We start from the raw sequence: 576,716 nt of genomic DNA on the forward strand, positions 1-576,716 counted from the left end.
GTGTGGGTTTCCCATCCTCTGACACCAGTGAGGGCTCAAACAAACGCCACTCCTTCCCGACACAATCTCCCTGCAAGTCCACTTCCAAAACCCAAGACCACTTCTGATGCCAGGAGTAGTAGGCTCTGTCCTTCGATCCTGCTACCTCCTCCGATGCAAATCGCAAGTAAGTCTGGACTGTCACTTACACTTCCATATACATTGGGGTTTCCATGACTCACTTCCTTGGATCCAACAATTTCCTAGAAAGTCTTACAGAACCCAGGGAAATATCTGGATATTTAGGAGTCGGTGATAGAAGACAAGCAAGGGTGCTGAGGAGCAGGCGGATGCAGGGCCAACAGGCAGGAAGAGGGCCAGGTGTGAGCAAAAGGGACTTGCAGCTACCATGTGTTCTCAGGGGAACCATCCTCCTAGCACCTATATGCATTGCCCAGGCTGGTTGTTTTTGCAACCTCATCCTTTTGGTTTTTTTATGGAGGCTTCATGACAGATTGCTCATTAACTTGCTCTTCAGTCCCTCTTCCTTTCTCAGAGGGTGAGGGGTGGGTCAGGCTGAAAGTTCTAAGCTTCAAATCAGGATTTGGTCTTTCTGTAGACCAGTGCCCCCGCCCCCATCCAGGAGCCCACCAAAAGTTTTCTCCTTAGAACAAAAGGTGCTTTTATTACCCAGGAAATTCCAAGGAATTTCTGAGTCCTATGTCTGGGTCAGAGGCCAAATAGTAGAACAAAAGATGCTGCTATTACTTTTATCACATAGAAAATGACAAGGGCTGTAGGAGATCGGTGTCAGGAGCAGGGGACAGATCAACTATGTATATAAATTATTCATAAGCATAAAAATATTATCTAAAGTAAACACATATGTGTTTGGATATAATATATTTATACAGTCATGTTACATGTATTTGTATAATTTCACAGGCTGACCTGACATAACTTCACAAACTTCTAGGGCCTAGAAGTGAGAAATGGAGGCTTTGTGCCCTCAGAGCTCTTTGGAGGAGGATGGATACTCCCTGTCCTTCTTCTACTTTCAGTGGTGGGAACCAGCCTTTGGGGCTCCTTGGCTTGTAACCCCAACCCATCTTCACCTAGCATTCTTCCTGTCAATCAAAATCTCCCTCTTCTTGTAAGGATACCAGTCACATTACATTAGGAGCTATCCTAATCAAGTGTAATGAATGTCTGATGACCATAACTAGGTTACATCTAACGAGATTGTATATTAACTAGAGTACAGCTGGAAACCCTATACTGCAAAATCTTCGTTCGAAGGAAAGTCATGTTCCCAAGGACTAGAGGTTAGGGCTTGTACATATCTCTTGGGGGAGCACAAGACAGCCCATCCACAATTATCAAACCAAGGTCCAACTCTACCTGACTTCCTGTGTCCCCCCAGAAGTGACTCAAGTCTTCTTCCATGCATAGGCAGCCATATCTCTGGGTATATCATATATCACTTTTCCCTCTATCAGCCTTGCCCCATACCCATTCTCCAGGGTTAATGTGGAGGGCACAAAGCAAAGCTCACCTCCAAAGTGGTTACCCCGTCAATGATTCTATTAATCTGTCAGTCCACACAGTTTCATTTCTCTGAAATCTTTTAGTCATCTCTCAGGCACAGCTTCCTCTGTGTAGGACATAAAAACAAAATAAAACAAAACAAAAACAGACAAAACCCCCTACCAAGGCCAATATTGTTTTTAATCCAGTGTGCTATGATGTGAATCACATGGACTGTGGTGTGACATCCTGTCAGTTTGGACTTAGCCCTGCTCTTTCCTGGATGGCCTTTCCCAAATGACTCCTCAGCTTCTTCATCAGTTAAATGTCATTAACAGCAGCATAAATTGTATTGGCCATTGTAGTGGCATTACATGAGATGATCCCTGCAGAGGACTTAGTGTGGACCCTGCACATGAGCTACTTTTGTTGAATTCCAGGGAGTTTGCCTTGAAAAACACCCCTTTCTGAGTCAGTGCTGAGGTGGGGATGCTGTGCACTCTAAGGATGGACACAACAAAGGAAGGACCATTAGGGGCTGGGATAGGACAAGAGGGATGGCAGTCATTTGGGCTGGGCTCTGGCAAAGTACTGGGGCCAGAGGAAGAATCTGGGGTGCAGAAGACTAAACCCAGGATCAGGATTGGGTGGAGTGTCTGTCAATCTTAGGAAAATTATCTTGTATTGTTCCTGCCTTTTATAGAGAGTTTATCTCATGTGTTAATCATTAAATCTTCCCATTATTTGCATTATTAAGTAACATGAAGTTTGGGTCAGAATTACTGTTGCAGATACGGATGAGATGAGACTTCTGGAAAATAAGGATTTTAAGTCAGAGAGAGGGCACACATCTGGTGCTGTGGGGCACCTATTGCATGAAACAAAATCCAGCTTAATTGGACTGTAACAAGAATAACACTTGTGAGCATGGATGTTCTGGTGTCCTGGGGCAGGATAGCCTAGAAGCAAGGACTAGAATGTTAGCAGCATCTGGTCTCTTTTCTGCTGTCTCCACATCCCTCTGGTCTTCCTCCGTTGGAAGCTGTGCATTGCTGGATGATCTGGAAGCTTAGGAGATGGAGCACAGGGTCCCCAATATGTGTGTTTTCATGGTCTTCGGCCAGATAGAGATACACTTCCCTTGGTGTTCATCCAAATAAAAATCTTGGGAGAAGGACAGGACAGGTATTCCCTGACTTGGGTTATGGTGCCCATCCTGAACCACAGAGTGGGAGTGAGCCCATCCTGCTGCCAGGCAAACCAGAGCCATGACAGGGTGTGTCAGGGACACTTCTTAGAAGAGCCAGTGAGTAGTAATGGACAAAGTTGGGTAAGTAATCTAGCCTAATAGAACTCTATACTTCATCTGTGCTAGTTTTTGAATCAGTTTTTCTCAACTGGGGGCTCTATGTCTCCCTGGGATCTTAGGATAGTTCAAAGAGTTCATAAATAAAAAAATCACCAAAAAATCACAAAATGGGGGTGGGGGATAACATGGGACTAGAGGATCTCAAATAAAAATGAGAAGTGACTGACAAAGGCCAACAGTCACAGGAAGTTTGAGTAACACTCCTTTAAATCAGAGCTCCCCAAACTTGTGTCCCACCATCCTCTTTTCAGAAAAATGAAATCACTCAGCACTCTCTGAATATCTACCTTTTTGAAATGAAACAACATATAGAGTCCTCAGTTGCTCCTGAGGCCACTACAATCTCCACCCATTGTCCCAGCCCCTTGAAACTAGCAGTATCATCCACTTTGGGAAAAATTACTTTTAATCTTCTTCATCACCTCAGAAAATATAATCTAACAGTCTGTTGTACTGGTGTAGCACCCAAAACTCTGAGTGCTCTCACCATTTTCTTCTCAGAATCATCATTAAGCATAGTAGATACAGGTTTTTATTTAGATCTAAGTAAGACCAGAGCTCAACTGGAAGTGACTTTTCCATAGCCAAAATGAATTGGAAGCCAAAGATGGATTAATTGGCACAATGTGTTATTAAAAAAAGAAGTGAAAATAGAAGTGAACACTCCAGGCAAACATAAATAGATAGGTGTTCAGTGTACTTTAGGAAATACACTTATTTATTTGGGGAGTAGACTTCCAAGAAGTGCTCCGGGAAACCAGGAACTGCTCCCAGCAAAACTCGGTCAACAATCCTTGTGAGTCAATGCAATGGCCCAGGGTTTAGTATTTCTAGAATTCTCTCGTGTTGGGGACCATGTGGGACATTCTAGCAGTAATTGGTGAGCTCCAGGGTAGACCTACAGATGCTCAGGAGGCCAGGTGATACCATATCAGGAGATGGTGATCTCACTGAGAGCAGAGATTTTCAGCAGGGTTTCTCAACCCAATATGCTTATCTGGATCTTGTCCTGAAGGTGATCACAGAGTAAGAACCATCACAGATAAGGACTCTATCTCCCACTTCTGCAGCCAAAGTAGCTGCCCAATTCCTCTTAGGGGAGGTCAATGAAGCTTCTAACCAGAGACCAGACACGGGCACCGTTAGACTGTCTGCAAGTTAGGCCACAGAGCAGCTGGACAGAAGTGATTTGTAGAGAGATTAATTCCCACCAAGGGATCCTGGTGAGCGTATAAACCAAGACATGGAGGCAGCCTGGCTGCTCTCTTTCCAGGGTAGATTTTGTTCTACTGAATTCTCTACAGCCCATTTGATTTTTCTTCCAAGAAAGAGGAGACACATCCAAGTGTTCTGTGCTGTTTCTGGGAGACATTTGCACTACTGGTCCCTTTAATCTGGGTGTCACTTGAAGATGGATTAAAACCAGCTAACTGGGTATGAGAAAAGAAGGGGAAAAGAAAGATGTGGTATGGAAAGGGGAGAGTGAATCTTTTAGACTTTGTGAGGCTGATGGCTCTTTTCTGGGCACTTGTGGTGTATTTAATTCATCTTTAATTGGTTGTGTATGGTTGATGAGCTTAAGGAGTGGAATTTCTAGTGGTGGCAGGGCAGAGAAACCCTCTCTTTCTCCGTGTTTCTTCTGGGTTGTAGAAGTGTGCCATCTCATCCTGATAGTTTCGGGAGGATGGTTCTCTCTGATGACTCCTCCAAGAGGGCCCAGGGTAATAAAGGTAGGAGGAGTCTGGCATCATTTGTCTGGGTGTCCCATGGCACAGCATCTGCATCAGATGCTGTTTCCTGGTATCTATCTACTCTCTTCCCAGGATAAGATGGAAGATGGGTGCTGTTATCCCTAACAGTGACCAGACAAGTACTGTTCTGCAGATCTATGCCTCTGCTGTATGTGAGTCTTTACCTATGTAAAGAGAAATGTTGGCTTGGGTTTAAACTGTGTCCTCTACTTTTGTTTTTGTATTTTTGGTACACACCTGGGGGTTCTCAGGGCTTACTCCTGGCTCTGTGCTCAGGGATCACTCTTGGCAATGCTTAGGGGATCATATTGGTTCCCAGGATTGAACTGTATATGACCACTGGTAGGGCGTCTCAACTCCTGTACTATCTCTCTGAATTATTTTACCTATATAACTATATGGGGCTGGAGCGATAGCACAGTGGTAGGGCGTTCGCCTTACAAGCGGCCAACATGGCCAACCCGAGTTTGATTCCTCCGCCCCTCTCGGAGAGCCCGGCAAGCTACCGAGAGTATTCGATATGCCAGACACAGTAACAACAAAGTCTCCAATGGAGACGTTACTGGGCCCGCTCGAGTAAATCGACGATCAACGGGAGGGCCTTTACCTTATATAACTATATAAAGCAAAACCCCAACTTTTTTTTATATTGGTGAGACATCATGAGGTACAGTTGTAGACTTACAAATTTTTGTGCTTGGGTTTCAATTATACAATGATCAAATACCCATCCCTCCACCAGAGCCCATTTCCTACCACCATGGATCCCAGTATCCCTCCCACCCCCCTTCGCCCCCATCCCACCCTGCCGCTGTGGCAGGGCATTCCATTTTGTTCTCTCTCTCTTATTGGGTGTTGTGGTTTGCAAAAGAGGCAATGGGTGACAATCATGGCAAAAACCCAATTTTTAAATTACTATCTAAAGTCTTATTAACACCAAATCTGAACTGATTTTGAAGTCTGAGCAGGAAAAGGTATGACCAATAGGCATTCATATGAAGTACTTATACTCATTGAATGCCATAATGCCCAACAATGTTAGTGACCCTGGTGGAAATCACATAATTTTGATAAGGGTACTGAACTGTATCTGGAAGTCATCTTGGGAAGGACTGGCATTCTGGGAAATGACTAGGGCAGAGATCAAGGATGTTGGAGTTAGAGGAACCTGCATTTGAAGTTGACTCCTAATAAGCAGTTGTCCATGGGCGATGTTATTTTAAGTCTCTGACTCTCGTTTTCCATCCCTCGAAAATGGGCATTGTAAAACCCATTTCAAACCATGATAATTAATGCTAGCAGTCAGTAAGCAATTAGATAAGCACCCTTCTAATATGCTTCCCCCCAATGTCTGTTTTTTTTTTTTTATTTTAGACTCAGACCCAGGAGTGCTCAGAGGTCACTCCTGGCAGTACCCAGGATCCATATGTGATGTTAGGATCAAACCAGGGTTGGGTTTACACAAGGCAAAGTCTTTACCTTTGTCCTATTTCTTCAGCCCTCCCAATGTCTACAACACAAGCACGCGTGTAAAACTTTTGTGAGCCAAAGTGGCAGAGTGAAGAAGTATAAATTATCATTCATTTATACGCAGAAACTTTTGAGCATTCCCAGACCCAAAACATCACCTACCGAAATCATACCAAATAACACATAGAACTGAAAATAGTGCTCGCAGATAGTAAAAGCAGGAGTGAGATGATAACTAAACAGCCTGGATAAAACACTTCCCTGGGATGGAGTTTGGCAGTGCAATGGCTCACTGCAGAACAAAGCTGAAAGCTATTTTTGCCTTTTTGCCTTTTCTTGTAGAAGTGAGAACTCTGCGCTTCTTTCAGTTAGCAAAAACAGGTACCTTATGGAGGAAGAACTATTTTCTATGAACTGTTTTCTATGAATCTTGGAGAAGTTAGTAACTGACCTCAGATCTTGGAGTGAGGAAAGATGCCTAATCCCTACAGTATCCTACCTTTCCATGAATAAAAACTTTGTTGAGAGAGGTCACCTTGCCAGCTGCAGGGCCTGGAACACAGAGCTCTTGCAAAACATGTCAGTCTTTTCTTTCCTTCTTATCTAGGGAGATGCCAGGGACAGAGGCTGCTATCCATCTAGCACATTGTTTTGAATACAACTACACCAAAATTCCATTGAACATTCTTCTCTTCTGACCACTTCCCAAAAGGCATAGTTAGCATTTGGAGTCTTTGCCTTTTGTACCTGGGCTCTAGATGAAGAGATATCCCTCCTGGTCTGACCCTAGAAAGTTCTGTTTCCTTTCTCTAGGGCTGTGAGGTTGGTCCAGAGTTGCTGTTGATGGTGGCCACTGATAATGATCCATTTAGAGTAGACTCTGGGCAAAAGATCCCTGGGTAAGAGATCCCTAGGTACAGCAAAGATACCATAAAGTCATGAAAAGACTGGCAGATAAGCAACGCCACAGAGATGTCTGATTTTACATGTTCTACAGCATGTAGGTAGTTCATCCTAGTTCATCCATGAACTCCCAAACTTCCTGCAAAGTCACACTTAGTGTGTGGATTCCAAACCCCAGCTCATGAAGGCGTGGAAGATGGTGCTTGGAAAGTCAAGTACACTGAAGAAGTAGAGTGAACACTTTCCATACTTGGAATGGTTTTTGACCTTCTTGAAGAGAACTGGGAACCCAATTGTCAAGTACTCCAGAGAATTAAAACTGAGAAATCAGAGCAGAGGATAAAAATAATTGAGGTTGACCTGGAATTAACCCCTCTTATGAGCCCAAAGCCATCCTAGATATCCTTTGCCACTACTCATTGAAGAGGCTGCAAACTATTGGGATCTTCAATAGCAGTGTTTCTCAACTGGGCACCCCTCCGTGGGCCCCCAGGTTATTCCAAGGGGGCCATAGTGGAAATCAGGTAAAAGGAGGAAGTCATATTACAGGACTAGTGGGCCAAGCAGTAGGACAGCTCCACAGGAAGGAAACAAGGTTGAAAGGGGGTCATGGTAGGAAATAGAGAAATTCTGACTTGGGCTATTCCTAGTGCTAATCTTTTATTAATTTTTCTTTTTTCCTAATAACTATTTCTTTAATAAAAATTCTCTCAATCTCTACTGAGGCTTTCCCTGTGCTGGCTGGTGGTATTGTAGGTGTTTGAGAACTATGAAGATGGACAAGATGTATTATTTTATCTTCATGTGCTTGTAATTCATTTATTCAATAAACATTTAATTATAAACTTCCATGTACTAAGTATACATTCAGTTCTGGAAATATAAGGTGAATAAAACCATGTAACTATGCCCCAAAGAAACAAGAATAAGTGAAATAATAAATATAAGAGTAGAAATCAAAATCCAAAACAAGAGTAATAAAAAATTAATAAAAACAAATTGATTCTTTAACATCATTATTAGATTAATTAAATTTCTACAAAGATTGATTTAGACAAAAAGATACTATGTTAATAATATATAAGATAAATATATATTGGGCTGGAGCGATAGCACAGTGGGTAGGGCGATCGCCTTACAAGCGGCCAACATGGCCGACCCGAGTTCGATTCCTCCGCCCCTCTCGGAGAGCCCGGCAAGCTACCGAGAGTATTCGATATGCCAGACACAGTAACAACAAAGTCTCCAATGGAGACGTTACTGGGCCCGCTTGAGCAAATCGACGATCAACGGGAGGGCCTTTACCTTCATTTGAAAGCCTAGACATAATAATAAAAGTAGTCAGTATATTTTAAGGGAACAAAATGTCAAAATTGGTCCTAGGAAAAATAAAAGTAATAATTAGACCAATAAATATAATGGAATTTATAATGGTAATCATAGATTGTACACTCATATATAAGTATATATATTATATACTATATATATCTTTCTAGAAAAGAGAAAAAAAATAAATCTACTACGCATCTTAGTTCCTAAAGTTTGTATAGTCTGTGTAAAGATACTAAAGGGCAATACAAGAAGAAAATTACAGGGAAATTCCACTATGAACATAGTATAAAACTCCTTACTAAAACATTACCCAGTAAAACAAGGATGCTTTCTCAAATGTAATCTTCCAATATTAAGCTTACCATATTAATAAACTAAGGAAGAAAAATTCATATAACTTTTCAAATGATACAAAAATACTTGTTAAAATTCAGCAGTTGTTTATGACAAAATTCCTAGCAAACTAGGAATAAAATAAAAATTTAACTGGTGAAAATTATATCAAAATATATCTAGCAAACATTATTTTCACTGGAAAATATTTTGACAAACTTCTTTTAATGCTGAGATTAGAACAAAAGCACCACAATCTCTGCTACTGTTTAAAATGCAGTAGGGTATAACTTAAAAATGAAAACTAATTGAAGATATAAGGCAAAGGAGGTAAGAAATAAAAATATTACTGTTTCCAAAAGCTATGATCTTCTATCTACCTAGAAATTATAAGACCAACTATTATATTACCATAAAGAAGAAAGTTTTATATCAGGTCTATGTAAAACAATATTGCATTTTCTGGACTAACCATGCAAAGACATAAATTTTAAAAATAGGGTATTATTCTTAATAGCAATAAAACTAACCAGGGTGAATTTAATCTAGAATATCTGAGACCTTTGTGCTTTAAAAAATAATATTATAGTAAAGTACAGAGGTTGGAGATGCATGCTATGCTCCCAATAGAATTTCACTGCTATAAAAAAAAATCCATTCTTTTAAAACTAACCAATGAATTGTTAAAATGTTAAATCAAAATTCCAATTGATTTAAGGAGCTCAGTATATCTACTTAAAATTTAGATGGATGGTAGAATAACACCAACAGACCAAGATCAAGGTTGTAAAGGACTGAGGAGAAAACCAAACCTACCTCACATGAGGATATCTTAGAAAGGATGCCTTAGAAAGCCCTGTTTATAATGACAGGCGTTATAGTTCAGGAACAGATAAAATATCAATAGAACAGAGTAGATAGGTTAGAGACATACGAATTTTTAATATGGGCACCAAATATATGACTAAGGGATGGGACCTACAAATCAATGGAGGGCCCAGAAATTATATTCCTGAGTCTCACAGGACCCTAAGAGGCCTTAGAAGACCCATAAGAGGCATCCGTGGACAGTGAAAAGTGTCAAATCTGGTAGATAAATACAATGTAGTACTGTATGGTAGTAAAAACTATAAATTAGATATGATAGCAACATAGATGGATCTTCAAAACATAATATCGAGTGAAAATCAGTGAAGTGCATGACAGCAAATATTTATGCAAATAAAAATTCCATGAGCACAAAAGTTATCAGTGCTTTAAAAGAATGCATAGACACAAGCCACTTTATTCATTAGAACAGTTGCCAATGACCAGAGTAGTAGAATTGGTAAAGAAGAATAAAAGAATTAATGCAAGAACAAATGAATGAAAGGAAACGCATACCTAAATATGTCACAAGTGAGGAGTATGGCTGACACATTTCTCTTGACCTCAGGTCCAGTAAAATGTGACAAAAAATAATGACCGCATTATGATCGCTAGGATTTATAAGTCAGTGAAAAGAGATGAACATAATTTATTTTAGAAGTAGAATTCGGTGATTTAGATATTTCTGGAACAGTTCTACTCAAGGTAGAGGGGGAGCACAAATATTGCAGCAACTTACCCCTGAGTGGGGGGCTCAGGAGAAGAGATGGTGGAGGAGCTAACGAAATACTCAGGGATGGTGAAAAGAACATAACTCAAAGCAAGATGGAGAAAAGAAAAGTGAATGACAGCATCAGTACAGTGGAAATGCAAAGAGAAATATTGATAATCCCCTAAAGGAACTTGAAGACTGCTTGATGTCTGCACTGAGCCCACATAACAGGTCAAGTGACCCAGACTTTGGGCTAAGTCTGGGGCCACACTGAGGTCCCCCAAAGGATGCTCATGTTGGCTTCTGAGTATATCCATGGAGCTTAAATGAAAGACAGGTGTGATTATATACCACACACGGTGTAACCAGAGAGCCCATCAAAACATCAGCCATGAAATATCAACTTTTATTCTGCTTCCTCAGCTAGGAGGTGAATCCCTTTAAAACCAGGTCCCAGAGCTATTTTTATTTCAGAACTCTGTGGCATTTAAAGTCTGTCTCCAAATTTGTAGATATAATGAGGCGATTTATCATGGAAAATTATTGCATGATCATCAAAAAGTAATGAAAGTTGTCACTGCCTTTCTTCTTAATGGTATTTCTACCCGCTCTCCTCTTCCCCCAACCCTTCAGTGTGCTCTAGGAGGCTAGCACAGAGCCAACCCAGGGATCTGATGTTATTTAATTCATTCAGGCAATCAACCATAAACACATTTTTCAGAAGTAAAGACAACTTCTGTAACTTTTTAATTAAAGCATAAAAGCCCTTAATTAAAGAGACATAAATCACCGAGAAACCTTTAAATCTTCCTAATCTTTGGTGGCACCACATGTATGTTTCCAGCTGTGTTTATGCCCAAAGAACTCTTATATATGTGTAGGAGGATGGCGGGGGAGGTGGGGTGAGGAGTAGATCACTGCTTTCTGGTTCCTGGAGCAGTGACTTGACTCAAGGGCACTGCCCGCTAGAAATGCTGACCTTGGACCTGTCTTGGGTGGAGACAGAGCAAGTAGTTCCTGCAAACAGGAGCATCCCGCCCTGTTACTCTCTTCCCTCTAGTCCACACTGAGAGTTTTGAGAAGATTTAGCTGACTTCCACTTCCAAGGGACAGAGCAACAAGCAAGACAAGAGGATGAAAAACAACCAGCAGAAGACTGCAAAAGATTCCTTGATACCATCATTTTGGTTTTCTCTAAAAGTCAGAAGGGAAGGACTTGGAGGACTACATAGCAAACACCCAAATAACATCATAGTTAAGTTCTTGGAAATAGTGATTCTAAGTAAAATGACATATAATGAAAATGCACTGTAGCACTGTAGCTGTCCTCCATTGATTTGCTCGAGCAGGCACCAGTAATGTCTCCATTGTGAGACTTGTTGTTACTGTTTTTGGCATATTGAATATGCCACAGGGAGCTTGTCGGGCTCTGCTGTGTGAGCGGGGTACTCGAGGTAGCTTGCCGGCCTCTCCGAGGGGGGCGGAGGAATTGAATCCAGGTCAGCCATGTGCAAGACAAACGCCCTACCCACTGTGCTATCGCTCCATCCCATAATAATGAAAATAGGTCCTTAAATGACACTGCTTTGTAAAACCTCTATTAGGCTTCCCCCATCTACCAATCAATATTATAACAAGATGATTAAAGGAAACTGAGGCAGTTCTCCCCCAAATACATGCATTTTGATGGGGTCTGTATTGGGAACAAAAGCATAAACAGACTATAAAAGACATTCCTTGGGACTATAACAGTTGAGTATGGAATTTCTATTAGATTGTATTATAACATGATGATTTTATTATGTAACGATAGTAAGTGCTTTATTCAAAAGCATAGTCTACAGAAGCACCTAGATGTGAAATTTTATCATGTCAATGAAGGTGCCAATTGGCAACAAGGATTGGATAGAGGTGGAGACACTCACATAATCATTTTAGTAATTTTAAAACCATAAAAATATATTTTTGGGTAATTTCCGGTACCCACCGGAGTAATTGCACAGTGGGTAGAGCATTTACCTTGCATGCAGCCGACCCGGGTTCGATTCCCAGCATCCCATATGGTCCCCTGAGCACTGCCAGGAGTAATTCCTGAGTGCATGACCCAGGAGTAACCCCTGTGCGTTGCTGGGTGTGACCCAAAAAGCAAATATATATATGTATATAATTTTTATTAATTATTTTTGGGTTTTATAGTCTCTATAAAACCCAGATCCCTGAAGAGAACAGCTCATAGTCTCCTGCCCCCGCGCCTGACTGTCCTCGCCAGGGCCCCTTGGAGGGGAGCGGGTTGAGTTTCCCTCCCCGCCCCGATCAGGGCTCCAGCAGCCGAAGACCTCCAGAACCAGCCACCACCATGCTGAGACCACTCTCCACACGCATCTTAATATCTCATCCTTACTTTGGACAAACTGGCAGGCTATTTAATGTAACCTGCCCACACGACAGAGTCTGGCAAACTCCCCGTGGCGTACCCAGTATGCCAAATACCAGTAACAATGATGGGTCTCATTCTCCTAACCCTGAAAGAGTCTTGAATCTCAGGGCTAGGACGAAGGAGATGTTACTGGGGTCTGCTCGAGGCAATCAACGAACAACAGGATGGTCGTGATCGTGAATTATTTTTAAATTTTGGAACACATCCTGAAGTCCGGAGGGATTACTCTTGGAGGTGCTCAGAGGACCCCTGTGTGGAACCAGGGATCAGCCAGACAAGACAAATGCTTTATCCCTTGTACTTTCTATATGGAATGAAAATAATTTTATAATAAACTTGGAAAAGAAAGAGTCTCCCCACCCCTTTCTTCAACTCTTGGAGCCATGTGAATCACAAAAGCATAGGCCTGATGCCTGAATCCAGCTGGACAGGTTTACCTCTCTGCCGTGGGACACCAAGTCTGGACATTGTGGTGGCACCCTCTTTTGAGGTGTGAGCATCATCTAGGCTTTAGGAAAGAAGTGGCTTTTCTGGTCTTCACCCAGTAGCATTTCCTGTCTCCTCCCTGCAGCACTTTCCGCTTATCCACATGAATCTGACTGAAAACCAAGGTGCAAAGACACCACTGTTCCTGTGTTGCTGCCTGGGTAGCATGGGAGATGCAGAAATAGTTCCTCGGTGTGGTGATTTTATGTCAAGGTGCTGTTATGTACATAAGCCCCGGGGCACCTGGTACCCTCCCAAACATTGTGATCTTTCTCTGTTCAAAGACAGAGCAGGGACACCAGACATCAAAGGAGGTGTCATTTCTGTGAGTCAGGTAGCCTGAGATGATGGAAGGGAGGGAAAAGGAAATGTCCCAATCCATGGCTGAAGGCAAGGGAATTACTAGAAACCAGGATGGAACAAGAGTCCCGGAGTCAATCCCAGGAGAAAGACATGTCTGAGGGAACCAGAACAAGACCTCTAACAACTTTCCTAGCTTCTGGGCTAAGTTGCTTTACTCTTAAGGTCCAGTGTCTCATGCAAAAAAGGTGTGTATGTGTATGTTTGTATGTGTGTGTGCGAGAGAGAGAGAGAGAGACAGAGAGAGGCAGACAGACAGACACAGACAGACAGAGTGATGGGGATCTTCACAGGGCCAGTCTAACATAACCACCCAGAGAAAGCATCTCTGGAGTATGCTGTCCAAAGTTTTGAACAGTTCTTAGTCTAGACTAACAACGGCTTTACTTTTCAAGAGTCAGAGCTAGAGGGATCGTGCAGGCCTGGTCTCAAAATCTCCAAATGAGGCTGCCATGAAGGTCTAGAACTGTGAAGGTCTCCAACCCCAACAGGAACTAATTTGAAAGTCATAAATCAAGTTCACTTCACTCACCTCAGAGAAGGGTAGTCACCGCCATCAGCACAGTCATAACTAAGAACCATATACTGAGAGCTTAGCAGAAAGTTGTTTCCTAGTCCTGGTGGTGAAGAGTTCAGTGAAAGTGCAAACAGGCCGCCACTCTCTCTGAAGGTGTGAGAAGAAAATTTCCAGATTTCTCTTTTGGTTCTGGAAGCTTCTTAGTTAGCAGTCACATGACTTTGATGATGTAGACCAAGGTTCTGTCCCTGAGTGTACATCTGTGTCCAAATTCCCTCTTTGGTGAGAAGGATGCCAGTCATATTAGATTCCGGTCCCCTGATTCCAGTAGGACCTCAGCTTATGGCACTACATACATCTTTACTAATCCTCTTTACTAAGCCGGATCCTCTTTACTAATAATGTCATCGGCTGAGGTGAGAGAGCTTCATACTTGAACAGATGAATTTGAAGCAGTGGGTGCGTGAGTGGGAGACACAATTCAACTTATACCCATGAACTAGATGGAGCTCGACTTATTTCTGCGAGGACAGATTTGTCGGTACAAGCACTGACACCTCAGTCTGTGTCTCCACACATGTTCAAGAGCTCCTTCTAGCCTCAACTTCTCGATTCATTCATCTTGGGCACTTGGATTGTTTTTATATCTTGGCTATTGTGCTAAGTGTAGCAGTGAATATAAGATGTTGTGTATATGCTTTCAAATGAATGGTTTTGTGTTTTGGGTAATAGATACTAAGAAGTGGTATCACTGAGTTGTATGGGAATTCTATCCTATTTTTTGATAGATTCCCCATGTTGATTTCCATAAAGACTGGACCAGATGACAGTCCCACCAACAACCCTGCTAACTCTGGCTGTTCCCAGACTTGTGGATATGTGCCATTCTCACAGGCACAAGATGATATCTCATTGTTGTATTCTCAAACCAACATCTTCCTGTCACTCAGGAATCCCAAGTGTACTTTTCTCAACTTGAATGTGCAAGTGTCAGCTGGCATTGGTGTTGCCCACGAAGATCCTCTTTTAAGTGAGTACCTGATCTCTTACTTGCATGGTCCTTACTGGACAGATGCTACTTGCTTCCTTTCTAAGCACTGGTTGATTGTAGGATAATACTCTTTTGTCCTTCCTCAGGTAGCTTAGGTTTGTCAGGTCACACCCATCTAAGAACACTGAACTTGTATTGTAAGCAATGTCCTTTCTGTGTGGACACAGGAAGACAGTTAATATTATGCTTTGTAACTTGGGAGTTGATTGACTCCGAATAATATTTACTCCTGGGCATCTGATTTCTTGACTCAGTTGCTTTTAGTTCCTAGCACCCCAAAAGCAGGGTCCCGACGAGGGACTGAATGGACCCAGGGCAAGCAGTGAGCTACCCTGGCATCGAAATGGGCCAGGCCAAAGAGCCACAATATTCAACTATAAGTTGAGGGCATGATCATGGACAAATGCTGTCATGATCCAAAAGTAAGTAACGATGAGACTAGGACCCTGCTGGAGCTAGGAAGATTAACCTGGCCTGAGGACTGCGAAATGTATAGTGAGATGTTCTCAGGAAGAACAAAACTAAATTTATATCTCTTACTGTGCTCATATAGAATGACATTGCTAGAAATAGAAGTATATTTATTACAACTATTTAAGTAGATTACTAACTGAGGGAAGAACACACCCTTGTTGGGATCCCACCCTTGGGTGGATCTCCTAGTAATCTGAAGTAATCTCTGTAGATGAGATTTTATCCTTGAGTTAATCTCCTGGAGGAGTGGTCTTACCTCTCTTTGTTGATTCGTCAGTATTCAACCCACCTTTATGTCACCGCCTTATGTGACTGCTATATAAACTAAGGTCTTCGGCTGCCGGAGCCCTGGTCGGGGCGGGGAGGAAAGCTCAACCCGGAGTGCAGTCTTCTGCCCCCGCGCCTGGGTGTTCCTTCCCGGAGCCCCTTGGAGGGGAGCGGGTTGAGCTTTCCTCCCCGCCCCGACCAGGGCTCCGGCAGCCGAAGACCTCCAGGACCAGCCACCACCATGCTGAGACCACTCTCCGCACACATGAAGGTACTGGCAGAGGGACAAAGCCATGCGGGTTCCGGGGCCGAGACCTCCAAGCCTACTCGAATTGGAGTCGAGCATCTTCCACCCAGATCCTCCAAATTCCAGTAGGCGGGGGTCACACCCACCACCTGGCCCCCTGGCGCCGTGTAATCCCATCAGCGGCCAAGACTCAGAGACTATAAAATCAAGATCCTGGAACCGCGCGGCCGCATTTGCGGCCGCACGACATCTTATCAGAACCTTTTTTTTATGACATCTTATTGTTTCATTCCTACTTTGGACAAAGTTGCAGGCTATCGAATGTAGCCTGCCCACAGGGCAGAGTCTGGCAAACTCCCCGTGGCATACCAAATATGCCAAATACCAGTAACAATGATGGGTCTCATTCTCCTAAATAGCCTTGAATATAATCTCAGGGCTAGGATGAAAGAGACGTTACTGGTGCCTGCTCGAGGCAATCGACGAATAACAGGATGATGAAATGAAATGAAATATAAACTAAGACGTAAGCTCTCTCAGAAGCGAGAGAGCTTGGGCTCCAGAGATCCAGAGTCAGAGCCAGAAGGAGAGAGGTTCCAAGATTGGGGCCCAGGAGAGAAGGAGGCAGAGAAAGACAGGAGTGAAGAGGATTGGAATAAACTACTATTGAGATAGACCAGCCTGGCCCTCGTTTCTTCTTCCGTCTGCCCTTGGCCAACAGCCGTTCCGATCCAGGCCACACACAGCAGCTTAAGAGTACCGAACGCAGGCGGTGAGACAGTGCCATCCAGTGAGCCCATGAACACACAACCTTCGGTGTGATAAGATTTTACAGTTGATAGATCCTCCCAGTGCTAGCCTGGATGTAAGCCTGGAATTCTGCCCATTGGACCCATCTGCCTTGGTCTTGTTCATGAGCGAGGAATAGCAGTCCATAGCAGCTCATGGATTCCCAGGGCAGAGTAAGTAAGACATAGGCTCCCCACTTCTGTAGGGTGGCCTACAGGAGGCCATCGGTCTTCCCTCCAAGAACTTCCTGGCATACCCTTCCTCCTGTGTCTGTGGTGTCTTTCCGGGAAGACCTATGTTTGTGTTTATTTGATTGGGGAAACACCAGTGGTGCTCAGGGATCATTCCTGGCTCTGTGCTAACAGATCACTCCCAGCAGTTCTCAGGGGACCATATGGAATTCCTTGGGGACTGAACCTGGTTTGGAGTTGTGTAAGGCAAGTACCCTCCCCATTAAACTATCTCTCTAGCCCTGGGTGTCCTATTTATTTTTTTAATTTTTATTAGTGAGACACCATGAGGTACAGTTGTAGACTTACACATTTTTGTGCTTGGGTTTCAATTATACAATGATCAAATATCCATCCCTCCACCAGTGCCCATTTCCCACCACCACGGATCCCAGTATCCCTCCCACCCACCATTCCCCCCATCCCACCCTGCCTCTGTGGCAGGGCGTTCCTTTTTGTTTTCTCTCTCTCCTATTGGGTGTTGTGGTTTGCAAAAGAGGCAATGAGTGGCAATCACGTTTGGTCTATAGAGGAAGAATTCATTTCTATTCCACATAGAGCTCTGATGGATACTACAGGGTATCACAGATTACCTGGTGAGGTAATTATTACCTCACAGATTACCTATATTCATGTTAACTTTAGAATGAATCAGATCCCTAATGGGATAAAGTATCAGTATGTGGATTGAGGGGAGGAAAGCTGAGCCCAGATTCACACTGGATCTGCAGACCTGTGCTCTCTGTGGAGGTGCAGAAGGGACCAGGAGCTGGAGGCCTCTGACAGTCACCAAGTGCTAGTCTCTGTTCCTTAACACCCCCTCACCACCACCGTTGTGTGTCAAGTGCGCAGTGAGCAGCTCCATCAGAGACAAATCATGGGCCTATGGATTTTTATCTTGTTAAAACAGAACCTAAACAAAACAGATAAGCACTCCATCATCTCCTGGATTAATCCACATGTGGTTTATCTTCTGAAAGGTGTACCAGGGCACCATCAGGGCCACCATCAACATAGGTGGGGCAGGGAGCACTCTATTATTTAATTTGCTTTCAGATATATGATGGGGGAGCTTCCCTACAAACAAGTGATGGGAATAAAAGCATCCAGGCACGTGAGGCAAAGTACATGGCACATCAAGGTCTGAAGCTTTGTGTGTGCATCTAGAAGAGAAAATAAACAGGACATGTAGGGGGTTTCATTTTGATGAAATGCTTTAGCCTTGTGTTGGTATTTATCTTCCTGTGGCAGCCCCGATCCAGTCGCGATGTATAATTCCATTAGCATTATCTCTCAATTCATTGGCGAGGGGCTCTGTCTGAACAGGCGCAGGGAAGAGGGTTCAGTGTTCAGAGCTTACTTATTTCTTCAGCAAGTTGATTCTTTTATCGGTTGCTGCTTTCAAGGGAACTAAAGGGGAGTCAGTCAAATTGTTAAGTGAGAATTAAACATGGGGTTCTCGAAGTAAACCCAAAGGCTTCAGGGTAAAGAAAAGGCTTGATGAAATATGCGAGCAATGTCTCTACTGATTGGAAAAGAAGGTCTGAAAGGGCGTCCTATTTAGAAAATAGGTTTGATCTTTGTACAATAAGTGAGTAAAGTCATTTCGAGCCAGGGTCCCAACATCTCATGGAACCACCAGGTGACCTTCTTTCCCTCCATCCCATACCTTAGGTCTCTCTCCAGCCCGGTACAGAGATGAGAAGGAAAGCAGATGGGGAGTAGATGAAGACTCTCCTTGTTTTTTTTTTCTATTTGGGTCACTCTTGGCAATGCTTTGGGGTTACTCCTGGCTCTGCCCTCAGGAATCACTCCTGGTGGTACTTGGGGACCATATGGGATGCTGGGACTCGAACCTGGGTTGACCACATGGAAGGCAAACGCCCTATCCACTGTGCTATTGTTCCAGCCCCCGCATACTCTTCTTGAGCTTACAGGATGTGGGGTGCCCAGGGAGAAACAAGTTGCACAGGAAATTCCCAAACCCCACCTGAATGGAGCTGAGAACCCAAGAGGGGGTCCTTGACTTCATGTATGCCAAAGAGTGTCCTCCCTGGCTTTGCTGATTCTCCTCCTTACCTCTGCTCAACACTTCAGGGAAGTGTCTACAGCTGGGACTGTTGAAAATATGGACAACATATGGTGGAAGGGGCTTAGGAAGTGGCATATAACTTGGGGTGCTCGTAATTTTATTTTCTGAATGATGAATTTAAGGTGCCCAAAGAGCACATGCAAAGTAGCATCTTGAGAGTAAAGTGGAGAGAGACTGTGGCAAATGCTTGTCCTTGCCACTAAAAATTGTCTTCATGGTCCCTCTGAAAGGTAGCATGGGAGCAAACCTGCCACCTTCTTTTTGAGGGGATGTGTAGGGGTGTCACACCTGATGTTGTTCAAGGGTTACTACTGGCAGAGCTCAGGGGATGATGTAGGATGCAGAGGACTAAATCTGGGTCAGCCGTGTGGAAGGCAAATGCCTTTCCTGCTGTACTATCGCTCTGGCCCTCCAAATCTGCCACCTCTTGAGAGAGTCCCATACCCTCCCAGTTCTGTGTTAAGTGCTTGAAATGCAGGGCATGTTATTAAATGCATTTTCAAATTCTCTTGTAAAAAAATCTAGAGTCATATTGCTAAAGCTTTTTGAGTACTCCCTATACAGCACAGTTATTTATCTATGTTGTATTTATGTCATTGTTGTAATGTATAATGCATATTATAATATACACACAACTATATATTTTTAAAGAGTGAGGAAACATAGAAATAGTAATGACCATACTTTTTCTCTTCACATCCATGGAGTCTAGAGGCTCACAGCCCATTTCATGATTTTTGCTTCTTGTAGGCTGCCCAAAAAGGAGGCTGTGGCATTTCCTCTTCAGAGGTGGAGAAACTGTGGCTGAGATGCTGGGATCTGAGCCACGATTGCAATCCATGTCTTCTAATTTCAGATGTGGGGACTTTTCTTTCCATATGATTCCCTTCTTCTTCCTCTTACTTGTCCCCACCTTTCAGACCCTGACAAAGATTCTATGTTCCTATGACCCACCACTATCTCCTTCTGTCCTAAGGCTCTCCAGAGTGACTGAATTTGCAAAGAATGACTCTTTGCATTATGATGACTCCAAATCCATGTCAGGGGTCCCATTTTCCTTTGCCAGACACTCTTTTTCCCAGTCTCCCTTGCAGTTGGAGTGGCCATGTGACCCAATCTGGCCACTCACATCCAGGGAGCAAGTTCACTTGTTATAAGATCATAATAGAAGAGCTTCCAGACATGTCTTCATCTCTTCAAATATAAAAAATGAGAATGTGGAGGATGTTGGGAGCTGAGACAGCACTCTTATAACCAGAAGGAAATAAGTCCAAAGGCAAAAGTCAGCATTCTAAGGATGAGATGTAGACAAAGAAGAAAGTCTGTTGCCTGATAATCTCATGGAGTCTCTGCACATCCCTGCAGGCTACTCCTGTGAGTTATTAAATGTCTTAACCATTTAAACAGTTGATTGGGTATTTTGTTATTTGCCTTCCTCATAGACACAGTCTCCATCTCTCCACTTATAATAACCATTTCCACCCTCATTTCATTATTTGGTCCATGTCTACTTCTTAGTCAACAATGCTCACTTTTATGAGTCTAGGCTGGGTCTATATGGCACAAGAAGCATTATTATCTGAAATGCTGTTAAGCGCTATGCAGCATTTCGTAGCTCATTTCTTCCTTGTCCTTTTCAATTGCACTGGGGTGTGTGTGTGTGTGTGTGTGTGTGTGTGTGTTAATCACTGATAGTTTCATTTTCTTTTTCCTTTCTTTCTTTCTTTCTTTCTTTCTTTCTTTCTTTCTTTCTTTCTTTCTTTCTTTCTTTTTTCGGTCATACCCAGTGATGCTCAAGGGTTACTCCTGGCTCTGTACTCTGGAATTACTCCTGGCTGTGCTTGGAGGACCATATGGGATACCGGGGATTGAACCTGGCTCGGCCACGTGCAAGGCAAATGCACTACCTTCCTATACTGGACCGAGTTGCATTTTCTTTCCTGATTTTCTAAGCTGCTTTGGAAGCTTTATTGCTTCTCTACTTTCTGCTTCAGTGTTCAAATACTGTACACTTCCTCTCCCCACATCTGCATCTGGCTACTTCCTTGTTGTCTTTCTAGCTTCATTCCAGAAGTTACCACCTCTGGGAAGTTGATGCAAGTGTGTGAACTTGCATCCCCTGGAACACTTGTAATTTTCATCCACTTCCTAAAACCACCTTGTTTATTCATTTATCTTGCTGGTTCTCACCTCCATCTGCAATGAAGGTGAGACGGAACAGAGATGGTGCTCATCAGCCCTGAGTTCACCTGCACTCCTGGCACCTAGAACAGTGCTTGGCACCTGGTAAGAATTTGGAAAGTTCTTCTCACAGGCAAATAAAAGAAGAAATGATAGAGGAGAACTCCTTCCTAGTTGTTAGATTGGCTGCTGCTCTATTCAGGAATTGCTGAATAAAGTCAATACGATCTTCAAAATGAATTAAGGGAAAAAATAGAGAATGAATGGAGATGAGGTGCCTGCTTTTCTGAGTCCTTAGTTTTGTTCCCCCGGGGAATATTTCAGTATTTATGAAATGGGGTAACTAAAAAGTAAAGCAATCAGAGCTTCCTTTGCAAGGGCTAGATGAATATTGTACCATCAGCAGCTTTTTATAATTTAAAATCCAAGCTCAGAAGAACGTATATTAGCGTTGTTATTATTTCTCATTGAAATGAGTTTTATTTAAAAAATATTGTAACTGCAGAGATGCTTGATAAAAAATGGTTCAAATGTGAATAGGGTGTTATTCTGAGGAACAGAATAAAGAATTATTGCTTTGTGAATTGATGGCCGCACACAGTCTGGTGAATGCTTAGAACTTCATTTGTGTTTGTTTATACCCTGTCGTGCTTGGGGCTTGTTGCAGGCTCTGCACTGAGACTCCTGGCAGGACTCGAGGGACCATATGCAATGTTGAAGATGGAACTTGGGTTGGCCTCTTGAAAGGCAAGGGCCTTTGCCTTGTACTACTTCTCCTGGCATCCTTAGTCTATTGCTATGTCTGTGTGTTTCCTGTTTGGGGCCCATTCACCCAAGCATCCCTGAGGGTGGGAACTATGTTCTGAAATGACTTTGATCCAGAGTGCACTCACATATGGTTTACACTTCATGAATTTTTTGAATGGATGATACGTTTCAAGCATAGGAGTTGCATAAAGTATCCCATGAACATATTTTTACACTATAATTACAATAAAAAATTAAAAATTACAGTTCCATGAAAATCTGTGATATTGTTTTGGTCTTTGGTCTTTGAAAGATGGCTTTATAATTGTTGCCTTTGTTACTTTTTCCTCTCCCTCCCTTTCTCCCTTTCTCCATCCTTCCTCCCTCATGCTGGCCCCCTTTTCCCTCTTCTTTCTTTTATTCAGGGAAGATGCATTCTTCCATGAAGCTTTTAAGTCTGAATAAGCATGAAGAATGAAGGGGAAAAAATAATGGCCAAAAGGTATTGCTAAAAATCACTGGAGATGAAAAGATAGGATGCATTAGTTTTATTTATGGAAGAAATTGGTAAGGGTGTCCATCATGATCCTGTGGATGGTACTATGGCAGGAAGCATCATTAGAAACAGCCAAGGAACTTTCTGAAAATGTATATATCTCTCCTGAAGAAGCAGAAACACATTCCTTCACATTTGGTGACATTTGATGTTGGGATCATTTCCCCCATGGGAGATACTAGAGAGTGCCACTGTTGTGATCATTTAAGACAAGAGGGTGAAAGTTAACAGTCATCATTTAGTAACTTGTTGAAAGCCAAAAGCTAGTTAGTAGCAGTGCAAAAGCCTGTCTAGACCCTATAGCTACATCCATGAGCAGAGATGTCTCAGGTTGGCATTGAGTTTATCACCTGTCTGAGACTCTAGTTTTCAGGCTATCAAAAGCTTTGAAGCTGACGGGGCAGGAAGGGGGACTTGGCCAGCATACAACTCTATTGAAGAGAAAGACTGTCTAATAGAACAGAAGACAAAATCGGGACTGGAGAGAGAACAGAGGTGAAGACATTTGCCTCACATGCTGCTGACCCTGGTTTAAATCCCCAGCCTTACATATAGTTAACTAAGCCCAGGGATCACTTCTGAGTACTGTGCCAGGAGCAGCCTTAATGCTGTTGGGCATGGCCTAATCTTCCCACCCAACTTTGTCACCCACAGGAGAAAGGAAAGGAAGACTGAGGATACAGGGCAAAGTTGGAAAACTAATAGAATAAAAGAACTGTTGAAATCCTGAACAATATGAGCATCCAGTGGTTAAATGATGGGGAAAATGGTTGCAGTGAGGCCTGTACGAGGCAAAGGATGCAGGCAAATCTGTCCTAGAGGAAAAATATGGTAATGTCTCCAATAATCATAGTGATTCACTACCTCAAAGAGGAGCAGAAAACTTCATTATCTAGTCGCATCCCACACCAATAGCTTATTGTCATATTTAACCATTTTGTTTTCCTTGGAGGGGACAGTAAGGGAACCGAGAGTCTCATCCATGTAAGGTGTAGGTTCTACCACTGACCTACAACCCTGGACGTTTAATTCATACTTCAAGAAAGAATGATGGTGTTAGCAAAGTTGTTATCTTGAATTCACTTATAGGCCCTCTGTTGAATCCAGATTGCATTGTATTTAGTAGACTTGTCCCCATAATTTTAGCATGCAAGATGGCTTTTGAGTACAGATAGTATATTGTACATGACTAAGCTTTGATCACAACCTCCTAGCCTGAGTCAAACAGGGTCTTTTTGATTTTGTCTTAAGATCCATGCAACTTGAGGATGGAGCCAAAAGAAGTGCAAAAATCAACCCTTTGAAACATTGAAAAATGCAAAGTTCCATACTGAGGAGGTATCAAAAGGAGGAATTACATCATCTCTTCTGAGCAGCTTCCTGGAAAAGTCCTTTATTTGGAGTCTGATGCGCAGTCCCTACAGGCCTCTCTTCCTTGAGGGCTTTCTCCTCCCCGCCACTCCTTCTAGTTCCTCTTCTTCCCTAGTCACTGCTTTGTTCTCCTCCCTTCCAAGTCCTTGTTCTTTCTAGAAAGCTCTTTTATATTTCAGATGTCCATCGGTTAAACTTATCTCACTTTTTAATTTATTCCCCACCATGGTAAATACCTGGTAAATACCCCAAATGTCTAATATCAAACAAAGATTATTATGAAACAGGAGTGTTGGAAATACTTATGTTCAACATTTCTGTTTTTTATTTTATTTTTGATTTTTTGGGTCACACCTGGAGATGCTCAGGGATTACTCCTGGCTTTGCACTCAGGAATTACTCCAGGCGGTGCTCGGGGGGACCATGTGGAATGCTGGGAATTGAACCCGGGTCAGCAGTGTGCAAGGCAAACACTCTACCCGCTGTACTATCACTCCAGGCCCCATTTCTGTTTTTTTCAATTGTCATCAGAGCAAGTTTGGATCTCTAGCTAAGTTACTTAAATCTGTTGGACAGACATAGAGTGAGAACAGAACGCTGAAATACACCCCAAGAGAATATTCTTTCTTGTTCTCCTGATGTTCATGATGGAGCATTTTGGGAATTAAACCATTAGACATGTTTCCATCAGACCTACATTTTCCCAGGTTCTACCAGGACTTTATTCTAGCTATTAAATGTCCCCATAGAAAACAGCTACTCGCTGTTACATTTCCTTGATCTGAAAGTCTCAGCCCCTTGTGGGGTCAGGAAACAAGTCTAGGCTGACAGGACTGGTTCTTTGAGGTCCCTCACTTATTCCTTTGAAATAAACAATATGTTCCTAAGGATTGCCGTATTGTTTTCTAAATAACCCCATGCCTGCTTTTTGCTGAGCCAAAGATCAGCATTTGGGTATTTTTCAGAACCTGCCTTATTTTCACCTTTTGCAAAAACGAATATATCTGTCTCTCATCTTCTGTCACCTCTCCCTACGCAGTTGCCTACAAATCCTAATCTCATATGGAACTTTCACCTAATACCAAATGAATGTTTCGTGCATCATATTTTTCACCTGTACAATTTCTGAGTGTCAACCTCTGACTGGCTGAATTGACTTCATGCAGAAGAATATTGCCGCTGATGTGTTTTAACTGGGAATGAGTGTTCTGAGTTATTGCTGGGTTCTCCCTAATCTAAATGCCCAACATCTGATGCCCAGTATGATTCTTTGGGCCATGCTGGATATTGACTGGTCTTTAGGAAACATAAGTTGAGGACTTGTGCTCCTGAATGTTTGCCTCATCATTCCATGGAGAGGCTGCTGTGTAACCTTCCTGGAAATCCACAAAAGAGGAACAAGATGGAGTGGATAGTCAAAAACCAGAACAAAGGCAAGCTTGAATATGATACAGATGGGGTGGAGGAGTGTTGGTGGGATGCGAGAGAGAGAGAGAGAGAGAGAGAGAGAGAGAGAGAGAGAGAGAGAGAGAAGAGGCCAACTGGTGTGATAAAGAGGTTTTTTAGCAACAGTATTGTGTTGTTAGTTTTAAACTGGTTACACAATTAACAATATAATAGTAGCACATGTTTAAAATAAGCCAAAAGAGAAACAAAGTGTATTTAATATTTGATAATAATAGATATATACCCCCTGGTTACCTCTCTGAGGGTTCTGATGTTCAGTAATTTTTGTTTGTTTAGGGGCCGTGCCAGGTGGTGCTCTTGGTTTACTCCTGGCTCTGAGCTCAGAGTTCACTCCTGGTGGGCTTGAGATACTATATGGGATGCTGGTGCTCAAACAAAGGTCAGTCATGTGCAAGGCAAGTGTCTTATCCATGGTCTCTCCAGCCACTGATCAGTAATTTTTTAATGTGTGTTTCCAAAGTGCCCAGTGTATACCTAAGTCTAAACAGATATCTGCACTATCCCTTATGTTCAAATGTATGCAAATATCTACACCAATAACATCTCTGCTCTTTGTTGTTTTTTTTTTCTGCCTCCAGTGTACAGATTGTGTAGATTACATAGATTTCCTTCATTTGTTTAAGCTCTACACCATGTTGTACAGGTGTACCATAATTTTAACAGCAGTGCCTTGAGGTGATAAAAATAGAATTGTTGCCAAACCCAAGGTATTAATCTTAAGTTTGGAGTGGAGGGAATAATTGACAGGTGTTAACAGGCTTCTGTTCTACTCCCAGTGGAACCCAGTGTATGTGACTTCAATGTCTTTTGCCTCAGTTTGCCTAGCAGGCAAAGGAATAACTTTTCTTCTTTATTCATGCATCAAAAAGCATGAGTCGAATCTCCAAAAATATAGGGCCAGGGGAAAAAAACAATTCATAGAGCATGTATTCACATATCCTTACCAAGTAGAGTAAGGGAATCCTTACTCTGGCTATAGAGAGACTCACTCAAGCTGCTGACCATGATCAACCAGCTGAGAAGTGAAAGAGCAGAGATAGGATGACCCTTCTTGTCCTGGCCCATCCCTGGCTGTGCCCAGTGGTGTGCTGGTGAGTGGTTGACTACTAGCTCTCAATAGCAAAGAAGAGCCTTCTATGTAAAGTTCATCATGTATGTGATTCCCGTGTCTGGCTGATTGATGTCTGCATAATGAGCGTAGCTTCACTGAATGCAGAGTCGGGAGCAAGGTGCCCAGTGGCCTCTCTTCAACCTCCAGAATGCTTACTACTGTGGCCTTGGGCTCATAAGAACCTGTAAGGCCCTTATGAGCCTTGGGGGCCCATAAGAACATGCAGCATTTGCAAAGTCTGCTGTCAGCAGGGTTGCATTGGGAGAAGGGGGAGAATCACTCGAAGCTGCAGAGCCTAGAGGGAAATATTAAGGGGAAAGAGGTCAGCTTGGATGATTTACTGTCCCCAGAAACTCCCCAAGGCATGGTCTATGGTTTCTTTTACTTGAATTGAGAGTAGGTGATTCTTCTTCTATTTCTTCTTCCAGGTTTCTTTCTCCATCCCTTTTACCCCAGACTTTTACCCCAGACTTTTATATCCCTTTTACCTGCTTTACCTACCCTCTGGAACTGCTTGGGAGATGGTGATGTGTCATAGTCCACACAGAGCAATGGATTAGGAAAAACTTGCTCTACCAGCTTCTAGTCTTTTCTTGCTGTACCTTTCATCTACTGATAGGATAATTGATAGAAGACACACAGAGGGGCACAACATTGATAGTTTACATAGAAGGGACTTTTTGTACACCAGAGTGTTGTATGGGTCAGGATCAGGTCAAGGCCATATGTGTATGTTTGGGGGCCACAGTGGGAGGTACTTTTCCTGTGTTCAGGGGATCACTCCTGGTCATCAGAGAACCACCTGAGGTGCAAATCAAAGGCCATACCCAGTGCACTATGTCTCCAGCCCTTAGGCAATATTTTTCAGTCATTGCGGAGTCCAATGCTCATGTTGAATTAAACTCAACCTACTTCCAAGAGGCTTCTGAGAAGTCAGGTGCCAGACCACTTGCTGAGATGACCTGGATCCAGTACTGTTTTCCATTCCAAGGTTAGGCATCTCTGAGGTATGTCTCCAGGAACTAACAGCACCTGACTTCCAGTGAGTGCTGAACTCATGCGTTCTCTGTGATGCTTTCCACAGCCCTGGCTGGGGCTCCTCATTTTCACTGAACACATTAAGATAAGGCAAAGAGGCAGGAGCCCAGAGCTCTGGAGGGGATAGGACCCAGATCCACATGGTCTGATGAGAAGAAGAGAGGCAGTAAGCCTCTGACCCCTTGACCCCAGCCTTTGGTGTGATCTGGAGGACACAGCAGAACTTAAGGCTGGGCATGCCAGTTGCGTAGGGGGATGGAGGTGAGACAAAGGTGAACCTCTAGCAAAAAGAGTGTGGGTAATGGCAGTCCATGGAGAATCTCAAGATCCAACTTGTTCTTTTGCAGACTCTACTGGGGGTGGGGGAGGGGAGTGTCTGCCATAATGAAAGTGCTGGTATGGGGCTCGGTTTGTTAGTGGAAGTCAGGTCACATCAGCAGAAGGCTGGGAACTGAGATATGACGGTCATAGCACTATGTCTTCCCAAGCAGACCCAAGCTGAGGACTGGATTTACCGAAGTGACCCAGGGACATTTTGGATTTCCTAAAAATTTACCTGCTCCCTCAGTTTAAGCTGCAGTTAGGGATTGTCTCCCAGTTCCTCCCCAGGTGCCATTTATCTGCCCTGTTCTGTGACCTGGAGTCCCAAAAATAAAATTAAGTAAGCCTTGATCTAGAGGTTTACTGAAGTACTACGGTAACAGAGGAGAGACTGTATTCGTTTCAATGCGCAGACGATCTTGAAAGCAGCAGTGGAGACCCCTACGTGGCAGCTTGCAAGGTGGCAGGTCGCTGGCGTGTGGGGTGAACAACCGGGGATGCACGGATGTGGGAAGTTGGGGTCGTCTCTTCTAGCATCCCACTGGGTCACAGCCAAGAGGCTCCTGCTTCTCCTCTTTTGAGTTGGGATAAAGTCGATACTTATAGTCGCCTGCAGGTGGCGCCACAATTTAGGTTTTTAAGCCGAAACTGCCTGTGGTTTTCGTCCAGGCACCAGCATTCCCTGGATAAAACCCAGCCATGGGGCCAGCTCTTGGGGTGGGGGTGGGGATGGAATTTCTCTATAGCACCACCAGGCTCTGGTGATTTATCTAAAGAGCCAATCTGGCTTCTATCAACTTAAATAGCAGCTCTGTTCCAAGGCTAATAAAATGGTGGTAGCTGAGCAAAAGGAAACTTAAGGATTTCTTCTTCTTGCTCCTATTAAATCTGGCTCTTTGATTCAGCCATGAGAGATGAGCCAATAATTTTCTCCCCAAGCCCCTTAATAAACCACAACCAAATTGCCTCCTTAGAAAAATAGCACTTTGTGGGACAGGGGTGTGGTTCCGCAGTAGGACATGTGCTTTACATGTGTGAGGCCCTGGGGTTGATCATGGCATCAAGAAAAGAGATAGAAATAGAGATAGATAGATAGATAGATAGATAGGGTGAAAGGAGGGAGGAAAGCAGGAAGAAGGAAGGAAGGAAGGAAGGAAGGAAGGAAGGAAGGAAGGAATTATGAAGGCAGGCAGGAGGGAAGGAAGGAAGGAAGGAATTATGAAGGCAGGCAGGAGGGAAGGAAGGAAGGAAGGAAGGAAGGAAGGAAGGAAGGAAGGAAGGAAGGAAGGAATTATGAAGGCAGGCAGGCAGGAGGGAAGGAAGGAAGGAAGGAAGGAAGGAAGGAAGGAAGGAAGGAAGGAAGGAAAGAAGAAAGAAAAGAATTATGAAGGCAGGCAGGAAGGCAGGCAGGAAGGAAGGAAGGAAGGAAGGAAGGAAGGAAGGAAGGAAGGCAGAAAAGAATTATGAAGGCAGGCAGGAAGGCAGGCAGGCAGGAAGGAAGGAAGGAAGGAAAGAAAGAAGGAAGGAAGGAAAGAAGGAGAGAAGGGAGGAAGAAAAGAAGGAAGGAAGGAAGGAAGGAAGGAAAGAAAGAAGGAAGGAAGGAAGGAAGGAAGGAAGGGAGGGAGGGAGGGAGAAAAAGGGAAGGAGGGAGGGAGAGTGGAAGAAAAGAGAGAGAAATGGAAAGGGACAGAGGGAGAAAGGAAATAAACTCATATGAAGCCACATTCCCAAAGCCAGGTGATTATACACCTCACTTTCCACAAGGTAGTGGCAGGTAGAGCAGGTCGCTCTTAGCTGTTGGCTGCAAAGGGGAAGCTTGTGTCTCGAGGCCCTTTGGCAATGGAGGGCCTAATGGCACCTAATCCAGAGGCCCATTTTGAGTGGCACAGAGGCGGATTTCCCTGCCCAAGTCTTCACAGAGAAGGGTCAGGAGGGCAGAGGATGGCAGTGCCCCCATGGCAGTGGGCCCTGTCACTAAGTCACAGTGAACCGGCTTTTCTGAAGAGCAATGCTGACTCCACCAGGCACACGGCTGTGAACAGAGAGCGTGTGCATGCAGTGTGACTCTCCTCAGGGGGCCGGGGGCCGGAGGAACTCTCCCCCCGACGGTGATGAGATTGGCCCCATATTACAGAGCTGGATGTGGGAGGACCAGTCAGGACGAGAGGATTGCCATCTTTGACCTACCCACCTGCAGCTCTCTTCCTCCCATCCCACAGCCTCTGCTGCCCAGGAATCCAAGGGGCCACCACACTGCAAAGAATGAAGCCATGCACAGTGACTCCTTACCTACCTGTCAAGCACCTGTCCCCTGCCGCCAACGCCGAGGGAAGGCAGGAGAAGGCCCTCAGCCACAGGGTCCCTGGGAACCTGGGAGCATGGGGGAGTCACCTTCTCTCGCAGACCAGGTTTTGCGGCTCCCCTCTTCCCTGTCATTTGGCTCTGTCATTCCTCTTCAGGCGCCACATGGCATTCATTTCTCTCGATGAAAATAAATGACACCACACACCAGGCAGGAGATAAAGAATAATAAATACATTTTATTTGCCACCGCTCACAAAAGGCCTTTGACTTCCCATCCATCCATCAGCAAATGGACCTGGAATCCTCCGGAAGTTTCACGCACACGCACAGACAGGCAAGTGTGCGGATACACACACAGGCGTGCACACACACATCACTTGCGTCACACAGGCACACATCAGAGACAAACACCACACAGAGAGACACGCAGACATACACGTACAGACACCACATATAGACGACTCACTTGCGTGGACCCTTCCAAACCTCACTACTTTCCATGTACACACACAGACACACACACACATACACACACACACACACACCACATTACAAGGGCAAACCACCCCTGTTATATTAAAAATACATGTCACAGTGATAGAGCTGCTTTCTCTCTCCCCCTCCTGTCTGGCATTTTTATGGCACACCCTAAAAGCCCAGTGGCAAACAGAGGTTTGAAAGATTCCCTCCCTCCCTCCCCCTGCATTTATTGAACCGTATTCCCTAAGTAATCCATTAGGCTTTTGGCTGTGACTCTCTGGGCTGTCACTTCTCTGTGATAGTCCCAGGGAGGGTGCACAGTCATATTCCAGGGGGTCAAGACCAGCCCCAGGTGACTCTCTTGGCCTTCTGGTCTCACCCCCATCTTCCGACCTAGGGAGTAGGGCCTCCCTGCCCCCATGGGGGCCCCCCGCAGTCATTGCGGGCTGCTATCTGGTTGTGTGTTTTCCTCTGGACTTCCGAAACTAACCTGATATTGTGTGCTTTATCTTAGAGTCTGGGATCCAGGATTTCTGAGACCAGAGGAGCCAGATCAATGTATTACGGCAAGCTAATAGGATAACTCCTGGCTGCTCCAGGGCCGGGCCATGCTCTGCTGCCATGAACCAGAGGCTGTAGGGGCTCCTCCCTGTCTCCTGGAAAACCCTTCAGCCTAACAGCCCCCGTCTGGAGCTGTGTCCCCAGACAGGCTCACCCCCTCCTCCAGAGCATCACCGGCTGGGTCCTCTGACTGGGTGGAACCTTGCTTGAGCTGCGCACCTTGGTGTCTGTCAGCTCCCATCTCTCCACTTCACTAATTTGGCTGCAGGAATCACCCCTACAGGAAGGTGTAGGAACGGGAGTCACTGCATGAAACTGAGATGGGGGGGGGGGGGCAGTAAAGGGCAGGGAGTGCTGGGCACAGGAAAGTTGAGGATGACGGGGCAGGAGAAGTCCAAAGCCACGGAGGACCCCTCCAGAGGGTGCTAGGACCGTGAACTCAGCCTAACCCAGGAGGTTCTTATACTGGCAGCTTTGATGGCACCAGGACAGGAGAGAACACACGGAGTTGGGGTGAGTCTTCAGGGGCCCGCTTCCCTTCCGAGTGACATTCCCTGGGAGGGCGCCCCTCCCACCCCGGCAGTTTCTCCCCTGCTTCGCAGCCCGAGGGACACCCTCATTTTGTCCTATGGACTTCCCCTGGCTGCCCTGCCTTGCTTGGGGCCGCGATGGGGTGGGGGGCGCGGGGGGCAAGCCAGGGTGCTCAGAAGGGACAGACAGGTCAGCGGGTCACTGGAACGTGACTGGACTCGCCCGGGGCAGTTCTAGGGCTCTGGGCCCCCCCTGCTCTCGCCATCACCCCCTCCCCACCCCACGCCTCGCGTCCCGGGGTGCCTCGCTGCGGCGCGACGGCTGCGCTCCGCAAAGGGGGAAGGGGCTGGCTAGGATCGGGGTCCGCTCTCCTCCTCTCCTGGACCTTGTGCGCCCCAGCGTCCGTGTGGCACCACGTGTGCGCCCCCACTTGGTCCCGCAGGGGCCCCCAATCCCCCCCTCCCCGCGGGAGGATCTCTGGGCGCGGGGGCGCCGGCCAAGGTCGGTGGCCGGCGGGGCCGGCCAGGCGGAGTGTGCGCCCGAGAGGGGGAGCGGCGCCCCCAGCCCCCTCTGCCGGCCGCTCGCCGCGGGTCTGGACGTCAGCCGCGAGCTCCGCGGCAGCCGGCGCGAGCTAGGGAGGGAGCGGCGGCGGCGGCGGCGGCGGGGAGGGGCGGGAGGAGGCAGGGGAGGGAGGCAGGGAAGCGGGGAGGCGGGCGGGAGGAGAGGAGGACCCAGAGAGCGCCAGGCAGCTGGAGTTTTTGCAGCGCTTGGCCGGGCTTCAATGCACAGCAGCAGCGAGCCGCGGCGGCAGCAGGCAGCCCGGGAGCTCCGGCGGCGGCCGAGCCAGCGGCGGCCCCGCTCCCTGCCCCCTGCAAACTTTGCGAGCAGCCCGCCCGGGGGGCCGGGGGCGCGCCCGGGAGGCCCGGCTCGGCCCGCGGCCGCGCTCGCCGCCGCAGCCCCGCGCCTCCCCGGGGAGCCCCAGCCCCGGCCCCTCGGCGCCGCCCGCTCAGTCCCGCGGCCGCGGCGGGGGCGGCAGGCGCGGCGCGGCGGGCGGGCGCGCACGGCCGGGGGGCGGCCGCCGCTGCCCAGGGAGGCGCGTCCCGGCGGCCCGAGCGCTCCCCGGCGGGTCCCCCGCGCCCTCGCCGCGCCCGGGCAGCGGCCCGACCGGGCGAGCATGGGCGGCGCGGAGTGACGCCGCCGTGCCCGCCTGGCATCAAGGACATTCAGCCCGCGGGGGTGGGGACGAAGAGCGGGAGTCGAGAGAGAGAGAGGAGGGGGGGTGTGCCAGCCCCGCGTCGGCACCGCAGCAGCCCCCGACAGCGGCCACCGCGGCCGGAGCCCGAGGGAGGAAAAGGGGGTGCTCGGCAGGAATCATCGCTCTTCAGCTCCCGACCTTTGCGATTTTTTAGGGGGTGGGGGGAGGAAGGAGGTGGGCATCCCGCCCACCTTGGCCGCGGCGGGAGGAGCTGTCAAGCCCCGGCGGCGGGGGTGCGCCCCGCGCCCGGCCGGCCTCGGAGGAGCGTCCGCTGCGTTCGGGGCTGGGGCTGGAGGCGGCCGCCGCACGCGCGCACACGCACACGTTCCGCGGAGGGCGAGAGGCGGCGAGCGGCTCCGACACCATCTGCAGTGTCAATGCGGCGCGCCCGCTGACGGCGGCCAGAGCGGCGCTCGCAGGTAAGGAGCCGGCCGGAGGGACCCGGGCTGGGGGGCCGGCAGTCCTCGGCTGCCCCGGAGCCAGCCCACGGCACGCACACGCGCGCACACACATACACACACACATACATACAGACACGCGCGCGCGCACACACACACACACACAACACACACGCACACACGCACACACACGGCGCACACGCACCTGCCCACGTCCCACCTGGACCCCCGTGGAGGTGCCGCGCGGAGGGGCAGGGCCAGCCCGGGCTCTTTCTCCCGCCATCCGGACGCCGGACTTGTGTTTCGGGGCTCTGGCGGGATGGCATTGGGTGTCTGCCTACCCCGCCGCTCCCTCTCCCAGCAGTCGGCTGCCAGCGATTACTCTCCCCCACCCCAAATTTTTTTCCTGCCCCCAGTTCGCAGCCCCATTTGCTCCCCTGAGCTGATGGGGGCGGGAAAGAAAAGGAGAAGTGATGGGAGATCTTGGGGAGCGGGGCCCAGCGCCCTTCCTGTCCCGGAGGCCAGTGGACATGTGGGTTTTTTTCCCCCTTTTCTTTCTTTCTTATTTTTTTTAAGGGGGAGCCAGAGCCGGTGCCAGGCCGGTGGGTGTTTGGGGCGCGCGGTGGCCGGCGCGCCGAGGAGGAGGCCCCGGGGGCGGAGGGGCTGCGGTTCTGGAGGGCGGCGCGTGGGGAACCGACTCCGCGTCTCCCCGGTAAGAGGCAGCACCGCGCAGCCGACTCCCCGGGAAGGCGCCGCGGCCGGTGGGGCGGGCCGGGGGCACTGAGCGAACTGAGCCTCGGTCAAAGGCACGACCCGCTTCCCGCCCTTCGGACTGGGGGCTGGACGGAGCCCACCGGGTGGAGGGGTGGCCCGGGAGCCCGGGCGCCTTCCCCGCCCTCCTGGGCCCTCCGCAAGCGTGGCGGAAGGCGCCCGGGCATCCCCCGTGCGGGGCGCACACCTGGCTTATACCTTTCGTGTGTGTGTGTGTGTGTGTGTGTGTGTGTGTGTGTGTGTGTGGTGTGTGTATGAGCAAAAGAACTCGAGGCCGGGAGGGGGGGGCGTCCAGGCGGATGTGGTCGTGAAGGGGAGGGAGGCTCCTCTTTCTTAAGAGCTGGCTGGCAGTGCCCACCCTAGCAGAAGGCTGGCGTCCTTGGGTGTGCCTGCGTCCCCCAGAGCCAGGCTACCCCAGACGTCGCAGAAGCCTGCGGTTCTGGGTTCGAATTCCCGAAGTTTCCCCCTTCCAGTCACATTATTATTATTATTATTGTTACTATTATTGTTGTTATTATTAACCGTGACTAGAGTAACACGGGTTATTCACTTTTCAAAACTTTTTTTCCCCCAGAGGATATAGGAGATGGGACAGGGGTAGGGGGTTGCAGAAGAAGGCTTAAAAAAAATACAGTTCCCATTTGGAGGGGGCGGGGGTCAAAGAGCAACTTATTCCCTGCACCAAAGTCGTGGGCAGGAGAATGTCAGCTCTAAATAAAACATTGTTTTTCAGTTGAATATAAATAGAGCAAGGTCCTCTGTTCTTCCCGCTGTCTCTGGCTGGGCAGTCTGGCGACAAATGGGATAAGCTGGGGGTGGTCTGCGCAAGTTTTGGGTTGCAGGGTGCTCTGCCCAGGGCGAGGCATGCTGAGACTCTTCTAGAACTTTCGGGTTAAGGAGTCACCATTGTTTTGATGAAGGGCCTCCGTGCTGGCCATAGACTATGCATTTCCTCCTGTAAATCCTCAGGGTGGACACAGGGAGAAAAGACTCTCTCAGCGCCCTCTGGACCATTTTTTTTCTGAACGAGGTTCTCCTGGGCTGTGTTGGGCTGTGCTGTGCTGTGCTGGGCTGGGCTGCATTGGCAGGACCATGTCCCTTGGGTGGGAGTGAAGGTTGCCCGCTGCTGTGTGCCTGTGAGTGGCTCTGGATGCATTGGAAGGGTGCTTGGGATAAAGCAAAGTTCTCACAACGGGGAGAAACCGGTAGGGGGAAGCCACACTATTTCATTCTCAAGAATGGCAGCGTATCACACACGCGCAACCACATGGACGCAGGCCTTCTCCCAGAGCTTGGGTGATGCCAGCCCAGCTCTGTATGAGACAGGACCCACCCCTGGGTGATGGTCAGCCCAGCTCTGTATGAGACAAGACCCACCCCTGGCTTTCTTCTTGCTTGCCCCCTGGGTACATGAATGGGGAGGTTTCTCCCAAGCACCCGGGGACTCCAGCCATCATGGGGAGCAGCCGGAGAAACATTCCCTTGGGGGACCTGGAAGGATGGGGCCCTGACCTTCCGTGGAAGGACCCCACTCCCCTTTCCTTTCTCTCCTTTGCCTTTCCGGCCTCGGACCTTGAATGCCAAACCCGCCTGCCTGCAGGAGCCTGTTTGAAAGCAGGGATTCAAACCGTTGCCCACACTTGCCGCAGCAGTGAGTGTGAGGTACCGATTTGGTTTCTGGGACAAAGCAGGCATTAATTAACATCTGTGTCAAGCAGGTGTTTGTTTATTTTTTCCTCCTGGTTCTCTGACCCAGCCTCAGAGGTGGTGGTGGTGGGGCAGACAAGGGAGGGATGTCATGGGGTCACCGTGTCCCTGTCTGCCACTCTCTGCCGCCTCCCTTCCCTGTTCTCGGAGGTTTTTAGCACTTGAAGGGGGTTGCCGTTAAGTAGAAGCCCCCAAGTTGGGAACGCTTCCTTCCATCTCAGGCTGCAAAGCTGTGGCATCCAGGTGGGCGCCGGAGGCCTGGGGTGCCCGGGGCTCTCTCGATCTCTGCATTCCTCTGGGATGCCCCGCGCCGCTCTGCCCAGCCTTCCCAGACAGATCTGAAGGCTCCATCCTTCTCTCCTGCTCTTCCAGTTCTTTGCCATTAGCTGCGGCTTGCCGGAGGAGCACAGCCTGGCCGAATCAGCCCAACCCTGGCCAGCCTCGCGATCTTCTTAATCTCCAGGAGGGCTGCTGGGAATTGGGGGTGGATGGGTGGGGGTGGGGGTGGGGGGTCTTTCTAGGGAGGCCCAGAAGTGGGCGAGAGTGCGAAGGGGGCGGGGTAAGGAAGGGCCCTGGGCTCCTTAGTTACTCCCAGACTTGCATGCAAAGAAATCGTGGCAGCCACAGCACAGACAGCCAGGGGGCCTTTCCCCGGAGCGGGCAGACGGGGACAATGCCGCGCGCAGACCTGTTGCAGCGGCTGTCGGGGGCTTGCGGGTGCTGGACCTTTGTCAGCGCAACAGATGTGTGATGCGCGCGTGTGCCTTTGAAAGCCTCTTCTCGGGATCCAGGGCTAGGAAGTGAAACGGGTCGGACCCCTCCCAGGGGCTGTGTCCTGTGAGCTACGGTGCCGCCCCACCCCGTTACCTCTCCCCGCCTCCCCCCTCCGCCACCCCCCTTCTCGCCCCGCCGTACCCCGCCTTCCTTCTCCCCTCCTCCCCCCCGCCCTCCCCCGTCCCCCCGCCGTGCAACCACCTCTTGGCTTTGTGCTCGCGCGCAGCCGCCAGCCCATTCGCCCTCAAATCTGTGGCACTCCAAGAAATCAATATAACATGAATTTAACGACAGCTGGATGATTAAGTGTTATTTATATTTAAGAGCGGCATTTTAAAAAGACGTGGCGCTAATAAATCAAAGGGCTGTTGGGAGATGCCCATGATTAGGATAATTGCCCTATAGGCTCCGCTGAGCAGAGCTGGGGCCAGGCGGAGCCCTGGAAGTGGAGAGAGTCCACCCTCCTCCCACCCACCCACCCACCCACCCCTGCTCGCCAGCCAGGACTCCCACCTGCTCCCTGCAGAAGTCTGTACTTCCCCCCACAGCCCCCCCACCCTCTTTCTCCCCTGGCTGATGCTGGGAGTGGTGGCAGGAAGGAGGAGCCAGCTGGGAGACGGAAAAGGAGGGGGGGTCTCTGTGGCTAAGTGGTAAGAGACCGGAGCTGCACAGAGCAGGCAAGCAGGACACCCTAGTTCCTAGCCCAGAGTCTTGTTCTCCACGTGGGGGCTGGGATGGGGGGGAGGCTGCCTCCTTGCATGGCCTGAGGCAGCTGGGAAGCAGTGCTCAGAGTCCCCAGGGAGTCTGGGTCAGTTCTGAATCCCCAGCATGTGGCATCAGCAACCCCCTCCCCCCATTTCCCACTCTGGGAGAGGCAGGAGGACCTCAGGATGGGTCCCCAGGAAAAGAGGGGACTGGGGAAGAAGAACATGAGTGAGGGGGCTGATGGCTGCTATGCAGTGAGTGTTGCTGGGGAGGCATCCCTGCAGATGTTTGCAGGAGAGGCGCGTGTCCTCAGAAGAACCGGGAGAGGCAGGTCCTCTTCAGATCCCACTTCCTCCAGCGCCAGTGAGATGCAGGATCACAGAGCTGCTCACTCTCCTCTATGTGTTGCGCATCCTGGGTCAGCTTCTAGGGTCAGGCCCAGGGGAGAGGTGTGGGAGAGGCCATACCCTATGGCGGCAGAGGTGAGGGGGTGATCAGAATATCTGCTTTATTCCCAGGATGGTCTGAAGGACCCCAGGCAAACCTTTCTTCTCTGCCTCCATTTCCCCATTCATCACGGGGGGGGGGGGGGGGCTCTGATTCATCCTTGACCCTTGAGGGCCTGTGAACTTGCGTGGATCATTCCAGTACTATGCTTAAGTCTGGGGTAGAATGAATTCATTCATTCATGGGGTAGACCTGACCTAACTGGGCCACTCCCTCTGACTCCCAGACAGGTCTGTGAAAAGGGCATGAGTGTTACCCCCATTTTTGCTTTCGGCATGGCCCAGGTGCGGAGTCGGGTATGCGTAGGAATCTGATTCTCCCTCAGAGAAGCTTTGGGTGTGCTGATATCATGGCAATAGGATCCTCTTCTCCCTGGAAGGTGGGGGTTGCAGATTCCTATCATACTCCTCTTCATATACCTCCTCCTCCTCCTCCTCGTCCTCCTTCTCATCATCATCTTCATCCTCCTCTTGCTTTGGGGGCCATCAAGTGGTGCTCAGGGTTTACTCCTGGTTCTGTGCCCAGGGATCACTTTAGGAGGTGCTTGGGGGACCCCACGTGCAGTACTGCGGATTGATCCAGAGTCTTGTGCTTAAGGCGAGTGTCTTACCCACTGGATTATCTCCTGGGAGGTTGATTTCCTTTTGGTGGGAGAGGAAGAAGACTGGAAAGGCCCACAGGACCTGTGGAGTTGTTGATCTTTCCATTCTTCGAGAAGGCTGCTTGAAGTTTCTGCTCCATACTCATGGTTTCATTCATTCATTCATTTAGCCTTTGGGTTCGAGGTTGGGAGGTCCAGAGGCAGGGAGAACTATCTTTGCCTCAGGATGACAGGTCTGCAGTGGGGGTACCTGACCCATTTACCATGTGGGGTGGAGATGAACTCAGGGTGGGTGCCATGCAGGCTGTGTGTGGGCAAAGCTCCCTCCACACTTGGGGGATGTGTAGTACTGGGTTCTGAGATGTGTGAGCAGAGGGGAGGCCCTTAGGGATCTGGACCTGGCTAGAGTCTGGGCCTGAGCTGTCCAAGCCTCTGACCTGGACTTTCAGAAAACAGCTGCAAGTTAACTGTGTGTGGTTGTCTGATCCTTTCAGCCGCCCCAGGACAGACTTCCCATTCTATGCAGCATTAATTTGGCTTCCCTTTGCACAAGGTATAGAATCCCCTGAGCTGGAGGTGAGCTGCAGACCGTGGCTGTCGTTGATCCCCTTCCCTTGGGCCTTGGTGGCAGGGGCTGCTGTTCTACAGAGGCTGCTGGGCCCCTGGGCGACCTGTCTCTGGAGCTGGCTCCACTCTGCTCTCCTCCACCCCTTCCGCCGCCTCCTCCCCGAACCAGGATTCGTAACAGCAAATTGGATTTGGGAATGTTTTGTCACTCCTACACAAAACAGATCACTACCTAAGAGGATATCCGTCTGGGCCGCAGTCGATGCTCTGAGGGCGGCAGCCGGGCGGATCAATTCCCAGGTCTTCCCAGAAAGAGAAGAGTATCAGCCAAGGGCGAAGTCACCAGGGCTGGAGTTCAAGGAGGTCCCTGCCTGGACTGCGAACGCTCCCATCTGCCATCGGGCTGCTGGGTCTGCCTGCATCTGTGTGGAGTAACTGAAGGGAACAGACTATTCCTGGCTTAGGGCCCAGCGGTAAAAGAGAAGGGACAATGGGCAGTGTGGAGTCACCCCCTGTGTGTTGTTCTCTGCTGGTCAGACTAGGCAGTGGGAAGAGGGCAGACCCTGGGAAGGTGCCGCTGACCAGCCACGTGAATGTCCCTGATCCGAGACAGAGTGTGTCTTTGTCCACGCCATCTCAGACCTGCTCCTCTCTCACCTCAAGCAGAATCTCTCAAAGAAATTTCAAAGTGTGTCCAGTGGGACCAAATGGATTGGCCCGATGCACGTGTCCGTGGTCAAGTCCCTTGGAGAAACCTGAGTGTGAAAGCAAGCTCAGGAGGACCCTTGCCGCAGGACTTCTGAATCTTTCAGGCCCTTAAAAGTAGAGTGTCTGTGGATTCCCCAAGAGACACTAATGCAGGACAAGCACTTGGGTGTGTTGTGTCTTTTCCCAGTTGTGAAGGTAAACGTGGATTCACCAAAAACAGGTTGGCCAAGGTACATGCCACACAGGTTTGTGGTTCTAGGGTCCTGGTGATTCTGCAGAGACTGGATGTTGCTGTGGAATTTTGTGTGATGAAAAGTTGGCTTAACTCTAGTGGTAGCACTGTGCCTTGTCCCTCCAAAGCTGCAGAGGGGTGCTCTAGAAGCTTGGGTGTAGGCAAGCATATGGGATGTTCTACTGTAGGGTATTCTCTTGGTTAAAAAGCACCAGTGTTGGGGGCAGAGAGCATGTGTGGTTTTGGAGACAGATATACACTTTCTCCCAGCTCTGTCACTTATCAGCTATGGGATACATCGGGAAAAATCACTTTATGTTTCAGTGTTAACTGCTTCTAAGAGGAAGATTGGTTTAGGTCACTGATGTGAAATAGTGGTTTTTGTTAGTTCATTCATGAATGTTTTTCTTGGGGCCACATCTGGCCGTGTTCAGGAACTCTTCCAGGCTCTGTGCTCAAGAGTGACCCCTGGCAATCTTCTGGGGGACATACACAGTACTAGGGTCTGTGGAACGCTTTGCTGTGTATAAGGTGGAAGTCTGTATTCAGATGAAATGAGTGCATGGGTAGACACAGGAAGGAATGTTCCAGCGAAAACTATGGCGAGCTCTGGGGCCTTGCTCCCTGGACCTGTCTGTCCCACTTTAGGTTTAGATTTGACGTAGGGTCCTTAGAAAGTAACTTGAGATAAAGACTAGTGTAGGATCACTTTCTTGAGGGAAGCAGGACTGAAGGGAAAGGGGAAAAAAGACAAGCAAGGGAAAGAAAGAACGTTCCCCTAAGCTGGGCACTGCTTTTTGAGCGAAGCCAGCTGCTGGCTCATTGCCTAGGATGATGAAGTGATGGATGGACACAGGGATTCAGAAGAGGCTGGAAGCACAGCATCACCTGCTGGACCGTCTCTGGATGCTGTTCATCCAAGGAGACAGGGTTTCCCCTCCTCTGGCGGGGAAGGGGTAGCGTGAGATTGAGAGCATGAGCTTGGGGCCCCGAGACTGCCCACCTGGTGGACCTGATGGTGTTCCCTTTCTAGGAGCTCAGCCTTTGCCCCTGAGAAAGAAGGGGAGCAAGAACTTGAGGAGCAGAGGACTAGCAGGAGGCTCTCCTGGGGTCACTCTGGGTGAAGTTCAGATTGGGGGGGTGGGGCAGAAGTCAGGTGGCACCAGGCAGGCACTCAAATTTGGCCTTTGGGAATCATGGGTTCCATACTGGGCACATGTGGGGTTTCAGAACAGAGTGAGTGAAATAGGGCAGGGGCCTCCAGTAGGGACTGTCCGGAACCCTGTCCCTCTTCCCCCACTGCCCAACATATGTCGTGGTGGCCGCAGCCAGTGTGGCTTCCTCAGGAACAGAAATGATACTGAATCAAATGGAGAAAGGGACCAGTCACGTGTCAGGAAGCAGCCCCAAACATTAGGACTTATTAGCCTCCCCCAAAGTGCCCTTCCAGGTCATGCTCTGCTGTCTCAGACGCGGTGGCATGTGATGGCTCAGGGCCCCTGCTGCTCAGAGACTGGGGATGAGAGGCAAGCAACCTCTGTCTCTGTTCTAGTTTAAAAACTCCTGTCTGCATAACACACTGTCTGTGAGTTGTTACATTTATTCATTTTTTTCTTAAATTTTTATTAGTGAGACATCATGAGGTACAGTTGTAGACTTACAGATTTTTGTGCTTGGTTTTCAGTTATACAATGATCCCATCCCTCCACCAGTGCCCATTCTCCACCACCACCAGTCCCAGTATCCCTCCCACCCCCATCCCCCCATCCCACCCTACCTCTGTGGCAGAACATTCCCTTTTGTTATCTCTCTCCTTTTGGAGTTGTTACATTTAGTCACCCTTTTAGCAACTCTCTCCTCCCTCCCTCCCTGCCTCCCTCCCTCCCTCTTCTCTCCCCCCCCCCCCCCCCCCGTGTCTCTCTCTCTCTCTCTCTCTCTCTCTCTCTCTCTGTCTCTCCCTGGCTTTGAAGTCCTGAGGGTCAGGTAAAAGCAAAGGATATCGTGCTTGTGACTGCTCTCCCAGCCATCCCCGCCATTTGCTGCTCACCTCGGCACCCCTGCCTTTGTAGTCTCCTAAATGCATCCGCTGGTGGATGGGGCAGCTCACAGCTTTGGAGACATGTGTCCCTTTTCACATATCTGCCGGAGGTTTCTGCTTTCCAGAGGGCCAGGTCCAGCCCCCGCTTGAAGCTGTCTCTCTTCTAATCAGGACTGTAATTCAGACTATGCAAGAGTGGGGAGGAGACCACTGTGGGTTGTAGCGAAGATGACAATAGCATTGGAGTGAGTCTTCCCCTTCTTGGTTAGATTGAGAGTGGCTATTCCTGACTTCGGTTGTAGACTGGGCCAGTTACACAGGGAGTAATCGTGGAATCGTGGCCAAGTCCATAGACTGAAGCTCTAGAGGTGGAAGCATAGAGACTTAGAGAGTGTACGTGGTCAAATGAGGGAAGAGCAAACCAGCCACTGTGGGATCAGGGTTTTGGGCAGTGGTGGGGTAAATCCCTTTCCAGGAGGGCTTAGTATTTCACATTATAACAACGAGCCAGGTCTCTGGCTACTGAACCCATAGGTCATTCTAAAATGATCTGGACAGTGGTGGTATGGAGGTGGCTGGAAGCTTGATTCCCTTAGGTGGAATTTCTGTTCTCCAGGTCAAATCCACTGTGTATTAAGGCACAAATAGATTCAAAAAGGGCTGGAGCGATAGTACAGCAGGTAGGGTGTTTGCCTTGCATGCGGCTGACCCAGGTTCGATTCCTCCATCGCTCTCGGAGAGCCTGGCAAGCTACCAAGAATATCCTGCCCACACGGCAGAGTCTGGCAAGCTCCTTGTGGTGTATTTGATATGCCAAAAAAACAGTAACAACAAGTCTCACAATGGAGACATTACTGGTGCCCACTTGAGCAAATTGATGAACAACAGAAGGACAGTGCTACAGTGCTGTAGATTCAGAAGGACAACCCAACTGCGTTTTCCAGAAATTTCCAAAGATGGATAGTTCCTCCATGGAATAAGTATTTCATGGCCAAGTCATTCTTGTAAATACCTTAGGTTGTGTTTTCTTTTTTAGGGGGTGGGGCTTGGGTCACACCTGCCAATGTTCAAGAATTAATCCTGACTCTACATTCAGAAATTACTACTGGTGGTGTTTGAGGGACCATATTGGATGCCAGGAATCAAATCTGAGTGGCAGTGTATCAGGCAAGTGCCCTCCCACTGTCCTGTTGCTCCAGCCTGTAGTTCCCTTTAAGAGGAATGAAAGATGCAGGTGAAAGGCAATAGCAAAGCCAATTCCATCAATTGTAGTCACTTTTTTAGTTTACGTGAAAAAATAAACTGAAAACCTAAAACTGAAACTTTTGGGTGGTGGCATGGACACCTGTGGTTACCTCCTAGAACCAGTATTTGGCAGAAAGTTTTTTTGGGAGGGCTGGAGCGATAGCACAGTGGGTAGGGCGTTTGCCTTGCATGCGGCTGACTCGGATTCGATCCCCGGCAACCCATATGGTCCCCCAAGCACTGCCAGGAGTAATTCCTGAGCGCAGAGCCAGGAGAAACCCCTGAGCATCGCTGGGTGTGGTCCACACACACACACAAAGAAAGTTTTTTGGGAGATGCTAGCTTGCAATTGGAAGCTGATTGGAATTTGGTTTGGAGAAAGGGAGAAAGCAGGAGAAATAACCTACTGTTCCAGGTACAGGGGGTTGGGGATGGGGTCAGCATTCAGAGGCAATGACTTCCTCTTGTCTTTGTCATTGTTTTTGAAAGTCCCAGAAATAGCTGTGAGTTCTTAGGAGCTGCTGGTGATTGTAAGTGCCTTCAGATGTTGATTTTCCAAAGGGACCATTTCAAGGCATGCGATGGCAGCTTGACAGGTTTGTGGAAATGCGTTCAACAAGTAGCACTTTTCAGTTGCATGCAATAGAGCAAGATGGATGTTTGCAAGCCACGTGAGTAATGATATTTCCCTTCTCAATATGTGTTTTTTCAGCCACGCTGAGGGGAGGAGAGGCATCCATATAGCTGGCCAGAGAAATGGTCTGCATGCACAAAGATGTCTGGAGTTAGTAAGAGAGAGCCCCCTGGATTTTAGATGATTTCAACAGATTTTCTCTCTGGAAGGAAACTTTGCTGCCCTGGAGAGGTGGAAGGCTTCTAATGAGATTGTAAATCCGTGGTTTTACCCACTGAGGTGACCTGGAGAGCAAAGTTACTCCTTTCCCGTGGGAAGCATTTCACTTCTTAGCATTCCTCTAGTAAAAGTAGTGATTTGTGCGCACATGTGGGAGTTGGGATGGGAGATCACTCTGGTGGCATTTGGGTTTGGATCACTTGGGGGGAGCCTGGCCAATCACTCCCATTCCCAAGTTATAGGTCCTCAGACAGGCTTTGCCCTAAACCCATGTTCCTTTGCAAAGCAAGTAACAGTTGCTCACACTCCCTCATACTATTCCCCTGGCACTCATTCATAAAGCCTCGCCTTGGTGATTCTATCAGCATTAAACTGTTTGGTGACTGAGTTTAGAATTATAGGAATCGGAGAAATGAATTAGCAGTAAATCAAGTCCCAGCTGAGTTCGAACCCAACTGCAGTGCATTTTAAATTAAAATCCTCGTGCGATGATGAAGCAGCTGTAAGTCAAGCATGGGAACTCTGTCACTCTTGACTTTGGAGAAGTGTGGCAGTCACCCCTTGAAAGAGAAACGCTGATGACGGCATGTATTGATTTCTAACCTTGCTGGGAAATTGCCACTTCATTTCTTCTTCATAAATGGCTGGCTTTCGTTATTTATTTATTTATTTTTGGTGGGAGGTGCCAGGGGAAGGATCCTATTTACAGTGGCACAGAAACATCCTTGAAACAGAGCAGGAGGGAGAAGAACTCAGGCCTGGGGGATCATTCATTGCCTTTTCTTCCTGCCTTCTCCTAAGGTCTTTGGAAAGGGAATTTGAGTCTATGGGTGCAGTGTGGGTTTTGTTTTCCTGCTCAGACTGTATTTGATTCTCTTTTTTGAGTGATCTGTACAGAAAACAACAAAGAGAGCCCTTACAGGAGGCTGCATGCTGTCTTGTGTCAGTGACAATTGTGGTGTAATAGGAAATCATTTATGTAAGTTGCTGTGGCCTCTGAATGGAGCTTGTCGGAAGTGTGGCTCAAACCTTTGAAGGCCTGTTTTTCTCCTCCTGCAAACTAATCCTGAGGTTTCCATTTTCAGAGCAATTGAAGAAGTATTAGGGGCTGCCCAGGGAAGAGGGGGACCTTGCTATGAATCTCAGGTCTATTGAATAGTTGACCAACAGGTTTCTGCTCTGGGCTTGGCCTCCAAATCTTTCTTTAGTCTGGGAGTGAGAACAAGTCCTGGAGGTGAGGACAGACCTGGTCATGCATCCCTAATAAAGGCCCAGGTTCAGCATCTGCAGGAAGATTCCACTACTGCGTAAGGTCAGAGAGAATCAGGAAAGCGAGAATAAAATCTGGGCTTGGGTCTGTTGTCATGATACTTTTACCCAGTGCAGCCTGTTTGCCTATTTTGGGGAAGAGCTGAAAGTGACCAAAGCTTGCCAAGGGTCAGATGGCCCCAGGTGGGACAGTGGGGCCTGAGATAGGGTCTGCTTAGTGCAGAACTGCAGAGGCCTGAGTCTGCAGAGGGAGACTGAGAGGGAGAGTTTCAGTCCTGGCAGAGAGCAGTGAAGAGCCACCTGGGGAGGAAGAAAAGAGTCATTATGGGGTAGAAGGATAGTACAGTGGGTAGGACATTTGCCTTGCACAAGGCTGACTTAGATTTGATCCCCAGCATCCCATGTGGTCCCCCAACACTGTCAGGAGTAATTCCTGAGTGCAGAGCCAGAAATAATCCTTAAGCATGGCCAGGTATAAACCTCCCCCTACCCCACCCAAAAAAGAGAGAAAGAGTTATTATGGTTTTTTTTCAAGCCTTTCTTTCCTTTGGCTCTGCACACATATATTTACACACTTGAGCTAGAGAGGAAGCTGTGATATTTAGGAACATTTCACAAAGGAACCTAGCAATCCATTCATCTGCCGCTGTGGTCAAGACTTGTCAAGTGGCTCCAATATGCTTGATGTGCTGCAAGAGTTGGGTGGCTCAGAGGGAAAGACTCAGTCCTTCTAGGTGCCAGACCCCAAGCTCAGAGTGGACCCAACACCCGGATTGACAGAGACTGGAAATGTGAGTGACAAGGCTGACGGAGGATTCATCAGAAGGATCCTCTTCTAGGGGGATGTGGAGGTCTCCTGGAGATGGAATTGGGGACGCCTTCATCCAGCTGATTCTGGGAGAGTGCTGGGAAGGGTGAGAAGGCTTGACTTAAGGAAGAGGCCCCAGGTGGAGGCATGGAAAGGGGAGTGCACCCAGAAAGTGGCCTGTATGCAGGGGTTCCAGGAGGCTGTATATGAACCCAGAGAGTGAGGAGTGAGGCCAAAACCCAGAGATAGTTTTGCATATAGAGACCAGGCAAGGACGAGGCCAAGTGTCCTCTGAGAGGTTTATCTGATGGGCAGTGGCCAGACCTGGGTGGTTGCCTGGAGGCAGGGAAAGAACCAGCAAGGCCAGATCTACATTGTAGAATGGTCACTCTGGAGAACAGATAGATACAGAGTGACTGGAAGATCATTGTAGGGAGCCAGGGGAATTGAGAAAAGGGCTGAGGAGATGGAGGGTGGTGGCAAAGAAGACAGAGGGGTCCCCTAGAAGATGGAGCTGGCAGAGAGAGTATGCCGGGTGGTGGAGAAGATGGGGAGCTGGAGTTTGGGACTGCCTTGCTGGGGTCCATTTCAGACGTTGGTAGAAGATGCAATCCCAGGGGCCAAGCCAGATTGACATGTGATTGGGGCGGGGGAGGGGGGAGTGGCAGGTGAGGGGGACGTTTCCTCTGCGGGAATGATGAATGAGCTGCCTGTGGGATTTGCCGGCAGAGGTGACCAGGAGGCCAGCGGATACAGGGCTGTGTTCCTGGCAGCTTTGTGTCAGCACTTACCCATGCCACTGACCTCTGAGTTCTCTTTGGAGTCCTCTGGGAGCTGACAGAAACTGGGTAAAGAATCACAGAGACCCACAGAGATATCTACGTGGTCCAAGGGGTTCACATCCAGAGCAAAGCAGGCACTCTCAAATACTTCACTCGTAATTGCCACGGACCCGTGTAGGCATGTGGGTTCCGGAAAATTCTCACTTTTTCCAGACATTCAGAGGGTTCATCCAGGGATGCTGAGCACTGAGCAGCACAGACTCTCATGGCATGAGCAAAGAATAAAGGCAGAATTTATTATTGTATTTTGGACTTTCGCTATTCTACTAAAACTTTATTTACAAGGGCAGTGAGCCAGATTTCTTTAGTAGTTGCAGCATACCAACATAGAGGTCTAAAGCACCTTCAATGATTTTTTTCTTTCTTTCTTTCTTTTTTTTTGCTTTTTGGGTCACACCTGGCAATGCCCAGGGGTTACTCCTGGCTCTGCACTCAGGAATTACTCCTGGTGGTGCTCGGGGGACCATATGGGATGCTGGGAATCAAACCCGGGTTGGCCACATGCAAGGCAAACGCCCTACCCACTGTGCTATCACTCCAGCCCCTCAATGATTTTTTTTCAATTCTAGATACAACTTATTTGTTTATTTTAAATTTTATTTTATTAAATAAGTACTGTGATTCATAAAGTTATTCATAGTTGAAGTTTAGACTTCACAATGTTCCAACATCAATCCCACCACAAATGTCAACTTCCCTTCACTAATGTTCCCAGGTTCTGTCCCATAACATGCCACCCCCCCTCCCCCCAATGCCACACAAACACTTCCTCAACCTGCCATATTAACAGATACTTTTTAAGTTTAAGTTTTTAAAGTTCGGGTCTTACAATTTCAGTGTTATTGACTCAGTGGCTTGAATAGTTAACGCTATCAATCCTTAACACCACCAATGTACATGAATCCCCTTAACCCTCATTCCCCGATCCCCTCACCATTGCTTCTTATCTGTCTCTTCTTCCGTCACCCATCTACTCTATTTCTTTCCTTCCTCTCCCTATACTCTGGGACCAAGGACGGTCTAGGCACCCCCTTTTTAAAACCATTGCATTCCCGCATCCAGTTATTTGAAATGCCGCATCGTAAGTTCTATCATCCTGTGTTTGTTCTTCTTCTGGCTTACTTCATTTAACATGATATCTTCCATTTCTATCCATATTGCCATGAATTGCATAGTTCTATCATTCCTTAGAGCTGTGTAGTATTCCTTCGTGCATATAGACCACACCCTCATGAACCACGTATCTGTCGCTAGACATTTAGATTGCTTCTGAGTCTTTGTTAATGTACTGAGTGCTGTAGTGCATAATGTTGTACATATGTCCTTCCAAATGAATGTCTCTCCTGGGAATTTGCTGGGTCATATGGCAGCTTAATTCTGAGTTTGCTGAGAACTCTCCATACCGTTTTCCACAGGGATTGAACTAGACATCATTCCCACCAGCAGTGGAATGATGGTGGGAATGGATTCCCTTTTCACCACATTCACACTAACACAGATTGTTCCCAGTATTTTTGATCTGTGCCATTCTCACTGGTGTAAAATGATAGCTCATTGTTGTCTTGATTTGGATTTTCTTAATTTATAAGTGATAATAATAATAAAAAAGAATCCTGAGCATTTTTTTAAGTGCATGATTTTTTTTTTATTAGTGAAACACCATGAGGTACAGTTGTAGATTTACAATTTTTTGTGCTTGGGTTTGATTATACAATGATCAGATACCCATCCCTCCACCAGTGCCCATTTCCCACCACCATGGATAATATCCCCCCCACCCCCATCCCCCCATCCCCCCTGCCTCTGTGGCAGGGCAATCCCCTGTGTTCTCTCTCTCCTTTTGGGTGTTGTGGTCTGCAAAAGAGGCATTGAGTGGCAAACATGTTCAGTCCATAGTCTACTTTCGACATGCATCTCCCCTCCTGGGAGGATCCTCCAAACACCCTTTATTTGGTGTTCCCTTCTCTATCTGAGCTGCCCTTTCCTCTAGAATGCCCGACTGGCCACTAAGCTATGGAGTAATCCTCCTGGTGCTGATCTCAGCTATTCTTGGGTATTAATCTCATATTTTGTTACTTTATATCCCCCAGATGAATGCAATCTTTCTATGTCTATCCCTCTCTTTCCGACTCATTTCGTTTAGCATGATACTTTCTATGTTGTACCACTTGTATGTAAATTTCATGACTTCATCTTTTCTAAGAGCTACGTAGTACTCCATTGTGTAGATGTACCAAAGTTTCTTTAACCAGTCATCTGTTCTTGGGCATTCAGGTTTCTTCCAGTTTCTGGCTATTGTAAAGAGTGCTGCAATGAACAAACAAGTGCAGATGTCACTTCTAGTCCTGAGCATTTTTTATGTGCCTATTGGCCATCCATTTTTCTTCCACAGAGAAGTGTCTGTTTATTTCTTCTCCCCATTTTGGATGGGGTTTTTATATTTTTTTCATTGATCTTTGTGGAGTACTTTATATATCCTGGATAATAACCCTTTATCTGATGTGTCCAGTGAAAATATTTTCTCCCACTCTTTTAGCTTTAGCCTGTGTTTCTTTTGCCATACAGAAACATTTTAGTTTGTTGTAGTTCATTTGTTTAATTTTGATTCTATAGCCTTTGGCAATGCCATTGTGGTGTTGAAGACTCCTTTATGGTCCAGGTCTTGGAATATTCTGTAAATCTGAAATCAGCAACAGAGGAGGACAAGCCTGTGTCCCTGGGTACTAGCTTGCTCCCACCCTTCACACCTGCATCTCATTTTCCATGAGCATGCTGCACCATCAACCAAGGGAGCTCTTTTCCCAGTTGGGGAAAACATTGTTAATGCTTTGGCCTTACCCCTTGTAAATGATGTCCTGTTCATATATAATTTCTAAAGGGCCAGTCTGTACTCTCAAGGTCTGTGGGGAAGATCTGGTCACTCACTCAAGAGGTCTGGCTGGTTCAAAGAGGATTCATGAGAAATCTTGTCTAATCTGAATGCCAGTGAGAGAGAAAAGTCCCTCTAGAGAGAATCCCAGGGCCATTGCAGCCTGGCATCAGATGGTCGTGCCCGAGTTTTGGATCCCCAACTGTGGAGAGATCAAGTCCACACAAAGGAATAAAATTCCTTTGCTAGCTCAAGCTAGGGTCCAAGTCTCATCCAACACAGTGGAGTCAAAATTAAGTCTTTTTTTAGTGTGTGTGTGTGTGTGAGAGAGAGAGAGAGAGGAGAGAGAGAGAAAGAGAGAGAGAGAGAGAGAGAGAGAGAGAGGATCAGATCCAAGGCCTTGCACATGCAACTCATGTGATCTAACCCCAACTAGCATCAAGTACTTTTGGATTCTGCAGGGAAGCTTGGTAATATGCTAACCTTTCTTGGACACAGGAGATGTGCAAGTTCCTGGTGGTAGAACTTGTAGGCACTTGGGTTTCTTGTGTATGGGAACTTGAGAAAATAAGCCATTTGGTGTGAGCAAGGTGTGGGGAGAAAAGGATCTAAATTCTTCATGTCCCCCTTCCCCCCAAAATAGTGTGTTTAACTGCAAAATCGCAGGACTCCTTTCAGGAATGATGACTTCCTCTCTTTTGGGGATGCCAAGGTTCCTAACAAACACGGTGATACTTGGGTCAGAGAGATAGTACAGTAAGTAGGTAAGGAAGGTAAGTGCACACAGCTGACCCAGGTTTGATCCCTGGCACCCTTATGTTCACCAGAGCACTTCTAGGTATGATCCCCGAATACAGGCTTAGCAGTAAGCTCTGAGCATTTCTGGGTATGGCTCCCAAAATGAACAAAAATAATGATGAACTGAGAATGCTGGGAGAAACATCAGGGTACAGGGAAGGTATTTTGAGTTTCAGAATTCCTCCAGAGATGAAGAGGTTTCTGCTTCTTCCTCCGTGAACCTCTGGAGCCGGCCCTCCCAAGTTTCCCCGACTACACACAGTCTATAATGTATTCATGAAGCTGATCTCTGCAAAAGACTCATTGTGTATATATATTTTTTCAGTTTATCTGGAAACAACTTGTTTCCTTGTGGTGGGCAGCGGACAGGGCCTCGAGTTCAAAAATAGGAAGTAAGCAAACCACAATGAACCCTGGGCATGACCAAAGTAGAGTGATCCCTGCTGACCGGGGCTGCTTTTGGGTATCCTCTGCCCATGTTCTGCTCAGGACATGGTGCCAAGGATGGGTGAACACTGGCCTCTCCAAAGTGGCTTCAGAGTTTGGAACAACGATAGGAAATTCCCTCCTGCAGCTGAGAGTCCTTTGCCTGTCATCTTAGATTCCCTGCTTGAAACCTCCCACTGACCTCTGGGTTGTCAGATGGCTCGAAGAGGCTCAGATGAGAAGATCACAGAAAGGTGCAGATCCTGAGGCTGCTGATGGGCTGCATAGTATCCTATTAGGCAGAGAACCTTGGCAGTTGAGGGGCCCGTGACTGGGTGGAGGGAGAGTGGTTGGAGAAAACGAGTGTTTCTATACCGAGACCTGCTCTCAGGAAAAGGTGCCTGCCGCTCCTTCTTCTTTCTGTCATTTCTGTTTCCTGGATGGATAACTAGCAAGTGTGAATGCATCTTGGCAACTTGAAAATAAGTGTATGAAAGAGTTGGGAAAACCTGGATTGATATTTATGGCTGTCGATGGAGTGAAATGGTATTTGCTTTGCCTCTAGGAGGTGAGATGTAATCCAAGTTCTTCTTGAATCCCACCATGCTCATGCATAGAATGTTGAAAGGCAAGAGGTAATGGAAGGGCCTGTGACCAAATAGAGAACACTGACTTCTAAGTGTGCCCCCATCTCACCATCATCTCCCCAGGCTCATGGATCCATTTGACGAGTAGTCTACTCTGCATGCCGGTTGCTAGCCAGGCCTTTTGCATCATGATTGGAGGGTACACCTTGAGCCACTTTCCAGATTCATGCTGCCAAGGACTTCTTTGTAGTATCTGATTTATTGACTTGAGTTTGCTCTATACATCGCCTATACCCACTTCATTGCCATCTTCTTGAAAGCAGGCAATTTTGGTACACATTTGAGAGTCCCTGGGGGGGGGTTCCTTAATAGTCTGTAGGGGTTACTTTTCTTCACTATCTCCCCTCTTTAATCTTGGTTTTCTGAGTTTCATAAGAGGAATGAAACACCTAGAGAGATAGTATAGCAGGTATGGCACTTTCCTTGCTCGAGCGGGCCCAGTAACGTCTCCATTGGAGACTTTGTTGTTACTGTGTCTGGCATATCGAATACTCTCGGCAGCTTGCCCGGCTCTCCGAGAGGGGTGGAGGAATCGAACTCTGGTCGGCCATGTTGGCCGCTTGTAAGGCGAACGCCCTACCGCTGTGCTATCGCTCCAGCCCTGCCTTCCAGCACTTGCCTTACATGCCCTGATCTGTGTTTGATCTTGGGCACCACATATGCCCCGCCCCCACCTCCCTCCCCCCAGCACTGCCAGGAGTGATCCCTGAGCACAGAGGTAGGAGTAAGTGCTGAGTTCAGTCGGGTATGGCTCCAAAACAAAACAAAACAAAACAAAAAACCAGAAACCACAAAGAAAGAATAAAGTAATGCATGGGTGCTAGGCCAGAGAGTAGAGGCCATTATTTGTACTGGAACAATGGCTCGGTCATCAGAAGTGGGAAGGAGCTTCTCCCAAAGTCTGTGCTGGTGAGAGACTCATGATTGTGGTTAGGTTTGTATTAGCAGCATTGTTCCCCTGAGGACTAAAATGGAACCTTTGCTGAGTTGGAGTCTGGACCACAGATATTCCATTTCCCATGAGGTACCTAGGAGACACTGTTACTTCCTTTCTAAGAAGAAACCACCATTTAATTTGGTTGACTTCCTGTTGTCTTTGGTCAGAAGGTGCTGATGTTTCACAAAGGTGAAAAAGATAACATCAAAGTGAAATGCAAGAGAAAAGAGAGAGTTGTCTCAGAGGCACAAATGGTTGCCCTTTGGTAGCAGATTGCCTGCTTCTCTCTTTTCCCTTCACCCCTTTCCTTTCATCTTCTGTGAACACAATCTTCACTTCCCACCTCTGTCCAAAGCAGCCTAAGAACAGGAGTTAGGCTGCCACTTTGTGAGTTTTCGCAAGGTATAGGAACAGCTGGATTTGCAGAGCACCAGCAGGAGGTCCTTTCTTCTTTTCAGTGCTTCCCATATTGATGGTCCACTGAGGTCCCCTTGGTTGGCCTGACTTTGTATCTGAGGAGGATGGGAGCAAAGTCCTGCCTCAGAATTCACTATATGTCAGGGCAGTGGGGCTCAGGCATCTGTAAGTGCTAGGGGTGGCCCCTTCCTATGGCTGTGTCATAACTCAGGAGTCTCGAAGCTACTTGCTCTTGAAACTACTCATGTTTTATTTGTTTTATATGACTTTTTCCATCAGGCAGTTTATCCATTGATATTTCTGGAATCTAAATTTTGAACTCAAAGTTATTGCCTTAAATTTTGTATTGGTGTACACTTGAGACCCTATTCTGGCCTGCTGGGAGAGTTTTGAACTATGTGTCATTTTCATTAGTGTGTGGAGCCTTGACTAAGTGACATTGTATGACTTTGCTCAAAGTGTCCCACTTGACATTTATGAGTTCTGGAACTTGGTCTGCAAATTTGATCAGTGTACTTCTTTAACTTCATTCAAATGACCATTAAAAAAGGCAGGGCAGTTTCACACCAAAGATAGAAGTCTGGCTCAGCATAGCACTTCCCATGTAGGGTCAGCAAATAGCGACTGATTAACCTTCTTTGGGTATGAAAAGCAATGGGGCATGCAGGAAGCAGCATAGATTTGGAGGCAAACGCACCTGGCTTTGCAGCCTAGCCTTGGCTGGGTCCATTGACCACATGATTTGGGGTACTCAGTTCCCAATGACTCTAGGGACCCAAGAGCTGTGGCTCAACCTCTTCCTCCACCACCTTCCACACAAAGCAAGCTTCAGATGCCCATGCATGCTGTCCACCTGTCTTTGTGAGTGAGACTCAGAAAGAGTCACTGGATGGGTTCTGGAAGCCGATGAAGACTGTCTTCTATTTTCAGGATTGACTGATATTCCCGATGAATGACCCCTCAACCCTGCAAGTGGGCATATGAAGCAGGAGGAAGGCACAGCCTCTCTGACCCCAGGGTGCATTACAGACACACCCTTCTCTTCTGCTCACACTGGGAAGTGAAAGTCGGGGAAGCAAGGCTGTGATCTACTTAGGCTGCTATAGCAAGGAATCCTGCAGAGTGGCTCAGAGAACTGACCATAGTATCACATGATACGGAAGTTTGAGCAGAGTGGCAGCTGAGTTGGGTTCTGGTGAAACTCTTCCTCGTTTGCAGGTGATGATTTTCTTGTATCCCGCTATGGAAGGCTGGGGAAAGAGAGAGAGAGAGAGAGAGAGAGAGAGAGAGAGAGAGAGAGAGAGAGAGAGAGAGAGAGAGAAACAGAGAGAGAGAAACAGAGAGAGAGAGAAACAGAGAGAGAGAGAAACAGAGAGAGAGAGAGATCTTCTTTTCTATGTAAAGGGTCACTAATGCCATTCAAGAAGACTCCACCACATGACCCAATTGCCTCTCAGAGACTCCATCTTCATCAAGGCTTAGAATTTCAGTTTACGAATTTGAGTGGCAGGGGGGCACAAATGTCTGGTCCATGCTACTGACTCTGGCACATCCATTGGAAGTGAATGCAGCAATTCTTAGGTGGCAGGTCTCAGCTCACCCCCAGGGAGTCTGCTGATAAACTCCTTTGAATGAAGACATGCAGATCTCATGCCATTTCCAACCAAAACAAAGCGGTGACTCTGGGCGGGCAAATTCTTAAGCCCAGAGAGAAGGGATCCCTGAGCTCTGTGTCTAACCCATTATGTACCTACCTCTAGTGCCCCGTTATCCCTCACTGGAAAGGACGTGGCTTTATGCTCCTCTGTGAACCAGAGTGCTGATGGCTGGAGTGTAGTGGAAACAGGGAGACTGAGTGGTGGGTTTGTCTCATTCGTTCAGGACTGGGCCTCGTGGGTAACAGAACTTTAGCTGTTAACTCACCATTCTTGGGTGTAGTTAAAGCTAACTGACACACTTTACACCCACTGTTTAAGTGGAAGTATTTATAGTTAATTGCAGATGCCCTCAAACCCAGGCTTTATAGCCTGTGTGCCTAAAGCATGCATGTACATTACCTATCCTTTCTGAAGTTTTTTTTAATCAGCAAAAGGGTAAAATAATATTTATAGGACAATGCACCTATGGCTATGATAAGTGACCTAAAACACACATCAATGCAATAATACAGTAAGACCTACTATTGTAATCTTAATATGATTGAAGTAGCTGCTTGCTATTCAGACACATAAAACTCCATTTTCAACTTCTAATTCTGCATTGGGTTAAATAAAGCCCTTTAATTTACTTGACTTATAAATACATACACACTCTATTTCTAATGTTGGCTTCAGTAGGCCTGCTATCTTGAGATTCTGAAAGCAAATGGTCATGTGCATTTGGCCCTGATGGATCAAACAGGACTTTGGTGCAGTTCAGGCATGCAATACTGGGGATTGAACGTGAGGCCTCACCCAGGGAAAGCATGCATTCCTGCCCTTTGACCTGTCTCCCTATCCTGCCGTGTCTGACTTTGGAAAGGAAGATTTTAAAATATTTGTAGGGATATCTTCCTTTTGGGGGGGAAGAATTAGAATTTGTCTGGAGTTGAGATTTAATAGTCTGTTTAACCCCAGGTTCTGTTTTCTCAGTAAAATAACCTTAAACTCCATGTACCAGGGCCTCTGGTATATTTCTGCTTGGTTTCACTGCGTGTCCAGTTCTCCAATCAGAATCCTCTGCCGTGTTTATATAACTGAGCCCTGTGTGGTTTGCTCATCCATTTTGCCAGGACACATATGTAAACATACATTGTTTTTATTGGCTCTCCAGTGATGTCTTAGATAAGGGGGTGCTGATAGTTGCTATTTCCCTCCCAAGTTTATGTATGACCCAGGACCCTAGATTTGGTGTAAGAGGGGAAAAGTGTGGGACATTTTTGACTTTAACTCAAGGCAGAGATTCATCATCAGGACCTCCTGATGGTGAATTATTATCTGGAATTGTCTGATAATTGTGCAGCACATTCTAGGAGGGACATCTGCTCATGTTTTCCTGTACGAAGCCATAAAATCACTTGGTCCATTTGAGACTGGAGACCTGGGCCTAGAGTGTCTGGCCTTGACATCACTCGCATGCAGCAGGGGATATTTTTTAAAATAGCCCATCACAGATGTCTACACCTCAGGCCCTGTTTTCCCAGTCTGATGACCTTAAACTCGACAGTCAGGGCCTCTGGCATATTTCTGCTTGGTTTCACTGTGTGTCCAGTTCTCCGATCAGAATTTTCAGCCCTGAGGCAGCCTTCCTGGTTGTTAGAAGATGCTCAGTTCTTTCCAGCCCCTCAGCCTGGAAATTAGGAAGTATCGTAGGGTGACAGCCATGCAGCCTGATAGGTGACATTCATTGGCATCATTATCAGCCATGCTCTGGTCGAGAGGGGAAAGAACCATGGAGGAAGGCGCTGTGTGTGCAGAGGGAAGAAAAGCTTGGACTTTTGGTATGTTGGTGAGGTTTGAGGCTGAGGGGGCCTCTCTGGACGGGAAGATCCAGGAATCTTTGAAAGACATGATCTTCCCACTGCAAGCCCCCCATGGAAAGGTCTGTTCCTTGGCTTCATCTCCGGAGGAAAGAGGGCACCCTTCCATTGCAGGATTTGACTCAACTGTCCCTCACTATTTAATCAGACCATCTGTTGTGATCACAGGTTTGGATTCACTAGAATAGCCTTTTCCTGCAGGATGTCTTTGCTATTGTTCGAGCGTGTGTTCTGATATTTCTGGTTTGAGTGTAGTCATTGTACAACAGAGAAAAGTATTGATCTAGATGGATCTTCATTTATCTAGAGGTGGGTATCTGGAATATATGGACATACATGTTCACATATGTATGTGCACACAGACACATCTGTCTCTTTAGCTGTCTATAGATAATTATCATTTGTGTCTTCCGTGGGTATACCCTGTGGATCCATAATAACAATGACGTACCCTAACCCTCTGACCAAACTGGGAAGCATCTATTCATAGTGAAGGTGCTTCCTCCCCACCTCTTCTTTCTCTCTTTGGACAAGGTCCCTAAAGCTCTCTAGCTGGAGACAGTTTGTGTCTACTGCAGAGTGAATGAAATCTGACATTCTGTCCAGTTCTTTTTGGTCAAGTTTTGCTGCTTCATCTGGCTGAGAAAAGGTGCCCGCTTCTGCTTCCAAAATGCCTTGTGCATATCACCAAGCCTCTACTGGCTGGAGAAGTCCCTTTTCCTAACTGGCTTCTAGTGGCACTGTCGAGCAGAGGGCATCCTGGGCTTTGAACCTTCTTCATTGCACTCTTCTGCTTTGTGTCATCCTGAGTTTCCTGTGGACACAGGGTGATGTAGAGACTGGTGGAGAGATCATCCTGTTTGACCCAAAAGCCAAGGTTTCAAGGGTAACATTTCAAGGGGCTGAGGGTAAGGTGTTGATTGGTACTGCAAGGTTTTACTAGAGTTTTGTGTTTTGTTTTTCACTCAGGCAGAGAGATCTCTGGCCACCATTTTTCTGTGTCTGTGATTCAGATTGGGGCAAGGGGGCAGTTGTAGTTCATTTTATGGCCTGTCAGGAAGCTCTGCCCCCAAGTTGATGGCTGTCACCTCTGGCTCCTCTGATGTATGTTTGTGTGGTGGGGGTGGGGGGCGTCTGGGGGGACATAGAACTCTTTCCAACAGGGTTATGAGTCTCTAGGGGTGAAACACCATTAGTGGTGATGTGGAAAACAGCTTCAGAACTGCCTCCCCTTGGCCCCACTTCCTTTCATCTGTCTCCTCACTGTCATTCCAGAAAGCCCTGACCTCAGGGTGAGGGGGCCCCAGGCCACCCGGGGGGCTGCTGACTGTCTCTAGATCGGCTGAATCTGTGGGTGTGGGTGCCAGAGCTCCCACTCAGAGGAGCAGGATTTCTGCCTGCAAGGTTACCCAGAAATGAGGAACTTCATTTTTTTTTCTAACAGGGGGCTTCCCTTGCACCCCGAGACCCCAAGGTGTAGGGTCACTCTTCATGTAGCCTTCTCAAACTGACCCCCTGTCTCTGGGCTTCATCCCTGTCCCTTCCTCTATCCCCTCCCCACTCCCTTTCCCTCCGTAAGGTGCTTTTGTTGTAAGCAGTCCTGGATCCAAAGCAAGATTTCTTTTAGTATTCCCCCTCTCCCACCCCATCAGGGAACCCAGAACTCACACATGGGAGACATGTGCTGTCTGGTAGACGACCCCCTGCCCTCAGATTACTTTTTGAATCTCTTTCATCCTTTTTGAATCTCTTTCATCCTTTCTTTCTTTCTTTCTTTCTTTCTTTCTTTCTTTCTTTCTTCCTTCCTTCCTTCCTTCCTTCCTTCTTTCTTTCTTTCTTTCTTTCTTTCTTTCTTCCTTTCTTTAAAAAATTTATTAGTGAAACACCATGAGGTACAGTTGTAGACTTACAAATTTTTGTGCTTGGGTTTCAGTTATACAATGATCGAGTACCCATCCCTCCACCAGTGCCCATTCCACCACCACGGGTCCCAGTATCCCTCCCACCTCCCATCCCCCCCATCTCACCCTGCCTCTGTGGCAGGGCATTCCCTTTTGTTCTCTCTCTCCTTTTGGGTGCTGTGGTTTGCAAAAGAGGCATTGAGTGGCAATCATGTTCGGTCTATAGTCTACTTTCAGCATGCATCTTCCATCCTGGGAGGATCCTCTAGGGAACAGGCAGCTCAGATAGAGAAGGGAGCACCAAATAAAGGATCTCTTTTATCTTAACACAGCTTTCCACTTGGCTAGCTTTGCTCCACTTGGGGAAGAGACTCAAGACCTTCATATGGAAGGGAAGCACCCCTGAGATGGATCTCCTTGGACAGGAAAAGTCAGGTTTCTTCATTTGGGGCACCCAAAGGGGTGTGTCTCCAGATGGAGGAAATGCAGCTGGAATAGCCATGCTAGTCTGAGTTAAGGAAGTAAGCTGGGGGGTGGGGGTGCAGCAAGCAGTGTGTGGGGCTTGCTGGTAATCAGATCTCCACCTTGGCTAGAAATCTCATACCTGCAAAACAATTTCCTCTTCTCACTTTCTGGAGCCTTCCTGCTGGGAGGTGTGCCTGCGGAAATTGGGTGCAGAGGAAGGAATGGGGCTAGCCCTTCCCCTGCCCCTCAGCCTTCTCCAGGGGGTCCAGACCCTGGACCTTCCAGTTCCCTAACTCTGAAGTCCAGGTAGTTGCCATGACTTCCAGGGAAACTGGGATCTTGGAGGGGAGTACAACAAACAAAAAGCCTCAAACAAATAAGGCCCTTGGGGGGGGGGGAGGGAAGCGTGTTCAGAGCAAGGACTTTTTTTTTTCTTTTTGGGTCACACCCAGCAATGCAGGGGTTACTCCTGGCTCTGCACTAAGGAATTACTCCTGGCGGTGCTCGGGGGATCATATGGGATGCTAGGAGTCGAACCTGGGTTGGCTGGGTGCAAGGCAAACGCCCTGCCCGCTGTGCTATCTCTCCAGCTCCGCAAGGGCTTTATGAGGGGGCTCTCGCTCCCTGTCACTCTATTTTAAATCAGGGTCTCAGAGTCAGAGCTTCTGCCCTGAGGTTCTGGGTGGCTTTGCCAACTGGGATCCCAACTCGATCTAGGGCATGGCTTTACCAGCCTCAATGACTGGCTTCCCTGCAAGTCACATTAACCTTCCTCAGGCGTTTTTTTTTTTTTGTTCTGCTCAGGGAGGCCCAGGGACAAACAGTGAACTTCAGGGACACTGTCAACTTGAACCGCCTCCCCATGCCTGGGGTGGGGGTGTGTGATTGTCCCAGTACCTCCCAGAGCTGCTAATCAAATTCTCTCCCCACCCACTGTGCCCCCCACTTGGCCTCGCCTGGACCCCTGGTCAGACCCTGATTATATGTCTCATTGATTCCATTCAGCGATTTATTAATACACTAATTAGTGTGTTCATTTAAGGGAGAGTGACACTGCCTTTTAAAAATAAGTGTGCAGAGGTGCAGGTTAATGGAAATTTCTGTTTATTTAACATGGAGGTCTGGTGTGAAGAGGATTAGTTGGGGATGTTAAGAGGACACAAAGGTTGTGTATTTTTTTTTCTCTTTTTTTCTTCCTCTTTTTTTTTCTCCCTGGGACTGAAATCACTTGTGCTGGCAGTAACACCCTTTGAAAGGTGACACCTAGAATCATATTGCATTCTCTTCAGTGAGCAGAGTTTCTCCTGGATTGGGGAGAGAGGATGCAGGAGGGTGTTGGGGTGCAGATGGTGGGACCTTGCTTTTCAGAGTCTATTGACTGTGTGTGTGAGGATGGCTGGGGCAGCTCACTTCTTTGCCTGCAGGGGCTGTGCGGAATGTCTGCGTGGAAAGGTTTAGGCATGAATGCAATTTGCTTCTCTGTGGTAGTCATTTCTCTGAGTTGCTCCTAAAGGGTTATTATTCAGGGTAGGTGAATTCTCCAATGTATGCCTGTGTCCCCTGGTCTCAAGTTTCACACATGTTAGTGTATTATTCTGTGTGGGGGTGGGGGAGGAGAGGGACAATGTTCAGGCCCTCACTTAGGAATCCAGATTCCTTCTGCCTTGTGATTCTAGTGTCCCTTGGGCTTTGTCGTTCCCATTGATACTTCATTTGTACTGTTTTGTTTTGTTTGGGGGCCATACCTGGTAATGCTCAGGGATTACTTCTTGCTCTGTGCTCAGGAATGACTCCTGGTGGTGCTTGGGGGGACTATACAGGATACTCAAGTTAGAACCTGGTGCTTGGGAGACCATATGGGATGCTGGGGTTAGAACATGGAAGACTAGCTGTCCTACTGGCTGTATTATCACTCCAGCCCCTCACACCAATATTTTTACATCGGGCCATGAGAGGAGGGAAGAGAAAGAGTTTTAAGAAGGAAGTAATGTAACTGAGGGATGCCTCAGGCTCAGGGTCTCCAAATGCAGAAGTTCTGGGTCTGGACACTAAGAGTCCCCTCTATGCAAGAGGTCGGACCACAGCTTCTTACACATGCAGGACTAAGAGAACCTGTGGGATGTTTCTAGGAGAGAAAGCATGTAATGCTACCTGCTTCCGGTCAAGGTAGATGTACGTGTGTGTGTGTGAGAGTGTGTGTGTGTTTGTGAAGGACTGTTGGGTGATTCTGGGGTGTGCATACTATTATGGGATGGATTGGTTTTGAATGAGGGGAATTCTTAGAAGATTGGGTATTACCCATGAGTCTTAGTCAAGGTTAAGGTCAGGATCAAGGTCACCACTTTTGGGGCGTGTATCCTCCCTTCTGTCTTTCTCTGACGTCCTTGGTCCTTGTCTTGCTCTTCCCCCAAAGCCTACAGCAAGTCAAATAGACATGACAGTTCTTACCATATCTGCCCGTTTGTCCAGCTGATTCCTCCCTTGGTAGGAGGGCATCTCCTGCACCATTGTCATGAGTTAAGTTTTCTTAGAAAGATGAAAAGTAGTCAGGGGGGGTCAACTCTACCAACTTCAAATAAAACAGCACAAAAGAGGACCCTTGAATTGTAATTGCAATTCCTGAACTGTAGAGCTTCCGAATACACCAGCACAAGCCAATGGGCATGGAGCTCATTATGAGGCTAAGCCAGAGGGGGACACAGCAAAGAGAGTGTCCGGCCTTAAGGGAAGGGCGGAATTGATTATGGTCCATTCACTATGGAGTATTAAACAGCTACTCCAAATAAAATCACAACCAAACTGGGTGATTTGGAATTTCACTGAGGTCTTATCAAAGGAAAAAAGTGTGTGTCTCGGTTGATAATAAGTACAGAGAAACACATGGTTAAAGACTTGAATGGAGAAGTATTGGGGCTCAGGAGGAGAGACTGAAGCCCAAATGAAGCTGGGCTTTAGACTTTTATGCAGCAGGCTGTATGGAGCTGTGATGGGGGGTTGGGGTTTTTAGGATAGTCTGGGAGTATGGTGAGTGATCTGGAGAAAGATGAGACTGGGGTTGCAGCACCGGTTATGGGGTTATGAGAAATCTGGGGGCGAGGTGATGAGGGAGGGCATTGAGAGAAGGGAAGGAGTGTTGCCAAGGTGGTTGGAGGGGAAGGAACAGAGCTGGATGGGAATGAGACAAGGTGTGGGCTGGACTTGTGAACTATTTAGGTAAGGGAGAGAATGCAGGAGAAAGGGCTGGCTGGCAGGAGCTGGTTTTGAAGTACTTGTGGGGGCAAGAAGGAATGGCCGGAAGGTGGATGAGGTCTTTGATTCGGACTGGAGGTGAGCAGAGGGATTGCAGATGGAGATATGGGTGCCTTGGCGGGGGGGAGGGGGTAGGACTGGAGCTCTGGGCCCTGTACATGGCTCAGACATGGGCGAGAGAGGGGCTGGTTGGTGCCTCCTCCTTCCAGTGAGTCTCAGAAAGCTCAGGGGGTGGAGGGAAGGTGATATTGTATTGGTGAATTTGCCCCCTCAAAGAGGAAACATAAACTCATCTTTGGCTTAAAACCCAACATTGGATGATTTTTTGTTTGTTAACATTGAACAAAGTTACTGCACCCCCCCCCCCCCCCCGTAAAAGTGTCCAACACCTTACACCAAAGACCCATGGTGGCTACTCATGTTTAAGGTTTCTTTAGCACATTGTTAAGTTTCAGAAATTTTAGGAGGGTCTCTAAGTCTATTCAAGAGGCTCGGGGGACAGAAAGATAGTATAAGAGACAAGGCACTTGTTTTGCATGTGGCTGTTTCTGCCATGAGGTTGGATTGAATCTGCAGCACTGCTTAAAATCCCCTAACACTGTCAGGAGTTACTCTTGAGTACAGAGTCGGGAATAATATCTAAGCACCTCTGTTTGTGACCCAGATCCCATAGCCACACCCCCCTCCCCAAACAGATAGATGTGTCTAAGAATCAAGTGGCTGGGGTAGAACCCACCATTGTATTTTAATGGTTAGTGACACTTGTGTAAGCCAAGTTCAGATCCATTTCCGGTGGTTGGATGAAGATGGGTTTCCTGTTTACAAAAGTATGTAAACTTACATCAGCTGAACTGTTGTAATGCATCTTAACAATGAATATAAGCAAGGAATTCACCTGTATGAAAACATTTTTAATTGTCCTCTGCCCCCCTCCCCCCTCCCCTGCCACCTCCAAACAACCTACTAAATCAGAGCAAATAGTATCTGGCACTTAAATGTCATTCATCCCTCACCTCTGAGCAGGGATGGTACCTTATAAACACAGTTTGAATGGAGCAGTTTCTAGGGAAAGAGTTTGTGGGCCTCTCTCCTCTTGGGGTACATGTACTACTTTTTTTAAACATTGCAGAACCAGTGGGGAAATACCCTTTCACTTTCTGTCTTTTGTCACAAAGCAAAACATCTTCCTGGAATCCTACCCTTCCCCCCATTAACAAAGACACGTCTTTATTTTGGTGTTTCATGAAAGCAAGGCTACTAAGCAAGAACTTTTGAAACAAAACCAAGGGATATCTGGACTTCAAAGACACTGAGAGCTGTGCAGCTATTTCGTATTCAGGAGATTCCATTCCCTGGATCTGGGTCTTCTTAGGGGTAGCGACAATGGAGGTCTGCCTGTGTGCATCTTACTGATGCAAGTTGGGAAAACACAGATGGATGTTTGGGGGTTCATTTCTAGCTTTGGAAAGAACAAGGCTGGGTATTTATGGGAAAGCACAACTCAAGTGCCGGGTTTGGTCTTTGGTGAGAACAGCCCCCACTTGAAGTGAGAACAGGGGGTGGGTGGGTGGGGAGTTAACCCAAACTCTTCGTTTGCAAGATCCATCTCCAGGTCTGCACTCCTTCCCCACCCCCAAAATCTTACCTCCCTTCCCATATAAAACCCCCAGGGCATAAACTGATGCAACATAAAAACAAACAAACAAACAAACAAGAGCCTTCCAGGGGCTTGAACCTGCTCACCAGTTTATCATAAAAAGCCCTTTCCCAGTCATCTTATAATCTGAATGAAAATGAATCTCCATTCTGACTTCACTTTGCGGTAGGAGTCGATTTGATTAAAGATGATGGTGAGGCTTCTTTAGTTCTCCGCTTCCTCCCATACTTCCCATGCCAACCCAGGGCATGCTCTTCAACACCCTGGCTCGGGACGCCGTGCCAGCCCAGTCTTGGGATGTGGCACTCCTATAAACTCTTTTTGAAGTCTTCCAAAGTAAGGCTCTCTCTCTCTCTCTCTCTGTCTCTCTCTGTCTCTCTCTCTCTCTCTCTCTCTCTCTCTCTCTCTCTCTCTCCATTCTCCCCAGCCTTTCTCTGGCCCTGGGGTGCAGCTACCCATTCAAAGGGCTCTGTTTGGCTGGCCAATTGCTTCGGTTTCACATTTTGTTCGACAGCATTAGATGCGCTCCAGCCCAGTCTCCCCGGGGCCCCGCGTGTGCGTCAGTGCGGTTCAGTGTCCTAATTTGGTCATGGTGATCTCGGGATCTGTCGCTGTGACTACAAAGACAAGAGCTCTCTGGTTTCTGGTCTTTCCAGTGGCTCATTTACAAGCTGCTTTGCGAGGCCCCAGTGCAGAGCAGCCTAAAGAATAGAGCCTCTGGGCGCTGGCCTGTGCTCAGCCCTCAGGGAGTTGTTTGCCTGGTGTGTCTTGGCAGGACAGCTTTCCTCCCTTTGCCTACCTGGAGTTCGGCCTTCCCTGTGCTTTGGCTCAACTGCACAGGAGATGTACAAGTCAAGATGTCTATGTCAGCTCTGCTGCTCACCAAGTGATCTCAGGAAGCGCCCCGGATGGATGGGACTTAGCTTCTGCCACCCTGTGGTCCTCACCCAGTCCTGGGGTCATTCTAGAAGGACCTGGCAGAGGGACCCGAGGACCTAAGCTAGGCTGGAATGGATATTGCTAAATGAGCCTCCAAGAACAGAAAGTCAGAGACAGACGCAGGAGGCTTAAAGCAGCAGCATGTGGGCAAAGCTCACGGTGAGATGCAGTTCACATTCTACCACTTCCTAGCTCAGGGCATGTGACTGAAGCCCCATGGCTGCTTCTTCATCTGTAGAGTGGGTTGAGCCTGCCACCTGTCTTCCTTTCTCCCTCTCCTCCACTGTGCTTCCCTGCCCTACCTGCTCTTGCCCTCCCCTCCCCTGCTCACCTTCCCTCCCTCCCTGCCTCCCTTCCTGTTTTAAGGCAACACCATTTTCTGCTCAAGGCTTACTTCTGGCTCTTACTTTTGATGGCGCTTGGGGAATCACAAGGTGGGGGGGGGGCACCAGAAAATTGAACCAGAGTTGCCAGTGAGCAAAGCAAGTGCTTTCACCCCATACTATCTCTGGCCAAAGTGCAGCTTTTTTTCCCCCTCCCTTTTTGGGCCACATCTGGTGATGCCCAGGGGTCACTCCTGGCTTTGCACTCAGGAATTACTTCTGGCGGTGCTTCGGGTACCATATGAGATGCTGGGGATCGAACCTGGGTCAGCCTCATGCAAGGCAAACACCCTACCTGCTGTAGTATTGAAGAGCAGCTTTCTTAAGGATTAAATGAGATGATGAATGTGCCTAGCCCAGAGAAAGTACTGTGCAACTCTTTTCCTATTGGAAAGAATTTTCAGAATTAAACTTTGTTTTTTAGTATTTTTTAAATTTTTTTCTTGCTTCTTTTATTCTTTGTCTTTTTTTCTTTGTTTTTGTTCTTCCAAGTTTCACTTTAAATGATCTCATGGGCAAGTATCAGCATGGAGCTCGCCTGCTGTAATTCAGTTTAGTATCTCTGAGAGGAAGCATCTGAAACACCAATGTCTTTTCCAGGTACTCTGGGGAGCCCTTTCCTTGAGGAGTGAAAGCAGATGGACCACCTTGGCATTTATTCGACACGGATATTTCATTTGGTGAATTTTAACAAGTTGAACCCAGGCAGGAGAGAGAAAGTACAGAGAGGTTTGAATGCTTGCTAGCATGTAGCTGACTCTGGTTCCATCCCTGGTGCTTCTAAGAGTGACCCCTGAGCACAGAGTCAGGAGTCAGCCTCACTGAGCACCACTGGGTGTGGCCCAAAAACCAAAAAAGAAAGAAAAGTTGAACAGGTTGAACCTGTGATTATTCTAGGATCCACCTGGAAAGCTCTTTGATAACATTCAGATCTCCTGGCTTTATCTCAGACTCACTGAGTCAGGATCTCCATGAATGTTGGGAGTGGGATATGAGGTGGCGAACCTTCTGGAAAGGGTTTATTGGTGTTTCTGACCACTAGTCTGTTTAGGAAACCCAAGACAAGGCCACAGTAACTGGGTGGGGTGGGACGAGTTTTCTGGTCATTCCCTTTAATGGCCTTCCTCCAGCTCATCATTCGAAACATCAGCACTCCAGGGATGTGTCACCTTTTGTTCCTGAACCTAAATTAGTGCGTAGTTCTAAGTTAATGGGGGACCTCACAGGCCAGACACCACATCATTCTGCAGCTCCCCCTGCAGATGGCTTCCATGGGAATCTCACTTCCCCTGGATTCGAACAGTTAGCCTGTGTGACATTTCCCTTCTTCTGTCCTTCCTCCTCCACCCCCACAGCAAGTTGAAGCTCTGGGTCTACCAGGTGATAGCAAATTCATACGGACAGGGATTCCACTTTCTTCTCCTCTTCAAACCTCCCTGGAAGAGGTCCCCAAGAGATGGGGTGGTGGTTCTTGGGAGGGGAAGAAAGCATGGTCTTCTGTGAGTTGGGGTGACCCTCTCTCTTGCCTCCCCTTCATTTTCTGCTGGGATGGAAGAGAGTAACACGTGGAGCTGTGGTGCTCTGGCTCGTTCCTGCCGACAGGTGAGCAACGTCTGCTGATTGCACCCAGGAAATGTTCTGGAGATGTTTCTGAATCATCTCCATGGCTTGGAGAGCGATCTCTCTGAACAGCAAAGGATGCTTCTCCCACTTTGCTGTATGGTTCCTCGGGCACAGCTTGGAGTGGCTTGGAGAGATCTTTGTTTGGAACTGTGTCACTCTTCTCCCTTCTACAGGTTTGGGGAACTCAAGGGAGGAAGTTAGGAGCCTCAAGCCCCAAGGGTTGCTGAGACTCTTTAAAGCAGTGGTTTTCAACTTTTTCTGTGATTGTTGAAAATAGAAAACGTACTTCATGGGCCCCCAAAGGCAGGAAAGAAAGTCACTGTGTGGAGAAGGAGCATTCATGTGTCCATATGGAGAGGTTAGGACAGAGGACAGCACTGTGGCTTGAGCTGGGCATGCCAGGTATTAACCAGTGGCCTCTTCTCTTGAACTGGCAGGAGAGTTTTGAAGACCAACTAGCCTCCAGTCTGGCTGCTAAAAAACACAACTTTCAGCACTGGAGAGAGGTCTGTGAGCTAATTACGTGCATTGCACACGAGAGGCCTGGATTTCAATCCCCTGAGCACTGCTAACTGCAGCCTTGAGCACTGCTGGATGTGAACCCCAAGTCCTAGATTTAAAAAAAATATATAAAATAAAAGCCACATCTTAAAAAAAGTCCCATTTGGCACATCATTTGCTTATCAGTAAGGCCTTTGCTTCTTTGCAATGAACCAGGGGGTGGGAGGGTTCCTGTGTTGACCAGGGTGGAGGCGGATGAGGACCTAAGACATTGGTCAATATTCAGGTGGGGGTTCTCCTCCGTCACCCTAGAAACCCTGCTGAAGGCTGTATCTATCCTAGCTGTCTAAGCAGTGTTTCTCCTGGGCTCGTGGGAAGGACTATGAGCACCTCTCAACCCTGCAGAGATTGCATTTTGCAGGAGGGATTTCACCCTTCCAGAGGGAACGGGGCATATGTGAGAATACCCCAATTCTGCCTGTGCATGGCAACCCAGGTGCAGAGAGAGTGGGGGGTCTCCTTCCTGTCTCCTGTTCTTGCAAAGAATACAGGCTAGGAGCTAGCATTGCCTTCCCCAGGAGAAGGGACGTCCAAGGGCTGCTTTGCTTGTGTTTGTGGGCTGAAGGCTCAATGAGGGAAAACCCAGATCCCATTGACGGCAGGAGCCTCCTTGGGACTGCATAAAGAAAGTGTTATAAGATCCTGGGCCAATCTCTAGCCCTGCTCTTAGGTGGCAAATGGTTTCAGAATGATTTGAAGTGCTGACCAGCTTGCTTTCCTCATCCCAGGACCTGCGGTGCCACAATTGCACAATTTCTCAAGTGCCTTCGGGAAGCCAGTTTGGTGGCAGGGATTGCGGTGCTATGGTGAATGGGTAGCCAGGGCCCGGCTCTGAGGGAGCTTCCTCTGCTGTGCCCGGGACATAGATGCACCAATTTTACGCTGCACTGAGAGATTTCAGCCCTCTTCCTGAACCCGAGGGGTCAGTCGGGCTGCCGCAGGAGCTGGTGGAAGGATACTAGGAGTAGGATCAGTTGTAACTTCAGGGACCAGACAACATGCCAGCAGAAGGAGAGAAAAGGGTAGACGCGCTCTAGGACAGATGGGGTGCAGACAATGAATGAGGAAGGCAGGTACACCCAAGAACTGTCCACAGTGGTGACAGCGGCTCAGCAAGGCCATGTTGTCCCCCTCCATCTGCAGCACAAGTTCCACTCAGCTCAAGGCCATGCTCTTGACTCATGGATGAAATGATAAAGCTGTTTCTCAAGTAAACTTTTGCTTTTATTTCATTTATCTCCCTATGCCCCCGGGGAAAGCAGAGGTGACCTGCTCCCTTTTGATACCCACTACTATAACTGCAAGGCAGCAAGGGGAGAAATAGCTGGAACACCTCGTGTTGGACACCAAGGTCAAGAAAGACTTGATCCTTGGGTTCAGCCTCCAGCCAGATAGCCAGGGAGTATATCCTTGTGGGCACCTTTTCCACTCAGTGGAACCAATCAAGACAGTCTTCGATGACCTAAGTTGTCTTGTCACATTGTAGTGGGGTCAACCCTTCTCATCTTCTGAGCACTTGTGTCTATCTCTCTGTGTTTTCTATGGAACATTCTAGCTTGTGTTTCTTTGGTTACTAACAGGGATTTTCTCCTTGTGCCAAATAAGAAACAAGCTTTGACTTCATTTACTGAATCTCCTCTATTGTAGCATGGGGCAACCTTCCTCCCTCCAAGAGGAGGTCCCTGGTGCTGGGTCCTGTACTTGGGGAGTGGATGTACTGCAGGCACTTTGTCCTCATGTACAAGTCTCTCTCCTTGGGACTTTCCTAGGTTGGGGGTAGCATCACTAATTTCACACTGATATCTTTTCTTGAAACTGTCGTATGAGTAAAAGGGAGATTGGTGTGATATGGTATAAATCCTTCAAACCACTCTGATTTCTTGTCTTTACCCAGGTTCAAATCTTCACCATTATCTTTGATTTTCCCTTATACAACTTGAATCTGTGTGTGTGTGTGTGTGTGTGTGTGTGTGTGTGTGTGTGTGTGGTAGTGGTGGGGGGGGGGGGTTGGGTCACACCTGGTGATGCTCAGGAGTTACTCCTGGCTTTGCACTCAGGAATCACTCCTGGCAGTGCTCAGAGGACCATATGAGATGCTGGGGATTGAACCTGGGCCGGCCGTGTGCAAGGCAAAGGCTCTACCTGCTGTACTATCACTCTGACTCCAACAACTCAAATCTTTAGTTAGCTGATTAATCATATCTTTCTAATTTTCTCCTGTTGTCATTTTTCTGTTTTTCTCACCATGCCCTCTTACTGTCTCCAGTTTCTCTTGGGCTCACCCTATTCACATGACATCCTTTGTATTCCTAGTTTCAATACCATAACTCTAGTTGAGATGAGTTTAACTCTCCTCTCTAAGTTTGATAAAGCTTATTAATGCTCCATCCTGGTTTTGGTCTTGCTGCCCCCAATTCATTTGGCACATAAGAGTCCAACTCATCTTCCTCAAGTATAGCTCTTAGACCACTCCTTTGCTTAAGAATCTTCAAAGTCTCCTTGTAGATGATTGAGTTTCTTTTCCTCCTTTGTCCAGCATTCAAGGTTATTGGTGTTTTAAAACCAGCCTCTATTTTTGCTTTATCTTCTGCTTTTTCTCTAATATAAGTACAGCATTCTAGCCAAATCATGGGCTATTTGCAGGACGTTTGCTTGTGGTAATGATAGATCAGGCAATTCAGACTTGCCCTCCTATTGAGGAAAATGTAGAAACTTGGAAAGATATTTTTTAAAGTGTTCCTGAAAAAAAATAGAAAAACCTAGCAATGTGGTAAATATTACAGAGCAAACTATTGAAGAAGATGAAAATCAAGAGATAAGTAGCCAGAGAGATGACTGTTGTTGGTTTCTTAAAGATATAACTGAGTTACTTGAATCTCACAGCCTCATGGAGTTGGGGGGCAAAAGCTTGATGCCAAAGTTGATCTGATCTGATGGAATATTTTGACTGGAGACTCAAGCAAATGAGTGTTCTCAAGTTCTGAAGTATAGTTCTGAAGCATTTTGAGAAGCTAAATGAAATCTCTGTTTCTCAGATGGGTTTAGTCTCATATTGTATTGCCAGTCATTTACCTGGCAGAAGTATTAGAATACTCTTTGGAGGAAGAGAACATTATTGTCATCATCAGATTATTTCTATAAGTGTATCTTTAAGTGCAATGTTCAGCGTCCAATCAAAGATAAGCCGGCATTCAAGGAGGCAAGTCATCAGGGCAAAGGCCAGTAGGGACAGCAGACTTGCAGATTTTCTGGCTGCTAGTGCTATGAGCAGCCACTGACTTGAAAATAACTTACTATTTTCAAGGAGAAATAAGACAAGAGTACAAAACCTGGCAGCAAATGAGAAACTATAAAAATGATATAGTAGATTTAAAAGAAGAATCAAGAAGAAATTCTGGGACTGAAAATAGAGCAACTGAAAGGATGGGTCTTAAAAGAGCTTAGATATAGCTGAAGAGATAATTAAAGAAATGGTTGGGGGGGGGGGGGCTGGAGCAAAAAAAAAAGGCTCCCAAAATGAAGGATACAAATTGCCAAACAGATGTAAGAGACATAGAGGACGTAGTGGGAAGGTCCTACCTGTTTAATTGGCTTTCTATGAAGAAAGAGAGTATATCAGAAAGAACATACTGTTGGAAGGAGGTAATGGCTGTGAATTCTCTAAACTTTGAGGAACCATGTTTATACTCAGATTTAGGGAGCCTTTCACCTCTACTCAGGATAAATAAAAAAAATCTACATTCAGACATGTCATAATACAAATGTGGGAAGTTGAAGACATTTTATTTGTGATTTCCCAAGCAAGCCCCTAACTTCCCATTGTGTATCTTATAGCTTCCCATTGACTACGTTCATCTTTATCTACCCAAATGTTCCCAATTATTCACCAGACTTTATCTGCTCTCTAGCCAGATTTATATCAGTAAATTATCAGTAACAATTCAATGTCAACAATATTATCCAACTCCCTGGATGACCACAACCATTAGGGCGTATTGATTTAGTACTTCCTGGCATTGTTCTTGGCACCTGCCATATATGATCTCACTTAATCCTGTTACAATTCATCAGGGGGTTTCAGTACAAGAAAACATGGCGGCCACCCAGATCTCTGAGCTTATACAACATTTTTCTGTTCTTATACCATATTTTATTCTTGCCCTGCTGTCCTATGTATGCAAATCCCACACCACCCATCCAGGGGAGGCAACTTTGCAGAGGTACCTGGCACCAAACACAGCAGCAGAGTAGGTGCCCATTCATTTGTCGAGTGAATCTTGCCCATGGCTTGTCCCCCGGATGCCCAGGATCTGTTAAAAGTCTGAGCAGATGCTCCGTAGAAGCTGTGAGCCCATCCTTACTCCTTATCATCACTGCCTGCCTCAGAGGCTCCCGTTCACACGTTAAATTGAAAGCAGCGACCGATGCTCTATTTAAAGTGTCCTCGAAGATGGTACTCAAGTGTGTAACACAGCTATTTCCCTGACACGAGCAAGGTATTTATGAGAGGTTGTTTTTTCTTTGAAGAGAGGCTTGTGACCAAAAACCATTAGATGACACCCATATGGATGTCAAAAGGAAAACAATGAAAGCATAAACACACACACACACACACACACACACACACACACACACACAAAGGAAGAAAGAAAAAAGCTCTCTTTTCCCAGTTACCTCCTTCTCTATCAAGGCATAATCTCTTGTTATTTTCCACATCAATCTATCTGCATCCAAAGATCACACAGTATGACCTGGGGCCAGGAAAGTTGCAGCAGGAATTGTCCCGAAAGATTATTGCAGGGCTGGCCATTAGCATGCGGCACTGACTCTCTCTGGGCTGGCCTCCCAGCTCAGCCTGACAGCTTAATGGTTTGCAGAAGGAAGGTTTTCGCATCATCTCTAGCTCCAGGCGGGTGGGGGTGGCAGGAGCTGGCAGAAACCCCAGGTGAAGTCTCTGGAGAAGGGGGGAGTGTGCTGAAAAGAGGGGTTAAGTTAGGGGAAAGGGCCTTTTCACCAGAGTCACATACTGGCATGGTGACTGTCATCCCTGTGGGCAGGTCCCCTTCCTCCCCTGTATGCTGTCCCAGCCCCCTCTGCCTTAGGGATAAATCTTTATTGATCTCTCAGATTAAGTCCATGTCTTGCATTTTTGACAGCCAGGATTTTTCACTTTCTGAACAGCACTCCCATGCTCTCTTCCCTTCCCCCCTTTTAGGCATAAGTCATTAAAAGAGAAACAAACCCCAAATCGAAACAAAACCCCAAGGTTTTTTTTTTTTTACTTTTTGGGTCACACCTGGTGATACACAGGGGTTACTCTTGGCTCTGCACTCAGGAATTACTCCTGGTGGTGCTCGGGGGACCATATGGGATGTTGGGAATTGAACCCGGGTCGGTTGCGTGTAAAGCAAATGCCCTACCCACTGTGCTATCGCTCCAGCCTCAAGTTTTTTAAGACTAACTTAGAACCACAACTTTGTTCAGTGTTTCTCAAATGCCATCATCTCTCAGTATCTCCTGAGGGCAGTCACAGTCACAGATGGCTGGGACCCCCAGCCAGAATCTCTGTTGAGTAGATCTGGGAGGCATCTGAGGATTGACCAAGTTCTCAGGAGCAATGATTTCTGCTGCCCTGAGGAACCACTGATTCAAGTTATCCAGTTTAATATGTTTTATTAGCTATTATATGATTCATATCTTCCCATTTATTACCCAGTGCATTACATATCCTATTATTTTATTTCATATGATTTATTATTGATTCAAGTCTTCCCATTGACAATACCCAATAATTGCAAGAAATCGTAAACTCTCAGTAGGTGTCTGTACTTTCTCCCTCACACACATACACAACACAGGTCAAGGGGTTTTGTGTGTTGTGTGTGATCTTGGACAAGGCTCAAGGCTGATGGCGGGGCACCTAGTCCCACCATTCATCCACCAGATGACACGTGTCCCTGAGTCCTGGGACAGAGATGCAGGAGTCTAAGTAGGTATGAATGAAGTCTCTGAGATATGGGGTGTCAGAGGGCAAAGGTGAATATTAGGGTATCCGTGGCCAGAGAGAGACAGAAGAGTTGCTCAGAAAATCCAATAGCTGTGTAGGATTGAGATGCATATGCTAGGGATGCAGTCTCAGAAAATTTAATTATTTCCGTTGCGTTTGTATGTAATGTGACACCCAGATTTCATTCTTTCTGAAAGTGTCAACCTGCGCTGTGAAGAAACCAGGAAAGAGATTTATTTCCTTTGAGCTTAGGTGGGGCTGCTGTTCGGGGAGGGATGACTCCCAGTGCTGATCCTGGTGGTGGCAGCTGGAACCAAGGGCAGGGGAGCAGCATGATTGACTGTGATCCACGGGGCAGGCACCTGCCAACAGCATTCAATGGCTCGGTCTGTCTGCCCTACCCCCCTGAGGTCTTTCCAACAATCCACCACACCCACCATTCCTAATTGTGTGCTGGATGCCAGGGCATTTCCTCCCCACTGTGTTATGGCCGGGAGGGACGATCCTATTTTCAACCTCATTTCACACATGAAGGATGTCTGGAGGTTCCAACATTCACACACAGAGTCAGACTCAGGACCAGACCTGGGGTGCTGGCTGCCCCAGAGAAAGCCCCAGTCCTTATTCCTTCCTACTGATGAGACTCAGTTACAGCCTGTCCCTGAGGCTCCCACACCCTCATACTGGGGCGCCTGCTCCAGAAGCAGTTTTACCATGAGGCTGGAGGTACAGGAGTGTCATGATCCTCAGCCAGGCTGTGCCCAACACACTGTCCTTGACCCATCATACAACCTCCTGGGACCTGACGTCTCCCCTTTGGGAGATGCTATCAGGGGCCCATCTTCTCTCTCTCTCTCTCTCTCTCTCTCTCTCTCTCTCTCTCTCTCTCTCTCTCTCTCTCTTTCTCTCTCTCTCTGTGCTGCTGTGTGGTCAAGCATCTAGGTAACAGTATGGTCCTCCCCTCCTGAATGTTGGCAGTTTCTCTGTCCCCAGACTGTGTGTCTCCTTCATCCAGTGAGAGCTGATGCTGGAACTGCTTGACCAGGTGCTTCCCTGGGCTCTGAGGTGACAGCCCAGCTGCCTCGCTGAAGCTGCCTTTGTTCAGCACCTCTGAGCCGAGTGGCACATGACTTCCTGTCTAATGAATTTCCAGGTGTCTTCCTCCCCCAGAGGAGTAGCTTATGTTGGGCAGGTTTTACTCAGGGGAGAAGCAGTTGGGCCAGATGGGGGCCCTACAGCAGCTCAAGAAAGCCTTGGCCAGAGGGTTTTATTTTCTTGTTGATTTCTGGGTCATACCCGGAGTACTCAGGCAACTGGAGCATGAACCTGGGACTCCTGATGGAAATTATGTTCTATAGGCCTTGGAAGCATCTCCTTGAGACCCCTAAAGACTTTTTCTGGGTGTTTTTGGCTGAGATCAGGATGTGATGGTAGTGGGGTGTGGGCAGAGGTGTTTGGGGAGCCAGAAAAGTAATTTGGGGGGGTCACACCTAGTGATGCTCAGGGGTTGCTCCTGGTTCTACACTCAGGAATTACTTCTGGAAGTGCTAGAGGGACGTATAGGATAACGAGGATCATATGGAGGTTGGCCGTGGAAAGGGCAAGTGCCTTACCCACTGTACTATTGCTCCGGCCCCAGGAAGGGAAATTTTATCTTTCTTCCTTGTTTTTTTCCCTCCCAGATCTGGAGTATTAGTCAACATGGTCTAAATGTTGTGAATTCCAAGACCAGAGGGATAGTTCAGGCGTAAAAAGGCTTACCTTACACACAGCTGACTCAGGTACAATTCTGGTACTGCTTATGGTCCCTCCCTCCCCGACCCAAGTACAACCAGGAATGATCCCTGAGTACAGAGCTGGGAGTAAGCCCTGTAATATTGGTGGGGTTGGCCCTATGAGCCCCTTCTCCAAGAAAAAAATGTGCTTTCATTTCTCCTCGAGAACCCCAGGGTTTCTCTGAGCTGACTGGAGAGCAATTGCACTTGGATGATGGGGGACAGTGATGATTTTCTTCATAGAACAGGAGCACTGGGTGGGCATCTGTACTCACTCACCAAATCCTCCCAGGAGCACCCAGACAGAATGCATTATCAGAACCCACTTTTAGACACAGGGAGCCTGAGGTTTGGAGAGCAACTGGCTCAAGGTAAAAGAAGAGATGTATGTCTTCGCCCAAGTTCAGGATCTCTGGTCGCTGTGAGTTGCAGAAGATACTGGAGCCTGGGAGGGTGGGCTGGATGCAGACAGATGGATCCCTCTGGGAGTCTCAGATTAATCCTTTGTCACAGAGTAATAGTGTGCCCTGCCTTGTGGGCTGGTGGCTGAAGTGAGGGGAGACCATGGGCTGTGAGACTTGTGGCTTCATAATTGGTGCTTTTTGTAGCAGGAGATGCCATGGTTTTAAATCAGAGGGAGAGATCTGGCCCTCGGCCCTTCACAGGGCATCTGCCTTCATCAGGTAGGCACGAGGGGGATCTTATCATGTTCTTAAATTGTATTTCCCTATAGACGTGTATCTATTGACCACAGGATTACCATTGTCGGAGAATTTTTTTTAAATCATTTTCCATTTATTTTATTCCCACTCAATGGTTCATATCTTTTTTTGTTGTGGAGTAGTATAGCTGCTGTCCCTATTATGAATGCAAGCTCCTTATCAGATGTATGATATGCAAATATTTTCTCCTATTTTGAAGGATTGCTTGTTTGGGCGATCCCTTTAGCATATGTAGCATATACAATTCAATGAACTTTGACTCATGTATATCCAAGAAACCATTATCCAAAAGATAGTGTTCATATTCATCAGTCCCCTCCCAGTATTTTCCAATGATCCTTTGTAACTGATTTCTCCCCTTCCCTTGCTCAGTATGCTCCTAATCACTCTCTCATGGCCTGTTCTTGACACTGAAGCCTAACGGGAAGATCCTTCATGTGGGACTCAGGAGACCGTGCTCCTAGCTCTCTGTCTCTCTTAGGAGTGGATGCCGAGTTCCATGCTCCCATTCTTGCTTTCTCATCTTCCCAGAACAGGCATCATGTTCTCTCTGCAGTTCTCATCCATTCTGGCTGCGGATGAGAATAACCACACGGGAAGCAAGTGATTATTGCTTTTTTTCTGGCAATATTTTAACATCTATTTTATAATTAATTCTGAATAATTATTACTTAAAAATTTACTGATGTCTGTCCTTTGATCCTTTGAATGGGATTTCCAGGGGAGGGGATCCTGGTGCCTTGGGCTTTTTATAAAGTCCCCCAGTGATTCTGATGGTACATTGAGAGGATTTCCAACACAGCCTTTGTATCCAGAATGCCATGGTTTTTCTTTTCTTTTTTTTTTTTGTAGTTTATTTTTGTAATGTAGTTCACAATAGCTCATTACAGATAATATTCAAACACCAATCCAACCAGCGTCCACCTTCCCACCACCATAAGGGGAAAGTGTGTGAAGATTGTTTTATTTCATCCTGGAGCCATATTAGCCCTTATATAAGAGATTACAAGCATGTACATTAAAACTAAACAAATATATGCTACTTTTGGTACATCAATGGACTACAGTATAAGAGGTAGAGTTCTTCAGGGTATTCTGTGTTGCTATCTCCTGGGAGCTTTATTTCAGAGTCTCTGGATCTTTGCCACTGATGAGATTATATGGTGTGGGGGCAGTTTGTGGTGTGACTGCCAAGCTACTGGAAAACTGGGGAGGTGGGGAGAGGAAGCCCAGTTCCGTTCTGAGCAAGCTTGGAGATCTCAGTTATGGGCCCTGCATATCTGGGTTTTTCTGCATGTTAGCTCATAGGTGAGGCTCGTCTCAACCTGTGGAAAGTGTCCTTGAGCATGGTTGGCACTGGGTTCTGGAGGTTTTCGGTTGCTGGTGTTCTGCTTGGGAAGGGGAGGAGAATTTAACCCACCCCCCTCCGAGGTGCCCCAGTGAAGACAGTTTGGCATGGGGTCAGGATGTTCTGTTGCCATCATTTTTTTTTATTGGTTTCAATGCAGACTCTCAGGAACACAGGAGGGTAGATCAGAAAGACAGAGTTTATCAAAAGACAAGGACATTTAAGAAGGTGTGAGGTATACTGGGGACATACAAAAAGTGTCTTTAGTTACTACTTTCATTTGTTAAATAAGGTTAACACCTAGAAAGTCCATGGTAGGGCCCTCTAAGTTGGGGTTACTATAGGCAAGAGTCTGATTTTGCCAGTGTATTTAGACAACAGATCCTCAGCACTAACTCCACCTCATGTCAAAAACTATAATTAATGAAGGTAAAATGCCACCTCATTCATGGTAAAGTAGCTTGTCCCTCCCTAGTTAATGAGAGAATTGTGCCTGCCATCCTATGCACGATTCATGTCCTCAGCACACCTGGAGAGCATATTAGTAACCTGCGGATTATGGGGCGAAGCAATGAGATGCTTTCAGCCTCTGGCAGTAGAACCCAGGAGTAGTGTGTACTGTCATGTGTGACCAGTCCCCATGAGAGACCAAGGGTCAGGGGGCTATTACATGGGGCCACACAGTGTTCAACAGCATCATCATCATGGCCCGGGTGCTTGTTTCTCTCTGCTCAGCCATGGCGGGCACCTTGGTGGGCATCTGGGGCAGAAGTTGGCAGCTCCTGATAGCATTGTTCCTGGTGAATGAGGAAGGAAGTGGGGGTGCTCCTTCACCTGACACCTCACGCAGGCTTCAGTCAGCCTAACTGGCTAGGTTGGAGTGACTATTCCCAAAGGTGTCCCTGGCATTGGGGAGAAGCCCATCGTGATTGGTTAGGTCCAATTGCGTCTAACCACTGTGTTTACAGAGCAGGGGTATCTTACAGTCAGAACTGACCTCCTTCAAGCTGGGGCCCCTGCGGCAAGGCAAATGCCTGAATAAAGTTGGGGGACCTACCAATAAGAAAGAATCAGTGGGGGACTAGCAGCCCTGGTGGGTAAACCTGGAATCAGAACCAGGGGCTGGTGGAGCTGAGAACCGTACATCCATACTGTTGGAAAACCTGATGAGTAAGAGCTGTCTCTCTCTCGAGTACCAGGGTATGAGCTTCCTGTTGAGTTCATACTCATGTCTATTGCTTTCTCTGTTTCACTCTCTCTTTCTCCATTTCTATTTCTCTCTCTCCATTTCTCTCTCTCTCCCTCTCCCCTCCCCCTCCTCTCCTGCTCCTCTGTCTGGTGTGACATAAAAACCTAGCAGTCTTGCTATTTTCTTCAGTGCTCCAGGCCGACCACTGGAGTTGGCTAACACCTTCTTTATTTAGACTGTCTCGATTACAGCCTTTTGAGTTACATTCGGTCTGGAGGAAAGACCCTATCACTGTGTGTGGGCTTTAGTCCTGGTCTCTTAACACAATCTGTAGGATTGGTTCCTACAGATATCTGGTGCTCCTGGGTTGCGTCTTGATTGTCTCAGAAAATCATCTTATTTCCTTGCTCCAGAGACTTCTTTCTGGAGCCTCTGGTGCATACACTCTCAACAATCTCCCAAGCTGTTTGGAGGAGCTGTTCAGATTGGAGCAGGTGGTACCACAGGTGGAGGTTGACTCTGGGCAATACAGGGTTCAGTGGAAGGGGGAGTAGGTGAGGGGCAGAGACCAACAGAATTGTGATGTGACCAGGTGTCAATTCAGTGGGAATACAGGTCATTGGTCGGTTACCCCATCGATCTATAGCAGCCGAGCATTTTGCCTCATTGATTTTTCATTGCCAGCTGAATCTTGTTCATCCGTTCACGTAGAGATTGCTTCATTTCTTTTCCATTCATTATTTTTTTTCTTGCACCTGCTGGGCATTTTATCACTCTGTATTGTCCTTACTCACTGTCTACACTCTTTACCCCTTTCTCAGACAATCTCTGTGACCTTGGGAAAGACCTTTAATGTCTTGAAGCCTCTATCTCCTCATTTGCCAAAGGAGAGATGATGGTTTCTTCCTGAAAGAGTTAGAAGCTGGGAAGGTATCAGGGTAATAGCACCTGAGTGGGGGGTGGTCAGGGTGGTGGGGGAAGGGAACTCTGGACTTGTTCAGACTTGGCATGAGAGGAAGAATCACCAGCCAGTCAGGGAGGAGCTTAGATCCTGCAGCCTCAACTCTCATCCAGCGATTCTGATTCCTCCTGCCAACTGTTGACCTTTTGCCCACATTGGCTGCAGAGAATGGGATGTGTCTTCCTTGTAGCTTCAACCCCAATGTGGATTTACAATTGTCCATTAATACCTAATAGCACAGTTGAGACGAGGCTGCACATTTGAACAGAACTTTGCCGAGGGACCTGGGGGTAATAAAAAGGAAATAAATGGAGTTGCTATAAGAAGTCAATGTAGTTGCCAAGTTATGGCTTCTTTTGCTCTATCTGAAGATGAAATTCTGTTTTACTGCTCATGGTGCATCGGGGAATGTTGTCTATCCCTGACCCTAAGCTAGGACTTCTAGACCCCTTTAGGTTTACACACAAATGATCATTTGGGGAAGCCTCCTTTTACCCAGGTGACAGATGTTATGAATGTCCCACCACTCCATGAGCAGAGCCTTACAGCACTGACCAGGACAGAAGAGTCATTATCATTAGATTAAACCCCAGTTCCTCCACTCCTGCCCTACCTCCCGCTCCCCCCCCCCTCCCCACATCAGTACCACCATCATAATGAGCAGAGAAGCTGTGAGGTACCTGGGAAAGAGTACCTGATGTTGAAGTCACTCTTTGGGGTGGAGGATGATGGGTCTTTGAGTTTAGAAATGAGGTGGGAGAAAATGAAGCAGAAAGCCATATTTTGCTCACAGATAGTCTCATTTTATCCTGTTTTTCTCTGTGTTCATTTTGTTTTCTGATAGCATTTCAAATAATCCTAGAGAAAATTGCAGCCTCTCTCTGTTGAGCTAAGAGTAATGGGAAAGGAGGTTGTAATGTTGTTTGTCTTCTGCCTGGAGGTTAAAGGGAGGGGACATTGCATATCCGTGGGGCTTCGTGAAAGTGGACACAATCTGGTACTTGCATGCGCTCTAGCAGAAAGCAGAGGGTATGTGGGACAGTCTGTCCCTCTTGTTCTAGCTGCTGCCCATTTTCCTTCCAGACCCAAATCTTGGAAGATTTTTTTTTAATTTCTCCAAATTACCAATGCACTTAACAGGATTTTTATAAAGATTAAGTGAGAACATTGAAGAAAATGTGTTTTGAGGAAAGGAAGCGAGCATATCAACATTTCCCAAAGTGAATGCTACTGAACAGTGTTCCTGGAGATACTCCTTGATGCTCTGCAATAAAAGTTCCTTACTCAAACACATTTGAGAAGCCCCAGTGGACAGATGTTCAACAAGGATCTTTATCGAAGAACCTCACTGGACTTTAATAGGCAAATGTATCTCCTGACTCTTTAGGAGAGTGATTTGCGGTTTCTCCAACTTTCTTAGCTGGGGAAGGGCTCCATTAGTCCAGCTAGATGTATTTCAGTCCAGCCAGATGTCACCCACAGCAGCTGGGTGACAGGCATGCTCGTATTCTGGAAACTTCCACATTACCCATATTTTTCTCATTTCAACATTCCTTTTCATTCTTACCAACGTCCCTGAAATGGTAACTGGGAGTAGTAGTGACTTGAGTCTCAGAAAATTTTTTTATTCTGGGGGGATTCTTTTCTTTTAATTAAAAACAGTCTTTTCACAAGCGTACTACCACTTGGATGAATCTTCAAGGCTTGGTACTAAGTGGACTCAATCAATCACATGGACTGATTTTATAGCCACAAATATTGTGGTATTCCACCTCTCCGAGAATAATCCTTGGAGAGAGAAAGAGTGTGAGTTTCCAGTGGCTGTAGGGAGAGAGGTTTAATGAATTGGGGTTTAATGGGGACTAAGTTATAGTTGGAAAGGAAAAACATTTTGGAGAGGGAGGGTGTGATGGTCTTAAAACAGGGTGAGTGTCCTTGAAACCCTTGAATTAATCACATACTTGAAAAAGCCAAATGGAAAAAAATTAATGCTTTTAAAATTTTATTGCTTTAAAATTCTTGTGCTGAGTTCTTTTGATGTCAGTCTAATTTCTGGCCTTCAGTCTTTGGTTGGTTTGTGTAATTTGTGCCCGGGATGCTCTTTAGAACTTGACTAAAGAGAAGATTCAGGCTGAGAAGTAGGAGACTGATGTTCATTATTCCCTTGGGGTTCCCTCCTTAAATGTTGTTAATTGGAAAAACATATGTGTGTGTATATTTTCACAGGGGTCAAACACAGTGATGCTGGGATGGGGGTTTCATTCCTCCTGACAATTCTTAGGGCCAATAGTGCTCAGCGAGCACCAGGGTTATCCCCAGCCATGCTCAGGGTGGGCCATGGAGTGCCAGAGACCTATTCCAGCACCTCACATAGGCTAGGAGTGTGCTTCATGACTTGTGCTAATCTCCTGATCCAATATTTTAATTTTATAAGAAAACATATGAAGTTTTCAAATTTGCCTCCATCTCATAAACATTTGCAAGTTCCCTTTAGTAAAACAAAACACTTGAGGTGATTATCCTATTTTCAGAAAAAGAAGTATAAAATGTTTGGTCCCTAAGAAAAATATGAAAGTTAGCATCACCTTCTTTTAGCCAGACCTTCGGGTACAACCTGTATGTCAGTTGTGGGACTGTGACATGAAGAATGCCCAGACACCTGTAGGATTTTTATAGACATATTTCCTCATTTCAGCCTCCCCACAGTAATTCTTGAGGGTCAGTCCCTTTTCTAAATGCCAAGATCATCCTTTTCACCCTATGTGAGCATTTAAAGGATATGTTTTCCACCATCCTTGCAGCCACTTCTCCTAAGGAGTCCTTCTGGTATCTGCCTTGCCCTTGTCCTCCCAATCCAGAATGGGGATCCATTTCCTTGGTTGTTTAACTCCTTAAAAGTGTGGCCAGTAGTGGGTGAGGTGACCATATGTCCCCACTGCTGGGGACCTGAAATCTTAAAATTTGTGGGAATAGGAAAGGAAGAGGCAAGGGAAGTCTTTAATATGAGCACTACTGTATATTTTGAAAAATTCAGAGTGTTTTTCATAGATGGAGATGACTTCCAAAATTTAATCATATTTTGGAAGCTGCCCCCCACAATTCAGTGACCACCTTGCCCATGTCCAGGGAATAGTAGTGCCTGGTCCCAAACTTTGCTGCCAACACTCAGAGGATTGTTGGGGAGAGGAGGGCGAGTGAATATATAACTCTGTTCAGCTTCCAGCTGCAGGGGAATTCCTGCCAAGATTTGAGGCATACAGCTGAAATATGTTTTGTATTTTATGAGCTTTGGCTCATGGTGGAATTAAATAGCACTAATTGCATGAATATAGACCAGTGAGGGAGACAACTGTTCACTTCCTGATTTTCCTTGGAATTGGAGAAGAAAGGGAGGAGGAGGCAGAGGACAGGAGGCGAGTGGGAAGAGAGTTGTCCCACGCGACAGTGTGTGCTGGCGAGAGTGTGTCCTTGGCTCAGGGAACCCAGTGGAGCAGGGTCACTGCCTTGGGGAGTATCTCTGGGATGGTGGGCTGGTGACCAGCAGCAGAAGCTGTCTGGGGGAGGTGTTGGCACGAGTGTGTTTGCGGAGAGGTGTTGAGAGCTTCTTTTCCAAATCTCTCGATTCTTTTTCAGTTAGGAAGTCTACTTTGAGATTTTAGTCTAAGGAAGGGGATGTCCTACTCTTTTCTGGTTCTTCTGAGGATAGAAAATGCATTGAGCAAGATTACCCTAGGCGGGGGGGGGGGGGGGGTGTGGATATATAATGTCCTGGGGGGTGGGAGAGTTCTTGAACGTGGAGATCTCCCATTGGCTCCTATTGGTGATCTGTTCTATGTGGAGGTCCTCAGACGTCAGAAGAAGTAAAGTCCCCCCCACTCTGACGGACTCACTTACTCCATCCCATCTGCCTCTCTGAAATGAGCCAACACCCATTGGACAAAACACAGCCTGGCTCAGAGGTCTCTGTCAAATGCTGATTTTTTCCCCCACTAGGTTCTCTGAGTTTACAGTGTTATGAACTTTCAAGGGCTTAGCTTCACACATCTCCAGGTACTTCACTGTCACCACACCCACCTGTGCCATCCCACCATCCAAAAGGACCCTGCTCCTCATCCCTACCACCCACACCATCCCTCTGGGGATCACTTTGGTTTTCATCAGGTCTCAAAGTGATTTCTGTGACTTTGTGCCACCTACTTTGCTTTAGTTGTCTCATCCAAGTGAGACCCTTCAGGAGACTGGGATTTCCTGATTTCACAGAGCACCATCACTTCCAGGTCCACCCTTTGGCCCCAAAGGGAACGGTCTCATCTGTTTCTCAATGGTAGAGTAGCATTTCACAGAGTACACAGACCTCAGCACCTGGACTCACACATGTGCCCGTGGTTGTCCACGTAGGTGGATTCTGTGTTATGGCTGTGGAGAGCAGTGCTGCTAGGGGTGCAAAGATCCTCTTGAATGAGTGTTTCCAAATGCTGCAGATAGATGTCTGCATGGGGCTCTTGCCAGGATATTTGGAATTTCCACATTTCTGTCTTTATTTATTTCTTTTGTTTTGAGGTCACAGCCACCAGTGCTCAGGGCTTACTCATTGCTTAGGGATCTTCTGATGGGCTCTAAGGAGACCCCATATATGGTGCCAGGGATTGAACCCAGGTTGGGCACATGCAAGGCAAGTGCCCTACCCACTGTATTAATCCCTCAGTCTCCATCATGTTTGTTTTAAAGGGGTCTCTGTATTATCCTTTTTGTGAGAGGAAAACCCATGCAAGGAGTGTGACTCAGGGCCCTGGACAGAGGCGTGTTCCCTTCTTGAAGGCAGGCTCTGAACTGTAACTTTGGTGGGTTCTCCCAAACACCGCACTGCAAATGAGATGTAGTTTACCATGAAGCCACCTGAAGCAAATATATGAAGAGAGAGAAGCCCTCACATCAGTGTTTATAATTTTTATTATTATTATTTTTAGTTTACCCATAGCTCCCCAACCCCAGGGTCCTGATAGCCACTATTATGTGATTCTGCCCAGCCACTGGGGATGTTGCCAGCATCTGTGACAGCCCATGTCCATGAAGCCTAAAACACTTTGCTCTCGTGCATGTAGCCTGAGAAGGGCCTCTAGTGCTTATTTCCTCATCACCCCATTTCCAGAAACATCACTGTACATCTGGGGACGGGGAGGCTGAGATGCCATGAGAGAAGAGCAGGTGACCAGCAGGATTGACGCTATTCAGGTTACTACTCCTGACCCCGACCATGGCCATGCCATGGTGATTCTAGGAGGGCTTCCTTAGGGACAGTGGTCAGCCAGTCTCAGCCAGCTGAGAACATCCCTCCTCGGGCTTTGACTATGACAGAAGAGGAAGAAGGTTCAGGGACAGGAGAGCTCCTTGGTGAGTTGGTGGGGGGGAGCCATTGCTCTCTAGAGAGCCAGGCTGGGTGTCCAGGTCAAGAAAGCCAGGCCAAGGGTCCAGTGGGGACAGAGGATTATGAGAGCAGCAGCAAGTTTTCTTAACATATGGAAATCTGGCCACAGGGAGGCTCAGCGGTGTGGCTCAGTGGTAGAGCATGTGCCTTGCTTGTGTGAGTCTCTGGATTCAGTTCCAGCTGCTGCAAAAAACAACCAAATGAAAAGGCATGTGGAAATCAGTTGGCTAGGCAGACCTTCAACCCACTGAGCCAGGGGCCTTGGAGGAACAAGGTCTGCTTGGGGTGATGGTTGTTCCCAGTTATGGGATCCCACAGCTCCTTCTCTGCCACTGAACTCTTGGGGAGGTCCATGTGATAGCAAATCCCCCCTTTGCTGCAGCTTCCTTGGCTCCAAGAGCATCCCCGTGGAGTCACTGCATTTCTGCAGAGCTGCTGGCCAGCTGGCCAGTGGGATTCTCAGCACACTGCAATCACCCCACCTTAAAATATGACAGGTCCAGAATCTGGAGAGGGACAGTATAACCCATAGTAGTGGATCATGCCACGTCCTTCCTTCCTTCCTTCCTTCCTTCCTTCCTTCCTTCCTTCCTTCCTTCCTTCCTTCCCTCCCTCCCTCCCTCCTTCCCTTCCTCTCTTCCTTCCTTTCTTCCTTCCTCCCTTCCTCTCTTCTTTCCTTCTTCCCTTCCTTCCTTATTCCCTCCCTCCCTCCCTCCCTCCCTTCCTCTCTCTCTCTCTCTTTCTCTCTCTCTCTCTCTCTCTCTCTCTCTCTCTCTCTCTCTCTCTCTCTCTCCCTCCCCCTGCTGCCTACTCTTGCCTGCACTCAGTGGGTCATCCTGGCGGTGCTTTGGAAACTCTATGTGTTGCCAAAGATTTGAACTTGGGTTAGGTATTTAAACCAGGGGCAGAGGGATGCACTGCAAGTATCTTCACCCCTGTACTATCTCTCCAGCCAAAGGGCCTGTTTCTTTAAACGAGCATGCTGGAAAGAAGTTGCTGTTCTGTCCTCCCTGCCCAGGCTTCTGTGGAGAGGGTTGTGTTTTTCGAGCCTCACAGCCAGCCTTGGAGTAAAGAGAGTCATTGCTTAGCGACTCCCCCGCCTGGAGCACAGTGCCCGGAATCCGAGGGGCTGCGCTGTCTAATAATAGAGCTCCGTCTTGGGCTGCCCCTCCCCTCTCTCTGCTCTGCTGGGAGCAGCACTTGGCCAGGCTGAGATGGTTCTGCACTCAGGGGTGGTTGTGGGGGGGGGTCCCTCAACACCAAGGCTGGGGAGGCCCTCGGGGAGGAGCACGCATAGATGGGGGCCTCGGGGGTCCCATGAGGACCTAATCTCTGAATGGGGGCGGCTCCCACACTCACCCTCCTGCGGAGGTCTCTGCCAGGCAGTTGCAAAGGTCCTGCCCATGGTAATCGCCTTTCTCCAGCCCCCTTTAATAAAGGGGGAAGGAAGGATTAGCGAGCCCCCAGGTGCTGAATTGCCGGGGGTTTCGGGGTGGTTGCCTGGCTGCCAGGCCTCTAAGTCTGTGCCTGGCTCCCCATTGCTCCCCCTTTCCCATCCTCTCATACCCTCGCCTGCCCTTCCCCCAGCCACCAGGGCCCGTTTATACAGAAGCAGAATCGGAAAAGAGACAAACACAAGTGGGGTGAGGGCTCAGGGCTGGGACCCGTGGAGGTCTCCCGGGCTCCCAACCTCTAGCCGCTGTGGTATTCCATAGAGTTGCACAGCTTCTGGCCATGCGGAACTTCAGGAGTCCCCCCTTTCTCATCTAGGGTGAGGATAGAGGCAGCACTCAGGAGGGCAGAAGCTCTGACTTGGTTCCTCCATGGCAAACACCGAACCCCCACACTCCCCCACCCTGCTAGCTCCCTCGGTGCCATTTCTTTAGGAATGGGGCACCCAAAGCTGACGAGGCACCAGGGGTTTGCATGTGGCTGGGCTTGCCGCCTGTAGCCAGAGGTATCACCCGAGAATGTGATTCCCCAGAGATAGAAATGACATCTTTTTGGAAGGCTTCCAGCTGCAGAAACCAAGATTTTTCTCTCTTCCTCCCTCCCCCTTGCAATTGTTGTGATAACCAGGTGTTGAACACATTTGGTTGGGGCACTACACACTTTAGTTGTGCTGTATAGGTGCGCGCTCTCTCTCTGTGTCTCTCTCTGTGTCTCTTTCTCACTCTCTCCCCACCTCTGTGTGTCTCTGTTTCTGTCTCTCTCTGTCTCTCTGTCTCTGTCTCTCTCTGTCTGTCTGTCTCTCTCTCTCTCTCTCTCTCTCTCTCTCTCTCTCTCTCTCTCTCTCTCTCTGTTGCAGTGTGCTGGGAATCACAAACTGTTGTAAACCCCAACAACAGTGAAGTCAGGATCACACTTGGGCCTGTGGGGGTGTTGCCATGAGTTGAATTTGGAGCCTCTTACCTACAAGGCATGTGCTCACCTCCTGAACCGGACCCCCAGGACCTGACACCAGATTTCCAAGTGAGAATTGCAGACAAGGAAAATCCTGGTCAGTTCCTCAAGGCGATATTCTGTAAGTGGAAATGGCAAAGTGGAGCAAGGAGTCTGCGGAAAGGCCTCTGTCAGTTTGACTCAGTGGTGGTCTGGTGTTTCTGGGAAGAGAGTCAGTGGGGATAGGGGGTGTGCAGGGAGATAGTTCGGTGAGAAGGGTGCTTGTCTTGCGCATGGCTGATCCCAGCACCTATTATGGTCTCCCAAGTACCATCAGAGAGAGCCCTGAGTACAGAGCCAGGAGTACGCTCTGTGCACCACCGGCTGTGGCCCCCAAACTATGCAGACAAAAGTCAAGTGGCCTGTGCGGTCTTCCCAACGCCCTCACTGCCCAGCTGCATACCTGGACCTTCTGAAAGCCTGAACCGAGGGAGGGTCCCAGGTCAGCACAGAGCATTGTTGTCTTTTGGCCCTGTTGGGGGTCATCTTCCCCCTCTCTAGCTGACTAGCCATCTGGTTTTGGGAACAAAGAGGGGGAGCCTGATAAGCCTGTCCCTGTGTCAGCAGGGGCTCTGCAAAGTGCCTGTTTTGGAGATCTGCACACATCCCATGCCACACATCCTCTGCCCGACGCTTTTTCCTGTATACTCAGGAGGTGCCAGCGGCTGTCCCCCACATGATGCTACCACCTGAGCTCGGTCCCTGTTAGTCTGTTTCTAGTCTGATGCAGATGGCCCGGCACAGTGGACAGTCGTTCAAGTTCTGCTATCTCCAGCAGGGAGTGGGCTGTGGAAGGGACACCCCCATTTCCTATCTGCCTTGGCCTGCTGTGTCACCCCATGGTCACCATTTCACTGTAGCTGTGTGTCCTCGGGAGAGTGTTTGGGAGTGGAGAAGTGGCAAGTGGAGGAACAACTGGGGTTCCCCTAGCCCCACTACCAGACCCAGCTCCACACTGCTGGCTGTTCTGAGTAGGGTGCGCTTGCGCACACACAGACACACACACTTTGGGGGGTGATTGCATCCCTCCTCTTTGGCCTCACCCAAGAGCACGATTACTGGGGCTGCACAGAAAATGGTGCCATGCCTGACTTGAAGTCAGAACTTGGCCGAACTCCCTGGATACTGAGAATGACTTTAGCAAGGGCCAGTGACAGGGGTCAGTGGGAGCCCCTCAACCTCTGCCGGGGATGGGGGCACGTTTGGATGTTTTATAGCCCTTGCGTTGGACTCAGAGCTCCCCAAGAAGGCCCACTCCATTCCCATTCACAGGGGGACGCATGCTGACTTTTTCTGTTAGTGACTGAACTGGAATGAACTGAACTAGATCTCAGTGAGAACAGAACACAGGGTTTTGTTCACAAGCGCAGCTCCCAGCCCTTTTCTCTGTGGCGCGGGGCCATGGGTCTCCAGATCTAGTAGGTGGTGAAGGTGCTCTCCCAGCTGGTGGGCCACGAGCTCTCATCACAAGTCATGCTCAAAAGCTACAGTTTCCAGGAGGCATTTGGAGTCATGCTTTCAATGGGAAGAGGGGTGGAGGTATTTGTATGTAGTTCGGAGCAGAATAAAACCAATGTTCGGAGTGTGGTGTCAGTTCCCCAAGCTTACTTGGTGCCTTAGCCATGCATGACGCCAGCCACCAGGCCAGGTCACGTGCCCTTCTGTCATGTGGTCATCATTCACTCATGGCTCACTCATTCTCCGTTTACTCGTCTGTCATTCACTCTTCATCATCTACCCATCCACCCACCCACTTGTGTGTTCTCAAACTATGGATTGGGTGCTGCGGTCAGACTTGGAGAATGCAGTGATGAAAAACACATTACTGTGGACCTCTGGGAGCTCCTCCTTTGAGAGAGGGGATAGGATAGCATCCATGGACAGGTGCCACCCAGTGTGTAAAGAGAGAGGGCGTGTGTGTGGGGGGGGGGTGGGGAGGTGGGACCCTGGTTACTGTCCTGACAGAGTATAGAGACATCACAGAACAGGCCAGCCTCAAGGACGGCTCCATCTGAAGCAGGCGCTTCTAAATGAGGGGGTCCAGGCTGCACCCCCCAGGCATTGTTAACCACCTGTGCAGATGGCTCAGAGCAGGAACAGGTGGAGAACATCCCAGGAGACCTGCCAGTGCATCCTGCAAAGCAAATGCTTTGCACACAGGGGAGCACTGTGTTTGGTTGGGAAAGTCAGCACACACCCATACGTGTACACACACATATACATACGTACACATATGTGTGCACACACACTTTCCCCCAACCTCCCCTGGGATGAAGCCTCACTATTTGTGACTCTTATTTCTCTCTGGGCAGCGGTACACAGAAATCTCCTTCTGTTTCACTCCTTTCGAAAGAGGATGCTAAGAGACCTTCAGCTCTTAAAAGCTGGATGTTTGTTTTCCCCCTGGCATAGGCCAGGATTCCTTCATTCATGGGTATCAGGAAACCCAGATGTCACTGGCTCGTGTGAAAGAGGATTCGGGACTCCTAGAGCTGGAAAGTGTCAGCACGGAACTTGACTTCTGGGGTCCAGATCATGGGGATATCTGGAGTAGTCCCCAAGGGCAGCCCCTTGTAGTCCACACCCCCAGCTATCAGATCTGATCTTCTCAGGACTTTAGCTTCACTCTCTAAAGGTCCTGGCTCCATCTTCACAGCCCTGTGCTTAAGTATGGTCCCCTCAGTTCTGCACCTTCCCATCACCCACCTGCCTCCCAGAGTCTCATCCAGCTGATCTCTGCAATGCCCGCCTCCTAGCTCTGTGCTGATTGGGTTGGGCCCAGGTCGGGAGAAATCCCGGACAGCTGGTGTTATTCCTTTAGAATCATCAGGGCTGAGAGAGGTGAAGAGAAGCCAAAACCATGGAAACTTCTAGTGTATTTCAGGTTGTTTTGACCATGACCGTATTAGAGTTCTCCAGGGAAACATAAACAAGATATACACATACCTTTAGAGATATAACTCTCTCCGTACATAAAATACAGCACACTCGGAAGAAGATGTAGGGTCCTCATGTATTTACTTTACATATTGGCTCGTTTCATTATAGGCGCTCCAAGGACAAAAGTTGCAGGACAGGCCTCTAGGCTTGAGATGCAGGAGAGAGCTCTTAGTGGGTTCAAGTCCAAGGCCATCTGCTGGCAGGAGTCCCTCTGGAGCAGAGCAAAGTCTTTTGTTCTATTCTGTTTTCAGCTGACTGGAAGGGCCATTCATTTACATTATAGGGAAGAGTATACTTTCCTTCAAGTCCTCTGGTTTAAATGTGAATCTCATCCCCAAACACCCTCACAGATACATGCAGGGCAAAATTTGACCATATAAATGGGTGATGTGCCCCAGCCAAGTAGACCTGTAAAATTACCCTTCATGATGATCAAGAATTAGAAAACATATTGACATCACACTCAAATGTGTAGCTGTGTGTACATGAGTATTACATATACACAACATGCATATGTAGGTGTACTATTGAAACTATGGATGTACATATGAATGCATTGAATCTGTCTTCTATACATACACATCTATGTTTATACATGTATGCATGTACATATTAAGAATCTGTATTTGTTACATGTGTATGTACACAGATATATGACATATTGAGTGCATACAAGTATATGTGGATATGTTGAGTGTATGCATGTGCATATATATGTGTGTATATATCCAAAGATCCATATGTCTCAACAAAAGTCTTCTTAACAAATTTATCATGGGACTGGAGCAACAATACAGTGGGTAGAGTGTTTGCCTTGTATGTGGCCGACCCGGGTTTGATCCCTGGCATCCCATATGGTTCCCCGAGCACTGCCAGCAGTAATTCCTGAGTGCAGAGCCAGGAGTAACCCCTGAGCCTCACTGGGCATGACCCAAAAAGGAAAAAAAAACAAACTTATCATTCTTTAATGTGACACACTCTTAATTTTTATTTTTCTCTTATTTCATTAAAAATAATAGTTGGCATCTAGGTGAGTGGTGTGCTGTAATTTATGGTCATTGAAACACCATCTTAGAATACATCTTCTTAATTTGCTACCCACTGACATTGCTCTTGAGGGTTGGACTCAGTTTGGAGGGCCAGGTAAGGTGCAGTGGGTAGCTGAGGAGTGCTAAGGCCTTTCTTTCTGACTGTGTGGGACTTCTTGCTGAGATCTCTACCTTTTCATGCCTCAGTTTCTTTGTCTGTAAAGCCACTACCCTAGTAAATACCTCTTCTCCTGAACCGCGTTGCTGTGAACAATGAAATCAGAAAACACTTAGTAAACTCGAGCGTAATTTTGTGAAGTAATTGCTGTTTTAAACTACTATGTAATAACTTTCTTCTCTACCACTCAGGAATCTGAGAGAATGGTGCGATTTCATGAAAATTAGTTTGAGCTCTTCAGCACTTGCCACGTAAAACAAAGACAGCCCCAATTTCTTCAATCACAATGATGATCAGTTTCTAAAAATGAGTCCCATCTCCCTGGAGATCACTCAGAATTAAAATCTGATTTCAAAGAAGGGAAAACTGCACTGTGTTTGGGTTTGATTCGGAGACTTTGACTTCCTGTCTTTATATCCCTTTCTCACTCTACCCAGTTCAGTGAGTCCTTTTGGGGGGGGGGGCAATCCTGCAGGGATGTTGATCATGTGTCTTGTTTTTAAGGGATAAGAGTGGAGGTGTGGCTCAAGTGCTATTAAAATGTCCTTGGCATGTGGGTGGCCCAAAATATAACCTACACATTACCAACAAGTACCTCACAGCTAAACACAACATGCCTGCACAGTCAAACAGGAATGAGCTGATTTGTACAGGACCCACACAAACTAGTTCCTGGGGAAGAAGTGTGGTAAGGCCACTAAACCCTAGGATGCCAGTACCTCTGCCATCCTCATTGTAAAACAGATGCTGAAGGCGACTGTAGTGAAAACAGCGACTCCAAGTCCTTTTGTAAAAGTGGGGCGACAGGATAAGAGCTTTCCAATAGTGGGGAATACCTATTCTGGCTGCCTGTTATAATCAGAGTGTGGCAGAGTGGGGGACCTCCAGTACTGTAACCAGCTAAATGATCAACTGAGAAATGGTGGATTTGGGTGGAGGTTTCCTAGGTTGAGATGATCCATCACCGGGGTTGGTGGAATGGAATGGAATGGAAGTGATGGGAAATTTAGGTTTGCCTAAACCATGACATCCTGAGGAGCGAGGTTTGGCAGCTCTAGCATAGGAAGGTGGCAGCTAGGTCACCTCTGTGTCCAGTGGTATCTTTGGTGGGGCAAACTGGGCCCTTGGTTTGGGTATAAGTCTAAGACCTCATACGTGGCCCTCGGTGCCCTCTTTCCCAGAGATAGTCACTTCACCAGTCTGGAAGGAGGGAAAGTGAGCTGCTTCACTGTGTGTCACGCGAATGTCAGATAAGCAATGGGAAATATGCCTTGGCACCTTTCTTCTTGGTCAGTTCCTAATTACAGGGACATCCTCTTCTTGTCTCTTGGACAACACTGCTGCATGGCTCTGAGACTTTGAGTGCTCACAGTATGCAGATTTGCTTCCCCCAGGGCTAGTTGACTTCCCTTATAGGGGCTCCAGGAAGTTCTCTGCAGAGGGTTGAAGATTATGCCCTAGTCTACACCTGTGGAATTTTGTTTGTTTGTTTGTTTGTTTATTGCTTTTTGGGTCACACCTGGCAATGCACAGGGGTTACTCCTGACTCTGTACTCAGGAATTACTCTTGGAGGTGCTTGGAGGGCCATATGGGATGCTGGGGATCGAACCCGGGTCAGCTGAATGCAAGGAAAATGCCGTGCCCACTGTACTATCGTTCCAGCCCACCTGTGGAATTTTGGGGTTGGAAGCCACTTCCGAGAATTGGGTAGCCAGCAGAGCATGTTGCTCCCAGAGAACATCCTCCTGTCTCCTCTCACAAGAAGGCCAGGGAGCTGGTGCCAAAGTTGCTCCTGATAAAGGCAGGTGACAGCTGTTGGTGGTGACAGAAGCACTGACACCTGAGTGTAGTCCACACCCCCACTATCCTCCCTGTGACTTACTATGTCACCTCCTGTGAGACAACAGATTTCTCTGGCTTTTCTAGTTGCTAAAATCAGGGACTGGGAATCACTGAATTGGATTAAATCCTTCAGATGGAAAACCATCCAGATTCTTTTCTGATAGTTCAATTTGTACAGGCAATTCCAGAGGATCTGTATGAACGCCTCATCACCCTAATTGAGATGGTACCATCTTGGACCATCTGGTTATCAAAGTCCTAATTCTTTTCATCTAATTTCAGCCATGATGCCAACCACTGCTATCATTTAATCAATGATCAGTTAGGCAGTCATCAATTACTTTGTCCTGGACCTCAGCTCAGCACCATGCACTTTCTGGTCATTAGCACTTCCTGCGTGGGTGCCTGTTGGCAGGCAGGCAGGCCCTTTTAGGTTATGCTCTCTGGCTCTCTGGTCTTCTGCTTTATTTCCCCCCGGCAGAGCTGGTGGGAAGGCATTAGTGGGTGCTATCCAGGGACTTCTGTGCTTGGGGTTCATATACGTTTTTGAAGGTCCTCTGAAAGCTCCATCACCTGCAGTTGCTTGCTTCTAGAAAGAAGAGTGATTTTTGCAGTGGTACAGACCTGGGTTCTGACTCCAGCTCTGCTCTGTATGAGCCACATACCCTCTCATACTGAACATTGCCTTAACCAGAAATGACTATAAAACCGTCCAGGCTGTGGTGAAAGGTGGCGATTTGACCATGTGGCCCAGGAGAGAGCATTTGCATGGAACCCATGTGTCATTCTTGATCTCTGGACCCAGACAATTCTACTCTTAGCATCTGTCCCTTATTTCTGCTGGTTAGAAAGTTCTGAAGCCTTGACAATAGACTAGGCTGGTGTCTGGTGCTGGGGATACACTCCAGGGAGCCAGGCAAACCCTGCCAGGAGACTGCAGGCCTCACTGCCCAGCTCAACTCTCTCGACATGAAAGCTGAACCAACAGGAACATGGAGACTTCCCTATGGGAAGTCCCCCTGGCACCCCCACCCCAGTTCCATGCATTTTCCTTCAGCTTCCCAAGCATGTCCTGACAAATCTTCTGGCTCTTTGCAATGGTTGATTTGACTTTCAGGAAGCACATTACCCAAATACAGCTCTTTGGGCACAAGGCTCAGACTCTTGCTCTGTGGACCCCTCTCCATTCTTGGTCTGAGGGTATTCTCCACGTGGTAGAGACCCTCTCCTCTAGGTCTCCTAACACCTTCTCCTGGCTGTCTGAGAAGCAGTCTTGCTCAGAGAGACTCCAGAACTTTGCAGTATCTGAATGGGTGGGTTGGGGAGTGTCAGCCCCCACATGGACCAAATTCTTTCTTTCTGGGGTCACAGCAGGGTTTGGAGAGTGGATGGGGGATCTGCAGGGTGGGTGGGGGAGAGCTGGCCCTGCCGGGGATGTGAGCTGGAATGAATCTCTAAACAAGGCTAGATGGGGCGTCTTTACTGTTCAGCCTTCTGGAGGTGATACTGATCTCATTGTCCGCATTGTCATCTTTGTTGCTGTTGTTGGCATGAGTCTGCCCATTCCTGCCATAGTGGCTATGTATGCAGTACCCTTCCACAGAGCTGCCCCCCAACTTGGACTCTCTCATAATGCGGGGGGGAACTGTTCATGCCACATCACCCCTGTGTGATTCAGAGTGGGTGCAGAGGCCTCCAGTGTGGGCTGTGGGTGTTAGACTGTGGTGTAAGGAAGTTTTAAGTGACAGCTGACATTGACCGCTTTTCTTCCCTGCAGGAAGCCCCGCTCCTGGGTCCTGGCTCTTTGAGAAGACGCCGTGCTAGGCACTGTGGACTCATGCCTGCCATAAAAGCCATGCTGTGGCCCTGGACTTGCCTGCTTGCCCACCTTCTGATATTGGGGCCGGGCTCCTCCACACTTCTCCCCCGGCAACCACCACCGGCACCATCCCCCAAACGGTCCTTTGTCACTTTCCGCGGGGAGCCCACGGAGGGCTTCAACCACCTGGTGGTGGATGAGAGGACAGGGCATCTGTATCTGGGCGCCGTCAATCGGATCTACAAGCTCTCCAGTGACCTGAAGGTCTTGGTGACCCACCAGACGGGGCCGGACGAGGACAACCCCAAGTGTTACCCGCCCCGCATCGTGCAGACGTGCCACGAGCCCCTGACCACCACCAACAATGTTAACAAGATGCTGCTGATTGACTATAAGGAGAACCGGCTCATCGCCTGTGGGAGCCTGTACCAGGGCATCTGCAAACTGCTGCGACTCGAGGACCTCTTCAAGCTGGGGGAGCCCTTCCACAAAAAGGAGCATTACCTGTCGGGGGTCAATGAGAGCGGCTCAGTCTTTGGTGTGATTGTCTCCTACAGCAACCTGGACGACAAGCTATTTATCGCCACGGCAGTGGACGGGAAGCCGGAATATTTCCCCACCATCTCCAGCCGGAAGTTGACCAAGAACTCGGAGGCAGATGGCATGTTTGCATATGTCTTCCATGACGAGTTTGTGGCCTCCATGATCAAGATCCCCTCGGATACCTTCACCGTCATCCCTGACTTTGACATCTACTATGTCTATGGTTTTAGCAGTGGCAACTTTGTCTACTTTCTGACCTTGCAACCCGAGATGGTTTCTCCCCCGGGCTCCACCACCAAGGAGCAGGTGTACACCTCCAAGCTGGTGCGGCTGTGCAAGGAGGACACGGCCTTCAACTCGTACGTGGAGGTACCCATCGGCTGCGAGCGCAATGGGGTGGAGTACCGCTTGCTGCAGGCCGCCTACCTGTCCAAAGCTGGGGCCGTGCTGGCGCGGACCCTCGGGGTGCGTGCTGAGGATGACCTCCTCTTCACCGTCTTCTCCAAAGGCCAGAAGCGCAAGATGAAATCGTTGGACGAGTCGGCCCTGTGCATCTTCATCTTAAAACAGATCAATGACCGCATCAAGGAGCGGCTGCAGTCCTGCTACCGGGGTGAGGGCACGCTCGACCTGGCCTGGCTCAAGGTCAAGGATGTGCACTGCAGCAGCGCGGTGAGTAGCGTTGGACTCAGCCTCCCCAGCTCGTGGGGGTGGAGAAGTGGTGGTGGGGTCAGTCTTTCTCATCTCGGCGTCTTGGGGTGGAGTGGGGACTCCTCCCTAGAGCAAGCCTTCCGTGTCCTTGACATGGGGCTGCCGCTGAAGTGGAGATTGCTCATTGGGTTTGTTGGTTTTGGGTTTCAGGCCACACCTGATATTGCTCAGGACTTTCTCCTGATTCTGCACTTAGCGATCACTCCAAGTGGGACTCTGGGGATCGATCCTGGGTTGGCCTCCTGCAAGGCACGCACTCTGGCCTCTGTACTTTCTCTCCAGCCTAGACATTGCTCTCTGCGGTGGCTCTCTCTCTTTTCTTTTCTTTTTTCTTTTCTTTTTTCTCTAATGGAAAATTGGCTCACATTTATAATGTGCAGCGTGTAAATTTTTTTTTTTATTGAGTCACCGTGAGATACAGTTACAAAGCTATCATGTTTGAGTTTCAATCATACAATGATCCTCCACCCATCCTCCACCAGTGCACATTCTTCACCACCAGTGTCGATTTTCTTTCTGAATCACAGGTGTTGGAGGGAGCAGGAGGAGCAGGTGGGAATAGGTGGGAACAGGCAGAGTGCTGAGGTAGCAGAGGCCCCTAGCCCCATTCAAGGTTAGAGCTGTGATTTTTAAGCCACTGTTCTGTGGATGTTTCCGTTTGCATAAATTTCCATACAAGAGGACTTGCCCCCTAAAATATAAATGGTATACCTTGATTATGTAGGAGTGCTGTTAGAAATGTTAGTAAATATTCAGTAGGTTAATATTAGTAAATATCAATATTTGATGGGAGGTGGATTTGAGCTATACCCAGTGCTGTTCTGGATTTACTCCTGGTTCAGTGCTCAGAGATGACTTCTGGTGGTGCTGGGGATCATATGTGGTGCTGGGGATCCACGCAGAGTCAGATGCACACTAAGCAAGTGCCTGTACTCTCACCCCTGTACTCTCTCTCTCTGATCTTGAGTAATGTTCTTGTTTGTTTGTTTTTGTTTTGGCAATGCTCAGAGATTGCTCCTGGTTCTGTGCTCAGGACTCATTCTGGGTGGTATTCAGGGAACCATATGTGATGCCAGGGATTGAACTTAGGTTGGCCGCATGAAAGGCAAACTTCATACCCACTGGACTATTACTCCATCTGCAAATATTATTTTTAAAATTATTTATTTGGGGAAGTTCTCTCAAGCAATACTCAGGGGGCATGGGAGAGGCTCTCAGCAATATTGGACCAACTGGATCAGGTAGTTCTGTGAAAGTTCAAGGATCTGATGCTGCAATGCCCCCACAATGCCACAATGCCAGGGAACGCCACAGCCATGCCTAACATTGCTTAAGGGCCACTATGGTCACATTAGGGGCCTTGATGGCCACAATTGGCAATGGCTGGTGGAAGGGCATGCAGTACTGGGGATCAAGTCAGCACCTATTCATATATTGTCTTCCTGGCCCGATATATTTGCCTTCCTAACATAAAGAATGGTTTCTACATCTGTTTAGAGGTCTGTGGAATATATTTCCATGTTTTGCAGATACACGGATATGAAAAAGCTGAAATCCCTGGGCCAAATAATCCTGTATGCATTGCGAAACATGCACCTTTCTTTTTTAAGTGAAAGATTATTATTATTTTTTTAAAAATGGAAGGATGCTCTAGAATAATAGCCAGAGAGTAATAAGGAAATAACAAGACATTAGGAAGCATATCAAATATGCTTGTCCTCTATTCACCTCTTTTGTCCATAGAGGAACAGAGCCTAGGAACCGTTCCGGGGAGGGAAGGTGGGAATGGTGTTCCTGAGCTTGTACCACTGGGAAGAATCTGTTGCTGGACGGTGGAGTTGGTGCTTCTCTACCGGCACTCACGGAACTGTAGGGGAGGTATGCTTTTAGGTCTCTGTGTCTATAAGAGATGGAGAAAGGCAGAGCAGAAGAGAAAGGGCTGGAGTCCATGAAACGCAGGGAGAATGCAGTCCTGGCTCAGAAATTGTTGTGTATGAAGAGCTTCTAGTACAGGGACCCAGTGGAGAGGCAAGAGTCAAAAGCAGTCCAGGGCCCGGGTGCATATAAGAGCTCTGGAGGTTGTGGGAGGATAGATGTAGGGACCATTCTGGGACCTCATAGCTCAGCACGGGGCATGGCCAAGCCACCAAGAGAGGTGGTCCTCTTTCTGGAGCTTGCCTGCTGTTGTTCCGGTGTCTGATTGTCCCTTTTAGGGAATGCTTCTTTAGACTCCAGGGAGGGCTCATTTTGTTGGCAGTTTCTATGTGCTTTATTGCTTTCTTCGGCCTTTCACTCTTTTCCTTTAGAGGTCTGCAGAATCTATCTCCAGGGGCTAAAAGCATGCCTTTCTTACAGTTTTTTTTTTTTCCTTGTCTGGTAAAACATTCCGAGCAGCATTTGAGCACCCTTCTCTGGCCATTAGCCTGGGGGTGGGGAGGAGAGAGGCAAATTCCGGTAGAAGTGCATATTAGCATGGAGGTGAGTCTTGATTCCTTAGAATGCCATGCCAGTGAAATGTGTTCGGATCTGCTTTATTTGATTGGTGCTCAAGGGCCACATCTGGTGGTGCTCTGGAGACTGTATGCAGTGCCAGGAATTTTAACACTTTCACGGCCATGACTACATACAAGGCAAGTGCCTTAACCTCTATACTATCTCTCTGGACTCCCAATTTACGTCATTTTGGGGAATGATTGGGGCCACACCTGGTGGTGCTTGAAGCTTAATTTTGACTATGTACTCAGGCATCATTCCTGGTGGTGCTCAGGGGACCATATACGGTGTTAGGGATCAAACTGGAGTCTGCTGCATGCAAAGCAAGCACTTTAAACCCTGTTCCTGTCTCTCTGACCCTGATTTTAGTTTTTAAATCTATCTCTTTTTTGTTTATTTCTTGGCCACACCCAGAGGTACTGAGAGGTCATTTGGGTACCATGCAGTGCCAGGGATTGAACTGAAGCTTCCTGCATGCCAGGCAAGCTCTCCAGTCATAGTGCTATCTCCCTGACCCTGAGTAGTTTTGAAAGGAGATAGGCATTCCTCCATAAGGAAGGACTGCTTGCCAGGTGGACCCTGGAGGTCACCGATAGCCCCCTAACTCAGCATTATGAGGTTACCTCCTTCCCAGGGCACTGAAACTTGTGGTGGGTATGGGGGAGAAGGAGGCAGAAAGAGGCACACAGCAGCATGCCTGAGTTCCCCACCCTGTGGCTCCTGCAAAGAGTTTGTTGCTTGACGGTGGAGTTGGTGCTTCTCTACCGTCTCTCAGGAACTGTAGGGGAGGTATGCTTTTAGGTCTGTGTGTCTGTAGGAGATGGAGGAGGCAGAGCAGAAGAGAGAGGGCTAGAGTCCACGAAACAGGTAGAATGGAGCCCTGACTTAGAAATCATGTGCATGACATGTTCCTCGATGTCGGGAGACCTCCAGGGAACAAAGGAAGGGGCAGAAGGACAGGGCAGTGGAAGTGAACAGCGCAGACAGGGGAGGGGATTATTTTGTCCCTGCTAAGGCCTTGCAGGAGGCAACTTGGAGGGGCCTTTGTCCTGGGGCAGACAATAGGTATATGAATGAGAGGGCTGTGTGTTGAACCCGGGTGGAGAAGGTGAGCTGTGTGTCTGGGTCACTGTCACTGTCCTCCCGTTGTTCATCAATTTGCTCGAGTGGGCCCAGTAATGTCTCCATTGTGACACTTCTTACTGTGTTTGGCATATCGAATACATCACATGTAGCTTGCCAGGCCTTGTTGTGTGGGTGAGATACTCTCGGTAGCTTGCCAGGCTCTCAGAGGGGTGGAGGAATCGAACTCGGGTCAGCCATGTTGGCCGTTTGCAAGGCAAACGCCCTACCCACTGTGCTATATGGCACATAAAGATTAACGTCCTGTGGAGATGCTTGTCCACACAAGAAAGTTCCTCTGAGAACTTTGGGCTGGTCCATGCCTATCTCCCAAGTTCCCAAAGTGAATGACTTCTTGCCTTAGGTCCCCGACTGTAATGATTGCAGCTGGACCCTGTAACCCTTGTCTGTTATCTCCATACTCACATGTGCACCCCTCCACCTCCTTATATACACATGCACATGTGTCCTACACCTTTCGAGCATACACCTGTAATGTGTAACACTCATTGTTTTGCAGTCACTCAGTGTTGTTGGCTGCTGGCTTTTCCATCTGCGTGGAAACCTCTCTCCAACCCTGTCCTTCTGGGAGACACTTTCAGGAGCCCAACTCAGCTGCGAGGATCTACCTGACCAAACAGGGGGAAGGTGTCTGTCCTGCCCTTCCACCAGGCCAAGGCCACTCTAGAAAGCCAAGTCAGTCCTAGAAGGCAGCAGGGCCGTGGGTCCTAACTCTGCATGGCAGCCTGGGAGAGACCAGAGGGAAAACAGCTTTGCAAGACGGGCCAATGCCAGGCCGGGGAGGAATGGAGCCAGATAACAGGCTTTTGAGTTTTCTTTGGGCTTTAATTAGCCCTTTCAAGTTCGAGGCAAGTTCAGGACTGAGAGCAGAAAGAAGGAGGCCAGAAACTCCACACAGGGCCAGGGCTGTCTCCCCAAACAGTCTCAAAAGGCCAGGCTCGCTTATAATGCACAGTATCAGTTTCCTTTGATTGGGCCCGGACTCGAGTTACTCTCCTTCTGCGCTTGCTCGCCTGCAATTCATTTGGCCTCTGCTCAGACCACACATATTTCACACGCCAGGTCCCGCTCTGGGCAGCCCCAAGAGCTTTGCTGACCCATCTTTAGCTGCACCCAAGTCATGGCTGTTGAAATCCATTTTTTTTTTAAATGTCCTCTTGCTGCTTCCAGACGAGCATGGACAAAAGGAGTTCTGGAGCTTTCTCTGCCCCCGCTTCCCTGTTCAAGTCTGAATCCAAGATTCCCTTGAGGCTGGGAAATGAAACCAGAGGTCCCAAGGCCTCTGTCCTGGGGCATTTTGACTCTTGGGGGGGAAGTGTCTTGTGAGTTTTAGCATAGTTACAAGTTTAACAAGGGGTATGGCTAATGACTTATTTTGAACATTATCATCAAGTATCATCAGCATATTGTATTTTCTGTTGTACCACCTTGCTCTTTTTATTTGTTTGGGGCAGTGCGTTAGGGTCATAATTGGCAGTATTTAGGACTCATTCCTGGCTCTGTGCTCAGGGATTACTTCTGGAGGTGCTTGGAGATCATATACAGTGTGCTGTGAACATATTGGTGTATGATATTATATGGCCAATACAATGTAAACATCTTATCTCTACAGCCACACAATTTGATATTTGTATTTACTGGACACAGTTACTATAATAAGTCCAGTTAATATCCGTAAGTGTGTGGATAGAATGGCTAGGATTTTTTCTCTCATGATGAGAACTTCTAAGAGTTACTGTCTTAGCAAATTTACAGATATATAACACAGTGTTATTCATTGTAGTCACCCTGCTGTGCACTGCATTGTATATTTCTTTTATATCTGGACTTATTTTATATCAGGATGCTTTTGCCTTGGGTTAGGATTTGGGGATCACACCTGGCAGTGCTTGGGGGCTACTCGTGGCTCTCTGCTTTAGGGGTTGCTCCTGCCAGTGCTTAGGGGACCATGATGGCTGTGTGCAAAGCAAAGCAGGTACTCAGCCTGCCAGCCCCTGTATCTTTAGGTCAGTGTTTTTTTCGTTTTAGGATTCTTATCCCAGTCCCCTCAGTGAGAGTGCTCCTCCCCATCATCCTCAGGCCCTTTTCATTTCTTGGATCTTCCCATTTCCTGGTTCTCTTATTTCTTTTAGCTTTTTCCACTAGTGCTCAGGGCTCACTCCCAGCTCTGTGCTCTAGGATCCCTCCTGCTGTGACTCAGGAGACCATATGGGATGCCGGGGTTGGAGTCCAGGTTAGGTGCATGTAAAGCAAGTGTCCTTCCTGTTGTCCCATCTCTCTGGTCCTTTCTCCCATTTCCTGGGAGCCACATTGCCCCTGAGAACTGTTGCCTTCAGATTTAAGAACAAGTCCCAGTTTAGCCTCTGGGCCCTAAACCCTCTTCACTGGTCTCCAGCTGCCCTTGGGCTGAGTAGAGGGAAGAGTGGAGTGGGCAGGCAAACAACCCCAGCTTTCTGGGGCCTTCTAGGCCACTGCTGGCCACAGTCTGGTGAGCAGGTGAGGAGAATTCGCAGACAGGGATGAGGCCTGGTAGTCCCAAGAGCTCCTTGATGGGTTCAAACTAGGAATCTGGGACAGGTGGAGGCTGAGCTCCCATCAGATGGACAGAAGAGCATCGTGTCTTTCCCCCAGTCCTGGTTTCACCCAGCTGAAGTGGACAGACAGACAAAAGCGGAGTGCAAGAGCACGTGAACTGATATCTGAAAAGTGCTCTCAGGAGCTCAGGAGAGTGTGGGGGAGCTTCCCGAAATCCCAATATGTTTGGGGATTGAGGCCCCCCTGAAACCAGGTGGGTTTAATGTAGGGGCTTGAATGCCTCTGTTCTGCTGAGCCCCTGAAAGATGGTCTCTCTCCCTGGTCTGCAGACATCCCCAGTCCCCTGTCTGCAGTGTGTGACGGCTGGCACGAGGAGCCACCAGGCTACATACAACCACTGGTAGCTCCAGATCCCAAAGCAGGCCAAAGGGACAGCCCGAGGCCCCTTGCTGGGTACAGTGTCACCTGCAGCGGGCTGGAGAGAACCAAAGCCAGGCCCAGCTGTCTCGATTCCCCTGTCCCTTTCTTTTCTCTTCTCGGGGGATACTCACAAAAACACCAGACAGAGGTCCTGAATGGATGAGTGGAGGAAACGTTCATCAAGCCCTTGCCTAAGTGTCCCCTCCCCCCACACCCTGTGGCCAGTGAGCACACAAGGAAATGCCCTCTGCCTCCAGGAGCCCAGGAGAGAGCTGTACCCCAATAGTGGTCCCCAGACCCCCAGACCCTTCATTCCCACCCTGCTCAGGTCTTTCCCGAGTTTGCAGATGCCGAGGGAGGAGGGAGGCAGTTTGGGTGCATGGGGGTGAATCCTGGCTGCTAAATCTTCCCAGTAGGACTTGAACCCTGAGCGACCTGCCAGCTTGCTTGTGGGTCTCAGGAGCCCCCACCATGGGAAGCAGCCCCCGCATGGGGTCTCTGAGAAGCCTGGTTGTGAAGTTGTAGGAGACTGTTCTGGGTCTGCAGGTGTCCCCTCCCCCTTTCTTCTCCCTCCTGTGCAGCAGCTGATCACAGCTGGGCTCTGTGCAGGGTACGGGGAGCAGGGAAGCCGTGGAATTCTTCCTGGTGGGGTCACCTGTGCACAGGGGGTGGTCCAAACTGTGCTGGAAAGCTCTTAGCCCAGTGGGTCTCCACCCGTGTTGTCTTGGGTGCGCTGGTGGGATCTGGGGTTCGCAGGACCTGGGCACTCCTGCCCCCAAGGCTGCGCTCCTGCCCCCTTTTCCAGCAGTCCCCGGTGCAGGGCCGGGTGGGCACCAGGGTTTGATCTGACTTGCCCGCAAACCTGCCCAGTTTCGCATGAATGCGGAGTGTGTGTTTGTGGGTAAGTGGACCCCACTTCTGACAGTCTGTGCCCGCTCCCCTCCTGCTCTGCTGCGAGGGGGAGTCGGGGAGACCCTCCTACCCCCCTTGCGGTCTCTGTGGCTCTGATGCTCACTCCCACTGTTCTGCAGCCCGGGGGGAGCCGGCTCGGCCCATCTCTCGGCGGGCCTCCCTTCCCAGCCGGCACGGCCAGGTCAGCCAGGTTCATCTGGCGCCGGGGAGCCTGCAACTCCCCCGGAGTGAGGCCCCCATTGGCCCGGCAGCCGCCCAGCACCGCGGCTTCTGCCAGGCTGCTCGGCTGTTTTCCTTTCCTTGTCAGCAGGAAGTGCGCGCGCTCGCGCCCGAGACGGGGCGTTTCCTGTTGTTCAGGGTGCAGACCGGGAAGGCCTCGCCTGCTGCACCCCTTCTCCTCTCAGGACACTTCACACACACACACACACACACACACACACACACACATTCGCACACATACACACTCATATGCATGTCTACCCACACTCTTATACACACACTCATATGTTCACACTCACACACTTACACTCATGTACATTTACACACACTCACACACATGCACCCACCCTCTCTCATACACACACTCACATGTTCACACACTCATATACATCTACACACTCACATGCACATGCACCCACACCCTCTCATACATACACTCACGTGTTCACACTCTTACACTCATATACATCTACACACTCACATGCACATGCACCCACACTTTCTCATACACACATGTTCACACACACTTACATATATATACATCTACACACTTGCACACTCACAGACACACACATACACCCACACACTCACTCTCATACACGCTCGTATGTTCACAGCACACTCTTACACACACACATACACCCACATAGACACACTTACATACTTGCAAACTCACACAAATATACTCATACCCACGAGCACAAATACTCCCACACAAAACTCATACATACCCCACACACATTCTTGCACATACTCACAGACTCACACATAAACTCACACCCATATACACACAATATAATTACACACACATACTCACACCCACACATTCTCCCCACACACAACACTCATACCCACATACCGCATATCTACATTCATACACTCCTCACACCCGCATCTACTCACACACAAACCCCCCACATTCACACATACATACATACAAACACTCACACATACTTACACCCAGATACACCCAGTAACACTTTTAGCACCACACAATTTTGTTCTATCACAGTCATGCATCCATGCTGTTCTCTGGGTGTCACCTGTGAGTACAGTTCCATGGTGCTGATTGACTCACTTTGTACAAATACCCTTCTAGATTCATCCATGTTGTTGCAAGGGACAAGAATCTCTTCTTTTCCATTCATAGCAGAGTCCTAGTCCATCACACCATAGACCATATCTTTACCTAAGTCTCTCAATAGGCACTGAGGTTGTTCCAACTCTTGATTGTTATAAATCAGGGTAAATGGGGTGAATAACTACAATAACCTAAGGAATAAATCTTTATTGAATTGAGCCTTTACCCCCATGCCTGTCCATGATTTCTGAACCAGATATTCCAGTGGAAAGCCAAGCCACCACATCTTTCTTCGTGACCCACAGGTCTATAATGAAAGCCATTTTGAGCCAAGTATGCATGGTTCTTTGTGGGGCAGGATGGTGGTGAAGCATGGGGTGCTGTGCTGAGCCTGGTGAGAGAAAAAAAGGGTCTGAGGTTGAACTCTTCCTCAGGACATCTCCCTGAAGAACACTTGGGGACCCCTTAGGTCAGTTGGGAGAGAGAGGGCACTAAGAAACCACAGATACGGAATTTCTCTTTTGATTTGGGGGTCATGCCCCAGGGGGCATGGGGAGCTACTCCCGGCAGAGTTTGGGGAACCAGGTGGTCCTCCATGATTGAATCCGGGGGCTTTACATGCAAAGTCTGCTCTGGAAGATCCAGATGTGGGACTTAGTGAGGCTGCCTCAGAAGTCTGAGCTGTCTGTGGGGAGAAGCCCAGCAAGGGGATGTACACCCTATAAATGTAATCCAGGTGTTCTCCCCTATCCTCCCCTAATGTCCACTCCCCACTCTGTCTCTCCCAAGCTGTGGTGTCCACTCATCCCATCCCTCTTTCCCTGCCATGGTCTCTCTCCGTCTCCTCATCTCACTTGCACTCAGCCTCTGGGCACTGTCCCCTCTGAAGCTCCCTCTCTTTGGGCTGAATCTCCTGCCTGCCCTCCTCCCACTATCCCCTGGGAACTCAGTGAGATTTCTCAGATGTGTGCACATGTGTACACATTCACACATGCCCCCGCAAGGCCTGCCAGCACCTTCACCAGGCTGCCCCTCAACCCAGATCTGCATCTCTGTGTCCATGTCCCCATTTCTGTCTCCTCACAGGGTAACTCTTTGGCCTGGACCCTGTCCTGAGATCGGGAACTTTGTGGGTTGGACAGACCCAGCTTGTGAGAGAGACATCAGGGGGGCTCCCCAGCAGTTTCCTTTGGCTTTAGTTTTTGTCTGTTTGCTCGGCACTTATAATTTTTTCTTTGATATATCAGGGTTTTCCACACTCATGCAGTTTCAGGGGCTTTGCTTCCCACCTCTCTATGTGTGAATTCTATCTTCACCCACCACCAGAATTTGGGTATCATCTTTCACCCAAAAGACCCTTCTCCCAGCCTGTTGCCCTCTCCTTTTCCCCCATTAACTACCATGCTTTATCCCTGAATCAGGAATTAGTTCCACTGTTTCTTGCCAGCTTGTTTGCTTTCATAATTCACATCCCACTGATGAGCAAGAACATTGGTGACTGTCTTTCACCCCCTATTCACTGAGCAGCAGCATCTCAAGGTCCAACCGCTTTGTCTTGCAGAGGGCACAGTTTCAACATTTTTTCATGGCAGACTAATTCCAGTGAGTGTCTAGACCACAGTTCCTGTATCCTGTCAATGGCAATTAGATTGATTCTAGGTTTTAGCTAATGTTTCTATGAACATTAAAAAATACTGTTTTCACATTCATTCAAAGGAACATATGTATACACCATTATTTATGGCGGCACTCAGTACAATAGCTAAGATTTGGAAGATCACAAAGACAGCTAAGTGGATAACAAAGATGTGGTATATATACACAATGGAATACTACACAGCTGTTAGGAATGATGAAATCATGCAATTCACGGCAGCATGGATGGAACTAGAAGACATTGCGTTAAATAGAGTAAGGAAGCAGAAGGATAAACACAGGATGGTACCACTTACATGTGGTATATAGAATGAATGGATGAGGGAATGCAATATCTTAAACAGGGGATGCCCTGATCAACCTTGGCCCCCAAGTATAGGGAGGAGAAGGAAAGAAAGAATAGAAGGGAGAGGGAGAAGAGACAGATGAGAAGCAGTGGGGCCAGGTCAGGTAAATCAGGTGGTGTTAAGGAACAAGAGTCAAATGCCTAAATCACAGAGTCACTGTCACTGTCACTATCCTCCTGTTGTTCATCGATTTGCTCGAGCGGGCCCAGTATGTCTCCATTGGAGACTTTGTTGTTACTGTGTTTAGCATATCGAATACATCACGGGTAGCTTGCCAGGCTCTGCTGTGCGGGCGAGATACTCTTGGTAGCTTGCCGGGCTCTCCAAGAGGGGCGGAGGAATCGAACTCGGGTCGGCCATGTTGGCTGCATGCAAGGCAAACCCCTACCACTGTGCTATCACTCCAACCACAGAGTCAACAACACTAAAATCAAGAGGCCCAAACTTTAACAACCAAACTTGGAAAGGTGCCTGTCAGTAGAGTAGGCTGGAGGGGGGGTATTGTTAGAAGGAACTTGACACTGGCAGTCGACCAGTGCTGTAATATTGCAGGTTGAAAACTCCATTATAAATAACTTTGTAAATCACAGTGCTTTAATTAGAAAAAAACAGGGGAAAAAAGGAAAAATATATTGTTTTCACACCAATGTTTTCATATCCTTCAGATTAATGTTTAGGATTATGGGTTGGTGGACCCGATGGAATTTCCATTTTCCATAATTTAAGGAACTTTCTTGACCATTTACCACAGTGACTCTACCAACCATGCAGCAGAGTCCCATTGTCTTTGAATTATGCATATAACTTTCCACACATCAGCGAGGAAGGGCTATCCCCTTTAGAGAGTGTGTTGAAATGCCTAAAGAGAGCAGGCAGCATAGACAGTACCGGGTGATGATCCACACAGAGTCCCTTCGTAACAACTTCCTGTGATTGCTTCTTGGGAACTCTCCTGATCACTCACGGGGCAGAAGGAACAGAATAATTCTGCCGCCGATATCCTGCTGACATCTTTTAATATGCCCCCCACCCATATCTGCTTTTGAGGACAATGCCTATTCCAGAAGGTATGTTCAATATCCCAGGCTCCAGGATGTGTCCCCCACTCGCCGCCCATCCCCCACGGCACATGTCCTGAATTCTAAGTTCGACCTTTGCAAGAGAGAGGCTATTTTCTGTCTCCAGTCAGCGCGTCTGCTTTCCCCTCAGCTGTCCCTTCACTTTGGCCCAGCAGAAGGGGATGACTTCATATCAGCCCGCACCTCTGGCCTTCTTTCCTGAACCAAAATGCATGGACGGAAGAGAAAAAGACAATGGAGGCAGCTCTCTGTCTGGCCTCTCTCCATTTGCAGCCTTCTCTTTCCTCTGGTGGACTGAGCCCTGCATGCCATCCTCGTACTGAAAACAGTTCTGTCAGAGAGGCACCCCCCACCAGTAGCACCCCCGATCTCTGCTGGCTCCGTGTCACGTCTGCATCCCCATCAGTGTTGCAGAATATAATGGGATTTGCTCGCTAGATTTATCCCACATGCAGGCAACATTATCCACAGGTTGACAACACAAGCCCGAGGAGTAAGAGGGGAAGGTACACAGCAAGAGGGATGCTAATAAAATTTATTCCCACTAACAAGGAATGACCTACCCCATAATTCAGCCTCTGGCTCCCTGCACCCTCCCTCCCCCCTCCCCCCCACAAGCCAACACAGAAACGCAGACTTAATCACGGTGGTGTGCTCTGCTGTGATTGCACTTATGGTGCAGGGAGGAGGTGGGGCGGGAGCGGTGATGCTGCCTGTGGTGGACTGGAAGGGCAGTGTGGGCTGGATGGGCTGGGTGGGAATGGCTTTGTCCCTGACCGGTGGTCTCCAGGGACCTCTGGAGCTAAGGTACTGAAAAGATGGGACCATCTACAAATGGGTTGGGTTTGATACCATCCCCAGTGCTGAGCATGCCTGCCTCCAACACCCCCCCCCCCCCCCGCTTCAGCTACTGGATTGGTCCAGTTGAACTGGATTGGTTCACCTACTGGACTGGTCCCAGAGCAGAAGCCACCTGCTTCCTGGGCTAGTGGAATTTGGGTCCTGGGTGAAACTTGTCTCTCGCTGTGGTCCTGGTGTCAGGGTCAGTCTGCCGAGTGGAGGAAGGAAGTCAGGTTCACAGACGCTCATCTGGTGAAGGGGAGATCATGGTTTCCACCCTGGGCCCCTGTGCTGGAGCTTATCTTGGCTCACTGTCTTCACAGCAGCATCCTAGCGGGGGTGCTTTTCTCCCGCTACCTCGTGGTCGCAGTCAGGCCAGCAGAGAGCATGCCTGGCTTCGTGCCCCTCTCCTGGGAAAACGGCACCCATTAGCTGAATTACTTTCCTATTAGAGGGATCGCTTATTATTATAAGTGAATGACCACTCATACACTGAGGCAGATTGGGCCAGGAAGTCTCAAAACAGAGAAAGATCAGAATGGATAGAAAAGTGGCTAAGTGGCTTTCATAGTTGCACAGGTAATTAAGTGCACAAACCCAAGGAACACTGGCACGGGAAGCAACATGCATGTACACCACATACATAGAGATCTTGAAAGATCAATTTTGTTTTTGTTTTTTTGGAGTTCCCTATTTCCTATGTGTTCCCTCCCATCACCAGTTGGAGATGCTTGGAAATGGGGTTCTTGGTTCTGGGGACCCTTGGCTGGAACTTGTTTTTTTCCAAACCTGATACATTTTTCATGAAACCCCTTTGATCCCATGTTTTTGTGACTAGGTTAGGTGGTTGTGGTTTGGCAACTCTCCTTCTCACTCTGCGCACATTCTAATAGTCCACCATCTCATTGCAAAGACACAGTGAAGGGTCACTAGGAAACACTAGTGACTCAGTGGAGGCCTCTTCCTATCGTTCCTATCATCCGTGCTCAGGAATGAGATTGGCAGGACTTAGAGGGTGTATCTGGGACAGTGAGGGGAGTTTTCACCTGTGAGAGGATTTCTCTGCATCTCAAGGGATATTGGCCCTTTAGGATTTGGGAGAAAGTTCTAGGCAGATCTGGAGGGTAGCTTAGAAAGCGTAAAAGAGAAAATGCTGCAGAAAAGTGAAAAAGTAAAGAAAAATAAAGCAGTTAGAAATACATACCCTGATGGCTTGCTTTCTTTGTTGTAGGCAGGGCATACAAGCACATAGGAATATTGTATGGAGTAAAGGGATTTCTGATGGGAGTAAACCTAAGGCTTCTGGAACTTGCCCAGGATGTCTCTATACCTCCCAAAGGACTCAGGCCGCCTATTGCCCATGGGGCTACATTTTGGGCCAGCTGCATTAGGCACCCCATAAGGGGTCAACGGTCCTAGTTGAAATATGACCCCCATAAAAGAATGAAGGTGATTCTCCCTGTAGGCTTTACAACTGGAATCTGTGTTTATACTTGAACTCCCTCAACACGTCCAGTCAATAGGTCTCTTGTAAAAGAGATGCCTATAGGGCCAGAAGCCAGAGAGATAGCACATCAGGGAAGTCTGCCTTGCATGTGGCCAACCCAGGTGCCCACAAGCACCATTAGAAACCACCCCTAAGCATAGAGCCAGGAGTAAGCCCTGAGCACTGCCAGGTGTGTTCACCCCCTGCCCTTCCCCCCAAAAAAGAAAGGAGAAGTGCCATGAGCTTCTTTTATGGATTTCAACATCACTTTGCCGAGGTCAGTGCATGCATGCGTGTGTGCGTGCAATCCATCAGTGGGAAGAATGAGGACTGCCGAACAGGCAGGCTCAAAAAGACATTTTATCTCCTCGCTCATCTCATGCCAGCTCATGAGATGCACCTAGCTTGTGTCTCTTTTCAGAACCTCCCACTCACACTTTGGGGCAGATAGGCCCAGGAAAGGGGGACGCCTGGCTCTGAGGACTGGCACGCACCTCCCTGAGAGGGCAGAGTGAGCAGCATCTGGGATCTGATCAGGCAGATTGCTGGTGCTGAGTGCATGGCAGAAAAAGGACCAGGGCTTTCCCCCAGCTCTCCTACCTCTCATCCAGAGAGTAGGTCGTGCCCAATCCAGGGAGCACCCCTCTGAGTTCTGGCATCTGTTTACTTGATCGATCACTGAGTGAGGGATTGGGTCACTGACACTCTAGCTCTCCGTTTCCTCTTTGACATGGGGCTGGGGGACTCTAGGTTGTTTCTCCCTTAAGAAATAGAGAGGCCTTGGGGGCTGGAGCAGTAGCACAATGCATTTGCCTTGCATGCGGCCGACCCTAGTTTGATTCCCAGCATCACATATGGTTCCCCGAGCACTGCCAGGAGTAATTCCTGAGTGCAGAGCCAGGAGTAACCCCTGTGCATTTCCAGGCATGACCCAAAAGGCAGGAAAAAAAAAAGAAAAAAATATAAAGAAATAGAGGCCTGTTGGCAGTAGGGAACTTGGTACTGGAGCAGAGAATCAGGACTGAGTCTCAAGGTCAGTGTCACCTCTCCCACAATGCCTACTACAACTTCCACAGCCAGCTGGTGGCTGTGCCCAAGTGCCCTGGCTCTACAGTGTGACTGAGGTAGAGGACAGTGGGCCTCACCTCCTGTGGCCCACACCGTCCCTACACTGAGTAATGGACACTTGTCATCTTTATGTCTGTGGAAGCTGGGTGCTGGAGATCCTTCCTCAAAGTTATGAGGCAGGTTGATAAACGAGGACTAGGGAATAGAGTCTTCACAGGATGCCTGCCTCAGTTTCCCCTTATAAACACAGGCGTTTCCTGTAGCTTATGAAGTCTGGAGGTCTGATGGGAAGAGTCCCACTTGAGCTTCTGTGAGCCTCTGGTGGTCCTTGATGATTTGACTTCCCAGCATGGCAGGGGCAGGGGGTTCCACTGCCTGGCTCTGAGGATCCGTTCAGATTGAAGAAAGTTAGTTTGGTCTCTCCCCAGGACCAGGCGCTTGGAGGCTTCCATTCTGGCCTCCGAGTTGCGGCTTCCGGGACTGAAGATTAGAGGTCATTGGCCTCGTCCATCCCTGCTGGCTGACTCACCTGGTCAGCCTGTTGGGGCTCCATTTATGATATTTGTAAACAGTGGTGATAGGGTGTGAGGGGGCCAGCCTGTGGCGATGGAAGCGATGGTGTCCCCAAGCTAAGCTAATTGGCCCACTGGGGGGTGGACCTGCTGACCTGTTCCCTCATTAGCGCTGCCTCTGGGCCCCTGAGCTGTGGCCTGGTGCTGCCCTTTCCATAATAGGGACTCCATATGGGGTTTCTGCAAAAGGGGGTGTCAACCAAGGCTCTAAAACAGCACCCCCGGGCAGGGGCAGGCCAGGGTGTACCGTGTGTGGGGACCCGAGGTAATTTCGCGTTCTCCCCCAGTCTCCTCACCTGGGTCTTTGACAGGTACGTAGGTGTGGAGAGTGTGGCTGCCCCTTACCTAGGTGCTAGAGCATTGCCCTTGAGAAAGGAGCCCCGGGCAGTGCCAGGGGCTCCAGAAATGTCCCCACTGTTCTCCATCTGTTCCCTGCTTCAGTGCTTCTAAGAGTCCCCATAGAGACCCCTCAGGCACTTCTGGGGCCCCTGGGGGTGTTTCTGTGGCTCTGTACAGGAGCCCGGGGAGCTGGCCAGAGAAAGCAGGCGGGTCGCATTTAAAACCCCCTCTCTAGGGGAGATGATCGAGCTTTGCAGAGTGCCAGTCTCTGTAGAGTGGGAGCAATTTCCTCGTAATTGGTAAAGTAACCGTAACTGCTCTGTCATTTGTATGTAGCGACACGTAATTGCACGGTAACCTTTGCCGCCGCGTGCGCGGGAAGCGCCGTGAGCAACCAGATGGTAATTGGGAGTGGCAGCTCCAGTGCTCCATGCCATCGCCACCACCAGCAAGGCTTAAGGCTGCCAGGGGACAGCTCTCGGCCTGCGCTGGCACATCTCCTGGGTGCCCTCCCCCAGGAAGGGACTCAGGGAGAACCGAGGCCGGTGCTTCTGGGCGTGTGCCGCGGAACCACCTGGGGAGAGTGTTAAGGTGCAAATCCCCCAGGGTGGGAGGGGGCCGAGAGATGGCTCCTGAGGCTGAACACCTTGCTTCACATGAGGGAGCTCCAGGTCTGATCCTTGGCACTGCTTGGTCCCCTGAGCACTAGCAGGAGCAACTCTCAGCACTGTGCTAAGAATAGTCCCTCAGCAAACAAACAAAAATACAATTCCCTGAGCCCCAGCCCCAGAGTTTCTGATCTAGCAGACCTAGAACAGCAGCAATAGAGAAGTTGCATTTGCATTAGCCTTCTGGATCTTAAACTATCTCTCTGCTCCTTCCTTTGGCCTCATTAGCCCAGTAGATTTTTGGGTCATACTGCCTTTAGTGTTTCATCTTGGCAGCATGAGGCCTTTGGTCCTGATTACACCTCTCTGGGATAGACACCAGGAATTTCCACAAAGACCCCAAGACTCAGCCAAAGTCATGGAGGCTGTCTGAATTGTTTGCGGCTGACAAATAATAAAAGTTCTAGGAGTACGTACAGTGTGCCCAGCATTCTACTACATAGATTGAATCATTCAGTCCTCACCACCACACCAAACAGTTCATTATGATTTTCCTGTTCTACCATGATATACGGAGGTATAGAGAGGTTAACTAATTTGCCCCAAATTACACACTATTAAGTGGCAAAGCAGAGACTCAAATTTACGCATTATGGCTCTGGTTCTAGAGTTAGGAAGTGAAACTCAAGCCTTTAGTTATTCATTATCCACCTAACCATCTATCCTTCCATCTGTCCATCCATCTATCCTCTCCATCCATCCTTCTTCCTTCCCATCTGTCCATCCATCCATCAATCCATCCATTCATCCATCCATCTATCCATCCAATTGTCCATCCATCCAATTGTCCATCCATCCATCCATCCATCCATCTTTTTGTTTCTCTATCAATCCAACTGTCTATCCATCCCTCTTTTTTACTTCTCCATCCATACATCCAACCATCCATCCACCATTCAGACATCTGTCTACCTTCCATCTATCAATTCATTTATCTCTCTCACACATATATATGTATATATATGTAAACCCACAACTAAACAAAGAATATAAGATTATATATAAATAAAACAAAGTACCCTACTTGAGCTCTTGTTCCAACCATCCATCCACCATTCAGACATCTGTCTACCTTCCATCCATCAATTAATTTATCTCTCTCTCACACACATACACATATATGTGTATATATATATATGTAAACCCACAACTTAGCAAAGTATATAAGATTATATATATAAAACAAAGTTCCCTACTTGAGCTCTTGTTCCCTGAATCCACCAGCTGTCTTTATTATTCTTGATAATTATTATAAAATATTATAAAAATAACATTTTTTGCTTTTTTGGGGTCACACCTGGCTCTGCATTTAGGAATCACCCCTGGTGGTGCTCAGGGGACAATATGGGATGCTGGGAATCAAACCTGGGTTGGCCGCGTGCAAGGCAAACGCCCTACCCGCTGTGCTATTGCTCCAGCCCCAAAAAAATAACTGATATTTTTTAGTTTAGTTTGTTTTTAGGGACATACCCAGCAGCGCTTGAAGGCTACTCTGAGCTCTGTGCTCTGGGATTGCTCCTGGAAGTTCTCAGGGGTTATGGGGGTACCGGGAATCAAATATGGGGTTCCTGCATCCAAAGCATGCACTCAGCTTGATGAGCTGCCCTGGCCCACCATTTTTTAAGTAATTTTATTCATTGAATCACCATGAGAGCAGTTACAAAGTTTTGGGGTTTAAGTCTCTGTCATACAATTAAACACCTGTACCTTCACTAGTGCCCGTTCTCCACCACCAAAAACCCCAGTATACCCCTATCCCACACCCTCCCCCTACCTGTGGGGCAGATGATTTCCACATTACTCTCTCTCTCTACTTTGATCACATTCAATATTTTGACACCAGACCCCCCATTTTTATTTGGGATTTTAACCCCAACACTCAAATCTTCTGAAAAGGCAACAGTCAACAATTTGTTTTCTATTGCTTGTTCTGAATAACATATGATTTGTGGCTGCAATAGTGGCCGCGCAATTTTGAAATTCCAAAATTTTAACACTGAAATCTGGAGGGATTTCTGCCAAAACCTGCTGGGTTCCGAGATTTGTTCCTGAGTCTCTGGGATCATGGCCGTTAAGCAGCTTGATCAGGAGCCAGAAAGGTCATTCATGGGTGGCGACTCGGGGTCTCATTGGGATTGGGAGGAAAGGGCTGGCTCCACCCCCACCCCATGAGGCCCCATGTGTCTAGTCACTGAGGGCCCAAACCTGACTGTCCAATGGCCTCTGGAGGATGGCGGCCACCAAGCTGCCTAGAGGGAGCAGGCGGAGGGTCAACACCCTTTCCCCTGTGGGGTGGCCAGGCGACAGTAACATACTGCGGGGTCCAGACGCATTTCTGCCAAAAGCTACTGGGTTCTGAGATTTGTTTCTGAGTCTCTGGGATCATGGCCATTACGCAGCTTGATCAGGAGCCAGAAAGGCTGTTCGTGGGTGGCGACTTGGGGTCTCGTTGGGGTGGGGAGGAAAGGGCCAGCTCCACCCCCATCCTGTTAGGCCCTATGTATCTTGTCACTGTGGGCCCAAACCTGACTGTCCCATGGCCTCTGGAGGATGAAGGCCACCGGGACGCCAGGGGGAACAGGCCAAGGCATGAAACCTATTCCCACCTGGGGTGGTCCAGCACCTGTAACCTATTGCAGGGACTGGATGCATTTCTGCCAAAAGCCACTGAGTTTTGAGATTTGTTTCTGAGTCTCTGGGATCATGGCCATTAATCAGCTTGATCAAGAGCCAGAGAGGCCGTTCGTAGACGGCGACTCAGGGTCTCGTTGGGATGGGTAGGAAAGGGCCGGCTCCACCCCTATCCCATGATGGCCTACCATTCTTTACCTTTATTCCCTTGTATTCCATGAAGAAAATTGTGGAAAGTATAGTTGGGATCCTTCTGGTTGGTGACCCCCAAGAGTGTGGTCTAAATTCTGTTCCCAGGATTGCACACGTAGGTGCTATTGACTCCCAGGCCCCAGGCCCTGACCTTTTACCCAGCAGAGAATGAAGTGGTTATCCTGAGGCGAATGTTGTCATGGTGCTCAGAACTCATCATGGGTATTTGTGGCGAGGTTGGGGGAAAGGTGCTGGCACCAGGCTCCTGATGATAGCTATGCCTGGCTCCCACGGTTGCTCCCCATCGTGCTGTTAATGGGGCCCAGGGGAGGCCTCAGCCAGGGCGAGATCAGACACTCCCTCGCTCATCTCCCAGATCTCTGGAATCCACGCCAGCACTCACTTGCCTAAGCCTTTTGCCAATTAGTCTTTCCTTCTCGGGTCATGCGTCCTTGGCATCTGCCTCCCTGGGCTGTAGAACCTGTGGGACACCCCTACCCTCACCACCCATTCAGTGATTCCCTGTTGACTGCAGCTCACATGGCCTTAGTGGTGGGGGGAGGGAAGAGAGGGGACCCGGGACCAGTAGAACTGGGCTCAGCTCACTTCTTGCCATACCAGCCCTATTCTGGCAGACTTTGTATTTCTAAACTTTACCATGAAATTTTACCATAGGGCCATAGGGACTGTATAGTGAGTAGGGAGTTTGCTTAGCAGGTGTCTGACCTGGGTTGGAGACCCAGCATCCCATTTGGTCCCTTGAGCCCCGCCAGGAGTGATCCCTGAGCACTGAGCCAGGATTAAGCCTTGAGCACCGCCAGGTGTGGCCCAAAAACAAAAACAAAAAGAGAGAGAAAGAAAGAAAGAAAGAAAGAAAGAAAGAAAGAAAGAAAGAATGAGAGAAAGAAAATTTAATTACTTTATGGCAGGCTTTGTAGGGTGCCCTGCTGCCTTCATCCCTGCTGCCTCACCTGGTCCCCATGGCACCCTGCCTTGCTTGACAGTCCAGGAAGATGATGAGAAGGTGGGGAGCCTCCCCAGGATAGGGCGGGAGGAGCCAGATGACCCTTTCGGCCCCAGTGTTGTGGTGGTATTCAGCATCCAATGCAGACCTGTGGTGTCCCTGGTCAAAGTCCTCGATCCAACTTCCTTCTTGGGGGCCCTGTTCAGAGGGAGAAATTGAGGTGCAGAAAGCCAAGGAAGAAACCATAATTGTTCCCAGAGTTTTCATATCACTAAGGAGCCTCCACACCAGGAGGTTGGCCAGGTTGGGGACCACTTCCAGATTCAGGTGGTAGGGAGGCCCAGAGCTGCCTTCTGACGGGTCTCCTAGGTTTGCTGTCCCCTCTGCCGTTAAGATCTTTTCTCCCAGTATGCAGAGATGCCTGGGTGGCAGCAGCAGGGCTGGTAGGAGCAGACCCTATCTCTAGGGTGGGCCATGGTGAGGGTGCACAGGTCATGGCAAGGAGGCATGAGCTGTGGCGCAAAGTCCTGGGCCATGGCATGTCACCTGTGCACTTGCTGCTTTGGCCACTAGCTTGTTTGTGTGTGAGAGCTGCCTAGGAAAGAAGACAGAGACTGGAGAAGGAAAGGAAATTCTGGGGGGCAGATGGGTTTCAGTAAGCCCAGGTGAGTGGGACTATGTGCCTACCTGGGGTGGGGAGGGGACGGGAAACTAAAACAATGGCAACCTAGCTCCCAGCCTCAGTTTCCCTCTGTTCAGAGCAAGTCATCATTTAGTGCCCCTCTGGGAAAATGGGAACCAAGGCAAGAGACCCAGGCTTGTGGCCATGTCCTTGTGGCATAGGAGAAAGCCAGGGAGAGTTGTCCCTTGGAATAAGAGAGAGAAATATGCCAGGGCCTTGGGGATCCCCACCCAGTCCTGGCTGCCCGAAATCTCTGGAAGCCTGACTAGGCACTGTGGTTCTCTCTGGCAGGGAGAAGTCTTTCCTTCCAGACACCCCTTGACTTTCAAAAATTTACCTTACTTGTCATATATCAAGGGATGGAGCAATAGCACAGCGGGTAGGGCGTTTGCCTTGCATGCAGCCAACATGGCCGACCCAAGTTTGATTCCTCCGCCCCTCTTGGAGAGCCCGGCAAGCTACCAAGAGTATCTCGCCCACACGGCAGAGCCTGGCAAGCTCCCCGTGACGTATTCGATATGCCAGACACAGTAACAACAAATCTCACAATGGAGACGTTACTGGGCCCTCTCGAGAAAATCGATGAACAATGGGAGGACAGTGACAGTGACAGTCATATATCAAAGACCTACCTTAAAACTGCTTTGCTCACCCAAAGACATCTGAAGGTGATTTGTTGATTTTGTGATAAAAAAAAAAAGTGGAACAGAAAAATCAGGTTCAGTGTTTATTTCACTGATTCCCATATGGAAGTAAACCTCCCCCCCAACCCCCACCGAGTGGCACCCAAAGAGAGAGGCTAAGTTCCATCCCTGGGAAAACTAGAAGCAGGTTGTGTTCGCCAAGTATTGGTGTTTTACAGTAGGTGAGTACTATGCTGGGTGTGATTTGGTAGAATTTGGCAGTTTAGCTTTGGAGTTTGTGAATGCGCAAAAATTTCTCCATATAAATGCTACTATGTAATTGCTACTTTGCTTTATACTACACTTCTCCTGATGCTATTTCAGCTCTAGAAATATTTCAAAAGATATCATTGGGAAATCTGTCCACAAATGTTCCTTCTTCTTTTCTTCTTAAAGCAATTTTTGTTTAAATTTGAAGAACTGTGATTGACACCGTTACTGATAGTTGAGTTTTAGGCATATATGTTCTAGCTCCAATCCCACCAACAGTGCCAACATCCCTCTACCAGTGTCCCCAGGTTCCCTCCCATGCCACCCCCGGCCCACCTTGCACCGTGACAACCACATGATAAAGTTGGTGGGTTGTAGTTTGTACCTTGGGAAGGGATCTAGCCATATACAACAAAGCACAGACTCAACAACACTCTATCCCTTCTCTCTCCACGCCGCATCCCCCCCCCCACCCACCGCTCCTTTCTCGTTTTGAGAAAGAGCATGCCAGATCAGTCAGGGTCTTGAAAGCTCTCTCCTGACACCTGTGCTTATTTTTTCAGGGGGTAGAAAGCAGAGGTGTTTGGTCTGGGCTCTGGGAGCAGATCAGGCAGGAGAGGCCAGAGGGGATCAAAGGCACGGAGCCCACATCTGCTTTGCACGTGTCCCGTTCAGCCTGCCCACGCTCTTGCCCTCTCTGCCCCAACCACCCCTGCATGATAAGATGGGGGGAGGGAGGGAGGAAGGGAAAGAGAGAGAGAGACAGACAGACAGATAGACAGACAAAAACAGAGGGAGATAGAGAAGGGGAGAGAGCGAGAGAGGGGGGAGAGATCTACGAGAGAGGGGGATGGAGAGAGGGAGAGACAGGGAGAGACAGAGAGGTGGGGAGAGGGATAGAGGGAGAGACAGAGAAAGAGAGAGGAGAGAAAGAGAGGAAAGGAAAGAGAGAGAACTCCTGTACTCAGCACATTATCTGTGGACGATGCCCGCATCCAGCAGCCTTTTTCTCCTTTCCAAGGAGAACTGAGGCATCCCCAGGGCTTCCCTCTAGCCGCCCCCCCCCCACCCACCCAACACGCCCCAGCAAAGCTGGCTACTTTCACACCGCTCCACTCACGCTCTCCAGATGCCTTTTCCTTTGGCGGGCTGGAAGCCTTTTAAAAAAGGGACACCTTGTATTTTTATTTCACCCACTTCTCTGAAAAGTCCAAAGACGTTTATAGGTACGCACTCTCCAGGCTTTATGGAGACCCATCAAAAAGCGGGTGGTTGCCTTCATCTTTATAGAGTGGGAAATAAAAGCCTGGGGTGGCAGAGGAGCTGTCCTGCAGCCGCATGGTTCCCTGAGGAAGGGTAACAAGCCAGTGGAGGCCTCTGGGGAAGGGGTGGGGTGGGACGGGCATAGCAGAGCTTCTGGGCTGCTGGGGGAGGTGCCGGTGCTTTGGGGGCTTCTCCCAGCTATTGTCAAGTTCTGCCCCACTCCTTCTAGCAGTGAACCCAGCTGTGTCCCTATACTTATGGGGGGGGCCTACAGATTGGCATCAGACTAGGAGAGATTTGGTTGCATCACAGAGTGTGAGTGTGTGTATGGTGGGGGGTTGGGGAGTAGGTTGTTTGTTCTTGCTGGTTTCTTATTTTTTTTTAAAAAATGCTGAAAGTAGCATTAATTAATTAATTAATTAATTCTAAGGGTTTTAATCTGGTTATGCTCAGGCCTTACTCCTGATTCTGTGCTCAGGGATCGCTCCTGGTAGCACTTGGAGGGCCATATGTGCTACTGGGGATTATACTGGGGCAGACTGCATGCAAGGGACATGTCTTACTCCCTTCACTTAATCACTTATCACTTAACTTCCCGTTAGTCGTCGATTTGCTCGAGCGGGCGCCAGTAACGTCTCCATTTGTCCCTGTCGCGTGCTAGTGTAGCCCAATGGCATCTGTTCGCTCCGGGAACATGAAGGGCCTCAAACCGATCGTTCATGATCTTGACGAAGAAGTCTGACCATCTGGTAGGTGGGCGGCCATGCGGTCTTTTGACATCCCGTGGAATCCAGTCGGTAACAGCTCTAGTCCAGCGGTCGTCTTTAAATCTCATTACGTGACCAGCCCATCTGATTTTCGACACCTTGGCAAATGAGACAGCGTCCCTGATTCTTGATCGTCGACGGATATTAGAACTCTGGATTCTTTCTCTCATTTGAGTGAAACGTGATATTCCAAGCATAGCTCTTTCTATTCTTCTTTGGGAGACCTGAATAGTGTTCTCATCTTGTTTGCGTAGGGCCCAGGTCTCTGAGGCATATGTTAATGCAGGAAGAACAGTGGAATCAAAGAGATGTGCCCGGAGCCGGAGGTTCTTCGTCCTCTTAGCTATTTCTTCGACGTTCTTGAAGGCATTCCAAGCCGCTCTCTTCCTCCTGCGCAGCTCGGGTGCCAGGTCATTTCTCATGTTGACCTCTCGACCTAGGTACACATAGCTGTTGCATTCAGAGATGGTCGTTCCGTTGAGAGCGAATGGGACGTCAGGAACGAGGCTGTTTCTCATAAACATTGTCTTCGTAAGATTCAGCTGTAGTCCTACCTTTCCACACTCACGGTCAAAGTCGGCCAGCATTTGTGCCGCTTGGCTGATGTTTGGTGTTATTAAAACAATGTCATCAGCAAAGCGGAGGTGGTGTAGTTGCCGACCATCTATCTTCACTCCCATTCCTTCCCATTCCAGTCGTCGCATGATGTTCTCGAGGGTGGCACTGAAGAGTTTCGGTGAAATGATATCACCCTGCCGCACCCCTCTCTTGACATCAACGATCACTTCTTTGTAGAATTGTGAGATCCTGGTAGTGAATCCGCAATACAGCTCACGGAGGATCCTGATGTATTGGGCTTGAATGCCCTGATTGGCTAGGGCTTCAATGACCGCTTCCGTCTCAACAGAATCAAAGGCCTTCTTTAAATCAATGATTTAATCCCAAACTTTAAAGAATTATTATCATCATTATTATTATTATTATTATTATTATTATTTTGGGCTGGAGCGATAGCACAGCAGGTAGGATGTTTGCCTTGCACATGACCTACCTGGGTTTAATTCCTCCATCCCTCTTGGAGAGCCCAGAAAACTACCAAGAGTATCCCGCCCACAAGGTAGAGCCTGACAAGCTCCCTGTGGCATATTTGATATGCCAAAAGCAGTAACAACAAGTCTCACAATGGAGACGTTACTGGTGCTCACTTGAGCAAATCGATGAAAAATGCGAGGACAGTGCTACAGTGCTACATTATTTTGGAGGGAGACCATACCTTATGGTGTCCAGGGCTTAGTCCTGACTCTGTACACAGGGATCACTCCTGGTGACATTCATATGTAGTGCTGAGGGACAAAACAGGCTGGCCACATGCAAAACAAGCATCTTACCCGAAGTACTATTTCTCCACCGCCTCCTACTCTTTTTGGCCACACTGGGCTCTGCTAGGGGTTTGCTCCTGGCTCTCTGTGCAGGGACCGCCTTGGCAGGGTGGGACTGAAGATCTAACCCTAGTCAGCAGCCTACAGAGCAAGTGCCTTACCCACTGTACTGTCTCTCCAGTACTCTCCTGCTGGTTTCTGACCCTGCAATTATCCTTGAGTCAGAAGCAATAATTGGGCCAGTGTATCCTGCAGTGTATACAGGGAATATTTTCTTAAGGGAAAATTAATACTGTTTTCTTAATAGATGCTCAGGTCAAATTTCTTTAAGAAATAAATGATTGAGATAATGTCAAACATATTTCGTCTTTTTCTTCCTCCTCCTCCTCCTTCTTCTCCTGCTCCTTCTTCTTCTTCCCCTTCCCCTTCCCCTTCTCCTCCTTCTCCTTCTCCTTCTCCTTCTCCTTCTCCTTCTCCTTCTCCTTCTCCTTCTCCTTCTCCTTCTCCTCCTTCTCCTTCTCCTCCTTCTCCTTCTTCTCCTTCTCCGCCTTCTCTTCTTCTTTCTTCCTCTTTATTTTCTTCCTCCTCTTCCTCCTCCTCCTCCTCATCTCCTTCTTCCTTCTCTTCCTCTTCTCCACCTGTTTCATGCATGCAAGGATGTGCTTTACCATTGAATCATCTCCCCAACCCTACACATTTTCCCCTAAAAAGATCTTTTAGGTTTTTGTTGTTACTGATCATTATTAGATCTCTACTAGAGTTAGGTTAGAATGTATTATGTTTCTCCCAACTTATTTGCCTGAGGAATTCTTTTATGAGAAAGCAACTTGGTTAGTTTGGGGTCCATGGAACATCCATTAAGAAGTGTTGGTGTATACATGACAGAGCAAGGAAACCTCTTTTTGGGGTGATATAAAATAAACAGGAGAGATGGCCATAATGAAGCACTTTTGGAACTTGAAGAGTTCATTCACAAACCTTTCTCTCCCCTTCCTTCTTTTCCAACCCAGTTATTTGTACATGTCTCTGTCATGGACCACCAGTAATGCAATGATGTTTTTGGGTCTCTAATATGTACTCTGAAGTCCTGTGTCCTCTCAGTAGTAAATGTTGAGATCACATCTCTCTTATGCCCAAGCAGAGTTGTCTGGAACTCATGCTCATCGTGCTGGTCTATAGCTATTGGATGACCTGGCTGGGAAAAGGGTGCTTGGAGGGGTTGTAGGAGGGCCACAACATCAGAGTTTAGTGAAAAGAGGTTCTAGGATCTGATACCAAAATTTTTATGCCATGGTTCTGCAACCAATTTCAATGACTGTTGACAAAATACCTAGTTTCTCTTGAGCTAAAACTTTAATTTTGAAATAAGGAGCAATTTGTAGCAGATGATCCATCTCTAAGAATTCTTTTAGCTCCATTGTTCCCTGACTCAAGACCTGCTCACTGCCTTGATGCCTCCCCCTGATTTTCTCCCTTTCTTATTTACAGCTCTTAACCATCAATGATAATTTCTGTGGCCTGGATATGAACGCACCCCTGGGCGTGTCAGAGATGGTACGTGGCATTCCTGTCTTCACAGAGGACAGGGACCGCATGACCTCAGTCATTGCCTACGTCTATAAGAACCACTCTCTGGCCTTCGTGGGCACCAAAAGTGGCAAACTGAAGAAGGTAAGAACAAGGAGTCATCCTTCTGATTATTGTGAAAATTGTCGGTCTCCACTGCAATGTTTTTTTTTTTGATCTCATTCTTTTCTTTTGTGCCTTGGCTACTGGACATGTGGTCTATCTTAGAACCAAGGAGTTAGGGTACATTTGAAGTCACCAATGGTGACCTTGGTGACCTTGTCCATTCTCTGTTCTTGCATAGAGTCGTTGTGGGATTCACACTGGGTGAGTGTGTGGAGTCACCTCTTCCCTAGAGTGGGCAATGAAATGTGTCTTAATTGGCCATGTCTCCTGGAACCTTTCTGCCCTTCAGTGTGGGCTTGGATCCAAGGAAGAACTTTATTTGGTGTGGGTTGGAGGGGAAGGAGTGGGGATGTGCCTGTTCCTCCTGGCTTCAGCTCTTTTGGTGGATGTATCTATCCATCAGGATGCAGTTGTAGGAAACAGGTGGAGGAGAATACAGGACCTCCTGAAATTGCTAATGGGGCTTAGTGCCCATCCTAGGAACCCTGGGACTGCAAGATCACAGAAATTGCTCCATGTGGAATAGAATGGAGTGAGTGGGAGATATGGATTTCCTTTTCATTCTTCTTGAACTGATGGAACTGTTGTTTGGAGGTGGTATGTGTTATTTGTCGAGCTGAATCCAGTACAGGAGATAATGACCACCCCAAGAGAGGCCTGGTGTGTCCAGGGGTGGGAAGGTGAGGAAGAGGAATAGAAGCTATGTTGTCAGCAATACAGCTGACCATAAGTATGGCTATTGTGAACATCCATATTGAATCCAGAAATATCGACTTGGTTATTGGTTGTCTGCTAGATATTTCTTCATTTGGGGAGAAAACATGAAAAAGACAGGGTCTGGTGATTTACCATCTGCCACCCCAGAATTAGATATTTTTGTCTGTGGTGTACTGGGTGACCTTGGCCCATCAGCAGTGATGGGGGCACTTACAGTCCGGGACTATTCTTTTGCTCACCTCTGCTCGTGCGTCCCATCTCAATGTGTTGGCGCTAACCCCAGGTGGAACCCTTATTGATTGGATTAACACTCGTCAAGACTGCAGGCCCTGTATTATTCTGACTGGTAATCGGTTGGCACTCAGCCTTTCCCAGGGAAATATCGATCACTCCATGTCTTAGTTAGGCTTTCCCTGGAATTCTTTGGATCTTGTGTGGCTAAGACTGATAAAGAAGCTTTTTGTGATTAGAGATGAAATCCTTATGGCTGTTTTCTCTCCGTGATATTACCGGACATTCTCTTGAGTTGGTCAAGGAGAAAGGGGTTCCACAAATTTAGAAGTCTGTACCCATTCTCCCATCTTGTCTTGTCGTGCCTAAGCTCATTTCCTTTTTTCCATTGTGTGTACCTGGGGATAAGCAGTGGGTATAGGCAGGATCAAGAATACAAGTGTATGTGGATCAGTCATCATGGTACACCCAGGATGGGGCAGGTAACATATCACACCTATGGTGCATGTTAATCATAGTGCACAGCCATGAGTGTTGAATGTATAAACAACTTAACCATCTTCTACAGATCTTTAAGACTGCTGACTGCCTTTCTATGTGAATATACCAAACACAAAGGTAGCTTTAGCTAGAATCTGGACCTTCATGTTGTGATTATCCCTTTGTATGTGGAGCTGAATTTTATAGACAACACTGAAAAAGCCGCAAGGCATTGTGGATGTGAGTCTTGCAGTTCTCTCCGCTCCTCCTCTGGTGCTTGTTGTTGCTCAGTACTGCTGGGTGTTGTTGGGAGTCCTGGTCAACCTCAGTGCCTTCCTGCTCCTTCTGTTTTCTGTGAGCTTGGAAAGTCAGTTGCCCAAGGTTGTTGAAACTATGTTCAATAAGCTACCATATATGAGGAAAGAAAAACATGAGCTTTGGAGCTGCAACCTCAAGATCAATTCCATTGGTTTCTCAGTTGGCTCCATTTTCTATCTTGATGGTAAGCTTGTTTTGCTGGCAGAGTGACTTCTGAATACCAAATGTGGTCCCCACAGCCCTTCCTACAGAGATAGTTGGAATCACACTGTTGAGGTGTCTTGGGCCTCTTGCTTTTTTTTTTTTTTAGTGAATCTGATCTCAGTGTGATGGAGAGATAACTGTTCCAACAGGTGGAAAAATTCCTGTCCATCCATTAACTACCAGTTTCTGGACAATAATTTACTTACTGGCACGACTGAGTAGTTCCTGTGGAAGAGTGTTGTGTGTGTGTGTGTGTGCGCGCGCGCGTGCGCGTGCGTGTGTGTGTGTGTGTATGTGTGTTTAAGCTGGTTAGAATATGGTGCCAGAGATGTTGAGAGTTTAGTGAATATGCAGCAGCTATTTTATTTTGGGGTTATAAAGAACACATTTCCTGGCCATGGATATACCCGAAACAAGACAGCCTACCACCAAACATGGCTACTGTTGATCAGGTAACAAATGGAGTCCAGAATGCAGGAGAGTCAGAGGGCAGCTTATCCCTGTGAGTTTGGGTTGTGGGCACGTCCAAGAATTGGGGAAGTCAAGCACACAGTGACAGCCATTCCGTGGGAGTGGTTGTGGACCGAGCCTTGCCTGCAAGCATCCCCCTAAGGCCAGCCAGCCTGATTGTGATAGAACCACCCCTTGCTTGGTGTCGGGGCTTGATAAACTGGGGGTCGGCGTTTTCCATCTTGGACTTGGGTGGGATGGGAAGAACAGCTCTGTCTCAGCCACCTGGGAGATACTATTTAATTTCCCAGGTGGTGGTGGGGCCGATGAAGCATAAACATGTGCGAAGTAAGAGCAGGGGGGTCATGTGGGAGGGAATGAACCAACAGGTCTCGTGGGGGAAAGCCAGGCCATGGGGCAGGCCGGCTTTCTGCTCCAGCAGCCTAGAGTGACAGCCCATTCCAGAGCCAGGCCGCTGCCGACTCAGCCCAGCAGACCCAGGGGGCCAGTCTGAGTTGGGAAAGGAAGGCTGGGCCACAGAGTCTGTTGTTTGAAATAATAAAAAGCCAAACTGGCCTCTTTATTTATTTTTTTTTTCTGAAACAATAGACATTCTCACCACCCCCCATTCCTCCCATCCCCTCCTCCCTTGCTCTCCAAGCACCGCTCCCCTTTCCTTAAAATAACTCTGTCTTGCTTTTCCCAGAGGTTATCAGAACCCAATGCACCCTTTGGGCAGAGGCCCAGCCACCAACACACGGGGCCTGCGGGAGGGTTTTGCTGAAAGTTTTGTGTGCGCCTGAACCAGGGGGGTGAGGATAATGGAAATTCGACTGCGGCTGTAATTACCGAGTTGGCGTCTCTGAGCCCTGTAATAATCTCCTCTGTGTATCAAGGGCTTGCAGAGTTCTGTGCAATGTGACAAGGGGCAGGGGAGGGGAGGGTGGGCTGGAGGGGGCTTGAGGTCATGAACAGGGGTGGCAGAAAGCTGTAGGTCCAGGGTTCTGGGCCCCAGGCTGTGGCTGTCTGCAGACTCCCCTGAAAATTCCTGACATATCCTTTCCATTTAAAATGTGGGGTGTCCCTGCCCTTTGCAACGATGACCATAATTTCCTGTTGTTATTGTCCACATCACATGAGGCCAGGGAAACGGAGGTGAGGGAAGTGTCCATTTGGACACCGTCTGTGTTTTATGGTGTGTGCGTGTTCAGGCTAAGGTTGGCAGCCTTGGCTGCAGCATGTGAAAGACAGGCCAAGAAATAAGGCACCTACACGATGCAACCTTTTGAAAAATATGTTTTTTTTTTTTTTTAAATTAAGTCATTGTGAGATAAACAGTTACAAAGTTGTCCGTGATTGGGTTTAGGTGACACCAGGTCCCAACCCCAGTCCATTCACCAGTGTACGTTTCCCACTTTCCCTCCTTCCACACGGCTCCTCCCCCACCCCAACCCCTCCCCCGCTAGACTGCCCGGCAGCCATCTGCGGGGTCTGAGGAGGTAGCAATAACCAGGGACCGTTAACATTCCAACAACGGGGAAACTCTATAGGCAACTGCCCTCCTGGTTTGCTTTAGAGTATGTGTCTGCATAAATCTGAAAACCTTTGACCTCACGTTGAAATAAGGAGGTCAGCGTTGCTCCCCAAAGGACAAGGTCACTGTGTGCTTAAATATTTCCGCTTAAGTTACCAGTTTCCTCGGGCCCCTTCACTCCACGGTCTCCCCAGTTTCTCTGTCTCTGTGTCTCTGTCTCTCTGCATCTCTATCTCTGTGTCTCTGTCTGTATCTCTCTGTCTCTGTCTCTCTCTGTCTCTCTGTCTGTCTCTGTCTCTGTCTCTCTCTCTCTCTCTCTCTCTCTCTCTCTCTCACAACCCTCTCTCATTCCAGCCACTAAGTGATGGTGTTTTATGCCTGCGGCTCAGCAGTAAGAGATGAGTGTTCATCGGGAACTCAAACATCATCAATTTCCATTTGAGCTTTGAGTGTCCCTTCCCTGGTGTGGCTGCCTCTTTCCCTGGGGTGCCCACCTAGACTGTTCACCGCCCCCTCCCCCGCTTTGTGGTCCGCGGGCAAACAGGTTCCGGGAGGTGCCCCGTGCGCGCACGCACACATGCACGCCACACACCAGCGTCTTTGGAGAGGCTCCAGAGAAAAAACCCAGGCCTTGCCAGCACTACAAACTCACAACTCCAGTGGATCAGTTTCACCTTTCTGGTTTTGTCTGTTTGTTTCCCTGGAGCCTGTTTTGAGATGGATGCATCTGTGGGGGTGTGGTAATGGTGGTGGGGGGCAATCAGGGGGGAGAAGGGCCGAGAGAGTTCTGCCTGGAGGTGCATTCACTGTGCTACAGAAAGTTCTCAGAAACAGATGCTCTGTGTGTGTGTGTGTGTGTGTGTGTGTGCTCGCGCGCGCGCGCACGCTCGTGCACACATACACACACATGTATGTTGTGCGTGTGTCAGTCACAGGGCAACAGCCAACAAACTCAGACCAAAGTTTGTTTTTCTTAAAACCTGGTGGCTAAAAAAAAAAAAAGCATTGTTATGTTAAAGAAGACAAACAAGGCAAGTGGAAGAAAATTCTGTGAGATCCCAAAGTAAGGAGCTCTGAGAACCAGCCGGCTGGGGATTGGGGGGGGGGGGGGGGGTGGACCATTTCCCATTGGTTCTGGAGGCTGGGGTGGGGTTCCTGGTATAGGTGTTGCAGGGGGTGGTGATGGGGAATGCTAGGAGTTGCTGCAGAGCCTGGCTGTTGTGCACTGGCTTGATTTGGAAAGAGAGGAGCTTTGAGGAGATGGGGCATTGTCCGTTTTTTTCATGACCCTGATGTTACAAGAGGGAGTCGTTGCCAAGGGCACCGCTATTGTGGCCTGAGCTCCAACCTTGCGCTCCTCTGCTTCTCCAAGCCTGAGAATTCCTTTTAAGATTCACATGGAAATGTGAATCAACTTTAACAAAAGAGCACTGGATGCCCTGGAAAGCTCTCCAGATGGCTGGAGGCATCACACCATCAAATTGAGAGGCGGTGCTGGCCTGTGGCATGAGGTGGGGGGTGGGGGCGGGGGTGGGGGGGTGGGAGGCTTGGGGGGTAGGGGGATGAGGGGCTGAGGGGCGTGTGGTGGGTGCAGAACTGGGTCAGTGAGTGCTGCTCCGTGTTTGATGAGTTGCATGCGGTGAAACACGCAGAGGGAAAGGAAAAGAAATGTGGAAGACTGAATGCTGGACAATTGCCATTAGGAAAAGAGACCATCCGAGCATCGCTTTCTCTTTTCTTTTCTTTTTTTTTTTAATTGAGGTACTGTTGGCTTACAAAACTGTATGTGTTAGGGATACAATTTCACACCACTTCAAAATATCAGATCTATTTTGTTTTGTCTTGTGGTTTTTGCATTTCCCACCTGCTGGCTTCTTGTAAGGATTGAGCTAACAGTGATGGTACCTTGCGAGTTTAGTGAAGGATGGGAAGGCTGATGTTGAGGTTGGAGGTGCTGCAGGCAGATGAACCCCACAGAGGAACTGGGGTGTTGTCCAACTTCCTCTGACTTAATCTATGGTGGAATGAAAGATGATCTCGCTGCCTTTAGTCCTCGAAGCCTGCAAATCTGGCCTGCAGGCTGACTTTATCTATGCCATCCCATCCACTTTGCCTGGGCCTCCTATCCCGATCCAGTCTTTGATGGCCACCAAGCCTTTTGGTTCAGGTTCTCATTGCCTGCATGGCAACTCAGCAGATAATGTCTAGGGCATGTTTGACTTTTGAAGAAGACTGAGCCTTGCCCCAGCCATCTCTTTTTATGTAAGGGTATCCATTCTAACACCACTGTCTTCATGTTTTCTGCTTCTCACTACTTTGCCTATTTTCACCCGCTCTCCCTGTGTCTCCCTGGAAGAAGCTCAGAGATCACCAGAACAGGCTTGATTAGGGTCCTCTGTGCAGTCAGAGGCACCCTCAGAACAATCTGATGCCAGTAGCTAGGTCATAGATTTATTTTCCCCTGTCCTCCTGAGACATACTCTAAGACCCCCAGAAAAATGTCCTCTGTCAGTCTGCTCCTCATGAGATTGTCGCCTGTACACATGATTTAAGATTGTTTTCGATGCATTTAACCAACTAAAGATTTATTGATATATGTAGGCCACTTTAGGGGAAGCGTATGTGTGTATATATCGACATATTTGTATAGGAGGATTCTGATAATAAATGAAAAGGCGAAGCATTTGCATTAAAGGGAGGGCTGCAGGAAACTCCAGATCTCAGCACAAGCTCCGGCAGTGGATACTGGAATGCCACACATGCTGGAGGAATTTATCTACTGACACACGCAATTCAAGTACAATATTGTGCTTCACAAGAATGTAGCATTCGCAGAAAAACTAGCAGACGATCCGGAGTCTGGCCATGTAACCAAGACAACAAAGATGGGAGAGGATGAAAGGCAGGGGGTGCTGAGGAAGAGGGAGGAGGCAGAAGGGAAGAAGAAATGGGTCCCCTGCTAGGAGTGCCCCGCCCCCCAGCCCCTCCCCCCTCACACATCCCCCCAGCCTTGAGCCTTGCTGCCCGACATGGTTGGCTAGAATGGGGCCTCCTGGAAGAAATCATTATGTCAACACCCGTGAAGACTCTGGGGGTGGGGGTTGGGGGGTGGGGGAAGCCAGAACCCAGGGAGGTTTTATGACCTGGACTCACTGCAGCTGCCTCTGCCACTTTGATGCAGGAGGCCGTGACAGCTGGTGAGCTCAGGGCCACCACCAGTGACCCTTCCACTGGGGTCTGCCTATATTCCTCAATTCCCAATGACTCCCAGGGATAGGGTCACAGGATTCCCTCTCGGAGGTGTCACCAGCTTTTCCTGGTGGCATGGGCTTCTCCTAGAGGCGTTCATGGGTCTCTTGGGTCTCCCAAATCACCCCCACTTCCTTTGCTTCTGTCCTGCCCTCAGAATACAGGTGTCTTCGTGACTATGTCACGATTTCCCCAAATAGACTTAAAGCTACACTGACAGGGTCTGTGGGCGGGGAATGTGGGCCAGCACACTGGGGTGCTCCGGATCAGGACTGTTCCCAGCCAGAGACACAGAGTCACAAGGGGATGAGGGCTGGGAGAGGGAAGATCTACTTTCTGGATCATTCTTGCAGTCCTTGGTGACCTGAGCCCTCACTGTGGGCCTCAGTCATCCTGCCAGTTCCTCTTCAGGGACCAGCCACTTCATGGCCACGGGGAGAGTGAGAGGGCAAAAGGACAGCCACAGTCTTTCTGAAACAAGTTTCATAGGTGGCCTCCTTCCCTGCGGCCACCTTCTATTCCTTCAAAACCTAATGGTCCTGCCTATACTCAGGGAAAGGACTTCCAAGGGGCATGAGTGCCAGGACGCAGGAAGAGGGTCCCTGGGGGACTCTGTGGAGGCCAAACCCCATACTAGGGCTTTGTTTCTGCCCCCATGGAGTGCACCCATGCTTTATATACCTGTGCTGAACTTTCAGGAGGCTGGCCCAGGGTCCAGGTCCAAAAGGGATTTCGCCCTCGAATCCTGTCCTCTGGCTCCATGAGTTTGGTCACAGGTGTGTGAGAGAGTCTTTGGATGGATGGGGAGAGTGCAAGTGGGTTGCCCCATCCACGGAGCTGGAGGACAAGTCCTGTCCTCATATAGGACTGGGGACAGGGAGGTGCACAGGTTTATTAGAGGAGGTGTAGATGGTGGAGGAGAGAGACAGAGACAGAGAGACAGAGGTGGCCTCTGATGGTGACAGATGGTGGAGGAGAGAGACAGATGGTAGAAGAGAGAGACAGAGAGACAGAGACAGAGAGGCAGACAGAGACAGAGTCAGAGAGACAGAGACAGGGAGAGACAGAGAGGGACAGAGAGAGAGATGGAGATTCCAAGGCCCAAACAGATGAGAACTGCACTTGCCCATGGGGAGTTCACACCTCTAGATTTTGGCATCCCCCAGGAGCTCCCTCACTCCTGAGCATGTGGGACTGTCCTAGAGATAAGAGCAATAGGCGAGAGAGGCTGGCGTGCAGAAGGTGATTAGATATCTTCAGCTCATGCTTGAAGGTCTCCACGTCAATGCATTCTTTCACGTGGCCTTTCTGCCAACTTAGCATCATTCCCCCTAGTGAGCATGGAATTCTCTTTTCTTTGACCTCCTCTAAAGCGCATAATTTTCTCCGTGCTTTTCCTTCAGAAACAGAAATCCTCTAGAGGGATGTCTCGTGATGGGTGTATCGATGGCAGGTTATTTGTCATTGAAGCAGCCCTGTCAATGCTTCCTGTTTGCACATCTAGAATATCTCATTCAGTATTTACAACTAGAGTTCTCCCAAGCCTTTCTTCAGACACACCAGACCCAGGAGAGATAACTAGACTGACTCTCACTTACAGAAAGATGCTTTGGCAGGGGGTGGAGGGGATGGGGTGAGATCCCATGAGGTTTACTCAGGCAGAACCAACTTCAGTCTCAGACAGGCCTGAACTGAAAAGCATTGACACAGAGCTAGGAATGCCAGACGCCTTCTAGGCCTGTAGGTTCCAGGCCACAGGGAGGGAGTGCTGATTGTACAGCCACTCTACTGGTTCCTTGGGCTCCTTCATCCCAGGAAAGGTGGTTTTCAGGTGAGGTGCCTGAGATCCATGAGAAAACCTCTGAAAGTTATTCTCTAAAGGATCTTCTTTTCTAAAAAACAAATCATGTCTTGGCAACAAATGTCCCCTGGATCCATTTGTGTTTTTATCCTCTTGCATGTTGATGAGCTTAAAATTGCAGGTTAGAGAAAGTTCCCAACACAGTGGAGGATTTTGTTCTGTTTCATTTTTCTGAAAGGACTATGTTACTTTCCTTTCTTCTGTCTAAAGGAGAATTCCTGGGCTGGGGAGGTGGTACAGTGTGTTAGGGTACTTGCCTTGCATGCGACTGACCTGGGTTTGACTCCCAGCATCTCATATAGTCCCCTGAGCCCATCAGGAGTGATTCCCTGAGTGCAGAGCCAGGAGTGATCCCTGAGTGCAGAGCCATGAACTCCTCTGAGTGTGCCCCTCCCCCCAACAAAAAGACAAAAGAAATTCAGCTATCTGCAGTTTTCCTGCAAGTGTGTCCCTGGTAACCCGTACCACATGTCCAGCAGAGTGTTGTCCTGAAGATATCAAGGGCATAGTGAGAACAGGGTTTTCAGGTTGGCTGCTAGAGTCTGTGGTACCTGTGTGTGTGCACAGGCATAGCAGTGAACTTAGGCAAAGTTTGGCTGTGGTTGACGATGACCCTACCCTGTGGTTGGTCTTTCCCAGCTGGTGATCTTGTCACATGCACCCTGGTTTAGCAGCAACTGGGCTGCATACGACTATTTGGAACAGAGACTGAAGATTCCCCTCCCTCCCCCCAGCCAACCCCCCCCCCCCCCCCCCGCCCCAGGACATGCCTAGAAGGAAAAAGAAGAGACCAAGCAGGATTCCTGGTGATAGCTCAGGTTGATACTAGAAAATTGCAAATGTGCTGTCATGCCCATTTTATTGGTCTAGCTGTACCCAGTGGTATGGGAGAGATTGCCCATTCCAGGAGTGGCCTGTTGGGTCCCGGGAAGGAGGGATAGGAGATATTTTGTCAGCAATACAGTTGGCCATAAGGATTGCTATCACAAACTTCAATATTAAGCAGAGGAATCGAGACTTGGTTATTGGCCATATGCTAGGTGTTTAAGCTGAAGAGCTAGGCTCTCTTCTTGCTTCAGGGTAGAGAAAATTGGTGACAAGAAGAGAGGATTTCTATCCTCTACTACAGAGTTTGAATTTTTTGTGGTGGTGTTGGTGGTGGAAGTGCTGGAGAAGGAATCCAGGACCTCATGCAAGGTAGGGGCTTCCCAGCCTGAGCCACATTGCTGGCTGGGTGAGAGAATTTACCAACCAACCATCTCTCCATCAGTGCGTTTCCTACTTGTGCCTCTTTCTCTTTCGATGGAGGCTAGAACTGTCCAGTGCCTTCCATTAGTCAGACTCTGGCTGTTTGTATTTTTTCTCATTCCATTTTTCTTAAGAGGCCACTTTTCTACTTAAACACAAAGATTAGCTAGTGCTCAGCAGCTGTCTCTTGGGATAATTAAATTATCCGAATTCATGAAATCATTCCTCTTACCTGCAATTAAATAGAGCCATCCAAATTAATTTTCCCAATGTAATTTAACCCCCAAGAGCTCCCACTTTCCCCCTGAATCCTGCTATTTTGGTCTTTCATTATCAATAATTCACTCTGAATGCTAGCTGGCCCTCTGACCCTTGAATGCTGATCTTCTGGGCAAGGCAACCCTTCTGGAAGTTCTGGTTCCAGTGCTGGGTGCTGACTCTGGGACCTCCTTGACATACCTCTCTCACCCCTGCCTCAGTCTTTGCTCGTCTCTCTCCAAAAGGCTGAGTGTGGAGGAAACAGTCCTACAGGTTGGTTTGAAAAACATTGTTTTTTTTTTGTTTTTGTTTTTGTTTTTGTTTTTTTTTAGTTCTCACATTTGTTCTGTGACAGCCAATATGTCTTCAGCCTGCATCATATTGATGCTGCCTGGGGAATCCTAGAGTTGTCAGGACTGGGTGGAATGATCTCTCTTTGATGGGACAGCAGGTGTTGTGGGCCACTGGACATCAGGGCAGGAAGCTCCTAGGACTGAGTGGCCCTACTGCTAATATGCTGCAGATATCCTTGGACTTTCCTAAGCTCTTTACCTTTTATTTTCAAGAAGAAAAATACATACTCCTGCCTGCCTGCCTGCCTGCAGAGACCTGTACCTCCTTATTGCCCCCTGCCCCCACCCCACCCCGCACCACACACACAGTACACACACACACACACACACACACACACACACACACACACACACCTACCTGCACCTCATCATGCTGGTACGTGCCCACTTACATGCACGTGGACCCCCCAGCGTGCACACTTAGGAGCCAGGGCTCTGCCCTCTTGGCTGGAGGTCCCCTCCCTGGAGTTCCCTAGGAAATTAGCAGCACACCAGCTAATCAGTTTACCTCTGACTCGCCCGCCTGGGCCTGGGGATGATGACAGAGTGGAGCTATTTAGCTGTCAAATGCTCTGCCCATCGTCTGGATGGACAGGGCCTTGCGCGTCTGAGCGCTGGCTCTCTGCTCCGTGCGAGTGGGGGTAATGAGTCTCCTGGTTGCTTTTTTAAGTGCTTCTTGCATCTGCCTTTAATTTTAATGCCTCTGGCCTGCTGACCTTGCTTCCCGGCAGCCCGCCTAAGTGTGATTCCCATAATTAGCTTAGTGATAATTTAATCTCTCTGCTTTACGTTGGATTGTTTTGAGGGACTTGGGTCCAGGGACTGGGGAACGAGGACCTTTGTTCCTTCTTTGCCCTTTGTCTCTGTTAGTTTGCTTCCTCAGCCCAGGGGTAGGAGTGGAGGGGAGTGACAAGGCTGCGGACTGGGAGGCTGGTGGGTAGAGGGAGAGCCGGGCCTGAAGCACCATGGGTAGATTCTGGTCAGGGAGCGGAAATGAAGTTTCTTTTCCCTGTTCCTTCTTTAACAGGCAGCTTCCTTTCTTGATCTTGATGTCTCCCACAAAGTATGAAGGCCTGAGAACATGGGGCACAAGTGTCTTAGAAATGCTTGAGGGGCTCAGGAAAACTTAAAGAGCTAGAGCACATGCTTTGCATGTGGAAGTACTCAGTTTGATTCCCCAGGATGGCCTGAGAGTTACCTCTAGGCACTGAGTTAGGAGCCCCTGAACCCTACCTGGTATGACCCCCCCCCAACAATAAAGAAAAATAAATAAACCACAGATGCTTGGAGGAGTCACTTAAGAATGGGAAAATCCTGTGCCTGCTTTGTGGTCACAGCAACTGTCCTCTGAAGCCCAAGGAAGGTGAGAGGGAGCTGTGGGAGGACAGTTTGTGCCCACCCTAAGGCAGCATCCCCCAGCCTTCAGGGATAAGCACATGCCCTGTTGGAATCTGGTGCTGCCTGTGACTCTGGGGTACCAGGAACCAGATGTGCCCATGCCATGAAGACTTGGAACTGACAGCCGGCAAATCTCGACTTTGCTGCTGGCAGGCACCTCTGAGTTTGGACAAATTGTTTCTCCACACCCAGTTCACCTTTCGAGCCCTGAGCACATGCACACCTGTGTCTGTCCCTCTTATCCAAGAGCAGAGAACAAGGGACTTGCATTGAGTCAGCAGAAGAGAGAACTGAAGACAGGTGATGCACTGGGGAGGATCAGATGGTTTTCTGTGCTTGGCAAACTTCTTCGAAGTTTCTTCATAGCCCAGGGATTCAGCACTCCCATGAGCCTGGGCAGGGAGAGGGTGGGGCGGGTCCTCCAGGGAACCTTTAGATGCTCCATATAGATCTACTAACCAGTCCTGGTGGGATTTACTTCCGTGTGTGTGTGTGTGTGTGTGTGTGCGCGCGCGCATGCGTGTACTTGCGCATGCGTGCACACACACATGTGAGTGTGTATTTTTCTCTGTACACATACACACACAACAGTCAGATGATTTGGAGAGAGTTTCGGGCAACCGAATAAGGGTGATGGCCCAAGTGGGGTCTTCCTTTGGCTGCTTATCAGCTCCCCCTCCCCGTGATAGTCTGTCTCTGTGGAATATGCTGTGGAAAGGTGGTAGGAAGATGAGCAGGACCCTTTCAGGTCTGCAAAGAAAGTTCAACTTTCTTACAATCGAGAAACAAGAGCTTGGGTTTATGTAAGCTAACTTTTAATTAAAAGAACCACAGGAAGAAGAAATCGACTTTTGTTGCTCTGGAATAAATGGTTTCCACTTGGCACTCATTTAGTTTCTTCTCCACATATCCCAGCACTGTGTGATTGTGTGTGTGTGCATGTGTGTGTGTGCGCGTGCATGTGCATTGTGTATACATCTGTGTATGACACGTATGTCATGTATGTGGTGTCGGGTGCTCGCCCCATGTTCTGGGTCTGAGTCCTACGCAGATTCTTCATGTTTCCCTATACCCTCTTTCCACCGGCGGACTCCATCTCTACCTCTGGATTCTGCTGTGTAGCCCGAAACTTTGCTCTGAGGAGTTCATTCTTCCTACCTGTGTGATGTCTCTATGGCTTTTTCTTTGCTCACTTCTGCTTGAATCTGCAGAGCGAAGTTCTATCCAAAGTGGCATGTAGAACTTTCTTCCTTTGGCCATCACAATATTTGACGCTGCTACTAGCAGAGGGAGTTAGATTTTGGTTGTTACCCGAAGTTCTCAAAAACACTTTTTGTCTTGGGGTCAGAGCAATAGTACAACAGTAAGGTGGTTGTCTTGCATGTGGCCAACCTGAGTTCGATCCCTGGCATTTTATATGATACTTTGGCCATCTCCAGGAATAATTTATGAATGGAGACCCAGGAGTAACCCCTGAGCATCGCTGGATGTGGCCCCAAACAAAAAATTGTTATTAACATATTACGCCATAATGATGGGGGTTGGGGAGTCATATCTGGTTGTGCTTTGCAGCTACTCCTGGCTCTGTGGTTGATTTCGGTGGTATCTAGAAAAGCATGAGGCTCAGTCATCAAACCCGAGGCTTCTGCATGCAAAGTATGTGCTCAGTTCTTTGAATTGTCGCTTCAGTTCCAAGCTTGCTGACTTTTGATATTGTTATGACTCCTAATTTGTATATTATTACTTTGTGTTATATAATTTTCTAAGTTGCCTTAAGTCCTGTGCCAAATGATTGAAACATGAATATCAATAATATAATGTACTTGAAATACTGAATACATTTTTTTCTTATATGTAAAAAAAAAGACACTTTTTGTCTTCTTGGATAACCTCCTATGATGTGCCATTTGCCTGGTCTGGACTGGATCACAGCCCAGTTGATCTAAGGTGACCAGCTCTCACATAGGAGTGATGCCTAGGGCACTTGCTTACACAACCTGGCCTTTCTTAGGGGGCATCTTCTCACCGGAGTCCCTCTCCTTAAGTGGGGTGAAGATTTAGATAGTGATTTATTGGTGTTCCTACCTTCTAGAAATTTCTGTTTACTTGATTTGTGGGCATATTTATTTCCTTCCTTCCTTCCTTCCTTCCTTCCTTCCTTCCTTCCTTCCTGTATAATAGAGAAACGGTTTTTACTTTACTCATCTAACATTTGCACATACTCAATTTTAAAAGACCTTGAAATCTTTTAGACCTTAAAAATCTATTTTCCTTTAAGCCAACTAGGTAATTGAGTTCGAGTTAGCAGAAATGAATTCTTGTATTATAGAAGGAATGAGAGCTAAAAATCCTAAAATCTGCTTCCAACTTCCATCTGACCTGACAACCCAAATAGCGTTGATTCCATTTTGTTGGGCCCATGTAGGGTTCACTCATCCAGATTTTGTTCAGTAAACAGTGAGTTCAAGTGCAGAAAGGAGGTGGGTTTGGAGACGGGTTTCAAAGGGCTGGAGCACAAGCTTTGCCTGCAGGAAGCCTGGTGTGATCTTGGGCATGGCAAAGTCCCTTGAGTGCTGCCAGGAGTGACCCCAAGCATGAGCCAGGCGGAGCTTGTCTGAAGAGCTTTCTGTGTGAGAAATGCCACGTCAGTTCTTTGTGTGTGCCAGCCTCTAGCCCTCAGGAAAATTGGGAGCCCCATCCACAGATAAGAAGAGCTAGATGAGAGCCAGCTTCTCATCCGAAAGGCTCACTCCCTGCTGACTTCCTGCAACTTGTAAACAGCATTGGACAAGCCGCTATGAACCTTTGCTGCAGGAGCAGAAGGGAGAAGTTGTCCGGAAATGCAGAAGCCCCACCAGGAGAACCCCCTTACAAGAGCTCAACTCTGAAGAGCCAAGGAGCCAGAGTCAGGGCCACAGGGGGGCTGAGTCCCTGCAGGAGTTGGGCTTTGCACTTGCTGACAGATCCTCAAGCTTCTCTGACTCATTTCAGGGTAGGGGGTGGGGAGTGGGCAGCATCTTCCTTGGCAGGTTCTTCAGTCTTATTTGCATTCACCACAGCAGGGATGAGCTCCCTCCTCACCCACCTGCCGGTGGCTTTTATAAATACTCTGTCACTCATGTCTCGGGTGAGCCCGAGTCACGGGGACATCAGTCACCGCCATATAATCAGAATATTCCTTACTGTGCACTACTCTTCCCCCTCCACCCCCACATAGGCATGTTGGGGTCTGTGGTCTCACCCTCAAGCACCTGCTCTTTGTGACTGGGAAGAGAGGGACGCTGGGGGGTGGCAGACCAGGTGACAAAGCCTCAACCTCACCCAGCCTGCTCCCTGCTGCCATGCCCTGGCTCTGGCCTGTGTTTGATCCTCTTCAGTGAGCAAAGGCCAGGCGCCTCCGAGTCCTCCGGCTGTGTGATGGGGCAGACTGGCACCCACTTTCTAGCCTGGCCCAATGATGTTCCCAGAACACCAAGGCCCTGGGACTTCTCTGCAGGATGAGCTCATCAGCGCTAAATTTGTCTGCTGACAGCTTGGGATCCAGGGCCTGTGGCGGGCTTGGGAGGGAGGGAATCAGCTGGGAGCGAGTCCTGAACATGCCCTCTACCCCTCTACCCTCCCCCCCATCGCCCCCCATCAACCTTTCTGGTCTGTGGAGAGGGGCTTCCTTCTCAAATAGACCTCACCTGCCCAGCCCAGTGCCCCAGGATACCCGTTCTGCACACAGGCTGTTGTGCCCGGTCCCCCGCCCCCACCCCAGCACGCAAGCCAGATCCCAGGGTGTGCCCAGACTCCGAGGGAGCTGGCAACGGGCTTCCTCTCTGCCCCTGGGTGTGCGCTGTTGTTTGGCATCAGAAACAGCGGGTCTAAGGAGAGGCGTGCTGTGTTTGCCTAAGTTCACCCCCACCCAGATTACCCCGGTGGTGTTTGGTCCTGGCACAGGAGTCTGGGAGGTGAAGGAGAGCAGGGAGCACTGGAAACAGAAGCAGAGAAGAGGCCACTCATTTGTGCAAGGCCCAGGTGCTCCGTGGAAGTACCAGGTGGGGTAGAGCAGGTTCCTGGCTGGGAAGACTCAGTCAGGAGCAATTTCCAGAAGTACCTCTGTGCCTGGAGGGAAGAAGTGGGGCTAGCAGCGACTTTGTCTCCTGGTGCTGCTGTAATAGGTGACGCTAAGCTGACTGATCCAGCAACGCAGTGCAGGGTCATGGCATTTGGGTGAGTCTCGAGCACCATGCAGGCCATGCTGAGGGCAGGTTCTTGTGAGAACATTCTCTGGCCTTTGCTGCCCCATTGCTAAATGTTCTCTGTTGAAGGTTCTCTGCCTCATTTTCCTTCTCCCCATCCCCCCAATTTCCCTCTCTCTGTTGATGGTGTGGTTGAGATGACCATGTCCCATGGCTCTCACACACCATTCGTAGTGGTACTTGTCCATCTAGTTGTGGTGCTTGTGGCTATGGCGCTCTGTTCATTTGTGGTACTCTCACCCATCCTGGTTGTGGGGGAGGGGATCACACATGTATCTGCTGTGGACCTCCCTTCTGGCGACGGTGTTTGTGCATCATTTGAGTGGAGACACTTGCCAAGTCTCATGTGCTTGTTATGGTCCTCAGGTGCTTTTGACTGCATACATGTGGCTGGAAATCACTGTGACACCTGGGACCAGAGAACTGCCAGGATCACATATGGTGTGTACAGGCAGAGTAGGGATTAAGCTTGCAGCCTCGTACCTGCAAGGCAGGTGCTGCAAGGTCCTAAAAACCCCTGAAAAGAACCTCTGTTTTCAAGGTTTCCTGGCAGTCTACTCAGTGGTTCTCAGCCTTTTGACATCTGTGGACCTGTCCTGGTTGGTGGACAACCAGGAAGCTCTGGAAAACGCACAAGATATCAGGGAATGAGACTATGTGCCTTCTCTTAGAAGGGTCTGTTGTCGGCTTGGCTTTCCAAGGCACCCCCCACTGCGTCCTGCTTCTGGAAGCCCAAAGAAATCAGTGGTCAAGTCAGGGGAAGTCTACCTTCAAGTCTACAAGCCTGAAATAGAACCAACTTCCGGCCACCAGGTGAAACTCACCCGTGAAAGCTGGTTTAGCTGCTCATCAGAATCACTGCGTGTGAGTTTGTCAGTGGAAGGGAAGACGGGGCTGTGGAGGAGGAAGATGGGAACAGCTTCTCCATGCTGTGAGGTCCACAGTGGCACATTCTCCTGTCATGGCTATCCTGGCCCCACAGCAGTCCAGGGCCTTGGTGATGGTTTCACCCATCAAGAAACTCAGATCCTGTGAGCAAAGGCCCTGGGAGTGCAGATTTCCAGTCCCCCTCTTGTTTTCCCTTGGGGGGGCTTCCCCTGTATGGACATTGGAGTTTTTGCTCAATTGTTTTTCTTTTGTGTTTGGGGGCAGTCCGTATCAGTTTGACTTCTTCACAGATACCTCGTGGAGATGAAACAGAACGTGGTTGGACCCTGAAGCTCTGGAGAGAAAATTCTGGGCCTGATGGGGCCTTGTAAGGGAATCTTCTGGGAAGGGGGCCTTCTTTCTCCCACCTGTGGACATTCCTGGGAGCTTCCCCAGCCTTTGCTACTGACAGGACTGATCTCAACTGGGTTTGGGAACATCAACAGCTGCCATGTTATATAATTCCCTTTTTTTCGTCAAATGTGTGCACATAAATATAGTGCGTGTGTGTGTGTGTGTGTGTGTGTTTGTGTGGTGGGGTGAGGGGTAGTGGGGGGTTGTTCCTGGAAAAGCTGAGGAGGACCTGCTTTCCTGTTGGCTTGTTCTGGAGCATTCTTCCTTTTGCCTGTGTTCCCACCTCATTCCACTGGGACAGGGAGTGGGAGCAAAGTCACAGAGCGGATGATGCGGGGACGTGAGAGCCTGGTTTGGTCTTGCTCCCGCGGCTCCTAGAGAAGAGCCCTGGCTCCTGGCTCCTCAGCCCCATGGATTGTTTGCGTTTTCCCTTCTCTCGGGTGGAGTGTTCACACCGTGAAGGCTGTTAGGCAGAAGGACAAGTGTAGACGGCCCGGGGTGCGGCGCCAATAAACATTCTCCCGTGAAGAAGAAACAAGGATGGTTTCTCCATAGCGTCTTCTCAAAGCCTCGGCAGTTTGAGGGCGATGCCGCGTCTCTCTAGTAATTGTTTCCATCCTGTCTCCGTGTGTCTCAGGCCCTGCTGATGCCAGACCACAGGGGTGTTTTTTTTTAAATGAAGTAAAATATTTTTTTAAGAGAAGTTTATCTATTTATTTTTATTTATTTTTTTCTCCCCTCTGGAAATTCCTATTTTATTTATTTATTTTAAATTTTTATTAGTGAAACACCATGAGGTACAGTTGTACACTTACAGATTTTTGTGCTTGGGTTTCAGTTACACAATGATCGAGTACACATCCCTCCACCAGTGCCCATTTCCCACCACCACGGATCCCGGTATCCCTCTCACCCCTCATCCCCCAATCCCACCCTGCCTCTGTGGCAGGGCATTCCCTTTTGTTCTCTCTCTCCTTTTGGGTGCTGTGGTTTGCAAAAGAGGCATTGAGTGGCAATCATGTTCGGTCTATAGTCTACATAGAGAGAAGTTTATTTAGAGAAATATCAGGGGTGGGGAAAGAGAGAGAGAAGGAGAGGGACAGGGACAGGAGATGGAGAGAGAGAGAGAGGGAGAGGGAGAGAGAGGAAAAGGGAGAGAGAGGGAGGGATAGGGAGAGAGAAAGGGGGAGTGAGCAAGGGGGAGTGAGAGAGGGAGAGAGAAAGAGGAAAGCTCAAGAGAAAGAGGAGAGAGAGGGAGTGGAGAGAGGTAGAGGGAAAGAGGGAGGGAGAGGGAGAAAGAAGGAGAGAGAAAGGGGGAGCAAACAAGAGAGAGGGAGGGAGAGGGAGAGAGTAAAAGGGGAGTGAGCAATAGAGACAGAGAGAGGGAGAGGGAGAGAGAAAGGAAGAGTTAGTGCGCGTGTGCACTCTTGAGAGAGAAAGAGGGGAGACAGAGAGAGAGAGAGAGAGAGAGGTGTTCAAGAGAGAACTGGGGCTTCTCCAGAGGGACAGAGCCATAGGAGAACTCACCCATGCTGATTCCATGTCCAATGTCATTGCCCCTTCCACTGCCCTGGTCCAAGAAAGGCTAGAGGAAGAGGCCCGTTCTCCAAGTCAATTCTCCATCGTGCCTCCTCTACCACCCCCCCAATCTCCTCTTCAGGTTCCCCCAGTCTTCCTGCTACCTCCGCCTCCTTCCTAGGTGAGATGGAACCGGGGCTCTTCAGAGCTCACCCCCATTGTAATTCCCCACATCTCAGCACCACGTGGGATGCTATTTTTACCCTGTACTAGAAACTATTAAGTGGGGGAGAAACGTTAATTGGTATTATTACAGCAAACTGTCCTAGTAACATTGCAATTCAGAGGCAAGTGCCGCGCGCATCCTCCCCTGCCTTTTAGGGACCGAGGAGCTGTGTTCCTCAGCCGGGAATGCTGTGGCCAGTGGAGGGGGTGGGGCACTGTGTGTGTGTTTGTGTGTGTGTGTGTGTGTGTGAGAGAGAGAGAGAGAGAGAGAGAGAGAGAGAGAGAGGGAGAGAGAGACGCTGATATGTTAGACTGCACCATGGGAGTTGTGATGCGTTTGGGTCTGTTTTTCTTTCTTTCTGAAAGAGGAGGGGTAGTAAACCCATTCAGGAAGTTCCCATGGGATGCAGCTTGCAGGATCCTTCGAAGGTTTCTGTCTATTTGTAGTCAGGGTCCAGCTGAAAGTCAAAGATAGTGGCTCTCACTGTGTGCTCCTGAGCCCGGGCGAGGCAGGAACAGATTAGAAAGGAAAAGCTATGACAGGCTTTCCACGGGGAGGAAAAGAAAGGGGATTCAGCTAAGAGGCTGGCTGGCTGCTGGCTGCCCGGACTCTCCTCCTGCTTGCTTGCTCTCCTTGCCAGCTTTGTGACCTCAGGCAAATCACTCAGAGTCTCCAGCCTCAGTGTTCTCATCTGTAAATTGGGGCTAGATGCCTGTTTGTGTTGATGCTCAAAACCTGTAGCAAGGACTCTGGGAAGTAAGGGGCGCAGAGTGCCTGTTTCCACTCATGTCCTGAGGCTTGGGGTGTGCTGAGAGTGCATGAGAAGATTCAGAGATGCTCTAGGGTCCAGCCAGGGCACCAGGGCTCCTGGTTGCAGTGGATGCATCTTCCCAAGTCCCATCTCTACTCTTCTCTACCAATGGGAGAAGAACCATTCCCTTTGATCACAATCTACATTTATTTCTCCTAGTGTTTAAAAGTCACTAGAGCAATTTATAGTTTGTAGAAAATATAGGGAAAGAATAAACAAGGAAATGAAATTCACCTGAAACTCAACCACCTTCACAAACTAGGATTTTTTAGGCCCTCCCGTTGATCATCGATTTGCTCGAGCGGGCCCAGTAACATCTCCATTGGAGACTTTGTTGTTACTGTGTTTGGCATATCGAATACGTCACGGGGAGCTTGCTAGCACAGGATTTTTTAGGATTTCTGTATATTTTAATATATACAAACCTTGTGATAATCATAATGTAATTATATGTACATATGTTTTGGTATGATTTCCCCCATACTTTTCATTGGGAAAATTTCCCAAAACCTTAAAACATCATTTTTTTCTTTTATTTTGATGTTGGGGCCACACTTGACAGTGCTCAGGGCTTATTCCTGACTCAGGGATCACTCCTGATGGGGATTGAATTTGGGTCAGTGCTTACAAAACAAGAGACTTACCCTCTGTACTATCTCTTCAACCCTCAAATATTATTTTTAGCGGGTAGGGCGTTTGCTTTGCATGCGGCCAACCTGGCCGACCCGAGTTCAATTACTCCGCCCCTCTCAGAGAGCCCCGCAAGCTACCGAGAGTATCTCGCCCGCGTGGCAAAGCCTGGCAAGCTACCCATGCCATATTCGATGTGCCAAACACAGTAGCAACAAATCTCACAATGGAGACGTTACTCGGCCCACTCAAACAAATTGATGAACAACGGGAGGACACTGCTACAAATATGATTTTTAATACCAGTCTAAATTTCTAAAGCAATCTGGCTCTTCTTTTTCTTTGTCATTAGGGTTTTATTTCTTTTTCTTTTTCAAAAATGCATTTTATTCTTGCATTCTTTTTTAAAAATTTTTATTAGTGAAACACCATGTATTCTTGCATTCTTTTAATTTCCTTCATCTTTTGCTCTATGGAGTAGATTCATATATTCACATTGCTTCCCCCTGCACTGGTTATTTGGAAAATATTTATTCTATTTTAATTTATTAGTGATCACCCCTGAAGTTTTCTGAAGTATCTATCTATAACCTATCAGCATCCCAGTACAAAATGAAATACTGTGCTTTTATTTCTCCCCCTCCTCGGCTTTTGAATTTGTATGATTAAGATCTAGGATTCAAGCCCATCGTAACAGACTTACCCTGTGATAATTTCAGCATTCCTTCATCCCTCACAAGAATAGTTTCTGACACTTCTGCTCTTTTATCCTTGACACTGTACTGAGTATTGGGATAATTCTAACAGCTTGTCGATGCTCAGAGATCTGCTGCTTTGCACACTCCCCCCACCCCCGCATGGGGTTCCCCTCCTCCCTCTCTTGTGTTATCACACAGGCTAGTTGCGGTGCTCACTGAATTCATCACATGTTCACCGGAGGTGGAACACTTGCTTGTGGCTCCAGGAATCCCAAATATCAATGCCACCTGGTGACCCTCAGCGCATGAGGTTGTACTGGGGCCGGGACTTGTGTTTCCATCTGCCAGGAAGGTGCTTTTCCACAGCACCCTACCCCAGGCCCTACCTATGGACTCTCAAGGTGTTTATTATTATTATTAGTTTTTGTTTTGGGGTCACACTTGTTGTTGCTCAGGGCTAACTCCTGACTCTTCGCTCAAGGATCACACCTGGTGAGACTCAGGGGACCATTTGTGGTGCAGGGGATGGAACCCAGGTCAGCTGAGCACAAGGCAAGTACCCTGACCATTGTACTATTACTTGACAACTTGGTAGAGCACTGTTTTCCCTTCAGTGTTCTTGGAATACCTCTGTTGTCCTGGAGCACTGAGTGTAGAAAGGAAGTGAAAGGCCAGTTGGACTTGGATCCTTCAAGTGATGACTTTTCCTTAGACTTCTCTGCAGCTTGTTAGAATTCTTTCTGGGATATCGAAAGTATCTCCCCGGATATGTGTACATACTGACTGAATTTCTTTTTCTCTGAGATTCAGTGTGTTCTTTTGATTTGCAGCCTCATGCATGAACCCAAGGAAGGTTAGTCTCATCATCCTTGCTGTTGTTGTCATGGTCATCATCTTGGCCATTCACCAACATTGTCATCATCATCATCAGTCCCTTTTCACCCTTGCTGCTCTCTCCTTGTACTTATATTGTGCCATTCCCTGGCTCCAGGGTCCAGGTCGCATCTGATTCCCACCCCCCGCCCCATGCCCACCAAGTCCTGGAACAGCTTTTCGATGTCTTTCTTCTTTAGCTTTCTTCTTTGCAGCCTGTCCCTGCTTTCTGTGGGGAGTTTGCACTCCCACACCCTTCCCCTGTTCCAGTTCTTTCTAGAGCAGATGCTGAGGACTGATACAACTGAAGCCTGGGCCCTGTGCCCGCTCCCATTCCGTCTCTATTATCCCTGACTTGGGGAAGCCCTTTGAGAAGTTCTGAAAGCCCCTGGGGCCCTCTCAGCCCTGGATATTGACTCCTCTGGTCTTAAAACAGGAAACGGCTGCTGACTTCTGCTCTTAGTCTGTGTTGCTTTCATTTCTCTTTTCGTATTGTCCCAAAAATCAAATAGGAAAACCTCCCCCATTTCCTCTTTCTCTATCTCTCCCAGCTTTAGAGAAATGAATTCCCCCTCAGAGGAAGTGTGCTCTTGAGAGTTCTCACCTTTTCATTTTTATTGGGGGGCCCTGTAGCATCCTTGTTCCCTGATCTTCCCCCTGTTTGTTCAGCTTTGGGAGAAGTGTTGGGCAGAAATGCAGTGAGTGATTGATTGAGAGTCTGATTTGGGGTGAAATGTCAATGTGTGCACATACATACATGTGTGTGTTTCATAGAAAGACCAGATCTGCACTCACAGCGGTATGTGATCTGTGGGTGATCTCATATCAGTTGCAGACATACCCAAGGGGTGATATTACCAGGTCACACCCTGACGTCCAGCCTAAGCAGATACTGCCAAATATAGGTCAGATACTTTTCATTTGTTTCGTTTTTGGGTTTGGTTTTGGGCTATACCCCAGTGGCGGCGCTCAGGACTTACTCCTGGCTCGGTGCTCAGGACTCATTCCTGGTGGTGCTGAGGGGATCATGTGGGATGCAGGGAGTAGAACTGCATGCAAGGCAAGTGCCATACCTGCTGTATGGCCCCAAGCCCTAGCCCCAAGACTAGACACTTTTAAGGAATTTTTCAGTGCCGGAAGCTGATAGCACCATCGGAAAATAGCATAAAGAAGGTATCTTTCCTTTTTATTTTCAGTGTGGCAGGTTGGAGAGGTAGATCTGGGCCTATTTGTGCCTGCTTTTAGAAGCCACCATCTATATGAATTTCCTTGAACCACTGTAACAAGTGGCAGCAAAACTGGCAGCTTGGAACAACACAAACGTTATTTCCTCACCCCTGTGAAGGACAGAAGAGTTTAACAGGTTTCTCAGTGGATCAAAACTAAAGGGTATGTAGAGCTGTGCTTGCTGTCCCGGCGTTAGCAGGGAATCCATCGGCTCGTGTGGTCCAACTTTAGGGCTGCAGCCTGGGCTCAGTGAGGCCTCCAAAGGACAAGGGCAGCAGGCAAGCATCTTCCCATCTCTCTCCTCTGTCTTCACCTTGTCTTCTCTGCACTGTAGAAACCCCCCGCCCCACCAGCCTCTTTCTTCTAAGCATGCCTGTGACTGCATCTAGAACCCACTGGATAACGTAGAGCAATCTCTGACGCATTCACATATGCAGCCTCTGGCTCTGGGAAGAACCATGCCCAGGTCATTCATCTGACCAGGGAGCTGCCATTGTGCTGTTGCTCACAGAACGTGCCTTCACATAGCCTTTGCAGCACAAGTTCTCTACATTGTCCTGCTGCCCTCCCTGCTTCCCATTTCATCAAGGAGAAAGAGTCTTTGCTTCTCTTTGCATCATGGGATAAAGGTCTGCCAACTCTCAGCCTGTGTTGAAAGGATGACTTGAGATGTGTTTCATCAAACAGGAACTCAGCTTCAGTAGTCATAGGCTCTCAAAGGGAAAGGAGGAGTCAGCATCCAAATACAAGATGCTCCGAGTGCACTGTGGGACTGTGGATCGAATCCTGGAACAGAAAACAGATGCTGGTGAATACGAATCAGTCTAGAGTTTAATTAAGCTGGAGACTATAAACTTTGAGGAATGGCTCCATTACTGTGCAAGGCGTTCACTTGAGGGGAAGCCAGGAGAGGGATACACAGGTCCTCTACCTTATGGGTTCCCCTCTACTGAATGTCTAAAAATTCCCAGATGCAACCAGGCATTCATATCCTGGTGCCAAGCCAACTTCCACCCACATCTGGGACACCCGGTCCCAGCATGGTGAAGGAATTGAGAAGATCCAGAAGGTGATGTAGCTTACACATGGCCTATCCATGGGCACATGAATGGAGGTTGGCAGGTGGGGACACAGATAAGAGGGGGTTTGTGATGGGGCTGAGGATGGGGCTGGAGGCAGTTCTTCAATCCCACTGAAGGTCCCCCTGGTTGAGCTGGAGCGTGGGTGGGCCTGGGCGTGACCGCCTGCAGCCCCCTGATTGATTCATCACCTCCGCCCCCTCCTCCCTGTCTGGCATCTCCCCATCACTGGGCTCACTCGGTTAAGGGCTCCCCAGTGGCCAGCTGGCTCGCAGCTGAGTTGTTATCTTCCCGACACACTCTGATCGGGGCATGGTTAGAGCTTCCTAATAAAATTTGTCACCGACTTTAATCCCATCACTGGCCAGAGCCGGCTGATTAGCCCCTCTGGTTGTTTTGGCTCTCTTTCTCTCCTCCAGCCTCCACTGCGGAAATTCAGAGCGAGGGGGACTCCCAGAGAGAGCTCTGGCCCCAGGAAAGGGAGCCGAGAGGCAGGAGACGTGGGCTGTCCCCCATGCAGCCACCACCCCCTACCCAAGGCTCACTTTTGCTTGAGCCCCAAATCTGGCCTTGTGTCTGGCCCCTGAGGGATGGAGGAGAGATGGAAACCCCTTCTCTTCTCTTGACCCCTTTGTGAATGGCAAAGGCTGGCCGCCTCTCCTGGTCATATCCCACTCTTCGGCCTGGCTCCCTCTTGATTTCCTGGGATGAGGAGAGGGGATGATTGGACAGAACTGGGCAGGGTAGCAAGGCTTTCAGCCAGCTTCCCGGGACCCATGGCACCCACCTCTACCCACCCCCAAACTGGCTGTGGAATATCTGGGTCACCTTCTCCGCCCCTCTGCCAGGCCCCATGCCATGTCCTGGCTGGCTCTCACGATTGCGTAACTCTTCACAGCTGCCCTGCTGACTGCAGTTTGAAGCCTGGAGAAAGCAAAGTGGGGATTCTCCAAGGACGCCTCCCTCTGCAGACTGGTCAGCTGTGGGCCTTAACAGAGAATGGGTGGGTGTGCGGGCCCTAGGTGTGCATGCATGAGTGAGTGCTTTGAGACTGGCCATGGTTCAGTGTAAGGCAAATATCCCCACTGTGCGTGTGGTTTTGGCTGTGTGTGTGTGTGTGTGTGTGTGTGTGTGCGCGCGCGCGCACGCACACATATTAATCCATACACTCATGCCTGTATTATTGGGGCCTCTTCCTCCACTCTTCATGTCCCCTTTTGCTGCTACCGGCCCTTACTCAGTTCCCCTGCACCACACTGGGTGCCAGATGCCCCATCTGGGTTCCCGAAGACCAGGTCTCTGCATCCTTCTGTGCTGTTTGCTCTTAGCTCAGTGGTTCTTCCTCAGACGTCAGGGCACGGAGCTCTGTCCCCAAGTGCTTGCCAGGAAAGAGGTGCACACACTCCAGCTGCCCAGCCATGGGGTCTGACAGGTCCCGGGGAAAGGCTGCTGAGTGGCAGATGGCTCTGCAGTCTCTCAGAGCTACCTGTCTACCTCTCTTGCCTGGGCACTGCCTGTCTCAGAGCAGGGACACCGAAGAAGCACAGGGAGATGCTGGAGGAGCAGGGTAGGTGGATGGGCAGAGTGGGTCCAGCAGGAGGGCCATCAGAGCCCAGTGTCCAGAGGCTTAGAGGCTTGCCTTGGCCACCAGAGACTGGAAGTTTAGGACCTACATGTGGTGAGGGCAGTGGGGTGGGGAGGAGGAGCTTCCTATGGGCCTCTCTTTGGCACAAGAGGGCTGTCATGTCCAGCATCTCAGCAACGCCCTCTGCCTTCTCAATGCCAGGCATTGAACTGGGATCCCCTGGAGTGACCTTACTTCCATTTAATGACATCTTTAATGTATCTCTTGGGGGGAGGCTCCCCAAGCAGTGCTCAGGAAGCTTGGAGCCCTCACTGACAGTTTCCAGCCAACAGCGCCAGTGTTTCAGTTTTAGTTCAAGGGCTCAGGAGGCAAAGCTGCTCAGATGCCCAGATACCATGCTGGGGGCCTCCAGAGCCGTACTCAGTGATGCTCTCAGGGGACCATGTGGCACCTGGAAAATCGAACCCGAGCCAAGTGCATGCCAGGTATCTCCCTGCCCCTGATGTCTTTGAAAGCTCCAAATGCAGGCAAATTGCATGGGACAGGGGTTAGAACTTCAACCTGTGATTTTTAGGGGCCACATTGCTGCTCAAAGTCAGGCCCCCCAGACTCCTATCAGGGGCTTATTTTCCACCCAGCTCCTGGTTAGAGTGAGGAAGTATCTCCTTATATGACTCCATCTTCGCTACTGAATGAAGAGGCAAGAGAATCTCAAAGAAAAATGGAGATTATTTAGCAGGGAGTGGGGGGGGGGGGATCGCTCTCACCTGTAGGATAAGGTAAAGGCCATGTGAAACGTGCCTGGAGCAGGAACTTCGCTGGAGACTCTGTCCTTAATCGATGCCTTTAGCTTCACTTCTGCCTATGTTCTCTAATCCAGGCAGTGGAGCCTGTGGGCAGCTTGAGATGGGCGGAAGTGCCCAGGGTAGGGTCTGGTAACCAGTTGGCATTCAAAACTGGCTGCCTTGTCTCTGAGTTGGGAGGCGGCAGTGGCTACCATCCCTACGCACAGGGAGTGTGATGGTGAGGTCATCACTGAACCCCAGGAGCCTGCCTGACTGGTACCAACGTCCCAAGTTGCAGGGACTTGGGGCTAATCCTGCTGTTCCTGGGCCCAGTTGAGTGTTCTTGGGGACCAGTGACAGGTCAGCTCTTGTGTGCAAAAGTTGATGATTTACTTCAAGTGGGGGAGGCCCAGTCACAATGGTCGACATAGAATCTTGACAACAAAAACAATTTGTGGGCCAAGGATGGAAATGAAAACTGGAACCCCCATTCTCCTCCGGCAGGGGCAGGCTACAGATGTGTTTGTGAGTTAGAATCCCTGGGGTGCTCAATTTGTTCAGGTCTGCAGGCCCCACCCCCTTCTGATGACATCGTGCCAAAGTGGGTCCCAGAAGTTGCATTTCTATCAAGTTCTGGATGAGTCTGGTGCTGCCTGGTGTAAGAAGCCCCTTCCTGCTCAGGTCTGGTTCCCTTTTCTCTTAAAATCTGTACCCTCATCTTTGCTGGCCTGACACTTGGGTCTGATACCTCTGCTCTCACCTTGGGTTTTATCCAAATGTCTCCATCCTCGATTTGCAACGCGCTGTCACCAGGGAATGCAGTGTGATGCCTTTTGTACTTTCTCTGTCCCCCACCCCCCATCTCTCTTTTGATTCTCCTTCCATGTTTGAGCCCCTAGATATTTGTCCATGCCCTAATGTGTAGACTACCGTGGGGTGCAGCTCCCTCTGGGATGCCTTCAAGGAGAAAGGGGAGACCAAATGGGCATCTCTCCATCTCCATCACTCATCGTCCTCACCCCCTTCGTCCTTACTCTCCTTCCCTCATCACTTCCCCGGCCCCAATTCCCTCATCACTTTGCCAGAGTAAATAACTGCTGGTGTGTGGTGACCCAGGGTCAGAGCCAATGGAGGGATGTAATTAGGGCCTTCAGTCCCCCATCTCAGGAGCTGCTTCCAACTGATACACAACTGCCCCCACCTTCGCCATTGGCGATGGGAGAGCTTGGGTTGAAATTGAGTTGCCCACAAATATCTACTTCCTGTCACATCTTTCTGCTTTGAATGTGAGGGCAAAGCCTTCACTTCCAGGGAGCATAGAGGCTGTCACACCTTTGTACCCCACCTCTTGGGGGTGGGGAGGGGTGCTCACATTCTTATGTATCCACCAGCATCCCATGGTCACTATAGCTTTCCCCTGGGTTCCACATCTTGCTGTCCCTTTGTCCTGGTGTACAGATCCCCATGGCTCGGTCTATGCTGAATGTGGGCAATCCTGGGCTCCCTGTGTTGAGATGACCTGAAAGATTCGCAATATGTCATGGTGGGTGGGGCGCTTCCCAGGGAGGCAAACACTGGCTTTCATTCCTGCCTCTTCCGACTCCACTTCTGGGCTGAATTCCCTGTGGTGCATGTGGGGTGCCAGGACCCTGTGCTTGGGGAGAGGATGATAGTGGCTTTTGAGTTCCTCCACCCCCTAGTCGGGGCAAGGGAAGAGACATCTTCTTGGCTTAATTCTAACTTCCTAAACTGAGCCAGCCTGGAGACAGATACACCCGCAAGCATGCTGAGAGCCTTGCAAGGCCCAGAATCTCTCGAGTGTCTTTGGGACATGGGAAGGGATGGCAGGGAAGGAAGACGACAGTCCCTGTGATGTAAGGCTGTGCTGTCTTGTGCATGAAGTCTCATTTTGGAAGAATGTCCGGTTGCAGCCCAAGGGAAGTGGGAGTGTTCTGATCTAGCAACAGAGGCCTTTGACTGACAGTCAGGAAGGTCATTGCTACAATGTTTCCACGTGTCCACATCCCACCCTAGGGTCTAGGTGGGGCTCAAACTGGCATGTCCCATCAACTCTGGATTACTGGGTGACCTGGCTTTGTCTGAGAGACACTGGTACAATTGTCCCTTACCAGAATCGCAGTGCGGCCAGCACCAAGCCTTTGCCCTCTTCTTTTTCTAGAAGCTTCTCCTCAGGGAGGTAGATGATGTCTTTGACCACTCACCTAAATGTGTTTTCCCCTACAAGGCATATTACAAAATCTAGCAACAGGATACCAGACCCCACCCCCAAGCACAGGCTTGCACATGTACACACACACACACACACACACACACGTTTTTCCTGTAGGCCAGCACAGTCTCTCTTCAACATCCTGGCTACAAAAGCCCCACTGTGTTGCCTGATAGACACATCAGCCTACATCTGCCCAGTCCCTCAGTTGGTCAGTCACCCCAAGTGTCTGAGGACTGAAGTGTTTGCTCTCTGAGGTAGTCCTTTAGGTACTTCTTGAGTTTCTACAGGTGAAGAGATACTGACGGGAAGGCAGTGGGGTATGCCTCCAGCTTCCTTCCTGTGGGAGACCCCCAGAATCCTCAGGGCAGGGACTCTGTGAGAAGGGACCTCCCCAATGTAGGATCTCACTCAGAAGGACTTGGAAGGGGAATCGAGAAGTCTCTGCCCCTCCCCCAGCCTGGACTCTGGTCCCTGGTGGATGAGGCGTGTGCTGTGATGGTTGGGGCTGAGCCTTCCCTCCCTGGCCTGGTCCCTCCTTTCTTTGCATGGTCGCCCATAAATTTAGGGGTTCACTGTCAAAGAAAGAAGGGGGTGGGTGGCTGTGAGAATAGGTGGGGCCTGTTTCATTCTCCTCTGTGGCTGCCCAGTTTTCCCATCATGGCCACATGGAGGGCACTGGACGGGGTCATGCTGGGTGAGAGAAGTCAGGAGGAAGCAGGTGCTTGGTGCTCGGGGAGTCAGACATGGGTGTGAGGAAACCAGGTGGAGAGCAGGGGAAGGGGAGAGGGAGAGGGAGCAAAAGTGAGGCAAGTTCAGTTGTCCATGGCGGGGGGGATTATTGGTACTTGGGGGTGGGCACAGAGCCTGTCCTCCTCAAACTTGGGAATCACATCTAACTTCAGAGAAATTCATCCATTCATTAATTCTCTTCTTGTTCCTTTCTGCATCTCTCTCACTCCTCTCTCTGTCTCTCTCTCTCTCTCTCTCTGTCTCTCTCTCTCTCTCTCTCTCTCTCTCTCTCTGTATGTCTCTATCTCTCTTGCTCCTCTCTCTTGGTCTCTCACTCCTGTCTCCCCTCTAGGTGTCCCTCTTTATCTGGGTCTCCTCCCCCTCTTTCTCATTCTCATTCTCTTGCTCTTGCTTCTCTCTCTCTGTCCCTCTCTCTCTCTCTCTCTCTCTCTCTCTCTCTCTCTCTGCTCCTCTCCCTTCTCCTTCCCTTTACCACATGAAAGAGAGAGAGAAAGAGCAAAGAGGAAGGAGGAAGAGACGGAGGGAGGAAGGGAGAGAGAGAGAGAGAGAGAGAGAGAGAGTGAGTGCTGGTGAGTTGAATTCTACAACCTTAAGAGAGAGTGTGCCACCTAGATTTCTCAGGCCTCAATCATCTTCTCCTTTGGTGACCCCTAAGCCTTGGGTATGTTGAGTCTTCAAAGACTTGGCCCCTGCCTGTGTGGAGCTCAGAGCCTGGGGTCTTGAAACAGGAGGCAAGAGGCCAGGCAAAAGCTCCAGGCCAGAGTAGAACCAAGTACTGAGACTATTTCAGAACTTCTGGAAGATGGCTAAAAGCGGACCCAGGGGGGGAGTTTAGGTGGGCCCAGCAGTAAACAGTGCATGGACTCCCCCTCATTCACTCCTTGCTCACTGCCTCAGGTCAGTCTGAGAAGCTCCCAACACACACACACACACACACACACACACACACACACACACACACACACACGCACACACGCACACACACACACATATACACTCACACAGCCCAGCAGGGGAGGGGGCAGGGTCCTTTTGGTCTCTCTGGCCTCACCACCTCCAACATCCCTCCCAGCAGCCCAGTGAGAAGAGAGCTGTGCCCCCACCCCCGCCGTTCTTGACCAGTCAGGAAATGAATGGGGCCCTCCCCTTCACAGTGATGCTGGGGGCTCCCAGGTGTTAGACTGTATCAACCTGGCATATGGCACCCCCCGCCCCCGACCCAGGGGGCGACCCAGGGGGCACCCAGTCAGGTATTCTGTGGGAACACTCCCCACCCCCTCAGGAGGGGGCACGCCCTGCCTTTGAAATCCCAAGGTGTGGACAGCTGGTGAGGCACAGCAGGCCAAGGTTGGCCTGTGACTGCTCCTGAGATCTGTGGCTGTAGGGGGTCTGGCGGTGGGAGGGACCCCTGCCTCCTGGGCGGCCTTCCGGTCCCATCTCTCACCCTGCTTTCGATGTGAGCCAGAGCAGCAGAGCCAGCCCTCCGGCTCCTGAGTCATGTGGAGTGGGGAGCTCAGGCAACCTTCCCTTCCTTCCTGGAAAAGAGAAAGGGGTTTGTTGCTGAGATGAAAAACAGGAGCTGGTGTCCAGGAAGGAAATGGATGGTGGGAGTGAGCGAGGCATTCCAGGGGCGTCCTGAGTCCCTGTCCCTGGCAGGGGGTGCCTGGCTGGGCCTTTTGAGGCTGCCGTGGAGCTCTGTGAAGTCAACTCTGCAAACAATGAGTAAGAGCATTTTCCAGAAACTTTGAGAAGATTCTCACAGAGGTCTCGCCCCGCCAGGTGAATGCCAGCTGGCAGTTTGGGAGGAGCCGCCTGGATGTCAGCCACTAAAGTGGGGTGGGAACCCTTCCCTGGAGGCCACGCCCCATCAGCGAGCTTGGCCTCTGTCCAGGGCACTGAGGGAGCCTGGCTTCTTAGGGGAGAGGGAGGAGAGTGATAAATGCAGGGCTCTCTTAGTGTGTGACCCGGGAGGAGGGGTCCAGAGAAACAAGCTTTCTTGCCCCTTTCCGGGAGCAAGTTGGGTGATGATGACACAGGATGTGTCCCTTCATTTCCATCTCCCGAAGGGAACAGACTGAGATGAGGAAGAGGAGGTCCTAGTAGACATGGCAGCTCTTAGCAGCCAACCTCCCCCTCAAGCCTGGCATCCACTTGGTTGACTTGTTCTGGGTGGACTTTGGGATGCCCTTGTTTGGGGGGGCGGGGTGCACAGTTGAATCTGGTCAGGACTCAGGGGTCAGCATTTTAAGAACCACGATCTCAAGCCAGACGGTTCTGAATGAGAGACCAGGAGTCTGGGAAATTGGAAGAGGAAGACAGTTTGAAAAGAAAGGAGAGAGTCTCAGGCACATCTCAAAGGGAAGCGACAAGGTCAGACCCTCATGGTGGAGGGTCTGGCTGTACAGCCAGCAGCTCATTTTCACCTCATTAGAGTAAAAGAGAGTCTGAAAAGGCTTAGCCACTGATAATAAGCCAGTGGTTGCCACCCATAGGATGCAATTCAAAGCAAGTCAATGAATCAGCCAAATATTTGTGAATTACCTGTTGTGTCTTCCAACCTTTCCAGGCACAGCCAGGATGAATAAGGAGATAGTGGGTGGTGGGGTAGTGGGATGGGGGAACACCGCCTCTCCTTTTGATAGCAGCTCAGTGGACTCCAGAGCAGTAAACATTTACACCATGAAAAGCAAGAGGAGCAGGCCAGTCTATGCATACAGGCGTGTTTAAATTCAGTCTAGATTCAGTCTCCAGTCAAGGGCTCTTTGGCTGATTCTTATATCTCCAAACTCCTGTCTTTGGAGAAATGATAGCCTCCAAATTCCCATCTATCTCTCCAATGATTCCTGTTTTAGGGCTGAGCTCATGACCAGTAATCATTTACCCTGGGATATGGCTTCAGAAGGGGATTGTGTGTGCCTCCTCAGTAGAAAGGAGAGAGAGGAGGAACTGTGAGATTAGAGGCTGCTCTGGCCAGGAGGTGAAAAGGTGGGGTCCCAACTCAGCTCCCTCTCTTCTCTTTATTCTGCCCGGTCCTTTCACCTGAACCAACTCCATGATAGGACATAGTCTTTAATCAACCCCTGGTTCTCCAGGGACAGAAACCCTTATCTAAACCATGTCATTTTCACCGGTATGACTCCTGAGAACCTGATGAGCTCTAGCTTAGGGTCAGTAGATCCCACAGTTCCTCAACTGGACCATTGGCTGTTCTGAGCTAACTCATCTGCCCAAGTGCCCTTCTGAACCTGCTGCGCTGAGCCCTGGGCCCACATCTTGGCTGAGTGAGGCTTCCATTCATTACTGACTCGGGCACCCGGTAGGCTACAAACACTGGGAAGCTGAAGGAAGCCCAGTCGGGATTCTGTTCCTCCAATAAAGTGGTCAGAAACAAGCTGGAAGTGGAGAGGGAGGGTAGGTGTGTTTGTTTGGATCTTTTGAGGTAGGGTAAACATCTCTCTCTCTTTCTCTCCTTCCTTCCTTCCTTCCTTCCTTCCTTCCTTCCTTCCTTCCTTCCTCCCTCCCTCCCTCCCTCCCTCCCTCCCTCCCTCCCTTCTTTCTCTTTCTTTCTTTCTTTCTTTCTTTCTTTCTTTCTTTCTTTCTTTCTTTCTTTCTTTCTTTGAGAGAAGCCATGTGGCCTGGATAGAGTGCTAGCTTTGATGATCTCTGCAGTGATTAAATCCATGATTAAATCCATGAGAAAACATATAAGCTCATGACATCTGGCAGAGCTAGAGGATTTAGAGTCCCCCTTAATGCAAGAGGGTGTCCTGGGTCCCTTTCCACTCCTTTCACAGAATTCATCATTTTCATGCCAACCAACCTAGAGGTTCCAAAAGACTGTACCCCTTCATCTGTCAGAAGTCCAGCCACCCAGTTCTAGTTAAAAGCAGCTATCTGGACAGGCCTGGATGTACCAGAAAGTCAGATGCTGCAGTTCCCACCACATGAAGGACCTGAGAGGACTGAACAGAGCAGTGTAGTAATCTCTCTGCTGGATAAGGGGAGCAGGACTCAGGAGCGCAGGGTCTTGGCACCCCAGAGTAGAAGAGGATGGGAGGAGGTTTTTCTCAGCATCTCCCACAGATATTCAGGAAGACTGATAAGCCAGTAACAGTCTCCAGGGGGAAATCAACCAGAAATGCCCATCAAGGCATGGAACCGGGCCAGCAAAGCCAGTGCTGATCCCTGATGCCAGAGGAGCCGGCAGGCGGGGGTGGGGGGGATGAGAGCGTCTGTTTGCAATTCTAATAGAATAAATCCACAGATCACTGGGCACGGAGGCCTCAGAGCATGCCTCTGATGGATGTGGGACAGTGGGGAATGGAAGGGAGGTGTGGAGAGTGGAGCAGGGGTCTGCTGAGTAAACTAAAGGTGTCTGCTCTCTATGGTCCTCCTGCCAAGGGCAAGGGAACTCCCCCTCCCTGTTTATCCCATGACCCTTTTGGGCATCTCAGTCTTTGACTCTTCCATTTCCTGCTAGAGTAGGAGCTAATATGGGGGGGTATGGGGTCACAAGGAGCTCACAGGTGTTTGATATATGAGTACTGCTATTGCTTCATTGGTTAAAACATGTGTCATAGTGCCTGATGCCTGAAGTTTATTTTCTTTCCCTTTTGGTGAGGGAGGCTAAGGGAACTTGTCATTCAGATGTCCCTGTGAGGGATATGAATTTCTTCCCTGGGCCCTTTGGAGGAGTCCACTGCACACCACTCTTGTCTAATTGTGCTTTGGGGCCTTAGAGATGAATGATGGGGGGCAAATATGATCCTGGGAATCAATAGAACCTCACCCTTCTGGGCTCCTGTGGTGGCCATGCAAGGGATCATGGGAGTGGCCTTGTCATTAGGACTTAGTGCAGAGCAGGTTCCTGTGTGAGGAATTCCCGGTGCTAGCGCAGGAGCCTGTGTACTCCTGTGAGGAGTTGGTGCCATCACTCATGTGTGACTCTGGGAGACGGGGAGTCAGTGTGTAGTCAGTCGTGCCCAAGACCACCCAGCCCATCTTGGTCTTGGCTCCTAGGCCCGGTAAGCCTGTCAACCCAGCCTCTGGCCTTGTCCTCCTCCATCTGAGCATCTTGCTGATATAACTGGGCAGAACCAAAGTCTAATGGCTAGGGACGTGTTGGCATGGCTTTTTTGAGCAGGTCCAGATCATGAAGGCCTTGTTAGCTTTTGCCCTTTGACTTGTTCGACCTGAGCCTGAGAGACCGTGATAACCATAATGGAAACTGGGTTCCCTGAGGCAGGACTCCAGGTGACCCAGTCTCGTCCCCATATCCTCACACCCCTTCACACCACTTCATTCCACTGAAGGGCTCCATCCACACTATAAGGAGATGGCCTTCAGGACCTTCTTTTCCTAAAGTTCTCTCTTTCCTTGAGGACAGTGATGAGAGGGGCTTGGACTGGGCTTTTCCTGGCATCAGATGAGATTTGCTGTCCCCTGTATTATCCCATCTTTGCAACTTGGTGAATGTTTTAAGCATTCTGGGTACGAAGAAAGCTATTCTTCACATAGAAGAGATTGTCCAAGTTCCATAGGGGAGGTCTGTGTGCTGTCCACTCAAGTCCTCATGACGGTCCACAGGGGAGGACTGTGTACTGTCCCCTTAGTCCTGTGACCCTGTGACCCACCCATATCCACTATTTGAAACCTCACTCTGGATATGATGGTATTAGGAGGTCGGCCTCTGGGAGTGGATGGGGTCCTGAAAGTGGACATGTCCTCAAGTGTTTAGTGCCCTTAGAACAGAGCCCCCAGAGAGGGCCCTGCCTCCCAGGAAGGACCCAGCCATTTGTTGGCCATTTATGATCCCGGAGGCTGGCTATCACCGGAACCTGAAAACGCCTGGATCTGCGGCTTCTTGGCCTCCAGAATGACTTGACGCTGCTGTGGCTTGTAAACCACTTTAGGATATTTAGATCACCCTAGTGGGACTGAGATAACACAGTCATTTCTGGTTCACACTCTAGTTTCTTATCTTGTTGGGGTAGTGGCGCAACCAGCCTGCTGCCCCAAGTGGGGAGCTCTGAAGATCTGAGAGGAGAAGCTGCCCTGGGCTGCAGTGGCAGCTGCCCCAGCCTCAACTCTTCTGCTTCCAAAATCACATCAAAGGAGGAGCCAGTGGCAGCACCTGGGTTGGAACTGGGGTGCGAGAGTGGGTGGGATTGTGCAGTTTGATCTCTCTCCCAAGGGAATGCAAGAACCTTCGTGCATTGGCTGTGGGAACTGGCTTTTCTCTTTGGGAGAGGTGTTGGAGACTGGGGGTCTATCACCCCTCTTCTTAATGGCAGGGCATGTGGGATGTACTGTGTCGGTTTGTCAGGAAGGTCATTCCCTCTTAGCTACTGAGACAAGAGGGACATTGCTACAGGGTTGACAAGGGGTGTGTTTGGCCCGCTGCTCCCAACCTGATGGCAAGAAGCAAATGTGGGGGAAGCTTTCAAAACCCTCAGATTCTGGGAGGGACTATTTCTACAAGTTGGCAGGCCATACACACATGCTCTCAGGTGTACTGAAATTTGCTTCTGTCTGTCAGCTCAGTCTTTGGAGAGAAAGAACAAAGTTAGGGGTTTCCTGGATTTCCCCAAGGTGTGGGATGGAGAATGGCCTGTTGTGTTTGTTCTCTAGGTGGCCAGTCCTGACCTTGTCCCACCTGTTTCCCTCTGCTCCTCAAGAGCATTGGTCTTGAACTCTGCTGCCTGGAAGAGAAGTTTGTTTTCCAAAAGTGATTCATTCAGGGACATTTTCATCTGCGAGAAGGGCTGATTTAAGAAAACGAAGGGGCAGAGAACATGGGTCGCACAAAGCAATAGTACGGTGCGTGCTTTGCAAAAGGCCGGCCTGGGTTCCACCCCGGCATCCCATATGGCCTTCTTTGGAGCCTGTCAGGAGTGATCCCTGAAATCAGAGGCAAAAGTAAGCCCTGAGTATAGCTGGGTGTGGCCCCCAAACAAAAATAACAACATAAATTAAAAATGAGGGGGAACCATGGAGATTCCAGGAAAATATGGGTCTTGGAGAATTTTTTCCGCCAAATCTTTCAGTGACAATATTTTCCCTTCTGTGGAATAACGATTGTGGACAGGAGGTTAATTAAGAGGGATGTACTGAAAGGCAGGCAGAGAACAGAGCTGTCCTGGGGGCATGCGACCATGGCCACCACAGTCAGCTCCGTTCCCCAATGCCCATCGCCTGGGCGTGGGCAGGCACACAGGCGAGAGCTCTGCAGGCAGCTGGAAAATGGACTCTGGAAGCAGTGGGAGGAAGGGGCTGAGAAATCACTGCCACAAGCTGTCAGCATCTCACTTTCCCTAGGGGACAAAGAGCAGCACCATTGAATTGGGTTTGGAAGAAATATTTTCCCATGGATTTCATCTTTGGGGAGTATAATGCTTTCCAAGGAAACCTCTACTCTAGCATTTCTCAACTGGAGGGTTGGGGAGGACATAGGCAGGAAACAAGGTCAAAAGAAGGCCACCATGAGGAAGAGGTTGGGAAATAATGTTCAGGGCCAAAAAACAGGAAGTGTCCCCCACAGAGAACAGAGTGTCAAAAAGTGGAGTCCTCGAACTGGATGAACTTGGCCGTAAGGGAGGAGAGAGCCCTCAGTCCTGGCAATGCCAGCTCTCGAGGTAGGGCAGAGCTTCCTCTTTCTGCACATAATGAGGAGATGCTGGACGTGGAGCCCCAGAAGTGGGACATGCGGGCAGAAGCCTGGCTCAGCCAACAGCTCTTCCCAGGACTCAGGGCTCACTCACTGGGGCTCCAGGGTAACTACCCAAGTAGTCCAAGGCACCCACCGGCTGGGGAGCTGGACATCCCCCGTCCAAAGTGGCCTTGTTTGTGAGCAAGCCCCCAGCCCATACTTCATGCCACTCACTGAATACCAGTCAGGCCAGGTGGCAGGTAGGGTGGATGTTCAGGACCCTGACAGTGTCTACCAGCTTAGGACTGCCACGTCAAGACAAGGCACCCTGCAGGGACACCGCAGGGAAGCCTCAGGAGGTGGGCAATCACCTCTGGGTATGTGTGCATACAGAGGGGCCTCACTGACTTTCCCCCCAAAGTCAGGTCTTTGTGTTGCGGTTTCCTAAGCCTGGTGCTCAGCTCAGACCACAGGGAGAGGTCACGGAAGCTTCTGGGCTGATCGGATGATGGAAGATGATGAGTATGCAGAGGAGCTTCTTGAAACTCCGACTTTGTGGGAGGAGCCCAAAAGCATCCAAAGGAAAGATCAGGAAGGAACCCCCAAAAAAGCAGCAGTGGGAATCCAGGCAGATGACGGAGGTGGGAGAGAAGAGCGAAAAAGGCATTTCCCAGAAGAAAGGGGGTGGCGAGGGCATCTGGTACAACTTATAGAAACGCGGGGGTGATGGAGGTGCTTGCTTACATTCCTGTTTCTCTGCATCTGAGAGGCCCTTGGAAACACAGCCCCACTATGGCCCGGGGACCAGGCCACAGGCCCTGAGCACAACTTGCTCCACTGCCTGGATCTTCCAGGCCAGCCCTGAGGCTTGAGCTGGAGGAAACAGGGGTTCCTCCTCAGGTGGGGTGATGAGGTGAGCAGATGCCCGCTTCTAGCAGCTACAGGAGGGCTGAGGCCTCTGTCCAGTGCAGATTCCTCACTGTTAGGGGTCAGAAAGGTCACAAGGGCCTGCGATTTCCACGAGAACCTTGGTGGCACACAGCTTTGTGATGTGGTAGATGCCCCTACTGAGTGCTGCCTTCTCCAACCTCAGGCCTCATTACGTTGAGGCTGCCTGGGGACCCCTTCTCTGACAGTCAGCCTTGGATTCCCTTGGGAAAATCGTTCTTGAAGAGTTTTGTTCTCTCCACGCAGTCATACCAGAGGAATATTGCCTGACGAAATGTGTTTTATTGAAGTGTGATAGGGTCAGGATTTATATATATAAATTTATATTATATAGAGAAAATAAATATCCATAGTTCATATATACATATATAACTACATGTATCTCTATATACCATATATACATATATAAACATATATATATACTTATTTTTGTATATTTAATTTGTATGCATATTTATATTTGTAGATATTGAACATGCAAATCCATTACCTATACACATCTTATATATGAAACATGTGCAAGCATATGATATATTTATTTGGGTCTGATACTTTTTTTGGTTTTCTTTTGGGGCCACGTCCAGTGGTGCTCAGGGCTTACTCCTGGCTCCTGATCTTTCCCCATGGATCACTCCTGGTGGGCTCAGGGGACCATATGGGATACCAGGGATCAAACTTGGGTTGGCTTTGAGCAAGGAAAGTGCTGTAGCCACTGTATTATCAATATTATCGCTCTGGCCCTGGCACCCGTTTTTACATTGTCCTAGTTTCTATACTTTTACAGGTTGTATCATCCAATCTATAGTAGGTAGTTCAGAAAAGTCATATGAAATGTAAAAAGGCAGGAGATAGTTACCAGCAGCTGGGCAGGGGATGGTCCCATTCATTGAGCCTAAAAAGGCAAAACTGGGTGCAGGGAACACATGAAGGGGCATGGTGTTCCCCAGCCCCAGAATCTGTGGGCAGGGCCCTGTGTTTCCAAGTCCAGTTTCCTCACTTGGGACAGCCCAGGCTTCCAGAGAACCATCCAATGTAGCAGCGATTTCTCAAGAGCTCTAATCAGTCCAAGACAAAGCTGTGTGCAGACACCCCGGGTGGAACTTGCTTTGAATTGTACTTCTGAACAGCAGTCTGATGTGGCAGAAGCTAGCCGTGGGGTGGGGGTACGTGTATGTGTGTGTGTTGGGTGGGGGAGTGTGGTTTGGGCATAGGGATTTGAGTCAGGAGCTTGGGGACTCGAGTTTATCCCTGAGGAGGACTCACCTCATGCCTACAGGACAGTGTTGAGGCAAGCCTGGAGGGCACCCAGAGTCCACTATTCCTTGGGAGGGTCAATGAAGCTCAGCGTAGCCCAAGCTATGACTCTTCATTTCTTTAACATTGGAAGGCAAAGGGATGCACGTCTGGGCGTTAAGGCAAGAAAATGTGAGAACAGCTGTCAGAACATTTGGGAAATATCCTAAGTGTGTCGTCGTCTTGCTTCCGCCTCTTGAAGCCAGTGTTGTCCTGCTCTGTGCAACCGTTCTTTGCTCTCTATTCCCTTCTACACCAGGCAGGACCCAGGGACAGGACAGGAGGGCTGCAGCAAAGGGAATAAGATGTGATTTAAAAAAAAAATTCACTTTGGAGCAAGATTTTCATGGCAGCAGCTTGGCCCTGACCCCTGAAACGGTGAAAATATTTGATTTATTCTACAGAGGTTTGGTAAAGGGCTTTTTCAAAAAGAAACTGTGCAAAGACATTTACTTGCAGCTTTCGGGAAATGGCGGGGGTGGGTTGGCACGGAAAGAATTACGACCACACACCCTTGGAATTGTTATCATATTAAACCCGTGTTCCATGAGTGGCCGGGTTTTTGGATGCACTTGGGTCTCTTACCTCTGGACAGTGAAATTGCTCTCCTCTGCGATGGAATAAATTACCTGTCAGGCTCTTTTAAGCGGTTTCAGGATGGTTAGTTTGAAGACAACAGCACACACGGAGGAGGCAGGCCGGATCTGGGCTGGGGGAAGCTTCTTCCTAGTGCAGCTGCCTGCATGGCCCCATGTTCTTGGTTGCACCAGGTTGATCTGGGGTGACCTGACAGCTGCGTGGGGTTGGGAGACATCTCAAAGTGCTGGTGAAAGGTCTGTGCCGGTGGCAGGGTATGTTACCCCCAGACTCCCTGTATAAAACACAGATCCTGGCATTTTCCTGCAGGTTGAAGCTTAAAAATTTTAGTGGTTGCTTCCTTGTGGGCAATGGGAGGACATAGGAGACACCTAGAAAGAGAAGAGTGTGGAACAATAGATCTTGAGTAGGGCACTAGCTTTGGGTATGGCTGGAGCAGTTTAAATTCCAAGCACCCCATAGGGTCCGCCAGGAAGTGATTCCTGAGTGCAGAGCTAAAAGTAAGCCCTGAATACCACCAGGTGTGGTCCAAACCACCTATCCCCCACCCCCACCCCTCTAAAGTGTGTTCTATGGCAGTAAGGCACAGACTCATATACGCATCCCATCCTCCCTGCACACACACACACATACACACACACATACACACATACCACAGCTCATGCACACAGTGTTTCCAATCATATCCCTCAACTTCACAAAGAATCACATGGCTCATTTGGCTAGAGGACATGATCTGGGGTCAGGAAGCAGAAGCTTCCCACTCTGGGATCCCAGCCTCTCTGATTCCCTGTGATCTGTGTGCATATATGTGTATACACACACACACAAACACACACACACACACTCCGTCAACAAGTCCTAGATAACCGCAGGTGAAAATATTTGCAGGAGGTTTTGGGGAACAGACAATGCAAGAAGTCTCAGTTTCCCTGCCACCTTTGGGTGATTCATTCCTGCACACAACTTTGTGTTCAAGGTTTATCACCTTGTCATTACTTTGCACAGCTTTTGGGTCCAGAAGCTGTTGGAGTGGCAGAAAATGCCTTTATTTCTCCCACAAACATCTCTAGAAACTGGGTCATTTCAGGTGAATGTGCTGCTTGAGGCATCTGCCTAGGTTGATGCATTCATGTTTGTGTGTGTGTTTGGTATGTGGGTGTGGATATCTGTGCTCGTCATGATGATACCTAGAGCCCCATGTAGTACTTGTGCCTGTGCTTTCAAGTGCTGTGTCATTGGTTCTGAGAATTAGGCCTGAAGATCCTCCCTGGAGTTGGAAGAGCTTCAAGGCTCCCAGAGATGATTTTTTGCCCCCAGAGTTGGCTTCCATGGCCATCAAGCCTTTGAAAACTAGGCTTCCCACTTCTGTAGACCTTATGCCTGGCACTCCAGCAACTGCCAGCCAAGTGCCACATATTTTAGGGCCATTGGATCTGGTGGACGTCCTTTATCCTCATTTCCCTGCAGATCAAGAGACAGTGGAAGAGCAGTTTGTGGATGCCACCATGGTGGATCATGGTCTGACAAAGTCCATTATATGGCATGGGAAGTGGCAGCAAAGCATCGGCACGGACGTGCCAGAGCATCTCAGTGCCGATGGAAGAACCAGTATGCTCTCAGGTTTCAAGGAGCAGGTGGAGCTGAGAGTCCTTTCTAGAGCAACCTTCCAGAAACGCACTGCTCAGCAATAGACGTTTGGGTATGGAGTGAGACTTTTCCCTTTGATTTGCTGACAGTGTGTCATCAGGAATATTTTAAAAGAATTAAGTTCTGAAATGTTATTAACATTCAAAAAAGCCCAGAAGATACAGATATACAGATTGTAACCTTGGAAATACATCTATTGAGTTGTTCATAGGTGCCCGGCATGGGGCTAGGCCAGGTCAGCTGTTAGCAACAGCCAAATCTGGGCTACGCACCACTCTGACATCTGTGCCCATGCCCTGCCATCCTATTGCAGAGTACTTCCAGATTGCTCTGAAACTAATATTGAGGTGAGCTGACAGTAATAATCTTTCTAGGTTAGTGGTCACTGAGGCGTTGAGAAATGAGGGATTCTACCTTTTACTGGACAATGTCAATCAATCTTGTGTCATGAATAATATGTATCTAACATCCCCTGGTTTTGCTGATTGGGAGTTGGAAAGTGGTGACACAAATGAATGTTTATTGAGAACTTACTGTGCCTTCCATGCTTTGTCCAGGTGTTGTAGACATATAAATATAATAGGAGCCACCCTTGGGAAGAGTAATTTAGTATTCCCTTTATTTCACAGCTAAGAGGACTGAAGCTTCAAGGACCATATTATCACTCACATCTCATCTCGAGCCCCTGTCATAACCTCTCTCTAGGTTGAGTTGCAAAGCTACATCCTATCCTACATGCACGGTGCTGATATGGTCCTCTGGACAGTCAATATAGCAATGACGTGCTCCCCAAGGCCGAGGCTGAGAAACTCTCCTCCAGGACTCAGCCCCGTTCAGGAGATGAGCATCATTCCCTTCAAGAGGAACCACATTTCCAATGTCACTCCTGATGTCCCCCAGCCTCCCTGCAACCTCCCCTCCCAGCTCTTCCCCAACTCCATGACTCTGAGCAGGGAGCAGATGTTTTGTTCAACTGAGAGAGCAATGGGCCACCCCCTCTCTGGACATGGCCCTATGCAGGGTGATGGGGCAACTTGGCAGTCACCACCAGAGTACTCTGGTTTCTCATTTCTCACCTGTGTGCCTTTGCAGGTGCTAGGGGAGGTTCTCCCTGGGAAGGAAAGCTGAGGAGAATCATTCTGGGGGTTTAGTGAGATGAGGGTGGGACATCTGAGAGATGACATAGGAACCTCTGGGGGCAGGATCTGTCTCTCAGGAAGCTGTCCTTTTTTGTTTGTTTGTGTTGGGGGCCACACCCAGCAGTGTGCAGGGCTTACTCCGGCTCTGCACTCTGGGCAGTCTTGGGGAACCATATGGAGTGCTGGGGACTGAACCTGGGTCACTCACATGCAAGGCAAACTTTCTACTTACTGTACTATCTCCCTTTTTTTCATACTGAGTTGTATGCACAAGCAACTCCCAACCCCGAAACACACACACACACACACACACACACACACACACACGTACGTACCCCTCTCCCCCACCCTCACACCTCCTCACACTCTGAGCTTTTGCTTCAATTTGAGAGAACGCTACGACTTCAGAGCCTTGGGCGATTCAGCTCTGGAACACAGAGAGGGAGGCAGGGGACTGCTTGCTGGCCTCCAACAAAGACCTGGACTGTTCAGTGTCTGAATCAATGTGCTCTGGGCATTAATCATTGAGTTTCCTTGAGCATTGCTTTTAAGAGACACACAGAACCTTAGCACCAGTGGATGGGGAGCGTGAATTGGAGTTTCTCCATAGAATTTTCGAGAGGCCATCATCATCTGAGGATGTTGAGGGAATCCAGGAAGGAATAACCTGGAAGAGGGTGCCCGAGACAGGTTCTCCATGCTGGAGTACAGTGTAGCATCTCTGGGGCATTACCACCAGGAAGCCCAGGGAAATCCAGATGGTTCCATGTGGCCCTGAGGGTAGTGGTGTCAGAGCAATCAAACAGTGAGCTCCAATGTGCCCTTCTCAAGGCTGGGGCTGTAGCTCAGTGGTAGAGCACTTGTCTTGAATATGTGAGACTCTGGGTTGGATCCTGGCCTTGCCATGGGCCCATCATACTCTGTGGAACATGGTGACCATGAAGCCACTTGCATGGAAATGCACCCTGGCCAGAGGGAGGTTCTGGCTGGGGATTTTAACAGATCATTTTTAGCTTATAACAGACCTCCTTTGCCTCTCCTTCTAGCAGGGATCTTAGCCCTCACTCCTCTCTTTCGTGCCCTGGCTTTAGGTCTCCCACCCAACAGATCAGAAGGGTAAATCCAGGCTTGGATGCATTCTCTGTGTAGCAACTTGTAGAGGATGGGGGGGTGTTGCATTGGACCTTGTCTCCAGGACGTGCCAGAGGTGGGGAATTAGGGGAGAGACAGCCTGGCTTTAGCTGTGCCTTGCAGTCCTCATGTTTCCAAGAATGACACAACACTTGCAGGTGTGGGCAGAACGCTCAGGCTCCTGAAGGGCCTGCCCTGTCCCAGACGCTCGTGATCTATGGGACAAGCCTTCCCCAGTGCCCGTGCAGTGGCTCCGGGAGACTGGGCAAAGTCATTACTCTGGACAGCTGCACAGTGTTCCCTGTTGTGGCCTTACCTCATCAGCGACCCCCTCCCTGTTTTCATTGTAGCTGCTTAAAATATAAACCAGACCCTGGTCCCCCCCTTGATGGACTCCCTTCAGAGCAGGGCCAGGGGGGCTGTGTCCTATGTCATCTGATTGGCAGCGTGTTTGGATGCATGCCAGATGGCAAGAGACACAGGAGAGGGCTGGTGGGGGTGCGTGAAGGAGGGGAGGGAAGAGTGTTGGGTTTCAGGGGACCAACCGAGGCTCCAGGCTGACTCCAGACCCAGCAGGTGACTTTGACAAGTGACTGCCTATGAGGCCACGTCTGTGGCATGGAGGAAAAGCCGTCAGTCACCAATCATTTGTGGGGAACTTTGGGCGTCTGGAGTCTGGGCAGGGAGTCCCAGAGCCATAAACCCTCCACTCGAGTGAAACTCCAGAGATTTGCAAGTTCTCTTCATGCCCGGCTCGCTCAGGGTGGCTGGAAGTTGCTGGGGCTGATTTCTTGCAGGGCACTGACCCTGACTTGGCCTCACTGGGGATATCTTTGGACTTCAGCACAGGGATTTGGGACAGAGCTGGAAGGAGAGCAGCCAGGGCTAGGCAAGCGTGCGTAGAGAGGTGGATGGACATGTGGGATGAAGTCATGCAGGCAGAAGTCGCAGGACTGTCTGGGGCTCACCATTGCCAAGAGGAGCACACCCTGGCTCATATGCCCACAGGCTATATCTGATATCCCCTATATCTGCAGACTAAACTTCCATCTAATATTCCCCCCAAACACACACATCCTCTCCCACAGCCTGTCCCAGCCAGCCTGTGCCCCAAGGCTCTGACCTCTGTCAAAGGTAGAGGGACAGAGAGGGTGTTGGGTCTCTTGCCCAAGGCCACCTCTGCACGCAACTGAAAGTTCCATCCTCTGGGCTGAGGGGAACAGGCTGCACTTGGAGCAACTGTAATAGGAGAGGTTGTCATGGAAACCAGCTCTTGATGTTGTCCAGATTTCACAATCTCTTCCCTCTCCCACTTGGGTTATTTTTCTTCCTTCCTTGTTTCCCCCCTGGGGCTATTGCTCTGTTTGACAGGAGTGGAGGCCAGTAGCTGAAACCTTTGGCCAGCTTCTGCCCCATCCCTGGCCTCCTGATTGAGGATGAGACCCTGCATGGCCTGGAAGCCTACAGCAAGACGCACCTACTTCTGGCCCGAATACCCAAGATTGGCTGGTAGGAGGGGAACCAGCCTGAGACATGCTCTTGATGAATGGACATGGAAGGGTTAGGGTGCCCTGCCCAGCTGGGTTTCTGCTTGACTTGCTTCCCAGGGGTGACTCCAGTGTGGCTAGAAGGAGAAGGGAAACCTGGGGTTGGCATGGGTACCCTGGACCACTCCCTTCCCTGTGCCCCCAGGGCATGTCTTCTTCACCTTCAAGGAGCCAGCCCTTCAGCATTCCCCCACACCAGTCAAGGCTCTGCCCGTGGAGCCCCAGGCTGAGTGTAACAGACTGCCTGCATTCTCCCAGGGTCTGTATGGCTTTTTTTTTCTTTTTGGGTTACACCCATCCATGCACAGGGGTTACTCCTGGTTCTGCACTCAGAAATTACTCCTGGCAGTGATCAGGGGACGATATAGGATGTTGGGAATTGAACCTGGGTTGGCCACATGCAAGGCCAATGCTCTACCTGCTGTGCTATTATTCCAGCCCCCCACAGTTTGTGTGACTGTGTCCCCAGACGCTGCTAAAATGGAAACAGGTCCATCCCTCTCATGCCTGAATCTCAAGGAAGACATCAGGGTTCAGGAGTCAGCTCCTCAGAAAGGAGCAAATCACCAAAGAATGAACCACAGCCTGATCATGGGCGGAACACTTGATTTTCTCCACTGAAGTCTGCTGCATTCTATCCTCCTGTCTCACCAGCTGCTGCCTGGGGCTTTCATCCTTGTGGCCAGATGTGGACTGTGCTGCAGGGACAAGCCCTGAGAGGGGAGGAGGTGGTCCCTGAACTGGTCAGAAAACCATGGCACTGGGGTACAGGTATGACCACAAATCACAAATCACAAATCATCCTGTTATTCGTCGATTGCCTTGAGCAGGCCCCAGTAACGTCTCCTTCATCCTAGCCCTGAGATTATATTCAAGGCTCTTTAGGAGAATGAGACCCATCATTGTTACTGGTATTTAGCATATTGGGTACGCCATGGGGAGTTTGCCAGACTATGCCGTGTGGGCAGGCTACATTCGGTATGACCATGGCTGAAAATTCAATGGTGGGTGAACTTATAAATAGGATGGCAGCCAGAATGTGGGCCTTGAGAGAGGAAAGTGGGAAGCGCTGAGGAGGTTTGGGAACAGGGGCAGGAGATCTGAGGAGGACAGAGTGCCCTAGGGCAGCGGGGGGAGGGCAGAAGGGCAGCAATTGGGACAGCCTAAGCTGAAGTCCTTCCTTGGGGCAAAGCCAGAGTGACCTTTCTCAAAGGTGCCCAACTAGCTGAGTGGATCCAGCATCACTGAGCATCAAGCACTGGAGACACTGTTCGTCACTGTTGGGGTTTTCTGGGTGTCTTTTTTTCCTTTTTGGATCACACCTGGCAGTGCATAGGGGTTACTCCTGCCTCTGCACTCAGGAATTACTCCTGGCAGTGCTCAGGGGACCATATGGGATGCCAGGGATAGAACCCAGGTGAGCTGCGTGCAAGGCAAATGCCCTCCCCGCTCTGCTATCACTCCAGTTCCTTCTGGGTGTCTTTAGCCTGATCCCAGCATGAGAGCATCATGTGTCTGAGGTGGCTTCTCTGCCTTCTGATCTAGTAACCATGAGGCCTCCGTGGAGATTTCCCAAGACCTCCCCAATCCCAGTTCTTTCTGGAATTCAAGGAGGTGTTAGATGCCACGTTAGCGAGACAAGGGATGGCCCAGTTCTTTGATCTCATCATTGGAGGTTTGGGGGATCAATAATGGAGGCTATGGGATTTTGATTAAGAAGAAGGTGCTCTCTGGCCGAGTCTTTGTTCTGAGATCAGACAGGGAGATTCCAGCCCTAACAGCTCCCTCCTCTCTACAGGGCTTCTAGTATCTCCAAAGGGAAACAATTATTTATACAAAACACAGGAAGATGTTGTTTTTTGAGAAGTTCTGCCCATGGACCTTTTTTTTTTTTCTTGTCCAGATTGCATTTACCAGCCCTTTCCTACAGCCTCATGGGCAGTTAACCAGGAAGGGCAGGAGGGTTGGTGAGCTTTGCTGGTACCTCAAATGGGACAGAAGGGACTCAGGGTTGCTTCTTTTGCACAGGGTCAACTCCAGTGATTTCTAGCAACACTGGGGCTTCTGGGAGAAAAGTATGACCCCAGGTCAGTTGCTGTCATCACCGGTCATATATGCTGTATAGATACACAAAATGATGAATGATTTAATCATAGAAAAGATGGATTCCTCCCCCCTCCCCCCCGCCTCAACTAAAACAGTCTGGTGAGATGATGTCCAGAAAATTGGGGGCATTATGTTTTGCCATCCAGACCAGAGCTTTCATCTGGCCTTTTTGTTCTGGTGGCTCAGTTAGTCCTGGTGCCTGCTGAAAGGCAAGGAGAAGCGGTGTAGTAGTACGAGCCACTGGTGGGAACAGATGCATGTCGGGAAGGCCCGAGAGTGACCCCGGGGAGGTGAGCTTTAATGCTTTGCAGAGACTCAATGGGAGATCAACAGTGAAAAGAACTTAGAATATAGGGGGTGTTCCTGTTTCAGTGAGACTCTTCCTTTCTCGCTGTGTGACTCTGGACAGATGGCTTAATCTGTCAAGGCTCCACTGGGAAAATGAGCTACACCTACTTTTTCCGGTGATGTGGATTCCAGTGGAGAACCCACGTGGAAGTAGTCTCTTGTGCTGATTGATGGCTGGTCATGGTCCTGTCCTCTGCTAAGCCCTCCGAGAGCCCTCTTCCCTTACCGCTGCTGCCTCAGTTTACCCATCTGTTAAATAAAGTAGTGGTCTGGTCTTCCTCCAACTAAGAGACGTTTTTCCTTCTGGGACCCCTCCGCTCTCCTCCCCATGTTAGTAATAGATGTAAAAGCTTTGAGTTCTTTGAGACCAAGGTGTGGGATAAATACCATGTATTGATTACGATGATTATATCTGGGACTGGGAAAATATGATTGTCTGGTTGCCCCTAGCAACCGGAAGGAAATGCAGGAGCTGAGAGCTGCGCAGTGTTACACGGAGGCTTCTCTGGAAACACAAGTGCATCTTTCTTCCTCTTCTTTTTAAGCCCCCCTGTTTATGATCCCTTGGGGTACCATTCCTATTCTGGAGAGATGTGGGCAGAGGGAGAATGAGATTTGAAGGGTGAGGCAAAGAGGTCTGAGTGGTGCTGTAGGGACACCATGGTGAGTGGCCGCTGCAGAGGTGAAGGTGGTGGGCAGGGCTCTAGAGTGGCCAGAAATGGATCCAGGCAAGAGGAGGAGCTGGACAACATGCAGGAGAACAGAAGGCTCAGAGGAAACTCTGGGGGCTTTGCAGAGTCAGGGACTTCACCTGGGGTGGGAGACACACCTTTTCCTGTGGAAATTGGCACTGGCTATGCAAGAGAGGCCTCTGAGTCTCTGAATTCCAGGTGGTTTTTGTCTTTGTTTTGGTTTGCCTTTATGCCAAAGGTCCAGGTGCTGGGCTGCACCACATCTACTCTGCTCTTCTCACCTCTGATGGCTGTCCTTGTGGACACGCAGGGTCAGAGATCACTGCCACCTGCTCTGGAGCTGTGCTTCCTCTCCTCTCCCCTCTCCTCCTTCCCTCTCCTTTCCTCTTATCTCCTTCTCTCTCACCCTTCCCCTCCCCTTCTCCCCCTCTGTGGTACATGTCCAAATCCTACTTATTTTATCAGTATTAGCTCAACTACCTCCACGATTATCAGGCCTTTTCACATGAATTCCTCATCTGGGAACAAGTTCTCCTTCCTCTGCGGTCACATAGAGTCTGCCAGGCCTTTCTTTTGCCAGTCACCAAGCCCATCCTGCCTCCAATCACTTGTTTATCTAACTAACCTTTCCCGGGACACTCCCGTGTGTCCCTTGCGCTGTCTGTGCTGGAGATGAATAATCCAGTCCTAGTCCTCAAGGTCCTGTGGGCATGGAGACCTGGTGTTAGTGTGAATCTGCTATCCTGCGCCTGACTGCTGCCAGGCATGGTGCCAGGGTAGGCTTTCCCTGCAATACATTTGTTCTGAATGAATGAAGATGCTTGTACTCCCTGATGCTAACAGGAGAGGCAGCAGGAGGACCCAGAGGTGAGTTGGATTGTGCTACACAGAAAGCCAGGAAGTGGTCGTTTATTGTTCTTTGTTCCAGGGATGCTCTGTCCTGTCTAGACTCCAGAGAGAGTCAAATTGGATTGTGGTCTCTTTCATTCTCTCCTGGGTAGATACGCCTGCCAGGCTGTTCACCACGGGCCTCTCCCTTCCTAGCCCAGCTGGGTTCTGATCACCTCCACCAAGTCCTATAGGCGAATTTCTCCGAATTTTGCTGTGGTTCACAGCAGCCTTACCCCACCTGTCAATATACCCAGCTCTACCCAGCCACCCCAACCCTCCTAACACCTGTTCATGGTCCCTGGGATAATCTTTCAACTCTGAGTGTCGGTAAGTCTGAAAAACACACAGTCCCTGGCAACATGCAACCCACTTTCTGGTATTTTTTTATAGCACAATCCAACTCACCTCTGGGTCCTCCTGTGAGCATCAGGGAGTACAAGCATCTTCATTCAGTCATAGCCAGTTCCAGGCTTGGGCTACATCTGACCTATCACCTATTTCTGCCCAGCCCCAAAGTAAAGAATCATTCTCTGGCACTTCAATGGTGGGGAAGAAACATAGAAAGAAGAAAAGTAGCTCAACCCCTGTGAATGTTGTGTGACATTCCCACGTTGACACCAGTTGCAGACATTTTCTTGCTCGTTCGCTTCCATGTCAACCGTGGTTGCTTGCAACCACTAATAGCGGCACTGGAAAGTTGCAACAGAGCCCACAAAGCCTAAATATTTACTCTCTGGTCCTTCATGGGAAATGTTTGTGAGCCTTAGCCTAGGGGACAAAGCTCTCTGTGCACACACCCTTTTCAGTTGGAAGAAGGAACTTCCCTGATCTTCCAGCCTGTCCTGGGGATCAGAAAGGGCTGGGGTTGGGGTTGGGGTGGGGGAGTGGAGTGAAGAGCCTGAAAATGAACAAAGCTTCAGCTTGGGGGCTGACATCTTCGGCTGAGTGGTTTGGGGAAAGACTTTTTTTCATGTTTGTTTCTTGTAGTTGGGATGGCATTTTATCTGTGGCCTCATCTTCCTGGAGACAGAACCAGCCTTCTGGTCTACCTGGCCAGCTCGCATTCCATGAGGATGCACATGGGGCTCCCACTCGTGTCCTATGAGTTTTTGTTCTAGGGCACAGGGAAAACATGTTACTCAGCTGGACCTGGAACTTCTTCTGTGCTCTTCTTGCCTTCAGTATTTGTGCCCTTCACTCACACTCACCAGGAACACCATCTTTTCCCTCGCCTGTTTCTCTTGTTTGGATTCAGTTCAGTTTCTTTTTCTTTTTCTTTTCTTTCTTTTTTTTTTCTTTTTGGGTAGCGCCTGAGATCTAGGCGGACTGTAATTATGTAATTCTTCCTTGTTATCTTTTCTAATTGTCCTCTGAGTTGTTTCCTAAACTGATTGGAAACAATTGTACATGGGGAATGAAGTAGGAGGTAGGAGAGGACCTGGCACCTGGCCAGAGCTGGGCTGTGGTGGGAGGGCTCATCAGAGGCCTGGGGGCCCAGGCGGGGACATGGTGGGGGCACCCCTCACAGTCCTTGTGTCTGGGCAGTGGGGAGAAGGGTGCAAGGAAAAGGAGCTCAGCAAAGTAGCAGCAGTGTGTTGGCTTAATCATATCTTCCCAAATAACAGCTCTTCCCCTGCTCCCGGCCCCACACTCCCTCCTTTCTCTTTCCCTGCTGCCTCTGTGACGTTGGTACAGCTCCCTGGGGCTCTTGCCACAACCCACAGGGAGTGAGGTTCTTCCCACCTGGCATCGAATTGTTTGTGCTTTCTTGAGAGAAGGAAAAATGCAACTCTTGAGCCAGCCACTGGCCCTGAAAGCCAAGGAGAGCATGACACTTCCTGCTCTTTGGGTCTGAGCAGAGAAATGGGGCTCCTGATCGTGTATCTTTGGGGGAGCAATGACACTGCTGCCTCCCTTAGGCCAGAGGCCCAGTAAGGGAGTAAAATCAGTGTTTCCTGTCTCGGATGTTAGAAATAGGTCTTCCAGGGCTGGAGTGGTAGCACAACATTGAGGGTGTTTACCTGGTTCAATTCCCAGCATCCCATATGGTCCTCTGAGCACTGCCAGGAGTAATTCCTGAATGCATGAGCCAGGAGTAAACCCTGTGCATTACTGGGTGTGACCCAAAAAGCAAAAAAAAGATAGGTCTTCTGGCTATGTCCCTACCCCTACCCGCATGGGGACCGTCAATAGGGCTACCTCCACCCCCGGTTGCTTTCTCCTAGATGAGGCCCTCTGCAACCTTGTATCTGTACTTTGAAGAAGTAATTTGGGGGAGAGGGCTGGGTAAATGGCTTAAGGGGCTGTGTGCAGTTTGCCTGTTCAAGGCCCAGGTGAGACCCCAGCACCACACAGTCCCCTGAGCACCACTAGACTCATCCTAGAGCACTGTCTGGGTAACCCTTGCTCAGAGCATCTTTGGGTATGGTTTTTCCATGTTAGGACCAGGGATTTGCATGGGATGGGGGTGGGGGGGGTTGGTTCCCTGAGCAGGGTGACTAGAGGAGCAGAAACTCACTAAGGCTCCCAATTGGGAACAAGGCTGAGCAAGCCTTTAGGCAGCACTCCACCCCATCACCCACTCAAATCTGAGGAGAAAGTTTATAGATGGGTTGTAGCTCTCTGCTTTGCTTGAAGTTCCTGGGTATTTCTTGCTCCAGTTGACCCTTTCTGTGTCTCTGATCCCCTCTTGTTTCCCTCCTGGCAGTCCTTCCTGGCTGGGGTCCCTGAAATCCTGCCTCTCACTGCAGATACCCCAAGCCCAGGCAGGAGAGACTGAAGGGAAGAAAGGAGCTGAGAGGAGGCACTCAGAATTCAAGAAGGAGAAATAAACCCTTCCCTGCACCCCATTCCCCCAGATCTCTGGCCACTTGCCTGCCCACCCGGGCCATAAAACCTGTGTCCAACTTTCACCCAGCCCCTATGAGGACCAGAAACACACAATTAACTTTCAGAGTGTTTCCAAGCCGTGGCCAGTTATAAACTTTATGGCTTTTATTTTATTTTTTTAAGCTCTCCTTTAAAGTGGCTCATTAGGTGTATTTCTCCGACAGTAATTTTAAAAAGTGCTAATTGGGCTACACTCTGGAAGGAGAATCAACTTTCCACTTTGTGATCTGGCAGCAGGGAGACATGGGGAAACTGGACAGAATCTGAATGGCAGAGTAGCCCCTGAAAAGGGGGTGAGGTGTGCGTTTGCCGGGACTCTGGCAGTGAGGAGGGGCTGTTCAGGATGGGTCTCTTTACTGCACCCCCTCCCTCGGACAGACAATTTCCTGGGAGGGGCTTTAGCAAACCATGGGTGTAGCAGGGGTGGCTGGGGGAGCAACCAGGCTGCCAGGGGGCATGATACCCAGCCCTGCTGCCCCCCCCCCCTGGGGTGGTAAGAGAGAAGCCTTGATGGTAACTTCCAAGGATGAAGGATGAATTAGGAGGCACTGACCAGAGGCTTAACTCATCCAAGATTCACACTCCCCCTCCCCACCAGCCAGAAAGCTACCAGACCCCCCAAATTTGACCTCTACAAATTATAGGCTGGCATCTCTGCCAGTTAGGGGAAGCTCTTCATTCCAAGGACAATGCCCATGGAATTCCAGGGTGCCGAGTCCATATGTACGTCATATGGTAGCTCATTCTGTGACACATGCTCTGGCCTGGGGGTGCTACCATGCCCCCAGGATGTGTGTCCCCAGTGGAGAGATGGAAAGACATCTCTGCACCACATTTAGGGAGAAATGGTACCCCCAACTCCCCTTAGCTGGGTTTCAAGCTGCACCCCCTCTTCTAGTAAGGCCTGGTTCTGGACTTAGGAGCTGGCAGTGGGTTTCCTGTACCGTCTTCCTCCCAGAGGCAGCCTATTCCTCATGTCCATGTGTTCAAGGCCAGAGTGGCCCCAGTCCTGCACCTCGGGTTGGGATGCTGGGCCAGATCCTCCCACATAGGGGACTCGGGCCCCTTTGAGTTTCATCTTGTTCTTCTCATGGAGACTTGGCAGGTGGTTTGGAAGGAATTATGTGTTCTAGAAAATGTGCTGACCATGCAGGGATGGGGGCAGGGGGTGGTTTCCCCAGGTCCCACACCACCTGGTGTAGGGGGACCTGGGCCTGCTCCTGGGGGACTCTAATCCCCTCCTTTGACCCAAGCATCAGTGGCTCTGGTTCTGCTGTCCTTGTGCAGTTGCTTAGTGAACGGTGCAACTCAGAAGACACAGGCTGAGTAGAAGTGAAGCTCCTGCAGCAGCAATAAGGGGTGAGGGTGCAGGGCAATGGCGAATCGCAGCAGCTGCTTTGTCATCCCATCATCTTAGGCATTAGAGATTTTATTCAAACCTGTACAGTTGTAAGGGAAGCGCCAAGAGCTGGAAAACCAGGGACTGGGCTGTTGCTTGGCACATTCCTAGTTATCAAGGTTCTCTCAGCATGCCTGACTTTCTGGTGTGGGTAAAGTTAAAAGTGTGACCAGGATCCTCCTGGATTCTGCAATTCCTTTCCTGATGGGATCCCAAGTTTTTGTGTCCTGTGTGACTGGAGGAACCCTGCCCCATCCTACCAGCAGCGGGATGATGGGTGGGGTTGGGTACGAAGCAGATTCTGTATCCTGTGTCATGACTTTGCAACTGCTGACTGGAGAAGAGGCAAAGGAAATTGTGACACGATGGTGCAAAGTAGAAATACGAACTTGATAGAAGTGTTCGCCAAAGTGAAACCAGATGAGGGGTGCAGAGCTTCTGGCCCCCTTGTTGGGAGGTGGAACCCTGCAGAGAGCAGCATTTACCCTATAATTCCAGGCCCTGCACAGGGCACTGGAGAGGAAAAGTGCAGCTCTGGAGTTACGGGAGGAATTCTGAGCCAGCTCAAGGGGCTGCAGGGGCAGGGATGATAAATGGGCTTAATTTGAAGCCACCACATAATCCATTTTCGTCTCCCCGCCTTTCCGAGGCTGTTGGGGCAGTGCGAACTGGCTCCCTCCCCTCTTCGAGATCCTGTTGGAGTGTCTCACCTTCAGACATGTCCCAGGTGCTGGGCCACCTCATTCGTTGTTCATTGATCATCCAGGGTGTCCAGACTTGCTTAACCTCCCTGATCTTTTGCCCAATGGGGTGATAATGCCTACTTTACAGGGTTATTATGAGCATTAGGAGAGCTAATGCATGGCCAGGAGCTCTGGAACGGGTCCTGGGTGTTGGGAAGCATTCAGAGAGTGCCAATTCCCTTCCCTCTGCGATCCCAATAGCCAATAAATCGGCCACTAAGCACAGCACTAATTAGTTCGAGTCATAGAGGAGACAGAAAGGGAAGAAGAACCAGGTCGTTAAGGAGACTCAATACCACTCCGTCTCCCACCCTGGATGGACTGTGGATGGGCAGTTAGGTTGGATTCTTATGAGAGCATTTCCTTACAAGAGTGGAAATTTCAGAGACATTGAAAGTGGGCATGCATGCTTATGATCTAATATCCTGCCCGTTTCAGTTTCAACAAATAGGATCGATGCTTCTTTTTAAAAAAGAAGAAAAGTGTTTATGGACTGGAGAGATATTATAGGGGTTAAGGCGCTTGCCATGCCTGCCACCGACTCCAGTTCCACCCTGGCATTTAGTGGTCCCCTGAACACTCCGAGAAGTGATTCTTAAGCACAGAACCAGGAGTAGTCCCCAAACACTCTGAAGTGTGGCCCCAACCTCCTCCCCCACCCCCACCACACACACAGACACAAATAAAGAAATGTATGTTCCTGTATGGGAAGAATAAAGTGCCAATATGAGGGTAGAGTACCTGGTCAGGTACTAGTTCAAGTATTAAATGCTTCTCTCTGCCTGTTCTCCATCAGGTCGGGCTGGTTGAGGCAGGCAGTGTCCTGCAATTAGTCAGTCTACTTTGGGGGCGCATATGTGCAAAGATGTGCATGGTGACAGGTGCTGGGGTCACTAGTCCATCCTTGCTTCCCAGCCCCCCACATGGAACTTGGCAGAGGGAAACTCAAAGCATCGAGTGACCCTTAAGCATGTCTTAGCCAGAAACAGTGCTAGCATCTTTCTATAACTGTGCATGTGTTCTTAACCATGACTTACCACGAGAGAGTTGGTGTACTCTGAAGACATGGCTTCATTGTGGGGGTGATTCAGAGGCATTGCTGGATCCCCTCTCCAAGGGGAAGGGTGGCAGACAGAAAGACAAAATTTTCCCCAGATGCAGAAGGGCATTTGACATCTCAGCCCCAGGTGCTACCCATGGTACTTGTCGGTAAAAACTCAACTGGCATTTTCGCAAAAGAGGTTCTTAGATTCTCCTGGGGGGCTTTCTGGGGTTTATTCAGAATGCTAGGGGCCAGACTCTCACCCTAAAATATTGGGCTGAGACTTATTACTATCATTATTATCATTTTGATCACTAAGCTCTAAGCTTTGTGTTAGAGATTCTGTATCTTTCATTTTTTACCCTAATTCTTCATTTACCCTAAATCAAGCAGACATTTACATCTTCTAGATGACTGATGGTCAGCTATTGCTGAAGATAAAAAAAAAAAACTTTAGCTAATAAAATGAGGCACCAGCTAAACTTAGAATTTGGGGATGTCAGTGCCCTCTCCTGGGCTGAAATTGAACAAGGTTGGGAAGGAGTGATGTGGGGGTGCTCTCAGGAGGAGGACCCACAGCAGCCAGCAGTGTAATTCAACCCCCCTTCTACAGGGGCAAGAGGAAGACTTTGCCTTCAACTTTGTCTGGTATTTATCTGGGAAAGGCTCAAGTCGATTCTCCTTTTCTAGGAAAAGTTGAGTCCCATCCTTTACAACTAAGCGTTCTCTTACTCCATTTAAGAAGGAAGGGTGTTCTTGCATAAGACCTGGAAAGCCTTGAGGACATCAGGCCCTGGGAAAGGAGTCTGTTGCCAAAGCCAAACACTACCTTATTCCACTTGAGTGATCCTGTGAGTGGTCAATCCACAGGGACAGAAACTAGAATAGTGGCTGCAAAAGGCTGAGGGGGAGAGAGAGTGGAGGCTTGTTTGATCACTATAGCATTTCAGTTATTTTTCATGGACTCCCCAAACAGTGCTCAAAAGGCCCAGGGATCCCTTCTGGCAATTCTTAGCTAATTAGATTAGGGTTCTATGTCAGATCCTGAGGATATGGGGCTGCTTAGTTGACCCTGTGGTGCTTCGGTTTATCCAGGTCACCCTGGCAGAGCTGCGGGGCATGGGAGTGGGGTAGGTTCCTCCAGGGATATACCCTGCAATTCTCAGGGGACCAGGTCAGGGATCAAACTAGGGTTGGCTCAGAGTTTCAGTTCTTTAGATGAAAAGATTTTGGAGATGGTTTGTATAACAAAGTCGACATGCTAAAGGCCCATGAGTAATTCACCTAAAGTTGAGTGAGATGGTAGAGTAGATGTGATGTGTATTCCAGCACCATTAGGGAAGCATGCATGTTCTTGTTCCAATTTAGGTGCTGGGAAGACAAGAACTCTAGTTGTTTTGGGGAATCTCTGGGCCCCCTGGAGGTCCTGTGGATTTTGACTTAGATAATGGGGCAAATCCCAGAAATTGCTGGTGTATATGATACAAACAGAGACTTAAGAAAAGCAGAAACTCAGCGACTTTCTTCCCAACTCCCCATCATCCCACACTCCCCAGAGCACCGCAACCACTGGACTAGCAGCTTCTGGAATCTTCTGGCTTACAGATATGATAAGCCAACAAAGAGACTTTTCAATGTGAGAAATCCATGCAACCAGCAACACTTTCTCTCTGAGGAAATTCTTTCAGAGGGCAGGGCACAAGATCAGCAGGAGCTTGACCTTGGCTCAGAGGATTCCTGGCTTCTGGGGCTCCCCACACCCTGACCTGTCACAGTTACCAGAGCCTTTGAAGAGGCTTGGCAGGATATCGCAAGCACAGTCTGGTGCAGTATGATCCTGGGATTGGTCGTTACAGCCCGCAGCCCACATCTCCAGCTGCCCTGATTGTGTGTCGCTGGTGAGCTAAGAATGATTTCAACATTCTTGAACGGTTCAAAGAAATCAGGAGAAGATGAATGTTTCCTGACATGTGAAAATTATATGGAATTTGCATTTCAGCGTGTATAACTAAAATTTCGTGGGAAACAGCCACACTGGTTTGTTTATGTATTGTCTGTGACTGCTTTCATGAAGCCAAGCCAAAGTTGAGTAGTTGTGACAGAGATAATATAGCTTGCAAAGCTGAAACTATTTCCTCTCTGGCCTTTACCGTAAAGTTGGCCAACCCCAGTATTCTTTCAAACTGTGGGTCGCAACCTATAAGTCAGTCAGGAATCAACTCAGTGGAACATGAGCAACTTTAGAAGAAAAAGACACAGAAGAAAAGAGAAAAGATCAGAGCACATCACTCTGAACACTCTCTTCTCTTGGAAACATTTATTTTTATCTTTACCTCTTACAAGAATTAAGTATATATGTGGAGACTTCAATTATGATATGAGCTATTTGTCTTATTTATGGATTTTGGATAAAAAAAATACTGGAAAGCGACCAAGTAGAGGGGAGTCTTGAAAATTTGCTGTGATTAACCCAAGATATCTGGGATACAATGTGGATTCATTTTTGTCAACTACCTCTATTTGAAGTGGGAGCAATCTCTGTCCACAACCTGGTCCACTGGCTATAGTGTGTGTGGAGGTGGGGAGGGTTGGGGGGAGCAGTACTCAGCTAACCCTACAGCTGTAACCTTGCCCAATTGATGCCCATCTCAAGACAAGACTGCTTTCTATTTGTACCCAATTTTCTCCAACTTGAAAGGGGAGAAAATTTTCCCAGAAAGCAATGAAAAAAGAATATAAATTCTTAGTTGGAATGAGAAAAGCAAGCAAGACCCTTGGCAAGGACACAGTGTGCCCTTCCTCATTCTTTCGATTGGCAGCTGATATGAGGTAACAAAGGATGACTCTCCTGCAAGGTGACAAGGAGCCAGATCCGAGATGGCTTTGTGTTTACAAACAGATTGCCAAAGGTGTCACGGATATAATTGAAAAACATCAATAGCGATCAATGGGAACACAGCACTGGCTTGGCCATTAACAAAAAAAGCATAGAAATCCAGCCGTGGAGAAGGGAACAGGAAGAATCCAGTGAGGATGGAATGATCCTTCTCATCCTGTCTCTTTGTTCCATCCCCCTTCTGACTTCACTCTTTGTCCTTTTCCTTTCTCTCTGCTCCTCTGCCTGCTCATCACTGCCAATTTTTCTTTATACAATGGAAGAAAAGACACTGATTTGTACAAGAGCATTTACCTTGGTCTTAGAGGCAGAATTAGAACAGGGCTACCTGCTTGCCTCTGCCTTTCTCCCAGCTGTGCACCATGGGTCTATTGAATCTTAAATAGTGAGAGGTGAACAAATTCTTAGTCAAGCTTCATGTTCTCCAAGCCATCACCATAGGCATTCTCCATAATGGCCTTAAACAACCAAATAACAAAGGTCATTGCAATACAGCTTGGTCTAACATGAATTTACTCCAGCCTTAAAAGCCAAGTTGAAAGGCGTCCATCTTGTTGGAGAACTTTTGGAATACCACACGTCATTGGTTCAACAGAATATTTTTCACCTTTACTTCATAGAGGAAAGCACAGTGACACCATTCTATAAAGCAGGGGCCACTGAGTCAAAGAATGTGAAGGCAATGTGCATTTGAGTGTGAGGGACTGGTGAATTGTCAAGACTGAAGAAACAAGGGCAGGATGGCTAAATTCTGCTGTAAGAGTTCCTTTGTAGGTTTTGGTCGTCTTGGAGCCTGAGAAAGGGTATGATATTTCTGTAATAAAATTATATGTGTAAAATAAGATCACCCAGCAACATAACTACCGAGGGGCTGCCAAGAAGGACCCTGAGACAGAGTTGGCAGAGTGATTGGTTGTGAATGATCAGAATGCTATGATAGCTCAAAATCATCAACACAACTGACAGCCCTCTGGGGGAATTGATCTAAGTAAACCAAAATAACCAAGGATGCTCATTGAGAATGAGCATAAGGAAGCTCCAGATAAAGCAGGGCCATGATAGTCCTGAAGGCAGAAGAGAGGGGCCTTGTAATAAGGAGAGCAGGGACCTAAGGACCAAGGAACAGGTCAGTATAGCCAGGCATGAAATAGTGCCTGAGTGGGTCAGGACCAGAGAACCAGTGACAGACTCATTTACTTTCTCTCCATCTCCATCCCACACCTTTATCCACTCATCCGTTGTACTTGGTGTTTCTTATGTGCCAGCCATTTCACTGCATACTGGAAATCCGAATTTCAAAGATACAGAAATAAAGTCTCTGCCCTTAAGGAATTTTTGAGCTAAGGCATTACCTCATTCCTTATCTACCGGACAAAGTCTATATCCTGAGATTTCTAATTTGGTCTCAAAACAATTTTATCATTTAAATGACTGAAAATGTCGTTTGAGCAAAACCAGGGAACTGGGTCTGGTGAGGGGCTAAAGAGAGGCAGAGGAAGCCACCAGTCCCCAGAGGAGGGCACCCAGTCTGGTTCTACAGGCAGTGGGAAAAACAATGCTCTAGATCCTTCCAGCGAGAACCTCCTTCTACCATTTCATGTCTGCTATCAGGGCCAGAATTAGGCTGTTAGAGAATGACTCTTGGTCACCTGAAGGATTGTGGGGCTCCTCATCGTGTAGTCATAAACATGGCTTAAGAATGTTTCTGTGGATTTCCAGTGCAAGCAGATAAGTTATTTAGCAGCATTTCTTTGTAGAGACTTGGATCCCTCTTTTTTTTTCTGGTATCTTGTCATTACACCTACCCTCTAATATTAAATTCTGAGTTTGAGTTGAGTTTATTCTACATGTTGAGATATTTCAATCTTTCTATGGCTTGTGGAGAAGCATGATTGCAAATGTGAATGTCATAAAGGGGAGATGGGAATGCCAAACAATTCTGTAGTGTTTGAAGGGCTTTGAAAAAAGTATCATGCATTTAGCATCCAACCAACCAATCAACCAACTAAACAGCAACCAACCATCTAACCAACCAACCATCCAACCAGCCATTCAACTACCCACCCAATGGTTCACTTGAAAAGTGTTTTCTATTTGCCTGTAAAAAGTTCTACGCCAAAACTTTCAAAGAGGTTAGAGGGATAGAGAATCATCTCTAGCAGTTTCCCAAGCTGCCGTTTATCATTTTAACGATCGTTTTCTCACAAATGTCCAGCCTTTGTTTCATTATTAGACAGTCTTGTGCCATATCTGGATGGAAAGATGTGGCAGGAAGGTTAATGGCAGTGACTTCTCACAAGCAAAACCTGTTAGCAGCCAGCATAGTGGGAGATCTTAATGAATGTCACTTCTGGGTACATATCCTCAGAGTGATATGTACAATGAAAGGGTGACAGGCTGGGTGGGTAGCAAAGAGCTTTGGTCTTAAGAAACTGTGTGGCCGGGGGGCAAGTGGCTTCCCCAGTGCCTCTCTGGTCTTATTTGTAATGGGAGAGGGTTGAATGTGCGAATTCTCAATGTCCTTGCTTCTCTGACATTGAGTGAAGTCTCACTTGCTAATGACACCAAGCTATTGATCTGTCTTGCTGCCCTCAGTTCTCTTTTTCCCTTGTTGCCACTACTGTTTTCCTTTGTAGGTCTGACTAGGTCCCAGTCGATGCAGTTTTTCCTGAAGCTGGTTTTCCTGAAGGACATTCCATGTACCCGCATCTGGCATCAGCTCCTAATGGCCCTCTCTCAGCTCTGTCCCGTAGAATGCCCAGTGCTGATCGAGTTTTCAGAGCTGAGCTGGTTATCACATCATGGTGTGCAATGCAGCACTGGCGATGTGTCTGGTGTGAGTTCATTTTCTTTAACACGGTTAGCAAGTCACTGCCTCTCTGGATAGCACAACTCTTTGGCCTGTGCTCTTTTGCCATTACCACATTGAAGGTCAGGAGCTTGGTATCTGTTTAAACTTCTTGCTTGCAAGTCCTCGATGACCATTTCCTTGCTGTGGGACCCTAGGAAATTTATTGAGCTTTACCCAGCCTCAATTTCCTTGACACAAAATGAGAGTTTGGATAGTCCTATATGCCAGGATTGCTGTGGGTTTTCAGGAGATAATAAATTAAGAACTACAGTGTCTGACACTTTGTAGATGTTAGCTGAGAATAAGAAAAGGGAGGAGGAATGGGAGGAGGGGGAGGAGGCAGAATAAGAGATGGGGATATTTCCCTTTGTTTTGGTTAGGGTGAAGTCCTGGGAGTGAAGCTCTCTAACCTCCAGCATGACTACTACATGATACAGAGTCAGCACTGTATCTCCAGGGCTTTCTGGGTATCCTTTATGTCTGGTCCCTTATTCTTTTGTACTGGCTATCCTGATACATGTGTGGGCTGCTTTAGAGCAGATACAAGTCTCCCCAAAGTATCTACCCTGATGTGAGCAGCAAGACTTCCGCCCCTCACAACATACACATGAACACATACACACTTCTTACAGACAGATCATTCCTTCACACTCATCAGCCTCTCCTGCCTCTATCTCCTCTTTCTCTGGGGACTGGGAGCAGGGTGATGACCCCATTAATTCCAGACAGCCCTTGTTGCTCTACAGGTCTCCTGCTCCCTTTGGTCCTCCCTTCTGGCCAACTTGATCTCCCAAGTGACACCTCTCAATCCAGCCCCAGGAATCAGATGTCTAAATAGCAAATGAAAGATTAATGCCAGTGGCCAAGATTGGGGTGTGAATAATTTAAAGGGCGGAATGAGAGACAGCTCTGCTTACCAACAGGGCTGCCTGGACAGAGGTCAGGAAGAGGGTAAGGGCCAAATTCAGGCCAAGGATAGAAGGTTGTGGATTTAATGAATTGATCTCGGGGAGGATTTGCTGTGGTGGATATTGGGAAGAATTGGTAGCTGCCATCAGAAAACAGGTATGATATTAAGAAGAATTCCATATGATATTAATAAGAATACCACATATGGCACTTTTATTAATATCAGAATTATGGGTTATGCCAGGAATATGGGGTATAGTCTGTGTGGGCATCATAGTTCTGTGAACAATGGAGAGCTTGGGTCCACCTCTTGGGCTCATGCTACCCCTCTTACCAGTGTCTGTTCTTGTTGCCACCTTGAATCTGCTGGAATACAGGCAGAATTGACATGACAGGGATATTTGGTGGAAATCTTCCCTGGGGTGTGAGAATTCAGGTGAGCAGGGAAAGTTGCAGAATGTTTGGGTGTTAGGTAGATATTTTATTGCCCATTTGGCCCTGATCCAGGCAGGAAAGCTCTGGGTGGGGGTACTCTTCTCTCTCAGCCACCCTGCTCACCACCGTTCTCCCTTAGCCTCCTGTTAGGCTCACCACAGGCTCTCCTCTCACGGTTTGGGGTTTGATAAATATTTTCCCCTCCGGAAGTCTTTAGCAGTGCAGTAAGAAGGTTATGTGATAGATTTCCTCCATCACTTAATTGAAGCCATAAAAAATGAAAAGAGAGTTTCCAATAAACCAAACCATTACTCACTGGTGGATAGAGGGATCCCAGAACCGGGCCCTGGGAGGCGCAGCTGGGAAGCCCTCCAGCTATCTGTCTATTATGATTATTAATCACAACAGCAACAGGGTTCATCTGCACAGAGCGTCTTAATGAACTTGGACTCGTGTCCTTACAAGGTTGTAGCCATTATAGCGACCAGAGCCTTTCTGTTTCAAATCCCCAAGGGCTGAGTTGATGGGATAGATATTCAATTGGGTGTATTTGTCCTAGGGTCTCCCCAAATTATGAGATATGTGTAGTCATGTGGGAGCCCGAGATGTGGAAGAGAGAAATCTAGGCCTGATAAGCTGAGATTGGATAGTGGTTAGAAGGTGATGGAGCCAGCAAGATAGTACGTAGGTTAAAGTAGCACTTGCCTTGCATGTGGTTGATCCTGGTTTAATCCCTAGTATGACACACGATACCCAGAGAGCAGCCAAAACTGAACACCTAGCACAGAGCCAGAAGTATCGCCAGAGAATGCTGGGTTTGACCCAAAGACTTCCATCACTCCATCAAAACACACACACACACACACACACACACACACACACACACAAATGTGATGGGTATTACAGTTCACAGGGAGAGAGAATTTTGATGGGTGGGGGTTTGTAGGGAGTGGGAATGAGATGTGTTCCTGGTAGTATTTGTACAGACTTAAAAATAGGGTCATTGCTACAGATAAGCCATTAACACTTCTCAGCGGCCATTCCAAGTAGTTTACAAGTGTCATTCCAAGTAGGAAGACCCAGAATTTATTGTCCAAATGAGAAGCATTTGGATAGTCCAAGGAGAGCATTATTAGTATTTGCTTAGAAGATTTCTAGAAAACCAGATTGTTTCCTGCAACCAGGGACATGTGGTCATTTCTCTGATCAGGTGCCATTTTGGCCCCTGGCTGAGTTTCTATTGAGGTTGAGTCTGTCAGGGTTTGAAGCAGTGGCAGAGGTCTGCCTCCCCGAAGGCATAGTGTTCTCTGGTATGTGCCCGCTGGCAGGAACACAGTCCACAGATCCTTCTCTAGGCCTGTGCCCTATTTCAGAGATGTTCTGGTTGGGTGGCCTGGACTGGATAGATAACTGGGGTGGTGGGGGCTTTGCATCCCCTCCGGGAGCCCTGAGGCTCCAGATGAATGGATGTGTGCTCACCACTTCACTGCCTTGTGCCCTGGCAGGGAGGGAGTGACGCACTGTGCAGGGATTCTCCCGAGTTGCATGTGCAGGGATTCTCCCAAGTTGCAGTTGGAGGGCTGGACCAGAGTTGTTTGTGGGATCCAGTAGTCACCTCTGCACTATTGACTTGGTTGGTCCTTGAATTGGTCTGAGCCCCAGCCTCTCTCTAGATGAAGCTTCAGGAAGAACCGTGTCTGCTTACAAAAACGGTCATGTTTGAGACAGCACTGGGGCAATCTATGGAGGAGAAATTCAACTTTCTATTCCTGCTTCCCACTCTCCACCCAACACCCCCCTCCCCCAACCCTATACATTCTTCCCTTCTCAGGTGAAGCTCCTTCTAAGAACCGCAGTCTTTGTTCCCTGGGATCAATATTTCCTTCACTGCATCAGAAGTTAACCCTCTGATGGCATCCCTGAGGCTTGGGAGGGGACATCACTCAAAGCTTCAGGACGCTCCTTCCCAATAACCCTGTCTCATTCTGTTCTAACTTCCCTGGGGTGGGGGGTAAGCCCCAGGCAGCCAGGCAGTTGTGCTCCCCAGGATAAGAAACCAGAAAAGTCCTGTCTGGGATGCTTTCTGCAGAGGTTCCGAATTCCACCTTCTCCCTGAAAACCAAGAACTCCCACATGTCGCCAGCAACTCCGGTGTAAACAGAAATTAATCCATCTGCAAAACCTCAACATGTCACCTGATCCTTATCAGAGCCTCCTAATCGCCTCCAAGGAAGATCTTATTATATTAAAAAGCAATTGCCTTCTAGGCTGGTAACACTAATAGATTTTGTGTGATATTTATACCGGATTTAGCTTTCAGTGGAGAGCTGCCTGTCCCTCCCTCAGACTCTGCACCTTCTCCTACCTCTGAGCTTCTCCCATCATTTCAGCTTTGCCCAGGGCCTCTGCAAAAGGATCAGCTCCATGATGGCCTCTGTCTGACTGAAGGATGTGTCATCTCTGGAAGAAAATCACCTGGCATGCAGGATGCATGCACACTTCTCCCTCTTCCTTCCCTCCCTCCCTTCTTCCCTCCCTCCCTCCCTCCCTCCTGGTCATTCAGTTCTAAGAATTCTCTCATTCACTGAGTAGATGGAGCTGACGTCTGGAGGTGACCAGATCAAACCAAGCAGGCAAAATCATGGAGGGCTTTGAAAGCAAAAGACTGGGCGTTAACATTGATGGAAATGAGTCTTGGGGGATCTACCTGAAATGAAAGGCACCTAGTCTGCGACCCAAAGGGCAATAAAGAGCACCCCCTCTACCCATGAGCAGAAGTGGAGGGAGGAGATTCCTAGGAATTAGCACACCCTGGAGGCACTGATACAACCTGGAGAGAGAGGAAAAAGCTCCCCCAAGTTCACAAAGGAATTTTGCACAAGAAATGTGGAGAGAGAATGAGGGTTAGCTCGTTTCACAAATGTCTGGGATAGTCAGGCACTCAAAGGGATGTGTCCAGTGGGTAAAAAGAGAACCTCCTTACCTTCCCAGCAGAAGAGGTTGGGGCCAGGGAGATAGTACAGCTTAATCTCAAGCACCACGGCTCCCCTTGAACATGACAGAATGTGACCCTGGAGGATTCCAAACACTCCCAGGTGTGATCTTAGTGACCTCTGAGCACCATGTCTTTGGCCCTCACATTGGCTCATCAGCAGAGAGAAATCACTGGCAGTGGTTCTTGGGTCTTCTGAGCATTGCTTGGAGTTCCCACTGTGCCCCCTTCCCTCACCCCCAAAGATTGACATAATATAGTATTGAAGCCCTGGGAAGTCTGCAGCAGGGAGATTGAAAGTGTAGGTGGAAACAGCTCAAGGTCTTAGCAATAAGGGGTGGTGGGAAGACCCTGGGACTAGGACAGTGTTGGCTCTGTGTGCAGAGCTAACTCCCTGGTCTGCAGGGAGAGAAGTGAACACCCAATAGAGCATGGGGACACAGTCCATCCCCCCAACATTTTTTTCCCTAACCTCAAGGCTGAGGGGTCAGCTTGGAGCCCCCAATCAGTGCCTCAGTCAAATCACCCGGCTCTCCCATCAAGGGTTCAGCCCTTGACCCCAGTGGACTCCACCAGGGTTCAGGCTTCGATACCACACTCCCTGCCAGACTAGGCAGGAGAACCCTGAGATAATGGACCTTGGAAAAGCTCATTCAGAGAAGGGGTCCTGGGGAAAGAGCTGGGTCTCCTGGGTTGGCAGGGGAGGCACCAAAGGAAGGTGGCAGCACTGAGAGGCATAGCAATGTTTCATGATCCTACTGTTCATCTTTCCTGGCAGGTCTCAGCATTGTCTGGTTTTCTCCCAGTGAGGCTGATGACCAGGGTCAAGAAGACAAGCATAAGGGCAGGAAGTTTGGGGGGGGACCCACACTTTCCTCCACTGTGTGTGAGTGACTTCGCATTTCCTCCCCTGGGGATTAAGAGAGTGTGTTTCAGGGCTGCAGGAGGTGGGGTCTATCTTGTTGTCTGGCCAAGTCCTGAAGAGCAACCTTAGCTAGGGCTTGGGGGTGGGGGTGGGGGTGGGGGATCCAGTGCTGGGGTGCAACCCCATCCTGGGCACAACTGCTCAAGAACCCCTGCATTTGCATGCTGGGCTCCAGATGTCTGGACCCTAGGACCCCCCACCAGCCTGTTCTACTGGCTGTCAAGAGGCAGCTGCATCTCCTAGAAGATTCTTCCAAGTCCATCGCCTATAAGCTTGATTATAGTCTTTTACTTCAGAGATGCTTCTGTCTCTTGAAGCACCACCCCCCCGCCCCCCGCGAAGGCCCCATTTTGTCAAACACAGAGGGATGAAGAATGGTTTAGGAGTGGGATATCACAGGCCTGGTTGTCTAGCCAAGTCCTGAAGAGCAACCTTAGCCAGGGCTTGTGGAGGACTTGCAACCCAATCATGAGAGGGGTGGGGATGGAGAGAGGCATCAGGCAGGAGGGCCCCTGAACTTGCCCTGTGGTCTCACAGAGGTGGTTATGGAGATGTGACAGTACCTACCCCTCTCTAACGTACTTTTTTCTTCCAAGTAGGATTTATTGGGAAAATACAGAAAGGTATAAGAAAATTAAAATAAAATTCATACTCACAGGGCCAGAAAGATAGGATGGGGGTTAAGGTGCTTGCATTGTATGTGGCCAACTCTGGGTTCATCCCTGGTAACACAAAGCCCCCTGGTCACCAGGCACTGCTGGGAGCAACCCCACGCACAGAGGTGGGAGAGGTTCCTGAGCACCATTGGGTGTGGCCCCCAAACCCAACCCTTCAAAGACAAAGCAAACCCAGAGTGTCGCTTCCTTCTACAATCAGGGATGCTTCTCCCTTCAATGATTTGTGTTATTGTTTTTTGTAGTGAGGGTGATGTTCTGAATGATCCTTACTGGACAGTCTCAAAAAAAATGGACCATATACTTAGGGTGTCAGACACATTGAGAACTTGCCTTCTGGCCTTTCCAGTGAAAACTTGTATCTCAAGTAATTTCCCCCTTTCAAAATAATGCTTAATAAACATAATTTTAACCACATGCTTAATATTTTGCACTGTGAATGTATCCTAATTTACTTACCCACTCCCCTACTGTTTTATATTTAAGTTACTTCTAATTTTCCAATTGTAAATAATGCTAATATAAAAATGATTGTGCATAAAGGGTGTCCTTTTTCTTTCTTTTTTTTTTCAAATCCCTGTGTTTCAGATAATTTCCTTTGGCTAGAATCCCAGAAGTGGTGTTTCTAGGTCAGAGGGTACAAACATGCTGAAGATTGGCTATCTATTACTAGTCAGTGTTCTGAAAGTATTGTTCCAATTTATGTTCCCCCTACAAAGCTCTGAGATTTTTATTAAATCCCTGCTAATGTGGCAGACAATCCTCATTTCCAATGTGAGAAATCTGTGTTGTAAGTTCAAGTGTAGCAGCGAGGCAGCAGAGATGGTGAGATGAGTAAACAGTTTTATTGAACATTTTTGAAAATTAAACAAAGCTCTGGATCCACCCTACAGAAGGAGATTTGCCCCATTTAGTCCAACTGGGCAGTTTCTGGGATCCCTCCCCTCCCTTCCCCCCACTCCACCCCCACCTCCACTCGGGCCTGGGGCCCAGTCCAGGAAAGGTGTTGACACAGCTTCCAGGGACAAAATGAAAACAAAGTTGACCCATAGACCTCACAGCAGGGAGGGGCAATGCTTCCCCTCCCTGTGCAGTCAAAACTCTAAGTGGAATTTTGACTTCCCCAAACTTAACACCTCATAGCTAGTGGTTGGCCAGAAGCTCTGCTGACCACATCAGTCGAGTCCCACACATTTTATATGTTATCAGTATCATGTCTTATTATAATAAAATAGGCCAGAGAAAAGCAAATGTTACTAAAATTTGTAAGAAAGTAAAAATGCATTTATACTGTTTAACTGTTTTCTATCACCAGGGACTCAAGGTCAACTGTATATTTACCAGAAAAAAACATCCCTGGATAATAAGTAGATGTGTGTGAGTTTCAGGGTTCAGTCAGGTTTGGTGCCTGGAGGTGTGTAGGAACATGTAGGTCCTGAACAGTCCCTATTCTTTCTGTGCACGTGTGTATTTTAGACTCCATGTATGGATGAGTTACAGTCATGTGTACGTGCCATGTGCATGAATGTGTGCACATGTGTGTGCGTGAATGTTGTCTGCATCCATGTATGAGTGGGCAGTCTCTGGGCCCTCTCCCCCCGACTGACATGCATGCACCTGTTTGTGTGTATTTGCCGGCACACACATGTACATACCTCTCTGTGTGCATGTGATCGTATATGCACGTGTGTACACATTTATTTGTATGTCTGCATTGTGTGTACACATGCCTGTGCATGAGGTGTCTCTATCCCTGGAGGAAGCCAGAGGACTGGACCAATGGACTCATACACGCATGTATCATGCTAGACTCTGGGTCATGGGACAGAGCCCCATCCCGAGGGAATCACCAAGACAGCTCATTTGGCTTTTGTGATGATTCATGTCTGTCCAGCTCAGCTCTGCAATTCACCGCCCCTCTCTGTCCCCAGGGTGGAGGTATCAGGGAGGGTCAGCCTTATGACCAGGCTCAGAGCAGAGCTAATGAGCCCCTGCTCATTGTGGGGCATTCTGGTCAGCAGGAACCACACAGACAGGACAAATGAGAGAGTTAGTATCTGTCTCTTCAAGGCTGTTAGTGGGGGTGTTTCTCAAACCCTACCCCCATCCCAAATCACCATGAGGATGGGGTGATTGGTCTTTATAGAAGTGGAACTCTTATTTGGGCTTGTTTTACTTGATTTAAGGAAGTGGGTATAAAGCCTAGGGGATTGCCTTTTCCTTCAACTAATTACCCACTGCCTTTCAGTTTTGAGGTTCTCCTGAACCTTTGCTCATACCTAATGGGGTAAATCCTAGAGTCTGGGGCCCCTCTTGGGCTGATTTTTCTGGAGTGTTGGGGTTTTTCCTCTCTGATCATCTGCATCCCCACCTGTGACTCCATAAAGTCTCCTGCTTTCCTGGGACTTGCCTGTCTCACTGTGAAACAGGAGCCTGGATGGGGTGAATGAGTTTGGCAGTGGGGAGAATCATGTCTCATTCACTGGTCTGACTTTGTCTTGACTTTTTCACACGATGAAAAGTCACACAAACCCAGAGTAAATGATCTTCTAGCAGGAAGGAGGCAAGTCCAGAAGATGAGGGACTGGAGGAGGAGCCCTTTCCCTCCTGCTCTGTGTGCTTAGGGACTCCTGTGGGTTCTCCAGCATCAAAAGGCAGAGAAGTATTAAAGGTGAACCATAGGTGGGCCAGAGAGAGCTGGTTATTGGTCCCAGAAACCTCTGAAGGGGGTGGGAAGGCTCAGCTGGGGTGGTCTGATTTTGAGGAAGTTCATGGAGAGTTTGGATGATGTGTCCAGGTGATGTCTCCCAGAAGGAAGTAAGTGGAAAGCTGTGTGCAGGTGGGCATGGCCTGTCTGGATGGAGAAGGAGCTGAGACAGACAAGTGCATCCCTGTGAAATAATTCCCACTCCTGGGAAGTCCTTTCCGAGTCTGCCTGGGAGACTCATGTGGGATGTGGGGTGTGGGGTCACTGCTTTCCAAAAATGGGGCATAAGGGTGGAGGTGGGCTGAGGGTCATGACATTGATTGACTAGAATGGGTGAAATCAGACCAACCTTTATGAAGCTGGGCCAGAATAAGAAAATCGCCTTGGGCAGGGCAGGTAGCAAGACTTGTTCTGTGAAAAGTTTGGTTTCACCTGGTTTGTAATGTTAGTGAGAGCTCCCCTGGGAAATACTGAAATTGTACGGCAGGCGGCTCTACCAGATGGGGAAGCAGCAGGACCAGGAATGCCCAGGCGCTGTGCACATCCTCACCCTCCTGTGGTCTTTCCGGCCAAGTGGGTGGTGGCTGGTGAGCCACACAGCCCCCTGGCTTCTGAATTGGTGACTCAGGCTCCCAACTGTGGGACCCATACGCGCATGCCTCTTCCCCAGAAGGACAGATATGTCACGAGTCCTTCCAAGACAGTCAAGGGGCAGTGACTTTTGTTTGTTGGGGAGCCACACCCAGAAGTGCTCAGGGTTTATTCCTGGCTCCGCACTCAGGGATCACTCCTTGTAGGACTCAGGGGACCATTGAGGCTTAAACCCGGGCTGGCCATATGCAAAGCAATACCCCTTATACTATCAATCTGGCCCCAGGGGATAGTGGCTTTCCATTTCCTGTTGCCTCTGCTCTTCTGACTGTTTTCAAGGCTTGGGAGGTTGAATCAGGGAAGAGCACAGTGTGAGATAAAAAGGAGAGAGGACTCCACATCGCATGTCTAGGGATTGAGTCCAACAGAACAGGAGGAGAGTGGCAGGCTCTAGACTTCAGCAACCAGCTGGAGTAGTGGACACTGCGTCCTTCCACCCTGTCCCTGATGAGGCAGCAGCATTTAGGGAAGCTGAGAGCCAGCTCCCAGCAGTGGCTCGGGGGATGGCCAGGTTTCCCATCATCAACACTCTGCCTCCACCATGCTGCATGCAGCTTTCCCCCTGACTGGAAGTGCCACATGTTCTCAAAGGATATTGGAGATCTCAGAGAGGCATGTGAAGCTCTTCCCTGCACCCTCAACACACACACACACACACACACACACACATGCACACGTGTCTCCAATGATTCCTGTCCCATCCATCTTCATCTTCTCTGGAAACAACAGGTCTCAATGTTCTCTCAGGATATTTCAGGATAAAATAGCAGAATCAGTTCCATTTGCAGAAACAGGAACAACACTAGGGGTGGGGTGGAATGGGGAGGCGGGGATGTACTGCAGATGACAAGAGGGCTGCTAGCTTCTTTATTGCTCCTTCAGGCAGACCCTGAACCTCTTGGTCTCACCTTTCCATTCCTCTGGCTTCATCTAAGGAAATGACAGTAATCACAGCAACCACCGTTATTGTATACTGATAATTGGCACCACTGGGGTAGTGAGAAGAGTCTGTACCAGACTCCTGCCTAGACTTGGCGCCATTGCCAGAACTTCATGTGAACGAGCTCAGTTAGTCTCAGTTCCCCTGTGCACTGTGACTATGGGGCCCTTTATCAGCAGACACACAACCCGAGTCCATGGCCACACAGGTTGCAGCAACCCAGCCCTGCTGTGGAACAGTGACCCTGCTTTTCTTTCTATTTTTCAGAATTTTTTAAAAAATTGAAGTAGCACAGGTTTACAGGAGTGTAATTATTTATATGCTTCCGGGATGCCATGTTTTCACTCTACAAAGACCACCAAACTGCCAATATTGCTCCACCACTGTCCTTAGGAACCTTTCCCATTGCTGCCCCCTACAAAGAGGTGACCTCAGTTCTGGTGTTCAGAGTCTACAGATTTGTTCTCATTGACCTCTGGCCATTCTCTTACTTTATTTCCATATTTATGGCCCATGAGTGATGTTGTGTGATATTTGACTTTCTCCTCCTGGCTCCTTTCGCTTAGCAGGACCTCCTCCAGGTCTGTTCATGTTGTTGCAAAAAGCAATATTTCATCTTTTCTCATCATAATGAGGATTCCATTCTATACACAGAGCATTATCCACACATCTATGGTTGGATACGTGGGTTTTTACCAAATCCTGGTCATTGCTAGAAGCACTACAACCAACATAGGTATGTGCATATCTTTTCAAATTAGTTTTTGGTCCAATCCCTGACTTTCCACCTGGGCTCTGACACCCTGCCAGGTGTGATACTTGAGCATAGAGCCAGGAGTTAACCCTGAGTACTTCTAGGTGTCTCACCTCCAAACAACAACAACAACAACAACAACAACAATAAAACAAATTAGGGTTTTTGTGTGCTTGAAATAGAGACCTACGGAGTGGATTTGCTGTAATGTATGATAGTTCCATTTTTAAATGTTTTGGGATGTCTCCACTCATTTTTTCATGGAGGCTGAACCAGACGACATTCCCAGTGACAGTGAATGAGGGTTTTGTTCTCCCTGCATCCTCACCAGTGAGTTTCTGATCTTTGTGATACAGGCCATTCTGATGGGGAATGCATTCTTACACATGACTTTGTGGTCTTCCTTCCCCGCGCCCCCCATGCCATAAGAAAAATTATGGCCATATTCCAGGTGTTGGGGTCTAAGCAGACCCAGATGAGACCCCAGTGGAGGACAAGTCCACGTGGACTCGGTCCTGGTGCTGTGATCAGCCTGGACCCCATCTTGGTCTCTCTGTCTTGATGGGTGTGTAACTACAACCTCTTCCTCTGCCCCATACGAAAGCACCTTGTCCTCATGGGGGTCAGTGGGGGGAAATTTCCAGGGGACTCTTCCCTTGCTGAAGGGAAAGCAGTCCTTGGAAAGATTTTTGTGAGCGCTTCTTGGAGATTTGTGGGAAGAGCCCAGGCAGAGATGTGGCCTGACGTGAAGCCCCTTGCCAGCTGCTGGAGGTTAGGTGTGGGCTTCTTAGGGAGCAACTGAGAGTTAGAACCAGCGACATTCCTTAAGGATATAAGGGTATTTGTGGGATGCTGGAAACAGTGATTCTTCCCCTGGATTCCAGTCCCAGCCTGACTTTCTCCAGCCCCCCACAGGGCCAGGAGGTGATCTTTGCTTCCCAGAAATGACTGGGATGGCAGATCCCCTTCCCCAGCTTAGCTGTGCGGCTCAGCACCTGCCCCACACCCTCCCCAAGGGGAGCAAGCATACCTGTCTGTCTGTTTGGTTGCCCAGAAGGGCTTACTTGGAAGAAACCCCGCACATATACTGGATGTCTATAGTGTGGGCCCCACAGCCACCTTCTTTCTCCTGATCACCCGCCTTGACCTCCAAATAGCCTCTTCCTTCTCACTGCATCTCCCTCAAGTGCAATCACAAACCTGGTTTTGGCAGGAGGGGTGGCATGAGAAAGGAAAGCTAGAGAGAGAGAGAGAGAAAGAGAGAGAGAGAGAGAGAGAGAGAGAGAGAAGAGGAGAGAGAATCAGGAGAGAATGCAAATCCCCATTTGAGCTCGGGATGAAGCGGACATGCAGCAGACACAGCAAGAAATCAAGATTAGTATCAACTGAGAGCATGAGGAGTCCTGTTCACTGCCCAGGAGCCATGGGGTCCTGCCTGGGGCTGCCGGGCTGCCTGTCTTTAGCAGCAATTAGAGTAGCAGAGGATCTGGGGTGCAGTTCCTTCCCTGCTGGCCCCGTGTGGGCCAATGCTTTCATCTCCTCCAGAGTAGAACAGGAGCGAGGGGTATTTAAAAGCCTTCCCCACTGCCTAATCTTCCTTCTCTATGCTCACCCTTGGAGGAAGGCAGGACATGGCACCCACACGAGAGATGATGTCTGGGAGACCTCAGGGTGCCTGATCTGCAGCCCTGGCCCCTTCCCAAGCCACACTCATGCACCCATCCTTATCTCTGTTGAACCTGGACTGTTCTGTGGGATTCATTCCCCCACCCCCACCATCACGTATGTACACACACACACACACACACACACACACACACACACACACACACACAGAGTCTGGTTTGATCCATGTAGATTAAAGGCGATATAGCTGGCTCCAGAGGTGATGGAATCAGCACCAAAATTGGGAAAAGAGCTTCAGTCCTTGAATGTTTATGTGTCAGCATGGGGTGGGCTCAGTGTTCTGTGCTCTGTGAATGGCTCTCCCACACTAGCTCCCCCATGCTGAGTGTAAAGGGTGGGAGGGATGCTCAGCCCAACAATGCTCAGTCATTGTTGGTGGAGTGAGCAGAAGTTCACAGAGGCAGAGCGACAGAGCTGAGGTCAGCAGGTGGGAAGTGTTAGATGGGCTCCATCCTGACAAAAATGCCCACTTTCCCGCAGCCTGAGCCTTTGACCACTGCATGGGCTGAAATGGCAGTGGGGGTTGCAGTAAGCAGGGTTTGAGAGGGCATAGGTGTTCTTTGCAGGGGCTGTTCCTGAGGTCAGAAAGATTCCACAGCTGGCCATCCCCACTGGCCACCTGAAATGCTCCCTCCCCATCTCTGGTGTATATTTGTGGGAGATGCATGTCTGCTCTGCATGGAACTTGGAACTTGGTCCTAAGCATCTTTCTCTACCAGCCTCCCTTGGAAGACTCTTCCATCCACTGAGCATCCCATGTTTCTTTTGGTATCTCTCTTTTGGTAGAGGTAGGAGACATCACCCATCCCTCATCACACTGTATTTGTCAACCTGTTCATTCTTGTGTCAAACTTTCTGGGAGCCTGGGAGCACACAATAGAGCTTGTTCAGCATCTGAGTAAGGTTCAGACATAGAGTTGGATTATGGAGGGATCTGGGGAGTCTAGTGTGGGTTTGCTAGATTGGAGGTTGGATTTCTCCCAGAGTCTGTGACCCCTTTGTTGTATTTCTGAGTGTTTGGTGAGGCTGAGTAGGGAGAGTACAAGGCTGCTATGTGCAGAGTTCCCGACCTACTTTCACAACTGCAGAGGCGGTGTCCTGGCTTCTCCCCATATCTCCCTGTCTTGTTGACCAAGAATCTTTGGAAGACGTGTTCTGGTGATTGCTTTAGGCTGTTTCTAGGACTGACAGCTGATTCACAATGCTGAGAGACCCACCAGGCCAAAGACCGAGCTGTTGTGAAAAGTTGTAGCCACCTTCAACCCAACCCTGTGTGCAAATTTAGCTCTTGGGGTGGTCATACTGCTCCCCAGGTGACCTACGCTGCCTGCCCTCCGCACCTCTCTGGGAATCCTCTACTCTCAACTCTAGGGTGCCACACCCACTTCTGTTACAGGGCAAAGGCTGGCTTCTGGGTTCTTGGGGACTGGGACCACGAATAGGATGCTAACCACCAGATAGATATCTTCAGTGTTACAGCTCTTTTAGGTTCTCTGTGTCCAACAGAAACCTCCATATTTGGGAATAGAAACCCCAGAAACTCAACTCTGGCAACTCAGGTCCTATGTTTATATACTCTGCATATCCGCACCCTTCAGCTATTTCTGTTGTCTGATTGGTTATCCCCCATGTAAATGAGGTGCTGAAATCCCAATAAATCGCCTTGGCTATAAAATAAAGACCAATCAGATTGCCTCCTACAAAAACCTCCCAGATGGTATATATAGCAGTGTCTGCCTCCCACACTTCCAAACCTCACCTTAGGGTGCCTTCACAGAACTAGGGAGCAGCTAACTGAATCATTCAGCAGGTATGAATTAAGCGTTTCCTAGAAAAGCATGTGTAAATGACATTTCAGTGTCAGCTGTTTGTCTTACCTTCATAACCTGTATCTCCAGTTTGGGAGCACAGGTTCTCAGCTTTGGTTCTGCAGGAAATCACCTGAAGATTTTATGAGGGCTTAGCTTCTAAAATTGAGTTGTGATCCTGTTAGGGGCCATGCAACAATGTGAGGGTCATTTTCAAATAAGTTTATGATTTATTAGCAGTAATTGATTTGTATACTTATTTTATAGACCTCTGGAGCGATAGCACAGCGGGTAGGGCATTTGCCTTGCACACAGCCAACATGGCCCACCCGAGTTCGATTCCTCCGCCCCTCTCGGAGAGCCTGGCAAGCTACCGAGAGTATTCGATATGCCAGACACAGAAACAACAAAGTCTCCAATGGAGACATTACTGGGCCCGCTTGAGCAAATCGATGATCAACGGGAGGGCCTATACCTGGGAGTGAATAAAGCTTTCTCAGGCACAAAAAGGGCCACAGAAAAATTTAAGAAGTCCTGATCCAGAGCAACATTCTTAATCGTATTGCCCACAGGAATTTCATGCTGAGTCACAAGAAAGTTATTGGCAGTTTAGCACATGGTATTTAACTACATGGATTATGTAGTGGTACTCTTATCGGTATTGATCTATTAATCTCGATAGATTAAATTAGTATCAAGTAGAGGGATTTATTTCTGCCTTCCTGGCCAACAACATATTTTTTACATTTTTCACTACTCTGGTAGGAGTAAAAAGATTGAAAACCACGATTGGAGCCTAACTTCTTCCACTGTGGGTTTCAGTACTATTATGGGGGGATCACTTGACTTAATGGGGGGGGGTTGAAAAACTTTGCAACAAAACTTTCTAAATAACAGGTAGGTTTTTTTTTTTTTTTTTGCAGTACTTGTTTGTGTTACATTTCTGGACAAAAAGGAATAGGGCCTAAGGAAGCTGAAGAAATCAGCTCAGTTTTTCATTTTCACCCCCACCCAACTACATTCTCTGAAGCTCTGTGCCCTGCAGGAATTTTGGATTTGTCTGTCATTGGCAGGAAGTTGTCCTGAGAAGTTTCTTACACCTGGCAGTGGTTTCCACCCCCACCCCCCACCCCCGATCCCATGCATACTCCTACACTCCACCCAAGTTACGCCTTCAGATTCCAAAAATTATTCCATGTAGACGTGGGTGGAATGTGTGAGCAGGTTTGAATCCTATGCTATTTTATCATGAACCTAAATCAGTGTAACTCCCTTTGGACAGCATGATTTTTGTTTGTTTGGGGGCCACACCCAGCAATTGTTAGAGGTTAGTCCTGGCTCTGCACTCAGGAGTTATTCCTGGTGGTGCTCAGAGAACTAGATGGGATTTGGGGATCGAACTGAGATATGCCATGTGCAAGGCAAATGCCCCATACCTTTTGTATTATTGTGCTGGCCTCAGCATGTTTTTTTTTTTTTTCAAAGTTCTCAGGTGATTCCCAAGGTGTAAAGATGTTAAGAAGCTTTGCTGGGAGCTGCCCTACACCATGCATAGACAGTTTCCCACAGCAGACACTCCACATTCATGATTTGGAGTTTCTTCTCCAGCTGTGGTGCCCACAGCAACCACGTCTGAAGCTTTGCGATGTGTCAGGGACATCCAGCCTGCCAGCTGCTGCAGCTCTCACCCTGCACCTTGGCCAGGGACCTGTCGCTGGGACCCACTGCCTGTCAGGTTGCTAAAGGCCTCTGCTGGCCTATGTGCACACAAAGCTATTTCCAGGATTCAGGAATGAAATTGAAAATAGACCAAACAATGTGACAGTTTTCTGCTGCTATTTTTTCTTCCATGAACAGAATGTTCAGCATTATTATGATTTTTTTTTTCTCTTTGTGCAATACTGCGAGTGAGAAACATTGCAAGTGGAATGCTGGCTTAAGCTGGTTAAAAACCCGCATCTCCAGCAAGCTGCAAGAGGCACTTTCCCGGGAATTCCCCCACCCCACCCCACCCCTTCTCCCCGCACCTGCCCCGGGAGCTGGAGAGCCCCGCTCTGGCCACGTCCAGGTGCTGTATGGGCAGGAAGCAAGCAGGCCTCATGCATACGGATCATCCTTCCTGAAACATCTCATTTCCCTAGAAGCGTTGAAGTGCTGTTTGCTTGAAAGCTGCCGAACAGTCTGGCAATAGTGAGACGGAAAGAGCGAGGGTATCTGAGGCTGGGAACATATTTTGTGTCAGACTTCATCAACAGGACTGTGTTGGGAGAATCTGTCTCTCCAGGCCCTGGAATTTGAGCCTAGAGATGGACATAGGAGGGTTGAAGTGAGGCGCAGGCATAAGGGAAAATACCTTTTCCCCTCTGCAGTCTCAGCGTGGGGAGGGAGCGGTTCCACCATGCTCAGCATCAATGGAGGAGTTTGATTAGGGTTTCCTGGGGGTTCCAGCTGAGAATTTTCACTCTTTTATTTAAGAAACAAATCTTCTCACTGTCTATTTGTCCTGTTTCCCATCCTCTCTGGGTTACATCCTGGACCTGGCTCTGTGGTCAGTTGGACAAGTTACACACTCACCAGGCATTTGTCACTCTTGATGTGATGTGATTGTATTTTATTTTTTCTCTTGAGGTAGAAGGGGGATCGGCGTTGAGCGAGAGAGGAAGTTGATCATTTTGACTTATTCCAATTCACCAATGCCCAGAAGCTGTAGGCACTGAGCAATCAGATTTTAAAAGTCACCTTCCTCATTCCTCATGCCCTGTGGAAGTGTTCTCGAACTTGATTGGGGCATTCATTGCGCAAAAACATTAGTCAAAAGCTCCTCGGCATGGACACCTAAGATCTGTACATTTCTCCGTGTGAATGTTCCCTTGCAATCATAGTCTAGGGCCAGGGAGCTGGCTCAGAGGGCTCAAAGTGTGCTTCCTTGCCTGAGAGAGGTCTGGGTTTGATCCCCACTACTGCTTGGTCCTGGGTTTGATCCCCCATGCTGGAAGTGGAGTAACTTCTGAACACCAGCAGGTATGGACTAACCCCTCTTCCCCTCGATCATATTGCAGGCAGAAAGGGACAAGAAACAGTAAAGCCACAACTGGCAGGTGACAGCTGCTATGTCTTTGGGAGACAGGGTTGCAAACTTGGAGCCTCGGGCATGCAAGACAGGTGCTATATCCCTGAGCTGCGTCCCTGACTGAGAATTAGGAATAAAACCCTAATTTTGAAATTTCCTCCTGACAGCATTTTTAGAGGCTGGTGTTCAAAGGTCACCAGGGGGGCTTCAGTCTCTGGTTCCCGAAGCATAGAATTCAGGGGACTTGCTTCACCCCTTGCCTGGCTGGCCTTACTCTTGCTTCTGGAACATTTGTCCTGTATTCCACGAGGGCCAGTATGATCCTGTCAGTCCCTTTTCCTACCTCACCTGCACTGACCTACCACAAGAGAGCCTGGCGCCCTCTCACTCACCCTGTCTCATTTTTATCAACTAAATATATCAGTAAAGAGTTTTGAACACAAAATACGTGCTCAATAAATACTGATGGTCATTGCTGTGTCACCACTGCCATCGGATCTGGGTCCTTAAAGGGCAGGCTGATGGGGACAAACCCATGTCTGGGTCCTCCGAGGGCTGGTTTTAGCTCACTCAAAGGTGCATCGCTGGATGTAAAATCCAAGGAAATGTTCAGTGTGTGGAAATACTAACTCCCTGAGGGCCGTGACCGAGGAAGACTTATTGCAGAGACCTCAGCTCTTAGAAGTAGCCCCCACATCTGGGTAGCCTGGGGAGGGAGGGCCTGCGGGCCTCTCAAACCTCTCTTCAGCCCTGCAGCTGGTTCGGAGACCTGCCAAAAAGGCACAGGAGCCAGGGCACCCAGAACCTGGCGTCCGTGCAGGGCCTTCTGAGTCTCCCCTGGCACCCTGGGGAGGGGTAATGACATGCCACTTGATGACAACAGCCCTGCCTTTCAAAGTGACACTCGGCCAAGGGCAGTGTGACAATGACACCTGCTTACCCACGCCACCCTCCTCGGCCTGGGCGCCCCCGCTCATTAGGTCACATCTGTCCCCACCAGCCTGCCTGCAGCTGATGCTCATTAATCCCCAAGCCCTGAGCCTGCTCAGTGGAAAGAGATGGAGCTTTCTGAGCCGTTTATGGCATCGGGCTGGGCAAGAGGGGCAGAGTGGATTTATAATTGGGCCAAGGGGCCCTATTGTGTCCCTGGGGGCTCAGGCTCCCAAATCGGGAGGTGACTTTGGCTCATATCAAGGACCCATAGAAGGATGAGGGACTGGCCGGCTCTGCATTCAAGTTCAAGCAGCAAGGACAAGTTCTCCTGGGTCCTGGCTCATCTCCCCGCACGCCTCCCCCCCCTCCCCCTTGTGCCCTGCCTACTCTGGGCTGTTTGGCTCCTTGTTTGGGAGATACCTGGACAGGGTGGGTTATCCAGAGTTCTCACAGCCAGACTTGAGGATCCTCCTTCTGAATGCACAGCCAGGTGCAGGAGAATCCTGTAAGGAAGACAGCAGGTGGGATGTGTCTCTGACTGAGGATCTCCTTGGCATGGAGTTCAAGGCTTCAGATCTCATCACTTGGTCAATGAAGTGGAAGGATTATTTGTAAGGCCCATCTTAAGGATGAAGAAACTGAGGCACTGAGGTGAAAGTAAGTTCGCCCAAGGACATAACCAACCGTAGTGAGGCTCAGAGCCGGACTTGTGTCATGATGACCTGGCATGGGGCTGGGACCCTGGACTTTTAAGGGCCCAGACACAGGACCAGGTACCGCCAGATCCTGCAATAGCTCTGATGGGCTGTTTTGACATGGTTGCTCCAGGGCCGCTGGGAGAGAAGGTGGGATGGAGCTAAACTTTCAGGGAGCTTGTGTCTAGTCACCTTTTCTTCTGGGTGAGGGGGAGGTGGGGAGTGCTCTTCCTTCCCTCCTGGCTTAGGCTTTTGGTTCATGCGCATTGTCCCCTTCTTTCTTCTCTTCACTTCCCCTCACCTCTCCTTGCTGTACGTTCATTGGCACCAGAGACGGAGCTCATATCTTCTTGTTTGCGTTTGGGTCATCCGCAGCACCGCTCAGGGCTTTTTTTTTTTTTTTTTTTTTTTTTTTTTTTTTTTTTTTTTTTAGCTCTGTGTTTAGAGCTCATTCTCAGTTGGTGTCTTGGGTGAGTCTCTGGGGTTTTAGGAATTGAACCTTGGTCAGCAGCCCACAAGGCAAGTACCTTAACTCTAGAACCTTTCCAGCCCATGGATCTCATACCCAAACTATGAACTGAACCCTCTTCATTGAGGTGGGGTCCCGAACAGTACCAAACAGTGCGTGGTAGCAGAGCAGCAGCTCTTCCTCCTCCTCCTCCTCCTCCTCCTCCTCCTCCTCCTCCTCCTCCTCCTCCTCCTCCTCCTCCTTCTCCTCCTCCTTCTCCTCCTCCTTCATTTAAAATTATTATTATTGAATCACAGTGAGATACAGTTGCAAGTTTTCATGTTTGAATTTCAGTCATGCAATGATCCACCCATCCCTCCACCAGTGCATCACCAATGTCCCCAGTATACCTCTAACCCCTTTCCATCCCTCCCGCTGCCTCCATAGCAGAGAATTTCCCCCATACTCTCTCTCTACTTTGGGACATTATGGTTGGCAATACAGATCCTTAGAGGTTATCACGTTTGGTCCTTTATCTCCTTTCAGCACACATCTCCTATCCCGAGTGATTCCTCCAACCATCATTGTCTTAGGTGGTCCCTTCTCTATTCCATCTGCCTTCTCCCTCAACTCATGAGGCAGACTTCCAACTATGGGGCAATATTCCTGGCCCTTGTGTCTACTGTCCTTGGGTGTTAGTTGATAGCACAGCGGTAGGGCATTTGCCTTGCACGCGGCTGGCCCGGCCAACCTGAGTTTAATTCCTCAGGCCCTCTCGGAGAGCCCGACAAGCTACCAAGAGTATCTCGCCCACATGGCAAAGCCTGGCAAGCTACCCATGATGTATTCAATATGCCAAACACAGTAACAACAAGTCTCACAATGAAGACGTTACTGGGCCTGCTTGAGCAAATCAGTGAACAATGGGAGGACAGTGCTACAGTGCTATATTTCACAAATGAGTGCAGTCCTTCTATGTCTGTTGGCAGCAGAGCTTCTTAAGGCACCGGAAGCTGGTCTGCATCATTCAACAGTCAGGAAACATCTGCATCCCAATCCTGATGCCCAAAGCTCTCTCTGCAAGGGCCTCTCCCTTCAAGTCAGACCCTATGCTTTTATCTCCAGAGTTTGTAAGCTTGGGCTGGGGGCTGGTGGGGCTGTAGAGAGGCGCTTCAGCAGCAGACATAGGGCTGGGTGGGCGACATGCGGCCCCAGTCCTCCAGCCCTGGGCCAGCTGTCAGACTGGCAGCTGCCTGGGGCTGGGTCCGTCTCTGCATTCCCCCAGGCCCCGAGAGGGTGCAGGCCAGGGCAAGTCTTGGAGGCGCCAGTCTTTCAGGCAGTCTTTCAGTCCCCTCCCCACCCCCCGCCTGCTCCCTGCCACCAAGAAAGAGGTAACATCCTCCTTCACTGTGGAGGACTGTGTGCGTGACAGCTAAAATCTCCAGATTTGGAAGGAGACTTCCCCAAGTTCAAAGTGGCTCTGGCACTGATCAGCTGTTTGACCTCGGGTGTGTGACTTAACCTGTCTCTGCTTTCTCTCCCCACCCCCACCCACCCACCCACCCACTGTCTGTAAAATGTGGATAATAATAGTGCTTGTCTTACAAAGTCTCTGTTAAGTGTAAATGAAAACCAGTCCTCACTTATGTGAGTACTGTGTAAATGTTGCCTCTCATCACGGTTATCCCAGAAACTCCCATGAATGCCTTGGAAACCCCTAGGTCTCCCCCATTTCTTCCTGGGATCCTTAGATTTCAAAGCAGAGGGCTGACACAAAGGCTCTCAGTGCCTCCGGAGCCCCTTGTTGTGTGGGTGGGCACTGGCGGGGTCAGGCAGGGTCCTTCCTTACCTACCGTCAAATTGGCTATAGCTTCCCATGTTCTAAGCTGCTCTTATCTTCATTTGTTTGTTTATGGACTTGACACACTTGGCAGTGCTTGGGGGCTGCTCCCAGTGATGCTCAGGGGATCGCATGGGGATCAAAATCTGAGCACAGCTGTTGCCCCACCTCTCCAGTCCCTGGGATGCTTTGCACCTTGGCCAGCTCCAAGTCCGTATGTTCCCGGGAGCCCTGGACAACATCACTGAGTGTCTCTGATAAATCTCAAAGGATTTATCATAGCCCAGCAATCAAGGAGAGTTCTTGGGAATCCGAGATGCTCTGACTTGGAGAAACCCATCACTATGCAGATACCTCTGAGTCTTGAATCTGGGTTTTGTGGGAGAACCCTGACCTTGAATTCCAGTTTCTACCTGCCATCGCTGCTTCTTTCCTGGGTTGCCCTGAGAGAAATCTCTCCCTCTGGTCCTTGGTTTCTTGATGTGAAAACTGAGGGCAGATGACCAAGGAAGCCTCCCCTCTCCCTCTGAAAAGTCTCATCTTGTAGACTCACTCTGACATTGCCTGGACCGTTATTCCCTCTCCCTCACCCAGAAATGGTCATTCCCATCAATTTTCATCTCATATTGCCCCAAGGGGTAGGGAAGAGCTCCAGGACTAGTCCTTCTTGCTGGGGCCTTCTCATCTCCCTGTGCCCAGCATCCCATCATCAAGATAGGTACCCTGGGGGGAGAGGGCAAGCAGAGCCACCCAGAGAGACCCTGCCACTGCTGCCATTATCCACTTGGAATGAGAGGTTTGTGGGTTCATGAGAAGTCCATAGGTCCAGCTTACAGATGACTTTGTTCTCAGGGGCTTAAAGCATCCCTACCCCTTTACCAAAAGGGAATTCCAGACTTTGGGGCCAAGTGCTTTTGCCAGCCTGGCCATAGTCACAGTCACAGCTATCATCCAGTAGGGACCAATGTATAGTCTCGATGGACTGTGGGGTTTAATTGGCTTCTCTGCTCAGACTCTGTCCCCTCAACACATCGGAGGCAACCAACCCAGACAGGATCTCTCCCTGCTGGCTGGGCCTGGCTACCTGAGCTGCTCTGAAGATGCTCCTTTGGCTTGAACTCAGTGTTGCCATCCTGGAATCCACCCTTTATCAGTCCCATGTTTCTGGGGCCTTCTTGCTTCCTCTTTGTCTTCTTTTCTCATAGGACTTTGGATTCTAAGGAAACCTGCCATCCATCTTGCTTCCCCTCCCTCCTCGTAGCTTCACACTACCTTGTAGCCCTGGTCTCAGCAGGGCTAGCTGCCATAGGAGCCCACTGTCTGACCCCCCTACCCCTACCCCAACTGCAGCCCACATCCTAGTGTGTTTCCTAAGCTCCTGTCCACTTCTCAATGCCTACCTGGATGTTTCCTTAGCTATATCCGGGAATGAATAAATGGGGTGAACACATCAGTAGCCCCCGTGGCGACTGAGCAGTGACCTCAGTTGTCACCCATCGGCTGTGTGTGCAGGACCACATGAGCACAGGGTGGGAACTGGGACCCCTACGACCACAAACTCCCAGAGGCAATCCTAGCTCAACCTGGGCTGGTGGAGTTGTATCCAATGACTAGGGTCTCTGCTCAGAGCCAGGAGATGGCACAAGTGGAGAAAGGGAATTCATAGCAGGACTGAACATACAGCTGCTTCCTTGTGATAAATTTCCAGGTGGGGACTCAGGGTCATGCGGGCAAAAGAGCTTGGTGGGGCCTCCTGCCTGGTTTCCATCAGGATCACTGTGCCAACTCAGTCGCTACCCCTGTTGTCTGCTGGATACCCTGGAAGAGACTGGAATGTCAGCATGGGGAGGCACAGGGATTCACCCAGCATGACAGAGTGGCATGGAATGACAATGAGATGAGGACCTGTTTCTCTCCTTTCTAAGCCACGTGTGCCATAGTCTGGACAGCTAGAATGTCAGGCTCAGACTAGAGCAACACTTAGGTTCAGAGAAGTGAAGCAACTTGCCCCAGGACACACAGCTTCTTCAGAGCAGAGTGGGACGCAGAAGGCAGATTTCTGAACCCCTCAGCTACTGTTGTTCCCCTTCCCACCCGATTGCTCTCGCTGCTCAGTTCACCTGCTCCCCTCATTAGCCGAGGCGGCGGGTCCTCCTAGGGACTGGCATCTGCTGGTGCCATCTGCCCTGAAATCAGCCCTGGGGTCTCCAGGGGGTAGGACAGAGGCAGCCCTGCCGTCTGGGCACCACTTCAGAGGGAAGCTGGCCCCATCCTGGCCCCAGGCTGAATGGAAGAGCAGGCTAGGCACCCCCACTCATGTCCCACCCTGCCCTTCCCCTCCCCTGGGGTCTGGGTATCAGCCAGGGCCTGGAAAAAAATACTGGGCATGGCAGCCAGCCAGGCAGACACCCAGGTTGTCAGGGGATTGGGGAAGGTCAGACAGAGATGCCAGTTAGCATGGAAAAAAAGTCGAGGAGGAGGGGTGTAAATGAGTGGTCTGTGTCTCAACAGCTCTGTGCCTGGAATCTGTAATGGGCTGAGCTCTGATTCGGCAGGGCAGTTGGACAAGCAGTGCCCTCCTCTCCTGTCTAGCCTTGGCTTTGCTGTCACCCTACAGTAGCCCCCGGCCTCCCAGTTTCACACACACAGAATCTGTCCTGAGCCATGAATGGCTCTAGGCTCCTGCATCTGGGTGGTCGAGTGCCCTTAATGTGGGTCAAACAGCCACACAAATTTCTCTGTGATGGTGGGTTCTGTCTCCCCTGAGTCTTGGGCTTTCTAGAGGGCCAAGACTGTCTTCCTTTTCTGTGCTCTGTAACTGTCCCATGGATAGATGGATAGAAGAGTAAATAGATGAATAGATGGATGGTTGGATGGATGGATGGATGGATGGATGGATGGATGGAATGAGGGGTGGGTAAACAGATGAATTGGTGGATGAATGGGTAGGTGGTGGATGCATTGTTAGGTAGATGAATTGGTGGTTGGATAGATGGATGAATGGATGGATGGATAGATATAAGAAAGAATGAATGGATGGTTTGGTAGATGGGTGGGTAGATGGATGGATGGTTGGGTAGATGGGTGGGTGGATGGATAGATGGTTGGGTATGTGGATGGGTGTGGGTGCATGAATGGATTAATAAATTTGTGAATGGATGAATGGGTGGGAAGATGAATTGGTGGGTAGGTGGATAGATACTTGGTTGGGTAGAAGAATGGGTGGGTGGATGGATGGATTGTGGATGGATAGATATATGAAGATTTAGCTGCCAAAAAGAGAACATGAGACCTGTATTTTTGGAGACTTCCAGACACAATCTGTGGTGCTCAGAGGTGAGGCATGTTGCTGTTTGCTTTCCATCTTTTGGGCTGACATTTGAATCAGAGTCAGAATCACCGAGTCTGATTTGTGAGCCCTTGAGGCTAAAACTCTTTCAATAAACTGCATATTCCAGATGCTACCTTTGCTGTTAATAAAATGAAAGAGGTAGTTTTCCAGTTCTGAAGGGGATCACAGTCTTGATGGGGAGGAGTCCACCAGAAAAGCAATTGAAGTAAAACCTCGAGAAGGACTCACTGCCTGCTTTGTGAGCCTGGGAAAAGGAAGACAGATTCAACCAGGTGTGTGGTTATGGTTAGCCTCTGAGGTCAGCAGTACAACAGTAAGACCGAGAGCATACATAGACCTTAGCCAGGAAGGATGTGTGTTTTGAAATGCAAAGTGGGGCGCAGCCCGAGGCAGATTGTGGAGAGCAAGAATCAACACCCCCGGGGGTGGAGAGATGCAGTGATTTTAGTTGGCTGGTGTGTGGGTTCAATTAGAGTGGAGTGGGGGTGGGGCGGGGGGGAGTCAGGTGTAGCTTGAGAAGGGGTAGTGAGGAAGCCCCATGCTAACCCATGAAGATCTACTTCTGCAGATGCTGGGTGCTGGGTGTGGGTGCTGGGATAGAGGCTGGGGGACAGCATATCCCACACAGTTGCCTCTGCTCTGCAGACCAGCTTGGCCTTGAGCAGGACACGGAGTTCTGTAGCTGAGCTCCTGATTGCACCCCCCCCCCCACACACACACACAGCAGGGCTTTGCTGGACTCGCTGGAGGCTGGCTGTTGCCATAGTGACTGCTGTGCGCAGACATGGCTGCACGTGGTACTGGGCGCCGTGGAAGGGCATTGGGGCCAGATTGGTGGCCAGGGCTTCCGGGTTTACTTGATGGTCTGTTCAAAGCTGCAACTTCCAAGTGAGGCTTCTTCCAGTACGAAATGTTGTAACTCTGATCTCCGAGAGTCCGAGAAACACAGGGAGAGGCTTTCCCTGGTAGGATTCGGAGACTGAACTGGGAGAAACAGGCTTAGCTTCATCCCTGTCTCGGGGAATGATCCTGAAAGGCACACAGCAGCTGGAGAATGAACAGGTACATTCGATGCTCTGCGAGGAGGCATTAGCTTTGTGCCCCCTTTCTTGCTGCCACACCTTCATTCCTCCACACATCCGCTCATTCACTCATTGGTACAGTAAATATTTATTGTGTGCTGAGCACATGGACCCCGCTTCAAAAAAAAAAAAGTAGGGGTCTGGAAGGAAACACCTAGGAGTCCTGGGATGCGGGGGAATATGAAGGTCTGCAACATCAGTAGATGTTCCAACGTTCTCTGCTCCCCCTACAGGAGATCAGGACCACTGCAGTGGTTACTCATAGCCCAACATCTGAAGTGGACAGTGAGGACCCAGTGGCAGGAAACCAGGATGGGAAAGAGAAGCTGGGGGGTTTCTAAGAATGAAGTTTGCTCTAATGATTCTCCTCCAGCTTCCAGCCACTTTCCCAGCATTTTCTCTGTCAAGTCAAACGATTGGGCAGGCCCTTTGCTTTACTAGTTTGGGGAAGACTGTACTGTCCTTGCATTTTCCTTCTTGTTCACTGTGGGTTAGATAGGGTCATAACCAGAACACAGGTCAATACAAGGTGGCCCACTGGCCAAAGGCAGGCTGACTCCTGAAGACTGCACCACCCTCTTTAGCATTTGCCTGTCTGTTCTTTCCTCTCTTCCTTGGTGAAGGAGACAAGAGTGGGGAAACTTAAGTAGGAGAGGATTCCTTTCATCTGCCTTGTTGGGACCTGGCATTGATGTTGGAGTTTTCCTCCTTGTGTTTCCTCAATGTCTGCTGTTGCCCTGACAGCAGGCTGGTGCACTGCGGTACAGATTCGTGGATAATGCAAGGCTGCTCCTGCCAATCTTGGGGACTCTTCCCTCTCCCAGCCAAGCCCATGAGCACCGCTGCATAGTAGCTATTTTTTGGATGGGAGCAGAATCAAGGCTTGCCATCCCTTTGCTTTTTTTCATGAAAAGAGAAAGCATGACGTTTCCTCCCAAAGTCTGGTGGTTCTTGGGGGTGTGGGGAGGGGAATGATTCAAGTTCCTCCTCTATGTCCCTTCCCAGTCTACGGTCTTCTATTTCCTTTTGAGTCACCAAAAAAGAATTTCCCTTCTTGGGGTAGCATCATTTTCTAAGATTAAAAGCCCAAAAGGAGAGGGGGGGGAGAAGCATTTCCCAACGTGAGTAAGAAGTACAAGCCAAACTCGACTTCCCAGGAATCCCAAGCACAAGCTGACGTGCTGGGTGTGGACGGTCCTTCCTCGGGAAGTGCTGAGGGTGGGGTGCTGCTGGTGCAAAATCGGGTAAGAAGCCATGGGGCCAGGAAGTAGAGGCTCATGCTCTGGCTCAGGCACGTGTTATACTGAAGCTCACGTGTTGAAAATAAAAGTTGGTAGCCTTGTTGCAGCTGACCCTTGCCTTTGAGAAATCTATGTCTTCTGACCAGAGCTCTGAAAGGCAACCCCTGTGCTCAGTCACTCAGCACCAGGGCTGCAATCCAGTATCTTTGCTTGGGTTGCAGCATCACTATGAAGCATAGGATCATAAAGTCAAGAGCCCCTTCAAATATCCCCAGAACTGGGAGGAAGGAGCCGGGGTAGATGTCATAAGTCTGGTGGTTCTTGGGTGGGGGGGAAATGACTCAAATTCCTTTTCTATGTTCTGTCCCAGTCCACTTCTGTTTCCACTAGCTTTTGTGTCACCAGAAAAGAATTTCCCTTGTTGGGACAGCATCATTTTTAGGTCTGAGCCTATCCTGTCCTAGATACTACCACCTGGGGGTGAGAACAGGGTCAGCTTTGGCCTCCTTTGTTATCAATGAGCCCTAATGCCTCCGAGGACCTTTGAGAGAAGTAACAGCTGATATTCCTCAAGACATTTATTCCCCCCGCCCAGAGAATGGAAAAAATACTGGACCCTTTTAGATTTGTTTTGGTTTGGGGGCCACTCCTGGAGGTGCTCAGGGCTTACTTGTGCTCAGAGAACATTCTTGCTGGGGCTTAGGTTGGAAGCACACCCAGGTCGGCTGCATGCAAGACAAGTGCCTTACCCCCTGCTCTAGCTCTCTGGGTTTGGGCCCTTATTTGGGGGGGAGTTGTCAAAGTACCAGAGGAACAATAAGGAAATAATTTATCTGAGCCCAGCTTGAAAGGGGTGGATGACTGGGACATAGGTATGAATGCAGAAAAGCTACGGGGAGCAGCAGTCCCTGGACACAGAGTCCATGGGAGCAGTCAACACACATGCTCACACATCATCATCATCATCATCTCATCATCATCCTCATCACTTCTCTTGTTTGGTTCTAGGCAGGGACATAAACTCCATGGGTAACTTTCAAAAAGACCCTTAGCCACTAGGAACTCCTGTTTCCAGGAATTTCCCAGATCCTATGAATTGGTGATTTTGGATAGAAAAATCCTGCCTGTGAAGGTCAGATTGAAGTAAGAATAACAGGGCTTGGGCTGGAGCGATAGTACAGTGGGTAGGATGTTTGCCTTGCACGAGGCTGACCGGGTTCCATCCCAAGAGCCCCATATGGTCTCCCAAGCCCCCTACCAGGGAATGATCCTTTAGTGTAGAGTCAGGATTAAGGTATGAGCATTACCAGGAGTGACCCCCAAACCAAACAAAAACAGAAGAATAACAGGGCTAGGCTGCTATTCACACAACGGACCCAGTATGTGCCCAGGGCGGGGTGCGGGGGGTGGGTGTCTTTTGGGAATTAGAGCAACTCCTTTGTGACTTCCCAAGGTTGGACTCATGGGCCATGGCCCCCACTTGCCTCAGGAATGGGCTTCATCTTGTAATCAAAGACCACAGTGATGCTCAGTGAGAATTAACTAAAGGGGGTCTGCAGCCTCAGACAGAGACTTAGAGAACAGTGCAGAACCAAGCCTATGAGGGCTGCTAGCCTCCCTGACCGGTTGCTTGCAGCAGAACAAGGTAGAAAGGGCACTTAATAGCCAAAGAAATTTAGAACTTGGTTTCCGGTGGAGGGTGCAGAGGCCTGGAAAACTGATCTTTAAAGTCCTTGAAGCTAAGGGGAAACGATCTAATAAACACCTTGGGTCTTGGCTCAGTTGGGCAGGCCCTCATCTCCTGCTCCCAATCAGGTTGTCATCTCCAACATCCTGACCTAGGACTCCAGGCAGGTCCTGGTGATACGCCAGGTTTCACACTGTCAGCTTCCTGTCTATCTCTCTGTTTCCTGCTGACTCTTCGGGGCTCATTTGCCTCAGATCTGATGGACAGGTAGTCATTCTCTGGGCACTAAGTTTTTCTCCCCTTTTGCTCAGCTACCTTTTCATGCATTCACTGAGTCCAGGTACTTCAATGTTAAATTATTTCCATTACTCAAGGAAAGGGAACATGTTGACTGAGAAGAAAAACATTGCACGCTTGATGAATGCACCAGCCCAGTCTGTCCCGTTGCTTCTAATACTTACATGTATGCAGATCACTGTGAATTGTCTACAATTGCAAAAGCCCATTCAGTGGGTCTGGGAGGACCTGTGTGAGCTCCTGGTCCCTGTATCACACTTTGAAGAACAAAGGTCTAGACCAGGGGTTATTAATTATTAAGCCTTTTTTTCACTGAAGATTCCTTTCCATCTAAAAAAATATTTTGCACAAACCAGAATATGTGAAGAAAGCACACAAATCAAATGTCTGCTAATATACTGATAAGAGGTTAGAAGATGGTATACCAGTCAGGCATATGCTTATCATGAGTCCAACCTGGGGGTTCTTTCCCTGCCACCACAGCACATGGTCCCACAAGCATTGCCAAGTACAGCCCCTGGAGGACACCCCCCACCCCCGCCTGCCTCTCTCTCTCTCTCTCTCTCTCTCTCTCTGTTTCTCCAATGGGTGTTACCTGGGTGGTCCCTGGAACTGCAGGGCCTGAGACACATGACATCCTCAGTGCCTTGCACTGAACCCCAACCCGGTTGTTTACTGATGATGAACTACAAAGGTAATTATTTTTTGGTTTGGGACCACCCTTGGCCCTGCTCAGGGTCTACTTGGGGGTCACTTCTGGCAGTGCTCAGAGGAGACCTTGTGGTACAAGGGACTGAACCTGGGTCTTCCGCTAGCAAAGCATGCACTTTGCAGGCATTCAGCCTGTTGAGCTCTCTCTCTCTCTCTCTCTCTCTCTCTCTCTCTCTCTCTCTCTCTCTCTCCTCCCCTCCCTCTCCCGGGCCCCATGAATTTTATTTTACAACAAAATTTTTGGCAACCCCCACATTCAAATATGTAACTCCAAATGGGTTGCAACCCACAGTTTAAGAAGCTGGACTTGGGGCTGGAGCAATAGCACAGTGGGTAGGGCGTTTGCCTTTCATGCGGTTGACCCAGGTCTGATCACCAGCATCCCATATGGTCCCCCAAGCACCACCAGGAGTAAAGGAGTAATTCCTGAGTGCAGAGCCAGGAGTATCCCCTGTGCATTGCTGGGTATGACCCAAAAAGAAAAAAAAAAAGAAGAAGCTGGACTTGGACTCGTGATGGGTGAGGAACGCTCATCAACTTGGCGGTGGAAACTGCTGGCTAATGATCGGTGGCAGGACACCTATGGTTGCCTCTGAAAATGAGAGTGTAGGACTCAGCCCTAAGAAATCCCTTTGAAGCAAACTTGCTGAGTGTGGTCAGTGAATTCACATTATTTATTAATTTATTTTTTTAGTGCCAAAGGTAGAACCCAGTTCCTGCACATGTGAAACCACCCAACAACATCCCCAATCCCTTGATTTTTTTTTTAAATTTTACTTTTTTTAGTAATTAATTTTAGTGCGGTTTGACCAAGTGTTCATCTACAATGGGATGGAAGTTATTCAGAAAGATTTTTTTTTTTAGTTTTACTTTTTCTAGTAATTTATTTCAGTGCGGTTTGACCAAAGTGTTCATCTACAATGGGATGGAAGTTATTCAGAATGGCTCTGGACCACAGGGCATGTGAGATGGGAGGAATGAGCCAAGGGTTTTGACCTTTTTCACGCCCACAGACACAGTCATTCTCGGAGGCTGAAACCGCTGGGCTGGCTTCTGACCTGCCTTGCATCTTGGAGCTTCTCTGATTCTCTGCAGCTCCTGCCCAGAAATGCACTGTCTGGGGCAGGGCACAGACCACAGGGCCTCACGCTCCCTGCCAAGGCTCCCCAGCCAGGCCCAGGGCCTGTTGTCCTCCCCCAGGCCTGTTTTCCAAGTTCACTGCACTGTGTTTTCTTTCCCAGGCAGATTTCTGGGCATTTCAGACAAAGCTTTACCGGATCAGAGGAGATCAGCTTCTGCTGATGCCAGGAAGTGCCAGCAAACAAGGGAATGAGGGGGCCAGGGTGCCTGGGAGGCCGCTTCCTTGGAGGCATCCATCCAGGCGGGGGTCGCTTCATCCCCAAGCAGGATTGGGCTCTCCTGGGGCAACCACCTGCCCCGCAGCCGGGCAGGACAAAGCCAGACTGGAAAGCAGGCCAGGGAGAGAGGTCCCTGGACCCTGTGCCCACGGGGAGGCCTGGGTGTGAATGAACCCAAGTGTCATCACAAGAGGAAGGGGGCCAGCTGGAACCAGTCCAGGTGACCCTGGGTCCCTTGGCAGAACCCCAGGTGGGGTGGTGGGAGATAAAAACAGTGCCCGCAGTTTGGGCAGGCTGGGTGGGGATGCTTTGGGGAGGTGGGGGTGGCTGGGTCCAGTCATTTCCTATCTGCCCTATTTTCTCCCACCTGACCCTTGGTACCTGGTGCGCTGCTAGGCACCCATTCTGACAGCACCTTTTCTCAGATTTCTATGCTCCCTTTTTTGTAATCCCTCCATGATAAACTAATTCTCCACGGAACCACTCGCCATCTTTGCTAAATGCTAATTAGGATTGAGACCCCCAGAGAAAAGGGGGTTGGTGAGGAATAACCATAGGCTGAATGCTCTTCTGACAGTCTCTGGAAGTGAGCCATGCCCATCATTGCCAAAGATGTGGTTTTAGCTCAGTCCATATTCAGTGGAGTAGTTTCATGTTGATGGGACCATCACCTGAAGCTGGTTTACCTTTTGGGGGTGGAGGAGAGAGTTGGCATGGCAAAGAGGTTCCAAGGTGGGCACAGGAGGCCTTGCTAGATGTGAGTTTGTCCCTTTCCTACTTCCTGGGGCACTTAGTGGTTGTCCTGGGACATGGGAGTTTGGGGATGGTCCTTACACATTATCCCTTGGGAGATTCAGCAATGTGAAGTGATTCCTCATCTGAAACCAGGTTCATAACCAGGTTTTAATATTTTTTGTTTGTTTGTTTGTTTTTCATATCAGGGAGTTCTCAGAAGCTATTATTGGCTTTTTACTCAGAAGAGCCCCTTAGTGGTCAGGGAACCATTAAGGATTTGCTGGGAATTTGAAACCAGGGTTGGGCCTCTCATGGGTAAGGCAAATGTCTTATCTACTGTATTATCTCTCCAGCCACTGAGGTGCTTAAACTCCTCCGATATCACAGGATAATCTCATGTCCACTTCTCCAACAAAGTCACCTGAGTGTGTGTGTGTGTGTGTGTGTGTGTGCGTGCGTGTGTGTGTGTGTGTGTGTGCGCACGCACACAATTGCACATTCAGGGCAGAATAGGGTTCTGAATCTTATTGTGGTTCATTATTTGGTGCTCCAAAGCATACTGTAGTAAAAGGGAAAGAGGAAGTCAGAAGTCACAAGCTAAGACTGATGCTATGAATTATAGCTCTGATTGCATCTGATATAGGAAGCCAAAAGAAAAACTAGGGTGTCTAGGGCTCTTTTCCTGAATATGGTGGGCAGCCACTGGGCCTAACTGAACATCCTGGAGGGCCAGCACCCAGCACAATTTCCTGGCTCTCAATCAAACAAGCCAGGGATGAGGAAGTAAGCAAGCATGGAGGTGAGAACATTTGGTATCCAGGTTTCCCTCATATTTTTATATTTCCTTTAATATACTCTGCCCCTCTCGGAGAGCCCGCAAGCTACTGAGAGGAACTCGCCTGCACGGCAAAGCCTGGCAAGCTACCCGTGATGTATTCGATACGCCAAATACAGTAACAACAGTCTCACAACGGAGACGTTACTGGGCCTGCTCAAGAAAAATCAATGTACAGCGGGAGGGCAGTGGCAGTGAATATATTTCCCAAACTCCTTAGAAAATAAAAGTTTGTCAAGATGGCATAAAGTCAGAATGTCCAGGAGAGGGTGATGTGGTCATCTGATCCTTGAGTAAAATGAAAAAGCTGCAGAAACCCCTGCCTCAGCTAAGCATCACATAGGAGACCCCATGAGATGTCCGTGTGCACCAGAAACGAGCAAGGCCTCTCTAGGGGGATTCACGTGAGGGCACCATGTGAGGGCTGGGCAGGAGCAGGCAGGGAACACCGGCTGGGTGTTTGCTCAGAGTAGTGGCTGGAAATGAGTTTGAACTCATGAGATTTCAGTGGAGGGGGTGCCCCTCTATGTCCCCCTGACCCTAGCTGGGAGGATAGCCATAGCATCTGGGAAGCCTGGTATTTGAGATAGCTCTGGGTAAAGCAGGGACTGTGAAGGAGTCCAAGAGCATTATATACACTTCTTTAGAAATGAATCCCAGGAGTGTGAGATGGAACTGGTTCTATTTGCGTCTGAAGCACGGCTGCTGGGAATTCTAACGGGCACAACACAGAAAACAATTGCTAAATAGCTAGCAAGAGTCTTCAAAATATCCAAGTTCTTTGAACTAGTGACTGTTTTTCATAGAAATCAACCCTGACTTTTAAAAAATGTTGCTAAGTGTCAAGATACACCATGCATCAGCATTTACAGAATTGGAATTTGTCTAAAGACCCACTTACAGAGAAATAGTTGGGGAAATTAGCATATTATACAGTTAGCAAAATTTTAATCAGGGTCAATATTATAAAAAAAAAACTTGTGCATGGTAAGCTGAGAACTCCTGATTCATTAAAGGATTTTGACAAGGTATGAAATAAAAATGTGGAAAGAGAGACAATGGAATACTCAGAAAATGGAGTAAGATGCCATTTATTGATTAATTTCTTTTTTTTAAGAAATGTTTAGATTTTATTAATTTACTTATTTACTTTTTTATTAGTGGAACACCGTGTGGTACAGTTATAGACTTACAAACTTTCATGCTTGGGTTTCAGTTATACAATGATCAAGTACCTACCCCTCTACCAGTGCCCATTCTCCACCACCAGTGAACCCAGTAGCCCTCCCACCCTACCATCCCCATCGCCTCCTACCCTGCCCCTCCTCTGTGGCAGGGCATTCCCTTTGCTTTCTCTTTCCTTTAGGGTGTTGTGGTTTGCAAGAGAGGTATTGAGTGGCCATCATGTTCGGTCTATAGTCTACTTTCAGCACGCATCTCGCATCCTGAGCGAGTCCTCCAAACACCCTTTACTTGGTGTTCCCTTCTCTATCTGAGCTGCCTTCGCCCCCCCCCCCCGCCCCCCGCCACCATGTGCTGCCAGCTTCCAAGCTGTGGAGCAGACCTTCTGGTACTTATCTCAACTATTCTTGGGTGTTCGTCTCCCATTCTGTTACTTTATATTCCCCAGATGAGTGCAGTCTTTCTATGTCTGTCCCTCTCTTTGTGATTCATTTCACTTAGCATGATATTTTCCATGTAGAACCACTTGTTTGCAAATTTCATGACTTCATCTTTTCTAACAGTTGCATAGTATTCCATTGTGTAAATGTACAAAAGTTTCTTTAACCAGTCATCTGTTCTCGGGCACTTGGATTTTTTCCAGATTTTGGCTATTGTGAACAGTGCAGCAATGAACATACAAGTGCAGATGTCATTTCGACTATACTTTTTTGCCTCTCCGGGATGTATTCTCAGGAGTGGTATTACTGGGTCAAATGGGAGCTCAATTTCTAAATTTTTAGGATCGTCCATAATGTTTTCCAAAAGGGCTGAACCAGTCGGCATTCCCACCAGCAGTGTAGGAGAGTCCCTTTCTCCCCACATCTGCGCCAACACTGGTTCCTTTTGTTCTTTTGGACGTGGGTCAGTCTCTGTGGTGTGAGATGATATCTCATTGTTGTTTTGATCTGCATCTCCCTGATGATTAGTGATGTAGAGCATTTTCTCATGTGCCTTTTTGCCTTTCTGATTTCTTCTTTGACAAAGTTACTGTTCATTTCATCACCCCATTTTTTGATGGGGTTGGATGTTTTCTTCTCATGGAGTTCAACCGAAAAAGATACAGTGACCAAAATACAAAGACAATCTATAGAATGGGAAAGGATATTCACCCAATACCCATCTGGTAAGGGGTTGATATCAAGGATATACAAATCACTGGTTAATTTCTTTTCTTTTACAAATTCTTTCTTGACCACTTGCTGCTTTTATGACTGAGAACTAAAGTGTAAAAATTAAAGAATCACAAATAATCTTTAGGATTACATCTAAGTCTGAGAATGGGGTGTTTATAAAACATAGATATTCAACCACAGAGTCTACACAGCCAGAAAATTCACTTGTTAGTGGAAGTGGGTCACTGGGATTGATGAATCCCAGTGATGAATTCACCATCACATGGCAAGTGCTGTAAGTTTACCTGAGTTGAGGTATGGTGCCAGGATCAGAAAGAGCCTTTCCCCACTGATGTCATAAGTCCAGCAGTCAGCTAAGAATTATGTATGATTCCTTACATAGTATGCACTCAGCTCTAAATTAATGCTGGGGAAAAAAAAGAGTAAAGAAAACTTTTGTGGCCTACAAGAAATTGTATTGTTTAAAGATAAATCTTACTAAGATATCTATACCTAAAACAGATTATGAATGTACTATGTAACTACATTGAGTGTTTATACATAGATGTGTTATACTTTTTGCATGTATATGTGTATATATATGTTATATATATACACATATATACTGCAGATACTCTCAAATGCATTGGTAGCTCCAACAGTATATGAGAACAAGTGCCATGGAAAATAATCATTACCATCCCAGGTTAGTAGCATTGTCTCTGGATACAAAAGACAGCATAGCATCACAGATCATTCTGATAGCAGTAACAATGATTGCAGACCACATCAATACTCTCTCTGTTATTCATGAGCTGATGCCATGGCAGTCTCCTTTTGTGAAATGTCACACATAGCAATTTAAAGAGCTTGATCATTTTGCCAAAATTGACTCGGCATGCTTAGGGTGACAGGCTTGGGGGAGGCTTGGGAACCCTGACATCAGGATCTCAGGTTTGGTTCTCACCTGACTGCCTCCTGGAATTTTCCGGAGGAGAGACACTGAGCAGAGAGAAGACTTGTGACAGATGAATCAGTCAGCAACAGACTCCCTGTATTCCCCCGCTGGTCAAATATGACCCAGGCAGGCAAAACCAGAGACCGTGAGAGACTCCCCTCAAGCCCGGGACAGCATGGTCCAGCCCCTGAGATTAGCTATGGTCTGTCTTCTGTATTCTTCTCTTGGGATATTGTGAAATGAAGGTCACTCCCTCCACATCCCCGCCCCCCAGACTTGTCATTGACTGATTTTCCCAAGAGGGCATATGCAGGCTACACCTTCCTGCATTTCGGAGTACCCTAGAAAAAGTCCTAACCTCCTTTGACCCATCTCCCTTCTATTTTCTCATCTCCATGACTTTTCACTCTCAAAGCAAGACAACATTTAGAAGTGTGAATAATTGATCGTGGGAGGGAATAATAAGGAGCAATGCTGGCTGGAATCTGTTGTTCAGGAGGTCTTGGAGGTGGAGGGGGGTCGGTAATCTGAATGACAACTGGGTTTCTTTGACCCCTATCCTTGGGGTAGGAGGGTAAAAGGCCGCAGGGGGCCCCCAAGAGCATTGTGGCCATCTGGCTATGTCTAGGCCCTCGGCTAGAGGTCTGTGCCCTGGATGGTAAATACAGCCAAATTCTGGGAAGTTCTTCTCTGTTCTCGTCTGATCTAATTTGGATCGCACAGATGTGGTCTACATGTTCAGCCCAAGTGCATGGTGATGTGCCAAATAGAGCAGGGGCTGGTGGGGTCAATGCTCTGCCTTATTCATACCGATGCCAGATGTTACCAGGCTGTTCTACACAACTGCAAGCCACTTGAAATGTAAATGGTTATTTTCCAATGAGAGAGTTTCTGGCCAATGCAGGGAAATGCTCTCCTCTGTTCTGAGGGTCACCGTGCACTGAAGCATATTTAAATGATTGAGAAACTTAATGGCAAATTCTTTGTTTGCATTTGTGTGCTCCAGACTTATGTGACTTGGTGGGATCACATTTAGCTTACTTTTACAATAGATGACAGACTATCTCACAATCTGCAATTCAGGAAAATATCAGTACATGCGATTCAGTCTCCCACCTCCTACCCAAAAGAAGCTGTGATGGAATAGGATGAGTTAGTTAGATCTGTCTCATATACATTGAGAGACTTTGTCACTGTATCCTGGCCTTAGTTTTCTTATCTGTAACAGGGTTGAAAACTAACCCACTAGTCCCTGAAACACAAGTGCTATTGTGTGAAACTGTGTCTCTGATAGTACCAGAATGGAGGGAATGCTCTATAATCTAGCCCTGAAACTGAAGATGAATATAATCCTCACTGTAAAATCAAGCAGAACTGGGGCTGGAGTGATAGTATGGTGGGTAGGGCGTTTGCCTTGCACACGACCTGGGTTCGATTCCCAGCATCCCATATGGTCCCTCGAGCACTGCCAGGAGTAATTCCTGAGTGCACAGCCAGGAGTAACCTCTGAGCATTGTTGGGTGTGAACCCAGACCCCAAGTTTAGGCAGAACTGACTTTATTTCATTGTGTAGAACTCATTATCCAGTCCTTGAGTCCAGTCCTCCATTCTGTCTTCAGTAACCCAAGCCCTTGCCCCTCCCTTGGCTTTGACCTTGGTCCCCAGAAGTTCTTCCATCCCTCTAACCCAAAACACTGTGGTCAAAAATGGCACCATTTCTCAGAAAAGTTGTGATGCCTGGACCAGTAGCACCTGGGAACTTGTTAGATGTACACATGTCAGCCCCAGACTTTGCTGCTCACTGAGGTCTGAAAAGTCTGTATTGAGTTGGTTAAGAACCATCAGAACTCACGCCCAAGAAGCCTTTATCCAAAGCATTCAGTCTTTCCTCTCTCCTTCTCAGCCTGTCCACAAAGGACTGCTGTCTAGTTCCTGGGCTCTTGGAATGCTGACAGGTTTCTTGAAATCAGGGTTATGAAATTCTTGGAGGCCGGCAACTCTGTCTCCAGGCAACGGCCTACAGGGTCCATGACCACATCACCTCCGCTGCTCCCTCCACTCCTCGCTCTGCATCTCTGGGTAGGTTCTCGGCTTTGGCTCTCTGATTTCGGGGCTCTGTGCCTGCCAGGGACCTGGCAGGTTGAGCCAAGAGGGCTGCAGTATTGCAGAAAGGAAAAACAAGCTCTCGGGAGACAAGTGTCAGTTAAGGAGGCTCTTGCTTATGGCCTCTGGGGGCCCAAGGCCACTGCCTACACGTGACCACAATGCTACAAATTCCACAGGCTGCTCTTGATGGGGTGTTGGGTAATAGATAATAACTGTCAGGAGGGTTATTTCTTTGGTATTTTGGTTCATTAAAAAAGTTGTCTGTAGTTCCCAGAAGCCCCAATGGGGGAGGGGCAGCTTCTACTCGTGGAATCCCATCTGGGACCAGTTTCAGCAACTCTGAGCCAATTCTATATCCATAGGTGAGCCAATAGCCTTGGATGCTGTGGTACGCCCTCCCTTGGCACATGTGTGTGTGTTTGTGTGTGTGTGTGTGTGTGTGTGTAGATAGGGAGGGAGGGAGAGAGGGAGGGAGGGAGGGAAGGAGGGAGGGAGGGAGGGAGGGAGGGAGGGAGGTATGGGAAAGACCTTAGTGGCTGACTCTAAGATTAAGTATGTAAATAGTTAAGCTCAGACAAGAGCGAGAAGGACCCATCCATATCCCAAAGGCTTTGGAATCTAAAGTCTAAAGGAGTGTGCAGGCAACAGTTTTTGATTGTGTGTGACTTTGTGGAATTAAATGGTTTGGAAGTTTGGCTCCTTATACCAACCATGTTAGGGAGGATGCTTGTGGCCTTGTTTCATTGTTCATTATTTTATTCTTTTCCTCAATCTTGGATGAACTCTAGATTATGCCCTTGGCAAGGTGCTGGTCACCTGGGTAAAAATCAGAGAGGAAAATACAGCTTCTGTTCTCAAGAAGCCCACAGACTAAAGAATACAGTTTTCATGAAGACCCACGAAGTCCAGTGTGATACTGGCCACAGAGCCAGGCAGCTGTGAAGGGAGAATACTGCCCAGGAAAAGCATTGTGTGTACCTCAGTTCCTTCCTTCCCTCTCTGGTCCCATGATCATGCTTCTAATTGTCCTTTGCAGTGACCAGGGAGATGGAAAGTTGTCTAGCTTTGTCTCCCTTTGCATGCTTACATGTCTTCTCACCTACACCATACACCACCTCTTTCTACATGTGACAACCTAGCCACATTTCACTTCAGACAACATTTGAACTTCTCCATTGGAGGGGAGCTTTGGCACCAAGTTTTTCTTGCATACAAGAGAAGTAATGGCCAGTTTAGAACATTTAAACAAGAGGGCAGATTCCTATTTCAGAATGTTGTGGGCTGCCATTACATATAAACTAACTCTTAGCTGGAGGCACATCCCCATCCTCTTGAGTGGAACTCTCGAGTTTAGTGACTCAAGAAAATCAGAGGTTGAGGGTGGCACCTTTCCAGATTCAGTTTCATTCTCACCATCTAGTTTAGCTGCATTTTATAATCAGAGAGTCGAATGAGTGACCCACTTCAATCATTTTCTGTGGCTGCCACCCATGAAACTTTTAAGATTTGTGTTACTTTTCTGGAAGGGGGATCAAAGTAAGGGGATGGCCTGAAAGTGCTGGGTAGAGTCTTCAGAATATGTCACTGAGGGGGGAGTAGGGTAGTGGAGAAGACCCCCTTGCCACCACCCAGCATGCTTTCTGCCTCAAGTCACCCTAATATCCAAGGGTCACTTTCCATTAGTACAAATTGGCATAAACCCCAAACTCAAGAAATCACCCAGAACAAAACCCATGGTGGGAATGGGGAGAAGTTGGAACTTCAGATTAAATTCTCTTCTTCATCTTGGTTCTAAAATAGTGATTTTTCAGCTGTCGGTCTGCAGACCAGCAACCATCCTTCCCAAACCCCCCAAAACAACAGTTCTTCTACTTAATACTGATCTTCAGAAGTGAAATGTTGAACATCGTTGTCCAACATCACATATTTTTCCCTAGGGGCAAGAATAACAGCTTGTATTGCCCAAGAACACTCCACCCCTGGCTCAGGAGAGAAGTCACTTCTACAGGATCAAACAAATCAGTAAAGTTAGTACTTCCTGCAGACTCTACTGGACTCTGGAGACAGGTTGGTAACTTGTGAAACTACAGAGCAGCTCATTGGAGTTCATCACAGCAAAGCTGGTTGAAGGGAGACTGTGGTTAGTGAGGACAAAGCAAGACTGGGGTATTGCTCTTTCCCTTCTCTCTCCGCAGGCAGGGGCACTGTCCTGGGTTGACACAAGAGAGTGATGGCTCCGCAGCCCACCGAACCCATCTCAGTGCCCTCCTACAGCCATGAACCCCCAGTCTGGTAGTGTTGTGTCTGCTCCTGACTCCTCGCCACCTCAAGTCACCTTCATGCCCACCCATATTCCTTGGGTGTGAGATGGAAACAGCATCTTTGTTGGCGGTCTTAGAGGGATCATAGTTGATGCAAAGGTCTCTGAACAGAACCCTGAGATAAGGAAGGGGGCCATGTTTTTAGGCTGAGTGTGGGGGCGACTGGAGGAGACAGCGTGGGAGAGCCTGGAAGAAGAGTCTGGCACCATCCTGCCCAGATGGGAAGGGAGTCACATCTTACCCACAGCCCCCAACACACACGCACACACACACACACACACACACACATGCTCATTCCTTCTTTCTTTTCTTTCTGTTTCAATGTTTGGTTTGAGGAATCCTATGTCTATAAAGGCTCCTCATGCACCCAGAAATACATTCTAAAAGAGCCGTCCTGTGGGGGTTTGAATGAAGAAGGCTGAGGAGGATGGTTGGGAGGAGGATGTTTCAGACTGAAATCGATTGAAGCTCTTCGGGTATAATTTCAACTGGGTACCAGTAAACAGAGCTCCAGGGCCTCTGTTTTATAACATCCATATCCCATATGCATCAGATTTTCCTAAATATCCTTTTTCAGCAGAGAGACAGAGGAATTGGAAGGGGGGTCTGCCCCTCCCATTGTCTCCATAGAGACCACCTGGGGAATACTGTGTAGAATTCTTTTCTGTGTTTTGTTTTTTTACAACATTCATGCGGCTGGGAGAGGAGTGTTTGCTGGCATTCTTGTTTGATGTAGCGCAGGAGGCAGGCAAGGTAAGTTCTCAGTAAGCAAACATTGCCGAAGGCAGATCCGCACTTTCCACTGAAAACAGGGTGCTGATTAACCTGCTTCCTGCCCACAGGTTGGAAGGTCCACCTGACTATGGGTGAGTCTTCATTAGCATCCTGACCAGCTAGAGCCCTGCACACCCCCTACCCCTTCCACCTAGACCAAAGTCCCTGGCTGGGCTGCAGGATGATGGTATTAGAGACAAGAGAAGGTGAACCATTAGCAAGATAACGGCTATCCAGTGTTCTCCGGCTGGAATGGGAAGAATTGATCAGAGCTCCTGAGAAATGGTTCTAGTCCAGCAAATCACTTCAGTCCGCTGAGATTGGGCTGCAACAAATTTCACTTCCTCATGGTTGCTTCTTGCTGAAAGCACTCTGCTAACACCAATGTTTACAGTCTCAGAGTTTGAAGGACCTTCAAAAATAAAACCTCTGAAGGAAGGCATTTGGGAGAGGCAAGTGGCCTGCGAATGAGAAGAGGCGCAGCTTGATTGGAATGCAGGGGGCATGGGACTCGCTATCCAGCCCAGCGCAGAGCAAACCCTGAGATTGTGTGCGGGCCTCCCCCCTCCCCCAGATCCATGTTTGGCAGTGCTTTGCCTCATTAAGCAATGGATGCATTCCCTTCTAGCATGTAAACTCTGGTGGTAAACTTAGTGCAATCTGCAATTTAATGCTGGTATCCCTGGTGGTGAATCCCAAGTCTTTTTGAAATGACTTTACTTCTCCCTTATCTTCAAGGAGGCAATCTATATTTTTTAAATTTTATTGAATCACTGTGGATAGTTACAAGCTTTCATGTTTGGATTACAATCACACAATAATCAAACACCCATCCCTCCACCAATGCACATTCCCCACCACCAATATCCCCGGTATACCCCTGCCTTTCCCACCCTCCCCCTGTCTCCATGGCAGACAGTATTCCCCATACTCTCTCTCTACTTTGGGGCATTATGGTTTTCAGTGCAGAAACAGAGAGGTTATCATGTTTGGTCCATTATCTACTTTCAGCACACATCTCCCATCCCGACCTGTTCCTCCAGCCATCATTTTCTTAGTGATCCCTTCTATTCCGGCTGCCTTCTCCCCTTTGCTCATGAGGCAAGCTTCCAGCTATGGAGCAATCTTCCTGTCCGATGTATCTACTAAGAGGCAATGGTTTTAAAACTGCTTCTGCTTTATGATTCTCACATCGTGAAGGGCCCTTTCCTAGCCTATTGGGGAGGTTCTGGAGAGTTCTGATGTTTGCCTGAGATCATGCCCATTTGTGGCTCAAACAAACCCTTGCTATTCATCTTTTTCTATTCCAGGGTCTGGAGGAAATATTGCATCCCTGTCCTCTGGATTCTGATAAATAATTTTTTTCTTCTAGAGTCTTTGCAGACACCTCCTTGAAAATGCATATGGACATTTTATAGTACATTCAAGCATTTCTAAGTTGCATTTATGTGTCCACTGTCCTCACTACACACATCCAAATGCTTTTGTCTGCTCTCTGCACCCTCCCCACCCTCTTGACTATTCTAGATGCTCTTTCAACTCATATGTCAACTTCAGGGAGACTGAACCATCTCTGATCTTTTTATTCATTCCCTTCCCCTCTTGGACTATTGCTGAACCCTTGTAAAGTCCCATCTTTGAACAAATCTGGCTGTGCCGGGATCATTCGATCATAGATCTTTTTTCTGGGTGAACCTCTGTGAGTCAGAGACCAGGATCGGACATAGAGGGTGCACCTGGCATTTGTTCTTAATGAGTGGAATTGGGGGCTGGGAATTCCAGACACAAGTGTTGTCCTTGAGCCTTCAGAGTCTTTTCCGTTTGCACGAGGATCCACTTCTAGACCCCTGGAAGATATCTCTATGCATTCAATCATGTCCTGAGTCCTTTGTAGGGCTGACCGGAACCAAGATGAGGCAGGAATCTGTCTGCAGGGTGTTCACAGGCAAGGGCCAGAATAAGATAAAGATGAGCCACTGGGCAGTCAGTGACCCATCAGCTCCTTTTCCACCATGGTCCTGGCCCAGCTTCCACCAGAACTGAACATTTCATCTAAACTCTGGTTGGAAGGAGAAGCACAAATGGGTGGTGGGGTGGGAGAATCCAAGGCAGAGTCCTTATTAGAGCAGACATGAGTTATTTAGGAGAGAAACTGGGGGCACACGGGGAGGGGGTGCTGCCTCTTTTCTCTCCTTCACTTTGTCACTTTGTTCCTCAGAATGTCTGACACCTTGGAAAAGATGGTGAGCTCAATCTACAGTGGAAATGAACTAGTCAGCAAATGCCTTCATCTGTCATTGGTAGTCTTCCCCCTCCAAGTATGTTTTCCTGGAAGAGGCTGGTCCCTAGTTTTGTGGACCTGAGTCGGGGGGGCTTTTGGAATCGATCCTAGACTTGCTAGATGAAAATCATGTACTCTGTGTGCAAATGCTGCACTTAGACCTGCTCAGAAGCCAAAACTATGTTGCCAGTTTGGGCTTTTCTGTTTGTTTTGAAGCCACACCCAGTGATATTCAGGGGTTACTCCAGGCTCTGTACACAGGAATTACTCCTGGTGGTTCTCAGGGGATTCAACCTGGTTCGACTGCATGCAAAGGCAACCATCTTACCCTCTCTACTATTACTCCAACTCCATGTGTTGGCAGTTTAGATACTACAGTTTGTCCTAGTGTCAAGCATCGAGTGCCTTCATGCCTGGACCTCTTGGGACCAAAGTGAAGGGAAAGTCCAGGATCAGTAGCAGCCCCAGTGACCCTGATTGTTGGATACCTTCACAGCCCAGGGTCACGACTAAGCTACAGCTGAATTTAAACATGCATATGCACATACATACATGCATGCAAAAAGAAGCACACATATGCTCATATGTGTATGGACACATGTGCAATGCTAATCTACATGCACACACACATGTAGAGAATGTGGTGTCTCCTATTGTACACAGGAGTAGAGGGCAGCTATATCTTTGCTGTAAGTCCATCCCTTACCCTCCCGCCAGACTTGAGGGGGGCAGGAATCTCCACTTCAACAGAGTTTTGACATGTGTGTTTGGACACCCACGGATGACTTCCCGTTACCCCCTGCTTAACTCACCTACCCAGCAGCCTGCCTCAGCCCTGGCTGGCATTTCCTGACAGCTTCACCTTGGACATCCCAGGCATCATGCAAGAGTATGTCAGATGGTATTAGACATCACAGATCAGGCTCTCAAAAGAGGGAGCCCCCAGATGGAATTGCATGTGGCAGGGGAGATGAACTCATCACAATTCACAGGTCCTAATGGGTACAGTTATTTCGGGCTGATGAGAACCTTAAGGGCCCCAACCTCAATGCAAACCGCAGGGTCTTTCAAATGCAGATCCCACCTAATATATCACATCTTGGAACCTGGGCTCACTCTCTAATAAAGACCAGGGTGTACTCCCATGGCTTGGAGCAGGGGTGCCCGGGAGCCAGGCTGCCATCTTCACTCGGCCTCAGCCAGCACCCCCCGCCCACCCCCCCATGGCTCCTGATCCCTCTCTAATGTGTGGTGTAGACAAGGGCAATCCACAATCAATCCCAGCTGTGAAGCTGGAGGGTTGGGGGGGGGGGGGCAGCCACCTGAGCCTCAGGTTGGAATCATCTCTTATATTCCCATTAAACCCTGGGCCCCTACCACATGGGAGAGTTTAAAGGGGAAAATGAGATTTTATTAAAGCCAGGGGGACCTCCCTGGCAGAGCAGAGCGTCTCATAAGAACCGTCAGAGTTTCTTATCTCAGTTGAAAGGTTTCTATTTTCCCCCAATGGACGTCTTTGGTTGCTGCTGTTCAACCCCCTCATTTCCATGGGTGCCTCATTATTTAAAGCCGCTGCTAAAAAGCTCCCAGAGCCTTGGGTAGCCAACCACCCCCCTCCCCATTTTTCTCTCCCCATAATGAAGGCCAGCGGTTTTGTGCCGGTCGGTCCGTGTTTTATAGTCTGAGCATAAAGACTTCAAAAGGCTCCCGAGTTTCAGAGTAAGACTGGGATCTGGATTTGGGGGGGAGGGGGGAAGTCAGACAAGCCATAAGGGTGTCTGTCTCCATGGAGTATTGGGGAACCCAAAGCGCCCAAATCACCAGTGGTCCCCGCTAAGCATGTTTAATACTCAGCAACCTGGTGCCTAATGACCAGTCCTGGCTTTTGGAGGATTGGAGGCCCCCAGGCCGCCAAGAGAGCGTGATCAGACCGTGCCTGGCCTCTGGCTGGGTCACTAGCTGCCGGGGCTGGATTAGCTCAGCGGGGAAGGTCAGACTGATTACTTCGAGGGTCTGGCTTGGGATTGCTGCCTGGGCAGAATGGGGGTGATGATATTTATCAGCACATGGTGTTCTGAAGATTAAAAGGGATAACCGGTGCTCAGCCCTGAGAGCACTGCCCAACAGCAGTGAGGCCACAAGACATGTTTCCTAGTTGATAGTAGCGTGACATACTGTACAGTTTTGTCAGCAGATAACGTACGAAATGTCAGTTTCCAGAGCATGTCCCTGCCTTCCCCAATCCCCCATGCCCAAATATATGATTTGAAAATCTCAGGTTACCCTGTTTGTACATGAGAACTTTGAAGCTTGGAAGATGAGTGCACAACATGCCATGGGGGAGCGGCATGGTCAGAATGTCATGGGGGGAGGTGGCGGGGGGAGAGAGGGGGAGAGGCCTTACCCAAGTGTTGCTCAGGCGCTATTTCTGTCTGTGTTCATAATGACCCCTGGAGGTGCTTTGTGTGTGTGGGGGGACCATATATGGTATTAGAAATGGAATTGACGTTGGCTCATGCAAGGCAGGCACCTTAAACCCTATACTGTCTCTCCAGCTCCTGAGATAGAATTGCATTCCTCATATCAAAGTGCCAACGGCACTTTCAACTCTGTTCTAGTCATTGGGATTTGAACTTTTGTAGATTTGATTCTCAAAGGCTTCATTTTTCTCTCCAAGGCCTCCTGGTGCTTCTGGTGTACAGGCTATGTAGGATGATGAGTAATGTGTCCTGACCTGGAGGTATTTGAAACTGGAGGAGACACAAGGGGAGGGGGGCGGGCAGGCTCAGCATCTGTGCTGTGGCTTGGACAGCATGGTGGAACCCAAAAGATGTTATTAGGGGAAAGGAGCAGCTATTGATGGGTGCCACCAATTTTGGAGGCCCAGCAACCCCGAGTTCTAAAGGAAAAGGGACCCTCCAGGTCAGGACATATTAGTACTCATCGTCCTGGCCCCTTTCTGGGAAAAGACTAAGGAAACAGATGTAGAGTCCCTCTATGATGCGGATGCTGGACGCTGTGTGTTCTGGAGAGTTTAAAAAAACTAAAATCATGGACAACTCAAGGTGTCCACACTGATTTGGATTAGCCATTTCTTTCTGCTTCATTAGGACTGGAAAATGTTTGATCTTTGCTGTCAAAAAGTATCTTTGCTCAGTACCTGGTCCTAATGAGGAACACCTACCTTCTCAAGTGAGTGTAAATTTTCCTCAAAGCCTGTGTGCCTGATCATATTGGGTCATTGAAACTGATCCATGAGACCATAAAGCCTAGCCAGGGCAAAAAATAATATGATGTCGATCCCGAGGCCTTCCTTAATGAAGTATGATAAGGCTCACCTAACTAAAAAGTTTGGTGACTTTGATGCCAGAATGCTCAGCAGCAGGTTTGCAAACAGGTCCAGAAACTTACTTTCTTCATCTGGTTCCCCAATTCTTTCCTGGTTCTCTTCTGGTTACTTGAGCACCATGAGAACTTGGGCACCCTTGGGAGCAGACTGGGAAGGGGGATTCTCTGGGTTAGGGAGATGCTCTCCTTGGGCCTCTTCTCTGGCTCCCCCTCTCAGAACCGTAACACCCTGGACCCCACCCCATCCCCAGGTTGTAGTTCCATCCTATGGGGTCTGGTCACCTGACTCAGTCACTGTCACCTTGGGGTCATCCCTTGATCCTCTCTGTGACTTGACTTCATGACGCCCTCCAGCACTCATTCTCACCAAGACAGCACAGAAGCCACTATCATATCTGTGGAGCACTGAAGCTGTTCTGGATGTTCTTGTGACAAGTGTGATCCAGGCCCTTTAGACTGAGTAAGTAGGTGGCTGAGATGGGCGAGACCCTATTTCTTGGAGAGTCCACTGCTGAGGGACCCCTGGGATTGATTTTGGTGAACCTTTTCTTAATTGGTCTTTCTTTTATTTTCTATAACTTTGTTTAAACACCATGCTTTACATTCATACTATAGTTATTTTGGGTGTTCAGTGTTCTAACACCAATCCTACCACCAGTGTGACCTTGCCTCCACTAGTGTGCCACCCACTTTCCAAGCCTGTTCCCTTAGCAGGCACCAAATAATTTATTTTGTACTGCTTGTTACAACAAGATGGTAAATGAAATTATCAAAAAATAGTTTGGTAAAAGAAAATTTGTGCAAATTGTTATATCTCACAAAGCTGATTTTAAAGTCATTGTCTGAGGATCCTCTGAGCTGTTTGTTGCTAGTTGAGCCTTCTGTGTTATAGTTTTAACTTACTGAACTCAATGGGCTTCTATGCTACTCTCCCATTTACTTTGCAGTGGTCCTACTTGGGCTGTCAATATTGTGACTTGTGGAGGTGTCATATGGGCATATATGTGGCCACACACTCTAGGAGTTGTACAACTGGGATGATTCTTTGGCTTGGTAACTTTTGAGATTAGCCGTGAAGATGGGTTGTTTATATGCCCGAGGTGATAGGGTATGGGGGAGGCTTCCCACCACCAAGCTGAGGAGCCCCCAGAGCTTCCAGTAGGAAGCCCAGGGTACCTGGGAAATTTATTGAGATTTATTGACTTGGTGTCTCTTTTGAGTGAACATATTTTTCTCTTTTTTTTTTTTGCTTTTTGGGTCACATCTGGTGATGCACAGAGTTTACTCCTGGTTCATGCACTCAGGAATTACTCCTGATGGTGCTCAGGGGACTCTATTGGATGCTGGGAATTGAACCTGGGTCAGCTGTTTGCAAGGCAAATGCCCTACCCACTGTGTTATTGTTCTAGTCTCATATTTTTTATCCTCTCAAATGACCCCAATCCTGCTTGCCATAGTGTTTCCTCACCTCATCTTTGAGCCTAATGTGTACATTGTGTGAAACTCAGGCTGGGTTCCTCTTTCCCTCTGCCACCTTCATCTCCCCTTCCACCCCCCCGCCCATTCCAATGCACACTTTTGTGCATTGGTGCCCAGCCCTGAAGTGTCCTTTGCCCAGTGTGCTTCTTACACACATACACAAATGGGCACAATACACATGCAAACCTACAAACACATGCACCTGTACACCTGTACACACATGCAAGTGCGGACAATATTCATACTCTACATACACACAAATGTATACACAGATATCATACATGCAGCACACAGCTATATATACATATACATGATAGTCCAGGAAAGCTGCCATTGCTAAGTATAGACAGAACAAGACATGCTTTATGAACTCATTTGCTTATTAACTTATTAATATAAGATTTTTTTTAGCAAATGGATGATTACATGGACATTATTGGCAAGGGTTAAGCATTCTAAGTTGGGCAGGGTGTAGTGTGGCTGCTGGCCATGGGTTGGATATCCTCCAGCCTTGGAGAGGCCATGCACGGGTTAAGAAACCATGGCGACTGGCTGGCGGATCTGTTGGGCTCTGGGCTCACCCTCTCCCAGCTTCTCCAGAGCCCGGTGCCAAGCAGAGTTGGTGGCAGCAGCCCTGTGGGGTCTCCTTGATGCTTTGGGCAGGACACACTTGGCATAGGCTGCCTTTGGCACCCGCTGCCTTTGGCACATGTTGGTTCCTAAACTGGGTCGCCCTTGTAAAGGAAGGGACAGGGGCAATCACTCAAAGGAATGAGGAACATGCCAAGTAGGTTTGGGTTCTTGGGTTCAACCCTCAGCAGCCTGCATACCCCTGAGCGGAGCACTGATGAGCACTAATGACCTCCTAGCGCTGCCAGGTCCAAGCCTCAAGCCATCTGACCCACAGCGCTGTGCCCGTGTCCCTGGTTGTGGCTCCTGGGCCCTGGAACACCACTTGGAGCTTCCCCAAAAAGACACTGGGGAGGGTAAATTCTCTGCAACCTCTCCGTACCGTGAGCATGTGTAGCTCAGGCTCAAACGAGGGAGCCTGATTTTAGGCTTGCTGTTCTGAACCACACGGCATATACCGTATCTTTTGTACCTACTTCCCTGGGGTCATTATCAACAGATTTAGTATCAAAATCGCCTCCCGTAGAATATCTATTTAAAAACAACAACAACAACCCTTTCTCTGATGAGCTCAGTGTTCCAAATCATGGTTTCAGGGCAGACACAAAGTACCCACATTTCACCCCGAGTCGCCATGAGATGCTCTTCTCTCTGAACTCCGAAGGAGGTGCTCTTTCTTTGGGGAGTGTGGAGAACCTTCTCTCCATGCAGTTCTGTGGCTGGTTGCATTAGTGGCATCGCTGGTTCTCCTTGTTAGCTGTTCAGGCTGTGGGTGGGAAGCAGGAACCTCTAGTTCCTTCAGTTCTCTACAGTCCTAGAGACTTCCTGCTCCCCTTCGCTCTGGGAAGCCACATCCCATCCCATCATCTTGTGGAGTATAGGGAGAATGCCCTGAGCTATCAGCCAGGGATCTAGCACTGTGTCTGAGCAGGTTGCTGGCACTGGAGCAGCTCTTGGGGGCAGGGTATCAAAGGAGGGGCTTAGGCCCTTCAGCTTAGAGCTGTCTGGGCTGCTGATTTTGCCCGAGGGGGAGACTGCAGTTGAAAGGAGCTGTCTTGGTCAAAAGGCAGAAGCTCTCTCATCTTCTGTTAAAGGGCTTGGGAGAGAGGGGTGGGCAGACAGAGGCAAGCAGGCATCTTAAACATGAGTTTGAAGGCAGCATGAAGGTGTAGGATGATTCGAATCAGGGCAGGGGTGGGGAAGAATTGGTAAGAGCAGCCTTCTGGGCTGTGTTGGGAGCCACACATGTTTCTCGGTTAGCTCTATGTAAGGTGAATGTAAATTCCATTCTAGCCACTTGGAATCCAGTGGCACAGTGTGGCTGGTAGCTGCTGACCGCAGATGTCACTCTGGCTGCTGTGTTTTGGCAGGTGGGGAGTCCCTAGAAGCAGTTTTGTGCCCGTTAGTTTCCCTCCGCCTGGCCTGTAACTGCAGGCTGAAAGGCCCGAGGGTCCAGAGCAGTGTGAGCAAGATGAAACATACTTAGGGGCCCAGTCCAGGACTCCGCAACATGCCATTTTAAGCAGGGGTAGGGGTCAGGAGAGAGAAGTGCCCAATGGTGTGTCCCAGCTCTTCTATGGGTACCCAGCCATGCCCCGAGGCTGGTAGCTAGGGCAGTTATGGTGGCAAAGTCATTCTCTCCTTCCCTTCCTCCCCCATACCTCCTGACCTGGAGGTCTTCTTGCAGCATTCTTTTCCTCTCAGACCTCAACCAGATCTACTTAATACAGCAGATCTGTGTTAAGTAGATCAGAGAGTCTGTGTCCCTTCAGCTAAAATCACAGACAAACAGCCCTCATGAGCATCACATTCAAGCCGCTCATGCTCTCTTCCCATCCTCATGTCCTTGGTCCATTCTTTACCATGTGGATTCCTTATCTATGCTGTTCCCTCTCTCTCCTTGGGCTCCACCATTATGCTGCTCTAAAGCACAGTTTCCAAACACCTCCCCATTGCCTCTGTGTCATTTTTGTGCCATACAGAATGGGAATCCTTTGCTACATCCCTTTGCAATCTGGAGTCTCCCTAATGTGTCCTGGAGAATTTAGGAGACGCAGACCTGTGTAGAAATTGCAGTTCTCCTGCCCACCACAGGGAGGGAGGAGGGGGGGCTTGGGCAGCCATAGTCTGGTTCTCAAGGTCCTCATTTTTTAAAAAAATTTTTTTATTAGTGAAACACCATGAGGTACAGTTATAGACTTATAAATGTTTGTGCTTGGGTTTCAGTCATACAATGATCAAGTACCCATCCCTCCACCAGCCCCATCCTCCACCACCACAGGTCCCAGCATCCCTCCCACCCCCCATCCCCCCCCAACCCCCCCTGCCTCTGTGGCAGGGCATTCACCCTTGTTCTCTCTCTCTTCTTTTGGGTACTGTGTTTTGCAAGAGAGGCACTGAGTGGCAATCATGTTTGGTCTATAGTCTACTTTCAGTATGCTTCTCCCACCCTGGGAGGATCCTCGCAACACCCTTTATTTGGTGCTCTCTTCTCTATCTGAGCTTTCTTTTCCCCTAGCACGTGTGGCTGGCCTCCAAGTCATGGAGCAAAATTTCTGGTACTAATCTCAGCCATTCCTGGGTGTTAGTCTCCCATTTTGTTGCTTTATGTTCCCCAGATGAATGCAAACTTTCTGTGTCTATCCCGCTCTTTCCGACTCATTTCGCTTAATTTCATTTTTTGTTTTTGGAAAAATAATTATTTTTTGTTATAGTGTAGGTAGTATGCTTACAGTAGTGTTAGGTAGATATTATTTGTGTACAAAGTTACCTCCCACCATCATCAGCACTTACCATGAGCCCCAGGGTCAGGGGACAGAGAAAGAGAGCAGAGTCTTCCTCTATGTATCTAAAGGGGCATTGTTAATTAGGATTTTTTCTTTAGTTTTGGTTTGATTTTGAGGCCTCACCTAGCAGAATTCAGGATTAACTCCTGGCACTATGCTAAGGAGTCACTCGTGCTGGTCCTCAGGGGAATATATGCGGTGGTGGGGATCAAACCAGGGTTCACCATGTGCAAAGTAAGTGACTTAGCCCCTATACTATCTCTCTGGCCCCAGCTGGATTATTTTAACCCACCATTGAACTTCCAGCTTATTGGCAGAACATTATTTTAATCTGTTGCAGATTTCAATGAGATGATGCTTCTGTTTTGATTCCCTAGCCCTTCAAATTTGGCAAGATACCATTGTTAACCCACCCATGCTCAAATTCAGCTCTGGGGATCACTAGAAAGAAGGGTGTCCACTTGAGATGACATCTACCAAAGGGGTCTTGGGTACCGTCTTCCTTCCCCATGGAGACAGCCCCTCTGAGGGAAGATAGACCCCCCTAATGGCTTGCACTGTGCTCTTATGCGCCAGACACAGTACATCACTAAATAGGATAAGGCAGGCATTTTTCTTTCTCTCCAGTTTTTGGGTGAAGGATGTGACAATTAAGTGGTGTGGGATTGTAGCAATTGCTTTAAATTTACAACCTGGTAAACATGAGTCCTGGGAGTTCAACTGAGTCTGTTCGACCCCAGAGTCCACCAACACACTCAGGGTTTCCATCTCCAAAGACGGCACAGAAGGAACCATGGTTTTCCACATTCCTAGAGCAAAGCTTCAGAATGACCAAGAAAAATTCCTGCTGGTCTGGTATGGGATAAGCTCCTTCAGTAGCTCCTGTTCGGTCAGGCTTTTTTTTTCTATACAACTGTATGAAGAAGGAAAGAGACCATGAAGCCAGTTGGTCTACCCAGGTGCCAGTGGGATGGGCAGCATCCAGCAGATCAGCCCTGCACCGGCTCTGAGCTGGCATTAGGACACTCCCTCATCCCACAGAGCACACGCTGCAGAAAGCTGTGCACTCTGGCAAGCCAGCTTGGGCCTCCCCAGATGCCTGGCTTGTATGGAACACAGAAAGGCTGCATATTTCTTTCCTCATAGTCTGTTATTTGGGAACCAAGTCTCGATCAGAATGTCCTATTTGCTCCACATGACAAAGTCCAAGCATAAATAGGGCACAACCAGACCCTAATGACTGTCCATCCCTGGCTATCTTTCCTTCCCCCTTTCCTTTCCCCATCCCTGGGGTGCGTTCCAGGAGGCAGCATCTAAGCCGTGCCCCCCTCTAAGAGAAACATGCTGCACAGGAGTGGAATGTTCTTTCCCGCTAGCGTGCTGGTCCAGGCCCAGGGACCACATGCTCCTCGCATACCAGGCAGTGCAGAATGGATGGACTCAAGCTGTCACTCCTCCAGCATAGCATTTGCTGGAACAAGAAAGTCTTCTAGCAAAGGTCTGGGCAACAGCTACTGGTGGGAGATTGGGGAGTATTACTGCATGCCCTTGGCCGGGTCTAAACTCAACCTGGTTGGCTTTAAGTTGAGGTTCATCCACCTTATCTCCCTGTGAAAGTCAGCTTCTCCAAACAGGCATTTCTCATGAGGATTTAATGAGAGACACCTAAAGTCTGGTGATTCCTCAGAAAAATTTAAGCATGGAATTAATGTGTAGTCCAGCAGTTTTGCATCTGGGTGGATGGCCCTGAGGATGGAAGGTGTGAACCCCAACAGATATCTGTGCATTTGTATTCATAACAGCCTTCACAATAGCCCAAAGATGGAAACAACCCAAGAGTTCATGGACAGATGAATAGATAAACAGAATTTGGTGTGTATACACACACACACATATTTACACACATATATGTATATATATACACAAAGAGAGATCAGTTAGCTTTTGAGAGGAAGGAAATGCTGATATATGGCAATAAATACAGGGCCCAGGTGAGCGTTACAGACATAAGTGAAATTAAGTGAAATAAATCGGACCCTAAAGAACAAATACTATTTGATTCCAGATAGGAGGTCCCTGGAGGAGTCAAATTCCTAGAGACATAAAGAGAATGGCGATGGCCGGGACTTGAGAATGGGGAGTTCTTACCTCATGGGGACAGAGTATCATTTAGAAAAGATGAAAACGTTCTGGAGGGGGCAGGAGAAAAGGTTTAGGCTGTAGTGTAAATGCACATAATTCCCTTTTAGCATATGCTTTAGAAGTTGTGAAAATGGACAGTATATATATTTACCACAATAAAAAATTATTGCAGATATAAATATTCTTCGCCAGTTGCAACGTCTATAGACATATCTCTGAATATCTTTCCCTCCCCCTTGGCCTTCCCCACCTCTGGGAGTTTCATTCCAGAAAACAGCATCTAAGCCACCCCCCCCACACACCCCCTACCCCACTAAGTGAAACATTGTTGCAAAGGGGTAAATGCTCTTTCCCACTAGCTCCACTGGCCCTGACCCAGGGACCACATGTTCCTTGCATCCTGTCTGCTGCTTCTAACAAGAACCCATCATGGCCTACAAAGAAGTTTGTGTCTTTCCTGCTGCGACAAAGTTCCAGTTCTGATGCCGTGTTTGGTACTCTTGTCTGTGCCCAGGATCTGCACTCATGGCATGCTATGCCAGTGCTTCCTCCCACCCTTAAGGCAAATAGGTCCTTGCACATTGTTTTTCCTGATGCAGTTCAGACATCACCTCAGAATCATTAAATAGCCCAAGTCCCCTTTTTGAGATTGAAGTATCATTGGTTTATAGAATTGTGTATGTTTCGCCTTCCACATTAACATCTGTGTGTTATGTATGCCTTTGAGTCTAGTTTCCATCCAGAACCTTATGATTGATCCTTTCTCATCCATTTTACCTCCTCTCCCTTTCCCTTTTTGGCAGGGACTATTTTATCCTTACAGCCAGAGAACTTGTTTTGTTGTGTTGGATTTTTGTTTTGTTTTGTTTCTCCATTGGATTTATTTCAGTTAGCCCAATACGCTCCAGGTCCGTCCGTGCTGTGGCCAGTGGCAGCATTTTGCCTATTACTTTTAGAGCTGAACAGTTGTGGGGATCATTCTTAGCGTGACACTCCAGGCTATCCCTCGCCACCAGTCAGAGCTGGCATGCTACTTGCAATCTGTGTCCTATCTCTGGAATTCTGGAGTTTGCTTTGTTTTCTGAGCCTGAGTGCTCTTGGTTGTCATTAGTTACTCCACACGTTTCTAGGATGCATGAACCTGGTGGTGATTGGGCCTGGCCTTCTTTGGAGAGCAGTGAGCCTGGCTCCACAGTTCCCCAGTCCACACATGGCCTATCCTGCAGGCGGTTCTGCAGAAAGTCAGTTCAAGATGATGCTATGAATTGGAGATCTCTGGCTTATTGTTCTCACCTTGGTCTGACTGACTTGCTGCTGAGGCTTCTGAATTGTCTTGTACCAATGGGGAAACAAGGGAGGAAAGAGGACCTGTGATGGTGAGAGATGCTTGGTAACCAGTGGCCTTTTGAATCTTGTCTCATGTCCCTGTTTTTCTTATTAGGGGATGGAGGACTGGGCTCCAAAGATGGCCCTTCAGATCTAGTTGCAATGCAAGTGAAGAGAAGAAAGGAAACAAGATTAGTGTCCATTTCTCTTCTTCTTGTTCTTTTCCTAATGCTCTTCTTGACTTTGAAAGATCAAAGGAGGGCCGAAGAGAACTTTTTAAAATATATATATATATATATATACCCCCCTCCCTCCCGTCATAATAGAACACAGGAGGGAAAATTCCAGCAAACAAAATTGTTCTCAGACATCTTTTTATTTTTCCCTTTGGTGGCTTTGATTTTTGGTTCCCTGGCTTTAATCAAAGTGTTCAAGGGGACACAAAAATGATTCTGCTAAATGAGTTCCTTGCCTCGTTCTCTCTTCCTCCTCAAAACTTTCTCCTGACCCATTCTCCACATTTTATATTATTATTATTATTATTATTATTATTATTACTATTAATCTGGATTGGAGGAAAATACTCTCCTAACAGAGAAGACTAAAAAGAAATTTTATTTTCTAAGCTATTTAGTGGATGCTAGCCCAAGCATTCTGCCACCAACAGGCCGTTTTCCAAACCTAGTTGTCCTTCCTCTCCATCCTCATTATTGTATTTATCCACCTCTCTGGGCAAAATAAGTCAAAGGCTCAATAACCAAATCAATCAACCCATCATTTTCTAGAAACTCATGAGACACCTCCCTTGACCATCCTGGAGGAGTTCTGTTTTTTAGCCTGTGTTCTTTGGGAGAGTCTGACCTTAGTCATGGGAGGTTGCTGTCTGCTATCTTCCTTATGCCCACAGCATGTCATTCTCTCTAGGCTCCTTCCTTTTCTGTGGAAGGGACCCAAAGAGGTCACCTCTCTAGATTAGCAGCTTCCCACATGAGGTTCATTATGAGGGAGATCCCTGGCAGAAGGGCAGTCCCTCGGCCTTCTATATTAAAGCCAGAATCTTGGAACAGGTTGTTAAGTGTTCGCAACCACTCAAGGCTCTATACTCATCTCCGCTCCATTGACATTTATTCCACCAATATTCTAAAAATGTTTGCTTCATTTTTTTAAATTGAGGAATCTTTGGTTGAACAGTATGGAAGTTAAGGGTCTCATTTTCTATGGCTCCATATAATAACTATGTATAATTGTCATCACTCCAACCAACATCATTGCCGTGCTATCCAGTAAGCCCACCAGTAAGGCCCCTCTCCTTATTCTATCTACCTTCTTTCTTGCCTTTTCCCCTCAGAAGCACCAGAGTTTGCACTCAGTCATTTCCTTCTTTCTTCCACTTCTTTTTCTGCAGCTTTTCATGAGCACACGTGCTGGGTTAAGAATGGGCATATCACCAGGAAGAAAAGTAACTATGCAGTAACATAGTCCTGATTGGCCACCAGGTCCAGTGCTTTCAGTAGGCAGATTCCCGGGGCAGGGGTGAGACATGAATGGATGTCTAGGAATATGGATATCTAAAATTAACCAAGCATGCAGGGAAGCACCCACTGCTTCTCCAGGCCAATCACTGGGCCATTCCATGCAAGATGACAACAGAGGTACCGATCACTTTGTAGTAAGTTTGTAATGGGCTTCTTCCTCCCAATTGGCCCATACCCGAGGCCTAAATGTGCATATAGAAAGAGACATAGATGCCAATTTATATGTATATGGACCAATTATTATATTTATAGGCAAATTTATGTACAGCAAATCATATATGGATCAATTTATATACAGATATGCATACATATATGCCAATTTATATAGTCAATATTTATACTTATGAACATATGAGCCAATTTACATATAAATACACATATTGTCAAATATGTATACTTATGTAGATATAAATATACACATATAAGGCATATCTATATACATATTTGGGCCAATTTAGATATATACACATGTGTAACTTATATATATATATATATATATATATATATAGGCCACTTTGGAGGAAGAAGCCCTTTATGTATAATATATATATGTTATTAGCTCTGTAAAGATGATTAAGTGCATGGAGATATTTGGTTGAAAGATTCATCATTTAGCTCTTTAGGATCAGCCTATCTAGAAATTTAAAAAAATCAACACTATAATTTTTTAATCACCCCTATAGTTCTGCAAAGTCTCTCTCAACTCTGAGTTGTAAGCTTCAGTCTTGTCTGTGTGTGGTGGGGAAGGGCTAATGTGGGGGGTCTGAGGGGATGAATAATTCACAGAGCGTACTCTCTTAAGCCCTCTTGGAGTTCATTAGAAAGACCTGGGGGACAAAGGGAGCTTCCCTGGCTATTAATAGATGAGGGGCAGGACCCACCTGGAGGGCCTGACCTTGAATTCTCTCCTACCGTTTGAGGCCGTGGTTCTGAGCAAGTGACCCCACAGAGAGAGGTACCAAGCTGGAGGAGGCACCCATGTTTCCAGGGTCCACAGCAAGGGTTCTGAGAACTGGGTAATTTGGATGGATGAGAAAAGGGATATTGTGTCTTTAACATCAGGTCCCCAGAGGGAATATATTTGTTAAACATTATAATTACCCTTCAGCAGCTGAACTCCATGGCAAATGAGAACTCTATAGCAATTGAGAACTCTATAGCAATTGAAGCCACACCGAAGCCCATTACTGTTTCTCAAATGATGCTTTCATTTAGATAAGGCGGATAATTATACATCTTGATTAGGTCACTGCTCCTGAGGGGATTTAGCGGTCTTGAAGACTGCCCTCCTCCCTGTAAATAATGCCCCCGAACAGAGCCAGTCTAGTGATGCTCCCTTTCCTCCTTTCTCTCTGGATATAGATAATGAGAATGAGAGACAGAGACACCAGCGCAGGCATAAATATACAAATACATTCGCAAGCAGGACCCCTGATTTTCTTCCCTCTGCTCTCAGCACTGAGATGTATGCCTCTAGGTGGCCAGGGTTGAAGCGATCAGAAACAATAATAATGAAGATGGTGATACTAGAATAGGTACAGATTCCCCTATACTTTCCAAAATATTTTTACAAGCATTGTTTCTTATAATCACTGCCACAATCAAATGAAGCTGGCTGAATATTAATTAGAAACATTTTCTTTTTCCTTCTGCAAGGAGCAGGATTGAAAAAAGAAACAAACAAACAAACCTCCACTCCAGAGTGAAATCATGTCTTTTGCTTCTGCTGTTTGTTCTTCATACTATTCTAAGCCTTCATTGCATTCTTACTACATTTGTGGTCAAACCAAATACAATGTCCCTGGTCTGCTTGCTGGACCCTGCCAGGCTCCCAGATGTCCTCACCCCTTCAGCGTCCTGGAGGGAGCCCATTCTTGGTGTACCCATAAGCATTCACCTATCTCTTCTCATTCTGGGGACTTCTTATGCCTCTTTTCTGCAGAAGTTTCCACAATTATAATGACTAGTTGTAAAAGTTTTTAAAAAAAGGGTAAAGAGTATGATTTAGCTTTTTTAGCACTTACCAAAGCTCCTATTATAAAGTTGGCATTGAATAAATATTTTTTTGGTAAAGGCATGCCTTAAGGAAATACCAACTAGAGCCTCTGAAACTTGTCACACCTGAGGAGCCCATGCAGTTGATGACTTCCAGAGAATTCCATAAACTGCCACGGTTTTCTCACTCGGTTTGCGTCCCTATCCACTGTCTCCTGAAATGAGACTTGCAGGAGAGAGACTTGCTCCTCTATCCAGAATCCCTGCCATTATCCAGTTACACCAGTGCTCCATTTCCTTAAAACCTTGTCCTCCCCCAAAGATGTGGGTACATTCAGGACCCCTTATTATATCAAGGCATCCCTTGAAGGCAATTGGACTTGAATTCCTCCTATCCACCCCAGTTTCAGATGAGAAACCCGAGTCATAGCTTTGCGCAGATGACAAACATCTGGCCTCAATTGGAAGTGGGGAAAGAAAGGGATTTGTATATTTCAGAATATCTGGATAATTAAGGGAACCTCTCAGCTCCCTTCCAGATGAGCGATACCCCCAGAAAGACTTTGTTTGGGAAGTCAAGAAAACAAATGAAGTGAAGGCAGTAGAACTGAATCTTGTTCACAAATCCACATATCCATTGAGACGCACTATATAAATAAAGTGTAAATTGAGTTTGAAGATAAAGACTAATAAATATATAAATATGTAATGTGGCTTTTCCCTCCTTATGGAATGTTCCATGGCCAGCAACCTGCTCTCTGCTTTGGCTTTTCTTCTGATTTCTTCCTCTGACTTTGGCTGAACGAAGTGCCTTCCTTGGCTTGGTGCTCAGCCCAGCACTGTTATTTATTTATTAGAGATGCCTGCAGAGTTCTAAGACCACAGGGCCTACACGCGAATCTATAAAAACATACCGAGCAATTTCCAAACACTGTAGTAAACTCCCCCCAAAGAGTCTGCTGTCATCAGGGATGTGAGATCAAAAAGAAATTTTGTGTTGGAGACAAAGAGAAAGCTGGCTCGCTACATGTTGAACGAAGGGGGAGAGATAAAGCCCCATTTCAGGGAACTGTCTGAGCCCACCGCATACCTGGCAGTGGCAGTGGTGGTCACTGTCACTGTCCTCCCGTTGTTCATCGATTTGCTCGAGCGGGCCCAGTAACGTCTCCATTGGAGACTTTGTTGTTACTGTGTTTGGCAGGCATATCGAATACATCACGGTTAGCTTGCCAGGCTCTGCCGTGCGGGCGAGATACTCTCGGTAGCTTGCTGGGCTCTCCGAGAGGGGCTGAGGAATCGAACTCAGGTCGGCCATGTTGGCTGCGTGCAAGGCAAACACCCTACCACTGTGCTATCGCTCCAGCCCAGCAGTGGTGGTAGTGGGAATGAAATGTCTGAAGTTCTGGTAGCCCTCTTCTTCAGGGAAATTCATACAGAGGGTACAATGAGAGGCACAAATTTTGATGTCTTGTACCATAGAGTTCCAAAGGGGACATACATGGACTCTAGGCCAACCTACTGCATGACTTCAGAGGCATGATTTACAAAGGTGGTAGGAAGTGTGCAGTATTGGTGGACTTGGGGTTATTGTCGTTATGCCGAGATCCTGACCAAGAACAGCTCTCCTGGAGCTTGACATTTGTGCAGGGAGATTGTGAAGGGGAGGAGGAAATGAAAAGAGGATGAGGAACTGAAGAGATGATGCAGTAGATAATGAGCTTCCCATGTATGAGGCTGACTGGGGCTTGATCTTCAGTACCACTTATTGTCCCCTGAACACAGCCAGTAGTGCAGATTTAGAGTAAGCTCTGAGCACAACTTGGTGGGGCCAAAAGAGAAAATTGTTTTTTCTTTTTATTAGTGAGACATCCTGAGGTACAGTTGTAGACTTACAAATTTTTGTGCTTGGGTTTCAATTACACGATGATCAAATACCCATCCCCCAACTAGTGCCCATTTCCCACCACCACGGATCCCAGTATCCCACCCACCCACCCCTCATCCCCCCCTTCCCACCCTGCTCTGTGGCAGGGCGTTCTCCAAAAGAGAAAATTTTTAAAAGGATGAAGAAATTCTGGAATCAGAGCCCAGAGCTTCAGTCTCACTGTATCGTGATGGATCGTAGACATCCAGTGCTATCCCCGGAGCAGGCTGGCTCACCACCAGACTTCTATTTACCCCTGTGGGCACTGCAAAGAATGATCAATTCTGATGGCTGCACTAAAGCAGGTTGGAAAAGGCTGCTGATTTTAGATGAAGGTTTTTTTTATTGCAAAGACTTCAGGTCAGGGGCTGGAGCGATAGCACAGCGGGTAGGGCATTTGCCTTGCACGCGGCCAACCCGGGTTCGATTCCCAGCATCCCATATGGTCCCTTGAGCACCGCCAGGAGTAATTCCTGAGTGCAGAGCCAAGAGTAACCCCTGTGTATTGCCGGGTGTGACCCAAAAAGAAAAAAAAAAAGACTTCAGGTCAGCCTCCCCTGCAGCCAGCTGGTGCATTTGGATGGCACATCTCTCATTAGCAGACATGCTGCCTGTGAAGTCAAAGCCCCCGGAATCTGGGCCTTTCACTGCCTCTGTTTCCCCAGCTCCCTTCCCTATTTCCCCATCTTCATCTTTCTCTCAAGTGAATATTATCGCCTATCTAACACATTTTAGAAGGGAGAAGAAGGCAGTTCTTACTGTGCCTAGGAGAGTCCCATATAGAAAAGAACAATTCTAGTTAAACCTACCTCTGTTTTTTGTTTGCTTGTTTGTTTGTTTGGGTTAGAGCTTTTGATCGAATCTCTGACCTTTCAAAGTCCCTTCTTCTCCCCTTTGGGTGCGTCTGGACTAATTTAGAATATGGAATCACTTTTTCCCAAGCTGAAACCATTTTCCAGCCAGCTCCTTCTTCCATCTTGGATCACTTCTGTCATGGCAGACAAATAGTAGCATGGCTTGAGCTTCTCCTCGGGAAATGACCAAAATAGCTAAGGGTGGCCAGGAATTGGGTCCCTCTCTTTCCAGGGTTCGTCCTTCTCTGGTGTTCCGGATTTGGAATAGGGATGAGACTATGGGAAATGTAAAGCAGAGAAGCCTTCTACTCATGTTTTATAAAGTAGCATTGGCCGAATGCAGGGAGTTCATCTTTAATATCACTGTTTATAAGCTGCTCGGCAATGTTTACCATGGATATAATTGGTATCATTAAGATTAGGTGACATTATTAATGTTGCTGATTAAATTGCTATAAACCCAACTTTACCATTTACACAAACAGTCGCGGCTGAGCTTCCAACATTCCCACTTGAGTCCAGGGAAGGAAAGCGGGCCTGTTGGGACATATAGTTTGGAGAGAAAACAGAACCTTAACTCCTTACCTGCCCATCAGGTGGAGCAACTAAAGATCTGACTCAGTATCTTCACCCACTATTAGAAAAGTAGTTTCTTTTCCTGAGACATTTCCTTTGAGAACCTGGATATCCTGATTCTGTGAGTACATTTTATTTTAATGGGACTGGGTCAGGGTGGGCCTCACCCAGCTGTGTTCAGGGGCTATTCCTGACCTGGGAGTGATTTCCTGATGGAGCTCAGGGGATCATTCATGTTTCCTGGGATTCGAACCTAAGGTTGGCAGGAATACAAGGCAAGCACTAAACTCCTGTACTGTTTTTCCACCTACTGTCAGTGTATTTTTAAAAAGTATTTTGAGTATCTGCCCACCCTGTGCCCTATCTTCAAACCCCTCCTATTTCCTTTCTGTTCATTTTTCAGTCTTTGCCCTAGTCCGCCTGTTACTAATCCTACGTAGCCTAATCTACTACTCTACCACTTAACCAAGTGATAACGCCCTCCCTTCATGGTTTTCATTTTTTAAACGATTTTTTAATGGTGGCAAAAACACATAGCATGAAATCTGATCTATTCACTATGAACAATTTTTCTGTAAATGGTAGAGTATGGTTAATGATAGGCACAATATTAGACCATAAATCTCTAGGACTTCATCACCTTTCCATTCTGCTCTCTGCTTCGGTGAGACTGACCACTTTAGATACTCTGCATAAATGGAACTAGGCAGTGTTTGTCCTGCGATTAATTTATTTAACTTAATGCAGTATCTGCAATGTCCATGTTGCAGCATATGAGAGAATTTTCTTCTGATTTAAATCTAAGTAATCTTACATTTGATATGGATATGCGATCCTTCCTACCTTCAGTTCTCTGTACTGGACATGGAGGTAACTACCTCTCGGCTACTATGAATAATGTAGCAATCGTGGAAGGCAAATACTTATTCAAAGAATTGATTTCATTCATTTTTATAAAAACTTAGGGATTATTGAACATATCAGAACTTTTTCTTTTTAATTTGGGGGGAAACTCCATGCCATTGCCCCTAGTGACCATGCCATTTTACATTTCCAACCAGCAGCACACAAGGATTCCAGTTTCTCCAACCTCCTTACCAAGACTATCTGTTATGCTTATTTGTCTGTTTGTTGGTTTTAATGGCAGTCCTACTAGGCACTAGGTGGTATCGCATTGTGGTTCAGTTTTCATTTCCAGGATGATTAGTGGTGGTGGGCACTTTTTTGTGTATCTGTTAGACATTCACACATCGTCTTTCCAGAAATATCTGTATAAGTCCTATGCCCATTTTTTATTATGTTCTTTACTTGGTTTACCTTGTGGTTGTTATTGATTTACAGTAGCTTCTTGAACTTTGGATATCAACCTCTTACAATTATGTGATTTGCCTTTTTTATTTAACCCTATCTTAAGTTTCTTTTCCAGTGTTAATGTTTCCTCTGCTACACAGAAACCTTTATTTTGCTGCAGTCCTTCTTGTCTGTACTTTGATGTCATAGCTAGGAAACAATTGCCTACAATTTATTGTTAAGTATGCAGAAGCGCAAATTATTGATGTGTCTTGGTTTGTAGCCTAAGAATTTGTTAAGTTTGTATTTTTAATTCTTTTTGTGAAAAATCTGGGATTTTACACAATCACACACACACTATATATATATATATATATATGTATATATATATATATACACACTTTTCCTTCCCAATTTGGATTTTCCTTTTTATTTATTTTTTATTTATTTTTAATTAATTAATTTATTTAGTTTGAATACCCATCCCTCCACCAGTGACCATTTCCCACCACCACGGGTCCCAGTATCCCTCCCACCCCCCCCCCCCATCCCACCCTGCCTCTGTGGCAGGGCATTCCCTTTTGTTCTCTATCTCCTATTGGGTGTTGTGGTTTGTATAAGAGTTAAACCTGATTTTCAGGGAGAAACGTTGGATGATTTACTTTCCCTTGATCACTTTGTATATAGGGAGATGTCGCGCGGCCACATAAGCAGCCGCGCGGTTTGGATTAAAGGTCCTGGTTCCCGCATACTCGAGCTATGCTTGTAGAGGCTCATGGTCACCAGGGTTCCATCTGGACTAGGCGGGATGCAACACCTACCCCATTTGGGACTTCCTGGTGATCTTGGCTCTTTTTGAGACCTGTTGCATTCTCCAGGAACTGTGGAGCCGCCCAGCGGCCTTTCTTCTCTGCGGCTGTGTGCTCTATTTTTTCTTATTGCATCACTCTAGCAAGGATTTCCAATTGCTCTAGCAAAGATTTCCAATACTATGTTGAATAGAAGTGGCAAGAATGGGCATCATTGCTTTTCCCCAGATTTTAGCAGAAAAGCTTTTTAGTTTTTCATTATTGGGCACATTAGCTTTGGACTTTTCATTTGTTGGTTTTTATTATGTTGAGGAAATTTCCATTTATTCCTAGTCTGTGACTTGCTTTCATCATTGATACAGTGTTGAGTTTTGTCAAAAATTTGTTTCTGTGTCTATTGAGATAATAAATGTAATTTTTATCTTTTGTTCTCTTAATGTGATGCACTGAGTTGATTGTTTTATGCCTGTTGAATTACCCTTGCATCCATGGAATAAATCTCACTTCAGCATGGTGTATTATCATCTTTTAAATATGTTATTGAATTAATTTTGGTAATAATTTGCTGAGGATTTTTTGCATCTCTTCATTCAGACAGGGATTTGGGCCTATAATATTTTCTTGTGATGACTTTGTTTGGTTTGATATAAAAATAATGAAATAATGCTTTCCTCATAAAATTAGTTTGTAAGCTTTCCCTCTCTTGAGTGTTTTTTGAAGAATTTGATAAAGATTGACATTAATTCTTCTCTAAATGTTTTGTAGAATTCTCCTGTGAAGCCATCTGGCCCTGAGCTTTTCTGTGTTGAAAAGTCCTCACTAGTTATAGATCTTTTCATGTTTTCTGTTCATGATTCAACCATAGTATATCTTATGTTTCTAGGAATTTATTTCTTCTATGTTTTCTAATTTGTTCACAGTAGTCTCTAATAATCCTTTCTATTTCTGTTGCATCAGTTGTAATGTCTCTTCTTTTATTTCTCCATTGAAGTTTTCTCTTGTTACTAGTATAAGTATTTTTAATTTTGCTAATACTATTTAAAATCAATTTTTAGTTTCATTAATTTTTATCCTGTTTTATTTCTGCCTAAATTTTTAGTCTTTTCTTCTTCCTCCTAGCTGTGGTCTTCGTTTGTTGCATTTTTTCCTACCTCCTTGAGATATACATAAAGTCAGTTGTGTTTTTGAAATCCTACCCTTCCATCATTTTTCTTCTTTGATTTGTAAAGATATCTCTCTGTTTCCATCTTCATTTCCATCTTATACCTTTCACCATTCCCTACCCTTTATCTTCTCTCTTTCCTCCTCTTCTCTATCTCCTTTTCCTTTCCCCCTTCCTTCTTCTATGTGACTGGTTGTCTTTTCTCAGGTCCTTTAGCAAGTATTTAATACCTCCTTTTCCTTGGATTTTTTTCTCACTCCCTAGGGTATTTTATTTAATTCCCTGTTTTAAAACAATATCAAGACATCAGAGATTTTCAGAATTCCATTCAGCATCCTAGCTCCACTTTGTAAAGTATTGGTGTTAATGTAAACTGGTGTGGCCACTATGGAAAACAGTATGATGGTCCCTCAAAATTAAAAATTGGATGATCTAAGGATCTAACAATTCTTCTTCTTACATGCTTGCTCAGCATCTCACTTGGAAATATTACAAGCAATTCAGACTTAGCATGCTCATTATTCAACTCTTCATTCACTGCTCTGGAATTCCTTACTTCCCTCCCAGTCTTCTCCTGTTAGTGGCAAGTCTATTCTCAGTGCTTAGATCAAATGTTGGAGTTATGCTTAAAGCATCTCTTTCTCTCACAATTTATCTTCAGTTTTCTTTAAAATGCATTGTAGATCTGACCAGTTCTCACCTCTCTATTCTGTCACATTCATAACGGTCTCTTGCTTGAAGTGTTGTGATATTCTCCTCACTAGTTTTATTGCTGCCTCCCCACACTCCAAAGTCTAGTCTCAAGATAGCAACCCAAAACCAACTTTTTCAGATATTCATGGAATCATGTTTTTCCCATGTTCAACCACAGCAGTGTCTCACTGTGCTCAGTGTGAAATGCAGAGTTCTTAGAATCCTTCACCAGCTGCCTTCCTGCTCTCTCCAAACTCACTTCCCACCATACTTTCCTTGTTCAGCATTCTTCAGCCACAGTGGACTTCCTTGCTTTTTCTTTCAAAGCCTACCACCAAAGGATCACTGTGTCACTGGTGTCCACAACTCCTACATGTCTACATAATGCTCCCTTTAAATCACCAAGTAACTTTTATTACAAGAATTTTCCTCCTCCTCCTCCTCCCCCTCACCCCTCCTCCTCCTCTTCCTCCTCCTCCTTCTTCTCCTTCTTCCTCTTCTTCTCATTCCTCTTCTTCATTTTTAAATTTTTAACTTTTATTTTCATAAAGTTGTTTATAATACTTGATTGCATTCAGTATTTCAACACCAGTCCAACCACCATTACACCTTCCCACCACCATTATTTCGAATTTTCCACCACCATTATTTTGAAATTTCGCACCACCAGTCAAGTCTGCCCCACAGGCAGATGCTACATAATTTATCTTGTATTGATTGTTATGAATGTTCCCACAATTGTCATGGTTGGGGCAATAGCACAATAGGTAGGGCGTTTGCCTTGTAGGTGGCTGACCTGGCCAACCCAGGTTTTATTCCTCCACCCCTCTTGGAGAGCCCAGCAAGCTACCGAGAGTATCTCACCTGCACGACAAAGCATGGAAAGCTACCTGTGATGTGTTCGATATGCCAAACACAGTAAACAGTGCCACAATGGAGACGTTACTGGGCCTGCTCAAGCAAATCAATGAACAAAAGAAGGACAGTGACAGTGATAGTGATTGTTATGAATAGTATGAGATGTTGTGTGACTGAAAAAGTGGCTGTGCACTTCTGGAATTCTAAAAGTTTAAATATTGGGGTCTGGAGGCATCTCTGCGGCATGCTGCTCTCTTCTGAGCTTCATTTGCCAGTGTGAATCGTGGCCGTTAATGTGCTTAAATGGCACCCAGAAGCAGTTCTTGGGTGTGACTGCCAGGAATCTGGAAGAGTGGGATGATGGGGGAAGGAGCCCATTCCCGACTTCCTGAAGCCTGGAGTTTTCAGTCACAAGTCCTGCATACCGGTGTTTTCCAGCCAATTCATTCTCATACATGTGGGACTCTGGGCAAGTCTGTGAAAGTTGGTCATGAGTGTGGCAGCAATGGGTTCTGGAGGTTTGTGGCTACTAGTGTTCATTTGGGGCAGGAGGAAGGACACACCATTTGGGGCAGGTGGAGGGACACACCTACCCCCTTCTGAGGTTGCTAGATAAAAGCAGCCCGGAGTGGAGTGGGGAAACATCTCTGTGGTGTGCTGTCCTCCTTCAAGATTCATATGTGAATCCTTCTCCTCCTCCTTCTCCTCCTCCTCCTCCTCCTCCTCCTCCTCCTCCTCCTCCTCCTTGTCCTTCTCCTTTTATTCCTCCTTATCATTCTCCTCTTCTTCCTCTTTCTTCCCTATATTTACATAACACAAGAGGAAACTTTAAACTTTTTGGGGATCATTTGATATTCCTGCCATCATCATAAAAAACATTTAAGATCAGAGATTTTGTTTTCTTACTCATGGCCAAGTTCCCTGTACCTACCACAGTGCCAGGCACATCTTCCTGCTAGACAAATGCTAAGTGAGTAAATATAAGGACATGTCTGATGATCTCATTTGTTTGGATGTTATATGGAAATGGAGATTTGCTGTCGAGCACATTTCTTGCTCATAGCTACTTGGACTTGCCCCTTCAGCTAATGAAATCTGACATCAGCTGTCTTGGGGATTTATCAGATGGGATGTTTCCGTTACGACTAACAGAGACAGGCTCGGGTTATCTTCATCAAAAAGAGAATTTATGGGGGGGGACGATATCAGGACCTCACAGAATGGATGGCTAACTGGCAGAGGAGGAAGCTTAGATTAAGGATAGGAATCAGAGCATTCCGGCAGCTGGAGGTGTGACAGCTGTCTTTTAACAAGAACTGTACATGGGATGCATAGTTCTGGCTATGACCAACTGCTCCCATCCTGCACAATCTCAAACTATCCTCCTCATGGATTGCCTGCTGGAGATTCAGAGACATGGGACCAGGGTTCCACTGACCAGCCCAGAACCTCAACTACCAGAAAAAGAAGGAGTGTCTGCCTCTTTTCTCTTCCAAAGTATGGGCATGCAGTCTTGGCTGCCAGCAAGCCCTTCTTTGGTGGAATTTTTCTCCTAAAGAAAGCAAGCTTGGATCCTGAACTACCCCCATTCCCACCCCCATTCCCTGATGAAACAAACAAACAAAAAACATAGAAAGCATGAATTTGTATGCTCTTTTAACAATCACTGTTACAAAGCCACTCCAAGGCCCTTTTACCCTAGAACCAAAATGGTGTTGAAAAGCAACTCAGGCAATTTTTCCAGGTTTCCCTGGAGCTGTCATCAAGTTGCTCCCGAGAGCCCCTGGTGGAATTTCAGACCACATCTCTTAGTTTTTCTGTCTCTGCTGCATCTGTATTGCGGGTTGCTAAGTAGAGGGAGGAGCTAGAACATCTTTCCTTTTGAAGAAAAATCCTTCTCCAAGAGTTTCCCTTGCCCAGATGAATTAAAACCATCTGCAGAGCAGGGGTACATTAGGGACACACACACATGTGTACAAACAAGTACACCCACAGAGCCACGCACTAAACAGCTTACACCACATCAATAACCTACACATCTTAATGCTAAATGATGCTTATGATAATGACGATGCAGTCTGATTTTTTTAAAAAAAAGTTATTTTTACTAGAGACTCTAGCCTTCTACTCTCTAGCATCTGAATATTCTATTCCCTGGTGGAAAAGAGAAACTGTAGTGGCAGATCAGTAGAAATGTGAATATAAAGCACTTCTACTTCTGATAACCAAGCCCTGAAAGATTTTAGACCCCAGTGGGTTTCAATAAAAACTCTTCCTGTCTTAATCGCGAGGACTCTGAGTCTGCAATAACATTTTTGTGGATTTGAAATAATTCCTGCTTTAAACTCTTTACTGTATACATGTTAAGTGCATGTACACAATTTACACATATTCACATACTCATATACTCACATATTCATACATATGCACACACATATTCTGCTAGTGCCCTGGTTTACAGGCATGCATGGTTCTGGCTGTGATGATTCAGATGCCATTAATCCAATCCCACCAAAACAGTTGCTGCTTTGATGTTCCCTTGGGGGAACATTCCAGGAGGTCCCCAGTCTTACTGATGTGGAACTCTCTGGGGGTCAGTGAGCAATGAGGACATGTGTTAGGGCTGGTGAAGAGAAAAACCCTGGGCTCAGACTCCATGAGGGAAACAGATCTGACATGAAAAGAGCACGGACATTAGGGGACGCAAAACTCTCAAGAATCAAGGCAATTGTGGTTAATGCGTGACTAAAATGGCCTTTTCTTAAGAGGGTGGGACATCTGGTATACCCCATGACCAAGCTGCCCTAGAAACCCCTTTCTGCCTCAGTTTTTCTGGGGGAGTACATGCTCTCTCTGTATCTCAAAGAGACACCCATGTCATTCATAATTTTTTTGAGCCAAGTAAAAACATTAGAAAAATGGAAAATTGCAGAGATGAGATCATGCTTGTCTGTGTCTCTTTGTTTTGCAATAAGCTTTTCCTTCAGTTACAGGAAATTTAATATCCCAAATACACTGAACTTGCCAAACAGATATTTTAAGGTGTGATAATATACACAGGCGGAGCAGAAAGGAGAGCAGTGGAAAAGTTCCTAATGAATAAGAAGAGAGATGCAGATTGTAAATATTAGATTTACAGGCCTCTCTTCTAACATACACCCATGCATGGAATCAGGAACACAAACCAGCGATTAAATAATCATGCTACAATGATGATAGCAGTTGGCATTGAACTGGTGGTAGGTTTGTAGCATGAAATTAGCCCTTACATGTGGGCTAATAAAGGTATAAACACATACTTAAGAATTGATCTAGGAACAACTTAGAAAGTAATCATAAAAAGTCTTCTGGGACAGAGCCAATAAAAACCAGGCCAGCCAACCAGACATTCTGTTATTTGATAAAACTAATAATGCAAAACTTATTGCTATCGCAGAAACGTCATAAAAAATGTAGTAAAAATAAACAAGCACATGGCTCTGGCAGAAGAGCTAAAAACAAGTGTGGAAATTGAAGACATCAAAGTAAAGCCAAGAGCTATCTTGGCAAGTGGGAGCAGGCGATGTGCACACATATTAGTGGAAAATCTTAAGGAATTTGGAATTTTTTTTTCATGTTTGAGCAATATTTTGGGAAGTGGTATTTCATACATACTTGTCTCCAAACCAAGCTATTTCGCTTCCCAACATTATTTTGTAATGCATTTGACTGGTGAGGTCTGTTACTGTTAGGATCCCTTTTGGTAGAAATATTTGAAGTTTTCCAAAGGAAAGGAGAGAGGCTCTCTGGTCACTAAGCCTCCTTCTCACTGTTGACCTCACCACTGACCTCAATTCTCAGTGGAAGGGAAGGTTGCTCTCAGATCTCAGTGGAAGAAAGTGCAGTCTGAGAAAGAGATAGCTGGGGTGGGTAGTCAGAAGGCAGGGAGTCTGTCTGACTCCAGGAGACCTGACTTAACTGTGACTTGCCTTACTCCTTGGACTCCTGCTCTTCACCGGAGCACACGACAGCTGAAAGGAGACAAACCAACATCACATCTTTCTAAAGGGTTAGGACTTACCCTACCCAATGAGTGAACTCCTTCCCTCATTTCCCCTGTCTTCTTCACTACCACCTCAGGCGCACTCACGGATGGAGAATTGTTCTTTTGAGCCCAGTAGTCGGGGCAGAAAGGGGTGGTGACTCAGAGGCCATGGCCAACGTAGCTTCCAGCCCCCATAGCCCCTTTATTCATTAGTACTCGCTCCCCTCTCGAAGTGCTACCTCCTTCAGGTCCATAGCTACCTGGAATCAGAAGGGCAAGTCTCCCTTTGTCCCTGGTACTACCGTCTTCTTAGTTAGCATCGGAAGTCTTCTGGCTGGTGTCCCAGGACCTCTACAGCTCTGAGAAGTGCCAGCACCGCCTCTGTGTGCACTGGCAGCCCAGGTGCCCATGTGCAAGAGAGAGGGGCCGTTTATCCGAGACAGAGGGGAGAGAGGAGGAAGAAGAGGAGGATCGCAGCTGTGTTTTGGATCTGAATGGGTTACAGGCCCGTCGGGCCCCTCGGAAGGCCGCCAGCAGGGGAAGTGGGAAGGCTGTGAGAAGAATACCAAGTTTCTCTGCACAGGGGCTGCGTCCAGCTGAAAGCAGCCTCCTCGCCCTTAAATCCAATTACAGGCCGATATTATGTCAGTTGAAATGTATGCCAATCCTAATATAGTCTAATAAGCCTTAAAATAGTGCTCTGTAAGTGGAAAGCCCTGTGGTTTAATTTGATCCGCAGCCTAATAACAGGCTTAATAAGAGGGAATTGGCCCCTTTTATTTTCCTACTGGTCTCTGCATGCTCTTTTCTTCCCTTCTTTCTTTACCTCTTCTTTCTTCTTCTGGGCACTGCATGGAGTGGCAGAGTGAAGCACGGTGAGAGCGGCAGGGAGTGAACCTCACTGAGAGGCTCCAGGCTTCTGCTTCCCCAGGGGATGTGGGCCTGGCATGTGGCAGGGACTCCAGGGTCTGGATGCTGAGTCGGACTCACAGACACAGAATTAAGCTCCTGCCTGGCTAAGGGCTTAATTTCTGTTTTTCTGCTCTCTCTTGGGAGTGGAATGTGGGGATGGATCTGAAATGCCTCAGATATGTGTCTTGGGGAGACACCTCTGATTATTTCTCCCCTCCTGGGTAGGGTCTCCCCCCTTAGGTTAGTGGAACCCATAGCCCATGTCACATCTACCCTCTGGAGAGGATGACATGGCCAACTGTGGGCTTGTCTTTAGATCAGTGTCTTGAAATGCATTCCAAGTCCTGTTCAATCAACTTCAGTTCAAATTCTTGGGGTAGCAAAGGAATCCCAGACATTTAAAAGTCTGGGTTGGGGGATTTGTTGGTGTACTCTAAAAAAAATCCAAAAGACAGCTTTAGAGAAATATAATTCACATTCCATACAACTCACCCATTTAAATAGTACAATTCAACGGCTTTTAGTATAATTACAGAGTTGGGCAACCATCACCACCATCAATTTTGGAACATTTTCTTTGCTGTGAAAAGAAATTCCACACCCCTTAGCCATCACCTTTTTCAACCCCAGCCCCCGGAAACCACTAATCTACTCTCCATCTGTCCAGACTGTCTATTCTAGATGTTTCCTATAAATGGAATCAATCAGAGAGTATGTGGGGCTTTGGAATTCGCCATTCTCACTCAGCATGGTGTTTGCAAGTTCAACTGTGGGGTAGCAGGTAGCAAGTCTTCATCATTGTGAGACACTTGATAAACTTTTGGGATGTACCACTTTGGAGCTTTCTCTGTCCCTGTGATCTGTGTATGTGTTCTGCACACCTGTGATTTGTGTGTCTGTGATCTGTTTATCTGTGGTCTGTGCACCCATGATCCAGACACCTGTTATCTGTGCACCTGTGATCTGTATGCATGTGATCTGTGCATTTGCTATCTGTGCACCTGTGATCCCTGTACCTCTGATGCTGCACCTGTGATCTATGTGCCTCTGATTTCTGTGCCCTTGTGATCTGTGTAGAGGTTTTTACATGGACATCAGTTTTCATTTCTCTCAGAATGGAATTTGTGGATGACACAATAAATCTACACTAAACTCTTCGAGAACCTCCCAACTTTTTACAATGTGGTTACTTCATTTATATTCCTACCAGTCATGTCTGCAGCTTCTGATTCTTCCACAGACAACACTGACATTTATTATTATCTGTCTTTCATTGTGGCCATTTCAGCCGGGGAGATGTGGTCTCCAATTGTGGTCTTGATCGTCTGCATCTCCCTGACTGGGTTTCTTGTGCCGTTGATGGGAACTGCTCTCTGAGTTCATCAACAGTGAGTGCTGCATTCAGACTTCAGGCATGGTGATTACTCACCAGATCTTCTCGAACAGGTTGCTGGCTGCATTTTTCAGTCTCAGCTCCCAGCTCTGTGAATTTGCAGTTGAGATCTCTTCCAGGGTTGTAAAGATTGACAGAGAAGGCAGGAGAAGCAGCCAGCTTGCACAGTTGGCACATCGACATGCTCCTTTCCTTCCCCAGTCCTGACGTCGCTGCCTGTTTTCACATGGCTTCCGTGGGGCTCTGGTATTTACATGTGTGCTGATAATCTTGCAGCAAGGTCAGGAGGAGAAAAAAAATACCTTTAAAGAAGAGTGATGATGGATTGAGTTGGGACAAAGAAATAGGAGGCTTGATGCCAAGATAAAGAAATTGGAGTTTTGTTTTAACAAAGGGTGAAGAGCCACATAATAACATCTTCAGTCTAAGAAGCGTATAATGCGAGGTCGGTGACCAGCTGTTCCTTAGTTCACTGAAACATGAGAAAGAAGTTGCAAGCGGCAAGCGGCTGGTGGCTCTGTGACTAGAGAGTCCCCTCACTGGTGGGACAGGGAACCAACGCTGGAATGGGAATTTATCAAAGTTCTGGCCCTGGAGGCCTTGTCAGATGTGAAGAAGCTTCTTGGGGGCATCAAAGGGCGATACCCTGAGACTGTTTCTTCCAACGCAAAACTGCAGTCAAGCCTGGCAGTACCCACCAGCAAAATCCTCCCTGTCCTTCTCCTTTCCACACCAGATCGTGACTTCCCACACGACCCCATCCTCCACACCCTCTGCAGCTCCCCACCATGCCCTCTGTTGGAATCATATCCATTTTCTTTCTCCTCTCCCCCCGAAATGATGGGGGGGAGTTGCCTCTCTATTTTAGTAGTGAGTGATGGGGTTGCTATACATAGCCCCAGCTCATAACTTCTTTGGCAGCTCCTGGTTTGAAAGACGCTGTTCAGACAGACAGGGAGAAACAGAGCTAAATAACCCTTTTGTTTTCCAAAAAAAATCCTTTCAAGGAAAGCTGAATGTTTGGTACTTTACCTGGTATTTCTCCATGAGGCTCTCACTGTTTTTTTGGGGGGAGGGATCTGAGAAAGGGTCTGTCCACTCCTATCTGGGATAAGCCCTCAAAGGGCAGGTGGGAATCACAGATAAGATCTTTCACTTAGGATGTTGTCCCTTAGCTAGGTCCCATCCCAGTACCCCCTCTTTTGCAGAGTTACTAAAATACGAGGATGACTGTCTCTACCCATGGTACCACGGCTGGGTCCCCATTGCCCTGAGCTATCCAGGGTCATTCATTCTTATCATGGGTTTTAGTCCAGGTGACTCTAAACCAACATATGCCCAAAATGTCTCTGGTTCTAAGGATCAGGGAGGCCTTCCCCTCCCCCAAATGCCTCCACCCCCTTGGCTTGGTGGGGATGTGGGTGTATGTATGGTGACTTTGTCTGCACATGATGGCTATTCCCACAGGGCTGGGAGCCAGTGCTAGACCCCTGGGGTCATCTGCCTGATGTGTGATCATTCAACTTTCTGTATGACTTCAGGTATCAGTGCAAGGACTAAGGCTTCTATATGGGTGCCAAAATTTTAATCTGGATTGGGAAACAAATGCTGAGCTGAAAGGGAAGAGAATGAAAGCGTGAGGGGTAATCCTTCACCCACTGGCTCTCCTATGGGTGGGGTTTTTAGCTTTTTCCTCTGACAGAGATGCCTTCCAAACCATATTCACCACAGTCCACGATGAACCACATACAACTACTGAAGGCATTCACTGAAACAGAAATAGAAAACATTCTAGAGATGGAAGAGAGAGAGAGAGAATGAGGGAGTACAGTGACTTTTAGACTTGCCTAAAAGTTTTGTAAGTGAAAGGGGTCTTGAGTTGGAAACACTGATGCAGCCTGGGTCCTCCATGATGAACAGTGATGTGTGCTTGACACTTACTCACTGTTTGGTTACTGCACTGTTTCCTTTAAAACACAGTTGCAGCCAGCTAGTCCTGGCATCCACCTCAACGGTGTGAGAACCTCCCAGCGTTCAGCTGAGGGAAGGAGGGCCAGGAGGTAATGTGGGTGAGGCTGTGAGGTTAGTGCATCCACCCCTCTGCCCCACTCCTCCTTTCTCTCATCATGGCATTGGAGGAATGGATAGTCAGGGAAGAAAGGCATTTCTAATGTGTCCATCTGCCCCACCAGGGCCAACCTCAGGAAAGACTGCAGGGAGAGGACATGGCTTCCTTTGCCTTTTCTTTCCGCTCTCCTGCACTTGTCTGGAGACCTCCTTATGACTAGCCAGTTATAAGGAGGTGTCTGCTGGCTTCCACCTTTCCCGGATGCTGTGTCTCAGTAGGACATGTAGGGTAGAAGTGAGCCTGGACATGGACACTGGACATTGGTCATGCCTCTGAAGCGCCCCTCTCTGGCCTGGGAAGAAGGTGGAAGTGAAGTCCATCCAGAAGCATAACATCCTGGTCTTGTGCCAGAGAGGTGGGAGGCTTGACTGGGGTCCGGCTCAGTCCCTAATCTCTAGGCAATGTCCTCCTCTCCCAGACCTCAGATGTGATTTTCTTTTCGGTTTTGGTTTCCGAGGGAATCACATGCAGTGGTGTGCTCAGGGATTACTCCTGACCAGGCTCAGGGATACTCTGAGCTGCTGGGGGTTGAACCTGAATCAACTGCCGAGTGCTGTTCCTTCCATGCTCTCCTTAGCTAGCAGACCTGGTTGGAGCACTCCTCCAGGAGGGCCTCACCACCTGCCCCCAGGAATGGGACTTGCCCAGCACTAGACCTAGAGGCAGAGCTAGTCTCTCCCTTTGTGACCCACCCGAAACATCCTGCTCGCTCGGCCACCCACCAAGGGTGGCTCTCTGGGAGGCGAGGGGGTAGCGGTGGTCCTTCTCCAGAAAGGCCTGCTGGCGTGCGTTGGCTCTGAATGTGTCCTTTCCATTGTGCCTTTCTTGAAGCTTCTATTCCCTCCCCGATCTGGCTTAGCCACAGCACACGCCCACACACAGCCCCGAACGCTCCGCAGCATCCGAACTTCCCACAGGCCTCCCTCCTGTGCTTAGTTTCCAGGTGATGGGGCTGGCCTTGGGCCTGGGTGGTTGTCATGGAGATACAGCTCCACTTCAGCCCCACACTGGCCCTTGAGCTCTTTCCGGAAACCTTTCCAGCTAGGGGGGAAAAATCATCTGACTTTGCCCTCTGTGTCTCCTTAGCAGGGAGGGGCTTTGGCAGAGGGACACCACCTCCTAAAAAATATTCCCTGGGGAGGGGGCAATGGGTGGGTTGGGATGGCAAAATAATAATAATAATAATAATAATCCAAAACATTTTCTACTTAGCTGGTTATATGAACCAATTAATTTTAGGGGTGATCAGAGGAGAGGGGGTGGGGGTGAGGGGGTGAAATCAGAGTACGTCCATGTTGTTTTATTTCTATTTTATCATCCTTGCCAAGGTCAGTGGAGGGAGACTGTTTATTTATTTCTCTGACTCTTAATTTAATGTCACCCTCATGCAGGGGGGCACCTCTCACTGCCTATTGATGTCACTATCAAAAATACCTAACCTTTCCATTCAAGTCTCTGAACAGACAGCTCATCAATAATATCTTCTGGGCCTTCTACAAAGGTGCTCCCACCAAGAGCTTAGATGGGGCAAAATTTTTAGTAAAATGAGCATGTATGTACTTGAATGCATGTGCATGCATGTGCCAATGTGTGTGTATGTGTGTGTGTGTATTTGTATGTGCAATTTATTCACAAATGATCTCTAGATATCTACAGACTTTGGCCATTGATCCCCATAGTTCTAACACTTTTGCAGTGAGCAGGTGAGTGAAACTGAGGCACGGTGTTTCAGAATAAGGAGGTATCCTTCCAGAGAGAGCAGGAATCCTTGCTGCTCCCCTCTGCAAACAGACCCTGCAGCATCAGTTGAGAACTGAGGAAGCCTCTTCTTGAGGGGAAGAGAATCAGGTTATCCCTGGTGGAGAAATCATGAAACTCTGGGGGATGGATTGGAGTAGCAGTTCAGCTACTTCAAGAGTTTTGTAAACCATGACCCCTCAATGAAAAGAATTTTTCTTTTAGTTTGAAAAAGAGAAAGGAAATGCGCTGAAATTCAGTGGTTCCCCAAGGGAAAACAGTCTAGGTTTTGTGACAGTGCTGTGGACTTCCCAGCAGGTTTGAGCAACAGGCCTCTCACCCTGTTCCAGATATCAGGGTGACATGAGCCCTGGGCGGGGAGCCAGCTCACCTGGCTTTAATCCTGCTTTCTCCATCCCCTGCTTGGCCCAGTCACATAGGAGAATAGGCTTGAACTTTGGTTTTTCATTGTTTCTGTGCTGTGTTTTGTTTTGAAAGAGGAGTGGCAGTGCCTGCTACCTTGCTTGGTCTGTCTGGGGCATTACAGGAGTCTGGGGAATGCCAGATTGGACAGAACCTTGTCACTTTCCAGGCAGGCAGTAAAACGCTGAGTCACGAATATCCTGTCCTCTCTCCTGGGACACCGGCAGCCTTCCTGTAAGGTGGACGCTGTTTGGAGGAGGCTCTAAGAGAGCAAATGAGTCTCTTCCCACATAGCAAGTTGGAGTGGCACTGCCAGACTGGGCCGCTTTCCCCGGGAGTGCTCTGTGTCAGCCGTTGGCCATGTGGGGGAACCAGGTTGATCGATGGGAAGGGAGACTCACACGGCCACAGAGAGGGTCATTTCAAGGTCATCCCAACAAATGCCCTCCTGTGCCAGCCTGGGGAGGACATGCCGCGCCAGTGACCAGGAGGTACAGGAGCCTATTGGCTCGGCAGCAGATGGGGCACGAGGAGGAGAAGCGGATGGAGGATGGAGCGGGAGAGGCAAGAGCTGGAGGAAGGAGAGGCCCCGAGAGCCCTCCCCATGCACCGGGAAGAGGGGAGGGTAATGTGGCGTGCCCAAGTCCTTTGAGCCAAGAGAAAATGGGGGTCTTTATCTTTGTCCCGACGATTTATGGCCCAGCTGGGCCCTTTTTGTGTGTGTGAGAGTAAGTCTGTTCTGGCAGTGCCGCAAGAGTCACTCCTGGGTGAGCCCTGGAGTCCCTGGGGCCCTGCCAGCAGCATAATGGAGTCACGGTTATTGGGGGGAAGGCTCCAATGAGGGGTGGCTGCCAGAACTCAGAAGACTTAGGAGGGACAACATGATGGTGTTCTCAGAGCACCCCAGAGCTCAGCTCATGTCTTAGACCCACTACGAATTGGATCTAACTTCCCCACAATTCTGGCCCACGTCTGTTTGGACGCGTTTGCTTCCTCACTCATTCATTCATGTACCAGATGTTTCCAGCAAGCTGGGTAGCTGTCATTGTTGGGAGAGAGAATGTCTTTCCCTAGAAAGATCAATGCCAGCTTGAGCCTTTTGACTGACAAGAGATCAGCCCGGTGTTACGACTTTTTTGTTTGGTTGAAAATTTTGAGGGGCCACACTCAGAAGTCCTCCAGACTTTCTCCTGCCTCTGTACTGAGGGATCAACTCCTGGTGGTGCTTAGGGACCATATTGGGGTTCAGGGATCAATCCTGTTTTGGCCTCATGGAAGGCAAGTACCTTACCTGCTATATTATCTCTCTTATACCCCTCCATCCCCCATGGGTTAATGTTAGGTGCTTCATATATAACAAATATCTTTTGAGGTCCGAGTTAGTATGTCTTGATTATCCAGATAACTTAGTGGAGTTGTCCACTTACTGAGGTATTATGATGACTTTTCAGAATTTTTGATTTAGCAGAGTAGTTAACTCATGCCATATATGGGCTTTTGAATATCGGTCAGTCTCAGTAACCAGTCCTAATGTGTTATAGCTCCAGCTAAATGCCTATGTTTGATAGATTATTAGTTTGCTTTTTAAATTTAATATTGTTTTTTTCTTGGCCATAATCTTGTCTTACTCCTGGCCCTATACTCAGGGATCATTCCTGTCAGTGCTCAGGGGACTGTATATGAATGGTGCTGAGGATTCACTCAGGGTACACCATGTGCAAGGCAAGTGCCTTAACCCCTGTACTGGCTCTATAGACCCTGGTACTTAGTACTATTGGTTATTGATGGGACATTTCCTACTGTCATCCACGCCCCCAAAGGAGTTTTTTTTTTCTTTTAATGGAATCATCATGAGATACTCAATTACAAAGTTGTTCATGATTGGGTTTCAGCCATACAATGCTCCAACACCCTTCCCTCCACCAGTATACATTTCCTCATTTCCCATCACCAAAGTCCCCAGTTTCCCTTCTGCCACTACCCCCAAGCCTGCCTCTATAGCAGTCACTTTTCTTCACTTCTCTCTGTTTCTCTCTCTCTGTTTCTCTCTCTCTGTCTCTCTGTCTCTCTCTGTCTCTCTCTGTCTCTCTGTCTCTCTCTCTCTCTCTCTGTTTCCTTTTAGACATTGTGGTTGCAATACTGTTACTGAAAGGGTCTTATTATGCATATCATTTTACCTCCTTTCAGCATTCAGTTCTTGTCCAGAGTGATCATTTCCAACTAGCATTGCCATAGTGGTCCCTTCTCTGTCCTAACTGCCCTCCCCCCACCCACAGTGTGTATGTGTGTGTGTGGGGGGGGGGGGGGCGACAAAAGAGTTATTTTAAAGATCTAAGATCTTGTGGAATATACATTCACTCATTTGCTCATTGCTCCAATGCCAAGAAATGATTGGTACTTATTGTGTTCGAAGGAAAGTTTATTATGTATAAAATTCCAGTGAGGAAGCTGATCTTAGATGCCCCAGGGAGCCAAGGAACCTGTGAAAATACTCATTGTTCTTATCCAAGGGCTGGAGCGATAGCACAGCGGGTAGGGCGTTCGCCTTACAAGCGGCCAACATGGCCGACCCGAGTTCGATTCCTCCGCCCCTCTCGGAGAGCCCGGCAAGCTACCGAGAGTATTGGATATGCCAGACACAGTAACAACAAAGTCTCCAATGGAGACGTTACTGGGCCCGCTCGAGCAACTCGACGATCAACGGGAGGGCCTTTACCTTACCTTTACCTTATCCAAGGAGGGATCCTCCACCCTGCTGGGCCTGGACACCAACCCTGCATGCCTGGGGTACATTATTATCCCCTGGACTTCTTCTCCAGTAATGTGATGTCATTCAGGAATGGTACAGAACACAATGTAATAGGACTGTGATGATAGAGAAAGAGAGATATCTTGATGAGTAGCTGTTGAGAGTCTGTCTCACACCAGCCACTTGGCCAGTGGGACAATGGAGGAAGGCAGGGGAAGGAGACCACAAAAGATGAAGAGAAAGGAGAAGGGGTTCTGGAGCCTTGTGCTGGCTCTTCCTGGCTCCTTGCTGGGTCGATCCTCAGTGCTCCTGTAATGCACTAACTCCCCAGCCCCTAGAGAACAAAGAGTTATGATTTTTTTTCTTATGAAATGGGAAATTCTGCCCTTCAGCTTTGATCTCAGCATGGCACATCTGGGAATGCTCATTTCTCTGGAGCAGCACTCAACAGAACATCTCCCCAAGAGTAGAGGGGGAGAGAGCGTGAGGATCAGGTGACCAATGAGGTGCGAGGGCCATAAGGGTAAGGGTGGGTGCTGTGCTGGTATTAGGTGACTTGTCTCCCACCTGGAAGGTCACACAGTCCTGCCCACCCCTGCACCCCAGAACAGTGGCTCTGACTGCCTCCTGCAGGAGGTCAGGAGTGGGAGTTTGAGGGGAGGTGCAGGAAGGTGGTCATAGAGTATCTAAACTAAAGGCATCAGGGAGATAGTTCCTGTCCCCTGGTGTGCTTGCCCTGTTCACTTTGTGTTGGAAAAATAGCCTCCATTTCCCATTTATTCTTTGATCAGTGTCTAAACCAGAAGATTCTGGAAGGATGACTACCCTATCCAAAGGCACAACATTTTAGAGAATAGGAGGTCACCTGAAAGAATGCTCTAATTAATAACTATGAACTTGTATAGTATAAAAGCATTTTGATGGTGACGGATGAGGGGGAGGGACTGCTATTTAGCTGATGTAGAGATTCATTCTATTTGGCAAAACGAAGAGTTGTTCAGCAGGTGGAGGTTGGTGATGGCTGCCCAACGACATGGATTTACTTTATGTCCCTGAACTGTACACTTTTATGGGCTGTAGATTTTATACCTCAGTTATGTGTTAAGGAAAATGACTCTCCATCCAGAGACAACCATCCTTTTGAAAGAGTTTCCTTTCTTCTGCTTTTAGTAGGGTTCTTTTTTTTTAACATTCCAGAACTTTAGCCTTTTTAGTGGAGCCTCAAGAAGAGATCATTGACTCTCATTCTCCTGTGCCTTTTCTGGGGACATGTATCAGCTGTGACACCAACCAATTCCTAGCCTCTCTTTCCAGAGAGACCACGCACTGCTCTATAGACTCTCCCAGGATCTTTTTCCCCAAGAGCCAACTTGCCAAAGTCAAAGGTGACCCACATTTCCTGAGTGGTGGCTGAAGCAGTGACCCTGGTTTCCTAGATGGATTGTCCGGCTTTCCAAAGCCAGTTAAAACAGAGGACTCCATTTGTGTATTGGAATTTGAAGTAGATTTAAACACATACTTATCTGCAGGGCTGGAATGATAGCACAGTGGGCAGGGTGTTTGCCTTGCAAGCCACCAACCCAGGTTCCATTCCTCCGTCCCTCTTGAAGAACCCAGCAAGCTACTGAGAGTATCCCACTCACAAGGCAGAGCCTGGCAAGGTCCCCGTAGTATATTCGATATGCCAAAAACGTCTCACAATGGAGACGTTACAGGTGCCCACTTGAGCCAATCGATGAACAATGGGAGGGCAATGCTACAGTGCTACTTGTCTGTAGCGTGATGTTCACCCCATCACGTGTAGCTCATCATCACAACAGCCACCAAACTTCTTCTGTAGTCAAGAAGAGTCTGTTGACTGTTCAGTAGATTCCCCAAACCTGCATTTGACTGAGTCTATTACTACAGTGGGTGAGTTTTATGGCGATGATTTGCATGATTTCCAGATCTATCGCTACTTTATGTCATCTAGTGGCCTTTGTTTTCTCAGTTTTTTGTAATGTCTTAAAGGTATATATATATATATATATATATATATATATAAAATCATAAAGTCCCTTGTGGCAGGAATGACTTTCCTGATGGGAGAGTAAAGAGGAATAGTCAGAAAGAGCAGACTTGTGTGGTTTCCTGAAAGTCACTTTAATGTCAAGAGAAAAATCCACAAGATGTAGATTCAGTCTTTTTTCATGAAGTGCCTGATTTTTAGCTGAGTCTTCCTGCACAGTCCCTCTTCACACTGTATCCACAGAGTATTCCTGTCTGGCGAGAGACAGGAACTCAGGCCACTGAGATCCAAGAAATAAAAAAAAAAGGACATTGATGTCTCATGACTTGATGTGTATCCTATTTTAATTAAAGCAGGACCCTTTGTCCAAAGTTGGTGTGAGCTTGGCCAACTTGCTCTTGGTGCCTTAGTTTCCACCCTCCTGTCTGTGAGATGGAGGTAGGGCACTCACGAGACAAGTGTCTGCACATCACGAGGACTCAGTAAATGTAAACTAGTGCTGCTTCATCTTCTTCAGAAAGGTTTGAATCTAGAAAAAGAACCAAACCTAAACTGCCCAGAGCTAGGCTAGGAAAAACAAAGGGCAAAGCCCTGATAAAGATGAATTCAAGTGTGGAGACAGGTTCAGACAAGAGGAGGGCTGGGGTTGAGGGGCTGCCTTCCAGGCCAGAGGACCAGTCCGCACTCCTCCCCAGCCTGGCAGTGAGAAGGGATGAGTGTGCTGTGGATGGAGAATCAGAAGTGGCTGTGGCAATGGTCTGCAGAGTAGGGTTTGACAGAAGGTTGGCAAGGCATGTGGTGCCATTATGTAGAGGGACTGAATGCCCCATCTCAAGGGGGTTAGATTTTACTCTCTGTTGACAATTCTGAAACACATATTTCAAGATCTCTAAACAGAAAGCTCTAACAATCAAGTGCTGTCATGGTTAATTGCCAGCACTTTTTTTTTTCTTAGTGGTACACAAAATTATAGTGTACCACACAATTGATGGTTCCGATGAGCTGGAATATAGTGTGTTAAAGAGTGCAGGACCCATAGCCTGATTAGACAAAGCTTGATGTTGCTATTTCAGCTCCTTCTTTCCATGCCACTAGCTTGCTCGGTGCTGCTGAATGCCCAATTGTGCTCAGATGCAATTCCACACTGAGAAAGGGCAGGAGCGTCCTCCACTCTTGAGGGCCATTGTCTCAGTGGAAAGGCTCTGGTTAGGCTGGATCCCCACCCAGAAGGACAGTTCAGCTTCCAAGAGCCTCACCTGGGAAGCAAACTGGGCATCCCAAAGAGCAGAACTGCTGAGATAAATCACAGTTCGGTCCAAAAACAACTCCCACACAACACCCCAACTCTGTTTCCTAGTCACTCACACAGCCTTGACCTTGTGCCCCTGGAAGGGGCCCTCTGCCTTCCTCCAAGCCTGGAGCACAAACACACTGTGCTTACCTGCCACTGGTTCTGAAGGATCTAAGAACTCAGGGTTGGAAACTGGACCTCAGGCTGATTTCATGGAAGAGACCTTTGATTGCTTTCCATTTCTTGGCTCCTGAGGGGTGGATGTTCCCATCGCTTTTGTTTCCGCTATTCTCTTTGCAGTTTCCCTCCGTTGAGCAAAGCCATCCTCAGGGCACGGTAAAACCATGGCTCATTGGTGCTGGGGGCGGGGACAGGGAGATGGAGGGTGGAGGTTTCACCAGCTGATGCTCAGGACCAGTGAAGGCTCATCTGCTTCCAGGCAATCCAGAAGTCCCTCCCCTCATGGTAGACTGGGGCTCCGTTGCCTAGCAACAAGGTCCCCTGTTCTTCCCCCACCCATTTCCTCAGGATTGCTGCTGCATCTTCTTTTCTTTTCAGACCAGACCAAGAAGTTCCTTTTATTCCATTTTTAACCTGAGGAACTAGTAAAGATGGGAGACCTTTGGGTGTCACTTCTCTTGAACACTCAACCCCTTAAGGTCAACCAGTTCATTAAAGACTCTGAGTGGAGGTGCTAGAGCAATAGCACAGTGGGTAGGGTGTCTGCCTTGCACGTGGTTGACCCGGGTTCAATCCCAAACATCCCATATGGTCCCCTGAGCATCGCCAGGAGTAATTTCTGAGTGCAGAGCCAGGAGTAACCCCTGAGCATCGCTAAGTATGACCCACAAAGCAAAAAAAAAAAAATACTCTGAGTGGAATCCCGAAGCAAATATGGTGAACCACTTGGGGCTGTAGGGTCCAGAATTCCACTTGTACCCTCTCCCACTTGTTTTGTTCCATTTGCCAGCTAGAACCAGGTAGGAAAGCAGAATAGTTCTTGTCCCAATCCATATCCTTTTTCAAATACGAAGAATATGTATGTGATAGGTTTTTTTGGTGGAAAAAAAATCATGATTAAGTTCAACTTTTATGCTGTCTTTTCATAGACGTCTCATTGCTTATTCTTTTCAGTGCTTTGGAAGGAACTTCCAAGGACAATCCTGACTTCTCTAGTGATGTCTTGTATGTCTGGGATGCAATATGGAATGCAGTGCAGTGTCATCAATGAGTGTGGGACATTAAGTATTCTGTCCCAACCTAGAAGATGGCAAACTCAGATCTGGACAGGCAGAGTGTTTGCGTGTGTGCATTCATATGTGTGTGTCGGTGTGTTTCTGTGTATGTGTATGTGAGCGAGAAAGAGAGATAGAGGGGAAGGAAATTCTATTACTAAGATTCATATATTTATGTGTAAACTAATACATTTATAATTGCTATTTTTCACAAAATGGGACAATTTTCGATTTCTCTCAATATCTTGCCAATGGTGTACCTAACAAATTCGTGAACAGAAGAATGTAAGCTATCTCTAGTTCAGTGGTTTTATTTAGGCGAATATTTTCATGAGATAAAACCTGGAAAATTGATCCCTGGTGTATATGACTAAGAACTGATATGAAACTTAAGCTGAGAGATAATTTTGTAAAATCAATGTTTATATGTTGCCTTTTATGACCCAGGGTGATCGAGAATATCTGGCTTAGAATAAGGAGGTAGAACATGAGTCTTTTATCTAGCCTGAGTTTTCACTTATAAAATGCAGTGAGTAAGGGGTCTCTAATGTCTGGTCTGACCCTGACATTCTATGACACCTGGTGTTTGCCACCTGTTGGTCTGTAAAGAAACCAGGATGCCATTCAACTAGTATTGATGAACTGAATAACCACCAGAGCCAGAACAGAGCCTTTGAGGCAACTTCTTTTGCTGGACTTCTCAACTTTCTGAGAGAAGCGATCTTTCCTTATGGAAGAATCTGGAGCTTTTGTTCCAAACCCTCAGCCCTCACATCCCATCCCTGGAATGGGTCTGGAAAATAGTCATGGACACTGTATCATCTTGTTAGCAGCAATGTGAGTAGTCCGCCTGTCTCCTTCATATGACTAGTGGACAGTTTGACTTTCCAGTGTTCCTGGATGGATCCCTTTGGGGCCAGAATGTGTCTGTATGGGAGAAAGACAGGACCAATTTTCTTGTATAGAGACTGACTGCTAAATGTCAGATGAGGGAAGTGGGCAGAGGGGTGGGGGAGTATCCATTTTCCTAGTGCAGGGCAGATCCTGTGCCTTGTCTGGGGTTGTGTACACTGAGTCAGACACACCCCTCACCAACCATGCCCCAATACCATCACTATGATCTGAGTAACTGTTTGTTGAGTGCTGGGTGTGATGAGGTATTCTCATGCCCGACAGGAAGGCTCTCTGATGGTCTGTAGAACGACCTCACATGATTGTGAGGGTGAGGATGTTAATCACTCTGTAAATATCTGAGTAATTACTGCTCTGGCAGCGTTTTTAGCACCAGTTGTCCTGAGAGTGTGGAGCAGCTCGTTCTTCCAGTTACGTTTCATCCAGACATACTAGCTGGCTGACTCCAACAGTATCAGAGGTTTCCCTTTTGTGCTGTTTCTTTCTTTCTCTCTCTGCTTTGGTCTTATTTTCCATAAAAGTCAGATTAAAAGAAGGCGGTAGAGAAAGAACCACCAGCAGGGCACTTGCCTTGCATACAGTTAACCCGGGTTCAATTCCCAGCACTCCATATGGTCCCCCAACTCCCAGTAGAGTTATCTCTGAGTACAGAGCCAGGAGTAAGCCCTGTTACATCTGGGTATGCCCTGCCCCCTCAAAAATTTACAAATTGACATTTACTTTGTGCCAGTAGATTGCAAAAAACTTCTGGGGCTCAGTCATTGAGTTTGAAGTAGACTCGAGTGTCGCCAAGGTCCCTGTATGGTAATAGAATTGCCAGGAAGTGAGAAATCCTGATTGCTACTTTACAAGGCTCACAGTGTCCGTGAGTCCTACAGTTTAGATAGAAAGTCTTAGAAGCTTTCCAGAGGTAGAGGAGAAACTGACATGGGTGGAAGATGAAAACATCAGTGAATTTCAAAGAGGGTGGCACTGCCCTGGGACAGGGAAGACGGACATTCTTTTGCATGGAATAGACAGAAAGAAAGAGTGGTGAGCCGGGGTTTCCCAACATGGCAGGAAATGGACTGTGAGTGTCCCAGGAAGGCTGTAGGATGGACTCTTTGGTCCCAGAGACAGATTCAGCCCCTCCTGGAACAGCTCCAGGTGTGAGCAGGGTAGACTTCCCCAGTCAAAGATGAGGTGGCTGCCTCTCTTCTCAAGCCCATGATGCTCTCTGCTCTTTTCTGCCCCGTGGCCAGTGGTGTGGTTTGGATAAACCATTGGCACCGAACCTGTGGAAACTACAATGGCTATCTTTCCTCAGCAACAGGTCAGGAAGAGAGCGTTCCCATATTTAAAACTGGTTGCTTGGAAATGAACAGAACCCGCGCTTTCCAAGGTGCCATTGAAGGCAAGTTCTGCCAACTCATTTCTGGTGGTTATGGCTGACCTTTATATGAAAAGATCATGATTTTAAAAAAAAAAACCTCTCTCCATCTGGCTGTCCTCTTACCTTTATATGCAGCAGGTGTAAAGGTGGACCACTCAAGTCTCTGGGCACATTTCTGTGTGGATGGCAGAGTAGGCTGGGGGCTGTTGTCCTACCTGCTTCCAAAGCAGAGGCTCAGGTGAGGGCCAGGAAAATATGTATCTATTTGCATAGGCATGAACTTGTACATGACACTGTTGTTCTACTTTGATTATCACCACACTCGTGGCTCAGAGCACATGCATTGGTGTCCCTTTTTTGTTGCACTCCTGCTTTTCTCCCTGCGTATATGGGGGAGAAACTGTTTGATGTTGGCAGCACCATAATGAGAAACATCATAAGTCGCCCTATAGACACATTGTCGCCACTTTTATGCTGCACATTACACCGTGGTGAAATTTCGTTAATTTTATGGTTTGTTATAACAACAGCAGAGTGGATTGAGGGAGGCAGCTTTGGTTGGCTTCTGGTTCCACATTTCCTGGGTGTGATGGGAGAAAGAGCAGGGGATGAGACCTGGTTGGAGGCAAAGTTCATGCTGAAGCCTCATGGTTTTTAACTTCCTTCCACCCTCACACCAAATTTTAAGAATTAGTGCCTTCATCAGAAAAGTCTGGGCTGCTACCTTTATGCAGTATGGATTTAAGTCAGGGGGTTAAGGGAAATTTAATAGAACAAAGAGAACGTTATCCTGGGACAACATGTTTGGCAAGAGATGACTTTGCCTTGTGAATGTCTTATGTTGGAGTCCCCAGTGTGTCTAGCTTGTAGCTCCTACATCTCTTGACTTCAAATTCTCCATCTTTGAAATGAGAATAGTGTTGGCCACTCTCTGAGGCTGCTGGGAGGCATGTATCTGGAACACAGTAGGTCTGTGGGAAATGTTCCTTCCTTTTCTCCTTTCTTGCCTGGAACGTCTCTTCTGTTACAAAATACGGATGCCAAAGAAAGCCAGTGAAGTTGAGGGCTTAAGATCAGAAGGAGCACCAGATTGAAAGGGATTGAGGACCTACAAATAATAGCACCTAAACCAGGACATGGACACCGGGAACTTTGCAAAAAAAATATTCTGGAACATTCTCTAGGAGACCCAGAGCTGCCTGCATGGGTTGCTGAGCACCTAGATTGTGAACATGACAGAAACTATGAGCTCATTGGGAGGCATGCCATTAGTCCTCAGAACGCAGCAAAGCTATTAACATTCATATTTATACTACTAATGAAGCTAATTAAATCCACGATCTGAAACAGAGTCGGTGTGGACTGGAATACTTGGAGAGCAGAAGCTGTTTCCACAAGAACATGGCTTTCCTTGTTATTCTTCTCAGCTGGGTCCTTGGATGCTGCTACCAATGGTAGGGCAAGCAGATGACTAAGAATATGTCAGCCCTGCTATCATTCCTCCAAGGCCTGGCAACTTCTTCCCCGGCCTGGGAGGCTGTTTATCTTTCTCCTCCTGGCTTCTTCCTTCTCAGCAGACATAACCCAGCAACTGCCTAGGGTCTTGCCAAGTGGCACGTGCTGGTTGGGAGACACCACCAGCCGGTTCCCACTTCCCTCCTAGAATGGGGGAGAAAGGCAGAGACTAGATCGATAAGGACTCATACATCTAGTATAAGTCTATGGGCTTGGTGGGGCTCCTCCCCTGGGTCAGCCTCTCCTCTCTGGGTGCTCTTTTTTTTTTTTTTGGACATCTTCTCCACTAAGAATTGCTCTGAGCACAGCAAGAAGCCGCTCATGTATCTTCTCTTGAGACTTGGTTGTGAGAAGAACAGTGATGTCTTTGTTTCTGGAGTTGAAATGCCTTCTTTCCTGGGCAGTGCCAGAACTCATCAGTGTCATAGAGGGCGACCCCATGTTGGCCTGCTTACAAAAAGTTTCTATTTTGGCCCAGGGAGACCCAGAGGGAAAGTCCTTGAAAGCCACCCTACCAGGCTGACTCATTTAAGGAGAATGATGAACTCATGGGATTTGGGAATGGGGGAGAAGAGGGTGGGACTTGAGAATGAAGAATCCCCTGGAGGAGGAGACCAGCTTCTGAGTCATTGTTTTATAGCATAATTACATTTGGACAAGTTGAGCTATCACTCAAGCAAATGCCTTATTATAGCACTGGGAGCACTGAGCGTTCAGTGTTCTCCCTTAGCATTAAATACCCCTATGGTGTATCTTCCCCAGCCTTGCCTTCAGATAAAACTCCGGGTCCCATGGAGCGTTCTGAAGATAACTGCTCATTTCCAGAGATCAGACTTCAGGAGGAGGGACTTGTGTGTCACTTACATCAGATTCCTGATGAACACTGGGCATGTGAATCCCACCAAGATGACACCTTTTCAAAAGATGCAACATCTACACATTTCTCATCACCGTCGAATAGAGCTGGCTAGAGGGAACTTTGGGAGTCTTTGGAAGAGGGCAGGATTTGGGCAACACTTGGAAGGTGAATGAACCATTTCATGTTTAGCATGGCAACCCAAATGGGTAGATGAATGGGAAGATCTGGCCAAGAGATAATAAACATAGAGAGGCCACTACATTTTTTTTCCATGAGGATAGTTGTTGTTCTGTTTTTTCTTACAGTCTTAACACTTGATCCAAAGGGGAATCACCCTGGGATCTTCCCATTCCCTCCCAATGTCCTGAACATTGGGCAGGATGGTAAGTCTCTGAGGATGGCTCTGGAGAAACCCACGCTTGAGTGGAGGTGATGTGCAGCGTTGGCCTCCTTCCATGTCTGCTCTCTATTGATTTATCAGGTCCAGTCCTCATTCCAGCCCTCATCACCTAGTGTGCCCCAAATTCTTTGTATTTTTTGTTTGGGGCCCAATCCCAGCAGTGCTCAGGGATTACTCCTAGCTCTACACTCAAGGATCACACTTGGCAGGGCACAGGAGGCCAAATATGGTTCTGGGTTTTGAACCATACGAAGCAAGTGCCCTACCTGCTGTATACCAGTGCTATGCTCCCCAAATTTTGAACTCATTATTATTCATTGTCAAGTCTATGGCTCCAGTGTGCTGCTTTCTAAAGTCAGCGAAACTCACAAAACACCAGCAATTCATGGAAAAGACCTGCCTCTTTCCACCTGTCTTTACTGATATTGTTCTTGGTGGTGGAGAAGAGGGGAGTAAAGGTGAGATTCAATGCTTCCCACCTTCTCCACAAGCCCCCTCGCTGCCACCAATATTTTACATAGAGCCCCCAGAATTTCATCAAAGAGATGCTGCACAGTGTGAAAAAAGGTTACAGATATTACAAAATCATCACAATTATTAAATGCATTTATTTCACCTAGCAACAGTAAGAAAATAAGCCTAGAAAACCTAGCTCTGTTCTCAGCTGTGTTCACAGCAGAGAAGACATCCATCCAGGACCCTGGAGAGGGCATTAGGTTCTCTGGGAGCAAAGGAGGGAGAATGAGAGGGCTGATCCTCAGAGTGAGTCCAGGTGCCCCAACAAGAGCCTGGTGCTCACGGGACAGGGCACCTTAGCATCCCAGGAAGAAGGTCGCCATGCAAACCTACCGAAGGGGCGTGGTTCTTCTTCCTGGCTTCATTCTCCAGTCTGTGCCCCCTCCTCCCAAACTTTGAATTTCACCTCCCATACTCCCACCCTCAAGGAGAGATCCCCCCAAGGCCTTACTCCACATACCTCCTTGAAGACCCCCACCAGCAACCTGTCCCTCTGGCAGTTTAGTGCAATTGGGCCCTGCCACACCTTCCCTCTTAGGGCAACTGTTGGCAGCAGGAGCCAGTGAGGAGTTGGGGGAGGGGGCCCCAGGCCATCCTTGCACACCTCCCCTGGTGCTCACCTAGGTTACCCCGTTGTTGCTTGGTGCTTGTTGCTCTCAGCCTCCCTGGCCTCCCTCTCTCTCTCCCATGTGTTCAGGGGCGCACCAAGCACAGGCCGGGGAGCAGGTGCAGGATGAGGAGGAGCTGGGGAGCCCATTATCACTCAGCATACACATGTTGTTACTAATTAGCATCAGGTCAGGAATTCCACCCCACCCCCACCCCAAACACCAGTCAGACCCAGGAAAGACTGCATGGAGGCAAGCCTAAGGTGGGACATTTATGTGACTTGGTCTGGAACCAAGACATTGGACACTGACAGCTGTCAATCAAATCCAGTGACTTCTCGATCATCCAGGAACCAATGAGAAATAGACACTACTGAACATCAGAATACCCAGTCCCAGTCTTGCGGGAGATTGGGAGCGGGGGTGGGGGGTCTCTGTAGTTGTGCCTACATAACTGTGAAATCTTTTCTATGTGGAACGGGAACACACTTCCTATCCTAGGCAGAGGGACATTCCAGAAACTTCTGGAACATTCTCTTCATTCACAGTGAACTTTAGGTTAGCAAGAAGAGGGCAGTAAGGAAGCTTTAAAAATTGTCATTGTCCATGCTTTGAGGGCTCGCTCAGGATGGGAGAGACGTGCTGAAAGTAGACTATAGACCAAACATGATGACAACTTACTATCTGCATTGAAAACCATAACACCCAAAAGGAGAGAGAGAGAGAGAGAGAGAGAATAAAAGGGAATGTGCCTGCCACAGAGGCAGGTCAGGGGGCATGGGCTGGGGGTGGCAGGAGGGATACTGGGAATATTGGTGTTGGAGAATGGGCAGAGGTGGAGGGATAGGTACTCGATCATTTTACAATTGAAATGTAATCACAAACGTTTATAAGTGTGTAACTGTTCCTCATGGTGATTCATTAAAAATTTTTAAAAATTTAAATCGCCATTACCCAGTAGGCTCTTGAATATTGTTGCCTGGTTCTTGATAATGATAGTGATGAAAAGTTGTGCGTGGGCAATATGATCTAAACCTGTCATTCAAGGACCTGGTTTCCTTATAGTTCATTTCACTCAGTCTTGGGTTTTGAGCACCTAGGGGACATATGAAGCACAGACTTGCTGTAGATTCCCGCGGAGGATATCACGCAGCCCACTGAGTTTCAGTGCCTTGCTCACAGTCACTCCAAATTCTAGAGCCGGGTCTTGGGTCCAGGTGGCTAAAGCCTCCTTCCACTGCCAGCAGATGCTCAGATTCACTGCAGGCTCTGGGGCTCCTTCCCCTGGAGGAAAGGGAGGACAGCACCCATCACCCCACTGCAGGGGACTCCCTGTGCAACCCGTAGGGACTTGAAGCTGTGGCCAACCATGCTTTTACATCCATCTTTTAATCCTAGGGCATGGAACACATAGAGTCTGGAAGCCCTGGTCGGGAGCAGAGAAGGTGAGCTAGCAGGAAACTAGGGGCCAGGCGCAATGATGATGCAAGGGCCTGGAAGCCGAGGGCAGTTCACCTGTAATCTATATTAGGAAGTTTAGAGGCTGAGTGAGCACTTCCCTGAGCCCTGACAGATCTCCATGGCCACTGGATGGACAGCGAGCCCAGCTCTCCTATAAACAGGCCAGCACTAGAGACCTTGAGCACCTGAATTCGGCTTCTTGTTCCTTCTAGGGTGTGACTCCAAAGGAAGAAGTTGAAAGCAGGGTGCTGCAGGTGCCTGTCCTTGTAGGAGGTCTGGGTGGTGGTGGCACAGCCCGTGCTAGCCCTAGCAGGTGAAGATCAGGGCTAGACAGGGTCCCATGTCTACCTTCTTCCTTTCATTTGAGCTGGGCCCTTCGGACTGCACCTCTGTCTTCCCACTGCTCCCCCACGTGCCCCATCTGTACATGCATGATTCCTGCCACGGTAGGGCACCCATAGTGGTCCACATTAGTACACTTCAGGAGCTGTTGCTACAGCCAGGACAATCCCCCTCTGAACCCACCTCCTTCAGCCACCCCATTCTCCACTTTGACTTGACATGAGTGGAGCCTTGAACCCCAGAAAACATCTGGAGCATCCCAAGACCAGGTCACAACTGGAACTGGGACAGTAGGGTCAGGTGCTGAGAAGATGCTATGCCAGCATACCCTCTCTGCTCTCTCTTTACCAAGTGTCCTTTTGCTCTTCCTAGGGTAACTCCACCCACACCTCCTTCTTCGCATCCTTGGGTGCATAGGGTAACTGGTACCCTGGATTACAGGTGAGGTGTATGGCCTAGATCACACTCCCAGTTCAGCTGCTGGGTCCAAAGCACCTTGCCTGTCACCTCACACGATCTGGGCTGCGGAGCTGGCCAGAGTCCCAGACTCTCTCTTGCTCATACCTGGCAGCATGTTCTTGAGAAGCTCTTGGGACCTTCTGGTGGAGCGCTGCTCAGGCGCTGCTCAGGTCCTGTGGTGCTGGAGGTGCTCAGAGACCTCTGGGTCTATGCCCAGCAATGCAGGAGGACCACATGGTTCTACGGGCTGTACTGCAGTCTGCAATGTGCTAGAGATACACCCCACTGGCTCTGCTTTTTCCTGGCCTGATGTATATCTATTAGTAGTTGTTTTTGGGTCACAACCCGTGATACTCAGGGGTTACTTCTGATTCTGTACTCTGGAATTACTTCTGGTGGTGCTTGGAGGACCCTGTGAGATGCTGGGAATCAAATCAGGAATCGAATAAGCTCAGCTGCATGCAAGATAAATACCGTACCCACTGAACTGTCTCTCCAGCCCCAAAGTCTATTTACATTTCTTTTTTTCTTTTTTTCTTTCTTTCCCTTTTTTTCTTTTTGGGTCACACCCAGCGATGCACAGGGGTTACTCCCCTGGCTTTGCACTCAGGAATTACTCCCGGCGGTGCTCAGTGGACCATATGGGATGCTGGGAGTTGAACCCAGGTCAACAGTGTGCAAGGCAAACACACTACCTGGTGTGCTATCACTCCAGCCCCCTGTTTACATTAAAATTTTTTTATGAGTTTTAATGTTTTACAGTACTATTAATGATGGTTTCTTATGTACATAATTCCAACACCAGCCCCAACATCAGCTTACTTTTCAGGATGGATGGCTTGGCATTCCCTCATTGTTCCTGTCCCCTCTGGAACATTCCCAGAAGTTGCCAAGTCTCACTCTGGGCAGTAGTGACTGGGACAGCATGCTGGTCACCTGCTGAGGGTTATGCAGTCACAGAGACCACTGATCCATCTTAGTGCCCGTCCCCAAGGAGCTGAACTCCACTCTTAGAGGCTCTTCTCCCATCTGAATCTACTCCCCAATGCCCCCTTAAGTGTCCTCTCTGTTGCTACCCTGATAGTTGGGATGTCCTTCAAGTTCTCCTAGTCTCCTCCGCCTTGACATTGCTATTTCTTACCCCACCTAGTCCCCTCTCATTCCCTTTGGCCTAATGAGCCCTCATTTCCTTGGAACCAGCTTTGGGGACTCAGCTCTGTGACTCCCCCCTACCTCCTACCGTTCCTCTAGCCTCCCTGCACCTTTTGTACTTATACCCTGGGCTTCAACACATAATGCAAGGTGCACTGAGTCTCAGAGCTCAAAGAAAAGACGCCCCCCCCCCAAAGTGATGACCCCATTCAAAGTGAGAACTCACCTCAAAGTGGGGACCCTCTCAAATCAAGTACCCCCTACCCTGTGCCCAATCAGCCTAAACCTCCATTTAGAGAAGCTGGGACCATTTTTGTGGAGGGAATGTTGGCATGCTTCCTGGATTGGAAAGACAGAGATTGTCTTCACAAGGCTTGGAGCACCTGTTCGCAGCGCACAGCAGAAGGATTCTGGGGTGGGGAGGCCAGACCATGGGACCCCTGGCACCTGGTAGGCACCCACACATCCAGATGGATGAGTATCGCCCAGTATCCAGAGGCCAGGAGCCAGCTCATCTTTGGCTCTGTGTCCTGTGATCCCCGGAGAGTGGCTGGTGCAAAGGGCTTTGAATTGTTATTATTTTAGTAATTAACAACAATCTTCAGACCGGAGACTCGTGATGAAAACAAGAAGCAGCAGCTGGAATTGGCTCCGGGCTCTCGAGCTGATGTTGCCACAATTAAGTGTTGTGCTTAATCGATTCGCTCTGGTTCCTGGTGAGACTGTGTGACAGTCCCTGGATCCCAAGGAGCTGGGGCCCACAGTTGGAGACAGGCAGGTATGGGTGCTGAGCAGCCTTGGGCTTGTTCTTGGGAGGATATAAATGTGCACCGGGAAAAGAGGGAAAACACAGGCAAAGACATAAACCAACTCTCAGAGTCTGAATGGGGCAGGGGTGATTGGTGTGTCCCAGGGCAGGGCTGGCCTCGGACTGAGTCAGGCCTGAGTGTTAGGAGGTGAGGCTGGAGCTAGACCTGAGGGGCACTGGGAGCATTTCCCCTCTTCTTGGGGTCTTCCCATAGGGACTGGTCACAGCAGATGTCTCCAAGCTCCCTACAGAGTTTCAGATTACAGGATGGAGTGGAGGGTTGTCCTCAGATCTGGAGTGGGACCCCAGAATTCGCCATCTAAAAATAGTTTTAGTTAAAACTTATTTAGAAAGATTGCATAATATGAGACTAACACCCAAGAACAGCAGAGACAAGGGCCAGGAATATTGCTCCATGATTGGAACCCTGCCTCATGACCTGGGAGAGAAGGCAGCTGGGATAGAGAAGGGATCACTAAGTCAATGAAAGTTGGAGGGATCATTTGGGATGGGAGTTATGTGCTGGAAGTAGATAAAGGACCAAACATGAGAGCCTCTCAGTATCTATATTGTAAACCATAATGCCCAGACGTATAGAGATAACATGGGGGAGATTATCTGCCATAGAGACAGGGGGAGGGTTGGGTTGGGAAGGAGGGGATACTGGGAACATTGGTGGTGGAAAATGTGCGTGGGTGGAAGGTTGATTGTTCGATTATTGTATGACTGAAACTCAAACATGAAAGCTTTGTAGCTGTAGCTCCTGGTGATCCAATTAAAAAAAAAACTTGTATAGAGAGATGCAAGGAGAGAGAGAGAGGGAGAAGTGTGTGTTCAGAGATAGCACAGGCTACACCAGAGTAGAAATAGACAAATAAAGAGACAAGCCAGTGAGATAACATGTTCCAGGGCGAACAAGAGCTTGAAGAGCAAGTGACCTCCTCCTGATTTTCATCTGTATTTTTGTTTTGGTTTGGGGCCATACTCAGGGCTTACTCCTGGCTCTGTGCTCAGAAATTACTCCTGGCAGGGCTTGGGGGACCATATAGGATGCCAGAGATTGTACTCTGGTCAGTCATGTGCAAGGTAAACATACTACCCACTGTACTATCTCTCCAGCCCCTCAGAATTTACATTTTGAGCAGATCTAGGGATTCTACTGGGGCTGTGATTGCCGTGACCCCAGTCCCACCCTTGCAAGAACCAAAGAGAGCCCCCTTGGAACCCAAAGTTCCCACCTGACATAGCTGCTTCACACTGTGATGGGAATTGCCCTGCTGGTGTGCATCTAGGAAACCCCTACCAGGGGGATCTGCATGGGTGACACAGTAACATTCACCTTAGCCGTTTCCCACACAGCTCTCATAGCATAGCCAATGTGGCTCTGTCTGTCTGGGTTTTCAGGGCTCTATGGTCCTGCTGCAGGCTTGACTACCTCATGAGCAGGCATTGTGATGGATGGTCCCATGTGCTCAGACCCTTCCATGGACTGCACCACTTCTCCATGGGAGGGGGGGTGTTCCACTGAACCTTTGCCCCCCCTCCCATAGCAGCTCTCATGTCCCAGCTGTCCCATGTCCAGCCTGTGGCTCAGGAAGTTCCTTTGGGGCACGAAATCATGGCTGAGAGCACCCTGGAGCCCAGACTCTTTTGCTGCATGGCGCCAGCTTTCTGCATTCGGGGCTGGTATCCTGTGCCACCTAGCCCAGACTCCTGGATCTCCACCCCCCATCTCCAGCTGGCGTGGCAAGCACCAGGGAGAAAATGCAGGCACAGGGGGGTGCTCCAGGCTCTGTTGCGGGGGAGACACCCAGGTGCAAAGATGCATTGCAGTTGCCTGGGGACATAATGGCCACTTCCTACATGCTGGCTCCTAGAGTGTACCCTAGTGTGCCTTTCCCTAGAGCCAAGGAATTCTTCTCTGGGGGTGCTTTTCCGACTGACCCAGTGCTGGTGGGAGGGGAGTGGATGGTGAGGAGAGGACTCCTGCATATGTCTTAGTCATTGCAGATGCTGAAGGATTCAGGGATTTTCCCCATGCCCGACTCCTGCAGGCTAAAGCCCCTTTCTTTCACTCCTCACTCATCCCATGAAGTCTCTAGAGTAAAGACTCATGCTTGCTTTCACTGCTGTCCTCATGGGTTCTGCACCCACCTCCACCCCCTTATCCCTGCCTCCCTGAGCAGTGGGCCAGGTAGGGGTCGCCTCATGTTCTGGGGCTGAGCTTCCTGCAGAAAAGCTTCCTACAGCCAGTGCACCTCTCCCCACCGCCACACACACACACACACACACACATACACCCTCTAAGCACCTCTGTGAAGTCACAGGGAGCCTCTCTGGGGAGGGAAACGGGGTTGTCATGGGCCGAGGGGATGGGAATCGCAGCTGAGAGGGCTCAAAATAACTCTTGAGGAACAGGCTTCTGCCTGACAGGCTGAGAAAACTGTGCCCGGAGTCACACACTCCTCTCTGAACGCTCTGTCTCCTGCTAATTACAGCTCTGTCGGGAGGAAGAGAAGCCCGTATCCGCTGGCCCCAGCGGTGACCCCCCACTCCCCACTCCATGCACACAGGGGCAAGTGAAGCAGAGTCCCCCCCCCCCCCCCCCCCCGCTGGGTCTGTGTTCCAAAACCTCCTGAAGTTCTCTTTGGTTTCCAGCCAGGTGGGGAAGCACTTGCCCCTCTCTGTCCCTCAGGGGCTAGATAAGAAGAGCCAGGACCCCTTCAGCACCCCCAAGCATTAGGTAGGTGAAGAGACTGGTTATGGGGTCTCTTGGTTCTCTGCCGTCAGGGACTGAGTTTGTGTTTGTTCTTTCCAGGGAGACCTCCGTGGGCTGCAGGCTCCCCTTGTGGTGTTGTGGGGGTCTGCCCCATATGCACTGTTGGAAGGCTGTGCGTTTAGTGAGCTGTGGTGATGAGTGAGTCACACTGCACTGAATTAGACATCCTGGGGCCGAATGCTGCACCTCAGGGTGCCGTAGGGTCTTAGACCCATTTGGGAAGGGCTGGCTGGTGGTGGTGCTCCAGAGGCCCATGGAAATGCTTTCAGAGAGAACCAAACTTTCCAGGCTTTTGACCTTGCTCTGGGAGGAAGCATTTACTACCTTAAAAGATCTAGGGATAAGGCTGGAAATTTGAGAGGTTCCTGGGTGGTGGGGTGGGGGGACCAGAAAAATTTGAGTTTTAGCACATCAGGCAAAATCTTGTCTTATTAAGTAGATTAGCAGATTGATGGACATGTGTAGCCTTAATTTTCCACCTAACTTTTAATTTGCTGAGTTCACAAGGGTTTACAAGAGTTTCCATGACAGGGGGATGGGTGGAGATGCAGTTCAACCCATAGCTCTGTCTCCCTGCACTCCACTGGGAAGCCGGAGATTTGTCTTGAGAAGCCATGATCAAATGTGCAGAAATCCTACTGTGACCTTTCTTTGTTGCTATTGCTGTGAAGGAGATCACATGGTACTGGGGATCGAACCCAGAGCCATCCTTTCCTGCATTCCATATCCATGGGTGTTCCTAGGCACCCTTGAAGCAGCTCTGAAAAGTTAGGTGGAGAAATGAAAGCTGAAGAGAGTCACTACCTTCTCCTGAGCCTGGCTGAAAGGCTCTTACAAGAATCTACCCATACCCATATCAGAACGTTCAGGAGTGATGAGGTCAGGGCATCCCGGCTACTCTAAGAAAGGTCTCCATCAGTGAAGAAGGGAAAGTGCTTCCCCAGGTGTTTGCTAGGTAGGGAGTTCTCCTCTGTATTTCAGTATTATTTTCCCTGATGATTCAAGAGAAATTCTTAAGTTAGAGTGTCTTTCCTATGATCCATCAGCTAGCCAGCAGACACCTTCCGAGGACTCCCTGATATTGGAACTAAGTTCCATCCCCATTGATTTTTCTGAAGACCCCTAGCAACCCTGCAGTATCCAGAGAAGATCTTGCCACAATAAATTCTGAATTCTGGCATCTCTTCTCTGAGCCTCTAGACAGGGCCATCAAATCTACAAAACTGCTGCAAAGTTAGTTATTCAAAGGGTCCTTCAATTCGGCACATGTGTACTGGCCAGCCCTCCTGCCTTTCTGCATATGAAGAGGAGAGATGGGTGGTGGGCAGTTTGTCTCGAGAAAATCTTGGGCATCTCTGTTCAGATTTTAATAAGAAACCTGCATTTTATAATAACCACTCAGATGAAACCCCGGCATACTCTCGAACCATTAAACCGAAGGAATTGTAACAATAAATTAAACATATTAATGAAGCTGTACTACACGCTCAAAAATTTGTTAGGTAAATTGTAGCATTATTAACAACCAACTTGACGTATCACAATCTATCACTGGTGGGAAATGAACTAAAACAGTGATTACACGACATGCAAACCCTGCCAGAATAAATAAAAACAGAAATGATTGTTAGCAGCAAGGCAGAGCTGCTAGGACGTCTCCTTATGAGCATCAAACCTGGAAGATCAAACCCAGACTCCCTTCCCCGCTTCCTGCCTTCTGTTCTCTCCCTTGCCCACCTACTTCCTTCCACCTGTCTGGGGGCCCTGCAGTCCCTGATTAAGGTGAAGGGTGTATCTGTAAGATAGCCCCATTTCTGGACATGCCCACTGTCTCCATCTCTTTCGGCATTGACTTGACTCCGTTTGTCACCGCGTGGCTCTGCCTAGCCCAGCTCCAAATCAGTCCTCTGGCACTTCTTGTGCATTTTTTTAAAAAAATGAGGCAATTTATTTTTTATTTTGTTTTTGCATTTTTGGGTCACACCCGGCGATACACAGGGATTACTCCTGGCTTTGCATTCAGGAGTTGCTCCTGGCAGTGTTCGGGGGGACCATATGGGATGCTGGGAATCGAACCTGGGTCAGCTGCATGCAAGACAAACACCCTACCTACTGTACTATCGCTCCAGCTTTTTGCTTGTGCATTTTTGCAGGTGAATTAGTTGGCACCTCCTACTGAACTGCAGAATCAGGTGTCTGGAGGAGGCTCTGAGGAGACTGGAGGTCCTTGTTTCCACATGAGGGAACCCCGCCCCCCACTGCTTCCTGGCTATATATATATATATATATATATATATATATATATAAACTTACAAGATACCACCTGCCACCACCACAAATTAGACCCAAGAGTGCTCTGGGTATAGAGCATTTGAGCCAAATCTGGGGGGTTGGGTGCTTCCAGTCTGAGTAAGGGGCCCCACTATGTGACCTGGTACAGGGACACCCCATCCCACAGAGCCCCTCTAGAACTAGTGGATACCCAGTGTCTCAAGAGAATTCAGAGGGAGCTGGGGCAGGGCTGTGGTTGGGGACTCTGAGGTGAAGTCTTGGCTTTCATGGCCCCCTTGTAGGCCTTGGGGGAACTCTATATCCACAGATGGTGGTGAGAATGGGAGGAGGGGACACTAATCTGATCCACTTTGAGAAGCCAGTACTTAAGCTCCAAAGCTATGGGCACTAGTGCATTGCAGCTGACCTGGGAGCATCCAAGAACTGAGGGCAACCGAGCACGGGTCAGTGAAGCCCTTTACCAAGAAGGTCTGTGCCATGAGCTAGGGAATAGCAGACAGGACAGGAAGGGAGAGGGGTTGCTGAGCAGGCTGGCACAGGGAGGAAAGCAAGGAGAAACAAGGGGACACCTGGATGCTGATCTGCTCTTCTCTGAAGGAACTGCAGTCTTGGCCCTTCCACCAGGACAGCTGGTGGAAGCCTGAGAACCAGCCTGGGAGGAGAACAGGGGTTCAGATTCTCAAGGAGCAAATTCAGTGCCCGTGAGTGCACTGTATACCCCAGTGCTGGAAGTCTGGGACCCTCCCCATTGTAGTGCCCTTCGTGTCACCGCCCCACAGAGCATCCATCTCTGGGATTTCATGAATCATCCACTCAGCAGTACCCACACCGGGCGTGATTTACAGCCAGGCTGGGGGTCGAGGGTGCGGGGAAGATGAGCTCGACAAGGTGAAGTGGTGGGGATCACAGCTCAGTGGCCACCTGACTTATGAGTCGTGCCTCACAGAGAGCTCCTCCCTCGTGCATTTCACATCGTGGAAATTATATGACCCTGCAGACTTCATCTGTGCCGGGGGAGAATCTGCCTCCTGTCTCAGCCCTGGCAGTTCTGATCTCCAGGCCCCTGTGGTTTACATTGTCCAGAGGGGCTGCCTGAGAGGTGATAGATCCTTTGTCCTGTGATCTCTTGAGTCCCAGAAAGTTGAACCCCAGGGCAATAACATCCAACTCTGGCTGGGGACGTCTCTTTCTTTCAGAGTGTCTCTGGTTGTTTCAAAGGGTGACCTGCTGACCTCCTAAAATCCCCAAAGCAAGATAAGTCACAAGCATTTTTAAAAAATGCACAGGCTGCATGATGCTCAGACGAAGAAGAAGAGCAGAGGAGTGTGTTAAACTAAATGAGTCAGACCCTCCAGCTCCCATGGGTGAGCCACCCATCCAAAGCAGACACCGTGAAAGGGTGAGCAGGAGTTTGGGGTTCGAGAATAGCCCCAGAAATGATGTTAGAAGCACATCAGACTAGGTTGCCAGGGAGGGAGCTGTGGTTCAGGGCAGACTGGCTCTAGCCTTGTTCTTTCTTATTCTGGCTCAGAAAGCAAGGGACCGCTCTTTCCTGTACCCTGACACTCCACTTAGGACCAGACCAGTGAAAAAAGGCTGCCCTTCTGTGGACTTGACGCACCAACCTCAGCCTGGTTTCTACATGCCAGGCAAATTGTGTCTCCAGCCAGAGCCCCTGCAGGCAAAGCAGACCAGATTTCTTTTGCAAAACCCCCCTCCTCACCATATTTATTTTCATTGCATGTTTTTTTCCCTCTCACTGTGATTCTTCTGTGATGGTGCTCAGTCTGGCAACCAGGAGGACAAAAGGCATGTATACGAGGTGGACCAGACAGATGGACAAATAAATGGGTGGGCTCCAAATTCTAGCCCTCATCTGCCCTGGACCTTCTCTTCTCATTTTGGTTCCTGTCCCTTTCCTATGCTCAAGGCTGTGTATATGTGTGTGTGTGAGGGGCGGGGGGGGGGGGGGGGGGAGATGTCTCTCTAGGGATGTGGCAGTGTCTTGGGATTTGTCACTTGAACACAGACCTCCCAACCACCTGTTCTGGGTCCCCCAAAGTACTGCCTGCTCCTCCTCATCCCAGTGCACAGAAATATGTTTGCAATCTTGTCCTGAACCAGACTCCAGGGTTGAAATGGTCCCCCAGGGTGCCCTTCTGTTTGTCTGTCTGCCTTCCCCCCGGGGCCGGTCTGCTGACACATGCCAGATTTCTAAACACACCTATGGCCCAGCCCTCCTCCAGCTTGGCGGTGTGGCTTTGAACAGGCGTCACCAGAGGCCCCAGCACCTGGGGAGCAGATGTCAGAGGTGGCCCTGTGTTTGCTGTTTATGAAAGCTGCTCCGCCTCAGGCCGGCCGAGGCACGTGTTCAGAGGCCCTTCCAGCCGATAAGCAGCCAGGAGCTGGTCCCTGGCATGTCTCTGGGAATTGGACCATGATATGAAAACATCAAAATGCTTGAAACGAACTACAGGGGGTGGGGGGTGGGAGCTTGCTTAAAGACCAGCACGCGAGGCTAACTGTCGAGCTTATGTGCACCCCGAGTCCGACTTTGCCATCCTGGCCTCGGTGGATGGAAAATCACAGTTTGTTTGGTGTATGATCAAGTTCACTTAACCGGCCCCTGCCAGTCTCTTCTCTTTGGGGACAGAGAGAGGAGAGGGAGAGAGAGAGAGAGAGCCCACAGGAGGTGACGGCATCAGGAGTGTGGATGGGAGGGTTGGGGAGATCAGGGAGGGGATCAGGGCCTGATGGGCTCCAGGTTTCCTGGTTCAAGAAGGGGCTTGGGGCTCGGGGGCTGAGCAAAGCCCCAAGTGGGAATGGGAACATATTTGGAGCAATAAGTAATAGAGACAGTGACTGACAGTTCTCAGGCACGGTTTCTTGGGACCCTCGATCAGCACAGTGGTGGTGGCAGAGCCTGGAAATTTGTATTTGGAAGAAAGCCCCCCTGGTGATTCTGCACTGGGCCAGGGAACCTGCACCCAAGTCCTGAGAAAGCACGCCCAAGTGTTCCCTCCCGGCTCTCTCGAGGTGAAGGTGTTAACAGGGCTGAGCTGTATTCAGACTCCAGGGAAGCTGCCTCCAAGCTCCAGGGTCTGCCCTCAGTTCCTGACTCCTGCCAGTCTACATGCAGTCTCTGCCTGTCTCCAGGGGCTGCCGCCCCAGCCTCTCTGCTGCCTCTCTGTCTCCCCTCTCATTCCTTCCTTGTGTAAAGGACCTGGCTCACTCACTGCTCATGTGGCCCAACCTCATCCAGCATGACCTTGAGAGACCTTGGTGACATCCACCAAGGTCCTATTTCCAAAAAAGATGGCGTTCCCAGGGACGGGAGGGCAGCTTTCCTGAATTCCTTGGAGAGGGGGCAGATGGTGTCCTCATGCACTGAAGGCAGCCCTTTTTGCGTCTGATGGGAGGAGAGCAGGTTTAGGGCTTCTGGGCTTCCCCAAATATTCACCTCCCTTGCAGAGTCCCCAAATTCTTCCAGTGGGGAGGAGAACACCTTATGGCGACCCACGGAACAGACCCGCCAGCCCCTGCCACTTCACAGAGAATTAAAGCAATGTGGGATGTTTGGTTTTCCTGGTGCGGAGATGCCCAGAAGGTGAATGGGGTCTGCATCATGCGGAGCCCTGTGACAGATGCACATTCACCACCCTCCCACCACCCCCCGCCCCCCACCGCCCGCTCTCCACATCCCCAGGAGCTCAGAGCCAGGCTGGCAGTTGGCTTCTGTCACACTGCGGGCCTTGGTGCTCTTAGCATCAGCTCTGCAGGAAGACTTAAGTCCCCCAAGCAGGAAACCAGGACGACAGATGCGTCCCAAGCAGATGTGTCCCAAATGCTAAAGGGTTTTGCACTTTCGAGAGGAGGTTAGGGGAAATACAGAAGAATGGCAGGGGAAGGGCGTGCAGAGGAAGGATCAGGAAAGTTGTGGATAATTCCCCATCCCCCAAACATCCTGTTCAGGACCTCTGTGTGAACCACCCCGTGTTCCCTACCAGGGTGGGTCCCTGTTTTCTCACCCAGGTAGGTGGTGGGGCCAAGCCTCAGGGTCTGATGGACCCGGCCTATTGCAGCTCTGCCACCTACTGGCTGTTGCAAGCCCTGCAGGAGCAGCTCAGGAACCCTTGGGTGGGGTGGGTGGGGACTGAGACTGGCACATTCAGGCCCTCACAGCACCCCCCACGGCATCCTCTGTCCCCTCCCCCCGCAATGTCAAGTACAGGTGCAGCAGCCGCTTGCTTCTTTCCGAGACGAGATCGAGATCGGAGGGGAGATGAAGGGAAAGGAAGCCAAGTGCATGATAAGCGGAGGTTCTGAAAAGACTTCCTCTTCCTCCTTCCTTCCTGTCTTCCAGGAGAAGCGCTGGCTGGGAGGCACTGGCTGGGAGGGAGGTGCTTTGCGGGGTGGAGGAGGGGAGCAGTCCATTGTCCTGGCTACCAGCCCCTGGGAGAGGGCCCTGGGGAGAAGGGAAGGCAGGAGACCGACTGGGGGCAGCTGACCCTCCCTCAGCCTGGCTCTGGGAGAGCCCAGATCACATGAGCCCAGATCCATTCCAATTCCTCTTCCAGTGCCCCAGCTGAGTGCTACTAGCCAGCACTATGTGCTTTTCTGCCTCAGTATCCCGGGTACGGACATGGATGCATGGAAGTGCTTGCCTTCAGGATGTTAAAGCCCATTCAGACCTGACTTCCTCAGGTGCTCAGAGGCAGGGAGGAGGGAGATACAGGTATTGCCTGTGTTGTTAGAGCCCCCCTCCACTCAACCCCAATGCTCCCCCCCCCCTCGCCTCCAACCCACCCACCTGCAGACCTGCTGTGCCTGGGAGAAACTTCTGCCTTGTCCAGGGTCACGACCTTATGTCAAAACCACTCGGGGTTGAGTTTCATTGACCCGGTTACCCCAGGCCTGCAGGGAAAACAGATGCACAGGCCCCCTCCGCTCCCAGGGGCACAGACTCCTGCTCTGCTCAAGAATGCAGTCTGGCCCGGGCAATGCCTGCTGGCCTCCCGGCTCTGCCTGGCTCTGCCTGGCTCTCCACTCACGCGGGCTCTTGGCTGGCTCCTCCCACCCTCCCCATGCCCCCCCCCCCACAAGTCCTTTCTCTGTGAGCAGAGCCAGCAGAGGGAGGGCACTGGCTGGAGGATGGGCCAGGCAAGTGTCCAGGCAATGAATTGTTCTCTGTTGTGGACACTCTATATTGGTCTTGCAACATGTGGCTTGGACATTGTGAAATACCTATGGCTCAGAAAAGCTAATGGTCAACGAAGGCCATAAAGTGAGGATGAACATCAAGTCGAACTTTGGATCTGGGCTTAAGGAGCTGCAAAGAAATACACAGAATCCAAGGCAAGCTGATCTATCCCACCCACTCCAAACCCAGTAATACATTGTCAACCCAATTTCGGCCTGTCCAATTGACAAATCCAATGCAACACCTAAAATAACCGAGCCTGTGCAACAGGTGGCTTTCCATACATTTGTTTCTTCATCTCTTTTTGCATCCAGGAAACAGGAAGGCAGGGTTAAGCACTGGGATTTCTTGGCCACATCCCAATGTAGTATGATGAAGGGAAGGATTCAGGAGAGAAGACTCAGAGATGATGGTGCCATAATGAATGTGGGCTGTTGTGAACGTGAACAGCCATGAATGTATATGGTCATGAGTATGAACAACCTAGAATGCGGACAGCCATTCAACACCTGCGTTTGTGTTTCTGGAGGTGAGGGCATGGGGCCTATAGACATTTGATGATGACACTGACTTATCACACCAACATGAGAACTCTTGGAAGTAATGGATGTGAGACCCCTTTGGTAGTTTGAAGCTCTATATTACTGTTCCTTGTAAGTCTTTTAGAGGCAGTTTTCAAATACTGGCCCAGAGGCCTAGGGTCTCCATCCTCAGAATGGTCAAAGATGTGCAAAATAAAATGCTGTCACTGTCTACCCTTATCCAAGAGTCCAAACTGTTGATTCTGATGATATTTAAGATTATCAAAGTTAGAGAGCTTGTTTTTGTTTGTTTGTTTGTTTGTTTTCCTTTTTGGGTCACACCTGGATATGCACAGGGGTTATTCCTGGTTCTGCACTCAGGAATTACTCCTGGTGGTGCTCAGGGGACCATATGGGATGCCGGGGATTGAACCTGGGTTGGCTGCATGCAAGGCAAATGCCCTCCCTGCTGTACTATTGGTCTGGTCCCTAGAGAGCTTGTTTTGAAAGCATAGTTTGAAAATGCAAGTGAGCTCCAAGAGAATGGGAGAGTGTGGATAATAGCCACCACCGGAGACCAGGTTGGTGAAATAGGTTTTTGTATTCCAGTCCTCCAAGATAATGAGGAGATTCTCAACTTTTTAAAAGAAGTCAAAGTGCTCATCTTCCGGAATCTTGTAGCAGGTTCTCCACGTTGTGCAATGAGGTGTAAAGCTCTTTCTGCTCATTTTGTGAAGGCCAGATGATGGTGACACTCAGTTCTACCACATGTTCTAACTTCCTTTGATACCCATCCCAGTGCACCCATACCCCACCTGCCCCTCATCACTCTCCCCGTAACACTGCCACACCTCAGAATGCCACATCTCCGAATGCCAATTCAAGAAGGTGGTTGAGGAAGATCCTATTGGCAGAAGACGTGGTAGAAAATTCTAAATCCAACACTTGTCCAGGAGACCTAACTTTGGGCAAATCACATCACCTCTCTGATTATTTATCTTCACATAAAAAGGGGTGGTGGCAACATTCAAAAGGAGAAAGAGAACACAAGGGATTGCCCTGCCACAGAGGCAGGGTGAGATGGGAGGGCTGGAGGTGGGAGGGATATTATCCATGGTGGTGGAAAATGGGCACTGGTGGAGGGATGGGTATTTGATCATTGTATAATCGAAACTCAAGCACAAAAAATTGTAAATCTACAACTGTACCTCATGGTGTTTCACTAAAAATTAAAAAAAAATTTTAAAAAAGGGGTGGTGGGCAGGAGGGATACTGGGAATATTGGTGGTGGAAAGTGGGCACTGGTGGAGGGATCGGTACTCGATCGTTGTATGAATGAAACATAATCACGAAGGTTTATAAGTCTGTAACTGTATCTCATGGTGATTCATTAAAAATATATTTTAAAATAAGTAAATAAAATCATGAGTGCAAACACCTTTACCCACTCCCCCAGCCCCACCCCCAGAAATGGTCCCTTTCTTATGAAACTGGATGTGTCTGTTGTGAATCAACTGTGAGTAGTAAGAGGTTAGTTAGAGAGCGAATGAGAAACACCTTTCTAAATGGAGTTGGCAACTTGGTAGGTAGACAAGAAGCCCTTGAGAGCAGGACCAGCCAAATTCCTTCTCATTCGAGGTGTCACACCTGGAGATACACAGGGGTTATTCCTGGCGCCCCCTGTGGTGGGATTTTGCATAGCAATTGATCAGGTTTTTGAGGATCAGTGACATGGAAGGGAGAAAAGATTCTCTGTGGGCATATACCACCAGGGGCCAGCAAGAGAACCTGTCTCCCAAGCCTCAGTCAGATCTCTCCCTGGTTCCAGGATCCTTCCTCCCGCTCCTCTGAATGCCCAGATGGAAAGCCATGACTAGGGAGCAAACACAGTTTTTTCCTCTTTATTTTTTTTCTTTTTTGCTTAGGGGTCACATCTGGCAATATTTAGGGATCACTCCCAGCAGTCCTCGGGGACCATGCAGTGCAGTAGCTCAAACTCAGGCCTCCTGCAGGCAAAGCATGTACTCATCCCTTTGAGCTTGTCTGTCTGGGCTTGGAACACAGTTTTCCACGGGATAAACGAGATGCTTTGGAGGGGAGAGGATTCAATTATTCTTAATGATCTGACACCTTTATTTATGTCATGTCTATAATAATAATAATTAAAAAATCTTTCCAAAGAGCGTGCCATCCATTGGAGGCTGAGCAAATAATTACCTGCATAGGAACCCAGGAGGAAATTAAGCGATGCAAGACAATTTGGTCGCTGGCTCATTTTCTGTCTTCTCTCACTCATGCACCACACCAAACTGCTAGGAAGGGTCCCTCCTGGACTCCAGAGGAACTCAGCCACGTTTCCAGCCCTGCTTTGCCCTGACCTACCTGCAGGCACCAGAAATGGAACATGGTGTGTGTGTGTGTGTGTGTGTGTGTGTGTGTGTGTGTGTGTGTGTGTTGGGGGTGGGGGAAGGGCACATAGTGAGTGGGCTGCTGTCTACACACTGGGATGTAGGTGTTATCTCTCCAAGACCCAGGGTTATGCCAGTCTTGTGTGGAGGATCAGTGGGAACCCTCCTGGATCCCGGACAGTCCAGGCCAACACTATCTCCTTTCATGAGTTTGTTTCCCCTCTCTCTGACTGCCTCTCTTGCCTAGTCTGCTCCCGGTGCAACAGATGGAGGGAAGGGCCTGGGAAGCAGAAGGGAACCAGCGACCCCTGGTGGTAGCCACTGGCGTGATTCCAGTGGAAGAGGAGAAAGAAGATCCAAATGGGGAAACCCATCCTGGGCTTTCTTTCACGTTGTTTTGCTTATATTGATGGGGGATGGGAGGTGGGAAATCACTTCCCACTTGGGGGAACTGTACGTATGGAATTGACACGTTTTTCTCCCACATACCAGGGCTAGGGGTGTGAAGGGCATGCTTGTCTTGGAGTCCTAGTTGGGAAGAGTGGGAGAGGGGGAGGGAGAGACAGACAGACAGACAAAGACAGACAGACAGATAGACTGACTCAGAGACACAGAGAGTCACAGAGAGAGACATGGAGACATAGAGACAGAGAGAGAGTGTGGCATACATGGAAAGATGGGTGTCCTGCCAGAGTAAGCTTCTTGGACAGACCTCAGCCATCCATGATTGGAGTAAATGATATAGAAGATGAAAGAATGCTGGTAAATCCCTGTTGAATATTAGAAGAGTCTAATATTCAACCCTTCTTAGCTGGTGTCTTAGCTGTTTGGAGATTGTTCTATGACCAGGATATCCCATGGGAACTTAAAGCTGGTGGACATCTGTTAGCTGAGGGCCACCATTTCCTTTTACATTGTTTCACTTAGAGTCACAGTTTCCAAGTGTCTATGGATGTTAAGCAAGGACTTATTGCCATTTGTTTTAAGTCTTAGACTATGAAGAACACAAACTCTGAGGTGTTTCCTGAACTGACACATATATTTGGATTTTGAAGATAGCAGACTTTGGAGAGAAATTCCTGTATGAGTCCTCAGCAAAACTGTGAAAATTAGGGTGCCAAATGGCACTTCTTTTTAGTACTTTAACTATAGCTCTGCTTTACCACCATGAGCCCCGGTTTTCTATTCTCCCCACTGCTAATCTTTCAGAGGACATCCCTATTCTCTCTTATCATGGAAGAATTTGAGTGGCCATTATCTACACAAAGAGTGTCTTGTTGTCTTTGGAGGTTTGTGACTGGTTCTTGAGCAGACAACCATAAGGACTGTTTTAAGGACTTGCCTGTGGTCACTCTCATTCGAGAGGTGAGCAGTGAACTCATGCCACGGAAACTTTTCCCAGAATAGGCTTGTAGCCCACTCTGCAGGGCAACCCCTCTCACTTCTCACTTCCTCCTATCAAGAAATTATTAGTGCTAGCTCTCCATAGCTATGTCTTATCCTATACCTTTGCATTATCTGCGCCCAAGAGAGAATTACTAGAACTTGTCATTGTCAGAGTTCTCTGAGATGAAGAGACAGTTCATGGGACAGATAGTCTCCTGGCCCCTTCCCAGGTAGAACCATTTACTTTACCTCCAACTGAAACTTCTCCCCCAGAGTTGGTCTCCCCTCCATTGCTGTCAGAGTACCTTCTAAAAGATGCTGAATACAAAGAGCATCTTAAACACTAGAATTCAAGGCCAGTTTTTGCCACATAGGAGAGGCTTTTTGTGTGTTGCTGCAAATTACTTCCTTTTTATTTGTATCTTTATGTTTATAGACACTATGTTTCACTGCCAGGCTTGGGAAATAGGAGAATCTACTCAGGTCCGTCCAAACTCAACCCCATTCTGGTTCTTGGGGGTGGGGTGTAGTGTTATGAATGGAGGGAAGAATGTCATGGCTTCCTGCATGACTTTCCATCCTGTGCTCTGGAATCTATGAACTGTGTCAGATTTGACTCTCAGCAAAAAGGTGGGTACAGCAGCCTAGCCAGTGCATTACATGCTGGCTCTGGGACAAGTTTTCATCTCAGATTTCACTGTCCATCTCCTGAATGGCAGGGCCCAAAGGCAAGTCCTTAGTAATAAACTTGAATTCAAAACACAATCCTGAATTTCCAGAGGCGACCATTCTCCTTCCACCCCCATCAGTGTCCGTCCCCAGTGCTCCAAGCATGACAATCCAATCAGATTGTTTCAATGCCAGCACTGTGTGCCCCATTCTTCTCCTTGATTCCTACTGCCCGAGGCTAGATCAAAGTGAACATCAAAGTCCTTAATGGTCACTCCATGTCTAGCCTCTCACATCAGCTAATATAAGCAAATATGTTGCAGGAGCATGCAATTTCCTATGGCAAGAAGGTGTGTGAAGGGGAATCACTTCCAGATTGACCGAGACTCCCATCACTAGGAAACCTCATCTTTTAGCATCGAAATGCATCAATGCCTTGCATGCTTTTTGTAACCAAGACTTTGTGTAATCAATATTGGCTTGTAATTGAATTTGGTCTTAGAGAAATGATAGGCATGTGCCGGTATGTTCTTGGATGTGGCAGGTACTGAGGGAGATTGGGGTTCAGACTGGCCCCATTCACATCTAAGGAGAAAGATGCAAAGAGAGGTCCCAGCCAGCCCGACTCCTGCCTCAAGATCATCAAGATTGAATGTTACTCATCTGAAGACAATGCTCAGAGTGGGAACTCACAGGTGCCTGCCGTACTTGAGTTAGCATAGATGTGTCCTGAGGGAAATGTCATAATTACTGAAAACTTTAATAGTAATGACTATATTACTATTGCCAGGGAATGTGCTCAGTGATTTTTTAAATCTACAAATCATTTATTCTTTACATCGGTACCTTTGCGGTAGTTACAGCTATCATTTTGGATCAGTGTGGACAGTACCGTTATCATTTGCATTTTATGAATGTGGACTCCGGTTTGAAGAAGTCTCATGTCCCTGAAGTCCCATTACTAGTTGGCGGCAGAGCTGGGATTAGAGTCCTTACTTGCTGCTTCTGGTACTCTTGATGTCATGCCATGATTTCTTAGGCATATGGGGAGAATGGAGACAAGTGGAGGCAGAGGGAGGGCGGACCAAATGGAGAAATGAACACGTTTCTATCGATATGCTAATGCAGTATTCCCAAGCAGAGTGACCTATTGATGATTGATAGGAAGTTTCCTATCATGAATGCTCACACGGGTTGGGTTGTTTCTTCCTGGCTTTCAGTCTCCATGTCTCAGCACAGCGACAGGCAACATTTCCAGGAAGGAAGAGGTGGGGTGGCTGCAGGTTTGGCTTGGTGCCTTTGAGCTGCTGCGAGATCAATAGTTTAATTGCTGTGAAGTGCAGGGGCCTTGATGACACCGTATAAATAATTGTATTAAGGGTGGCCCGTGTCGGAGAGGATGGCTTTCCAATATCTGATGCTCCACTGCCTTCTCTCCGTGGAGAGCTCCCTGGGCCTCCTGCAGAAAGGGTCTTGAGGCATGCCCTGTGGAGGAGGACCCTTTTCTTTCTCCAGGGGTGGGGGGGAGCCCTCAGTGCAGCTATCTCCTGACTTTTCCAGGCGCTCCCTCCCCGGGAGCAAAGGTCACCCTCTGATTCCAGCCCAGTGTCTTTGGGCTGCTCAGGGCCTGGGAGGGGTGCTTGCAGCCGGGCTCTGTGGGTTTTGCAGGGGATGCAAACTGGTCAAAAGGCTCTTTGTGAGCCCCCTCCCCGGGTCCCCGGGGCCCCTTGGGCTCTTGGCATCTGTGCATTCCTGAGCTGTCTGGTGATGTCACCAGCGGACAGGGCCACCCTTCTCTGCCAAGAGCTCGGAGCTGGGGGAGGCCCTTCCCCACTGCGTCTGAGCCACCGGATATGCTGAGCCATTCACTTGCCCCTGCCAATCCCCCAACCCCAGTCAGGCCTCCTGAATTCCTGGGTTCACATTTGACATGATGCCAAGTGTTTCTGTCTCAGAGTAGCTGTTGTTTACCAAAAAGGGGTGGGGGGAAGAAAATGTGGGCAGTGTTTGGGGAGTGGGGGCTAGAGACTGTGGGAGGCATATCGAAGAGGGAAGTGTTGTGTGAGGTGGCACTGAGTAACACACAGTGATGATGACATTGTCCCTTGGGCACCCAGTGGCCTACTCATAGGTCACCTGGCATGAAGCCCAGTTTGAAAGCAGAGACCTTCAGGCCCACTTGGGTTCTTTCTACTTGCTGGGTGGGTGACCTTGGGTCAGATGAATAGGACAGCCCTTGAGTGAAGGATGGCAGGGAAGCAGACAGGGACCCCTGTGAGTTCCCAGTGCCATGTCAATGGGAGTGGTGGTCAGAAGGAGAATTCACGGCACAGTGGTGTGGAGGTGGGGTTCCATGAACACTGACTGTATCCCATACTTGTCTTTGATGATTTTTATTTATTGGGAGGACTCCCAAGTAGTGTTCCTGGGGAGCTCATCTGTCAATTCTCATCTAATGTTTTTTTCCCTTTTTGGGTCACACACGGTGTTGCACAGGGGTTACTCCTGGCTTATGCACTCAGGAATTACTCCTGGCAGTGGTTGGGGGACCATATGGTTTGCTGAGAATAGAAACCAGATCGGCTGCATTCAAGGAAAATGTCCTACTCACTGGACCCCTCTGTTCATCACCTCCTTCCCCATTGTGGTAGCAGCGAGGCATAGGGTTGGGGGTTACCAAGAGAGGGAGAGCCTCCCCTGGGACAGCTCAGAGCCCAGGACTGTGTGAGAGGTCAAAGGATGCATGAAGACTCGGACTTGTAAAAGAGGCTGGAGGGGACCTTCAGGAGGAGTCAGGGGTCTAGGTTTCAGATCCAAGGCTCTGAGCCACCTCCTTGCCACCACCTCGTCTTTGGGGATGTGGTCTCCCTCACTTTGGCTTTCTGCCAGCCCCAGCTCTTCTCTATCCTGCTTTGGGGTCCCAGAGATATCTTTTCTGCAGAACATGGGGCCCCAGGTTGCAACTTGTCCTCCTGTAGTTTGGACCAATCATAGGCCTAAACTGCTTTGCCTTTGCTCCATAAAGTATGGACTTCTGGCATCCTGCCCCAGTGGAAGCAGGCTTGTGATTCTGGGCAGGGTCTGTGACTGGAGTGGCAATATGTAGGTGTCCAGGTCCATGCTGTGGACACTCTCTCCATGTGCATCCCTCCTCTGCCAGTTTCCATCCTCCACCCAAGCCCCGACCTTGGCTAGTCTGCTCGAGACACCCAGCTCTGAACAGTGACTCCCGTCCTTTCATTCTACTCTCCAGAGGTATTATCAGATAACAGGAGCCCTGTCACTCACTTTTCACATTGCACATGGTGACTGCTTGCCTAGCAAACAAGAGGAGAATGGGGGCTCCATTCACTTGAGTCATCCCATCGTCTTCCAGGTTTCCATGTGTGGTCCCTATGACCCCCTGCCCTTGTTGCTATCCTGCATGTGCCCATACACCCTAGAATCCCCACAGTGAAGCGTGGTTCTTTTCATGTCTGTTTTTGTTAGAGAAAAAGGAAGCTCAGGAAACGTTTTCGGGTTATCTGAGGCCACAGCGATTCTGCAGAGGAACAGAAAGGAATTGTAGCACCTTCGCTAGGGGCTTATCCCCCTCACTCCCCTACCTGCAGCCTCCTCCCCAGAGCTAGGGGCTCTGGTCTGGGTCATCAGGAAGAGCCAGCTGACTCCCTGGGCTCAACACAGTCAGGGCCAGTGTGTAGGAAGCACAGCAGGTCCTGAAGGATTTGCTCCATACACAGCTTGGCTTCCTGAGAACTGGCCATGGTTCTGCTGGCTCTTTGGTGGCCAGAGGCACTTGAGAAATGGCCAACTGAAGCGTTGGGATATAAGATCCCCAAATAATGATGACTTGGGCATCTGTAGCTGGCTGACAACCCAAGACCCCCACTTATAACCTGTTCATGTCAGTTGCTCCCTAAGGAAGTCTTAACCAGAGGGCTGGATTTGAGGTCCCTGGGGTTTGAAACATGCTGCTTTGCACCTCATGGATGCCTGATGCTGCCTGTACTCATACGCTGGAACTTCCTTTCCCTGTCTTACAACCTGTGTGGCAAGACGATGAGTGATTGACAAGGGTGACATCACTTCCGGCCTCGGGAGCCAACAGGAAAAGCTCAGTCATCAAATCTTTTAGGTCCTTTACTTTTGACTTCCTGAGAGACATGCATCCCTGGAGTGTGCAGAGGATAAGAGATCCTGCTCACTCACTTCTCGCCCAGAGTCCTCACCACCCAGAAAAACACTGGTCCAGGTCCAGGGGGAGTCAGGACCCCCAAGAGAGCAGTAGTCATATGCAGAGTCTGGGTTCTTCACCTTCCTTCTGCTCCCTGACCCCCAACTTAGTTTCTGTTCTGCAGAAAGCCCAGCTTGAACTTCCTTAGACCTGGTACCTAGGATCCAGGCCTGCAAGATGCACAGCCAAACTGCGCTTCTCTTACTGCTGCCATGTAATGTCCCTTGGGCCTGAGAACTCTGAAAAGGTGACCTCAAACCACTCTGCTTCCTGCCTCGCCTTCCCACAGGCACATTAAGGTTTGAGCATCTGGGTGCAGAGTTCAGAGGGGCCCTGGGATGTTGCTCTCTGGCATCACCAACTTCCAGCTCACTTACTTGACCTACTAGATAAGATTCCACTGTACTTTTCGACCTGGGCCTTACCCAGGGATATTTGGGGAAGATGCAAAAGTTGAGAGAGAGAGAGAGAGAGAGAGAGAGAGAGAGAGAGAGAGAGAGAGAGAGAAGGGGAATGTGGGGGCGGTTTGCATCTATGAAGATGAATAGCACTGTGTGCTCATTAGAGAAATTATCCCAAGCAAGACGGCAGCCAGAACGCTCTAGTGCAAGCATCTGCCGGCTACAGGGAGACGATATTTATTGTTCAATCCTTCAATGGATGTAAATAAACAGCCCGGCCCAGATAATGTTCCAATAAACAAGCAAGCAGCTGCCAGGAGTACCCTGGATGGCAGACCTTTGTGGAGGCCACCCTGCTGATGTTTTAATAGCAGTCTGACTCACAGCGTCATGCCAGGGAGGAGAGATGGCAGTGGCCAGAGGTGGATGGGTTATATGGGACCCAAGACTGCATGGCCGGAAGCTCCCAAGCTGGAGTCTGAGCGCTGAGGAGAGCAGGGGTCAGGCATAGTGCTCAGAGAGTTAGAGGGGCCTGTGCGTGCCCTTGGGCACATGACTGTCCCTTGGAAGCCATGTGGAGGTGACCAGGTGATGGTGGCTCCTGTCTGGATTAGTCAGAGCTGGTGGGACATTCTGGGTGGGATATCCTAGCAGAAGAGCCCAGGATCCAGGATGGCCTCACCTATCTCTGCTTTGCTTATCTTTATTTATCTTTATTGCGATGTGACTGGCAGAAATTGTGTATATTTAAGGGGAAGCCTGTTGTAGTGATCTACATAGAGGCTGTGAAGTAATAGCCGCAATTAAGGTAATTAACATCAGCATTACTCCACACAGATCCATTCTCTCTCTCTCTCTCTCTCCCTCCCTCTCCTCTCTCCCTCTTCTCTCTCTCTCTCTCTCCCTCTTCTCTCTCTCTCTCCCTCTTCTCTCTCTCTCTCTCTCTCTCTCTCTCTCTCTCTCTCTCTCTCTCTCTCTCTCTGTAGAAGACCTAAGATCTCCCCTCAATCCAGTGCCGGTATCTCTATTCACATGACTGTACATTAACGTTCCAGAATTTACCTTGTCACTGAAACTTGTGTCCTTTGACCAGTGTCTCCCCATGTCCCAGCAGTCACCATTCCAGTCTTTGTTTCTATTCTCTATTTTAGGTGTCATGTGAGAGCGGGTGGCTTTTATCTTTCTGAGCCTGACTTATTTTCACTACCTGTGATGTCCTCCAGCTCATCTACTTTGTAAAAAAGAGCAGACTTCCTTATTTTTTGAAGGCCAAATAATATCCTATTCCATGCAATTATATGTCTATCTATATGAACATGCATGTGTTGTGTGAATTGATGTATGCTTGTAACCTGGTATGCATTGCCTATCTTGGATACTGTTGTAAATATTGAATACTACCATGTGATCTGTGCTGGGCTGCAGGCCCCAAAGGTCCCCACCATCTAGATGACCATTCCTGCCCCAGCAGTATCTTTTTCTGCAGCCTGTGAGACCCGGTTCTCACAGCCACCTTTTGTCTGGTCAGTCTTATAGAACCTGTTTAGGTGTTATCTTTAGGTGCCATACAAGAGCTGTGTCCAGTGGGCCTAAAGCCTGAGTATAGAAAGAAGGCATGAATATGTCAAACCAGCCCACACAGTGTGTATGAAGTCAGAACAAGACCCCCAAGGCTGTGCATTCTGACTTCTCAGACTGAAGGAAACCAGTGAATTGGAGCTAAAAGATTGTAAGGACTGTGGGTCGTAATCATCACACTTTCCTGATATCAGAGGTCCTGGGAGACACTGTGTGTTAGCATGAGAGGAAAGGGGGCAAGGTCTCAACTGAGACCACCTCTAGGAGGATGGTACCCAAGACAGTTGTGAGCAATGTTGCTTACTTGGTAAATGCAGAATCAGAACACAAGAATGAGAACCTTCTAGAACTCTGTAGCTCAGTATGGTTGCCACAGGCTATGCAGACCTGTTAAGCACCTTAGATGTAGCTGGTTGAAAATGAGGTTCCCTGTAAGTGTGAAATACACATCGAATTTCTGACAATATGAGAAAAATGAACAGAAATGGTCTCATTAACATTTTGTTGTGTTACACATACTCCACTGAGACTATTTGGAGCACACTGAATTACAGAAATATATTATTAAAGGTAATTTTGTCTCTTTAAAAAATATAACTATAAAAGAATTTAAATCACACACATAGCCCACATTTTGTGACTGACACTTCTGGAATATTCTAGAATCTTCCAGTGGACATTTATACTTACCACTGGGTGCACACCATTCACATTCAGTCTTTTAAAGACAGCACTTCCTGAAAATGACCAAATTTTTTCCCTTCAACATCCTTTCCCACAGTTTTATTCTTACCCACTTTCCCACAGTTTATTAAATCTTTCTAAAATCTGTTAGCTTCTGCTTTTGCTACTCTGAATCAGTCTTCCTACAGAGTTGGTGGATTTTGTCTCTTCAGATGACTACTATGTGAGCTTGGTCTCTCTGCTGTGTTTAGTCAGCTTGATGATCGTGCCATCAGTGGGACTGGGGCAGGCTGGTAGCACTCTATCATGTAGTGTCCATGTATGACCTCCCTCCAGCCTCCTCTGTTGCTGAGCTAATAATCTCTGATTATATCCCAGGCAGTGGTCATATCTCCTGGGAAGAACCTAACAGGGCCTTTGAACACGGTGCTGCTAAGGCCTTTGCTACCTGGCTTGATTGATGAGAAATCTCAATTTCTCAGGAGATGGGCCTTCTGGAGGGCAGGGCAGAAGACTCACCTTAGTGCTGCAAGAGCTGTCTCAGAACTGAGGGCACAGAGAGGACTCCACAGATAGACAGTGGCTGGAGAGTACAGGGGGTAAGGTGCTTGCCTTGCAATGCAGTCTTCCCTGGTCCCATCCCCAGCACCATATCTGGTTCCGTGAACCCTGCCAGGGGTTCCACCTGAGATAGAGCCAGGAGTAAACCCTGAGCACCACTGGATGTGACCCAAACCTACAGCCACCCCTCACCCCAAAAGAAAAACAAAAAGCAAAAAAAAACCCCAAAATGCAATCACGGGTGATGTGTGGTTCAAAGTATCACTCTCCCAAGGGACATGACCCCTAGGAGGCTTCTGCCTTGGGGTCAGTCTCAGAGATGACCAGGTTTGATATACTGCATGTATAGTTATGGTTTCATTACACCTTTGATCTTAGAAAAATCTAGTTTTGTTTTCATTTCTGGTCTCAGATGAGGGGATCTACAAAAATCTTCCATGTTGCATAAGATAATGCATTTTCTTTGTCCTCACGTGTACATTCACACAGCTTGCTTTTTCTAAACTGTCACCTCCCGTGCTTTGGGGCTGGTGTTGGGTACATTGGTGACTGAGTCCCAGCCATGGGTCAGCATACCTCTTTAATTTCCATTACCTCCCATGTCCTGGAAGAGGAGGTGGGTATCTTGTAGGGCTGTTCTCCTGTTAGGAACAGCTGGATTCATCCATTTTTAGCATAGTGGCAGGAGGCTGGATGTGCTTTTCTGGGTATAGGGGTACTTGGCCATGAGAATAGCTTCTAGTTGTCTGTTTTTCTTTGAAGTCACATTGGAATTTGCCTGGCTTGGTGCTGGCCCTTAGGATGCTCGGGAAGATTGGGGTCAGGGAAAGGTGGTTCTGCCTGCTCCTTCCTCTATTCCACCTCTCACCTGGACCAACTCTAGTACAGCATCTGACTGGTAGAATGGAGATGTTTCTTCTCAGCAGTTGATCATTTTCTTGGTAAACTGCTTATTTTCCTCACCTTCATTAATGTCTAATTAAATGAAAATTTTTGTACATGTTTATGGCCAGCAAACTGATGCTGTGGATATGTGTTGTGAAATGATTGCCACCAGTGAGGCAATGAATATATTTATCACTTTACAGTATTACCACTTTCTTGTCTCTTTAGTAGGGAAACATAAGGTCTTCACTCTTTGAAAAATTTAACTATTATTAATTATAGTCACAGGCTATTTTCAGACTCTTAGAACTTATCCACTTTGCAGAGCTGAGTCTTTGTTCTCCTTGGATCAGCCTCTTCCCATCCCTCCCCCTGGACCTTGAAAACCACCTTTCTGCTCTCCGCTTCCATAACCTGAACTATTTAAATTCCTTGTGTTAGCCAGGAATAAGCCCTAAGCACCACTGGATATGTAGCCCCAACCTATAGCCACTCCTTACCCCCAAAGAAAAACAAACAAATAAAAAAGCCCAATTGCATCATGGGTGATATGTGGATTCAAGGTATCACTCTGTCAAGAGACATGACCTCAAGGAGACTTCTGCCTTGGGGGTCAGTCTCAGAGATGACCATGTTTGATATACCCCATGTACAGTTATGTAAGGCTTCATGACACCTTTGATCTTAGAAAAATCTAGTTTTGTTTTCACTTCTATTCTCAGATGAGGGGATCTACAAAATCTTGTGAGAGACTATGTAGCAATTGTGCTTCTCTAACTGGTTTTTTTCACTAAACATGATGTCCTCCAGGCTCATTTATATTTTTCAAATGAAAAGGTCATCATCGTCGCCGTCTTCTTCTTCTTCTTCTTCTTCTTCTTCTTCTTCTTCTTCTTCTTCTTCTTCTTCTTCTTCTTCTTCTTCTTCTCCTTCCCTTTCCCCTTCCCCTTCCCCTTCATCTTCCTCTTCCTCTTCCTCTTCCTCTTCCTCTTCCTCTTCTTCTTCTTCTTCTTCTTCTTCTTCTTCTTCTTCTTCTTCTCCTTCTCCTTCTCCTTCTCCTTCCCCTTCCCCTTCCTCTTCCTCTTCCTCTTCCTCTTCCTCTTCCTCTTCTTCTTCTTCTTCTTCTTCTTCTTCTTCTTCTTCTTCTTCTTCTTCTTCTTCTTCTCCTCCTCCTCCTCCTCCTCCTCCATCTCCTCCTCCGTCTCCTTCTCTTTCTCCTTCTTCTTCTTCTTCTTCCTTCTCCCTTATCCCTTCTCATCTTCTTTCTTCTGTGACATCCCATTCATGTTTATGACTATGTAAGTCTTAGGAGTAAAGCTTCACACTTTCCAATTGAGCACACCTACATCTTTTCACCTTCCTCTCTCATAACCCCTCTCTCATAACTAGATTTGGTTTCATTTATTTGCTTTGTTTCTTGTATTCCATGTAGATGTGATATCTTCCTTTTCTAAAGCTGAATTGTGTTTAATAGTGTATGTATACAATTATATAGATATATCATATTTTCTTTTCATTTCTTTCATTTTTTTGAGGGGAAGGTTGATTTTTTTGGGGGAAGACACACCCAGTTGTGTTCAGGGCTTATTCCTGGCTCTGCAGTCAGGCAACACTCTTGCAGACTTGGGGGACTATATGGGGTGCCAGGGATTAAGTTCAGTTTGACCAAAGGTAAAGTAATTGCCCTACCCGATATATTGTCACTCTGGCTCCAGTTCACATTTTCTTCATCCATTTATCCATTGACAGATATTTGCACTGTTTTCATGTCTTAGCTGTTGTAAATAATGATGCACTAAACTTGGGAGTCAGGTTTTACATCAAGAACATCTTGCTGCCGTTAACATTGGGTAGATAACCAGGAGTAGAGCTGCTGGATCATATGGAAGTTCTACTTTTGATTTTTGAGGATTTTTTTCAGGTACTTTCACTCTGTTTTCCAGAGTGACTTCACCAGTTGATATTGCCACATACAGTGTTCAGGGTTCCCCTTTCTCTCTATTACCCAATACTTGTAACTATCTACTTACAGAGCACAACCCTCATTTAGGTACCATGCCAGGCACACTCTCTGCCCCTGGAAACTCTTTGACAGGAAATTCTTGCCCACCCTCTGTCCTGCTCATCTTCCTGTAGTTCATCTCCATCAGCGACCTCTGTGATACTTTACAGAGATCAGAATTCTCTGCAAACACTCCTGCTCCTCCCCCAGACCACTTAGAAAAATATTAAATAATACCAGTCATAATACCAGTGCTTGGGGAATCCTCTGTTTCCTAATTTCCACAGAAACGTGTCTTTTTCTGTCTCTGAGTCAGTTCTGTCTCCATGGCCAAACTGCCCAGAGTCCCACGGAGACTCATTATTTTTAAATACCTTTTCATGTGGAACCTTGTCAAAAGCTTTTAGAAAACCTAAATAGCTAAGCGGCAGGCACCAAGCTAGGAATCGGGCAACTTGGGTCTTGCTCTCGACTGTCATCAGTTTGTCATTGAACTTTGGGCAAGGTACAGACATTCCTCATCTCCATTTTTTCTTCATTCAATGAGAATGATGACGTCAGTTCTCCACCTCATGCAGAGTTTTGCAGAGACCAGAGAAGACAATAGTATTGAAGTTTGCAAGGTCTAATACAGAAGTACAAAGGGGAATTGTTTTGAGACATTACGGTAGCATTCTTCTATTCACACACACACACACACACACACACACACACACACATACACACACACACATCTATCACCATACCCACTTCCTACCCCCAAATAATTGCAGTTAATAGAGATGTAGCTCACCTAGCATGCTTTGGTGAGGTCTAATTTGTATGTTTAGTTTTTGGAGGAATGAGTGTTTAGTTAACCAAATGGACCTGATTGAACATGGGTTGATATAATTGTAAATGCACAGAGGTACAGATTCTGGAAATTGTCAGGTTTAGTGAAGGTTAAGGTCAGGGTGGGCTTGGGTGAGTGATCTTGAACAAGTCATGAAACCTCTATGTGCCTCACTGGTCTCATCTCCATGCTTCCTTCATGGGATGTCAGGATAAAATCAACACTGTAGGATGCCTAGTATCAGACCCTTCACCAGGGGCCATTCAGCCCTGAGAAGAGCTTGCTGCTCTTGCTTATGTAAGCATAACTATATTCTCTGATGCCCCATCATTCTGCAAATCCTACCATAAACTCTTCTAATCCATGGCTGGTGCAAGATTATGCAGATAGACAAATGGATATTTTCCTATCTATTATGTTTTAAAGTAAGGAGTGGACTGAGTGGGGCCATGGACAGAGAGACCCACAACTCCTGTTCCAATTTTTCCCCTTTGGAAGAGTTATCGAAGGGACTGGGGTATAACCTTAGCCCTCCTGCCTTGGCCAGGCCAGGCTTACATAAGCTCTCCCTGTTGGTGCTCTGTTCCATTGATTTCTGTTCACTTGGTGTCCTCTGATGGCCACCTATACCCTCCCCACGCCCATCTTTCCAAAGAACAGGGCAGTTTGAATCGATTATTAAAAAGATTGCTGGGACACTGGGTCCAATTTCCCTAGGGACTCAGTTCTCAGGAACCCTGGAGAGGGCTCAGTTCCGCCAGCATTCTCAAGGGAGCCTGCATCTGCGGTGGCCCGAGAGGGCTGGAGATCAGCCAGGATGTTTAGTATCACTCGCTTCTGCTGCTGCTGTTGCTACAGGGACAAGTCACAGCCAAGATGAAGTCTGGCTGGGCTGAGGGCCAAGGCCATCACTGCACAGTCAGACTTGGGTGATAATCCCAATTGGTTTTGCATGAACTCCCACTTCATTCAGATTAAGGACAGGCCTGGTCCGGGTGGACATCTGGTGTCTTGAGGGTAGGCCCCAAAGCAGGAAGTCTATGGGAATCTGCAGCATTCGGATATTCAGGGATATGCATCTCTCTCCTTCATTCAGTTTCTACAATGGTTTTGCTCTTGCTGCTTTTCATGAACTTAATGAGAAATCAACAAAGTTTAAGCTTCATTTATTTATTTTTTAACTCATTTTAAAACTAAGTCTTTGTCAAGCTCAAGTGCTTTGGTTTCAAATCCAGAAATGACTGCCCGAAGCACTTGGCTTTGCTCTGACCACAGGCAGATCTTACCTCTCACACACCCCACCACCTTTGCTATGTGGCTTCATACCCCTCTGCAGGCGGGAAACATGAATCCCTGCACACTCCCCTCCTCAAGGGACAGGGTATCATGTTGAACTGGAACAGAAGGAAAAAGTATGAACTTAAGAGTCAAACTGGATTCTAATTCAGTCTCCAATTTTATGACTCAGACCAGGTATTCAGTGGACCAGAGGCTCGTTTTTTTCTCTTCTGTTATATGAGCATATCACTTAGAACTTTTGATGTTGTGAGAAAAATCATTTTTATTACTTTTATAAAAAGGAGTTAGCTTGAGTGATTAGAAAATTTCCAACATGGAAGGCTTTGGGGTAATTTTGATGCAGTGACTCAGTAACATCCCCCAAATTTGCTTTTTTCATCTTTATACCTGACCTTCTTAGTTTCGGCTCTAATCTTCATTAGAAGAAGGTGATTCTTGAGCTTCATATCCTTGACCTGGATAAAGGTCAAGACTCTCCCCATCACAGTGCACAGCCACTGCTTTATTCATACTGTTCAGATTGATTCACTTGGAATTGCTTCATCTCCATCACTATGGAAATAGTGAGAATAAGCTGATTTGCTTATGCCTCTCATGCTTCCCCCCTTCCCCAGAATGCAGGGGTGGTTCCAGTCCCAACCACAAGATGATAGAGGATGGAATATATGCCAGAAGAACCAGAGAATTCATGACAAATAAAAACTTGAGCCCATAGGTTTGAGAAGATTGGATCAATAAGAAATTGTGTGCAAGGCCATTATTCAGTTCCTAACATCCAGGAAGTTTAAGTTTAAGGAAGGACTTTAAAGTGATGCTTAAGGGTCTGGAGAGAGAGCTCAGAGTATAGGGTACTTGCTGTATCACAAGGTGGGTTTGATTCCCAGCACCTCATATGGTTCTGTGTGCACCAGTAGGACTGATTCATGAGCACAGAACAAGGAGTTAACCCTGAGCATAGCCAGGTATTGCCTAAAGACCGAAAAAGGAAAATAAAATAAAAAGATGCTTAAAAGGAAACCAGTAGAAACTGAAACAAACCCAACATCAAACACATAAATCACCAATGACCCAAGTGCAGGTTTAGCGGATACAACAAAAACACATAGCAACTGAGTTTCTGGTGAATTAATGGTTGCAGTTCATAGTGATATAATGCACCTTATAAAATTTAGATCCTCTGAATAACTCTTGAGTTCTCCTTGATATTAGGTAAGGTAAAAGGTAAAGGCCCTCCCGTTGATCGTCGATTTGCTCGAGCGGGCCCAGTAACGTCTCCATTGGAGACTTTGTTGTTACTGTGTCTGGCATATCGAATACTCTCGGTAGCTTGCCGGGCTCTCCGAGAGGGGCGGAGGAATTGAACTCGGGTCAGCCATGTTGGCCGCTTGTAAGGCGAACGCCCTACCCGCTGTGCTAAACTTTAAAAAATTAATTATGAAAAAATACTAAAACAAAAGTACAGACTGGGACTATTTGGACTATAACTTTTTCTTTAGGTTTGTTATTGAAATTACTATACTTATAGTATGATGCCAGGCAGCCTTATAAAATGGCATCTAATTAAATTAGGTGGCCCCTTAGCAACTGCTTTTTTGGCTATTCTTCCTCCGTTCTTGATGATAGAGGGTCCCGACTCATGGGGAGGAGGGCAGCATTATTACCTTAGACAGTGACTGTTCTCTCTCTGACTTAGACACATGATGTTTCTAGAGACCCAGGCCAGCACCCAGGACAGGAGCAGTCTTGGGAGGGGGTAGAAGCACCCGATATTCAGAACATCCTCCTCAGTCATGGGAGTTGGGGACAGAAGTCTTTTCCGGTTGTCTGCATGTTGTCCGTGCAGTTCTAGAAAGGACTGTGGACAGCCTGGGATGATGTGCTTTGAAGTGTGTTCTCGGAAGTCTAAGGATGAGTCATGCCCACGTGCTTTTCTGAAATGGCCACACTCACCACCCCCAGGAACATGAACAGGATCTCTGGGAGGGTTGGCACCTGAGTTTTTTTTTTTTACCAAACCCTGAGATGTGAGCATGGGACTTAATGGCTCACCAGGTGAGCCCACCTGGTGGGACTCTATGGGGTTGGCATCTGCCTGTTTCCCCAGGATGCTACTGTCTTAGCTGGGTAGAAGTTCCATAGAATAGTCCCATATCTTTCCACCTCATTCCTATTCTGCTAACAGTATTGCCTTTCTGTTACAGAATGGTAGTCTGATCTGAACTATTCCCCAATTCCCAGACCCTCTCCCCAATCAACAGCCCCGTCCTCTTCTCCTGAGCATAGGAAGGAAGAGACGTGGCTGCAAGTCCCGAGGAAATCTTGCTAGTCTCTCCCAACTCCCCTTTCTTTGCATTCCCTCGCATGGGATCTAGGCTGGATGTATGGCACACTTGCTCAGTTGACCCAGACCTTGGGTCCCACGGTGGCAGAACTGCCCTCAGGTCGAAGCTGCACAAGATGTAAACTCACCTCAGCTCTCCATTTCCTTCCCTCCACAGATTCGTGTAGATGGGCCCAGGGGCAACGCTCTCCAGTATGAGACGGTGCAGGTGGTGGAGCCAGGCCCTGTCCTCCGGGATATGGCTTTCTCCAAGGACCACGAGCAGCTATACATCATGTCAGAAAGGCAGGTAAGACGTGTTGGGTTGTTAGATATTTGTCTTGCAGCTAAGTACTAGCCTGTGGCCCAGTAGCAGCCTACTACGAAAGAGCAGCTGCAGGGAGGGGATTTGATTCATTTGACTCAGTCTGTCGCTCCTTGGTGGTGCTGCTGCCTGGGGACGGAGGCCGAACATTATTGGAACAGGGACTGAAAATGTGTAAAATATCAAAATACCTGAGAGTCGAGAGCAAATCCACCAACTTCAAAATGACAGTGTATATGGGCTTAGAGTCCGAGTTTGCTCTTTTGAAGAAACATACTACAGAGGACCAAGATTTTCATGTTGATTCTTATTTTCCTCTCACAAAGTATAATCTGCAATCTAATCTTTCTTCCTAGAATCCGGAGGTCTACTATGGGTCAAGAGGTGTAGCCAAAAACACAAGGTTTCTGGTTGAGGGAACATCATAAATGAAATCAACAGATTAAGCACTGAAAGCAGGGACTCTGGTGAGATATGATGATGAACTGGATGAGACATCCTGAGCTTTCTTGTGTAGTTACAGTTTTCATGTGACGTCTCCAGAAAATTCCATGAGACTCAGCCAGGCAGAAGTAAGAGATCTAGGGCTGGGATGACGGGCCTGATGCAGGTCAGGAAGCAAAAGAGAATTGAAGAAGTTCTCAGGAGTCCCTGAGTCCCGCTCAGGAGTCATACATCTGCTGCAAGCAAAGGAATACATTCTGCCTTAGAAATCCCATCTATTCAATGATATGTTCTGTAGAGACCAAATTCACCGCTGAGTGCTTCATCGCACAATGTCTCTGCCCTGTTCCTTCCACGCAGGCTGGGTCATTCCTAGGAGCGCTCCTCCACCCATGAATATGGATTTGTCAGAGGCTCCCCCTCCTATTCATTCTTCCTTGTAGGGCCTCCACTTTCCGAGAGGACCTTGTTGACAGAGTCTGGATTGTTCTGCATGCCCCCTTGGCACTTAGTGGGGGAGATGAATATTGCATTATGCCACCCACAGGTCTTTGGCATGAGACCTTGGCAGCCTGTTCTCCCCAGAGCCTGATGACATCTTCTCCTGGTTGGGACTCTTCATTCAATCACACTCTACTCCATTGTAGGATCTTGTTGGAGTTACTGTGACTTGAGAAAGTGCTCTGCTACAGCATCAGAGTGGGCTATGAGGCTGCTATGATTTCCAAGGAGCGTCTCTCTTTGCCCCCTGACTAACTCTGGGGTACTAAACACACCCTAGGGGAAGCAGCACTTTCCCTTGGTGGAAGGAATTCTTTGGAAGAAGATGAGGTTTCCACCAAGCATTGAATATGTTAGGGGTTCAGGTAGGAGTTGGAAACCAAAAGTTTTGAACCTGGGTCTTAAAAAGATCTAAGGATTCTCAAAGAAGAGATTCTAAGTTGAGTGAAATTCCTCAAAACCAATTTCCTCTGATGAGTTGGATTTTTTAGCTTTGCTTCTTTGAATGCTACCCATGACATATTCCATATGCCAAACACAGTAACAACAAGTCTCACAATGGAGACGTTACTGGGCCCACTCGAGCAAATCAATGAATAATGGGAGGATAGTGCTACAGTGCTTCTTTGAATGAGGAACCTATCTGAATCCTGATTTTCTCTGTATCCTTGGCTAGTCCACTAATCCGTACCCACTCAGACTAGCAGTGAGGCATGATGTGAGTTTTAGATTCGGAGGAGAAAGGAGTAGAAAGGAATCAAGGGAACTGGTCTTTCATTGGTTTGCAGACATTACTTCTCATAGAGTTGGAGGCTTTCACAGTCTCGGCTGAGGTCCTAGAGAGTTGCACTAGCACTGATATCCAAGAACCCTGCAGGGTTTTGTGGGAATATATAGCACTGTGTGGGGTACAAAAGCCCTGGGATCATAGCTTCTGAGCAGCAAACTTGGTTCTACCATTCACTAAAGTGATTGTAGTAGTATTTCAACCACTTTGATTCCACATTCTCCACCATCACATGGAGTAGTAATAATATTTGCTGCTGTTGTTCCAGAGATCAAATGACATAATATATGGAATAAGTTGTTTGAACCAAGTCTGGCACAGAATGAGAGCTTGACACATAGCCCTCATTGACACATAGAGGCTCTTGTGCTTACAAGATTGCAACAAAAGTGTCTGGATACTGGTCATGTTTGGAGGCAGGGGATGGTAGATTCAAGATTCTAGATGATATGTCAGGTATGGAGTGCAGATGTCTGGATCAAGGCCCGGGAAAACAAGGATCCAGTCCTAGTTGAGGGTAGATAAAGAATGCATGGCTTGTGGTACTGATGGAACATGCCAAGGAGAGTTGGGACAAGAGCACTGGGATAAGTATAGGGAAGGAGATGCTTGACCCAGACATCTGTCCCCATCAGCATGTGGGCCAAACTGAGCCCTGATGGGTGACTTCTTTGCAGGACTGAATCTGAAGCCTGAGAGTATATGCTTGGTAATTGTATCTGGTCTCCTTGGAAAGTATATCGTTACTCTGCTTACTGTTCCCTTGTCCTTCAAAATGTGGCTGTGTTAGTGCATTTGCCAATTTCCTTCTGACCCAAGTTACACTATCCTCTCTGGGCTCTTTTTCACTATGATGATACCTTCATTGCTTTTTTTGGTCCCAGACTCTCCTTAGCTTAAGGCAGTTCTACATTGTTTTTGTCTGTCTAAATCTTATCAAATAAGTCCCTGATAATTACAAATATGATAATGATATGGATGGGCAGATGGATGAATCCCTAGTGTCTTCATTGAACCAAAATTGGACAAAAGAAAGGCTGATACAAATGATCTGCTACTTACACTAATCTCTAAGCTTGGACTTAAATAATTAAAAGACCACACATTGATAAAGTAGCTCCGAAACTTCAGTAATACGTTTATCTTTGCCATGACTTTTTTCCTTTTCTAAAACATTTTAGTGAGTGATGTGTTTTTATTCAAATAAACTCACTGTTTAAATTTAGCCTACTTTGGCTTTCTGTTAGTGATAGTATAAATTTGAGCTATAAATTTGCTAGTCGTATATAATATTCCTAACACCTACAAGAAAATTCAGGGCTATTATAATTTTTGACAATCTATGTCCATACCTATACAAATCTTGTGCACTGCCCTTGCTTTGAGAACCACCAACAATTTGGCCTGAGTTCAGGTTTTGAGATCTAAAGATTTGACTTCAAAACCCAGACCTCCCTCACTGGATGTATGACCTTGAACAAGTCATTCAGCTTCTCATTTCCTCATTTGCAAAATGAGGAGAAGGAAAAATCTGCTTTAGTTGCAGAACTTGAATAATGCAAAAGAAACATCTGGTTATCTTCACACTCTTTGTTTCCCTTACATGAGGTGAAAACTTAATTTTTTTCTAAAGGATGTATGTTCATGAGATTAAGTTCCAATGAATTAATCCTGGGGACAACAGAGGGTTTTTTTTTCTGCATAGGATCATATTGTCTAACTTTGGGGTTTATAGGTCCTATGGTTTCTTTTGTCACTACCCAACTCTGCCGTTGTAATGTCAAAGTGCCATAGACTAGCATTTCTCAACCAGGGGCCACCTGGCCCTCTGTGGTATCCAGGATACTCCAATGGGGTCACAAGTGAAAATTATATAAGTAGGGGGCCATGGTGTGAGACTAAGGATCAAGTGGTAAGATGGGAGGGCCACAGTGACAGAAATGTTGAGAAACATTGACATGGAAAATATGTCAACAGTTAATCATGCTGGTTCTACAAAACTTTATTTGCAAAAAAATGGAAGTGGGTAGTTGTTTTCTGAGTTAGTTTCCCACTGCAAACATGCCTCACACTGTCCAGGGAGAGTCTGGTGTGGTGACTGCACACACATCATCACTCTGGCCCTGCTACAGCCCTTTTTTGTTCAATAGCATCCAACATTCACTGAGCAGCTGCTGTGAGTCGGGCACTTCCTGGGCACTAGAGAATCCATGGAGAACAAGAGAGTCTGTCTCTGCCCTAGAAGCCCTTGCATTGTGGGAAGAGAAGCAGACAGGGACTTGGTGAATCAAGAAGTGACAGGTCATGGTAAAGGTGAGGGCAGGTAATCCAGGAGGAGGAGTATTGGAGGGGGGGTTTGGGGGATGCTTCTGGAAAAGTATCAGGGCCTGTCTGGGGAAGGAGCTTTTGCAGATGAGACGAATGAGGCAGAGTCACAGAGGTGACTTTGCATTGTCCAAGCAGAAAGTGGGATTAGGGCCAAGTAAAGGGACCAAGATGCAGTTTTCTGGGGAAGCCAGAGAGTGTCTATGGGGTGAGAGAAGCTGCCTTAGACAGTACTGGCCTGGATATGTCCTCTGCCAAGTGGGCATATAGATGATGGTACAGTCACTTCACATGAGGGTGAGAATGAAATGGGAGTACAGGTGTGAAATGTGGGTGGCTCACAGCTATAAGGGGTTGCCAGTACCCCCCAAGGTTAGCTCTCAGGCAGGTTCACCACAGCTGAATAATCCCATCACCCCACTGCTGGTTCTGGGTCTGGTCTGCCCCTCTCTCAAAGGGCCCCTTCCAAGCTGGGACTGTCCTGTGTGCTTGGCAGAGCTCGGTGTCATGAATCAGAGTTCCCAGCCTCTTTTCATGGCAGAGGACCCAGAGGACCCACCCCTCCACCTTTCCTCTTCTTTCTTTCTGCACAATTCTGGATATCTCATTAGGGCCTCTTGGCCTCCTGGATTTGGTGTATCCATCCATGGTCTAAAGTTGCTGGCCTCCCAGTCTTTGAAGAACAACAGTCTGAGCAAAGCATGCCTAACTGATGGGAGGTATATGATAGGAGATGAAACAGGAAGAGAAGAGGGCCAGGTGGCAGAGAGTCCTCATGTGGTCCAAATCCACCCCCTGATCCCATTCCAAGCCCCAAAACAAGAAACAACTTTCTCAGTACATGTTGGCATCTCTGCCTCCCCCTTCTGCAGTTCATCTGTGTCTGGGCCAATTCCAGCTTCCATAGTTTGTTTTGTTTGGTCAACAGCCATAGACAGTAGGCTTCCTTCTGGGTGCCTGTCCCCCCATAAACTCATGGCATTTAAGTGAAACTGAGGCACATGGGAGCGGAGGAAAAGTAGCTTGAGGTGCCCGCCGCTGCTAGTTTGAGTTCCCTGAGAAAGCAAAGCCAGGCAATGTGTCCCTGCCTGATCTTTCCAGCATGATCCAGCCACACAACTGAGAGAACTATCCTGCCTTGGTACCTCTCACCTTCGTCTGCTCCATTCACTTGCTCCATTAATACTCAGGCCAAGAACGAAGAGACAGAGCAGGGGGTCAGGATATGGTTTCAAACAGTGTGGTTGGAGACTTTACAGAGAGAGGCAAGCGTGTAAGGGAAGGGCAGAGAGGACCAACTGTGCACCCCTCGGTCCCCATTTCCCTGTTCTGGGAGCTCTTTTCCTAGCTCTCTGTCTGGGATAGTGGAACTGAGAGATGATTGTGCCTGCCTGCTGGGCAGGAGCGGATGTGCTTTTGTGGTGCTGTTTTGGACCTTCCTGCAAGTTCTAGAAGGAAGTGTAGGCCCAGGGTATCTGGGGACGTGGTTGAAAAAAAATTCTTGGGGCTCACAGCTGCCAAATAGTGGTGTCTCTGTCAGGGATCCCCACACAGAGGGGTGGTCGCTGTTCTTTATGGGTGTATCTGTGACCCTCCCTCTTCTCAGCCTGACTCTCAGGGTACTCAAGTGTGAAATCTGACCATGTCAGGGGGCTGCCGACCGTGACTTCATATTGATGGGATGCAGTCATAATCTAGTTTCTGCAGCCGGGTGCTGGGCTGTTGGTGCTGAGTCCCCGGCTCTCTCTGTCTCTGTCTCTCTCTCTTTGCCTCACTTGGCCTCTGTCACTCTCTCTGTCTGTCTCTGTCTCTCTATCTGTCTCTATCTCTCTGTCTCTGTCTGTCTGTCTGTCTGTCTGTCTGTCTCTCTCTCTCTCTCAGGGCTCTGGTGGTGACACATCTGTCTCACCCCCCGTGGGGGACCCAACTGTCCATTCCTGTTTGCGCTTAAATGGCTGACACCACAACAAGCTAGTTTGGACATGTGCTTCTGGCCCTTGGACTGTGCTGTTTCTGAAGGCTCCTGCGAGAGTGAACTTGGAACACAGTCCAGAGAGATCTCTGATAGAGATCTCTCTATCGAGAGAGAGAGAGAGAGTGACAGAAATCCCGGCCACCTTGGGTGCTAGCACTGTGTGAGAAGCTGTCATAGTGTTACATCCAGTTTCACTCATGCTGGAGACTTTCCACTGCTCTGGCATGGACCCCCAGGGGCTGGTTGACATCTTGAGCTCCTTCCCTTCTCTCTGCCTGCACAGTCCATGCCTGGGGTCTCGTGACCTTCACAGGACTAGAGGGAAGCAGGAAGAACCGGGGACATCCTGTCCTGATTCCTATTGTCATTACATGCATGGCCTTGATTCTCTGGGCATTAGAGTGCCTTAGAACCAGAAAGCTTCCCCAGGCTGATAGGGTCCTGATGCCACCTGCAGCCTTTTCCCTTTGAGGCCTCATCGAACACCAAAGCCCAGAGACCACCATGGTTTCACAGAGGTCACACAGCCGGCAGGTGTGCCACTGAGTTGGATCCACTGCAATGCCTCTGCCAGCCCGTTTCCCAAGGAACAACAGGAGTGTTCTGTGGGAATGCTGCCTCTTAGCCTTGTCGGAAGGAAGTTTATGGACCCCAATACTCAAAGGCCAAAAGTGGCACTGAAAGGTAGAGAACCTGCTGGGGGGATGGATAGAAGGGAGCAACTAGGGTGATGGTAAAAGCATTTCTGGTCCCATGGTTTGCCCCCCTTCCAGTCCCACCTGATGCAAGTTGGGACAAGAACCCCTTGCAGAGTTTATTCAGAGTACCTTAGGGTACCTGGTGTCCTGGACGCAGTTAACTCATTGCATAGAGGGAGTAAGCAAGGAGGCACCATTACCCTTCTCTTCCAACATACATGTTTCTAAGTTCCCCCTCCAGGCATGGGTGGGTTAGGGAGGGGGCAGCCCTAGCTTGTGCTTAGGGATCCGGAACCAACGGCATGAATGGGGTTCAAACCATGCCAGGGATCACACCCAGGCCTTCCTCATGCCAGGCCTGTGCTCTATCACTGGCATCACCTCCTGTCCCCTTAATCAGTCTCTAGTGACATCTGAATATCATCGTGTTTGAAGCCTCCCCAAGAGAAAGACATGACGATCTTCTGATATTCCTCAGAGGGCCCTGGAGAAGGCAGCAGAGATCATGGGGAGTTCATGAGCTGACTGTGAAGAGGGTTTTTCTTTTTTTGCCTGTCCCCCAATCCTCTACCCACTAGACTAATCCTATCTCCTCAGGTTCCCATGTCAAAGGCTGTCAGTGCCTCTCGGGGATTTAGTGTCCAAGTTCCTGGCAGCAAAGGGCCAAGCAGGCAGTGGTTTCGTGGCCCATGGAGGGTCTTTATTATCATGGTGATCGTTGTTCTCACAACTGTCATTTTCCAGGGATCCTAGGAAACCTGTTTCAACTTGGAGGAGGGATGCTCTGACTACCAGGTTGCAGGCTAATGGTCAGCTCAGCCCTGGGCACCTGCTCTCAGGATGACCTGGCACTCCACCTTCACTGCTTTCCTCTGTTAGCCCTGTTCCTCCAAGAGACTTGAGGGGGGTTCAGCCTGGGTCACCTCCCCAACCAGACATGTCTCCACTGCACACTCAGATGGGTTATTTGCTCTGGGGAAGGGATTTGAGTCTGTCTGCACCTAGTCCCCAGTGCACTGGGAGGATCAGAGATGACACTGAAAAAAAGGTACCTGGTCCCCTAGGTCAGGACTTCCAAGTCAGAAGTAGCATGTTCCCCTTTTCTCTGTCCACGCAGAAGAGTCAGCCTAGAGAAGCAGGACCGAGTGAGCGAAAGGGAGGAAATCCAAGCGGGGAGGGGGGGGGGCATGTCTCAGGAGCAGGCTTGGCAGCTCTCTGCCCTGAACACCTTAAAGGAGCATGCGTCTTGGGCCGTTGTCCTGACAGGGCTCTATACTCTGCTCTGTGCCAGCATCTCTGCCTTATGGGACCTGCTTCCTGACCTTCTTGAAAACAGCAGCCTCTGCTGTGTCACTTTAGCAGTGCACATGGGAACGACCTGCATCTTAGACAACCTTCAGACCCTCTCCTCAAAGTGCACATGTATTAATTTCCCACCAGTTGCCCACCGTGGTGTGGGGCACTGTAGCTCAGGGAAGAATCAAAGCAAAACCCTGTTCTGGAAGCTGTATAGGATGAGGTGGCCACACTTCAGCCTGTGGGGACTGAAAAGTATGTGGTCCTCCAGAGCCAGCCGCCCCCAGAAGCCCCACATCTCAGTGGAGTGAGCACTTGGTGAATAGTGCAAAGGCTGGGATCTAGAGACTGGGGTTCTTGGATATAATACTCAGTTCTGCAGGTACCTCTTGGCTTCCTCTGACAGGAAATGACACCAGGTGTGGCTGGTGGCCAGGAGTTGACACAGCAGTGCCAGCTTTGGGTTCTGTCACCTCTGAATGGCATGCTCAGGAAAGTGGTTAAGTTCCGGGAGGACTTGATTGACTTGTGACTGAGTTCTGCCGGAAGAAAGGCTGGAAATATGGGCTACTTAAGGAAATCGTGTACTCTGTTTGAATATTGATGAGCTGGGTTCCTGAGTAAATAGATGCGTGTTAATTTGTGCCATTGTTCAGGATGACTGGCTGGCATGAGTGATGTCACATGACTCCCTGGCGCCACAGAGGTAGAAGAGGAGAAATTACAAATGGCAGAATTCTATCTAAGAGGAGGCTTTTAAAGTGCATTTCAAACACACATGCAGACAATGGAGCCATGAATTTGAAAGAGAGGAGCCGGTGAGAGAGGGAGAGGGGGAGAGAGAGATTATGCTCATTTCAAGGGAGCACTTTGTGGTGAAAGGGAAGATTGTTGGGATACTTGTTTCAAATTAGAACTAGGAATGTCGTCCCTTTGAAGGACTCAGAACAGGTGATAAGGCAGCCGCCAACCTGCCTGGTTCCATCTGAGCTATAGTCACTGGCTCTTTCTCCTGGTTCTCACCTGCCATTGTCTTGCCATAGGACCAGGCTAAGTTTTATACTCTCTGGATTTTCTGAAGATGAGTTTTGTTTCTCAATGGTCATGGTGGGTTTGGCCAGTGCCTTCTGCCTGGTTTGATGCAGTGAGTAAATTAGTGAACTCTTACGAAAGCATTTGTGCCTGACACATAGCAAAATCTTAACTCAATCCATTTCTGTCTCTGTTGTATCAGCAGAAAGTCTATTTATGGGGCAAAAAAGTCCCATCTCAAATATTCCTACTTCCATCCTTTATAATTCACCCTGTCTCTTTTAAGGGGTGCTCAATCTGTTGACTTTTATGTGTTTTTTTCCCACAGCTGTGCTTTGTGCTCACCATCTGAGTTTGTGGGTTGGTTGAGGGTTCCTTGGTTGTTGGAGATGGTGTGTACCCAACTTAAGATATCTCCTTGTAGGGGTCTCACTCCTCACACCTTTCCCGCCACCCCCGAGTCTGTTTTCAGGGAAAGGGGGAGCCCGTCCAAGGAATGTCTTCTTTCCCCAGAGCCCCGTTATTCTACATGATTTAGAGAGATGCTCCCCTCTATCATGATTGGGTCCAGGACACAGACAGCACATATGGGACATGCATGAAGCATGATGCAGGACCATGTTTTCCCTCCCACCTCTTGCATTAATTACTTTGAGCAGCTATTGTCCAGGGCTCATTCTCAGAGCCAGAATTCCACAGGATATTAACAAATCACTAAACAAAGGATCTCCCTGGCACTTGAGGGAACCCAGTGAAGGAATCCTGTTAACTGGAGCAGTTCTAGAACATTCTGTGAGTGGATGTATCTAATGCATCTCTGGACTAGGGGTTGGGTGTGAGATGCCAGGGAGTGACTTTTGATGTCTTTGGACAACAGACTTCTCTTAACCAGAGCCCCCAGTGCTTCTGGAACTGGGAAAAGCTTTTGTCTTCTTCTTTGTCCAGCTTTTCGCTATTTCCCTCCCTTTCCCTGGGCTGGTATCCTGGGTGTAGACTCATAATTTGTCCTGGGCGACTCCATCTCTGGATGCAGACTGAATTATTAGCTCTCCCACATTCTTCCTGAATGGGTTCTTTCTAACCAAGTCCTGGTTGGCAAGACATTGGAGCCTTGCTTCTTGCTTCTTTCCTGTCAGCTTATGTGTGTGCATATGAGTTCCCAGGGCTCTCTGTGTCTTTCTCTCTCTCTGTCTCTGTCTGTGTGTCTGTCTCTGTCTCTGTGTATCTGTCCTTCTCTCTCTCTATCTCTGTCCTTCTCCCTCTCTCTATCCCTCTCTCCTCTCCTCTGCTAATACAGAGAGACTTTCCTGCTAGGAAATACCCTTCCCTGACCTAGTCTTCATCTGCAATTCACTGTCCTTCTCTAAAAGTCACCCATTTTATTTGAACTATCAAAACTCCACTTGATACCTCATGTTACCCACCCCCATGTTACATTCAAATGCATGTTGCTGGCCTGGGTGGATTGTTTCGGTCACTTTGTATTTTCTCAGATGGTTCTTAATTTAAGAGTCATTGTTTATTCTCAGTTGTGTATTACTCTTCAACAATTAAACAGATGCTGGCTCAGGTATTTTCTGCATGTCTTGGTAGATTAATTTTTGGTTTCTACTACCATTTGGGCTGATGCGATAGCATAGCAGATAGGGCGTTTGCCTTGCATGCAGCCGACCCAGGTTTGATTCCTCCACCCCTCTCGGCGAGCCGGGCAAGATACAGAGAGTATTTCTGCCCACATATCAAAGCTTGACAAGCTACCCATGATGTATTCAATATACCAAAAGCAGTAACAACAAGTCTCACAGTGGAGATGTTACTGGTGCCCATTCGAGCAAATCGATGAACAATAAGAGAACAGTGCTACTACTACCAGTTATATATATGGAAATATATTCAAGCATTTCCACTGCCAAACAAATAATGTACAAAATCTATAGGCATGTTCTACTCTTGGTTAGTGGGGAAAACCTATAAACCCTAAATTCACTATGATTTAGAGGACGTAACTCATGTATTTATTGTTCTCTTCTAAGTCCAAGCTCTAGAACATCTAGCACCATTTGTTATTTTCATTCAGTAATCTTAAAGTTTACTTTGATTCTAAGGGATGCTAAGAATGAACCCATGAGTCCAGGAAAGAAACTTCTAGAATATCTATTCTCTTTTTATATTGAAAACCAGAAATTCAATTTCTTTCATCTAATATATTGCCAATACTAGAGATTGTTTCTCTGTTCTATATTCTGCCTTTCTTTGGTTAGGAAAGGATGACAGAACATAGGTCCATCTCTTCTAGAAGCAAACACCAAGACTCTTACTGGTGGATTCAGTGTCAATGTATGACCGCAAGTTTGCAGTTTATATGCAGCAAATGTTTAAAGAACATAATGCAACCCTTTGAATATAATTTTCACAAAAATTTGCAATAAGAAGGTAATGGCCAGGAAGAATTCTTGTCCACCACAGAGGTCACTGATTACCGAAATATAATTGAACATTTTCCTTTTAAAAGGACCCAAATGTTCCACATTTGCTGACCTTTTCAGCATGACAAGCAGCTGTCAGAATATGCCACTTTGCCGATAACTTTGAAAAATTAAACACATCACCTGCCCCCTCAATATAAAGGTGATGCATTAACAATAGGTATGAAAGGCACAACTTTTCGAAGGAATTTAAACCCTGGAGAGATTTTTGAAAGGAAAAAAAAATATTTGGAAATAGTTTCATCTTCTGTGATTTTTTTTGCAAAATAGGGAAAACCTAAAGATTTAAATCTAAATAAGATCCTCAGCCACTTACAAATAGAATCCTTTTCTTGTCTCAAAAAAGCTTCCAAATAATTTCAGAGAGTTTTGACCCATTTTTAAAAAAATGTAAAGCACATTAAAATTAGTTGAAAGAACAACTGATGGACAGAGAAGATGGCATTCCATTAGCTCAATTTCAACAATAATTTTGTGTACATGGTGCAGGAGACTGAAAAACGGCATCTTGATTCATTCAGCATGGTGAACAATGCCTTTTTTGCATCCCAGTTTTCTGTGATGTGTGTGATGTGTCTGTTCCTCTAATGACTGTCATTAAGGTCAAATATTAAAATGAATTGAGCCTAGGATTTCAGAACCTCATATCACTGAGAGCTCAACAAAGATTTTCAAAAATAACAAAGCTAATCCCCTGCAATCTTACCATAGTTGAAAGTTGGTGTGTTTTAGCAATCATGAAAAATTATTGGCTACATTCCTTAATAAACTATAATCAAGTTGCATCTTACCTCACATGTGTATCCCCTGATTTTTCATAATGTCTGATAATGTCATAATGTCGCTAGGCAGATCACCTTCATTTCTAAACAAATGCACATGCACGGTAAATGCAAACACAATTACTTTCTAAATCACGTGTCATCAGAGCTCTTCAGAGACACTGACCATTGGAGTATGAACATTTGCAGCTGCTTCCTAAATGAATCTCATCACAATGTCTGAAATATACTTTTTTATTATTTTCCGAAACTATCTCCTTTATTCCCAAGAGTTTGCTGTCTTACATTCAACTCAGCAGTGCTTACAGTTAGTTACTTTGCCCCAGTTGTGCAAATGTCAGTAGAGTTTCTATGGCCACTGTCTTTATTTCCAAGTATTTCTTAATTTTTCTGAGACATTCTAGGTCTATCTGGGACCAAGAAAATTGGGGAAAAAATTCTCCATGGGAGAGACTACTGGAATTTAACTACTGGAATTTAAGATGGTTCAGACAGATGAGAAAATCTTCGTATAGGTGGATGGCATTATCATGCCTCTGGTCATTAAGGCTGGCAGGGAGATTCTTGCATCAGTCTGACCCAAGTGACTGTGAACTTAACTCTCTGTAGTTTTTGAGACATGAATCTCAGAAGCAGCCTTTTCTTGGTATATCTCTTGCCTCCCATTCATTTCTCCTTTGTTTGATATCATTCCATTCTTTCTGTTCACCCATGTTGGGGCAAGTCCTTCCAGCTTCCCTTTTATCTGTTATCTTAATCTCTTACTCTTCTCCACAATCACCTTTCATGTCCCTATGTCCAAAGAGGGAGGGCAAGATGGACTGGGGTCAGATCAGTGTTTTTCAAACTGCTGGTCATGACACATTAGTGGGTCAAGAAATCAATTTAGTGGGTCACAAAATCAATTTAAAGGGTCACAGCCAGATTTTTTTAATGGAATAGAATAAAATCGAACAGAACAATGTCCATCAAGCATCGTAAAAAGTACTATTTGTGAAATAGTCTATGTGTGCCTACTAACATATGCTCTGGATTGCTATGTTAAACAATACTTGCCATGAGTCTTGGTCAAAATGAAAGGCCACTCATCAAGAACATAATGTTTTTATACATTCATTGTCAGTGAACTCAAGCTTGGGGCATCAACTCACACTTTAAGCCATCCTAATGACATCATCTGGTCCTCCACTAGCTTTTATTTGAGTGGTTTCACAATTTCAACTCAATATTGGCAGTTTAACAAGACCCCTGGATAAAATTCCAGACACAGAATAAGACCAACAGGATTCAGGTCTTTGCCTTGCTGTAAGATCTTGACTTCAGAGTCTCATTTATTCCCCGATGGAGCACAGGATTCGTGCTTTTCAGTTTGTTCTTTCACTGAGGTGTGTGGGCAGTGGGAGGAGTTCCACAGTTTCCTGTAGACAGGGTCCTGAGTGCATTGTCCTCTCTAGGCATTTCTCAGATGGACTAAAATCTGAAAGGAACCACAGGCTGATGTACAACATCTCAGTATGTCACTGTCCACCTGAAAACCTTGACACTCAGTGTGTAGTCCCTATACCAGGAACTTACAAAGATGTTCAAGACATCTGTATCTCTGGGGCTGGAGAGATAGTAAAGTGGGTAGGGCATTTGCCTTGCATGCGGCTGACCCGGGTTCTATTCCCAGCATCCCATATGGTCCCCTGAGCACCAACAGGAGTAACTCCTGAGTGCAGAGCCAGGAGTAACCCCTGTGCATTGCCGGGTGTGACCCAAAAAGAAAAAAAAAAGACATCTGCATCTTCTATGATCTTAAGACTGAATGATTGTGTTCACAAAGACATCTGCATCTTCTATGATCTTAAGACTGAGTGATTGTGTTCACACACCTTACTCACATCCACAGTTTGCAAGAGATAATGTGTAGTACAGGGCCAGATGAATTAGGATCAACTCTGCTCCTCCTTGCCTGAAGTTCTGACACTTGGAAGTTATTTCTGCCTCTGTGGGAAACTGAACAGAACTCCTAAAATGCATGGCAATCTTGATATTTCTTAGCTAGAGGCATCGAGGCTAGTCAAGATGAGGGGGACAAAGTCCAATGGCTCTCCAAATGCCAGATCCGGCTGCATTCAGCATGTGCACCGAAGGGAATAAAACTAATTACTACCTTCTTAAAAGCTGAGCTTGGGTGGCTACGCCCTTGAAAGTGGCCAGCAGAAATGCTTCTTGCAAACCATTCTCCCCAGGCAGTTGCCTGCAAGTCTCTGTGGAAGAGCCTTTTCTGCCCAAGGACCCCTGCCTCGGGCCATTAGCAAAGAGGCTGGTCATTATTAACTAGCTGGCATTGACTGATGACACCAAGCCTTTTTTAAAAAACTGCTCAGGGACTGGTGGCAGGCGTTTAGTTGACCCCTGGAATTTGGAGTTTATTCTGCCATGAAAACAAAGAAATAAATTGAAAGAATGAATAGAACCTTCCATGGTTAGACTCACTGACAAGACAGCTCAACAACCTCCTTTGGACATCCCCTCCCCAAACTGTTCCCACCCTCCAGAAAAATCCTGCTATCCAATGCCCTTTGCTATCACCCCCAGATTTTTAGGGGTCTCTTTAGACCAATGAAATGAGGGAATTCTTGTGTCCCCCTCGCCCTCGCCCCTGGCTCTGAGCACTGGTACCATGAAAAGGGATAATATCTGTACAATCTTGTGCATCTTGGAGAAGATTCAGAAAATCCCTATTAAAAATCCCCAGAAAATCCCAGTGTGTGCATTTTATAGTAAATTTGCATGATAAGCACCACTGGGATCTAACTGCATAGAAAAATGACTCTTCCTCCCCTTTTGTGGGGTGGATGAATTGAGATGCTTTCTTTGATTACCACCTTTCAACTTAACCATGTGTATTATCTTAGAGTAGCTGGCCAACTACACTCCAAAACCAATAGCTCATTTTTTGGGGATAATAAAGATTTTATTTTGATAAAGTTTTATTGTAACCTGGTCATATCCATTTACTTATAATTTGTCTGGGGTTGCATTAGAGGCAACTGTTTGAGCTGCATCATTGAAAGAGTATTGCCTCTGCAAAGCCTAATATGAACTCTGAGATTGTCTACAGTAAAAAATGATGTGGGTCCTCCTAACCACCTATGTGTCAAACCTCCAATCAGGGAGCAGGAGAATGGGTACCAAAACATAGTATAAGGGGGAGCCAGAGAGATAGTACAGCAGGTAGGACACTTGCCTTGCATGCAGTCAACTCAAGCTCAATAACTGGCACCCCAAATGGCCTCCCTTGCACTGCCAGGAGTGATCCTTGAATACTGTAGCCAAGGTAATACCTGATGACCACAAGGTGTGGTTCCCTAAATAAAAAGAAACTAAAAAAGCACACGGGGTCCTTGAGGTCTTCTGAAATTCCAAGTGTGTGGGGATGGGGTGGGAGAAGGACTGATGAATGTCAAGTGACCTTATCCACAGCTTCCAAATTGCTGTTTGGTTCTTTCCCAGTGTGTATGTAAAGCTGGGCCTAGGAGTTCATCCTACTCTCAGTGCAAGATGCATGGCACCCATCTTTCCAGGAAAATGGTGGGCCAGCTACACAACTCGCCTTGAGATTCTCTGATGAGTCTCATCTCTGGTCTTTACCTCTGGACCACACATCCCTACTAAAATCTGCTATTGCAACTCTGAGGACTCCTGTGACAGCATCTGATGCTTAATAAGCATTTGGTGCATTTGGTGGGAAGACGGGAGGAACCAACATGAAAGCACATTCCCTTTGCCATTTAAAAATAAAACGGTAAGGAAATAAAAATTTGGAGAATCTCTGTATGTATTTATCCAGGAGCCAGAGCAATGGTACAGTGGGCTGGGTGCTTGTATGACATGCAGCCAACTCGGGTTTGATCCCTGTCACCCCATATGGTCCCCTGAACTCTGCCAGGAGTGATCCATGAGTATAGAGCCAGGAATAAGTCCCAAGCACAGCTGTGTGTGGCCTCAAAACAAAATAATAATAAAATCCCAAACTCATGAGACAGAGTTCCCCAATTACTACCTTGAGTTTTTGCCCCTTTAAGCCAAATGTAAAGTGTCCCCAAATAATTAAATCATATTGGTGAATGTAATCCAAGTCAGTCACAGTTTTTGGAGAATCTCTGTATGTATTTATCATACAGGGGGGGAAAAAGACGAAAAAAAAAAACCAAGTAACTCATTTCCTTTCTTCTTTCCCACAAACTCTCCTGAATCCCACCATGACACAAAAGAAAATTTTTTAAAAATCAAAATGAGAACAATAATTTTATGTGACAGGATTATTTATAGGGCCGCTCTCCCCATGATGAATCCATCCAGGGGCTCAGCACCTCCCCCAGATGCCAATTCATAAATCAGGAAATGCTATTACCCACTGGCCATAAAAACAGAGCCCGCCCTAACACAGAGGACTCATTTTGGAGGCAGTGGCCCCATTTCCAGGGCAAAAATGAGTTCAGAAAATCCTCCTGGCTGTCCGGAGAGAGGAGAAATGTCTTTTATTTGATAATCAGTCTTTCTTTCCTTCCAATCCCCTTTTCCCTAGAAATATGTAGAATTAATGGCACAGATATATGCCATTCCACAGAAATAATAATAGCAGGTCTAACTAGATTGAAATGGGGCAGAGGGCAAGAGTGAGAATGGGGAGGAGGCTGCGGATTTCCTGGGAAACCTTTCCTATGAGCTTAAATGCGGTTCATGAATAAACAGCGTTGAGATGATGAAGTGAGCCTCCTTTCTAGACCATGCTCCTACAGGCACCACCAAAGATGGACTGGGTGCCAAGGGAAGGGTGGCACTGAAGGACTCCTCTCAAGGAAGACAGGGGAGAGAAGAGCTGGGAGCCTGGGGAGTGGTTTGAGATTCTTCTAGTGTTTTGTTATGCTTCCTTTTGGGGGTCTCAAGGAATGTATGCAGGAATGGCAAATGGGTCAGAGTTAGAAGAAAGGAGAGAGACTGAGAAGGGGGAGTGCAGGAAGCTGTTCTGGGAGTTTGGTCAGAATCATATGAGAAATTGTGACAATAGAGGCCAACCCAGATAATGTCCAGTGCCCTTTTAGCTTAGATTCTGGAAGAGAGGAGGATAGGCAGTACATGAGTCAGGAAAATAACTAACTGAGGTAAATTTCTCAAGTGATAACCTGATCCCAGGGAAACAAAGCAGAGACAAAGGAGAGAGGGAAGCCGATGCTAGTGGGTGGGGACAGGTTTAATGTCAGGAAGTTCTTTTTGAAAATAGATAGCATGCAAGCTGGCCTTTCTATGAGAAGGACATTCTAGACAGAGGCAGACAGCAAGTGTGAATGCAAAGTCCCTGAAGCGGACTGCAGTGGGTGTATTCCAATCACAGAAGAGTCTTTACTTAAAGAGACAGGCCAAGATGAGTCCACTCTAATGTGAGGGAGTTAATTTAGTGGGCACTTCCACAGTGCTAGAGTAGTGCTAGATCCAGGTTCACTGGCCAGTGGTGAACTGATTCATCTGATAGAAAGCAGTCAGGGAGCTCTGCAAGACATCAAGAGCATCCTCAAATCTAGGCTTGCTGGCTTACACCGTAGTCCACCAGTTGAGGAGAGAAATGAATCAATAGCAACAAGCAACAATAACGTGACCCAAGACTTCATGTTGGGCTGGCAGAGTTTGATGGGTTTGTGTTGAGCATTTGGGCAACTTTAATATGATACCATGAAAACATGATGTTAAGTGCATGGGTATATGGTAGTGATGGGATAATTCTGCATCCTGATTGTCATTTGGTGAAATTCCACATGGAACACATAATGTCAAACCACAAATCCACTTCACACCCAGGTTCACATCTTGCTCTTGGTTTTATACTAAGGTTCTGTATGATTGAACCATGGGGAAACAAGAGGAGAAGGTAATTGACACCTCTCTGCTCTATAAATCTATAACTATTTTGAAATAAGTTGTTTGTTCAGAAATTAAAAAATAAAATGGAGATTTTTAAAAAAATATGAAGGGAATATTTTAAAGCATTTCATGCCAATAAGATCATTGCAGATAAGACTCATGAGTATAAAAGTGGGTGGCCAAGGTGGTTGGAGAGATCACTTGGGATGGGAGATGTGTGCTGAAAGTAGACTAAGGACCAAACATGATGGCCTCTCAGTATCTGTATTGCAAACCATGATGCCCAAAAGTAGAGAGAAAGAAGGAAGGTGCTTACCACAGAGGCAGGGGATGGAGTGGAACAAGGGTGTCGGGAGGAATACTGAGGACATAGGTGGTGGAAAATGTGCACTGGTCGGGGGATGTGTGTTCAATCATTGTATGACTGAAACTTCAATCATGAAAGTTTGTAACTGTATCTCACGATGATTCGATTAAAAAAAAGAAAGAAAGAAGTGGGTAGGCAAAAGCTGGAGGAGAAATAGGCTGTTTACGTAGTCTTAAATTACCCTACCCTGGGTGTTAATGGTCTCCTAGAGGAAAATAGTCATGTGTTAGTTAAAGTTACTATAAAGCATCTGAGCCGTGTGATCTATCAGCATCATCAGTAACAAGATGATGGGTTCGCTAGCATGAACCCTTTGATAAGATGCCTTGAGAAAGATACAAGATCATCTTTGTAATATCCTTGCCAAAACTGCAACTCCTCATTCAAATGATGTGAAAACCTCAGGCAAATCCGAATCAAAAGTTTTTCCACAAAATATCTGACTAGTATTCATAAAAAGTGTCAAAGTCAGGAAGACAAGAGAAGTTGGTTACAAATCAGAGGTGACTAAGCAAATACAATGACTCAAGGGAATGTGGGTGCAGAAAGAGAAATTAGTGGAACTTTTGAAATTAGAGTAAGGCCTAGAGGTTAGTTAACGCTATTGTGTCAATGCTAATTACTGGTTTTTATCATTACAATGCAGTCAGATATCCTCATGGAGTTGAGGGGGACCAGGGTGAATGGGAGATAGGAAGGCTTTGTACTTTAAACTTTTCTGTAAGTGTAACGTGAGTTCATATAAATAGTTCTAAAAATGAAAAAAAAATTGAATATAGTAATGCCATCATCATTACAATTCTGTATAGACAGTTCTTTAAAACATTCCAGAAAGCTCTTTCACATTTCTTTGCAGCCAATCTTTCCCCATTCTCTCTAGTCCCTAGAAACCTCTGATCTTTATTCTCACTATAGCTTTGCTTTTTCTAGAATCTCATGTAAATTGAATCTACAACTGGGAGTTCTTTTTTAGTCTTTTTATTTTTTACTCAATCCATTTGTCCTTAAGATTCATCTATTATTTCTCCTTTTTATAGCTAGATAGTTATCTAAGCCATGAATGTATCTCATTTTACCCAGTATGCCAACAGAATGATGTTTGTTGTTTTTCTGACTTTGTGTAATTATAATTAGGCTCCTATTAAGTTTTTATAATATTTTTTTAATTACCAAGAGTAGAATTCTGGTGCTTATAAGAAACTGCTACACATTTTCCCCCTTACCTGTGTTGTTTTTCACTTTCACACAAAGTGTAAGAGTTTTCACGGCTTCCCTCATTCTCACTAATATTTGGTATTGATATTTTATATTTTGTGTTTTGGAAATTTTGCTTTTACAGTTTACATTAAGTATAGAGACATACCTCATAGCACTGCACTGTAGCACTATCCTCCCGTTATTCATAGATTTGCTTGAGTGGGCACCAGTAACGTCTCCATTATGAGACTTGTTGTTACTGTTTTGGGCATATTGAATACACCACGGGTAGCTTACCAGGCTCTGTCATGCGGGTGGGATACTCTCGCTAACTTGCCGGGCTCCCAGAGAGGGACGGAGAAATTGAACCTGGGTCGGCCATGTGAAAGGCAAATGCCCTACATGCTATGCTATTGCTCCAGTCCAGACATACCTTATAGTAGTTTTCATTTACATTTTCCTAATGATTTTTTATGAAAAAATTCCCCCTCTTATTTGCCATTTTTATATCTTTTTTGGCAAAATGTCTATTCAAATCTTTTTTTTAAAAAGACACTTTTTTCTTATCTTCAGTTAAAAGGACGACTTATGCATGTTGAAAGCAAACCCTTTGCCAGATATTTGATTTGCTATTTCTCCTCATAAGTGGTAAGTTTGAGCCCTATATTATAGAAGAGGAAACCCAAGCACAGGTGTTAAGCAATCTCCCAGGATCATACAGCTCAATGGTCTAAAATCTTAGCCACAAGATTGAGCTGCTTCTTTAGATATACACTGTCCCAGGTGGAGACAAAGCTGGGTTATCAGAATGACCTAGAGTCAGAGGAATAGTGCCTCCTGCCAGATTGTTTCACCTGAGGAAGCATGCACAGGACCCTGAGCTAACCTTGTGATTCTCACCAGTGGGATCAGCTACTAACTCTGGCCCTCTCCATGTATAACTATACTACAAAATATGTAATTCTCAAAGGGGAGCAGGTCTTCTGAATCCATGAAAACAGTCAGTCTCATCAATTAAAATATTCAGCTATATACAGCAACCACTTCTGAAAATAAAAGAGAAACTATTTCCTGGGGATGGTCACCTCCTGAGCTTTTTTTCATTTCCTCTACTTGGAACTTTGAATGCCGGTACCAACTGCATTATGAATAATGTTGTAAAAACATGGTGTTTAAATAAAGTGGAAAAAATAAACACCTCCTATTGGGGGTTGCAAGAGAAAGGCTATGGGCCACATCCTGCAGTACACAGAGGCTATTCTTGTCTCCATGGCTCAAAAGTCACCATTAGTGGGACTAATATATAGTGCTAGGGGTTTGAATCAGGTGACAGCCATAACAGTACTTTCTCTCTGGCCCTTCTCTACTGAATTTTTTAAGCATTGAAACTTTATTTAAACACTGTGATTTACAAAGTTGTTCATAATACCATTGTTTCAGGTAGTCATTGTTCCAACACCAATCCCACCATCAGTGGTGATCTTCCTTCCACCAGTCTTCCCAGTTTCCCACCCCTAAACCTATCCCCTTAGCAGGCACAAAATAATTTGCTTATATTGCTTGTTACATCATATATAACACAATAGTGTTACTAAGGCCATTGTATGAGGATTTACTGAGTTGTTAGATGCTAGTTGTGCCTTCTGTGTTATTGTTTTTTTCACTCATAGGCTTATATGCAACTTTCCCATCTGATTTACTGGGCTGTTAGTACTGTGAAATTTGAAGACATTGCATGGCCATACATGCAGCTGTGCACTCCAGAAGCTATGGAACAGGGATGATTCGGAAGCTAAGAGCTCTCTGAGATTAGTCTTTGGATCTGGCCATGTATATGCTATAAGAAGTTGGGTGTGGGTGAGGCACTGGGACCTTCAGGCAGGGCAGGGACTTGGCCCACCCCTATCCTGGGATGCTCCAGAGATCTCTACAAGGACATCAGGCCTACCTGCGATGTCTCAGCAGCAGCAGTGGCTCTCTGAGATTAGTTATGGAGCTGGGCTACATATATGCCAGAGAAGGTTGAGTTCTAATTAAATTCTTAAGGAGCCTTACTTAGTAGGTGTTTATGAAATTTTTCTTCCAGTGTTCAGAAAGCCAGATTCCAGGACACACTTCTTCCAGGGATGCTATTGTTCAGTCATATGTTTGCCAAAAAATCTGACAAGAATCAGTATTGTATTAGGCAAATCTCTGCCCAAGAGATTTGGTTCCTATTCAATCCACAAGAGTTAAGGACTTAAGTACCATTCAAGGAGTTCGTGATATATTGAAAGCCAGAATGTAGTCACATAAATGGCAATATCATGTACCGTGACAACAAAAGTGGGAAGGAGGTAGTGTGGGAAATCATTCCTCTAACAAAAATCCCAAGGTCAGCATAGTCCCCTGGAAAAATACTTTAGGTCTTAGAGAATAATTTGATAAGCAGACCTCACCCACAGAAAATGTACACATTGAGAAGGCTAGACTAAAAACAGGTTAGCGCATTTTAGATAGCAAGGACAACATAAGCAAAAATAGAATAAGAAGTTGTCATTACTCTATGCTTTAAGGGTGCCTGCTGATTGGTTATATGAACTACCCCAGGCTCTACTCTTATTGTACAAGTTAAATTTTGATGTGCTTATGAACTTCCTTAACATGTCTGTCAATTTAAACAATGGCTCATGAGTTGGGAACCAAGGTTGAAGAGCAATATTGTATTGATTGAATAGCCAAACTGTGAGCTCATTTGGGGCTGCCAAGGTGACCCCAAAGCTGGAATAATCCTTGTGTGTTTGTTTCCTTGTGTGTTTGCTCGTCTCATTGTTTGTGACCAACCCCCAATGAACAGAGATCAAAGGTTCCAATCTGATCGGCTTTATTATGGAAAACTGCTACAAGGTAGAGAGGTAGCACAGAGAATGGACATGCAGAGGACCTGAAAAAGCCCCATACAAACAGTGTCATGGATGGAGAGAAGTTTCCTGAGGAGTTTTGAACAATATATTCTAGGCAGAAGGGAAAACAGTTCAATGTCAAAAAGTCATGGAACATTATCAGAAGGGAAGCTATTGAGAATTTAATGACATTGGAACACAAATTCAGATGAGAGGTTGGCAAAGGCTGATCAGTTGGGAAGGGATGAGCTCATTCTACATCCTAAGTACTGCACTAAAAAAACAACTTAAATTGGGCTCCATTAACAATTGATATTCACTGACATAAATTAAGTGCAAGAGATACGACAGATCTGAATGTCAAGCAGATCATTATGGTAGCCATAAAATGAACACATTTTTTTAAAATAGGAAAACCAATGCTAGAAGAACCAAGCAAGTTTTTGTTATCATTGTGCCAGGTACTTATTTAATTTAATCTTCACAGCAGTACTGCCAAGGAGTGATTTTTTTTTAATTTCCATTTTACAGATGAGAAATTAAGAGGTTTTTAATTTACCCGAGGTCACCAGCTGGCGAGGGGTAAAGCCATAATTATGAGAGTTCCATAAGAATCAGGAACCTGATTTAAAACTATTCAAAGGTATAGGTTTAAGGACTACGTAGGAGGTTAAATAGCCTTAGTGATAATAGGATGTAGGGGAGGCTCAAGGAGATAAAGCTGTTCAAGAGGATTCCTGGAGTTCTCAGGCAGTAGAAACTAGTTCTATGATGATACTGTGAACTCAGATAAGAAATAAATATGAGAGAAAAGCTTTTTTGAGCTCTCAGAACTCCCTCTGTTTATAATAATGCACCTCTTCTGTGTTCTGAACTTCCAAGGGATGTTCTGGTCCTATGTTTCATCCCTGTGTCTTTCCATTGGCTGCTTCATCTCCATCTACAAAATCAAGTTCTGTTTTTCTCTTTTAAACAACAGTCCTGTCTACTTCCTTCGCCACCTTATTCTTTTTTTTTTAATTTGCTTATATTTTTTTTTTGGTTTTTTTTCTTTTTTTTATTAGTGAAAAACCATGAGGTACAGTTATAGGCTTACAAATTTTGTGCTTGGGTTTCAGTTATACAATGATCAAGTCCCCATCCCTCCACCAGTGCCCGTCATCCATCCCCATGGGTCCCAGCATCGCCCCCCTCATCCCCCCCCCGTCCCATCCTGCCTCTGTGGCAGGGTATTCCCCCTTGTTCTCTCTCTCTTCTTTTGGGTACTGTGTTTTGCAAGAGAGGCTTTGAGTGGCAATCATGTTTGGTCTATCGACTACTTTTAGCATGCTTCTCCCACCCTGGGAGGGCCCTCACAACACCCTTCATTTGGTACTCTCTTCTCTATCTGAGCTTCCTTTTCACCTAGAGCCTGTGGCTGGCCTTCCATTCATGGAGCAAAATTCCTGGTACTAATCTCAGCCATTCCTGTGTGTCACTCTCCCTTTTTGTTGCTTTATGTTCCCCAGATGAATGCTTATATTTTATTGCGAATTTTTACATCAGTAAGTGGTAAGGGGTTTGCCTTGCACACAGCCAGCCCAGCTGAGCCGGGTTTGATTCCTTCGCCCCTCTCGGAGAGCCCAGCAAGCTACCAAGAGTATCTCGCCCGCACGTCAAAGCCTAGCAAGTTACCCATGACATATTCAATATGCCAAACACAGTAACAACAAGTCTCAAAATAGAGACGTTACTGGGCCCACTCGAGCAAATCGATGAACAATGGGAGGACAGTGTTTGTTTGTTTTGTTTTGTTTTTTTAATTCATATTTTTATTAGTGAAACACCATGAGGTACAGTTGTTGACCTTACACGTTTTTGTGCTTGGGTTTCATTTATACAATAATCGAGTACCCATCCCTCCACCAGTGCCAATTCTCCACCCCCAATGATCCCAGTAACCCTCCCACCCCTCCCACCTCAACTCCCCATCCCATCCTGCCTCTGTGGCAGGGCATTCCCTTTTGTTCTCTCTCTACTTTTGGTTGCTGAAGTTTGCAAAAGAGGCATTGAGTGGCCATTATGTTCGGTCTATAGTCTGCTTTCAGCATGCATCTCCCATCCTGGGAGGATCTTTCCAACACCCTTTACTTTGTGTTCCCTTCTCTGTCTGAGCTGCCCTTTCCCCTAGCCTTTACGGCTGGCCTTCAAGCCATGGAGTGAACCTCCTGGTACTTATCTTGACTGTTCTTGGATGTTAGTCTCCTATTTTGTTACTTTATATTCCCCAGATGAATGCAATCTATGTCCGTCCCTCTTTCTGACTCATTTCACTTAGCATGAGACTTTCCATGTAGTACCACTTGTATGTAAATTTCATGACTTCATCTTTTCTAACAGCTGCATAGTACTCCATTGTGTAGATGTACCAAAGTTTCTTTAACAAGTCATCTGTTCTTGGGCATTCGGGTTTTTTCCAGATTTGGGCTATTGTGAACAGTGCAGCAATGAACATAGAAGTGCAGATGTCATTTTGGCTATACTTTTTTTGCCTCTCCAGGATATATTCCCAGGAGTGGAATTGCTGGATCAAATGGGAGCTCAACTTCTAATTTTTTTGACAATTGTCCATACTGTTTTCCAAAAGGACTGGACCAGTCGGCATTCCCACCAACAGTGAAGGAGAGTCCCTTTCTCGCCACTTCCCATGCCAACACCAGTTGCTTTTTTTCTTTTGGATGTGGGCCAGTCTCTGTCGCCACCTTATTATTTGCATTTGTGACTTGCACTCTCTGTTTTCATTTATTTAAAAATCTCTCTTTCCTCTTTCCTCAAGTACCTGCAGTTCATTCCTTCCAGTGAAACTACTCTCTTAAAAAGGTAGCTATGACTATATCTTGACCAAACCCATGGCCTTTGTTGAGTTTCCATCTTCTCTGTCCTCTATTGAATAGTTACATCCATCATTTATGGCAGTGGTGATGCCCTCAACTTGCTTTATTCATCAATTGGAGAACTCTGACCATCAGAAATACAACATGGATATTTCTACCATTTTAAACGTGAGTTTAGAAATATACTTCTGTGACAAATAGAACCTTCAGTGTGAGGAAACATTTCTTCACAGACCATGACCTCATCATAACATTGTTGAGTATGTTGCTTTGTTTTGTCTTTAAGTTAACAGACTCCTTTTCTTCCCCATTGATTTGTTGGATTTATTTTATAGTAACATAAAGTTTTATTGTGATGGTCTTAATTTTAAAGCACAAACATAATTAATCAAGTGTATCAACTAGAATTGAGTACGATAGAGAAGATAAATCTCAAGAACTTAACAGAAAACATTTCATTTTTCAACATTCATAATTTACTATGAGTCTAACAGCCCTCTAGGGAAGAGGTTTTACAAATAGGAGCTCAGGAAAAGAGGCTGATTCTAGCCTGCCTCTGCTGTCTTAAACATGGGTTGCATGGTTATTGCTGCAGAGGAGAGAGAGAGAGCTGGTGGGTAACACACAATAAAGACTTTGGTATAGCCGTTAGGTGTTTAACTTTCACCAATAGCTCACTAGCCAGATTCACTCACGTGTTCCTATATAACTTCAAGGAAACAAAAGCCCAGTTTCTACATGCCTCAGAAGGAAAAGGAGATAGGAGGGAGCACTGCTCATTTATACCATATTTAAAAAGTACAAAGAATATATATGTATATTAATATTCTAAAGACAACCACTAACAATGGTACAGCTCTGTTTTCAACTTTATGTTGACTATAGTGGCTCATCAAAAGCTTCACTCAGGCCTACAAAAAAAAAGAAGATTAGTTCATTTTTCAGAGGCCCTTCAAAGTAGATGTGGTTCTAGAGGGACAGTAGTGTGTTTACTTTGCACAAAGCCAACACAGGTTCCATCCTCAGCATCCCATATGGTAATCCTCTGAACACTGCCAGGAGTAACTACTGAGTGCAGGGCCAGGAGTTACTACTGTGCATTGTTGGGTATGACCCTCAAACAAAACAAAGCAACAAACTGTGGTTCTATCTTTCAGCACCAGAGTGTGAGACAGCTCCCTAAGTGTGAAATGATTTGGTCTGGATTTCTGTTTTCTTAGCACTGAATTTCCTAACGTTTCGTCCAGTTTAGACATGTACACAGTCAAATATTTCTGTTAAAACCCTTCTAAATCTCATTTTCCTATCCCAATATTTTAACAACTTATTTGTTGAGCAGAAATAGACATTCACAATGTTCATAGTGTTAAGTGGCAACCTCCACTCTTCACACTTATGAGGTTGTACTGCATTTCACCCTAATGACACTTTCAAGCAATTTGGAACCATGGGGGAAAGTCTGGCTCTAGACCCCAGGGGATATATTGAATAACTTGCTTCTTGCTGACCTCAATCGGTCTATAATTTCTAGATGTTGTTAGGTATCATCTGTGAATCTGTCCCTCTCTCCAGGTTATTATTTGGAATCCAACCCCATGGTACATGTAACTTAAGGAGTCACAGGCAAGGCAATTACTGATGTCAGAAACTCACATGTAACAGTTCTTCCATATGTAGAGCGAAAATTAATACGCATTTGTTTTATAGCTAGGTAATACAAAACCATAGGTAGAGACGTATCCTTGTTTCTCTCTCTATACATATCTTTGTACACACAGTATTTCTCCCCAAATAAGCATTTAGGAAGATGTATTCAGCTCTTCAAAAACCTAAGGGTGAACAGAATGAATTTCTGAGCATGCTGACATTCTCGATTATTCCTGTCAACCCCTCAAGCACGTTTCTTTGTGATTCCCATTAAGGTGGGGGTCTCAGCACTGCCTTCCCATAATGTGCTGCAGGCAGCTCCTGCTCCCTTCTCAAGCAGGTCTCCCTGTTTTCCTCATTTCTTTTCTCTGTTTTCGAGTGATAGAAATATGAGACACTCCTGCAACGTGTCCCAGTTCATCTAAACTTGGCAGCATCTCAAGGAAAAGTACAAGATGAAGACACTCTCTCAGAAACAAATAAAAATAAAATATAAAACCACTAAGAGCACCTGTTTGGGGAATGATCAGAGTTACTGGAACAAAGGTTTCCAAGTCACAAGGCTGAATGATCCTTTGGTTCTTTCCACAGTAGAGTTGCTGTTGCCTCTTTGATCTCACTGGCTTCTGTAGATAGACATAACCCTTATTCAAAGTAACACTCAGTTTCAAGGCAGAACCTGTGTGGTGGTCTGTTCCACTCTAGACATCATCAGCAGAACCCTGAATTCCTTTCCCATTTGAACTGTTTGCACATCTGGATACACTTAAAAAGTCTAGAACACAAGCTGATGGAGTAATAATATCCTGTATTTGTATGGCACTTTCCTTAGACATAGGTCAAATACTTGACCAGCTGCTTTGCACTGAGTATCTATTCAGTAAAAGGAGACTCCTCCTTGCAGAGACAGCTGAGACAAGAATAGGAGCATCTCAGTAAAGAGAATAGAATATTTCTTTACTCTGCCACATATCTGTATGCAGTTGACATGCCAGAGTATGTCTCTGTTAACTCAGGCAGCAGTACATGGCATCTCAGAAACCTTTGCTGAGTCTGTGTGCCTGCTTTCTACAAGGTTGTCCTATTTATTCAGAAGATCAGTATAGCACCTTCCCATTAGACACCTTTACTTTGCTTCAAGTACTTCTTCCGAAGCATGACATGATCAGATCAGGAATCCAAGCCTTGTTTTAAAGTCATGATGGGATAAATGAACCTGATGGGATAAAACCAAGGTTTCCAGGAGCCGGACAGGGTGCAAAGTACTTAACCTGCCCATAGTTGACCTAGATTTATCCTCAGCAGAGATGTAGAAATAAATCCTGAGCACTACCAGGTGTGAACTCCACCCCTTCCAAATAAAGCCTCAGCAGAACATAAATATAAAATATATTTTTCTTTAAGGAAAGAAGAAAAAATCCAAAGATTCTAGTGAATATATTTGAAGTCAGTCCTATATTTGAGAGTGAGGAGGGGAGGGTAAAGAGCAAGTGGTTTTGAGGGTCCTCTGGTGTTGTAGGTGTCTTTCCCACCCACCACACCCCCAAGCACATGCATAGGACAGAATAGCTCTGCCAACCAAGAGGGGTCATCCCAGGTGTTCCGCATATAATAAATTGTTTTTCCAAGAGACCAGGGCAAACACAACTAACTATCTAGAGAGTTCCATGCTAGCCACATTATATCTCTAGGCCATGTCACAGACCACATTGTGGCACTAGAGGTTGGAGAGTTCATAAATTATCCTTCTAGCCAACTACATTTTTAATCAGGGTTTGTTCCATGATCACTCCTGGCACTTACTTATGGGAGGAAGCCCCAGTATTTATCTTGTTTTAATTATATCAGAAAACAGTGCTGTTCAATTAACCAACTAATCAAGCAAGCCAATCAATACTGGTCTGGCAGGATTCTCCAAGTGCCCAGCTCCTTGTTTGGGGTGGCAGCTCCTTGTTTGGGAATGTAGGTTTTAATGGAGTTAACTCTTCCAGGCCAGGGTTATCATACTGAGAAGTAGGCAGGAGTAAGAAAACCAGTATTCAACTTCCCAGACAGAAAGGAATCCCACAGTTTCTTGCCTTAGCCTGCTAAGGAGAAAGGTTTGCAGCAGTTCACATTCGGATGAAGGTGCTACTTGTTCTATGATACACATTCATTTCCCCAGTACTTCTAAGGATCCCTTTTCCAACCTGGCAATTAGAGATCTGAGATCCCCAGTTCCCATCATGAATCAATGGGATAGCAGTAAGAACCATCTTGTCATGTTTCCAGGTGCCATCAGCTGGGTTGCTAAGAACACTGAGTCACCCAGATAGCAGGGAAAATCTAGAACACTACCACCAAAACCATTTTAAATTCTTGTGTCTAGACCCATGAACTGTAAGGAAGCAGAGAATCAAGAGTAGAAGTTCTTTCTGACTGAACATTTCATGAACCAGGAACTTCCTTTTGCTCCATTTACATATGTCCAGGTACACCTGACCTTGATGAACTGTCCAAAGATAGGGTAAGGTTGCAGGACTGGTCTTCCTAGGACTCTGCCACTAATTCTTTCAATGCCATTGAGATCCTTTTATAGACCTGAACCCAAACTCTCAGCTAGCTAGCTTTTTCCTTAGGGAAGCTATGATTGGAACTGGAGTAGTAAGGCCTACTCATCAGATTATTTTTTTCTGACTTGTGGGGCAAGATCAAGTATAGTATTTTTCCTCTGAATGTTTCCTACTGGTGTTTAGACTATTCACAAAATCCCATGACCTGTGATGGTTTCAAGAATCATCCCCCTTTGCAAAGTTGAGGTTCTTCATTGTCATGTTATAAATGGTCTGCTCCCAGATGAGGATTATATTGCAAAAGGAGAAAATGTCCAGGATAGACAGGTCACTGAATTCCAAAATATTGCTCTACCAGCTCACAACTGCCTACCAGTTTGTATGACACCTTTAAAAGTTTATGCCCTTGGAAGAACAGTCAAATTATCCTAAGACATATATTTTTTTCACATAGAACCCAGTAATGTCTTTTCAAATGCATCCAAGTTTCCAAGATATCATTAGAAGTAAAGTAGGAGTCACTTGGTACATCCAGAAAGCCAGGATGTATACAGAAATATAACATACTATTGGCTGGAGAAACCAGCCCCGCACTCAAGAGCTTTTGCCTTTGTGGTAGCCCACCCTTTGCTGCTTCAGGTGGGCTAAGAATCTAAAACTGATTCCAGATGTGCTTTGTCTAAGTAATGCTCAGAGGAGTGAGTGAGAAACTGCACACAGAGATACAGTAAAAGGAACAGAATCCTAAGCCTGCAAGTAGTTTTCAAAAATTTGATGAGTTTCAATTCATTAAGAGTTTTGTGGGCTTGTTAATTTAATAAGAGCAAATGGGGCCTTAATGTCAGACAACAATCAGTAATTTGAAGGGGGCGCATAAGAATAAGAAGTAAAACAGTCATTACCTAGCACAATGTTTAATCAAAAGACTCCAGGAACTTTCAACTTCACAGTAATGTTTTCAAAGGTTGGAGATTTCAAATTTACACAGACACTGACTCTGGCTGGCAGACTGGAAAAAAAATGGACATAGTTGTGATAATTGGCTGTGATGGTATTTTAAAGGTCCAAGCTCCCTTGCCACCCCCCACATTTGGTCGAATCTTTTCTTTCATCTGAGCTGGGTTCAGTTTGGTTTCCAGCCAAGAGAACACAGGGAAGCAAGACTTCATCAAAGCAATGAGGTCTTCATATAGAATCAGGTTTTCCAAACTTGATACGGAGTCATGTCTTTGAACTGTTCAAAACCACCACTTTTTCTAATGACCCCCCTTCTTTTCTTTCACATGATCTAGACAGCACCCCATGCTGTTCCAGTTTCCCTGCTGCTCATCACTATCAAGGGTCTTAGCGTGAGATCTGTGAATTTCTCAAGTCCTTTGGGTACACCCCACCCAGTCCTGCTCTGGTTGCCTACCTTTTGATTATTGGCCAGGACACCTGTGCTCCCTGAGCTTCTGGATCGCAATGGACAGCACTTGCAGCTATGTCCTCTCTGTCCTTCAAGCACCATTCCAGCTCCCATGTCTGTCTGCTATGTCTCTATGGACTCACTTTGGCTGCCCTGGGATGCTTGGGTTTGGAGTAGGACAGCCACAGTTGCCAAGGGATAGGTACCTATAGAACTCCTCTGCCTTCATCCGGCTTCAGTTCTTTGCTAGGATTGAAAATAACCCTAATCCTGCCTTATTGCTCTGTTTCTTCAATCCAGTCCTCCCTTCATAGTCTTGTACATATTGCTATGCATTTCTCATTTATCTAACTTAGGATGCCAACTCGCCATCCAAGAATGCATAATGGTTCCAGAGTCTTTCTATTTGATTTATAAGGCTCTGTTGCCTGGCCTGACCAAATCCAACAGACTCAGCCAATACCTGATCATTAATAAGCAAAATATTATTTTAAGTAGGCTGTGGTCAACCAATTTATCTTGACCTAGTGCTTCCAAGTGCATTTATTTTTCTTTTCGGGTCACACCTGGCAATGCACAGGAGTTACTCCTGGCTCTGCACTCAGGAATTACTCCTGGCCATGCTCAGGGTACCATATGGGATGCTGGGAATTGAACCTGGGTTGGCCACATGCAAGGCAAATGCTCTACCCTCTGTGCTATCGCTCCAGCCCCTCCAAGTGCATTTGAACCCCAGTCAGGCCAGGGTCAATCCAGCAGGACTTTAGCTGACCTTAAATCCAATTAAGAATCAACACCCAGAGCATCCCCAAGGTGTTCCAGGAGTAATCCCTGAGTACCATTGGGTGTGACCCCAAAAAGATTAAAAAAAAGAAAACGAAAAAGTCTGGGTCTTTCTTACTGTTGTTTAGGGTAAATCATGGTGGTTCAGAGGCCTCAGAAAGTCATTAGTCTATTGTTTGAGTGCTATTGAAGGTCCAACCACCAGTAGTGGAAGTCACAGAAAGGTTTTGACAGCATTTCCTACCCAAAGTGTCCCACTAACAGTCCTAAGAGAGGACTCAGGTGAACCTATTGCAGAATCAATGTATGAGATTTGGGTCCAGGAAAGTCACAAAGCCTAGTTCAGACTGAAGGGTTTGCTGCCCTACCCAAGTACCACACCAGCCAACCACCTACTCAGCACTCGCGGGGGTCAACAGCTGTCTCTGCCTAAACATAGAAGCAATTTTCATTTCCGAAGCAGAGTATGTAGTGGAGCAAACTCCAGGGGAGTAGATTCCATGGGGGTTCTATTCCTAAAGAACAATTACCCTAAGCACCAGAGATTTTAAATTTCATCAGACCAGTTCTTCAGCTTGTGAATCTATATCTAGGCTTAGTTGCTTTTCCTTCCTTTGTTTTCATTCTCCTTTTCTGATCGTGTTTATATTTATATATTTACAATATAGCACTGTATAGCACTGTCCTCCCATTGTCCATCTATTTGTCATGCGGGCACCAGTAATGTCTCACAACAAATTGTGAGACTTGTTGTTACTGTTTTTGGCATATTGAATATGTCATGATCAGCTTGCTAGGCTTTTCCCTGCAGACGCGATACTCTCGGTAGCTTGCCAGTCTCTCCGAGAAGGGCGGAGGAATCGAACCGGGGTCAACCTGGGTCAGCTGTGTGCAAGGCGAGCGCCCTACCCACTGTGCTATTGTTCCAGCCCTATATTTATAATATATATTGTATAATATCTAATTGTTTATTTATAAATATATGTGTCTGTTTATAGTGTTTTTACCTCCTCGGTCTTGTATCACAGTGCAGCAGGATATTGGAAAGAATGAGGAGTGAATGAACAAAGGAACAATGATTTCTTTACTGGTGCCTAATGGAAGGAGTGAAAGAACAGAATCAGAAAGTTAATAGATGCTATCATTTATGTTCCCTAGAAAGCTTGATGCAGGCGAACTCTAAATTATCTTTGCTAATGGGACGATGGTCGCAAATGAAATGGGATCGTGGGTCTGTTTAGTGCTTGCCAGCTCCGAGTGCCTCTCCACCCAGTATCTCATTGCATCTGCCCAATCTCATTTGAACCAGCTCTCACTGCCTCACTTACAGTCCAGATGGGGAAGGTCCCGTGACTTTTCCGGGGTTACACAGCTGCAGCGTAGCTCAGTTTGCCTCAGATTTGGCTCTTTTGTTTTACAATCAGATGCAATAACTCCATTAGCAACTGTAGATTCTCCTATAGGCTGGGCTGGTGCATTTTCCTTTTCTAGACCCAGGCAAGAAAGAAGAGGGTAGGTGTGGAGTGTTCACAGCTACATGTCATGAGAGACCATACGAAGATGCAGTAGAATCCCTCTAGCCTGAGCGAAAGTGGGAAATGCTCTCAGAACAACCCCAGTAGGGTGACTATCCCAGTGTCCCCATGAAGAAGCCGAGGCTCCAAGACCTTGATAACCTCTCCAGAGATGTCCCATGGATTGTCAGCAGAGCCCTGTATGCAGCTCATTGAGGATGAGATCCATGGCTGCTGGCTCACAGCCTAGACGCCCACTTCCTGGGACCTGTTTGCCAGGGTGCCAAGAACTGACCAGAAATGACAAGAGCACATTTGACTAAGTTGGTCCTGCCACCCCACACCAAAGGTCAGCCACACCTTCCAGGAAGGTTGCCGAATCTCACCTTTCACCAGTGAGATTTATGGAAGAAGGGAACAAGAAAGCCCCATTTCCTGAGGAAAAGCCCACCCTCAGCCCCATTACTCCCCTCTGTTTAAATGTAACTCACAGTGCTGTCCTCTGTGAGAAACCCTGGTGGCTTGCACTGAGCTGATGTCCATGCCCAAAACTCAGCTTCCATTTTTCTGCTAGAAGCTCACACTAAACCCTTCCCATCCAAGCTTGGGTGCAAAAGATATATATATATATATATATATATATATATATACACACAAAGCTTTGACCTTAGCCGGGAGATCACATGATACATCTGACCTCTATGGCACCACAGTCTCCTGATTCTGTGATCCTCAGGACGCCACTGCTTGCTCTCATCTGGCTTGGGAAGGGAATGCGTGGCACAGGCCACAGTGGGTTCCCTCATCGCTTCCCAAATAATCAAAAGCCTTCTCCTTAGAACCTAAGGAATCACCCTAACACAGTGGTCATCGATCAGCTCATGCACGCAAAGGGCCCGTTGCCCTAGAAGCTGCTCTATACAGAACACCAGGGTGATCTTCTGCATTTATACCACTGGCTCTTTCAGACCCTCAATCAGGACAGTCCCATCCCCATCTGGAGCCCTCCCCTTCCCCTGGGAAAGAGGAGGAAGTTCATCAGAGGCTGCTGTCAAGGGGTCGGCTGGAAATCAAGTTACAATCCACGCGCTGTGTTTCAGAGCATCTCCGCTCCTATGCGTCGGTCACGGGCATCATTAATAATCCCCCCGGCTAATGACGGAGATGAATGCAGGCGCGGGGCATTGGGGGGCAGCCCCAGTGCCAGGAGGCGGAGGGAGAGAGTGACTTATTAGCTCCGCTGCAGGTGTAACTTTCCTCATAACCCAGCCAGGCCCGAGATGATGGATTGGCACAGTAAACGGATTTTTATAATTAAAATTGATTTTCAGTTTTCGCCAGGTCTGGAAGGACCCAGTCAAGTTCAAGAGGGGACTCTGTGTGCGTTGGGGGCAGGGGAGAATGGGGGGGGGGGTAATTGTCGGGAGGGAAGAGGAGTGTATTCATGCTCTATGATCTAGGAACCTTCTTGTTTCACCAGGAAAGGGGGTCTCATTTTGCTGGGAGATGGCTCTGTTTGGCCTAGCTCAAAGATAGGAAGGAAGAACAGAGCATGGAACCTGCCTAAGACACACACGTCCCTTAGATGCTGTGTGTCTGCATGGCCAGGGCAAGGAGTGCCATAGTAAAGGTTGTTGACTGCACAAGAAGCTCTAAAGTAGGGTCTCTGTCAGGGCTGATGTCTTCCTTTTTTCCTGTTTCCTCTGTGGGCACAGAGGTGCCATCCGGGTCTGTTTCTCTGAAGGGTCAGCAACCAGCTGAATCCTCTGGGGGTGGTGCCGGGTCTATCCTTCTCCAAGTACAGGGTCTGGGGGTAACCTTCGAGCTGATTCTTGCAGACCCAATGAGTCCTGCTGTGGCCAGAGAGGAGCGTGGTTTGTAGAGCTTCTGATCCAGTGGGATTCGCTGGGCAGGGGAGTTAACACACAGGGAGGCCCTGTGTCTGCATACTGGACTCAACCACATCTGGGCACACCAGCCTGCAGTTACAGCAGCATCAACACACGGCACTTGTCTACTCCATCTGGGAAAAACACTGAGAGAGAAGCAAGTGCTAGGCCACTGCCTAAGTCCACTGGCAGTGGACTTGGCTTCTGGGGCAGCATGGCTGTGGACCACATCCCTCTCAGCTTCCCAAGGCTCTGGAAGTACAGTGCTCCCACACTCCCAGCCCCCATGCCCTTAGTAAGCCATATTTGATTTCTGAGATGAAGGAAGGAAGCATAGTATAAACTAGTCATTGTTTCTTGTTTTATGGCCACACTCCACAGTGCTCAGGGAATCATGGGTTACCTGGGACTGAACCCAGGATTCTAGCCTGCCAAACCTGTATCCAGTCATTGAGCTACCCATATGACCTTTGTACATATTTATTTTTTTAAAAAATCTTAAACAAGGATAATATGTTGCTTTGTATGCTTTAAAAAAAAGACTTTAGTTAGTTCATATCCTAAATTAAAATTTTCTGATTCCTTCCCCTCTCTATTTTTTCCCTTTTTGCCACTACTGTTGTCACGATGGTTGGAGTCAGATGCATGGTTGTGCTCGGTATACCAGCTTACCAGGGATCACTCTCTTTCCCTTGGCACTCTCACGCATGCTTGCTGAGGAATCACCCCCTGGCTGAGATGCAGCCGCCCACCTGGCTGTGGGGGTGCTAGACATCACACTCTGTTGCAGAGACTGGGGTCCCAAACAGCAGAGCCCCCAGGACCCTGCTGGGAATGTGGGCTACAGCAAGAATTAATCTCATAGGCTCCTTGCAAAGCAGGTGCTTTTGCCATTGAGTCCCTGGGTACCCTCAAAGAAGAGTTCATTGTTCCAGTCCCTCCTGTATAACCCCTCAAGCCTTCCCCACCAGCAGCAGCTCTCACCAGAGTGGTCATTTGGTGCAGTCGATAAACTACACTGGTGCCTCATTATCTCCTGAAGCTCAGACTTTATATTAGTGTTTACCCTGAGTCTTTTATTGTTATGGTATCTGACAAATGTACAATGGTGTGTTGTCAACCATCAGAGTATCATGCTGACTATTCTCACTGCGCTAAACATCTCGTGGGCTCTATCTGTTCATCCCTCTTTCCTCCAACTTTCGTCACTTCTGTTAAGCTTTCTCCTGTCACCATAGTTCTCCCTTTTCCGGAGCACCAACAAGTTGGAATCCTACCATAGGTAGCCTTTTCAGGTGGGTTTCTTTCTCTTCGTTAAGTGCAGTAATCTCCCTGGAGTGTATTCTGTTGTCTGGATGTACCACAGTGTATGTCTCCACTCACTCAAAGACATCTTGCTTGCTTCCAAACATTGGCCATTGTGAATCAAGCTGCTATAAGCCTCCGGCTATAGGTTTCATTTGATTCTTATCTCCCAACTGCTCTATCAACCACTGCAGAGAGCCCCAAGGACTCGGATATGCACAGATTTCAGTGAGCCCTGGCGAGGGCATGCTTTATCCTACAAATACCCTGCTCACATTTTCTGCTCAGAAGGGCCTCTGCTATCTGCTGGGGGTGGAAGAGGATCTCTGTAGAAGACCATGTAACCAAGAAATGGCAAGAATGCCTCAATCCTTTGGTTTTGTAATCATGGTGCTCGAGCAACAAATTAGGGCAGCAGGATAGATAAGCACAGTTTAATGCCACATTGAAGTCTTTCATATGTCACATCTGGTTACATTTAATGATGTGCTCGACTATGATCATTTGTCCTTCAAATTGGGTGCAACCGGTAATAGGCTGCCTGGCTACCCATTAGCAAGGACAGCAACCCAATGATGGGTCAAGTTCTCATCTCAGGCTGCAATTCTTGGCTCCCTGGTTTGGTCTGAGCAGCCAAGTCAAGCTTGGACAGTTCCTTCCCACTGGATGGGTGTGGGTGGTTTCTCCCAACCCAGAAGTATGGAAGCTTCAGCATGTGTAGCCAGACCCAGGAGGGTCCTCAGGAAACTGATGACAAGGAAAGGGTGGGAAGGGGGAAAAGAAGGTAGAAAAGGGTACAAAGCTGGTTCCAAGGGTGGAGGCTGTAGGACCTCTGCTCCTAGGATCACTGGTGCACAGGTCTCTCCTGCCTCACCCCCAATTCTACTCCCTAGAACCAGGCCTTCTGCAGCCACCATCAAGGAGAGCTCATGTAAGTAAAGTACCTGGTAGTGATCCTGCCAGGAAATTTCTGAGCAAGAATGAGGTGAGCACCAGGAGTAGAGAACCAAGGGGTTAGGGGGTGCTCAGGAAAGAGACTGACCTGTTTTCACACTGCAACATTGCCCCCATTTCCTGGTCCATATCCAGCCCTCCTTGGCAGCTCTAGGGTGCTATTCTGTCTTCTCAGAACTCTTCGAAGGAGCAGTGGGCAGAGAAGCCCCAGGGCTGGAGCTAGACTCAGTCATCTTCAGGTGTGGCTGAGCTTACATGGACAGAACATGGACTTGGGGAGGAGAGGGGCACAACCTTTGATCCAGGGTTCTTTCTGGGGCTGCCCAGAACCTTTGTGGGGGTACTTTCAATTTCCACAGCTCTCTGTTCAGCTTCACCCTCACCCAAAAGACATGTGCTAGTAACAAAGCCTTGGCTGTCCAGCGTTTGACTGGACAACCCTCTGCAGTTAAAGAAATCATGCTGGGAAAGGCTGAATAGTACAGAAAATCCAGGTTCACCCCATTATAGAATAGCCCCATATTAGGCAAAGGGAAAGGGAGGTCAAGGCCTGACCCCAGAATTGCACTGTACCCCTCAAACCTCTAGGTTCACCCTGAGAATGAGTTTGGGTCAAAAGCCGCTTCCCACCAGTTCTGCCTGTACTGAGGTTCCATAAAGCTGGTGGCTTGGTCAACCTGAGGATTTAGGAGGCTCATGTTCTTAGACCAGGTCCTTGACCCCAAGGCAAGAGATGGCTTCGACAGTAAAATCTGGGGAGCAAATGCCACACACTGAGCCCAGCCAGCTGGGAATTCTGCAGCCCCCAGAGCCAGTAGAATCATCCATCCATCATTGGTAGCATCTCACTGAGCTGACATATCTGCCCCACCATGCTCCTGCCCAGGTAGCATAAGCTTACGTGGAGCTGTGACCTTGAATCCTGCCCAGCCCACAAGGAGGGGGACCTTATTCAGGGATGTGAGTTGTACGTGAGGAGCAGAGGTTGGGTGGAAACACACAGCCAGTGAACTTCTCTAAGAGACTTTGTAAGTGACGGTCTCCAGCCCAAGTCTGCCTCTATTTATCTCTGGGGATTGGGCAAGTGGCTCTAGCTGCTGCCACTCCTTGGGAGGTGTTATGGAAGGATAATAGGGAGCCCCTGTGGCTCATGGAGCATCCCCCAGCGTGAGCTCCAGTGACCTGCTGGATGGAATCCTGGCTCTGCCCACTCCCCAGAGTGGCTGAGTGACTTTAGTCATTTAACCTCTTACAACCTCACCTGCGGACTGGACACCTCCCCCCACCCATCCCTCAGCTAGCTACCTTGAGGAGGGGTAAGGGTGGGTTCATATTGCAATCATTTGGTGAAACTGCCTTATAAATTGGGAGGCTGAGGAGCACTGTACTGAATTACTGTCTCCCTCTCCACCTGCTTCTGGGCTCCAGAGCAGTTGCTGGCACAGAAATGCACCAACCACACCAACCACCTTGCCCCCAGACTCTCTACTCCCAAAGCCCAGTGCCAGCTGTCCAAGTACCCCATCATCAGAGTCCTAGGTGGGGGAAATGAGGGGTCATGGTGATGGAAACTTTGGGAATATACAAAGGACCAGCTCCTGGATGTTGCCAGTCTGAGCAGATCCTGCCCAACAGCACAGGGTCTGTCACATGTGAAACTATACCGCTGAGGTGTGCCCCTAGCTCTGGTACCAGCATTCCTGAAAGCTTTGCAGTTGATTCTGATATTCAGCAAGATCCAAGGTCCCTTTACCAGGACCCCAAGTCCCTGCCTTTCCCTCTTTTCTAAGTCCTTCTTCTCCCCTTGGGATATAAAGGTGATCCCCACTTGACACGTGGCTTTGTCACAGGAAGCTTGCAAGGAGACCCCTCCCTCTCAAACTCCTAGGGCTGGCCCCTGGAACCTCAAAGACACTGGTCCCCCATGGCCCCAAGTGCTCTGAGTCATCCCAGGAGGGCTGAATGGAGGAGAGAAGCTGTTGGGAATGGTGCCTGGAGTACCTGCCTGCCTGTTTGCACTTGCATTTGTTTGCAAACTCAGCAGAGGCCCCAATGTGGAGAGACACCTCTGTGCCCTTAGCAGCAGACTCGGCCAGACTCAGGGACAATCCTACACTGGGTGGTGCTTCCTTGCCTTGCCCTGCCACATCTTCTCTGCCCACCAATGTCCCCTCATGCTGCCACACAGCATGGCCCCGTGTGCTACGTCCTTGCAGTGCCAGCCAGATTTTCTGCCCCAGTGTCTCTGCAAAAGTCAGGGGAGAGGTGGGTACGTGGAGGCCAGCCTATGCCCTAAGACCACCATCATGTCCTCCAAGTGCCTGAATGACTCCCTCGCCTCCCCACATGTCCCTGGGGACTGCTAGTCCAGGGCTAGAAAAGGGATTCAGGAATGTTGCTCCATACTTGGAAACCTGTCTCATGAGCTGGGGGAGAAAGCAGCTGGAATAGAGAGGCGATCACTAAGACAATGATGGTTGGAGGAATTGTTTGGGATGGGAGATGTGTGTTGAAAGTAGATAAAGGACCAAACATGATAGCCTCTCAATATCTATATTGCAAACCATAATGCCCAAAAGTAGAGAGAGAATATGGGAGAAATTGTCTGCATAGAGGTGGGGGGGGGGGGGTTGGAAATGTGGGAGGGGTAATACTTGGGACATTGGTGATGGGAAATGTGCACTGGTGGAGGGATGGGTGTTCAATCATTGCATGATTGAAACTCGAACATGAAAGTTTTATAACTGTATCTCACAGTGATTCAATTAAAAAAAAAAGAAGAAGAAGAAGAAGAAAGAAAGGGCTTCTAGAAAAGCCAGGGAGGGCGGAAACGAGGAGACTGTGAACTGGCTGGAAAGTTCTGGAAGAGTCATAAAGCTAAAGCCCAATGAAGGGGCAGGCAATCACTCTGTTGTACAGATGGGTCGGGATTCCAAGCTCATGAGGTCCCGCTCAATCTCTCTCTCAAGTTCTGGTCCCTGAGAGAGCCATATCCATCAGTGGTGGCCAGAGCACATGGGAACCGTGTTGGGCTGAATTTGTCCTTTAGGGGAGATGAGTCTGTCTGGAAGTAGAAGAGGCCCAAAGGGAAGTTCCCTGGGTGGACCTCACCTAGTGACAGCTGCCGTTTCTGGGTTGCAGGTGCTCAGGAACTGTAGGCGCCTTGCATGTACTTTGTTGATTAACCTGCAGCAGCACTCAGAGGCTGAGAATTGTTTTGATCTGGCTGAGATGAACAGGCAGAACAGGACTCAAAGGGAGACCCCAGCCCTGACCTTCTGGTGTCCTGGAAACCCCCTTTTCTCCAGGTTATCCATCTACTGAGGTTGCATGTGGCTGGAGCTGAGATTGGAGAGATTGACAGGGGGTTTCTGGCCTTCCTTCAGGCAGCTCCACATCTGTCCTCAAGAACAAGGACACAGGAGTCCAGAACAGACACCTCCCACCTCTCCTGCCCCCGACCCACCATGCCCTCTGCCCATACATTCAGTCACCCCTGACTATCCTGTGAACCAGCCTCTTCTTGTTCAGAAGAGAAAGGCACGCTGAACGCCTCCACCCACCATCTGCCACTCATCAGATACCTCAGCTGTCCTTCTTAGGAAGTACTGATGGGGCCCCCACTCACTCTAATCTGAGACCACAGACCCATGTCCAAAGTGCAATGGGATCAGTACCCCGCAGAGGTAAGGGCTGAGACATCCTCCATCTGACGCCTCCACTTTGTCTCTTAGACAGAGGCAGCTTCCCTCTGCCCCCCCCCCCCCCGCCACCTCCACTGGATGTGGCCCCATTTGACAGAGGTCACAATGGACATAACCAACTCTAACTTTGTTCGTGAGGGTTGAAATGCCAGTTAATGCTGGGTTACCACATCCATTATGCATACGGGGAAACTGAGGCTTAAAGACGTGAAATAGCTGGCCCCATATTACACACTTGACTGGAGGGTAGGTCAGATTGTGGAACTACAATTGGACCCACAGACAGAACCTATGTTCAGGGCCAGAGAGCGTATCCAGGGGTTAAGACTCTTTGCCGTGCATATGGCTGACCTGGTTCAATCTCTAGCACCACCTGATCCCCTGAGCACCATCAGGAGTGATCCCTAAACACAGAGCTGTGAATAGCCCTCCCCCCCCACCAAGCACTTCTGAGATCTGGGCACCCCAAAAAACCTAATGACCTAATGACAAAAATCCTGGTCTGAGATGGGACTCTGCACAACACCCCAGCCCCCCACCCCCGGCCTACTCCCACCCTATGTAGTGTCTCCTACTCTCCCTTTTGCGTGTTAATATATTTGATAGATGGGAAAAGAATCATTCACATGAGTGGGTTTGTACTGATGATCAGAGCATGGGAAACATGCCTTAGAATTCAAAGTATATTTCAGATCAATATCAGCTGACCGCTGCAATAGCCCTGAACTTCCCCAGAATGCAGACAAGTCACGCCATGGGGCTGGAATGCGGGGAGTCCTAGAATGGCACCCTTTTCAAATGCTGCCCCTGCAAAGGGTGCTTTTATGCCAGAAGACTGTGGCAAATGCCCACTTGGCACTGCCCCTGAATCAGGGAGACACACCTGCCCAGGCAGGAGAAGGTGCCCATGAACACAGATTCTCAGAGCAGAGACATGTTTTACTTCCACGCTAGCAACAGGCACCAGACACCCCCTTGCCCCCACACTACCCCCTATGAGTTAATATTGGTTCTGGAGCTGGTTGGCTACTCAGCCCTGGGGGTGAGGAAAAAGGATAAGCACTGAGCACTTACTTTTTGGGGGTGTCTCTAACTCCTGTGCCAGCACCACCTGGCTTTCTGAGCAGGGCGCTGGGTGATGGGATCTACAAGGCACCCCGCCAGGCAAGGGTATCAGTTTCCATTCATTGAAGGCCTCACGTTTGTTTCCCAGGCTTGAATTCCTTTCTGAAGGAAGATGCTTGTCTGCTCTCCAAAGGCACCCCCTTTCCTCGCAGACAAGGGCGTCTGGAAGGAATCGTGTGTTCCCACACCAGCTTGCTCCATGCCTGGGAACCCTCCTTGCTTCTCTCCAGACATGGGTCTGGGAGCGCTGGACACTGCCAGCCCCCGACCCAGCTGCCTCGGGTCTTCTTAGACCCGTTCCCCTTGGGCCCTGTGTGTTCTGGATAGATCCGTCAGAATGCGGCTGGTGACACCGGCCAGCCGTGCCCTCTGCAGAAGGCCGTTGGAGCCAAGGGCTGGGTGCCTGGTGGAGGAAGGAGTGCCCTCCCCCCCCCGCCCTGCCAGCCCTGCCACTTCCCACCAAAAGCCGTGCCAGCAAGCAGAGGGCCTGGGCATATGTCTGGGAACTGGCTTGGCTCAGCTGCCTGGCCTGAGAGAGAGGTGTCACCCTGCCAGTCCCTCCCCCACCCGCTGCTTCTTGGCTGCAGGAACAAAGGCCCCTGTTGAGTAGGCTGAGCTTGGGAAACTTAGGACAGAGGGTCCTCAGCCCCTCAGTGGATGGGGCCTGCCCCCCAGGGGCTGTGAGCTTCAGACTTGGTGAGAGATGGCTGGGAGGAGGGCAGCCCTTTGATCCCTGGATAGAGGCTCCAACCCACCTGCTGGGCTGGGAGTGGGGGGAGGGGCTCTCCAGAGACTCCCACAGGTGGTGGTTTCTGGGCCCCCCAGCTGGGGCCAGGTCAAGGGTACCTCTCAGGGCAGGAGCCGTCTCCAAGGGACTGGAACCTTTGGACAAGCTAAATGTCTCCCCTGGACAGAGGAGGGACCAGCAGCTCCAAGGCTCCCCTCTCTCAGCTTATTAACCCTGTGACTGCTGGAACACGGCTTCCACCTGCGGCAGGTATGGGTGGGGCTGCAAATGCACCATGTGATGGTGGCCCAGGGCTCAGGTAAGCCTGAGAGTCCAGATGTGAACACACCTTGGCCTCTGTACCGAGAAGGAAGTTGGTGGCAGTAACCCTGCAGGGTTAGGTTTCATCACATGGCTAGAGCCAAGAGGGCCACCGTTGTCCCTCCCTGGAATCCTGGGGATTCGAAGAGCATACCGAAAGTCAGTCCATTCATTGATTCATTCCTGGACTCTTCATTCGTCCACTTGCTAATTAAAGGTCTCCTAAGTTCTTTCCTCCTGCGCTGAGTTCTTCGAAGTGGAGAGAGTGGTTGTCGCATCTGAAGAAGCTGCTAGAATGACAGGCAGGGCTGTTACCGGCATTGTCAAAACATGTACATGTGCTAGCCCAGGTAGCTAACATGAGAATAACATGGATCAGCTATTCGGGGTGCTTACTGTTACTCCTGGAGGAGGAAAGGGGTGTGGGGGCTCAGAGAGGTTAAGGAGGTTGTCCAGGTGACACAGGCAGTAGCAGAATGTAGGGTTCAAACTTGGAACTCTGCTGCTCCCCACCCCCTCTCCACTTCTCCCTTAGCATTAAGAGAAAGCTCTTCTTTCTTTTTTTGGCCCTGGAGGTGGCTCTGTGGGCTGGTACACTGGTTCTGCCTGACAGAAACTCCCGTCCCAAGTTTAATTCCCATCCCGAGTTCCCCCCACAATGGCCAGGTGCAACACTCTACCACCCGGCCCCTGAGCACCAAAAGGCACCGGCAAAACAAAACCCACTGTTTTCTTTCTCAACTGCCCTAGAGGGAGCCGGGCAGTCTCACTGGCGATAGCTCTCTTTCCTGGGGGTGTCCCTGAGCACACTCAGACCCTCCTAGTGGACAGTAAGCAGTGGCGAGGCTGTGCCAGGCTCAACCCAAGAAGCAAGGCTTGGGGGGCAGAGAGGCGTGTGTCTTGTCCCTGAGCCTGGAGCTGGAGCTGCTTTCTGCCCCCATCTCAGCCACCGCCCTGTGCAGCGGTGACCTTGGACAAGCCACCCCGCGGCGCTGGCTGGCTTTTCCGTCTGTGCAACCACGGAGAGAAAAGCTCCCTCCGTGGCGTGGTGAGGGGTCTGACTAATAGCAAGCGACCCACGGAGGGTGCTGCATGAGAGAGACCGTGCAAGGAGGGGGCGGTTTCTTGAGGCGCCGCAGAAAGCTTGCTGTGAGCCCCGCGCCCCGCTTCCGGCTACTGCCGGCTCCTAATGAGCAGCAGCATATGCCGGCGATTGCGGCGTCAACGCGTGCTCTTTGGCTGTCCGAGTTCCCGGAGCAAACTGGATTCCTATTAGGCATTTATGCTTATTAATAGCAGCAAATTGCAGCCCTCCGCAACATCTGCTACTTTGTGTTTGCGAAGAGCCTCCCAGACCATTTGCATGAGTAGTATTTCCGTGGCCGCTTCTCCGAGGCAGAGGAGGTCTGGGGGGATGCTGAGCTGCAAAAGGAGAGGCGGTGGACGCCTTGCAAAGAAAGAAGCTTTGTTCACCCAGGGTGCATGAGGGCTCGGCTCTCAAAAACTCCTATTTGTGGAGCTGTGGTTCTGAACATCAACCACCTTGACCCGGGACCTTGAGGTTCTAAGTAGCAATGACCTGGACCCCAGGCAAGTTGACTAGACATAGGAGGGGCAGTGGTGATGGATTGGGCTTCTGTCCTTGACCCCTTGGCCCTCTGCTTTGGTGTGCTCTCTAGGCAGGATTTGTGGCTCTAGGAGAAGAGACAAAGCTTCAGAAACCTGGGGTGATGGGGTCAGCAGAGCAAGGGTGGCCCTGGCCCCTCGCTACATGGACATGGAATGTAAAGTGCCCAGCCCAAGGGGGAGATGCCAGCAGGGACGGGTGTCCTTGATCCTTCTACTAGATTCAGTCTTTAAGTACTGGTGCTAGGTGCAGAGCGCCTTGGTGTTGGGATAGTCCTGTTGGGAGTCCGGGACAGACTGGTGCACACTACAGAGCTGTCTGTCCATTAAGTCTCTCTTCTGGGATTGGCACCGTGGTGCAGCTGTACCCAGCCTCTGTGCTCAGTTAGCTACCTACAGCCACAGAGCTGTGGAGTCAGTCCCCACCCCCTCCCCCAGCAAGCTCAGTGGCAGCTCCTGGGAAATTGCTCTTGTGCTCACGGATTGAAGATCCCTTGAGTGTGAGTTGACCCAGGCTTAGTCTCTGCTGGCTTGCCCTATGCCACATCAACCCACCAACAGGGCGTCACTCTCCACCTTGGCTTGGCACAAGGGGTCTGCTCTGCTTCACTGGGACTCATACAGGTCCCAGGTAGCGGGAGGAAGCAGCTACCTGGAGCTGCCCTGGTGGAAAGAGGAGAACATGAGAACAAGGTCCAGCCAGGAGGAGCAATGCAATCCTTGGTTGGTTCCTGCCCCCATCAGAAAGACTGTTCAAGTCCTGCAGCCAGATGCAAGGTTCCATACCCTTACTTTCCTCTCCATTCACCCACAGGTTACACCAGGGGTAGGGACTGAGAAGCTGCTTGCAGTGCATAAAGTGCTGGAACCTGGAGCATGGGCTTCCATGGCTATGACTGGCCTCCTGGTCTTGGCTGTTTTGGTTTCTGCCAAGTTCAGCAACACCTGCCACCTTCCAGCAAAGAGTCAGTGAAGGATTTGTGCCCCAGACACTTCATAGAACTTGGAATATGCCCAGTTTATGCCCCCACAACCACAGGGCACAACAAGGGGCAAGGAGGTTCTCTATTGTGGAGAATCCTGGTCAGTCGAGATGAACTCTATGCAGTCACCAGACCCACCCAGGAAAGAAAGATGCAGACACTTGAAGGGGTTCCCAAAGCCCATAACACCAAGGTCTGTATGTTCCATTGTGCTAGGAATTGTCTAGCAAAGATTGGACTTTTCCTAGCTCTTTCTTCTGGGAATAGCAGACAGGTGGCACTGCACTCAGATATAGTGACATCTGGTGTGGAACCTGCATGGCGTGACACTTCCTGCAGCCCACCTCTCAGATTTTCTTAATGGGTTCTCTCATCTCTCTTTTTTTTTAAATTTTTGATAATATTGAAGGAAATTGGGTACTTAAGATGCCTTTTGGACATTTAAATTAACTCCTACCATCAGGCTCAGTGTAGCCACAGTACCATTAGCATCCAATTATAAGAGGAGAGATGGAATAATAAGTCATATCTCAGCCAGAATGTCAAGCACTTAAACAAATGAGGGAGACACATACATATGCACGCATGTACACAGACACACACACACACACACACATACACACAAAGAATAATGCACAGTGAATCTCTGGAGTGGTTCTGAGTGTCATTGGCAGAGGCACAGGCTCTGCAGTGAAGGTCATAGGTGGAGTGAGGACCCTTGTGGGAGGAAAACATCTTGCAGCCTCTCAGAGAAACTTGGCAGAGAGGAAGCAGAGCTAGTACTGCTGGGACTGTCTGCCTTGGGCACAGCCAGGATCCAGGATTCCTGAAACCCAAGTTCCCTTGATCATCATGCAGAGGCTGATACAGACCAAGGACATACGTTGAAGTCCTCACCAGATGCCTGTGATCTATTCTATTCTTCATCACTTCCTATCTTCCTCTTCTAAGCCATTGTCTATAAATGCACGGCCTTGGCCAATGGGCCTAGATGTGTAAGGGAGCAGAGTCGATGGTTTTAGTCATAGTATATTAAAATCAGACAAAAATACACTATATACTCCTGGGCTACTTTGTTCTAGCAATAATAAATAGTTGGGTTTTTCCCCCTAAAATCTTGACTCCTGAGAACATGCTTCATATACTTCAAGATAAATTGGAAAGTGTGCATTAAGAACTTTGCTGGCTTGCAATGCAGAGACAGGCCTGTTGTCTCAAGGAAAAGATCCTTTTGCCATGGAACTGTGTACCAAAAACAGAACTACAAAGAAGTCTTGAGTTTGCTTTGCTGTTGTTGGTGGTGGTAATGGTACTGGTGGTGTAAGTTTGAAACTGTTTTTTGCGTACTGTAGATAAAAGGTGGTAAGCATGGGATTCAGAGTTTTCTTTGTGGGAAAAGGTGGAGAGTGATGTAGGAATGAGGGAGCTAAGAAAGAATCCTGCCTTATTGGGTTGAAGATCAAGGTGTTCAGAATCAAAACTTAAAGGGTTGTCCATCTGTGGCAGACCTCGTGGACAACAGTGGTTCCGTTAGGCAATAACCCAGAGGCAAGGTGTGGCAACAGTGGTCCCTTCTAGTTTATGTGATGCTGCCTTCCAAGAATTGCGCAGTGGCCAAGTCATCTCAGGACATATTTCTCAAAATGAATTTCATCCTTCAGGGACAGGTGGCAACATTATTTTTGGACACTTAGCTTTGGGATGGAAGGACGTGGCAAACCAAGGTGGTTTCCAGAACAGTAACCTGGTGGGGATAGAGAGGGAGAACTAAGGAGATCATGTAGGCACTTCCAGGCATAACCACAAGAGAAATGCCCAAGCAGAGCCTGAGTAGCACCAGGCAGGTGTTGCAAGGGTCAGAAATACTCTGAAGTCATGGAATATGCTTGAAATCCAGACCCCTCCCAGAACCTCTGTAAAGGTGGGAAGTGGAGAGATGAGGGGCACTTCTGAATGTTACCAAATTTTGGTCTGATGGTTCCACACTGGGCAGAAGAACCAGAGCTTGAGGACAAGGTCCGACTATGCACTAAAGAAGAGACCTTCAGGGCCGGAGTGATAGTACAGCAGGTAGGGCGTTTGCCTTGCATGCAGGTGACCCGAGTTCAATCCCCGGCATCCCATATGGTCCTCCAAGAACCGCCAGGAGTAATTCTTGAGTGCAGAGCCAGGAGTAACCCCTGAGCATCTCTGGGTGTGACCCAAAAAGAAAAAAAATAAAGAAGAGATCTTCATCCATGTCCATTAATCCATTTGAGGTTAAATTTAAAAGAGTAACGATGCCTATCTTTGAGCTCAAGCCTCAGAATAGTTAATATTAGTCTTCCAAGAGAAAGCTATTTTCCCTTGGACCAACGAGAACTGAGCAGAAAATTGGCACACTCATATCCATCGAATGGGTTTCTTTGAAAGGTGTTTTATATGCAATAAAAACACATAGAACATGAAACTGATTATATATCTGGGGGAAGGGAAGTACTGGTTCATATCCAGCTGTGCTCAGGAATCCATCACTCCTTGTGAAGTTTAGAGGACCACATGGGGTTCAGGGGATCAATCAGGGTCTTCTGCACTCAATATAAATGTCTTACCCCCTGTAGTAGCACTCTTGCCCTAACTCTCACTCTTTATAAGCATTCAGCAGCATTAAAAACCCACAGTTTTTTTTAATGTACCAAGTTATGCCATGCCACCCTCAAACCTTTCCATGTCCAGAAATTCATTCGTCTTCCCAAAGAGAAATTGTCTTCGTAAAGCAGGGTTTCCCTTCTCTCTGTCCTCAGCCCCAGTAGCCACAATTCTACTTCCTGTTTGGTTGGTTGGTTGATGAGTTTGGGGGCCACACCCAGCAGTGTCCATGGCTTACTTTGGCTCGGCACTTAAGGGTCACTCCTGGCACTGCTCAATGGGCCATATGGGATATCAGGGAATTGAACTCCACTTTCTGTTGTTATGAAGTCTCTGTGATCAGGGGACACTCCCTACCCACCTCTCTGCCCAGGACAGAACACATCCAATATCTGCCTTTTGTGATGACTCATTTCACTTAGCATAATATTTTATAGGCATCCTTGACACAGGGAGCCTGTATTTGAATCGCCTTCCTTTATAAGACTGGGACTCCTCCATCATTTGGTACCAACCACATTTTGTTTATCCACATACCCTTCCTTGACACGTGCTAGGCCTCTACCTTTGGGTCAACACAAGGCATGTTCCTTTGAACCCAGCACACAAGTGTGTGTGCAAATGCCAGCTTCCTATTCCTTGCAGCCTGTTCTCAGGAATGGAATTCTTAGAACACCCAACAATTTTGTGCTTAACTTTGTGAAGCATGGTTTTAATTGCCCAAAGCTGGGAGAAAGGGCCAGGCTAGCAAGGGGCAAACTCATGCTAACTCGGGGAGTCCCTCCTCTTCCCCCAGCACAGAGATGGCATACACAGAGAGCCTCTGGAAAGAGAGGATGCCTGTCTCTGGAAGCAGAGAACAGGATTTCAGCCCTGTCCATCCACACTTCTCCTAGAGGCTCAGAGTAGGCTGTTGTCTCTGGTCTCAGAGACCCTCTGTACCCTGGAGAACTCAGGTCACTTCACCATCTGAATCGTTTGCACCTCTTCCTGCAGTCTGAATTCCCACACTGGGTTAATTAGCATGCCTGGCACTGGGGCTGAAGACTTTAATCAGCGTGGGGTGGTTTTAATTAATCGTGTGGCTCTGCATCTGGAGTGGTGTGTGTTTCGGGGTCAGGAGAGGAGGCGGGAGGGGGTGGGGGAGGCGGCTTTGTCTGCTGTCAGGTGTGGGTGGAACCCTTGGGTAATGGAGGGACAAGAATGAGTGCAGTTACCTACCTGGGCTGGCCCCTGTGCAGCTCACTGGGCATGGGTGAAAGGCACAGAGGGTAGAATTGTAATGAAGGAGGAAGTATGGTTTTCAAAAGTGATTTAATGTGTCAGGAATACCGTGTTCCAGAATTGCCTGTGGGGTGATGGACAAGACAATGTTGTGATGGGGATTTGGAGATGTGGGGGCAGTCTGAGAGCATGGAGCTGTGCAGAAAATAGCTGGAGGGTGGGACTCTGAAGAGTTCCCAGGGAAAGTACTAGAATGGTGAGGGGTCAGGGGTTAGCACCTTTCTGCTGGTCTGCCAGAGTGTTGTTGGTGTCCAGTTTTAACATTCATGCTTTTAAAATAATGGAGAAAACCTAAATGTCAGAAGAGTAATGGAAAATGACTAAGCACGGAGGTAAGAAGCGTCTTTAAGAAAATCTGAAAGGAAGTGAGTCTGTTCATAACCACCCAGGACTTAGCTCTTTGACCACAGGATCCCACCTAGATGTAAACTACAGGATTTAAGTTAACCATAATCATTTAAGTTACTGGAAAGACAAGGTAAGCCCAGAAAAGGGGTTTCCGAGGGCCCCCCCACCATCAGAGAAGAAGCAGTGAGTGACTAATACAGATCACCTGAACTCCCTGCATAGTCCAAGAACTTCGATTCTCCTGAAGCTTAACTATTAACTGCTCACCACTGGCTGATTGCATATGCATTAGATGTTGTATTCTTCCAAAAACAAAGCTAGAGAAAGGACTCCAAATAAAGACAAGAGGAAGAAAAAATACACATAGAGCCCTGCTCCATCTTTACCCATAGGTAGATAAGTTTATGTGAGTTTATGCTCTAAGTTTCCACTGGAAATTTGTGACATGAAACTATGCCTGCACCAACATTGATGCAAAGCCACACTAATACCAGATACCAAAAAATGAAAAGATACTGTGAAAAAGAAATTTTTTTGCTTTGAAAATAAAGAAATAGCAATATGATTACAAGTATTTGTATGTATATGTGTGTGTGTGTGTGTGACAGTATCACTATCATCCTGTTGTTTATCAATTCACTTGAGCGGGCGCCAGTAATGTCTCCTTTCGTCCTAGCCCTGAGATTTTAGTAACCTCTCTTTACTCGTCCTTCCCAATAGTGTCACATTGGAGGTTCTTTCAGGGTCAGGGGAATGAGACCCATTATTGTCACTGTTTTTGGCATATCAAATATGCAGCAAGGAGCTTGCCAGGCCTGCCATGTGGGCAGGCTACTCTCAGTAGCTTGCTGGGTTCTCCGAGAGGGTTCTCTGAGACTATATGAGGTCACATGGCTGTGAATATATATATATATATATATATATATATATATACTGAATATATATTATAGAGCAATAGCACAGTGTTAGGGCATTTGCCTTGCACACAGCCAGCCCGGCCGAGCGGGGTTCTATTCCTCCGCCCCTCTCGGAAAGCCCGGAAAGCTACCAAGTGTATCTCACCTGCACGGCAAAGCCTGGCAAGCTACCTGTGACATATTCAATATGCCAAACACAATAACAACAAGTTTCACAATGGAGACGTTAAACTGGGCCCGCACGAGCAAATCTATGAACAACAGGAAGACAGTGACAGTGATATATTATAGATTTATTCATTGAGAAATGAGGAGATTTTATGGATCTACACAGTTCAGCCCTGTGAATGTGCCAGGGTCAGCTTGAATAATACTTGTCATTTGTATCCAGCTCGGTCATTTACAAAGCATCTCCACACTTGATGGGGAAGGGAGGGACATTTGTGCTTGGGGAAACCCCATAAATTAGAAGGAAAACTTTCATCTCCCTGTCAAAAAGGAAAGATTAAGAAGGAAACTCAGATCTGAAGGCCCAGAGACTTGCCATGAGTGAATGGGGGTGCCAGGATTTGCACCTCACTCTACAGGATCCTGCCCTCTTTCCCAACCAACTAAAATGGCTTTTGTTTAACATCGAGAGCAGAGGGACCTTACAAGTCCAAGTACGGAGGTTATGAAACCCAATTACATGGTACTTTCAGGAATCAGAAGGCATGGAAGAATGAGGATTTCAGGCTCCGCAGGCAGCCAGCTTTTAATGTCGCAGAACCCAAACCTTCTAGTACATCTGCCCAAGACAGATCATGGAACTCTTCAATGGAAGCAACTGGGCGGGGGGTGGGGGGGTTGTGAATTAAGTTTAGATAATAAAATGCCTGGACTGAGCCAGCTAAGTGCCTAGGCCAATTATGCAAGCCAGAACCCATGCCAACGTGGTGAGGTGCTTTGTTTTTCCACTTTGATCATGACGGCCCCTTCCCTATATTTTTCTGCTACATATTTCCCTCCAGGCCTAGGTTTTGAAATATTTTTGCCTCCTAAACAAACAGTGTTTATTAAGTAATAAGTTTTCTATGTTTAATATGGGACATAGATCACCGGGCATGCAGGTTAATATTGAGCAGCCGCAATCCAATTTCCATTTGGCTTCTGAAAATATTGAAGCGTGTGGTCCTCCTTAGGACTTGTAAATTCCTAGAAAACCCAGTACTTAGGGAGGGGACCCAGAATTTATTTGCCTACATGACTGGCATGCCTACTTACCAGGTGGAGGAGAGAAATAAAATTGGCAAGAGAAGCAGACGTTCCTGCCCAAGTGTAGAGTTACTGAGAACAACTTGTATGAGATTGATCATCAGGGGCCGGAGAGATAGCACAGAGAGTAGGGTGCTTGCCTTACTCATAGCTAACCCACGATTGATCCCCGGCACACCATCTGGTCCCCTGTGCCAACCAGTAGTGATCTCTGAGCACAGAGCCAGGAGTAATCACTGAGCACCTCCAGGTGTGTCCCGAGTACAAAACAAAACAAAACAAAAGACTGAGCATTGAGGCTAATGACAAAAGCAAGAAGACTCTAGAAGGCAGAGCTGAGAGCTGGCTGGTTAGGAAAGAAAAGAGAAGGCCCGGGAGGTGGGACGATAGCTCAAGTGATAGAGAACATGCTTAGCCTGTGTGAGGCCCTGAGTTTGATCCCCAGCACCACCTGCTCCCCCAACACTGTCAGCAATGGCCCTGGTGCCCCCTCTCTCAGCACCCCACTCCCCCAACCCCCATTGACTGAGCCTGTGCACCAAACCATCATTATCAGATTAACTATCACCAGGAGTGGCCTCTGTGGGAATGAAGGAAACTAAAATCCTAGTGTGCACAAAAGACAACTGAGAAAGTGGAGGAGGCGCCAAGGTCAAAGGTAAAATGGTACAATTGGGAGTAGGAGTCTCTCTGGCATCTCAGAAGCTGTGGAGGCACAGAACTGGCCTTGTGAAACCTCACAATACTTGAAAACCGAGGAAAAACAAATGTATACAGGGAGCAAGAGAAATAAGGTTGCAAGAGATACGGTGGTTTTGGAATTCAGGATTCATTCCATAATATGGGTTTGAGACTAATTAAGTGAACTGTGCAGAAGTAAAGGGTAGTTCCCATCAAAATAGTCCTGCTGCTGTGGAGATGGAGAGCCCAGGACAGACACAGGACAGCCTGACAGACAGCCTCTGGGCTGACTCCTGAAGCCCAGATCTGTTTGCATCTGTGCCTGGACCAACAGCTCAGGGTCTGCCATCTACCATGGAGAATGAAAAGGAATCGCCCCGTCTAACTTCCGTAGCTCATGCTGAAAGAGTCAAGCCTGGTCCTCTATTGAGAGGGGTTTTTTTCTCTTTTCCCCTAAGTTTCCCAACTGGAGAAGGATTTTGGGGAAAAGAACACACACACCTTTTTGTAAAGATGAAACCAGTCCCTGGGAGGAGAACAGATTCCACTGCTCTGGCAGATCCTAGTAGGAACCAGCCGCCTAAGTCCCAGGCTGGCAGGGGGAAGGGCACTTTCTTGGAGAACAAAAGCTTCAAGAGATCTTAGGGCTTGTAGGGGAAGTGGGCGCCTTGGGGCTAAACAGAAATGCCACATGGAACTCTTTAACAAGTGGCTGGTGAAAGCTAATAAAACGTTTGGGGGTGGTGAAGAGGAAACCCCTTGTTATGAAGAGGGACTGGGTCAGGGGAGAAATAATACCAGCTGCTCTTTGAAAGCACTAGTGAGAAGGATTTTAGAGCCTGTGGGGCAATTTTATGGGAGGCTGGGGCGAGTGACAGCTGCAAGGCAGGTGGTATTAGGTGCAGAGAAAAGCAAGGCTCTGGCACTTGGGTTCAGCACTCTTGGGAACAGCAAACTCCCCCTACGAATAGGAGCAGGAGTAGGAAAAAAGAAGAATCCTTTTATGGCAAAAACAGAACAAGAACCAACTGAGAAGGAATAAACATTCACGTTTTTACCGGTGGTTCAGAACCCCTTGTGGGGTCCTGAGAGATATCACAGCAGGTACAGGAAAGGCGCTTGCCTTGGATGCAATGGACCCAGATTCAATCCCTGGCATCGCATAGAGTCCCCTGAGCCTGCCAGAAGTGATACCTGTGTACAGAGTCAGGAGTAAGCCCTGAGCACTGCTAATAGTTCCCTGAGCCTGCCAGGAGTGATACCTGAGTACAGAGCCAGGACTAAGCCCTGAGCACTGCCAGATATAGTACAAAAGACACACATACCCCCAGCCCCTCAAAAGAAAATTCAGTGTGGGATGTGTTGGCTGGCAGAGAGATATGGGATTCTGAGTGGTGGAGCCTCTGAAATGTCGGCTGTACACAGAGTCTCTATTTTAAGCATTTCACCTGAACACTTAATCTGAACTCTCTGAGTCTCTTCCTAGAAACTTCTAAGGAAATAACAATGCCAAAGTTTGCTCCAGCCTTCTGCTCCATTCCCCTCCTCCCCCGGGTCGAGTCCCTTTCCATGCAGACATCGCAGGTGCCTGCACCTTTTCAGCCGATGCAGGTGGAAGACATTTCCCTCTCTCGTGCTTGGCAGAACTTGACCACTCTCTCCCCTGTCTCTCCGCTCAGCTCACCAGAGTCCCCGTGGAGTCGTGTGGGCAGTATCGGAGCTGCAGCGAGTGCCTGGGCTCGGGAGATCCCCACTGCGGCTGGTGTGTGCTGCATAACACGTGAGTACCTCCATGGTCTTCCCTGGGCTCGCTCTGCTTCTCCCCTCCTTGCCTTGCTTTTTCTACTGCTCCACCCTCTCTCCATCCCTCTCCTGGTCTTTCTCACTCCTGTACCGTTGGCAAGTTTATCTTTCCTCCTTGTTCTGACTTCATTTTAATTATCACATTCCCAGGAGAACGTCCATGGAAATGGCAGCGTAGGGGGAAGGATAGTGGAGGGCTGGAGGGCTTGGGGGGACGGTGGGAATAGATGTTTCTCAGTAACACTGTTACCCCGAAACCGGTTGAGTTCCTGGGAGGATCCATCAATTTTGTATGTAAAATGAGCCAACGAAACCCCAGGCATTGAAGTGATAGTTATTTATGGAACAGCTCGCTGGAGAGGGTAGTTTGGGATTCCTCCAGGCTCTGTGTATAGGTCTTTTACCTGGTTCTTCACTGCCTCCTCACTGCTGCCTGTGTGCAGAGTTATTGGTTCATGCTGATGTCTCATTGGTTCTGTTTCTTTTTTTTTTTTTCTTTTTGGGTCACATCCAGCGATGCTCATGGGTTCCTCCTGGCTTTGCACTCAGGAATTACTCCTGGCAGTGCTCGAGGTACCATATGGGATGCTGGGAATTTAACCCGGTCGGCCGCATGCAAGGCAAATGCCCTACCTGCTGTACTATCACTCCAGCCCCCGGTTCTGTTTCTTGAAGTCCACCACTGTCCTTTCCATCTGCCATCTGTTGCTGGCGCTGTGCGGCTGACCTCCCTTGGCCCAGAGCCCTGTGGCTCTTAGCTTGGCTTTCTTGAGTTTTCAAGCCGTGTTGGATAGAAAACTTGCTGCTCCTCTTTGGGGTACAGGTGAAGGGTCAGAGGTGCTGCCCCTGGGGCACCAACATTGGATTAGGGAGAGAGAAGTTGCCTGTCCTGTGGGGTTTTATTTGTTTTGTTTTATTTTTTTAGTACTACTACTCTGGCCCCTTGACCATTTCCATTCTCTGTCTGACTGGCTACACCTCATGTAGATGAGATTTCAAATGACTAGAGACAGTATAGAGGGTAGGGCTGTTGCCTTGCACTTGGCTGACCCAGGTTCCATCTCCGGCTCCCCATAGGGTCCCCAGAGTCCCACCAGGAGTGATCCCTGAGGACAGAACCAGGAGTAAACCCTGAGAACTGCCGAATGTGCCTCCCAAGCCAGAAATAAATCAATAAAATAACCAATTATTTTTAGTAGATTGTCTGGCGCCTCTTCCTCCATGCTCCACCTCCACCAAGGCAGTCACCACCTGAGACCCAGAGAAGCACAGTGGGATAAGACATTGGGGTTTTGTTTTTTCACAGGGGTCGCCCCCAGTGGTACTGTACGTGTCCAGATCTCTCCTGAAAATGCCTGGTGATGCTCAGGGGCCACCACACCTGTACCTGGTGGTGCTTGGTAGGACAGGGTAGAGAGCATCTGATTCCAGGGATCAATTGGGGACCTCAAACATGGGGACATACACTCTCCCGCTTAAGGCTGCCATATCCCACTAACCCATCTGTACAATTCAAAGCATCCACATCTTTCATATGCTCCTTAATCTTCCCTCAGAATCTTCCGGTGTTTGGGGTACACAGGTCAAGGGTGTCACTGCTGAGAACTACCTCTTTCTGTTATAACATGAATCAGTCTGAGGACTGTGGCTCTGGACTCCCTGCGTACCGGGTCCTAAACCCAGGTGCCTGTGACATACTGCTTCCTCTCAGTTCCCTGGAGGCAGAAAGAGGCGCAGGGGCACCAGTGCAGGCAATGCTGGCCTTGGGAGGATGTGAGATACTGGGGTACAGACAGGCAGCCCAGATGTAGGGAGATGTGAAGACCCTTATTAGGGCATCCAAGGACATCAGCATTGTTGATTGGAGAAGCCCAGAGCAGTTGGCCCCCAAATCTAGTGGAATTTAATCTTGTTCTACCCACTGCTACTGGAAGCTGGAACCTCAGCACTTGATACTGAGCACTGGGTTGGATGAGCATTAAGCACTAGAGAGAAAGATTTCAGTCTTCCTCATCCTTAGGTTCTTCCTAATAAGAGCCTGAGCTGTAAGTGGCCAATGATATCTCCTAGCCATTTCCATCTGAAAGAAGATGGGAATAAGACCCTGCCCCACTTGGAGTACCTCTGAACATGAAGAATGTCCCCATTAAATTATAATCCTTTCCAAAGGCACAGCTGCCTCTCCGTGTCTGGGTGACAGTCTTAAACATAATGAATCTTGAGACTTTCAGAGGAACTCTGGAAATCCTCAGCTACATTCTCAAGTGGATATCTTGAGAACTGTTGTCCTCCACAGAAGTCCAATATCCTCAGAGGGGACCAGAGACCAGGGGCAGGATGTTCCTAAAGTGGTCCCTCATCCAAGAGCAGTGAGCCAGGGAGAAACTGGTAGAGAAATGGCCTCGATTCAATTTAGAGCCATGTGGATCCTTCCAGAAGAGGGGCAGGATGACACTTGGCTGAGCTGAGGGTACGTGATTACCCTTGTCCTGTGGTCAGACATCACAGGAAGGAACTGGTCTTCAGATTCCTTGTTTCCATGGGGACAGTGATGCCCTACCTCACTTGGCTGAGGCTTTCTAGGCTGATGTGGGCTCACACACCTGGCTCTTTCTAGGGCAATCAGGAAGGGCCTTCAAGGGCCTTCATTCAAGGGCAAGCTGTTCTCTGCCCGACACACTGTGCCAGTGGCACCCAGAGATAGGGCACTGGCAGCATGGATCCTGACCAGCCCAAGATAGCATGAGTCTTAAAGGCAGGAGGCCCCAATAAGCAGGAGGAGGTGGGACTGCCAGTAACCATCTCTCCATTCCTTCCAGTCAAGGCAGGAGAGACCAGAAAGTACTTCCTTCATGACCTTCGTTTTCCCTTCAGTAGTTAATAATTGCTTCCTGTTGAGTGGGTGGACTAAGACCAAGGTGACCTTGGGACAGGCATGAAGGAGGCTACCAACTTATCCACGAAAGTCACAGCTCTACCCTCTGCATGGTCTGAAGGAGTCAACCCAGACAGAAACTTGGTGTGGCTGCCATCAGGTCCAGATTTCTGGTCTCCTGGCTCTGTAGAAACCCAGATCCTTCTCTGTGAAGTAGGGATGGTGATGCTGCCTCATATAACTAGCTGGTCCCTGGGGAATCAGGTGAGATCATGTGGATCTCATGTACTATGAACTCTGGAATATAGAAAATGGGGCAGGGAGACGGGAATCCTGGCACATCCAGGAAGGGCTTAAGACTCCCAGTCTCCTCCACTCATGGCTGAGGTTAAGCTCCATCTATGTTCCAGATGTAGAAACACCTGAATTGTGTCTTCCCTCCCCTTGAGAGTCCCAGCCTCTGAGTGCCCCTCCCCCACGAGAGTCACAGCTCTGAGCCTGATGTCTGGTCTGATGATGGGCTTAAACACAGTCCAGGTCAGGACAGCCCTTAGTGGCCACTCCTGAGGACCAGGATTGGCCCATTTTCTCTTTCTTGTGCAGGGTTGGTGACTTCTGGTAGCCTCTCCTTCTCACCCAAAATATCACTATGGGGAGCAGACTGGGAAAACCACAGGGGCTTTGGAAAGGTAGTTGGAATGGAAATCAACAGAGGCTGTGTTCTCGCTTTTTGCAAACTCTACTAAGTCTGGACAAGAATATTTAAGTCATATTATCCATGATGGATATGCTTTATAAAGCCACCATGAACCCCAAATCAACAAAAAGACAGAGAACCCCACTTCTTTGAAGGATCATAGTATCTCTAGCTCCCAGATATCTCTGTACCATTTGTCTATTTTCTCTCTATGCTTGGAATTGGAGCTGGAACGATAGCACAGTGGGTAGGGACTTTGCCTTTGACACAGCTGACCTGGGTTCGATTCCTCCATCCATCTCGGAGAGCCTGGCAAGTTACTGAGAGTATCCTGCCCACATGGCAGAGCCTGGCAAGCTTCCCATGGAGTATTCAATATGCCAAAAACAGTAATAACAGGTCTAACAATGGAGACGTTACTGGTGCCTGCTCAAGCAAATCGATGAACAACGGGAGAACAGTGCTACAGGACAGCGCTACAATGCTTTGCTTGAAACTGTTCCCAGCTGTCTCTGTGCCCAGAACTGTTCCCTGCTCTCTCTCGGTGCCCAACTTAGGGTACACAAACCCCTTTATGAGACACCCCTAGTTAGACAGTCTCTGTCACCTCGCTTGTTGGAAACCAGGCCTCTGCCTTATGGCCAACCTGGAACATTTCAGTTTGTAACATAGACAGAGCATGAGTTAGACCCACACCCAGGTGGAACTCCAGCTAAGTAGCACAGTGAACTAGACCCAGGGAAAGCCGGGCCGGAGGAGCTCTTGGGAGAGTGGTCTCTTACGTATCAACTTGCCTTTTCCTCTTTTGCTTCTGCTAACTGCTCCCTTGGTTGTCAGAGTGAGACTCTGTGAGCCTGGAAGACAGGCAGAGCTGTATGTGTGTGTGTGTATAGGGAAGCGAAACAGAAGACATGGGGAACCCGGGCCGAGGGGCTGAGAAAGAGGGTGTAGTTCAAGGGCCCATGAACAGGTGGCTCCGGGAGCTGAAAGGCCTGTTTGTTGCATGAAAGGCCCAGGTGGTTGGCTAACGGGACAGGCTAAAGAAAGGCCTCCTGTCCTTGAAGGCTTCCCTCCTGTCACTTACTCTCTGACAGCTGGGAGGCATTGCCCCAGCAACCCAGGAGCACCGAGAATCACCTTGCTGACACCCCCGGCGCCCAGTCCCAAGCCTGGCTATTTTCTGATGGCCACAACCACATCCACGGCCAGGAATTTATTTTTCCGTGACTTTGAGCCTTTGTTCCCCAGACCTTTACCTTGGACCTGAGCCAGAACTTGCCTACGCTGACTTAAGCTATGGTCAGGGAAAGCCCACAGCAGCACAGTTTGTCTCAGGCCTCCCGCTTCTGAGGATACCAGGACCTATAGCTCCCTGCCCACCCCACCCCCCAATCCTCCCTCTCAAACCCTGGTGAAGAAACTTCTCTCCATCTCAGCAGATCATGCTACCCTGCAGCACATTAATTGGCCCAGACTGATCTTTCCTCTGACGGGTCATGAGTGAGGCCATTGGGATGTTCCTATAACCTAAATGTGGGTCAGCTAAGAGAAGCTCAGATCAACTTCCTCCCTGGCATCTCCTAATCCCTCCTCTTTGAAAGTTCTTCTCAGAAAATGCCCTTCCTTCCAGGCCTTCTTGGGGTTACTGTCCAAGATTCCTTGCCTGGATGTCACCCTGGCTTCAAGGACTAGATTGGTCAAGGACTGGAGGAGGAGTTCCAGCCAGGAGGGCTCCTCTGTAAGCCTCCTGCATCCTGGGGCTAGATCACTGGGGGATGAGACAAACCCACACTTCGGAGTCTTCCTGCCCTACACACACTCCAACCAGTGTTGCCCTGAAGGCAGCCCACAACAGTCTCCTGGGAACCATTTGTCCCCTTGCTGAGGCTGACTGTCCCCATCATGAAGCACTGTCTGGGATTCTAGCCTCCAAGTCCTTCCAGACTCTTGCACAGCAAGATCCAGAGGCTGGGCTTCTTTGACGTTCCTTTGAAGCCTATTCCAGGCATTGCTTCATGCAAACCGCCTTGGTCAAGGAGCAGAAGGGCCTCTGCCTGGGTGTTGGCAGTGTCTGCACAAGCAGGAGCAAACGTGAGCAGCCCCATCTGCCCTGTGAACTTGGCAGATCTTCCCTGATTCTGCAGCCTGGGATCCTCTACTGTTCAGAGGTTTCTCTCCTGCACAGGATGAGTTAAGGCGGCTGACTTTGCCCCACTAATCACTGCCCTCAACCCTAGATGCAAGCATATCACTGATGTCTTCATGCCCAGAAGACAATGACTGACCAGTGCCACATTTTCTCATACTAAGAAAACACTGGGGTCATGAATCCACGGAGCTCTGAAAGCTCTTCCCCTTCTTCATCCCCCCGAGACTGGGATTCTGTTGGACACACTCCCAGTGTTCTCAAACTCAGTCCAGTCATGCCACCCTCGCCCAGCTGCATCCCACCTGCTGCCCTGGTGAAGTCCTGGGCCCCAAAGCCCCTAACAGATGGGTCTAGTGTACTGTGAATGCTGATGAGAAACCATGGAACCACTGCTGAAGTTGCCGCCGGTAACTGGTGAGCCTGCCTGTTGTGGGCTGCCTTCCAAAGACCTAGATGAGCCTCTCATGTGTGGTGACCCTTCTCTGTCCCCTTCTCTTGGCCTCAGTCCCTCAGACCCCTCGACTTCCTCTTCTCAGAAAGGAAGAACCTTTCCTGGTTCCTACTGGCTAGTTTGTGGAGAGACAGTAGAAGAGCAACCCTGCCTCCATCCCCCACACACAAACACACATGCGCACACACACATGCAAACATGCACGTACGCATATACACACTGCTCCTTGGCCTACACAATCTATCTGTAGAATGAAGGTGCCGTCCACTCAAACCCAGGGGTGGCTTGACCAGGTTTCCCTGGTGCATCCCTTTGCAGAAGGGCCATGTCAGCCATCTCTGCTATTGTCTTGGAGAATCCAGTCAGAAGGAATGAAAAAAAAATTAGCAAGGCAAAAGCACTTCAGGCAGTCTCACGCATCCCCACTTGTGCCCCCATGGGGCTCCCCTTTTGGGTTACCTTTCATTTGGGCAGTTTGGAGGGTTTCAGCCCTGGGGACTTAGTACATTCAAAGTTTGCTCTTTGGGGGCTGGTATTTATGTGTCTTGGGAGATTGGTCTCTGCACCCTCTCTCCTCCAGCGCCCTCCTGAACCTGCTGGTTTCTCACCCTTGCACCCCGCCCAGCCCCCAACTACCCCTGTTCCAGCTCATGAAGCAAAAACTAGGAACTCAGCAAACTTGAAATCTGCAGCTCTGGTGGACTTCGGGTGGTTAGAGGTGGAAAGGTGTGGTAGGCCATGCTGCCCACAGCTGGTGACAGAGGGAATAACTGTGATCTTCCTGCCTTAGGGTTTAGGCAAGAACAGCCTAAAGGGTACGCCTCCAGTAGCCCATGTGCCAGGCACCAGACCTCAGAAACAGAAGCTGGAGGACTCAGTGTGTCCAGAGGCTCCACTCTGCGCATCGTTCTGCAGAGAAGACAGATTTGGGTCTAGCTTCCACCTTCTCTTAGCCTCACTCTGGCTCCTGCTGATTTTCCTAGACTTTCCTGTAGGGGGCAGGGCAAGGGCAGCAGGAAGTCGGCCCCCTCCTCTTGCCAGTCCCCTGTTGTGGAGACAATGAACCAAACAAAAGCCTAGCATTTCCTGGTTTTCGTTCCTTCACTTTTCTATTAGGTTCACTCAGGAAGCCTTACCTCCAACCCCGTTTTTTTTTTTTTCTCAGCAATCAGCACAGATTCCACTGGCCATGTTCAGGATCTTGAGCCCTTGGCAGCTTTATAGGTCTTATAGGTGTAGGTAGAAGCACGAAGTGGACTCCAATATCTAAGGCTGCCACGTCCCTCCCACAGGGCCTGGGGTAAGAGGTCAGTCATAGCCCTCAACCGCACCCCGACTTGGAGACTCACCAAGGCCTGACCCACAGAGAACCCCATTTCCAAATTGAAATTTGCTTGCCCAGCCAGCAGCCCTGGCAGTTAATATTTCTATCACTGTACTTAGGAATTAATTTTTAGAGAACTTAATCACCACCTCTCTCTCTCTCTTCCTCATCCCCTTCCTTTCTCCATCCTGCTCCTTTCTAATTTTCCACTTGGCTGGGAATTCTCCAGCAGTGAAAGTTCAGGCTTAGGGGAGGGCGGAGGTAGCTGCTTCATTAGAGAGAATAATCTCATTGGAACCACTGACTTGAATAATAACCCCTCCAGGGGCCAGGGCCTTTGTCCCCAGGACCTGGTGGCATCTCCCAGGTGGCCCTGAAGGGCCCACCTGCCGAGGAAAAGCAGAATGAGGGGGCGAGGAAAGCAGGGTTGGCAGGGATGGATTTCAGATCTGAGGGTCCTGGCTCGCATCTCAAGGCCTACTTCCTCCTGCTGGTTTGCAGGACTCTGCTGGGGTGAAGGGTGACCTGGTTTTGGAGGGAGTGCAGTGCTGGTGGCAGGTACAACTGTCTGTATGAGTGTACTGTGTCAGTCCTTAGGAGCTCCAGTGTTCTTGCCTGGAAAGTGATGAATTGGGAGATCACCCACAGGGCTGGAGCCGGGGCTTTGCAGGAGGGACCTTGAGTTCAGTCTCTGACGCTGCTAGCGTGACCCAGGTGCCCGCAGAACCTCTGCATCTTCAGGCTGTAGCGCTAAACTGACCAGTATGCTTGGCCAAGTGTCCCCTGGAGTGATCCTTGGGTCCTCTGAGCATGGCTTGGGAATACTTCCACCAAAATAGAGACGGGGGAAGAAATGCATAAAGCAGGGTCTTCCTCCATCTTCAGGGCGCTCCTACCCTGAGAAGTAAATTCTGGAGTCCCAGGGAAGGAAACTTCTAGACTTTCCCAATCCCCACCCAGGCCCACCTCTTCCACATCAGCCATCCCAGGGAAGGAAACTTCTAGACTTTCCCAATCCCCACCCAGGCCCACCTCTTCCACATCAGCCATGGGGAACCTGAGCTTGTTTCTGGAGGCAAGGTGAGGGGGAGGCAGTGGAATACTATGGCAGCAGAAGGCCCCACCCTCAGAGGGCCTCTGGAGAAGTCCAGGGGGTCCCGTCTGCCTCCCTTCCCTTGCCCTAGCCCATTTGTCTGTGCTTTCCTAGACATTTGCAGCCTTCATCCTCATTGGCTCCGAGGGAAAGCAGAAATGTCAAAACTTCCCTGTCACTGACCTTAAAATCCAGCTTCCCACAAGCCAAGCTCTCAAAAGCCAGCGATAGCTCCTAAAAAGGCAGAGTTGCCCCCTTCTCAGGTCCCCCACGCACATGCTTCTTATCTCCCCCTGGCCTCTGAGACTCCTCCTTGCTCGTTAAGAGATGCAGTCCAGCCTCCCTCTCTGCCATGTAGGCTTTGATTTGGCCCTGGGTGGGACCAGGAGGAGATGTGGCGGTGTTCTGGAGGGCTGTGATTTGTAGGGGCTGGAGGAGGTGGCAGGGAATGGCTGTGTTATGGTATCCTCACTGGCATTGATTGCAGGCCTGTGGGAAAGCCTAGGCTTGTTCAATCTCACATCAGCCCGTAACAAGCCTCACAGGGAAAGACCGTACCGGCCCCACATCATAGATGAGAAAATGACACTGTGAGCAGTTCGGTCACTTGACCATGATGACACTGTTGGAATGGAATTTTGAACCCCTGACCTCCACTCGGGAGATAGAGCCCCAGTCGGGTTTGCATATCTGACAGACTTGGGCATTGAGTTTGAGCCCCAGGATCACCTGACTCCCCAAACAGAGGCGGGTGTAGTAAGTGGTGCCAGGCAGCATTGCCATTGCTGGACCCAAACATCAAAAACTCCCAGGCTTGCACACCAGGCTGAGTATTGCTGGGAGAGAACTCTGGACCCCCGATACCCCTGGAGACACCCTCAAATACAATAAAATAGCAAACTATACCATAAAATAAGTCAGTGAAGAAAAACACGATATGATGTAATCACACATGGTAGATAGAACAAATGACTGAACAAAATGAATGCTCGCTTTTAGGAACAAGGAACAAAGTTTTGGCTGTGCAAAGGAATAAGAAGAGAGGACTGGGAAAGACAGTTCACAGGCGTCCAGGTCACAGGGGGAAGGGTTTAAGGTGGACTTTGGGGGGGCAAAACCACAGCAGTACATACAGATGGTGCTATGGTAGGCCATGCATCCTGACGCATCACAGGGCCCATGGTCTGATATCAGTGTGACTTCAAGAAATCAAAACCGGGGCTGGAGCAATAGCACAGCAGGTAGGGCATTTGCCTTGTATGCGGCTGACCCGGGTTCAATTCCCAGCATCCCATATGGTCCCCCGAGCACTGCCAGGAATAATTCCTGAGTGCATGAGCCAGAAGTAAACCCTGTGCATCTCCGGGTATGACCCAAAAAGAAAATAAAAATCAAAACCATGGGGCTGGAGCGATAACACAGCAGGTAGGGTGTTTGCCTTGCATGTGGCTGACCCGGGTTCGATTCTCAGCATCCCAATGGTCCCCTGAGCACCGCCAGGAGTAATTACTGAGTGTAGAGTCAGGAGTAACCCTTGTGTATCACCGGGTGTGACCCAAAAAGAGAAAAAAAAATGAAATCAAAACCTTGACAAAGAGTAAGCTCTGGGTGACTTCTCCAGCAAGAACTAACACTGCAGAGAGTTTGACAGGTATTCTTGTGGAGTTCCCGGGAGTCACAAAAAGGTACAGCCCCGTTAACTTGGGGAGGTCCCACACAGGCCGGTGGAGCTGGTCTGAACATAACCCTCTCCTCCAACGCCTGCGAGGTCCCTGGGAGAGAGAGGAAATGTTTTATTCCTGTCTGGTTCCTTGTTTGTGGATTCCCGGTGCCAATGGACTGGGACTGGCTTCATTTTCTATACTTTCCCTAATTTCATCAAAGACATTTTTCAAACCTCCTGATTGCTCTTGGAAATAGGAACTTCAAAGTTGGGGAGCCAGTGAATAATTGAAGCCAGTGCTAGCTTTCCAAGTCTGCTGTTAATGGGAGTAATAACACTATTAATAGCGATGTCAGAGCAGACACCCTGGGAAAGTCCATAACATTAGCTTAATGGCTGGAGGTAATGAAGTCCTCTCCGTGCAGTCTGCTGGCTGAATTAACTTCCAAGACTAGGCAGCAAATACCCCGGTGGCCATGATCCGCTGGATGACTGACCTTTCGTTCCCATGATGGCGAGCCTAGAAACTCGCCTGAAATATTACCTCCTCCACAGTGTTTCCCCATAGCAGGCCAAATAGCCCTGAACCTGGAGAATAAGGTGGAGGGGGACACACCCTGTGTCCACAATGCACAAAGCGTTATAAGGATGGTGAGGAAAATGAACTGAGTCTGCAGCAGAGGGCATCTGGCCCTCACCACCCCCACCCCGTTCCCCCCACCCCCACTGCCAGGCTAGAAGCTTCCAGAAGGTGGAGAGACGTGGAGATAGGCAGCTTATCCATGCTCACTTTCTTGCTCTCTCTTGACAAGCTGATGACCACAGGCAGGTTCCTTCCCCACTTTTTTTGAAGAGATAATGAGAGGTGTTGGGTTTACATCCTTCACAGCATAGTTGAGATACTTGGTGGCACCAGCCATGATGGTGGCTGTGAGATGCTCGGTAATGGCCGCCTTGGTCGTCTCTTCTTCAGAATGGGTTTTCACTTTCCTCTGACCCCTCCACTGCCAGGTCGTCTTGATTTCTCCTATATCTCCCCTTTCTTCCTTTCGTCCATGGCCTGGCAGGGTATGTCTTCTATTTGCTAAGTTCTCCTCAGGCAACTCTCCTCTGTTGGGCTGTTCTTTTTACACACACACACACACACACACACACACACACACACACACATATAAATGAATCACCCTGAGAGATACAGCTACAGACTTACAAACTTTCGTGATTACGTTTCATTCATATAATGATTGAGTACCCATCCTTCCGCCAGTGCCCATTCTCTACCACCAATGTTCCCAGTATCTCTCCCACCACTTCCATCCCTCTCTGCCCTCCCCACCTCTGTGGCAGACACATTATTCCCTTTCACTTTCTCTCTCCTTTCGGGTGTTATGGTTTGCAATACAGGTAGTAAGTGGCCATCATGTTTGCTCCATAGTCTACTTTCAGTACACATCTCCCATCCCGAGTTGGGCTATTCTTAACACCCAAAACCTAAAAGTGTTTTCCTTCCCTGGAACTAAAAGGAGAGACCCCCCATCTGGCTCTCCTGTATGTCTGTTCATCACCCCAAGATTAGCTTCCGGTGTCCAGGCTCCTCTTTCAGCTCCCCTTTGACCCCATATCTCACCCATCTGCCCTTTCTTTGATGCTTCCTTGCCCCTTCCCATGGTGAGTCTCCGGCTCCTGATGGCTTTTTCCTACCAAATTTCTTGCTCAGTGGCTTCTTCCTGAACATCCTTCTCCCCTTACGGTCTCTTCTCTTGAAGCCAGAGAGATCAGCAGCACTGGAGTTGTTCCCTCTTGGGGTCCCATCTTATTATAGAACGTTTCTGCTGAGGATCCTAATTTTCCTCACCTCACAACAGAATCAGAATCCAGTTTCCCAAGCAGGAAACCATCCCACTGCCTCCCTGTGATGATTTCACACAGCCTCTGGCTGGCCTAGCCCCAGCTAAGAACACAGCACTTTCTTTCACGAGTAAGGCCCACATTTGGGCAAAGGGCATGGTTGCTGCTTGTGTCACCCCAAAGCCTCCACCAGTGAAGAGTGTAAGGTCCCAGGTCACCCAAGCTGGGCACCACCCGGGACACAGTCTCCTGTGAGCAGCCCCCAGGCACCAGACATCATTGGCAGACACCATGCCGCTGCTGCAGTCTCAGAGATGCCTCTCTGAGCAGCGTGACTCTGAAGCAATCCTGCCACTTTGATCCTCCCCTTGCCTTTATCTCCTGACTGTGGGACAGGAGCAGTGCAGGGGACGCCCACCAAAGTCAGGGTGGTTTCTGCTTTTAAATAGCTCACTCTTGGGAGAGGGCTGCACTTGGCCCAATGATTTCATGGCTTGGAAGACTCTCCAGAACTCTCAGGAACTCCCCGGTGCTCCTGACTTTGCCCAGGGTGGGAGTGAGCTGAGGCGGGTTGGGAGGACAGAGAGAGACACTGTGGCAGGAAAGTTGAGTGTGGACGGATGAGTAGAAGCTGCACTGAGGAAGACAGTCCAGACAGAAGACCCGGCATGCAAATGGGAGAGAGAGAGTCTAAAGTGGCAGAAACAAGACTGTTTGCAGGAGGAGGAGGAGGCAGCCCCGAGGCAAGGTCAGTGAGGCAGGAGGTAGAGTGGATGAGACTTGACGCCATCTGATAGGAGTGAGGAGGAGGTGAATGGACTTGAGGACGATGACGCTTGAGTGTCTACATTTGTCTGTAAATTAAAGATTGAGGGACTTGAAGGAGAAGCAACAGATGGAGTGGAAGATGGAAAGGCAGTCGGACACGTCCTGGGGGTGGCTGGAGAGGCCCAAGGTATGTGGGCCCCTAGCTGGACCTGGGGGCTTCTCCTGAGTCCCGAGTCTCTGCTCTCCCCAGGTGCACCCGGAAGGAGCGCTGTGAGCGGTCCAGGGAGCCGCGCAGGTTTGCCTCTGAGATGAAGCAGTGCGTGAGGCTGACGGTACACCCCAGCAACATCTCCGTGTCGCAGTACAATGTCCTGGTAAGGCCACTGGGACAAAGACACCCCCACACATACGTCATCCCCTCCTTCCCACCTCACCCCCCAAGTCCCATCCCATCTGGAATGCCCCTGGGGGCGGGAGAGGGAGATCAGGATGCATAGGAGAGTTGGGAAGGAGCTCTCTGCTTCCTGGGCAGAAAGACAGGGAAAACATGCTACCAAAGTGGATGGAAAGGGCAAAAAAGAGTGGGGCACTGGGGCCCTTGTCTTTGTCTCTGAGTAGGGAGAGAGGCAGGGCAACAGGGGGTGGGGGTTGCAGGTTCTGGCCCCAGGTGCTTTAGGGGAGGGAATGTTTTTCCAGACTTAGGAAGAATGTCATCATCCACAGCTCAGTCCTGTTTCCTGAGGCAGGGACCATTTCAGCTCTAATAAAGTTTCTTGGGGTTCGCCGCCCCCCTCCTTTCTCTTATAATCCTTATAACCCTTCTCTTTTAATCCTACATCTCTTCTTTTCTGTGTTGCTGTCACCTCATGTATTCCCTCCCTCCCTCCCTCTCTCTCTCTCTCTCTCTCTCTCTCTCTTCTTCCTCTCTGGTCTATTTTTTTTGCACCCCTCCACCCCTATCCCCCAATCCCTGGACTGTGAAATTCACAGCTGGTCCTGGAGACGTACAATGTCCCTGAGCTGTCAGCGGGCGTCAACTGCACCTTTGAGGACCTGTCAGAGATGGATGGGCTGGTGGTGGGCAATCAGATCCAGTGCTACTCCCCGGCAGCCAAGGAGGTGCCCCGGATCATCACGGAGAATGGTGAGTAGTCCCCGAAGGCAAAGCTGTGGCAGCATGGCCTACCCCCCAGCCCAAAGACCAAGAGCTCAGTACAGACTGGGGGTGGCCGGAGCCTGCAGACTGGGGAGGATGGATGAAGGGGTGGGTGAACGAGTATGTTGCAGGGACAAGGCTATCTGAGTTCCTCCAACACCCATGGACCATCCGAGGGGAGGGACAGCTGCAGAGAGGGCAAGCAGGGGCCAAGGCCAGAAAGTCTCAGGGAGTGAGGGTCAAGTTTAAGTTCTCTTGCTGCTGGGGTGAGAGAGGGCTGAGCACCAGGGAGGGGAGTGGTGATGAGGAGCCAGGGAAAGGGTGCTGGGCTTACCTGATTCCTTCCCAGACACCCTACTCACCCCTTTGGACCCCAGCTTCCCAGAGCTGCCCCTCTATGGTCAGTGGCTGGGAAAGTGGGTGGACAGAGAGCAGCCTGGCCTGGGACATGCTTGTCATGTTTGCTCGAGGCTGATTGATTAATCTCACTCTCAGGAAAGCCTACAATAGGCTGAAAGTGGGGTCTTGGGGTCAGGACTGTAAATTGAATATGGGCTCCATCTCCCCTCCCCTCTCCACCCAGGCACCAGCTGAGGATTCTGGGGACTCCCATCCCTGTGGGCTCTGAGTCCAGTAGCTAGAGGGACACTGGAACAAGGCCACTGTCAGCTGAGATGGGGGATGGTCCACTTCCAGGCAAAGTTCAATGAGTGATTGCCTTGCTGAGGGCCCACACTTTTCACCTCCATCTCGCCGTACTGTCAGACTAAGTGTGTGTGTGTGTGTGTGTGTGTGTGTGTGTGTGTGTGTGTGTGTGTGTGAATGCAGGTTCTAATGTACCCTGAGTCTCTCTCTGGGTATGTGCCCGTGGCAGAAGGGGAGCAGTGAGTTCTAGGGGCCAGGGGAGCTGCCTCTGCAGCAACTCCAGGCTTGTATGGGCCCATATGGAGCCCAAAGCTGGGAGCAGACTCCCTTTTCCTGGGTGCAGAATGCTCTGGGGGACCCCTCCCTGGGACCTTGGCCTTCCCCCCTGACCTCATGACTGGCTCTGCCCTGCAGGGGACCACCATGTCGTCCAGCTGCAGCTCAAATCTAAGGAGACGGGCATGACCTTTGCTAGCACCAGTTTTGTCTTCTACAACTGCAGTGTCCACAATTCGTAAGTATCTCCCCCTTCCCACTCCCCAGATATAAACGGATTCCTGTTTCTGGGGTCCAGGTTCATCCAGAGAGAGAAGAATGACCCTGTCCCACTGGCGTCCTGTTCTAAGGAGCCACCATCTGGAGGCCCTAGCAGGAAGTTGCCTTCTCCCAGTGGAGACAGTCCCCCCACCCCACCCCTGCATCCAGCGGGTACTGGTGTGGTTAATGGAAAGAGAAAAGAAAGGGAACAGAGTGAGAACAGATGGGGTGGGCCAGACCCCTAACCATGCATCTTCTCTGATGAAAATCTACCTAATCTAATTCTGCCCCCCACATCTGCACGGCCTCTTGCCTGCAGAGGTGGGAAGCCAGCACTACCATAGGCAGAAAGGGACTGTGAGGTGAAGAGAGGATCCTGTGGTTCTCAATAGACTGCTTTGGAATGGTGGTTCATTGATTTGCTCAAGCGGGCCCAGTAATGTCTCCATTGGAGACTTTGTTGTTACTGTGTTTAGCATATCGAATACATGACGGTAGCTTGCCAGGCTCTGTCATGCAGGCAAGATACTCTTGGTAGCTTGCTGGGCTCTCCGAAAGGGTCGGAGGAATCCAACTCGGGTCAGCCATGTTGGCTGCGTGCAAGGCAAATGCCCTACCGCTATGCTATCGCTCCAGCCCTTGGAATGGTGGTGCTTAAATTTTTTTAAAATTTTCAAATTTTTTATTTAGTCACCATGGAATTTCAAAATGATTCAAGATTGAGTTTCTGGAAGGAGAACGCTATTTCAGAAGAAGGGTAGGACATGATCTGTTCATGGACAAATCTCCAAATTCACATGAGTACTTCAGACCTGGATACCAGCAGGGATTTAGTTCACCTGTCAATCAAATTGGGTTTTATTTTTTGGGACAAAAGAGAAGCATATTGGACTTTTAACCCAAAGCACTGCTTATAAAGTTTCCTGTGTGTCTTAGGGGTGAAGTGTAGGGGAAAGGTTACCCGTGAGCTTGTCACACTGAAAGAGAAGCTATAAGACTACTTTCTGTGTGGTTAGGACCATGTGTGAATGCTGACAGCCAATACTCTGGAATCAACTGGAATGAAAACTCCAGTTGATTCCAGAGTATTGGCTGTCAGCATTCACAATGTCATTGTTTGCCCTAACTCTAATAGAATCTCTCTGGGTGAGCACCTCTACTCTGGACCCTCCCATTTGTGATTTCAAAGAGGCACACATCCTGGGAAAGTAGAGGATGGTTGATTCGGACCTGAGGCACCAGTGCTGCCAAACACCTGAAAATAAGGAGTGGGAGGCCAAAGACTTGATTTTCACCAGAGTTGGAGAGAGAAAGGATGGATTTGTTCAAGATTTCCTCTCCTGTGTGATTGAAGGTGGTTTTTCCTCCCAGGAGTACCTGTTTGCTAGTCTTAGCCCATTGGTTTGAATTCACCTGGGTTCTGTGACTCACAATTTTCTAATCTGTAACCAGGTGCCTGTCTTGCGTGGAGAGCCCATACCGCTGCCACTGGTGTAAATACCGACACGTCTGCACCCATGACCCCAAGACTTGCTCCTTCCAGGAAGGCCGAGTGAAGCTCCCTGAGGTAGGTCCCAGCAGCCACAGTGCTGAATGCTGTCTATAAGAAAATGTCAGGACTTGGCAAGAATGTGTACCAACAATGGTCCTCGGGGTACTGTGTACAGGACAGAGCAGAGACAATGGTTGTATTAAAGGGAGCATGGATTAAGGAAGCCACATTGGACTTACCAGCCATGTGGAGGTTCTCTAGTACCTGCAGACATGGCCTCACCAGCCACCTGGATAGAGCCCCAAGCATCTCCCAACCACCTGCCCTGCTGATTTCCCTGTGGGACCAACTGAAATGTTGTGGAAACAGCTGGGTTGGCAGGTTGGGCTAGGCCAAAACATTTCTGTTCCTTCTGCCTTTTTATTCTTAGCCCCTGAAAACTATTTCTCACCATCATAGAAATACATTATGGCTTATGGGCTTGCTGTCCTTAGAAAGGAGGTATATGGGCAAGATCTTCAAAGGTAAAGTGTTTGAAAACTCTGGTAAAAGTCTTCCTGTTCAGTCTGAGTGTTGTTTGAGCTTGTGTGATGACAACTTTCACTGGACCTGTGGTTTTGAATAGACTGGTTGCTTTGGAATTCTGCTTCTTATTTTCAAATATTTTATTGGCATCATGAAATTACAAAATGGTTTGTGATTGGGTTTCAGGCATACCCTGCTTCAACACGGATCCCTTTACCAATGTCCCCTTCCTCCGACCATTGTCCCCCCCTCCCCCCGACTCCCGTTGCCTGTTTCCATGAGAGCAATTTGTTTTTGTGTTTTAGTTTTTGCACTGTGGTTTACAGTACAGTTGCTGATAGGATTTCATAAATAACACTCTACCACCTTTCAGCACCAACGCCTCTTTTGAGTTGAACCCGCTGTTATCATTTCCCCCTCCCTGTCCTATCCCCCTAGCCCCCCTCAAATGTCTTCTTTTCTATTAAATACCAGTTCTCATGTCCTTTGTTTCCATTGTCTTTGGGTATTCATTATTGCTTTGGAATGCTGCTATTTAGAATATAAAAATAATCTACAGTCATACTACGCAAATATACCTGGTCTCCTCTCATCATAGAAGCTAAGCTGGATTGGGCTGGTTGGCACTTGAATGGAAGAACATTTTCTCACTCTGGCTCTAGCCCTATTGCTCATCTTTATTCCTATCCTTTCTGTCTTTACCTATAGCTCTAACTCTACATCTCTGTATATATCTATACCTCTCTCTCTCTCTCTCTCTCTCTCTCTCTCTCTCTCTCTCTGCATCTCTATCTCTATCTCTAAATAGATACACCAACCACACACACTATATTGCGCTTCCTGATCTAGGGGGTCATGACTAGACTTCCTGGTAATGGGGAAGCCCCAACCCCTTTTGGCAGGCTCTGGTGGCTCAGCAGAGATGGGCAGGACACTCGTTTAGAGGTAAGGCTAATGGGGGTGAGGTTGGCACCCAGCAAGAAGATGCTGATGAGGAGCTGCTGGAGCAAACCAGAACAAGAAAGCACAGTTCCTGCTTCCTCTAGATCACTGGTCCTCTTCACATACTGATTCTGTGTCACATCCACTGGGCTGCAGGTTGGAGGGAGACTGAGTGCTGTGAAGGGCAGACACATTTCAGAATCCCACAGGAAGGAGTTGGGGGTGGGGGGAGTCTACCAGCCTGAGACTCTCTCCCTATACCATCAGGGTCTCTCTGTAGATGGAAGTAGCTGTTCCAGATTCATAACCAGAAGAGACCCCACTCTGGGGACCCCTTTCTAGGGAAGGAGAAGAAAGTTGACATCCCAGCTTCAGATAGGAGTCAAGGTTGGATTTTACATTTGATGAAACATTCCTAGTAAATTCTCAGCTGTCTAAGACAAAATGCACCTATATAGGACAAGCCTGACAGATCAGGGACACCCTGTTTGCATAGAGAGCTGAGGAAAGGCTGTCAGCTCCCCACATCGTAGGCTTTATAGCACAGCATTCAGGCCTGAAGCAACCTCTTCATATTTTGCTTAGAAATCTGCAAAACACTCCAGGGGAATTGAGACAAAGCATTTCCTGGGCTGTCTTAAGCTCTCCAGACTGGTGAATCTGGCCCCCATTTCACTATCAGAGAGGCCCAAGAATCCAATGAAAGCAGAAACAATGGAACTGTCTGTAGTTTTTAAAGGGCCCTAATCATTTAATTAACTTGAAGGAGGTTTTCAGATTTCTGCTTTCTTTTTCTTGTTTGCTCCTCTGATCCCAAGTTTCTTTCTTTTAACTCTACAAAAGGAGCTTGCATTTGTTGCTGAGTAAAAGTTGAGAAGAAACAGAAGATAATGAGACAAGAGGCCACCACGCTGCCCACTGCAATTCGGGGATTCCTTTAGACAAATAGTGGCATTCAAGTGCCCAGATTGCAATATAAGTCCACCATACCATGGCTACCCAATACACACAAATGCCACTGGGATGACTTGGTCCGTGAAGGAACCTCGCGTTGTTCTGCCCTGCCAATGCCCGCCTTCAGTGTTTCCCTTTCACTCTCATTTTATGGGTAGCTCTGCGAGCCATTGCAGTGACAGACATTTCCATGGTTGAATGGAACCAATGAAGGTTCATCTATTTCCTTGGATGTTTGTTTCATTGAGAAGAAGGAAAGTCTAGAATTGCATTTCCAGTCAAGTCTGGAGGTTGCGCGCCTCAATCCTTGGGCTGTTATGAATCTGTCATTAAGCCAGAGTTGACCACCCCATAATCATCACTGAAGCATCATCACCCTGGGCATTTTATCAGAGGGAAAAGAAGTGAATCACTATCTGTAGACTGTGACCTGACTCCAGCCATTTGGGGTTCTGTGGACAGAGGTCTTTGTCCTCCTTTTATGAAACGTTCTTGACTGTTAATGGAAATAGAGTGACATTTTTAATGCTTTTATTCTTCTGCACATGCAAGTGTGTGTGTGTGTGTGTGTGTGTGTGTGTGTGTGTGTGTAACATTTTTGGAAAGAGAGCAGTAGGAATCAAGGATAATGAATCAAAAAGCACAAAATAATTGTTTTGGAGGAACCATAGGTATTCCATCTTTGTAGTTGGGGCAGGGTTAGTTGTTGACATGCCCCTCAGTTGCCTTGCTGCATACTCCTTCTGTCCTCATGGCCCTGTTCCTGGGAATATCCCGTACTTGAGGAATTATAAGATTTACAGGTGTCAGAGGGAGCTGGATATCTGTTTCCACAGATGTGTCAAATGGGGTCCTTGATCTACATCATAGGTTCCTTCTGAAGGAACCATTTGACCTTCTGACTCCTTTTCAGAAAAAAAAAGAATTATTCTGTGTCATCCCCTGAAGCTCTACCTTCTTGTTGGGGGGTGGGTGAGATGGTGAGAGTGGGGTTTGGGTAACTCCCAGCAATGCTCAGGAGTTGTCTCTGCATTCAGGAATAACTCCTGGTGGTGTTCAGAGGACCTATATGGGATGCCAGGGTTTAACACTGGATTGGCCTCATACAGGGCAAATGCCCTATCCACTGTACTATTGATTTGGCCTGAAACAGTGCCATTCATTAGTAAACAGCAAACAGAAAGTGCCCCCTGCCAACTGCACTGGTGCCTACTAAGATCTCCTTGAATGATTCCAGTACCTCTGAGGGGCCAGGGCAGTAACACCCACTCTGGGAAAGATGGGTCTTTCGTTCTGTAATTGTGGGAATACTCTGGAGACTAGGGAAGAGAACCCATGCCTAAATCAGAATGGGCGAGCGTTCAGTTCAGACCTAGACCTCTCTTACTGCATGGATGCCTCTCACCCAGCCTTGGGTCTGCAGCTGCCCTGGGCCTCCAGGTGCAGACCCAGGCCCAGGGATTCTTCCCCAAGTCCATAGCTTTCATTCCCTTGTAATCTTGGAGTGTGAGAAGGCGGACACGGTCCTTTTGTAGGCTGCCAGGTGGCTTGTATCCCCCCAGCACCATCTTGTACCGCAGGAAGGGGATCCTCTGGGCAGTGTCCAGTTTCAGTGCTGGCTTTTGTGGGCTTCTCTCCCACCAGAGATTGTTGAATTACCCTTTCCTTTTTCTTTTTTTTTGTTCCGAACAAAGAGTGCATTCAGGTGAAGTTATTGGTCTGGAACAGAGAGCCGGTCGATCATTGTTGTTATTATATTAATGGCCAGTATACTAGCATAATTACAATTATTAGAACTAGAATGGCCAATAACATATGTCGTTTATAGTAACTATATCCCAGTTACAAGGAATGATTTTGTTTCAACTAATGGTGGCATTACGATAACGACCCCGGGTCTTTAGATCAACTGCCAGATCCAAAGAGAAGAGGGAGGGGAGGAGAGGGGGAACTGAAGGAAGATGTGAGAATTCCCTGCCTTCAGTGCCGCTCGCCTCTGTGTTGCATTCCCCTGGTGGGATAGTCCTTCATTACCTCTAGTAAGCAGGGGAGGGGACCACTCCAGACCAGATGGGCTTTGCTAGGAAGGCAAAATACATCCTGGTATGCAGGCTCAGAGTGGCTTTGTGCAGGGATCACATAGGAGGTGAAATGAATTCTGTGTGGTTTCCAAGGCTGGGCTAGAATGATTCTCCCAACACTCCTTACTGCCTGGAAATGCATGGAAGCCTGAAATGTATTGGTCCTGAGGACCAGTTCTCTCCCAGACTGAGAAGGGAGGCTGCTGACCCTTAATGCCACAATCCCCCTGAGACCAAGCAGACCAAACACGTTTACTTCCCAATTGCACTCGAGGGAAATCTAGCCCAAGGGCTTTATCAGGAATTCGGCTTCCCTTTGCAGACCCAATCCAAAAGGCTAAACCATTCACCACCACCTCTGAACCTGCCTTTCACCCTTTGAGAAAAAAAAAAAAGCCAAGCCCAGCTAAGAGTCCTCCTCCCCACCCATGCCATAAGCCCTCACTCCAGAGACTCCCTTACTGGGCTGCCATTTCTCCCGACAGCACTCTCCATCAATCTCATCTGTCCCTCCCCCTTTAAGGTTATGGGTATTTCCTTTCTGTATTATTACTTGGCTCTCCCCATAAACCAGCCCGTCGTAGATCACGCTAATGGCATTATAAACTTGGGGGACAGCAAGAAAATATATGGTGCATTCCATTTTTGTATTGGGCACCTTGGGTCTGAGGAGGTGAGTGTAAATTGGGGGGATTGGTTGGGACTGGGGATGGCCTGTCTTTGGAATTGATGGGAACTGAGGTGGTCTACAAATCACTTATGTCTTAGTGCCCCTGTTTCTTAGGTGTAGCCCCTGCCTTGATCCCTCCCTCACCCTCACCCCCACCCCAGCGCATTCCATCCCCTCTCCACCAGCCCAGTCCGGCTGGAACACAGAGGAGAGTTAGAGCTCTCATCTTGTAAACACACCAGGGGCTGTAAATCCACCTCCCACCCCCTCCCCAGGCAGCCCCAGGCCTGAGGCGGACTTTTCTTCCCAGCTTCAGAGCATTCTTTATGCCCTTGTTCAATTATTTAACTATGCGAGGAAACCTCTGTAGAACACAGCCACTGACATGTTGGACATGGCAGACAGACAGCCATCCTCTGGCTTCCTTGCTTCGGCTAGATGTTGGTTCTCCTGATAATTAGCAGCGCTGTCTTCACTCAAGTGTGGCCGGGAGTGGAAGCCAAAACAGGCAAAAGGGTGGGCAGTAGGGTGGGGGCTGGATTGTTGACCCCAAGCCCCTGAAACCAACTCCTGGAAAAGCCAGACATGAAAGACTTGTCTGCTATCTCTAGCCCATTCCCTCCCTCCCTCATCCCTTCTCTCCTTACAACTGCAGAATGTAGCTGCAGGCAAAACAGCCTCCTAGGGAATCTGATTCTTAAGAGTCTGCATTTGTCTCTGAATAATCCTGTCCAAGGCAGGTGCTTTCCACCTTTTAAGAGTTGGCCCCTTTAAATGATGCTTCTGAGAAACGTGGCCCTTGAAAAGAGAAGGGCTGTATATGTCTTGGAGGTGCTCTGGTTGGAAGGTTGAGATAATCATCTGGGGAACAAAAGTCAGTAAGCTGGCTTATGGGGAGGGGACGAAAATATTATATTTATCAGTATTGTGGGAATGAAGGAAAGAGCAGGTGTTCTTTGTGGCACCATCTGGAGCCTCAAGGGGGTAACCCAATGGGTTTACTAGGAAATGGGAGATAGTTCATGGCATGTGTGCCCAGGTCGGATCCCTGCCCTGAGTCAACCGTGCTCCCTAGAATCACAGCAGTATTCCCAATTGGTCTGTGCCACTGTAGGAGGCTGCAATGTATTGCTTACTGAAATATTAACCCAAGCACTGCTGGAGAAAAGCCCCACCCTCAAGTACCACCAAGCCTGTGGGACCACAGTACCAGGTCCACACAGCTGAACCGAGAATCAGGACATGGTTCCTGGGCCTCCTTCCCCCTAGGATCCCAGAGTGCCCCCCATAAAAAGGTTAGAACACGTCCCTCCTATTAAGTAAATGGCCACTTCCAGGGAATCCACCTCCTCCACAGAGCACCCAGGCCCTCCAACATCTTTTCAGTGAGGGTGATTTTGGAAATCCCACATTTTGAACTGGTTCATGGGACATGGCTTCCCATTACAGACATGGGAAAACAGAGTTTTCAGAAAGGTCATATAATCCTGTCTCCCAGGGATCTGTTGGGCTCTTAAAAACACCGGGATCACAAACGGCAAGGGACCCTAGACAAAATAACCCTGTCACCCCAGCCAACCTCTTCCATTTTAGGGTGAGGGATTTACCCAAGGCCGCAGGGTAGATTGAGCTGGAGGTTCTGACTCAGACCTCATGGTCCTGGGAAGTCAGGGGCCAGAAGAGGGGCTGCTGAAGGATGGAACTGGGACTGCCTACCCCCTACCTTTTCCCCTTTTGTTGAGGGCACCTGCAGCTGTTTAACTAGTCAGGCAGCACTAGAAAGAAGTAGAAGAGAGGTCACGGGAAAACACAACGGTATAGCTGTCTCTCTGAAGCATAGGCTCGATCACGCTGAAAACACAAGATCTAACTATAGCTTCTGGACTTTGAAAAGGGCCTGTCAAGGTGGGCTAGGGTCAGGGGGTGGGGGATTCAGGAGACAGCCTGGGAACACTGGTGGAAGGAAGTTGACACTGGTGGTGGGATTGGTGTTGAAATATTGCATGCCTTGGGGCTGGAGCAGTAGCACAGCGGGTAGGGCGTTTGCCTTGCACGCGGCCGACCCGGGTTTGATTCCCAGTATCCCATATGGTCCCCCGAGCACTGCCAGGAGTGATTCCTGAGTGCAAAGCCAAGAGTAACCCCTGAGCATCGCCGGGTGTGACCCAAAAAGAAAAAAAATGCATGCCTAAAATTCAACTATCATTAACTTTGTAATCACAGTTCTTCAATTAATTTTTTTTTTAAGCACAGGGCAGGAGAGAGAGGGTTCTTTGGGAAGCAGAATCAGAGGTGAAGATAGATGCCTGATGAGGCACAGCCAGGACCGTCAAGAAAGAAAGAACAATCCTTGCTGAATGCATGTTTGTTTTATATCTGACACTTATATTTGGTAGTTCATGAAAGCAAGCTCTGAGGGCTTTATGGGGTGTTTGGGGGAGGGGGCATGTCCAATGATGCTCAGGTACCTGGGGCCACTCCCAGGGTTTTTGGATGGTCTGTGAGAGCTGCATCCAGCCGTGAAGGGGGTAAGGGTCCCGCAGGGCTGGACACACCCCAGGACCTGCACGCAGCAGGTGCTCTGCCTTTCGACTACATCCTCCGCCCTGCGGGTGCTCCCATCCCAGCTGACGGGAGGTGAGGTGAACGGAGCTGCCCTTTCACTACTCTGACAAGGGAAGCCGGCTGAATCCCCCCAGCCTGGGGCTTTCTCCTTAAAAATGCCCAAAGGCAAGGACAGGGTCCAGAGGGCCCAAGCCAGCTGGGACAGAATCTGCCGGAAACTGTTTCTTTCAGGCAGGTGTAGTAGAGAAATGAGGAGGCCTTTGCCCTAAGCTTCAGACAGACTTCTCAGCAGGAGGCAGGTGTGGGTGGAGAGTTGGGAGGAGAGGAAGGGGCTTGGCCCTCCATGCCTGGTGGCCCAGAGGAAATTGCTGTATTTCATTTCAGTTAAGGGACACTAGAGTCAATCAGCAGTATGCTCCCTCCCATCTCCAATTATTATTAATGAACTTACTAGCAAAACCACCCGTCTTTTTATATGCAAACGAGGCCTTTATGGAGCCCTGGGCAATCAGGGCTCATTAGGGAACTCCTAACGAGCCTTCACGAGGATGTTCCCAGTGGGAGGAAGAACAGTAAGGTTTAGGCATCCCCCAGACCCTGGCCCAGCACCAGTCCAGCCCAAAGCCAAGGGTCCAGCCCATCCAGCTCCCTGGTTCCTGGGAGGTCCTAGGTCTCCTTCCTCTAGGGACTCTACCCACTGGTGGGAGCTTTCATTAAAGGGGAGACGATGGTGGGTGGTCTGAACTTTCCGCTGCCCCCTGAATCATCCTCTTGTCGTTCCCTGCCTTAATTTCCCTTCTTTTTTTTTTGTTTTTTTTCTTTTTTCAATTTTTGGGCCCCACCTAGTGGTGCTCAGAGGTCACTCCTGGTGGGTTTGGGGAACTAGATGGTACACAGGGGATCAAATCTGAGTCAGTCATGTACAAAGTACAGCCCTACCCACTGTACTCACTCTGTGGCCCTTCTCCTTTGCACACGAGAAGGGATCCATGAGGTAGGGGCCTTGGACTCTCAGACTCCCCCTACCTTGGAGCACTGTTCCTGGGAAGTGAGGCACCCCACACAGTAGTGTTGAGTCACCCCTTGTTCATGGGCATTTCTGCTCTCACTCCACAGACCACCACCGCAGAGTCCAATGCCCAAGCGAAGGGAAGGATTGAGGGCCACTGGTCCAGAAGCCTGGCTCAAAATGCCCCACTTTTTCTAGATACTCTGTCAGAAGTGGAGCTTCTAAGACTCTCCCTCTCTACTTCTCCACCTGGGAATCCCCACACTTTAAGGCCCCAGAACTCTTTCCTCTCTGTCTGACCTGTGTCCTCTTGTTTTATGCATTTATTTTTAAGTGTGTAAAAAATATAGTATAAATTGGCTCTCTTCACCTGGGGTTGACGGCATACCCAGCAGTGGTTGGGGACTATTCCCGGCTTTGTGCTCAGGAATGACCCCTGGCAGTGCTCAGAGAACTTTCTGTGTTTCTGAGGATTGAACTATGGTCAGTCCCATGCAAGGCCAGTGTCTTAAGCCTGTTATCTCTCTAGCCCTCTTCACCATTTTTTATTTATTTATTTATTTATTTATTTATTGAAACACCATGAGGTACAGTTATAGACTTACAAATTTTTGTGCTTGGGTTTCAGTTATACAATGATCAAGTACCCATCCCTCCACCACCGCGGGTCCCAGCATCCCTCCCACCCCCCGTACCCCCATCCCACCCTGCCTCTGTGGTAGGGCATTCCCTTTTGTTCTCTCTCCATTTGGGTCCTGTGGTTTGCAAGAGAGGCATTGAGTGGCAATCATGTTTGGTCTATAGTCTATAGTCTGTAGTCTACTATAGTCTACTTTCAGCATGCTTTTCCCACCCTGGGAGGATCCTCCCAACACCCTTTATTTGGTGCTCTCTTCTCTATCTTCACCATTTTTAAGTGCATAGTTCAGTGGCATTAAGTAACCACCTTAAGTACAACCATCTTCTCTGTCCATCCCTGGGACATTCTTACTTTCCCAGCATCTTCAATGCTGCTTTACAATTTCATCTCATTAAACACTTACCTTCCCTTCAGAGAACAATCTCTGTTTCTAGATCTCTGGGTACCTCCTATGGTTGTAGTCATTGAAGTCACGAAGGGTTTGTCCTGTTGTTCTGGGTTTTATTCACTCCGCCTGATGTTTCCAAGATTCACGCTTGGGGTCATATGTGCTGAACTTGCCTTCCTCTGATAGTGGAATTGTATTCCAGTGGATGTTTCTAGAACATTTGGGTGATCCATCATCTGATCATGGCATGATGCATTGCTACAATGTGGGTGGGCAAGAACACCTGCTTTCTGCTCTCTGGGGAATGCACTCAAAGTGGAATTGCTTCATCTCTGCTCTTTTTCCACCTTCTCTTCAGAGTAAAGCTGATGGGGTCCTGGGGTGTGTATATGCGTGTGTGTGGTGGGGGCATTCGTCCAGAGTAACCAGGAGAGACAGAAATGAAACCACCCCAAATCATGGACTTGGTACTACTTGCTGAATTGGTCCTTAGAGTCCACCAGCTGGCAGGAAATTAAGCATCATTGTGGGAATGTGGCCTGTGCAGAACTCAGGGAACCAGAGAGATCTGTTCTCCACCTAGCCTGCATGCTCCTTGGCATGGCCTTTATCTGGCCTGGGGGCAGGGGGACATGTGACTTTGGACTCAGGAAGGATGCCCACAGTTGCCTGAGTGCTGGAACCCCTCCTGCTGCCGTTTCCACTTCCATCACTCCTTTCTGCCTTGCTCTACTGAAGAAGGTTGCTGCAAGGAGCCCCCAGAGGCCATGCCCTCAGGAAATGTGGGGGAGCCACCTGTCTCTTTCTCTGTGTACCCCAAACAGTGGCAGGAAGGAGCATCTGGGGTATGTTGGTTCAACTGCCTGGCACTGATTCTGTTTGTGTCTACAGAAGTCTAGCTGGGTACTGCGAGCAGACACTGCTGGGAATCCAGAGACACCCCACTTTCTAACTTATATGGGGCAGGACACCCACTCTTCTTACCAGACCCCTGGACAGAGCTGATCTTCCTGGGGAAAGAGGGTCTGAGGTTCATTTCATACAACCTCAAGAGGTCCTTTGGAGCAGAGGGCTCCATCTCTAGTCAGCCTGGAGCTGAGACCTTGGACCACCAATGGGATCATGGGATCAAGGGGTGAGGCTAGTGGGCGGCGGGGGGGTGGGGGGGGTGTCACCAGACCAGTGGGCAGGGCCATAAGGCTAGTGGGTGGGGTCACCAGACCAGTGGGTGGGGTTTTCAGACCGTAGGTGGGGCCGTGAGGCTAGTGGGCGGGGACTACAGACCAGTGGGCGGGGTCATTAGGCTAGTGGGTGGGGGTCATCAGACCAGTGGGCAGGGGCATAAGGCTAGGGGGGCGTGGCTAACCATTGGGGCAGTGTAGCCTGGGATGTGGGGGAACAGCAGACAGAGTTCTGGAGTGTGTTGAAATGAATCCGGAAGGAAACTGGGGCTTGCTTCTCAGTCCCATGGCCACCTGCATCTTCGTGGGACCATCTGGGATGGGTCCAGGTGTAGGTGGGGGAGGGGAGCACTGAAGACCTTCATCCTGGTCCTCCCAGCCCCCAACCGAGCCGCGCTGTCTGTCCCCAGGACTGTCCGCAGCTGCTGCGTGTGGATAAGATCCTGGTGCCTGTGGAGGTGATCAAGCCCATCACACTGAAGGCCAAGAACCTGCCGCAGCCGCAGTCAGGGCAGCGTGGCTATGAGTGCATCCTCCGCATCCAGGGCGGAGAGCAGCGGGTGCCCGCGCTGCGCTTCAACAGCTCCAGCGTGCAGTGCCAGAACACCTCGGTGAGTGCCCCTTGAGTGCCCCCTGCAGCAGCCACTCAGCAGCAAGTCCCGGCTCAGAGCAGAAGCCCTCATTCAAGGACCAGAGAGCAACTGAGCACGCCCCGGCCCAATTAGGTTAATTCTGGGCCCCGCCTCTGATCTGCTGCGTCATTTCCTGAGCCCCTGGAACATGGGTCAGGACAGTGGATGGTGGGGAGAGACCAGGAAGGTCATGCCCTGCTTGCTATTTAGGGTGAGGTCCTGAGCCAGTCCCTACAGCCCGGCAGCTCGAGTGGAAGCCACTGGGTGCCTATGGCTTCCTTTAGACCAAAGTCCTGGTGGATGTCAAGAATTGCTTATATGAGTCACAAAATCCTCTCGGTCGCTGCAGTCTCCCCAGCAGGTGAGCTAGCAGATGGCTACAGAGTCGATCAAACAACCCAGGATGCTCCAGGCTTCTGGGGACTTTCACTGTGTCTGGGGCAAGACAGGGCAGGGGCCCTCCCTGGGAATCATGTGATCTTCTCTTGTGTGCTTTTTTTGGGGGACAGGGCTCATGCAGGGATCTAGGGTGCCCTTGTTGTGAGAGAGGGACATGGAGCCCGCATGAGCTTCCTGTATGCTTCAGGTTTGATCCCCCAGGATAGAACCTCATAACAACATTTATCTCAGAGCTCTGGGTGGGAAAACAGCAGGAGGAAAGAAGGTCCAAATTGCATTGCCACCTCTCTGCTGTCGAAGGTGCAGGGAGGAAACTGAAGGTCATGCCCCCTCCCAAGGTCATGAGGGGTGTCTTCCGCTAGTGGGGTCTGGGATGTCCGACCTTGATTGAGACACTTAACCTCCAAGCTCCCAAAAGACTCTTCCAGGCTGTGCCTTTGTGCAGATGAACTGCCCACAGACCAGAGAGCTATATAAATGCTAAGTGGGGAGGCGGGGGCAGGGCGTCTCTGGGGAGGGGCGCCATGTCCAGGCTCCCCAGCTGTCTGGAAGCAGGAAGCCGCTGCATGCCGCTGCCCCTTGCTCCCCTGCCCAGGTGGAAGTCTTGGGGGGGTGGGGTCCAGAAATGAGAGTGACTTCCCCAGGGACCGAGGGGGCGGGAAGAGCACCAGGGTTAATGATTTCTATAATATTTCATCGTCAACATCCCAAAGAGGGGCCAAGCAAGAGCAAGGAAGGTCAGCCAGATGGGATCCCGAAAGTCTCTTTTCTTTTCAATTTTCTTGCCAAAGAAAAATGCACGGACACACACACACACACACACACACACACACACACACACACACACACAGAGTCACCTCAACTTGCAGGAGGCTTCTTGGGAGCACATAGCTCCCCATGCAACCACACACATGTCTGACACAAGCACCCCAGAGAGGGCTGAGTTATTGTTCGCACCAAAAACCTAAACGTGGGCAGATGGTCTTGCAACCCACCCCACAGTGCCTGCTGGAGATTCAGCGCACGTAGTGGCAGAGGCACCAAGTCCGAGCGCTCCTGCTGTGAGAGGGGGACAGACATCTCAGCCCTTGCTGCCCTCCTGAGTTAGACTCGGAATTGAAATGCAACTTTGCCGACACTGGACACTCCCCTCTCTGCCCAGGGCCACTCAGGTGGTCTCTGCAGAACAGAGTCTTTGTGGCAGGATCGGGGCCTATACACATGTGTGCAGACAGGCAGGCGATGTGAATGTATGCACAGAATGTGTGTGCACACATGTGCGATGTCTCACCTGGCTCCTGAGATGCTCTCGAGTGCCTGCAGATATGCCCTGGGCACCAACTGCCACTTCCCCAGTGGAGCCTGACCTGAGCTGACCTGAGTGGTGAGAATATGGGACAGGAGTCCAGGGCCTGAGGCTGGAACAGAAGGGTGGGGGAGAGGGGTAGTGGGAAGAGACAGGCTCCAGCTCTGGGGCAGGTACTTCAGCAGCCCTCCTAGAGGTCAGGGCAGGTTCCTGAGCACCTTTGAGGGTGGCCCTGGTGGTCCCCAATACTGTAGAGCCCCAGCACACCACCTACTTGAGACTTGCATTGAACTGTTCAAGCCTGGGGGGCTGAGTATTACCCGAAGTGGCCGTGGGCACCTCCCCTCCTCATAAGCAAGAGACCTTTGGCCTCAACCAATCCAACTTCAGACAGACCCAGCAGCCACACTGAACAGTCTGTGGGGACCCCATTGTCCTGCAGGTACCAGGTTGAGTCTGGTGGTCTGCAGGGACTGAAAGCTCTGTAGGGTCTCTGGATACCCACCGTCACTAGAAGCTAGGGACCAGCCCTCCGCCACCATCCCTGGGGAAGTCTCCTCCCTGCTCACTCCTCCACCTTAACACACAGTCAGAGTCCATGGCTGCCATCCCTCTGCCAACCCTGCTTATCCTCCTCTGAAGTCTGCACCCCATGCCTGGGCTGGAACCGCCCCACTCTGTCAGTCTTGGCTGAAGCAGCAGCTGCCAGGTTCTGCCCTGCTAGAAACTCCAGTACTGCCACGGGATCAAATGTGCATGTGCCTGGCTCCCCGACCCAAGGGAGTAGTCAGCCGGTGCCTCTCCCAGTTACACTCCCTGGGGAAAGTCCCTTTGTACACTCCCACACCCGCCTGTCCAGGCCCTGAGCCCCACCCTGGCTGAACCCGACTTCCTGAGGCCCCCGTGACCCCCTTTTCCTCTGGTCTCTCCGCAGTACTCCTACGAGGGGATGGAGATCAACAACCTGCCCGTGGAGTTGACGGTCGTGTGGAACGGCCACTTCAGCATTGACAACCCAGCTCAGAATAAAGGTGGGGAACCCGCCAGGGAAGCGGGTTGCAGCTCTGTCTTCCTGGTCATAGTGGAGGGCAAAGGGGGTCACTTTATAGTGTGTGTCCTACTGGTTTCCGCCATAGCCTCTCCGTCACGGCCATGACTTTGGAGCTGCTAATCTTCTCTGCTCAGTGCCGTTGCTTTTCTTTCCTTTGGGTCTTTTCTGTGCCTGAATGGCTCAGGGGATTAAGGCTCCCAAGTGTCCCCTGGTGGGGGTGGCTGGGACATAGGTCTTTGCTGCCCACCACACATACAGCTCCTCCTCCCATCATTGCCACCCCCAATTTCCTCTTGCCCTTCACCCACAGTGCACCTCTATAAATGTGGAGCCATGCGTGAGAGCTGCGGCCGGTGCCTCAAGGCAGACCCCGACTTCCAGTGTGGCTGGTGTCAGAGCCAGGCGCAGTGCACCCTGCGCCAGCACTGCCCGCTGCATGAGAGCCAGTGGCTGGAGCTGGCGGGTGCCAACAGCAAGTGCACGAATCCCCGCATCACCGAGGTAAGCCGCGATGCAGGGTGGGGGGGACCCTTCTTGTCAGCCTGGACCTCATGTCCATCTTGACCTACATTGGGTTCCCCTGGGGCATGCTGAGGTCCCTGGCGGGCCAGCTGAGCATCCCCTCTCTTTCCTGCCCAGTTTCTGCAGAGACTCAAATTCTGTGCTGAAAGCGGGAGATGGGGGGTGGTTTAGGGCTCTGGGGGAGTCCCCAGGTGAGCCAGGTTCTTTTTTTTTTTTCTTTTTAAATTTTTATTAGTGAAACACCATGAGGTATAGTTGTAGATTTACAAATTTTTGTGCTTGGGTTTCAATTATACAATGATCAAGTACCCATCCCTCCACCAGTGCCCATTTTCTACCACCATGGATCCCAGTATCCCTCCCACACCCATCCCCCCATCCCACCCTGCCTCTGTGGCAGGGCATTCCCTTTTGTTCTCTCTCTCCTTTTGGGTGTTGTGGTCTGCAAAAGAGGCATTGAGTGAGCTGGGTTCTAAGAGGACCCCCAGCCCCTGCTTTGCTGTCAGACTGGGAAACTGGCTCTTATGGGACTCACCCAGTTGAGGCTGGTCCAGCCCGGGCAGGTGGAGAAGTTGGAGGTAGAAGACTCTTGGGACTCGCCCAAAGCAAGACCTAAACTGTAAGGGGGTAGGTGTGGAATTTGGGACACCTCCGGATGCCCCAGAGGCCATAAAACAAATGATCAAGGACAGGGGAGACCCCAGTACACAGAACCCTGTCTCAGGTGGGGACATTTTACCCTCAGTGCTACTAGCTGCAGAAGAAAGAGACAAAATATCAATGTAGGGATTATGGGGAACACACAACTCAGCCCCTAGTGCCGGTTGAGGGGAGCAGGCTCACTCTCTCACAGGTCATGAGGCTAAGGTTCGGGGCCCTTCATCATTTTGGAAGTAAGAAGCATTGGGGGAGCGTGAGAATCCTGCCATACAATGGCTGAAGTACTTGCCTTGTACATGGTCAAACAGTGTTCGATCCCTGGCACCCCAAATCATCCCCCAAGCCTTGCCAGGAATGATCCCTGAGCACAGAGCAAGGAGGACATCCTGAGTACTGCCAGATATGACCCCCAAACCAAAAATAAAAAAGGATGAGCTGGGTGCTGAGCCCCAGGGTCTGACACCCCTAAATGAACATGCTCCTGGCCTCAGGAACATATCCCCTCCTCCTCCTACCCATACTGCCAGACTCCGCCCATCCAGCTCTCGGGGATCCTCTATTCCCCCCCACTCTAGCCCCTTCACCATCCATAGTTCTGTTCTCCAGAAACGGATCTTCTCCCAGCCTCTACTACAGTCTCTCATAAGGAGGTTAATCTCAGTAGTGAGGCTCCAACTAGGGGAAATTCCTTTGGCCTTGAAACTGCAGAGTCTTCTGGGGGAGTAGTGGGGAGGGATGCTCTTTAGCTTTGCCTCTGTCCCCCAACACCCCTCCCCATGCCCCTCTCTCCCTTTTCAAAGAGCCTCCACTCACTCCAAGGCCTTAACCAGCCGGCCGAGGAGGGGCCACCCATGACACTTTGCCAGCACCACAGCAGTGTCACTTGCTCTCTTCTTGGCCAGACACCCAGCAAATTGCAAGTATATAAAACAGAGCCCTCAGCCCCCAGGACCATTGCATCAGTCTTTCGGGGGACCCTGCTCAGAGGGGAACCACACAAACCTGTGTGTGGCTCCCGTGGTCTGTGACTTATCCAGTAAATTGATGGACTAGACATCGAATACTAGCCCCTTATCTCCTTTCCCGGGAATGAGAGGAAAAAACGAGCTTGAAGCCCTATGCTGACAACCTGACTCCAACACACCAACACAGACTCAAGTTCTTGATGGGAACAGTCGAGGCCAAGACAACCCCCCCCCCCCCCTCCCCGGCGGCTGTTGGACCCATTCAGGGAACAGGACCGGGATGATGGGAATGAATCATGGGAGCTTCACCAACAAGATGCTTCCTCCCTTCAGATCATCCCAGTGACAGGACCCCGGGAAGGGGGCACCAAGGTCACCATCCGAGGAGAAAACCTGGGCCTAGAATTCCGGGATATTGCCTCTCATGTCAAGGTGGCCGGTGTGGAGTGCAATCCTTTGGTGGACGGCTACATCCCAGCAGAGCAGTAAGTGGTGGGGGGAGGGGGAAGGGGGGGGAGCAGGTGCTGTCACCATCTGTCCTTGTCTCCCTGAGCCAACAGCAGATGTTCTCAGAGCTGGCGGGGCCATCGGAGAATGCCTCTGACATTCTAGAGGAGGGCTGCCACCCACCCTGCCCCACTGATAATGCTACTGCTGTGGAAGAAGTGTGGATTGACCGGGCAACAAGGAAAATGGGTTGGCTGCTTCCTGGGATCTGGGGGTGGGGAGGAGTGAAACAGAGCCACCTTAAAATTCAATAGGAGAAGTGTTGGTTCCATCTCTGACCCCACCCCCTCTGCTGTCCCCCACTCACCTGCTCTCCAGTGATCAAAGATGCAGAATCTGTTCTTTCTATTAAGATGTGAAAATCCACTCCTCATGGTCACTCCCAGACCTGAGGGGACTTTCTATGGCTTATCCTTTCTTTTCCTTTGGGTGGTGGTGGGGGAGGGGCGGGTGGAGTGTGTCACACCCAGTGGATCTTAGGGACTACTCTTAGATGGGAGAATTTATATGTGATGCCAGGAATCAAAACTAAATATTTGCTAAAATTAAATGGCTAAACTTGCCGCTTTCAACTTGCTTTCCAAAGTCATTATATGCAAAGTGAAGAGATGGATGGGAGGCAGGGAATATTGATAATACCCAATCACAGCGGTTTTTTCTTTAAATATTTATGGTTGTTTCCTGATTTCATTAATTGATGATTTCCTGCTTTCTGTCATTAAATTCTGTTTTGTTTATATTATTTCTTCTCGAACTTTGGTTGGAATTTTTCTCACAATTTCTTAGAACAAGATTATTATTATTTTTAGTTACTTTAGTTTTTATTAAGGTATAATTAACATCTCATGTTGCATATATATTTTACCTTATGATAGTTGGTAGATGCTTTTTCTTCACATAAAAAGAAATTTCATGAATAGGGGCTAGGAGTTGGCTCACTGGTCTGGCACATAAGCTTTGCCTGTGCCAGCATCTGAACTGGATCCTTAGTACTGCATGGTCCTCTGATCACCACAAAAACTCCTGCATTGAAGGCCTAACAGATCTGCGTCCTCTGGCCTGAGAACTGAACTGTGTAGCCTAACTGCCCAAGTAGCGCTGGGGATGGCCCCAGGCACCCTGAGAATTATGTGGGGGCCCCGCTAAAGAGATTGTATAAATAAAAGGGAAACATCACACAGTGAGAGAAGATCATACATCTGCAGTGCAAGAATCAAATGTCACATGAAAGCATGTTTGATGTTGATCGTAATCAATAAAATGAAAACACGGGAATCATTTTAACCATCCTTGTGCAGGCAAACTGTGGAGGCAGGTCAATTAGTTCACATGCATAGATGTTGGGAGGGAAAACTTTCTGGAAGGCAGGTGAGGAAATTGTGTCAGAAGTCTTTAGCCTGAAGACCAAAGAGATATTGCAGTGGGGAGAGTACTTGCCTTTCATGTGGCTGAACCAGGTTTGATATCTGGCACTCTATAATATGGTTTCTCAAACCCTGCCAGGAATGATCCCTGAGCTGAGAGCCAGGAATAAGTCCTGAGTACTGCCAGGTGTATCCCCCAAACAAACAAACTAAAATCCTTAACCAGGCCATAGTATTTGTAGAGTATTTCCTAAATCATCAGAATGCATGACTATCTGCAAGAAGGATTATTTTAGCCTTATTTATAATAGTGAAAAAGATAGAAGAAATTCATATGACTACAGTAACCTATCCAGCCATTAAATCTGATAGTATAGGAGAAGAATGAGGACCAAGCACACACAGAGAGTGTATTAAGGGAGAACATAGGTGATAAAGCAGAATGCAGGTTGCTAATTAATTTTATACAAGAAAAGCAAGACCAGAAACTAAAGGATGATGTTGTCTATTTCTGGTGGTGAAATTGGAGAGTGGGTGGTAAGAGCATGCAGGGCTTTCTGTACTTTTTTTTTTATATTAACATGTATTAATTATGTTAGAAACACAGAAAGACCTCTATTTTTCTGGTCTCTTACTCAGAAATTCTAAGAGAAACTCAGAACCTCAAGGCCATAAAGTAAAAGCAACAAGCAATTTAACCACACTGACACGTTTAAACTTTAGTATGGCAAAGACATTATAAACAAAGTTTAAAAGACAAGTTGGCTGACTCCCTGGGAGAGCATAATTGCAATATTTATCACAGACAAAAGTTAATGCTCCTCATTCAGAAACTTGTACAGAAAAACCATCCATTAGCAAAATAGAGAGGATTTTAGACTAGCCAAAGGAAAGGCAAGAGAATACACACACACACACACACATACACACACACAATCATATAGATTCCCCACCAGAAGCCAGAGAGATGAAAATGAAAGTGGGAACATTATGCTGGAAATATCTCAAAGGATTGATCATATCTAGAGTTAGCCAATGAGCAAAGTAATCCTCCCAATTGCTGTTGATGGAGGTACAAATTGGCACAGATTTTGCATCATTATTTTCCTCCAGCTATCAAATCAGAAGTGCACAAACTGACCCCACAAGTTTCTTCCGTGGAAATTGATTCGCGTAAGTCGGCAGTACTTCAGGATGTGTGTCTAGGCTGGTTCATCTTATGGAATTATTTGGAGGAGAAAAATTGGGCTAAGTTAACTATACCCAAACAGGAGGAGAGTTAAGTAAATGTGGGCACAGTCATCCTCTACTCCCTGTGGAACAGGGAGTTGTGTCCTCAGTGAGCTAAAGGGAGGCCCCTGCTACACTGCTGAGCCGGAGAGGGGTTTAGAACAGTGGGGAGTTAGGCTCATTTCATCCTAGGAATCTTGTGTTTGTGTGTAATAAGTACAAGTGTTAAATAGCTCTGTCACTTTAGTGTTTATGCATGTTGTATAAAGCATGAACATCTCTGCAAATGTTTGTATTTGGGCAAGTTGCCTGGCTTTTCTGTAGCTAGGTTTCTTAATTTGAAAAATGGTTTTTGTTTTGTTTTTGTTTGGGGGGGGCACACCTGGCTGTACTCAGGGCTTATTCTTGGTTCTATGCTCAGGGATCACTCCTGGCAGTGCTCAGGGAACCATTTTTCATGCAGGGTTTTGAACCTAGGTCAACACCATGCAAAGCAAGCAGCCTACTCTCTCTCTCTCTCTCTCTCTCTCTCTCTCTCTCTCTCTCTCTCTCTCTCTCCAGCCCAACTCCATTTGTAAGATAAAGATTTTATATATGTAGATACCTTTACAGAGGTCCAGAAAAAGGTCTCAAGGATATAGGTCTATAGAAATCCTTAAAGAGGGGTTCAGAGTATAGAAAGGGCTAGTTTATTTTTTTACCTCCGATATCCCTGTATGAGCTCATAGTTTTCAAAACACCTGAACAATTCTTACGATAAATACAATAAAAGACATTCTGAAAGAGAAAACTGCAGCTTTCCTCTCTCCAGCCAGAAATCTCCTCTCTGACCCCCATGGACACCAGGTGCTGGGGGAACTTCCCCGAGGTTCTATGTGCATGAGAAGTGAAACTCTCCTCAAGAGCGACCTGAAACATATAGTCTGCTCTGTGGCCACCTTGACTTACTCTGTGCCCTTGGATAAGTCCCCTGACATCTCTGACCCTGCCCGTTCCAGTCCCTAAACTGTTGAGCTGAGACATTCCCCACGTTCTGATCCCCAGTGGTGTGGACACCTCATGCATGTATTAGGGCCAGAAGATCTGTGACCTAACTGTGGTGACTCTGGGCTTTGGATAGAGTCCGTGAGGGTGCATTTCCCGTATCCCAAAAACCACAGAGGAGACTGTGCAGGGAGGAATTCGGCATGCCTAATGCCTCTTCCTCCACTGAGATCCCTGAGCAGATCATCTAATCATCCTCTTGCAGATTGATGTTGGGGTGCAGCACTCGAGGGTCAGGGCTGGGGGTCCTGACATCTCCTGTTTGTGACCTGTGGTCATGGCCTGTGCTCTCCTCCCCCTTTAGGATCGTGTGTGAGATGGGGGAGGCCAAGCCCAGTCAACATGCCGGCTTCGTGGAGATCTGTGTAGCTGTGTGTAGGCCCGAATTCATGGCTCGGTCCTCGCAGCTCTACTATTTCATGGTGAGTGCAAACCCCAGCGCCAGGCCAGGGCTGCTGCACACTCATTTTCCTGCCAAGCTTGGCCTGCCCAGACCCCTGCCCAGAACCCTGCCCAGACCCAAGGCTTGGTGTCAGGATGTCCTGAAGCCCTGGATTCAGGTGCAACTTGTGCCCCTGCCGGCCTGTGATATTGGGAAGGTTCTCTCCAGTCTCCTGGGCACCCATGCCACCTGGCTGCAGCCGTGTTAGTGACCGCTGGGTTTGGAGCCAACTTGCTCAGAGGGTGAACTTAAGACCAGCTGATCCACCTGAGCTGGGCCCAACAGGAATACGGAGAAGGCACACATGTGCCTGGGTGTGAGGAATGGAGGGCGAAGCGTGAGCTTTGCCTCGGACAGACCATCCCTGAAAGTGAAAACACTAGCTAAGACGGAAGGGAGGTGTCCCACCCTGGCTTCCTCGGCTGCCTCAGCCGGACTCCAGGTTTCCTGTCTGGCCCCCAGCCCAACCTGGAGCCTTTGTATGGTGGCCCTACTACCACCGGGGTGGGAAACGGGTCTCAAGAGTCTAAAAGGGGTCTCTCTTTACACGACAGACCAGCCTCTGATTGTGGGTGTGTTTACCCAAGTCCCACATGCCAAGGGACGCCAAGTCAGTGGGGTCTGGCCAGATGCTGGCCCTGGGGCCCTCCCATAGGACACAGGGAACTGGTGGCAAGGGCGGTGAGTCCTAACACCAAAGGGCCCTGCCAACCCGCCATGAAATGAGCAGGAGCATAGCCTGAATAATGAGGAATTTCTGCAGCTTTAAAACATGTCTCCAGACCCTCTGCCAGCCAGAGTCCCCCTCACACAGGCAGCCCTGGAGAGGAGCCCCCCAAAGCCAGCAGGGTCCCACTGTACCTCTCTACCCCCTGCAGCTACCACCAAGGACACCCCCGCCCACCCCAGCTAAGTGGCCCTGCCTTCAACAGTGTCTCCAGCACCCTGGTACTTAGATGGCCATTATCTGCCAGAGGGTGTGAGCAGACACGCATGCTGTGTGCATAAGCACATGCAGACATATGCACACATGCGTGCTCGTATGTGCATGCGGGCTCACACATATATACACAGATCCACACATGCACATGTGCAGAAATGCACATGCCCACACACCTGCACATGTATGTACCTTCCACATGTATGTGGGCATACACATGCATATGATACGCACAGGCACATGCACACACATGCACCCTGACCCGGGACCCACAGCTCTCCCCTTACAGTGAGGAAAGGGGTGGGGGACCACGTACAGAAAAGGACCCCCTCAGAGCCCTGTGGATCTAAGGTCTTTGGGCCCGGCTTCATGGTTAGGAGGTTAAGGGACAGGTCCTGTGTCACACAGAGCCATGGAGGTGGGCTCAGACGCTCTTTCTGCAGCCTCACCTGGCCTGTGTTGGGTCATGGGCTATGGCAGAATCAGAATCAGCCTATCTTTTGTGGCGCAGACCTACTGTCCACACAGGCTGATGGGGGGTGGGCGGGAGGAGGGGGAACCTGAGTTAGATTCTGAGTCCAGCTGTCAGCAAGTGTCATCAGATGCCCCACATCTGGGAGGGCAGGGCCAGGCTGCAGAGGCGCGACCCCTGGGTACCCACGTGCCAGGCTGCCAGCATTCAGGCTTCTTGGATTCTGCTGAGGCCTCCCGCCCAGGGAAGTCTCTGGCCTGCTGGGGGTGCTGAGCCGCTCCCTCTTCCATGCAGGCTTCCTTCAAGGAGGAGGGGGGGATGGAGAAACCTTCATTTAAATGCAGAAACAGGCTTCCCACCTGGGACTGGGGGAAAGTTCTTTCCATTAAAATGCTAATGAAAGAACAAACTGCAACTCCAAATCCTCAGCTCCCAAGCTCCTGGCCCTCATCCCCAGCCCCCACTCCTCACTGCTCCACTGACCCTTGCAGGGGTCTCTGGGCCTCTGGCAAGCAGGTGCCCTCACAGCCTGCTGTTGGCTGCTTCTCTGCCTTGCTTGGCTCTCGGGAGATTTTGGGTGGAGCAGGTCACCTTCAGAGACCAGAGACAGAGAGGGGCTGAGCTAGAGCTCAGAGGGAGAGGGCAGCCCCTGAGTAGCTGGGTGACCTTGGAAACTGGCCTCCACCTCTCTGAATCAGGGATAGGGAGCCCTGGTGTCTACTGTGTACAGATGCTGACTGATGAAGCGACATCAGTAGACATGGGCCAGAAGCCCTCCGCTGTTGTGTGTTCCCTATAACTGCTGCTCTCAGGGGCTCAGACATCCCCTTCTGCACAAGCCTGAACAACTGTCGAAAGGCCCTCTTGACTAAGGATCCTGGAAGGCAGTTGGGGGAGCCTGGGTGCCGCCTCAGAGCCTCCCAGAAGCCTTCTCAGGCCCACCACTTCCTCCTCAGACGCTGACACTCTCAGATCTGAAGCCCAGCCGGGGACCCATGTCCGGGGGCACCCAAGTGACCATCACGGGCACCAACCTGAACGCAGGCAGCAACGTGGTGGTGATGTTTGGGAGGCAACCCTGCCTCTTCCACAGGTACGCACCTGGGGGTGAGAGAGGAGGGGGGGTCTGCCTGACCCAGGATGTGCCTCATTCACGCTGAGGTGGCTGTTCTCACTTCCGGTTGGGACAGTAAGTTTCTGGGTGGAGCTGGTGCTCCCTGGAGACCTGTGGGCATCTCCTTTCCTGCCTGGCACTCTCACCACCCACCATGCAGACCCCTAGAGTGCCTGAAGGGACACTGTGGAGTCCAGAACTCCTTCGCAGGGGCTGCACCCCATGGCTGCTGAGAGTGGGTCGGTGGGTAAATAAGAAGGTCTCATTCCGTGACCTCTCCAGGCTCAGTCTTGGGAGAGACAGGCTAAAGAGAGTTTTCTTGGCCAGCAGCTGCAGGCTGGAAGGTGGCGAGCTCCCACACACTCACAGGAAGTGGTTTCTATAAAGACAGCAGAAGGTTTTAGAAAGTGGGGTGCAGGCCTCTAGGGTGGACGATTGCCCCCTATGGGCTGGTCCTGAAGGAACTTGTGAACCTAAGAGCTAGGCTAGGCTGAGGCTGAGGGCCACCACCTCCTCTTAGTTTCTGGGGAAAGGGATCTCAGACCCTCCCTTCTTTGGGGGTTGTGTGTCAGGGTCAGTCTCTGCAGACCACAGCCTCCAGCCCCAGAAAGACAGATACCCCCAGACACCCCAGAATTCCATCTAGGGAGGACCTCAGGATTCCTGAGGTTCTTTAGAGTAGTATTTCTCAACCAGGGGCCATATTCACCATCCTGTACCCCAGCGATATTCCAAGGGTGATATTACAAAGGTGACCATTCTGTCCATTGGGGGGGGCAAGGCATGAGACTAGGGGCCCAACTGGTAGGAGGAGTGTAAGGTACAGCAAGTAAACAAGGTTGTAAGGGGCCATGATCATAAAATAGGGTTGAGAAGCATGGCTTCCCAGGGAGGTTTGATTTATGTACTTATTTTTTTGGGGGGGGGGGGCTGGAGTGCAAGTCCATGAACACTTGTATGTTTGAAAGGTGCAGTGTTTGTTCCCATGCCACCCAGGGTCCCACAGAAGATTTCCTGGGGGCTGGGAGCAGAGCTACACTGAGGGTCCTGTCAAGGCTCAAAGCAACCAGGTCAAATCCTAAATTAGCAAATGTGGCAGAGAAAGTAATTCCGATGCTTGTCAGCATAGCATGCTGGGAAGACTTGACCGTGAACTGGTACATCAGAGAAGCGGAGGTGGTGGGAGGAGCAGGGCAGAGCGAGGGAGAGATAGAGAGAGGTAGGGAGAGAGAGAGGGAGGGAGGGAGGGGGAGAGGGGGGAGGAGAGAAGGAGAGGGATAGAGAGGGGAAGAAAGAGGTAGAGAGAGAGAAAGAGAGAGGGAGAGAGAGGGGGAGAAAGAGGGAGAGGAGAGAGAGGTGAGAGAGAGGGAGAAGGAAGGAGAGAAGGAGAGATAGAGAAAGAATAAGAGGATGAGAAAGGGAAGAAAGAGGGAGAAAGAGAGGGAGAGACAGAGAGGGAGAGAGAGAGGAAGAGGCTCAGATGCAGCAGAGAAGGCCATGGGGAGGTGTGTATCAGTCAAGGAGTGGCATGAGGCTGGGAAATGACAGATAATGTAGAGGAAATGCAGCCTTCATGAAGGCAGGACAGGGTGACCGGGTGCCAGTGGGCAGAGGGTGGAAGAACTGATCCATGCTCCAGGTCTCAGGCTTTCAATGGTGGGGTGGACATTGCCTCACAACACTGACTCAGTAGGATTCTTTATCTCCAGTGGGGCTTAGCAGGACCCAAGCTTGAGACTTAAGCCAACAATGGATCTTAGAGGACCCAGTGGTGGGGGAGGTTAAGGCATAAGGGAGCTAGTGTGGCAGTGTGGGACACCCCAGAGCCCAGCAGCAAGGTTTTCTTCCAACTCCAGGCGCTCCCCATCTTCCATCGTCTGCAACACCACCTCCTCGGAAGAGGGGCTGGACATGCCGCTCACCGTGCAGGTGGACCGGGCCAAGATCCACCACCAGGACCTGTCCTTCCAGTACGTGGAAGACCCCACCATCGTACGCATTGAGCCTGAGTGGAGCATTGTCAGGTAGGCGTGGCCTGGAGGGAGTCCCCCCGCACCCAGCATCTTGCCTGTCCTTCCTCAGCTCACCAATGTTGGGAGAGTCCTTGGACCCCATCCTGTCTGGGTCCTCTAAGAGCACCCCCTACCCCCAGTCACAACCTTTCTGCCAGAGCTTCCTCTTCTGACCTCTAAGCAAGACCAGACCAAGTTCTGACCACCAGGAGACCACAGTCCTCAGGATGGTGCAGGAATTTTCTTTTTTCCTCAGGATGGTGCAGGAAATTAAGGGAGAGGCAAGTTCATTGCACAATGCCTGGCATTGCACAATGCCTCCCTCCTATGCCCCTCCCCCCCTTAACTCTCCTCAGCCCTCAGCGCCTTGGGGGTGTCAGGGAAACCAGGAGAGATGGTCTCCATATGGGTCATGGGTGAATCCAGTCCAAAGAGAATCCTTTTCCCTTTCTGAGGTTCTATTGTCACACAACTATGTTTGCAGACCTCATGCAAACATTGTTAATAGAATGCAGTTGAAGTTGAAGTTATATTATTTGGACTCTCAACTTGGATCTTGGTTTTCAAAAGCAAGGACTTTGCAATCTGGTTTATTTTTCACCTATTACAAATGTATCTAAACAGTCCTCCATCAAATACTGCTAAGGCAGGCAGCGGGAACCTTGAGAAATGAATCTTTGGTTTGCCTCTGAAGAAAGAGCACATATTCCATGGGAAACGTTTATAAACCCGGTGCGGCAGAGCACCATTGTGATGTTTCAATGCCAGTTTACAAGTTCAATAACTAATGGGTGTTGAAAGGGTGAGGAGAGCCTGTATACACATGTGAAACTGTAAGAGCTATTGGATTTAGCTGCTATTCCATGTAAACCATAAGTCTACACAAAGCGAGACCCAGGGCATTTCTAGAAGATTCTAAATCAACACTCTCAGCTCAGTGCATCTGCTGGGGTCAACAAGGGAATGCCACACTCTGATGACAGAGGACCAACTTTTTAACCAGAGGTCAGCCACCGCTAGCCAAGGGGTCAAGCCTTTATTTTATAAAGTTTTATTGGAACACAGCCACCCTAAGTCATAAATGAGCTGCTTTCTTATCACCAGGGCAGCACGGAGTAATTGCAGTAAGCCCTGTGGCTGGGGAAACCTCCTTTACAGAAGGAGCATTTTATCTCGACCTCAGACCCAGAACAAAAGGCAGATTTGGTTGAGATGGGACCAGATCATTCTCTGCACTTGCTCTGTGAACTCAAACCTTAAATACTTTAGCCATGATTTGAACATAGATGAATCTAGGAATATAGGGGGGGATGTGGGGAGAGGGGGAGGGGAAAGGAAAATAGTTGGTCAAAAGTGATTCTAGGAGTCAGAGGGATAGTAGAATGAGTTGGGCACTGGCCTTGCATACAACCAACCTAGATTCATTCCCCAGCATCGCATCTGGTCCTCTGAGCCCCTCCATCCAGGACTGATCCCTGAGCACAGCCAGTGTGGGCAAAAAACAAACAAACAAATAAACAAAAACAGCAACAACACTCACAAAAAAACATGATTCTAGGCATTGCCAGAGAGACCCGGAGAGTCATGGCAGCTGGGAGGTGCTTATCTTCTACAACCCCAAAGGAATCACAGCTGGCTTCATTCAGGGCTTCCTCGTGGCGATGTTACAGGCTCAGCTGTGCTTAGAAAGGGCCCGGGTTACCAACGGGCAGGTTGGGAGACGGGTGACTGTGTTGAGCTGAGGATGTAGATTGAGAAGATAGCTGACTACAGACGCCCATACTCAAACACGGCATGGGCAGAAGAACCTCTCGGGGTTTCATTGGCATCTTCCTGCATGCGTGCATGGGTGTCCATGCATGTGTGCATGTATGTGCACAGGTACCTTACACATGTGGCGGGTGATGAGAGGAAGCAGAGGTAAAGCACTGGGAAAAGAAAGATGGAGAGAAAGAGAAGGGCTCAGAATTGGCCATCACACTTGAGCTGCCTTAGCTAGTTGGATCCTTCTCAAAACTAGTCCCTGACTGAGGATCAAGTGTTTCTTTTGAGGGACTTCCAAAGAAGGTCAACCCCCCTCACCCTCTGCCAAGCTCAAGTCAGCTTTGGGGCTGACATGAAGACAGGACAGCGGCATCTGGTTCCTTTTGAAAACTTTCCCCTGTGGCCTGATCCTTCCCTGTTAGCAGACTCCCTACCCCCACCCCCGAACCCCCAGTTATGGGGGAATCTAAATCCAGTACCTTTCATGGGGCTGGACTGATAGCACAGTGGATAGGGAGTTTGACTTGCACGTGGCCAACCCGGGTTCAATTCCCAGCATTCCATATGGTCTCCTGAGCACCGCCTGGAGTAACTCCTGAGTGCATGAGCCAGGAGTAACCCCTATGCATTGCCGGGTGTGACCCCAAAAACAAAGAAACAAACAAATAAATCCAGAACCTCTCACATTTCCATTCCTAGAATGGGTCCTCGGTCTGAGGCCTCTGTTTCACCCCCCAGATTTCAGCTGATTAAAGCCTCTAAGGTGGAGATGGGTGGGACTTCCCTGTTGGTGCAGGATGTTGGACATGGATTCAGGGGAGCCTGTGGGGATGTGCTCTGGAGTAGGGGCTCAGGGCACATGATGAGCAGCACAGCCTTCTCAGCCTGGTGAGGGGTTGGGGAGGGCACGGGGGCTGCAGAGAAGCAGCTGGGAGACCTCAGGGAACTTTGCAAGCTGTGGCCCTCCACGGGGGTCTGTGCTCCCGATGAGCTCAGTGCAGGATGGCCAGGACATCTGGTCCTGTCTCCTCCTGGGGGGCTGTACGCCCGTCCTTATTATTATGCCGTCAGCTAGTCATAGTTGTCCTGGAGGACGAGGCCCTGCTGCCTGGCAATCATTGTCTGTGATGTCAGTTCTTGGCCTGATGGATGGTCCTCCTCCTCTTCTTCCTCGCCCCGTTGCTATTCCTGTGCCCATATTCACACGCCCTCTCCTTTCTTCCTGGCCAGCGGGAACACACCCATCGCCGTATGGGGCACAAACCTGGACCTCATTCAGAACCCCCAGATCCGCGCCAAGCACGAAGGGAAGGAGCACATCAATGTGAGTCACGGACTGGTAGGCGTGGAGGGGACGGACCCCCTCCCCACCCTGCCATAACTCACATCCCCCAGGGGTGCTGGGGAAGGTCTGTCCTGGACCCAAAGCTCCATGACAGCCCATGCCCCTGAGCACTGGGGCGGTGGGATGGGAGAGCAGATTATGAGTGTCTTCACATCTTTGTGTATAGACATGGAGGAAGCTACTGCTTCGGCAGTTGCATCCCCTAATTCTTCTACCCTCACCCCCCAGTCACAGCCATACCCACACAAAGGGGGCTGGGGACCCACTGCTGAGATTGCTCTGGCTGTGGTGGCACCACCTGCTGTGGCCCCTGTCATCAACACTGTATAATGAGTGTCCCAGGACACTCGCTGGTGCTTTGGCATTTTGGGAGTGGGGGCACAGAGATGAGCAGCACAGCCTTCTGCCCTGGCCTATCCCCATTGTCTCCCTTTGTGGTGTCTCCTGTAGCTCTGCGAGGTTCTGAACGAGACAGAGATGACCTGCCAGGCACCTGCTCTCGCCCTGGGGCCCGACCACCAATCCGACCTGACAGAGAGGCCTGAGGAGTTCGGCTTTATCCTTGACAACGTGCAGTCCTTGCTCATTCTTAACAAGACCAACTTCACCTACTACCCCAACCCCGTCTTTGAGGCCTTTGGTCCCTCTGGCATCCTGGAGCTCAAGCCAGGCACACCCATTATCCTGAAGGTAGGAGGCAGCGGGGTGGGGGGCAGCAGGCAGGCAGGAAGGACATTCAAAGATCAGAATCCCTCCTAGCAATTGAGGTGTGTGGGGGCTGGAGGAATAGCACAGCGGGTAGGGTGTTTGCCTTGCATGCAGCTGACCTAGGTTCGGTTCCCAGCATCCCACATGGTCCCCCGAGCACTGCTAGGAGTAGCACAGAGCCAGGAGTAACCCCTGAGCTGAGTGTGACCCAACAAAGCAAAAAAAAGCAATTGAGGAGTAGCCAGGAGTTGGTTGGTTCTGGGTTTGCAGTGAGAGGAAAAGTCTTGATGGTTTGTGGGGACCTGAGCAGAGCAGTCAGAATGCAAGTCACCCAGCTCTTAATCTTGGTTCCCTGAGTTCAGAATCTGGGAGATCAAGGCTCTGACAGCTTCCTCCTGGGCCATGCTCTGCAAATCAAAGCCAAGTTTCTTTGATTTGGCTTACTGATTTGAAGAAGCCAAACCCCTTCTTTTAGGGGCTGAGGCGGGAAGACCATACTGGCGGTGCTCAGGGCTTCTGCTAGCTCTGTGCTTGGGGGTCGTGTGGTGCTAGGGACCTGGGCCTCCCTCATGCGACACCTATACCAGCCTCTGAACCATCTCTCTGGCGCCTGCAAATTCACTCTAACTTGAATGACACTCTGAAACACAGATTCTTCTGAGGATGCAGGTGGTTTTTTTTTTTAATTTTTAAATTTTATAATGTAGTTCACAATATTTGATTGCATTTAATATTAAAACACCAAATCCTACCACCATTCCACCTTCCCACCACCATATTTCAGGTGTTTCCATCCCAAACCCCAATCCCTGCCTCAAAGCAGAACCAAAATAATATATTTCCCTCTAAGGTTTGGTTGCCTCCTACTTTGAATTCCATCAAATGCGGTGCCATATTCTTGGAATATAGATAGGGTGTGTCTTATGAAGTGATGCATGGATGCATCTGCAGCCATGTGGTCCAGGAAAGATTCACTTGTGGGTGAGGCTCATCCCGAGTATGTGGAGAACGGCCGTGAGCAGGGCGGCGGTTGGGTTCTGGAGGTTTTTGGCTGCCAGGGCTGGGTTCCTTGGGGTATGGAGGGGTCTCACCTGCCCCCCTCTGGGGCACCCTGAGTGAAACAGCCTGGCACAGGGTCCAGCGGCATGGTCATGGCGAGCCTCATGTTCCTCCCTTCTGGGAAAGAAGGACATGTGATCTGGATGGTGACTGATCATGAGATTATCTGGCGTCAACTAGGGGTGGCTTATGGGTGTGATTGCTGAGTTGCCAGAGATGGGGGGGCGTGAGACACGGGTAGAGAATCTCTGTTCCTGATCCCGTTGATCCCAGGATTCTCAGCCACAGAACCCTACATACCTGGGTTTTCTGGGGATTCACTTGTGGATAAGGTTTGGCCCGATTGTGTGGAAAGCAGCTGTGAGCATGGCCATGGTTTAATTCTGGAATTTTGGCTTCGGAGCTGGGTCCCTTGGGGCAGGGAGGGGTTTCACCCACCCCCCTCTGAGACTCCCTGAGTGAAACATGCGGCTGCAGTTTTAGTTGAAAAGAGCACTTTGACCATTGACTTTGCACCGAGGAAGTGGAGAGTGGCATAGTCCGTGGCAGAGTGAGGTCCAGTGGTCACCCCACCTCGAAGGGGCCGGGGAGTGATGGGGGGGAGTACACGGCGGCCAGCTAGACTGGGGTCCTGACTCTGGGTCCCGGGACTGGGCTTCTCTGTCCTTCCAGGGCAAGAACCTGATCCCGCCGGTGGCTGGGGGCAACGTGAAACTCAACTACACAGTGCTGGTCGGGGAGAAGCCCTGCACCGTGACCGTGTCAGACGTGCAGCTGCTCTGCGAGTCCCCCAACCTCATTGGGCGGCACAAAGTGATGGTGAGGCCGGCGGGGTCCCTGCATGGGGTTCTGTTCAGGTGGGAGCTGCTACCTGCTGGGGGCCCAGGACTTGCAGACCTTCGTCCCAGCTGCCTGCTAGAAAACGTTATTGCTGGTTTCTTCCCACCCCTGCGCTTCTTGTCATGCACAGCCTCATCCCTTCTGTGTTAGGTGCCGCTGACAGGGGTGGACTAGGGAACAGCCTGATGTGATGAGCTGAGAGGCAGGAGCTGCCACAGGGAAGCCCCCTCCACCACCACTTCCTCCTGTGGGCCTGGGCAGACCCGTCACATCACCTTCTGAGCTCAGTCCTCTCCTGGGATGAATCTCCTCAGGAATCCGTTCCTGGCTCTGTGGTCCAGGATCTTTCTAGACTAGTTATGTTGTGCCTGAGTTTCAGATTCCCTGATTATGGAGAGACCAAGTCCACACACAATATTGCAAAAGCACAAGAACTTTTATTACTAGCTCGAGCCATTGTGAGCTCGAGCTAGGGTCCAAGTCTCATCCAATGCAGTGGAGTCTTGACAAGGACCCCGACTCCAAATCATGAGCAGTTTATATAGGGCTCAGAGTTAAGAAACAATTTATAGACTGGTCTGTTTTTAGCATCGGCCCTATTACAACAGTGATCAGCAATTAGACAACAGTAACAGTTTCTAAGGAGGGTGCAGTGAACCCTCATGAATGGCCAGATCCAACTGCCCAATTCTTTATCTAGGCAAATTACTCAACTGGGAGTTTAGCAGAAACTGCAAGTCCTGCTTTAGGGAAACAGAAACTGAGGCCTAGTTGAGACTGCAGCTTACCATAGCATCAGTTTCACTTTCACAATCATGAGCTATTTCCCTGTGACAATCAAAACATCGGTTCCTGAATGTGAGGCGGGGTGATTCCCGTGTTGAAAGGAGCCATGTGGACCACTGTCCCTCCACCCCACGACACCCCTCCTTCAGTTATCACAGCCCAAGGTGGTCCTGCTGGCTGAGTCCCTACCCTCCTGCCCACCGCCCGCATGCTACACATTCCTGGGAGGTGCCGCCCCTACCCCCATCCCCCATTGCCCGCTGTGTATCCCCAGGCCCGCGTCGGTGGCATGGAGTACTCGCCAGGCATGGTGTACATCGCCCCTGACAGCCCACTCAGCCTCCCGGCCATCGTCAGCATCGCTGTGGCCGGCGGTCTCCTCATCATCTTCATCGTGGCCGTGCTCATTGCCTACAAACGCAAGTCCCGCGAGAGTGACCTCACGCTGAAGCGGCTCCAGATGCAGATGGACAACCTGGAGTCCCGCGTGGCCCTGGAGTGCAAGGAAGGTATGCAGAGTGGCCCAGCAGGGTACAGGTTATGCGTGTGTGTGTGTGTGTGTGTGTGTGTGTGTGCCTGGAACACACATGTGAACTTGTGTACAAATGTGTGTGTGCACAGGCATTCATGTGTGTGTCTCACACATGAGCAGGGCACGCAGGCTGGGCTAAGTTTGGGGAGCTCCCTGTGGAACTCGAACCACTTCTTTAAGTCTCTACTCCAATGGTATCCATCCCATAGCGGGTTCACTTCCCTGCCAAGCCAGGCTGCATGAGGCTGAGCTCCCCTTCCTCACCCCTGTGATGTCCCTCCTCTTCTTTCCCCTGCATGGACAGGGAACTTTTTAATTTTGCTTTTGCTTTTTTTTTCGGGTCACATCTGGCAATGCACAGGGGTTATTCCTGGCTTTGCACTTAGGACTTACTCCAGGCGGTGCTCAGGGGACCATATGGGATGCTGGGAATCGAACCCTGGTCGGCTGTGTACAAGGCAAACATGCTATTCGCTGTACTATCACTCCAGCCCCAAGGACAGGAATCATATGAACCCCCTCCCGAGCACCTTCCAGCCTAGACTCCTGGCCAAGTGAACCGAGTCTTGCTTATTTGGGAGACTCAGAAGGTGTCTTGATGTGCCACCGAAGGTCACCTCCAGCCCATTTCTTCACGGGCAAGGCATGGCCAAAGGGTGCTCTGAGATTTTCATTAGCTGATCTGAATTTAAGTAGAAAATCTAGGAGTTGGACTGTGGGTCCACCCCTACCTACCTCCTCCCCCCTTCCCCTGGCCAAGAGAGTCTCCAAGAGAAGGTGTGAGCTGGTGCTTTGCTGGGGATGTGTGCGTGGAGTCCATCCAGAGGCCCTGGGCTCCCTCTCACCTCCCTCAATAAGCAGCGCAGCCTGTCTCTGAGGACTCTTAATGACGGCCTTTTATTATATTTACGCTGCTGTGTTTTCTTCCCCACACCTTGTTCTTCCCTCTAATTAGGTGTAGCGATTAGAATCTCGTGTGCGTGGCAGGCAGGAGGACTTCGCATGCTAGAGGTGCTCAGCGGCTTGAGGGAGAGCTGCGGATGGAGGATGGGGCTGGCCTCTTCCTCCTCTGCACACAGTGAGCCCCGCCAGGAGGGGCGTGGGCACACCAGGGCCTTGCGAAACTGGGCTCCTGCTCCCATGGACCAGATGGGGAGTGAGTGGCAGAGTCAGGTCGGAGTGTCTGGGAGGGGACTGGGAGAGGGCTTGGGTGTCAGGCCTTGGGCAGAGCAGAAGAGAGACCCAGAGGCCTTGGGCAGTGAGGATTGATGAGACACTGTTTTCCCAGATCTCCCAGACCTGGCTCTGAGCTTTGCAGGGCAACTTGGGGCCAGGGATGATACTTGGTGGCACATACACAGCGGTTCTGCAGAGGCCCAGCCTGGCATTTGCTGTGTAAATACACACTTACACACACACACACACACACACACACACACACACACAGTCACTGCTTAATCAGGAGTGCACCTTTTGGCACGCACGTGCGCGCACACACACACACACACACACACACATGCAAACACATGTGCTCACACATGCTCACACACATTCCCTCATGCCAACAAGCGCATGTGTGCACACGCGCGCGCACACACACACACACAGGGTTCTCTCTGGATACACTCATGTGCTCAGCACGGCTTGGGGCCACAGTACCTGTTCCCAAGGTGTTTAGTTCCCTTTGACCTGCACACACATGCACTTTGGATAAATTATCTTTAGAGGATTAGTCCATGGTTGGAAGCCTGCCTCAAGTGCTAGGGGAGAAGGCAATTGGGATAGAGAGGGACCATTCTGACAGATATTTGGAAATGATCACTTGGGTAAGAACTGTGTGCTGAAAGCAGGTAAAGGAACAAACATGATAATTTCTCAGTACCTATATTGCAAACCGTGATGCCCAAGAGTGAGATAAAGAGAGAGAGGTCAGAGAGAGAGAGAGAGAGAGAGAGAGAGAGGAAGAAAAATTACTGCCATAGAGCCATAAAGGCAGGGGAATGATGGGAGGAAAACTGGGAACGTTGGTGCTGGGAAATGTACACTGGCGGAGGGATGGGTGTTTGATCATTGTATGACTGAAACCCAATCATGAGCAGCTTTATAACTGTTTATCTCACAGTGATTCAATTAAAACAGACAAACAAAAATATAGAGTAAAAAATAAATTCATTTTAGACACAGGAGGTTTTTGCCTCTCCAGGCAGGAACAACAGCGTCCCCAAGCCTCAAAGCCCAAGTGCCCTAGGCCCGTGATCAACACTGCAGGGGGCAATGGGGTAGTGCTGTGTGTGTGTGTGACAGCTGCAGAGCTCCCTGGCATGGCACTGGCTTTGCAAGGCTCTCGAGCTGTGGCGCGTGAGCCCACCACATACCATGATTCTGTTCTTGTGTCTGCAGCAATAGATGAGTCAATGTCCACTGGCTGTTCTGCCTGATCATGATGTGTTCACCACATCCCAGTTGTGTGTGCACGCAAGTGTGTATGTGCATACGTCTGTGTGGGGACATGCATGTGTATTTCATGCACCCTATATGTGTACACGAGTAGGCAGTATCTGCATGAGCACAGTCCTCTGGCTACCTCCAGCCACAGAGGAAAGGCTGGGGCATAATTAGGGAGCATAGAAGAGCTTTGGGCTACAGACTGGGCTTCCCCAAGGACAGGGAGGGTCTTGGTCTCTATGATCCTCTGGGCACCTAAGCTGCCACCAATGCAGTCCTGCCACATCCTTGACCTTTCAGAAGCACCTTCTTGCAGAATGGAAAAGCTCCAGCCTGCGTGTTTAGACTGGAGAAGGATGTGAGGGAGTTTATAGCAGATGCCTTGGGAACTTACCGGAAATGGAAGATCCTCTCCCCAGAAAACAGGCATCTAGTTTCTGTATGCAGAGGGTGGTAGAGCTGCCGGCTGAGCCTCACTGGGTGGTTTGATGGCTCCAGTGAGCAGCATGGGGCATCAGAAGCAGTTATTCTTTTCTTTTTTAAATTTATTTATTTATTTGCTTTTGGGGTAACACCTGATGATGCTCAGGGGTTACTCCTGACTCATGCACTCAGGAATAAACTCCTGGTGGTGCTTGGGGACCATATGGGATGCTGGGAATTGAACCTGGGTCATCTGCATGTAAGGGAAATACCCTACCCACTGTATTATTGCTTCAATCCCCAGAAGTAATTATTCTTAAATCTGCAGGAGTAGCCATTGTAAAAGCCGGTTTCAGGACCAGACCATTGCTGGACCTCTCTTCTCTCCCTCAACCCCCTCACTTTACATTCCTCTGTAGCTGACAAAACAAAGCCCTTTGTTATGAGCTGGGGAGGACTTCCTGGGTCCAGCAGCAGCACGGAACTGTGGACAGCACCCCTCAACCCTCTTTCATACTACTCTCTCCCACGCCTTTTTCTCCCATGTTCCTGTTTACTAAAAACACACACACCCGGAATATAAAATAACATAATATGAGACTGACATTCGAGGACAGTAGACACAAGGGCCAGGTATATTGCTCCATAGTTAGAAGCCTCTCTTATGACCTGGGGGATAAAGCAGCTGGAATAGAGAAGGGATCACTAAGTCAGTGATGGTTGGAGGGATCATTCAGGATGGGAAATGTGTGATAAAAGTAGATAAAGGACCAAACATGATAGTCTTTCAGTATCTGTATTGCAAACCATAATGCCCCAAAATAGAGAGTATGGGGGAAATTGTCTGCCATATATGCAGGGGGAGGGTTGGAATGGGGGGATACTGGGGACATTGGTGGTTGAGAATGTGCACTGGTAGAGGGATAGGTGTTTGATCATCGTATGACTGAAAGTCAAACATGAATGCTTTGTAAGTGTAGCTCACTGTGATTCAATAAACACGCACACACACACACACACACACACACACACACACACACATACACACACACACCTTTACCCCTGCTTAATCCTGTACCTCATGGTCCATTGCTTATGTGCCCCTGGGGTTCATGACAGGTTCCAGATTTTCTGTATTGGGGTTGCCTGAACCCTGCCAACCTCATCATTGTCATGGTCTTCTCTCTGTGCCAGCCTTTGCGGAGCTGCAGACCGACATCCATGAGCTGACCAGCGACCTGGATGGAGCAGGGATTCCCTTCCTGGACTACAGAACCTATACCATGCGGGTGTTATTCCCAGGCATCGAAGACCATCCCGTCCTCCGGGACCTTGAGGTGAGACATGGTGTCCATAGCCCTGTCCGTCCTCATCACGTCTGTCACAGTATTGGGCCCAGAAAGCTGGTGACTCCGTCATCTCCAGCCCCCATGTGTGGTGGTAGTTCTGGGGGGGGTGGGGGCGGAGGGAGAACTGAAGTCAGAAGGGGTAACAACTTGTTCCTGGTCCTCACATCCCCTTGCCCCACCCCTGAGGCCTCCACCTCTTGTCACTGCCATCAGTCTCCCCAGAGGAAGTAGGACTAAGTTAGACACCCTCAGAGCTGAGATGGAAGGTGGAATTTGTCTATCAGGAAGGGGGTTTGTAGCAGCTGCCTTGGGAACTGACCAGAAATAGAAGATCCTCTCCCCAGAAAAAAAGGGGCATCTGGTTTCAGTATGCAGAAATAAGACATCAGCAGAGGAAGGCAGGGGAGGTCATGGAGCCTGGGGTTAAGAAACCACACTGGAAGGGTTTTGCCACTTAGTTGGTGCTGGCTGCATGTCTGTGGGAAGGCTAAGTGGAGATGGGGAAGGGAATGATGAAAACATTAACTGTCGTATGTACCAGCAGGGACCACATCTCTGGAACATTTTATCCCACTTACTGTCTAGCATAGTATCTGGCTTATGCATATATTCATATTTCCCTTTGTTCCAAAAGGGATTTGGAATGACTGTTAAGACAAATAGCAGAGCAAAGTGAAAAATATAAATGCGAGGAAACAGGGTAGAATAATCCCCATAAGGAAGAGTCTCTGTTTAGGTGGCCATGGGCTAGCAGCCCAGTCTAGTTGCAGATACATGACATGCACTCTCTCTTTTTCGTCTCCCAAGTGGGTCTGTGCAGACGCATCCAGAGGCAGGGAACAAAGGCCACAAGAACCCAGTGGTTGTCTGGGGTGCACAGCTGGGAGGGCATGGTGTCGGCCATTGAGTTAGAATTATGATTGTGGGCTTCCAGTGACAAGGCTATGGCCCTAACCTCGGGAGCGCTACCGCTCTGTCATGCCTGGAAGCCTTTGCACCTTCATTAGAACACATCAAAAATCTGCATCCCCAACAACAATGAGAAATAAGCAGAGCCCTGCAGCTGGTCTTGTCCCTAGAAATCAGATGCAGAGCTGTTGCAGAAAGTTGCGTGGTTTTGCAGGTACCAACCCTAGGGACTGATGGTGGGTTCTCCAAGCAGCTATATAGGTCGTGTCCCTCAGCAGTGAACTCAGTGAGTCCCGGTGGACTTTGGGGGAATCACACACAATTCTCTGTGCTTGTTTGTTGAGTACAGTGTGTGTGTGTGTGTGTGTGTGTGTGTGTGTGTGTGTGTGTGTGTGTGTAGTATTAAACCATGAGGCACACAGATCCTGGGGCTGGGCTCAATGGCCACACTGGGAATGTACCTCCTCCAGCTCTTTGCCTTCATGTCTATACTTAGGATACATGGGCAACAGTCCCAGCATCTAATGGTTCAGCTCCACAAATTTTCTCCCCTAGACTGTGCCTTGATTTCTCAGTGAGATGCACAGAGAAGAGCCCTGCTCGGCAGGCCTACTTCAGGAGGGAAAGGCCAGCTAGGGTTCCCTCGCCCCTCAAGCCCACCCTCAAACTCTGGCCAACTCTGTGCTTCCCTGCAGTGCCATACAACCCTGCCTGCCTCACTTCCCAATGTCCAGGCACCCCCAAACTGAGTGTTCTGGGACTACAGAAGGAACCCTATCTTACCCATCTGCCCAGAGACCCCAGATCAGTCTAGTCTTAGAAACTACCTTTTTATACCCCGGAGACATGGTCCACTCCTTTGGCTGGACACCTAGAAGGTGTGGGATGGACTCAGTCTTCTCAGAACCAGAAGAGTCAAGTCACTGATCCTCCCTCTCTCAACCTCATTAGGGGCTTTGGGATGAACACCCCCATCCAGGTCTGCAGAAGGCTTCTGGGATTTGGCTCTGCTCGCTCCAGTCTTGCTCTCTGTCCATGTCCAGCAATGCCCACTCTGTCTCTTGCTGAATGATCATAGGCCAGGCAAGGGACTTAATTCAATACTGCAAAAAGCAGCTAAGGTGAGTGTGTGTGTGTGTGTGTGTGTGTGTGTGTGTGTGTGTGTGGTGTTTCCCAAACAGGTTGTCAGAGAGTTAAGAGGAGCCAAGGGAGAGGGCTGGAATTGTCCAAAGTCCCTGATCTGTGATGAATGGGCTAACACCATGTCACTGGGACCCCTGAGATACTCTGGAAGGACCCTTAGCTTTACCTCTGACTCATATCCTGCCTGCTTTGTGAATGAAGCTCACAGGCTTTTATTTCACCTCATCCACCTCTAGCCTAGGAAGCCTCTTTTTCTGGTCTTCTCCCCAAGAGGAGAAGTGCTGAGCCCCCTCTGCTGACCCCCAAGAGGGGGGGAGCAGTCAGGCATGCTGCCCTCTCTGAATCAGAAACTCTGAGATGGATAATGGCCAGGCGCATCTTTGGAGGCTAGTCATTTGCGTGGGTTCTAAAAAGTGGGTTAAAGTAGATGTGAGGGGCCAGAATGATAGTACAGTGGTTAGTGTATTTGCCCTCTGTGTGGCCGACCCGGGTTTGATCCTTGGCATCCCATATGGTACTCCAAGAACTGCCAGGAGTGATGCCTTAGTGAAGAGCCAGGAGTAACCCAAATATCGCCAGGTGTTGCCCCCAAAGAAAACAAAATCCAAAAAAGTGTTCTTTCCTTTAATCTGAAGTGTACAACATAGGACGTTCCATCCATTCTCTTCACCACCATCTACCTCCAGAACATTCTCCATTCTCCCAGGGGGGAAACTTGGTGTGCACAGAATGTGTCCTGTGTCCATCCCTCTCATAACCCTTGACAGCCACTGTCTGTCCTTTTATGATTTTGACTACTCTACACAGAGCCTATGAGTAGAATCAAAAGCTCTCTGTCCTTCAAAAGATTTATTTTGCACCAAAATAATTTTCTGTCCTGGGAGAGGAGGTGGGAGAGAGGTATGGCAAGTGACGCTCAGGGTCCTAGGTGCTCTCCTGGCAATATTTAGCCAATCAGACCACACAGTTTGATGCTCAGGCCCGAGGATGTGGCATTGTTTGGGCCTTGTGGTACCCAGGACCATCAGAGCTACAGCCAATGGTGCTGGTGAAGGGGTGGCATGTAGTCTAGCCAGGGCCCATGGTTTGTGAAACATGCACCTCAGTGCTCTCTCTCCAGCCTCACACAATGTTTGCATTCAGCATGTCGTAGCCGGTGGTTGACTTTCTTTCCCTCGAAAGTCAAATGATCTTCCATGACTTCTACGTGCCATTTGGTGGGTCTGTTCCTCTATACCCAGACATTTGGGTTGCTCCTTCCTGTCAATTATTATAGATCACATTGCTATGAACAGGAGTGTGTGAGTATCTCTCTGAGCCCCCCTGCTTCCCATTTCAAGTGATCCATCAGCAGAGGTGACTTTTCCTGATCCTATTCATCGCTCTGATTGTGGGCAGAAATGAATTGAGACTCTCCCACAAGAACCAGGGTTAGGGAAGGCTCCAAACTTCTATGACACCAGTCCCGTCACCTTGCATGGAATAGTCTCTTTTTAGAGGTCTCCAGACCCCTCTTGCCATCAGAAATATCAGTCCCTGTTGGTTTTCTGAGCGTAGAAATGATCCCAGGAGAACCACTGACCCATCTAAAGAGAGTTGCCAGTCTGGGGGCACTGGGATGCCAGCCCACTGGCTGGGCATGGCCACAAATGAAGATGGAGGAGGAAGTGCCCATGACTCTAGACTGGAGAGCAGGCCATCTCATCCTCTCTTTAGTGACCATCGGGTAAAATCTAGGCTTGTGTGGAAGGGGTTTCTGGGGCACTTGGTCACCCAGCAGTCCTGTAAAAGCAGAGCCCACGGCCAGCACCTAAACCCAGTTTCAATTCATTCTTGACTCTAAACTCCAACCTGTGGGTTACCATGAACATTTCATCTCTAAGTTTATATCCAGGCTTCCACTCAATGATCCAACCATCTGGTAAAAAAAGGAAGTCTTGTTTGGGGGTGGCATGGGCTTCACGGAGTGGGAGCGGCAAGCTACAAAGGGGGTGGGGGGATTGTTTCATACTCTTTACCAAGAGTCTTCGCTTGCCTCTCCCCATTCTGCAGGACCCTGTGCCAAAGCAGCCATGAGCTTGGGGATTCTCAGGCTCGAGCGATCTGAGAGAAGCAGCCAATGGAACGGGGAAAGCAGCTCATCAACCCCCCCGCCCTGGGCTGTACATGCTTGTTTTATTTAATGTCCATAAAACCCTGGCACGAAGGTCCCCATGCTTGCATAGAGGAGGCTGAGAACCCAGGGGGGCAGGAGACTCAAAGGGGACAAATCAACCCTTTGAGTAGAGTCAGACTTGTTCCTTCTCTGATGTTCACTGATGCCTAACCAAATACTGTTATTCCCTGCCAGAATAACAGCTTTGCCGGACATTCTTATTAGAGGCCTCCCTGCAGCCATGCTGGGGTGCAAGACTCTCCGGGCCCCTTCCCCAGCCCATGTGTCTGAAACCACGATAGGATCTCCTCACAGAGCCCAGGGCAGGGTAGTATTTGTTGCCTTGCCAAGTTGTTAGGAGCCAGTTTGGTCAGTGTGTGTCATGTGGCGGCTCTGTGCCCAGGCGATGGCACTCTCTGCTACCACCCAGAAGAAATCAGAGATTCTGTGATGTGCAGAAGCAGGAAGACAGAGGTTTGCAGTTCTTATTTAGAGATTCTGGGTATCGAATCCAGGGTCTCTTGCTCATAGAGCAGGGCAGGTGCTCTGCTGATAGGGGCAGAGGTGAGGAGGATGCAGCCATGGCTGAGTGGGTGCTTGTCAGTTTGGGGGAGAGTCGTGGGAATCAGACAGTGCCCCCCTCCCTACACACCCTGACCCCCCCCATAATTGCACCCAGGATAACTGCAATTATGCTGGATTGTTCAGTGCTATCCCCTCTGTATCCCACTTTGGGAAACAGCTGCAGAATAAAGCAGGGGCACATTCCTACCCATTCACCAAGTGCCATGTCTGGCTCTGTACTGCACACCTGGGCCCTCCATGCCCCCAAGTAGGCCCGGAGTGGAACCAGGCAGGGCTAGGCTTGGCTCTGACATCTCTCCCGCCTCGATCAGTGGATCTTGAGAGGTTTGTGGGGTGCTGTTTGGAGAGATGGAACAGTGTTGGGTATCTCCAGCATGCAGAGCCACAGAGAGACAGCTAGGGGAGTACGTGTGTGTGTGTGTGTGTGTGTGTGTGTGTGTGTGTATTGGGGAGTGGCTCAAGTGTTTGTATCTCCAGTATGCAGAGCCATGGACAGATAGTGTGCGTAGTGCTTGTGTGTGTGTGTGTGTGTGTGTGTGTGTGTAGAGGGGGCCAGTGTTTGTACCCCTAGCATGCAGAGCCCTGGACAGACAGCATGTGTGGAGTGCTTGTGTGTGTGTGTTTGGAGGGCCAGTGTTTGTATCTCCAGCATGTAGAGCCACAGACAGACAGCATGTAGAGTGCTGTGTGTATATGTGTGTGTGTGTATGTATGTGTGTGTTGAGGGGAGGCAGTGTTTGTATCTCCAGCATGCAGAGTCACAGACAGATCTGTCAGGTTCATACCTGCTCCCTTCCCAGTAAGAAACTGAGGCTACTCAGGGCCCGCAGATAGTAAATGACTGTGACACGGTGAACCCCAGCATCACTGACTCTGAAACTGGGGTCTCTGGGGGGCTCCCAAACAGTGAAGATGAGGCCCTGTTGTCCTCCTGGATGTACTCAGCCAACGAGGCTGGATGCTCGGTGCCGGGGCCTGCCGGCATGGTGCTGTTCAGTGCAGGGAGGGGGGGCCTGGGGCCACCCCAGTGGGGTTTAATCATTTTCCAGGGTTTACAGACAGTGCTGGAGTCCAATTTAGGGCCCTGTGCTTGTGTAGGTTATACCCCTGAGCTCTTTGTCACCCCAGAAACTGTTTTCTGCTTCTGCATACCCAGCCTCACCTCCCTCGGGGGCCCTTCTCCTACAGCACCCCATTCCACGGGGATGCCTTTTGGGGTGCAGAGTAAGGCCTCTGCCTGTGTGGAAAGGTATGGTACCCACATTGCCAGGGCTCTGCTTTGTGCTGCCCTACCCTCTGTGAGCACTGTAAATGGAGTCCAAACAGGAAGCAGAACACCAGCTTCTCCCTTCCCGGCCATAGGTCCCCAGGTGCTCCCTCCCCACCATGACCGCCCTTCACAAGAACCTTCCTTGAATCAGTGTCGGGATGGTTTAAAGCCTTGGGAGGGAATCACCCCACAGAGTCTCTTTGGTGTTTGTCCATGCTGTGGTGCGGAGCACCGGAAACTGGTATGGCCTGTTGTGTTGTGTGGTTGCCACTATAGATGCGTGTGCCATGTCCCCTCCATCCTGGCTGCTGCTGGCCACTCTTGGGCCTCTCTGGGAGGCTAACTAGCTGCCAGCTCCGTTGCAGGCACACAAGGTCCCCTTGCCCCTCCCCAAGACTCACCAGGGAGCAGGAGATGCAGGCAGGAAGGTGTCCCCTTCTGTCCCTCAGAATCCTGCGGATGTTAGAGTTGGGGTGCTGGGGGTATGGCTCAATGTCCTCTCTCTCTTTTTCTCCAGTGGATGAATTTGGGCTCCAGAGCACTATAAGGACTCAGTGCTTTAGGCGTGGGGGCTTGAGAGGGAGGGATTATAGTGTGGGAGTGTCACAGTCCATAGGGATCTCCCCAAGTCTTAGCTCAGGGGTGTTGGCGCTAGTCTGTCCACAGGACCCATAAACAAGCTATGGGTTAGTGGGGCCTCCTCCATGGGGGGACTGGCCTTGGCCTCCTAAGGTCCTGGTAGAGGGCTGATGGAGGTCAGATTCAGTAGAAGAACACCCCCTTTTTTAGTTTTTTTAGGCCACACACAGTCATGCTCAGGTCTTACTCCTGGCTCTGTGCCCACCAGTCATTCCTCATGGGAATCAGGGGACCATATGCAGTGCCAGGGTTGATGACATTAAGGCAGGTGCCCTACTGCTGTACTGTCTCTCCAGTCCCTACATAACCCCCCTGCAGCTCTGAGCTTGTACCAAGAGGGTTAAGGATATGCAATTGGAGGGGTGGGGGCTGTGGAGCTCTACCCAGAGGGGTTGCCTCACCTGTGTATGGCCCTGGATTCAATCCCAGAAACTGCAAATGATAATAATAATAATAATAATAATAATAATAATAATAATAATGGGCTGGAGCAATTGCACACCAGTAGGGTGTTTGCCTTGTTCACAGCCAGCCTGGTCGAGCCGGGTTCGATTCCTCCATCCCTTTCGGAGAGCCCGGCAAAATACCAGGAGTATCTCGCCCACACGGCAAAGCCTAGCAAGCTACCCGTGACGTATTCGATATGCCAAACACAGTAACAACAAGTCTCAAAATGGAGACGTTACTGGGCCTGCTCGAGCAAAATCGATGAACAACGGGAGGACAATAATGATGGTGATGATGAAAGTGTGCATCTGAGAATAGAGAACTATTTGGGAGGGTTCAGGTGCCTGCGGACCTGGATTTGATCCCTGAAACCACATACGGTCCCCTGAGCCCTGCCAGGGGTGTTCTCTGAGCACACAGCCAGGAGTCAGCCCTGAGCACCGTCACTTCTGGGGCACACGGGACTATGCCTGTGGGTCCAGGTGGGCCTCCCTCTCCTAGGTAGGGCAGTCGTTAACCCTGGTCCCCCACCTCACCCTCCCCCCTCCCCCACACAGGTACCTGGCTACCGGCAGGAGCGCGTGGAGAAGGGCCTGAAGCTCTTCGCGCAGCTCATCAACAACAAGGTCTTCCTGCTGTCCTTCATCCGCACACTCGAGTCCCAGCGCAGCTTCTCCATGCGGGACCGTGGCAACGTGGCCTCGCTCATCATGACCGTGCTGCAGAGCAAGCTGGAATATGCCACCGACGTGCTCAAGCAGCTGCTGGCTGACCTCATCGACAAGAACCTGGAGAGCAAGAACCACCCCAAGCTGCTGCTCCGGAGGTGAGGGGCACGGCCCCGGGGAGGTCCACGGGGGCCCAGCTTAGGTGCTGGCCCGGCTGGGGTGCCTCCCATGCCCCCTTGGGAGAGCCGGCCCCCATGTGGCCTGATCATGGCCCCTCTGCTCCCCCCTTCCATTCCTTCTCTTACAGCTGTTGGTGCTTCTCTCTCTCTCTCTCTCTCTCTCTCTCTCTCTCTCTCTCTCTCTCTCTCTCTCTCCTTCTCCCTTGGTTTTGACCCCTTCTCCTGGAGTTCTCCTCTAGGACCTCTTTTTAGAGCTCAGTCCCCCTCCTTTGGGCTGATTCCATCAGAGCTCAGGTTAGAGGTGGAGGTGGGGGGGGGCGGAGGAACCCCACCTCCCCATCTCCTGAGCCAACATTTTAGCACCCCTGGTCACTCCCATGCACGGGGCCCCGTCTCTGCCTGCTGGTGTCTGAGCCACACCTGCCAGCTGAAGATCAAATGAGTGGAAAGAGAAAACAGCTCCAAGGACCCTGGAACTGACTGGAAACTCAGCCTGACTTCGCCCTGCCCCATGCCCATGGAAACAGAACCAGAGTTTATCTTTTTTAAATTTTAATTATTTAAAAAATTCTTTTTTAAAAAGGCTTAATTTTTATTTTATTTTATTTTGCTTTTTGGGTCACACCCAGCGATGCACAGGGGTTACTCCTGGATCTGCACTCAGGAATTACCCCTGGCGGTGCTCAGGGGACCATATGGGATGCTGGGAATCAAACCCAGATCGGCTGCGTGCAAGGCAAACGTCCTAACCGCTGTGCTATTGCTTGAGTTTCAGTCACACAATGATAGAACACCCATCCCTCCACCAGTGCACATTCTCTACCACCAATGTCTCCAGTATACCCCGCCCCCCTTTCCAACCCTTCTCCTGCCTCTATGGCAGACAATTTCCCCCATACTCTCTCTCTCTCTACTTTGGGGCACTTCGAGAATCAGAGTTTAAATCAGTAAGGCCGTGGAGGTGCATGGCAGGACTTCCCAGTTTGCAAAACCCCAGTGTACCCTGTGTTTGAGGGAAAAGCTCTGTGACCGCTTGCTAGCAGGATGCATCTCCAGCACCTGCTGTGAGCTCAGCCCCCCCGCCCCCCTGCTGTCTCCTCTTGGGCAGGCTCCAGCTCCTGGGAAAGAGAGACCCCACTTGCACCCCCTTCCCTCCCTGCCTGTCCTTCTGCCCAGGGGCTATCATGTCCTCTGGGCAATCTATCGTTTGCCTCGGGCAGATGCATTTAGAAAACGCACATCACGTTGTTCTGTGCAGCCTTCTGCCTGCAGCTTCAAGATCTTGGCTGTGCCTGCCCCCACCCCTGCCCCTCGCCTGTCATCCTCAATCTCGAGGTCTAAGGCACACCCCCCACCCCCCTGCTCCATGCACAGAGAGTTTTGGCTTTCAGAAGTGTTTACCGCAGGCTCTTCCCTGGTTACGGCGGGTTGGTGCCTGCACAGCTGCGAAAGGTTGCTACCCGCCGGCGCAACCCTACAGCTTTGCAAACAGCAAGGTAGATCATTTTGATTTTTGTTTTACTTTCACCACGCAGCCCCCTGCCAGCATAATTCTAGGGCTCCCACCGCCTGCTGGAATTCTACCACCAATTTCCTGGCGTGGTTTGGCTCCTGTCTGCGTGGCTCCTCCCCTCTCTCCCAGCTGCCCAACTCTGCATCTCCTTTTCTCCTCTTGACCCCTGGGGGCGGGCCCCTCCTTCCCACCCTGGCCTCCCTTTTCTCTCTTCTCTGGTCTGCTGGCAGCTGCCCAGCTGCTGCGGGATTTTCGTTACTCCTCTCTCCTGGTCCCAGCAGCCTGCCTCGCTGTTGGAACTTCCCTTTTCCTCTCTGCTGCTGGCCCAAGCTGGGCGTGTGTTTGAATGCCATGTGCACTCCCAGGATGGAAGTTACAGGAAGTGTCATGCTGTAGGGACCCTGCCCCAACTGGGGCTGTACTCCTAGAGCCAAAGAATCCATGGGCTTGGGAGGAGGCGGTGTGGCATGAGAGGGACATGTTAGACTCTGGAAGGGACTTTCTGTGATTGCAAAGGAAACCGTAGGAGGCTTCTTGCAGGAATTTCCAACTGCAAAGGGAAGGAAAATTTCTCTTTGACAGAGCATGATTTTGGTCTCTCAGACTGAGTGAGGTGTACGGTTCCAAGTTGCTCTCAGCTCTAGGGGTCTTTTGCTTAAGTGAGGGGCTCAGTCTCCCCATTCTCTTGACCCATCCGCTGCCAAATTAGGGATCCGTCTCTCGTGTCAGTTAGCTTCTCTGCTGTTGTTTCTGTTTCTTCTTCCTCATGGCAAAGGAGCACCTGTCTCTGGTCAAGTTCCCAGAGGTGGAACCCCAGAGGTGTTCACTGGGGCAGCTCTGAGCCCATTTGCATCCTGGCGTGGTTCTTGTCCGGATTCATTTATACTAAGTACAGTACAGTTCTTCCAGCCACGAGCTGCTTTCAGTGGCTGGAGAACACCCTTGACCAGATCTATGCTCTGGGATTGAATGGACACCAGACGTTCTTATCTCCAGAAAGGCTGGTGGTGGACAATTCTGTTCCAGCATGTTACCCCCACTCCACCCACAATGTTCCCAGCTTTGTTGGCAAAGCTTGGACTCTCATGATGGGGGTGTTTGGGAGTCCAAGGCATCACAGCTCCATGGGGGGCTCCAGATTGAGCCTACATCCTCCCCCACCTTCCCAGCCTTAGGGTCTAACCTCCCACTTCTGTCTCTTTGTCTTGCTCGCCTGGGTCCTTCGGTGATGGTGGCAGGACGGAATCTGTGGCTGAGAAGATGCTGACCAACTGGTTCACTTTCCTGCTCTACAAATTCCTGAAGGTACGATTCATTTTGTGCATGCCAGGGGCACTTGTATTTTTTTTTTTGGTGGGTGGGGGGTGACACCTGGTGATGCTCAGGGCTTACTCCTGGCTCTGCACTCAGGAATTACTCCTGACAGTGCGGTGCGGGGGGTGGGGGGCGCATATGGGATACCAGGGATTGAACCCGAGTTGACCATGTGCAAGGCCTTCCTACTATACTATCACTCCCATCCTGGAGACACATCTCAAGGGTCACATCAGACACATCTTCCCAGTGTCACACAAGGTCACACCGATGGAGATGTGCAGACAGTGTTACTCCAGAGCAGTGAGTGCGGCAGGGGCTGGTGTGCTAGCGTGTATGACCAGCCGACTCCGACCTTTCCTGCTGGAGCTGAGCCTTCCTGTGCCACCATAGGGCCTCACCATGACAGCACCACGAAAACAAAGCATACTTTGTTCCATCCCTAGAGTCTTTGAATGAAAACAAAATCTCTGGCCCTGCCTCAGTTTCCCTGCCAGCCTGGGCATGGGCCTGCATCCTCCTCATTTCTCTCCATGGTCCGCCAAGACCACACTCAGGGCCCCAACTCCTGGAAACCCCGCCAAGCAATGAAGACCCTCTCGTCCTCATTGCTTGCCTCCACAGACAAGATCCTGTCATGAGCCCCGGCCCGAGAGTCAACCCCACGGGCTACCAGCGGCCCCATTCCCAGTTCCAGCTCTGCATCCATCCGTCGGCCTGCTCCCCCGGCCCTCTCCCTTTAGCTGCTCCCAGCCCCAGACCTAGCGAGACTGATAAGGAGCCTGCAGTAGAGAACGAACCATGTGTGGCACCAGATAAGCCCAGGGTTGCCTGGGACGTGGGAGAGGTGCCTGCTTCCCATTATGAACATGTTCGTTAAAGTGTTCGCAGCACGGGGGCTGACCTCTTTCTCCAGAAGTGCTGCCAGGAGAGCAGGCAGGTGGCAGGAAGGGACAGAAGAAAGCAAGGGCTCAGGGGGTTGGGGTGGGTTGAAGGGAAAAAGACCCCTGTGGCCCCAAGAACCCAAAGGAAAGTTTGCATCAAGGAGACCGTTGAAAAAGCAAATGGAAGAGTTAAGGTGCTTGCCTTGCATGCAGCCAGGTGGAATTTGATTCCTAGTGCCATATCTGGTCCCCTGAGCCCTGCCAGGAGTAAGCCCTGAGCACCGCTGGGTTTGGACCTCAACCACCCAGATTATATAAAAATATTATAATATTTCATATTTATTGATCATTGGTGCATTCTGCTTCTTGGCCGGATCATCACCAGCATCTCAACCTGAGATGTCTACTCTCAGCTCTTTCCCCTCTGGAGAAGCCCAGGTTCTCACTGTGCCTCTGTCTCTGTCTGTCTGTCCGTCTGTCTGTCTGTCTGTCTGTCTGTCTCTCTCTCTCTCTCTCTCTCTCTCTCTCTCTCACACACACACACACACACACACACACTCACTCACACTCCCTATCTCTCTGCCTATCTCTGTCTCTGTCTCTCTCTTTGGCTCTCTTTCTCTGTATTTGTTTCTGTCTCTGTCTTTCTGTCTGTCTCTCTCCCTGTCTGTCTGTTTCTGTCTCTCTCTATTTGTCTGTCTGTCTCTCTCTCTCTCTCACACACACACAGACACTCACACTCTCTGTCTCTCCGCCTGTCTCTGTCTTTCTCTTTGACTCTCTTTTTCTGTCTCTGTTTGTCTGTCTGTCTGTCTCTTTCTCACACACACATACTCATACTTGTTGTCTGTCTGTCTCTGTCTCTCTGTCTCTGTTTCTCTCTCTCGCACACACACTCACACACTCTGTCATTCTCTCATGTAATACCCACATCTATACACACACACACACACACACACACACACACACACACACTCATACACTCATGTATCTTTAAAGGTAAAGGCAAAGGTAAAGGCCCTCCCATTGATCGTCGATTTGCTCGAGCAGGCCCAATAACGTCTCCATTGGAGACTTTGTTGTTACTGTGTTTGGCATATCGAATACTCTTGCTTGCCGGGCTCTCCGAGAGGGGCAGAGGAATCGAACTTGGGTTGGCCATGTTGGCCGCTTGTAAGGCGAATGCCCTTACCGCTGTGCTATCGCTCCAGCATGTATCTTTAAATAAAATTATTTTACATCTCACCCCCCTGAACAGAAAGACAAAGTCAAATTAAATGAAAGCAAGTGGATGTGGGAAAGAACTGAGTGGATGAAGAGGCAGCCCTTTGGGGCCCTTCCACATGGGGGCTCATGGTTCTCCTCTCCCTGTCCAGGAGTGCGCTGGGGAGCCCCTCTTCTCCCTGTTCTGTGCCATCAAGCAGCAGATGGAGAAGGGCCCCATCGATGCCATCACGGGCGAGGCCCGCTACTCGCTGAGTGAGGACAAGCTTATCCGGCAGCAGATCGACTACAAGACACTGGTGAGCCTCCCTGGGGCCCCGCGCTGAGTCACGGCACTCCGGCCCTGCCCCTCCACATGGCAGGGATCTGAGGTTACAGGAGAATTGTTGCCTGGCCAGGGCTCCCCCACCCTTCCATGCTCTCTTTGTACCCCCAGTCCAGGGCACCTGGGTCTGAGGTCGGGCTCCCCTGCATCATTCTGCAGTGTGGACACTGGAAATGTCCTTTCTGCAGCTGTCCAGACAGTGAAGAGCTTTGACTGTTTTCCAGCTTGGAATGTCCAGTCCTTATAGAGCAGAACTCTGGGGAAGAGGGCTGGGGACACACTGGAGGAAAGGATACCTCAAAGAGTTCCTGGCTTTGACCCACTGGCCACAGTTGAAGTCAGTCCATGCCCAGGCTCTAGGGTGTGAGGGGTTTGTTCAGGGAACATGGGTCCTGTTGAGGACCCTGTTAGATTCCTGTGAAAGCTCCTTCAAGGAGACAGCACCAGGCTGGAAATAGGAGGCCCCCGGAAGAGAGTTAGTTCCTAGCTGGGTGACTGGGGCCAGGAACCTGAGTCTGACTTAGCTGTTTATAATGTGAAAAATGGAGAAGGTTGGGGAACGAGAAGGTAGTTGGGGGTAAGGGGCTTGCCTTGCATGTAGTTGGCCCCAGTTTGGTCCCCAGCACTGTGTATGGTTCCATGAGCACTGTCAGGAGAGATCCCTGAACACAGCTTAATGTGGCCCAATGCCCCAGTGGGAGTGGTAATTTGGACTGGAGGGAGAGGGATAACACAACAGCCTGGAGAAATGCTCCAGGAACAAGCTGGGACTCTGTCCCCAGCATGACATGATACCCTGAACACTGTCAGGAGTGACCCCCAAACACAGAGCCTGAAGTAGAACCCGAGCACAGCTAGGTGTGGCCCCCAGACTGTAAGAGAAGGGTAATCCTAGAGCATACTAAGATGGGGATAGGAATGAGCGTCCCCGCTACCCCATTCCAAAGGCCAAGGGTGTTCCTTGGTTTTTCCCAAAACTCCCTTCCTGAGGCAACTCACGGACTTTCCTGGATAGAACTGTGAGCTCCCACTGGCCTTTCGAGGAAAGGGGAGGCGTGAAAGGAACGAGCAATTAAAAGATGAGTACTAGGGGTGATGGGGACACCCCAAAAGGGCAATATGAGGGGGAGTATAGAGAACAGAGGGTGAGGGACTTGGCCCTTCACTCACTAGTGAACTGAGCATGGCGGAGCCAGGCAGGAGACCTGGGATTGGGGTGAGTCCCTAATTCCAAGGCCAGCTGGGGGAACAGTCCCCACCTGCCACTCTGGGCAAAGCTGTTCCTGTTGCTTAGGAACTGTATGACCTCTCCAGACACTCCTATTCTGCTCCAACTTGAGGGCCCAAACCCCCAGAGGTGTGTGTCAAAGACGGGCTTGCTAGGAGTGGCCCACTGAGGGGACTGCGAAGGAACACCTGTAGGTGGGGTTGCCTTTCTGGCAAGTCCCTGCCCCTGAGTCAGCAGGAAAGGGGGCAGAGTTCCAGAAACAGAGACCAAGAGGGACTCTCAACGCTGCTCTCCCTTACCCCCACCCCCACCCCAGTCTCCCTCCCTCCCTCCCTCCCACCTCACAGCAGCTCACCAACACCAACATGGATTCAGTGCCAAGAGTTGCTCTCCCCTGACACAACTAGATACAACTAGGCTTCACGATAACGCCCTTGAAGAGAATTGGGGGTGGGCGGACAGGGTGGTTCAGATGAGCGTCTGGCAATTGTGGAGGCTCAAGGGGTGCTGGGGACACATCCTGCAGCACAGTCCAAAGTCTCGACAGTCCAGGTCTGGGGACAGGGAAGTGCAGCTGTAAAATAATCCTTGTTCTGCCCATCCAGAAGCTTCCATCCAGTCCATTAGTAGCAGAAGGTGTAAACTGGAGGCTGGGAGAGGGGGAGAAAGGGAGCATGGAAGGGGTCCGGAGGAAGAGGAGGAGGAGGAAGAGAGGGAGGGGAGGAAACAGAGGTCGCTGTAGCCCCAGGCACTTCCAGTCAAGGGTGGCAGCCTGGTCCTGTGCAGGATGGGAGAGACCAAGGCATGGTACCTAGACCAGAGGCTGGGCCGGGCCCTCCAGGGTGAAGTGTGAAGCGATGGGCTGGTGGGAGCTGGAGCTGGACTGTCTTGGCTTTGAACTGTGCTGCAGGACGTGTCCCCAGCACTCCCTGAGCCTCCTCAGGTGCAAAATGCTCATCTGGAGCCTGCGACCTCACATGTGTACTCCTGAAAGCCTTCTAGAAAGCGAGGTTCCCACCAACTGGTCTGCTGGAATGCTCCAGCCAGGCCGACCCAAGAGCCTGCTGGGATGCCATGGGCCCACATGGAGGTGGCTTCCTTCAGAACCTCAGGTCCCGGACCTACAAGTCAGCATCGGGCTCTTTGCAAAGCCCTTTCATGTGGCCCATTCACATGGTGGCCAGACAAGCACCAGGTCCTTTGCTCCAAAACTAGGAGCAGTGGGAAGTGGGAGGATATAGATTTCGTGGGAGAAGGCTTGCAACAGGGAACTTTAGAGCAGAGACTTATAGCTGGGGTCTCTCAATGGGGACCCTGTGTCTTCTCTGGGTACTTTGAGGCATCCAGTGGAGTTGTCGGTGAGTCCACGCCCATGGGCCCAGGGCACAGAGGGACGGTAGAAACACTGAGAGTCAACTCAGCCTCATGTTCTCTCACTGCATCCTCCTACCTGTGTCCAGCCACAGAGGGAAGGTGCCAGGGACACGCAGAGAGGGAAGGAAAAAAAAGGGCAGGGAGGGGTGTCCTCGAGCTGGGCTGTGTGGGCTCAGGCTTCCCCGGGACTCTGCTTTCTGTTTAGGGACCTTTCACGGGGGAAACTGTGGTTTATGACTTCGGGAGGCTTTGGCTTCTCCAGGGAACCAGCCCAGCCCCTTAGAGCTCAAGGCAGTCTGGCTGTTAATGCAAGGCAGGTGCTTGCGGGGGAGGGGGGCGTCCCCAATTGCCACCACATGAGGGAGGATGGGGCTGTGCGGGGCTGGCTGGGGTCTGAGTCTGCAAACCAGACATACGGATTAAAGTGCAGAGAAGGGCCCAGCAGACCAGCAGTCAGGTCAGAGTGAGCGAGGGGAACCCGGAGTAGCAGGGCCTTGGGTATCACTCACCCCCTCCCCGAGCTCCCCACCCCTCCTGCGGGGACCCCCACACTTTCTCCTCCAGGCGAAGAGCAAGAGAGAGGCTTCATCCAAGCAGTGAGGCAGGAAACACTTTTTGGAAATAGACCAGAACTTTTTTTTTTTTAAATGAAATCATATCGTTTAGGGCTTTCAACAGTCTTTAACTTTTTCAACTGATTCCAACAAGACAGACAGAGGTTTCTGAGCCAGGCTGGACTTCTTGCCCCGAGTGGGGTTTTAGGGCCACAGCCAGGAAGGGGATCGCAGGTCACCTGAATCTGCAATTTTATTTTTTAAAGGTCATTCTTTTTATATTTTTGAAGAAAATGTTCCCTGCTCAGCCCTGAATTCTTAGAAACAGCGAAGCTTGGAAGTCGTGGAAGATGAGAGGCACATGAAAGAGAGAGAGAGGGAGAGAGAGAGAGAAAGAGAGAGAGGGAGGGGAGGGAGGGAGGGAGGAGTTGCATGAGTGGATGGCAGTTACCCTATGGCAGCAGAGAAAGAGAGAGAGAGAGAGAGAGAGAGAGAGAGAGTTGCATAAGTGGATGGGAGTTACCCTGTAGTGGCACAGAGAGAGAAGGAGGGAAAGAGGGAGGGAGGCAGGGAGGGAGGGAGGGAAGGAGAGAGGGACGGAGGGAGGGAGGGAATTGCGTGAGTGGATGGGAGTTACCCTGTGGTGGCAGAGAGAGAGAGAGAGAGAGAGAGAGAGAGAGAGAGAGAGAGAAGGAGAGGGAGAGGGAGTTAGTTGCATGAGTGGATGGGAGCTACTCTATGGTGATCAGGCCGCTGAGATAGTACCACACGTGTGTATGTGTGTGTGTGTGTGTGTGTGTGTGTGTGTGTGTGTTTGATGCAAGCGTACATGTGTGAGTGTGTGCATGTGCAAGAGTATGTGAGTGCTCACCTTCATGTCCCTGGGGGTTCAGTGTCTTCAGGAGCCCATGGTGACTGGCAGTTCAACATACAGCTCTCGTGTCCAGTTCTTCAGCGGCCCTGAAATCTGGGACCCTCCTTCTCCCTGACTTCACACGAGGCTACGCCGGCCCCACTCCTGACTGAGCGCAGCCTGCCCAGGAGGAGCCACTGAGCCAGGATCCCGGAGGCAGCAGCAGCAGTGAGTCTGGGGCCTTCCTTGCTGCCCTCCTCACGTGCCTGCTTTCCTTCCACCCAGGTCCTGAGCTGCGTCAACCCTGACAGTGCCAACAGCCCTGAGGTTCCCGTGAAGATCCTCAACTGCGACACCATCACTCAGGTCAAGGAAAAGATTCTGGATGCCATCTTCAAGAATGTGCCCTGCTCCCACCGGCCCAAGGCTGCAGATATGGACCTGGGTGAGTACCCGCCCAATCTCGGGGCCGCTCGCAGACTGCATGGAACATCCATGGTGGCCCATGGCAGGACGTGGAGGGGCCAGTGGCTGCAAGGAGCAGTCATGTCCCACCCTCAGAACCACGGCGAGGGCCTTTGTGCCCTTCTGGAGCCCACACACTGACTTCACGTCCCCCCCCCCCCCCCCGGAAACCCCAGCCATGCTTTCATGGCCCCGAGAAACCAAAGAGGATGCCTTCCTGACACCTGGAAACAGGAAGCAGAGAGGGAGCGACAGCCTGCTGGTGCCCTGACCCCTGAGTTCTTTCAGCAATGCGGGGGCACGGAGATGTCCCATCCACACTGGTGGTCATTGGCATCTGAGCCCGTGAACTCTCTGGTTCTGCCTTTCACCCTGTTGTAGCCCCAGGTTCTTCCTGTCCCTTCTGCCCTGGGCTTTTCATGTTTGCTGACCACCCACCGAAGACTTGAGCAATCTGAGCTCGTGATGGAGGCTGGAGAGGAAGCCCAGAGGACAAGCTGGCACATCCTCTGGGCAGCGGGGGTCCCTTTCAGGGAAACGTTCCATGAGCACATGGTCTAGCATGGACCTGGCATGGTTTAGCTTGTAACCACCTGCTAAGGTTACATCCTCGGGAAACACCAGCAGAAACCAGAGATTTCAGACTCCTCTGAAGAGAGACCATGGGGCCCTGGAGCTCAGACTGCTCCCTGCCACCGAGTCCTGGCTTTGCTACTTTGTTCCAGTGACTTAACCTTCCGTGCCTTTGTCCCCTTGCCTGGGAAATGGGGACAATAATACCTGCCTGAGTGTAAACATGAAACGAGACCATGTGGGGTCAAAGCCTCTTGAACGGCCCTTCCTATCCACTTGGCTTGACCCATAAGCCCGTGTTCAGTAAGCATCATCTGCTGACTTGGTGATGGTCAGGATAATCGTCAGGAAACTCTATGTGTCTGTTCATCCTGGGTGAGGAGAGAAAGGCATTAACAGGAGCATGTGCTTGGGTCTGTAGACTCATGGTAGCAGAGGGGTGGGAGGACTCCAGGGGTCCCCCTAATCCCCCCATCTGGCCCCTAAGCTGGCTTGGGCAAAGCTACCAGAGACAGATGGGAACCGATGCTGTTTTCTAAAGCCCTCAGGGATTTTTATCCCCTCCTGCTTCTTTATCCTGCCTCCCTGCCACCCCCAACTCTAAAGCCCCAAGTCTCAGGACAAGGTAGTTGTACAAAGTCACTGCAGCCTTACCGCCCCGGCAGCCCAGGGGTCTCTCCGAGGGCACTGGCTGTGCCCATAGTGCCATTACCCAGGGGTGGGTGGGAATAGGATGAGCAGCAGGTGTCTCTGCACATCTTATTTGGGGGGACAGGGAGGAGGGACTGTGTGAGGGTCGGTGGTGGTGGGAGGAGAGTGAGCATGCCCAGGTGTGCCTTACCTCTATCCTGGGTAAGAATGCCTGGTGCTCACATTGTTATCTGTTGCCATACAGCGCCTGTGTGTAGAAGGTAGGGGTTGGGGGTGGGGGACCAGGACTCATAAAAGCAGTGGGAGAGAAGAATGAATAATGTGATGGAGGACCCTGGGTTCTGTACCTCCAAACAGTTATGCAGGGGACTTCATGGTGGGTTTCCTGGGAAGAGCGGAGTCACTTGAGTAACCAGGTAGAGGGCAGTATTGCTTCTGCCAAGCCTCAGGAGCCAACAGGTGTGTGTGTGTGTGGGGGGGGTGCCCTTGCATCCCCAGGCACCTGCATCTGTACATCGGGTGGGAGGGAAGCTGGCACAGAGCAACATTGCAGTGAGGGGAGGAGGAGGGAGGAGAGATCATGAAAAGGCACCTGAAGCTTGGGAAATCTTCACTGTGCCCCCCCAAAGAGCTCCAGGGTGAGGTGTGGATAGAACTATGAGTTTCTGGGCTTGGCTATGGCTTATCTCCCAGAGGCAGAGCGGGCGGCGAGTGGCTGCATCAGTGACCCCCATGAACACTGAGAGGAGCTTTGCCTGGGGTGAGTGATGAGGCATGGGCTGGGGGTAGTGTCCACACTCGTTGTGGTCCTGCCGAGGCTGGGCTGCTTGTTCTCCCACCTCATCTCCAGCCCACCTGGTGATGGTGGAACAGGGCTAAGGTCTCCTAAAAGCCAACCAGGCTCTCCTCCTTCTGAATGAAGACACCGCACGTCACGGCTGGGGGGGGGGGGGCACTGTTTGGGGCCCATCTCGGCACCTCACATTCTGTTACTGGGAAGAGGCTGCTGGTGAGAGGAGCCAACAGCCCCCCTTCCAAGGCCTGGAGTGGGTGTCAGCTGCACAGTGCTGACGGTGAATGGCCAGATGTGAAGCGTCCCTCCACGGTGGGGGGCTTAGCATCCGGACTGCAGGGAGCAACACCCAGACCCCTCTACCTTCTTCCATGAGTGAAGGAAGCTCTGGGGGGCCCTTCAGCCTCCATCTCTCCCTGGGGAAGCAGCCAGTGGTGGCTGACTGTGGGTCCTCCAGTCACCACTCACTGCAGCTGGAAGCTCCTGTGACATGCTCCCGTGGCCACTCACCCTCTAGGAACTGCCTCTCACACCTCACTGGGAAGGGAAAGACCTGCCTATGAAGGACCGATAAAGGGGGAAAGCTAAGAAGGATCTAGGGTCTTTTCCCTTTGGGGAAGAGACATCTCATGGGGCTCCTTAGGAAACCCCCCTATAAAGGAAGTTCTTTGCAGACACATTCTTTCATCTACGAAATCCAGGGCTTTGGGCTATCCCCAGGGCACTGTTCTTTCTACCCAAGCCAAATTGCTTAACCAGGAGAATTGGGTTTCCTCCAGCCCATTGTTTGCTGCTTCTTCCCCACTTTCCACTCAGTCTCATCCCCTACCCCCACCTCCCAAGGCAGCAGAGACAAAACTCATTTTTCCCCCATCACATAGGTCAAGGTACTCTGAAAGCTTGAAAGCCATTTACAAATGGCAGGTGAGACTCTAATCAAGACATGAATCTACATTGAGGGGATGCAGGATGCAAAGACAGGGAAGACACAGCCAGCCACGGCTCTGGACAAAGGCAACACCTTCTCCTTCCTTCCCCTGAGGGCCCATGCCTCCTCAGCCAAGAAGTGACCACACTGACCAGTTCTCCTCTCTGACACTCAATCCTGGCAATGCAGGGACTTGTCCCAGGCCAGGTCAGAAGGAAGTCAAGACTTTTTTTTGGGGGGGGGAGGGGCTTGGAACACACCCTGGCAGTGCTCAGGGCTTATTCCTGGTTCTGCTCTCAAACAGAACTCAAACGCTGAATTTCAACCAGGGTCACTCCTGAGTGTGCTGGGGGATAGATACACCCATAGTCAGTCACATGCAAATTAAACACCGTCACCCTTATAGTCTCTCTATAGCCCAGGAAGCGAAGACTTTAAATCATCCCTGAAATTGTCCCAAGTTAATGCAGCCCCCAGCTCCCCACTAGGTTGCCTCTCCCCTGGCCTGGCCTCTACTCCTGATACTTCTATTGATGGCCCCTCGCACTGGGACTTCTCTGTCCCTTCCCCTGCCCCTACTTCCCCAGACTTTTCCAGGCATTAAAGGACACCAATGAGGAATCACACCTGTTTTTTCTAGGGATACAGAAATAAGGGGTGGTGTTTCTGAAGAAAAAAGCTTATCTTAAGGAATTTGTTGGTACAGTGGCAAAGGGAACCGGGATTTTTTGCAGTTGCTTCAATAGAGGATAGTAGACAGAAATCCCTCACAATCCACAGAAATGTGGGTCTCACCCTTCTGGAGGTCAGCCAGGCTATGATCAAGGCATTATCTGATTTCTTATTCACTGAGAGTGTCTCCAGGGTCACTGATGCTGTTCCCTTGCTGTAGTTTCACAGGACAGAATGAGGCTTCCATTCCTAAGTGTTTCCTTCTCCTGATCCAGTTTTCCTTCTGACCCAATCACCCTCCAAGGCCCCACTGCCCAATGCTGTCTCTTGGGGATCAGGACTTCCTTGGGGATGTGGGTGAATGACTCCTCTCTGCCTGCAGGCCAGGATTTACAAAGCAGACTGAAGGCTGGTGAGCCAGACATGCTAATACATGGCTCAAATTCCAAGGTCATCTGCTGGCAGAAGTTTCTTCGTCAGAGAGGTTCATTTGGTACTACCCTGCTCGTTACCTCATTGGATGAGCTTCCTTACATCATAGAAGCTAATTTACCACCCCAATATCCACCAATGTCAGAACTCATATCCACCCCCAGCCATCTTTACAGAGACATCCTGGTTATCAAATGAAGATGTATGTGGGGATCTTGGCCAGACCACATAGGCACATGCAGGAAGGTATGGGGACTACCTGCATTGCCATTGCCTGGAATCTAGGGAGGGAAGATGCCACAGGTCTGGGGGAGAGATGGCCATTAGGAGGCCCCACCCTGCCTTGTGGTGCTCTTCTCATGTACCATGTCCCAGTCCACCAGCACAATCACCCACAGGTGTCAGGTAGAGAGTCCCCTTACACTGCAGATTCTCAACACATTCTGTGCAGCTCACAAGGTAATTTGGGAATGCAGGGTAGAGTGAGGTAGATAATAACCAGGCATGGGGTGCCCCTGTGCCTAGAAATCCACTCTACACAATAGCAGAAGGCAGGACGCTTCTCATTTGGAACTGCTCTGGGTGCTGTCACCTTCCTTTGCTGCCTGAGGAAGTAGCGGGTCTCATTCTGGGCTGCTCCAGAGGAGAATTTGTAATTCAGAGATGGGCAGTATCTGGCTCCTAGTCATGCAGCTGAAGTGGGGGGGCGGAAGGGAGATAAACACACACCCTTCCCATGCGGTCCTCCCGTATACTGATACCTCCAGCGGTTTCCCTCAATGTTATGCCAATGTTCCCTCACTGGCCCCCAGAACTCTGCCCCTCTTCCCCTCCCTGGCCCTGTCTTGTCATTCAAGTCAGGTTGAAAGGATCTCTCTCTCCCTTATTCCCCCCCAAATAAGTCATTCCTCTATGCAATAAAGAGATACACTATCTTCTGAGCGAAATATAAAGAGTTCACAGCAGCTGTCTCCCAGTTTGCATTTTCCACTGCCCCTGATGGGAAGGACAGATAAAGATAATGGGATTTTTTTTTCTCCTTCTTTATTTCACCTCGCTCTCTCCCTGGAAGGTGGAAGAGTAACAAATTGGATTGTGAGTGTGTCTGTCCTTTGTGCTGGCAGTATGGAGAGGGGCCTGGGGCTGACAGGAAGGTCAGAGCCAGTGATTTTCACTGGGTGCTATGCATAGGAATGTCAGGGTCAACTTCCTCTCACCCAGTACCCACCACCTGCCCTCTCTACTCTCCTTTGACCAGTCCTCAGCTGGGGTGACCTCAGGTAAGCCTCTGTGTTCCCCATCCTGGACATTCCACGAAGCTCTGGCCTGTCTCTCTACAATGCGTAGCACTGTAGCACTGTCCTCCTGTTGTTCATCGATTTGCTCGAATGGGCACCAGTAACGTCTCACAACAAATTGTGAGACTTGTTACTGTTTTTGGCATATTGAGTGCATCACGGGGAGCTTGCCAGGCTTTGCCGTGTGGGTAAAATACTCTCGGTAGCTTGCCAGGCTCTTCGAGAGGGGCGGAGGAATCGAACCCAGGTCAGCAGCCTGCAAGGCAAACGCCCTACCCACTGTGCTATCGCTCCAGCCCCTACGTTGAGCAGCAGAATGAAATCTGCTTGTCTGTGGAATGCTCCAGACATATGGAATAACCATAACTCCTTGGTACAAAGCACTTTACAATTTACAAAGTACCTGCAATGCAGATGATACAGTTTTGTTTCAGGATGTCTTCTTGGAAGTACCAAGTCTCCTGCTCAATCCGCCCCCCACCCTCTCTCTCATGTTTGGGTCACACCCAATAGTGCTCAGGGTTCTGTCCTGGCTCTCCACTCAGGAATCACTCCTAGCAGGGCTTTGAGGACCATTTATGGTGCCAAGGATAGAGCCTGGGTCAGTTGCATGCAAAGCAGCCTACTATTGTGCCATCATTCTGCCCCACTCTCTCTTTTTTAGCAGCTATTTTTGGGAGGTGGGGTGAGTATCTAATGCACATATCATATAATTCATGAGTCTAAAGTGAAACCAGTATTATTTCATTTCTCTCTCCCATCTACTCTTCCTTTTTCATATTAAATTTTAAATAGAATTCAAAATCTTAAAACTATCCTTTTAGGTGTACAATTCATTAGTTCTTACTATAGTAAATAAATTTTTGTGACTATTTTTATTTAACAAAAGGTAGGGGAAGTTGGGGCACATGAGGTGGTGCTCGGGGCTTACTCCTGACTCTGTACTCAGGGGTAGCTCCTAGCTGGGCTCAGGGTACCCTATGGGGTGCTGAGGATTGTACTCATGTTGGCTATGTGTAAGGCAAGTGTTCTACCCACTGTACTATCTCTCTGAGCCCCCAGTGTTCCAGCCCTTTTGATAGTGACACTCCTGTCCCCTCTTCAGAGGCTTGCCCCTAGAACACAGGGGTGGCACAGGCTCTGTGTCTTGGAGGTTCGCCTGCTGGCAGCTATGCAGAAGCGAGTCTCTCTCGTCTTCTGTGAGAGCTCCTGTTGGTGGGGGCAGAGTGGCCCTGAGCAGGGTGGTAGGTGGGTGCTTTCGGTGGGAAATTGCACTTTGCACCTTTGAAGAGGAAAAGTGGCCTCGGAGCAGGTGGGGGTCCCACTGAGATCATGAAGGTTGACCCTGCTGGTTCTACCCAGCCAGGTGGGTGCGTTTCCCTCACCCCCTCATCCTCACCTCTGGCTAGGTCAGTCCCTCCTGGTGGGCTTCTGAGAGAGATGGTTCTTTAAAGACTAGACAGGACTGGGCAGTGAGCTTATTGCAAAGCCCTGTGGGACCCTGGGATAAGACAAGATGCTTGGCTCAATAAGATTGTTCTTATATGTATGTCCACATTGTGTGTGTGTGTGTGTGTGTGTGTGTGTGCGCGCGTGCACGCACACACATGCACACAGAGACAGGAGAATGAGCATATACCTACACACAAACACACACACACACACACACACACACACACACACACACACACACACCCCTTAGTGCCACAGTTCGTGAGAGGTTATGTCCTAGGTGAGGAAAGGATTCCCCTCAGCACCTCCTGGTTCTATGGGGGAGGAAGCCTCAGAAGCATACCTCTGACCAGTCTGCCTCCATGAACCCCTCCCCCTCCCCAGCCTAATTCCTACTGATCTGTAGATTTCTCTCCACAAGCTAGGTGTGGGGACTTTACCTTGTCATCCCTTTCCCTCTTCCTCAGGGACTCTCCGAGCTCTTTCCTGTCTACCTCTCACACATCCCTCTATCCCTGACCTCAGCTCAGCTCTCCCACTGTGCCTTGACAAGGGCAGCTGCCTGGGGTCCCTGCCCGCTCATCTCTCTGCTCCCTCTCTGATCCACACGCCCCTCTCCCAGGCCCACAGCTCCTCTCCAGAAGCTCCAGCATGGCATGCTCCAACTTTCAGAACTTCGTTTCTGGCTCTCCCAGGCCTTTTTGTGCTTGTTCTCTGCTGTCTCCCACAAGGACTCCCTCTGATGGACCCTCACCCCTACCAGCTACTCCCGGTTGGCTCCTTGGGATCAAAATGCCCATTCCTCTTATTGAGCAGGCACATGTCCCCCTGACCATCAGAATTCAGAGCAGGCAGCCTCTGCTGACCCCCTCTGCCTTCCTCCTGTCTAGCTCGGACCACCCACCCTGGGATCCTATGCTGTCTCTGCTCAGGAATCACCTCCAGAGGGAGGGTACTGTGCTCTGAAGTTGTTTTGCTGAACTCTACACAGTGTTGTACTGACATAGTAGCTGGCACCCTGGTGGCACGGAAGGGTGGGGGTTGGGGGGTGGGCAGTGTTGGAATGTTAGAGTGAGAACCGTGGACGTTGGGAGTTTCTACATCTGGCTTGTCCCCATGGCATCTGGCAGGAAATGTGACCTTCTCCCAGGTGGGCCGGAAGGTATCCAGGTCGTGGGCAGGTGTGGGAAATCACTGTCTCAGGACTCATGGTGATCCTAAGCTCTGAGGCTGCTGAATGTCACTTGGGGCCTTGAGATATCTTCCAGCCACACGCTGTGCCCTGGGAACAGGCCGGGCAGAGCTGCCGGCTATTGGCCGAGAGGTCACCTTGCCGCTCTGCTGTTCTAAAAAGGTTGCTTCCGTGCTAGCAAGGTGTGGGCGCAAAAAAGATATTTTTAGAGCTGTTCTTCTAGGCCAGACAGAAGGAGCCTGTCTGGTGTAAAGAATGCTCCACTGGGCTCCATTGATTTTCATTATTGTTATTAAAAGTAAGCCTGTGTTGGCTACGCAACAATACACAGAGCACAGAATTAGATCGCTCCATGCTCAGGGTCCCCTCAGGTTAACGTCCCCAGCCCCATATGCTGCCAAGGGCACCGGGCCATGGTCCTTCTCTGAGGCTATAGGCCTGCCCAGTTCCCAACAGGCCCAGCCTGTTCCTGGGGTTTGGAAGTAGAATTTTATGAGACCCAACACTCAAGTTCAGGCAGGCTTTGCTCCTGAGATAGGGGGTAGCCAGTTGCTTTGCCCTTTGACCTGAATCTCTTCTTGGCTTACTCCTCTGTCCAGAGAAGATAATGCTGTGGGGACAGGAATATTCCAGAAGGCTCATCGCACATCCACTACTTGGATTTTTCACAAGACATTCCATGGTGTGTCTGGAACAAATAGAGGCCATGGCTGGTCTGTTGAGTAGTTTCAGGAGGGAAAGAAAAGGGGGTAAAACCTGGAAGAGAAGGAGGGTCCCAGCGAGCAGGTAAGAGTAAGGATACTACTCTACAGAGAAGAGAAAGTTTTGGGGTTGAGTTTTCATTGTTTGCTCTCATAAGGGACCTTACCTGTCTGTTGCCTGCCACACTGTCTCCTCTTTCCAGGCACAACCTGGAACCTTGCATCCTCCCTAGAGGTCCCAGGGATGGAGCTGTCCACACACGGAAATTTCACTGCTTTTGCCATACTGATATTCTATGGGTCAAAGCACAACGATTTTTCCTGTATAATAGGCAATGAAAATGACAGATGTGAGAAGTCTGTAAGCAGAGTGCTGTGCTCTCCACTAATCCAGCTCACTGTTCTGTGATTGGTATCTGGGGTGGGCATGGGGGGGCATTCCTAACTTTCTGAGATATTTGCCAAAGGCCAGTAACCCCTGCCTCCCAGCTGCCTGCTGGGAGGACAAACTGTAGGAATCCAGCCGAAGATAACCTCTTGGGGACCCTGCCTCCTGACCAAGTATCTGCATGGTTCCTGCTACCCACTGTTGTCCCCACCCATCACTCAGTGGGGCATGCATGGCCTACCTGTCAGCACACTTGATTTTGTGGGAAGGGACCTGCTGGGGCCCCCAGGGAAATGCGAATGGCCCATTTCAGCTCATGGCACCCCACAGAGATGAAGGGCAGGCAGATGCCAACCTGGGAAGCTGTTTCTGGGCTGATCCTTCTCCCCCACCTAGGCTGGCTGGTCCCATGAGTGCTTCAACAGGGGAACACTCCCTTTCTCTTGAGTTCTGGTCTTAGGACCAGAGGTGGACCCTCTGCTTCTCTGACACCTACCTTGGGGGTGCACTGACTGCTTTCTATGCCCCCCTACTCATTTCTGTCCTGCCCGTCTTCCCCCATGCACTGATTTAACCAGAACTGAAGCTTTACACCAAAGAGTGACCTTGTCAACTGCCCAATCAGCTGGAAGACAGTCCCCTTCTGTCCCAATCTCTCAAAACTATATATATCCAGATATCCATGAAAAAAACAAGACAGCACAACCCAACCATGCCAACCACACACCATGACCCCCCCTCCCCCGCTTGCCTAATCTTCACAATGTTTTCCAGTTGTGCCACCCACGGCACTCAGAGGGGGCAACCCCTGAGAACTGCTGAGGCTCCAGTCGGTATACAGGGTGCCCTCCTGTTTAGGTTCCTGGGACAGCCCCATGCCACACAAGATTCTAAACAGGGCATCAGGCAAGCCCGGGAGTTGGCAGCATATACCCAGATTTAAGGAGTCTCTGTTCCTCCTAAGGCAGGCAGTCCCCTTTTGTGCACCTGTTTTTCATCTGAGCCACCAGCTTGGCCACCTGCTAGCCCCAAGCTAGGAAGGCATCATATGGTCTGTGCCAGAGATGGAGCCTTGAAAGGAAGGAGCAAATCTGACATGGCTTTCGTGGTTCACAGGAGCTAGGTCAGGCCAGGGTTGCTGGGCAGCCGTGCCAACAAAGCTGGGAGTGCATGCACATTCATGAGATGCTAAGCTGGCCGAGGCTGCTTGGAAACCAGATTCGTGGCTTTTGGATGGGAACACACGATGCCTTTGGATTCAGAAGTTCGGTTTTTGCCTTATGCATGTGTGTGTGTGTGTGATTATGTGTACGCTTGCATGCATGCACATGAGTGTGTGTGCATGCTGTGTGCACACGTGTGTGTATGTGTAGACACATGGATGAGAGCTGGTACAGCCCTAGGCCTCCATGTGCATACATTTCAGGACTGGAATGTCTATTTCTTCATCCACGTGTGATGTGTACCATGTGTGGGGCTGGAGATTTGGTTGATGGGAAGCAGTCTCGATGTCTCCATATGGGATCCATCAGTGAGCCCATGTGTTTGTTGTAGGCCCATGAGGAGAGTAGGAGGGGGGTGCGGTAGGGGAGTATGTACAGTGTCAGATAATTAGGTGTCAGTTGGCTTGCCAAGATGCCCTGATCCATGTCAGCTTTGTGAGACAGGGACTGATTCTGGACACCAGGCTTGGTTTTGCTCATCTCCCTCCATCAACTTTTCATCAGTTTACCTACCAAGGGTGGCCTACTTGCCAGCTTTGGGGTACAGTACACACCCCAGTTATGTATACTAGACAGGGTGCATAGTGTGTGAACCGTTAACCATGGTCCTATCAACTCCCAGAACTCATAGTCTAGCAAAGGAGGGTATGCCAGACTAATGCCCCATCATGAAATCTTAGCACTTCCTTAAGGGCCTTCTCCTGACTCTCATTCATGCAGTCAAATTTTATTAAGCGCATCGGGTGACCCACATCTGGGATGATGTGCCCTGTTTGTGTCATTGGTTTGGAGACCTGGACTGGAGCTCAGTGTCCTCTGCAGCAAAACTCCTGCTTTTTCTAGGAGTTATGACCTGCCCCTCATAGGGGGGTCTCTATAGGAGCCTACACAGAGGTCCCCAGGGGACCCAGGACCGCTCTGAATGTCCATTGCTCTCCCCTGCAGAGTGGCGACAAGGGAGTGGGGCCCGAATGATCCTGCAGGATGAAGACATTACTACTAAGATCGAGAACGATTGGAAGAGATTAAACACCGTGGCCCATTACCAGGTGAGGTGAATGCACCAAGGGGGATGGGCTGGAGCCGAAGTCCTAGTCCTTGAATGACACAGTTGCTCGGGGCTAGATACCAGTGAGACTTAGGTCCACTTCTCACCAGCACTGCCTGTTCCCTTCGTACCTCCCAGAAAACTGATGCTACCCTCCCCCCCCACACCTTCTCCTGACCTCTTTGTAGATTGGAGGATGGGGTGCATGCTTCCTGAAGAGTCCCCAAGCCAATGCCCCATTTTTGTAACATTTCTGGACTTGGTGCCTAGATGCTCTCCAGGAAGAATGGGGAGAAACGTGCTGGCAAAGGGCACCCGCAGAGCATTGTGACAGAGCCCCACAGACACGATGCTGCTGAGACTCATCTTTTTGGTTTGAAGGAAAAGTTCGCAACCTCCCAAATCCCTTCGCTCTCCTTTGAGCCTCTGCTAGTGCCTTAAGGACATGGTCCAGGGGTTGGGGGTGGGAGGTTCTTCTGTCTCTGGGGAGACCAGACCCACAGAAGCATTTCCCTGTAGGTTCCAGATGGATCCGTGGTGGCTTTAGTGTCCAAGCAGGTCACCGCATATAATGCTGTGAACAACTCCACGGTGTCTAGGACGTCCGCAAGCAAATATGGTGAGTCGACCCAGGCTCATCCCGAGAGATGGTGGGGATGGTGGGCAGGTGACCAGTAGGCCAGAGAAGAAAACTGGACCAGGGAACATTCAGGAATGTTGATGTGGAAGTTCATCCACCAAAAGCAAGAGGAAAATGTCACCTTCACGAGTTCCTCGGTGCTTCTTAGCTGCTTTCATGTTTGTGAGATCCATAATCGCACGTCATGTGCTTGACAATCCCATGAATTACATAATTATTATTTCCCCCTATTATGCAGATGAGCTAATTATGGCTCCACGAACCGAGGCTAGACAACACATAAAGGTCAGACCGTGATAAAGTGGTTGAGGGAGACCCAGCCCTGAGCTTCAGATGCTCAGAGGTGGGGAAAAGGGTGCTGGGTGTTATTGAAGATCTGAGGTGCAGGGATCCCCCCTGTGCACCTGAGAACCAGCTGTATGTCTTCCGTGATATTCAACTCTCCAAATAAGGATGGAAGAAAGCTACTTGACTCTGCTGTATAAGTAAATAAGAGCTAGCTGGAATAGAGAAGGGATCACTAAGAAAATGATTGTTGGAGGAATCGTTCAGGATGGGAGATGTGTGCTGAAAGTAGATAAAGGACCAAACATGTTAACCTCTTAGTATCTGTATTACAAACCATAATATCCAAAAGTAGAGAGAGAGTATAGGGAATATTGTCTGCCATGCAGGCAGTGGGAGGGTGGGAAAGGGAGGATATACTGGGAATATTGGTGGTGGGGAATGTGCACTGGTGGAGGGATGGGTGTTTGATCAATGTGTGATTGTAACTCAAACATGAAAGCTTATAACTATATATCACAGTGATTCAATAAAATATATTATATATATATATAAAGAGCTGACACACAGTAGGACTTTCATCTTCTTGCCCTGCTTTGCACTCAACTTCATCACAGTCACGTTTCAACCATAATAGGAAGATTGGCCGCAGTCAGAGGGGAGGGTGAAGGTGAGCGGGAGACAAAGAGATTATTTCGTAGTCACTAGTCATGAGGGCGGACAGGGAAGTTCCTTCACCCTCTGTTTCAGGGTCTACACACAACACGTGCTGAGACCAGACCCAGGAAACTCTTACAAGGGGAAGTATACAAAGAGTGCACATGAGGGGGTGGGGAGAGCGTAAGGGGTGAAGACACTTGCTTTGAATGGTTTCCAGCACCATTAGGGTTCCCTGAGTGCAGTCAGGCGTGACTCCCAACACAGGACCAGGAGTAACCCCTGGGTACTGTCACAGGTGGCCCCAATCCCTCCCTCCCTTCAATAAAAGAGCACTCATATGTTTACAAATGAAACAGTTAAGGATTGGCAAGAGACACGTAAAGGAAAACGGTGAAGCCACAGGGGTCAAATAGGTCCTTGGACTTCCCAGAATTGGTGAGGAAGGCACCCAGGATCCAAGGAGCAAACTCAGCCCCGGCAGGGGAGCAGCACCAGAAGTGGCAGGAGGGATGAGATAGCCACGGTCTGGGCTGTAAGGGAACAGTTGGAGGCAACAGGGCCCTCACCCACATGGGGGGGCATTGCTTTTGCTGGCAGAAAACATGATCCGGTACACGGGCAGTCCTGACAGCCTCCGCTCACGCACGCCCATGATCACCCCTGACCTGGAGAGTGGAGTCAAGATGTGGCACCTGGTGAAGAACCACGAGCACGGGGACCAGAAGGAGGGTGACCGGGGGAGCAAGATGGTGTCTGAGATCTACCTGACACGGCTGCTGGCCACAAAGGTACTACACACGAATGGGGTCGGACAGCAACCTCCTCACCCTGCCGCACCCAGGAGGGACAGCAAATCCCTCCAGATGGTGCGAGCAATCCCTCCCATTCACCCACAACAGGCACTTGGTATCTTTCCCTACAAAGACTCTCAGAGTCCTCAACCCCTGGCAACCCCTTTGTGTTGTTGGCATGTGACCTGATATGCTCCCCCGTCCCCTCCATCCTTTCCCAAAGGTTCTAGAGGCTGGAGAGATAGTACAGTGAGAAGGGTGCTTGCCTTGCACATGGCCAACTTGGGATTCGATCCATGGTACCCCATCATGGTCTCCCAAGCACCACCAGGAGTGATCCCTAAGCCCAGAGCCAAAAGTAAGCCTTGAGTACAACCAGGTGTGACCCCCAAAACCAATGAAAACAGATGCAAATTCTGTCCGCATCTGCTCACGTGCTTCTGCTGGGACTCATGGAAGAGGGGCTCCTTTGCTGGAGTGTCACGGACATCCTTAGTGAGGCAGATCACGACTCCCACTGTGACTTTCTAGGCCCCATTTTTAATGCTGGTTCTGGGGACGTTGCCCGCCTGTGGTGTCTTCCACGCCCCAGGCTGGGCTCAGCTCTGCTCTCCTCCAAGCCCCATCCGTAGCTGTTCATTAGCCGGTGTGACTAATGCCCGTGCACAACCAGCAGATTGTGTTTGTCCGCCTTGACCGAGGGAGTTGTTCATTAGCATTTGTGAAAAGTGCTAAAATAACACCGCCAAAGGGTGTTAAACTGAGCCGTGCTGCTGGCAGAGGAAGGCTCAACCAGGTCCAGGCATCCGTGTTAGATCTGCTTTCCACGAGCAGCGGAGATTGTGAGCTGTTAGAGACAGATGAGAGGAGTGGGGGAGCTGGAGCACACGCGGTGACCCAATTTCACCCCAGCAGGCCAGCTGGGCTGGATGCTGTCCTCCCCCAGCCTGGTCAGCCAGGCTGATCCTAAAACCCATCTTCAGAACTCCTGGGGGTCAACCATGTCTCGACCTGTCCTGCCTCCCCCAGGGCACATTGCAGAAGTTTGTGGACGACCTTTTCGAGACCATCTTCAGCACAGCGCACCGTGGTTCTGCCCTGCCGCTGGCCATCAAGTACATGTTTGACTTCCTGGACGAGCAGGCTGATAAGCATGGCATTCACGACCCACATGTTCGCCATACCTGGAAGAGCAACTGGTGAGTAATGGTGTACAAAGCATTTGGCAGGAGAAACCAGCCCCAAGTCCATGATGGGGCATCTGCAGGGCCTGGGGTCAAGGAAGCCAGCCTTTGTGCATGATCATCAGAAGAGATTAGACACAGGCATGCTCTGAGCCTTCCTACCCTCTCCTGGTTTTGTGCTCACTCCTCTCTGGTCAAAGCTGCCCTTTTTCCTCTCTTTTTTTGGGGGGAGGGTGAATTTGGGTCACACCTGGAAGTGTTTAGGTGACCATATGCGCTGCTGGGGATCAAGCCAGCCCTGTACTGTTTCTCTGGTACTACATCTTCAATTTCTCTCAAGTGAAGGAACAAACAGAACAGGTCTGCTCCCTGTTTGTTCCCGGCTGGCTCCCTCACGTCCTGGGACCTGGAGTGCATCTGACATGATACAGAACACTAGAGATACAGAGATGATCAGACTTGATCTGCCAACAGTAAGATGACAGATATGGGTGAGAGACAGGCTGGGTCTCTTGGGACAAAGAAGCAAATGCAATGCCAGAAGATGCTATTGTGCAAATGGAGTGCAGAGGAACAGCATTTAACAGCAGCTCAAAATAGGAAGTTTTGAAGCTCATCTGTTACTGAGCAAAAAAAAAAAAAATCTTTCTGCCCAAAGCTCAGAAAAACAAATACCGTGACATTTTTGAGAAAGTTAGAGGCTTTATTGTGAGGTCAACCAACAAGGAGACAGGAGGGTCAAATCTTTCTATTCTGTCCTGGAGCCTTATTTGGGAGGTCCAGATCTAAGTCAAATAAGGAGAAAGATGGAATAAAGAGGATTGGTGTGGTTTGAATTAGTCTTTCTAGGGTAAACTCATGGTGGCAACTGATCTTCTCTGTTGTGGGAATTCTTATTCCAGAATAGAATCCTTCTATCAGATTTTCAGTTTTTCGGTTTAATAGATGGGTAAATCTTGGTTCCTAAGGAGCTTGGTCACCTGGAGGATGTGGCTGGAAAATCACTTACCAAAGAGACCCCACTTCCGGCAAATGGTCAAAACCAGTTTTGAGTATTTTTGGTATGTGGTCTTACATGTTAGAGTCATTTAGGAGAACTGAGGTAATTTCTTTTTTGTTTTTGTTTGGGCCACACCCAGTGGTGCTCAGGATTTACTCCTGGATCTGCAGTCAGGGATCATCCCTGGTGAGACTCAGGGGACTATCTGGCGGGTCATTGTACCTGGTAGAATATTCTACCCACTGAACTATCCCTCTGCCCCCTTAGGGTAATTTCTGTTTGATTCTGGAAACAATGGTCTTTCCTACCCAGGAACCCCTTTCACAAACTCCCTTTGGGGAAGAGACCACCTTATAACTACTTTGCATGTCTTTGGGACGAGAGGAATCCCAAAGTCTTAACCAACACTCTAAGCCCTCACTATGGTCTCTCTCTTAAAACACACGCCATCCTCTGTCTTTGTTTGTGGGTGGATTGTGTTTCTGGTTGACACTGCAAAGTCAGGCATCAGTATTCGGCACTTGGTCTGGAACCTCACACAGAGCTGGGACTGACTCCATAAATATTAATGATGATGCAGAGCCAAGATGGTCCCTATTTGAGCATTTTACTCCAGGCAATGCTGGCTTATATTTAGTCCCACCAATTCCAGAATTGTCTCCCCATTGCTTTTAAATGGTCTCCGTCCCAGGTGGTTCTACCCCAGATCATTCCACCAAAGGCACCATGGGCCTGAAGCCCAGCACCTTCCAACTGCAGGGACTGCCATGAGGCTGGGGGGCTGCCCAATGTGATGTGACCACCAGTTCTGAGCCCAAAAACTTGCATGGAGGCAGAAGTCATCCTGTGGTACTAAGTGTTTCTTAATGGAGTAGATCTCCTTTATCCAAGAGAAGTGTTCTCTCTCCCGGAACTGAAGAACCAGGCAAGACCAGAGGTTTGTACTATAGATCTGAACAGTCAGGCTGGCTTCCACTTTTCTTCTTGGTGAGAAATGATTCTTCTCTTTTTTAATTAAAAAATATTTTAAATTCGATAGCACAGCGGTAGGGCGTTTGCCTTGCACGCAGCCAGGTTCAATTCCTCCACCCCTCTTGGAAAGCCCAGCAAGCTACCGAGAGTATCTCGCCCGCATGGCAAAGCCTGGCAAGCTACCCGTGATGCATTCAATATGCCAAACACGGTAACAAGTCTCACAATGAAGACCGTTACTGGGCCCGCTCGAGCAAATCGATGAACAACGGGAGGATAGTGACAGTGAATGAAACACCAAAAGATACAATTACAGACTTACACACTTTGGTGATTATGTTTCAGTCATACAATGGTCAAATACCCATCTCTCCACCACTGCCCATTCTCCACCACCAATAATGTTCCAAGTATCCCTCCCACCACCCCCACCCCATCCCCACCCCCGCCTCTGTCGCAGGCACATTCCCTAGAAAAGATCTTCTCTTGTGGATTCTTCTAACTTTCCTGAAGTAGGACTTACAGAACTGGGCTTATCATTTGATGTACCAGCACTGGGGTCCATTTGGTCCCTACCCCTGAGAGGCCCCTCAAGTTGACTCTCTCCCAATGCCTGCCTCTGAGGAAGACTGCATTTAACTCTCCCCAACTTTTAAGCCTGTCACTGCAGGGCTGGCTGAGGGGTCTGCCTCCTGCCTCCTCCACCCTCTGTGTGTCACGGAGCCTTCCTACTAACCCTCTCCCACCTTAAATGCCAGCAACCTTCAGAATAGGAGAATGGCTCAGCCCAGATCTTCTCTCATGCCAGCTGCAGAGAACTAGTATTTCTAAAACCCCCTTCTCCATGCCCCTGTCACCCATTCTGTTAGAGGGCCTGGAATGGTCTCTAAAGCGTTTTGTTGTGGTTCATACACCCTGCTGGCATTAGACCACCTCCAAGCTGCCATCAAGTCTTTGGGGCGAGAGCAGAACTACCCTTCACAACTCCCTTTCCAGATGTTCAGGGATGGGTAAGATCTCCAGCTGCCATTAAAAAAAAAAAAGAAATGAAAAGAAAAAAAAGAAAAAGTAAAATGAAAAGAAAATAAAAAGCCAGGAGCAAACAACAGTACCAGGTTCTATTGCCAAAGGAGTCTGCCCTGACCCTGCTCCTTGCTCTCTAGGCAGGCAGAGTTCAGTCTGGGGATTGTGAAATCTGTGTCTGGACTCTGAGCTCATTGTCCTCTAAAGCAGTGAACTTGGTTGAAGTTGGATTGAGTTGATAGAAAGACTGCTTGTTTTTTCATTTTTGTTTTATTTTTCAATTCTAAAGTTTTACTCACCTTCTCCCCACCCTTCCCCCAACCTCTCAATTTTTTTTTCTTGGAAATAAACCTCCTGCTCATTTAGCCTGAGTGGCTGCAATCAACCAGAGATTAGCGCCACCACTAATGTTAATAATATGCTAATATTTCATTAGGCCAGAGCTTCAGGGAGGTGCAGGGCTGCCTTGTTTGATGCCCATCTGTCAGCACAACTGGCATAAGGAGGGGGAGAGCCAGGGAGTTCCAGTGCCCCTTAGCCAGGCTCCCCTGTCCCTCTTCCGGGTGGGATTTCTGCAAATAGGAAGGAATGCGAGAAGGACTTTGCTGCCCGAGCAGCTGGTAGTAGGCTCTTCATCCTGGGCTACGGCCCAGCTGTCACGGCCTCTCCCCTAGGTAGCTGCATTCATCCCAACTTTTACCATTTGTCTTGGCTCTGAGCTTTTTTCCTTTTTCCTTCCTTCCTTCCTTCCTTCCTTCCTTCCTTCCTTCCTTCCTTCCTTCCTTCCTTTCTCCCTCACTTCCTTCCTTCCTTCCTCTTTCCCTCCCTCCCTCCCTCCCTCCCTTCCTTCCTTCCTTCCTTCCTTCCTCTTCCCTCCTTCCCTCCTTCCCTCCCTTTCTTCCTCCCTTCCTCCCCTCCTTCCTTCCTCCCCTCCTTCCTTCCTTCCCTCCCTCCCTCCCTTCCCTCCCTCCCTCTCTCCCTCCCTTCTCTCCCTTCCTTCCTTCCTTCTTTCCTTCCTTCCTTCCTTCCTTCCTTCCTTCCTTCCTTCCTTCCTTCCTTCCTCTTTCCCTTCCTTCCTTCCTTCCTTCCTTCCTTCCTTCCTTCCTTCCTTCCTTCCTCTTCCCTCCTTCCCTCCCTTTCTTCCTCCCTTCTTCCCCTCCTTCCTTCCCTCCCTCCCTCCCTCCCTCCCTCCCTCCCTCCCTCCCTCCCTCCCTCCCCTCCCTCTCTCCCTCCCTTCTCTTCCTTCCTTCCTTCCTTCCTTCCTTCCTTCCTTCCTTCCTTCCTTCCTTCCTTCCTTCCTCCACACCCAGTGGTTCTCAGGGCTTACTCTTGGCTCTTTGCTCAGGGATCACTCTTAGCAGGCTCAGGGGACCGTTTGTGGTGCTGGATTTGAACACTGATTGGTGCATGCAAGGCAAGCACCCTACCTGCTGTACTATGGCTCCAGAACCTTGCTCCTTTCTTTCTTTGTCTGAATTTCCTGAAATGAAACAACTGCCACTTGACATCACCAGACCTCAAAACTGCCTGCCTGAGTTTCACACTGCATGCTTTGTAGGAACGTGGGTTCCTTGCCGGTTGATTGGCAGTCTGGACTGTGAGGCACTCCTGTTCATACAGTCTTTGTGTGTGTGTTCAGGACTGCTGGGAGATAGACCCAGGATCAGTGTCTTCTACTCAACTATTGAACTATTCCCATTCAAAGAGTTTGAGTTCTAAGAGGCAAACCCCACACAGAGGACCATTGTGACTATTACCCACCATGAAGTCAGCAGCCACAACAATGAAACATCAGGACAAATGGCAGGAAGCAAAGAGATGGGGGCAGAGGGCGAGAAATAAGAGATTCTTCGCTGGGAGGATCTCGGCTTCCTCCCTGTGTCTCAGCAGGCTGGATGGAAGTCACAGGACGAATTTGCAGAGAACAGCAGGTCCTGGAACATCATTTGCTTCGATTTGTTTCATTATAATGTTGATGAGAAAAACAGCCTTTGTTGTCCGGGCAGTTTGCTCTTTCCCTGTGTCTGTGTGGTTTTTCTCAGGGACTCCTGCTTCCTTTCCAAGATGTGCAGGAGAGGTACATCGATGTGACTCAGTTGTCCCAGCATGAGTGTGTGGGTAGGGTGATGTGCCCCGAGTCGAAATGGCTGGTGCCCTGTCCAGGGTAGAACCTGGCATTAGAGGCTGTCATGTCAGGATGGGCTCCCCGGACAGGCCACCCTGGGCCTGAACTGGAGTGTGAGATGTACAAAGAATGAATGAAACGAACATTCTGGACTGTGAGTCAGAACTGTGATCAGGGCCATTATTGAGAACCTTGGGGATGTTAGGTTGCAGAACCTTCTCTTGGTTGATCTCCACAAACCTGTGGGCAAATGGGTTGCCTGTGGGTTGCATTTTATGTTGCTTTGCTGGAAATCACGGCCTCCAAAAATGGATGCACAACACTGAGTGACAACCCACTATAGAGGGGCTGGGTCGTTGGGCAGGGTTCCCTGAACGCCCCAGGACCCTTTCTCATTAGAGGGAGGGTCACCATCACCTGCCCCTCAGCACATTTGTCTTCTTTCCTCTTCGTCTTTGTGACCCAAACCTGCTTTTTGCAGCCATCCCCCACCTCAGCTCCCATCCCCAGAGCTGGAGAAGATGTGCTCATCTCTACAACCCAGCCCAACTCTCTGCAAGCACTTTTCAGGCACTGGGTGCACTTGATAACCCCTGCCTTTGTCCCACCTAGGACTCTGCCCACCTTTGAGATACCAGCTCCTGCAGTCCTCAGAGCTAAACTTATATATCTGTCTTCTCTATGGACAGACCAGGACACTGGCTTTCTAAGGGCACCCTGAGTTCCCCAGGGTGCTAATAATCAGAGAGAGCGAGAGAGTGCAAGAGGCCTTCTTAGAGGTTTTCTAAGTCTGGCAGTTGGATCTGCCATGTATCCAATCAGGGCGGGGCCGACGCAGACCCTCTCCAGTACAGGGTCTCATCCATCCTTGCTGGTTCTCACTTAACCAGGAAGTAGTTTGTGGCCCAGAGAAAACTCCTAAAAACTCCAAGTCCTCCACCATTTTTTTTCTCTCTCTCTGGGCTGAACTGGAGCCTTCCACGCCCCCTACGCCAAGCCTAACCCCTGCTCTTCTGCCACACAGCCTGCCACTGCGGTTTTGGGTGAACATGATCAAGAACCCCCAGTTCGTGTTTGACATCCATAAGAATAGCATCACGGACGCCTGCCTCTCAGTGGTGGCACAGACCTTCATGGACTCCTGCTCCACATCAGAGCACCGACTGGGCAAAGACTCGCCCTCCAATAAGCTGCTCTACGCCAAGGACATCCCCAGCTACAAGAGCTGGGTAGAGAGGTGAGTGTGTGTCACAGAGCCAGGACTGGGGCAGGATGGGGTGCTGCTGCACACAGCCTGTGACTAGGGATCCCTATCACCTCTGAAAGGGGCTGGCACAGCCCAATGGGTTCTTCACCAAACCCAGTCCTGCAGTGGCATCCAACGATACCGCCATCAGCCCCATGTGATTAGATGAAAACAGACACTGGGGTTCTCAGCTGGTGTAGTGCCTGAATCTCTGAGGTCGATGGGTTTTCTGGACTCTGGGGTGTATCATGCTGTAACATTTCAGGTCTCTACCCTCTGTCTCACCCATCTACCCATTGCCCCAGCATTCCGAGGGGCTTCCATGGTCATTCTGAACAGCTTCTCCCCCACTCGGTGTCTGGACTGTCACCTGATGAGCCCCTGGTGAATGCTATACTTGGTTATAGCCACCCTGATCTCATCATTGTCTGTGACTGGGGGCATGAAAAATAATCTTGGAGCTCTCGAGCTGGATTGTCTTAGTGCAAAGTGGCGCGGAATAGTCAGTCTGAGCTCCCTTGCTCCACATGCCAGTCATGTGAGCTGAGCAGCCCACCAGAGCCACGCGTGTGCATTCACTTTGGCAAACATGGACTAGGAGAGGTCAGCAACAAGAATCTCATTATGTGTCCCTGAGGCAAAGTCCTGTATGTAGAAAATGACTAAGTGATCCCCTAAAGCAGTATAAGTGGTCAGGATAAAGCTAGATGCCCACACTCAGACTTCCAAATCTCTTTTCTACCATCATGATACACTTAGGCAGGGCTTCTGCCAGCCTATAAGGGGACTGTTGGATTAAGGAAGAACATTCCTAAGGGAAGGAAAGGCCCAGCACAGGGTCCAATGTTGAGTGAGAGGCTAGTTGTCATCTTCCAGCTCATCCATTTGTCCAAGCACCTTTGTGCAGTGAACAACCCACACAATCCCCCCTGGCCATCTTGATTTTAGCAGCCCTTTCTCTCGTCTCCAATGAACTGAAAGGTGCCAGGAGTTTACTCCATGGTTTGGAGGCCAGCTGCACACTCTAGGGGTAAAGGCAGCTCAGATAGAGAAGGGAGAACCAAATAAAGGGTATTGGGAAAATCCGGCCAGGATGGGAGATGCATGCTGAAAGTAGACTATAGACCGAACATGATTGCCACTCAATGCAAACCACAGCACCCAAAAGAAGAGCAAGAACAAAAGGGAATGCCCTGCTGCAGAGGCAGGGTGGAATGGGGGAGATGGGGAGTGGGAGGGATACTGGGATTAGTGGTGGTGGAGAACGGGCACTTGTGGAGGGATGGGTACTCGATCATTGTATAACCAAAACCCAAGCAACAAAAATTTGTAAGTCTACAACTGTACCTCATGGTGTTTCACTAATAAAAATTTAAAAGGAAAAGAAAAGAAAAGAAAAGAAAAGAAAAGAAAAGAAACCCTGAAGGAAGCTCAGATTTGGTGTCTTTCTTGAAGACTGAGAGAGACTGGGCGTTGTTCCTGACCTGGAGACTGGGGAACAGTGCAGTCACATTATTTTGTCTGGGGCAAAGATCTGGTTCCCATCTCCTACGGAGAAGGGAACTTTGCTCTCCCTTAGTCCAGAGAGGGTCACTAAGAGAGTAGATGCTGGCTCGGTCAGTAATGTTATTCTACTTAAAATCAGTTGATTGTTGTCCTCCCCTCTCTTCTCTAATTGCTTCCTGCCCCCCTTTCTGCTGAAGCCAGAGCAGGATCTTGCCACTGTGACTGAGCAAGAGACGGTCAACTCTATAGATCTGGTGATGTCTGGTTAAGCAGAGAGGCCCTCACCTCCTTCCGGTGGCTCCTGCTTCTGACACTACAGCTGCTAGAAACAGGCTGTCCTGTGTGTGGCCAGCAGCTCTTTTGCAGAGGGAGGAGTGGGGGGACCACTAGACCAGGGTCCTCCCTGCCTCATGCACTGCCACTACCTCAGGCAGGGAGAGAGGAAGGAAATGAGGCGTTGGAAGGCCAGGAGCATTCAGGAAACCTCTGCCAGAGGACACATCCCCACCCACCCTCCCGCACAGGTCAGAGGGAGGTGAGGCTGGTGCTTGTGCCAGGCTAATGGTCACTCTTTCACTTGGCGCTAAATGAGATCTGTGCCACGCGGTTGCAGCAGGTCACACATAACCCCCATTCATTTGATTGTTTTTAGGAGTGGCTTGATGGTTCCCATTTCTTATCCCCTAGTTTCTTAGCAACCCAGGTGCTCAGGAAGACCCGAGGTGAGTCAGGAGAGTTATCTTTCACTAACTCGAGGTTCCACGTCCTTTCTCCTCCTCCTGGAGGAGGGTCAGTGGTGCTGGGATGGGGACACAGTGAGAAGGGCCCCTTCCCAGGCGATGATGGCCTTGGGGGCCTGTCTGGCTGCTGGGAGGGGCACTGTAGTGTAGCACTGTAGCACTGTCCTCCCTCTTGTTCATTGATTTGCTTGAGCGGGCACCAGTAACGTCTCCATTGTGAGACTTGTTGTTACTGTGTTTGTCTTATCGAATACATCACTGGTAGCTTGCCAGACTTTCTCAATAGCTTGCTGGGCTCTCTGAGAGGGATGGAGGAATCGAACCTGGGTTGGCCACGTGCAAGGCAAACGTCCTACCCGCTGTGCTATCGCTGGGAGGGGAAGCAGGGCAAACTGGAAGGATCCACAGCCTCCTCACTGCCCAACGCCTGGCAGCTGCCGGTCAGAACAAGGGCCCTCACACATCTGGGGAGGCCTTTGTCTCCATGCAGCTGGACACAGGAGGTGCCCCAGATGACCCGCACCTTTAAGGGAGAATAAAAGGTGGGTTTGGGAGGCCTCACCACGCTGAAGAGCCTAAATGACTGTACCTGTGCTGTCTCGTAGCTCCTAGGAGTGCTCTCATTCGTCAGGCAGAGAGGAAAGAAGGAAAGGAGAAAGGAGGAAGGAAAGTAACCATCCTCCTGGGAGTTCTGCTGCCCATCCACCCCCTCCTCCACCTCCAGCTTCTCTCCAGTCTCCCTCCTGTCCTCCCTCTTACCCTCCTCTCTCCCGGTCCCTTCTTTCCTCCCCTCCCCTCCCCTCTCTCCTCCTCTCTTCTTCCCTTCCTCCCCTCCCCTCCCTTCTTTTCTCCCCCTTTCCTCCCCTCCTCCTCCCTTCTTTCCTCCCCTCCACCTTCCTTCCTTCTTTCCTCCCCTTCCCCTCCCTTTTCTCCCCCTTTCCTCCCCCTCCCCTCCCCTCTCCCCCTCTCTTCCTTCCTTCTTTCCTCCCCTCCCCCTCTCCCTCCCCTCTCCTCCCTCTCCCTTCTTCCCTCCCCCTCCTCTCTCCTCTTTCCCCCCCTACCCCTCCTGCTCCTTCCTCATAGCTTCTTCACATGCTCCCTCCCATATTTCCTCCATCCGTCATGGCTATCATTCCCTCCCATCCCCTTCCCATCCGCTCTCTATCCTTTCCATTGCCAACCCACTCTCCCTCACTCAACTCAATTCCACCCTCGCACATTTCTTTCTATCTACTCTGTCCCCAACCCTCCTTCCAACCCTCTCTCCCATCCATTCCTCCTGTCCTTCCCATCCCCTCCCACTATGCCTCGTACCCTCCTTCCCATCTTCCTCCCCCCCTTCCTGCAAACCATCCCTTCTCTTTCTTCTCATCTCCCCCTTCCCTCCATCCTTCCTATCCTCCCTCCCATTCCCCCCTAAATCCATCCCTCTAAACCCTCTAAATTCATTCCTCCCACCTTCCCTCCTATCCATCTTTCCTGTCTTCCATCCTACTCTCCCTCCTCTCCTCTCTCCTGTTCCTGCTCTTTGGAATCCCCACGCTGCTCATGACTGCTGTCCTTGTTGGAGACTCCCAGCCTCATTGTCTCCACCCATCTATTAGGGTTTTGGCTTGCATGTAGAAAGAGAGAATATGGTCTCTTGGTTCCCATTAGCACCCAGCTGCCAGTCTCATCTTCCTGACATGGCTCAGAGAGTTGCCACCATGAGCCAGTGGTCTGCCACCACTGTGATATCTATCACCATCCACTGATATCTATCACCATCCACTGATATCCATGGCCACCAAACGCTCCTGTTAGGTAGCGCTTCCCTCCTTCCCTCTCGTGGGAGACTGAAGATGCCTCCCAGCTATCCCTGCAGCAAGCATGGCCCCCAACCTGCACGGGGAGGTGGGGGGCTGAGGCTCACAAGAGAGCGGTGAGTGCAGGAGTCAGCTTAGGCCCCCTGGGAATGGCACCAGGGTCGGCCACACATCTGAACACCATCGATCATAGGCGTCGGCACATGAAAGAGGTTCCGAGTCTTAAATATTTAAATACGCCTCCTGTGGCAACCATCCATTCCAAATATGAACCGATGACAGCTCGCCCTGGGAGCATGCTGGAGATGGCGTGGAGACGTTGCGTTAATGTGTTCATTAGGCTCCGGGCCGAGCCTTTCTGGGGCCAGCAGGCTGCTCTTGGTGGGGATCAGACTGGTGACTTCCCCCTTGGTGCTTGTGGGGCAGTTACACTCAGACAGGCCTTGGTGAGCCCCACGAATGAGTCACCGTGGTGAGACTCAGGAAGACCCCTGGTGCCGGGGTGACTCTCAGAAGAAAAGGCGAGTGTGGGGTGCCCTAGATGCCCTTCACTTTGGCGATTTTGTCTTGGAGGTGTTGGAAGGAGTGACACTGAGCAGTCAGGGCCCTGGAGACCACCTTCTTCTCCAGCCCTGGAGCCATTCCGGAGATAGAGAAGTGTCCCCCTAGCCTCACGCTCTGCCCCTTCCTGTGGAGCCCTCCATGGGGTCTACTGCTCTGAAAAGTATACCCCAGTGCCCACTCAGCACTGACTCAGCCTAGAAAGCAGGGGAGGCCAGGGGAGTTGGGTGTGGTGGTACACAGGCCTCCTCAGCAGCAAGCCTGCCAGTTCGTGGGGACTCTCAGAATCCTGGTCTCTTCTGAAGAGGCCGACCTGCAGGCGGGGACCCCCTGGGAGCCACCATGAGGAGGAGCCCTGGGCCATCCACCCCTTCCTTGCTGCAGAATCAATGGCTGAGGAGACTTGTTTCTGGAAGCTCCTTCGCCGCAGGGTGAGACAGCTCCGTGATAGGCCCACGCTGAACTGGCAGGGGAGCAGCCAGGTGTGCTATGGACAGATGCCCGTGCAGCATCGGCATCATAGCCGAGGGGAGCTTGGGAGGGCGGTCCAGGTGGACAGAGCCCTGGGAGGCCAGGATGAGGTCCAGGCAGCTTTCAGCACAGCCCAGCGGGCCAGGGGGATGCACCTCCCGTACTTGGAAGAAGGTCAGTCACGCTGAGGCCCACACCTCAGAGAGTTCCACCACGCTGCAGGTGAGGGTCTGTGGGCAATTCACATGTGGTCCCACCCAGTGCCCTCGGCACAAGGCAGCCTAAGAGAAATGGGGTCTAGGGCATCACGGAGAAGGATGCAAAGCATGTCTAGGGAGTTAGTTGCCTTGAGAGAAGAATTGGATCCACCTTCCCTTAGCCCCACTCCCTCCTCCCTCCACCTTTCCCTCTCCACTGCCCACTCCTCTCTTGCTCTGGCCTCATTGCTCTGCATTTCCTGCATTGGCTTTCTTGGTCTTGCTTGTCTCCCCCCACCCCCTCTCTCTCCCTCCCTCTTTCTCCCTCTCTCTCTTCCTTCCTCTCTCTCTCTTTCTCCCTCTCCCCCTCTCCCTCTCTCCCCTCTCCTGCTCTCCCCCTCTCTCCCTCTTCCTTTCCCTCTCTCTCTCTCTCTCTCACACACACACACACACACACACTTCCTAAATCCATTTAAAAATTTTTTTTAGTAAATCACCGTGAGGTACAATTACAGGCTTACAAACTTTCATGCTTGCATTTCAGTCATGTGATGATCGAGTCCCCATCCCTCCACCAGTGCCCATTTCCCACCATCAATGGTTCCAGCATCCCTCCCACCACCCCCACCCCATCCCCTCCACCCTACCCCACCTCTGTAGGCATTTCCTCTTGCTCTCTCTGTTGGGGTGTTGTGGCTTGCAACAAAGGTATTAAGTGGCCATCATATTTTAGGGGGGCTGGAGCAATAGCACAGCGGTAGGGCATTCGCCTTACAAGCGGCCAACATGGCCGACCCGAGTTTGATTCCTCCGCCCCTCTCGGAGAGCCCGGCAAGCTACCGAGAGTATCTCGCCCACACAGCAGAGCCTGGCAAGCTCCCCGTGACGTACTCGATATGCCAAACACAGTAACAACAAGTCTCATGATGGAGACATTACTGGGCCCACTCGAGCAAATCGATGAACAATGGGAGGACCGTGTCGACCATGTCGACATATTTTAGGGAAGATTCTGGGTTTTTCGTTCCTTGCCAGCACATAAGGACAACCATTGTAAAGGAGAGATCAGGGACCCTCTGCTGTTTTCTGGGAAGAAGTGGCCCCACACTGGTCCCATGGGCCCCTCAGGGATCATGAGGGGACAGAGCCTCTGGCCCATCCGCACACCTGGGTCCGGTTTCCAGCAGTAACCCCAATATTGGGAGCCTCTGCTTTAATGATCCTCGTGCCCGGTTAATGAGAACCTGGGGTCCCCACCCTGCTCATCTTCCCCTCTGTGGGTGAGGCTTGGAGTTGCCGGAGGAAACTCCAAAGCCGACTTGGCATTTGTTCCAGAGGGGAGGAGAGTGGGTTTTTCTCAGGGTTGCGATGCTTTGCTTTGGCTCCTGGCCCTCCCCATCTTGACTTGGCAAACACATCCTACTCCAAAAGTGTTCAGTTGGTGCTGTCTGAGGGGCTGGGATACAGTCTACTGTGGAAGGGCCAGACTGGGCACCCCTGCTGAGCACCTACAGGGTTCAGCTCCACATAGAAACCCTGGCCTTGCCTACGACCTCTCCAGGGAGCTTTGATGCCTGTGGTGTCATTAAATTCCCCAGAGCCTGAAGCCCCTGAGGCTGTTTGGGGGTGTGATCCAGACCTGCAGGGCCTTGTGGGATAAGCAGAAAACCCCACTTGAAGCCAGTGAAGAACAGAGGCCCCATGGCTATCTGATCAAGACCCCCTGCCCAGACTCTGTGGGCTCCTGGGGTCCCCCAGTCTTGCTACCAGCCATTCCCCCATGGGCACAATCTTTCTCCTAGCCTAGACTCGCCCCACCATACACCTTCCTGGTTTTCAGAGCTGGCAGCCCTGCTAATGACAGGTCCCAGTGCCCTGTGGCTGGAGTAATTCAGGAGTCTTCCTTATGCCAGTCTGCCACCCCATCCTGGACGCTGATGGAGAGATGGAGTGGTGGAGGACCAGTCCCAGGAGGGAAAGGGGCTGGGAGAGACACAGGGCCCACAGGGGTACTCCTGAGGACACTCCCTATTCATGCCCCATCAAGCCTGGAGCTGGGGGGACTCTCAAGGCTCACTTACACAAACAAACAAACACTCCTCCCGTTGCTCATCGATTTGCTCGAGCGGGCCCAGTAACGTCTCCATCGTGAGACTTGTTACTGTGTTTGTCATATCAAATATGTCACGGGTAGCTTGCCAGGCTTTGCCATGCGGGCGAGATACTCTTGGTAGCTTGCCGGGCTCTCCAAGAGGGGTGGAGGAATCGAAACTGGCTTGGCCAGGCTGGCAGTGCGCAAGGCAAATGCCCTCCCACTGTGCTATCGTTTTAGCCCACTTATACAGTGCCCCCTAAAATGTGGTATCTTGAGATGCATTTCTGGGTCCCTCCTTAAATGATCTTCTGGACCCCAGATTCCCTCAGCGGTTGGTTCACAGCCTGGCTTCTCTCTCCTCCAGCCTCAGGGCACAGGCACTTAGCTGGGGCTGCCTGGCGCAGAGAGGCCCTGAGTAGGTCCCACTTACAGAGTCCACAGCCAGAGGAGACCAGGGAGAGGGTGAGACGTGACTGTCTTGGGGGCACCGGGGCCTCATTAGGAAGCCGCACGACACCCCTCCGGCAGGGAACTGGGGGTTTGCTGCATAAAATGTCAAATTGCAGAAATTAAAAATGTAAATGTGGGCATCTAATTAACCAGTTGACAGCAGTGCACAGCTGCAGGTGACAGTGACTGATTGCCTCTGCCAGCCTCTCTCCCCAGCAGCCGCCGGCCCTCCTGGGTCCTGGTGAGCCCCCAGAGAGAGGAGGGGCTCACGATGGTCATCTTCCCTGGCACAGGGGCCCCTGTCATCCCTGAGGAAGAGTGGGAGAAGATACAAGAGACTGAACTACTCCCATAAGGCACCTGTGGACAAGAGTGCCTTATCACTTTTGCCATCCTCTGACACTGCCCTGCCCACTTCCACATCTCCCACGTGCAGTCCTGCAGAGGGCTCTCTCTGGGGCCCAGATGGACAAAACCGACCACAGTTCTCTGGGGCTCCCACACAATCTGCCACCTGTCAGGGGGCACCCATTGCTCTTGGGTATCATCTGCACGACTCCACTTTCTTTTTTTCCTTATGTCCATTCTTGGCAGGTATTACTCAGACATTGGGAAGATGCCCGCCATCAGCGACCAGGACATGAATGCCTACCTGGCCGAGCAATCTCGGATGCATATGAATGAGTTCAACTCCATGAGCGCACTGTCAGAGATCTTCTCCTACGTGGGCAAGTATAGTGAGGAGGTAAGTGTGGCCAGTGTGGTGCCAGGGGAGGACTGGGAAAAGACTGGAGAAGACGTCCCTGGCTGGAAGCCTCTCTGGGCAGGGATAATTCCTCATCCCAACCCCAGGATACCCTGCCACCCCTGCAGGACATGGATGCCGTGCCCCAAAGAATGGACTCAAGAAACAGTCTGCTCTATTAGCCCTACTCTTGCCCCATCCTTCTTGGTACATCCATCAGGCGCCTGTTTTTTTTTATCTTTCTTTTTTTGTTCTTTGTATTCTTGTGTCTTTCTTACTCTTCCCCTGGTTTGATTTTAGTTTGTTTACTTCTCTAATTCTTTTTAAATGAGTACCTCTCCAGTCCCATTGACAGGTTATATGTATTGTACGGTAGGGTGGGGGGTGGTTTTTGTGTGGTAAGATAAGACTGGGAGGGGAGAATAAGGAAGGGTAGAATAGGATTGGGAGGGAAGGGTAGGGGATAGTAGGATTTGTAGAGTAGAATAGGGTAGGGTAGGGCAGAGCAGGGTAGAGTTGGATAGAACTGGTAGGATAGTATAGCATAGGATTGGGTGGGAAGGGTATAGTAGGGTAGAGTAAGGTAGGGTTGGATGGGACTGGCAGGGTAGGGTAGCATAGTAATGAGATGGAATGGTAGGTTAGCATGTGGTAGGATAAGACTGGGAGGAGAGGATAGGGTATGGCGGGGTAGAGTTGGTAGAGGAGAACTGGGTAGGGCAGAATAGAGTAGAGTGGGATTGGATAGGACTGATAGCATAGAGTAGCATAGTTAGTATTGGGAGGGAAGGGTCAGATAGGATAGGGTATAGTGGGATGGGGTTGGTAGAATAGAACTGGGTAGGGTCAGCTAAGTAGGGTAGGGTTGGATAGGACCGGTAGGGAAGCATTGGGAGGGAAAGGTAGGGTAGGGTAGGGTAGGCTAGAGTATGGTAGGATAGAACTGGGAAGGAAGGATAGGGTATTGTTGGGTGGGGTTAATAGGGTAGAGTAGGGTAGGGTTGGCTAGGACTAGGAGAGGAGGGTATCATAGGATTGGGAGGGAAAGGTAGGGTATGGCGAGGTAGAGTAGGATAGGATTTGGAGGGAAGGGTAGGATAGGACAGGAAGGAAGTATAGGATTGGGTAAGAGAGGATTCAAAAGGAAGGGTAGGACAGAGTAGGGCTAGGATATGATTGGCAAGACAAAGTAGAACACAACATTGTAGGTACAATATGATATGGATGGAAGGGTAAGGTATAGTGTATTCTAGGGCAAAGAGGGATAGGGTAGGATTTGGTGTGGTAGGATAGGGAATGGTCAGATAGGTTGGAAAGATAGGGAAGAGTAGGATCATGGAGAGTATGATATGCAAGGTATGGTAGTCTGGTGGGGAGGGGAGGTGGGGTGTGGTATGGTTTTGTATGGTGGGATGGTTTGGCGTGGAGTGGTCTGCAGGGTGAATTGATAGAGCATGGTATGATAGGGTGAGGAAGGTTAGTAATAACTAGGGAATAGAATAGATGTAGAATAGGTGTATAAAATGTGTGTAGAATAGAACCACCTAAAGTAGACTAGCATAGAACAAATGAGAGTGGCATCTGTGTAGAGCAGCTGTGCCCGGGCTGGAAATTCATCTTGGTGGCCACTGTCTCAGGCTGGAAACCCCTCTCGATGACCACCATCTCAGGACACACCGAGTTCGTTTTGCTCAGCACAAAGGAGCTTATGCATATTTTTTTTGTCTACTAGGCTCAGACTATGTAGGTTCAAAGTCCTGTGTCTGGGAAGCAGCCCCAGTGGATGCCAGCCTTTGTGTTCAGTGCCCTGTGCAGGGCAGGCACCTGCAGTTGTGTGTTACTTCTCCTGTGTGTTACCTGACTGTTCTCTCCACAAAAAAAATGGGTCAGAGAAGGCTTCGAGTTCCCACATTTCACCCATGAGGATCATGGGGACAGAGGAGTTACGTGTTTGGGTCACCCAGCTGCAAACAGGTGGACCCATGATTTGATCCCATGTCACATCTCCTAAGCCTGAGTCCGAGCCAGTCCTATTTTGTCTCCTGTGTCCCAGCTGCTCATGTCTTGCCTGCCTCTTGCTATCTGAGCTCATGGGAAGACACAAGTCTTCTGAATGTGGAATTCCGGGTTTAGGGTTGGTGGGAGGAACTGGGTTTCTTGAAGGAGTGGTGGGATTTCTTACTATCCAGGAAATCACAAGTGCCCTAGACTTTGGGCACCATAGGGAGCATGGAGCTGTGTGGGTCTCTGCATCACTCTAGCATGGGTATCTTCTGTCTTCGAACCCTCCTTTACCCAAACATCCCCATGGGTTTCTTGGACACTTGGGTGCCTCCCACTCCTCCCCAGTCTGATGAGCCGAGCTACCCATAGGCCCACCAGCTTCCTGATGGCATCTTAGCTGGTGCTCATATCCCCAAACTTCCATCCTGCCTGCATTCAGCTTCACACACACAGACATACCCTCTCACCATCTCCTTCTGCTTGTCCTTCCACAGATCCTCGGCCCTCTGGACCACGATGACCAGTGTGGGAAGCAGAAACTGGCCTACAAACTAGAGCAAGTCATAACCCTCATGAGCTTAGACAGCTGAGAACCGTCCTCCAGGGTCACCCTGGAGGAGGGACACACCAAGCCGTGCCTCTGTCTAGATTCTCATCTTTACCAAGTGCAAGTTCCGACTGGCCTCAGCAGCATCCCGAGCAGCGCCCCCTCTCTCTCTCTCTCTCTCTCTCTCTCTCTCTCTCTCTCTCTTTACTTTCTCCCTCTCTCTCTTTCTCTCTCTCACTGTCTCTATCTTTCCTCTCTCTCCACCTTTTTCATCACATTCTGACTCTTGCTAGCTCTCTTGCATACTCTCTTGTGCTCTTCCTCTCTCTTTTGTGCTGTTATCTCTCTCTCTCTCTCTCTCTCTCTCTCTCTCATCTCGGTCTCTGTCTCTCGTTTGCACTCTCACACACTCTCTTTTGCTCACTATCTTGCTCTCTGTTTTGAGCTGTCTCTCTTTTCCTTTCTTTCTCTCCCTCCTTTCTGGATCTCCTTCTCTTTCAGTTGCTCTACCAACACCAACACAATTGAACCAAGCCGCCGACCCTCAGTCCATGCAGGACGGCCAGGTCTATCACCAGGGGCCCTGTTGGGCAGAAGGCAGAGAGGCTCACTCCATGCCCTCCACCGTGGGAGGCAGCAGGGCCCTGCTCTGGGTGAGGAGCCCTGGACGGGGGCTGCTTCCATGCTGCTGTTACACTGAGAGATACTGCGCCAGTCTCCATGTCAGCCTGGGAAGGGGCGAGGAGCTCAGTATTAACTTCCCTGGGAAGGTGGCTCCTGGCGCTCCCTTCCTACATGTCCATCTCCAGGGGCTCATCAGTGAACTGGGCCCTTAGCCACAGTGAGAAGAAGGGGTCTACCTCTCTCTCGTCCTCGGCTGGAGCAGGCTGTGTGTGTGGAGGGGAGACGTACCAGCGAGCAATCTCTCACCTATTTGACTGGTATCCTGAGGCCTCCTCATCTCCTTCCAATCTTCTGGAAGGCCTGTTCAGTGCTCAAGGGATGCTGCCTGCCCAGAGGACTCCCGTCTGCAGGAAGCCAGATGGGAGACAGAATCGCAGCTGCATTCCACCATGGAGACGCTTCTGGCCCAAGGCTGCAGATATGAAACCTGGATGGAGCAATGAGAAAGGAGAGATGCATTTACCATGGAAGAAGCAGGCTTTGCTTTTTTCCATTATCATCCACCCGTACCCCAACTCCACCCCCCACCACACACACACACCCCAGAGGCCCAGGAGTCCTGATCATTCTGCTATGTCCAATCCATTGTGAGGTCCCCACGGACTGTCTAGAGAAAGCCCCCCCCCCCCCAGCCTCCTCGGCCATTGCTCCTGCCAAGCATCCGGCAAGCGTGCAGAGCGCATTCCAGGAGCTACTACCTCCAGCCGTCTCCATGGCTCCCTCCCCAGTGTCCTTCCCGAGAACTCTGCAGAGGGCCGGTCCACAGTCTCCCGCTTTGCCCCTGCAGAACTTGGTGCCATCACTATGCAGATGACTGGTCACGGGGGCTATCCGGACCTCCCACGGGGATTATTTCATCCACATCTCAGCGGCCTCCCCTCCTCCTCTCCTCACGATCAAAGAAACCCACTCAAGCACAGCCTCACGCAGACAAACCAAAATGCCAGCCGCACGCAGCCCCAGGCTTGTCGGGTCCAGGAGGCACAGGATTCAGCTGTGCTCAGGCCTGACCTGCCTCTCCTCCTCCTGTCCTTCCTCTGTGACAAGCAGGGCCAATGGCGAGAGACACAGATGGACTGATGGAAGGGTCCTGGACATATTGCCTTGATGGAACCCTCGATATTGGGGGCTATCCCTGCCCCACCACAAGCCAGACACTTCCCTGGTTGCCCTGCCATCCAGTCACACACCAGCCTGGGAGACAGGAGAAGCATCGTCTATGGTGGGCTGGGGGGGGGGACGGGAGGGATGGAGGTGGGGGATTCCCCTCCCCCCGCCCTCCCGTGCTGCCTTCACTCCCCTGCCTCTGCTTCATTCCCTAGCCTCCGTGGAGAGAGGGCAAGGGACCACATCATTTCTGGCAAAGTCTATGGAGCATCACATACTTTGAAGAACCCTAGCCTCGTTGAGTGTGAAGACGTGTGTGTGCGTGTGTGTGCGTGTGTGTGTATGTGTGTGTCCCAGGAGGAGGCAGAGAGCTCAGAAAGATTTCTTAGTCCAGGAGGATTCTGAAGCGTTTCCTTCTTTCGTGTTTCATTCATCCTGCATCATCAGGGTATAACTCCAATCTTGCTTTCTAGGGGCCCGGTGCTCGTGGCGGGGCGGAGGGGGTCACCTGTCCATAGGAAATCAGGGTGGTTTCTGGCCAAGGCTTGGACTCAACGGGGTGGGGTGGGAGGGGTCAGTGTGCTGGGCGGTGTTGAGCGAGAGCCAGACAGCCAGCGGCGTCGAGGACGGTGGATATTGGACACACCCTGGCCACCAGCGTAGGGGGAAGAGAAGCGGGGCGGGGGTGGGGAAGAGGTACGTCAAGGGGAAGCAAGCTAACCAAAGGTCTCGGCAAGTGACGTGCTGGGTGAGGCGCACGCATGTTCACCAGGGATGGTGCTCCTTGCTCCCAAGAGGCCCTGGGCTCTGGCAGACCGGAAAGAGGCCGGGGAGGTGGTCCAGGAGGCCCTCACTGGCTCAACTATTTTTTTGCACATGTCGGGGAGGGGTGCAGCATGAACGTATTTAACACAGATCGACTGAATGGAAGCTGTGTGCGTGCGCGCGCGTGTGTATGTGTGGGTTTCAACTTATTTTTTTTTGTTTTGTTTTGCACAGTTAGAGAAAAAAAACTGAACACGCAGAAAAGACAAAAAAAATATTAGACTGTTCTTCTGGTTCTGCTGAAGTTTTTTTTTTTTTTACTGGATTATTATTATTGTTATTATTCCTTGGTCGGTACAGAATTCTTCTCCCCTACGTTTTTGTTCTAGAAGAGTTTTCAAAGCCCCCCCTCCCCCGTCCAGCCATGTCAGGAAGAGGAAATGTGCTCTTCCCCCCCCTCCGCCCCCACTCTCCGTGTCTCCTGGGGATGGGGGGCGGGGAGTTTATGGTTCAAGAGCAGTTTGCCTGTTTCTGGTGCTGGAGACTGCTTGGCCATGGGGAAGGATGCAGGGAGACGATACCAGAGCCACCCATTTGCCCGCAGACCTTCTCTTTCTTTTCTGTGTGCTCTTCATTTCTTCCATTTGGACTCTTGGCGCACGTGTGATCTGTTTTGGAGTCAAGACAGGACAGCCTTGTTCACAAATTGCCGTTTTCCTCCAAATCTTTCCAAACGTCCCCTGGAGTCTGTCCTCCTCTTGGTGCCAGAGAAGGGATCTGGCCACCTGGGGTTCCTGGGGGAGAGGGTGCACCTCAAACCTCACCCTTCCTCTCACAGTTTATGTGTGAGCTCACCCTGCTGTTTAAGGTGGAAACTTTATCTGAGTCCCTGTGTCCTGGGAGAAAGCTGGGAAGATGAGCTGGGACCCTCAAAATTTCCCCATCACCCCATCTCCAGCCACCGCCCCCACCAGGGTCCTTGGTTCCAGGTCAGTGGGTGACCAGCCTGGTTCAAATGTTGGGGAAGATGAGTTGCAGGTGGCAGTGGGGTGAGAGTAGTGGAGGGCTTGCTGGGGTTCAGGATTTAAAGAAGACATCTATAGAAGTCGAGTCCATGCAGGTTGGGCATTTCCCGAGGGTCACTTGCGCAGTCTTTGTCCATTCTTGTCTGGAGAGACCCCGGCGTTTCTGGACCTCGGCATCCTGCCCCAGAGATGGGGGTCGGGGTTCAGCTTCTTCATCAGGAAAATGCTGCTGCTTCCCTTCTCTTGAGTGTTCTGAAACGGGGCGTGTGGCATACTCAGGTATGGTCACTGCCCGGAACGGTACCTCCTCCCCCTCCAGTCAGTGCCCGGACCCACCTGAGCCTGGGAACCTGCGAACAAGGTCAAAGATGAGAAAAGTCCTGAGTCCCAAAGTGCGAGGGGGACAGAGCAGGACAGGGCACAAGGTGGGGTGGGGACACAGGAAGGGCCTTGGTCCACCACCCCGTTGGTCCCCTCCCTGCCATCCCTGCGCTCCCACCTCATTGCTTCCTCCATCCTGATCCCTGTGTTTGTGCCCCCTTGCATGTCTGGCTTCTGAGTATCCCTCCCGTGCCGAACATGCAGCCTTGCCTACCTTCACGTGCAGGCACCTCAGCCCCTCTCCCACCCCACTGTCCCACTAGATCCCCTCACCCCACCCCCGTACCCCTCAGAGGACCCCCAGGCATGAATTTCCCAGACAAGTTCCACCCCGAGAGCCAGATTCTGTGGTCATTTCCAGAGCCCTTAGCAATCTGGGAGGACTTGGGGGAGGGGGGGACTTTCCTTTTGCTCTGTGTGACCCCCCACTTTGACCTAAGGGGGACCCTCGCTTTCCCTTCTGTCTCCTCTCTCGGGCTCAAGGCTCCCTTCGACCTCACAGGAGGCAAAGTCCAAAACCTACAGCCCAGTGAGCTCCAGGGTTATTCCTCCAGCAAGATCCTCTTTCCTGCCTTGAAGAGCTAAGAAGGGAGACTCCAGATTGGTCCTTCCAGGATCCCTCACCAACACCCTTCTGCCTCTGAAAGGCATCATCCTCCTGGTCCTAGGCCCCCAATGTCCTGGAGTGCACCCCCCATCTGTCAGGCACTCCTACCTCCTTCCTGGCCTCCCCCTACCCCTTATGCCTGGTCAAGGGGTCCTCTGAGCTCCTCACTCTCCTGTCAGCTCTTGGGGGGAGGGGGTTCCAGCCCTAAACCCTGTCAACCTCTTCCCTTTAACAACAAAACAGCCTCATGCAGGCTGTTCCTTCGGGGGAGCAGAGGTAGCTCTTGTATTTTTGTTTATATTATTTATAGACTTTGAAATTAAAGAGCCCCAGGGTGGGTGTCAAGTACAAATCAGTAGCGAGAAAAACCCAAAATCAAAACCTGATTTCCATCAAAGTGCTTCCCACGGTGGTTAAAGAAGGGATCAGGGCATTCCTGGTTGTGCCCCCATCCTGGGAAGCACCCCAGCTGCACAGCCCCCCTGACCCACACCCTTCTCCTTCTGCTTCCCACTATCCCTCTGTTCCCCCAGGTGTGGCATAGGCAACCTCACTTTACTGGCAGCGCCCACCATCACCACCAAAACCTAGAGACTAGGATGGGTCGCCACAACACCCCTGCCCCAAACTGCTCCAAGTACAGCAAAATCTCATCAGGACACACCGCACCTCCAAGTCCTGTAGGAACCGCAGTGAAAGTTTTAGGCAGCCAAGACGGACCTTGTTTTTATCTAACTCCAAAGTTTCACTCCCCAGGACAACTATTTTTTAATTAGGGGGGTGCCTCCTACTTTACAAAAAAAAGATAATAATAATATAGGACTTGGGGATTGTCACAGTAATAAGTAATCATCAGAGTCCCAAGTAAATGCTTTGAGTAGAGGGGAGCTAAATGGAACGAAATAGTGAATGAATATAAAAGAACTTCCTGTTTGTATTGGCAAAGAAAGAGGCAGGTGGGAAGCTGGGCACCCTCTTTCCATTCCTTCCATTCCCTCCTGTTCTGTCCAGTCTTGGTCCTCCAGCCAGCCACTGGCATGGCTGAACCACACCCAGCTCTCGGGGGCTTGGCCCAAACCACAGGGACAGTCCATGAGTGCTGGCTCTGGTGCTGCAGTATCTGTATCTGCCCAGCACGCTCACATGATGTGGCCTCTGCATGCCCTCGCACGGGGTTCTTTCGGTGGAGTTCTCCTTTCTCAGGTCCTACAACTCAAGCACACTTGGGAAAGGCTCCCTGACCACAGCAGAATTCCAAATGGGAAACCCTGACAGATCAGTGCCAAGGACACTTGGGAAACTGACCGCTTTGCCCGCCACACCTAGGAAACACTCTTCGGGCACAAGTTCCAGAGGGGATCCCTGTGTCCGTGTGTCCTTCCCTCTCCTTCCCGGATGTTCTTGTCAGTTTGTTGGCTCGTGGAACTTTTTGTTCTTTAAAAAAAAAAAAAAAAGTAAAAAAAAAAAAAAGCAAAGCTAGTTTACCTCAAAGAATCTTGTTTCCGTTTGGAAACCAATGACTTTGTGTTGCACGTACACGGTCCTCCCCTCCATCCCTCTCTGCCAGGGGTGCCCGAGATCCTTGCTTTTTTCATGCGTGGGCTGCAATGGCCAAGAACAGGACCTCCGGGCCAGAGATGGGAAGGAGCAACTAGAGGCAGCTGCCCTCCTTCCCCCTGGTAGAAATCAGCCTATCTCTTTCAGCAGGGTGCTGCCAAGTTACCATAGCAACCAGCAACTCCAGCGCATCTCAGCAGTCCAGGGGCTCAATGAGCCAAGGAGGTGCCAGGGAGGGACTCCAGCCTGGTCAGGTGATCCAGAGTGAAGTCTCAAGCACTAGGGTGCAGAGGAGACCCAGGGATGGGTGAGTGGGTGGTTCAAGCTATTGGCTTTGAGTCTCAGAGAGGCCCTTGGAGGAGGTGGAGCAGATCATTCCCGGTCCTGCCCCCACTTCCAGCCCACCCCACCCCACTTCTCTTTCCATAAAGCTCCCACCTTGAACACTGACCCTGTTAGAAACAAGTAAAGCTTATCTTTAGACAACAGTGTTATCATGAGCCTCAAAGACAGGTGGATGAAATCTATTAGAGGAAGAGGGTCTTCTGGTTTTGATTTTTAAAAGAGTATCCTAGTAAGATTTAAAAAAAAAGATGAAAAAGAAAACTTTTTAAAAAGGAAACCTGTGCTATTTAAATTGGAGCCCAGTTGTAACTTGGTAAAGGCAAGCTTCTGTACCTTTGTTATAATTAATTGTATACCTGTGTATGTAAATATAAGGCATTCCTATTTTGCAGTTCAGAACAAAAAAAAAACCTATTTGTAATATAGAATAAAGTTTATTAAAAAATAATAAAAATGCAGTCTGAAATTTCGGTCTTTCTTTCCATGTTACTGGCCAGATGTGGGAGGGAGGACGGCTGATACGTGTAAGCAGGAGAAAAGACAGCACCTCTATCTACAGCCCTTGGCGGCTTAGAGTGTGTCAGGGGCTGATCAGGGCTCCATGGTATAGATTGAAGTTTCCCAACTGGCAATCATATGAGCCCTTGTGGGTCCCCAGGATATTCTTTTTTTGTTTGTTTGTTTTATTTTTTTTTATTTTATAAGTTCACGGTCATGGTCCTCCCATTGTTCATCGATTTGCTCGAGCAGTAACGTCTCCATCGTGAGAATTGTTGTTACTGTGTTTGGCATATTGAATACGTCACGGTAGCTTGCCAGGCTTTGCCGTGTGGGCAAGATACTATTGGTAGCTTGCCGGGCTCTTTGAGAGGAGCGGGGGAATCGAACGCGGCTCAGCCAGGCTGGCTGCATGCAAGGCAAACACTGTACAGCTGTGCTATCGCTCCAGCCCTTTTTATAAGGTAGCTCACAATATTTGATTACATTTAATATTCAAACACCAATCCCACCACCATTACACCTTTCCACCACCATATTTGGGATGTTTCCATCCCAAGCCTCAAATCCTGTCCAAAAGCACAACCAAAATAATATATTTGGTATTGTTTGTTATGAAAAAAATGCTGAAAATGCTACAAAAAAAGTATCTATAGAGGAAACCGTGTGAAGATTGTTCTATTTTGGCAGAGGCCATTAAGACATTCTTTAGGATATCACTAACAAGTTAAAAGTTAAGTGATGTGAGCTTTCATATATATATATATATATATATCTGAAAATACATATATATGCATATATATACATTTCTCTCTATGATTGGTTGCCTACTATTTGAACCCCATCAAATGTGGTGTGAAACTTATTCTTGAAGAATGGGTAGGGAGTGTCTTATGTGTGTCGCCAATGTGGCTGCGTGGTCCAGGAATACGTTCACTTGTGCGTGAGGCTTGGCCTGAGTATGTGGGGAATGGCCTTGAGCTTGGTGGTTGTTGGGTTGTGGAGGTTTTCGGCTATAGGGACTGGGTGCCTTGGGGTGGGGAGGGCTCTCACACACCCCCTTCTGCCCCCCAGGATATTCTGAGGAGCATGGGTGAAAATCACATAAATGGGAAGGACACAATATGAGACGGGTCTAAATGGTAGGGCGAAGAGTGACAGTCAGATAAAGTTCAAGAAATACTGGTGTGGAACTATAGAAACTGTCTTGAGTCATGATATTTAAGTCCTACTAGTGCATCCTTTTACTGAAAGCTCTGACATTTGTCACACTCAGAGGTCTCTGGAGCAAACTTACACCTCATCAGTATTGATAGTTAGCATCACTTTCCTGCAAAGCCTGAGTGCCCCCCAGAAGGCACAGGAAGTTGGCAGTTGGCTCTGCAGAGGACACCGGGGCTGCCATCCTTGCTTTGAGTTTTTTGGTGAGCTATGCTGTGGTGTAAAATACGTTGTTACTCTTCCAGTTCAATAGAAAGTGAAGATTTTGAGTCAAGTTGTGCCTCTGGAGTAAAAACGGGACAGTGTGACAATGATGGAGGGAAGCAGGAAAAAGAGACAGCACCTCTATCTATAGCCCCTGGTGGCTTAGAGTGTGTCAGGAGCATGGGTTTGAGTGGTAGGTGATATTGAGGAAAAAATGGGAGCAGCTGTCAAGAGTGAAGCAAAAGCATTGCCTTCCATTGTAGGGAAGCTGGAGTCTCTGCACATCATTCATTCGACTGGCACCTCGGGATAGAAACTTTGTCCTCTGAGACTTAGGTCAGCAGAAAGAGGATGTAGCACCTGTCTCCTTCAAAGTTCCAAGTCAAACCCGTGAGAAGAGAATCAGGAAGGAAGCAGAGTAGTTAGGTACTAGAGAGACAGGATGGGGGTTAAGGTGCTTTCCTTGCAGTTTGATCCCTGGCACCACATATGGTCCCATGAGTGCCACCAGGAGTGACCTCTGAACAGTTATCTAGGAGTAAACCCAGCTGTGGCCCAAAAATGAAAGGAAGGAAGAAGGAAGGAAGGAAGGAAGGAAGGAAGGAAGGAAGGAGAAAGAAGGAAGGAAGGAAGGAAGGAAGGAAGGAAGGAAGGAAGGAAGGAAGGAAGGAGAAAGTCGGAAGGAAGGAAGGAAGGAAGGAGAAAGACGGAAGGAAGGAAGGAAGGAAGGAAGGAAGGAAGGAAGGAAGGAAGGAGAAAGACGGAAGGAAGGAAGGAAGGAAGGAAGGAAGGAAGGAAGGAAGGAGAGAGAAAGAAGAAAAGAAAGAAAGAAAGAAAGAAAGAAAGAAAGAAAGAAAGAAAGAAAGAAAGAAAGAAAAAGAAAGAAGAGGAAGCTTGGGAGGAAATAAGTGTGGGGACAATGGAAGCATTTGGAAACCCTGGAGGCACCCAAGAGCCGAACCCCAACTTCCACAAAGCTGAGTTTCCTCTCACTCTCTGCTGTTCACTCAGACATCAGTCCAGCTCCTCCAGCCTTAAGATCAGACCTCCCCTTCTCCCTGGAATGAAGTGCGCATAGATGGTGTTCACCAGGATGGGACCTCTTGGGGGCCCTAGAGAAAGTCAGAAGGTGGCTTAGTATTGTGACTGCCAAGAACAATTTAATATTGTTACACTGCTCCTCACACCGCCCAGAAATGATATCTTCTGAGATCTGGGGGCTAGAATGGGACACACCATTTGGCAATGATTCTGAGAAGTTTCAACCTCTAGAAACATACCAGAGAAAGAGAAGGGACACCTTTGACCTAGGAGTCACATGGGAATAGATGAGGGGAAAATGGCATTAGTGGCCTCAAAACCTAACACAAAGCAGTTGGACTGAAGTCAGCACAGAGGGATTGTTCTTAGTCGTTCCAACTCACAAGGAAAGTATAGTTCATGAGTCGGAAGTTGTCTTTTCTTTCTTCTATGCAGTGAGAACCTTGAAAGTTCATAGTTGTATTCCACACATTGTGGGGTTTCCTCCTTGTCCCGAGGTTCCTTTATGCCTGTGATATCAGACTTTGTCACAACCAACCACTGTGCCCTCAAGCAGACCACTTCTCTGTCATTTTGTTTCCTTATATATGAACTGAAGACTGTGTTAAGTATTCTGTGGAACCCAGGAGACAATGGAGAAAAACAACTATACCCTTGAAGTGAAAAAGACCCATATACTAGGAGGGTCATCACTACATGCAGTATTGTTATTAGCCACAAAAATTGACATTGTTAATCTGTATTAATCCTGCTTGAGATATCATAGAATTATTAGACCGGGAGGTTTAACAACAGACACATATTTTTTTGAAACCATGATCAAGGTGCCAAGTTGCCAGGGTTGGTTTTTTGAGACTTCTCTTCCTGACTTACATACCTCTGCCTTCTGTTACTCTCATGTTCTTTTATCTTGTGTGCATGGAGAGAGAGAGGGAGGTATGGGGAGAGGAAGAGAGAGTGAGGAGGGGGGAGGGAGATAGAGCTGATGTCTCAAGGGTACCAGTTCTATCAGGTTAGGGTTCAACACCTATAACCTTCATTACTTCCCTCAAGGCCCTCTCTCCAGATTCACAAATTGGAGAAAAGGGCTGAGTTAAGGGAACACAAAATTCAATTTAAAAATAGATGCTTTATTTTACAAAAGGTTGTATCTAATTCCCAATGAGCCATGTTTAAGTTTTAATGGTTGATTATAAGACTGTTGAGGGCAATGTCCAAGTAAGTTGGGTTTGTATGACCCAAACTCAACTAGTGTCAGTATGAAAATCATGGTAAATTATGAGTGGATGGGGGAAAGGCAAAGGAACTCGAATAAGCAATCAGCTACAAAACCAGTCCCTGGATTATCTTTCCTTTGGAACTAACATGATTGCCATTATTTTCCATGTCAAGCCATGCTTTGTGAATTTTATGAATATTTTCTCCTTTGGAAACTAAGACCTTGAGTGACTATGAGTGGCAAGAGATTAGGAATTGTGCTCACAACTGCTTCCTAGATTTGTAGAGCTGCTCCTGCTACAGAGAAATAAAGGGAGAAAAGTGAAGGTCACTCATCTTGCCTTTCTGGAAGCCAAATCCCCACCATGAACACTCACAAATCCCCAATGAACTGGAAGGCTCCGAAGTTGAACTCCTGTGTATGGATATCTGGTAGATTGTATCTACTCAAAATCCCCACTTCTTCCAGTCCTGAATGAGGATTAAAATTTTTACTGTGATAATGGCAGCTCTGAACCAATGAAGTACTATATAAATCACCAGCCGTTCTCGGTCAATCTGAACCTCAGAGTGAGGACCATGATGACAGTGAACAGAGTGACCACCTGACCCTGGTGCCTATGTTTTAGAAATAGAAACTTAGTTATTCTTGGTTGAAGTCATGTGGCATGAGAGCATTTTGTTTATCAGTGCAGCATAACTTGGCCTATCCTGACTAAGGTATATGAAATTCAGTCCATGGGCCAGAGAGATTGTATCGCGAGGAAGGTGCTTCTCTTGCATGTGGTTGATTCAGGTTCTATCCCTGGCACCACATGTGCTCCCCTGAGCACTCCCAGGAATTATTCCTGAGCATAGAGCCGGGGGAATCCTTGAAGAGCACCAGTGTGGTCCCCCCCTCCTCCCCCCACCCCCAGAAACACAGTCTGAGTTGACAGTCCAATGGTTTATAGCTGACATTTGAACTCTCACCTTTTATTTACCATGCTATGACAAAGGAACAGGGTGCATGAAGTGGAGCAAGAAAGCTTGTGGCTGTTACTAAAAGTAACACAAGAACATTGGTGAAGGGTATTGGGCATTATGGTGGTTTTTTTTAGGCTTCCTTTTTTTTGTTCCTTGTAAATCTAAGGTTTTATTATTTTTTTCGGTTTTGGGACACTCCCAGTGATACTGTGGGGACCAAATGGGATTTGAACTGGGGATTTGGTCACAGATTTATGCTAACAAGTGCCTTATCCTTTATACAATTTCTTTAGACACTATCTTAAGTTTTTTTTTTAACTCTTGTTTATTCTTTTCAAAAACCAGTTTCTGGTTTCACTGATCCTTTTAAATGTTTTCTTCAATTCTATATTATTGATTTCTGCTCTGATTTTTATTATTTCCTTCTTTATACTTACTTTTGGGTTTCTTTGTTGCTTTTTCTCTGATTTCTCAAGCTAAGAGTTTCAGTAACTTATCTGTGGGTTTTCCTGCTTCTTGACTTAAGACTCTTTTAGTACACAAACTATGAGAAAAATGTCCTATAGGCTCTGATAGTTTGTGTCTTCATTCTCATGAATTTCAAGAAATATTTTCATTTTTCTTTGATTTTTCTCTTTGATCAAGTGATTATTTAACACTATATTGTTCAGTTTATAAATGTTTGAGCTTTTAATCACATTTTGTTGTTGTTTTGGTGGTAGTGGTAGGGTATGAGAATGGGGTTGAGGCCATACTAGTTGTATCGAGGCACCTTTATTTTTTCTTATTAATTTCTGACAACATGTTATTGTGGTCTGAGTTATGATATTATTTCTTATTTCTATTTTTGTGAGTTTTTGGGTACTCAAATTGTTTCCCAGCATATTGTCAATCCTGGAAAGTATTCCATATGTACACTGGAGAAGAATGTGTATTCATCTTTTTGAAGATAGAGAGTTCTGTACTTGTCTATTAATATTAGTTCTTCCAATTTAGGAAATTTTGGGGGGGAGTATTGAGTTATATTTCTTAATCTCAACCCCACCACTTTCATCACCAGATAACCTGTCTTTCCCTAGCTAATAGGAAAGTGCTCTCTCTACATATAGTGGTTGTCCTAAGAGTGTCGGTTAAATGGAATAAAAGTCAAGTTTCTCTCTCTCTTTCTCTCTCTGTCATACCACACACACACACACACACACACACACACACTGAGATAGATGATTGACATTGGGAAATGATTCTGAGAAATAGCAGTGGGGTGTAGAAGAGTGAAGCCAACAAAGTCCAACGGCATACTGTTCAATACTGTTCAATTGATCCCTACTAGACTCAATGGCACTCTAGATGCCATACACAGTCCCTGGGTATAGGAGCAGAGGAGCTCTGAGGCAAAGGGCAAAGGCCATGCTGTGCTTGGCCCCAAGACTTCCTATATTCCACCTGATTACTATGACAGTAGCTGGAGTGGGAAAGTGGGTCAAGAGAGTATGATGTGTGGTGTACCAATGTCTGCATCACAAAAAAATGTTGTTTTGGGGCCACACTAAGCAGTGCTCAGGGCTTACTCCAGGCTCTGCACTCAGAAATCACCCCTGGCAGCCTTAGAGAACAATTTGGGATGCTGAGGATTGCACCTGGGTTGGATGCAAGGCAAGCACCTTCCCACTGTACTCTCTCTCTGATCCTGAATCCTCTTAACGTTCAATTCAAGCAACAGTAAAGTCACTTCCCAAAATACTTTTTTTTGAGGAAAAAGTCTTTCACATTATTCCTAGCCACCCCTTTCATTGACAGAGAAAGTGTATACCTTTTTGCCTCTTTGTCAATATTCACAACAAAACCAAGTTTGTATAGCACCTGAAAAGTTATGAGCTAAGAGAGACAAGGGAAGCACATGAATCCCACAGTGGTATAGTTCTGATAAATACTAGATTCACCCCTTATCTCGGTGATGCCTCCACATTGTTGCTATTTAACCTTCTAGGCATCTTCTGCCTTTCTCTTCTGTGCTGTACAATTAGCACCTTATCTGGGTTGCTGTTGTCCCTAATTGCCAGTAATGTACCACCCAACACTTTATTGGAACATAATCAATGCTGATATAAATAAAGGCCCTCCCATTGATCGTCGATTTGCTCGAGCGGGCCCAGTAATGTCTCCATTGGAGACTTTGTTGTTACTGTGTCTGGCATATCGAATACTCTCGGTAGCTTGCCGGGCTCTCCGAGAGGGGCGGAGGAATCGAACTCGGGTCGGCCATGTTGGCCGCTTGTAAGGCGAACGCCCTACCCGCTGTGCTATCGCTCCAGCCCAATGCTGATGTGTACTTGATAATTTTATTCCCTAAGAATTTCATCTTTATGTTCTGCCTCTTCTCCTCAGTAAGAGACCAGGTGTTCCATTTTTTTTTATTCTGAACTCTACGAGGGACACATAGTAATAAGATAAATATCCAATTGCTTTCTCAAAAAGCTCTGGACCACAAGATCAGGGACCCACAGAAGATCATGTAATGCAACCAAATTCATCCTAAAGACTAGGTTTCTCTAATGGATCTCAGTCTTCCATGTCCTAGCAATTAAAAAAAAAATGTAGCCCATTCAGAAAACGTGGGACTGATCAAATATTTGCAATTTGAGCATGCCTGTGCATTGCAGGGGAAGAAATCCAGGTCTTATGCACACAAGCATGTGCTTGACCACTGAGCTATATCCTTAGCCACAGAAGAAATATTTGGAGAAGATACAGAATGCTAGTATTGGGAAGAACTGTTCATCGATTGCCTCGAGCAGGCCCCAGTAACGTCTCCTTTGTCCTAGCCCAGCGATTCAAGGCTCTTTCAGGGTTAGGAGAATGAGACCCATTATTGTTACTGGTATTTGGCATATTGGGTATGCCATGGGGAGTTTGCCAGACTCTGCCGTGTGGGCAGGTTACATTTGGTAGCCTGCCAGTTTGTCCAAAATAAGCAGGAGATAATAAGATGTCCCGGCTGCACGCTTCCTGGATCTGGGTTTTATAGTCTCTGGGTCTTGGCCGTTGATGGGATTACACGGTGCCAGGGGGTCAGTTGGTGGGTGTGACCCCCGCCTACTGGAATTTGGAGGATCTGGGTGGAGGATGCTCAGCCCTGATCTGAGCAGGCTTGAAGATCTCAGCCCCGGGACCCGCATGCCTTTGTTCCTCTGCCGGGGCTGAGATCTCCAAGCCTGCTCAGATAGGGGCTGAGCATCCTCCACCCAGATCCTCCATATTCCAGTAGGCGGGGGTCACACCCACCAACTGGCCCCCTGGCACCGTGTAATCCCATCAATGGTCAAGACCCAAAGACTATAAAACCCAGATCCCGGAAGAGAACAGTGCAGTCTCCTGCCCCAGCGCCTGGCTGTCCTCGCCGGGGCCCCTTGGAGGGAGCAGGTTGAGTTTCCCTCCCAGCCCCGACCAGGGCTCCAGCAGCTGAAGACCCCCAGAACCAGCCACCACCATGCTGAGGGAAGAACTGTAACCCAGATTAAATTTTTCATGACAGATGGCCTTCACCTCCAGTCACAAAAGACTTCCTCAGAGAGACAACATCATGAGTGAGTTGATAAATTTGTATCATTAATATACATTGCCTCCACCAGATCACAGAATACAGTCTGCTTTAAAAGCCTTCATCATTTCACCCATTTTATTTATTACTTTTTATTAGGTCATCTTGGAATACACAGTTATGAAGTTTTTTTATGATTGGGTTTTGGTCATGTAACCATCCAACTCCTATTCCTTCACCAGTGAACATTTCCCACCACAAATGTCCCCAGTTTCCCTCCAGCCAACCCCTTACCCCCAGTCTACTATTGAATCCATTTTAGAGATGAGCACGTTGAGGATCAAATCAATAATGATTTCAGTCCCATACAAGTTTCATGAAATAGAGAGAGATTGGGTGGTGCTCAACATCTCTCTGCTTGCAAAGCCTGTTCTCTTAATGTACTGTTAATGACAGGGTTTCATGCATGCATGATCCCACACCACAACCTTTACCAGAATGTTAGCTTCCTTCCATGATTGTCTCACTTTTCACCCTCCCCTCAACTCACCTGATCCTTCCACCCTATCCCCTGCTCAGTTCTGAAGACCAGTTTGGCAGTCTGTTGTCTTTTGTGTTTGTTTGATTTTGGTTTGGGGACATACCTGGTGATGCTCCTGGCTCTGCACTCAGGACTCCTGGCAGTGCTCAGGGGATCATATGGGATGCCAGAGATCCCAGGTTGGCCACATGAAAGGAAAAACCTACCTGCTGTCCTATCACTCTGGCCCCAGAAGTTGGTTGTCTTTGTCAGGTGTTATCATCTTACTACATTTTCTTCTTAGCTGTTGTATTTTTAATAAAGTAGGAGGCATATCCAGTGGTGCTCAGGTTCTGATTTTGTGCTTAGGGGTCACTCCTGGGTCAGCTCTTTGTAAGGCTTCTGCTTTATCCACCGTATTATCTCTCCTGCCTTGCTGAGTATGTTTCCTTATGTCCCGCATAGGAGAGCGTTGTCATTCTGTAATGACTGATATAGTACAGCAAACACTAAACAATTATATTTCCCTTTCTCCTTCTTTTCCTCCCTCCCTTCCTTTATTTCTTCTCCTTTCCTCTCATAGATTGATTTTCACTGTACCATTGGCAATGTAAACACTGTGGAGTCAATGAGCAGGGGTAGACATTGGGTCATGACGTGAGTGAAAGCAGGGAGGGAAGAATAAAATTTGAATGGTAAAGGTTCTGGTAGAGAGATTTCTAGACAGTGCAAAGACTTGGAAACTGCCATTCAAGGGAATGAGATGCTAAGTAGACATCCCAGCGGGAAGCATGACAGTTGTGAAAGACCTGGGTTCGAATCTCCAGTACCATTCTCAACTACATAGGGATGGCTTGGGACAAGCAGTTAAACTTCTCCATGCCTTATTCCCTTCATCTGTTAGATGTAAATCATCAGTGAGAAGGTGGTGAGAATTTCGTGTGATTTAAAAAAATATACGTACGATGTCTGGCACATAATAAGCACACCTCAAAAAAGGTGTGCTTATTAACAGCCTGTCACTGGATTGCCATAAAAATGCATTTCCTGTGTGTCCTCTACCCCCCACTCCTATTTTTCAACCCTGGATGTGATAGAGGCCACAGAGTATTCCATTGGTGATATTTAGTCGCATCTTTTCTCCTCCCATGGAGAAAGTGTGTGGAATGACTGCCCCCAGGCAGTGAGCAATCCTGAGCCCTGCTGGGCATGTGTCTGCCCAGCAACTGGAGTCTTCCATTTGTAAAACAGGCAAACTTGAGACATGATTCAAGCAGGGGAAAAGACACAGTGTGTCTGACATCTTACTCTGTGCCACCTCATTCATAGGGAGAGTCAACGTGCTTGTTCGGTGAGGCCCGAACACCTTGCCTCCCAGCAGAACCCCAGTAACTTCTTTCATCTGGTGTTTGGGTCTTATCCTGTAGTTCAAGTTGCCTTATTGGTCTCTGTTCCTGGGGACTAACTTGGACACAGTCCCACACAATCTCTAAAGTGGAGACTCAGCTGCCAGCACCCAACACATAATTGTGGTCATTGCCCTCTCCCATTCTCCAGAGAAACTAAAGGGATTGCTTTAGCCCTTCACCGAGCAAGTCTTTCTTTGCTGGCGCCCTGACTAGTCTTCCCAGGGGGCCTGGGCAAGTGCTGAGGCCAGGCTGGAGGGAAAAGCAAGCCCCAGTGAGTTATGAGACTATAATTCCATCATGGGCTTCTGGAAAGACCATAAACTTACGTCCTAAGTCTTTCCCCTTCCTCCCCCCGGCTCCTTTTCCCTCCTGAGTGATTTACAAGACTATTATTCTAAGACGGGACTGCTTCTTATTTCACATAATCCAAATATTTTCCTAAATCAACATCAGTCCTCCCAGCATCTCTCCTCAAAGCTGGAGAGCATCTGGAGCGCCAGCTAGTGGTTGGAGGCCCAGGTGCAAATCCCAGTTATTCTTCTTTGGGTTTTTATAAAAAAAAAAAAAAAAAAAAAAAAAAAAAAAAAAAAAAAAGAAAGAAAAAGAAAAGAAAAAACAGAGGCTGACATTTGCCCTGAGATGGATAGAAGTAATCCAAGTCATGCCTGAAGTCAAGTAGATAATAAAGAGCTTTTCTGGGCAAGTAGGGACATGCAGAAGGGAGCCAAGATGACACCCAATTCCATGTATTCAGAAACTTCATTGTGTCCATTTACAAACATCTGCTGACCTTAGCTAGAATTCCTGGGAGTCACATGGCCAAAGTTTCATCTTCTTTGTGTGTGTGTGTGGGGTGTGTGTGTGTGTGTGTGTGTGTGTGTGTGTGTGTGTGTTTGCCCTTCACATATCTTCAAATACTAAAGAGTGTATATAGACATGTATATAGACACAGACCCTAAAGTCAATGGAACATGCGTGACCTCACCTTGCAGTTTATGTTTATGTTATGTCGTCAGTCTCTCTCAGGAGAATAAAGGCTTGATGGCAACAGGACCTCGTCCTGTGTGTTGACTGTGCTGAGTCTTCAGCACCTGGAACAGCGCCTCATTCCCAAGCAAATGTGTCAGCAGTGTTTGCTGAGCCAAGGAGGAAAGGGTGTATAATGTGAGGGTGTATGATGGGTGACCATGACACCAAGACTTCTCTCAAGTTGAATTCTGAGCCTGAAGGGTAGTGGGCTTCTATGGGGAGCTTCCTGTTCTTTTCTCCTCAGCACCCCCTTTGTTTCAGGTGGACGTTGATAGGCTGTGGGCCGCCTGGAAGAGATAAAGGTAAGTCTCCTGTAGCTGGCACTGAAACAGGGGCAGAGCTTGAACCCCTGCAGAGTATTTTGTCCCATAAGTGGTGCTTAAGGTCTTCCATCATCCAGTGCTGGTGTTCATTATGGGAAGCCACACTGGTGCTGTGCCCTCCCTGGGATCAAGAGAACAACAATGGCTCCAGCAATGTGGAACAACGGGCATCTGCTCCAGGCTCTGGAATCTCTCCAGGGCCCAGCATCATCCCATCGTCCTCTTTACCCTTCTGTCTTTGCCTATGTCTGCTTTTCCCTTTAAGATCTGCTCATGTTCTCCTTGGTGGTGGCTGGTAACTATGGAAACTACAATTAAGTTGTTTTGCTCAATGTCTCTAAAAATTGCCAAGAGCAGACAGCAGCAGCCCCTGACTTATCAGAGACCCAGCCCGAGCTCTTCCATATGTTCCTTTAGGATGCCTCCTTGGAGCATTTAAGAAAATGTGCCTCGAGCTTCCTGTGATGAAAGACCACTTTCTCTTTGTTAAAATGTCCGACTCATTGCAGTTACATGAGTTTCTTTGTAAAATATAATGGAAACAAATTAGAAAACAGGAAATGAAAAATATCTATAAGCAAGAAACAAACCCTTATTTTTAAAATAGTAAGACTAATAGACTAAAGAATACTCCTGAGAGTCTATAAATTTCTCAGTGCTTACTCTTGATTTCCATATTTCCATAGGAAGAATCAAGCTGGGTGTGAGATCCAGCCACAGAGCACACCTTGAATAGGTATGACAAAGTCTCCAATGGAGAAGTTACTGGGCCTGCTCGAGCAAATCGATGAACAATGGGAGGACAGTGACAATACCCTAGAGAGAGGCAGGAATACCTCTGACGGCCTCGGCCCAGTCCAGACCCTAATGGACACTTGTCATTTTTTTCTGCCTGACCTGATGACACCTTCCTGCTTTAAAAAACTGTCCCTGCTTTTTAAATCAATTGTATGTATGCTTCCTTATACATCCATGTATACATTAATGGCTACCTATGAATTAACTCATAAGATATACATTAAATGTACACATATATTTAAATCACTGGATGTATGCTTCCTTATACATTCATAGGTTTCCATTAAAGAAACCAAGAAATTCAAGACGATACCAGTGCTGTCCATATCTAGATGATCAGTGGGCTTCTGAGCAAAAGGCCAGGTTGATGTCATTCCACCCAGTGGGTACAGGAAATGTCAACCAATGAAGGACAAAATGTCTTCATGTGCATTCTTTGTGTTGAAATGCTAGCTCAAACACAAAGAGAAGTATCCAGATTCTTCTGTCAACTTGGTCAAGGTCTGCAAGAAGTACTCAGAGAAAGGGAAATCCTATGAAAAGTTCAAGTTTCAAGATATGGTGAAGGTGACAAAGCTCACTATGACAGAGGAATAAGCTTTCCATTATCTCGCAAAGGTGTTACAGCACACTAAGGATCTCAGTTCTCCTAAGGCATTCATTTGCTTTCTTCATGGTTGATTATGAATACCACCTTGATATCAAAACCCAGCCTATTGAAAAACCTGCCAAAAAACTGCTTGGAATAAGATCTGAGCAGTCTGCCAATAATAAATGACCATAGAACATAAAACAGCCATGCTAAAGGAGATTCGGGAAAAGAAACAGTGACCAAAATACAAAGACAGTCTACAAAATGGGAAAGGATATTTGCCCTATACCCATCCAACAAGGGGTTTATATCAAGGATATACAAAATACTGGTTGAACTCCACAAGAAGAAAATATCCAACTCCATCAAAAAATGGGGCGACAAAATGAACAGAAACTTTCTCAAAGAAGAAATCCGAATAGCAAAAAGGCACATAAAATGCTCTATGTCATTAATCATCAGGGAGATGCAGATCAAAACAACAATGAGATACCATCTCACACCATAGAGACTGACCCACATCCAAAAGAGCAAAAGCAACCGGTGTTGGTGTGGATGTGGTGAGAAAGGGACCCTCCTTCACTGGTGGTGGGTATGCCAACCGGTTCAGTCCTTCTGGAAAACAGTTTGGACGATTCTCAAAAAAATTAGAAGTTGAGCCCCCATTTGACCCAGCAATACCACTCCTGGGAATATATCCTGGAGAGGTAAAAAAGTACAGTCGAAATTACATCTGCACTTCTATGTTCATTGCTGCACTGTTCACAATAGCCAAAATTTGGGAAAAAAAAAAAACCCAGTGCCCGAGAACAGATGACTGGTTAAAGAAACCTTGGTACATCTACACAATGGAGTACTATGTAGCTGTTAGAAAAGATGAAGTCATGAAATTTACATACAAGTGGTAATACATGGAAAGTATCATGCTAAGTGAAATGAGTCAGAAAGAGAGGGACAGACATAGAAAGATTGCATTCATCTTGGGAACATAAAGTAACAAAATAGGAGACTAACACCCAAGAATAGCCAAGATAAGTACCAGGAGGTTCACTCCATGGCTTGGAGGCCAGCTGCACATTCTGGGGGAAAAGACAGCTCAGATAGAGAAGGGGGCACCAAATAAAGGGTATTGAGAGGATCCTCCCAGGATGGGAGATGCATGCTGAAAGTAGACTATAGACCAAACATGATTGCCACCCAATGCCTCTTTTGCAAACCACAGCACTCAAAAGGAGAGAGAATGCCCTGCCACAGAGGCGGGGTGGGATGAGGGGGTGGGGGGTAGGAGGGATACTGGGATCATTGATGGTGGAGAATGGGCACTGGTGGAGGGATGGGTACTAGATCATTGTATAATAGAAACCCAAGCACAAAATTTGTAAGTCTACAATTGTACCTCATGGTGTTTAATTAATAAAATTTTTTTAAAAATAAAGGAGATTCAGGAAAATTTTATGGATTTGAACCTTGCCAATAAGTCCAAGGGAGGCAGGAGAGAAGGACTCTGGGAGACAAACAGGATCAAAGAAGAGAAAAACCTGAAGGTGAGGAATAGGAGGAAGATGAGGAATGAATGACTGTTAGGCAATATGTATAGACTGTGTTGTATGCCCAAGGAAATGTATTGCTAAGAATATGAATTCAAGAGCAGCTCAAAATTAACTTCAGTATAAAAGCTGTACAGATACTTATTTAAATAGGTTTTTTTGGGGGTAGAAGGAATGCTTTTTATTTTTGGTGAAACTTTATTTAAACACCATGGTTTACAAAGTTGTTCACAGTAGAGTGGTTTCAGGCATTCAATATTCCAACACCAGTCCTCCTACCAATATACATATCCCTCCACCAATGCCTCCAGTTTCCCACCCATCCCCCAAGTCTGCTCCCTTAGCAGGCCCAACATAATTTATTTTATATTGCCTGCTTCAACATATAATGGTGTTGCTAAATTCATGACCTGAAGATTTACTGAGCTGTTAGGTGTGAGTTGAGTCTTTTGTGTTACTGTTTTCACTCACTGAGTTTCGTGGGATATTACTCAATTTTTCCATCTAATTTTCTGTGCTCCTCCTGGGCTGTCAGCTCTGTGAAGTTTGGAGGTGTTGTGTGATCGCGTATGTGGTCATCAGGAGCTTTGGAGTTGGTGCGATCAGCTGCCAGCATCTCTCTGGCATCTCTCCAAGATCAGTTGTGAAGCTAGGCCTTTTCTCTGACAGTGACAGGAGCAGGATGTGGGTGTGCGGAGTGCTGGGCCTTTGGCAAGGTGGGGACTCAATCTGACCACATCCCTTGCAAGTTCCAGAGATCTGGGGCCAGTGGTGGCCAGGCCTGCTGGAAATAATTCAGCTGCTGGCATCTCTCCGAGATCAGTCATGTAGCTGGACCATTTCTCCGGCAGCAGCAGGAGAAAAAATACTTTAAAAATATTCATTACTAACGGGATAGTGCTGAAGATATGGGTGCTTGCCTGGCATAAAGTGGACCTGAGTTTGACCTTCAGCATTCTACATGGTTCCTTGAGCAACACCAGAAGTGATCCCTGAGCACAGACTTAGGAGTAAGCCCCGAATATTGCTGAGCATAGCTCAGAAACAAAATCATAAAACAAAGCAAAGCATAATAACATAAAACAAAAAACCCTTTGGGTTATAGATTTTTGAAGGGTTACTAAATATATTTTAAAGCATCTGATGTTGAGTGCTTCTAAATATTTAATGGCTTCTTTAATTTCTTGACATGCATGACAATGTAGCAAATTTGTGATTATAAATTTTGGGTTGGTTTTAGAGTGTTTCTTTTTGCTATTAAGCAATTTTTCTAACAACACTATGTATCTTTAGTTTTAATTAATTTTTTTGGTCCACACCTGGGGGTGCTCAGGGATCAGTCCACACAGAGTTTGGGGGACCATATGTGGCACCAGGGATCATATCTGGGCTGGCCATTTACAAGGCAAGTATCTTACCTGCTGTACTATGGTGCTGGTCCCAATAATATTTATGTTTAAACAAAGAAATGGATAAGATGATGCCCAATAAAAGCCACCCCTAACATTCTAACTTCGGAACTGAGGGGTTGAAAGAGACCAAAGTGGATGGAGGATTCAAAATTCTAGAACTCCTGGCATGCGGGGCCACTCTACACCACTGATATACCAGGAGTAGCACACCACAGTGGAGGGCATATAAAGTTGAAGGAAGATATCCTGTCTTGATTAAGAAAATATTACCACATAAGGCTTAACCTTATGAAACAAGTTAGTAAGCTCTTGTACAAGGGCTTAAATGGCTCCAGAGTTATATACAACAATCTTCACACACTTTCTTCTAGGAAAAATTTTTAATCATTATTAGCAAGTTATTAATAACAAGCAATATAAAAATAAATTGTTTAGGGCTTGCAATTCGGAAGGCTTGTGTGGTGCTTTGGAAAACTGGAAATAATGGTGATGGGAAGGTTAAATGGGGTTGAAATTGGTGTTGGAATATTGAATATAATAAATCATCATGAACAATCTTATAAAATAAATAAATAAATAAAAGTAAAACAAAACAAAGTGAGTGGAGGAAGATTGTCACTTTGTGGGGGTGCATGGGGGAGTACATCACACCTTCCAGACATGGACACTTGCCCTCTTATCAACCAATTACTACAATAAAAAGAAATATTTGAGGATATACTTTTTATTCAGTGAGTGCATACATACCAGTAAAACAGGTTAAGATGTCACATCCATATCACCAGGAAGGTCCCTCATACCCCTTACTGATAAACACTGAGGTCCTCCATCCCCCGCCCCCGACTCCAAGCTAAAAGCCATGAGATGCCTATTGTCACTGATCAGTTTATTATTCATTTCATTTCATCTTCCTGTTAATCGTCGATTGCCTCGAGCAGGCCCCAGTAACGTCTCTTTCATCCTAGCCCTGAGATTATATTCAGGGCTCTTTAGGAGAATGAGACCCATCATTGTTACTGGTATTTGGCATATTTGGTAGGCCACGGGGAGTTTGCCAGACTCTGCCCTGTGGGCAGGCTACATTCGACAGCCTGCAAGTTTGTCCAAAGTAGGAATGAGATAATAAGATGTCGCGCGGCCGGGAATGCGGCCGCGCGGTTCCGGGATCTGGATTTTATAGTCTCTGAGTCTTGGCCGCTGATGGGATTACACGGCGCCAGGGGGCCAGGTGGTGGGTGTGACCCCCGCCTACTGGAATTTGGAGGATCTGGGTGGAAGATGCAGCCGGAGACCTCCAGGACCAGCCACCACCATGCTGAGACCACTCTCCGCACACCTGAAGGTACTGGCAGAGGGACAAAGCCACGCGGGTTCCGGGGCCGAGACCTCCAAGCCTACTCGAATTGGAGTCGAGCATCTTCCACCCAGATCCTCCAAATTCCAGTAGGCGGGGGTCACACCCACCACCTGGCCCCCTGGCGCCGTGTAATCCCATCAGCGGCCAAGACTCAGAGACTATAAAATCCAGATCCCGGACGAGAGCAGTGCAGTCTCTGCCCCCGCGCCTCGGTGTTCCTTCCCGGAGTCCCTTGGAGGGGAGCGGGTTGAGCTTTCCTCCCCGCCCCAGCCAGGGCTACGGCAGCCGGAGACCTCCAGGACCAGCCACCACCATGCTGAGACCACTCTCCGCACACCTGAAGGTACTGGCAGAGGGACAAAGCCACGCGGGTTCCGGGGCCGAGACCTCCAAGCCTACTCGAATTGGAGTCGAGTCGAGTTTATTATTATTATTATTATTATTATTATTATTAACAGCTCAGACATGGGATTGAGGACATTCTTGTGGGTATTTGGTTTCTTGTGCTCAGTGTTCTTGTTGTCTGAGAGAGTCAACACAGTGTGATCTGAGGTCTCTGGGTTCTTTCTCTCTGCTAAATGACATCCCATTGCTGGGGTGATCAATATGACACAGCTGTGTCCGTGCGCGCACATCACCTCCATGTCAGATAAGTGGCAGCTGAAGTAAATGCTGGATCACAGGACAGGCTAATAGATAAGTTTTTAACTGGACATAGCCAACTAGCTTTCCAAAGTTATTGAACTATGGGGCCAGAGCAATAGTAGAGTGGGTAGAATATTTGCCTTGCATGTGGGTGACATGGGTTCAATCCTTAACACCCCAAATGGCACCCCAAACCCTGACAGTAGAGATCACCAAATATAGAGCCATGAGTATGCTCTGAGCACAGATGTGGCCAATAAACGAACAAACCAAAACCAGTGATTGAATTAATGTGTACTTCCATCTGACATGGCTGAGAACTCATTGATTCTTTGTCTTCCAGGACTTGCTTTTGTTCAGCCTTTTTACAGTGGCCATCTGGTGGGTGCAAAGTGGAGATTTTTTTTAAGTGTATTTTTGGGTGGAGCTGCTAAGACTATAGCTTTTTATAATTGGGGTCTGTTTGACATAGCACCTTTTCCTCACTTCAGGTGCAATATAACTAGCTGATATTTAAATATATGGTGAAATGATCACAGTATAATCTATCACCAAATGGCATAAAATTGCTTTTCTTGTGCTAAGAGCCATTGAATTGTACTCTCTTGGCAACTTTCAAGTGTCCGGTACAGTATGATTTAGCAGAGTCACCCTTTCTAGAAGGGATTATACTCTCCTGGCCCCGAGCCACAGTTTTGGGGTAGCATAATGGATCATTAATTACTGTTAACAAGCGACATATGGTACCCAATTTAAGAGGCACAAAGCACCTCCATTTTACTCGTGTTTCGCCCCCCTCCCCAACCCCCTTCTGTGGAGGCAGTCACTGCCACTGTCTATACTTTACTTCCAGAGACAGGTGCTATATGCAGACTTTGTGTTGCACAGATATTTAACTGTGGGCTAACTAAGGCTGCAGATCAGATGAAAGCCTTGCCTGCTTCGGGTCAGCAACCCAGAGATAGGACATCTTGGGGGAGGTGCTGTTCTTTTCTCAAAGGAAATATTAATGATGCTACTAGAGAAGAGAGACAGTGAGGATGCATGGGAACAGGAGATGAGGCTGCTGTTTGCAGAGATTCCCTCAGCCCAACTGTCTCCCAAGGGCAGGGGTAATGAGCAGCCTTTTGACTCTCAGAATTTGTAGGGTGAGGCAGGAATATAATCAGTCTTTCCATGGACCTGGGTCTCCTCTACTTCCTCATGCACAGACTCTCAAATGTATCCAATGATCCACCCCACCCCCACTCCATCAGGATGGATTCCCTATTCTTTCAGGATGGATTTCTTATTCCTTCTGGATGGGCCCCTTCACTGTACAAGAATGGGTCTCCCTACTCCAACAAGATGGATGCCCTATGCTCCATTGGGTTAGACCCCTCTGCTCTACCATCCTCTACACTATCAGATAGACCCATCTGTACCATCAGGATGATCCCCTCTATTGCATCAGAATGGACCCCTCTACTCTATTAGGATGGATTCCTCTACTCCATCAGGATGGACCCCTTTACTTCATCAGAATGACATCCTCTATTCCATCAGAATGGACCCCTCTACTCTATTGATTTTTTAAAATTTTTATTTATTTATTTGTTTATTTATCTTTTTGATTTTTAGGTCACATCTGGCAGTGCACAAGGGTTACTCCTGGCTTTGCACTCAGAAATTACTCCTGACTGTGCTCGAGGACCATATGGGATGCTGGGAATTGAACCCAGGTTGGCCATGTGAAAGGCAAACACCCTACCCACTGTACTATAGCTCCAGCTCCTCTACTCCATTGAGATGGATTCTTCTACTGTCTCAGGATGAATCTACTGCATTTTGATGGAGCCCTCTCTTTCATCAGATGGGCCCCTCTACTCAATCAGGAAGGACCCTCTCTGTTTCATCAGGATGAACCCCACTACTGAGTGCGCACCCCCTTCTGCATGCAGACTGCACATCTATGTTACATCAGTGACTCTGACCACCATGCTGGGTGGTTCCTGGTTCACATGGTGTTCCTGAAAACCTTGTGGATGTCTAAAAGTATTTTCTTTCCATTTTTAAAAAACATAATATTGTAAGACTAGAATAACTTTCCACACAGTTTCACTGAGAGACTGACTTTGCCTTCTGGAACTAAGATAACAGCCTGAACGTGCAGGTGGGGATGGGTGGAAGTGGGGGTAGGGGAGTCGTGGAAGAAAAGTAGAAGTTAAAACCAACTTTACAATCATGGATAACTAAATGTAAGGGAATTTGGGGTCTGGGAGCTGATGTGAGGCCAATACCCCAGCCTTTTTTACAGGAAGTATGGGAGAGCAGGAGGGGTTGCAAATGTTTCTTGCAGTTAGGAGTCCTTAGGAGTCCAAGGATGAGCTTATTCAGGCCAATCCCACCTCTGCATCCAGCCCAGGGAACTCTTTCAGAAGTCCATCATCTTGCAGCTCCTCACAAAAGCCATTTTACTTCCAGCTCTACTCTAGACCCCTGTAGTAAGGAGGAGGGGAATGTCAGAGAAGATGCTGCCACAGACTGCCTGCCTCCACTGCCCCTCACACTCAATAGACGTTCTCGAGAGTTCTGAGGAGAGTGAAATTCTAGACCATAAAAGGCCTGGACCTACAGAGTTTATAGAATAACCAAGCTGACCCTCCACGAGGTGAGAGATAAACAGATGATTTCACTTCACTTTGATGAGGGCAGAAAGGAATGCTGCCTACAGTTGGGATAAATTGCTAAATGAGCAGCAAAAGTGCAATTGCAGAGGAACAGGGTGGCTAGAAAAGCCAAGAGTGAAGGTTTTTTTTTTTTTCCAGAGGAGCTGAGATGTGAGTTGCAGTTTGGTGTTCAACAAATCACAAACAGAAGAGAGATGGGTAATTTCGCTCCATCCGAGAAAGCCAGCCATGATGGTTGGGTGCGAAGAATCTTTGGTCTGCCAGCCCACCCACCCCAGCGGTCAAGACCTTGTCAACAGTCAAGCACAAGCCAGGAGGTTAGAAATTCTCCTTCCTCATTGGTCTCAACCACGCTCCCTGTATCTGTCTCACATCCATTTTCCCTTTAGGTCCAGTGCCCAACTACTGCAGGAACATAGAAAGCTGTGGAAAGGGGGTGGCAGGGAGATGGACTTCAGTCAAGGACTAAAGTGAGTTCCAGAGATCTCCCCTCTGAGCTTCTCAGCCTCCCATCTGCATCACTTGCCCATAACTCAGAAGTATCAACCTTGTTTGTTGCTCCTTCTTGCTTCCCATACAGACAAGTAGCTAGGATTCTGTCCTTCAAACATATTGCGGGGACATATAAAAAAATGACACAAGATAAAACTGATGCCTGCGTACCCTCCACTCCCCTTTTTTGAGCTAGTCCTTGCAAATATAGAGGGGCACTTGGGGGATCGTTGTCTGATGGGTGCTCATGTCCCTGACACCATTTCCCAGGCCCACCCTACCTGCAAGTGAAGACCAGAAAAGCAGAGGTGTGGGAGATGCAGGCCTGGGTGACTTGGGGCTGATCCACAGCCAGAGACGTCAACTCTCCTCCTATCTGGGGAATGGGGTTAGCCTGGAGCCCAGAGAAGGGTTGACTCAAAGAGTCTGCAGTGTCTGACAGGGCCCAGGAGTTCTAGAGATCAAGAAGAGTGAGGATAGTGTCAGAGGTCTGAGGTGTCCTGTGGAACATTGTCAGAAATTGTGATTTATTTTTTAGCAAGTTTGCTCAGACCCAGAAAGTGATCAAACATCACAAGGCACTGAGGAACTCTATTGTTCTAAAACGTCAAGAGAAGTTAGCCCAGTATCTGGGAGATGGACATATCAAATTGCCCATCAGAGAGGCCAGTGTGGTAGGGGCCATGCCCACCCAACAGTGTACAAAGATGGGGAAAATCATGAAACTGCCCAAACATGTCACCCCAGAGGGGCCCAAACTTTTGAATCCTTTCATGCAAGTAAATTTTGTGTTCTCCAAGCTCCCTGCTCTCCCTGGGAGAGTTTGGCTGGGACCTCCAGTCATGAGGACAACATTTGGAGTCAGGCTTGGAACTAGCAGCTATGCCCTGGATACCAGCCACGCAGCGGCCACAGTGTGGATTTCTGCAAAATTGGGGCTATTTGTGCTTCACTGTCCTTTTTGAAACACTATTCTCCCTCCCCCCTCCCCCGCCACACACACACCCTCCTCCTGCCACCTCTCTCTCTCCAAACTCTTCCAATTCCAGAAGGGAAATCCTTTCTGTCTGGATTCCTGGCATCCATCACCAGCCATACTTTAGCTTTCTCAGACATTCTGGAGCATACTTGGGACTGGCACAGAGTTTGTTCTTCCTGTGCTTCTTTGTGTCTTCCTGCTTCCAACACACTTGGGGTCTTGTTGGGCATGGCCAGTGAGTGCTGTCTATATCACCATTGTGGATGACGTTGGTGCAAATTTCAGCATTCTTCCTTCTGCATACTCAGGTTCCCCCTGATAACTGAGGGCCAGGTAGGAGTTTGACACCCCACTCTCTGGCCTCTTTGCACCAAACTCTAGCACGGAAGTAACTTGCTGTACCAGCTGTCTCTATAAGTAAAGGAAGACCACCAAGTCACAGTTGGGTATTGGGAGATTGTCAACCACAAGAGAATGAACAATAAGTAAAATACCAAGGACACAGCCCTGTGCTCCTCACATAATGCCTCATCTTTCTCAGGCTGCCAGGAAGTTTGGAAAACCCCAACATATGAAAATTCAGCCAGATGATAACCCCGGGTTTGACTCAAAGAGCAGAGAGTGGCTCTACTTGCCACACCCAGCAGACCTCCCTGCTCCACTAGCTGTGAGGTGCCAGGTGCTGAGACTGGGAGTGAGGGTCTGTGGAGGGAAGATCAGCTTTGATCCATGTCAGTCTCTCTCTGATCAGGGGCTTTTTCTCTGACTCCCTCGTTGACAGCCAAATCAATCAAAGCTTTCTCTTCCACAGTGACTTTTACTCTCACTCTGGTCAGCTCCTGGAGGATGGACAGAGCAGTTTTTTCATCACAGTCACTTTTGTGCTCTTGAGTTGGGTTCCTTAGGGAAAGGGAAAGAGGACAAGTCTGGTTTGTAGTCATTGGGGTTGCCTTCAAATTATCTCAGACAGTATGGTCCCAGAGGTCACTGGAATGAAAGCTCTCTAGAAATAGAACTGTTCAGGAAAAGAGTCATCTTTGAACAACTTCAAATAACTGAACTGGGAGAAAGGAACAATAATCAAGGGCTACCCCTGCTCAAAGTATTGGAAAAAGTCATTCATGCATCTGATTGGAATCACAGTTAGAATTGTTTGGGGAGTGGTGGTGGTGGAGGGCTTCCAAGTGAGCCCAAAGGATGCTGGGCCATTCCTAGAAGTATTCGGCCAACTGGGCCAACAGTTTAGTGTAAGGACCTTAGGATGCAGTGCATCTGTGACCCAGTTGCAATAACCTCTCTTTAATTCCCATCTTTAAGCTCACAGGGAAACCTTGAAAGACAAATGTCCAGCCAGATTCTCATGGGAGTTTTGATGTAACTAGGTGAATTGTTGGATAAGATGAAAGATGCATGGGGAGAAAGCAAGAGGCTGAAATCATAAGCAACAAAACACCAAAAAAGTGGGAGAAAGCCTGAGAGTGAGAAAAGTCCAAAGAAGGAGGGCATGAGAATGAGATCGGGAATGAGTGATTCCAGAGTCCCAAGAAAGGATGTGGGGCAATAAAAACTTCTCAGGCTCTCGGTGGGTGTGGAATTGTCTTCTCTTTGATGTTCTCTGAGATGTAAGTGAAGCATTGATTTCCTTTAAATTGACTGAGATCTGATTTATTTGCAATTGTATGTAAATTTTGAGCCATGAGGATCCCCAAGATTTATCCAAGTTATTTTTCAAGGCCCATTTGAAGCACAAGGTGCAAAATTCAGCCCCCACTCAATGAAAGTTGAGAATAGACTCAAAACATGGGCAAAAATCATGACTTCTTTCCAAAGTGAAGATTATCAGACCAGCCTTAATGCATCTGAAATAGTTGGACATTGTTATTCTCTCCCTGATCAAAATGGTTCCAATTTCTTTGGAAAATCATTTTATTGAGATTGGGTTAAAGATGCATTTTTCAGTTTCCTAGAGGTTTTTTATTTTTTCTCTTGGCTTTCTTTCCTTTTTTTTGTATCTCTTTCTTTTCTGTCACCTTGATTTGATGATCTTATATAAGCTACCTGGAACATTCTATTCAAACCCTTTTTTTCTCCTGCAAATTTATCATCATCTTGATATAGCTAACTTTGAAGTTGCGCCAAATGAGCCTCAAAGGCCCCTAAGATTTATTTGTTTCTGTTATGGGTATGTTTATCCCTTCAAGAGATAAGGAAGCAGTTTTGTTTCCAGGGTCTAGTGCTAGACTGCTTTATAATAAAAGTGTGGCAGCCCACCATTTCAAATCCAGTGAATCTGGGACAATTATAATCTGAAAACCAGCTTCAAATATGCTGTATAAAATTGCAGAAAAATAGAATTTTATTTTTCTCCTGCCACATGTTGCCCCATCCTGTTTTTCCCTGAGGCCACAACTAATGCAAAGGTGGTGGCATTTTACAGAGAACATATGTGATGTCACTAAACTAAATTCCTCTGTTCACACTTTAGTAGACCTATGTCATCATGCTTCTGTACAGCTTTTCATTCTTTGATGTGTCCATCAACCTTATTTTTAAAATTTTAATATTTACCACTCATTTTTACTGAGATACAATTTACATATAACAGTGCATAAGTTTTAAGATGTACTTTGTGTTGATTTGATATGTTTATATGTTGCAATACTATTAAAACAGTGTTAGCTAATACTATTATCAAGTCCCATAATTATCCTTTCTGTTTTGTAGTAAGAACAATTAAGATCCAGTCTCTTAGCAACTTTGAAGTTGATAGTACAGTGTTGTTGACTATAATCACTATGTTTTGCTTTATTACATCCTCAGAACCTAATGCTCTATTAGTTGGAGGTTTGTACCCTTCAACAGCCTCTCCCTAATTCCCCTGGTAAGTACCATTTTACTCTCTGCTTTTATGAATTCAACATTCTTAGGTTCCATGTGTAAATAATATTGTGTTCATCTCTGTGCTAACTTCCTCACTTAATATAATGTCCTTGTCTGGATGGAGGGGAAATTTCCCCCACCCCTCTGGGTTCTTTGGCTGATTGAGTAATCAAGTGAACAGTAGGAGAAAAAGGCAAATTTAATTACATACACACGGGGGAATCTTCACAGACATGTCAATTTCAAGGTCAATGAGGCAAAATGGTGGTATAGATCCTGAGCTAAGGAATAAAAGGGATCTGAGGCAACAAGGACAGAGAAGGGGGCTCACATGATAAGGAGAAGGTGGTTTGTATGCTGAAGACCAGATGGTCTCTAGCTAGATGTTTACCCTGCCATAGAGAGTTTTCTCCAATAGAAAGGAAATTGTTGATGGTAGTCCTAATTCAGATTAAACCCTATAACCTTCGTCCTTTTAGGTAGTTAAAAGAGTAGTAAATGTTTCTCATAAGTCCCCATGTGTAGAGATTCAGCTTTTCATTCTTAATTTACATTCCCCACGTTTTGGCTTGTCATGAGAAGCCAAAAACACTCAATGAGAAAAGGATCAACCTTTCAACCAATGATGATATATCCACACACAGAACACTACAATCAGACCCTTATGTTACTCACTCATTGCAATTAATTTTAAAAATCCTGTAAAAGATTTAAACATTAGACCCGACAAACTGATAACTCTTGTTTTGCATGTAGAGGAGTAGAATAACTTCTCCAACCTCTCCTGTTCCTCATAGATTTCACCTCAAATTACTACTATTCTCTCAAACCACTTCAGTTTGGATGCCATTAACTTTAATTCAATATTTGTTAGAGAATTATTTTATTTTGAATTAAAATAGATATGCTTTGGAATGCATAAATCTTGAGTGTTATTTACTAAGTTTTGACCATTGCTTATACTTATAACCCAAATCTATATCAATATTGAGAATTTTACTTTCACCCCAGTAAATTTGCTAGTGCCCCTTCCTTATCAATTTCCTTATACCCAGACTCCAAGGAAATGATTGTTCTAACTTTTTTCAAACATAGACAAACTGAACTTGTTTTAATATCACATACTAATATAACCATGTTGGAAACTTAATTATAAAACTGAAATACCTCTAATTTTTTTCATTATTCCATGAACACTTCGGCACTGGGCTTTACATGAATCTAGAGGGTAGAGTAGTGACTTGCCTCTCATAAAAACCAGAGTTATCCCAGTAAAAGCCATACCCAAGGTCACTGTCCACAGACTCAGATGAGCCTTACCCAAAAGTGGACCAGCAGAAAAACCCAGGTATGTGGGAACTCATGACCAAGATCGTCAAGCCTACTCAGATCGAGACTGGGCCTCTTCCCCCCAGCTCCCCAGTTTTCCAGTACCTTGGCAGTCAAACCCACAAAATGCCCCTGGTGCCATATAATCTCATCAATGACCAAGACCCAGAGACTATAAACTAAAGCTTCCACAGGAGAACAGTGCAGAATTTCCTGGAGCGCACAGCCACATTTGCAGTCAAACTACCTCTTACATTCTGTCTCACTTATCAAAAGTAGCACACATTTGTTTGGTTTTAACATTCTTGCTTTTATTTTCTTATCTATGGGCTTAAATGGCTCCAGGATGAAATACAACAACCTTCACACACTTCCCTCTTATTGTGGTGGGAAGGTGTTTATTTGTGGGATTGGTGTTTGAATATTATTTGTAATGAACTATTGTGAACTACTTTTATGAAAATAAAATGTACACACACACACACACACACACACACACACATATATATCAGGGCTAGAGCGATAGCACAGCGGTGGGGCGTTTGCCTTGCATGCAGCCAACATGGCTGACTCGAGATCGATTCTTCCGCCCCTCTCGGAGAGCCCAGCAAGCTACCGAGAGTATCTTGTCCGCCCGGCAGAGCCTGGCAAGCTACCCGTGACGTATTCAATATGCCAAACACAGTAACAACAAGTCTCATGATGGAGACGTTACTGGGCCCGCTCAAGCAAATCAATGAACAACAGGAGGACCGTGACCGTATATATATCAGGGTTCTCTGGGACCTCATGCTTAATAGATTTAGATTGGAGTGATTTACAAAATAACAGAAGACTGTGAAAATAACAGCACTATTGACTAAATGAGTCCCACAGCTGGTTCCTGAAACCCTTCATTAATCTCTTAGCAATGTTTTGTGAGAATGTGTTAGTATCTGGATCTACCAGATCATCAAAGGACCACAGTTGTGCTCAAGGTTGCAGAGTATATAATCCACTTGGCCTCGCAGAAGCCCAGCTTGACATCTATTTACTTCCTCTCTTGGTTGCAGAGGATTGTGGGTACACTCTGAATTCTTCAATCCAGGGATCAGAGTGAAGGCAAGAGAGCTGGGTATAATTTGTGACCAGGGAAACTATTTTATTTTCCTTGTGCTTTCCATGGGAGCAATCAGCCCAAGGAAGGAGCGGCTGTATTGCCTGTGGTATAAGACCCGTGCCAGAACAAAATAGGAAGCAGAGGAAAGTAAACAGACAAAATTTTGAAATGTGCTTATCAGCGCAAGCTGTCTTCTGAATGCTTTTCCAGAGAGAGCGAGAGAGAGAGAAAGAGAGAGAGAGAGAGAGTAGAGAGAGATTGTCGGGAAGCAACTGAGCGGAAGGAGCTAATCAGCTGGCCTCAATGACAGCATTACAGCAGGGAGAAGAGCCATCTAGACAAGAGTGACAGACAGGTCCTCACAGATGTGTCAGCACCCAATGCAGAGGGCCATCCACATTAGTCTCTCTGTTTCCGTAGACAAGATGGGGGTTCTATCGGGTGCTCTGACTGTACCCCATGCTTAGCCCAGGTGATGGCACAAGGAAGAAACAGGATGATAGCAGTCGTGGTATAGACATGGTGATGTTGTTGCAAAGGGCAGATTTAGGGGAAGATCTACATTTATCTCAGGGATGGGGAAGTTTGACATTCATAGCAGAGTTCCACAGATGATCTTGAGAGGAATCAAGGTTAGTTCCCAGGATCTTTGAGAGGGAGGAGGAGGCGAGAGAGGGAGAGGGAGGAGGGATGAAATGGGATATCTCCTTACCTTCACAAGTCTAATTGAAATGAGCCTAATGTCCATGAATATTGAGCCCTAGATCCTGCTTCCCTTAGGATGTAGTTGCAAAGATTGCTAAAAGGAAGGGGGGGTGTGGACACAGGATTTCTTGTTTGGACCTAATAAGAATGCTAATAGAGGTCTCTGGAGACCAGTTAATTATCAAGGATGAACTGAGTGTCTCTGGAGAACCACATAAACTAGAAATATAAATTCAATTGGAATTCTTAATTTCTCAGAATGGAGGAGTGGGTCTTATACATACCATGTCATAGAATGAGGCCAATCTTCAGTGGCAAGTAGTCAAAAAAGTACCCACAATTCCACCTGGGGTTAACTGATAGGAAAGCATAAATAATGTATTTTATATGTCCTTCTAAATGTTAAGATTCCCAGTTTGAAACCCTGGTTCTCCGTGAACATTCCACTTGTTTGCATGAAATGACTATAAAGTCTATTTTTTTTAAAAAAGACCTCTGGTCTTCATCAGCTAGCTCAGAATTCCTATTCATTCCCTGTGCTCCTCTCTACCTGCTTCTTTAAGACTCCCAGGCCCTCTGACACCATAACAGGAGACCATGTTGAAAAAATAAGGAAGAGGAAGAGGAGAATGGAAGGAGCTAAGGAAGGAACATTTCTACTTTGCCCTAGAGTGCTGGGTCAATAGTGAGAGACATGTATCTGCCATCCTCAAGCTTACCCACTGTCAAGGGCCGGGCTAGTGAACCTGCAACATGAATTCACAGCTTTTCAGCTAGGGCTAGGTTGAACTTTTTAACTTTTTCTGAGTGGGCACTAAGGGTTCCAAGTTCCCAGGTTAGGTGTACAAGCCAAGAACCAACACAAGAACTCTACAGTATAGAGCTAAGTTAACAACCCTCTCTGCTCATTGGTCTGCCCTTCCTCCACATTGCCCCCTTTCTACACCCATATCCCAGTCTCAGTCTACTCTACCTGCTCTGTCCTTTTCATACTCCCTTCCCTGCTTGTGACATGTCCAGGACTCGCTTTCCTTTTGAGCCACCTCTGGGTCTAGAGAGTGTCTGGGAGTCTTCCTTACCGATGGAGTGGTTCTTCTATAATGGGAATCTCTTGGGTTCTTACCAGCTGTGTAGTTTTCCAGGTGGAGTCTCCCTCTGGCCAGATAGAGCCTGAAGTCATTGATGCTTGGGTTACTGGGTGGCACCAGCCATCAACTACTAAAGGCAGTATTGTGGGAACATAGTCATGGCTCAAAAGACATCATCTCAGTTCATGCTGTCCCAGATGTCATAGCCAGTTTATCTTCCAAGAATTTTCATAACCTGCTTACAAAATAGTCCATTGAGTTGGTGCTGGTCATTCCATGCTAACTCTCTGCTTATCGTGGTCACTGTTCCATGCTCTCTGGTCATCCATGGTGGAAGAAGTGGCTCTGAAAGGGCACCCTTTGCCCTCTCAGAAGCTGCAGTTCAGAGTACTCTGCCTTCTATGACAACTTTAAGACCAAGAATTGTCATATTTCTGTTTCCATGTTCAATGAAGCATTGCTAAATCTCCAGGGAGATGGTACCTTTAGAGAGCCACTTGTAGGGAGGTTGAGTCCTCGGGGCTGAAAATAAATTTTCATCTGGGGATGCTAAAGTGATAGTTCCAAACTAAATGTGTTGGGGAAGCTTATGCTTCCTCTCAGACTTTCCCAGATGCCTAGGTTCATGTAAAAACTTCCCTTCTTCTAGACATTTGAAACTTAAACCACCACCTTTCTAGACAACCCTCTCTCTTATATTCACACCACACATAGTCTGTCCTATACACATGTACATATAAACAAACACACCCTTGACACACAAACACATACGTATACACACTATCTCCAGTATTTTAACATGTGCCTTATTTGCAATCATGCTTTCTTACTTGAGACAGCTTATGGGATAATTGCCCAACACAAAGCTACAAGTGCTTTCTCAGTGTGTAAGCATGTCTGAGTTACACTAAATATGTATATTTACTTATTTCCATTCATGTCATCTCTATCCTAGAGGGTGATTCTAAAGAGCCCTGACAGTGTGCTTGCATGGAGAAACTTAGCCTGTTTAGGTCAACAGCTCATACCAGCAATTAGTCTACTGAAGAAAATTGGGGGTCCCATTCCCTAAGTTGCCTCTAATTGAATTTTAAAAGGGTGAATTTCAAAAAGTCCCCAACACACTGTGAGCTTCTCAAGATGGGCACCATGGAGAATACCGGCTTTGGAAAAAATATGGGCATTCCTTATAAAGCCAGAAATTGAGCTTCCATATAACCTAGAAATACCACTTCTGGGAATATACCCCCGGGGCCCCAAAACACATAGCAGAAATGCCACCCACACTTTTATGTTCATTACATCACTATTCACAATAGCCAGAATCTGGCAACAAGTTGAGTGCCGAAGAAAAGATCCACTCTGTTAAAGGAATTGTGGTACATCTACACAATGGAATACTACACAGCTGTTAGGAAAAATGAAATTATAAAATTTGCTTATAAATGTATGGACATGGAGAATATCATGCTGAGTGGAATGAATCAGAAGGAGAGGGTCTGACATAGACATAAAAAGATTGTACTCATTTGTGGTATATATCAAAAAACATAATATAAGACTAATACCCAAGGACCATAGAAACAAGGGTCAGAAGGACTAGTCCATGGTTGAAAGCCTGCCTCAAGTGCTGGAGAATAAGACATTTGGGATAGAGAAGGGATCACCATGGCAAAGATAGTTTGAAATGATCACTCTGGATAAGAACTGCATGCTAAAAGTAGGTAAAGGAATAAATATGATGTCCTCTCAGTATCTGTACTGCAAACCGTAATGCCCAAAAATGGGTGGGGAGAGACAGACAGACAGAGACAGAGAGACAGAAAAAGAGAAAGAGAGAGAAGAAAAGTGCCTGCCATAGAGATAGGCTGCTGGAGGTGAGGGTGGCGGGAGGGAAACTGGGGACATGGAGGTGGGAAATCTACACTAGTTAAGGAGTTGGTGTTGAAACATTATATAACTGAAACCTGATCATGAACAGGTCATGAGTAGAACATGAGATATACCATGTGTATCTCATGGTGGTTCAAAAAAGAAATGACAGGCATCATGGACAACTTCATGAGTCCAGGACCCAATATAGAGCATTCCACAGGTGAGTATTGGATATTCATAGATTCAACCCTGAGTTGGACCAGTTGGTAGACAGTAGCCAGCTTTGTAGTATCTGAGATGTGTTCCTGATGGCAACTATACCTTGAGCAGAGAGCGAGGCCTTTGACCAGACTCTAAGAATAGAGAGCCAGATTAAAGGAATGGAAAATTGTGGGGTTGGGTATGGGGAAGGGGTTTCACTTAAGAAGTAATGTCAGTTCTGAGGAAATAAAATTTTAAATGACCCTAAGAATAAATAGCATCCTGGTAACACAGAGAGAGAGAGAAGAAAGAAAGAAAGAAAGAAAGAAAGAAAGAAAGAAAGAAAGAAAGAAAAGAAAGAAAAAATGTTTTGCTACCTATATGCCCACATATAGATTAGAGGAACTGCAGGTTGGATTAACCAAAACATGGTGGTCACTTTGGAGAGTTGTGTACTTAAATAAAATCAATGAAGGGCTCTGATATGAAAGTTAGTTTCAAAAAATCAGGAAAAGTATTGAGCTGGGAGATACCTTAGGAGCCATCTGCTTGATACCTGCACAGACAGAGGAAGACTGGGCTGGAGAAAGGAAGTGAGTACTCGATGACTAAAGGCTGAGACCAGATCACTTGTTTCCTCCATGAGCAGCCATGGGAATCTTCAGCTCCTTTTAGGAGTTTAAGGAAATCCTCCCCTAGGAAGAGCAGGCAACTGGGATCCTAAGATTTAAGATCCCAGTGTTGAAGTTTACTGTGAGGTTTATCTGGATTGCAAGTAGAGTGATCACTCAGCAGTCACACAGGACTCAGGGGTTTCAACGATAGATTATGAACCAAACTTCAGAAGAAAAAAGAGAGAACTGGTAAGACCTCCAAAGTCCCTCTGTCCTCCCTATTACCAACTTTTGGATTCTTCCCACTCCTGGCCAAACTCCTCAGCATTTCACACAAACAGCAAGAGAAGAGAAAAGAACGCACCCAGTTCAGAGACAAATTAAGAAACCAAGGTGGAACTGAACGAAGAGTTCCACCAGCAAAATTACTATATAAGGAAGGACCAGAGTGCCATGGGTTTCTTTCAGTGGAGCACTCTCCTGAGTCCTTCAACACTTTTGTTCCTGTACCATTAGATGGAAACCCCACAATTCAGTACCCAAGTGCCAGGTGTGAAAGTAATCCTTCCTCTTGGGTTCACCAGGCATGTGAGCAGATGAAACTCCAAGTGGAGGAACAAAAACACCCAAAACACCGAGGAAGCATTAACAGAGTATATTTATGCCTATATTAATTTGTAGAGCATATATTTTGCTCCATTGTAGGTTTATAGGAAAAGTGATTTGAAAGTTCAGAGTTTCAATATTATACCTCTTGCCCATCCTCTAAGATCTCAATTTTCATGTATTATGGTATTTTTATAATAAATGAACCAGTGTTGATAATGCTTATTAGTAGAAGTGGGTAGTTTATAACAGGGTTACTTTTTTGTGTTGAGTAGTTCTATGGGTTTTAACAAATGTAAAATAACACGTGCCTATCATGATAGTATGCTCAGTATAGTTTCCCTGGAGAGAGAATTAGGAAAAGCTTTCATGAAAAGACTAGAATTTAGATTAGACTTTTACAAATTGATATGGTTTTCAGATGGAGTAAGTTCATGAACAAAGCCAAAGAGGAAGGAATGCACAAAGAATTAATCAAGAGAGAGTGGGTAAGCCAGTTTGCCTTAAGAAGGCATAACATTTGTGGGAGGACAAAAACAACAGTGAGCATTATTTAATGAAATAATTGCTAAATACATAGATTATTTTATTCAAGCAAAAGAACAAGCTCCAATAGAGGTTCTTCCTTCTCCTCCTCATCCCCTCTGCTTCCCTCTTTCCCAATTCATTCTCCATCCTTTAGTATTTTCCACCTAATTGTTAAGGCCTCTGTATCATATGCAGTGGAGTCAACAATGTATTAATTTAATTTTTTCATTGGGAAGAAATGTTTATATTGATGTTTGTACATAAGAACATGATTAGGAAGGCAGCTCATCTCCAGAGAATTATCCAGTGATATTTCATGTGTGTTGGTGAAAATGTAGGGCTTATATGCTGGCTTTGGGTTATTGATCACTTCCACTGGCACCACTAACTGTGAAGTGACTGTAGAATCCATAAAATTCTTTCAAGAAAAATACAAAACTTCCACTATCATCCAAAGTTTAGCTTTCTCCCCGTGGGATGGAATTTCAGCAACTATCAACTGTGTAAGCACACAGTGGGGAAAATCCTAGAGTTAGCACTTGCCTACAAGTAATCACAACTCAGAGATATTTTGCTTTGAAACTAATTTTGTTCTTTCTTAAACATGTTCATGTAAATGATTCACAATGCTCTCTCTTTCTCCCTCTCCCACCCCAACTCACTCTCTCATTCACACAACCATGTTCACGCGCACATGCACACATACACATTCACACATATGCACACACACATGTGTGCATGTATAGAAACACAGATTAATCTTATTTCTGAGATATTGAGCACTAGTGTTGATAAAATGACTCCCTGGAGAAACCCAAAACCAGGTGTTTTTCTGAATCCTAGAACCATGAAACATGAAAGGAATGCCATCTTGCTTAGTAATGATTGGATGCTGCTTGCTTTTAGATCTTCAAATTTTTAGGTCTCCTGAGTGTGCTGAGTTTCAAAGTCCAGTCCTTAAAACAGGAGGAAGTCAGAGAGAGAAGAGGCAATCGATGCTTCAGGTTCTGCCAGGGGCTCAAAACGGGTCACCATTTGCTGGATTGTGACAGGATCTGGCTCAAGGCCACTGTTTTCTGATCTCCTGATAGCTTCTGGACAGAGCTTCTGAGGTGGCCCAAGTCAGGGGCACAGATACCGGGGAGAGGAGAGAGAAGGGAGTATGTTCCAGCGACCCTATGCTATCTATCCTTCAAGAGTACCAAGATCAGACTCCAATAACATGGCCAGAATCAGGTAAAGCTTTTGTTCTATCTGTATTTGAAAGGCACAGTTTTACTTAATGCTCCAGAGGCTTTAGAACTAGAAGAATATTTTGAAGATTTGCAGACACTATTGAGCAGCCTACAGGATGGGACTGTCTAGGACCACACTCATTGTTCACTCTCCATACCAAGTTCACTTGACATATTTGCCTTTGAGAATGTTCCTGGAGGAGTTCCAGGCAGCAGGGACAGACTCTGTCCATTCCTGAGAAGAAAACTCAGAAGCATAGATGGAAGCTTCCTCTTGAGAATGATGCCTGCTTTGGGCATACTTAGCCTCCTTTATTTGGATCTGTATGATTAAGTGTGGGTCAATCGGCTTCTTTGGAGGTTTCCACCAGCTGGAGCAGGACCAAAGGCTCTTTGCGGTATCAGGCAACAGGATGAGGTTGAAGGATGATGGTGACACCCAGGGAGCCTTGTCCTCATAAGAACATTGTGGAGATTTAAGTAATAGCATTAATTCAAGACTCTACCATCCATACAGGATCTTGCATTTCAGAATTCTGGCCTATCATGAAAGATGGCAAAGGGAGGTGTGTCAGAGAGGGTAATTTTTCTCTCTCCGACTGCCTCCAAGGAACTTGCAAAGCATCTCTTCTAGATGGGCCTGGCACAAAAAGAGTTCCAGAATTCAAGATGACCTCATGCATCTGGCCTGGGAGGAAAAAAACTATACTGGGAGCATTAGTGATTGACACTGAACTGTCCTGATAAAACTTGTCAGCTGTGCACACCCCCGATGACTGCTTCCCTTTCTTCAAAGAGAAAAATTATAACTCCTTCCAGATCAAGCACCATGTTGTATCTTAGTACATAATCTACTCTGACTGTTTGTGCCACTGAGGCAACTCACCAGTCTAACATCCACAATGGAGACAAACCAGCACTGCTAGTTTCCAGGTATAAACCAAAGAACAGTAAGACAACCCAAGGGTGAAGGAAGGACCTGGAATACCTGGAAATTTTGTGCCACCTTGAGGGTTTCAGGGAATGACTCGACCCTTTGGTATCAGAAGAAGCATAGGTCATCAGTGATTGAGCAAGAAGGAACTGTTGACCATATAAGCATCAAGAAGAGAAAGATATGACCGTGGTGACTGAGAGAAGAAGAACAGGCCTGAGGGAAAGAGATGAGTTTCACAGCCCAGGAGCTGTAAAACTTCAGGGCTTGACAGGCATTCTAGGGGAAAGGGCAACTCAGATAGAGAAGGGAGCACCAAATAAAGGGTGTTTGGAGGATCCTCCCAGGAGGGGAGATGCATGTTGAAAGTAGACTATGGACTGAACATGTTTGTCACTCAATGCCTCTTTTGCAGACCACAACACCCAAAAGGAGAGAGAGAACAAAAGGAAATGCCCTGCCACAGAGACAGGGTGGGATGGGGGGGATGGGGGTGGGAGGGATATTATCCATGGTGGTGGAAAATGGGCACTGGTGGAGGGATGGGTATTTGATCATTGTATAATCGAAACCCAAGCACAAAAAATTGTAAAACTACAACTGTACCTCATGGTGTTTCATTAAAAAAATTAAAAAAAAAAAACTTCAGGGCTTGAAAAGATGAAGAAAAGAGACCAGTAACTGGGCCCAGAAGTAAAGATTCCATGAGAATAGAAAAGGTAACTAAGGTGAATAGAGGTGCTTTGTCTTCCTAATAGTCTATGGCCGTGGCATGCGGATAAATGAAACTTCTCCGTTCCCATAAGAAAGTCAGAGAAAAGTGGGGAAAGATAGCTCTGGTCATTTAAAACCAGTCATTTTCATGAAGTATCTGGACTGTGGGAGCACATCCTGACACTTAGCAGAGAAGGGAGGTGAACTTTCTGAACTTGACCTACAGGTTGGCCTCCTGTTGGGGTATAAGCCACAGAAATCAGGTCTCAATTGCACAGGAAAACTGCTTTGTTAAGAAGGAGGGAGGCCCATATAGCAGGATCCAGGATAGGGACGCAAAGCAGAGCTGCAGGGCTACCCTAAGAGTCCAAAGTTTGGGGGATCTACCAATAAGACAAATAACAGGTCCCCCCTCCAGTGACAAGTCATAGTTGAGTGAGACAGCCTGATGCTAATCTGGGGCCACACAGTTTGGCAGTGGGACCTTTGATTGGCAGTCCCTAACACCCCACCCCCAAGATCAGACAATGTGGGTGGCAGTTCCCCAAAAGGAGTTCAGGGTACAAGGGTTCCAAGAAGGACCTTAACTCTCCTGGGTGGCCTCAAATGAATCGATCCATCTGCCTCAACTGTTTAGACTAGGGAGAAACATAAACACAATCTACAGTTTCGAGCTGGGGTTAGCAAACTTTTCTGGTCCAGGGCAGACAGGAAGTATTCTCAGTCTTGAGGGCCATATGGTCTTTGCTGCCGTTCTGAAGCTCTGCTGTGTCGGAAAAATAATAAAAGCAGACAGACAAACAGGAATGGGCATGGCTCTGTGCCAACAAATTGCATGGACTGAAGAAAGAAGAAAAAAAAAGGAGACAGGCTGGCTGTGAGTCTGGCCTGTGCTGATCCCTGGCCAATGCTGGACTAGGGTAGACCTAGTCCAGTATTAGAGGGGAGGATCAAGGGAAGAGAGAGAGAGAGAGAGAGAGAGAGAGAGAGAGAGAGAGAGAGAGAGAAACAGAGACAGAGAGAAAGAGACAGACAGAGACACTGAGAGACACAGAAAGACACAGAGAGATTGAAACAAACCACGAGGATACCTCCTCTTCAGAAAATAAGTGTACCCTCTGGGACTGTACTCCTGGGGAAAATTACCTGTCTTTTTCCTCTTTGGGATGAGACTACCCCTAGGTTTGCCTTTGCAAACTTTACTTTCATGAGCATTGAGTTCTGTTTCCTTTTGCACTAAATTTGCTTCATAATTGTTTGCTTCTGTGGGGTGTTCTATTGGTTGGGTCTCCTGTAGGCTGCTCATTCTGGCAAAGGGAGCAGCAATCATGCGCAGTGGGAAAGCAGCCATGTATTGACTCTTTCTTCTTATTACTGTACACGAATGGCGGGTCTCTCAGTACGGAGCACCTGTATTTATGTGAGTCCGTTTTACATGCGGCAATACAACCACATCCACATTTCCCAGGCTACTATTGTGTCACCCCTAACAACCTGGGAGTCTTCCTCTGCGGGGCCCTCTGGGCTCAGCCAGGGAGCAAGCAGCCGCACAGTGATGGCCAGCCCCAAACCTAGCCCCGCTTTCGTAATCACCTCTTTGGTAGGAGGCAATATGCTGCGAATTAGTGTATTCCAGGCCCCGAGTGGTAACATATGGTGTATCTCTGCTTCTTCTACATTAAATCCTGACATTTTGCAGCTGTCAAGATAAAGCTGTTTATATGAGTAACATTGTAGTTTGTTTATAGGGAAATAATGTGTAGCGAGTTATGATTAATCAAGGTGTCTAAAATCTGCTGGAGGCTTCGAAATAAATTTGTTTTCACTGCCGTGCTTTTTGTCTCCTAAATTAGGGGCTTTAGTGGACCCCCATGTCATCCTTAGTGACTCCCCTCTACCCACTCCTGAGCTCTGTGTTCTGTGAGTTGGGTGGAGAGTCTGTCCGGACCCAAGAGAGACACAACTGCTGGGGTAAGAGCTTAGACTATTGCATGGGGGAAAGTCTCCTTAGCTCTGCCTAAGCCTGGAAAACACCTCTCGGGACCCCTGTCTTTTTCATTCAAGTACGGTAATTTAACTTCATTTTTCCTCAGGGGAGTGCAGATTTGAGGGGTCTTGGCTTGCAGAGGTTGTTTGAACTGTCTGTAATTCTGACTCAAGGCTTCTGAAACACAAGGACAGCGGTGGAGCAACTCAGACTTCAGGGGGGTTGGGAATGCAGTCACCTTGCATGCTAAGAACCTTATTGACACTATTGTGGTTGTATTACCTCAATAACAACAGAATCCATATTTTGAAAGGGCACCTGGAAGTAGCAAAGAACCTGGTGTGTCCTCTGGCCGAGGTAAGAATGCTTCCATGTCACTGGCAAATGCTCTTGAGCCCCTGCCTGATCTCTGAGCCCAAGGAACAGCCACGGCTGGCATTTGGGGAGAGCAAACCTGCCTTCCCTCCTACACCTCGTTGGCCTAGGCTGGCTCACTCTCCGGAGAAACTTGGAGCCAACGTGAAAAAATCCTTCCGATCTTGGTCAGCAGCCACTATCTCTGCAGGCCAAACCTCGCAGCTCCCAAGCTAGGGCTTGCAGCACTCACTGTGGCCTCTGTGACTCCCCCATCTCACCAGCTTATCTTTATTCGCCCTCAAAAAAAGTGCTCCAGAAAGGGACCCAACTCTGGTGATGGCTCCCTGGAAACCACAGTGGCCCCCTCCTTCCCCTCTGTCCTCTGTTCCAAGGCCTACCAGGTGGTGGGGTGGGGGGGTGTATAATGCCCCCAGGTAGCAGTTTTACAATGATCATCAGCATCACCAACACCAGTCCTGTTGCTTCCATAGGACTTTTCATAAGACTTCCCTTTGGGGCTCGGGAGGGAGTTTTTCTCACAAACAGCTTTTCTGCCTCAGAGAACGTCTGAGGTGCAAACTCAGTCTGTTCCTTTGACCATTGAAAACATGATGCCAACATTAATATCTCTGTACAAAAGCATGCTGAGTACACATGCACACCTATTCACACACGGTAAGAATGTGTGTGAACACACATATCCAGGCCTTTTGGGTACATATGTACACATTCATGCATGCTGGGCCTACACACACATTTGTGCCTGCCAGGCACACATATGCACACACATTCATGCTTTCTGGGCATGCACACGCATATTTATTCAGAATCTGCCCAAACACATTCTTGTAAATGGGATACAGGCACACACACATATCCACAATGCTGTAAACAAGTACATACACACCTATGTATGCTTGGGACACATCAATACACTCAATCACATAGGCTGAATACATGCACACACATCCATGCAAGTTGGGCACAGGTGCGCACCAACATCAAACACCCATGCAGACTGGCACACAAGCACATGCATCCAGACACACTGGTCACACATCATTGTCCACCCTGGGGCTAGGCATGTGGAGAGACAAGCAGCTCTCCCCACTGAAGGGGCTCACTTAAGTCCAAGACCCAACAGAGGTGGCCCTAGGACTTGGCTGAAAGTCTTCGAAACAGAGACATGCCCTCCTTGCTTGCAGCATCCTCGTCCAGCCGTGGAGGCACAGGTGATGGCAGCAGCCTGGCTCAGGTCTTTATAAGCAGCCAGAGGGAAGGTGAGCAGGAGGATTGGCAGGAAGGTGGGAATGTGCTGCTGAAAGAACAGGGAGATCCCATAGCTGTCAAAGGCATGAGTTCTCATCTCCCAACTTCTTTCAAGGAAATAAACTGTACCTCAGATATGCATCTAGCAGCATCTACCCTAAGTGAATGCTAAGAGTAAAACATGCAGACAGTCAAGGCTGAAATCTTGGAAGTTGCCAATATTTGAATGGAAAAGAGGGAAGGCTATTCCAGGAGCCTCGGCAGGACCGGGCCAAGGGGCATAGGAGGTAGTAGGGTAGTAGTGACCATCAGGAATGGTCAGAATGTCCTGGATGTGAGTCAACAGCTTTTGTTTCTATCTAGGACTCAAACCTGATTTAAAAGAGTCTAAATTTATCATCACTGAGCTTCCTTTCTGGGGTCTGTTTGGTGATTATTTGTCCTGCTTAGCTGGAGAATTCCGAAGTCCCCTCCAATCTTGCCAGGTGCAATAGAGGTTGCCATTTCATGGGAGAAAAACCACAGGGGAGGCTGAGGAAAGAGCAGAGGAGACTCAACCAGAGAGGAAAGAAGGCTGCAGAAAGAAATAACTATTACAGAAAAGGGGTTCTCAGCAAAGAAGAAGGAGCCAGACAGACAAATAAATGAAGAATTGAAACCAATCAAGAACCTCTCTCTTTCTGCACCACCTCCTCACCTTCTTTTGCCTGCAGAGACAGCAGCACAAGCCTCTTGTTGAAAATTAATATTGCGCGGGACAGTTAATCAACACTGAACTGCCCCCATCCTGTGAGTGAGTGGTGCTTGGAGCAGAGCTGACAGCCCGGCAGATGAAGTACTGTGAGTGATCCCCCTAGCACAGTTCACCCACAAGAAGGGGGAGAAGAGGTGCAGGAGAAGCACAAAGTCAATGTCTTCACATAAAAATTATAGGAGGTGAAACATTGTTTACTGCATGTGAGAGTCTATTGTGGGGCCATTTGTATGTTTTACTGGGAATGTTCTGTGACAAAGCGAAGCCTGAAAAATCCCTCATAAGCACAGCACCTGATGGTGGTCTGGCCAGGAAGGGGAGTGAGGGGGTGGAGTAGACTCAGTAGAGGGCATGGAATGTGAAGGGTTAAGAATAAGTGGTGGTAGTGTTGGGGTTGGGGCCCAATCTACTCACTTGTTCATATTGTTCAGGTTCATGTAGAATGATCTGGCAAATCCCCGTCAGCTCTGATGTTACTTGTCTTTTCAGGTAAGGTGCTCAGATATTCTCTTCATCCTAGTCCTTTTGCTGGCTCCAAAGAATCACTGATTTCCAAATTCATTGAGTGACTTTTCCTGCCTCTGTACTGGGCACTAGGTTGGGAAACCAGAAGTGAGATGAGTCCTATTGTTCTTGACACCCACCAGGACCTTCCCCCTCTGTGCTTTAAACCTCAACCAAACCACTCTTGTGGCTGGAGAAAGAACTAAGAAGAACCATGAAAACTGCGGATGGAGGGGAGAAGGGAGGTAGTGGAGCATGACAGGAGGAAAGTGTGGTGATGTCATTTGAATGGAGGCTTTTCATCAAGAGTCACAACTACTGAGCATCAGAGAGAGCCACGGGAAATGCCACATTCAAGCTTCCTTGTTTGCCCATGCCTATCCCCTGGCTTGAGTACAGTGTCCGGCTTTGACAAATTGAGAAGCTACAGGCAGTATGATTTCAAATCTGAGATACCTTCCTGGTCTTCCTAGAGTGTGTCTGACCCCTTCCCATGGACAGCTCTCAGGATCTAGAGCCAGAAAGGCCAAGAGAAGGTCTGACCTTTGCTATTCTGATGATGAAAATGAGACTGGTATTAGAACCCTTTCCTCACAACCTCAGCCCACATCTCCATGTCTCGCTGCTGTTCGAGACCCAGTTCTGCAAGTATAAGCACTGTAGCCCTGTCCTCCTATTGTTCATCAATTTGCTTGAGCGGGCACCAGTAATGTCTCCATTGTGAGACTTGTTACTGTCTGCAAGTAGAAAACAGCTATAAATCACAAACTCTCTTTTTTCCCCCAGACCACATACAATATAACCCACTGCATCTTTGTCACAAAGGGTGGGATTCTGGGAATTTTCTAAAAACAAATTGTTCTCTTCTTAGCCTCCTCTTTGCTATGTCACTCTTTTTATTGTATTACATAGTTCTCTGACATCACAAAATGGAGAAATAAGGACACAAACCAGGGGAGCTGGTATATTTTAAACCATTTCCAGTATCTGAAGGAAGAGGACAGTAATGGCACCAGATGTCAAAATGTGCATGGGACTGTTGCGATCCCTGCCTTGCTCTCAGAACCATATGCAGCCTTATGAGGGAGCAAGGGCATATTGAATAGAGCAGAGAGTGAAGGTTTTCATCTCGACTGGAAGCCGTGCATGACAGCCAAGTGCCTGGGCGCCATGCTGATTTGTTTATAAGTTCATCTAAGGACAAATCAAATGCTACATTAGTTAAAATTGACTCTGCTGCTGAATTCATCCTTCCAGGTGGAGGAAATGAATGCCACACATCAGGTAGCCAAGATGATGCATGTCCAGTCCTGGAAATATGCAGTGTCCCAAGGAATGAGACAGAGGCAAGAATCTTCCAAGAATGTGAGTCTAAGAATAGGTGGAGTAAATCTAGAAACAGAATCTCCCCTATTCCATTCCATGTTTGAGAGCAGGTTGGGGCAGGCATAAAAACTCTAGCATACATGACCTGGGTTTTAATCCCTACTCTTTGTCTCAGCTTTTCCATCTGTAAAATGGAAAGAATGACAGCATTCACTATATAAGGCTAAGAATTTGATAGAGTACTGATTTGCAAGTGTTTATAACAATGCCCATATGTGGTAAGTGCTATAGAAGTGTTAAATGAAATGAAAGTGTCTGATAAGAAACAAGAAAACAAAGCCCTGATACAAAAGACAGAGAAGTTCTCTGTTCAAAAAGTGTTGAGAGTAGGAATATAAATAGAATCAGAACATTGTAACTGTATGTCAGCACAGGTATTAAACACTAAGCCATAGATTGAAGATTAATAGGAAAAAACATCAAAAATAATTATAGATCACCCTTACTTTGCTAATTATCTCATAGTAAAAAATTGGATAATTTATGACAGCAAAATATTCAAGGAAAGAGTGGGTTGCATGGAAGCTGTTTAGTCAAGTGAAGACACAATGGCATCAGCAGAAAAAATTATTTTAAAAGAACAGAAAAACAACAGAGAAACCCATCAAACTGAAATGACAGATCAAAACTCAAGGAAAATAAAATAAGGAAGATAGAACAACAGCACAATAAAAAAAGATCAAGTGGCAGTCAAAAGACTTCATATACTAATAATCAATCTAAATGTAAATGGACTGAGATCACCAAACAAAAGGTAGAGTGTCTCGATGGATTATAAAGCAGAGTGCAACTATAGACCACAAACTGGAAATCTATCAGTGCTAAAGACAAACATAGAATCAGAGTAAAGGGATGTAAAAAGATACATACAACAGCAAAGAAAGGGATAAAAGCTGGAATAGTTATACTTAACAAATAAAATAGGCTTAATAAAATAGGCAAAAGAAGTTGTGAGACAAAGCTTTATATCCATGATTTTAAAAAAGTCAGTGGGGGTGAGGGGGGACGGTTGGAGAGAGGAAAAACAAACAAGTGAAAAAATGAGGTCAGGACAACAAGAAGACCCAATAAGCTAGGAGAAATGATATATAAAAACCAGTATAGACAGACCTAAAGGAAGAAGAAGATAACAACACAATGATAGCAAGGCATTTAAATATTCCAACTTATCAACATATGGTGATTTCAGACTGAAAAATTCACAAAAGGTTAAAGAGGCCTTATTAGACCAATCAGATACAATGAACATATCCAGAACCTTCAAGCCAAAGCAGCAGAATAGGCCTTTTTTCTCAAGTGTGCATGAAATGTTCTCAATGATAGGGCTTGTGTTGGTGCACAAGACAAGTTCTCAATAAATTTATGAAGATTGAAATCACATGAAGTATATATTTTCAATCATCTTGTATAAAGGTTGTATTAAAAAAAAACAGAAAGTTTGACCTATAAGGTCAAAAACAAGATAAGGCTGCTCACCACCACCACTGCTATTCTTTTGTAGAGTATTGCAAGTCTACACAGAAACAAGCAAAAGAAATAAAGGGCATCCAAATAGAAAAGGAAATAGTAAAACTAATTACTTGCAGGTGATATAATTTTATCCATAGAAAACCCACTAAACTCTAAGAAAATTCTATTGGCACTACTAAACAGATACAGTGAAGTGGCAGCTTACCATATCAATATAAACAATTGGGTTGCATTTCTGCATGCAGTCAATCAGCTATCAGAAAGAAATTCGAAAAACAATTCTATTTAAAATTGCATCAAAAATAACCAAATACCCCTTGTATGTAAATTTCATGACATCTTCTTTTCTAACAGCTACATAGTACTCCATTGTGTAAATATACCAAAGTTTCTTTAACCAGTCATCTGTTCTTGGGCACTCAGGTTTATTCCAGATTCTGGCTATTGTAGAGTGCAAACCACAACACCCAAAAGGTGAGAGAGAACAAAAGGGAATGCCCTGCCACAGAGGCAGGGTGGGATGGGGGAATGGGCAGGGTGGGAGGGATACTGGGATCCATGGTGGTGGGAAATGGGCACTGGTGGAGGGATGGGTATTCGATCATTGTATAATTGAAATCCAAGCACAAAATTTGTAAGTCTATAAATGTACCTCATGATGTCTCACTAATAAAAATTAAAAAAAAAATAACCAAATACCCAAATTTAACCAAGTAGGATAAAAAAAACATGTTCAAGGAAAATGATAAGACACTATGAGAAAGTGAAAAACTATCATAAAAAATGAAAATATATACTATGTTGTTAGACTGAAAGAATTAACATTGTTTAAATGTACATGTTGGTGAAGCAAAGCACAGTTTTGATACAAACTTATCAAAACTGTGGTACTCCTCACAGAACTAGTGTAAGAATTCTTGAAATTTATTTGGATCTACAAAGGAACTTGAATATACAAATAACTATCCTGAGGAAGGTAAATTGAGTTATCACATTGCCTGATTTAAAATTATACTTCAGAGGCTGGAGAGATAGCACAGCAGATAGGGTGTTTGCCTTGCAGGAGGCCAACCTGGGTTCAGTTCCCAGCATCCCATATGGTCCCCTGAGCACTACCAGGAGTAGTTCCTGAGTGCAGAGCCAGGAGTAACCCCTGTGCATTGCCGGGTGTGATGTGACCCAAAAAGCAAAAAAAAAACAAAACTTCAAAGTAATAGTTTTTAAAACAGTATGCTATTGTAATAAAACTGGAAACACAGATCAATAGAATAAAATTGAGAATTGAGAAAAATCCACTCATGTATGGATAATTAATTTTTGACACAATGAGCTAAGAGCAGAGCATACAATTTAATAAGAAAAGTCTATCGATAAATGGATTGGTAAATCTAAATAATAGGCAAAAGATGAAAGTGTACTCCTATCTTACATAATCCATAGATATTTGTTTAATGGACTAAATTGAAGATCAAAAAGCCATAAAATACACAGAAAAAAAAAAGTATGTGACAAGCTTTCCAACATTTTCTTTATTGACTCCTTTGTAAAAATATGTCTCCAGTAAGGGAAACAAAGGCAAAAATAATCCAGTGGGACAATACCAAACTAAAAAGCATCTATACAGCAAAAAAAAATTATTAAAAAAGTCAACCTACTACAAGGGAAAACATAACAAACACGGGGTTAAAAATTTATAAAGAACTCCTAAAACCCAACAATCAAAAAAATAAACAACCTGACTAAAAAATGGGCAGAGGACCTGAATAGTCAGGCACATCTCCAAAGAAGACATACAGATGGCAAAAAGGCACATGAAAAGATGTTCATTATCTCTTATTATCAGGGAAAATTAAAATCAAAACAACAATGAGATATCACCCCACATCTGTGACAATGGCCATTATCCAAAAGATGAGGAACAAGAGTGGGAGAGGACTTGGAGAGAAGGGAACCCGTATGCTCTGTTGGTGAGAATGCAAATTAGAAGGGTCATTATGTAAAACATGATGGAAATTCCTCAAGTATTAAAAATAAAACTCCATATGATCCATTTATTCTTTCTCAGTATTTACCTGAATAAAAAGAAAAAGTTATAAATCTTAAAAGATATAAATACTCCTGTGACATCTGCACTTGGTTGTTCATTGCAGCACTCTTTACAATAGCCAGAAACTGGAAGAAACCTGAGTGCCCGAGAACAGATGACTGGTTAAAGAAACTTTGGTACATCTACACAACGGAGTACTATGTAGCTCTTAGAAAAGATGAAGTCATGAAACTACATGGAAAGTCATGAAACTACATGGAACTACATGGAAAGTATCATGCTAAGTGAAATGAGTCAGAAAGAGAGGGATAGACATAGAAAGATTACATTCATCTGGGGGATATAAAATAACAAAATATAAGATTAATACCCAAGAATAGCTGAGAACAATACCAGGAGGATTACTCCATAGCTTAGAGGCCAGCCGGGTATTCTCGGGGAAAGGGCAGTTCAGATAGAGAAGGGAGCACCAAATAAAGGGTGTTTGGAGGATCCTCCCAGGAGGGGAGATGCATGTCGAAAGTAGACTATGGACTGAACATGTTTGCCACTCAATGCCTCTTTTGCAGACCACAACACTCAAAAGGAGAGAGAGAACAAAAGGGAATGCCCTGTCACAGAGGCAGGGTGGGATGGGGGGGATGGGGGTGGGAGGGATACTGGGACCCGTGGTGGTAGAAAATGGGCACTGGTGGAGGGATGGGTGTTTGATGATTGTATAATTGAAATCCAAGCACAAAAATTTGTAAGTCTACAACTGTACCTCATGGTGTTTCACTAATAAAAATTTTTAAAAAATTAAAAAAAAGAAAAATAACAAAAGGAGTGGGTGGGGCTGATGTGAGGGAACCTGGAGACACCAGTGCTGGGAAATGTACACTGATAGAAGGGTGGGTGTTGGAACACGGGATCATTGAAATCCAATCATGAACAACTTTGTAATTGTCTATCTCACAGTGATTCAATAAAAAATAATTAACTAAAAAAAGATATAAATACTTCTATGTTTATAGCAGAATTATTTATGATGACAAACTCAAGTGCCCACCAGGAGCCCAATGGATAAAAAAGATGTGATTTTTTATATATATATATATAAGAATTATGTATCAAAAGGTATATATGTATACAAAATGGAGTGCTATTAAGCTGTACAAAAGATAAAAAACTGCCATTTGTAACAATATGGATACCAGGAGAGTAGGATTATTAGAGAAATAAGTCAGATGGAGAAAAACAAACACCATGTAATAACCTCTGTGGACCAAAGAAACAAAATTCGTGCATGAGAACATCAAAACAAAAACTCAGATTATAAGGACAAAATATTGGCTATGAGAAGAGAGGGGAGAAAGAGGCCAGGCAATAGGGGTCAATCATATGGTGATGAAGGTGAAGTGAGACTTCTGATGACAGACATAGTTTCTTATATCACAACATTGTTTTAAAAATCCATACACTGGGCTGGAGTGATAGCACAGCGGGGAGGGCATTTGCCTTGCACGAGGCCAACCTGGGTTTGATTCCCAACATCCCATATGATCCCCTGAGCACCGCCAGGAGTAATTCCTGAGTGCAAAGCCAGGAGTAACCTCTGTGTATCACCAGGTGTGACCCGAAAAGCAAAAATAAATAAATAAATAAATCCAAACACATAAGATCTGTAGAATGTAATAAGCTAATATTCCTGCACTAAAAATAATTTCTTTCTAAGTAAAAGTGGGAGTGAGGGTAGGAACACTCCAACCATACACTGGGACCCACCTTTATTCTTCTCAGCTCCTGTCCACTGTGTGCCAGTAGACTCAGCACCTTGGAAAGTGGCTATGGAACAAGGTCTCACAGCACATCTCTTATTTTCTTATTCAATTGCAAGATAAAATTAGGGTTGTATTCCTCAAGGAAGAATATGTCCCCAAATACAGGAAATTCCCTAGAGAAAGCCTGTTAAAAATCACATATTTAAAGGGACATCAATATTTTTCTGACAGAGTATTAGTGACAATAAATAAAGTGCCAAATAGGACTGCAAATAGCAAGTCTGCTTAGGAGTTGAGTGATAGTTAAAGGTCTCATGGTATATAGCAGTGACAGCTGAACATGTCCCCGATGGCATGGCCTCGATTGCACAGTAGATGAGGGGCTCCTTCCAGGAGAGACGGGGCAAGTCAGGGCTGATGACAGCCAAGGCAGGAGCATACCCAGGCTAGAGGGGGTAAAGGGTCTACTGTGGGAGAGGAAAGGAGCTTGTAGTCCAGAGCCCTAGCTCTGGGAAGGGGCCAAGGACCAGGCTCATGGTTGCAAGAGGTGGGGGTGGGGGGGCTGATCCAGGCTTCCAGGATCTGTCATATACTGGAAGTGGAGCTGAGCATCAAGGTGAAAATGCTGTGACCATACTTCTGGGGGTGAGTGACCAGAATGTATCAGGTGAACATTCTGAGCAGAGGAAATGTGGAAGATGGTGTCAAACTGAAGCTAGCCCCTGAAGAGAAACTAGCCAGAGGGGTCAACAGGTTGGCCTCAGAAGTAGAACCCACCCTTATCATAGAGAAAAAGGAGAGACGACAGGGGCTGGGGAGAGAGAGTACAGAAGACCCAAGAGGAAGACAGAACAGAGCAGGCTCAGAGGGAAAGGTCCCCAACCCAGAAGGCAGGAGGGTGGACTTCCTTCCAGGCAGTGAGCCAAGGGCTCTATCTCCTTTTCTGCCTGAAACCAGATCTGAGGGTAACAGGGTTGGAGGAGATGAGGTGGGAGAGACAGTCCTGTTGGAGGCATGTTTCCAGGGGTATTCTGCAAGCAATGATGTTCTAGAAGCAGGAGAGTCACCCTAGAGATATAGAAATCCATCTGAAAGCAAACATTGTTGGCAATGCAGAAGGGAAACGGAAATACCAGTCTCAGTCATGAAGCCACAGAAAATTGTTAGGGAAGAAATGGGGAGGAAGCCGCCAGATAATGAAGAGCTCTGATTGGTTCATACTTATGTAAGTGATCTGATTGGTGGTCTCAAAAATTCTTGTTTGCAGAGGTCATATGCAATCTGTTTAGTCAGTCTCACAAAATCTCATTTAGCAGTAGAGATAAGATTCAGGAGGATCACACCATGGTTTGGAAGCCGGTTCGACGTGCTGGGGAAAAAGGCAATTGGGATAGAGAAGGAACCACTAAGTAAATGATGGTTGGAGGGATTGCTCAGGATGGGAGATGTGTGCTGAAAGTAGACCAAGGACCAAACGTGATGGCCTCTTATTTTCTGTATTGCAAACCATAATGCCCAATATTAGAGAGAGAGAGTAAGAAGGATTGTACCTGCCACAGATGCAGGGAGTGGGATGGGGTGGGTGTGAAGGGTGGGACCCTGGGAACAATGGTGGTAGAAAATGTATACTGGTGAGGAATGGGTGCTTGAGCATTGCATGACTGAAACATAATCATGAAAGTTTGTAACTGTATCTCATGGTGATCCAGTAAAATTTACTTTTTAAAAAAAATCTCATTTACATAGAGTGTGACCAATCATATAGCAGAAGTATCTAAGGAGAGGAATATGGACTACTGAAAGAGAAAGCCTCAGTTTACCATCACCATAAGAGGGGAGGCCACAGTTTCCCCTTGCCTGCAATTCCATTTCTCCCCATCTCCCTACCACACTCCATCCCCAAGGCCCTATCTTTAACATTTCTAGAGTACGCCAGGACCAAATTCTTATGTCCCAAAACTAGGAGTCACAAAACTAAAATAATGAACAATACCCATATCAGGTGACTAGAAAGACAAATCAGCCTGACCACCCTGCAGATTTCTTGCATTCTCTATAACACAAAGACTCGGTTTTCCTATAAAAATCTCACAAAAAGAATTATAGTTAACTTAATCCCTCCCCACTTGGGGAGTTCCTTTTCTTCTCTCTTCTACTTTCCAATAAACTTTTCTATTTTCCAACTCTGAGTCTAAGCATCTTTATTATTTAATATTTTCATTCTTGAAAATATTGAAGAGCCTGGGAATCTTAAAGGAACACAGAGACCCACCACCACCACCACTTTTAGCTCAGATCATCATGGAGCTAAACTGCGTCACTGGGCTTGCTTTCTCAGACGTGAAGGTTGCTGTCGAAATTCTGTTGAATAACTTACTGTTGCTGCTGCAGATTCTACAGAAGAGTCAGTCCATGGGGCTGTTCCGAAATGGGGAAGGAAAAGGACAATGCTGAAGACATCTGATGGCCAGAGGGCTGTTACTTGCTGTCTACGAGAAATTGACATCAGATCTGCATCACAGTGAAGCTCTGAGAGTTTTAACTCCCCGTTTTTAGAGCAAATGAGTCTGGGAAACTGAATAAATTACCCAAGGTCACAAAATAAACTCCTGAAGCTCCCTTTCAGGCCTTTTTTTTCACCAAACTCTCAGAAGTCTGGTCTTTTTCTGCTCCGAACAACTCGAATGGAGCATTCACATTTGCACTGGGTGTTGTGCACTTTAAAATATGTTCTAGTCTCAGCTCCAGAGTGCGGTATGGGCCATGAGACTACTGCCAGGAGATTCCTGTGCATTCCATCCTTCTGACTGGAGCATATCCCTTAAACATGCAGGCCATCAGCAGATGACAATGAATGTGACAAGAGGAGTCAAGGATTGATTTTCTATGTCAGGAATCTCTCCTAATTTAACCTCTGTAATTGTCAGTATTCCACAACTTGGGGAAATTATCTATTCTAGCATTTCAAGATAAACGAATTTTTATTTAAAAAATTATTTTGTTTTATTTTATTCTTTTTATCGATCATTGGATGACTGAAACTCAATCATGAAGGCTTTGTAACTAAATCTCACGGTGATTCAAGATAAGCTCTTAACGCTTGTTCCCTCTTCTCTCACCTAAAACACAGCCTTCGATTATAAGAAGATCTTGCAGAGTGTAATAGTCCTCAACACTATAGAACAAGCCAAGGGCAGGATGGAAGAAAATAGGGTTCCCCGACTCCCATTGTGCCCATGTCTAGGTTACCTCTCTTTGCTTACATTTCTGTTGTCAAAAGAGAGCCAGACATCCATCAGCAAGTTCACAGAGACTTTGGGGCTTATGACAGCTTGTGGGTCTCATTCACAGGGAGGCTCAATGCAGGCAGATGGAGGTGTGAGAAGAATGGATATGCGAGGAAGTTACATGGAACAAAGAGAGAAAAGAAAGAAAGAAAGAAAGAAAGAAAGAAAGAAAGAAAGAAAGAAAGAAAGAAAGAAAGAAAGAAGGGAGGGAGGGAGGGAGGGAGGGAGGGAGGGAGGGAGGGAGGGAGGGAGGAAGGAAAGAAGGAAGGAAGGAAGAGAAAGGAAGGAAGGAAGGAAAGGAGAAAGGAAAGAAACAAAGTGAAAGGAAGAGATAAAGAAAGAAAAAGGAAGAGAGAGAGAGAGAGAGAGAGAGAGAGAGAGAGAGAGAGAGAGAGAAGATTAAGCCATTCTCATTTGCTGGCTCAGTTGGAAAGCATTTGCCTCACAAACATGAGAGACTAAGGGTTTGATCCCCAGCACCACCACCCCCAAGCAAAACAAAGAACAAAGTTCCAGGCCAGGCAGTAGTGATTTAACAAAGACTCTGTTTGTAGGGACAAAAGAAGACCCTCAACTCTGCCCTTCCCCTCCTCCAAGCCTCCCTGCTGTTCTTTTAATAGAAGCATTTTCCCTGCCTTCCCCCCTCCCGCCAAAAAGCCTCATAAATATGTTGTGTGAAATATCAGAACTAATTAGACCAAATGGTGTTCATATCTGTCACTGGTTTTTCTGGGGGAGAGCAGCCTGTGTCGTGGAGGGAAATTTTGTTAACTAATTAAGGGCAATTTTTAAGGGGGGGGGGTTGTCATACTCTTGTGGGAAGGAGGGAAGGGAGGGTTGAAGAGGGTTCCAGGATAGGCTAATAAAAGAAAATGGGCAACAGGAACAAAAGACACTGAGGGAACAGGATATCCCCCAAGGTGTGATGGGAAAGAGAGGAATGGAGTGGAGTTAGCTTGGTGGATAGTAACTGCCACTGCGCTGACGGTTCCAAGAGGACAGCGTTGCAGAGAGACGTCAGTGCATCTATAAAGACACTTGCATCACAAGAAGACATTCACAGGAAGGAGGACCCCTTTGCCTGGAGTTAGTTCTCAGCAGAGGTTAATGCTATGTTAGTGCCTTTAGTCACACTGTGAGGAAGAGCACTGTTACTGTTCAGAGATCACACTGTATTTTCTTGATTTTTGACTACTCTCAGCACAAGAAGTAATGCTCCCCCAAGCCCCAGTTTTGCTTAGAATATGACGGGGCAGGGGGAGAAGTATTTAAGAGGGCCCTTAGTTGCGCTGGAGACTATCAGCGGTCTTTCATCTGTCTTTCCCGTTGAGGAATATCACAATAGAAGGACCAGGGTGAGAGCACCTAAGGTGCTGGGTCTGAAGAGAAGCCCCAGGAGGAGTGGTTAGCTGCCTTCAGTCCATTCCCTGCACTCCCACATACAGAAGCAATAGATTCATCCCAGGATGTCAACTAGGACTAACTGCTGTGAGTTAGGGGAAACTTGGATCCCACATATAAGGAAACACTTGAGCAGAAAGGGGAGCAGGCTGCCTGTATGTGACAGGGGGTGTCCCTGTTCCTGCCTGCTTCGGACAAGGATCACTGTCACTGTCACTGTCCTCCCGTTGTTCACTGATTTTCTCGGGTGGGCCCAGTAATGCCTCCTTTGTGAGACTTTGTTGTTACTGTGTTTGGCACAAGGATATCTGTTGGAAATATGTGGAAGAAAGTCCTGTAGGAGGGAGCCTGGACGGTGGGGGTAGGGGCCATTGTCTTTGAGGTTCCTGAGGAATAGAGGGATCCAAGTCTCTAGAAGCTGAGCTACAACAGACTGGTTTGGTCATGTACCATGAAGGTTCTTGCCCCCAGGAGTAAAGGACTCAAAAACCCTTCTCAGGTAGAAGTCTTCAAAATCTGGGAAGAGGACCCACAGGAGGCCTTCTGGGAAGGTGGGCAAATGAGTGCGAAGAACAGGACCTCGTCACTTCTCTCTTATCCTGCCTCTGTGATGTCCATAGATGTGAGGACAGCCAGACTGTGTGTGTGTATGTGTGTGTGTGTGTGTGTGTTGGGGTGGGGATGGGGGGTACCCATAAACTGAAGGATGCATTTTGTTCAGGCAGTGCTTGGACCCACAGGTGCCCAGGCAATAAGCCTTATCTAATTCCTCTGCCCGTGGTGACTCCCAGAGCAACGCTAATTCCCGTCCACCTCACTCCATGGGGTCCTCAAGGTGCTTGCAGGGGGCAGAGACCCTCAAGAGTAGTATTCCAACATGGCTCCTACCTGGGTCTGAATCCTAACGCTGCTGCTCCCTCTCTCTAACCACTTGGCAAAAGACTTGGCCTTCCCCACATCCCATTGATTTGAGACAGGGCTGGTTGCCTCACTGAATCCCTACAACTGTCGGGAAGAGATAGATTGGTGTGGTTAAGCATGCAGGGGCTGGTCCATGAGGGCTCTTGGCACTCCTGCCTTTTGATGGGGGATTGGGGAGGTCACGGGGTTCTGGAATTTATTTCAGGAAGCCACCCACCCACCCTCAGATGGCAAAGTTCTCACCTATAAAGGGCAGGGGTTGGCTCAAAGTGAGCAAAGGTTAACAAAACGGAACAAAGCAGGTCAGGGAGCAATGAACAAAAGAGCAGAGGGGCCCGGGGCGGGGCACTGCCTGAGTTCCACCTCTTGGACTGCGTCCTAGGGCTAGAGGTCATGCAATTTTTGTACTGAGGGGCTGCCAGGGTGCTCTGCTCCTGCCCCCGGCTCGCCCCAGCCCCGCCTGCATCCATCCTCTAGGGCTCTCCGCCAGGGATGGCTCCTCTCCAGAGCACATTGCAGCAGCTCCAAGATCGACTTTGCAACTCAGATAATGGACGGGGAACCGAGACGGGCAGCTGCAACTTGCTCAGAGTCACAGCTTGAGTGTGAGTTGGGCCTGGGGCCAGGCTCGGCAGTCCCCCACCCCCTGCTGTCCCTGGGTTCCCCGGGCCCTGGCTCCTCCCTCTGCCTGCTGGTCTGTCTCATCCCCTCCACCTGCCCTCGCTTTGCCGGTCTAATAAGGCTGCCCTGCTCTTTGGCTCTGCCGTCGCGTCATATACACATAGATTACTGCTACATTAAAGGAGCCCAAAAATACCAAAGCAGAACTAAAGCAATTATTATAATGCAGCCTTAACAGCAGCTGTAATGAGACAGAATTAAAAATGTGCCAGCATAATCACAATTCACTGTTCCCAACGACCTTCCAGAATCGCTCTGCTTTGGAAAGGAACAGCCCATCCTGAACTGTCAGATGGAAGGGGGGAATTCAATTGTGCTTCCCAGTGTGGCCTGGTCCCTGGCTACCAGGAGAGCTGGCTCCTTCATGGGAAGGCATCTGTCCCCTGGTGGAGGCGACATGGTGTTATCCATTTGCTTGGGGGATGGGGGTGTTGCAGGGGGCCAGAGGGAAGGGACTGAGTGGCTGGGTGTCGCTTCCATGTCACACAAGTCTGGCTCCTCCATGTGTCAGAAGGCCTGGCCCCTCCCCCCGAGTAGTGTGTTGTGCCTGACTCACACTGTGTGTGTCCTCGTTAACGATGATTCCCCGTTATTCTTCCCATTATTTCAGTAGATCCCTATTATGACCTCCCTCTCCCCCAGGGCAGGTTCTATCATTTTCCCACTAGATGGTCAAGGGGATGGAGAAGTTGGGACCCCACAAAGTCAAGCCTAGTGGGGACAAGAGCCACAACGCACATCTTTGTCTTGGAACTCCTGAGCATACAGTCTCCTGCTGCCTCAATGGAGCTGATGTCCTTACAGAAGCACAGGAGGAAGTTCTTTGGATTGTGCCTTGATCACTCTGATGCCACAGACCAGGGAAGAGAGGGGCAAGCTGTGGCTGGAAGAAGACAGAAGACAAACGCAAATGCAGATAAGAAAAGCCATTTCAACAGAGGCTTCTACTCCTCCCTCCTATGGGAAACAGGAAATGCCAGCAGCTCAGAGGAACTGGCAGGGTTGGGATGGGGAGGGAGGGAGGGAGGAGGCAGAGATGGTTTGGGTTCCTTGCCTCTTGGGTGCTCAAAAGACCATGATAAAACTCAACACAGTTTCCCAAGTCTACCCCCCAGCCCCCAGTTGAGTTTTCCTGGAATCTTCCTCCTAAAGCAAACCTGATCCTTATGTTTGAGTATGCTTAGGCTACTAAAGAGACAGATTTGGTGAAGTTGAAACAAAGATGGGGGAAGTAACCAACTCTCACTTTGTGTCCAGTGATTGCAGAATTGCTTTCACATCATCTGGGAGGCGGTTCATCTCAGGACGAATAAGGACCCAGTTCCTGACTGAGCTTGACCTTTGTGTGCAGGTGAATCCTTGGTAGTGGAGAGGATCTCCCTGTGGATTCTGTTTCCAGGAGCCCAATAGCCTGAAATGCTTCTGAGGCCTCATGCAGAAGTGCCTGTTCAGAGTAATACTCACTTCAAGATTATTCAAAAGCCTGAGTACCTGTTTTGCATGCAGGAGCCTACGCTTCATCCTCAGCATTACATGGTCCCCAAAATACTGCTGGGAGCTACCCCAAACATGGAGTCCCTGAGCACTGCAGTGAGGGTGTGTCTCTAAAACAAACAGACAAAACAATCCAGAATGACATTCTGGCCTGCCTGGGCTTTGGGAGAGGACCCTGAACTCCAAGCTGGGGCCCACTCCAGGGATCTGCACACCCACCTCCGTTAACTTTGTGAACTATGATTTGGCATTTCTGGAAAGGTATGATAACAAAAGACATCGTGGTTCATTATCATTGCATATGGGGCTATGGCCATTTCCCAGAACTTAGCTCTCCAATGTCATCGTAAGCCTGAACTGCTTGTACTGATCTCCTAGATGGATGGTTCACAATACACACAACCTATTGAGGGAGGGCCCTGGAATCTAGCTGCAATGCGGGTCTCAGGTCTGGTCCCTGGGGAGATATGACCTCTTGTTCTTGTCTCACCTACAAGGGTGATTAGAAGCCGCCCCCAAAGCCTCTATCCCTCTCCGAGAGCCTGGCAAGCTACCGAGAGTATTCCGCCCACACGGCAGAGCCTTGCAAGCTGTCTATTGTGTATTTGTTATGCCAAAACCAGTAATTACAATGGTTGACCCTGAAGGCGTCACCAATATGGCAGCATTGCGAAGGATGAAGAAGGAGAAGCTGATAAAACCTCATTGAGGTTTCTTGGGAGCTCAAGAAGCCGTTCTGTCTAGTGTTCATTGATTTTAAAAAGGCCTTTGATTCTGTTGAGACGGAAGCAGTCATCGAAGCCCTAGCCAATCAGGGCATTCAAACTCAATACATCAGGATCCTCTGTGAGATGTATTATGGATTCACTACCAGGATCTCGGGCTGGAGCGATAGCACAGCGGGTAGGGCGTTTGCCTTGCACGCAGCCAACATGGCCGACCCGAGTTCGATTCCTCCGCCCCTCTCGGAGAGCCTGGCAAGCTACCGAGAGTATTCGATATGCCAGACACAGTAACAATAAAGTCTCCAATGGAGACGTTACTGGGCCCGCTCGAGCAAATCGATGATCAACGGGAGGGCCTTTACTCTGGGCTGGAGCGATAGCACAGCGGGTAGGGCGTTCGCCTTACACGCAGCCAACATGGCCGACCTGAGTTCGATTCCTCCGCCCCTCTCGGAGAGCCCGGCAAGCTACCGAGAGTATTCGATATGCCAGACACAGTAACAACAAAGTCTCCAATGGAGACGTTACTGGGCCCGCTCGAGCAAATCGACGATCAACGGGAGGGCCTTTACCTTACCTTTACCTTTACCAGGATCTCACCATTCTACAAAGAAATGATCATCCGTGTCAAGAGAGGGGTTTCGCAGTGTGATACTGATGTAGGCAGGTAGACAGGGAGGGACCACACCTGAGGCAACAACAAAAACCAGCCCTGCAGAAAATAGCAAAACAGGAACTAAGGCTTGATAAGACAGCTTGATAAGACCCTTGCCTGGCTCCAGCAACAGACCCAAAGAAGCTCCTCCAGGAACAAAAGGCCAGGAAAGGAATTTCAAAGAAGACCATCACCACTCCCATCCTCCCTGGTAACTTCCTTAGCAACGGAGATTTACCTGGGAAGAAGCCCCAAGTGGGGGCAGGTCGGAGAAACCCTATAAAGGCCACCTTGAACAAAGGAAGGGCATGCATTTGCTGCCAGAGCCCATGTGCTGCTTGCGCCCAGGTGGCCGAGCACATGTGGTTCCCGAGCACATGTGGTTCCCGAGCACATGTGGTTCCCGAGCACATGTGTTGCCGGCATCTCCCCTCTTGAGATGTGTACTTTCATGCTTTCATGTCTAACTTTACTCTCTCACTCTCTCTCCCTCCCTCCATACCTAAAAATCCTCCAAATAAAATGTATTTACTTCACTGCTTGTCTACTCCTGAAATTCCTTTCTGTGAGGCGAGACAAGAACCCAGTAACCCTGGGTCCCGGGTGACAGGGGCCCACCGACATCAATACCATTTCACTGAAACTCTTCAGTGCCACCCTTGAGAACATCATGCGACGACTGGAATGGGAAGAAATGGGAGTGAAGATAGATGGTCGGCAACTTCACCACCTCCGCTTTGCTGATGACATCGTTCTGATAACACCAAACATTAGCCAAGCAGCACAAATGCTGGCCAACTTCGACCGTGAATGTGGAAAGATCGGACTACAGCTGAATCTCATGAAGACAATGTTTATGAGAAACATCCTCGTTCCTGATGCTCCATTCACTTTCAATGAAACGACCATCTCCAAATGCAACAGTTATGTGTACCTAGTTCGAGAAGTCAATATGATGAATGACCTTGCACCTGAGTTGCGCAGGAGGAAGAGAGTGACTTGGAACGCCTTCAAGAGTGTCCAAGAAATAGCTAAAAGGACGAAGAACCTCTGGCTCTGGGCACATCTCTTTGATTCCACTGTTCTTCCTGCATTAACATACGCCTCAGAGACCTGGGCCCTACGCAAACAGGATGAGAACGCTATTCAGGTCTCCCAAAGAGGAATTGAAAGAGCTATGCTTGGAGTATCACGGCTCACTCAAATGAGAGAAAGATTCTGGAGTTCCAACCTCCACCAACGATCAAGAAAAAAAAAAAAGAATCAGGGACGCTGTCTCATTTGCCAAGGCGTCAATAATCAGATGGGCTGGACTTGTAATGAGATTTGGAGACAACCTCTGGACTAGAGCCATTACTGACTGGATTCCACAGGACGTCAAAAGACTGCGTGGCCGCCCACCTACCAGATGGTCAGACTTCTTTGTCAAGATCCTGAATGATTGGTTTGAGGCTCTTCGTGTTCCTAGAACGAACAGACACCATTGGGCTACACTAGCACATGACAGGGACAAATGGAGACGTTGCTGGCGCCCGCTCAAGCAAATTGATGATTAACGGGAAGTCAAGTAATCAAGTGATCAAGTTCTTGTCTCTGTGTTGTCATTACTCTCTCTGAAGAACACCCTCCCCAATCCTCCAGTCTGATTTTTTGGGGAGGTGGAAGAGATTGGTCTTCACCTGGCAGTGCTCAGGGGTTATTCCTGACTCTGGGCTCAGAAGTAATCCTGGCAATGCTCTGAGGACCGTAAATGATTCTGGGGACTTGATCTAAGGTAGCCGCTATTGCAGGCCTATGCAAGGGAAATTCTCTTCCTTCTGTACTGTATCTCTGCCCTCTGACTTGATTTTATGGAGATAAAAATGCTGGGGTAGTGATTCTGTTCAAATAGAGAACTACATACACTACTTATTGCGAGGTATAATAGATGGGGGCCACATATCTTAGGAAATGTGGGAGCTGGAAAAGACTGTTCCTTTACTAGCCTCCTGTGTGAGAGGACATAGACCATGGTTAGTGCTCATCTTAACACTTAACATTCATCTTAACATCTTTAAGCAAGAAAGCCTTGCTCAACAGCTGAGAACAGGCTTGTTAATAAGTGAGGGAGGGGGAAAGAAGGGAGAGGAAGATTACTGAGGATATTTCAGGGAGAGAGTGTCTTTTTCCACCGTGGATAATGATGCAAGCCCTCCTAGGGGTTGTGTGGTGAGTGGGGGTATCTGTGAAGAACACCTGGACTTCTAGTCAGCATCAGCCACTGTGACAAGGCCAAACTGTGGGACAACTTAAGCCATGAGTCTGTGGTGACCTCTTTTTTTCTCATGGAAACTTCACTAAAAACCCAAGATTCAAAGAAGTACCAGGATCCTCCAACACTGGAGGATAATACAAGACAATAAAATATGTGCTTTACTCTAAAAGATTCATTTTTAAAAATTATTTCTAAATTGTACTTACCATAATTCACAAAACTGTTAATAACAGAGTTCTGGGCATTCAATGTCCGATTCCAAACCTACCATCAATGTCAGTTGGGAGGTTCTCTCACTCTCTCCATTCTCTCCACCTTGCCTCCTTAGCAATCTCGTTTTTAAAAAATGACTTATTGAACTTTGAGTCACATATTTACAATAGTGTTACCTCTTAAGGTTTTGATAGGTAGCACCACATCCCCAAGACAGATACTTTTTGTACCAATTCACATATCAGGGGAGGAATAAACAGAACCTGAAAGGCTATTAGTAAGGGTGAGCTGAGCCACCCTCCTTGGTCAGCATCAGCTTGCAGAGAGAGGAGAGGGAGGGAAGGAAGAAGGGAAAGAGAGAGAGAGAGAGAGAGAGAGAGAGAGAGAGAGAGAAAGAGAGAAAGGTGGAAGCTGTCCAGCTCCTGTTTCTTCTACCCCTCATGCTAATGGTGCTAATGAGATGCTGGGAGAAGTCTGCTGCCCAATTCAAGACTTGCTGCTGTTGCTTTTGATTGTGTCTGTCTGCCCTGTACTGCCAACAGCTTGTTAGCATGTGATTTGGTGAGTGAAGAAGCCTTTAGGCATGCAAGATGGTGGGATGCCCCGCCTCAGTTTGGGGGTCCTCCTGGGACATCTGCCATGGTGCCTCCAGACATAGGCCCCCAGAGCCTCTTTAGTGACCACATGGAGACAGCAACCCCCAAGGCCTAAATTCAGAGAGTCCAAATGTTTGGGCCCATCCCCCACCGGAAGTTTCTTTTTCCCATCTGTCTTGCAAAGGTGTGAATGGATTTGACAAAGGATGAAGAAGGAAGGAGACAGGAGAGAAATTAACTCTTTTCTCCAACAACCACTTCGCCATCCATGTGCAGTCATGCACACACACAGACATCTGTCAAAGTTGGTGACGGTCAATGCACTAAGACCAAAGGGGCCAGCCGGGAAAAGGGCCATGGCGCTTAGTCTCTGAGGAGTGGGGCGATTTGGATTTGGTTCCAGCTCGGTCTTATACCAGGCACTTCATTTCTCTAGCCTTTAGCTCCCTTCTTCCCAGGGGCCATGTGTTTCTGGAAGAACCACACCAGGAGCATCTAGTCACAAGGAGGCATGTGAGAACTGAAATTTGTTAGAAAGTTGGGGAACAGAGGCAGATACATAAGCCTTTGTTGGCAGTAGACATCTGAGCTTTACCTCCAAAACCAAGATCTTGAGCTACCCAAATTCTGGGGTCCATCAGTATGTTGATAAAGATACTCGTGTGTGTGTGTGTGTGTGTGTGTGTGAGTGTGTGTGTGTGTGTGTGTGTGTGTGTGTGTGTGATATGTAAACAAGCTATGCTTTGCTATGGTTATCTCACATGCTTTTGTGGGCCACCTGCAGGTAGAATCCACCGGAGAGCAGTGCACTTTCTCTGGAATCTATTTCTTTGTGGATCACTTCTCAGCAGATCCCAAACTCATCTGAATTTACAGCATTTGCAGTTTGAGCTTCTTGCCTGACGCTCAGCTCACACCACCTGCTTTGGGATCTAACTTGTGTTTCCTCTCATCTAGGGAATAAAGTTCATCATTGTGAAATGTTTGTCCTGTTACCTTAAAAGCATTTTATTTACTCACTTAATCACTTAATCACTTAACTTCCCGTTAGTCGTCGATTTGCTCGAGCGGGCGCCAGTAACATCTCCATTTGTCCCTGTCGCGTGCTAGTGTAGCCCAATGGTATCTGTTCGCTCCGGGAACATGAAGAGCCTCAAACCAATCGTTCATGATCTTGACGAAGAAGTCTGACCATCTGGTAGGTGGGCAGCCACGCAGTCTTTTGACATCCCGTGGAATCCAGTCTGTAACAACTCTAGTCCAGCGGTCATTTACTCATTCTTTAAAAAGCCGCAATTTGGTTTTTTTGGTTTTTGTTTTGTTTTGTTTTTTACATTGAATCACAATGCAACACACAGTTACAAAGTTGTTTATGATTGGGTTTCAGTGGTATGATGTTCCAACACCCAATTCCTTCACCCCTCTCTTTTCTTTTGAGCATTATGATTTGTAATACAGTACTGAAAGGTTCTCGTGTATATCCCTTTACCTCCTTTCAGCACCCAATTCTTGTCCAGAGGGATCTTTTCCAGCCACCATTGTCATAGTGGAATTGTTTTGTCTGCTTTTGGTTCATATCTTCACAACATGCTTTTCTTCATTTCTCATTCTTTCAAACTTTCTGTGTTTGTCTTGGAGAATTGTGAATGGTTTAGGAAAAGGTTGAGGAAGGAGAAAGAAAAAGAAAGAAACCTATTGGTTACCTACCACCACCACTGACAAATCACCAACTCACTCACTCACTCACTCACTCACTCACTCACTCACTCATTTACTTCATTCACTAACTCAATCATGCAGCCAGACCTCTGCCAATAAACACACACACACACACACACACACACACACACACACACACAAAACCAGACTAAAGTGTGAAGACCAACATGGCAGCTAGATTCAATGTGTTTCTTACTAATGTCTTGATTGTTAGACTAAATTTAGAAATCTTCTGCAAAACAGGCTTCATCTATTTCTATTTGAGCTGATGATGGATGTGCTTTCGTGTATTCCTATCATCTTGTATGGTGCGTGATCACGCCCTGAGGAGGAACTAACTCCTCAGTGGTACCTCAAACTCTGCCACCACTTTCTGAGTGCAGCAAGAAGGTAACATTCTGCCTATCATTATTACTCCAGTAATAATGGAGTAACCCTATCAAGGTTGCATTTGCACAAAGAACTCTTGCAGAATGAGACAAAACAACCCAGAGCAGACTTTGCTGCCTGCTAAGAGATACTTTACTATATGCAGGGTTTAATCACTGCAACACAAAGTCACTACAGGCTACAGATCTCTCTAGATCTGTGTCCCCCCACCGCGAGATTTGGGATAAGTAGGGAGTGAGGCATGCACAGTGCTCACTGTTGCTGTTATGTATAAGCAGTGGATTGCTTGGTCTCTCATTCAGGGGTCTCGTGTCCTCAACATCATCCATGAAACAGTAATAGGCCAATATTTGAGCTTTGAATCCAGGATACATCAAATCCTAGCCCTTCTTCCCACCTGGTCATTCTTACTATGGCCAATTTCTCTTTACTTCTTCATACTAGATCTCCCCTGGGAGTAATTCTTCATCTCTAAATAAGGTTGTTTTTTTCCCTCCCTCTTCCACTTTAAAAAGCTAGGTATTACATATATTTTAGTGATTATCTCTAAACAACCACTTTTGCGAATCTTACTAAGCTTAAATGTTTAAAGTCAATCAGTGGCGCTCGCTTCCATCAAATCAGGCCGCCTTTCCCCCACCTTCTCTGCCTGGCCACCTATTTAGTTGGCATTTCAATTCCTCCCCCTAGTTTTTCCCCCCGCTGGTGTTTTGTTATTGTTGTTATGCTCATTTCTTATTTAGGTTTGCCAAAAAGATGATCTTTTTATTGCTATTTTTCTCACCACTGTTGATGGCTTTTGGCTCAGTCTCTCTGTTAGGACTCACTGAGTTAGAGCCCTTAATGTACCTTCAGCTTCCACCCCCACATTCTCACAAACACTGCTTGTGTCTTTGTTAATATTATTTAAAAATCTCTTCCCTTTATTTCTGTATGACAGGCCGAAGATATTTGAATTTTAGGGTGCTCATTATTGTCCAATGCAATCTGAAATTCTATATCCTGTTATCTATTTTATCAATAATAAGTTTGCTTTTAGTTTGCATTTTCATTTTTCTGTGGCACTCCTTTCTTCAAAAAGTGCATATGGTTGTATATAGTCGACTTTAACCATTTATTTATTTATTTGCTTTTTGGGTCACACCTGGCGATGCACAGGAGCTACTCCTGGCTTATGCATTCAGGAATTACTCCTGGCAGTGCTCAGGGGACCATATGAGATGCTGGGAATTGAACCCGGGTCAGCCGCTTGCAAGGCAAATGCCATACCTGCTGTATTATCACTCCAGCCCCAACTTTAACCATTTAATTGTTTTTGTTTAGTTACTGTGATTTACAACATTATTCATAGTAATGTTTCAGGAGTAGAGTGTTGCTACACCACACCCACCACCAGAGTGCTGGCTTCCCACCTCCAAGTCTCTAGGACCTCTTCATCCCCTGATACATTAGCAAACGCAGCCTGTAGGCTGATTCTCAGGATCTGTTATCATTGGCATTGTTTATTCCCTGACTCTGTTTCCTTATATTCCATACTGGGAGAGCACGGTAGCACGGTGCTCTCATTGTTCATCGATTTGCTTGAGCAGGCCCAGTAATGTCTTCATCGTGAGACTCGTTGTTACTGTGTTTGGCATATTGAATACGTCACGGGTAGCTGGCTAGACTTTGCCATACAGGTGAGATACTCTCAGTAGCTTGCCGGGCTCTCCAAGAGGCACGGAGGAATCGAACCCGGCTCGGCTGGGCCAGCTGCGCGCAAGGCAAACGCCTTACCACTATGCTATCGCAGAGATCATTCTATATTCATCTTTCTTCTTCTGACTCACATTACTAAGTAAGATAACCCCCCAGTTCCATCCATGGAACAATAAATTGAAAGATTTCACTTATCCTAGAGCTGAATAATATTCTTTTGGGTATATATACCAATTATATATATACCAATCTATTTTTTTTTTGTCTTTGGGTATCTTTTGAAAACCAGTGATTGGGTGTCTCTATCAATCTAACTTTTTAGTCTAAACTTTCAGAGGGAAGTTTTTTGGTTTGGCCACACTCAGTAGTGATGACAAAATGCACCTAGCTTTGTTCATGGCAGGGTGGGATGATTACTTCCAACAATGTTAAGAAAACCATGTGGTGGTGAGGATTAAACTTTGACCTCCTGAATGCGAACCATGTACCATAACCCTCTGAGCTAAGCCTGGAAGTTTCCTGGAAGGTTCTTAATTTTTGTTAATTTTTAAAAAATTTTCCCCCTTTGCATTTTTGTCGCAAAATCTCGGGATACATTACTTTTTTTATATTATGCATACAACCTAATATCTTTCAACTTAGGAATTTAAATGTGTCTTTAATTCTGAAAAGTTTTCAACTAATATCTTTTCAAATATTGCCTCCCTCACATAGTTTCTGTTTTCTCCTTCTGATATTTGACAAGATATATTTTGGTCTCAGTATTTTAAATGTGTACTTGTTAACGCTCATATTTTTCATTTCAAATGCTGAATGGTAGTCTATGTGTATATTCAGATCACTGACTCTGTTTTTGGCCATATCGAGTGTACAGCTTTGTATGTCCAATGAATGTTTTATTGTAATGATCAGTTTTTATTTCCATTTTTCAAATTCCTTTCTATTTTTTCTTTGATCTGTTCTTAAATTTTTTATTACTATCTTTATGTTTTCATATAAACTATACTAAAATTATAGCCTATTTAAGATTCTTCTATTTCCACTAGGTCTTGGAATGCTAATTATTCTGTAGTCTGCCTCTTCTGAGTATCTTAATATAACTTAGAGCCTTTCATCTTTTGAATTCTTACTATGTTCTTCAATGGAGTAAGGTTCTTTAGGGAATCTCAAATCCTATATATAAAAAATGCCAACATCTCCCTCCATAAACCCGTATGTTTGCCTCTGCTATCATTTCCCTGGTTTTATTAATTCTGAACCAGTGTTTTTGTCAACTTCTAGGCATTACTTATATGGTATAAACTGTTGCAAGTTCTGTTTGCATATGTATGTCTTTATGGATTTAAAAATACTTTCTATACCCACCATCTTGGATGAAACTTCTTAGTGTAATTCCAACCAACTAAGGCAGGAATCATGCAGCACTCTCTGTCTATGCCTTCACCTTTTATTTGGCCAAGACCATACTCAACATCAGTGTTCAAGAGAAGTTTTTAGTTACCTCAGATTTCAAGGACTCATAATAGGAGCCTTGTTTGCAGTGTCTAATACAGTGTGTTGCAGCCGCTTTAAAGGATTCTATGGAAAATTTGCAAATGATATGGAAAAAGTGTCCTCAGCATGATTTTTTGGAAGGTGGTCCAGTGAGCTAGGATACATCCCAGTGAGTTTTTGTTTAATGTTATTTTGTAAAAACAAGTTAGAAAATAGCATGCACTGTCATATTAGGAAAGAAAATAGGCTGGAAGAAACATCATAATGTTAACATCATTCAATCTTTGACAATATGAATAGAAGTCATTTTCTTTTTTTCTTCTTCTTTGGATTTGTATTTTCTATAATTAATACAATTTTTCCCCCTAAGACATCTCTGTGAATTTAAATTAAAACCTGGCAAACTCTCAGATGCCAAATAAATATAAAATTTGAACTGCTCTCTTGGACATTGCTCTATCCAGAACCTGAGCAGGCTTATACTGAGTCAAAGGAGCATTCACTTAACTCTCACCCCGAGTGGGGAAGTTACGGCCCCACTTCTCTCTACCACTGGAGGTAGCTCAGGATCTTTGGGCTACACTGGACTAGAGCTGCACATTGGTCTTTTGTTCTGGTGGTGCCTTTGCCTCTGATCCTATCATGGATCTCAAGTGAGTAATACCTCTGGACTACAGTTCTCCTTCAGTTCACTATCTCATCTGGATTACACCTTCACCTGCTCTCTGGCACACAGTGCTGTGGCAGGCTGGGCCCAGCAGGTTGTAACAGCTATACACCACACACAACCTCCTTCTCCCATGTCCTCCTTGTTAGCACATTTTCATTCTTTCTTCTAGTTTTTCTTCTCCAGACCTGCATTACCTTTTCGCTCTTTAGGTCATGGTGGGAAGCTCTGTTTTGTTTTATTTTTGTACCATGATATCACTGTATCACTGTATCACTGTATCACTGTCATTCCGTTATTCATTGATTTTCTCAAATGGGCACAATAATGTCTGCATTCGGCCTAGCCCTGAGATTTCAGCAGTCTCTCCTTACTCATCCTTCCCAACGGTGCCACACTGGAGGCTCTTTCAGGGTCAAGGGAATGAGACACATCATTGTTACTCTTTTGGGCATATTGAATACACTACGGGAGCTTGCGAGGCTCTGCTGTGCAGGCAGGATACTCTCGGTAGCTTGTCGAGTTCTCCGAGAGGAAGGACTAGAATATGACACTATGATGTATAATAGCATTAATGATTGGGCTTCATGAACTATTCCAGCCCTATACCCAACACTAGAATGTCTGCTTCTCTCCACCATTTTCTCAGGTCCCCTCCACCTTTGCCCCCTACTTGTGGTAAGCTCAGGCCTGTAGACTAGACTCAGGTTCTGTTACCTTTGGTCACTTGTGACTACTATACTAGGTTTCTTTATAGCCGACATATGAGAGTGATCATTCTGTATCTGTCCTTCTCCTTCTTATTGACTTTATTCAGCACTATACTCTTTAGATTCATCCATGTAGGGGAAATTGAATGATTATCTTTATACTGACAAATGATATTCTATCATATATGCACATATATATATATTTCTTTATCTAGTCATCTGTTTCCAGATTTTGGCTATTGTGAATAGTGCTTCAATGAACATAGGAGGGCAAATGTGTTTTCAAAATAGTGTTTGGGGGCTCTTGAGATAAAAAGAAGTGTAAATTCTGGATTTTATAGAAACTGGATTCTTAGTTTTTAAAGAACTATCCATATTGTTTTCCAAATATGTTGGACCAGCTGACATTCCCACCATTAGTGGATGAGGATCCTTTTACCTGCTTTCAGGCCAACACTTCTTTGCTATTGTTATTCATTTTCATGTATACTGTTTTACTATCATGCAGTGAAAATTTATTGGTATATACATTTTCCTGACAACTGATATCAAGAAAATTTTCATATGCCTATTGGTCATCTGTATATCTTCCTTAAGAAGTGTCTACTAATCTCTTCTCTTCACCCCACTTATTTTGGTAGGGCTTTTTGGCTGTTTTTGCTGCTGTTAAGTTTCACAAGTGCATTACTTATCTTGCATATTAACCCTTTGTCACATGAGTTATAGGTAAATATATTCTCCAAGAATGTGTTATCTTTTATTTTGGTCATCCTTTCTTTTGTGAGAAGCTCTCTTCCCCACCCTTAACAAGGATTTCTGACTTTGAACTTCAGGGAGAAGGGATTGGGGCACTCTGTGCTTCTTTGCAAGTAGTGCCTCTCTGCTACTTCATAGAAATCAGCTTTTCTAGTGTCCAGTGTTTTCAATTCCAGAAGAGACATCCTTGAGTGAGTCACAGGTAACATCTTTATACCCTGGCTGCAGAAAGATGGCTGGCTTCTGACCACCCGTAAAATTCATAAATCTCGCCATTTAGAAGATAACTCAGAACATCTGCGCTAGATAGAGGTCAGTGTTACTGGCTTATATAATACTATTGAAATAATAATGGAATATAAATTGATTCAGTAGCACCAAGACTTGGATGATGGTGGCATTTCTGCCCTGGGATTTCTTTCCAGTTGGCATTTGGCATTTTCTACCTGTTCAGCAGAGACTAACAAGCTGTGTAGGACTCAGTCATTCAAACATCTCCCTGAGGCAACGTCCTTCTTTTCTTCATGGTGCCTTTCACTGTTTTTTTTTGTTTTGTTTTTTGTTCTCTGGAGCCTCCTCTAAGGAAAGGTCAACTAAAAGAGGAGACGAGGGCTACAGGCAGGACTAGGGGAAGAGGTCTTTGGGAAATCCTCGCATCTCTTTGTCTCAAAGATAGTTTTTTCCCCCTTCCCTCTCTCCCCTTTACACTCCTCCCCTTCCTAACTCTCACCTCTGGAAGTCAGACAGGGGCAGACACTGAGCAGGTGGCCCTGACTCGTGCCTGGGCTGGTGGCAGGTTGAGCGGGAAGATGCTTGTCAGCATATGGGCCAACAGAACACATGGCCCGAGTTCCTGGGGACAGGGGAGGAACAGGCAGAAGCAGATGAACTGCTAAGCAACAGGGCTGATAATTTCAGCCAGAGAACTTTCCAGCGATAAGAAATAAGGGAAGGCAGCCAGTGGGGGAGCCGGGGAAGGGAGGATAAGAGACCAGCCGCCCCTTTCTGTACAGTGCAATCTCTGTTATTGTTTTTTTTTTAAGGCAAAATGCCATTTTTCCATAAGACGCTTTCATTTTCCTCAATTTGAGAGCTGAAAACAAAAGAAAACCATCAACATACTTTGTCACCTTCCCTAGAGGATAAGATTCCTCACACACACATTTAAATTATTTCTGAACTACAGGAAGCAACTATGGCTGAACTTAAGCTGGGATCAACATACTGGGAATGGAGCTGGGTTTTTTCTCTTTTTTTGGGGGGGAGGACTGGGTTTATAAATAGCACAGAAGGAAGAGCGCCTGGTGTAACTGTGGTTGTCTCCAGTGATGGGATTATGGATGAGATATTTTTCCCTTCTTTCCTTCTATATATGATCCTATACTTATGTTTTTCTCACGTGCATGCATTGTTTTACAATTTTAAAATGTTTTTCAAAAACATAAGCCAGGCCAACACCAGTTAATAAAAAGAAGAGTGTCCCAGGAACTGTTTTCAGAACATTTTGGAAATTCTGCAAGAGATTAGAGCCAATCTATGTCTGTGACTTGATGTGACCATCACACACACATCCTATATACATCTGCTGTACAGAGGAGGAAACCAAAAGTTGGGGAAGTTAATTAGCATATTGAAAGTGACATCAAGGGCAACTGGCAAAGTGAGATTTTGTCCAGGCTCAGAGGAAAATTCCTGCATACCTCTGGGTTCCTTTTGGGCCCAGACAAGCAAATAAACTAATGCCAGACAGATTTGCAGGAGACAAGATCAAATTTAATCACATACATTTGGTAGAGTTACATAGCTAAAAGTCAAAAGTAAATGGAATAAACAGGGAATTAGATTCCATAATAAAAGGCCCATGGTGTGTTCAGAAAAGAGGGCAGAGAACCGAGCACAGCAGAGTCTTGTCCTTGGACGTGCATCCTGCCTTCTGATTGACTTCTTCAGCAAAAAAGGTTTCTTCCTGGAGCTGCCCCCCCAAATCTCATGATCTACATTAGTTAAGGTTTTAATCAACATTGTTCCCAACCCTGTATGGTTCAGCAGGCCTCCACTGACCTCAACGCCATAGGCCAAGGTCACACAGATTAAGACAGGCCAATACTGGACATCTTGGGAAGGGCTGCTGGGACACTTGGATGGGAGTCAATCTGACAAATGCAATCCAAATCTGTCTAACCCCAGGCTCTGTGGGCAGAGTGCTGGAGAGTGGCTGCTGGAACTTAGTGGTGAAGGCTTAATGTTTTGTCTCACTTCTCTTTTAAGAGACCAGGGTTGAATAGGGTAACAAGACTGAGATGAGCGTGCATGCACCTCACTGATTTGATCCCTGGCATCACATAGTCCCACAGCATTTCTAGGTATTGCCCTGAGACTCCTGAGCAATGTCAGGGTGGCCCTGCTGGTCCCTGGCACTCGGACCTGAGCAGCACCACATCCTCAGGGCCTCACATCAAACTGTCCTGCAGGTTGGTGGAGAATCACAGAGAGTGAGGAGTCCCCTGAGCACTGCTTGGAAGGCCAAAAAAAAGTTTGGGGTAAGGAATCAAGAGCTCCCAGAGAAAGCTGTTTCTGAACACCACCAAGACAAGGCCAAGTTGAGGTGGCCAGCTGTCAATATTCAATCAAAACACACTGAATTTTTCACCTTGTCTTGCTGAACTCATGGGGCCTGGTGTTTCCCTCACAAGGAGTTTTATCTGTTTTCCAAGTGGTATGATGCTGGCCATTTCTGCTTCTCCTTCTCAGAGAGAATATGTCAGGGTTGAAGTTCAAGGCTCTGGATTGGTCTGCTTTTCCCTCATTTATTAGAATATTTTTTAATTATTACAGTTTAGGTGTCGAAAATCAGATGGGCTGGTCACGTAATGAGATTTAAAGACGACCGCTAGACTAGAGCTGTTACCGACTGGATTCCACGGGATGTCAAGAGACCGCGTGGCCGCCCACCTACCAGATGGTCAGACTTCTTCCTGAAGATCATGAATGATCGGTTTGAGGCCCTTCATGTTCCCGGAGCGAACAGATGCCATTGGGCTACACTAGCACGCGACAGGGACAAATGGAGACGTTACTGGCGCCCGCTCGAGCAAATCGACGACTAACGGGAAGTTAAGTGATTAAGTGATTAAGTGACAGTTTAGGTAGTTATAATAGAGTTAACACTAATGGCATCAATATGCAAAATAACTATACCCTGCCACCAGCAAAATGCTCACACCCCTCTATCACTGCCTTACTTTTCTTCTGGTCTGCTTTCTCCATATTTTGGTAAATGGTTCTGTGGGGATTGAAGGATCTGGAACAACGTAGAGTTGTACATTCTGACCCATAAAAGCTGAGGATTCTAGATCTACCATCTCTTTCCTCTGCAGCGGTAACTAGTGTGTGTGTGTGTGTGTGTGTGTGTGTGTGTGTGTTTGTGTGTGTGTGTGTAGGGGTAGACAGACCCTCAGGTTTCTTTTTTGTCGGGGCTCCTTCCTCTGCTCTAATACACTTGCAATACACTTCAACATCACCTTCCTCTTCCTTTCAGGGTTACCTCATCTATAGAAAGGTTACAACTGAACCTTGCATAGAACACCTGTTTGTGATGTGTGCATATGTGTACACACACACGTGTGTATGTATGTATGTGTGCAAATATATGTGGAGAGAGTTGATGGTTTTCTCTAAGTTCTCAGAAGGGCAAAGAAACCCACATTGATCAGAGACCTTAGCTCATCATCCTGGGCTGTCTCCCATAACTCTTGCTGGCCAGATTTTCCCTCCCCCATCTACCCACTTTTCCCTGTTGACCTCTGAACTTTCCTTTCTCAGGAAGATCCTTCCTGTCTCCTTGCTGTCCCCAGTGTGGTCAGTTGGACCCTCACTCACACAGACCACAATCTGGGGCCAGAGTTCAGGGACACCAGCAGGACATCAGGGGAAACAAGCAGTATGGTGATTTCCTTATTGTTTATTCCTAAGAAGGAGTGTTGGCAGCTGTGATTTGCAGAGACCCTGAGGTCTGGGTCATCTCATAGGTCAACAGAAGTAAGAAAGAGGTCACCAGGAATAAAATCCAGGAGCCAGCGGTGTTCTCTGTCTCCCTTTGCAAGGACACATTTTAAAGTTTCTTGAAAGACAAAGGCAGGTCAGTTGTAACTCTTTTTTTCCTTTTTGGGTCACACCCAGTGATGCACAGGGGTTACTCCTGGCTCTGCACTTAGGAATTACTCCTGGCGGTGCTCGGGGAACCATATGGGATGCTGGGAATTGAACCTGGGTCGACTGTGTGCAAGGCAAACGCTCTACCGCTGTACTATTGCTCCAGCCCAGGTCAGCTGTAACTCTTCGCCCAGGAGCTGGGTATGGTTTCAGGCAGTCCTTTGTGACTCCTCTAGCTCAGTTTTCAGGGAATTATGCTGCCTTCCCAACTCCTCCAGGGATAGATCCCAATCTCTCAGAAGCAAAAGGAGAGGAGTGGTGCAGAAGAGTCATTGGATCATCCAACCAAAGTTCACTGGGCTAAGTGCTGGCACCCATGAGGACAAGAATAGGGTCCTGTGTGCATGAACGGAGTTCACTCTTTTGGGGAGACAATGGGGCAATGCTCTCAGGTATTCACAGCGGAAACAGAACTCAGGAAGTTGTTTTGAAAAAACTGAAGAAAGTCCCCAATGACCATCACCAACAAGAGTTGCAGAACACTTTCCTGAGGGCATTGGCTTTGGAGGCATGCAGGAGGGGGAAGGACGATTCTGTAGGCAGAAGAGGAGAAAGGAATGGCAAGAACAAGTGCTGCCGAGCAGGGTTTTGTCCCCTGAGCCCCACAGGAGGGATCCCGGAGCACAGAGTTAGGAATAAGGCCTGAGGATGTCTAGGCATGGGCCCCCAAACAAACAAAAACAGACTACCAGTAAATTTTATAAGTCAGATACTACAATTTTTTCCTGACATTTTTATTTGGTTCTTTTTCTTTTCTCATTTTCATTTTTCTTCTGGGGTTCCCTATCTGTTCATTTTGACCAGATTTTAGTTTAAGTTCTTACTGCTGTTTAGAATAGCCATGTTAAAATCCTTGCAGCAAAATTGAGCATCTCAGCTACCTTGGCTTACTTTTCTACAGACAGCTCTTTTTTTTGACCATGGGTATATGATTTAAAGAGTGTGGAGGGTACAATCATGAACAATGTTTTAATGAATGTAGGAATATATAGCATGTAAAAGTATATACTATAGATATAGATATATTTACATACATACATGCACATACATATAAACAGTGTTTATAATATTTAGACATAAGACTAGTTATTCATGTAAGATAATAACCCAATTATTAAATCAAGCAATAGATATGCATTCACTTGAGTTTTTTTAAAAATTTATTTTAACATAGACAAAAGCCACAATTGTTGATACAATTCTCAAGTTAAGATTGATTAGACAACAAAACTCCAATAGTAAAATAAACAAGTATAAAAATAAATTTTTATGTGAAAATTGATATATCTGATATTTGTGTTGTTAAATCCTTGTCGAAGAATTTATTAAACTGTTTGTTGCCAGTTGAGCCTTCTGTGTTCTTGGTTTTGTTTGTTGAATTAGTTGACTTTTATATTACTTTCCCATCTAATTTTATGTGTTCCTACTAAGTTTCAATGTTGAGGAATGAGGAGGTGTTCAGAGACTTCAGGATCCACTGTCTGGGCCAATGTGTTGACATAGCAGCCACTGTGGAGGTGGGTGTGGCTGCCACTGCTTTGGGAAGGCTGCCCAATCCAATTCTGAGAAGACCCCAGAGCTCTAGCCTGGGTACCTGAAACTATTCATTTTTTTTTGGCATCTCTGCAGAGAATATTCATGAAGCCATGAATTTGAGCCCTTAGCATGGCTCCAGTGGGATGTGGGGGAGGCTGCGGTGGCTTCAGCAGGGCAGGGACTCAGCCCATGCACCTCCTGAGTTTTCAGCTGTGGGTACTGGAGTTTCCATGAATTTTAGCTGTTTGGCATGCATCTCCTGGGAGATTTGGTTGGGAATTGGTGGAGCAGGGCCAGTGGGTGAGTTGACATGGTGACGTCTCTGAGAGGTGTGCTTATTCTCTTGAATATTTTTACTTATTTTTGTCAATATTACTCAGTCATTCTCCAGAAGAATCATTCCAATTCAACCTCCTGGATGCAAAAATATGAGAATATACACCCTGTCCCCAGAGTCTCCTAATACTGACTGTAGCTAGCAGAACTTTATTGCCCCTGTCTTTTAGAAATTTTATTGATGAATAACAATATTTGCGTTTAATAAGAATATCTTCCATTGTCGAACTGAACACTTTTGATATATTTATTAGTGTTTATTCTTTTCAATTGACTTCCTAACTCCTTAACTTTTTTGCTTTTTCTATTAAGATAAATTTTGAATTTATTTAAAATTAATTTTAAGATATCCTTTTATGATAAGGATATTCAAACTTTGATATACAGGCTATAAAACGTTTTTAGTTTATACTTTGTCCTTTATTTGTTAAGCATATTTATACACATATAAAATATTTATGCTATTCAATTTACCAATTTTCATTGTATTTATCCTTAAAATTATACTTAGAAAGTCATTCCGTGCCCTAGTATTATGTAACTATATTAAACCTTCTGTTTGAACATGACATTTACATTGAAATCTTTAATCTAACTGGAATTTATTAGACTACGCAAGTTAGAAATCTTACTATACACTAAACTCTTGGGCACATATTTTGGACGGCTTCTGCATTTTTATTGAAACCCATTGATCTGTTAAACTGCTATGTTAGGGTTGCCGTGCTCTGATTTTTATAGTTAAATAATACATTTTGACATAGACATTACATTTCAAGAACACCATCGACAAACCAGAAGGCACTTAAAAGTAAAGTTAGAAAACCACTTCATATAATAAATATTTTATAAACTAAGAATGTTAAACCTGGAGAAGAAAGAATTTAATTCCTGTGAAAAATAGAGATTCAATAAGCAACCTAAAAGGGTTACATCATAGTTATTCTCCAAACAGTTCAAGATTTAGTGCATGGTTGGGAATAGAAGCAGGTCTGATGCGTGAGAATTGCTAGAGGAATTTCTGCTTCAACAGGAGATTTCCCTGATAATCATCAGCTAGAAAATGGGCTAGTCCCAAGGAGGGTGAGGTGAAAAATCATTCTGCTCCTGACTAAAAAATATAAAAAATATGATATTTCTCTTACTCTATCAAACTGATTTCACTCATACAGATGTCAAAATGCAAAGCAATGCAGCTGAAATTTAGAGAAAGTTAAAAACCAATGTTACTTTCATAGTTTTACAAATTCTTTATAAAAACTGAAAAATAGGTAACTGATTTTTTCAAGGATATAATGGTAGAGAAATTTATAACAAATGAGGATTGGGGCTACTTGAAGGACATTCAAACTAAATTCCTGGCATGGACATTTTTTATCATTCTCAAAACACCCATCTTGTAACTTTGTGAAAACCAAGCCTTAATTATTGAAAAGTTAGCATTGAGTGATATCAGGCAGCAGAGCAGAGTCATTGGCCTTTAAAATTTTGTGTATTGTTTCTTAATCTAAGATCTGGACACTTGGGTATGTTCAGGTTTTGAAATGCATTTGGGTGAATATTTATGATTTAGGCACTCTTCTGTATAAAACCATGGTTTGTTCTTTTCTCTGTCTATGGGATGGTGAGTACAGGGCTGGATTACAGGATATAAAACAAATAAAAAATTTAACATATACCCATACAGATATCCACACTTTTTTCCTTATACCTGTAGGCTTGACAGAGATGTACAAAGGGAGTAATTTTTCAAGAAGCAAAAGGAAAAAAAAATAAAAGTTCCCCAGACTTCAAGTTCACATTTTCACCGTGCTTTTGTAGACACCAAAAAAGCATCTTCCTGGGTGTGGATAAGAGAACTTTAGTATTTTCTTTTATATTACCTCAGGAAAATATTCTGAGGTCCCGAGAGCTGTCCTATTCACATGCAGTGAGTTTATCTTTTATTTATTCCCTGGTTCTGGAATAAAGGTGTTTTGTCCAGGCTCAGAAGAGGAGCAGAGCTCTGATGCTGCCCTCTTGGGGCTGCTGTCCTTCGGAAGTCAGCAGTATCCCAGAACAGAAGGGCGAAGTTTCCTTGTCCCAGTGGGACTGGCAAGCCTGTACAGGAGACCTCTGGGCTGAGACGATGTCCAGTCTCCTACACATTCTTCCCGTAGTTTTCTAAATCTTGCAGTTCTAACTTTATTAAAGGCCCCCATGGAGAAATGGGGAAGAATACCAGAGACTATCATGATCACCATTGTTGGGTGATGCAATAAATGCTTGGGGATCACTAGACGTAAGGCATAGGCTCTCAACTATTCATGTAGATAACGATGAAGCATTAAAATAGAAAGAGAACATGAGCCCTCCTCCATAATGAAAATTTTAAAAATAGCCAGACGTAAAGGAGTTTTGCATTAGCCCACTTAATAGCCTTTATAAATAAGCAAACTTGTTTATGGTGTTGAGGCCAAGAGCAAGGTTAACTTTCAGAGAGGGGTGATCATAAGAGGCTTCTAGGATGCTGGTAGTGTTCTACTGCTTCATCTGCTTGCTGGGTCCTTTCAATGAATGTTCAATGCAAATGCTCACTTTATCATGTTTTTATAACTTATGTACTATTCTGCAAGTGATGTATTTCAATACAAATTTTAAAACCAGAGGAAGTGGTAACTTGATTCCTTTGGGGGCTTCCCAGGATAGCCCCAGTTTCATGCCATTTTCTCTCCTAATGATCTGTGTGAAGTAAATGAGGTTTACTTTCACTTGTTTTCAGCCAAACAAACAAGTTTTGTTTCAATCTCATGGAGGCTTTCAACTTAGGTGATAGAATAGAATTATTGGGCTAGCAAGCTGATCAAAGTGGCATCTTCCAGACTCAACTAATAGACTCCAATAGTTGAGAGTTAAAACTATACTCTAAAGCCCAGAAGGAGAGAAGAGTGAGGGCTTAGACTCTCCAGACTTAGAAACAGAAATCCATGACCCCAAGGAGATCTTGCAAGTTGTGGGAGACCCAGGGCCTCAGTGTGTTCTGAGCTACTCAGGCACCAGTTTCTTGTAGGCTCTGCAACACCGGAAATTAATTTATGAGTTCCTTGTCTTCAGACTAGACAAATTCTTCCAGCAAGAGACACCATGGTTTCAACTCCTCCCATAGACTAAGTAGCTGAAGGGTCTCAGAGGAAGAAATAATGCAAGAGAGCACAGGTGGCCTGTCCCAATTTGGACATTTAATCAGATCAGTTAAACAGAAACTCGGGCCTCAGACAAAATTTAATTCTAGATTTTTCATGTCCTAGTGGAAAATTTATTCATTACCTCAGGCTTCAGGAAATGACTCCAGCCATTAAGTATCTGCTCTAACCTCCTAGGCTTTGTTCGCTTCATCTGTAAAATGAAAAATCTTAAAGAGATTTCTTTCTATTTCCTTTTCTACCCAGACTTTAGATGTAAAATATTGGGGCTCATGTCTTTTCTACCTGGAAAGTAATTCCAACTCCAGATCTGAGTTGAAAGGATCTCAAACTTCCAAAGTCCTGTGCTTTGGAAACTTGAGTCTAATTCTTAATTCAAAAAGTAGTCTGTTGTCATTTCTTGGAGCATCAGTTCCCTTTCTGAAACATAGGGAAAAAATTAGAAGATTGACACCCAGAATCTGTGAATCAGTGAGTGTTTCTTCATCTTATATTCCATCTTATGTTCCTTCATCTTATTTGAATGAGACTCATGAAAGGGGTCTACTAATCCCTACTCCCAGTATTTCCTTACTGCTTACGAGCATTTGACTATCTGGAACAGAGTTCAATAATTAGTATTTTGTTGGGATGTATTTCATTACCTAATTTGGAACTGCATTATAAAGCTATAGTTATCAAAACTGCATGGTACTTGTATAAAAATAGACTCTCTGCTCAATGGGTCAGAATTGAATATCCTATGACAAAACCCCTTATATGTGAGCCATTAATTTTCGATAAAAAATTGATAATGGAGTAAAGAAATGGAGTAAAGATAGCCTATTCAACAATTGATGTTGGGAAAATTGGATAACTACATGTAAGAAACTAAAGCTGGATCCATATCTTATACCTCAGTCAGAAGTCAATTCAAAGTGGATCAAAAATATTGTTGTCTGACCAGAAACCATAAAGTACATTGAAGAAAATATAGGCATAACACTTCAAGATTTGGGCCTCAAAGTTGCCTTCAATGATCTGATACCACTGACAAAGGCAACAAAATCAAAATAAACAAATGTGACTATATAAAGTTAAAAATCTTCTGCATGTAAAATTAAGAAGTAAATTTAATATTATTGTTTAAATGTTTGGGCTGGAGCGATAGCACAGCGGGTAGGGCGTTCGCCTTACAAGCGGCCAACATGGCCGACCCGAGTTCGATTCCTCCGCCCCTCTCGGAGAGCCCGGCAAGCTACCGAGAGTATTCGATATGCCAGACACAGTAACAACAAAGTCTCCAATGGAGACGTTACTGGGCCCGCTCGAGCAAATCGACGATCAACGGGAGGGCCTTTACTTTACTTACTACTTTACTGCATGTAAAAAAACAAGAAATAGAGAGAGAAAGCAAGAAAGCAAGAAAGCAAGAAAGCAAGCAAGAAAGAAAGAAAGAAAGAAAGAAAGAAAGAAAGAAAGAAAGGGAAAACACAGGCTAAAATTAAAGTACAGCTAACTGTATGGAAAAAATATTTGCAGTCAACACATCAGATAAATGTTTGATACCCAAGATATACAAAATACTCACAAAGATCGACAAAAAGAAATTTTAAATCCCAAACAACAAATGCGAAGAGGAAATGAACAGACACTTCTCAGAGGAAGACAGGTAGGTGACCAGTAGGCACATGAAAAAATCCTCAGAATCACTTGTCATCAAAGAAATACAAATCAAGATGGCAATGAGATAACATTTCACACCAGAGACAATGGCATGTATCAAAAATAGTAGGAAAAATCTGTATTGACAGGTATGTAGTGAAAAAGGAATTTTTATCTACTGCTGGTGGGAATGTTGTCAGGTAAACCCCTGTGAAAAACAGTTTGGAGAGTTCTCAGTAAACTTAGAATTGAACTGCCATATGACCCAGCAATTCCACTGTTGGGTCATGTATCCTCAGGACATAAAACACTCTCTCAAAAGGACATATGTGCACCATTATTTATTACTGCACTTGGTACAGTAGATAAGATATGGAGTCATCCTTGGTGTCCAATTACAGATGAATGAATTATAAAGACATAATATATATATATATATATATATAGAGAGAGAGAGAGAGAGAGAGAGAGAGAGAGAGAGATGAAGTGGGGGTTGGGATGGGGAGGGAATCCGGGAATGCTGGTGAAGGAAAGTTGACACTGGTAGATGGATTAGTGTTGAATTATTATATGCCTAAAATGCAGCTATCGGTAACCTTGTAAATCATGGCTATTTAATAGTTTTTTTTAAAAAATACAAATGGTTAGAAGTTTGCCATAAGTGTATGGGAGGTGGAAGGCAGTTAAGATAGAGAGGGACCAGTATGACAATAATAATTGAAATTGATCACTCTGGACAAGAACTGAGTGCTGTAAGTAGGTAAGAAATATAAGTGATAACCTTTCAGTATCTGTATTGCAAACCATAATGCTCAAAAGTACGGAGAGAGAGAGAGAAAGAGAGAGAGAGGGAGAGAGAGAGAATAGAGGTCTGCCATAGAGGCAGGTTAAGGTGGGGAGTGAGTTGAGAGGGCGGAAAGTAAACTGGGGACATTGATGGTAGGAAATGTACACTGGTGAAGGGATGGGTGTTGGAACATTATATGACTGAAATCCAATCATGAGCAACTTTGGAACTGTGTATCTCACTGTGATTCAACTAAAAAATAAATTAAAAATAATAAATAAATAATAAATTTAAAGAAAAAATTTGCATTTCATTCAGAACCCCAGGGGATGCTCACATGCAGCTGATTTTAGGATCCCACTTGGGAACCCCTTCTTATAACAGTGTATGACTTCATAATGTTTAGATGCGACTAAAAATAGAACTGTTTCTCAGAACTGAAATAGAGACGACTCTCACTTTTATCTGACAAGCTGGTGGGGTGTTAATCAAAACTCCACGAGTCTATGCTTCTTATTGAGGTCTTGTTACATCGATGGATTGTTTCATAGCCCCTCACCTACAAAGAGCAGACTAGCTACTCAGGGGACTCTTTTTCTGTCTATTCATTCACAAACTCTATATTCTTCTATTCTTGTTGATTTTCTCCTCCTTTACACAACAAACCACTTGACAGTGGGCATTTTCCATAGCTGCTGGTGTGCTGTGAAATACTTTGCTTTCCTAGCCAACACCATCTGATGATCCCACAGCCTCAGGACCCAGCGGTACCAAACAGGGGAACATTCCCGTCTCTTCTCACAGGAAACTTATGTTGTCACAGAGAAGCAAAACTGCCTCTTCAACCTGGCCCCCTGGCCCCCAAGTCTAGTTCTAGCACTGCTTGTGTATTTTATTTAAATGCATATTGCAGAGACATACTTGAGGCTTACTAAGTCTTCTTTCATTTCACCTGCCTGCCTCTCCATTCACCCGTTGAAATGGCACCAGGTGACCATCTCTGGCCATTGGTTAACAAGAAAAGACAACATATTTTTGATTCTAGGTCTTATCCTAGGATCCCTAGGATCCCACTTGGGAACTCCCAAGAGGAGCTATGAGTTTTCCAAGTCCTTTGTTCTTTTTTCCAAGGATGGGGGGACCACAAGCAAGTGATTGTCTCCTAAGTCATCTTATAAAAGAGGAGCACTCATTTGAAGTGAATCAGCTTGATGAGAATGAAACCTTTACCTGTTAAATTCCTAAGCTTTCCCAGCACCCCTAACCTCAGGCACAATGTAGCTCAACCTAAGCCAAGGTTTCTTCAGTTTTGATTATAGCTCACTTTCTCTAGAACTCAACCCCAAAACAGGGATACAGATGAAACAACAGATTCCCTGAAGTACTCTTATTTACACATAGGTCCTATTTTCTCCTAATGCCCTTCCTACTCTACATAAATATCATAGGCAGATTAACTTACCTGTTCAGGAGACCAATCCAATTTTAAGTCTCACTTGAAACTGTTGTTGGTGTTGCCGTGGATGGTGGTGATGATGATAATGGTGAGTGTATAAAAATATTTATTGGTCATTTGTTTCAGCACTCACTCCCTAGAATATGTTAGTTAGGTAGACTGTAATGGGGCTCACTGTAAGGGTTCCTTTTGAAAATAGGGATACAGATATCACAGAGATAAAATATGTGCCAATTCCCCAGCAATCTGTGATGACAATGTTACAAGAACATCAGCATTACTCAAGCACCTAATACCAACATCTTACAGTGGTAATGTCCTTAGCATCTTTGGAAGAGACACACCCAACAGTATTCAGGGGTTACTCCTTGCTAGGCACTCAGGAATTACTCCTGGCAATGCACTAAGGACCGTATAGGATGTCAGAGATGGAACGTAGACTGGCTGTATGCAAGGCAAACACCCTCTCCACTAAAGCTAAACTATCTTTCCAGTCTTTAGCATCTTGCATTCACAAATGTATGTGAATATTATTTTAGTTCTTCTCCTTGTTGTTAAGCAAAGAATGTAAACACCTAATTTGTGGAAAACCTTTAGCTCAGTGATTAGACCTGCAATAAATGTTCTTTCAGGTAAAGAAAAAGGAATGTTTGACCCAACAGGTGAAATCTAAACAATAGAAACATTAACTAGCCTGGAGTTGCTTGACCCCACAGACACAGAAGGACACGACAGATGGGTGGAAGGAAATTATAGGCTCCCTTGAGTTGGGAAAAGATGAGAATTTGTGGAATAGCATCCTCATTCTTCACATTTCTGTTCAGTCTTTTCTGAGGTTCAGGAGGTCAGTGGCATACACAAGACAGATGAAACTTGCAGACAAGTTTTGCTCTGGACCAACAAACTATTTATCTTATAAAAATTTTTGACATATCAAGACAGTTTCATTACTTCCCTTCCAAAAATTCTTCCACATGTTTTTTGTTTTGTTTTTACATCTTCTCCTTACAACTAGACTCTCTGATAGGTACTTAAAAAAGGAAAGGCAACATAGTAATTTATGTTTACCTAAACTCCAGTGTACAAGCACTCACTCTGTGCAGAACAAAAGGTTCGTTTAATCTCCACTTTTTTTTTGCTTTTTGGGTCAGAACCGCAATGCATAGAGGTTACCTCCTGGATTTACACTCAGGAATTGCTCCTGGCGGTGTTCGGAGGACCATATGGGATGCTGGATATTGAACCTGGGTCTACCACATACAAGGCAAATGCCCTACCCACGGTAATATCATTCCAGCCCTATTGATCTTCACTTTTGAAGAAGGACACTTTCTAGTTGTAAACTGAGAAACCAAGGCTTAGAGATGATGATTTGCTCACTGTGGGAGAGAGAAACAGTAGTTCCCAGAATCCATCTCAAGTGTGCCTGACCTCAAAGCCTTTTTCCATGAACTTCATTACATCTCCTGACCAGGATCACTCAACAACAACAACAACAGCAACAACAAAAACACTGTATCAGACCCAGGAGGAGTTTCTGCTAATGCACCTGAAACCTCCTTCTGAGCTCTACTGAGCAAATCATTGTGCATAAAAGTCAGCATGTTACTTACACCAAAACAAGCCCTTTAACCACAACCCAAACAACTCTGTAGTGCCTGGTAGATGGTCCAGAACCAATCTGCCCATTCTCACTGCTTCTCCTCCCCTCCCTCACCTATTTCCAGAGCAAGCTCCAAAGCCTGTACAGAACAAAGACATTCTAACAGGGGTTATATAAAAAAAAAAAAACCACATGCCAGATTCCAATTTGAAGATTATACCAGTGATGCCTTCCTATTATACGAATCAAGTTCAGAAATAGAATTAAAGAGAAAAGTTGTTCTATTTTTTAAGAGTTTGTACCCTGATTGTTTCCCAAGTTCATTTGAGATGGCTTACGGAATAAAATAGTATATGAAAAAAGAGACATTCAAAAGGAACAGATAAATAGAGATTATCAAGCACTTGAAATGAGTTAATTATCACTGCTGAGCCTGAAATTTAGCTGTATTTCCTAGGAGGTAATGCACAAAAAGGAAACATAGTTCTCATTATTTAATGATAATAATTTCTAAATAATTAAATAGTTTTTAAAAGCCGTGAGTGTGAGAGGGTTCACATGCCACCGATTTCAAGGAGAAATATACCCTATGATTATTTATATGCAAGAGACAATAGTAACTAAAAGTAGTCTTTATTCCTTCCTCCCTTCATTTTCTTTCCTTCTTTCTAATGTCCTTCTTTCCTTTCTTTTTTCTTTACCTTCCCTTTCTTCCCTCTGTCCTTCCTTCCCTTCTTTCTATCCTCTCCATCTCCCTTCCTTTCCATTTCTTTCTTACTCTTCTTTCTCATCCTCCTTTGGTTCAATAAATATAGAAAAGAGCAAAGAATAATAAATATCACACTCTCAGTGAGAGAAGTTATTTATGCTTTATTTTAAAAATAAGATAAATGAAACAGTTCTCTTTTTAAAACCTGCTAAAAATCCTCAGTTTTCCTCCTGAGATAAAATCATGATCATTAAGTGCATATTTCTTCAATATATAGTTTATGTACAAATATAAATGCATGCATATGAGTATGCATATGATCACAGTTTTATGTAAATGGGATCACTGTATGCAGCATTCTGGAACTAACGCCTTTTACTCAGCATTATACATTTGATACTTATCTGAGTTGTTTCATGCAGATCTTGTTCACTCATCCTGCTGCTGGACTAGATTACATCATATAACTATATCACAATTTATTTATCCCTTAATCTATTGGATATGCTGTTTATTTCCAGTCTTTCAGCACTGCAGTCAAATTTATGATGGATATTCTCGTCTATGACTATTTATACACATGTTAGAGCTTTTCTTTATGATACATACCTAGACATGGAACTAGATGTTTATTTTAAATTTTCCTATGTTGCAGACAACTGAATTCACCTAGTTTACTTAAACAAAAAGTGTAATGATGAAATGATGTTAAATGGTCTATAAAAATTCTGACACACCCTGAGAAGCAAGATGAGACAGTATTTCCAGAGAAATCCCAACTAACAAAAGTCACCTTGAAGAATTGTTCTAATACAAATACCAAAGTTGTTAGTATCTGTGACTCTTTCATCTGGGCAGTAGAAATATGAATTCATCTGTTCATGGAAAAAACATACAATATTTTTCTTCCTGTCTGGCTTATATCACAACACAGAATACTCTCTAGGACTGTCCATGTTGCTGCAAATAAAGATTTTAATCCTTTTTCTATAACTGAATAGTACCGTATTGTCTATTTTTGCATTACATTCGCTTTGTTCATTCATCAAATGATAGTCACTTATGTTTTTGCCAGTTCTTGGCTATTGTAAATAATGCTGTAATAAACATGGAGGACATAGGTCCTCTTTAATTTATATTTTGGGGGGGGTAGTTGGACCATGCCCAGCAGTGATCAGAGCTTACTCCAGGATCTGCAGTCAAGCATCACTTCTGGTGAGTTTCCAAGGACCATCTGCATTACCAGGGATCAAACTAGGGCTGGCCACACACAGTTCAAGTGCCTTGCTCTCTCTGTTATATTTCTAGCCTTTGAATTAAGATTTTTTAGGTAGCTATCCAGAAGTGGAATAAATGAATCATATGGAGTTTCTACTTTTAAAATTTTGAAGAATTTCTCTAATGTGTTTCATATTGGCTACACCAACGTGCATTCCCATCAAGAGTATATGAGGGTTCTCTTTTCTCCACATTCTTTCCAATACATATTTCCCTACTTTTGGATAATAGCCATTCTCACGGTGTGAAGTGATATCTTATTGTTGTTTTGACCTTTATTTTACTGATAATAAGAGATGATGAACATATTTCTTGTGCCTGTTCCCCATCTGTATCTCCGCTTTAGGTGTGTGTTTATTTAGCTCTTCTGCTCATTTTTATTGGGTTTTTGATTGTTGAATTTATGTCTATTTTGTTATTAACCTTTTTAAAGATGTATGATATAATACAAATATCTGCATGTTTTTAGTTTGATGAATTGTTTGTTTAGTTTTGTTTTGTTTACCTCACAGTTGGAGTTGATTTCCCTAACACTTCTCTAAGGCAGGGATCAGGGAGCATATCACCTAGGTTTTATTCTGAATATTTATGATTTTAAGCATTTAATCCACTTTTAATTAATTTTTGTATATGGTGTTTGATACTGGTCTAATTTCATTCAGCATGTGGTTGTCCAGATTTCCTAACACCATTCGTTAAAGGGATATTTCTTTTTTCATGATAAGTGCTTGGTTACAATGTTGTAAATTACTGTCTATGTATGTATGTCTAAGCTCTTTATTCTGTTCACTTGATTCCTGTGTCTTTTTTTAATCTAATGCCATGCTATCTCCATTTTTGTTCTCTATCCTTAGAAGAGTTCTTTTATATTTGGGGCCTTTTGTAGTTCCAAATAAATGTCATGCTTTTTGTTCTACTTCTGGGAAGAAAGTCATTCTGATTTTGATGGGAATTACATTGAATCTGTGTGTTGCTTAAAGTAATATAGATATTTCAACATTGTTAATTCTTCTGATCTGTGAGCTTGGATTATCTTTCCATCTCTCTGTGTCTGCCTATTTCTTTCAACAATGTCATCTAGTTTTCAGTGTATAGGTTTTTCACTTCTTTGGTTAAATTTTTCCTAAAGTATTTAATTTCTTTCTATGCAATGGTAATTAGAAGCACTTTTTAAATTTTTTCCCTCTAGTTCATTGTCTGCATACAGAAATAGAAAAGATTTCTGAACTTGAAAGAATACAGTAGATGAGGCATTTGCCTTGCATGAAGTAGATGCATGAGGTAGGTAGTCTTGAGTGACCCTGGCAAGCCCAGTCATAGAGGTCTGGCAGAGATGGATTTTGAGTCCAGTATGTTCTCAAAGGAGAAGCAGATCTTGAACTCAGGGATGAGTAAATTATAAGTTTAAGATGTCATAGTTCAAAAATGCATTTAATTCACTTAAGCAGCCAAGCATCATAGCTTAGTCTAGACTAGTTTAACACTCTCAGAACACTTTCATCAACCTACAGTTGGGCTAAACTTAACATAAAGACTATGTTATAATAAAATGTTGACTCTCTTATGTAATTTATTGAACTGAGTACTGAAAGCGAAACCAGAATGGTTGCAGGGATTCTCTCTCTCTCTCTCTTTTTTTTAAAAATTTTTATTAGTGAAACACCATGAGTTACAGTTGTAGACTTACAAATTTTTGTGCTTGGGTTTTAGTTATACAATGATTGAATACCCATCCCTCCACCAGTGCCCATTCTCCATCACCACCAGTCCCAGTATCCCTCCCACCCCCATCCCCCCCATCCCACCCTGCCTCTGTGGCAGGGCATTCCCCCTTTTTTTTTCTTATTTATTTATTTATTTAATTTTTATTAGTGAAACACCATGAGGTACAGTTGTAGATTTACAAATTTTTGTGCTTGAGTTTCGGTTATACAATGATCAAATACCCATCCCTCCACCAGTACCCATTTTCCACCACCATGGATAATATCCCTCCCATGCCCATCCCCCCAATCCCACCCTGCCTCTGTGGCAGGGCATTCCCTTTTGTTCTCTCTCTCCTTTTGGGTGTTGTGGTCTCTTAACATGCACACTAGGTCTGAAGAATGCTTGAAGCATTGAAGTAAAATCAATCACTCTCACAGAAATGCTACAGAGGGTCATGAATTTCCCTCTTTTCTGATAAGTTCCAGTATATCCAACAAAAGGTTGTTACCCTCATGGTTTTGTGGATGGAGGGAGTTGTGGCTTACTTTCCTGCACAACACTGCAAGAAAGTATCTTCCCACATATCAATGACCCAGAAAAAAAGAATAAAACTCAAAATTCCAAGTGCAGTTTTGAATCAGTGCACCTGGCTCTCTTGCTATCATAAAGTTAAAAACCATTCAGTCAAATCATCTGGAGGTGGGTACCATCTGTGGGTACCATTTGAACCACAGGTATATGGGAGACATTTTAGAGTCATTATTACAATGCATCTTAGATACAAAATCTGTCATAACAAGTGCCTAAGTTTCAATTGTATAATATTTTGATAGTCATGAAAAAAGGGATTTGAAGAATCTCTGAGGAAGAAAGGGAAAAATGGAACTCCTAACTCTCTTATTAATGAATTTTGAATGAGTGTGGTATCAAGGATGTTAGTCTCCTGTTCCAAGTTGTGTGATGCAGAACTAGTCACCTAACTTCCCTGAGACTCCCTTTCATTGTAAAATAAAGGCCAAAATCTCTGTGTGACTGGGGTGAAGGCAAAATAATGTGCATTTAGCAGGTGCTTTCTTGGCGAAAGGTAGCTAATAGTATTGTCCCTAGCAACTTAAGACTTACTCCTGTAAGTATCACAAGATCTTCCTGTGCGAATCATGGGGACTTTTGTGCTATTTGGAATTTATTTCCAAGAATAACTACTAAATTAAAGTAGGTGTACAGACTAATCCTAGTAAGTTATTATTAAATTAATTACACAGTAGCACTGTTCTCTGTTGTTCCTTGATTTGCTCAAGCGGGCACCAGTAACATCTCCATTGTGAGACTTTTTACTGTTTTTGGCATATAGAATACATCATGGGTAGTTTAAATTACACTGTAGAATAATTTAAAATAGGACTTCAGTTCGTGGAAGTCTTGCCAAGTCAATAAGGCAAAGGGGAAAGTTACCATTAGTTTCTGTGTAACTGACCGATGGTGGGAGAGTTTAGGAAACATTGTCCCACTAATCAATCTATCAATCTCTCCTTGCATTCAATTCTATTTATCTACCCATTCATTTTTATTTATCCATCCATCTATTTACACATCTATCCATTCTTTCCTTCTCCATTTCCATTTCCATATCCATTCATCTTCCATCATCCATCTGTGTACCATCTCTCCCTTCCTCCAGCTCCATCCATCCATCCATCCATCCATCCATCCATCCATCCATCCATCCATCCTTCCATCCATGCGTTCATGCCTTCATTCATTAATTCACTCAACCAACCCTCTGTTTATTGAAACCCTCTTTCTTGAACCAACCATTCAATAAGGAAAAGAAAAACAAACATCTTGATTTTCATCAGAATCATATCCCCAAAGTATAGGAGCAGGAAAGTCATTTAAAAACAACAACAACATACAGATGGCCTAGTAACAAATTTTAAATGTTTATCTGGCCTTATTAAAAATTTAAAAATTGTAAACAAAAAGGTCCATTTATTCCTATCTAACAATGTAGTCGTGACTTTATAAATAGAATTGCCAGTGTTTCTATGGATGCTAGAAAATCATCATTCTCAGATATGAACCTTAGAGTTTCAATGTTACAATCTTCCCAGTAAGCAGGAAGAGAGGATAGAAGAAGTGTAGACGGTGCCCTCATCCACAAGACCTCTGGATCAACTTCACTCTTTTTGGTCTGCTCATGTAGACCACACAGCTCCCCAGCACTCTCTAAATTTGTGTAAATATGCATTTGTTCTGACCTTGCTATTTCTTTCTAGGAATTTATCCCTGAAAATAACAACGGCATGTGCAAAACATATAGTTGTAAAGATGTTCTTCACAGCTCTGTTAGTAATATTTAAATCTAAATGCCAGCAATGAGTGTTTCATGAAGATAGCAATACAGCATAGTAGCTTATGTACCCTGGGGCAAAATATTGCCTCCAAACCAGCTCTCTTTTCTGTAAAAGATGGGGTAATAGTAGTACTTACCTCATGGGATCTATGGTGAGAAATAAATTAGATGGTGCATGTAATGCTTAGCCCATAGGAAGCATTTTATAAATATTAGCTATTATTAAATAAATTACACTATAACCATATGATGAAATTCATTGCAAACATAAAATGATGCTGTACAAAACTATGTAATGACACTGGGAACTGTTTATGAATATTGTTAAGTGCAAGAAGTGGATAAGAAGTGGATATGTTTATGGATATTGTTAAGGTACTGAATGATGTCTGTTTTTAACTAGAATAATAAGTATCTTTAGAGGGAGAACGTGAAATAAGGTACAAAAATAGTTATTTCTAAGTGACAGGGTAGTAGATTTTGTTTTCTTATCTTGTATTTTTTGTAGCTGACAGCTTTTCTTCCAATTGGGGGTAAAAGGCGGGCACCATCAATAATGGGACTTGACTATTCACCTTTCCTGAAGATGCAAGAGTCCCATAAGGAACCTAAAAAATGAGGCCACAGGATCTACAGTGTTCCACAAAATGCAGACAGTAAGGAGCCCCTCTCCCTACCCCTGCCCATCAGGGGGAGCCAGAGTCTAGCAAGGACTCCCCAGTGTTCAGAGAGCAGTGGGTCTTCCAGATGTGAGCCTGCCCCAGGTCTGGGGACCCTTTCCTGTCCCCACCCCACTCTCCCATCCATTAACAACAGGAATGCAGGCAAAAAAGGGTGGGGGGACAGAAGGGTCTAAAGAAAAAGGCAGGGGAGAGGAGTGAAGAAAAGGGGAATAAAAGGAGACTGGGGATAGAGTACATTTTTTTTTCACTACACTATCCCACCTTCATTCCCTCTTTCCACTTCTTGCACTTAACAATTTTTCACCACACACACCCCACCTTCTTTCTCTGGGACCCCACACTCAGTTCACCCTCTTTCTCCAGGACCACATACTGAGCCGACCCTCTTTCCCCAAGACCCTATACTCACCTCACCTTCTTTTCCCTGAGACCCCACAACCATTCTACTCTCTTCCCCTGTGCTGAAAGCAGGAGCATTGGGAGGCCTGGTGATAGTGTCTGAAAATGTAACTAGTCTGGAGGCCTTTGACACAGAAGACACAGAAATCTCAGGAATTTCAGAAAACTACCGAGATGCTGAATTCCAGACCCAAGTGCTGGATGCATCCTTGAGAAGAGAGGAGAGGCACCAGGAATGCAGGGACAAAGCCTACTAAAGAACCCAAGAGTTGTACCCAGAAGTTCAGTGGTCTCTCATCCGTCCCCCACCCCAGTTCCCCTAGAAAATCTTCATTAACCCCTAACCCCTCCTACTTGTGTCAAGAATTATGGATGGATGGATGGATGGATGGATGGATGGATGGATGGATAGATGGGTGGGTGGATAGATGGATGGATGTGATTGTCTGAGAAAGACTCAAGGTCCCTGAACCGCATTATTTGTACACAGAGAGGTTGGAGGTCCAATTCTGTCTGACTGCAAAATTCTGTTCCTATCTACAGTCTACATCTTGGGAGAGAAGGTGTTACAAACTGGGTGGACTGTCAAGTTCCAGGAAACACTAAGTGGAATCAGTGACCTTAAAATCCCCCACTTTGACACTTTCAGCTCTGAAGCAAGGCCTCATTCTCCCTGTCTGTGCCACTTTTAACTCAAGACCTTTACTGTCCACCAACCTGGATCTTGTCATTTCTCAATTTCAAGAGGAAAGGGACAAAGGCTGCTGTTTGGAGACAAAGGAGAAAAAGAGGAAAAATTTGCAGTATTAGGCCATAATGCAGTTGGTGATAGCCATTCTGTCCTATCAATGGCCCTGAGCTCACTCTTTCTTTCTTTCTTTCTTTCTTTCTTTCTTTCTTTCTTTCTTTCTTCTGAGCTCTTCTTTTGAAACTCCACTTCCCCTCCAGTTTGGGCTGGAACTGAGGCAAACGCAACAGCTTCTCACCAGTGACTTCTGAAAATATTGCTTTCCTCTTGGTAGGAGCTGTGCCCTGTGTTTTGAGAGCTGAAGGCATTTTGGAAAGCCAGGCAATAATGACAGAGCTCAGAATGGTCCCACCTGGGGCTCCTTAGGAGTGAGTCATCATCACATTTGTCTGATTGAGTTAGGACCTGTCAGTCATACAGTGTGCTAAAAATACACCGAGAATCAACCAGAAGCAGTCCTCTCTGATGGCAACTGAATAAGCCATGCAAAGTGGGTCTGGGCATTGGTCTGGAGAAGCAGCAGGTAGGTGGGGTTTATGTGACTTTTAGAGAGGCTGATACCCACAGAATCTCTTTCACTCTCTCTCTCCTGTCACTGGGCTTCTTCGAAAATCAAGCTAGCATCACAGTCTGGGCTAAACAGCTGATAGCAATGGGAGAGGGCAGAAAGGTAGACGGGTGGGGACCTGTTCTGAGGAATGTTTCATTCAATAGGCAGGTGGGAGCTCCCCTCCCTTGTACCCCATCACAGTCTTCCTGTTGCTTGGAGAAGAATTTCCCATCATCCTCTCTTCCTCTTGTCAACTGCTGGTACTTTGGGAGCTGGAAGGCAGGCTGACAAGGTTAAGGGGAGAGAAGATCTGATAAGCTATCGCACTTCTCAGGTCCCTGACAGGCAGGAGTGTGTGGATTGGGCCCATGTCGCCCCTCTATCCCCCTCCCCTAGCATACCTCCACTGTGCCAATCAGAGGCAAAGATAAGAGGCCAATTCAGTCCTCCCAGAACCTAAACCTCAAGGCAATTATTTATGGAAGCTCCTTGGTGTCTATCAACTTCCATCCTGGGGCCTTCTGCCATGTCATGGGGAATAGAACCCAGAAAATAGAAGCTGCATGGTGCTATAGATTGCATTCGCTGCGGATGGCCGTCCTCTTATGCATATCTCTGGTCTCATGCTGATCACTGTTCTTGATAATGACAACGGAAATGAGCATGATTATCCCTGAACTGTTGGTTGACACACAGACCTGTCTCCTGTGGGTTCTGGGGATGGGGCTCTCATAAAAACTTCAAGATAAAGGGTGGGCTCTCACCCCAGGTCACCCAGATCTGAGCTGAGTTGTTCCCAAAGCATGTGAGCCTAAAAATTGTTGGTTTCTAGCCTACCATGCACTAAGCAAGGACAGAGAGTGAATTTTCAAGACCTTCCCAGTGAACCGCCTGAGCATCCATGCATCTGTTCTACTCAGAACTGCCATCAAAATGATGCACATTTTATATCTTTTTATTGCACTCTACCAGAAATGTATTCTTAAAAGACCGTGTGTTTTGTAAATAAAAATATATATTTATCAAGGTCTCCTTCTGCGAGAAATTCTCCAGGAACAAGAAACCAATGTTCCTTCTCTCTCAGTTCCTTTTAGAATTGCACAACCAGTGATAGCCCTTGACTCCAAGTAGATGGCAGGAAGGTTCCTGGTTGCTTCTCTTTGCTCTTATGCTAGGAGTTCTCATAAAAGCCTGAGAGTGAAAGAGAGAAGGAAAAGGGAAAAGGGAGGGAGGCAGGATCGGCCTGAGTGAGGAAAGAACAAACAGCTTCACTGCAGCCTGTTCTACCTGGCTGGACAACATTACCACACACTGACAATAACACCCCTTTCCACCAATCACTCTCCTGAAACAGTGGCAACAGAGCAAGGTCACAGGAAAGCAAAACACTCTAGCTGTGACCTCTCTGGGTGGTCACACAGAAATCCCATCAGAAGACTCCCATACTGTGTACAAAATACATACTCCCACCCCGCCTGGTCATTCTCTTGCTTAAAGATTTTGGGGAGACCAGAACCCAAGTCTTTCCCTGGCTTTCCAAAGGAATTAGACTTCCTGTGGGAATATTCCAGCTCGGATTGGCTCTCCAGTGATTCAGAACCCCACCAGCCTGTCATTTTATTCATCCTTGATCTTGCATTCTGGAAACTCCACTCCAGTCTCCCACATTCCTGCGGGCACACCACCTCCTCAGTGAGACCTTGAGTGTCTGAATCTAGAAATCAAGAACAATGATGACACTGTATGAATTTACAATTCTATCTGCTGCAGATTTGCCCTTCCCTTGATTTGGAAAGATTCAAAATCACCCATTGAGATGAAATGGGATTCCCATTTTTTTTTTTCAGATGAAGAAAGTGAGGCTTAGTGAGGTGAAGGACTTGTCACGTCCTCACAGGGAAGGAAAGCCAGGACTCAGTTATATGAATCATCAGAGACACCACTACCTCGGCTACCTAACTCACAGCACTGCTCTGAAGATGAAATATGGTAATGTGGCAATCACAGGATCTTTCTCAACACAAGTGGCTATAGCGTTTGACAATGTTTCTCCAGGGCTCTCTGGGGGCCTCTGAATGTCCCCTGACTTCAAGGCTACCAGGAAAGGCAGTAAAAACTTGGAACACTCCAGAAGGAACTGAGCCAGGGTTTTCTTGGCAGGTGGCCCAGCGTGCACATCCTTTAATAGTCCAGAGTCCCTATAAATATGCCAACAGCAAACTGAAGGCTCTGAAGCAAATCTTGATCATTACTCAATTTCAGGCTCTGAAGCATTTTCCGTCTTGCACCTTTCAACCTGGCTCAAAGGTTCTTCCAAGTTCCTAGCTTCTAGTTCCCTTTCTCTTCTCTTTACCATGTTGCTGCTTTTGCAGAATACTGTGGGAATCACCTATTAAGAGAAGGGAGTAGAGCCAAAGGCTAGGAAAGAAATTTCGTGAGGTTGCCTGACTCTCCATAAATATTTATGCCCACTTGATGAGTTAGTTGTGGGAGCCAGGATTCTCCTCATGGCTTCCCATGAAGGATTCTTAGTGCAGGCTCAGGGGAAAGCTGAATGCTCACTTCTCCCCCAGCCAGACACTTGCAAGTCTCAGAGCTAGGATAATGGGACCTCTAGTTAAAGGTGCTGTGCAGGTGTCCTTGATATCCCTTTATTCTAAAACACACACTATCACAATCGTATTAGTAGTTGCACTTTACAGATGCAAAGATTTAAGCTAGAGAAGACAAGTAGCTGATCTGGCCAATAGGTGGACAGATGAGCCAGGATTTGAGGAACTGGTCTGAACTCTTCTTCTCACAGGTATCATGTATGCCCTCCCTCTGGCATGAGAGTCAGGGTCTCAGTTACCTGCCCTCCCTGACCCTCTTCCCTGAGCCCCAGGAAAGACTTCACTCTACCCCACTCATTCCAAACAGTCCTCCACAATTCTAGTCTGCTCAGCATGCAGTTATTATGCATATGTGTTCTCTTTATCTGTACTTCCTTGGGTCCCAAGCAGATTTTATCCAAGATGCCAAAATGGGAAGTGAAAAATAATTTCATGGGCTGGGCCAATGTTCAATTATTAGGATCCTTGCTTTTGGCATTCTTAACTGGCTCCTTTTTGTAGAAAGCACTCATGTCAAAACCTCTATTGGATGTACCCTCTGTATGGCTTTGTTCCAGGCTTTGGAAATGCCGTCATAAAATCACACATTCTTCACCTTTAGGAGGGGTGGTGAGAGCTATGTCATCATGAGACAGGGCATTCTAAGTCTTGTGTTGGTGATGGCAATGTGCCTACAGCACCACCTGTACAGGAATCCCCTTGGGTGTTTGCTTCTTAAAACATAGACTCAAGTTCCAGGTGACCCTCAAAATCACACCACAATCTGCAGGGGGGAATAGGGATGTTCCCTGGTTCATACCACAATCAGCAGGAGAGAACAGGAATGGTCCCAGCCTCCCAGGTGGCTCTGTCCTTTACAGAGATTATACCATCATGGATGGAGAGCAAGAATATTGGAATAAAAACCACCTGGATTCAAATCCTAACTTTCAGCAAGTTGCCTAACCTCCTTCAGCTTCAGTTCTCTTTCTATCATTAAATAAGACTAGGTGAGTAGGAAGAGTACCTGCTTCCTAGTTCATGAGAGACAGAGACAGAAAGAGAGAGAGAGTGAAAGAGAGAGAGTTAGAGTTTAGCTATAGAGCCTTTTAAATTTCCCCAGCTCAGCATACTTTCAATCCAAACTCGAATATAGTGCCCAGATGTGGTAAGTATTCGAGAAATGACTTGGAGCTGCTCCCATAAACCAGAGAAAATTGAGACAAATCACTGATGAGATCATTGCAGGTGAAGTAGAGTGCTTAAAGGACCAAACTCTTTTTAGTTTTAAGCAATCAATCAATGAAGTGGACAACTACTATGAGCTGGACACCTGCAGCAGCTACAATTCTCACCTACAGCAACCCAGGTTCAGTGGCAGAGATGGGGAGAAAGCATTCAATATTTAGTGAAATAGGAATGAGTTGAAAGAGTAAGACAGTCACAAGGGCTCTCCATTTGTTAATTTAGTCAGGGAAAACATTTATAAACAGCTCATGGTATGCATTGACTATATACCATGGGCTGTTAATAAATGAAGTTAAATAATATGATTCCTCCCTCAAGATATTCAAAGTCTAGAGAAGGAGATGAAGGCTGATGAAATCAATGTCCATGATCGATTCACTTTCTTCTTGCTGCAAGTATGGCAAATGACTAAGCTTCATGGTAGTTCACACACTTCATTTAGAGTCTATGATACTTTGAAACGGGAAGATATCCAACGTCAGTTTCCCTATCTCAGGTTACTCAGATTTTTGGATTCAGAGTTCTGAATCACAACAATCAGAGAAGTATCATGAGGTAGTTTTGCAACTCTTGTCGAAGGTAACTATGAAGTGCAAAGACATGAGCAATCTAATCTGTTCTAAATGGTTCACCAACTCACAGAGAAGGGAGAGTACAGAGAACACACAACCTTTCTTCAATAAATCCCATTTGCATGAGGAGATGGGGGCAAAAATAGAGATGAGGGAATCCCATTCTGGCCATGCCTGTTGTAAATTTTATGATTTGCTTTCTTGAGGGGTATATGCAATAACATCTGATTCCTCCTTCCTCTGTGGGCAGCACTTAGTCAATAATCTACAGAGTCACTGGTGTCCAATAAATATTCCTTGACTTCTGGGTAGATGGTCCAATGGCAGGAGTTCTTTCTCTGTATGCAGGAGCTCTGGGTTCAATCCCTGGAACCACAGACTCCCCCAAACTACACGAGGGGCAAAGGAGCAACCCCCAAGCTCTGAGCTGAGACAAGTCCAGGACCACTGGGCATGTTCCTACCTGGGCAACATTTCTCTGCCTGAAGTTCCAATGCCATGGATGCTGTTGGCAAAGAGAAGATTCTGCAGGATTAGGACAAACCAGAACTCCCCACTGTGAGACCCCAGCACCTGTCAGACTGGCACTTACTGATCCACCAAGGTACCCCCTGCTCCAGCTTGGAGGGTTTGTGCTCTGAGAACTGTCTTGTTGAGAAGCAAGCAGAGGCAGACTGAAGGGGAGGCTTAGAAGCAAAGGCTAAGGGTCTGCAGGTAAGGTTCTATTATCTTTAGTGTTCCTGAAAAGGGATCACCAGACTCTTTGGCCATTTTGCTCTTTTCATCTTCGTTTTTGTTTATTTTCTGAGGCCACACCCAGTTGTGGTTAGGGCTTACTTCTAGCCTTGTATTCAGGGATTGCTCCCAGCAATGCTCTGGGAACCAAAGCGATGGAACCAGGATCAGTTGACAAACACAAACAAACAAACACTGTCCTCCCGTTGATCATCAATTTGCTCAAGCGGACCCAGTAACGTCTCTATTGTGAGACTTCTTGTTACTGCGTTTGGCATATTGAATACTCTCAGTAGCTTGCCAGGCTCTCTGAGAGGGGTGGAGGAATCGAACCTGGCTCGGCCGGGCTGGCTGCAAGTAAGGCAAACGCCCTACCACTGTGCTATCACTCCAGGATCAATTGAATACAATGAAAACTTTGGTGTTTCATTGCTGACACCAGTTTCTGTTCTGAAAAGAGAAAATCCAGCCTCATGTTTTCCTAGAGGGTGGCAAGGCGATGCATGATGGACTTGGATGTATTAGCCAGGGCAGCATCCACGAGCCAGGAATTGTTCATTCTCCTGCTTGTTTATATTTAAAGGAGAGAAATTCATTTTCTTCCAAACGCATAATCTACAAATAGATGGAATGCATCTCATGCTCTGAGTCAAGCACTCTACTCCTGAGTCTCTTGCCCTGATCTAGTAGTAAAGATGGTCTGGGAGGAGAGAGCTGGAAACTCGAAGGACCGTGAGTTTCCAGGGAGCAGGAAAATGGAGAGAAAGGGGTCTTCTTCTCTTGCTGCTGCTGCTCCCAAAGTCAGCCTCCTGATGCACAAACCCTAGTCTCAGGCAAGATGCTAATTATCCTCGCCCCCACAGCTTCAGAACACCAAATAAGCCCCTCCAGCACAGCATGCCAGAAGGAGGAAAAGCTAAGTGATAAAAAATGCGAATCTGAATGTGCAGCAGTGGGAGAAAGTCTCTCTGCTGTCTTCTTAGATATGCTCTCCTGCCTAGGTCCCTTTGTTCTTTTTGTGCCTTGTTTATCCCCAGCATCTCACTCTGTGGGGCAAAAAGACACATTTGTGGTGATGAGATTCCATCAGGAGGCCCCAAAGAGACTGAAAATTGGTGACCTTGATCAGCCCAGGCCGTTTCAGTGCTTGAAATGTTCACACCTTTAGATTCCAAAATAACACTTTGAGACATTTACCCAAAGGAAAGAGTCAACAATGAGTATAAATATGCATCTTCAAATATTGACGGAAGGAATTGAGAAGTGGAAAACAACTTAAATCTTCATGAAAGTTAGATTAAGTAAACTATGATGTGGCTGCACAAGGAATTGAAAGTGATAGAGTTCAATAAGAAAAGATGAATAGATGTATGGATAGACTATTAAAATATAATCATGTGTTCCTTGATAGTGAAAGTACTGTAAAAGAAAAAATAGAATACATTAAAAACCAAAATATGAAAAAAATGTTCTATCCGATGAGCCAGAGCAATAGTTCAGCAGGTAGGTTCCATTCTCAGCATCCCAGATGGTCCCCCAAGTGCCACCAGGAGTGAACCATGAGCCCTGACCACTGTCTGTGTTCTTCACCCCAAAAAAGAGTCTGATCTCATATGATTAAGGGAAATATTCATTAACTGTCTTGAAAACTAGTCATTTTTTAAAAAAAAAAAATCTATGCTATAGGCAACTAATAATTTCCAGTATTTTTTTAATGGTTTCATTTAGCTTTGATGGAAGTATAAAGTTAAAGGACAATTTGATAATTAAGCAAAAATGTCACTGTCACTGTCACTGTCCTCCCGTTGTTCATCGATTTGCTCGAGCGGGCACCAGTAACATCTCACAACAAATTGTGAGACTTGTTGTTACTGTGTTTGGCATATTGAATACATCACGGGTAGCTTGTCAGGCTTTGCCATGCAGGCGAGATGCTTGCCGAGCTCTCCTAGAGGGGCGGAGGAATCAAACCCAAGTCAGCTGCATGCAAGGCAAACGCCCTACTCGCTATGCTATTGTTCCAATCAAAAATATAAATTTTTTAATATTTCCAGGAAAGTCCAACCATTGACCAGTCCTCCTGGCCTCTGTTTTCACTGGCCTTGGATATTTGTCTCATACTGATTTTTTATATACCACAAAATGAATGCAGTCATTCTATACCTGGAATCAAGCACAAGTCTGTGTGGAGCAGAGGGTAGATAAGATAGAAAGGGGACAATTATGACAACAAAGTTGGAAATTATGGTGCTGGACAAGAACTGAATGCTGAAAGTAGGTAAAGGGATATACATAATAACCTTTCAGTATCTGGGGTGATAGGGAGGAGGGAGACGGGGGGGGGGGGGAGGGAAGGAGGGAGAGAGAAGAAAAAAGTTCCTGGCATAGAGACAGGCTGAGAGGTGGGAGGTGGGTTAGGAAGACAGGGGACATTAGAACTGGGAAATGTACATCGTTGGATGGATGGATGTTGAAACACTGTATGACAGAAACTTAATCATGAACAGCTATGTATGGGTCTATCTCACAGTGATTCAATAATTTTTTCAATAAATAAATAAACATTTCCAGAAGAGGAATTTATCCTGGTACACTTAAATATACACATATATAAATTTGAATAATTATTTTTACAGCAGTGTCTGTCCTTCATAATGTTGAAAACTTGGAAGAAAATAAATAAATTATAGTACATTTGAGATGGAATCCTGTGTCATTTTCAGGTAATGACGCAGAATGAGGTAACTCAATGCAAACTAATATGAAAAGTAGACCCAAGACAGACTGACATAGAGCTGGTGGATACGTAAGTACAGAAAACTGAAGAATATTAAGTATAAGTGGTCTGTGGTTTTATTTCTGATATGTACTTATGAATATTTTCACTTAAGAATAAAAAATGTGTGAAAGATAAAAACAAAATGCTAATAGTGGTTACTTCCAAAGGACAGAAATTGAGTGACAGGAAAACTATTTTATATAATCCAGAACTATTGATTAAAAAAATTCAATGTTTATTTCTTGTTCTTATTATCTCAAAAATCTAACTGGAATCATTCATTGCACCATACTTACTCTACTAAGGGATTGTTTAGACACTAGGGACGTGATGGGAAGAGATATATCTCTTCATACAGTAAACTAGGACATGTAATGGAAGGGGTATGACACTAGTGGGAGTGAACCCATGGTAATAGAAACAAATCATCTAACTTGAAGAGCCCTAAGATGCTTAAGCTAAGCAGAAAAAGATGCAGTTTTATAATATGAGGAAGAAAGCAAGCATTAGCCAGGGTGAAGAGGATGAAGGGGAGTGGGGGAGAGGGGTATGGTTAGATAGGGCTCAGACTGCTGGATTTTATGACCAGCTTGTTTCCAGCAGGACCTTGAGGGACTGCTCCCGTTTTAGAGTTTGCTTAGGTAACCATAGCTCAAACTTTGCGAAATACAAGTGGAGGGTATAGGGAAAGCTGAGAGAGGTTAGCAAGCATGGGCTGAAATTTGGCAAGAAGGAGGTGAAGATGTGGGGACGTCAGGCCATCTGAGTGAGCCATGAAGAGAAGTGATCCTTTCATGAAGAGAAGTGATCCTTTCCTCATTGACTATGAAAGCCATGAGGTTCCAACCCTGCTCCATCCCTGACCCTGGCTGACTCCAACCACCTGGAAGACCAATCCTCCACCATAGCTGGAAGGACCAAGCAGGATGTCTGTGCAACAGAAACATGCAACCGAAACACTTCCAAAGAGGTAGTTGTTAAAACAAAACAAAATTCCTTCTAGGTTATAATTTAGGCTCCAAAAGATTTAAGACTGAAAACTCAAGTCTTTGATGAATAGAAAGTTTCATTTTGTTAAATAATTAAAACTATTGATTATACATCGACCTTTTTCCTTTGTCACATATTTTATTGGGAGTAAATTGCTTTGGAACTATCAATTGGAATATGGGGTGGCAGGAATTACTTTAGAGACCTCTCAACCTAGACTTCTTGTTGGCAAATATTACAGTTATTTCTTTTTTTAATAATTAACTTTTTAATTATAGTGTAGGTAACATGGTTATAATAGTACTAAGGTTTTTGGTTTTGATGTATAAAGTTATTGCACCTTCACCAACACCAAGGTCCTCCAGCACAATCCTCATCTCACCTTGGAAACAGATTTTAAATGAACGAATGAATTAGGGTATTTGTATAACAGATAGCAAGGTAAGAGATCCCGGTCTGCCTTCTGGTCTTTTTCCCTTTGGTGTCCATTTTTACCACCAGTTCATCTTTTGTGATCTCCATAAAAAAC

The 576,716-nt window shown here is 47.8% G+C and overlaps 1 protein-coding gene across 1 annotated transcript; it reads left to right on the forward strand.

The window, feature by feature from the left end:
- Nucleotides 1-33,274: 33,274 nt before the first annotated feature.
- PLXNA4 (plexin A4) lies at nucleotides 33,275-470,316 on the forward strand. The gene is made up of 32 exons (XM_056123992.1): nucleotides 33,275-33,535; nucleotides 95,166-96,422; nucleotides 123,579-123,761; nucleotides 311,315-311,446; nucleotides 366,343-366,443; nucleotides 379,585-379,708; nucleotides 380,325-380,478; nucleotides 381,550-381,649; nucleotides 383,125-383,239; nucleotides 394,530-394,730; nucleotides 397,391-397,487; nucleotides 397,818-398,008; nucleotides 399,988-400,139; nucleotides 404,104-404,221; nucleotides 406,610-406,746; nucleotides 408,624-408,791; nucleotides 411,774-411,867; nucleotides 412,339-412,578; nucleotides 414,328-414,474; nucleotides 415,556-415,790; nucleotides 419,876-420,018; nucleotides 427,736-428,004; nucleotides 430,777-430,843; nucleotides 433,113-433,259; nucleotides 437,580-437,739; nucleotides 449,008-449,111; nucleotides 449,630-449,729; nucleotides 451,293-451,483; nucleotides 452,516-452,685; nucleotides 458,815-459,027; nucleotides 467,456-467,606; nucleotides 470,105-470,316. Exons 2-32 carry the CDS (start codon nucleotides 95,226-95,228, stop codon nucleotides 470,198-470,200), a joined length of 5,697 nt encoding a protein of 1,898 aa, XP_055979967.1. The 5' UTR covers nucleotides 33,275-33,535; nucleotides 95,166-95,225; the 3' UTR covers nucleotides 470,201-470,316.
- Nucleotides 470,317-576,716: the final 106,400 nt, after the last annotated feature.

The sequence above is a fragment of the Sorex fumeus genome, unplaced genomic scaffold, assembly GCF_029834395.1.
Source record: "Sorex fumeus unplaced genomic scaffold, SorFum_2.1 ptg000048l, whole genome shotgun sequence".
NCBI lineage: Eukaryota > Metazoa > Chordata > Mammalia > Eulipotyphla > Soricidae > Sorex > Sorex fumeus.

Coding starts and splice junctions, on each gene's coding strand:
- PLXNA4 (XM_056123992.1), top strand. CDS start 95,226: ATGCCTGCCATAAAAGCCATGCTGTGGCCCTGGACTTGCCTGCTTGCC. Junction 366,444..379,584: donor TGGTGTGTGCTGCATAACAC/GTGAGTACCTCC, acceptor TGCTCTCCCCAG/GTGCACCCGGAAGGAGCGCT. Junction 430,844..433,112: donor TGCTCTACAAATTCCTGAAG/GTACGATTCATT, acceptor CTCCCTGTCCAG/GAGTGCGCTGGGGAGCCCCT.